General features: G+C 36.4%; 1 protein-coding gene across 1 annotated transcript; it reads right to left on the reverse strand.

Annotated features, from left to right (window-relative positions):
• Positions 1-414940: 414940 nt before the first annotated feature.
• LOC123937265 (60S ribosomal protein L10a-like) lies at positions 414941-415643 on the reverse strand. The gene has a single exon (XM_045997997.1). The coding sequence runs from the start codon at positions 415641-415643 to the stop codon at positions 414990-414992; it is 654 nt and encodes a 217-aa protein (XP_045853953.1). The 3' UTR covers positions 414941-414989.
• Positions 415644-576716: the final 161073 nt, after the last annotated feature.

Consider the following 576716-nt stretch of genomic DNA (forward strand, 5'->3'; position numbering starts at 1 on the left):
CTAAACGGGGCAAAATTAAGTCTGGAAGGGCTTCCCATAGAATTTGATGTCTGATCTGAATCTTAAACCATGAGCATTTAACATGATGCAGAAAAAGAAAAATGTAGAAAGGCACAGAAACATTAGAGACTCTAGTCTGCATAGGGGCTGTGCATAATTTAATTAAGCTGGACTGTGGTGGTTGAGATGTGTAGTGTCTGGAACCATGCCTGGCACAAAATTGATGCTTGATCAAGAACTGTTGACAGACTGAGTGCCAAGAGATGAGCAAGAGGTAGGCAGGGCAAAGATAATCTATGGCAAGCTATGATGGTTGAATTTTATCCAAAAAGCATGGCAGAACTTTATAAATGATCTGACTTGATGATATTGGGTCTCAGAAAATTTACTCTGACAGCACTGTGGGAATGGTCCAGAATGGAGCAAACCCTGAGCCGGAGAGAGCAATTAAGAAGTTGTCGCAGTCCACTAGAAAGGAAGTGTTGAGTAGTTGAACCACGGAGGTCACAGTGGAGATAAACAAGAGGGTTACAATTGGAGAGTCTTTCAGATCATCAATATATCCTTTTGTTATTCTGTTGAGTGAATGTAAAAACAATAAAACCCCAAAGTATCCGTGTAGTACTGTACAGTTTGAAAAATATTTTCACAGAGAGATTTAACCAGTCTATACCACAGTCTTTGTGAACTAGACCAGAGAATTATAATGAAAGAGAAAATAATGAATCCAGCACACACACTGACAGATACAATCTTAGGCAAGGTTTTGTGCGTGATAACTCTAATTCTTACTGATCACCTAATTAATCCCAGAGAGATCTAAGGCTTGAAAATGCAAATATTATACTTTTCGTTACAAGGTTAATTTGTATTTACCATCCACAGTTTGGCAAATGATTTTCTGTTTCACCATGAATATGTATGGCTTGCTTTCAGCAACTAGAAACACTTTGTTTTTTTTTTTTTATATTCTACTTCATGTTCTGCCTGCAGCAGGATTGACTTGGGGAGCAGCCTCCTAATTAAGACTGGGTAAATTATAAATAGCAAATTTAGAGGCAATTGGTTGACTGAGAAAATATATACTGTATACAACGTGGGTCTCAGCAGACCTTTTCACGCATTCTTTCTACTTTTGATACATTAAAAGTCATGGGATTTTTTAGTCTCCCTTACCATAGTTATTATAGGATTTCTTCAATGGAAATGAGGGTTATCATTTAGTGGGTGCTTAAGGAGTTTGATTTAGAAGTTCATTCTCTGACATAGCAGAATTAAATATTCTTCCTTTGTTTTTCCTCCTTTTAAGATGTTTCCTAAAGAATCTCATTCTCTTGACAGAAATTGAGAAAGATAGATCCATCTCAGTGTAGTTACCGATGTCAGGGACTTTATTTGCGTAATGCCTTAATTTTACAAGGGAAACATTGAAGCTCTGAGAGGTTACATGATGTGCCCAGGATCCCTCAGCAACTTCATAAGAAGGGACCAAAGACTTCTAAAAGCTGGTTTAGTGCATTCTCCCTACACACCTCACAGAACCATTATTACCTCTTCCCACTTCCCAGGTCACCCTTATAAATTGATTTATTTGGTTTGAATTTGAGTTTGTTTTTACAATTCAAATGTTCCAGAGGACAGGCAGTGAATTCTGTGAGGATTATCAGTTTGTATACCTTTTAGTGTAAAGAAATCTCCCATGTCTCTTTCCCTGTATGTGGATTTCAAGCAGAGAGAGGGTAGAAAAGAATAGTTAGGAAATCTTCACTAGAGGAAAGTATTTCTATGGAAAAGACAAAGAGATAGGGAAAAGTAAAACAGAGCTCGCTTTTCCCTTATTGAATTGAAGTGGCTCTATTTAGATATCCATATTAGAACACATTTGTTCTATTTAACTTTTATGTATTTCTATTTTTTTATTTTTTGGTAAGTTTAACCTTTTGTTGGAAACAAAGAGTTTGAAAATTGATGCCAAATTGTGTCAGTAAATGTATCATTGTCTCCACTCCTTTACAGGCTTAATGTGCCTGCAAAGCTCTTCCTGGACATTCAATCACATGGTTTCCTTTTCTTAAATTTTTTTTAAATTTAAATTCAATTTAGTTAACGTATTTTGTATTATTCATTTCAGAGGTAGCATTTAGTGAATCATCAGCTGCATGTAACACCCAGTACTCATTACATCAAGTGACCTCTTTCATGCCCATCACCCAGTTACCCCATCCCCCCACCTCCCTCCCCTCTGGCATCCCTCAGTTTGTTTCCTACAGTTAAGAGTTATTTGTTATAAGACTTCTAAGTTATTTTGTGTATATAAATATATATACATTTATATACATAAAATACACACTTATATACATAAAATACACACACACACACACACACACACACACACACATACATACATACACATGGCTTCCTTTTTGACCTTCAGGCTTTTGCTTATATGACCCTTTCTTCATGTAGATTTCCCAGACCAACCCATTCTGCCTAACCCCCTTTCCTGATTTTGTTTTCTCTTTAGCACTCATTACCAAACTTACACAATATAAATTTGAACTCCCTGCTGGAATGTGAGGCCTATGAGGACAGGAGGTTTTGTTCAGTGCTTTTCTTTCCAGTGGCTGGGGTGTTTCCCGGCACCTGCTAGCAGCCCAAGGAGTTTTTGTTACAAGAATAAAGAAATTGATTGAGAACGTATTATGCACTGCTAAGAAGATGAAAGAGGTAGATATGTTAGTTTATTTTATGACGGGAGATTGACAGGGATTAATACTATAGAGAGCTACATAGTCTAGTTCTTGAGGTTCAAACTAAGAGGAAGCTATCAAGGTTCTCACTTAAATGTTGGATTTATCTGTCTCAAGTAGTCATTAGGAATAATACTAAGTTTTATATTTCAAACCCAGTCAATGAAGAAGAACTATAAGACTCAAATATAATTTATAACTAATAATGCTTAGCTGAAATTTTTAGTGAATGGTCATGGAAATGAATGTTCTATTCTGTGAATCCAGTTCTTTTGAGCTAAATTGTGTAGTTGTCTACCACCTTAAAGAGAAAGATAAAGGATTTTCCATTATTAAGGGACTGAGATTTCAGTAGTGTACAGATAAAGCTGTAACAACAACAATGAAACACCCAAGAACCAAAACCAAAAAAAAACTGAAATTGCAAAATTTGACCTCCTTCTTGAGTGTTCCAGATAATCACTCATTCATGTTCTTGATTTGTTTGGACCTCCTTGAAGTGTTACATGTCATTGTTGAAATAATATTTGTGGCAATAGCAAAGGTCTACAATTGTCTCCATGTATTTCTTAGCACAGCTTAGTTTAGAGACAAGTCCATGGAACAGTAGACAGGAAAATCAGATAACTTGCATTTAAGCAAATTGCAAGGAAAATAAATAGTGTCATCTACGTGGTGGGCTCCACCTAATCTCTCCAACAATGATTATGAAAATTGAATGCAAGTAAAAACATATGACCCATGTTTGCCTGGAGAATAAGCAGAGAGCTCCCTTGTCTACTGAATGAAGGGATTTCAGTGCCTCTCTCTTTCCCTGACTCTATCTATAAACACACACAAGTTTATATATATATATATGAATATATATATAATGCATATATGTAGTCATATGTGTATTTTTAAAAAATAATCTTATTTTCTTTCCTATGCTCTTCTTTTTTCTTTCTAAAAGATTAATGACACAGAAGAAAGCAAACTTACACTTTGAGGATCTGGAACTAAATCAAATACCAAAAAAAAAAAAAATCAAGAATTGCTCTGTTTATTTTGTTTGTATCCAAACTAAAATTTAAAATTTATGAGTATTTATGCAGTTCAGTTGCCCTGTCAACTGCATATAAATCAATGCCACTTCATTCAACTTTCATGCATTATGATTTTTGCTGTAGTTACAGATCACTGGGAAAAAAAAGAAAAGTGGGAATAGGTTTTTTTTTTTTTTTTTTCCATTTTATTTATTTTTTCAGCGTAACAGTATTCATTCTTGCGGAGCTGGATCCCAGGACCCCGGGATCATGACCTGAGCCCAAGGCAGAGGCTTTAACCCACTGAGCCACCCAGGCGCCGAAAAGTGGGAATAGGTTTTCAATAAAAATATAGAAAAGAGATTTTAAGGTTCTGCCAGTTTGTGCAGTCTTTATTGTTTCAATTTTAAGAGATAGTTTAATAATTAAAAAACAATTTTAAATTTAAAAAAGGGAGGTTTTCATAAATGACTCTTAATCTCACAAAACAAACTGGGGGTTGCTGGGGGGAGGTGGGATTGGGAATTGGGAGAGGGGGAGCGGGCTATGGACATTGGGGAGGGGAGGCGAACCATAAGAGACTATGGACTCTGAAAAACAACCTGAGGGTTTTGAAGGGTCAGGGGTGGGAGGTTGGGGGAACAGGTGGTGGGTAATGGGGAGGGCACGTTTTGCATGGAGCACTGGGTGTTGTGCAAAAAGAATGAATACTGTTACGCTGAAAAAATAAATAAAATGGAAAAAAAAAAGGGAGGTTTTTTTTGAAGGGAGCTAAGCATTATTATTTATTGATAAAAACGCAATTTATATTGGGTAGTTAATGGTTACAAACTTTGTATAATGAACATTATAACAGTAATTAAAAATATAAGTAGATAAAAACATACAATTGTAGCATGAGCCTCATCATTAGCCTATGATTGATAAAAAGCGCAAATAATTCAGTTAATATACTTGAAATAATAGATATGCAGTAATTGGGTATCTAAAAAGAGAACTGCATGTTTTCTCTAAGTACCACCAATTTTTTTTCCCCATTTTATTTATTTTTTTCAGCATAACAGTATTCATTGTTTTTGCACAACACCCAGTGCTCCATGCAAAACGTGCCCTCCCTATTACCCACCACCTGTTCCCCCAACCTCCCACCCCTGACCCTTCAAAACCCTCAGGTTGTTTTTCAGAGTCCATAGTCTCTTATGGTTCGCCTCCCCTCCCCAATGTCCATAGCCCCCTCCCCCTCTCCCAATCCCACCTCCCCCTTAATCTCACAAAACAAACTGGGGGTTGCTGGGGGGAGGTGGGATTGGGAGTACCACCAAATTTTATAAAACTTAATCATATATTTGGCCAGAAGTTGTAAAATGTTAAAATTTTATAGACTGTATTTTTGATAACACAGTAAAATAGGTTAGATGCAAAAGTTAAAAAAAAATTCCTTTGGTGTTGAGCCATCAATTTTATAGCCTACACAACTATTTTTTTAAAGAGGAAATAAAAATATAAATAGGTACTTTTAAAATTTTATATTTAAGTATATATTATTGTATTTTCCATTTCAATTAGGAAAATGGTACATGCTACATTATTCACTCATACATAAATGTAAGGTGCTTTTTTCCTACCCACTAGTGACCATGCACTATTTTCACCCTCGGGAATATAGAGAACTAAAAGGGTACACTCTTCATCCTCAAAGAACTTGTTTTCCTCAGTGTGATATAGATAAGAAACAAACAAATAAGTAATAGATTGAAGCATATGAAATCATGGTTAAATGTGGAGAATTCTATATGGATCAAAGTGAATCATATATATCAGATAGATGGAAGGCTAGTAAATATGTAGGTGCAATCAAAGTTATCAGTGCTAAAACAGATGTGCCTACATAAGGTCTGATGAGAACATGAAAATTTGTCTTGTGCATCATCAGTATTGTATACAAAAAAAGTCTTTATCCCCACTTGGCTAATAACCGTACTGAAATAAACAATTTTCAGTGTATTGTTCTATAGTATTCTACATATTTGTATATATTTGCAAATAATTGCATATAATTGCACAGATATACATGCCATATGTGGAGAAATGTTTTTCTTTTCCCCTTTTCTTTTTTAGAATAAATTTGAACATACTAATGATATTTTTCTCAAAATTATTTTTCTCACTAAAAATCTGTAATGGGTTCTTTCTTCACTGCATATAAACTTAATAAATTCTTTAAACAGATGTTTAAAATTATATAATATGGATATAACATTCTTATTTATATGTTTTATTGTTTTTTATTTATTTCTATAATAATTCCTCAAAAAGGAATTATTGTGTTAAGAAGCAATCTTATTAGCGAAGAGGTCCAGGGATTTCTACATTCAGTGTATATTAGACACTTACTTAATTGCTTTGCCTTTTTTTTTTTGATACACATCCTCAATTATGTTCAGGTCCCTATATCAGAGTATTTCAAAACACATCCTTTCCAATGAATAATTCCCTCAGCTTTTGCCAGAATATGGAAAGGGTTGACTTGTGACTGCTCAAATGAGGAATAAGGTTTGGAAGGAGGTGTGTCTAAAACTTTAAAAATAAGATTGGTGGATATTCTTTATATTCTTTGAATTCAGAGATGTCTTTTTAAAAATTACTTTGTTTTTGCCTTCATTGGGCTAACTGAGAAGATTTTAATATGTCATTCTGACAGTAAATGTCTAAATTCTGTTATAATGCTTGGGCCTTTTGAATTCAGATGGATTATTACCTTGAATATTTTAATTGAGTCAATGATGGGTATGAAGACAGTCTATTCTTTTTGAAATTGTTCCTTTGTTTTTGTCAATGCAAGTATTTAAATATCATACAGCATGGGAAAAGTCTTAGAGATCAGTCGCTGTAATATCTTCCCATGGAATGTAAATGTTTTCCCAGATTTATACAGATAATAATTAGTAGAACAAACATTTAATCTTGTTCAGTTTTCATGTAGCTATTTTCTCTACTTATAGTCAATTTAGATTTCCAGTTTCCCCATCTTTTCTATCATGCAACAAAAGGACTTGAACATAATGTATATATTTGCATGTTTATCTATTTATCAATTGTGTTTCCCTCACAAATAAAATATAAGTTCCATGAAGTCAGTAATTACTGGGTTGTGTTGTCTTTTTCATTTATACAAGCACCAAATGGTGTTATGCCCGCACTAAATGGTAACCGGACTCAACACACATTTTAAATAAAGTATTGACTATGATAATATAACTCCTTTTTATCTAGGGATGGCCATTTTACTATATTGATCCCTGCCAAGTGTAGAGTTATTCTTCTATCTAAAGACCTATCTAGGGTGCCTGGGTGGCCCAGTTGGTTAAACGTCTGCTTTTGGCTCAGTCATGACCTCGGGATCCTGGGATTGAGCCCCACATGGGGTTCTCTGCTCAAGGGGAATCTGCTTCTCCCTCTCCATCTGCCATTCCCTCTGTTTATGCTCGCTTGCTCACTCTCTCTTTCTGTGTCAAATAAATAAATTAAAAAGTTTTAAAAAAAAGATCAATCTAGTTCTCCCATTGTCAAATCCAATGCTCAAACAATATTACATAACATCGATCCAGTATTGCTCTTACTGCAAATGCTATGATGAGTAGCATTTATTATTCTTTTAATAACTAAAATAGTTAATGATTTCAGTAATGATCATTAAAAATCTGCTTTTGTAAAACAGAATACTTAATGTAATTTGCAGTTTTTTCTTGGTAATCCAGAGTTCTCAGTAAAAACATACAAATTACACCATACTATTACTTCTCATGTCTTTTCTCCACCTTCACTTAAACACAAAAAGAAAGAAACACGTATTCCACTTTATCCTATTTTCAAGGAAATAAAATCATTTTGTATCAAAAGAAAATGTATTTTCATTTTATGGTTTAAATTGATTTAGAAGAATTCAAGCTAAATATTAAGTGACCTGGTATTTTTAAATATCAATAATTTACCAAAGGTTATATAAAATGTCTTTGTATTTTGTGTGTCATCTAGAAATAATGCTTTAATCAGTTATCAGACTGCATGTTTTAGTAAAGAAAATGTGTGGAAAAGAACAAAGAATATCCATGCCATATTTATTAAAATTGAAATGAATTTCCATTTATGCATCAAGGACCTTCCATTTATCATTCTAGTTGACAGATGAAAGAACACATAAAGAAGTTTAAATGATTTACTAAGAAAAAAAATAAAACCACTTTGCCTCTTATGCTTGACTTTTTTTCTTGGAAATTTTAAACATTCTTAGCTAAGTGTTCCCTATGCTCTTAAGGGTGGGGAGCATTGGAAAGAAAGATCTTAACATGATTTTTCCAAGTCTTCATAGATCACTTTTAGCATTCATGAAATTACTGAAAGCCCACAATTCCTTACATTAGATTCATGGGGGACAAACTACTAAAATATTTAGTTCTTGGGGTGAAAAAAGATAAATGAGCAGTCACATCAGTTGTAGGGCTTGAAATGAAAGGAAATGCTCTGATGAGGTGAATTTGGGGAAGCAGCAGGAGAGAAAGGGATAGAGAAGGAAGGAAATGAGAAATGTACCTTTATTACATGGTTTGCTAGAATGCAAGCAATCATTAGTCAGTCTTCCCACTCTTTGCCTTGTGAGAAAACGGAGTCTGTGTGGTATTTTGTTCACCGTTAGGAGATGGCTTTCCAAAATGCAGCTGTGTGCTCCTGAAAGTTTTCTGCACTCTTTACCTCAACTGTCAGTAATTGCTGATTGTGTTCTCTGTTGTTCTAATCCTGGGTATGTGCTGAGCTGTATGCTTAGAAGTCTGGAACACTTGGACTCCGGGATCAAACTATGGGATCTGTCCAGTTGTGTGGTCTTGAGAAAGTTGCTGCTTTTTTTCTCAGCCTCAGGAAAAGACAAAGCTAGGAGAACATATCTACTTCAACATGGTACTGTACAGATGAGACCTAAGTGTAAAGCACTTAGAATTGTGCCTGGCAGGTGGAGGAGGCATTGTGTATCTCTTGGCTATCATTGTTTTTTTAGGGAGCTAATATTCATATTATCCTTTTATTCTATCTTATGTTAATCTCCTACTTTTATTCTGTTTTCTAGCAAATTAAAGGTTTTTGAAGTTTTCTGAGAAACCAAGAGCTTTCTTGCTTCTAATCCTTAGCTGGTGAAATTTTCTCTCCCTGAATTAACTTCCTTCTTCAGTTTCTACCTTGCTAAATTGGCCCTGGCACAAATGTCACTTCTTTAAAAAGCCTGTCCTTTTTCACAAATTGAATGTCGCCCTTTCAATTGAACGTACTGTAATATTTCCATGTGTCATTTATCATACTTTGTCTTGCAAAATCTTTTGGCATAAGGGATGTTTCTTAAACCATAATTTGTGGATCTTGGGGGTCTGCAGAGGTGTTCTCAATTTTTATGAGAATTTATGAATTTTATATTTTCCTTTGGATGATGATCTCAAAAATAATACAAGCATATTCTGAGGCACTTGTCCGACATCTTTGTAATTGAGGACTGACACACATTTTTACTGTCCGTGTTTGAATTTGAGTTTACAATCACCTTCACAGGGGATGAAGGACAAGGAACTTCAGCTGGCACAGTAGGACACATTTCACAGGATTCCAAACAAGAAAAAGTCATGGGTGAAAGTGAATCTCTGCACTTCATAGAGTCACAAAAGAACTCAAGCTCTCTGTGCCATATTCACAAGGTAAGTGGATATTTGGGAGGCATCTTTCATTTTTTTTATATACCAATTATCCATGCTTCATTGACAATACGTGTACTAGTAAATATGCAAAGAATATAAGTGTTTCTCTTTTCATTTTATAGCGTGAGGTATACTATTATCCGATCGGCCGATCAAAATCAAGAACAATTTCATTGCTAATAGAATTAAAAGGAGTGACAATGAGGGTGATTCAAATGATTACTCTGAATACCCAAATTCAAAAGACTCCATTTGAGAACAAATGAAACACAAAAACAGGTAAATATCATTCTATTTTTGAGTATAATATTAGCAAATTAGTTTCAACAAATTAGCATAATATACATCATAAAATAACCTATAATATTAAACTAATGTCATATTTAACTGTTTTATTGATTTTTCAGTTTATTAATTTTTCAATTTATTCTTTCATTCAATGATTTATTGTCTTGCTATGTACAAATCAGTCATCTGGTTACTAGAAATACCTCAGTGAATTGACAGGAATCTTTTTCTTTGTACAACATTTTATTGCAATAAAAGAGGAGACAGTCACCAATATAAATATGTAAAACACTCAGTGTGTGAGATTGATTAGTGATGTGAAGGAAAAAGGAAATAGGAAAGGGGACCAAGAAGAGACGAAGACAATTGTGGTTTTAAATAACATGATCAAGAAAAGTCTCAGGAGAAGGTGAAATTTCACAGAAGATCTGAAGGAAGCATGGGACTCCCATGTAGTTAACCAGAGAACAGCACTTCTGACAGAGGGAAATAGACGGTACTAATGCCCTGAGTCAAGAGCATGCCTATGTATTTGATAAAAGTTGTCCTGTCCACATAGCAAGAGAGAACTAAATAAGGGACAGAATAAATGAGGCAATATTTGAGGTAAAAACAGGAGTCAAACTTTGTAGGACCCTGTAAATCATAAGAAGGATTTTGGTTTTTGTTCAAAGTCCAGTGAGAACCATGGGACACGCTGTAGCACAGAAATGTCATGATCTGATTTACGATTAGCCAGGATTCCTCTGATTGCTGTGTTGAGAATGAACTTTAAAGGTGTCAAGGACAAAAGCAAGGAGATAACTTGGGAGCTTAGCTCAGGTGATAGGTAACAGTGACCTGAACCAGGATGGGTGCAGTAGGGGTTATAAGCAAAGCTTGCCTTCTGGATATATATATATATATATTTTTTTTAAAGATTTTATTTATTTATTTGACAGCGAGAGAGAGAGATCACACATAGGCAGAGAGGCAGGCAGAGAGAGAGAGAGGGAAGCAGGCTCCCTGCCGAGCAGAGAGCCCGATGTGGGACTCGATCCCAGGACCCTGAGACCACGACCTGAGCCGAAGGCAGCGGCTTAACCCACTGAGCCACCCAGGCACCCAGCCTTCTGGATATATTTTGAAGATAAAACCTGTAGCATTTGCTGATGGGCTGGATGTGAGGAATAAAAGAGTAGTTAAAGATGGCATCAGTATTTTTTCATTGAAATATTGGAAGAATGTAGCTGTTATTAAATGAAATAGAAAAAAAAATCCAGAAAGAACAGGTTGGGGGAATATAATGGAATATTGAGAGATCAATTTTGCATATGATAAGTTTAAAAGGCTTGTTAACATCTAATGAAGGTATAGTTTGGTTTAGGGTTTGCTCAAAAGTTGTAGATCTAAAAGTTATACCTTTGTATTTAATAAGTAACACTAACAAGATCATAATTTTTAACCAACAATGTATGTCCACCAGACTTTTTCCCCTTTAAAGGGGATTAAATTAGCATTTAATTATAAGAAACACTATTTTAGGAAATAAGAGCTCAAAGCACTTTGAGGTAAGATAAACCAAAATTTGAGTTCTGACTTGATCATTTTCTAGACATATGACTTTTTTGAATAATTTCACTGGGTTTCTATTATGCATTTCTAAAAATAGGCATAGTAATACCTAGATAAAAAAGTTATGAGAATTAAATGAGATAACACCCATAAAATATACAACTCAATGGCACTTAATTCATGTCCAAGAGAAATGCTACTCTTTCCTAAAACTATCCTGATAAACTGTTTAAAAATGGAAGAATTTGATCTGGAGTCTTGATGGGGTTGATTCAGTCAAAAAGGTAAATGGTGAGAACAGAAGTCATTCTACAGCATATATTTGGGAATGAAGAGCTAGATATTTCATCCTCCAAGGAGAAAGAATCAAAGCTAAATATTCAGACGTGGTGTGGAGACAGAAGAACCTTATTAGGTAAAGAAAAGCAAATTGTGCATATAGGAAAATTTCTCAGGCTCAGTAAGATGAGAGAGGCCATACATATGATGGGTATCAGGTAGGAAAATGTTAGATGCCTGCATTTAGTGTGTGCCTCTTTCAGAAGCATAGTAATAGGTGCTGTCTTATGAAATCTTTATCAGACAAGACCTAAGTTGCTCAAAGTCATAGAAATGGAATTTAAACTCAGGTCAATATATTAATAACATTTTCCATAACTTCATGGGTTTGGTCTGTTCCTAAGGAGTATAAAAAATTATATATATAATATTTAAGCAAATATACACATACTTATACATTATATATCTGCATACATACATGTATATACATACATACATAAAGCAGTTGGTGTATTTCACACACAAGTCATGTGTGAAGCTTGGAGAAATCAAGACAGGTTACAGAGTTAGCAAAGGGCAGACTTGATATTTAAACCCAAGCAGTCTGACTTCAAAATGCTAAATTTAGCCATATGATTTTGCCAAACCATAGTGTTTGACAATTGATTTAAAGCAAAATTTTTTTTCAGAATCAGTTATTATTGACCAGGAGCAAACTGTAATCAAGATGCTGCATTTGGAACTGCCTTGAAGTTTGAGAGATTGATCATTTGGGGTCCATAAGACTAATTGTTACTGCTTATTGTATATTTACTATTGTCATGTATCATAACAGGTTCTTTAAATACATTAACCCAAATTCTTAAAGGATAAATCTGAGCAAAATGAGTTATTAGCCCATTTTACAGATAAAGAAACTAAAGTATGACCAGAGTAACTGGAAGGCAAACCCACATATGTCTTACCTCAAAACCAGGCTTCTAGTGACTTGGCAGAGAAAATGAAAGAACTTACCTGAATAAGTCAACTTTGTAGAGAAGGTAAAGCTACTAGGTTGAATTGTAGTTTTGTTTTGTTTTGAAGTTGAGACTGAGTTTAAGATTGTTTTGTGTAAAAACTTCATTCATTTCACATCACCTAAAAATAAAAATTTCTACCATTTTTAGTTAGAAAAAACTGGTTGGTGTTATTTTTAAAATAAGAAGGCTCAAGATAAGCTTAAAAGTATAGAAACAGAATCAATATATTTGGTAAAGGATCTGAAAGCAGAATCTCAGCATCTTTTCAGGGCAAAATGAGACTGTTTCAAGATATGTGCAGGAGAACATTTTTGCCCATCTCTGAGCTGTTCATTTTCAGGAAGGGAGCATGGTCTCTGACTACTAACAGAGAAGGACTAGGCAGTCCCTTGGTGAGAGCAGAGAACAAGTCACCTTCATTTACTATTCCTCTCAGGAGCTAGCCTACAGAGTGCACACTAAAAAGTCATATGGATTTCAATCAGTGTCCCACTCTCCATAGTCACATAATTAGCTCTCCACATCAATGAAATCCTCAATTCACTTTTGATGGGTTGGTCTCTATCCTGCTGTGGTTTCTCAGCAGTCCATCAAATTAAAAATGTCAGCATGTTCTTTGGAGGATGGTAGACAATAAAGTCAGCCCAATCCGAAGAAAAATAAAGTAGGTGAACTTTCCATAATGAAGTAGTACTGTGTCACTGAAGAGTTTCATAGGCACAAAAGCCCAAAGAATGACCATTCTGGAATATAACCAAAGTTCACTCAACCTGGAATTCTGTCTTATTTGTGTCAGTAAACGGTAATCTGAGAGTTGCCATTCATTATAATAACATCAAAAGCATAGGAATGTACGACCCAGAAACACCTTCAACTTCCATATATATAATTCAATATTCATGAGAGTTTTTTCACCTATCATTACATCACAAATTTCTTAGGCACTGGGTATGATACTAATTTATTCTCATTATGTTTATTTATTTCAAATGATGAATGCTAATACTCTATTCCATAATTGGAAGGAAAAAAACTATGTTGTTTTTTATATACCATAATATTATTTATAACAAACACATGTATAAGGTATTGTAAAAAATATTGTATGAAACTAAGTTAGGTTCCTTATATTTGATCATATGCTTTTCATAAATACAACCTAGCAATTCACTAACACTTATAAGTATTTGTTTATCATTCATCTTACTCCCTAAATTATAGTCACCTTGAGAATATAAACTATGACCATTGCAATCACTATGTGTATCTTAGTAGGTTCCTTAATAAATATTTGTTGAATAAATGTAAGAAATAAAGTTATAATTGATGGAAGACTTTCGCTTCCGGAAAGATAGAATAGACATTAATTGTTCCATTCCTCCTTTTAAGTATAGATAAAAACTTGACATTTAAAAAATACATATAATATGATACTGAAAGATAGAAGGAAGAAATGTGACCATCTGGGGATCTTGGAATGGAAATAATGATATCAAAGTGTTTGCTTGGATTTTCTTGTCACCTCATATAACCCAGGCTAGGTGCTAGAGAAGCAACTAACCCAGAAACACCAAGAGGTACAGATTTTTAAAAGGGGGGGGCACTCAAGGAAAACTCACTTTCTCTAACTGAAGAAACAGGAAAGAAGCCGCACAGGAAGGGAGACAACTTTAGATAAGAACTGCTCTGTTCCAGACAAAACCCACAGAGAAAACTGTAGCCACACCACACTCATTAGTAGAAACTGAATGGAAAATCTAGATTTCCACCGTTGTCAGGTTACAGTGAGGCATACCAAGCCTCCTACTGGGACGGTGTTAGAAAGTGGCAGCTAGGATATTTACCTTCACAGGGCAGTACTGAGGATACTCATGATGTTTTTGGAGACCATGTAGGAAGTCTGCCTGGACTTTTACATATCATTCAGTAGTAATGTAGTGCCTCTCCCCTTCCTTATAAATTGGTATCAGGAGGTCAAGTGGAGAGTTAGAGCTTCACTACCACCCAACAATAATAAAGTCATCCTTTAGTCATGTCACTGTGGCTACCTAAAGAACAATCATAAACATACAGGATAGTACAACAGAGACAATGGAGAGTCACACTCCCATCTGAGCCCAGGAAGTAATGAATAGCCATCCACACTGATTTCAATGGCAGTTTTTTTTTGTTTTTTCCTTTTTTTATTTTTTCCCATTTTATTTATTTTTTTCAGCATAACAGTATTCATTGTTTTTGCACAACACCCAGTGCTCCATGCAAAACGTGCCCTCCCTATTACCCACCACCTGTTCCCCCAACCTCCCACCCCTGACCCTTCAAAACCCTCAGGTTGTTTTTCAGAGTCCATAGTCTCTTACGGTTTGCCTCCCCTCCCCAATGTCCATAGCCCCCTCCCCCTCTCCCAATCCCACCTCCATCAGGTCAATGGCAGTTTTAAAGACAACTTGGAATTCCATCTCCAGCTGGCAGTAAGGAAGTAGTGTTTCTACCATCAGAGGAGGCCTGTTAAACAAAAGTTCTAAATAACATCTAGGAAGATCTCTAAATTAATAAGAAAAAACAATCAACAGATATCTACAGTAAAAAGACACAGATAGTAGGATTATCTGACAATGAGTTCTAAAGAAGCCATTATAAAAATGTCTCAGCGAACAATTATGGGTATGCTTGAAATAAATGAAAAAATAGAAAGTCTCAGTAAAGAAATAGAAGATAGTAGGAAGAACCATATGGAATTTTTTTTTTTTCCATTTTATTTATTTTTTCAGCGTAACAGTATTCATTCTTTTTGCACAACACCCAGTGCTCCATGCAAAACGTGCCCTCCCCATTACCCACCACCTGTGGAATTTTAACCAAACTTTAGCTATCAAAATATAAAAGCCAAAGTTAAAAAGAAATGCAATGAATAGGCTCAACAGCTAGATGGAGAGAACAAAGGAATAAATCATTTAAAGTGACAATAGAATAAAAGAAATTATTTAACCTGAACAACAGAAAGAAAATAGACTGAAAACAAAACAAAATGAATAAGGGTGTGAAACTATATAAGAAGGTTTAACATTTGTGTCGTCAAAGTCCCAGAAATAGAGGAAAAAGAGGTGAGCTGAAATGTATTTGAAAAAAAAAATGATGGCTGAAAATTCTCCAAATTTAGCAAAAATTACATTTGTGGATTCATGAAACTAGAATTCAGTGACAGAAAGATAACTGGCCAATCTCCATATACTTACAAATTTTAGAAACTAAGCAGCACAATTTCTAGGTAATCCATGGATCAATGAAGAAGTCTGAAGAGAAATAAAAATATATCTTGAATTGAATGAAAAAATAAATTATTTAAATTTAAATTTAAATTACTTTAAACTTAATTTAAATTCAAATTATTTTAAATTTAATTTAAATTTATTTATTTTCTAAAATTAATTTACATTTAAATTAAAAATAAAAATTTAAATTTATTTAATTTTTTAAAGATTAATTTAAATTTAAATTAAAAAATAAAAAAGGAATATAATAGGATCTGTGAAGCACAGTTAAAGCAGTACTGAGAGGGAAATGCAAAGCATTAAATGCACACATTAGAAAAGTGGAAAAGTTTCCAATCAGTAATTTAATCTCTGACCTCAAAAGCCAAGAAAAAGAACAAAATAAACCCAAAACAGAAGAAGGAGGAGGAGGAGGAGGAAGAGGAGGAGGAGGAGGGAAAAAAACCTACTAAGGAGCAGAAATCAGTGATATTAAAAAAATAAAACAAAAGGAAAGATCAAGAGAATGAAAACCTTGTTCTTGGAAGAGATTAATAAAATTGACCAACCTGTAGCAAGACAGACAAAAAAGGAAGACAAGGCAAAAATGAACAATATTAGAAATAAAGCAGGGGATAAAACCATGTACCCTACAGATATCAAAAAGATAAGAAAATACCATGACCAACATTACACATACAAATTTGACAGATGAAATATACCAATTCCTTGAAAAATACAAACTATCACAACTCATACAATATGAAATAAATAATTTGAATAACTTATTAAGAGAATTGAATTTGTAGCTAAATAACTCCTATAAAAGAAATCTAGTGACCAGGTAGTTTGAATTCTAACAAGTGTTTGAGGAAGAATGATACCAATTTGGCAGAGAAAAGAGGAGAGAACACTTCCAATTCATTTTATGAGTTAGTATTACCCTGTTACCAAGCATACATAACCAGCCAATAATAGTACAAAAAGAACTACTGACCAATTTGAATATGAATAAATATTAATATATCCATGAATATATACACAAAATCCTTAAATTTTTGGTACACAGAATTAATGAATAAATAAAAAGAACATATAAAAATATATATGCACCATAACTAAGTGAATTTATTCCAGAAATACATGGCTCCTTCAATATTGAAAAACCAACTGATATAAAACCAGTATAAAGCCAATGAAAAACCAATCCATCATATTAACAGGCTAAATAAGAAAAAGAATATGGTCATATCAACTGGTGCTGAAAAGCATTTTATAAAGTACTGTCATACCCAATTGTGATAAAAGTCTGAAAAAAAAAATGGGAATACAGAAAACTTACCTAACTTGATACGGAAATTTACAAAGTCCCTACAGCTAATATGATACTCTGTGGTGAAAGACTGAATTCTTCCCTCTAAGATTAGAAACAAGCAAAGAGAACAAAGCAAGGAGTTCACTCTCAATGCTCTTATTTAACATAAGGCTAGAAGCTCTAGCAAATGCAATAAAAAAAGAAAAGGAAATTAAAAAGAATATAAATTCAGAATGAAAACTATAAAGCTCTATTTGCAGATGACATGATCATTTCCATAAAAAAATCTTAAAGAATCCATCAAAAACTCATAGAACTCAAAAGTAAGTTTAACAAAATCATGGGATAAAAGATAAATATACAAAAGTCAATGGTATTGCTATATAGCAATATAATATATAATTGAGATATGTATACATATATATCAATTAACATATGGAAAAAATGAAATGTATACCATCTCCAATCACTTTAAAAATTAAATACTTAAGTGTAAATATAGCAAAACATTGGTAGGTCCTGTATGCTAAAAACTCCAAAACACTGATTAAAAAAAAATCAAGGAAATTCTATAAAAATGGAGAGACATGTACAGTATTTATGGGTTTATGGATTAAGAAACTTATATAGTAAAGGTGTTAATTTTCTCCAATGTGATATACAGGTGTAATGTAATTTCATATCAAAAAACCATAGCAAGATTTTTGTAGAAAGAGACAAAAACTATTCTACAATTTATATTTAAAAGCAAAGAATTAGAATAGCTAAACAAGTTTGCAAAAGAATAATAAAGTGGTAGGATTGTTCTATGCACTTTCAAGTTGCATTATATAGCTACAATAACCAAGGTTGTGTTGTATTGGCAAAAAAATCAGACACATAGATCAATGGAACAGAATAGAAAACCCAGAAACAGATCCACCCAGATATGCCCTACAGACTTTTGCCAAAACACAAAATAAATTTTATAGAGGAAAGAATTTTCAAAAAATAGTGCTAGTACATCTTCAGGAAAAGAAAAAAAAAGAACCTCAGATAAATCTCACACTTTCTACAAAGTAACTCAAAATGAATCTCACACTTCACATTAAATGTAAAATTATAAAACTCTTAGCAAAAAAAAAAGAAATAGAAAAAATCTTTACGATAAGATCTAGACAAAGAATTCTTAGATTTAATACCAAAAACATGCATAGAAAGAAGAATTGAGGGGCGCCTGGGTGGCTCAGTGGGTTAAGCTGCTGCCTTCGGCTCAGGTCATGATCTCAGGGTCCTGGGATGGAGTCCCACATCGGGCTCTCTGCTTAGCGGAGAGCCTGCTTCCCTTCCTCTCTCTCTGCCTGCCTCTCTTGTGATTTCTCTCTGTCAAATAAATAAATAAAATCTTTAAAAAAAAAAGAAGAAGAATTGATAAAGCAGACTTCTTCAAAATTACAGACTTTAGCACTGTGAAAGAACCTGTTAAGTGGATGAACAGACAAGCTACAGACTTGAAGAAAATATTTGCAAGTTATAACCTAACAAAGGAATAGTATCCAAGATATATAAGAACTCCCAGAACTCAACAGTAAAAAAATAAAAAAATAAAATTATCAAATGGAAAAGGACATGAAAACACATTATATGAAGAGGATATATAGATAGCGAATAAATCCATAAAGGAAATTAATCATCATTCATCATGAGGAAAATGGAAATTAAAATTCCACTGAGATATTAACACATACATGCCAGAATGGGTAAAAAAAAAAAATAGCACCAGTACTAAATACTAGAGAGTACGTGGGAAACTGCATCATTCTTCCACTGTGGGTGGAAATGTAAAATGGTACAGTGACTCTAAAAATAATTTGACAGTTTCTTCGAAATCTAAATCTGCTCGTACCACAGTACTCAGCAACAGCCCTCCCAGGCACTTGTCCCAGAGAGATGAAAACTTTTGTTTATGCAAAAACTATTTATGACATCTTTACCTGTAATAGCTCAAAATTAGAAACAACCAGACTTTCTTCAATGGGTAAGTGGTTAAATAAACAATGGTATTTCCATATTATGATCATTGTTCATCAGCCAAAATAGATGGTTTACTGGTTCACAAAACAATCTAGATGAAGTCCTAGAGAATTATGCTCATTGAAAAAAGCTGATCCCCCAAAGCTTATACAGTATATAATTCTATTTGTTAACATTCTTGAAATGACAAAATTATAGATATTTAATACACAGTGTTTATCAGGTGTTAAGGAGTGACAGGCAGTGCAAAAAAGATTGTGACTACAAAAAGCATATATGAGTGGTCATTGTAGCAACAGAAATGTTCTATATCTTGATTCTTCTAATGCCAACATCCTGGTTGTGATATTTCACTATTGTTTTGCAGGATGTCACTGTTGAAGTAAACTGGGTAAAGAACAGTGAGGATATCTCTGTGCCATTTTGTATAATACCATATGATACATTTTCTACAATTTTCTAACTTTTTGTTTAGATTTTATTTATTTATTTGACACAGAGAGAGATCATAAGTAGGCAGAGAGGCAGGCAGAGAAGAGAGGGGGAAGAAGGTTCTCCGCTGAGGGACTTGATAGCAGGACCATGGGATCTTGACTTAAGTTGAAGGCAGAGGCTTTAACCCACTGAGCCATCCAGGTGCCTCATCTACAATTTTCTTAGAATAAAAATTTTCATTAAGAAAGTCCATTAGTACTGTAGTTGGCACAATAGGTGCTCAACACACATTCAATTAATAAAAGCTGTGCCTTATAGATTTTATTAAGGATTTAGTGGAAGGAAGATGATACTCCTGTTCCTCTCATGTTGCCTTGCAAGGGTCTTCCAGGTTTTCCTAATCATTTGGCATTTCTTTGTGCTACATAAGCACATGCAAATATTTCAATACATAATCATTCCTCTATCATACCTTTAAATGGAAATAGGGGTGCCTGGGTGGCTCAGTCAGTTAAGTCCAACTCTTGATTTTTGGATCAGGTTCAGGTTATGATCTCACGGTCTCTCAAAGATTTGCCTTGTCCCTCTCCTGCCCATCTTTCCCTTCCCATTTGCCCATGTGCACACTCAAAGGTTTGTTCTCAAATAAACTTTTAAAAAAATCTTCAAAAATAAATAAATAAATACTAAAGAAATGGAAATACTGGATAATCTCCTATGGTTACATCTTTTAAGACTTCAAATGTGGGCATATGGAACCGGTTACTTATTAAAAGGGCTTAGCACCAAAAAAGCAAAACCATGCTAAGGTATCCTTAGGACTTAATACAGTCTCTTCCATGTAACAGGGATTAGATACATATTTTTTTGAGTGAATTTACTCAAGAATAGCATATCGTAAATTTTCCATAAATGATAAATAATAATAGTAGTAAAATATCAGTAGTAACAGTAGTGGTATAATTGAGTGCTACTATTACTAGAGGAAAAAAGAAAAACAGATGTCCTCAACTCTCAAAAATGTGCTAGGTTACCATTACTCAAGCTGGGGACCGTACCCATATTTCTGCTGCATCTTTCTGTTTATGGTATCTGAATTACCAGCATTAGCATTGTTTCTTTCTTGACTCTGCTCAGAAATGCTTAGTGAAATAAGTCAATTGGAGAAAGACAACTATCATATGATCTCCCTGATGTGAGGAAGTGGAGATGCAACTTGGGGGGGTTAGGGGGGTAGGAGAAGAATAAATGAAACAAGATGGGTTTGGGAGGGAGAAAAACCATAAGACTCTTAATCTCACAAAACAAACTGAGGGTTGCTGGGGGGGACGTTGGGAGAGGGGGAGTGGGGTTATGGACATTGGGGAGGGTATGTGCTATGGTGAGAGCTGTGAAGTGTGTAAACCTGGCAATTCACAGACCTGTACCCCTGGGGATAAAAATACATTATATGTTTATAAAAAAATAAAAAATAAAAAAATCACTATCACAAGGAAAAAAAAAAAAAAGAAACCAAGCCTAATATTCAGTTATTTCCAGACCACCTATGATCTAAAGGTTCTAGGGAAATGAAAAGTAACTTTCCATTGCAAAAATGTTCAGTTTCTGCCTTGAATATATCCTAAAATAATACATCTCTATGTTCTTCCTAATAAAAATGCATTTGAAAATTAGTAGCTGCAAGTATCAGAAGAGTCACAGGTGAATGCTTTGACCCTAAGTTTTGCCAGATCTTTTTTCTATTACATTTTCAAGTGCTTCATGGCATGTGTTGAATTATTGTATAGGTGTCACTAAATAGCAGCTTCAAACTACTGAGAGGTGAATAGTTCCCATTTATTATCATGGTTCCAAATATTTTCTACTGCATTCCCTGTGAGGCTGGAGGAACTGCGTCCTGGTTCACAGATCACAAGACCTGTGCTTGATAATCTAACAGAGATTTGATTTAAGTGAAGTATTATCTTCTCTGTCAACTACTGAGAAGAACAGGCAACCTTAAAACCAATGCTATAATATTCTTTTTTTTAATATTTTATTAATTTGACAGAGAGAAATCACAGCTAGGCAGAGAGGCAGGCAGAGAGAGAGGAGGAAGCAGGCTCCCTGCGGAGCAGAGAGCCCAATGTGGGGCTCGATCCCAGGACCCTGGGATCATGACCTGAGTTGAAGGCAGCGGCTTTAACCCACTGAGCCACCCAGGTGCCCTGAAACCAATGCTATAATATTCTTAAGGGGCAGATGATGCATTTTTCCAGGAGGGATTTGATTAGGTTTTACTAGATGGTAGAGAGTGCTTTTGCTGGGGCATCTGGGTGGCTCAGTTGGTTGGGCATCTGCCTTTGACTCAGGTCATGGTCTTGGTGTCCTAGGATTGAGCCCAGGGTAGAAATTCCTGCTTGGCAGGGAGTCTGTGTTTCCCTCTGTCCTCCCCACTGCTTGTGCTCTCTCTCTCAAATAAATAAATAAACTTTAACAACATCAAAAAAGAGTGCTTTTCTTCTTCATAGTTTTGTTTTACAGATTTTGTGGAATTGAGGAAAATATTTAATAATACACACTGATTAATTGCAAATATTTGTGCTTTCATGGTTTACATTTTTGCATTCTAATGTGGAATATTATAGTTCTAATGTCCCTCTTATTTGTTTTATGATTTAATATTTCCATCTGAAGAAATGCCCATGTTTAATTTAACCTATTAAAAACTGGAATAAAGAATATCTGTAAACAAAGATTACTACAAAAATTCAGAGTTTGGACAGGGTCTTAGATATCATCCAAATCGACCACTCTTCTATCACCAAGTACCAGACATCTTTCCGGTGAAGAGGTTCCTCTCAAATCAAACGTCAAAATAATGTGAACTGAAGTTCTCTTTCTTTCAGTCCTGAATTCTAATCCAGATTCTTCTGTACTTCTATACTATAAATTCTACCTTTGCAAAGAATGGTTCTTTGGATTCTGCCATCCAGCTATTGACTATTTCAACATTCTCCCTTTTGGGTTTCCTGATTTATCCACTGAATCAAATTTACCCCACTCAACAAAAAGTTGTCCAAATTCTTCTTCTTACGTAGTACCATCAATTTCCTTCTTCTACATCAAATTTGTGTTGTTGTTTTTCAGATTTTATTTATTTTTTTGAGAGAGAGAGAAAGTGTGAGAGAGAGAGAGAAGGAGGTAGAGAGAACACATGCACAAGCAGGAGTTGGGGGAGGAACAGAGAGAGAAGGAGGAGACTCCTCGCCAAGCAGGGAAGCCCAATAGGGGACTGGATCCCAGGATCCTGGGTTCATGACTTAAGTGGAAGGCAGACACTTAACTGAGTCACCCAGGTGCCCTTAAGTCTGTGTCTTTTTCATGCGTGTCAAAATTTTAATCCTAATCCTAAAAACTACTAGAATTTTATCAATAGGTATTTATAACATGCATGTATTTCTAGTTTCATGAGTTATGGCAAACATGTAAGAAATACATTCCCTGATATTGAGAAGGGCTTAATAAATCTTAGTATGTTCACTTAAAGTGATTCTAGACAGTCATTCAAAACAATAGCTTAAAACAATAGTTCCTAAACTATGGCCCACTGGTCAGATATGGCCTATGACCTATTTTTTTAAATGAATTTCTGTCAGAATATAGTTATTTCCACCTATTTATGCATTATCTAAGGCTTCTTTTGGATCATAATGGCAGAGTTGTGTAGTTGCAACAGAGACCATATGGCCCACAAAGCTTAAAATATTTACTTTCTGACACTTGACGGAATAATTTTTCTGACTCCTCTGTTAGAAAAACCCCAATGTCATTTACTTAATTTTTATATACATAAAATAAATGTAATAGAAAAATATCCATGACATAATATTAAGATACTATGTAAGTTACAAAATGACCCAATTTTTTGTCAATGAGATAAATCTGGTAAGACACACCAAAATGCTAACAGTTTGAAAATTTGGTGGAAGTACAGGAAATATTTTTTCATATGCTTAAAAATTAGAAGATTTTGTTCATGTTTTTCTTTGATGTTAAATCTCTTAGGAAAGTATTTGCTGCAGGTAACAAAAACCCTGATGATCACTGGTTAAAAACATGAAAAAATTGTTCATTTAATGAAGAATTTATTCTTTTTTTTTCTTCTTTTCAAAATTTATTTTAATTCTGGTAAAATTAACATACAGTGCAATATTCATTTTAAGTGTATAATATAGTGATTCAACACTGTTATGCTGTAAATAAACAAAGAATTTATTCTTAATTCAAAAGTCTTATCAGAGCTGAAGTGTGCTCCATATTTTTATAATAATCTTATTTTAGAGCATGATGAATATTCAGGTAAGATGAAAAAAAACAAACAAACAAAACTTAAAGAATGGTTAAAGAGCACAAACATGCAGAATCCCTAAACAGTTGCGATTTTGTGTGAACATGGATTCTAGAGCCAGAATGACCCATCAAACGCATCTTAATTCTTATATTTGCATGCATCTTTGGGAACTTTGTTTACCTTTCTTTGCCTCATACCCGTAAAACATCTGTACAATGAGATAAGTAAAAGAATACCTTACAGTGGTGCCTGGGTGGCTCAGTGGGTTAAAGCCTTTGCTTTCGGCTCAGGTCATGATCCCAGAGTTCTGGGATAGAGCCCTGCGTCGGACTCTCTGCTCAGCGGGGAGCTTGCTTCCTCCTCTCTCTGCCTGCCTCTTTGCCTACTTGTGATCTCTGTCTGTCAAATAAATAAATAAAATCTTTAAAAAAAAAGAAAAAAAAAGAATACCTTACAGAATTGTTATGTGTATTGAACATGTTAATACCACTAGTGGGCTTAAAATGGTGCCCATTGTGTAATAACAACTCAACACATGTTAGGCGTTGTAAGTATTAACATTACATGATGTGAAAAAAATAAATGAAGCAGTTAACTTGAAAGTCTGGCCCTGAGGAATACATATAATGTGAAGCTATAAACTACAGTCATGTCCACATAGAAATGTCATTCTTTGATCTTGTTGTTGGCTTGGGTGAGAGGGATGAGTTCCCTCTGACCACTCCTCAGAGGGAATAAGGATCTTCAGGTTTTTGACTCCATGCATACATTGTTTCCTTTGCCTGTGTTGCTTTTCGTTTTAACAGTTCCTACCTAATTCCTAAAAATTCTTCACTCTTCAGAGCATTCTGATCTATTCTCTTTTGCGCCTCTCCCAACATCCCTGCTCTCATTATTAGTCTGGTAGGGCTGGCATAACAGAGAACCATCTATGGACTGTGTGGTTTAAAAAATAGAAATCTATTTAATCACAGGTCTGAAAGTCGGACTGTAAGATCAATGTGTTGGCAGTTTGGGTTTTTTGGGGTCCCCTTTCTTGGCTTGTAGAGCCCTCTGTCTCTTTTCTACCTCTTTATGTGGTCTTTTTTTTCTACATGCCTGTGTTCTAATCTTTTCTTCTTATAAGTACACAAGTCATATTGAACTGGGCCCACGGTAATGACCTCATTTTAACCAATTAACTCTTTATTTATTTTTTTAGGATTTTATTTATTTATTTTTCGGGGGGGAGGTATAAATGGAGGAGGAGCATGCAGAGGGAGAAGGAGGTTCCCCACTGAGCAGGGAGCCTGATGTGAGACTACATCCCAAGACCCTGGGATCATGACCTGAATCAAAAACCTTAACCGACTCAGTGACCTAGGCATCCCAACCAGTCACCTCTTTAAAGGCCCTTTCTCTGAATACAGTCTTATTCTGGGGGTTAGGACTTTAACATATGAATTTGGGGAGGATACACAATTCAACTCATCACTTCTTGTTTTTCTCTGTCATAGTATCCTATCCTTTTCTGCATAACATTTATCATAATATAGAAATATGTTGGTACTTTTTCATTTATTTGTTAAGAGTCAGCTTCCATATGAGTGGCTGTTTTGTCTATTGCAATAGCCCCAACACAATGCCTGGCATCAAGTGGGAGATCAAGAAATAGATGCTAAATGAATGAAGAATAAATGAATGAACTTCTATGAAACCTTTTTTTTTTCTCTTTTTGGAACAACATACCTTATCATCTGGTGAAGGTCAGAAACTTCTTTACCATAAGGTATATAATGTATTTTAAAAGTAGTTAAGTTAGAGATAGCCAAGATAGGGAATTTTAAGTTATTTATTGTCAGTTCTTTTGAGTATTGGATTAGTTTAACCATATGGAAATACTATTTTTATTAATTAGAAAGTGTTCAAATATAGGCACTTTCATATTTCTAACTTATTTAGACAGAGGTTTTTCTCCCAGGTCATTTTGAAATAAGAACTATTCTTCTGTTTGGATCCAAAAGTTTCTATTGTTCACCTTTCAGCCATAGGAACCTTGGTTGGGTTAATGCTTGTACTTTGCCTAAAGAATTTCTTATGCTAAACTTCACCTTTCTTGGACAATTAGTCCCCTGGGCTCAGGTCTTTTGCATAGGCCCTGTTTGAGGATTTATCTACTGACAGCTCCCTATAGTAACTCAAACTCAATTATTCATCCTTTCTTCCCAGAGGCTGCATTCTAGGATATATGAGGACCCAAGAGCACCCTTCTGCACCACCATTAAATCAGTCTCCATGACTAGATGCATGGACTTCACTTTTTTTACTTCAGGGTAAATTCTTTCCACCACACACCCTGAATTACCTCTCATTTCCCAACGTATTGGGTTACTTTTCATTATTTAAAACCATTTTCTTCCCTTCTTTCTTCCTTTCCTACTTTCTCTTTACCTCTCTCCTTTCCTTATTTCCTTCCTTCCTTGCTTGCTTTTTTGTTTCCTTCCTTCTTCACAATACCATCATTGTCATGTGGTCTATGAATATAATAATAAATACTACAAAGTACTGGGCTTAAAGGAGTTGCACTGTGGTGAGTGACACTGACATGTCGATAGTCACACTATATAGTGTAAACACTGCAGTAGAGCTCTGGACAGACTTAGGAGCGTGTCAAAAGGACATCAAGCCAACCTTGTGGGTAGGGCTAAGGGGTCAGGAGGTTTCCCTAAGGTCATGGTCACTAAACTGAATGCCTAATTTTATTCTTATTTATAAACCATAATACCCCTTGTCATAAGACATCCCCCCATGTTATTCTTTATATATGGAATGCTCTTTTTACCCCTCTTTATCTAGTTAGTATTGGTCCATCAGATCTCAACTCAAGCATTATTACTTCTTCAGGGAGGATTTACCTGTCCAGATCAAATCTACCTAGTAGAAGGATGTATAGTTATGTGCATGTCTTGTATGCTTAGCAGTTTAATTTTCAATTTGTTTGTCTAATTAATTGATTAATATCCATCTTTCAAAGCAAACTGTGAGGTATCATGAAGTTAGAGATCTGGCTACTTGATTGTCTGAAATAATGCTTTGCCCAGCATAGAGACCAAATAACATTTGTAGACTTAGTAAATACATTTAGATACAGAAAAAGGAATAGTTGAGAGTTGTGGTAGGCAGTGAGTTGAGTAGGGTTGTGGGTTGAGTAGGACATTCTAAGAAGAGAAAACTGCTTCAGAGAGGGCCTAATGGTGAGAGGTACTGTTTTTCAGCAGTTAGCTGAAGGAAAGAAGCTGTGAAGGTAAGTGGGGACCAATAGAAAGTTGTATAAGTTTTTCAGACTTTTTCCCTATGGGCTTATGAGGACTTGTTTCAAGTCTTTACACGGGGGAGATGGATGATGAGATTTGTATTGTTGTAAACATCACTCCAATTGCAGTGTGAAAAATGCTTGGGAAGCAGCATACCTGAGCTGGTGAAGCTCATTTGATGACTGTTGTAAAAATTCAAGTGAGAGAAATGTGTTTTCAGCTAGAAAGAGATATGTGACTTCAGCAAAAGAAGCAGTAGGAATAAGTGGTTTGTTGAACATGATAAGAGTTAAGTTGGAAGAAGAAGAAAACAACCATCCTAGGGTGTTAATTTGAGCTTCATAGACATAATGATGAAATTTAGTAGGATAGAAAATTCAGGGAGATGAGCAGTATTGGAAAGTAGGTGAGTTCAGTCTTGAGTATGCAAAGTTGACTTGTGGGCCACCCAGCTGAAGTCACCCAGCAGGCAATTGGAAGTATATATCTGGCGTTAAGGAAAGAGAGATAAATTTATGTTATAGGTGATTTTCTCTTTGAGGAACAATCTAAGACAAGGATTTGAATGCAAATGATTTCTTAATGAAGTGGGAAAAGTCAAAAATGCAAGGGGAAGAAGTGCAGGAGATTTATTTCAGATGAAGTGCTAGACTCTACCTAGGTCCTCTGTAGGGATCTTTACAGAATAAATTATACCTTAAATTCATCCCATTGGAGGTAAAAAGAGCTAATTTCATATTCAGGAGTGCAGAGAAAAGGAAATGGAAAATTTCTAAGTACTTCTGCTTCTCTGTAGGGATGAAGCAAATTGCACGACCAGGGTCAATCTTTTAAAAGACACAGTGTAAGCTATTATTAGCAAAGCACACAGATGCTTGATACTGGGTACACAGAAGGATTGGAAGGGATCTAGGTGGGGCACTTGTAGTATTCTTTACTGTGTAGTTATATATTTTGGGGTCAGGACTTCTCAGAGACTTCTCATAGATGGTATCCAGAATGAGATGAGAACAAGGCTTAGGGAGAGATGTAGTGGAGTCAGTGAAGACTGAGAAGAATTGCCTGTAAGACAGCAGGATAAGCAAGAGATTGTGACTCAAAAAGCCAAAAAAAAAAAAAAAAAAAAAAGCATACATTCCTATGGTCTTAGGAACCTGATGATCACAAGCAAGAGTTCACTTCTTATTTTCTCCCAAGAATTCCAAGCAATTAGAAGCACTACAAAATTGGGTGCCTTATTTATATTCTGTTATCTCAGGATTCCCAAAATGGTTTTAAAAATGGGGTCTCCTGAGGATGTTGAGTATGAGTAAATAGTGTGCAATGGTGCTAGGCTGAGACAATAGCTGCCTTGGCTCTGGTTTTAGCTTTACTACTAGGTACTTTTTAAATTAAATAATTAGCCAATACTTTGTGTACCTCTCTCAGCAGTGGTAGAAAAAGATACCAGAGGATCGCCTGCGTGGTTCAGTTGGTTGAGTGTTTAACTTGATTTTTGGCTCAGATCATGATCTCTGTGTTTGGAGATTGAGTCCTGCATCAGGCTTCCTGCTTAACAGGGAGTCTGCTTGAGCTTCTCTCTCTCTCTGCTCCTCTCTGTGTTTGCGTGCTCTCTCTCTCTGAAATAAGTAAATCAAGAAAGAAAGAAAGAGAGAGAGAAACCAGAGAGAGCAAGACACACTAATTGAGAAATTACATGTGTGGGCACAGAGAAGTCATATTCTCAAAGAAAAGTTTTTAGAGGCCCTAGAATCTCTAGCTGCACTGATTAGTTCGGATCTTTAACTACATATAACTGGTCTGTTAAGACTGCGAGGTAATGATTTATTGGATACACAGATACCAATGCAAAGTTACAAGACATACAAATAAATATGGAAACATGTTCCAAACAAAGTAACAAAATATAATTACAGAAATCAATCCTAAAGAAAAGGAGGCATATGGATTACCTGACAAATAATTCAAAATACTCATAAACATGCTTTATGAGCACAAGAAAATAATGAATGAACAGAATGAGAATATCAATAGAGAAATAAAAAAATTTAAAAATAGCCTAATAGAAATTTGAGGGCTGAAAAATAAATAACTAAACTGAAAAATTGACTAGAGGGGTACAACAAGAGGTTTGATGAAGCAGAAGAATTAAGTCAACTTGAAGACAAGTAATTGAAATTGTCCAAATAGTGGAACAAAAAGAAAAAAAGAATGAAAAATTCCTTTCTCACATTGAGGTCCTTCATCCATTTGGAGTCTATTTTCGTGTGTGGTGTAAGGAAGTGGTCCAATTTCATTTTTCTGCATGTGGCTGTCCAATTTTCCCAGCACCATTTATTGAAGAGGCTGTCTTTTTTCCATTGGACATTCTTTCCTGCTTTGTCGAAGATTAGTTGACCATAGAGTTGAGGGTCGATTTCTGGGCTCTCTATTCTGTTCCACTGGTCTATGTGTCTGTTTTTGTGCCAGTACCATGCTGTCTTGATGATGACAGCTTTGTAATAGAGCTTGAAGTCCGGAATTGTGATGCCACCAACTTTGACTTTGTTCTTCAATATTCCTTTGGCTATTCGAGGTCTTTTCTGGTTCCATATAAATTTTAGGATTATTTGTTCCATTTCTTTGAAAAAAATGGATGGTATTTTGATAGGGATTGCATTAAATGTGTAGATTGCTTTAGGTAGCATAGACATTTTCACAATATTTATTCTCAATGTGAGAAAGGAATCCATCAAAATCCTTGAGGAGAACGCAGGCAGCAACCTCTTCGACCTCAGCCGCAGCAACATCTTCCTAGGAACAACGGCAAAGGCAAGGGAAGCAAGGGCGAAAATGAACTATTGGGATTTCATCAAGATCAAAAGCTTTTGCACAGCAAAGGAAACAGTTAACAAAACCAAAAGACAGCTGACAGAATGGGAGAAGATATTTGCAAACGACATATCAGATAAAGGGCTAGTATCCAAAATCTATAAGGAACTTAGCAAACTCAACACCCAAAGAACAAACAATCCAATCAAGAAATGGGCAGAGGACATGAACAGACATTTCTGCAAAGAAGACATCCAGATGGCCAACAGACACATGAAAAAGTGCTCCACGTCACTCGGCATCAGGGAAATACAAATCAAAACCACAATGAGATATCACCTCACACCAGTCAGAATGGCTAAAATTAACAAGTCAGGAAATGACAGATTGCTGGCGAGGATGTGGAGAAAGGGGAACCCTCCTCCACTGTTGGTGGGAATGCAAGCTGGTGCAACCACTCTGGAAAACAGCATGGAGGTTCCTCAAAATGTTGAAAATAGAACTACCCTATGACCCAGCAATTGCACTACTGGGTATTTACCCTAAAGATACAAACATAGTGATCCGAAGGGGCACGTGTACCCGAATGTTTATAGCAGCAATGTCTACAATAGCCAGACTATGGAAAGAACCTAGATGTCCATCAACAGATGAATGGATCAAGAAGATGTGGTATATATACACAATGGAATACTATGCAGCCATCAAAAGAAATGAAATCTTGCCATTTGCGACGACGTGGATGGAACTAGAGCGTATCATGCTTAGTGAAATAAGTCAATCGGAGAAAGACAACTATCATATGATCTCCCTGATATGAGGACATGGAGAAGCAACATGGGGGGTTAGGGGGATAGGAGAAGAATAAATGAAACAAGATGGGATTGGGAGGGAGACAAACCATAAATGACTCTTAATCTCACAAAACAAACTGGGGGTTGCTGGGGGGAGGTGGGATTGGGAGAGGGGGAGCGGGCTATGGACATTGGGGAGGGGAGGCGAACCATAAGAGACTATGGACTCTGAAAAACAACCTGAGGGTTTTGAAGGGTCAGGGGTGGGAGGTTGGGGGAACAGGTGGTGGGTGATGGGGAGGGCACGTTTTGCATGGAGCACTGGGTGTCGTGCAGAAAGAATGAATACTGTTACGCTGAAAAAAATAAATAAGTAAATAAATAAAATCTCCATTAGACATTTCAAAAAAAAAAAAAAAGAATGAAAAAGAGTACAGAAAGCATAAGAAACTTACTGGACACCATCACTGAAGCAATATATCCATAATGGTATTCTTAGAAGAAGAGAGGGAGAAAGGCACAGAATAGAAAACTTATTTAACTAATAATGGGTTCTCAAACCTGGGAGGAAAAGGGGACTTTCAGATTCAAGAAGCCCAAAGGACTCCATACTGACATGTATTAAAATCAAATTGTTAAATATCAAAAACAAAGAGAGAATTTTGAAAGCAGGAAAAAAAAAAAAAAGACTCCTCATGTACAAAGGAACCCCCATAGGACAACTGGTGTATTTCTCAGCAGAAATCTTTTTTTTTTTTTTTAATTTATTTATTTGAGAGGGAGAGAGAGAGTGCATGAGAGGGAGTAGGTCAGAGGGAGAAACAGATTCCCCATGGAGCTGGGAGTCCCATGCAGGACTCAATCTTGGGACTCTAGGATCATGACCTGAGCCAAAGACAGTTGCTTAACCACCTGAGCCACCTGGGTGCCCTCTCAGTGGAATTCTTGCAGGACAAAAAGAATGGAAATGTTATATTCCAAGTGCTGAAATAAAAATATTGCTACCCTAAGCACTTTATCTGGTAAAACTATCCTTCAAAAATGAAATACTTGCCCAGATAAAAACCCAAGGGAATTCATCACCTTCCTTACATAGAATTCATAGAACTTCCTTACAAGAAATGCTAAAGAAAAGTGTTAACACTGAAATAGAAGGATGCTAAAAAACAACATGGAAGCATATGAAAGTATAAAACTCACTGGTAAAGGTAAATATATATATATACATATATATACACACACACATATGTATGTGTATATATATGTATATATATACACAAACAAATACAGAATATGGTAGTGATACTGTAATGGCAGTACATAAGAAACTTTCAATTCTGGTATGGAAATTATAAGCAAAAGGATAAAAATAACTATAATTAAAATATGCTAATAGATACATGATATAAAAAGATGTAATTTATGACATCAATAATATAAAATGTGTGTGTGGGAGAAGTAAATGTGCAGAATTTTTGTATGTAATTAAGCTGTTATTAGTTTAAAATGGAAAATTTAACCCTGATACTAAAGCCAGAAAAAGATAAAAATACATTATATATTAATAAATTTAAAAATAAGCATAATAATAAATGCCCAAGATGTTAAAAAAAAGAAAAAGTATGGGCCATACTGATATGTGTATCTACATATATTACTGATATACATGGATGCAAAAATACTCAAAAGAATGCCATTGTGTTATAGTGCATTCACAGAATGAATGATAAAATTCATATGATCAATAGATGCAGAAAAAAGCATTTGACAAAATTCAACACCCTTTCACAGTAAAAATATCTAACCAATTGGGAATAGAAGAAACTTACCTCAACATAGTAAAGGCCATATATAAAAATCCCCCAGTTAACATCATGTTCAATGGTGAAAAATTAAAAACCTTTCCTCTAAAATCAGAAATAAGACAGTATGCTCACTCTCACCACTTCTATTTAACACGATACTGGAAGTCTTAGCTAGGGCAAGTAGGAAAAACAAGAGGAAAAGAATTCCAAAATAGAAAGGAAGAGGTAAAATTATCTTCATCCACAAATGCTATGTATATGTATAAACATCCAAATATCTCACACACACACACCCCTCTGCAAAGTTGTAGAACACAAAATTAACACACAAAACTCAACTGCATTTTTATACACTAACAGCTATCAATTCAAAAAGGAAATGAAGAAAACAGTCGCATTTACAATAGCATCATAAAGATTAAAATACTTAGGAACAAACTTAACTAAGAAGACAAAAGACTTACACATGAAATCTATGAAATATAGCCCAAAGAAATTAAAGAAGACATACATAAATAAAAACATATCCTATGTTCATGAGTTGAAAGGCTTAATAATGTTAAAATGTCTATACTACTCAAAGCAATCTATAGATTCATTTTGATCCCTTTCAAAATCCCAATGACATTTTTTTTTTAAAGAAATAGAAAAAAAATCCTAAAATTCATATGGAACTGTAAGGGACCCTGAATAGTCTTGGGAAAATAATCTTGGGAAAATAATCTTGGGAAAGAGGAACAAAGCTAGGGATCTCATAATACCTTATTTCAAAATATATTACAATGTTACAGTAATCAAAATAATATGGGATTAAGAGTCATTTATGGTTTGTCTCCCTCCCAATCCCATCTTGTTTCATTTATTCTTCTCCTATCCCCCTAACCCCCCATGTTGCATCTCCACATCCTCATATCAGGGAGATCATATGATAGTTGTCTTTCTCCAATTGACTTATTTCACTAAGCATGATACCCTCTAGTTCCATCCACATCGTTGCAAATGGCAAGATTTCATTTCTTTTGATGGCTGCATAGTATTCCATTGTGTATATAGACCACATCTTCTTTATCCATTCATCTGTTGATGGACATCTAGGTTCTTTCCATAGTTTGGCTATTGTAGACATTGCTGCTATAAACATTCAGGTGCACGTGTCCCTTCGGATCACTACGTTTGTATCTTTAGGGTAAATACCCAGTAGTGCAATTGCTGGGTCATAGGGTAGTTCTATTTTCAACATTTTGAGACTATGGGCTCTGAGAAACAACCTGAGGGTTTTGAAGGGGCAGGGGTGGGAGGTTGGGGGAACCAGGTGGTGGGTAATAGGGAGGGCACGTGTTGCATGGAGCACTGGGTGTTGTGCAAAAATAATGAATACTGTTATGCTGAAAAATAAATAAATTAATTAATAAAAAAAGCATTAGATAAAATGCTCTTTCTGTGGTATTCTTTACAATAAAGAAGTTTATAGCATCAAAAAAAAAACCAAAAAAACAAAAACAAAAACAAAATAATATGGTTACTGGAATAAAGAGAGACATATAAACCACTTAAACAGGATATAGAGCCCATAAATGTTCGACTGGTTTTGCCAAGACTGTACAATGGAGAAAAGAGTCTTGAAAAAATGATGTTGGGAAAACTGGAATTCCACATGCAAAAGAATGAAACTGGACCCTTATACTATACACAAAAATCAATGCAAGAAGGAAATTTAGGTAAAAATCCTTACAGCAGTGGTCTGCCAAAGATAAAATAAAATAAAATATCTAAGCATGGACAAGAGCAAACACAGGCAAAGAAGACTGCATCTGACTAAGACTGCAGTAAAGGAAACAATAAAATGAGTGAAAAGGGAACCAATAGAACTGGAAAAAATATTTTTGTATTGGATTAGGGGTTAACATACAAAAAAAATAAGGAACTTTTTACAACTCATTAGCAACAAAACAAAACAAAACAAAAAATATCCTGAAACCTCTAAATAACATGATCAAAAATTAGGCAAAGGACATGAATAAACATTTTCCAAAGTAAACACACAAATGATGGACATGTATATGAAAAAATACTCAAAATCACTAATCATTAAGAAAATGTAGATCAAAACCAAAATGGGAAGTATCAATTCACATCTGTTTGGATGGCCATTATTTAAAAAAATTAGTAATAATTGCAAGTGTTGTTGAAGGTGTACAGAAATTGGAACCTAGTGTACTTTGGTAGAATTGTAAAATGGTAAAACCACATGAAAACCAGAATAGAAATTTCTAGAAAAACCAAAAATAAAACTACCATATAATCCAGGGGCTCCTGGGTGACTCAGTCAATTAAGCATCTGATTCTTGATTCCAGCTCAGGATATGATCTCAGGGTTGTGGGATCAAACACCACATTTGGATCCATGCTCAGCAGGGAGTCTACTCAAGATTCTCTCCCTGTGTCCCTTTCCCCCTACCCCCACTCTCATGCTCTCTCTCTCTTTCTCTCTCCCTTTCTCTAAAACAAATAGATAAATCTTAAAAAACAAAACAAAACAAAAAAGCACATGCCATAAAATCCAGCCATCTCACTTCTGAGTATTAATCCAAGAGAATTGAACATCAGGACCTAGAGGAGATATTGCACTCCAATGTTCATTGTAGCATTATTCATAATAACCAAGAAGTGGAAACAACCTACATATGCATCAGTAGTTGAATGGGTAAAGAAAAGGTTGTAAATACTGACAAGGGAATATTATGCAGCTGTAAAAAGAAAATCCCATCACATGCTGCAACATGATAAATCTTGAGGACATAAGGCTAAGTGAAATAAGCCAATGACAGAAGGACAAACACTGCATGATTCCACTTAAATGTATTTAAATTAGTCAAATTTATAGAAACAGAAAGTAGAAGAATGGTTTCTAGGGACTGAGGAGAGAGTGAAATGGAGAGATTCTTTTCAGTGGGTTTATTTTCTGTCATGCAAGATGGAAAAATTCTAGAGAAATGCTATTCTACATTGTGTTTATAGTTAATGTTGTACTTAAAAGTGCATTGTTAACAAATTGGGCAACCACATGCAGAAAAATGGAGGGTTTTGAAGGGGCGGGGGTGGGAGGTTTGGGGAACCAGGGGGTGGGTAATAGGGAGGGCACGTATTGCATGGAGCACTGGATGTTGTGCAAAAACAATGAATACTGTTATGCTGAAAAAAATAAATAAATAAATTTAAAAAAGAAAAAAAAATAGACTCAAAATGGATGAAGGACCTCAGTGTGAGAAAGGAATCCATCAAAATCCTTGAGGAGAACATAAGCAGCAACCTCTTCGACCTCAGCTGCAGCAACTTCTTCCTAGAAACATTGCCAAAGTGGAGAAAGGGCAAAAATGAGCCATTGGGACTTCATCAACATCAAAACTTTTGCACAGCAAAGGAAACAGTCAACAAAACCAAAAGACAATTGACAGAATGGGAGAAGATATTTGCAAATGACATATCAGATAAAGGGCTAGTATCCAAAATCTATAAAGAACTTACCAAACTCAACACCCAAAGAACAAATAATCCAATCTAGAAATGGGCAGAGGACATGAACAGACATTTCTGCAAAGAAGACATCCAGATGGCCAGCAGACACATGAAAAAGTGCTCCACATCACTCAGCATCAGGGAAATACAAATCAAAACCACAATGAGGTACCACCTCATACCAGTCAGAATGCCTAAAATTAACAAATCAGGAAATGACAGATGCTAGCGAGGATGTGGAGAAAGGGAAATCCTCGTACACTGTTGGTGGGAATGCAAGCTGGTGCAACCACTCTGGAAAACACATGGAGGTTCCTCAAAAATTTGAAAATAGAGCTACCCTATGGCCCAGCAATTGCACTACTGGTTATTTACCCGAAAGATACAAATGTAGTGATCTGAAGGGGCACATGCACCCGAATGTTTATAACAGCAATGTCCACAATAGCCAAGCTATGGAAAAAACCTAGATGTCCATTAACAGATGAATGGTAAAGAAGATGTGGTATATATATATATATATATATATATATATATATATATATATATATGGAATACTATGCAGCCATCAAAAGAAATAAAATCTTATCATTTGCAGCGATGTGGATGGAAATAGAGGGTATTATGCTGAGCGAAGTAAGTCAATTAGAGAAAGACAATTATCATATGATCTCCCTGATATGTAGAATTTGAGAGGTGACGTGGGGGATTTGGAGGGTAGGGAAGGGAAAATGAAAAGGTGGGACCGAGAGGGAGACAAAACATAAGGGACTCTTAATCTCACAAAACAAACTGAGGGTTGCTGGGGTTAGGCGGGTAGGGAGAGGGTGGTTGGGTTATGGACACTGGGGAAGGTATATGCTATGGTGGGTGCTATGAAGTGTGTAAACCTGGCGATTCATAGACCTGTACCCCTGGGGCTAATAATACATTATATGTTAATAAAAAATTTAAAAAATTAAAAAGTGTGTTGTTAAGAGGTTAAAGAGAAAGAACTGATTTAGGTGGGAAATATACTTTCTTCCTTACTACACAGAATGTTGATAGGATTATTTGAAACCTTTTATCCACAAGGTACCCTGTGGGAAAGCAGCTTCATCTCCTTTATTTTCTTGAACCTTGTTACATCTTCATGTTTCTGTGCAGTTCCATGAAAAAGCATTCTAAATCTCAGGTCACCCACATAACCAGAGCTGGATTCTTGGTGGTTGTGAGACACTAATGTAGGTTTCAGTTCATCTTCATGGATTTTTCAGCTTGTCCTCGTGCATTCTAGTTTGTTTTGCTGGTCCCCACTTCACATCCATCTTTCTTTCCTGACTGTGATCCCCACCTACAGTCCACCTACACGTTCACAGGGCAACAGACTTCTATGTACTACTTAAGGAGCTCCCACAATCATACAATGTCTAATCCCTATAGGAAATCTTGTTACAGGGCGCTTGGGGTGGCTCAGTGGGTTAATCCTCTGCCTTTGGCTCAGGTCATGGTCTCAGGGTCCTGGGATCGAGCCCTGAATCGGGCTCTCTGCTCAGCAGGGAGCCTACTTCCCCCTCTCTCTGCCTGCCTCTCTGCCTACTTGTGATCTCTCTCTCTTTCTCTCTGTCAAATAAATAAATAAAATCTTTAAAAAAATAGAAATCTTGTTATATCACTTATATTGGTTTAGAGACTCTAATAAAACTCTATTCGTTGCACCACGACAGAATGGATCAAACGTGAACAATAAGGTGAATGTGAGCATGGTATTTAGTGTAGAGGTTCACAGAAAAAGATAAAGGGATCCTGGATCCTAGGACTCTGTGGAGCTGTAATATCAACCTTGATCTGCCTACCACTGGACTTCATTTACACCATATAATAAATTACTGTTATTTGAGTTTTTTTGAAAAGACTTCATTTATTTATTTATTTGAGAGAGAGAGAGAGAGAGAGACCACATGCATGTTCATGCAGGGGAAGGGAGGGACAGGGGAAAGGGAGAAGCAGACTCCTTGCTGAGCAGGGAACTTGACATACCAGGCTGAATCCCTGGACCCAGGATCATGACCTGAGCCAAAGGCAGCTGCTTAGTAATGGATCCACCCAGGTACACCAATTTGAGTTTTTTGTTACATGCTGAACTGAGGTCTAAGTGGTGGATGCTAATTTAAATTATTCATTGGTGGTACTTGCTTGAAGTCCTAAGGATAAAAAAAAAAGAAATTTAATAAGGATTTTCCAAGAATTCAGAGCTTGCATTGGTTTATAGGGTAAGTATGTTACTATCAATTGATTTAACTTGTCAGCCAGATTCAGTAGGTGGGAAAGTGAAGGCAACTTCACCTAGTCTGTGCCCTTCTTCCCCTTGTGGATGTTGAAGTCAATTCTACAAAGAACCAATGCAAATTTTATACTCTTCCTGGTCTCTTAATTGTTCAGTAGTTTCTCTTAACCTGTTCATGGGGATACAGCTAATATATGCCTCGATTATCCCCAAATCTAATGAAACCAGGCTTGAATACCCTTTTTGTTTTTGTTCTCAAGCTGTGGATATGGAATAGCTTAAAGATTCCTGAACCTTAATGTCTAGTGAGTCAGGATTTAAATAATAAAATCCCTATATCTTAGGATAAAATATCTTTTGAAATATTATTTTATTTTATTTTTTTAAAGGTTTATTTATTTATTAGACAGAGATCACAAGTAGTCAGAGAGGCAGGCAGAGAAAGAGGAAGCAGGCTCCCTGCTGAGCAGAGAGCCCAAATGCGAGGCTCGATCCCACGACCCCGGGATCATGACCCGAGCCAAAGCAGAGGCTTTAACCCACTGAGCCACCCAAGCGCCCCAAAATATTATTTTATTTTTAAAGATTTTATTTATTTACTTGAGAAAGAGTGAGTGAGTGAGAGAGGGAGAGAGCATAATCTAGGGGAGAGGCAAAGGGAGAAAGAGAAGCAGACTTCCCACTGAGCAGGGGGCCCGCTGTGGGACTCAATCCCAGGACACTGAAATCATGACCTGAGCCAAAGGCAGATTCTTAGCCAACTGAGCCACCCAAGTGCCCCATCTTTTGAGATCTTCTATATCAGATTCAAAGAATGGAAGTGATAGTATTTTGGGAGCATAAAGGATTTGCCTGTGTGTTAGAATTTTAGGTGATAGGCTATTAAGCTGCCAATTCTAGAAAAATTTTCAAATTTCTTATTTTTCTATTTCTAGTTCCTTTGATGTGTTTGAGAAGTGAATGTATTAGATATTTCAGTAGTGCTAGTGGGCCTATATCCTGGTTTATTTACTATTCATGTAATCTTGGACAAGATGTATACTCTCTCTTAGCACCATACTCTGCAAGATGGGGATGATAATGCTATATAGACTTATTGTGAGGATTAAGTAAGATAGGCATGAACAATATGTGTGGCAAAATAGACATTCCATAAATGCTGTTGTGTCCTCTTGGCTCTCTCTTAAAATAAGCAATAATCCAAGAATACTGTCCCATTACTTCTAAGATCATAGCCAATTAAAAAAAAAAAGAAGAAGAAAATGCATTCCACGAAGGAAAAAAAATTACATTTATCTTTATCATTGCTTCTATTTCATTGATAGGAAAATGAGATGTCATGTGAGTTCAGTTCTCCCTATTATATGGCCATCTAAAAGCATCTGTGGACAATTTATTGGACACTTTAGTAACCTACCTAGGTAATCATGATCATCTTATGAGTATTGATTTCCTTTGCTCTGTATAAAACCTTTTATATCTTCTACTGTCTTTGCTGGATTGCTCTTTTATGGAGAAGTAACATTTTGCCATGAGAAGCAAGCACGTAAAATATTTAACTCCTCACAATTTTTTTTTTCTGGTCAAAGGTCGGGTTTTAATGAGATGGATTACTTCAGGGCCTGGAGCATATTTTTGTGGTGATTGTGTAGCTGTCAAAACCTTTACAGTAACAGAGAAATTATTGACTTTTCTCAGCTTAGGAATGACCAGTGAACAAAAGGATGATTGAACCCACAGCAAGTGTTTCTTGAAAGTCCTTATGACCTTGTCATTACCTCATTTGCAAGGAGAAAAAAAAATCTAAAATTAATTTCCTAAGGGAGAAGAGAGTTCTATATTGCTTTTTTAAAGATGACATCAGGGACAGAGATATGGAGTTAATGTTGGGAAACAGTGAAAAATCATGTGAGAATGTTGCGTTGGGATTGGCTTGGTGATGCTGGATAAAGAATTGAGTGTAATTCAATAAACATTTGTTGAGGATATTTTCCATGCAAGGTTATGGTCAAAATAGATTTTACTGAGAAAGTTAAGATTAGAAAGTATAGTTCTCTACCCCAAGAGTTCATAATTTGTAAGCAAGTGAAGGAAGGAAATAATTTGTTATATAGCAGCTTGGATGGACCAAAGAGTCAACTAAGGAGCATATAGGCATGACTTCTAAGTTCATCTCTGACTTCACTAAGTCTCTTTAACTTCTTGCATTTCATCTTGATTAACTATAGACTGAGAACTGGTAAAGATCCAGTTATCTTCAAGCCAATTCTCTCTCTCTCTCTCACACACACACACAAACACAGACACAGATACGCACTTAAACTGTATCATTAAACTATTCACTTGGCAATTTCATTTTAGTACTTAGGTATAATTCTGGCAAAGTTCAGGTGTAGAAACCTCCAGACAGGGACAAAGAATTAAAGTTAAGATTGATTGGAAATTGTTCCATGATTGAATAGCAATGTTCTTTGGCCACTTGCCATCTTCTCTTCCTAAAGTAGAGCTTCAAGTTCATAATACAATAATTTGGCACTTCTTTTAATTTGAATGTGGCTATGGCCCCTGGGCATTTCACTAAGTTCAAAAATTAAGTTTTTGTTTTTTTTTTTACTCTGACATGAGGGATTGTTACATTTGACTTGGAGAAACAATCAATTTTGGGTAGTGATCCTGTTTTATGGGTTTTTTCTTTTTTTTTTTTTTGACAGTTTGAAAAATATTGTATCATTTTCATGGAATCAAAGAAATAAGAAACATTCAGATTCTACAAAAATGGAAACATGTATTCTTATGCCAATTTTTCTGCTTTTATATTACTCAAAATTTTGAGGCATAGCTACAAAAATACTTTTGGAAGAGAGATCAGCAGTGTATGTGTGTATGTGTGTGTGTGTGTGTGTATGTGGTGGGTGTGTTAGATAAGTGTGGGAGATCTCTTATAAAACTACTCCAAATGCTTTTAGATAGGATGAACAATTGGTAGATTTGTTTTCATGGCAATTACAGAATTATTAGCTAGACCATTAGTTTACAAATTGCTTGATTATATACCATATTCTTAAGTGAGGAGGATTTGTTATAAAAGCAAGTTCTTAAGAGTTTTTTCTTCAGGGGATGTCTGGGTGGCTCAGTCAGTTAAGCCACTGCCTGCGGCTCAGGTCTTGATCCCAGGGTCCTGGGATCGAGTACCGCATCGGGCTCCTTGCTCAGTGGGAGCCTGCTTCTCTCTCTGCCTCTGCTTGCCTCTCTGCCTACTTGTGCTCTCTGTCTCTCTCTCTCTGATAAATAAATAAAATTTTTTTTAAAAAAAGAGTTTTTGCTTTGGAAATTAATTTACAAAGTATTATGCAGTTTTTTTCAACTGCACTATTTACTTATCCAACTGATTTGCCAGTAAATTTTAAAATGATTTACTGCAGGGAAATCCTCCCTACTAAGTTCTATGAGAAAAATATCTTCCACATCCAGATGGCCAACAGACACATGAAAAAGTGCTCCACGTCACTCGGCATCAGGGAAATACAAATCAAAACCACAATGAGATATCACCTCACACCAGTCAGAATGGCTAAAATTAACAAGTCAGGAAATGACAGATGCTGGAGAGGATGTGGAGAAAGGGGAACCCTCCTCCACTGTTGGTGGGAATGCAAGCTGGTGCAACCACTCTGGAAAACAGCATGGAGGTTCCTCAAAATGTTGAAAATAGAACTACCCTATGACCCAGCAATTGCACTACTGGGTATTTACCCTAAAGATACAAACATAGTGATCCGAAGGGGCACGTGTACCCGAATGTTTATAGCAGCAATGTCTACAATAGCCAGACTATGGAAAGAACCTAGATGTCCATCAACAGATGAATGGATAAAGAAGATGTGGTCTATATACACAATGGAATACTATGCAGCCATCAAAAGAAATGAAATCATGCCATTTGCGACGACATGGATGGAACTAGAGCGTATCATGCTTAGTGAAATAAGTCAATCGGAGAAAGACAACTATCATATGATCTCCCTGATATGAGGACATGGAGAAGCAACATGGGGGGGTAGAGGGATAGGAGAAGAATAAATGAAACAAGATGGGATTGGGAGGAAGACAAACCATAAATGACTCTTAATCTCACAAAACAAACTGGGGGTTGCTGGGGGGAGGTGGGATTGGGAGAGGGGGAGGGGGCTATGGACATTGGGGAGGGTAAGTGCTATGGTGAGTGCTGTGAAGTGTGTAAACCTGGCGATTCACAGACCTGTACCCCTGGGGATAAAAATACATTATATGTTTATTAAAAAAAAAAATTTGGAAGGGGAGGCGAACCATAAGAGACTATGGACTCTGAAAAACAACCTGAGGGTTTTGAAGGGTCAGGGGTGGGAGGTTGGGGGAACAGGTGGTGGGTAATGGGGAGGGCACGTTTTGCATGGAGCACTGGGTGTTGTGCAAAAAGAATGAATACTGTTACGCTGAAAAAATAAATAAAATGAGAAAAAAAAAAAAAGAAATAGGTCTTCCTCAGAACCTTCACAGCAGAAAAAATAAATAAATAAATAAATAAAATGGAAAAAAAAAAAGAAAAATATCTTCCAAATTATGGTTTGCTGTTGAGACTTTTTTCCCTTTGGGGCATAAGATGTCTTGTTATAATAAAGCATGGTGATGGCTTTTAGGATGACACTTTATTTTCTAGAGTGGAGCTCCTTCAAAAACATCTTGGGTATTAGGTTGTCTGTAGCTATAAATGTAATATTTCAAAGACTTTATCCAAGGAGTCCAAAGTTCTTACAATATGAATAAATTGATTTACCCATACTATAGCAGGTAAGAGTGAAATAGAAAAAAAGAAGATATAATCAGCTTTCATTTCTGGTTGCTGGAATTAGCCATGGGAAATCTGATATGTAAGGGGGAAAATGAACTCCCAACATTTATATGTTGGCTTCTATCCAATGACATAGAAAAAGTTGACACACTCTTCAAATCAAAGTCCATTTTCTCATTCTTATTTGGTACAACTGAGTGTGTGGTCTTGGTTATTTTAGAATTATCTACAGCCATGCTAAGAGGTATAGTAAGTGGATATGTTAAGGGAATGAAATTAGAAAGGCATTTCAGATTGGCAGAATGTAATTACTTACTTGAAATTTACCCAGGACATTTGCTGTTGACACATTCAGTTGGTGCAAAGGATCTTTAATTACCCAAAGCAACTAGTTTGTGGTTTCACATCTCAGTGGAAAGAAAGCAATTCCTGGAGCAAGACATTGTAAACACCATGCAGTTCTGAAGCATTCTTTCTGATCAAAGGAAACCAGGGTTACTTATTAGAGAGGTCCACTGCAAGCATGCTCAGTTATTTCTTGGGGCATGAATCCCCAGATATTTTGTGAAGGAAGCTAATTTTCCTTTCTTGTGTATAATAGAGTAAAAACAATGGACTCTGAAACAAGACTGAGATTGCGGAAATCTTGGCTCAACCATTTACCAACTCTTTGACCTTGGGCAGTTTTTTAAATTTTCCTGTATCTAACACCTCAAAAAGGAAAGGATACCTATATTAGAGAATAATTAGGAGGGGTTAAATAAGCTAGCATTTGTAAAATCTAACACAGTGCTTGTCACATAATCAGAACTCAACAAATGTCAGTTCCTGTCTGTAAAACATGATGGTTTGCAGAAGTCATATTTTGAATGAGACATCTTCACATGGACCAAGGAAGAGGCATTTCTGATAATTGTGCTTCTTTTCAGGTGAGATGAACAGGAAACCATGGTGATGAAGTTAGACCCAGTATGTTGCCCCAGGCATCATGGTAGAAAGGGCAGAATAGTCCTTGTTTTGCTTCTTCTTAGCTGCCTGGTTTGGGGTAAATTGCCTTAAAAGTCCTATAATTATTTGCTGCATCAGGTAGTCAAGGCTCATATTTTTTCTTGCTTACCTCCTAGGCTGTGTGGAACAAGCAGTGTGTGAACATCATTTTTGGATTAGAAAGTGCAGTACAGCAGTGAAGACTTTGCCTTCCGTCCCAGAAAAAAGAGGGAATGAAGCATCTGCTTTATATAAATAAATGTACATTTATTGATTGCTTACCATATGCCAATTATTATGTTAGGAACTAGTGAAAGAAGCAGATATGATATCTTTCTGAGTATTATGGATCTTAGAGTTGACTTTCTAGCTTTTTTTCTGACACTGGCACGTGGTGGATATTCATTATTTTTCCAAATATGACCAAATTAAAATTTATCTGATAAGACGTTGTGCACTCTTGACTGGAATGCCTGTCTCAGACATTTGCCGGAACAAAATGATCTAAGTAAATCCCGTGACTCATCAAGCATTTCAGGAAAACTATGTATTCAAGTGTGACTATCCATTCATGTGTTTCGGATCGCAATGAAATATATTTCTCTGTTCTTTCCATTACTACATTTACTTTAGGCATCTTTGGGTTTGCTTGTTTGTTAGCAGGATTAACCCTATTTTCATTTTGTTGTGTTTCGTTCATCCTTTACTCATCTATTTATTAAAATTCTTCATGTAAACATAATATGTTCTTTTTTAGGAATAGGAGTAAAACCAGAAAAGAACACCAATGCAAGAACTGTTTTATCCAAACCAGGATGTAAGGTATATGGGAAGTGTCCATCTTAGCTGGGCCATGGACTATGTGAACTAGAGTCACTTCCACTGATCACTAGACATTTCAGTATCTCATTGGACAAGGAGAGTGACAGATACATTTATGTTACAATGGAACTTTTGCTATTACTATTAGTTTACAATGCTCATTTCAAAGAGGTATTCAGCCTTTTAAGCTAGAGGAGTGGCCCTGATTCTCACATTAAAGGGTTCTGGGGCAGGTGTTTTGGTAAAGTTAAAGAGTAGTGAAGAAAATATTGTCCTCTTGGCTTCCCTACTTCTTATGTTGCATTACATGGCCAATGGTTGTGCAGTAACAGCAACTAATGCCAAAATTACATTGCTGCTCCCAGAGCCAAACCACTCTGATCAACAGTACAAGCGATTGGATCAAGTGCTTGGACTGACCAAGGCCAGGGACCATTTTGCATAACAATGTTCCGGTTCTGCAGAAACTATAAAACTGAGATACCACCTGACACCAGTTAGAATGGCCAAAATTAGCAAGACAGGAAACAACGTGTGTTGGAGAGGATGTGGAGAAAGGGGAACCCTCTTACACTGTTGGTGGGAATGCAAGTTAGTGCAGCCACTTTGGAGAACAGGGTGGAGATTCCTCAAGAAATTAAGAATAGAGCTTCCCTATGACCCTGCAATTGCACTGCTGGGTATTTACCCCAAAGATACAGATGTAGTGAAAAGAAGGGTCATCTGTACCCTAATGTTTATTGCAGCAATGGCCACGGTCGCCAAACTGTGGAAAGAACCAAGATGCCCTTCAACGGATGAATGGATAAGGAAGATGTGGTCCATATACACAATGGAGTATTATGCCTCCATCAGAAAGGATGAATACTCAACTTTTGTAGCAACATGGACGGGACTGGAAGAAATTATGCTGAGTGAAATAAGTCAAGCAGAGAGAGCCAAGTATCATATGGTCTCACTTATTTGTGGAGCATAACAAATAACATGGAGGACATGGGGAGATGGAGAGGAGAGGGAGTTGAGGGAAACTGGAAGGAGAGATGAACCAGGAGAGACTATGGACTCTGAAAAACAACCAGAGGGTTTTGAAGGGGCGGGGGGGTAGGAGGTTGAGGAACAAGGTGGTGGGTAATAGGGAGGGCATGTACTGCATGGAGCACTGGGTGTGATGCCAAAACAATGAACACTGTTATGCTGTAAATAAACAAATAAAAAATAAATAAATAAATAAAAATGTACAGAACCTAAAAAAAAAAAAATACTTATGCACAGAAAGCACAGTGAAAGTCCTTGGGGCAAAGCCCTTCAGTGCTTCTTGGGAGAGTGAGGCATGAGGAGCCCTTTCTGGGTTGCACTGGGGAAGCTGGTCATCAGACTCCTGCAATGGCAATAGCAGGAATGGGATGGTGCTTGGGGAGACGGAGGGTCTATGAAGTTCACCATAACTGAAAGTCTATTTTACCTAACATAAACACCATCATCACATGATTACCTTTTAAGGGAAAAGTAAGAAATCACCTTTTAAGTGACAATTAGAATTATTAACATTGTTTCAAAGAAAAACCATTAAAAAATGATATCCTCAATAGTATGGAGGGTGGAAGATGGGAAATACACTCAAGTCAAGACCTGTATTTGTAACAGTTATGCCACAGTTGAGAAACAGGGCCTATGCTGTTGCACAGAGAAACTTCCAGAGCTCATGACGTGCATAAAAAGTATAGTGGAACAGCCAAAATCATGTCAATTGGTCCCCTTTATTCACTTGTTAAAAATATTACTATACACCAGGAAAAATCTAGGATACATGGATGTGGGTTAGCCTTTGGTGTTTTCTCTATGACTTTTCAATAAAATTTAATAATCCACACACCTCCAAATGGAAAGTCCTTTTTGAACAAGGAAATCTCCAGCTTGAGATGTAAATAGCACTGACTGCTATAAATTCTGACAAAATAACTGTTCTAAGCAGAAACCTATGAGGTCTTTTTTTTCCCCCCTGCATTAAGCGATATTTAACATTGGCAGTGAAGAAAAACATTTTATATTTCTCCAAAGGATCCAGTCTGTACCTTTTCATTTGTATAATTCAGGAATCAGATACAAATATATGTTTAATTGTAACATTCCCTTAAATCCTAGCTGTGAGAACACAGATTCTACACAGTGGTACCTATGTACTTAAACCATGATGGTGCATTGCGGTTCTAATCCTGTTCTGTTGATTATTGGCGTCCAGAGAAAATCCACTAATGGCTTCTTTGTTTTTGTTCAGTTTTCTTCTCTACTTATTTAGGTGTCTACTGCTCACAAAAGAAAGTGGACCCTTAAGGGTCAATTTGCTTTCTTAGAAACGATATAATGGGTAACTTAAGAAAAAAATACAAATTGGTGATTTAGTGATGCCCACTTTTTTTAAAAAAAAGACAAACTATATATATATATATATAAAATTAAGATTTTATTTATTTATTTGACACAGAGAGAGAGAGATCACAAGTAGGCAGAGAGGCAGTCAGAGAAAGGGGGAAGCAGCCTCCCTGCCGAGCAGAGAGCCCAGTGCATGGCTTGATGCGGGGCTCGATCCCAGGACCTGAGACCACGATCTGAGCCAAAGGCAGAGGTTTAACCCACTAAGCCACCCAGGTGCCCCTACTGGTGTCCACTTTTAAAGTTAAGTTACAAGATGAGATTTTTATTTCTATTTTTCTCCACCCAATCCCCCAAGTTATTTGAGACTTGTCTTGTTTACTATAAATTCTCAAGAATATTAAAAAAAAAAAAGCTCCAGACAAATTTAGCCCATAGTTTTCATATGATTACTTTCCAATTAAGGAAGTATATTTAGAAAGCTTTTTTTGCTATTCAAATTTGCTTCTTAATTTGTCCATGAACACCCAAAAAATGCCAAATAAGGATAGCAAAGGATAGAGATATGCAAACGATAACAAAATGTTTTCTGTTTTATTCTCTCCTACCATGTAGAAACACCAATCCTTCTGCCTACCCTCTAGATTTTTCCCAACAAGAAGTGAGTTGCTAGTGATTGTCTCCTGTTCTTCTCCAGATCAGTTGTTTTCAAATATATGATGTTATTTGGGAGGGGATGTCTTAAAAATTCAGATTTCTAGGATCCCAATGCAGATATACCAAGTCTCTGAGAGTGTGGCCAGGAATTTCATTTTTCAAAGTCCTAGGAAATTTTTATGCAGTTCATTCCTAGCATGGCAGTTGCTCTGGCTCTGGATTTCTCACTGCCCATGTTAGCCATTTCCCATGAGCATGAACTTAGATGCTACAGGACACTTGTATTTATTTTCTCTCTCTGCCCTTCTCAGCAGTACCCCCAATGGTTTCTGCTCTTCCCAATGCTCAATGTCTTCTTTGGGTCCTCTTCCTTCCACTTTTAGGTTGGTCCTCTCACAGCTGAGGCCAGCATGTTCATCCCATGTCCCAATGAGTACCAGCAATTCCTTCAAGGACAATCCCCTTCCCATTCTTTTACGGTATTCCTGTGGGTATAGGTCCCTTGAGGAATTTTGTTGAACTATCTTCTCTCTTTATATTTTCACCATCTCCTTTTCCTCCTCTGGACATAGATCTCTGGTAGAAAAGAATAGAAGCAAGGAAGACGTGTACTAGGACGCACCTGAAGTTTCCCTCCTTCTAGCACTGAGAATTCTTGAGTTCTTTTCCTTCTACCACTGAGTATTTTTGTCTTTCTTCCAGAAATTTGGGGTAAATAAGTTAAAATAAGGTGCTCCTTGTTTTAACAGGATGGGGTGAATAAGTTAAAACAAGGTGCTGCTTCTGTGTGTATCCAACCAATGCCAGGATGCAATGTTTGATGATAAAATCTCAGCCTCTATCCTTCTCTTTGGGCAGATGCTCAGGTGCATTGCACAACTAGCATGAGTATAGCGGAGGTTCAGGCTTCCTGTTGCCCATAAAATGTTCTCCCAGGGGTTTCTCCATTCTTTGTGCAAAACTAACCACAGATAGTGTGCCCCTTGGATCCTCTAGACCATAAGAGCATCCTCTAGACCATGATAAGAATACTAGTGACACCGCTGAGGCTGCCGTTGGGACCTCTGGTGGAAATATAAAATGTGTATGTCTATTAATGTACTTCATGTTTTCACTATTGTACATAGAAGTTACTAAACATATTGAAAGTGTTTGTCTTTCTTAGACATTTTTCACTTTACCTCCCTATTAATCTTATACAGAGATAAATATCTGTGAAGAACTCCTCTTTTATTTTTATTATCTTCATTGCATTTTTTTCTTACTTATAAATATTTTGTGTCATCTATGTTTTTCTAGTCAAGCCCTTTTCAGCTATATTCTTTGTTCTACTTAACACAATTTTGGTTATTTGATAGTTCTGTTGACCCTGAAATTCTTTATGTGTATGGACCTAACTAAGAACTTAATATTTTGCCATCCTTCTAAAAAAATTTGCATAACACTAGTGAAATTCACAAATTATTAAATATTTAAAACCTAAACAGTGCAAAATATGTGTGTGGGGGTACACAAATACACACACACTCATATAATTTTGTTTTTTCTAACTATGACTAAGTTCTGGGCTATCCCCATTTTCCAAGTGAGGAAAATGAGTTTCAGAGGAAAAAGTTCTGCCACTCGGCAAAATGAAAAAAATGTGCCCTGTGCTGCTGCTTCTTTCTTTTATATCTTTAGGACTTCTGATAAGGTGAATACTAGGTTCTCCAGTCACATTGCTAAACCAGGCAATTTTCTTAGTGGTGATTTTCCAATGGCAGTAGTTTTTGTGCATGTGTGTGAATTGCTTTAATCTCTTTATTAGATATTAACGAGAAAACAGTGCCATCTCTACAAAACACTGTAAGGATTAATAGGCTCTCTCTTGAGTCTAGTGAAGACAAGGCCTATACAAAAATAAAGCACAGTCACTGCCTAAACTGAATGCAGGTGTCTCAGCTCTGTCCGTGCTAAAGTTTGTGACTGTTGGTGACAACACTCTTTGGTAGAATGGTGTGACAAGGGATTGCTGTTTATGACATTCCAGAAACCTGCTTATAGTACTTGTGAGTATAAAAGCTCTGGGAAAGTTTTGGTATAATTTCCCATGTTTAAAAAAAAGGGGGGGGGGCGAGAGAGAGAGAAGGAGAGAGAGAGACAGAGAGAGAGAGGAAAAAAGGGCATGCCTTTAGGCAGGCTACCCTATAATTAAAGCCGGATGAGAATTTCATTCATGCATTGAACAAATATTTATTAAAGGTCTACTACGTGCTGGGCCCTCTGTTAGATATTGAGAAAAGAAGGCACAAAAACACAGTCCCTGTTCTCACATAGCTTCCCTTCCAGAGGATGAAATGGGCAGGGAACTGGCACACAGACAAAGTAAGAGAGTGATGTGGGGGTAAGGGAGGGAGCTGTGTGAATCGGAGCCATGTGGTAAGGTAGGGGAACTATATCCAGACAGAATGAAGCCAATGGGCCACAACCTCCAAAAGAAGAAAAATAGTGGGCCAGAGGGACTGAAAGACGAGAGTATGGCTGAACTCTTGTAAGCAAATGGCATTGTAGCTGGACCTACTCTCTTCTGAGTCTGATGTGGCCCGGGGAGAAAGGAGCACTTTCTCATTTGTAAATAAGGACCATTTTATAGATATTTCCTGTAATTATCTTTCTGTTTTGGGACTTACTAAGAAGCATGATTTAAACAAGCTGCTGAAGTCTTGGTGCTTTCAGCCTTCTTTCTCTTTCTCCCTAAAAACTGCCTCCCCAGGGAGACCACTGCAAGTGAAATCCTGGTGACACAGAGTAGGTCTAGCCATTTTGGGTAATCTGATGTTGTTTATGTTATGCATGGAATCTGAAGAACTCTTTTCACAGGTATCTGGATGGGGCTCTATCTTTCTCAGTTTCTCTGTTGATACTCTTCTTGGGCAACAAGGAATTTTTAATCCCCTATTTCATAGGAGATGATGTTGTTGTTGGCTTTCTAAGAGTTTCCACCCACAGCCAGGTTAAAAGATACTTTGAACTGGGTAGGAGCTATTAATGGAACTCAAACAGGAGGGTAATGAAATATTTGCCAAATTTCGTTTTATTCCTTATGTAGATCAAGTCTAGGAAAAAACATCCAATTACTCAGCAAAAGAGCTAACTCTGTTAACACCATTCATGCTTATCTCCAGAGTAGTTGGGTGCAGCTGGGTCCTCCCTCCCTCCCCCACTCTTCTTTTCTTTCCTTTTCCTTTTCTTCTCTTTTGGATTTCTCCACTATTGCTTAGTATAGCAACACTTTGAATAATAATAGATACTAAAGAGGAATGTTTACTCTCTGACTTAAGTTCAGTTTAGAAAAATAGTCCCTCTATCTCAAAACCATTTTTATTGGTAAAATAATCATTTTGCAATTCCCAGAATCTCATAGTCTTGATTTCTAAGCCTGAATAGGAAATGTAGCAGGATGCCTTTTAAAATCCCAAAGCAAAGACAGAATAGGAAAGATCTGATTAAAATCTCTTTTCTCTAAAAGTGTAAAGTGATTTATTTTGAAAGAAAGTAATACTTGGTTTAATAAATATTTTTATTCATAGAGGTGTTGCCTGTGTAGTTTCAACTCAGTTTTTAGTTAGGCTTTGGTGGGGGAAAAAGCTTTCAGACTTCAATCTGGTATGGATTTAATGCAAAGAGTTTTCAGCATTTTAACATATTTGAATTCAATCATGTCCAAATAAATACCTTTAATCTATTATCTATCACGATCTATCTATCTATCTATCTATCTATCATCTATCTATCTATTATCTATCATCTTTCATTTTTTTTTTCTTTTAGAGAGAAAGAGAAAAAGTGTATGTGTGAACAAGGGGAGGGGCAAAGGGAGAGAAAAAGAGAATCTCAAGCAGACTCCTCACCCAGCATGATGCTTGATGTGAGGCTTATCTCATGACCCTGAGATCATAACCTGAACTGAAGTCATAAGTTCATGGTGAACCAACTGAGCCACACAGGTGCTGTCTATCATCTTTTAAATATAATTTTCTTTGTGTTTGTGCTGGATTCTCTGTTTGCCCTTTTAGACCCATTCTCCCACGTACTTTGTCCTGTGCCTCAGGAGGCTGACCTGTTAGACTATAAGAAAGGAATTCCTTTCCCTCTATCTTCCAGTTTTTAGTAGCCAAAGAAGGGAAGAGAGCAGATTAAGAGGGTAGGAGAGGGATGTCAGTAACTGTCTTGGTGTGAATTCAATCATCTTCCTAAGGCCATAACTATTGCCTAATGTGCCATAGACTCAACTTTTCATCTTCAAGACTAGGGTTGGTCATGCTCAGTGTTTTATTGTTCTTTTTTGTTTTTTTCTTTACGTTGCCCACAATCTGATAAATAGTGCCTCCACTCAAACTGAGTTGAAGAATGCAAATACAACACCAGTCTAACTGGCATTTTTGAGTTGAATTCAGACACAAATTCTACTTTCATACTTTATCGACAGAACATTTTATTCCAAATTGTCTATAACTAAAAGGAGAAAAATAATGATGTGTAATTTTAATTTTTAAAATACTAAAATGCCTCATTAGATTCCTCCTAACTCTCCCATGTATCTCTTAGTAAATGAAGTCTGTCATCAGACTCTCCTGTGTTACCCGTGTAGAAGTCGGACTTAGAACTGTTTTAATGTTCTTGAGAGTACACAACCTGAGACCACTTTGAGACTCTTTGGTTTTTGGGTTTTGTGTGTATATGTTGAGAGAGGGAAGGTAAGAATGTAGGAAGATACAGAGATGAAGGAAGAAGCTTCAGACTTCACATTCATTAGATATAAAATTGTCTAGCCCTCTAACTTGGGCATACATTCAATCAGAATATGGTGGCTTTGAAAAAAGAGACCCCAAGACACAGGACTGAAGACAGATGAGAGAGGGGAAATCATATGCAGTCTGCTTTGGAAACCCCTGTAGTTTGGCATCATCTAGAATTATCCTCCCTGTGGTTTAAATCTTTCTGAAATTGAGCAACTTTTATGCAGGAGTTCTTGGATTTTGGGAAAACAAACATAGCTGAAATATATATTATATATGGTATGTGAAATGCATGACAGTCCAGTGGAGGTGGTTTCATATAACCACTAAATTGTATGAAAAGTTGCTTCCTCCACACTAAAGAAAACAAAGGCATCCCAAATACTTTGAAACCCAAATATAAAGAAAACCAAACAACAAAAACAACTTTCATAGTAGCCAATTTAAATTTGTTCTTTGCAAATATTCCCACAGAATAAACATAACATTTTCTTAAGCCCTAGCCAGTTAAGAAAACCCAACTTTAAAGAAGAGGGGTGTTAAATGTTTCTCCTCTGACAATGTTGTCCCAAACTGTAGTGTGGGTGGAATATTTTTGGAAGGCTTTTGGGATTTTTTTTCCCCTTTCTTCATCCCATTTTTTTTTCTCCCAATTTTGTTTCCTTGGATACTTTAAAATCAAATCCAAATTGTCTTTCACATCATGAAGGATGATAGACACCTAGATAATTCTAGGATCATACATTTGGGGCTTAAGTGCTTTAGTCAAACAATGAAGTTGGAATAAAACATTTTATTCTTTATTCTTTCTCATTTCTACTGGTACAGAGCTTAGTTCTCATGAAGACTGACATTTTCCCTGCTCTCAGAACAGATAATAAGGCAGAATTAGCACAAACTTAGTCTAAACTGCTCTGCTTTAGGCTTGGTTATAAAGAGAAAAATGATCCCTGTGATTTTTGGCCTCATAATTGCTCTAATACCACAAGGATGCTATTTTGAAAAACACTAGTATGTATAAGAAACTAGTCAGATGGCAATAGTTTCATTGCTAATAGCTATAATACAAATGCAAATGGGAGGCTGGATAGCCCATTGTATAAGTGATAAGACTTGGTATCAATTTGCTAGGGTTAAAATTCCAAATCTGACACACATTAGCTCTGTGCTTTTGGGCGAGCTATGTAACCTCACTGTGCTTAAGTTTCTTTCACCCATGAAATGAAAACAGAGATAATATCTATCTTATCAGGATGTGGTGAATATTATGTGAGTTAATATTTCAAAAATACTTAATGCATGCATATAATAAGTGTCATAAAGTATTGGTTCTTTTAAAAAATATATAAGAAAGACTGAGACTCTTTTTCCCATTGTAGCCTTACTCATTTCTCTTGTCCCCCATTTTTTAATTTTTTAAAAATTTTTTATTAACATACAATGTATTATTAGCCCCGGGGTTACACACTTGGATTGTCAGGCTTACACAGTTCACAGCACTCACCATAGCACATACCCTCCCCAATGTCCATAACCCAACCACCCTCTCCTCCCCCTCTTTCCCAGCAACCCTCAGTTTGTTTTGTGAGATTAAGAGTCTCTGATGGTTTGTTTCCCTTCTGATCCCATCTCCTTTCATTTTATCCTTCCCTACCCTCGAACCCCCCTGCCCTGCCTCTCAAATTCCTCATATCAGAGAGATGATATAATAATTGTCTTTCTCTGATTGATTTATTTCACTCAGCATAATACCCTCTGGTTCCATCTACATCATTGCAAATGACAAGATCTGGCTCCATAGTATTCCATTATACCACATCTTCTATATCCATTCATCTGTTGATGGGCATCTGGGTTCTTTCCATAGTTTGGCTATTGTGGACATTGCTGCTATAAATATTTGGGTGCATGTGCCCTTTCAGATCTCTACATTTGTATCTTTAGGGTAAATACCCAGTAGTGCAATTGCTGGGTCATAGGGTAGCTCTATTTTCAAATTTTTGAGGTAGCCTCCTTGCTATTTTCCAGAGTGGTTGCACCAGCTTGCATTCCCACCAACAGTGTAGGAGGGTTCACTTTCTCTGCAACCTTGCCAACATCTATCATTTCCTGGCTTATTAATTTTAGCCATTCTGACTGGTGTGAGGTGGTACCTCATTGTGGTTTTGATTTGTATTTCCCTGATGCTGAGTGATGTGGAGCACTTTTTCATGTGTCTGCTGGCCATCTGGATGTCTTCTTTGCAGAAATGTCTGTTCATGTCCTCTGCCCATTTCTAGATTGGATTATTTGTTCTTTGGGTGTTGAGTTTGGTAAGTTCTTTATAGATTTTGGATACTAGCCCTTTATCTGATATGTCGTTTGCAAATATCTTCTCCCATTATGTCAGTTGTCTTTTGGTTTTGTTGACTGTTTCCTTTGCTGTGCAAAAGTTTTGATGTTGATGAAGTCCCAATAGTTCATTTCTGCCCTTGCTCCCCTTGCTTTTGGTGATGTTTCTAGGAAGAAGTTGTTGCAGCTGAGGTCGAAGAAGTTGCTGGCTGTGTTCTCCTCAAGAATTTTGATGGATTCCTGTCTCATATTGAGGTCTTTCATCCATTTTGAGTCTATTTTTATGTGTGGTATAAGGAAATGGTCCAGTTTCATTCTTCTGCATGTGGCTGTCTAATTTTCCCGACACCATTTGCTGAAGAGACTGTCTTTTCTCCATTGGATATTCTTTCCTGCTTTGTAAAAGATTAGTTGACCATAGAGTTGAGGGTCTATTTCTGGGCTCTCTATTTTGTCCCATTGATCTATGTGTCTGTTTTTGTGCCAGTACCATGCTGTCTTGATGATTAAAGCTTTGTAATAGAGCTTGAAGTCTGGAATTGTGATGCCACCATCTTTGACATTCTTTTTCAACATTCCTCTATTTGGGGTCTTTTCTGGTTCCATATAAATTTTAGGATTATTTGTTCCATTTCTTTGAAAAAAATTGATAGTATTTTGATAGGGGTTGCATTAAATGCATTATTACATTAAATGTGGAGATTGCTTTAGCATAGTTTAGCATAGACATTTTCACAATATTTGTTCTTCCAACCCATGAGCATGGAATGTTTTTCCATTTCTTTGTGTCTTCTTCAATTTCTTTCATGAGTACTTTATAGTTTTCTGATTACAGATTCTCTGGTTAGGTTTGTTCCTAGGTATCTTATGGTTTGGGGAGCAATTGTAAATGAGATAAACTAATATCTCTCTAGCTGCCAGCCTTGTTGTTGGTGTATTGAAATGCAACTGATTTCTGTGCATTGATTTTATATCCTGACACTTTACTGAATTCCTGTATGAGGTCTAGTAGTTTTGGAGTGGACTCTTCCGGGTTTTCTACATAAAGTATCATATCATCTTCAAAGAATGAGAGTTTGACATTTCCCCCATTTTGACCATAATTTCCATGAGAACAAGGGCTTTTTAGGATTTTACTTACCAATACCCAAGCACCAGTATTAACCTCTTTACTTTGATTAGCTCATTCAATCCTTATAGTGAATTTAAGAGGCAGATGGGAAATGGAAACCAGGTCTTAACCACTGCAGTTTGGTGACTTCACTAGAATATTCCACATAGCATCCTAAGTGTATTTTCATAAACACTGTAGCAATCAAATAGACCAATTTAAGACTATTTGATTTGCATTAGTTAAGTAAAACACTACAGGATTTGTTATTTCTTGATAATCATCTCATCCCTTCACCTTGAAAGACCTGGCACACTTTAAGGTTTAGAGTTGGAACTGAGGATTCTCATTAAGGGGATAGCATTTTCTACTCACTACAATAATGTTATGAATTTCTTCTTCTGCAAAATGATGTCTAGAAATTTTCCTTCAATTAAAAAGTTGAGTTCATCCCAGCTACTCCCATCAGCACATCATTTGAAATCTTATTTCTCCAGTTCTTCCTTCTGCTGGCTGCAAGGTAGCCTCATTACAACTCGGAATGCTATGCTGATACCTTCTGAGGATTGGAGAATGTTCTGGGGAATCTGAGATTTTAGAAAGTGAGGTCAGTATCAATTAGTATTCATTGAGAGCACACAAACTGCAAGGAACTCTAGCAGGTACTCAGAGTTTAAGGATGATCATATTTGGAATTTTCAGGATTCCTTACCCTTTCCCATCACATTCACTAATTGTTGGTAATTATGATTTTTAATGATTATTTCCATTGCATTTAAAGCATCCTGAAGACTCAGCAGTCCATTAAAAATAACAAGACATGAACCCTTAGATAGACCACTGACTCAAAATATCTTAATATGCACTAGTCATTTCCTTTAGTTTCTAGTTCTTCATTCCTTTTTCCAGTTTTTTGTTTTGTTTTGTTTTTAGTTTATGCATTGATTTACTTGAAATGAAAACATCGACATTAGTATGATTCTACATTTGCACATCTGGCATATTCCAATCTGATTAAAGTAAATATGTAAATATATCATGCTTAAACGTAATGTTTTAGCATTCTTTCATAGGGAAATCTAATTCAAATATACTGGAAAAAATTCTCATTTTGATTAATTTGTGGTAATATCAACCTCCAAATAAACATCGGGTGCTCTTTTTTTAAGCTTTCAGAATTTGCTTTTATGGTACCTATTATTTCCAGATGACAGGACATGGTGCTGAAAAGTATGGGAAAATATGGTCAGACTAATGGGTTTCCTGCCGACTAAATCATTCTGAATCATTTAATGCGGCTTCTATATTATCTCACTGTTGATTAAAGCAGAGGCAAATTACAGTACTGGAATCTCTTTAAGAGAAATTATCTGATGAACTGGTTCTCAAAGAGGTGGGGAAATGTGATATGGCTGCGTGCTTGAGGTACATCATTTTCAGGCAATGCCTTTCTGAGATACAATCAAGAGCATAAATTTGTACTTCTGATGGAAATGCCACTCTGATCATGGCACATGTATGTCAAGATGCTATCTAAACTGAAAATTGTTTTTCAACTTTTTAAATTTATAAAACCTCCAAATTCCCTTCATAGGTGAAACTTAGAAACCTGAATACCTTGGCTGGTTTTCTGCCTATAGGAAATTAAAAATGTCTTCTTATAAAAGAAAGATGTCAGAGAAGAACAGGAAGAAAAGAAAGGAAGTGTGTCAGGGTAGATTAATTATTAGAGTTAAAAATATACCCATTATAAATGGTAGGAGCAGTGATTTAAAAATGTGTTTTAAATGACGACGGCTTTATGATTTGGATGTCATTTGCTCAACACAGAGATCCTAATGTTGATTGATGGGCTTATAGATGTCTTCCTTGGGATTTGGCAGACAAAACTAATGTCTATGCGTTAAATCAAATGCTTCCACATTTTTTAGTTCTATTATAACACTCAAAGCATCATTCACAATGATCTGAAAGACTCATATCCCATGGTTGTGACAAATGAAACCCACTTATCTCATTCAGATTTTCCAAATCCTTTCTTAATATCTGTCTTCTGAAGTTATGCCATGATAATTTCAGATATTCCTTTTTCTGTTTTTTTTAAATGTATTAATATTTCCCTCCACATGTTTTGGCATTTAATTCATCTTCTTTAAATTGTCATCAGCTTAACATTGGCAATTTTTGTGGTACCTTATTCATTTTGCACAATAAAGATAAAACCTACTTATGCTCCACTCTATTGTGGTTGCATAGTTGATGTTAAGGAAAAATTCAGAAGAGGCATTTGGAAAAAACCAGTTAAACATAAGGATAAGGAATAAAAATATAAGTTATAAATGATAGAATTTATATAACTCACTTCCAAAATGATGTTGGGGCCAAAGAGCCAATATGAAGTTTCAAAGTACTATCACTGATTTTTAAAAAATAAAATCAGGAGATGACAAGAAAAAAAAATCCAGTAAGGGAGGCTGTTTCTAGTTTTTAGTCTCATAAAATCAATTCAACCCATGCTAAATATAGACATAATTTGATTTTGTGGTTTGAGGGGTAGATTCTTGCAGTTCTGCAATAGTAGTGCAATATAGATTGACATAGTAGGAAGTTAAATTTGAGAATTATTCCTGTAATAATCTGTTTACCGCATCAAGTAGCCTTAGTCAATGTAACTTTCACATATGTAATACTTATCATGCTTGTGTAGTTTATTTGCCTCTCAGACTTGAGATCTTTGTAAAAGAAAGATTATGTCATTCTTCTGTATATTTCTTAGCAAAGCACCTGGCATATAGGGATGTGTGATAAATATCTGAAAAAATTATCTAGATAGGAGCCAGATTATTATTCAGATATAATTCCTCAATATACACCCAAAGCTTCTTTATTTGGTTATTCATTAATTTGTTCATTGAATATATATTAAGTGAATATATGCTGTGACAATCTTTCTAAAGTATATTTGAGTGACTAAATATATATCTTAGACCAATGATGCATAATGAAGCACAGTTTTTTAATGGACTATGGGAAAAGGCTTTTTTTTTTTAAAGATTTTATTTATTTATTTGACAGAGAGAAATCACAATTAGGCAGAGAGGCAGGCAGAGAGAAGGGAAGCAGGCTCCCTGCTGAGCAGAGAGCCCAATGCGGGACTCGATCCCAGGACCCTGAGATCATGACCTGAGCCGAAGGCAGCGGCTTAACCCACTGAGCCACCCAGGCACCCCGGGAAAAGGCTTTTACTATGACTTCAACTCTTAGAATTCAAGGCATTTTGTCAGGGAAACGCACAGATGAACTCAACCTTTTCTTTAATGCTTAAGTGCCCCTGTTAAAATTATCCTATAAAGTGACCATGAACTAGAACAGAATTCAGCAATCCACAACTCATAATTCAATCCTTCCCTATTGTCCATGTTTGTAAATTAAGTTTTATTGCAACACACCATGTTCATTTTTTTTATTCTCAGTAACTGTTTTTATGGGGCAGAGTTGCCTCCTTGAGGCAGAGATCAGTTGACTTGTAAAGACTGAAATATCTGGCCCTTAAAAAAAAAAAATTTGCTGACTGTTTTTTTAAATTTAAATTTTTTTTCAGTGTCCCAAGATTCATTGTTTATGCACCACACCCAGTGCTCCATGCAATATGTGCCCTCTTTAATACCCACCACCAGGCTCACCTAACCCCCCACACCCTCTCCTCCAAAACCTTCAGTTTGTTTCTCAGAGTCCACAGTCTCTCATGGTTTGTCTCATCCTCAGATTTCCCCCAACTCACTTCTCTCCATCTCCCAATGTCCTCTGTGTTATTCCTTATGTTCCACAAGTAAGTGAAACCATATGATAATTGACTCTCTCTGCTTGACTTATTTCACTCAGCAAAATCTCTGACTTTTAAACTAAAATATACTCAGTAGTAATCTTTGTAAAAGTGCCATTTAATTTTAACATAGCTACTTAGGAGCTAGAACAACTTAAAGAACTCACTTCTCTGAGCCTCTGTGCCCTCATCTGGAAAATAGGGATTGATTTGAGGACTTGCTTATTTATTTTAAGTAAACTGCTGGGGAAACCAGTTCTCTGATCTCATTCTTGATCTAATGCTCTGATCTCATTTCTAATGAATAAGCTTGGATAATAGAGCTTGATAGAATTAGTGCATCTGAACAAATGACAAGCAATATTTTAGATTAGGCAGAAACTTGTCTAAAGATTTTTATAAGCTTCTTGAATTTGATCATTAATTTACAAATATTCCATGAACATGAAACATTTCAGAGAGTGGAAATGTTCTCTCTTGTCAGCATATCATTTCTAGTGGCATTTATGCTAATAATCACTACCACTTGGGGTCTTAGAATATCCGGGGCATGATATTGAGTGTTTCACAAATATTATGGCATTTAATCCTCAGGATGACCCTATGAGGTAGGTATTTTTATTTGATTTTAGATAAGGACCCTGGGACTTGGGGAAAAATGAATGCTTTGTTCAAAATGACTCAACCAGGAAGTGGGAAAACAAGAATTTGAAACCAGATCTATCCTGAAAGGTAAGCTTTTATCTAACACTCTATCTTGCCTCCTGATACTGTCTCTGGAGCCTAGTCTTTCTTGCCTTTCCATTATTGGTATCTGCACTGTTGCTACTTCATTTTGCCTTATAATTGTGGATGATATCAGGGCATAGTCTAAAAGAATACATGATCTTGTAGGTTTCTCAGGGAGGAAAAAAGGAATTTCATTTTTTTCCACAGAACTTCTGCTAAACAGATTAGTCTTAAAGCATACCGTGCAAACCCTTTGTAATTAGTGGATAATTTAGATGAAATGCAGTAAAACAGTGTGATAATGCTAAAAGACATCAATGTGAGGCAGGAATCCATCAGAATCCTAGAGGATAACATAGGCAGTAACTTCTTTGACGTCGGGCACAGCAAATTCTTTCAAGATATGTCTCCAAAGACAAGGGAAACAAAAATGAAAATGAACTTTTGGGACTTCATCAAGATCAAAAGTTTCTGCACAGCAAAGGAAGCAATCAAAAAAACAAAGAGGCAGCCCACAGAATGGGAGAAGATATTCACAAATGACAGTACAGATAATGGGCTGATATCCAAGATCTATAAAGAACTCCTGAAACTCAACACACACAAAACAGACAATCACATCAAAAAATGGGCAGAAGACATGAATGGACACTTCTCCAAAGAAGATATAAAAATGGCTAACAGACATATGAAAAAATGTTCATCATCATTAGCCATCAGGGAGATTCAAATCAAAACCACACTGAGTACCAACTTACACCAGTTAGAATGGCCAAAATTAACAAGACAGTAAACACCAAGCGCTGGAGAGGATGTGGAGAAAGGGGAACCATCTTACACTGTTGGTGGGAATGCAAGTTGGTGTAGCCACTTTGGAAAACAGTGTGGAGATTCCTTTAAAAATGAAAAATAGAGTTACCCTATGACCCTGCAGTTGCACTACTGGGTATTTACCCCAAAGATACAGATGTAGTGAAAAGAAGGGCCATCTGTACCTCAATGTTCATAGCAGCAATGTCCACAATTGCCAAACTGTGGAGAGAGTCAAGATGCCCTTCAACAGATAAATGGTTAAAGAAGATATGGCCCATATATACTATAGAGTATTATGCCTCCATCAGAAAGGATGAATACCCAATTTTTGTATCAACATGGATTGCACTGGAGGAGAGTATGTTGAGTGATAAAAGTCAAGCAGAGAGATTCAATTATCATATGGTTTCACTTACTAGTGGAGCATAAGGAATAACTTGGAGGACTGTAGGAGAAGGAAAGAAAAATTGAATTGGGGGAAATTGGAGGGGGGAGACAAACCATAAGAGACTGTGCACTCTGAGAAGCAAACTGAGGGTTTTGGAGGGGAGGGAGGTGGGAGGTTGGGTGAACCTGGTGGTGGATATTGTGGAGGGCATGCATTGCATGAAGCACTGGGTGTGGTGCATAAACAATGAATTCTGGAACACTGAAAAGAAATTTTAAGAATGAATAAAAAATTTTTAAAAAATGCACCCATCGAGGACTAAAATTCAGAAATTACATGACTGATGGTTGACTCTTAGAACTCCCAAACTTCCAGTCAGGTAGCTGTAAAGACTCACCTAGTCATTTCATTAGCTTTGCTATAAGAGGCCTCCACATATTATAGATTTGAAATTTCATCCCTATCTGTATAGTCTTGGTAGAGTTTTACTGTGCTGTGGAAAGCAATACCTCATGCATCTGACTAATGTTCAGTATCATCAGTTCAATTGCTCAGACAAGTATATGAGACCCAAACTGTGCTACAGTTTGACAATTTAGACTAAGGAGGCGTGGATATTTTGGTGACAGACCTATATTATTGCATTCAAAGTATTATGGGTCATGGTGGGTGGAACTGTTGGATTCTCTGTGGGCTCCTTCCCAATGAGAACATAGGGAGGTAACATTTCCTCATGTGTCTCAAGTTTTCTTTTCTGTGGGAACTTCTGTCAACTGATATTAACATCTGTAGGTTTAGTACAGCTTTTTCCTAAAGCAATATTAATATAGTAGGAGGCTTTAAATATTTCTAGTTAAGTACCGTATGGACTGTATTGTGTCCCCTTCAAATTCATATGTTGAAGGCCTAAGATCTGATGTGTTCATATTTGTAGATAGGGCCAGAAAAGAAGTAATTAAGATTAGGTGAATTCATAAAGCTGGAGCCTTAATCAGATAAGTCTAGTGTCCTTATAAGAAGAGGAAGAGAAAACAGAGCTCTCTCTTTCTGTATGCTGTAGAGGAAAGTTCATGTGAGGATGTAGCAAGAAGGTGATTGTCCACAAGCCAGGAAGAGAGCTCTCACTAGAAACCAGATGTGCCTGTACCTTGGACTTCCAGAGATGTGAGAAAATAGATTTGAGCCATCCAGTTTATGGTATTTCGTTTTGGCAACCTGAGCTGAATAACATAGCACGTGTGGTAGACAAGAATCTAAGACAATTTTATTCACACTATCATTTAGACAGAAATTTTTTCAATAAAGAGCATTTTAATTGCTGTTTAAGGGATTATTGTTGATGTATTACTTTTCATAAGATAAATATTCTGTTATAAGTTTTAAGAACTTCTCTCTGCACCACTCTTATAACTGGTGGTAAGAATGACCCTGTGGAAAGTATTTTGATATCTGATTTCTCAATATAGGCATGTTTGATTACTAAAGACCTGACATTTCAAGGAGCCTAAATATCCAAAAGGATATCACATGTATAACATCCCATAATTCTGCTTTTTTAGAAAAAGATTTTATTTATTTATTTATTTGAGATAGAGGCAGGGAGAGAGAAGGAGAGAATATGCATGAGTGGAGGGAGGGGTAGGGGGGAGAGAGAGGGAGAGAATCTCCAACAGACTCCATGCCGAGTGCTGAGCCTAGCAGGACCCCCAGATCATGATCTGTGATGAAACCAAGAGTCAGACACTTAACTGACTGAGCCACCCGGGTGTCCCTAATTCTGCTTTTTAATGAAAAGTAACATTGTAATAGACTTGTATTAAAATTTCCTTTTCTTCTTTTTTTGAAATTTTTTTTAGTATATATTTTCAAAGGAAAAATTCTATTGCTAGGAGAAGTACTTGGAAAATAATTTGAGAACCCTTTTTAAATTGGGGTTTGCCATTCCAAAATCTGTTCCCATTGCTGACCAGTGTCATCCAGGATTTTTCCCAAATTTTCCAGTATTCTAATAAATTCATCATACCTACTCTGGGTTTTCTTAGTGGAATGGACTATTAGTATGAAGCAGTTAAAGTTGTCAGCATATTGTGATCATTACTGTTTCTTTTGAAAGATTATAATTAATATTTGAGGAACCCGGAAGAGTAACCTTAGCAACCAAAATAGCACTAGACTCAACAGTTACTCATTGGTGAAAGTGATCAGAGGACATGGAATTTGGTGACTTCAGGAGTGCAGGAATTGGAGTTGGGTTTTAGTTTCATGTTAGTTTCCACTTTGCAAACTCCTGGTGGAGATTTTTAGGTCCATATGACATAAAGACTTGCTTGTGCAACTCAGGGTCATTGAGTTTGGTCCTGGCAGGCTGTTCCCTTTGGACTTGAATGGAGTGAAATTAAAGTGTTGAATTCATTGTTTACATATATATTTCCCCTCAAAATTTTGCGGTCTGTATGTTTAAGGAAAATAGAGATCTCTTTGTTTAAGGAAAATATCTTTTTTTTTTCCATTTTATTTATTTTTTTCAGCGTAACAGTATTCATTCTTTTTGCACAACACCCAGTGCTCCATGCAAAACATGCCCTCCCCATTACCCACCACCTGTTCCCCCCACCTCCCACTCTTGACCCTTCAAAACCCTCAGGTTGCCCCAACCTCCCACCCCTGACCCTTCAAAACCCTCAGGTTGTTTTTCAGAGTCCATAGTCTCTTATGGTTATATTTTAAATATTTTTATGTGTTGTATAAACACAGCTTATTTTTATCTTTCACATATTTTGGCACTATCTCCAAGTATTGTATGTCAGCCATCATAAAGGACATGTGAAGATGTTAAGATATTTTATAATGTATTATAAAAATTTTTAAATTATCTTTAAAGATTTAAATTTAAATTAAAATAAACTTTAAATTATCTTTAATACATCTGAAAGAATACAGATAATTGATGTTCATGAGGAACAACACCAGAACACTCTAAAAACTAGATGATCCAGAAAGATTATGTTATGCTTCAGGATCTTCACGTCTTAACCTTGGTTTGCCTTTGCATTTATCATGGTCTACCTTCTTTGGATGCTCCATTCATAATCAGAAGTAAAGGCTTTCTCTCTCTGTGGGATGCAACATATTCAATGCCTCCCCACCTTTTTTATTACCATTCCCTCTGCTAGGAATACCAACCCAACTTGCTTCATCTCATCTGCCAAATTTCATTTGGCCAATTCCCATTTGCCCTTTTAAATATACCCTCAGATCAATGCGGCCTTCTCTGACCCTTCCATGCAGAATTAATTGTCTTGCCACAACACCAAATACATCTTTCATTATGAATTATTTACTTCTCCATCTCTTCTATTAGTGCAAGTATTCTTCAAAGGGAAGGACTGTGTTCTATTCACCCCGTATTTCATCCTATATGCTTTGTGCTGAGCCTGGCATTTAGTAAGCAGTGCAGACTTATTTGGTCACTAGATTTAAAGTCCTAGATTTGCTAATTCTGCATCCTAACTTTGAAAGTTTATGAAACACACACACACACAGACACATTATGTATATGGTGGTGGTGTTTTAGGGAGAATAATTAAATTAAAAAATCCTTAGTTCTTGACTATATTATAATTTGTTAAAAACAATAAAATAAGAAAAATATTAACTTCTCCCTAATCAGATGATTCTTGTTTTGACCAAAAAAACTTGAAGGGAAGTAACACATGTCATTTCTGGTGAAGACCTTTAAGAGCTGCTGCATGATTACCCATGTGCCATTTCATCCGTAATGGAAAGTGTGATGCATCAGATAACAGAGATCAGCTTGGATCTCTTATTAAAAACTGTCAGAGCAGAGCCCAAATGGACATGTAATCAGAGTGAGAAATAAACCTTTGTTGTTTTAGGCTGCTGAGATTTAGGGTTTATTACCACAGCCTAACCTAGCTTATTCTGACTGATACGATTCAATAATCATTTGTGAAAGACATTATCATAAATGAGAACTGCAAAGGCTATTATCCAAAGAAGAGAATACTGACAAGAACATTTATCAATCCAGATATTTTCCATTTTTAATCTATTGAAATATTACTTTAAAAACATGTAATATTCTGTCTGTACTGTAGAGATTGTTTAGATCAATATTCCACTAAAGAGAGACTATACTTTGCCAAATCTTTGTCAGCCATTAAACCCTTACTTGAAAACTTATTGTACTGTAAGGAGCAGCATGTGTCATCGTAGAGAACTCAGCTTTAGAAAGTCTTTCTTATTTTATGTATCCCATTAGCCTATGTACTGACTACATAGTATCACTATATGGGACACAATTTCTGTTTCTCTATGTTTATGTTTCTACAAAAGCATTTCTCTTTTTTTACTTGGATAGTCGTTTATTTTCTCATTGATTCATTTGTTAATTTATTTAATAACCACTATTGAATGCCTAATATATGTATTAAGTTTGGTGCTGGAGGCAAATGTTTGTTTGTGTGTGTGTTTATACTTGTAGATGTGCACTAGTTGATGGGTACTGAGATGACATTGTCCCTATTCTGAAGAACTTTGTAGTCTAGTGTAATATATAATCACAATGGCCTTCAAACATTGAAATCAACAAAATACAGTGGTAGGGCAACATTTTTCAGTCAAATAATAGTCATTTGGACACTAAGCGGTGACATCTTCAAGCCCGTATAATTCAACTGGAAGAGAACACTTGTTCAAAAAGAATGTGTTATTTTACTCAGTGACTATAAAGGGTAGTTGTGAGGACAGGGATGGATCACAGTACCTGAGAAATCTCTCAGAATAAGGAACACAGTTCTTAAAGGAGTAATTAATACTTAATAACCCTTAAAGAGGAGGTTTTCTAATAAGTAGTCCAGATCAAGAACAACTACTTCCTTTGATGAAGTCAAAAGCATCAACATGAATCACCCCTTAACCTTTCCCACAGCATTTAGCATTTGACTTCTGCTGTCATTGATCTGCTATAACTTCTGTTTCAGGGATCTTTAAGAGACCTAAATGCAAACCATCATATTACTTTCTGTATTACAACATTATGATACTGTTGGCCCTGAAGTATGTCTTGAAATTCCCCTAGCTTCTCTCTTTCAATTTATTCCTCATTATATCATTCATGCAAAGTTTTCCAAAATACTGTCTTTTGCTTTTTTCTATTTTCTCTATTTGTTATCTCACCTGGTAATGCATCCACTCACAGGACTTTACCTTTTACCATCACATAAATGATTCTTAAATCAATATCTATATTAATGACTTCTTCCCTAGATTTTAGTCCCATGTTTGCAATTAGCTAGTACATGTCTCCTTTTACACATTATTTATAACTTTTAAAATTAAACATTTCAAAGGTGAAATCCTTGTTGCTATGTCATCTCATAAAACAACCAATTCCTTCAGGCTACAAATATTCAAGTAATTTCCTCATGGTTGAGACCATGATATATGTTATTAGACAAACATGCATTTAAATGTCAACTTTACTCTAAAAACTAGGAGACTTTGAAAGTTTACTAATATTGATAAGCATCCATTTTCTCATTTGTATACAGAGATAACAAAGGCAGCTACCTAACCAAGATTCCTTTCTTTTTACGATTTTGTTTATTTATTTGAGAGAGAGAATGAGAGAGAGTGAGCATGAGAGAGGGAAGATCAGAGGGAGAAGCAGAGCCCCCACTGAGCAGGGAGCCTGATTTAGGACTGGATCCAGGAACTCCAGGATCATGACCCAAGTTGAAGGCAGTGGCTCAACCAACTGAGCCACCCAGGCTCCCCTTTACCAGGATTCTTATGTGAAACAGTCTATCCATGTGGGACACATTCTGTAGAGTTGGACACAGGATAATTACTAAACAATGGTAGTTTATTTTATTAATATGTAATATTAATCCTCATATTTAAAATAAGGAGCCAGACCCCATTACTTCTACATTAACACAATTCTTATTTTTTAACTTTTCATTCCTACTTAACCACTTTCATTTCCATTCTTATTACTCCTTTTGCTTGTATGTTGTTGAGGAGTGGGCATTTGATTTAGGCTTTGGTACATAAGTAGAGACCCAGCAGAAAAGCTGACAGAAGGACACCTTTGGTAAGAAAAAACATTGAGGCAAAAAAAAAAAATGAACATTGTCTCCAATGACAAGCAAAGACTTGAGTTTCTGTGGGCATGAAGTCTATGTAGAGAAAGTGTGTGGCAGCAGAGTTTGAAATGATTTGTTGTGTGGAGAGCATCATGTACTTTCCTAGAACTACTTCAGTAAGCATGAGGGTAAGGAAAGATTTTTGAGTTAATAAGGGAAATTATGCTGAGTGAAATAAGTCAAGCAGAGAGAATCAATTATTATATGGCTTCACTTACTTGTGGAGCATAAGGAGTAACATGGAGGACATTGGGAGAGGGAGAGGAGAAGTGCGTTGGGGGAAATCGGAGGGTGAGATGAACCATGAGAGACTGTGGACTCTGAGAAACAAACTGAGGGTTTTGTGGGGGGGGGGGTGTGGGGGTTAGGTGAGCCTGGTGGTGGGTATTAAGGAGGGCACATATTGCATGGAGCACTGGTGTGGTGCATAAACAATGAATTCTGGAACACTGAAAAAAATTAAATTAAATTAAAAAAAAGAAGGGACATTCCCAAATTTATGCTTCAGAGGTGTAAATCTGACATCATAAAATCACCATTGGAATGGAGAGGCAATAGGGACAAGGGCGTGAATTAGGTGAGAAATAATATTTTGGCAGTCAAGAAGGGAAATCTCATAAAGCAATGCAGCAATTCAGAAAGAGTCTGTCTCTATTTCAGAGGTTGGGCTTTAAACCCCAAGGAAAGAAAGAAAGGAAGAAAGAAAGAAAGAAAGACAGACAGACAGACAGACAGACTGTTAAATTGAGAAAAGCTGGATTATAGAAAAGTTATCAAAAAATTATCAAAAGCAGAAATCCTGATATGGAAGAACAATGGCAGGAGTCCTATTATGGGAATGGAATTGCCATGTGAGCAAACAGACTGAGTAAAAAGTAGGAACTCAAACAGTTAGAGTTATATTCATGAAACTGCCAATATATGCAGAATTTCCTTACCAGCATATGTGTATGTGACATTTTACTGAGGACAGTGCCCACAGCATTTATCACACTCATAATACTTACATGAATCAAAATACTTAAAATGACTGAGATCACGGTATTTTTTTTTTTTTTAGATTTTATTTATTTATTTAACACACAGAGAGAGAAATCACAAGTAGGTAGAGAGACAGGCAGAGAGAGAGAGGAGGAAGCAGGCTCTCCACTGAGCAGAGAGCCTGATTTGGGACTTGATCCCAGGACCCTGAGATCATGACCTGAGCCGAAGGTAGAGGCTTAACACACTGATCCACCCAGGCGCCCCAAGATCACTTTATTCTGACACAGCCTTCTATCTCTGGTGCCTGGCCTATATAAGTGTTCTAATAAGCATGTGTTGATTGAATGAATTGATGAATAAAATGAATAATGAGCTTAACCCTTATCTCTTGATGCTTCCTTGAGGGAAGACACTGGAACAGACTGTACACTTTTGTTGTGTACAACGTTGTGTATTATGAATAAGCAGTTCTGAGATGATCTCTAGGAAGTCTGGTGGGGAACCACTGACCCAGTGTTGCAATGTTTCTACTTCAGAAATAAATGGACTGGCACAAGTAGCTCTACTATGCTCCGTTATTGGGAGTAGCCTAGGGAAAGCATGGCCTCCTAACGACTAAAGTATACAGAACTATATTTCAATCCAAGGCTCTTTCCTACCCAGTTGTTCTTCCCTCCCATCTCCTTTCCCAAGGATCACACCTGTCAGAGTCTGAAGGCTCTGCCTGCTCATTCTTGCTTTTTCTCTCTTTATCATTCATAGCTATTAGCCCTAGTAAATCCCCAAGGGCCATAGTTGAAAGGTGCCATTCAACTGTGCTCCTTAAAGTACATTCTTTGAAGGAAGCAAGGGAACATATTCATGGCTTCTGTAGTTTTGTATCTTGGAAACTTCACAAATGCATTTTGAAATAAGAACCACTATGTTTCTGCTGGATGGAAACCAGAATTTCAGTACTGCCTATGTGAATAGCAGCCACATAGTGGTTATTTGGATCAAGACTGCTTGTAGAACTGTAATATTTGTGCAAAGCAGGTTGGGGAGAAAACCCAAAAGTTGTCTGTTTCTTATGGGATAGAGTTTTTTGAGGGGACAGTAAATAGGAATGTCTACCTCACAAATGTCTGAGCACATGGTTATTTGCTTTCTGCCAGATTCCAAAAAGTCTTAAGTGACACAAAAAATAATATCCCAATTTAAAGAGGGCTTTAATCTTTAAAGAGGGCTAGCAAATCATTTAAGGACTGGTTGTGACTACATAGTCTGTGATTGTGGGGACTACTCTCTGCTTCAGATTCCCTTTGGTAACATTCTGAACACAAAAATGAATTTTAAACCTACTATCATGGACATTACACTACTCATTACCACAAGGGAAATATTGCAACAAGAATTCCAATTAATTGTGTTTTTCTTCATGAGTCTGTAAAAGGGTATATAGTTCATGACCTGTAACTGCATCATCTTCACAGGTTTTGTATTTCCAGGAAATATCAGTCATATTTTGGTGGCCATAGACATTATTTTCTTCTCTTACCTTTTACATAGTAGACAAACCATACTTCACCTAGAACTGAATTATTGTCTCAAATGACAAAAATAGGTACATGAGCATATGGAACCAGTTTAGCTGAAAGATTCTGAGGAAGGTGGGGGTTATAGAGAGGTGCCATCTGCTCAGAGGGTTGTTTACATTTAAACAAGTGCTTCATGAAAGGGTTTTTCCTTAAACAAAGCAGACCTTATTGGGTCTGACTTGAACTTTGGATAAAATAATGCATTCAAGGGAATATCAACTTCATTTGGTCATTGACACAAAAAGAATATTGGTGTAGGCGGTCTCTCAATCTTGCCCAAGAATCCAAGCAATCACTTAAGAAAAATGGGTATTAAAATGCCAGTACTAATCACTTGGCCTTTTCCTTCCACTGAAGTTGATGGGAATTTTTGTTTGTTTGTTTGTTTGTTTTTCTCCATGGAAACATAAGACTACTCCTCTTTTAAGTAAATTCTGGTCAGGACCCGCTTACTAAGTGGAGAAACATATATAAGACAATCTAATCTGTCAAAACCTTAAACAGGACAAGTTTTATTTTATTTTTTTCTCATTGCAGATTATATATCCTGGTAAGGATTAGGAAATCCTGTGTATTTATCTCAGTTTAACACACTCATTTATTTGTCTCTTATCTCTTAGCAGTTTCAAGTATCTTACTTAAGGAACACTACTGTCAACTTTTTCTTGTCTTCTATAACCACATGTTTAGATTACAATTTTTTGAAGGGATGTTAAAGATAAGAGCTTTTAGAAAAACCTGTTTTTTATTAAAGACAAACAGCATTTCCAGTTTTATTTTTACTGTAGTTTCATGATATTAAGTTCTTTTAGTAAAAGTATGTGAAAAGTGGCTTTTTTCATTCTGTAAGAAGTCTGGAGTATTCTAGCATGATGTTTGTGTTATTACATAGTCAGGATTTCTGATAAATGTTGTCAATAGCTTTTTCTTATTTGTAGAGATAAAGAAGCAATATCCACTATGTATTTTTTTAAATTCAACAAATACATAGTGGATGTGTGTGTGTGTGTGTGTGTGTGTGTGTATATATATATATATATATATATATATATATATATTTGGATAGGGATTGAAAACATTTAAAGACAGCAACATAGAAATCTTAATTGAAATAATGCCTCCCCTTTCACATGAATTTATTAACTTCACTATGCATCATTGAGGAAAGAATACAAATAAATTTAAAAATCACAATATTTGCTATAATGACCTCAACTGTATCTAGTGCTTATTTACCAGGCAGTGTTGTAAGGATTTTGGTGTGTAAGCTCATTTAATCTTCATGAAAACTCTATGAGGTAGTTTTCATCACATTCTTGTTGTGTAATTTGGTAAGATTCCAAATTCTTTAACTCTCATTTCCCTAAATTTTCTGTCTTCTTTCCTTAACCATAAATAAGAACAGTAACATAAATATCATGTGATTGTTGTAAAGATTAAGTGACTAATGTAGGGTGACCTCATATTACAGTATCTACAATGTAAATATTATTGAGAGTCATAATTATTTTAATTAATATTTAGAATATCAATCCAAAGCTTTTTAGTGTTCCAAAGATTCCTCACTTAATTTGACTCTTTAGGTACCTTTTAATGACTTCTTACATTCTTTACTATGAAGCCATAATATTAGACCCAGTACTGGATGGATGTTATAAAATGAGATAATGGAGTTGCAAAGGTGAGTTAATCTTGGCTAGCCCTGTGTTATGGGTTAAACTGGGTCCTCCTAAAATTTATATGTTGAAGTCCTGACTTTATTTCAGAATATGACATTATTTGGAAATAAGGCCATTGCAGATACAATTACATAAGTTCATTAGGGTAGACACTAATCTGATTGGTGTCTTTATAAGAAAGGGAAATTTGGACACAGGGAGAATGTCATGTGAAGAGACACAGGGGGAAAATGGCCATCTCCATCTTCTGAAGAAGCCTGGAACAGACCCTTACCTCACAGCACTTCAAATGAACTGAAACTGTTTATACCCTGATTTTGGAGTTCTAGCTTCCAGAACCATGAGACAATATATTTCTATTGTTTATGTCACTTGAGATTGTTATGATGGCCCTACCAATCTAATATACCCCCAGTCACAATCTACTCTTTCTTCATGTGATGAAGATACCTTCTGGGTACTTACCTTCAGATAAGGCTGGCTCTATCTCAGGTCTACCCATGGACATATGACCTCAGACTGGCCTATTATGGAAGCCTTAATTATTGTTTCTATAATAGAGATTGACACATAACCCAAATGAGAATTAAATCAAAGATTTTTGTGGTGACACTATGAGAAAGAATTCATAATGTACTGTTATAGTTCACAGGTCAGCAAGTTTTGCTTTGTTTTGATTTTTTATTATAAAGAGCCAGGTAATAGATATTTAAGGTTTTTTGACTCATCTGGTCTCTATTGGAACTATGCACTCTGTCTTTGTAGTACAAAAGCAGCCATAGCCAATACATCAACCAATAAGTTTGGCCGTGTTCCAATAAACTTTATTTATAAAAACAAGTGTCAGATCAGATTTGGTCAATGGCTGTAGTTTTTTGACCTCTGTTACAGATAATAAAATATTAGTCTGAATCTTCTTGGTGTTACTAGAATAGGATAATGTCTTAAAACAAGGTCAGAACAGGGAAAAGTAGAGCTGAGAGATAAAGATTCCTAAAGATATTGTGCCAGAGTGAAGAAAGAACATGAACATGTGGTTTTAAGACCCAAATAATTTTCTCTTATATTTAAACCTTCTGAGCTGGGTGGAGTTCTAATACATTAAATAAAACTTCCCATACAGTGCCAATACAAAGGTAGAACTCAATAATAACTTCTCCTGCCTGGGGGGGGGGGCAACTGTAACTAGTAGACACTCAAGAAAGTACTCTTTTTTAAAAGTAATAGTATATTCAGGAGTAAAATATTACAGATAAGCAGAGTCAATGAAACAAAGCTGAAATGGTTATGCATCTTCATACTTCCCACTCTCTCTTCTGAGTTGCTGAAACTGTCTTTCTAAACACTTTCCACCTTGACTATAACTGTTTCTATTTACTTCATAAAGAGGAGATATCTAAAGAAATTAATTTCCTTAATGTTGTACTCTCAGCTTTCCTTTTGCTCACTGTATAGTTCAAAGAAAGAATTTATCATTGTCTACTATTTGTGGTTACAGTGTTCTCAAAGATGAAGTAGAATCTGCCTAAAGACTTTAACACTGATCTTTGCAGAGGAGAATAAGGGAGTGGAGATCCCCCAAACATGTTTCCCTTATCTGAGAAGGATCAATGTTAGGCGCTAATTGGAAAATATTTTTAATACATTTTTTAAGTTTTGCAAATATTGGAGCTTTTATTTAATTCCCTTTATTTCACCCTTACAGAATTTTGATTGGAATAAAAAGATAGTCTTTCAGAAGAATCTTTTCAGGTTGACCTATTGACTGATCACTGTATATTAATTCAGTTATTCAGTCAGCCTTGTATGAATATTAAAAATTGTGAAGTTTTCATTACATGTACAGTATTTCTGAGAGATTCTGAGTTTGAATTTAGGCTCTGAGGCTATAATGTATAGTGTATACTGGTCAACCCATCAGCCTCTGCATTAGCATTTCCAGATCTTATTAAAAAAAAAAAAAAGAAGGTCTCATAGATTTTATTGTCTGTGGTATTTAATTATGTAAATAAATAAACAAACAAAAGTCAAAACTTTTTAAATGTACAAGCCTAATTTTAGAGGGGAAAGGGGAGGGGAATAGAAAGAATATAGATCCTATCAATTTCACTCTGAACACAGGCCAAAAATAATTCATGAGGATATATAAGAAAACCACCAATACTTCCAAGCCCAGAGCACAGTGTATTTGAGAATCAAGGAAAAGGAAGATCAGATCTGTTTGCTCAATGCCACCATTTCATATTTTCTGATTTGAGACTACATTATTATCTGAGAAGATTTTCCTACATGAGTACTCAATTCATCTACTTCTCTTCCTCTAAAATTAGAAGGATCATTTTTTTCTAAGGGAAATCTTTTCTTTTCATACTATTTTAAAATTGCTAACACAATGGAAATGTTCTTCAGTACATCTTTATCTTCCAAGAATATCGTATTTCATGATTTTATAACCACGATGGAAGAAAACAATATGGAGTTAGTGTTTCAATTTCTTCCGACAGTACAGCTAGCTCTAAAAGCCCAAGCTACTAAAAGGACTGGAATAGAACTTTTTTCATACTGTGAGCCTGGAATCCAAGTACTGGGTATCAACATATTTTCAATTATGATTTATGAGGTTAAATACACACATAAGTGAAGTTTATAGGAGTGCATGCTCCTATGTGTGATGTTGAATTCCTGGGCCCAGACACAATGTCTGCATCTCTTTCTTAATCAAAAAATCCAATGCAGATTAAAAAACAGAAACCATAAAAACCATGAGATAGAGAACATATAATATACGAGTGACTTTAAACCTGTTCATTTTTGTTTATTTGTTTTTTGTCTTACACCAACTCAAATTTTGAAATAAAAGTAAATTAATTTTAAATGTTGGCACTGTCATATTAAAAAACAATTACCAAATATTCCTTGCACAGTACTGAAACAGACTGCTGAAGAAATTTGAATTCTTTGTGATATTTGTACACAAATGATACAACTGCATAGGCAAATGGGAAGAAAATCACTAAAAATGTTAAAGTGTTGTCTTAATCAATAGGGAAGTATTGTCTTCCTTAAATTTTTGGGCAACTGCTAATCAATTTTTTGATTAGAGAGGGTGGCTACCAAGGAATTATGTCCATTCAAAATTTTCCTTAGAACCTTGGTATTCCCTGAAAAATCTCATAGACCTCTATGATATTACAGAATATAAACTGAAAACTACTCTCCTAGTAAAAAGAAGAACAGGATTTCTAAATATAGGAATGCTTGTGTTGAAATCCATGCTCAACCATATTCTCATTTATGAGAACTTATGATCTTTGATTTCTTTTTAGTCTGCAGAGTGAGAAGAACAATCCCACCTTGCAAGGTCAGTGGAAGAATTGGAAATGATCTTTATGTGGTACAAATTCATTTTGAGATATTTATTTTTACTTTCTTCTCTGTATTAGTCCATTTTTTTCTTTCATGCAGGCTCTTTCTTTTTAGTCTTTGCGTCTGTAATATTTACAGGCAGAAAGCTAAAGCTGTTTGAAATCAATGCTTCTTCTTCTCTTTTGCAAAAAAAAAAAAAAATCCTAAGCCCTCTGAAGATGAAATAAGTCTTATATCCTGGAGATAGGAAAGGTAACAGTTATGTGGACCAGAGAAATGCAGAAGGAGAGATTCCCAGGGGCTGGGAAATGGAAGAGGTTAGTTGGAAATACCCCAGCAGGATATAGCAGTACCCATACTTAGTTCACCAGATCTAAAGACCTGTGCCTTTTCAAAGATTCCGATAACGGTGGTTTGCTAAACCATAAAGAATCATGAGCTATGGAACAAGGGTGTCATAACAGAAACAAAGATGGACAAAAGACCTTTTTTTTTTTAAGATTTTATTTATTTATCTGACAGAGAGAAATCACAACAAGGCAGAGAGGCAGGCAGAGAGAGAGAGAGAGGGAAGCAGGCTCCCCGCTGAGCAGAGAGCCCGATGCGGGACTCGATCCCAGGACCCTGAGATCATGACCTGAGCCGAAGCAGCGGCTTAACCCACTGAGCCACCCAGGCGCCCCTGGACAAAAGACCTTTTAAAAAAAGATTTATTTATTTATTTTGGGGGGAGTAATGGCAGAGGTATAGAATTTCAAGCAGACTCCCTACTGAGCATGGAGCTGATGTGAGGCTTGATCTCAGGACCCATGAGATTACTTGAGCCAAAATCAAGTCAGATGCCCAATCTACTGAGCCACCCAGGTGTCCCAGGACAAAAAAACCTTTAAGCAGAAAGAACTACAAAATTTTTTAGCTATGCATAAGAACCTGAAATTTTAGCCTGTCTCATGGTGAAAGGGAATTCCCATTATAACTGTCTTAGCGATTTTAGTCAGTTACACATGCTAGACTCAGATCATTTTTAAATTGAGTAAGAGAAAAAAAAATATGAAATTTCCAGTTCATCTGAATTTATTTTATTTTATTTTTAAAAAGATTTTATTTGTTTATTTGACAGAGAGAAATCACAAGTAGGCAGAGAGGCAGGCAGAGAAAGAGGGGGAAGCATGCTCCCCGCTGAGCAGAGAGCCCGATGTGGGGCTCGATCCCAGGACTCTGATATCATGACCTGAGCCAAAGGTAGAGGCTCAACCCACTGAGCTACCTAGGTGCCCCTAGTTCACCTGAATTTATAAACAAAAATTTTTTTTCAACTACATACTTAAAACTCCTAGCCTAATGTCAGATTCATAGGTGGTATTAAAAAATGCTCATCAGGGGTGCCTTGGAGTCAGGTCATGATCCCAGAGTCCTAGGATGGAGCCCCGCATTGGGCTCTCTGCTCAGCTAGGAGCCTGTTTCCCCCTCTCTCTGTCTGCCTCTCTGCCTACTTGTGATCTGTCAAATAAATAAATAAAATCTTAAAAAAAAAAAGAAAAGCTCATCAATTTAATCCAGGTTATAAAATGTTGATACTAAGACAAAAGTAATTCAATCACAATAACTAACACATGCATAGAACACAACTATATTCAATAAATACAGTAAAATTAATAAAGGAGACAATGGAAACACACTGAATTAAAGTAATCTTGGCAAATATTTAAATCTACACAGAAAGCCTTTTTTACTTGCATTCTTTACATCCTTATTAATTCATGGAGATATAGTAGGTATTCATTTATTTTTTGTTTTATTTAATAAATGTTTATTGATCATATACAATGTGCCAAGTGCTGTTTTGGGCATTAATAGTCACAACATTGAAAAGAGAAATAAGATACAGCCTTCTTGGACTCTACATTTCAAGGGAGGAGTGAATTATTGAAGAATTTGTGTTCAGCTTGTTAATTAGTATAAAAACAATCAAGATTTAGATAGTCCAGAGCTCACTTACATGGTTGTTTCATACCATCTGCTTCTCCATTGTAGCATATGGCTTCCATTCTCAAAATCACCTCATAGTCACTGAGTGCTATTGGAGCTCCAGCTATCATGTGCCTATTTTAGGAATGGAAAAGGGGTGGAAAGACAATAAATAATCACTTTTGTGGAGACCTAGTTCTCCTTTAAACAGCTTTCCTGAGAGTCCAGCCCAAGATTTTTGCTTACATCTTATTAGCCAGGAGTTGGTCATGGCCATATTAGCAGCAAAATGTACTGAGAAATGGAGTCTTCTATTTAAAAGTACTGCTGTGCTGATTAATTAGATATTTGGAAGAAGAAGGAGAGAAGAGCTATTGGTTGGCAACTAGCAGTTATTGACATTATGAGAATGATATTCAACCACAAATAAATGTATAATATGCCATGTGGCCAAAAATGATAGAAAAAAATGAAGCAATGTCAGAGGATAGAAAGTGATTGGGTTGCCATTTTCAGATGAGTTATCATGGAAGACTTCGCTCAAGTGATGGCATTTGATCAGAATCCTAAAGGAAGTATAGAGATGAACTACAAATGTATTTGCAGGAAGAATATTCTAGTCAGGGGAATAAACAGATGCGAAGTTCATGAGGCAGGGGCAGGAGCTTAGTAGCTAGAACAGGAATGGGTTACATACAAGATTGTATGTGTGTGTGTGTGTGTGTGTGTGTGTGTGTGTGTGTGTGTGTTGTCTTTGATAAGGATGGAGGCAGCGAGAAAGAAGATGAAAAAGCATAAACATTTTACATTTTGTCTCTTCACCCTTAAAATAATAGTAAGAGTTAAAAATTATCAAGTGTTTTTCATGCATCTGGCAGTATATGCTTTTTAATGAATTTTTAAACTTAATTCTCACAAGTCATTTACATTGGGTATTCTTGTTAACCAATATTGTACAGATGAGAAAACCAAAGCACTTAGGTTAACTGCCTAAGTTTGCATAACCAATATATGACCTAGTAGGGATATAAACCAAGGCACTCCATCTTGAAGTTCGATTTTAACCCCCATGCCATACTACCATCCTGGTATTCCATAGGACATATTTCATTCTGAGCACATCCTTTGGTGTCACCTAATACCTAGCGTAGGTATGGCTTTGAGTAGGGCCCTTGGTCATCCTGTATTTATGTTTTTATCTATTTATCAATTTTTAGGGTGAGTTTCTTTCAAAGAACCCAGAACACTCTCTATAGACATAAACATAGAGAGAGAGCATCATATATCTGCCTTTAGTTTATGAAACATGAGAAGTATAAGGAGAGTCATTGGGGTCCAGTGATTTGGAATGAGTGAGAGCTATTGACCAAAGTATCTGTGCCAGCCCCATCCCTTCCAACTCCAGTGTAGCTTGTTAATAATGATCATTAGCATCCCAAATGTTAACAATTTTCAAGCATCTGCTCAGGTGTGATGGATTGAATCAGGCTCTCAGTATAACACTTGGTAACTTCATATCCTCAGGTAAGTATTATGGATTGAATTTTGTCCCACAGAAGAGGACATCAGAATGTGACCTTTCTTTTGGACATAGGGTCTTTAGGTAATTGAGCTAAAATGAGGTTATTAGTGTGGGTCTTAATCCAATATGACAGGTGTATTTATAAAAAGGTGAAATTCGGACAGAGACAGATATGCAGAGAGAGAAAATGATGTGCAGACACACAGGGAGAAGATTGACATGCTACAGTAATGATGCTTCTACAAGCCAGAGATTGCTAAGAGTTGCTGGCAAATACTGGAAGCTAGAAGAGCACAGAACAGTTCTCTCCTAGAACCATCTGAGAGAGCATGGACCTGCAGATGTTTGACTTCTAACTCTAGCAATTAAAACTGTAAAACATTGTTTTACACCACTTAGTTTGTGCTACTTTGTTCTGGCAAAGTAGGAAAATAGTATAGTAAGTTATTTAACTTCCACCAGTCTGTTTCTTTACCAGAGGACTGGAGATTATGAATTTATCTGCACTGTCCCATAAGTAGTTAACTGCTCAAAAAATTATTTTGAAAGTGAAGGAAGGAAGTCATGCATACATATATTACTTCCCTCCCCTCCTGGGTGTTGACTTCTTAAAGGGTACACATAAAGCACTTTGTGTAGCAGCAAGTTTTGACACAGGTCAGTTCTCTTTAATCATCTCCTTTTCCTTCCCATAGACTTTCTTACCTTTGCCTTAAATAACGTGTTGCACTGCTGTTGGGTTGATATTCTGAAGAGCGGGAAAAATTATCTTTGATATTTCTTCTTTGCTATTTATGAAAAAAATAAAGCTGAATATATAACTGCTGGATTGTGCGTCTACACACCTGGGTTATAGTCTTGGATCTGTCCTATCAACTATGTAACCTCAGCAAAGACTTTCATCTCCTCTAGCTTCCCTCCTTGTCCATTGAGAAGCTTGTACTGTCAGATCTCTGAGATTCCCCTTCATCTCGAAAGCTCACTCTACCATCCCTAATTATTAAGTATGTGATTCTCTAGTTTATTAGTTAAAATTTTAATCCTTAATGTAAGGCAGACCTTCATGAATTGTGGAAAAGTTAACATTTTTTCCAATATTTTGTGTTCACACTTCCACATGACCACCTTGAGGACTCAGTCCCTGATCTGGTATCTGGCATTTATTCCTGACTCTTGAGAGCCTACAGGTTGTGCTGTCTTTCATCTAACCACTATCAAAACCTCTAGAAAGGATAAAATTGTTTAGAGAAGCAATAAACACCAGAACTTGAGTGGATCACTCTGTCACTTTGTAAAAGAAAAGTAGAAATCTTCAGACTGGATCCAGAATTCTCGTTTTCTGACTTCTAGTCCTGGGCTTTATAGTTCCTGTGCTATTTCTTTCAGGCAGGATTCTCTAATGAGGAATTTATCTCATCCAATTAGACATTTACTGCTTTCCAAGGTTTCCAACTCAGAACTAGATAGAGATTGAACTAAGTTACTGATTACATCTGCTCTAATGTGTAGGGCTTGGAAAGACTATTTACTCACCACAGTCCTGGTTTCCTACTGTGGTAACAGTAGGCTTTCTGATGACATGTTCCAAATTTATTATGTTTCCTAGAGGAGTAAAGAGAAGGATGATAACTTAAAAGAAAATATGGAAGCACATTAGCATATATTTAATCTGTTCATAGCTCTCCTTGATTAAACTAGACTTAATAACTGCAGCATAAAGTAGGTTTTTATTTAGCATGGCACATGTGCAATGATTTGAAACCTAACTTTCAACCTAATTTTTCTTTTATTTCTTTTATGAATCCTTAATTATGGCTATACTGAACTACTTACATTTCTAGAATGTATCATTGTATTATATGCTATGTCTTTTTTTCTCACTTTTGTTTAAGTTTATTATTTCTTATTTTTTATAAACATATAATGTATTTTTACCCCCAGGTAAAAAAGACCAGGTACAGGTCTGTGAATCGCCAGGTTTACACACTTCACAGCACTCACCATAGCACATACCCTCCCCAATGTCCATAACCCTACTCACCCTCTCCCAACCCCCCTCCCCCAGCAACCCTCATTTTGTTTTGTGAGATTAAGAGTCATTTATGGTTTGTCTCCCCCCCAGTCCCATCTTGTTTCATTTACTCTTCTCCTATCCCCCTACCCCCCCATGTTGCATCTCCACATCCGCATATCAGGGAGATCATATGATAGTTGTCTTTCTCCGATTGACTTATTTCACTAAGCATGATACCCTCTAGTTCCATCCACGTCATTGCAAATGGCAAGATTTCATTTCTTTTGAAGGCTGCATAGTATTCCATTGTGTATATATACCACCTCTTCTTTATCCAGTCATCTATTGATGGACATCTAGGTCCTTTCCATAGTTTGGCTATTGTAGACATTGCTGCTATAAACATAGGGGTGAACGTGCCCCTTTGGATCACTACGTTTGTAACTTTAGGGTAAATACCCAGTAGTGCAATTGCTGGGTCATAGAGTAGTTCTATTTTCAACATTTTGAGGAACCTCCATGCTGTTTTCCAGAGTGGTTGCACCAGCTTGCATTCCCACCAACAGTGGAGGAGGGTTCCCCTTTCTCCACATCCTCACCAGCATCTGTCATTTCCTGACTTGTTAATTTTAGCCATTCTGACTGGTGTGAGGTGATATCTCACTGTGGTTTTGATTTGTATTTCCCTGATGCCGAATGATGTGGAGCACTTTTTCATGTGTCTGTTGGCCATCTGGATGTCTTCTTTGCAGAAATGTCTGTTCATGTCCTCTGCCCATTTCTTGATTGGATTGTTTGTTCTTTGGGTGTTGAGTTTGCTAAGTTCCTTATAGATTTTGGATACTAGCCCTTTATCTGATATGTCGTTTGCAAATATCTTCTCCCATTCTGTCAGTTGTCTTTTGGTTTTGTGAACTGTTTCCTTTGCTGTGCAAAAGCTTTTGATCTTGATGAAATCCCAATAGTTCATTTTTGCCCTTACCTCCCTTGCCTTTGCCGATGTTCCTAGGAAGATGTTGCTGCGGCTGAGGTCGAAGAGGTTGCTGCCTGTGTTCTCCTCAAGGATTTTGATGGATTCCTTTCTCACATTAAGGTCCTTCATCCATTTTGAGTCTATTTTCATGTGTGGCATAAAGAAGTGGTCCAATTTCATTTTTCTGCATGTGGCTGTCCAATTTTCCCAGCACCATTTATTGAAGAGTCTGTCTTTTTTCCATTGGACATTCTTTCCTGCTTTGTCGAAGATTAGTTGACCATAGAGTTGAGGGTCTATTTCTGGGCTCTCTATTCTGTTCCATTGATCTATGTGTCTGTTTTTGTGCCAGTACCATGCTGTCTTGATGATGACAGCTTTGTAATAGAGCTCGAAGTCCGGAATTGTGATGCCACCCACTTTGGCTTTCTTTTTCAATATTCCTTTGGCTATTCGAGGTCTTTTCTGGTTCCATATAAATTTTAGGATTATTTGTTCCATTTCTTTGAAAAAAATGGATGGTATTTTGATAAGGATTGCATTAAATGTGTAGATAGCTTTAGGTAGCATAGACATTTTCACAATATTTATTCTTCCAATCCAGGAGCATGGAACATTTTTCCATTTCTTTGTGTCTTCCTCAATTTCTTTCATGAGTACTTTATAGCTTTCTGCATATAGATTCTTAGCCTCTTTGGTGAGGTTTATTCCTAGGTATCTTATAGTCTTGGGTGCAATTGTAAATGGGATTGACTCCTTAATTTCTCTTTCTTCTGTCTTGTTGTTGGTGTACAGAAATGCAACTGATTTCTGTGCATTGAATTTATATCCCGACACTTTACTGAATTCCTGTATAAGTTCTAGCAGTTTTGGAGTGGAGTCTTTTGGGTTTTCCTCATGTAGAATCATATCATCTGCGAAGAGTTATAGTTTGACTTCTTCTTTGCTGATTTGGATGCCATTAATTTCTTTTTGTTGTCTGATTGCTGAGGCTAGGATTTCTAGTACTATGTTTAATAGCAGTGGTGATAATGGACATCCCTGCCATGTTCTTGACCTTAACGGAAAAGCTTTCAGTTTTTCTCCATTGAGAATGATACTTGGTGGGTTTTTCATAGATGCCTTTGATAATATTGAGGTATGTGCCCTCTATCCCTACACTTTGAAGAGTTTTGATCAGGAAGGGATGCTGTACTTTGTCAAATGCTTTTTCAGCATCTATTGAGAGTATCATATGGTTCTTATTCATTCTTTTATTAATGTGTTCTATCACATTGATTGATTTGCAGATGTTGAACCAACCTTGCAGCCCTGGAATAAATCACACTTGGTCCTGGTGAATAATCCTTTTAATGTACTATTGAATCCTATTGGCTAATATTTTGATGAGAATTTTTGTATCTGTGTTCATCAAGGATAATGGTCTGTAGTTCTCTTTTTTGGTGGGATCCTTGTCTGGTTTTGGGATCAAGGTGATGCGGACCTCATAAAATGAGTTTGGAAGTTTTCCTTCCGTTTCTATTTTTTTGGAACAGTTTCAGGAGAATAGGAATTAGTTCTTCTTTAAATGTTTGGTAGAATTTCCCTGGGAAGCTGTATGGCCCTGGGCTTTTGCTTGTTTGGAGATTTTTGATGACTGTTTCAATCTCCTTATTGCTTATGGGCCTGTTCAGGTTTTCTATTTCTTCCTGGTTCAGTTGTGGTAGTTTATATGTCAATAGGAATGCATCCATTCCTTCCAGATTGTCAAAGTTGTTGGCATAGAGTCGCTCATAGTATGTTCTTATAATTGTATTTCCTTGGTGTTAGTTGTGATCTCTCCTCTTTCATTCATGATTTTATTTATTTGGGTCCTTTCTCTTTTCTTTTTGATAAGTCTGGCCAATCAATCTTATTGATTCTTTCAAAGAACCAGCTCCTAGTTTTGTTGATTTGTTCTATTGTTTTTTTGGTTTCTATTTCATTGATTTCTGCTCTGATCTTTATGATTTCTCTTCTCCTGCTGGGTTTAGGGTTTCTTTCTTGTTCTTTCTCCAGCTCCTTTAGGTGTAGGGTTAGGTTGTGTACATGAGACCTTTCTTGTTTCTTGAGAAAGGCTTGTACCGCTATATATTTTCCACTCAGGACTGCCTTTGTTGCATCCCACAGATTTTGAACAATTGTGTTTTCATTATCATTTGTTTCCATGAATTTTTTCAATTCTTCTTTAATTCCCTGGTTGACCCATTTATTGTTTAGAAGGATGCTGTTTAGTCTCCATGTATTTAGGATCTTTCCAAATTTCCTCTTGTGATTGAGTTCTAGCTTCAGAGCATTGTGGTCTGAAAAGATGCAGGGAATGATCCCAATCTTTTGATACCGTTTGAGACCTGATTTAGGATCCAGGATGTGATCTATTCTGGAGAATGTTCCATGTGCACTAGAGAAGAATGTGTATTCTGTTGCTTTGGGATGAAATGTTCTGAATATATCTGTGATGTCCATCTGCTCCAATGTGTCATTTAAGGCCGTTATTTCCTTGTTGATATTTTGCTTCGATGATCTGTCCATTTCAGTGAGGGGAGTGTTAAAGTCCCCTACTATTATTGTATTATTATTGATGTGTTTCTTTGATTTTGTTATTAATTGGTTTATATAGTTGGCTGCTCCCACATTAGGGGCATAGATATTTAAAATTGTTAGATCTTCTTGTTGGACAGACCCTTTGAGTATGATATAGTGTCCTTCCTCATCTCTTATTAGAGTCTTTGGCTTAAAATCTAATTGATCTGATATAAGGATTGCCACCCCAGCTTTCTTCTGATGCCCATTAGCATGGTAAATGGTTTTCCACCCCTTCACTTTAAATCTGGTGGTGTCTTCGCGTCTAATATGAATTTCTTTTAGGCAACATATAGATGAATTTTGTTTTTATATCCATTCTCATACCCTGTATCTTTTGATTGGGGCATTTAGCTCATTAACATTCAGGGTAACTTTTGAGAGATATGAATTTAGCACCATTATATTGTCTGTAAGGTGACTGGGTCTCTGTTCCTTTCTGATCTACTACTTTTAGGCTCTCTTTTTGCTTAGAGGACCCCTTTCAATATTTCCTGTAGAGCTGGTTTGGTGTTTGCAAATTCTTTCAGTTTTTGTTTGTCCTGGAAGCTTTCTATCTCTCGTTCTATTTTCAGTGATAGCCTATCTGGATATAGTATTCAGTATTAGATATAGTATTCTTCACTGCATGTTTTTCTCGTTTAGTGCTCTGAATATATCATGCCAGCTCTTTCTGGCCTGCCAGGTCTCTGTGGATAAGTCTGCTGCCAATCTAATATTTTTACCATTGTATTTTACAGACTTCTTTCCCCAGGCTGCTTTCAGGATTTTCTCTTTGTCACTAAGACTTGTAAATTTTACTATTAGGTGACGGGGTGTGGACCTATTCTTGTTGATTTTGAGGGGAGTTCTCTGCACCTCCTGGATTTTGGTGCTTGTTCCCTTTGCCATATTAGGGAAGTTCTCTCCAATAATTCTCTCCAATATACCTTCTGCTCCCTTCTCTCTTTCTTCTTCTTCTGGAATCCCAATTATTCTAATGTTGTTTCGTCTTATGGTGTCACTTATCTCTCGAATTCTCCCCTCTTGGTCCAGTAGCTGTTTGTCCCTCTTTTGCTCAGCTTCTTTATTTTCTGTCATTTGGTCTTCTATATCACTAATTCTTTCTTCTGCTAATTTATCCTAGCAGTGAGAGCCTCCATTTTTTATTACACCTCATTAATAGCTTTTTTGATTTCAACTTGGTTAGATTTTAGTTCTTTAATTTCTCCAGAAAGGGCTTTTATATCTTCAGAGAGGGTTTCTCTAATATCTTCCATGCCTTTTTTGAGCCCGGCTAGAACCTTCAGAATCGTCGTTCTGAACTCTAGATCTGACATATTACCAATGTCTGTGTTGATTAGGGCCCTAGCCTTCGGTACTGCATCTTGGTTTTTTTTTTTTTTTTTTTTGGTGGTGATGATTTTTTCTGCCTTGTCGTTTTGTCCAGATAAGAGGATATGAAGCAGGAAATAAAATACTAAAAGGGTGGCAAAGACCCCAGAAAAATGCACTTTAACCAAATCAGAAGAGACCCCAAATCGTGGGGGGGGGGGAGAAAGGGGATAAAAAGAGGTTCAGAAAAAAAAGAGAGAAAAAAATTAAAAAAAGAAAACAAATCAAGAAAACATATAAAAGAGAAAGAAAAATATATATATTAGATAAAATAGTCAGAAAACATTAAAAAAGAAAAGGGCAAAAGTTTAAAAAAATTTAGCAGAAGAAGAAAAAAGAAAGAAAAAAAATTGAAAAAAAAATTGAATTAACCGCAAAACTAAAGAATCATGGGGAGAAAGCCATGAGTTCCATGCTTTGCTTTCTCCTCCTCTGGAATTCCACTACTGTCCTAGGTATTGAACCTGCTTTCCGTGGTAGATGAACTTCGTCCTGGCTGGATTTTTTTCTGCTCTTCTGGGGGAGGGGACTGTTGTAGTGACTCTCAAGTGTCTTTGCCCGAGGCAGAATTGAACCGCCCTTACCGGGGGCCAGACTAAGTAATCCACTCAGGTTCGCTTTTGGGAGCTTTTGTTCCCGGAATACTTTCCGTAGAGTTTCGGAGGACGGGAATGAAAATGGCGGCCTCCCAGTCTCCAGCACGGAGGAGCTGAGAGCCCGGGATCACACTCCTCAGTGGGCCCCCAGAGAACGACGCCCAATCATTTCCATGTCCCCGGCCGCCAGCCACGCTCCGAGCTCGCCTAGCCTGCGACGGGTTCAAGGTAACCCCGAGCTGAGAGCTCAGTCCTCGGCTCTGTCTCTGTAGCTGGCTTCACTGTTCTAATAACTGTGAGCTCTGCGACACTCCGACACCCCAGATCCTTCTGTGACCCTGCGGGACCTGGGGCCAAGCTGACCCCGCATGGGCTTCACACCGTTTAGCCTCTGGAGCAATGTCCCTCAGTGGAACAGACTTTTAAAAGTCCTGATTTTGGGGGTGCCTTGGTGGCTCAGTGGGCTAAAGCCTCTGCCTTCAGCTCAGGTCATGATCCCAGGATCCTGGGATCGAGCCCGGCATCAGGCTCTCTGCTCGGCAGGGGCCTGCTTCCTCCTCTCTGTCTGCCTCTCTGCCTGCTTGTGATCTCTGTCTGTCAAATAAATAAATAAATAATCTTTAAAAAAAAAAGTCCTGATTTTGTGCTCCGTTGCTCTGCCGCTTGCCGGGAGTGGCTCCTCCCCCCGCAGTCTATCTTCCATCGTTTTGGATTCACTTCTCAGCCAGTCCTACCTTTCAGAAAGTGGTTAATTTTCTATTTCTAGAATTGCTGTTCTTCTTCTCTTTGATCTCCCATTGGATATGTAGGTATTTGCAATGCTTAGATAAGCTATCTAGCTGATCTCCAGCTACCTGATGTAGTCTCAGCCTGCTACTTCTCCGCCTTCTTGACTCCTCTCCTTCACCTTTTTTTTTAAATTTCTTTTCAGTGTAACTGTATTCATTGTTTTTGTACCACACCCAATGCTCCATGCAATACGTGCCCTCCCTATTACCCACCACCTGGTTCCCCAACCTCCCCTCCCCCGCCCCTTCAAAACCTTCAGGTTGTTTTGCAGAGTCCATAATCTCTCATGGTTCATCTCCCCTTCCAATTTCCCTCAACTCCCTTCTCCTCTCCATCTCCCCATGTCCTCCATGTTATTTGTTATGCTTTACAAATAAGTGAAACCATATGATACTTGACTCTCTCTGCTTGATTTATTTCACTCAGCATAATCTCTTCCAGTCCCATCCATGTTGCTACAAAAGTTGGGTATTCATCCTTTCTGATGGAGGCATAATACTCCATTGTGTATAGGGACCACATCTTCCTTATCCATTCATCCAATGATGGGTATCTTGGTTCTTTCCACAGTTTGGTGACCGTGGCCATTGCTGCTATAAACATTAGGGTACAGATGGTTCTTCTTTTCACTACATCTGTATCTTGGGAGTAAATACCCAGCAGTGCAATTGCAGGGTCATAGGGAAGCTCTATATTTAATTTCTTGAGGAGGCTCCACACTGTTCTCCAAAGTGGCTGCACCAACGTGCATTCCTACCCACAGTGTAAGGAGGGTTCCCCTTTCTCCACATCCTCTCCAATACATGTTGTTTCCTGTCTGGCTAAATTTGGTCATTCTAACTGGTGTAAGGTGATATCTCAATGTGGTTTTAATAGGAATCTCCTTGATGGCTAGTGATGATGAGCATTTTTTCATGTGTCTGATATCCATTTGTATGTCTCCATTGGAGAAGTGTCTGTTCACAACTTCTGCCCATTTTTTGATATGATTATCTCTTTTATGTGTGTTGAGTTTGAGGAGTTCTTTATAGATCCTGGATATCAACCTTTTGTCTGTACTGTCATTTGCAAATATCTTCTCCCATTCCGTGGGTTGCCTTTTTGTTTTGTTGACTGTTTCCCTTGCTGTGCAGAAGCTTTTGATCTTGATGAATTCCCAAAAATTCATTTTCGCTTTTGTTTCCTTTGCCTTTGGAGACATATCTTGAAAGAAGTTGCTGTGGCTGATATTGAAGAGGTTACTGCCTATGTTCTTCTCTACGATTCTGATGGATTCCTGTCTCACGTTGAGGTCTTTTATCCATTACGAGTTTATCTTTGTACAGTGTAAGAGAATTGTTGAGTTTCATTCTTCTACATATCACTGTCCAATTTTCCCAGCACCATTTATTGAATAGACTGTCTTTTTTCCACTGTATATTTTTTCCTGTTTTGTCAAAGATTATTTGACCATAGAGTTGAGGGTCCATATCTGGGCTCTCTACTCTGTTCCACTGGTCTATGTGTCTGTTTTTATGCCAGTACCATGCTGTCTTGGTGATCACAGCTTTGTAGTAAAGCTTGAAATCAGGTAAAGTGCTACCAGCAGTTTTGATTTGTTTTTCAGCATTTCCTTAGCAATTTGGGGTCTCTTCTGATTCCATACAAATTTTAGGATTATTTGCTCCAGCTCTTTGAGAAATACTGGTGGAATTTTGATCGGAATGGCATTAAAAGTATAGATTGCTCTAGGCAGTATAGACATTTTAACAATGTTTACTCTTCCGAGCCAAGAACATGGAATGTTCTTCCATCTTTTTGTGTCTTCTTCAATTTCTTTCATGAGTGTTCTGTAGTTCCTCGGGTACAGATCCTTTACCTCTTTGGTTAGGTTTATTCCCAGGTATCTTATGGTTCTTGGTATTATAGTAAATGGAATCGATTCTATAATTTCCCTTTCTGTGTTTTCATTGTTAGTGTGTAAGAAAGCCACTGATTTCTGTACATGGACTTTGTATCCTGCCACGTTACTGAATTGCTGTATGAGTTCTAGTAGTTTGGGGTTGGAGTCCTTGGGGCTTTCCATATAAAGAATGATGTCATCTGTGAAGAGAGAGAGTTTGACTTCTTCATTGCCAATTTGGATACCTTTTATTTCTCTTTGTTGTCTGATTGCCGTTGCTAGGACTTCTAATACTATGTTGAACAAGAGTGGTCAGAGTGGGCATCCTTGTCATGTTCCTGATCTCAATGGGAAAGCTGCAAGCTTTTTCCCATTGAGGATGATATTTGTTGTGGGTCTTTCATAGATAGATTTCATGATGTTCAGGAATGTTCCCTCTATCCCTATACTTTCAAGCAGTTTAATCAGGAATGGATGCTGGATTTTGTCAAAAGCTTTTTCTGCATCAACTGAGAGGACCATGTGGTTCTTCTCTCTTCTCTTATTGATTTGTTCTATCACATTGATTGATTCGTGAATGTTGAACCATCCTTGTAACCCAAGGATGAATCCCACCTGGTCATGGTGGATAATCTTTTTAATGTGCTGCTGGATCCTGTTTGCTAGGATCTTAGCAACCATATTCATCAGTGATATTGGTCTGAAATTCTCCTTTTTGTAGGGTCTTCGCCTGATTTAGGGATCAGGGTAATGCTGGCTTCATTAAAAGAGTCTGGAAGTTTTCCTTCTGCTTCAATTCTTTGAAACAGCATCAGGAGAATTGGGTTTATTTCTTCTTTGAAGGTTTGGCAAAATTCCCCAGGGAAACTGTTAGGTCTTGGGCTCTTGTTTTTGGGGAGGTTTTTGATCACTGCTTCAATCTCGTTACTAGATATCAGTCTTTTCAGGTTGTCAATTTCTTCCTGGTTCAATTTTGGGAGTTTATAGTTTTCCAGGAATGTTTCCATTTCATCTAGGTTGCTTAGCTTATTGGCATATAACTTTTGGTAATAATTTCTGATGATTGTTTCTATTTCCTTGGTGTTAGTTGTGATCTCTCCCTTTTCGTTCATAATTTTATTAATTTGGGCTTTCTCTCTTTTCTTTTGGATTAGTGTGGCCAATGGTTTATGGATCATATTGATTCTTTCAAAAAACCAGCCTCTAGTTTCATTGATACTTTCTACTGTATGTCTGGTTTCTACCTCATTGATCTCTGCTCTAATCTTGATTTATTTCCCTTCTTGTGTGTGGAGTTGGTTTGATTTGTTGTTGACTCTCCAGTTCTTTGAGGTGTAGAGACAGCTGGTGTATTCTTGATTTTTCAATTTTTTTGAGGGAGGCTTGGATGGCTATGTATTTCCCCCTTAGAACCGCCTTTGCTGTATCCCATATGTTTTGGATTGAGAATGAAGTGTCTTCATTCTCACTGGTTTCCATTAATTGTTTAAGTTCTTCTTTGATCTCCTGGTTGATCCAAGCATTCTTTTTTTTTTTTAAATATTTTATTTATTTGACAGAGAGAAATCATAACCTGGCAGAGAAGCAGGCAGAGAGAGAGGAGGAAGAAGGCTCCCTGCGGAGCAGAGAGCCCGATGCGGGGATCAATCCCAGAACCCTGGAATCATGACCTGAGCTGAAGGCAGAGGCTTTAACCCACTGAGCCACCCAGGCGCCCTGATCCAAGCATTCTTAAGCAAGGTGGCTAGCTTCCACGTCTTTGAGTTCCTTCAGAACTTTTCCTTGTGATTGAGCTCCAGTTTCAAAGCATTGTGATCTGAGAATATGCAGGGAATAATGTCAGACTTTTGGTATCAGTTGAGTTCTGCTTTTTGACCGAGTATGTGGTCTATTCTGGAGAAGGTTCCATGTGCACTTGAGAAGAATGAGTATTCTGTTGTTTTAGGGTGGAATGTTCTGTATATGTCTATGAGGTCCAGCTGGTCCAATGTTTCATTCAATGCTCTTATTTCTTTATTGATTTTCTGCTTCGATGATCTGTCTATTACTGAGAGAGGCGTGTTAAGATCTCCTACTATTAATGTATTCATATCAATATGACTCTTTAACTTGATTAATAGTTTTCTTATGTAATTGGCTGCTCCCATATTGGGGGCATAGATATTTACAATTGTTAGATCATCTTGGTGGATAGTCCCTTTAAGAATGATGTAATGTTGATTCTTTATACGGAAAACCCCAAAGACTCCACCCCCAACTACTAGAACTCATACAGCAATTCAGTAACGTGGCAGGATACAAAGTCAATGTACAGAAATCAGTGGCTTTCTTATACACTAATAATGAAAATACAGAAAGGGAAATTAGAGAATAGATTCCATTTATTATAGCACCAAGAACCATAATATACCTGGGCATAAACCTAACCAAAGAAGTAAAGGACCTGTACTCGAGGAACTACAGAACACTCATGAAAGAAATTTAAGAAGACACAAAAAGATGGAAGACCATTCCATGCTCTTGGATTGGAAGAATAAACATTGTTAAAATGTCTATACTGCCTAGAGCAATCTATACTTTTAATGCCATTCCGATCAAAATTCCACTGATATTTTTCAAAGAGCTGGAGCAAATAATCCTAAAATTTGTATGGAGTCAGAAGAGACCCCGAATTGCTAAGGAAATGTTGAAAAACAAAAACAAAACTGGCGGCATCACGTTACCCGATTTCAAGCTTTACTACAAAGCTGTGATCACCAAGACAGTGTGGTACTGGCATAAAAACAGACACATAGACCAGTGGAACAGAGTGGAGAGCCCAGATATGGACCCTCAACTCTATGGTCAAATAATCTTCGACAAAACAGGAAAAAATATTCAATGGAAAAAAGACAGTCTCTTCAATAAATGGTGCTGGGAAAACTGGACAGCGATATGTAGAAGAATGAAACTCGACCATTCTCTTACACCGTACACAAAGATAAACTCGAAATGGATAAAAGACCTCAACATGAGACAGGAATCCATAAGAATCCTAGAGGAGAACATAGGCAGTAACCTCTTCGATATCAGCCACAGCAACTTCTTTCAAGATATGTCTCCAAAGGCCAAGGAAACAAAAGCAAAAATGAACTTTTGCGACTTCGTCAAGATCAAAAGCTTCTGCCCAGCAAAGGAAACAGTCAACAAAACAAAGAGGCAACCCACGGAATGGGAGAAGATATTTGCAAATGACAGTACAGACAAAAGGTTGATATCCAGGATCTATAAAGAACTTCTCAAACTCAACACACACAAAACAGATAATCATATCAAAAAATGGGCAGAAGATATGAACAGACACTTCTCCAACGAAGACATACAAATGACTATCAGACACATGAAAAAATGTTCATCATCACTAGCCATCAGCGAGATTCAAATTAAAACAACATTGAGATACAACCAAACACCAGTTAGAATGGCCAAAATTAGCAAGACAGGAAACAACATGTGTTGGAGAGGATGTGGAGAAAGGGGAACCCTCTTACACTGTTGGTGGGAATGCAAGTTAGTGCAGCCACTTTGGAGAACAGTGTGGAGATTCCTGAAGAAATTAAGAATAGAGCTTCCCTATGACCCTGCAATTGCACTGCTGGATATTTACCCCAAAGATACAGATGTAGTGAAAAGAAGGGCCATTTGTACCCCAATGTTTTTTGCAGCAATGGCTATGGTCGCCAAACTGTGAAAAGAACCAAGGTGCTCTTCAACAGATGAATTAATAAGGAAGATGTGGTCCATATACACAATGGAGTATTATGCCTCCATCAGAAAGGACGAATACCCAACTTTTGTAGCAACATGGACGGGACTGGAAGAAATTATGCTGAGCGAAATAAGTCAAGCAGAGAGAGTCAAGTATCATATGGTCTCACTTATTTGTGGAGCATAACAAATAACATGGAGGACATGGGGAGATGGAGAGGAGAGGGAGTTGAGGGAAACTGGAAGGGGAGATGAACCATGAGAGACTATGGACTCTGAAAAGCAACCAGAGGGTTATGAAGGGGCAGCGGGGGGGGGGGGGGGGTGGCGTGGGGTGGGAGGTTGAGGAACCAGGTGGTGGGTAATAGGGAGGGCACGTACTGCATGGAGCACTGGGTGTGATGCCAAAACAATGAACACTGTTATGCTGTAAATAAACAAATAAAAAAAAAAAGAATGATGTAATGTCCTTCTGTGTCTCTGACTACAGTCTTTAGTTTAAAATCTAATTTATCTGATATGAGAATCACTCCCTCGGCCTTCTTTTGAGGCCCATTGGCATGAAAGATGCTTCTCCATCCCTTCACTTTCAGTCGGGTGTATCTTTAGGTTCCAAATGGGTCTCTTGTAGACAACATATGGATGGGTATTGTCATTTTTCCAATCTGTAACCCTGTGTCGTTTTATGGGCACATTTAGGCCATTCACATTGAGAGTGATTATTGATAGATACGTTTTTATTGACATCGTGTTACCTTTGACGTCTTTCTTTCTGTAGATTGTCTCTATATTTCTGTTTAATGATATTCTTAGGATTTTTTCTCTTTTATAGAACCCTTCTTAATATTCCCTGCAGTGTCGGCATGGTGGTTTCATAGTCTTTTAAGCCTTGACGGTCTTGGAAACTCTTTATCTCTCCATCCATTTTGAATGTCAGTCTTGCTGGATAAAGTATTCTTCGCTGCATGTTCTTCTCATTTAGTACACTGAATATATTTTGCCAGCCCTTCCTGGCTTGCCAGGTCTCTGTGGACAGGTCTGATGTTATTCTAATGGGCTTTCCTCTGTATGTAAGGAACTTCTTTGTCCTAGCTGCTTTCAAGTGGGTCTGCCTACAAAAATAATTCTTCATTCTAACTATCAGGTGTCGCGAGGACTTTCGCGAATCTAAAATCTTGGAGGGGAACCATTCTGCCTCTAGTACATGAATGCTGTTTCCATTCGTGAGATTGGGAAAATTTTCATAGACAACTTGTTCCACTATATCTTCTAGAATTCTTTCTTTCTCCTCCCCTTCAGGGATTCCAATAATTCTGACGTTGGGATGTTTCATGGCATCATTTATTTCCCTGATTCTGTTTTCATGGCTCTGAGCTGTTTGTTCCAGGCTTCCTCCTGATCCTTTCTCTCTATCTGTTTGTCCTCCAAATCACTAATTCTATCTTCTGTCTCAGTTACCTGAGCTTTTAGAGAATTTAGATTAGGTTGGAACTCATTGAGAGCATTTTGAATATCATCCCTGGTGGCTTTCAGTTCTGCCCTAATCAATTCCTTTTGGTCATCCATGGCTTTCTCCAACCTAGCTATTGCCTGGATAATTGTTAGCCTGAATTCCTTTTCCGACATATTGTCTAGGTCGATAGCCATTAGCTCTGTTGCAGAAGCTCCATCCTTTGTATTTTTCTTCTGTTGGGCATTCCTCCTCCTAGTCATTTTGGTAAGAGATGACTGCATGGATGTAGCTGGATGTATCAACTATGGTGCAGTCAAGGTGCACCTGGAATGCTTCTGTGCAATCAGGATTTACACCCAAATGAGAGAAAGAAAAGAAAAAGAAAGAGAAAAAAAGAGAGAGAGAGACAGAAAGAAAAGGGAAGATATAAGAGAAGGCTCAGCCCAAATGGGCCCCAAGGTAAGATTTATGAAGTATACAAACAAAAACAGACAAAAAAAAGGCTGATAAAAGTATAGGACAAGAGAAAAAAATACATATATAAGCAAAAAAGGGAAGAACCTCGTCAAAAAGAACCCCAAGTATAAAATGTATATACTATCAAGACAAACAGAAACATACAGAAACACTGGTGGAAGGAAAAGATGGGAGAGTGGTTATAAATTCTGAGTGTGGGTGAGTGAGAAAGGTTATTTTGATTCTTCCTGGATGAATCTTGATGTCTTTGTTAAAGGACTCAACTTTCCTAACTTTCCTAAGATATTGGGTGATTAAAAATTGGTTTACCAATAGGGGTAGCATTGATTAGGGAAAGGGGATTACCTTGAAGTTTAACTCTATATGTATAGTAGAAAATAGAAATTAAAAAAGAAAAAACTAGACTAGACTAAACCAAAATTTTTTTAAAAAATAAAAAAATAGAAAAGCAAAAGAAAAACACAGGTGTATGTATCAAAAAGCTCAGGTTAGAAGGTTATTAAGGAATTTGATGTACTGGACATCTCATTGTGATGGTAAATAGGTTAAAAAATTATGTGTATAAAAAAAAAATGAACCAGAATAGTGGTAACGAGTTAAAAATAAAAGTTGTATTTATGAAGTAGTGGTGGTTGTTCTCTTGTCGCCTTTTTTTTTTTTTTCTTCCTTCCTGGTTGGTTTTCTCGGGGAGAGGCTTGCCACGTGGGTTTTCAGTCAATGATGTTCCCTGAGTTAAGTCCTCCCGCCCCCCTCAAGGGGGTGGGCTCTGATAAACCATTTTTTTCAGGCTTTTGTTCTCTGGAGGTTTTTATGTTTGTTCATCTGTTTTCTCTTGCCTTGACAGCTTTTGATGGTTTTTGGAGGTTTAGAGGAGAGCAAACTGCACCCAGAGCTCCTGGCTAGCGCCTGTGAGCACCTCTCCCAGGGGAGGGTGTGAGGCATTTGCATCTCAGGCTCTGATCCCTCCGCGGGGGGTGGGGTCTAAGAGCGCCAGGCTAATGCCTGCCCGCAGCTCTCTCAAGGAGAGTGTGGGGCACACGCATCTCAGAAATGCCTTCTGGTTAGGCTCCCAGTCCCTCATGGGAGCCGGACCCCCTGCGCTCTCGGGCAAGCTGGCAGCTCAGGCACACTGGCGGCTCAGGGACCAAGACCTGGTTTCTCCGCAGCACTCTCTCTGGCTCAGCACCAGGGGAGACTGTCCTGGGTCTGGGGACTTAAGCCCCTATCCCTAACCGCCCTGATTCCCACAATTTCCCCCTGCGATCCTTTGCTCTTTTTTTTTTTAGTGCTTTTAATCAGACTCCAAGTTAATGCTGGTCCCCAGACGCAGGGCACTCTCGTATTGGGGTATTACTTTCCTATCGGTTGCCTCTGGCAGCTCCCTCCCCCTTTTGTTTATCTTCCGATATCAGTCCGACTTTCCCACTCTGCTTTACCTGCCCACTGGCGTCTTCTGCTCCTGTAGAGATCCAGATGTGTATAATTCTGATCTCAGCCTGATTTCATGGGTGATCAGTGTTCTTTGGTAGGTAATCAGCTCACTTTAGGGTACAGGTTGAAACGGTGCCTCCTCCTACTTCCCCGCCATCTTGACTCTCCCATATGCTATGTCTTGATGATATGGTTCCTTGTCCCTGGTATTTCATTTCTTGGTTTGTCTATCTAATAAATTTCCACTCACTCTTAAAGACCTAACCCAAAAACTTATTATGCCAAGCCTTTTCATTTGAACTCAAATAGAGGTCACCTCAGTTTTTTGTAGCTCCAGGGTACTCAACACTTAACACTATTATGATCTGTACCATACTGTATTAAAATAATTTTTATGGACATCTATGTGGTTCTATCAGTTAAGCATCTGACTCTTGATTTAGACTCAGGTCATGATCTTAGGGTCAGGGGTTTGCCCAGTGCAGGCATTGAGCCCCTTGTTGGGCTAGATACTCAGTTTGGAGTCTGCTTGGTATTTTTTCTTCTTCCGCCCCTCCAGCTTGTGCTCTCTCTATCTAAAATAAATAAATAAATCTTCAAAAAATAATAATTTTTATATCGGAATCTACCCTTTGAAAATTGTAAATTCACTGAAGGCTAAGTTTATGTTTTATTCAGCCTTGTTATTCTTTAGCATTTAGTCTAATATATAGAATAGAGTAGGTTTTCCTCAAATAGATGTCAAATGAATGAGGGATGGGCAAAGTACAAACAAATCCAGATATACAAAAGGAGACTGCAATTAGGAGAAAACACAATGATGTCTCTTTTCTTCAGATCCAAAGACCACTTTTCCCATCTCCCACCTCCACCAATTAGTTCTAACAACACTTTGCAGATCACAGACTGTTCTTAGAACTCCTTTTGAGAGGATTGGTTTGCATTTACTGATGGAAGCTAAATCTGAAGAGGGTTAATATATAAGTATTGATACTACTGATTGGGTATTGTACTTAGGTAGATTATGATGTTAAGGAAAAATGAATGTCTGTATTGCATGTAATGGTTTAACAATGTTACAGATTAACTGGATAATAGTTTTTGGGTTAGATTACTCCAGTTTATTGGTAAGCTAAATTGAACGATGATCAGAATTGAGCTGGTTTTGGAAAGTATTTGTTGCCAGAGATTCCTCTATACTATGGTGCTTTCTGACACTTGATGATTATAGTAGATTTTCCTACTTCCCCCCCACCCCGGGGTAAAATGATGAAATTAGTACAAAAACATTTTTAGGGGGGATACACTAGAGAGTGAGTGTAGGAGAGGAGAGTTATTTCCAGTAACTGTACTATGCCAAGGACTAAGGCAAGTTCATGAAAGTCTTATTTCACCAGAAATGAATTGGGATTCATGGATTATTATGGCTCCTAAGAATTTATGACCACAAAATAAAAATTTTAAATTACTTGAATTGATCTTGATATATGTTGGCTATGTTGAACTGAATGTATTCATTCACTCAAATGGTAAGAAGAATTTGTTGAGAATTCTACTTTTGTTTGGGATTAGAAATTCATAGATGAAGGAAGAAAAATACCATTACATTTCTTATAGTTTAACTTGAGAAAACATTCATATTTACAAAAACACAGTATAAGATGGAGCATATTATTATGAGATAAGAGTGAAAGCCTTTTGGTCAGTAGATGGAGCGTGTGATTTTTTCCTCCATGGATGTTCTAAAGAAGGGCAGAGGATGTGATATATGGGATGGGCTTTGAAGGATGAATAAGAAAATTCAAGAATGACATTACCAGATCGAGAAAATAGTGTGTCTTATCATCACATCTGAATATTTTTTAAAAGATTTTATTTATTTGACAGACAAAGATCACAAGTAGGCAGAGAGGCAGGCAGAGAGAGAGGAGGAAGCATGCTCCCTGCTGAGCAGAGAACCCGATGCAGGGCTCAATCCCAGGACCCTGGGATCCTGAGCTGAGCTGAAGGCAGAGGCTTTAATCCACTGAGCGACTCAGGTGCCCCCATCATATTTGAATATTGTCACCATTTCTGTTCATGGTGGTTATGATTCATTGAATCAAGTTGGAAATAGTTTAAACTTCTCCTCCTGTCACCAGGGCATGCAAAACTCTAATTCCTCAGGGATGGCATAATTCCCAGGGTGGAGAACCCTAACTTTCAAAACAGAAAACAGATGCTTAGAACCCAGTTTGCAGTGACAGCATCAGGGTATCGTTCCTGGAATAAACTGAGAAAACAGGAAACATAATTTGTTGTTGTTGTTGTTACTGTTACTATTTAGATTTAGTTAGTTTTTATTTAAATTCAAGTTAGTGAACATATAGCATAATATTAGTTTCAGTAGCAAAATTTTGTGATTCATCACTTACATACAACACACTATGCTCATCACAGGAAATGCCTTCTTAATATTCATCACCCATTTAACCCATTCCCCCACTCACCTCCCATCCAGCAACCCTTACTTTGTTCTCTGTAGTTAAGAGTCTATTTTAGGATTTGCTTGTCTCTCTCGCTTCCTTGTTCATCTGATTCATTCCTTAAATTCCACATATGAATGAATGTCATATGGTATTTGTCTTTCTCTGTCTTTCTCTGACTGACTTATTCTGCCTAGCATAATACTCTAGCTCCATCTATGTTGTTGCAAATAGCAAGATTTTATTCCTCTTTATGGCTAAGTAATATTCCATGGCATGCATATATGCCCCATCATATATATATATATACCTATGTATGTGTATACATATATATTTATATATGCCACTCTTCTTTATCCAGTCATCAATTGATGGACATTTGGATTCTTTCCATAATTTGGTTACTATAGATAGTGGTGCTATAAACATCATCAGGGTGCATGTGTCCCTTCAGGTCAGTATTTTTGTATCCTTTGGATAAATACCCAGTAGTGCCATTGCTGGATCATGGAGCAGTTCTATTTTTAACTTTGTGAGGTACTTCCATACTGTTTTCCAGAGTGGCTTCACCAGTTTGAATTCTAACCAACAATATAAGAGGGTGCCTCTTTCTCTACATCTTTGCCAACAATTGTTGTTTCCTGTGTTGCTAATTTTAGGCATTCTGACCAGTGTGAGGTGATATCTTTTTGCAATTTTGATCTGTATTTCCCTAATGATGAGTGACATTGAGCATCTGTCTGTGCATGTGTCTGTTAGTATAAGTATCACATAATCATTTCCAAAAAGGAAAATTTTAAGAATGAAAGGCAGAGTTATTACTAAACCATGGGGGTGTAGACTGGGTCAGACAACTAGGTGTTAGGTGTCTTGTCACTCTAGTATCAAAGAACCAGAATGAAGAGGCAAGAATTTGCAGACCAATGAGAGCAACCTGAACCTAACTTAAGAAGAGGATGAAGACCCTCTCAACCTAAGGATAATTCAACCACATCAGTTAAGATTTAACAGTTATTCCACATTGTGTTTGAACTAGACACTGAAATCTATGATTGTCCTTTGAAGTTCTGTGCATATAAACATGTAGAAAAAAAACCTCATTTTGTTTCACTTGAGTGTGATGTTAGTCATTACTGATGAATTATTTTACCATTTTCATAAGGTGTCAAGATAAAGGCTTCAGCAAAACATTTCAGTGTAGCTGTGTAGAAGGTTATCTTAGTGATACTCATGACTAGGATTACTGTGGGATGTAGTATGCACTCACATTCATTCCTCTCTCCTTGACCTGTCAGGGTTGTGGACATGTATAAGAAGCATGCATATAAAAGAAGTCAGTGAAACCTATTAACTTGTAAAATCTGTAACAAACATTTTTTCCAGTAACCAAAAATGCACACGTGAGAGCAGCAATCTTAAGCTTTTCTAAATATTCCCATTATCTGGGAACTATAATCATTCCAGAGGACTAACAACAGAAGTTTCATTAGAATATGGAGCAACAAAACATCTACCTCTTCGGTAGAATTGTTTATTTTACAACTTGTTTCTAAAGTTGTTGACATTATCTTCTAAAACAAACATAATCATACTCTACTCCCCAGCAAAATATGTTTACATATAGGCATACATAGATTTGTATATGGATTTGAATATGAATATAAATATTACTATACAGATAGATTCATAGATAGTGAGATATATCTCTAGCAGAAATATGGGTTTGCTAAAACATGAATGAAAATGTTTATGGCAGCTTTTTTGCAGTAGCGTCAAAATGAAAACAGCCAAAGAAACTATTGTATACACATTAAATAAAATACTATACAGAAGTGATAATGAACAAAGTATTTCACTACATGCAACAGTAGGGAAGAATCTCACAGCATAATGTTGAATGAATAAGTCAGGCACAGAGGAGTGCATACTGTATTATTCTAGTTATCTTTAGTTTAAAAGTAGCAAGAAAAAACTGATATGGTAGAAGTCGTATGATACTTGGGGTTTTATTTCTTGATTTATATGGTGCTTTTATGTTTACACTGCAAAAATTCATTAATCTGTATCTTTAGAATTATCACACATTTCTATACATATATATGTTGCATTTTAAGAAAGATTTATTAAAGTTTTTTAAAAAATAAAAACAATTGTAGGTATATCTTATTTTCATTTTTATAAAAAAACATTTCTGTATATATATCCATATGGAATGACATTCATCAAGTATTCTCTGTTGTAGATGCTAGGATTTTGAGTGTTTTTTGTGTGTGTGTCTGTGTATGCTTTTTCTTTGCACTTTTCTGTGCTGACTATTATTTTCAAGACCACGTATCATTTTCCTAAAATTTTATTTACACAAAAGATCAACAGGGATAGTGTTTTATGTATATGCTATAGGTGAAAAAAGAAGTTCTAGATTTAAAAACTGTATTACTTATTTCAAGTTGTGAACTCCATGAAGTAAAGAATCATTATTAATTTTTAATCTTTTTTTTAACTCATTGCTAGAATCACAGTGCTTTCTAACAGTGTCTGGTGTACAGGAGGCATCCAAGTAATATTTATTGAAGGACAGAAAAAAGGTCCCTATCCTACAATTTTTTTTACATCTTGAAAGCTCTTTTATTATTATTATTATTATTATATTCAATTAGCTAACATATAGTACAATTTTAAAGTCATTAGCAATGACTCCTGGTGTTACCCTTGTTTGATAACAAGAAGACAGATACATAAAAACTCCTTATTTGTTCCAAAGCCCAACTTAACTATTTCAGAAAGTGATTTCCATTTTTTTTCTTTTTACAAACCTTTATAAAAACCAAATAAATGCCAATTTCACGGAAAAGGTGGAGAACTGGGGTTCAGGAAACCAATAAGCAGCAGGCTAGCATTGCAAGGCCCTCTTGGGATCCAAATTGGATCATCTGTAGAGTAGGGAATGAAAACAGAATGCCATTTGTTGAGGTAATTGCTATGTGATTTTATATCTGCATGTCATTGCTCATAAATTGTTTATAGGTTACTAAAGTTTTTTTTTCAAGATTTTTATTTATTCATTTGAGAGAGAGACAGACAGACAAAGTATGAACAGGAGGAGGGGCAAATAGATAGAGAGAGAGAGAGACAAGCAGACTCCCCACTAAGTGAGGACCCCAGTGCAGGGCTTGATCCCAGGACCCTGTGACCATAAATCAAGCTGAAGTCACATGCTTAACTGACTGACCTACCCAGGTACCCACCACTAAAGTTTTTTGTTTTTGTTTTTTGCAGGTACACAGTGAAGCCTTTTTGCTCCTATGTCAAAGGTAAGGAATTACCTTGTGTATTAACTCTCATGTATGATGGTGGATTACTTTCACAGAAAAAGGAGAGACAGATTTTGTAAACATATTTACTTTTCATCTTTAATCTGCAGAAACTATTTCTAGTTCAGTCTTCATAAGAATAAACATTACCAAACTTTGCATTTATTATACAAAAAGGTTGATATTCAGGGATTTTTAAAAACAAAAGTCCAGTTTTACCTATGAAGAATCAGACATTGACTATGAAAAAATGGTATTTGAGAAACATGATGTCTTTTATGAAAATGTTCATCTACATTCTCGAAAGTAAAATTACTTTGAGTTTCTCCTTAGTGAGGAATATTCCTCTCTTTAAATCCAAAAACCATAAACAGTTAATATAGTTAGGGAGTGCTCTAAAATGGGTCTATCAATATATATGTTTTACTTTAAAGTAAAAAACTCCTATGATTTCAAATCTTTATACGTACCTCAGCCCTGAGGGCTAAGAAAATAATATTTCAGTTAATACAATATAAAAAGTAAATATTAGGTATAGAAATGAAATTTTCTCATAACCAAATAGGTAAGGAATGTTGAACCATAATAGTCATGGGACTTGGGTTCTAATTTAGTTCAGTCCCTAACCATGTGTATGATGTTAGACAAGCCATACTATAGCAGGTTCAACAGGGGATGGGACAAACTACATAAACAATTTTTCCAAGGGGTTTTTGTATCAAAGACATGCACACTGATTCTATGGCTGGGAGGTGAAAGGGATCAAGCAGGTTTATAGTTTTAAGGTAGGAAATTTTACCATACTGAAATTTTACTGTATTATAAAAAGGCTTGTGAGAGTAGGGTTGAGGGAGAGAAATGTTGATGAAGACCTAAGAAGGGTGATTGCAACAACAAAGTTCTCAGAACACATGAGAGAAGTATCTTAATAGGGCCAGATTTGAAATTATTCCTTTAATAAACACTACCTAAAGATGAAAATTTGGAATGCCCTGGTAGGCAAAGTGCTCAGTGAAACTGAAGCTGAATTAAAGTGAGGAGAACACAAAATATATAGTGAAAAAAGGAAATTATAATATCCTCCATACACTCATAAACAATTTTAGATATGTGGTCTTTAACTTTCGGTTATATGTGTTTTAAAACCCGTTTTGCCTTATCATTTTTTTCCTTCTCTAATTCTGCTTGTGTTTTGAGTAATTATCATTAAATGTAGCCAACAGTCAGCAAATGGTAGAACAAAAAGATTGGAGTTTACATAGACATCCTTTCTTCCCAGTGAGAAATGAAGTACACCTGGGTTTGGCAAGCAATTTTAAATTGCCACCTTGATATAAAAATCACCTCTGAGAATATCAAATGAACATGACGTTGGAAACATTAATTTTATTTATTTATGTTTATTTTTATTTATTTTCTTCTAGAGAGAGAGAAAGAGAGAATGGAGGGAGGGGCAGAGGGTGAGAGAGAGAGAGAGAATCTTAAGAGGGTTCCATGCTTAGCACAGAGTCCTGCAGGGGGATTGATCTCATGGCCCTGAGATCATTTCTTGAGCTAAAATCAAAAGTCAGATGCTTACCTGACTGAGCCACCCATCCATCCCTGGATACATTAATTTTAATCCCACATTTCATTGGGAAATTAGTTGTTGGTCAGAGGCAATGTTTTGTGAGAAACACTAACAGTAAACATTTAATTTCCCATAAATGGAAGCACAGGTAGAGATCTGATGGTTAAAGGGAGTATAGTAAAACCGAGACTCATTGATATAAGTATAATTAATTATAATATAATTACATAAAATGCACCTTTCATTGTATAATGTAGGTATGTGTATTACATAGTGTATATAAACTAGAATCAAAATATATAATTATGTCATTGAGAAAAAATGTTATCTGCTTTGTATTAGAGAAGACCAGTAGTGATAGTCATTTGTGAGCAGATTAATTAGCTCATAGGATGATGTCATATCTGACGTTTTGGTATGGTAACTGTCTTGTCAAATTGCTATGTTTGTGATGATGTGGGGATTTTCTACCTGCAAGTGTATTCTCTAGGACCACTATGATCATATGAGCACATGGAGAAGGAAAGATATTAATTTTCATAGTAAAGTGTCATCTTGTCCCTGATTATTAGAGTCCTTATTATTAGATTGCTGGTGAGCATTTTTGCTTTGGAGATCAAGTTATCCTCTAGTTTTGTTCAGGCACTGATCCCAGCATGTGGACTTGCTCAGGAATTGATTTATGTCCTGAGATATAGCCAACTTTTCTTGTCAATGTTGGCACTGCAGTGTTCTGTTCACAACTGGCACATGGAGAGAGAATTATCTTTCTTCACTATTCAAATCTTCAGGGTCTTGTTAGTATTGGCTACCTTACTAAATGGGCTGCAAGTACCAATTCCCAGACATCATTGGAGGTTGAGGAACACTCTGGGTGAGAGAAGTCAAGGTAGTTTCAGCATATTGGCCTTTAGACCCATGTATTCACGCATCCAAGCTCATCCTATAGCAGTCTCTATTGGCCCAACTCTGACATGCCCAACTTTGTAAAAATGGAGTTTTATAAAGATCTCTAGGTATATTTATTATTTGAGATTATGCTTCAAGTAGATACGTTATTACATTTCCTTTTTTTCTAGTTAATTCACTTAGAGTCAGAGATACCTACACAACATGATTTCTTAGAGTGTTCGAAAATGGTGCTCCTACATAGAGATAAAAACTCAAAATAGAAGACACCAGAGAAACAAACGCAAACAAGATTCTGTACCGAGGGACTTCTCAGAACCTTTACATGCTGATAGGCATGGTGAACCTCCCAGAGGCAGACATGGCATGCTATAGTTCCCAAAATTAGATTAGGATTGGGAAATACCACCCTTGGGAACAATGGATCAGGTCCTATTTTCAAGTTTTGAACTTTCTATAGCAATGCTAGCTGCAGAAACTAGCTAAATGGAAGTGGTTTATGGGTTACACTGCTTTCCCTTAAAGCTTTTCCTGATGTGTGCTTACTCCATCTCTTCTTCCCCATCATTCCTGATCAAAATCTCCTTTTCCTAAAAAAAAGTCTTCCCTCTCATCAAATTATTATTTGATTATTACTTATCTCTCATTTATCACTTACATTCAAATTCATAGTCACTTGCATTTCTTTCACCCCTTCTAAGTTGCACATTTCTTTAATATTTATGGAACACACATCCTTTATCGTTGATCCTTAGTGTGGAGTTCACAAACTGGCAGGTTGTGGGTCAATTCCAGCCCATAAACACGTTTTGTTGAGAATATTAAATAAATAATATTATTTATTATAAGAATATTAAAAAACCTTTTGAATTAGTTGACAATATTTAAATTTTAAGACTTTTAGCCTTTGCTTGAAAAACTAGAGACCTGGAAGTAGTAGGCTGGCATACCAGCATGGCAACAATTGTCAGAAGTTAAACAGCAGATGGCCTCCTTAAATAGGATATACACTGTTTTGTAACTCAGGTTTCCACCTGGGCTTCTTCTTAAATTTGTTTCCCTTTCTCCTTTTGGATGTATTTGAGTGGATAGCCCTTGTTTTTAGGCCTCACTGAGCAAAAGAAATAGAGTAGTCTCTCAATAAATAAATGTTGTCTTGTTAAAATTGAAGTGTGTTTTAGTTCCATTCTTCCAGAAGCAGATCCACAAAGATTTGAATTCCAGTAGTTTCTTTGAGATATGAAGGAAATACCTGTAAGAATGTGAGGAAGTGATTCTAAGAAAAGAAAAGAAAAAAAAAAAAGGTGTTTTTGACCAGCTACCTTGGTAGGTTACTAGCATTGGTCTTTCAGGGAACTTCCAGAAACGGTGAAAAATATATAGCCTAGAATGATCCTAACTGAGGGATGAGAGAACTAGAATATTTATATGCCAACTCATGTCAGTTAGACCCCAGAGGCCATTTCTCAGTGTATTCATTCTGCAACCTACATAGGCAGAGTACCTTTGTCAGCTTTGGGGAAAAGCCCTCAGTTTAGACATACTAATCTGCATATTCAGAAATCAGACAGAAGAAGATGGAATGGCAAGATTCTAGAAATATCAACGGGGGATTGATAGAGTGCCCCCACAAAATAAATTGAATTGGTCTGGTCAGAAGAAGAAAGGAAGGAACCACTGAGCATTTCTGTTCCCTACAGTTAGAATTGATTTAAACTCATAAACATACAGTTAATACTTGTCCTTGATCCTCATGCTTCCCATTTCACATTCCTGACCATATAGTAGGGAGGAAAATTTTTCCTCCTTTTCCATTTCTAAAGTGTCTTAAGTATGGGATCAGTTCATTTTATATTTTTGTTCTCCTTCCAGACTTTTGAAAGTTTATTGATGCCATATGGATGACAATGCCCATAGCAGACAAGTCCATAGGGTAACAGGAACCTTGAGAAACATTTAGATATGGCCCTGTCCAGATTCTATTTGGAAATTCAAGAAAATCCTTGTCCTTATTGAAATGAATGCACTTGCAGTTTCATTCAGTATTTGCAAATAAAAGTTACTTGTTATTGAAAATTGTTCGAAGTTGAAAGGAAAAGTCATTCAAGATCATCAAAGTGTATCTCATTGGTAACATGGGGACGTGTCTCATTCTGTTGAATGAAATGTGTTGTTTTCAAAAACAATAATAAAACCTCAAAATAGATATTTCTGCTTTTAGAGAAAGAAGAGAAATAATCAAATTGAGCTCCCCCAGAATCCAAAGGAAAGATTCATTTTCCTTCTCTTTCAAGTGGGAATATGTTTAACTTCTGGCAACTTTTCCTTTGTGTGTCTTTGTATTTCTGTTGCTATCTGAAGTCACTCTGGGATTGTAAACCTTCTAAGATTCTAGTAAGCAAGATTTGTGCTCAGTTGTTTTGAAAAAAAAAAAAAAAAAGAAAGAAAGAGTATAAAATGCCATTTTTTTTCTCTTTCCTAAAGATTATTGATTTCCCTTAGGAACTAACTAACTAGCCATGCTTAATTTGGAGTTCATGCAGTATTGAAACTCTGAGACAAAGTGGACCGTTTTTTCTTGAATCATATTCTATACTTCAGTAGAATTGTTGAAACTAATTATAATTGCTGTTAGAAGGCCAGGCTTTTTCAAAATTTTATTTATTTATTTGATGAATTGTCTCCTAATTTAGAGAAATCAGGATAACACAATGACATGTTTAAATTTCCTAGGAGGAAACTACTATTTTTATTATCTTAAAATATGTATTGGTATTATTAGATTTACAATATACATTAAGAGTTTTTTCACATTTTAATTTTCTTTCAGAATTGTAGATTTAATGGGGTGAAGTGGTATGCGTCAATAAGTGGGTAGAGATCACCTAAACTATGTGAAGTAAAACTTGCAATAATCTTAAAGTTGAATTACCATATAAACAGAATATTAAAACTTAATATTAACATGTAATCTGATTAGTAACCTTTATATTTTACTGATATAAAAATGTTTAAAATGTCAACATTGAGACAAATCAAAATAAATGTAGTCGTTTTGATATACATCCAATGTATATTTTCCTAACTATCTAAGCAAATATTGGTCTTGACATACATTTGCTGGGAACATTATCAGAGAACTGAGTATTTTTTTTAAGGTGTGTGGTTTGTGTATATTTTCCTACAAGATGGTCTGAAGCTCTACCAAAGCCTGGGGTTGCTTGTTAATACTTAGAATATAAGCACTTCAAATTGACTTGAAAGTGGTGAGAGAAACAGATGTTTTGCCTGAAGTTTATATTTTTCATGCATACCTGCCAGCTTCTTCTAAAAAGGCAGACCTCAGAAATTGAAGAAGAAAAACCATGCCCTGCACCAATATCTCCCTCTAAACCAAAGCAAACAAACCAATAAAAGCTGTTAAGTATAATTTAACTTCCTTAATAAAAATGGAAATTGCTTGGATGTGTGGATTACAACAAGTATGATACTGAATGTGTCATTTTTTTCCAGTATGCTGAATCTCCATTTCCATTTCCATTACTGTTTCATAAAATCTGAGGGCTCTGATGCAAACACAATTTGTATCCGAATACCTTATTTTTCCATAATTTCATAATTCTAGAGTGATAGTGAATATGGGAATAATATAGTCTTGTGATTCTTGGTCATTTTAGGGTCATGGATCTTTGGAAATTATTGTTTAAAAAAAGTCTAGGAATCCTTTTTCTAGGAAAATGCACAACAAACTCCATGCAAAATTCAGGGGGTTCATAGACTTTAATAATTCTATCTCTAGACTCTAGAGGTCCACAGGCCTCATGCTAAAAACTTTGTATATAGTTCAACTTTGTATAAAAAAAATGACTATTTTTAAAAGACCTCTCTGTAAGTAACTTGTTAGTCTTGAGATTTTCATTTGTGTTTAGATAAGTATCATCTTCCTGATCAGACTTAATAAAGAAAAAAATGTAGTGATTGTTGTGAAAGTGCTTGGTAAGTTTATAAATGTGATTCATTCATTTGCCAAACATTTATTGAGCACAGGCTATGTGACAAGTATTGTTCAATGGGATAAGGGGTATTAAGATGGAGAAAACAGGATTCGAAGAAAGGACACATGCTTTGGGGCCAGACTTGGGTCTGCATTTTGGATTTATCTTACCAGTTATTTCCTTTGTTTTTAAATATGTATATAAATACATATTTATATATGTATGTAATACATATATAACATTTTAGTAACATTTAAGATATAATATATTTTAATATGTAATTTATATATTTTATCTGTAATACATTTTCAATGTTTACATATAAATGAATAAATATAATTGTATAAATTTTATATAAATGTGTATTTGTTTATGAGAAAAATTCTACAATTGTTTCACATATGTGTGAAGTACATGCATATATATATGAGATGATATATAATCCAAGGCTTATAAGGATGATATAGCAGGTGAAAAGATGGAGAAAAAAGCAGAGGAAGGAACTACCATTGTCCTTGATGTACATCTTGTGCTTGATAAATATTTTTTTTCTTCTTTCCTCCTTTTGTACCCCTAAAGTAGTCCAATTGCTAATGAGACAAACACACTCAGAAATAAAGAATTACAGTGTTGGAAGATAGGAATGAGCACAAAAAAATACAAAGAAGGGAATTCTAACTTTGCAATGAGGAATTGGTAAGTCTTTCTTCAAGGAGAAGCTATCTGAGCTAAGATAAGACTCTAAGAACGAAGATTTCTCAGATTGAAGAGGAATATAGAGACACAATTGAGGCATGAGAAATGACCTTGAAGTGTGCAAAATTATGGAGTTCAGTGAAAGTCAAAATGTTTGTACAGCTGGATAGGGAAGAATAGGGATTTGGGTGAAGTTCATGGAGGGTGGAGAGACAATTATAAAAACAAAGGTTGTCCAGGTATTAAGGGTCATGTTTATAATATTAGGGAGTTTAGGGACATGAGGGCCATTATATATCTTTTAATTGGACCAACTGAGCTACACAGACTTGGAAATAGTATCTAATACTCAGTATTTAATTTGTAAAATAGGAATAATATTAGTACACAGTATATAGACTCATTTTATGATGCTTAAATATGATAAAGCAAGTGAGCCTTCTTGGTGCAATGTCTGGCATATGCCAGCATACAATAGATACTAATCATTGTTCTGAAAAATATATCATACAATTAAGCATTGCCTTCTTCTATTTGGCATGTTCGTCTTTTAGACTCTTGTGCTAGTCAGTTGGAGCCATCACACTGCTTCAGGAAAAATTAAATTTTTTATGGCCTAACTGCTTTTAAAATAGGCTCTTAAAGTCTATTAATACAGTACTTTAGAAAATATAATATTTTATTTACAAGAGCAAGATTTTGTTAGGAAAAGAAAGACTCTTGAGAAACAACAAAAGAAGCTTTTGAAGAATGCAGGATATAAAAAATATTTTTAAACAAAAGATCAAAATGATAATAAGGGAAGACATTTTACTTACATCCCAGAGGCTAGATGAACTCTATGTGGAGAAGTTCATCCCGCAGTGGGGAAGGTTGGGAAAAAATGGATGGACATGTGTCTTTAAGAAGTTCTACTGGGGGATGCCTGTGTGGCTAAGTCAGTTAAGTGCCTGCCTTCAGCTTAGGTCATGATCCCAGTGTTTTTGGATACAGTCCTACATAGGCCTCCTTGCTCAACAGGGAGCCTGCTTCTCCCTCTGCTTGCCACTCTCCCTACTTGTGCTCTCTCTGAAAAATAAATAAAATCTTAAAGGAGGAGGAGGAGAAGGAGGAGGAGGAGAGGGAGGAGAAGTTCTACTGGGCCCAGGATAGGGAATTCTATCTATGGATTCTGGTGAGAGTGAATTCAGTAGTAGCAGGACTGCTCCTTATTGTCTGTTACTAGTGCCAAGAAACCTCATAAAAGGCAAGGTGATGCTTTTGGACTTCTTAACTCATGGCATGAGCACTGCATGTCCTCTGCTGAGGAGTCATCCAACTGGCCTCCCCACTACTTAGTAGAAGACCTTCCACCTCTCAGTGGGGGCCTTTCATCAATAGCTGTCTGAGTTTTTGTCTGGGTATTTTCCTACACAAGGGTCTTCCTGTGTACTTGATTCCCATCTGCACTGCCCTGTACATACATTTCCCTTTCTAATTGTCCAAGTACATTTGTAAACCCCAGAAGCTGATAGTAGAATTGTTGACAAGAGAGTAGTTTTGATGCTGGAGAAGAAAAAGTCCTCAGCATCCAGAATTGGCTGAAACCCATCCCCAATTTTCCATTAACATCATTTCAAGAATCACATTAGCATTAGTATTGAAGATAGAAAAAACTTAGGAGGGTGTGGGGAAAATTCCAGGTAAGAGACTGAAATAAAGCAGATATTTTAGTGGTGGATTTCTAACAGAGACTTAGTTGTGGTTGTATCCTCAGTGTCAAGCAGGGTAATGATTACATTGGAGGATTATTGGAGTTTGGGATCTAATGCCTAGTTTCCTGTCCAGGTTTGGGAATAGACCACATATTGGTAAACGTCCCTAAGTCTAGGTTTTTTTTAATCATAAATGGGATTAATGATACCTAATCTTCACCCAGTTGTAAAGATACTGTGAGGTAATATGGGAGGAGTTATTATCATTATTAACATAGCCTGTCCATACAGAATCCTAATAGCTAGATAGCTCTTTCTTTCTTTCTTTCTTTCTTTCTTTCTTTCTTTCTTTCTTTCTTTCTTTCTTTTTAGATCTCACTTATTCATTTGACAGACAGAGAGAGAGCACAAGCATGGGGAGTGGTAGAGGCAGAGAGAGAAGCAAGCTGTCCTCTGAGCAGGAAGTCTGATGTGGGGCTCCATACCAGGATCCTGGGATCATGAACCCAGCCAAAGGCACCCATTCAATTGACGGAGCCACCCATGTGCCCCCCTATTAGTACTCTTAGTTTTAGACTTCTATTCAGCTGGCTGGTGCATAGCTTAATGGTGGAGTAAGGGGCGGGGGGGGGGGGGTCATCAAAAGATGAAATCAGGTAACCTGGTGAAAACAACCAGCTTTTTGGACCAAAGAGAAAGTTTGATCATGAATCTTGAAAGGGAATGGAGAAGGTGGGCAGGGTAAGATAGAATACCTCATCAAGACTCGTGTTTCTGAAGTTGTAGCAGGAACGTCTGAAATATATAATACTCTTCTTCGGGCATCGATAGTATTTCAAAAGGTCTTGTATTTTCTGGGGGAAGCATGTACATTTAATAAGGGAAAATTTTACTTGTGAATTTTCAAGTGTGGGGAAAGGGTCATTTTTTATTATTCCAGCATACTGATTTAGCACGTGTATTGATTCTAAGGATAAGGCAAAATCTGCTTTCCCTTGATATTTAGTGATGTCATATGATGTGATTTGAAAGAGCTTTTCATAACAAATTTGGCTACAATCATGTCCTTAATTTCATAATAGTGGAATGCATTTAATGAATGGCTATAAGGTAAATGGTTTATAACCCTCTCCCAAACAGGACCCTCCACTTTCCCTCTGCACATATTTTCCTGAGTTTTCTAGCAGATGAAAAACTTAAAAATTTAGATCACTAGCTTCTGGAAAGGTGCAATGGATGGAAAAAAATCTTACTATAAAATGCAGTGTATATTTTGAAATTCCTAACTAATACTAAACATTTTATTAGAGAAGTTACTGGTAATCATTCAAAATTTTGAGGAACCTATAATAGAATAATAAATATACTCAGTTTTTTTAAAAGATTTATTTATCTACTTTTGAGAGGGAGAGAAAGAGAGGACATGTGAATGGGAGGAAGGGCAGAGAGAGAGACTCTCCACTCATCATGGAGCCCCACTCAGCTCTCAAATATCAGGACCCTGAGATCATGACCTGAGCCAAAACAAAAGCAGGACACTTAACTAACTGAGCCACCCAGGTGCCTCCCCCACCTTAAAAAAGATTTATTAGCTCGTTTTTGAGAGAGAGAGAAAGGGAGAAAGAGAATATAATTAGTTTATTCTTAAAAGATTATAGAATAATGGCAAAGATACCTGCAGATTTTATTGATTTTTCATACAGATGCACTTCTAGTGAATTATTCACCATATTGTCTATATATATGTCAAAGTCTCAATGAATTGCATTTTTTGGAAATCATCTCAGTGGAATTTAGTTTGTGTTCTTTCCTCAGGTATTAGATTTAATATAATTAATATGATTCATAGGAATATTATGTCCTCAATAAATCAGCTGTTATAAACCAGAGGCAGAAGGAGGAGGTCCTAAGATCCTATTATTTCCTGGATCCTTGATTCCTTGTTTATCTCCTATCTTGGCTTAACTCCTTGCAAACGTTGCTAATAGTAACCAAAAAATGAGAGATTTGGAATTTCTACTTGTTTTCGTCTCTTCTGTAATGAGAGCTTATCTAGAGAACTAGAATGTGAGACCCATGTTTATGTTATATTATTATCAGTAATTCTCAATGAGACTTTAATTGCTTTAATTTTTGTTCTGAATCTGGAGTCTGGGATGTGTGCCAGAAGTTCTTTCTTTGAAAATAATAATAAAAATACATCCAGGTTTTTTTTTTCCATTTTATTTATTTTTTCAGCGTAACAGTATTCATTGTTTTTGCACAACACCCAGTGCTCCATGCAAAACGTGCCCTCCCTATTACCCACCACCTGTTCCCCCAAACTCCCACCCCTGAACCTTCAAAACCCTCAGGTTGTTTTTCAGAGTCCATAGTCTCTTATGGTTCGCCTCCCCTTCCAATTTTTTTTTTAATAAACATATAATGTATTTTTATCTCCAGGGGTACAGGTCTGTGAATTGCCAGGTTTACACACTTCACAGCACTCACAATAGCACATACCCTCCCCAATGTCCATAGCCCCCTCCCCCTCTCCCAATCCCACCTCCCCCCAGCAACCCCCAGTTTGTTTTGTGAGATTAAGAGTCATTTATGGTTTGTCTCCCTCCCAATCCCATCTTGTTTCATTTATTCTTCTCCTATCCCCCTAATCCCCCATGTTGCTTCTCTATGTCCTCATATCAGGGAGATCATATGATAGTTGTCTTTCTCCGATTGACTTATTTCACTAAGCATGATACGCTCTAGTTCCATCCACGTCGTCGCAAATGGCAAGATTTCATTTCTTTTGATGGCTGCATAGTATTCCATTGTGTATATATACCACATCTTCTTTATCCATTCATCTGTTGATGGACATCCATTTTTTTCAAAGAAATGGAACAAATAATCCTAAAATTTATATGGAACCAGAAAAGACCTCGAATAGCCAAAGGAATATTGAAGAACAAAACCAAAGTTGGTGGCATCACATCCGGACTTCAAGCTCTATTACAAAGCTGTCATCATCAAGACAGCATGGTACTGGCACAAAAACAGACACATAGATCAGTGGAACAGAATAGAGAGCCCAGAAATCGACCCTCAACTCTATGGTCAACTAATCTTCGACAAAGCAGGAAAGAATGTCTAATGGAAAAAAGACAGCCTCTTCAATAAATGGTGCTGGGAAAATTGGACAGCCACATGCAGAAAAATGAAATTGGACCACTTCCTTACACCACACACGAAAATAGACTCCAAATGGATGAAGGACCTCAATGTGAGAAAGGAATCCATCAAAATCCTTGAGGAGAATGCAGGCAGCAACCTCTTCGACCTCAGCCATATCAACATCTTCCTAGGAACAATGGCAAAGGCAAGGGAAGCAAGGGCAAAAATGAACTATTGGGATTTCATCAAGATCAAAAGCTTTTGCACAGCAAAGGAAACAGTTAACAAAACCAAAAGACAACTGACAGAATGGGAGAAGATATTTGCAAACGACATATCAGATAAAGGGCTAGTATACATCCAGGTTTTGATTTTGCAAACATGTCCTTTGTTAATGGTTCACTGCATAAATGTAAATGAATTATATGTTTTGTGATCTTCAATTTTATTATAAGTTCTAACTGCAGGGGTGTGTTGAAAAAACTGTTGAGGTGACTAGTGATAATCCAATAAGAGCTAAATGGAGCATTTTAAAAAATTATTTTATCAAATTTATGTTTTGAATTCTATTTTAAAAAATTCTTTGCGGCTGATAAATTACCTCATGGTAAATGACAAGTTAGACATGGGGCAAATCTTTCAGCTTATTTCTTATTTTGTTTTCCCTTGACAGTCAATAAACTTTTTTGTCATCTAATATTTAGTTCTATTTTTAAATAGAAGCTTCATCATAACAATTTATTCTACAAGCAATGAAAATGTTTAAGTTGGGAGTTGTCAACATTACATAGTTGGTATATTGTACAAACTGATTTCAAAAGGGATAACTTCACAGTTACATATTTATTTCCAGAGCAAAAATGTTTCTGAAAACCTCTTTCTCAATTGGACTTTACAGTATCAAAAGCTATTTTTCATTGATGCTGAGCTATTCTTTTGGGAAACGTGTTAAATAAAGGATAGAAGAAAAATCACAGATCAGAATTAGGGAAACTTTTAGAAATGCATCTTTAATGCAAAATAAATACATTTTAACATGTAACTTCAATAAGTCACATTTTATACATCACAAAATTCACCTATTTCAAGTGTAGAATTCAATGATTTTTTAAAGTAAATTTACAAGCTGCATAACCATCACAGTAAATCAGTTTTATAACATCTGCATCACCCCAATAAATTCCCTTATGTCCATAAACTATAAAACTCTGTACCTCATACCATTTACCAATACTACCTCAGACAACCATTAATCTATTATCTATCTCTGTAGGTTTACCTTTTATGGAAATTTCTCATAAAAACAGTAATCTAATATATGTTCTTTTGTGCCTGGCTTCTTTCACTCAGCACAAGATTTTTGAGGCTTGTCCATGGTGGAGTATGTATTAGCAGCTAGTTTCACTTTATTGCTAAATAGTATTCCATTGCATATATATATCATTTTGTCTCTCCATTCATCATCTGAGGAATATTTAAGCCCTTATAAGTTTTGCCTGTTATTAATAAGGTGGCTAAGAATATCTGTGTAGAAGTCTTCATGTGGATATATCTTTTCATTTTTCTTAGACTGATACCTAAGAGTGGACTTCCTAGGTCATATGACAAATGAATGTTTCTCTTTTTTATTTAAGTTTTTATTTAAATTCTAGTTAGTTAACAGATGGTGTGATTCTAGCTTCAGGTGTGTAATATAATGATTCAACACTTCCATACATCACCCAGTACTCATCACAAGTGTCCTTAATCCTCATCTCCAGTTCACCCATCACCTCACCCACCTCCTCTCTGATAACCATTAGTTTATTCTCTACAGTTGAGAGTGTTGTTTCGCCTTTCTCTCCCTTTTCTTACCTTTGCTTGTTTGTTTTGTTCCTTAAATTCTACAGATAAGTGAAATCATATGATATTTGTCTTTGTCTGACTGATTTATTTTGCTTAGCATTATACTCTCGGGTTTCATCCATGTCATTACAAATGGAAAGATTTCATTCTTTTTTATTGCAGAGCATGTATATACCACATCTTTATCCATTCACTAGTCAGTGGGCACTTGGGCAGTTTCTGTAATTTGACTATGGAAGATAATACTGTGATAGACATCAGGGTGCATGTATCTCTTTGAATTAATATTTTTTAAATTCTTTGGGTAATTAACTAGCAGTGTAACTATTGGATCCTTGGTAGTTCTATTTTTAACTTTTTTTTTCACTTTTTAAAAATTTCTTTTCAGCATAACAGTATTCATTGTTTTTGCACCACACCCAGTGCTCCATGCAATATGTGCCTTCCCTATTACCCTCCACCTGGTTCCCCAACCTCCCACCCCCGCCCCTTCAAAACCCTCAGGTTGTTTTTCAGAGTCCATAGTCTCTCATGGTTCATCTCCCCTTCCAATTTCCCTCAACTCCCTTCTCCTCTCCATCTCCCCATGTCCGCCATGTTATTTGTTATGCTCCACAAATAAATGAAACCATATGATACTTGACTCTCTCTTCTTGACTGACTTCACTCAGCATAATCTCTTCCAGTCCCATCCATGTTGCTACAAAAGTTGGGTATTCATCCTTTCTGATGGAGGCATAATACTCCATCGTGTATATGGACCACATCTTCCTTATCCATTCGTCCGTTGACGGGCATCTTGTTTCTTTCCATAGTTTGGTGACCGTGGCCATTGCTGCTATAAACATTGGGGTACAGATGGCTCTTCTTTTCACTACATCTGTATCTTTGGGGTAAATACCCAGTAGTGAAATTGCAGGGTCATAGGGAAGCTCTATTTTTAATTTCTTGAGGAATCTCCACACTGTTCTCCAAAGTGGCTGCACCAACTTGCATTTCACACCAACAGTGTAAGGAGGGTTCATTCCCCTTTCTCCACATCCTCTCCAACACATGTTTGTTTATCTTCCAATATCAGTCTGACGTTCTCACTCCACTTTACCTGCCCACTGGCGTCTTCTGCTCCCATACAGATCCAGACATGTATAATTCCGATCTCAGGCTGATTTCATGGGTGATCGGAGTTCTTTAGTAGGTAATCAGCTCACTTTAGGGTACAGGTTGAAACGGCGCCTCCTTCTACTTCCCCGCCATCTTGACTCTATTTTTAACTTTTTAAGAAACTCTCAGACTCTTTTTCAGTGTTACTACACCATTTTATATGGACACTGGAATGTATGAGTGGGTCTCATTTCTCTCATTCATTTATTATTGCATGTCTATTTTAATATAGCCTTCTTAGCAAATGTGAAATCGTATCTAATTGTTTTAATGAGTATTTTAAAAATTTATTTATTTTTTAAATTTCTTTTCAGTGTTCCAGAATTCATTGTTTATGCACCACACTCAGTACTCCATGCAATATGTACCCTCCCTAATACCCACCACTAGGCTCACCCAATCTCCCATCCCCTGCCCCTCCAAAAGCCTCAGTTGTTTTTCAGAGTCCATAGTCTCTCATGGTTCATCTTCCCCTCCAATTTCCCCCAACTCCCTTCTCTCCATCTCCCCATGTCCTCCGTGTTATTTCTTATGCTCCACAAATAAACGAAACCATATGATAATTGGCTCTCTCTGCTTGACTTATTTCACTCAGCATAATCTCTTCCAGTCCCATCCATGTTGATACAAAAGTTGGGTGTTCATCCTTTCTGATGGAGGCATAATACTCCGTAGTATATATGGACCACATCTTCCTTATCCATTCGTCCATTGAAGGGCATCTTGGTTCTTTCCACAGTTTGGTGACAGTGACCATTGCTGCTAGAACATTGGGGTACAGATGGCCCTTCTTTTCACTATGTCTGTATCAAAGAGCTCCAAGACTGGCAAGGTTTAAAAAATCATGTGACCACCAATCCAGCACTACAAGAAATATTAAGGGGAGTTCCATAAAAGAGGAAAAAAGCCCAAGAATATAATTGAACAGAAATTTATGGAGAAAATCTATAGAAACAAAGACTTCACAGTAACACAATTTCAATAAAAACGTATCTCTCAATAATCACTCTCAATGTGAATGGCCTAAATGCACCCATAAAATGGCACAGGATTGCAGATTGGATAAAATGACAGGATCTGTCCATTTGTTGTCTATAAGAGACCCATTTTGAACCTAAGGATACATCCAGACTGAGAGTGAAGGGATAGAGAAGCACCTTTCATGTCAGTGGGACTCAGAAGAAGGCTGGGGTAGTGATTCTCATATCAGATAAATTAGATTCCAAAGACTATAGTCAGAGATACAGAAGGACACTACATCATTCCTAAAGGGTCTATCCAACAAGAAGCTCTAACAAGTGTAATTATTTATGCCCCCAATATGGGAGCAGCCAATTACATGATAAAACTGTTAATCAAGATAAAGAGTCAGATTGATATGAATAATTAATAGCATGGGATCTTAACATGCCACTCTCAGTAATAGACAGATCATCCAAGCAGAAAGTCAATAAAGAAACAAGAGCATTGAATGACACAATAGACCAAATGGACCTCATAGATATATACAGAACATCTCACCCTAAAACAACAGAATACTCATTCTTTTCAAGTGCACATGGAACCTTCTCCAGAATAGACCACATACTGCATCACAAACCAGGGCTCAACTGATACCAAAAGATCAGCATTATTCCCTGCATGTTCTCAGATCACAATGCTTTGAAACTGGAGCTCAACCATGAGAAAAAAGTTCAGAAGGAATTCAAACACCTGGAAGCTAAAGATCACCTTGCTTAAGAATGCTTGGATCAACCAGGAAATCAAAGAAGAACTTAACTTATGGAAGCCTGAGAATGAAGACACTTTGGTCCAAAACCTATGAGATACAGCAAAGGCGGTCCTAAGGGGGAAATAGATAGTCATTCAAGCCTCCCTCAAAAAAGTTGAAAAATCCAGAATACACCAGCTATCTCTCCACCTTAAAGAACTGGAGAATCAACAACAAATTAAGCCAACTACACACAAAAGAAGGGAAATAATCAAGATTAGAGCAAAGATCAATGAGACAGAAAGTAGAGATACAGTAGAATGCATCAATGCAACTAGAAGTTGTTTTTTTGAAAGAATCAATAAGATTGATAAATCATTGGCCAAACTAATCCAAAAGAAAAGAGAGAAGACCCAAATTTATAAAATTATGAATGAAAAGGGAGAGATCACAACTAACACCAAGGAAATAGAAACAATTATCAGAAATTATTATCAACAGTTATATGCCAATAAGTTAATGTACATTTTTAATGGCTAATGATGTCAGGAGTCATTATTAGTCTTTATGAGACACTTTTTAATCTTCTTTATTTGATTGTATATTCAAATCATTTGCCTACTTTTGTTGGGTTGTTTATTTTATTATTGAGGTATAAATATTCTCTGTATATTCAAGATATGAATCCTTTATAAGATATATGTTTTATAAAATATTTTCTTCTAGTCTGCTTATTTTTTAATTTCCTTAATGATATCTTTTGAAGAACAGATGTGTTGAATTTTGATAAGGTCACATTTATTATCTTTAAAATTTTATATATTGTAGTTTTGGTATCATTTCTGAGAAATCTTTGATTAACCCAAGTTTCTGAAGATCTTCTCTATTAGATTTCTATGTCTGCTATAAGAAATCATAAACTTAGTGGCTGAAAACAACATATATTTATTATATTGAAAATTTGCAGTTAATTCTGAAAAGGATCTCACAGGCTAAAATCAAGGTGTTGACAGAAATGTATTCCTTTCTGAAAGTTCTCAAGGAAAATATATCATCTGGCCCTTAACAGCTTCTAGTTGTTACTGATATCCCTTTACTTCTGGCCTTCTTTCTCAATCTTCAAAGCCAAAATAGTGAGTTAAGTTCTCACATTGTATCATTCTTATCCAACTCTGACTCTTTCATCTTCCTCTCTCTTCTACTTTTAAAGACCTTTGTGGTTACATTTGCTCTTCCTGGATAGCAGGCAATATTTCTATTTGAAGGTCAGCTGATTAGCAACTTTATTCTACCTGCAAGCTTAATTACCTTTTGCCATATACCTGAGCATATTTATGGGTTCTTGGGACTAGGATATGGATGGACATCCTTGAGGGGCCATTAGTCATCTTACCACATAGATAGAACTTTTTTGGTGTCATATCTAATAAATTTTTACCTAATCCAAAGTCCAGGAGATATTTTTCTATGTTATCTTCCAAAAGTTTCATTAGTTTAGTTCTTATATTAAATATAAATTTTCTGCTATTTTTATGCATAGTATGGAATGAAAGTCTATGTTCATGTTATTGTGGATGTATAAATGTCCCATCACCATCTCCTAACAAAGTTATAGTCTTCCTTAATTAATTGCCTTTCATCTTTGTCAAAAATTAACTATAAATGTAAGACTTTATTTCTAGACTCTCAATTCTGTTCCATTAATGTTTATGTTTATCTTTGTGCCAGTACTGCTCTATCTTCATAACTATAGCTTTAGAGTAAGTCTGAAATTAGAAAGCTAAAGTCTTACAGTTTTGTTCTATTTTTCTCAAAATTATTTTGGCTATTGTGAGGTCTTCCCTTCTCACATCTTTAAAAATTTTATTTTATTTTTTCAGTGTTCCAAGATTCATTGTTTATGCACCACACCCTGTGCTCTATGCAATATGCTCCCTCCTTAATAGCCACCACCAGGCTCACCCAACCCCCTGCCCTTCTCCCCTCTAAAACCCTGTTTGTTTCTCAGTGTCCACAGTCTCTCATGATTCATCTCTCCCTCGGATTTCCCCCAACTCAGTTCTCCTCTCCTTCTTACATTTTCATAAACGTTTTTGGAACACTTTTCAATTTATAGAAAAAATAAAAATGAAAACAAAAACAAAAACAAACAAACAAAAAAGCCTACTAGAATTCTGGTAGGGTTTGTGTTAAATCTATAGACCAACTGAAAAGAACTTCCATCTTAACAATACTGAATCTTAGAATCTGTAAACTTGTAATACTTCTCTAATTATTTAGATCTTTAATTTCCCATAATGATATTTTATCATTTCCACTATAAAAGCCATATGTTTCTTTGGTTAAACTTTATTCTTTTTTTGCTATTATGAAAATAATTGTAGAATAAATGTGCTTTTGATAAAATATTAACATTGGAAAAATGTAAAATATGAAGTTGTATTTAACCAGATGAAGAAAACTACACATAATAACCAACACTTTTCTATAAAGAAATCTTCTAAGTAGATTAAGTAGTTCATTAGTTAGCTCTACAGTATAAAAATAATTAAAACTTCTACAACCCAGCACATAAATAATATTTTCCACAGGAAGAATTTGGTAAAACTCAAAAAAAGTATTTACATTTAACAAAAAGTTTGGGGAGGTTAAGCATACATTTCCTTCTTGGAGATTCACTATGTATATTAGCATATTAAAGCTTCAGAAACCCATTTTGGTTTACTTAGCCATATTTTTGTAGAACATTTATTAACATCTCAAGGACTTCTCATGTAATCTCTAGAACATAATTCAGGAAATTCTGGGTTAGCAGTTTATTGTTTGCACAGCTTTCTCACAAGCATGATATCTCACAAATTACTTGTGAGAGTAGACATGGTTTTTGTTATGACATGAAAAGCAACTAACCCAAGTCAAAGATCTGGTGAGTGCTGGAGCCAGGGCTTATAGCCATTTCTTCGGCTTCCAAATACTATGTGCTCTGAGAGAAGGCTGGTTCCCTGACTGAAGTATCAATCAATGAATGTGTAGAAGAAAGGAAAAACCACTAGTTGAAATAGAGGTAGCCTGTATAAGCAGAATGTTTCTGAAAATGAATCATCAGGTACTTCTTGTTTATTTTCATTGAATCAGTCCTTAGATCAAGTTTACTAAAACAGAAAATGCTTACATTTGAAACTAGAAAGTTGGCAAACATTAAAATAGGCATCTACAAATATTGACACAATTCCAAAATTTCAGTTAATGCATGGTAGAATCAAGTATAATCAAGGAGCAGGTGCCTGGGTGGCTTAGTCGGTTGAGCAGTGACTCTTGGTTTCAGCTCAGTTCATGATCTCAGGGTTGTGAGATTGAGCTCTGTGGTAGCCTCTGTGCTCGGCTTGTCTGCTTGAGATTCTCTCCCTCACCCTCTTCCCCTCCCCACCACTCAATGTTCTCTCTCTCTAAAATAAAATACATAAATGAAATCTTTAAAAAAAGAAGAAGAATCAAGGAGATATTTACTCTTTAAAAATAGTAACTAAGCCAAATACAGAAGTCTCACCAGAAACCAACTCCAATGGGACCTTAATCATGGGCTTCTAGCCCCCAGAACTATGAGAAATTAAATGTCTGTTATGTAAGCCATGAAATTTATGGTATTGTGTTACAGCATGCTGAGTTAACTAATACAGTGTGCCAACTAACTATCACTATGCACTGTCATGAGTGCCATAATAGAAGTCCATAGGGGTTCAGGAAAGGAAATGATTTGTCAAATACTTCAGAGAGGAGAAGACATTTGAACTGGTGCTTGAGGGATGGGTAGGGATTTGCTAGGCTGTGATGTAACTGCAATTGTAAAAAGTTCTTGGTATTTGCTAAAGGCTTACTTCTTGTCACAAATCTCTTCCTTCTAAGCCTTTCACTCAGCACATCGTTATGTTCAGAGAATAATCTTAATGCCATCAGCTGATTTCCTTGGATGTTGCTACTCCACACCCTCAACATTTTAGGGCTTGTTGAACATCTAGCCTCATGCCATGATGCCTATGTTCCCTCTAGGGACCTGCTGGTTTCTGCAGAAGTGTGTCTTAGGGACACTTAGGGAATGGGCTTCTAAAATTTCTAATTGGTGGTCAGCGTGAAAAAAATACAATGTTAGGCAGAAAATAAGGGCATCAAGACAATTCTTGATGCCATAAGCATCCCTGGAAACAGTATGTTTCCAGAATGTTCAGAAACATTCACTTTTAATCATCTCCTGTCAAGTGGGATAAATTATAGCCCATCTGTATTCCTATATTTTTGTGTGTATGTTTCTTTTTCTACTGCATATATTAACTTATATAATTATTATTGTCTACCCTATCCACTGGACTATGGGTTTCATTGTGCAAATGATATTTAATTCCTTCTCTTTCTGCTACTGACTCTCATTCATTCATTCATTCATTCATTCAATCTCATTCATTCAGCTCACATATCTATATTTAATTCCTATAATATGCCAGTCACTCTTCCAGTGAACGAGATCTGTGAGGTGCTTGTTCTCAACAAGATGGTTGTACATTAGAAGTAAGGAGGGCAATAAACAAAGAAATGTCAAGATGGTTTCACTGGTAAGTGCCCTAAGCAGACTCTATGATCTAGAAGAAACTATGGACAGTGGTGAAGAGAGCTAAAGTCTGAAGATGAAAAGATCAACAAGTACTGCAAAGATGAGTAAGAAGAAGCAGCCAAGAGGAGACCCCAGGTTAAGTACACAACAGGTACAAAGGCCCTGGAGCAGTAAAGAGTTTGATTTTATTGAAGAGTAAAAGGGATATCAACATGGCAAGTACATAATATGTGAACTGGAGAGAGAAAATAAGGTTGGGATATATATATATATATATATATATATATATATATATATACACACACACACACACACACATATATATGTATATATATATTATTGAGAACTTTGGATTTACTACAATGGAAAACCATTAAAGAATTTTAATCTAAGGAGAAAATTTTGGTGTTCATGTCCAGTTGCAATGCATAATTTATACTTTTAAATTTTGTTGTGAAGCCGTATCTCAAGTGAGCATTTACAGAAGTAAGGAAGTCTATTAGTAAGCTGCTTCTGTAATCCAAGCAGTCCTGCAAGTGAGGAGACTTGCAGATGGAAAAGAAGAGAAAACATTGAGATATGCTTTTGGAGTTAAAAAGTAAATGATGATGTGTTTTTGGATTGAATATGAGTGTTCAGGAAAAGAAAGAATTGAAGTGCGACTTCTAGGTTTCTTGTCTTTGAGCAACTAGATGCATGACAGTGCCATTTAACAAGGTAGGAAAGATAGGGAAAGAAAACAGGTTTGGAAATAAAAGAGAGAAAAGGGTTTTTAAGACCATAACTACTGGATATTTTGGCAGATAAGTGAAGGACACAGTGGGATATAGGAGAATAAAGCTCAGAGGAAATTTTTTTTATGTTGGTCGTAGAAGAGAGGTGATATTACAAGCCAGAGAATGGATTTGGTTAAATGAGGAACAGTGAAGTCAAGGAAGGAAAGGGGCCCAGGGCTGCAGCGTGGTGCATGACTACCCAGCAGCACCCCTTATCCATGGTTTCATTGTCCATGATTTCAGGTACCTGCAGTCAACTGTGGTCCCGAAGCAGATGATCCTCCTTTTATTGAATCATCAGGAGGCCGATAGTAGCCCAATGCTATGCCACAATGTCTACATCATTCACCTTCATTTCTTCATGAAGGCATCTCACACCAGCACAGGAAGAAGGGTGAGTTTAGTACAATAAGATAGTTAGATGGTTCATCACAGTATACTGTTATAATTGTTCTCCTTTTAATTATTGTTGTTCATCTCTTACTATGCCAAATTTATAAATCAAGCTTTATCATAAATCTGTATGTGTAGGAAAAAACAGTATATATAGGGTTCCATGCTATCTGTGGGTTCAAGCATCCCTGGGGATCTTGGAACACATGCTAAGAGGGGCCTACTCTCTGCAGAAGATGGAGAGATAGAAGCAGACAGGGAAGCATGGAGACAGGGAAACAGCAGTCGAAGTGGGGGGAGGAAAGAAAGACTATGGCCATGCAGAGGAGGGAAAGGCCAGTTGTGATGGATGTTATTGAAAGGCTGTGTGAGATAAGCTGGCGAAATGTTCATAATATTTAGAAAATAAATGTTGTTGGTGACCATCCAAGAAAAGGCTTCATGGGAGTGGTGGTGACAGAAACCAGACTGGAGAGACTTGCCGAGAAAACTCCCAGGCTCCCACTTTCTTTCTATTATTAACACGAAACCCATGCAGTATATCTAAACCTCACCTACACCTCTCTAAATACTCTTAGGCTGGGTAGTCACAAAATCTGGTCATTTAGATGGTTCTATGTCAGATTCAGAGATCCTCATAATCTTGAGTCAGTGATTTTTAGAATTTACTGAAAAAAAATTCAGGCCCGGTGATGCTGGTCTTCAGGATATACTTTGCTTGAATAATTTATAATGCATCATCCCCCAAATAGAAGAGTGATTGTAAGCTGGCACTCTGTGATCTCACTGCCATTCATTAATAACAGAATGTGTGTAAAGAAGATACATTTGGAAAGACAAAGGACATTTCGTACCATGATACCATGATTTACTCTGTTTCTTCCACCCCATCTGAAAAGTACTTCTTATTGCCCAATCTTGGTACTTTCCAGAATTCAGAAATAGAGAGAGAAGGTAGATTTTAAAGCTTCTCCTTGAGGAACCTGTCTTAGGCTAGTTCTACAGTGAGCATAATTCTCTTTGAGCATGAATGAAGAAAAAAAGAAAAGTTTTTTTTTAATTTATTTATTTTTTCAGCGTAACAGTATTCATTGTTTTTCCACAACACCCAGTGCTCCATGCAAAACGTGCCCTCCCTATTACCCACCACCTGTTCCCCCAACCTCCCACCCCTGACCCTTCAAAACCCTCAGGTTGTTAGAAAAAGAAAAGTTTTATAAATATCTTCTCCCATTCTGTCAGCTGTCTTTTGGTTTTGTTAACTGTTTCCTTTGCTGTGCAAAAGCTTTTGATCTTGATGAAATCCCAATAGTTCATTTTTGCCCTTGCTTCCCTTGCCTTTGCCGTTGTTCCTAGGAAGATGTTGCTGCGGCTGAGGTCGAAGAGGTTGCTGCCTGCGTTCTCCTCAAGGATTTTGATGGATTCCTTTCTCACATTGAGGTCCTTCATCCATTTGGAGTCTATTTTCGTGTGTGGTGTAAGGAAGTGGTCCAATTTCATTTTTCTGCATGTGGCTGTCCAATTTTCCCAGCACCATTTATTGAAGAGGCTGTCTTTTTTCCATTGGACATTCTTTCCTGCTTTGTCGAAGATTAGTTGACCATAGAGTTGAGGGTCGATTTCTGGGCTCTCTATTCTGTTCCACTGGTCTATGTGTCTGTTTTTGTGCCAGTACCATGCTGTCTTGATGATGACAGCTTTGTAATAGAGCTTGAAGTCCGGAATTGTGATGCCACCAACTTTGGCTTTGTTCTTCAATATTCCTTTGGCTATTCGAGGTCTTTTCTGGTTCCATATAAATTTGAGGATTATTTGTTCCATTTCTTTGAAAAAAATGGATGGTATTTTGATAGGGATTGCATTAAATGTGTAGATTGCTTTAGGTAGCATAGACATTTTCACAATATTTATTCTTCCAATCCAGGAGCATGGAACATTTTTCCATTTTTTTGTGTCTTCCTCAATTTCTTTCATGAGTACTTTATAATTTTCTGTGTATAGATTCTTAGTCTCTTTGGTTAGGTTTATTCCTAGGTATCTTATAGTTTTGGGTACAATTGTGAATGGGATTGACTCCTTAATTTCTCTTTCTTCAGTCTTGTTGTTGGTGTACAGAAATGCAACTGATTTCTGTGCATTGATTTTATATCCTGACACTTTACTGAATTCCTGTACAAGTTCTAGCAGTTTTGGAGTGGAGTCTTTTGGGTTTTCCACATATAGTATCATATCATCTGCGAAGAGTGATAGTTTGACTTCTTCTTTACCAATTTGGATGCCTTTAATTTCTTTTTGTTGTCTGATTGCTGAGGCTAGGACTTCTAATACTATGTTGAATAGCAGTGGTGATAATGGACATCCCTGCCGTGTTCCTGACCTTAATGGAAAAGCTTTCAGTTTTTCTCCATTGAGAATGATATTTGCAGTGGGTTTTTCATAGATGGCTTTGATAATATTGAGGTATGTGCCCTCTATCCCTACACTTTGAAGAGTTTTGATCAGGAAGGGATGCTGTACTTTGTCAAATGCTTTTTCAGCATCTATTGAGAGTATCATATGGTTCTTGTTCTTTCTTTTATTAATGTGTTCTATCACATTGATTGATTTGCGGATGTTGAACCAACCCTGCAGCCCTGGAATAAATCCCACTTGATCGTGGTGAATAATCCTTTTAATGTACTGTTGAATCCTATTGGCTAGTATTTTGGCGAGAATTTTTGCGTCTGTGTTCATGCAAGCTGGTGCAACCACTCTGGAAAACAGCATGGAGGTTCCTCAAAATGTTGAAAATAGAACTACCCTATGACCCAGCAATTGCACTACTGGGTATTTACCCTAAAGATACAAACATAGTGATCCGAAGGGGCACGTGTACCCGAATGTTTATAGCAGCAATGTCTACAATAGCCAGACTATGGAAAGAACCTAGATGTCCATCAACAGATGAATGGATCAAGAAGATGTGGTATATATACACAATGGAATACTATGCAGCCATCAAAAGAAATGAAATCTTGCCATTTGCGACGACGTGGATGGAACTAGAGCGTATCATGCTTAGTGAAATAAGTCAATCGGAGAAAGACAACTATCATATGATCTCCCTGATATGAGGACATGGAGAAGCAACATGGGGGGGGGAGGGGGATAGGAGAAGAATAAATGAAACAGGATGGGATTGGGAGGGAGACAAACCATAAATGACTCTTAATCTCACAAAACAAACTGGGGGTTGCTGGGGGGAGGTGGGATTGGGAGAGGGGGAGCGGGCTATGGACATTGGGGAGGGGAGGCGAACCATAAGAGACTATGGACTCTGAAAAACAACCTGAGGGTTTTGAAGGGTCAGGGGTGGGAGGTTGGGGGAACAGGTGGTGGGTGATGGGGAGGGCACGTTTTGCATGGAGCACTGGGTGTTGTGCAAAAAGAATGAATACTGTTACGCTGAAAAAATTAATAAAAGGGGGAAAAAAAAAAAAAAAAAAAAAAAAAAAAAAAAAAAAAGAAAAAGAAAAGTTTTAAAATGACTAGCTCAAATAGTTTCATTTCTTCCTTTCTATACAGGTCCACGTTTTTCTTTCCTTTTATCTTCTCTTGTTTATTTTCCTTTATCCTTAGTTTATTCGAAGTCTGTACATAGCTGAGCCGAAGCTTGGTTTGTAGTCTACGTGAAGATTCAACCACAGAGCATTTTTTTGTTGGGACTTGTGGAAAGTTGTTTTTTTTTTTTTTTTAATGTTTTCCTTTCCATCTTGGGGATGTCTAAAAATAACTTGCAGGTGGGCAACTTAATTTCCAGCCAAATTCTACCTCTGTTCTTTCTTACATTATTTGTTGCATTTTTAGAAAGTTTTACAGCTGATATTGAAGTTTTTGATTTTTTTTTCTGGATCTGTAATTTTCCAGAGTTATTTTATAGGCCTATATAAAGTCCATAATCTTGTTTTTATTATAATTTAAGTTTTGGTAAGTGAACAATGGAGTGGAATTTGGACATAGGGCCAAATGCGATTTTTTTCTCTCACGGTGAAATGGTCCCTAGTTGATACTTGATCCTGCCATTGAACATCAAAGGTTCAAGTCTTTTTTAGGAAATGTGGACAGCAGAAACTTCTCTGCTGAAAGGATGTAGGAGGCTTGGGGGCAGGGAGGCAGTCAAACCCAACACTGCAATGTTGAATTATCTGTAATTTTTTTTGTTCGTTTTTTTTTGATTGAACCATTTGGAAACTGCCATACACATACCTGCCTTTACAAATTCAAAATGCCTGGTACTATCACTTTGGCTGATTTCTTTTCACTAAATTCCAATTCTTGAAGTGATTCCATGAGTGCTTATTGTGCCTACAACTATAATGCCTTATAAATTTCCATCTAAACAAATGTGTTTGCTCTATTTTTTTTTTCTGATTGAATGTTGCTGAGTTCCTTAAAATAAGGCTTTTAATACTAAATAATTAGGACCATAAACTCTTCAATCGACTGTTATCATGCAGTGCTTATAGAAGCATTACTACCAGCTCATTATGATTAATCTGGGGAAGCAATGTGGTTATAATTAATTTCTACTCAATTCCGTTTCCTATAATGGGGGATGCACACATCTGCTTACACTTAGTGAAGACTTACTACCTTCAGGATCGTTGTCATCTAAATCACAGAAATTACTGATATTGTGCTCAAAATTAAGGAATACTTGCCTTGCACCTGAAGGACATGGAGGAACATTGAATTTGAGTCAGGAGAATTGTGCTAGAGTTTAGGGCACAAGAAATTTGTTCTTTTCTTTTCTTTCTCTCTCTCTCTTTTTTAGTAATTTAAAATCTTTTGGTATTAGGTTCTTCATCTTTAAATTTAGGCATTTGAATTAGGTGATGACCCTCTTCCCTTCTGTACCCAAAACTTCGGGAGACAATACAAAATCATCTCTTTCCCTTTCTTTTTTTTTTTTTCCCTTTTTATTTTTTTTTTTCAGCGTAACAGTATTCATTCTTTTTGCACAACACCCAGTGCTCCATGCAAAACGTGCCCTCCCCATCACCCACCACCTGTTCCCCCAACCTCCCACCCCTGACCCTTCAAAACCCTCAGGTTGTTTTTCAGAGTCCATAGTCTCTTATGGTTCGCCTCCCCTCCCCAATGTCCATAGCCCGCTCCCCCTCTCCCAATCCCACCTCCCCCCAGCAACCCCCAGTTTGTTTTGTGAGATTAAGAGTCATTTATGGTTTGTCTCCCTCCCAATCCCATCTTGTTTCATTTATTCTTCTCCTATCCCCCTACCCCCCCATGTTGCTTCTCCATGTCCTCATATCAGGGAGATCATATGATAGTTGTCTTTTTTTTTTTTAATAAAAATTGATTCACTTTACAAATAAGACATGGTTTCAATATCAGGTAAAATAAATCACATAATACAAATAAGAATAAATCTGGTTTGATCTAACCTTTCTCTCTCTCCAATCTCACCCCCTGAAGAAATCACATGTTTATTTTAATGTTCATGCTTCCAGATCTTTTACTGTGGGTTATATGTGAATGTCTACTTTCATAAATGATAAAACTATATTTTCTGATGGCTGCATAGTATTTGTCTTACGGATGTATGTAATATATTTAGCCATAATCCTATGGAAGTATATTAATATTATTTATTGTTTCAAAGAATTATGATAAAGTTCATTTTGCACACCTATGCAATTTATTCTATGTGGAAAAAACGAACAGGTGAAATTGTTGCATGAGAGGAAATGCACATTTCAACAATTCAACAGATATTGCCAATGATGTCTCCAAAAAAAGCCATAGCATGTACTACACAATTCTTTACTTTATGTGTTTAAAATGTTCCTAATCTGAAGGTAACAAATGTGCAGTCTCAAAATTTTAGTTTGCTTTTCCATGATCGCAAGTGAAAATGAGATTGTTCTTGTCATTACTGGCTTTTTATGTTTCTGTTTCTCTTCTTTGTCCAACTTACTATTTTTAAGTATTTACCTAATGTTTTAATGTATTCTAGATGCCAATCCATCCCTTTTGTATATTGGACAATTATTTTTCCAGTTTGTCACTTTCTTTCCACTTTTGTTTATAGTGATTTTTATTTTTTGTCTTTGTTTTGTCAAATGGAATTGGTACCTTAAAATAGTTTCCAGAACTGATGTGGGCACTCTTTCTATAGGCAAGGTGGCCTATTATGCAGAAATCAATAGTCAAAATGAAAAGAAAAGCTACTCTGTGCAAAGTACTGTATCAAAATAGTAAATGAAGGATAGACAATTACATGAAAAGAGTAATCTCTTGGGTTTCTTAATATATCATATTTAAATACACACTCTGTCCTTACATATTCTTAAATGTTTAATAACATGGCAAAAATAAAGCTTTGGAATATTTATATAGTATTTTCTTGTTGTAAAATAAGGATTATCATATCCATTAAGGTAGAAATTAAAATAGAGATCACCTGTAATCTCATCATTCAGAAATAGATACAGTTAACATCTCTGTGTGAATCTTTGTCTTTTTCCTATGCACACATATAGAAAAACCACCTATGGCTGCATCCCAGAAATATTATTGTCATTTGACTCCTGAATTGTAGACTCATAGGATGCTGGGAGAACAGATAATGTTTGCCATTACATAGTCAGTGCACCCATCGCCTTTGCTGAAGTACCTCCCATAATGGAGAACCAGCTTCTTTTCCAAGTATTGTTTCTCCTTCCCTCCCTTCCTCTCTCCTTTCCTTTTTCTCTTTTGATAGTGATCATTTCAGAAGAGTCCTTTCTGTGCATCCTGCAATTGGTCTCCTTCTAACTTTGACACTTTGCTTCTATTTGTCTTAATTATACCTAGATGTCTTTGTTGATGAAACAAATATGCTATTGAGGGTAACTACTTGGACATATCCACTTGTAATAGATACTCGTGCTCTGCGTGTGTGTTATGTAATCAATGATGATGTCTTGGACTATGAGGGGGTAAGAAAATTTTACTGAGTTTCTGTCTCCTTTGGGCCCCTCTGCCCTAGATACACGAGAGCCCATTGGCTTGTTATTCTCTATTGTTGTTGATAGAAATCTCTTACTGAGAAGACCCTCATGCTACTCCTTGTCTGACTAATGTCCTGCCCTTCAGTTCCTGGTCATCTGTCAACCCCTCTAGAAAGTCTTCTGTGAGTTTACCTCTTTCATGGGCCCATCTGGGTTAGATGTTTTCACTCTCCTATGGGCAATGCTTCTCCTTGTGAGGACCCATATCATACCACTTTGGAATTGTTTGTTGATTTGTGGATAGGCTTTTCATTAGTCTGTAAGCATCTTGAGAGCAGATCTGTCTCGTGTCTGGTTCTATAGTACTTTGCACTATACAAAGTAGACTCCTAATAAATATTTTTTGAAAGGACAATGAGTGACAGAAAGCATAAACAAACTCTTTTTCATCTCTAATGTTACTTTCAAAACCCCTTAAAAATGCCTTTCAGACTCAGCCCAGGCTATTCTCCCTTTCTGCTTCCAAGACCCTCTTTTTTCCCCACTTTTTGCTTTCTGCCTTTTCTAATGGAAGTCAATTTCACTCTGGCCTCTTAATTTTGCGCTTCCCCCCCAACGTTGTTTCAATGAGACAACGCAGAGAATGAACATGGATGGAACACTCCTACTGTGGAACATTGTGACTCTCCATACATGAATATTTTGGTATCTCACATTTATTAAAAATACATGTGTCTATCTATCATTTATCTATAAGATATGCTAGGCACCAAATGGTTCACAGTTAATATTTTATGAGCTGGGATTTTGCATTATTTGTATGGTTTTCATTTTGTTTGTGTTTCCTAAATTGCTCACAATGAAACTGTAATCTTTTTTTATGTAGGGGAAAATGTTAAATTATTTAGAACGTGAGTTATTAGATTTGGCAATGAGGAAGTCCCTCAGGTCCTTCCAGGAAAATTTGAGGGGAGGAGTAAAGGAAGAAATAAGATTGTAAGGAAGTAAGGAGTCCAAGCTTATCACTTACAAATTTGGAACTTCTGAAACTTCTTACCCTACTGGGATGAAATTTTAATTTAAATTTAGATATTATAATATGTTGATAATTTTAGGGTAATTCTAATGAATAATTGCTCATCAAATGAGTTTCATTTAATGGCCTGGGGAATGGATATAATGTGTATTCTTTTTCTCTGTGGAACAAGGAGACTTAATGTCAGTCTCCACCATTCCAGGTGCAGACTCAGGAATCATCATAGCCATGGGGGTGAGCTCTGCATCCTAGAGAGAAGGGTCATATAAAAACACTCTGCACTTTATCAAGTTTCCTTTGGATCATTTCAGTTTCCATGAAATTAATTCCTTCTCTTCCATGGTTATTAAGAATATTTGGAAAATACGTGTCCAAGGGCTTTGCTCCAGGAACCTCTGGAGGCAACAGGGCAGCATGGTGGGAATGGCATATGCTTTGGAGTGAGAAAGGCATCAAAGTTGGATTGCCAACTGCACCATTTGCCTGCTGTGTCCTTGAGTGTGTAAATCCCCTAATTTCCCGAAGTCTGAGTTCTTCATCATAGTAGCAGGGTTCTTAGGAGGGTCATGACACAATTAATACTTGTTATACTTGTTACTTTCCTCTCCCTTTCTCCTGTTTCCTACTCTGCTACTGAATTTATTCTATTTTTAAATAAATGCTTCTTATTCTTGTGTAAAGGTCATGGTCTCCTTAGAGAAGTAAAGAAAGCTGTGGACTCTCTCACTAGGAAAATGCACACTTGCACAAAAGTTAATATATAATTTCAGACCATTCATAGACCTCCATGAAACACTTCCATAGGCCTAGTCCTTAATAAACATTGCTTTACATTTTTAATTTTAGCTCAGTTCCATTTTTCCTTTTATACATGCTCCTGTGAGATTTCAAGTCTCAGAGACTTTTTCAAGGGCTATTGGAGACCGGGGAGTGTGACATCTATCACTACCCACCAGCACATGTGACAAGGCAGGTGTCAGTGAGCAGGCATGATTACTTGAGCACTGAGACCAGCATTGCCTTCCTCTTCCTCTTGTGAGGTTTTCTGGGGGTTACTTGTTTAAAGCAACATTTATTTACCTCTGCGATACAAATGAGGATCAAATTGACATGATCAGATTTTCTGATATCTCAAAGCCTGGAAGAGCATCCCCTTTTGGATTGGTCCATCTCTTTCAAAAGGAAGTTAGTCAATTCATCAAATCCCCACATTTGAAGTAATTTTATTTCTGTTCAGGGAATAGAATGCTGCAATCTGAAGAGGCAAGCATGCAAACAAACAAACAAACAAACAGAAACAAGCATAGAATATGTGGGTTTTGTTTCTGCTTTTGCCCCTAGCAGCTTTCTCTTGACCGTCAGCTTTGCCTGAAGTTTAGGAGACATAACACCTCTTGAAGCAGGCTTCGGTGAGTGAGAACGGAAACTTGGTGTGTTTGTTGCCCTAAAATAGGTAACCCAGGGGCTCCTGTTGTATGTTGGCTCCCAGTTTCCTGAGTTAAATGATGCTTTAATTGCCCTCGGTAGTAGCTGGCTTGGTAAAGCACACTTTGTTGGTCTACTTCTACTCCTGTCTTGCTTCCCACATACCTACCGGTGTTTTCCTTCATTCCCAAAGCAATTACTTGAACTTAAATCCTCTGTCACAGTTGGCTTCTGGATGAATTCAAACTACGATATTACCTAACCAACTCAAGAGATGTGCTTTTGGCTCTCACTTCATGTAGGAGGTTTAACATCCACGGTCGTGCCCACTAAATGCCTGTACTCGTCCCCAGGCAATGTGACAAGAGAAGCACCTCCTCACACATCCAAATGTCCCCCCAAGGGCAGTTCAGTAATACTACTGATAAATGCTTCTTGTGCCAGTCCCAAATCATAGATCTACAAGATAGACCATTTGATTCTAGTTTGAAATTCATGCTTGAATAATTGATTTAAGTGTGTAATTTTAAGTTAAAAAGAATGAGATAATTCTACCAGGTTTTGCAAATAATATTGTAGTTGTTCCAATACTTTAAAGTTTACTGTATTTATGTCTCTACTTTATTAGATTTATAAGAATTGGTTAAGTTCTTCAGGAGCTTTTTCTGTTATTCAGATAATTGAATCTCATATAAAAGAAAATCAAATATATTAAATGTATAAATGTTGTTTAAAATATTTAAGGGGATTTAATTAACTAAGCTGTAAAATCCTCTTTAAAAGTCATACTTAAAATATACTGGATTTATAAATAGCATCACAAGTTTGTAAATTAAATCTAAATGCTTTGTAAAAAAACTAAGCCTCTCAATTTAGAACTTTAGTAAATTAAATATTAATTTAAAACTCGTAGTAACCCTATATAATCTTTTCTGTGTGCAATAATCTCAAACAAAGAAACTATTTTACATTAATACTGTTTAATAAGTCCTGCTTTTTATTCTAAAGAATTCACTAAGAATCTCTGTTCTTTCTTTATTAAACTTAGCCAATCTTTCAAAGCACTCTTCTAACCCCCACTTCCCCTCGAAGTCTGCCTTCCTGTCTCCAGTTCTTCATTCTCTTAACTTGAATTTCTGTTATATTTATAATCTACATCATACAGTGTTACCACAGTCTTGTTTCTCAAGCATTATCCTGTTATTTCTTTCCACATAAGGTAGTATAGTCCTGCAACTGGATTGGATGGTTCCATATCTTTCACTTCTTCAAAAGCATCCCAAGAGTCTTCCCCAGACTCATTCTACCCTGTGCTGTTGTGCAGAATCCAACTCCAAGGACAGTTTCTGAGTGGCTTTAATGTTCCTGTCCTCATAAAAAAACATTCTTGCCAAGTATCTGGTCTTAAATTAATTATCCCATGATATTGCGCCAGTTACAAGTTGAGCGTCTGTAGGTTTTCAGCTCTCTTGAAAGCTCCCCTGAATAGTCTGAAAACAGACCCCTGAGTGCAAAGAGACTGAAGAAAAGATACGCCACTCCGGGTTGGTAGGTGGCAGTTTTCATAAGTAAGAGAATCTTACATATGAGGTTTGTCTTGGATGGCAGCAAGTAGAATGGATCCCTGCCCTTGCCTTTCAAATCTTAAAAGTTTATAAAAAGGCCTTAGCTCGGTTTAGTTGCATATACCATGTAGGTATTCTGAACATCACGTTACACACCAAAGGCTGTTTTTGGAACAGCCTCTGGGAGTAGGAAAAGCAAGCAGAATCCACATGCCAAGGATGGGGCAGAGGTACAGAGCATCTGAATGCTCAGGTCCAGCTTATGCGTCAATTGGCAATCACATCCTTTCAATAACCTCTCCCAACAGGGTCCTACTTATCACTGCACAGGACTTAGCTTAATATAGCTTCCTTGACTAGATTTGTTTCCGTTATCTCTTGCCACACTAATGTTGGGTGGTAACTGTGTCAAAACTCAGTGGTTCTAAATAATAATAATTTATCGGAGTTCATGAATTTAAGAGTTAACTTTAAAGTGGGCTCTGGTCTCAGTTATAGCTGATTCCATCAGCTATGAGTCAGGTAGGCTGATCTTGGCTGAGATCTTTTGCAAATTTGAGAGTCCATTGGCAGTTGGCTAGTTTAGTGGAGCCTTGGGTAAAGTGACTCTGCTTTCTTCTCAGTACCTATCACATAGCCCCAGGCACTTTCTGAGATTAGGGGGACATATTCTCTTAGCATTCGCAGAAAAGACAGAAAGGAAGTGAGAGACCCAAGTTCTCTGTCAAAACTCTGTACATGCCAATTCTGTTAAAATCCTTTTGGTACAAACAAGTCATATGGCCACGCCCAGTTTCAAGGGGTTTGGGAACAGTCTGGAGAAGAACTACAAGACCACAGGCAAAGAATGAATATATAAGGAGAGGGCAGAATTAGGCCATCAACACACTAAGTCAAAATCAGCACAAAAATCAGGGCTCTTGCTAAGAATTATGAAATTGAGACACAGCTGTGATTCTGGATGATGTAAAATCTAAAATTCCTGATATATTTTTGCATAAGTGAGGAAAAAATTCCAAGAGAACAGAGTGAACTAGGCAAGAATATCTACTATCATCATTATGGATAAATCATGGTGAATGATCCATAACTGGATCCTGTTCTGTTTGAATATTTTCAGTAGTGTCAACCATTGCATCCATTTATTTATTTATTTTTAAAGTTTTTATTTAAATTTCAGTTAGTTAACATACAGTGTAACATTAGTTACAGGTGCATAATATAGAGATTCAGCACTTCCATACATCACCTGGTGCTCATTAACAAGTGTACTCCTTGATCCCCATCACCTATTTAACCCAACCCCCATGACCTTTCCTCTGGTAACCATCAGTTTTTTCTGTATAGTTAAGAGTCTGTTTCTTGGTTTGGCTCCTTTTTCTCCCTGTTGCTCATTTGTTTTGTTTTTTGAATTCTAAAAATTAGTGAAATCATATGGTATTTGTCTTTCTCTGATTGACCTATTTCACTTAGTGTAATACTGGTTAGCTCCATCCACATCACTGCAAATGACAAGATCTTATTATTTTATGACTGAGTAATATTCCATTATACACACACATTGAACATTCCATTCTATGTGTACATACATTACAATGTATATGCATTCCATTGTGTGTGTGTATACACAGCACACACCATATATACACACATATATACAGTACAAGCATATATGTGTGTGTGTGTGTATACATATATGTACATATATGTATATATATACCACATCTTCCTTATCCATTCATCAGTCGATGGACACTTGGGCTTTTTCCATAATTTGTCAATCAACAAAACTATAAGGCAACCTATGGAATGGAAGAAGTTATTAGCAAATGACATACCTGATAAAGGGTTAGTATCTAAAATATATAAAAACCTCATAAAACTCAACACCCAAAAAATGGATAATCCAATTAAGAAATGGGCAAATGACATGAGTTTTTCCAAAGAAGACATGCAGGCGGCTAACAGACACATGAAAAGATGCTCAACATCACTCATCACTAGAGAAATACAAATCAAAACTGTAGAGATATCACCTCACACCTCTCAAAATGCCTAAAGTCAATAACACAAGAAACAACAGGTGTTGGTGAAGATGTGGAGAAAAGAGAAACCTCTGGCACTGTTGGTGGGAATGCAAACTGGTGCAGGCACTGTGGAAGAAAGTATGGAAGCTCCTCAAGAAGTTAGGAATAGAACTACCCTAAATTCCAGCAGTTGTCCTACTAGGTATTTACCCAAAATACAAAAATACTAATTCAAAAGTATAAGTGCACCTGGATGTTTATAGTAGCATTATCTATAATAGTCAAATTATTAAAGCATCCATTTACTTTTAACCTAGTTTAAATCACATTTTTTTGTTAACTTGGGAGTTTTAACTCTGGCAGCCTCATAACTGTAACAAGGCTTGAAGGGGGAGCTTGGTGCAGTGGTTTCTAAATTTGGAATCCTGCTTCTCCCTTCTCTTCATCCCTAGGTTCTGATTTGATGATTTGTGGGTGAGACTACTCATTGTAAGAAGCTCCTCATAAAATTCCAACTCATTTCTTGGATCTGGGATTTATTGCTCTAAGCAACAGTGTATAGTGGTACTCATTTAAGAGGTTTCGGATGACTCTTATAAGAATACTAGGAAGTTGGCACCTATAATCACAAAACTTGAATTCTAAAAGAAATAAATGATTCCACAATTTTATTCAAAACCTGTCTCATGGTCAGCCACATTATTTGTCACACACAAAGAGAGAAACACAATCACTTGTCCTGTATTAAAATTCTACATAATTAACATTCAGATATCCTAACATTTTGGGATAAGGAGAATAATTTTGTAAAAGTAATACAAGCCTAATGTTAATATAGTTTTAAAAAGATGATTGTGTGCATGCACATTCATTTGTGTGTGGGAGTGTGTGTGTGCGTGTGTGTGTGTGTGTATGAAAGAAGGTTTAAAAAGTGTTTAAGAGCACTTCAAAATAGAAGTTCCTGAACAAACATTGTAGGCAGATGGTGTCTTAAGAAAAGCTTACAGCCTTGTGAATTGATACAGAAGCTTGTTAACAAATCCAGTGCATTTACAGGAGCCATATATTAGTAACTTCCTCTGGCAGAGAGATCTCTGCTGCATTTCCAAGTTTTTAAATAAACTGATGGCTCTCTGGAGGTTTTATTCAACACTTAGGTGTTTATCATCCTTACAGCATATGCTAAATACTTGATTCTTATTTGCTCCTTTAGGTGAAAGAGTGAGTTAAAAAAACAAAAACAAAATAAAAAAAACAGATCTGTCAGTAGGATTTCAGATTAACTTCACCGATCTCAATTTCTGGTAATGTAAAAAGCACTTCCAACATGCTAAGGTTTATACATGGCACATGATGCATGATTTGGGGTTATATTTTTGGATGCAACATATGCAGAGCATGAAACCATATTTTTTTTCTGGAGAAAACACTGCTTATTCTAAAATTCAAATGGAATTTCAAGAGACCCAGACAGCCAAAACAATTCTTGGAAAGGAAGAAAAAATTGGGAGGATTCATATTCCTGACTTTAAAATTTAATACAAAGTAACCCTAATCAGGAACTGTAGTACGTGCTTAAGGACAAACATATAGGTCAATATAATAGATTTGAGAGTCCAGAAATAAGCCCATTTGTTTATGCACAACTGATTTCTAAATGAGTGTGAAGACTGTTTGAAGGGGAAAGAATAGTCTTTTCAACAAATGTCTCTGGTTATGACACACCATATATGAAAATTAACACAAAATACATGAACACCTAAAGGTAGGAGTTAAAATTGTAGAACTCTTAGAAGAAAACATAGGGGGATGTCTTAAAAACTTTAGATTTGGCAAAAGATTCTTAGATATGACACCAAAGCATGAGCAAGAAAAGAAAAAGAATGAATTGGACTTCATCAAAATTAAAACTTAAGGGCTTTAAAAGACACTATCATGAAGGTGAAAAGATAACCTATAGAATAGAGGAAAGAATTACAAATCACATATCTGATAAGGAACTTATATCTAGCACATGTAAAGAATTCTTATAACTCACTAATTAAAAAAAAAAACACAAGTCCATTAAGGATGGGCAAGGGCTCTGAATATACACATCCTCCAAAAAATATATAAATGGCCAATAAGCACATGAAAATATACTTTACATCATTAGTCATCTTGAAAATGCAAATATGCTTGACATCCTTACCACAATGAGATACACCTTCATACCCACTAAGATGGCTAGAATAAAAATATGATAACAAGCTTTGGTGAAGTTGTGGAAAAATCGGAATCCTCATACCTGCTGGTGGGAATCTAAAATGGTACACTTAGGAGTGTCTGGGGTCTCAGTTGGTTAAGCATCCAACTCTTGATTTTGGCTCAGGTCATTCTGAATTTATCATTATGGGATTGAGATTGATCCCCATGACAGGCTCAGTTCTGGGCATGGAGCCTGCTTAAGATGCTCTCTCTCCTTCTGCCCCTTCCCACTCCCAGCTCAGGTAATGCACTCTCATTCTCTCTCTATCTCTCACAAAATACATAAATAATAAATAAATGAATAAATAAATGTCATTGAGATAATTGTATGTATATTCAGAAAAAATAAAACAAAAAAAATAAATAAAAAGGTGCGCTCTGTTTGGAAAAATGTCTGGCAGTTCCTCAAATTGTAAAATGTAGTTGCTATACTACCCAGAAACTTACTCCTAAATATCTAAAAAAAAGAAAACAAATGTTCACAAAAATTTACACATTAGTTTAATTGCAACATCATGCATAATAGCCAAAATACAAAAGCAACCCAAATATCCATAAGCTGAAGAATAAATTTTTAAAAAATTATCCATACAATGGAATATGGAATATTCAGCAGTAAAAAAATAATGAAATATTAGTTTTATGTTAAAACATGAATAAATCTTAAAATATGTTAAATGAAAGAAGAAGTCACAAAATACCATATATTATATAATTCCATTTTTATGAACTTCCCTAAATAGGTAAGACAGAAAGTAGAATTCTGGTTATTTAGAGCTGAAGGTGGGGTGGGGATGAGAGTAGAATGGTGATAGCTGAAGAGTATAAGATTTCTTTCTGGAGGGATGAAAACGTTCTAAAATTGACTGTAACCACACCAGTGTCCATTTCCACATGTAAAGAACTCAGAAGTTGTCACTCTGTTGTAACAAGTAAAAAGCTGAACAACTAAAAAATTAACAACTATTCTTGGATTTGTGAAACAAGAGGGTAGGGGCACAAGGCAAACCACTTACCTGAAGATTGTGGAGACAGACAGGCAAATGTGAGGATTCATGGCTTACCAGTACAGGGACTCACAAGCAGAAGCCACTGTGGGAACCAGAACCAGGATAGGAAAACCTGAAATGTAATTAACAAATTTGCCAGAAGCTCAGTGTGGACAACTATGAGAGTTAAAAACTCCAAGGAAACCCAATCATGTGGTCCCCCATAATTTTGTGAGATTACATCCAAGAGACTGACAAAGTTGTCACAGCAAATATTTGAAAAAAAAAAAATCTCTTCCCTTCCAGCAGGGGAAGAAGAAAAGGAATCATTTTGAAATAAGCTACCCTCAGGAGAAAATAGTTGGCTGAGGACTAACCTGCTGGGGTATTATTAGAGTCTAACTGAACTGGAGAAAAAGAAATACCTAATCTAAGTTTGCTCTAACTTTCTACTTGGTAGAAAGGAAATACCCCAATCCAGCCCACTCCTGCCATTCTATCCCACCTCAATGTTGAGGGGAAAAAAAATGAAGAAACAACCTGGCAAATACTTGCATAGTCCACAAATCATAAACACAAACTCACTAAAAGACTGAGACCTAATCATGGGACCATGGAACATTTCCCCTCCATCTATACCTCATCATCATTTTTCTAAAGGCCTATTTATAGCAGTTCCTTTTCTATAGAACATCATGTCTAGCTATCAACAAAAATTTATAAGGCATGCTAAAAGGCAAAAATACAATTTGAAGAGATATAACAAGTGTGAAGATCAGATATGGCAAGGATGTTAGAATTATCAGACAATTTAAAATAACTAAAAGTAGGGGCACCTTGGTGGCTCAGTTGGTTAAGCATCTGACTCTTGATTTTGGCTCAGGTCATGATCTCAGGGTTGTAAAATTAAGCCCCATGTCAGCCTCTGCACTCAGCACAGAGTCTGCTAGAGATTCTCTCTCTCCCTGTGACCCTCTCTCTCTCTCTCTCTCTCTCTCTCTTTAAAATAAAAAATGAATCTTAAAAAATATAATTAATATTCTAAGGGCTCTAATGAATAAGGAGGAATTCATGCAAGAATAGATGAGCAATGTAAACAAAAAGATGGTAATCCTAAGAACCAAAAGAAAGAGTAGAGATAAAGAACACTGTTAGAGAAATGAAGGTTGCCTCAGAAGGGTTTGAAGAGCTTCTTAGTTGACAGGACAGCTGAGGAGAGATTCTCTGAGGTTGTGAATTCTATCAATATAATCACCAAAAACTGAAAATTGAGAAGAGAACAAAGAGAACAAAGACTGAAGAAGAAGAAGAAGAAGAAGAAGAAGAAGAAGAAGAAGAAGAAGAAGAAGAAGAGGAGGAGGAGAATCCCTAAGGACTGTAGGACAACTACCATATGTACAACATATATGTATTGGAAACATCAGAAGAAGGAGAAAGAGAAAGAAACAGAAGAAGAACTTGAAACAATAATGACTGTGAATTTCCCCAAATTGATGTCAGACACCAAACCACAGATCTAAGAGCTCAGAGAACACGAATCATGATAAATACTAAAAACAACAGCGACAGCAAAAACTACACCTAGGTATACCATTTTTAAACCATAGGAAATGAAAGAAAAAAAAATTCCTGTAAGGAGTCAGAGGCAAAACAAATCAAATCAAAACAAAACAAAACTATAGGGGAGTTAATATAAGAATTATATCTGACTTCTCCTCAGAAACTGTGTAATCAAAAGAAGCAAAAGGCAGAATAGCCAATGTAGTATGGAAAGAGAACAAAGTTGGAGGACTGACACTATTCAAGTTTAGGACTTTTTATAAAGCTATAGGAATCAGGACAATGTGATGTTGGTGAAAGAATAAACCAATAGATTAATGGAACAAAACAGAGAACCCAAAAATAGATACACATAAATATATTCAACTGATCTTTGAAAAAGGAGTAAAGACAGAGCAATGCAGCAAAGATAATCTCTTCAACAAACGGTGTTAGAACTGGTGCTAGAATTAAACACATAGTTCTATGATACACATTGCTTCATAAATGATGGTTATGTAGGCAAAAACCTACATGACCTTGGTCATGGAGATGACTTTTTAGATACAACACCAAAGGTATGTATTATCTATGAAAGAAATTATGATAAGCTGAACTTCATTAGAATTGACAATTCTGCTCTACAAAATATAAAGTCAAGAAATGAGAAGACAAACCACAAATTGGGAGAAAATAGTTCAAAAGACATATTTAATAAAGAACCATTATCCAAAATATATGAAGAACTCTTAAATTTCAACAATAACATACCACCCTATTAAAAAATGAAGACAAAGACCTTAATAGACACCTTATCAAGGAAGATATACAGATGGCAAATAAGCATATCATATGACATTAGGAAAATGCAAATTAAAACAACACCAAAATACCATTAAAAAAAAAAATTGGAATGACCTAACCCTGGAATACTGACAGCACCAAAATCTGGTGAGGATGTGGAGCAACAGGGTCTCCTATTCATTGCTGGTGGAAATGTAAAATTGTATGACCACTTTCGAAGACAGTTTGGTGGCTTCTTATAAAACTAAACATATTCTTACTATATAATCCTGCAATCATGCTCCTCGGTATTACCCAAAGGAGTTGAAAATGTTTTTATAGCCACACAAAATCCTGCATATAGATGTTTATAGCAGTTTTATTCATAATTGCAAAAACTTGGAAACAACCAAGATGTCTTTCAGTAGGTCAGTGGATAAATAAACTGTGGTACATCCAGACAATGGAAACTACTCAAATCCAAGAAGAAATGAGCTATCATACCATGAAAATACATAGTAGAAACTTAAATGCATGTTACCAAGGCTAAAAAGTCTGCATACTATATGATTCCAACTATTTAACATTCTGGGAAGGGCACAACCGTGGAAAAAATGAAAGGATCAATGGTTATTAGGAGCTGGGGAGAGGGATGGATAAATAAATGAAATGCAAAGGATTTTTAGGGCAGTGAAAATATTTTGTATGATACCATAATGTTGGAGACCAGTCATTACACTTTGTCCCAAACTATAGAATGTACAACATCAAGAGTGAACTATAAGATAAACTATGGACATTGGATGATTATGATGTGCCAATGTAGGTTTATCAATTGTGATAATTATACCACTCTGCTGAGAGACGTTCATTGTGTGTGTGTGTGTGTGTGTGTGTGTGTGTGTGTGTGTGTAGATGTTCATATGTACATGTGTTGGGACAGAGGATATATGGGTAATCTGTAACTTCCTCTCAATTTTACTATAAAACTAAAACTTCTCTGAGAAAAATAAAGCAATTCCAAAACAAAATTCTAGTGATCATTTCACATTTCTGAGAATATACAAAGAAATTATTGCTTTGTACACTTTAAATGAGTGAGTTATATATGCAAATTGTATCTGAATAAAGCTGTTAAAAAACATCTGAGTGGCTCAGTCAGTTAAGCATCTGACTCTTGATTTCACTTCAGTTCATGATCTCAGGGTTGTTAGAACAACCCCACATTAGGTTTCATGTTCAGTGTGGAGTCTGGCTGAGATTTTCTCTTTCCCTCTTTCTCTGCCCCTCCCCTTGCTTGCACTCATGTGTGCACTCATTCTCTCTCTAAAATAAATAAATAAATCTTTCAATTAAGCTATTAAAAAGGATACAGTAGCTATTGGAAGGGTGATAAGGGAATACTACAAATAGCTTTACAGTCATAATTTCTACAGATTTGAAAAAGTGGATGAATTTCTTGAAAACAAACTATGAAAACTCAAACAAGATAAAATACATATCCTAAATTGCCCTATAACTATTAAAGAAATTGAAAATGTGATTAAAAAATCTCTTCCCCTACCCCCACTCCTGAAAGTCTCCAGGCACAATGGTTCATTGCAGAATGAACATTCAAAGAATGAACATCAATTTTACACAATCACTTTTAGAAGCTAGAAGAGAAGGGAATATTCCTAACTCATTTTGTATGGCTAATGTTACATGAACACTAAAATAGGAAGAAAAGAAAAAGAAAAGAAAAGGAAGAAAGAAAGGAAGGAAGAAAAAGATAAATAGAAACTATAGATCAATATCTCCCAATAATTTAGACATAAAAATCCTCCACAAAATGTTGGTACATTAATTCCAAATATGTAAAAAAAAAAAAGCAAATAATCAAAGTATTGCATTCAGGAAATATGCAATGCTGGTTCAATATTTGAAAATCAATCAATGCACTTCACTATATCAACAAGCTATGGAAGAAAACTCACATCAATTGAAAAAATCATTTGATAAAATTCAACAACCATTTGTGATTAAAACTCAGTACATTAAGAATGGAGGGTAACCTCCTCCACTTCACAATGAGCATTTACACAAAACCTACAGCTACTAACATACTTTATATAAAATAGGTAAAATTATATGATTATGGTTGTCCTTTCGGAACCAATTTATTGTTCAGTACTAAATACTTACACACTTATTTCAATTATGTTTTTGGTGTTCTATTTATATAGTTTCTCTATATAACAACTTTCTTGTTGTGTTTTTCCAACATGAAAATATCTATTTACATAAACAAAAGCAGGTGGTATCTAAAGTCTTTTGAGTCCAGGCAATGTGCCTGGCATCCCGCTAAATCTTGACACACATTATATGGTTTAATATCTACATTCAGTGTATTAGTTTCCTATTGCTACTATAACAAAGTGCCACAATATTAGTAGCTTAAAACAATACAAATTTATTCTCTTACATTTATGGAGACACAAATCCAAATGAGTCTTAGAGAATTAAAGTCAAGGTGTCAGTCAGCAGGGGTGGTTTCTTTTGGAGACTCTTTTTTTTTTTTTAAAGATTTTATTTATTTATTTGACAGACAGAGATCACAAGTAGGAAGAGAGGCAGGCAGAGAGGCAGGCAGAGAGAGAGAGGAAGGGAAGCAGGCTCCCCGCTGAGCAGAGAGCCTGATGTGGGGCTTGATCCCAGGACCCTGAGATCATGACCTGAGCCGAAGGCAGCGGCTTAACCCACTGAGCCACCCAGGCGCCCCATCTTTTGGAGACTCTTGATGAGAGAATTTGTTTCCTTGTTTCTCAACTTCTAAGGCCGTCGATGCTCCTTGGCAAATCCCTTGGCAAAAGTCCCTTCTTTTCATTCCTCTAGCCCTTCGCATGTCATCACTTGCCCTTTCATTGACTTTGCCTTCTTCACTCTCTCTTACAAAGGCCCCTGTGAATACATTGAGCCAACCTGGACCATTTAGTTCATTTTCCCCCCTCATGATTCTTAACTTAATCTCATCAGCAATGTTATTTTTGCCATATTAAGAAATATATATATATATACATATATATATAGGATCCTAATTTAAGATGCAAACATATTTGGGGGGTCATATTCTCTCTGTTACAACCACCTGTTAGTTAGGTGGTTTTGATAGGTATTATTTATTGTCCTCCATTATCTATTTCCCCTAGTGATAAAAATTTTCGATGGGCATGGAACAACCCAGATAAACATGATATATCACAACTTTTCTTGCAGCTAGATGTGGTCATGTGATTTCCATTGAACAATAAATGTGAGCAGCAGTAAAGCTATGACTAGAAGATGAAAGCCTTTGGAATCAGTGCACAATAGCTCATGTTTCCTTCCATCTGCTATGGCAACCAGCAAAGCTTCATCCTGCATCCCTGTGTGACATTTATACACACTGGTATCGCCACCAACCAACAACCTCACTAAAATAAATATCAAGCAGGAGCTTTTAGAATTGTTAGTTATGAAGAATAATCTAGTCCACCTTGACTAACAGAGTACCTTTATATAAACATACAGTAATGAAAGTTTCTGGCCCCCTATTTAACAGTCATCCTCCTGTGCTTGCTAACATAGCTTGCTTATGACAGAAGTTACAAATGTCAGACAATAGCTTTCCTCGAAGCAAGAGCTTGGGTACACAAGCTGATCTTGGCCAATAGAACATGATGAGAAATTTGTGAGGATTTTTATGGGAAAAAAACTACTTAATAAAATATGACCATTTCTCATTTCCCCTTATACATTTGGTGTTATCATATGAGTACATGGTATCTGAAACTAGAATAGCCATGTTGCAACCATGAGGGGGAGCTAAAAAATGACTAAAATTGTCATTGAGAACTGATTCAAAATTTTTCACATTATTGGGCTACTGAGCCAATTTCTTTGTTCACTTTTGATTAGTATTCTGTTACTTAAAACTGAACGTATACATCATTTAACTTATAGGGACTTTCCCACACATCTGGGATTTTAGGAACCACGAAGATTTAGATGAATGTATTTTCAAATAAATCCCTTGCTAATCAAACTTTTGCTATTCTTTCTCCAGAACTGAGGAAATAAATTGCTTCAGATAATGTGCCATATCTTGATATTAAAAGCTCACTGTCCAAATCCATGATTTTTTTTTTTTTGAAGATGTTGTGGGAGATTTATGGCAGTATACACATGTATACACATTGCCAGTCTAGTTAAAATTTCATTTAACATTCAACGTAAGTATAAATATTGACTTTAAAACAAGTGGTCAGTATGCCAACTTTAAAACAAGTGGTGAGTATGTGAACTAGATATTATATTCATATATACATATGATACAATGTATATTGTAGACTTGATGTTTTGTTATAAAAATAACTTAAGAGGAAACCAGAAAATACTTGTTTTTCCCTTAGGTCTATAAAATTCTACTGAGAAATATCAGTAGGGCAGAGATAAGGAACAGGGAAGTAGAACAAGTCTTATGCCTTGTTGAAGATTTCTCACTCTTAAAAATTTATTTATTTGAGAGAGAGATCAAGCAGAGGGAAAAAGAGGGAGAGAATCTCAGGCAGACTCCCCACTGAGCACAGAGCCCTATGTGGGGCTGAATCCCATGATCTTGAGATCATGACCTAAGCCTTTTGAAATCAAGAGTTGGCCACTTAACTGACTGAGCCACCAAGTGCCCCAAGATTTCTCATTTCTTAATTCAACAAATTTCTAGTCTTTTATGATACTTATATGTAACTTAACATTTAGTTTGTTTTAGAAATATTTAATACTTCTGAGGTATACAAACAAGGTGAAAAAATAAAAATACAGAACTTTGGCTTCCATATGTTAGTATAGAATACAATATAAACCACGATTTTCCCCCAAACACCTATTTTTAATAAGACTTTGTGAGCAGATTACACCAATTACTGTTTCAGGGTTACTTAGGTCACTCGGAACTACAGGCCCAGCATAACCTCCTTCCCAGGAAGCAAATTCAGAGAAAAATATAAGACATTTTGGATCAAAGGTGCATATTGACACTCATGACCCAAGAGATTTATTGAGGCCCTGACCATGAGATCACTCAGTTTAGGCTACAGCTTAACAATGTCTGACCTTTATTAGGATAGCAACATATACAAAGTTTCCTTCAGATGCTATATTCACTGAGATCATAGAAGCAGTCATTAACTACTACTGGGTAAAGCTAGTGTCAATTTCTAATTTTTTCCCATTTTATTCCCATTTTATTCCATCTCCCTGGTCACTTACTTCATTTCTCATAGTTATTGCACTCTGAGATAACATTTAACTGTTCGGCTGCTCAGAAGAAGGCAGATTCAACCTCCATTTCTATTATGATCAAGGATTGCAGGTATTGCTTAGCTAAAATAAAAATCATTTGAAAACCTGACCTAGGAATGAGGTCCAAATGGGTCTATTTTGCGAGATGAATGAGCCCATTCACAACTTGCTATAACACAAAGTGTGAGCTTTCCTTAATATGAGGAGGGTAAATAAGCTGTCAAAGGTAAAGGAACAGAGAACTGGGGAAGGAAAGTAACTTTACATAAATAATTAAGAAATAAACTAAATGAGTACTACCATAAATAAAATTAGAAAAGAGATTATATCTTAATTCATACATCTTGCATTATTATATTATTTTGTGTAATTTAGGTGTTACAGAATTCTTGAAAGCCAGTTCTCGCCTTTTACAAATACTGATCAATATTGGAAGTAAGGTTCATAAATTATGTACTATATTTTTGAAGCACTAATACTATTCACATTGACACTGCATATTTTTTCTCCATCTTCGCAGCATGGTCTGCTTTAGGAATCCTCATTTTCTATTTTTCAGAAAGAAGGACAAAAGTAGACTACATTTCCCAAACTCCTTTGACGTCAGGTGAGGCCATTGACTGACTTTTGTCAGTAGATTATGTGAACCACTTCCAAAACTGGCCAGTAAATTTTTGGCTGGTGATCCTCCGCTTTCCCTCTGAGTAAAGGATGTATATGATCAGGTAGATGCCTCTGAGGTTCTAGAGAATGGCAGAAATACAAGATACACAGAGTCTGGGTCTCCAAAAAACCACACGGAAGTTCTCTCACCATTTAGGAACATCTGCATTAGACTTCACATAAAAAAATAGACATTTTCCATGTTAGAACAATAAGATTCGATATTTGTTTGCTATAGAAGTTGATATTACTTTCTCTAACGAAAATAATCCCTCAAGAGTTGTATGCAGGGATGCCTGGTGTTTCAGTTAGTTAAGCGGCCACCTTCAGCTCAGGTCATGATCCCAGGATCCTGGGAATGAGTCCCACGGTGGGGGTGCGGGGTCCTTGCTCAGCAGGAAGTCTTCTCTCTCTGCCTCCTGCTTCCCCTGCTTGTGCTCTCTCTCTCTGACAAGTAAATAAATAAAATCTTTCTTTTAAGATTTTATTTATTTATTTGTTATACAGAGATCACACATAGGCAGAGAGGCAGGCAGAGAGAGAGGAGGAAGCAGGCTCCCCACTGAGCAGAGAGCCTGATGCGGGACTCGATCCCGGGACCCTGGGATCATGACTTGAGCCGAAGGCAGAGGCTTTAACCCACTGAGCCACCCAGACACCCTAAATAAATAAAATATTTAAAAAATTGTTGAATGCAAATTCTTCTAATGTCTTTCTATATCAACTTCAATAAGAAGGAAGACACAAAGCTGCCAAGGAGAATCTTTAAATCCAAAAGGAAAACTTGTCAGGGAAACTCAGTTAAGTTAGGGGTTATACAATGTGAATTTAATGTGTATCAAATATGTTCAAACATTGGAAAATTCCATATATATATATTCTGTATGTGCACTTATTTCACAAGTTTTCAGATTAAATACAGAAGCTCCTTGCAGAGCCCATGTCTTTCTAAACTGCTGCACCGTAAGCTTTGTCCTGCCACTGCACAGAACCACCTGGTTGAGCTATTGAGGCAAAAACAACTTCCCAGATGCCTGTGGGTTTAACCAATACTACAAATGGTCTTTGAGGAAAATATAAAATAACCAGAGCCTTTATGTTTTAGCTAGTTAACCATTTAAACCACAAACATTTATTTTAAGCCCAAGTAAAAGCCAGCATAAAAGGAAAAAGAGTAACTTTTCTATTATAGTAAAAATTATAGCTTCTTTACTTGATCTCTAGCAGGTGAAGGACGGTAGGTGAAAGTAAGTTTATCTATGGGATACATATTTAGGCAGTTTACCTCAATTTAAAAAAAATGATTGTTTACATGAGGTAGAGCCCCCTATCTGGCTCTCTGCTCAGCAGGGAGCCTGCTTCCCTGCCACACACACCCCTGCCTCTCTGCCTACTTGTGATCTTTCTCTCTCCGTCAAATTAAAAAAAAAAAAAAAGAATGTAGACAGGAATGAATTAGAGAGGCATTCAAGAAAAAAGGATGGACATTAGTAAATGCATAACGTTGTGAAGGTATGAAAGATTTTTTCTTTTGTTTTATTTTTTATTTTTTAAAAAATTATTTATTTGCCAGAGAGAGAGAGAGCATAAGCAGGGGAGTGGCAGAAGGAGAAGCAGGCTCCCCACTAAGCAGGAAGCCCCATGCAGGTCTCAATCCCAGGATGCTGGGATCATGACCTGAACAGAAAGCAGATGCTTAACTGACTGAGCTACCAAGGCATCCCTGTTTTATTCTTTTTTTTTTTTTTTAAAGATTTTATTTATTTATTTGACAGAGAGAGATCACAAGTAGGCAGAGAGGCAGGCAGAGAGAGAGGAGGAAGCAGGCTCCCTGTGGAGCAGAGAGCCCGATGCGGGGCTCGATCCCAGGACCCTGAGATCATGACCTGAGCCGAAGGCAGCGGCTTAATCCACTGAGCCACCCAGGCGCCCCGCCTGTTTTATTCTTTTTAAAGAACTCAGTGGAGTACATTTTGTTTGGAACACATAGTATACAGAGGACTACTGTGAGTAATGCTAAGCTTGTTGACTTGTGGAAGAAGCCTTGAATGCTATCCTAGGAATCGTGTTCATAATTTGTGAGACAATGAGACATCTTGAATAAATTTAATAGGGGACATTTGCTGTTATAACCATGTCTTCTTGAGAAGAATCTGAATATGGAGTGTAAGATTACAATACTTATGACAATAGTGGTTTACACAGTAAAAGATAGATGAAATAAATAAAATCTCAGGCTGGCAATAATTCATTTATCAAAGCACAATGGTTGAAAATACTCTGTGGTATGCATTGGGATAGACATTATACTAGACACTATGGTGTATGAGTGAATACAACAGGCATAGTCCCTGTCATTAATGAATTTATAGTCTAAAAGTGTGGGGAAAAAACTCAGAAAATTAAAATAGATTTTGAGTGTTATTATAGAAGACATAGAATACCATGTAAATATAATGAAAAACAAATAACTTGGCAATGATGACTTGAAATTTTTTTCTAGAAAGTGGTACTTAATTTGGACTATCATGTATACTGGTTTTCCCAGAATGGTTCCCATTTATACCTATTCTCCTGGTGTAATTACTAGTATCTTTTCTTACTTTCAAAAGAATCCCAGCTTAACTATAAGTTGTTTGATTGCCCTGTGTCTAAGTGAAAAGAAAGATGAGTTGCAGTTATCCAGATAAAAGGCTGGAAGTAGAGAATGTCTTAACTATGGTAAATGGCATGTACATAGATCTGGAGGCAGAAGAGAATGTAGCATGGTCAAAGAATACTAATAACAAAATAATTATTCTTTATGCATGCTAAAAAAATACAGTGTGATAGAAAATGAGAGGTGATGTTGGGCACTTAGTTGAGCTCCAGACATGGAAACTATAAGAGCTTCCTTAAGCAGTCTGTACTTTATACTAACTATAATGGTAAGTATTTGAAGGACACTAAGAGATGATTAGATTTGACTTTGCAAGTACCACTCTGGTTTGTCTATGAATAATGCATTTTAGGGATTTGAATGGAGGAAAGAATGACCATGGTGGAAAAAACTAGCTGAAACCTTTCAGAGTAATACCAATGACACAGGCTAATCTAAGATATGGGTAGTGAGGATGTACAACTAAAGAAGAATTTGAACAATATTTCATGATTGGAATTTGTAGAAATTGGTGGATTGCTGGGATTTGGGGATGAAGGATGGGGATATTTAGGGATAGAACATTATTTTCTGGCTTAAGCAATTCCATTGGCAGTGCCATTCATGATCTAAGAAAATGAAAAGAAAAATAGATATTCAAGATATTTTCTTTTGTAGAACAAATGGTTCAGTTAAATGAATATGAGTGAAGAATATTGAATAACTTACGGTTTATATCCTCAAACATGGATAGTTTGGGGAAAAAAAACCATGTCACTTGGCACATTTAAAAGGAAAAGATGGTCTGGGTACGAATAAGTTGAGATTGAGACATGTTCAGAATAGTTTAAGAGGAGGAAAAAGTTTAGGTGTTAAAATAAAGAGAATTTCAAATACGATTATGGCTAGCAACCATTAGAAAGGTTCAAGTGGATTTCAAGAGATAGATTAGGACTGCACATATGTAGTTGGAAAGTGTTACTGAAAGTTATGGAAACCCTATGTAAAGTTGCATTTTCAGAGTTCTAAAAGACAAGATACTAGACCACAAGCTTGTCATAGGGAAGAAGACTGAAGCTAGTTACTATAATTCCAGCCAAATAAGGAGTTTGGGGTCAGCATTTTTCAATGCTGAAGAACCAGCATAGAAAATTGCTAGTTTATTTGGCCATTTCAAAATGAGTGACCTTTGAGAAGACATTTTAAGTAGAATGAAGGAGATGAAAAATCTAATGTAAAACTTGGGGGAGTAAAAGAGTAGTAGAAGAGTAGAAGCAGAGAATATAAATTACCTTTTCAATAGAATTCTTTTCTGTGAAGTATAGGGGAAATGACTCTAGATTAATGGCATAGCAGAGATAAGGGATATTCCTTATGAATGCATGGAATGAAAGCATACTCATAGGCAGGGCAGAACCACTGGAGATGGAAAGTTTCAAAAAAAAAATTAGGGAAATTAATAGAGTGAGCAAGTTCCATAGATTAGAATAAAAAATACATAGTATTTACAATCCAATAAAGAGAGAGAACAGTTACCATCTAAGTAATAAGAAAGTTATAAAAATGGGTTGACAAAGATATATAAATTTTTTAAAGTGACAGGGGTAAAAATAAATGAAGGAAAAGAAATGAATAACATTTACTAAATTTTCCTTATGAGACAAGTTCTGTACTGAGTTTTATCCTAAGTAATTTTCATAAGAACTCTTATAATTATAGGTCTACTTAGTCAAGTTAGGTTATATGCTATATTTTTTTTATAAAGTCCAAATCTTAGTAGCTTAATTAAACAAAGTTTTATTGCTTGTTCATGTCAAGGTAAAATATAATAATTCAGAGGCTATCCAGACTCATTTCCCCTGACCATCTGTTGAGTCCTTCACATTTTCCACTGGATGGCATATGGCCAATAAACCAGCAGAAGGGTATTTGTATAGTACTAAGCCTAAAATTTTAGGAGCCAAGCCTGAAAGTGGCATGAATAATTTCCAACTGCAGTTTCATTATGCCTGACTCACTGTCAAAGCTTGGGTCAGGGAGCCTTCCTGGGTGCCTGGAAAGAAAATGAAACATAGCTTGGTGAACTCATGCCATTAAACATGAGACAAGAAGTATCATTATTTCTACTTTGCACAGAAGGTAACAGACTTAGAACAGACTTCATCAACTTGCTAAGGTAACACAGCTAAGTAAGTTGTCTGGTTGAGTCTGGAATTGAGTCTCACAGTATACTAAAATATGTCATCTGCAGGAGGTGACAACAAGGGCCACAGAAGAGAGTGGGAAGGCTTCACAATCTTTTGGGGAGAAAACAATTATACATGATGTGGGAACAAGCTTGTAGAGGCGTTAAACCTGGAAACATACATCTCATGGATCTGGTTACCTCAGCTTCAAAGGCCCTTTTCCCTAAACTTAGTAGACTTCATTAATTCATTACTAAAAAATTATTAGACATACATTGTCTATCAGACTTTATTCCAGATGTTTAGTGGGTAAAACAAAGTGTGTATCCTCATAGAACTTCTATTTTGGTTTATAGAGACAGAGCAGTATACCACAGATACTGATTTTAACTCATGTCAAAAATTGAAATAATATGTTGAAAGATATGGGGTAACTTAAAATTAAACAACAACAACAAAACAACTAAGGAATTAGTACAGACACTATGGCTGCTTGGAGGATATATCAAAAAAACAAAAAACAAAAACAAAAACAAATGGAGAGTTCCCATTCCAGGAAGAGTAATTCTAATTGAACTGGATTATATGCATACCTGTTGGCTAATGTGACTTAATAGAAGGTCCCAACAAGAATATTAAAAAAAAAAAAAAGAAAGAAAAAGAAAAGAAAGAAAAAAAAAGAAAGAAAAGAAAAAGGCAATGGATTATTTTAAAAAATACTGATATAATTACCAGAAAAATAGAGAACAGATAAATGCAAAAAGAACAACAAAACAAAAAACAAATGCATCACAGAGGTCCTAAAGACAAGAAATCCCCAACTGCAAAAATAATATTCAAATGAACTGTTTCAAAATGTGATAAATACAACAATGAAATGAGACAGAGAAATAGGATAGAGAATAGGAGGAAATGGAATCTACTTTAAATAGTACTTGAAAGAAAGATAGTCTGACTGAAGTAGCATTTAAGACGAGTCCCAAAGATGGAGGAGCCAAGCATGCAATAAACCAGGGACACACCTAATGAGAGACAGAATAAAAAGAACAAGGACCCTGAGGCAAAGTGTTTTTTTGTTTGTTTGTTTGTATGTTTAGGACCAGAAAATATGCTGTTATGGCTAAAATGTAAAAATGTAGTGAGAAAAGGGAAAGGAAGGAGGAAGTATGAGGAATTCATAGAGTTGGGATAGATTCGTAAATGTAGGTTTAATTCAAGGAACCCTTATCATTTAAAAGAAGAGCATGTTAACTTGTATGTCAAATGAGTGATTTTTTTTTTTTACATTTTAATTTTAACTAATTTATTTTTTAAAGTTTTATTTATTTGATGAAGAAAGGGAGTGAGCACAAGCAGGGGGAGCAGCAGAAAGAGAGAGAGAGGGAGAAGCAAACTCCACACTGAGCAGGAAGCTCCATGTGGGGCTGGATCCCAGGACTCTGGAACCATGACTTGAACTGAAGGCAGACACTTAACCAACTGACCCAGCCAGGTGCCTGTGAATTTGTTTTTGAAAAGATGTAAAAATTTCTTTTGTCTTTTGTCTACTCTACTCCCACTGACCCTGTTTCTACTAGAATTTCATCATAACAGCAGCCCACTTTGGAAATTTCTTGTCACTGGTGGTAGTCTTAAAAGCTTACCCGCTCTTTTGGGCAAGAACTGTTCTGTTCACAGAGGTAACTAACTAATTTGGAAGAGAAAACAAAAAACAAAAAAAAAAATCAGAAAAAATTTCAAGGCATTTTCCTTGAAATAACTCAACCTGAGGTCAGTGTTGAGTGAGTCACTTCCTACCCATGTGGCCTCCGGCAAGTAAATTAAGCTTCTCTAATCTCAAATTGACTCATTCTTAAAAGGAATTTAGTACCTAACATCAAGTATTGTTGAATGGATTAAATTAAATAACATATGTTGATGTTGTGGATTAAATATTTGCTATGTTGAAATCCTCATCCCCAGTTTGATGGAGGTAAGGCCTTTGGGTGGACCATGAGGGTGGAAGAATTGAATTCACTATGAACTGATGAATTTACACATGAATTCATGACTCACACTTGTGCCCTAATAAAAGATATCCCAGAGAACTCCCTTGCCTCTTCCACCACGTGAGGACACAATGAGAAGGAGGCCAGTGATGAACCTGAAAGTGAGCTCTCACAGACACCAAATCTGTTCAGCACTTTCATCTGGTATTCCCTGCTCTCTAGAACTACGAGAAATAAATGTTTGTTTTTGTAAGCTACCAAGTTCACAGCACTTTTTGTTACAGCAGTCTGGGCAGACTAAGCCAGGTAAGTAACTAGTACTATAATTCTTAAAACACAGAAAGAGCTCACTGTAATAGCAGATTTTTTTTTTCTTTAAAGTGTGAAATACAACAAACATCAGGTACTTAGAAAGAAAGCCAGTAACACCCACTTTAGACTTCAAAGGGGTTAAAAATGTGCTTGAGTTATAAATTCTTTTTACAATCATACGTTTTTTGTGTAATCTGGCAATTTAACTAAATAAGAAAATATGAATTCATTATTTTAGTCAAGGTTCTCCATGGAAACAGAGTAGGGATGTGTGTGTGTGTGTGTGTGTGTGTGTGTGTGTGTATACATTTCCATATAAATATATGGAAAGAGATTTATTATTAGAAATTGGCCCATATGGTTAGGGAGGTGGGCAAGTACAGATCTGCAGGGTGGACTGTAGACTGGAGACCCAGAAAAAGCAACAGGTAAGTGAAACTTTTGGGTTGAAACACAGTCACAAAAACATGGACAAATTCATGAAAGTAATAGTTAATTCCAGTCTGGAGGCAGTCTGCTAGAGAACTAGGATGAATCAAAATTGCAGATGGAGTCCAAAAGCAGTCAACTGGGGAATTCTTTCTTGTTTAAAGGAGGCTGATATTTTTGTTCTATGAAAGCCTTCAACTGATTGGATGGGGCCCACCTACATTCCTAGGGCAATCTGCTTTTTTTCAAAGTCCGCCAATTTAAATGTTAATCTTATCCCCCATACTGTCATGAATATACTCAGAATATATTTGACAGCACATTTGGGCCCCCCATGGCCTAGCCAAGTTAACATAAAATTGATCATCACACTTATGAATTTGATGGTGTTTTTGCCACATAGGCTCAGTTCTCTGTTGGATCTTATGGAAATATATGAAGAAAACATTGGTAGAAGCTTGATTTTGAAAAATTTAAGAACAGCTTTGTAACAGTTCCTAACTAATTTTAGAACATATTTGAAGTAGCTGAAGAAATAAAACAAAGAAAACATACGATATAATATGAGAAGAGGAAGAGATATGGAAATACCTAACTGGTTAATACACTAAGTCAAACTTGATTAGCATTTATTTCCTTTACTCATACCTCAACTTTTACTAGGATTGAAAACCACTAAAAACCAGGAAATTATTATAAATTGGATAAAGTGAAGAGGAAAAAAAGGCAACAAACAAGAAATAACATGAAATGGAGACAGAAATGAGGGGAATATATGGCAAAACACAAAGGACATAAGACAAATAATTAATGGGAAGTAGGCAAATGATACAAAGGAGTGGCATGAGCCAATATAAGGTAATGTTAGGGTAGCAGGGACTTTGGTCAATTACTTACTTTAATAGAAACTGAGTCTACCCATGTGTGGCCAGAATGTAGTCTATTGTTTCTAGAATTGTGTGTGTGTGTTCCTCTGTCTATATGTTTGTAAAAATTCTGATTGTCTGAAAACCAAAAACAAACAAACAAACAAAAAAAAAACACCTTTATAAGACAAATTAAAATTCCTTGGGCAACTAAATACCTAGCATCCCTATGGCAATTCCTCACAGCAGGGCATAAAATTATATCTAAACTTCTGGGGGTGCCTGGGTGGCTCAGTGTGTTAAGCCTCTGCCTTGGGTTCAGGTCATGATCTCAGGGTCCTGAGATCCAGCCCCTCATCAGGCTCTCTGCTCCACAGGGAGCCTGCTTCCCTGTTTTCTCTGCCTGCCTCTCTGTCTGCTTGTGATCTTTCTGTCAAATAAATAAAATCTTTAAAAAAATAAAATAAACTTCTGTGCAGCTAGTGCTTATGGGAATCATAGTGATAGAATTCAAAATAACTGTTTAATAAAATCAAATGAGTTGTTAAGGGGAAGAATCATTTAGATCAGAAGAAAATTTCTTGGCAGGGCATGGAAAGGAATTTGTGTAATGTAATGGGCAAAGCCATTCACTCATCTTTACTGTTGACACAACAACTAGCCCCTTGGTTCAAATTCAACAATAGTTATGAGGATAGGTATTAGTCACTGCTCTCACTGGAAGGAAGGAAAGAAAAACAAAACAAAAACAAAAACAAAACAAACAAAAGGCAGATGCTTAACCCACTGAGCCACACAAGGTCCCCCCACTTCCCACAATTCTTAACACAAGACAGCAGATTCTCAATTTTCATAAACTTTAAAAATAGACTCTCTTAATTCCTTACTTAGATAATCAACTGTTGCTATAGAATATCTTCTTAAAAATCCATGAGAGAAATGAAACAATTTTTCACACATAGGGAACTGTACATTTCCTCTTTCATCCATCATTGAAAATGCTTATTCCATTTTAAAATGGTGTGAAATGTTGCTCAGAATTTTTTTTTTCAGTTTTCTGTATGTAAAATACCTGCCTAAAATACACAAAACTCTACCTCAACATGCATCATAGATACTGTGGATACAATGAATGCTACTAAAACTGCTCACATTTCTAATATTTTGTATCATTCAATTTCACAGACTGGTAGAACAGCAAGGCTTTTGTTCATAAATTCATATTAACTACTTAAATTTTCTTGACATACACTGAATTTAGATTATATTGTTCTTGCATAAATATTTAGATGAACTCCTTAATGCTTTAATATTTCTGGTCTATTTGCTCCTAAGTGTTTTTTTCACACATCTTCTAAAGCCTGATAGAACTTCCCAGGGGGTAATAAACAAGTCCTGACTGCAGATAGAATGTATTTTAAAGAATTAAAGAATACATTTTCAAATGCTTTTGTATGCTTGCAATAAAAATTGCCATTTTTTCCCTTGGAATTCAGTTTAAATAAGACAGGGTTAAATTCTTTCCCTTTAAAAGACTGTTCTATAAACAACAACAAAATATTTAACCAGATTGAAAGAGAATATTGTATCTGTATCTTCCACTTAAATTTAAATTCTTAGAGGGCAAGACTAGGTTTTATATATTTTAAATCCCTAGAACCTCTCATAGTACATAGAGTAGGTAGGCACTTATTAAATATATATTAAATAATTGATTTGTCTACATATGTGTATGTGGATAAGGCAAAAACATTATCCTTCTTTAAGCTAAAATTGCACTCAGACTATATATGGTGACTGTACATATAAGTGTATGGAACTGTTTATGTGTATGTCCTTTTACTCTTAGATTTTTTTCCTCCAGTTTGGAGGAATATTCTAGGATTCTTAATGTTAGGTTGTTTTTACTGTCTATGGATTTTTTCTGCTCTAGTTGAAGCATATTGTATTTTTAAAATATTAATTAAGTATATGGTCTGCTTACTTTTACATCTGTACCTTTTTTTCTTTCCCTAGATACTTTTGTTTAAATAACATGGCCTTACTATTTTGTTTCCTTGGTAGATTTTTGTCATTGGGAAAATTAATTGAAATACAAAATGGAAAAGCTTAAGAAAACAAGTGACCTACTGTGAGTCCCTCAGGTTCTTCCATTTGGACCAAAGTTATTTCCGTTGATGAATACAAGCCACTTCCTGCTGTTGTAGTGGTGGCTAGTGGAGATCTTAAAGAATTTTTTAAGAACAACAAACTCTTTTTATAAATTGTGACTCCCAGGAAAGAATGAAGCAAATTTCCTCTTCTCATTCTCTTTTTTTCAAGTAGTCAAATACAAAGAATTACTGTATAAGCATAAAAATACGATTTTTATGTGGTACTTGTATTTGAGTCGCTTGAATATTGAATATGCATTTAAAAAGAAGCCTCAGAGGCAGTTACTAAATGTGAATAAGAATAGAAGATTTTAGATCAAAGACACTGATCTTATTAGAGGATAAACAGCCTAGGTATTACTCCAGTAGATAAAAATGAATAGGATGGGATTAATTGTGCCTTTCAACAAGTGGCCTTGTTGGACAGAGTCAGCGGCTGCCAGAAGGATATGACAGAGGCTCAAAGACTCCTCCGTCCCTTTATTTCTCTTTTGTCAACCAGGCAATTGTGATATAATGATAACCCTCCTTTGGAAGGTTCTTGTGAGAACAAGAGATGCACCCAACACAGCATGATATACCCGACATATGGGCAACATCTCCATTAGTATTCTCCACCTCTCTCCTGAAGTCATGGAGGACTCTGGATAAAATTCAAATGTTCAATTTAAAGGGTAACATTTAAAACCTTGTTTTTCTAAATTGAAAAATCCCAAAGCGTGAACTTCGCCTAATAAAGGTTGACCATAGGTCTTTAGTTGCCTGGATGGTCTTGGTTCATGAAGTGCCATTGTTAATAACATTGATAACATTTTCAAAAGCATCTTGATTTGAATGATAAATTATAGGGTAATCTTATTAATAAGGTATATTTAATTGGAGATTTGAGTGTGACAACTAGGAAATTTCTAGAGATGGGATATGGCTCTGGAAATTCTCAATTATAAGAAGCTTCTTTCTTGGGCTACCTGAGAAGCAGCTCAGAACTGAAAGGTGGATGAGCAAAAGGAAAGTATGGGAAAGATAGAGAAGGACCCTCTTTTTATAAGGGAGGAGGCTGGAGTCAAAAAGATAAATGAATTCACCTAAGTCATGTGGATGAATAAGTGCAGATGCAGGACAATAATTAAATTCTCTTTAGTAAAAATATTATGAAAAGAAAAATTATAATAAAATAAACCAATTAGTTTTATTTATTAAAATATTTTTTTAGAGTTCAAAAATAAATCTTTCTTTGGAAATCTAGAAAATGTGCAAATAATAAATTAGATATTTGTTCTTTAGAAAGTTCTGTCTAAAATATATCAAGTATAATTATATTATGATAAGGATTCTAAGCTTCTGTAGGTTCTGGTAGCCTAAATGTTGATACCAAAAGATACTGTCCTCTTCCTCTTAAAACAAAACAAAACAAAACAAAAACAGTACATTAAGGAGTTTGGGATATGCAAAAATGAACCCAGGACCTAGTTTGTGATGGTTTGCATAGGAAACTAATAAGAACATAGATTTGGTTGGAATCTGACAGCTAGGGAGACAGGAGGTAGAGAGAAGAAGAACCCTAGCAACATGGCAAGATGCCCAGTCAGAGTGAAAGAGGCAGCTAGTGGGGAATTCCCCATGGCAGGGACTCTGAAGAGCAGAAATGTGTAGCTTTAAAATAAAAATTTACGTATCTGTGGTGTATCATTTTCAGTTTATGTCAACATTTTATTAAAAGTCCTCTATTCACAACAACCTTGTCTCAATGGAACTGTGGAAAATAAATGATTTAAATGAGATAGGGAGTGATGCCTTACTATCATCTGGCCTTGGGGATTGAAGAAATCATCCACAGTGAAGAGAAAGATGAACTTAAGAACATCTCTGAGTCCCAGGGATGTACCCATAGACCAGAGAGAGCTGGTCATACAACAGGTGAATTCAGAGATGGACATGAGCTAGACTCTATTTATCCTAAATATATATTTAGGATATATTAATATGTTAATGATTATTAATAGCCTACATTAATATATCCTAAATATATTACAGAAAGATAATTCTCAGAGTTTGAATTTCAGTTCACTGCTTAGAGCCTATAAGATCTTTGATAAGTTATACAGTCTCTAAGACCCGTTTGCTCATCTATAACACTAAAATGATGAGAGCACCTACTGTATAGCTTTGCTGGGAAAATCATGTTCGATGATCCACTTTAAGGCACAACCCTGTGCCTGGAAAGTGGTCAGAACTCTATAGAAATTATCTGATAGTGTTGGTATTAGTATATCATTTTGCATTCAGTGTACTTATTGTTTTTATATTTGCTTTATAGTATAACATAAATATTTTCATATCACTTATATCAATAAATTATATATTTATTCTCTAAATACATAATTTTAATGAATATCTATTGGATCATATGCTTAACTATTTTTCCATTTTTTGCCATTTATGTTGTTTCAAATTTTCACTATTATAAAAGACAATGGCAAGCCTTTATATTTAAAATTTGATAGGTTTTTTTTGATTATTTCGTCAGAAAAAAATCCACTTAATGACACCTAAATGTGCTAAGTGTATAAGCATTTTAGAATTCTTCATACACAGACAATTTATTCTGCAGGGAAAGAATACCAAATTGCACCATTTCAGTTATGCTGTTTCAATTTGCAGGTAACATGCCGTTTCAAAGTGGCTTGAATGATATGAAAAAAATATATATTAGAAATTCCAAAGATAGGGCAGTCTTTAAAGTTACTTGACAAGAAGGCTCAAAATCATTAAGGAATCATGTACTTTCCATTTCTTCTCTTTCTTGGTGCTGCCTATCATAGGCAAGTGGCAGTGTCCATAACAACCTCAAATATTTCATTTAGACACAGTTAAGGCCCAGTGCCTAATTCATGCCAGCAAGGAAGCCTTCATAGACCTCATTAGTCAATGACCAGATTGACCACATACTTACTCCCAACCAATCTCTGTAAGGGAAGTTGAATTACCATAATTGACTTGACTAGTTACTCATGATGGATGAGGTATAGGGGAATCAACAATCAAAATGATTATTTCCACTGTCCATGTTCAAGAGTACCACCTTAATTCATCCTTGTCAGTACTAGCCATGATTATAAACTCCCATTTCTATTTATATCCATCAGAAAATATATCTGGGTACCATATATGCCACAGTTATTCAGAAATACAGATAAATGAATGAGTAATTGATAGATTGGATTTATCAGGTCTTTAGTTCAATTGGGCTGTCTTCTACCTGGTTGAACACTACTAACCTGAGAGAGGAGATGGGCCTTCTTAAATACAAAGGGAATATTATATGCAATGAAAGCATTTGAGCAATGATATTACCTGACAGCTAAATCATTATTTGGGGGAATCTATGAACTGTGTGTATATTAAAACGTGAAAATGAGTGTAGAGAGAAGTGAAATTTAAGCTCTCAATGGAATAATCCTAAAGCTGAAATGGCCTCACACTGTTTTTCTTGGATTATTTTGAGGCCCATTGTACTATCTGAAGGAAGCCTATTGAACAGTGATTGACTGGTGCTGACCTGGTGCTACACTCATTTTGCACAAAAGCTTCTCTGCCATCATGCTTAGTGAGGTTATACATTGAAGCCAATTGTGATCCCAGAACAAAATGAAACCACTCAGCTACTCCTCAAAGGTTTTAATATGACACGTTACTGTATTATAATTTTGAAAAGAGTCATTTCTCCTTTGGCTAATTATTAACTTTCAAACGGATGCTGTACAAATTGCAATCAAATATCTTTATTTTATTGAATACATATGTTGTTAGGAAATATAATTCCACTTTAAAGGGTTTCACAGTTTTACTGACACTCAGATCTCTTTGTTCTCATTTTGGTCTCCCCTCTTGCTGTCCCCTGGCAAATTGAAAAACTATCTTATTGAGCTTCATGCTTTCAAATTCCTTGATGTGCATCACTGCACAGAATAAACACTCAGGTGATTGCCAAGCTTTTTGTTTGTTTGTTTGCTTGCTTGATTTTTTTACTTTTACCTAAATGTCCTGGAGATGTTATGCCCAGCAAGAGTGTTTGAACAAGTACACTCAAACATAACACGTGAAAGGTTTTAGCTGCATAGTCCCGTCTGTTCCAAGTTCTTGTTTGACTACTGTTCACACATCGTCCTGAAATTTGAGTTTGAGAATTTGTAGAGAATGTTTAGCATGCTTGAGTCTATAAACACATATATAACTGTGCTGAAAGTCATAGTATGTCTTCACTAAGCCTATCCCTCCTGTAGATTTGGTTAGATGCATCTTCTTTCTGCTTCCTTAACACTCTGTACTTCCTTGTCCATAGCACTTATCACATTGCATTGTCCATGTGTATATTACACATTAAATCCTCAGGCTCTTACTAGCAGGCCAGTTTCTATACTTCCTTTCCTTCAGTTCTTGGATCTAGGTACTTAATATTACATACTATTCACTAGCTGAGTGAATTAAGGCCAGAAGAAAAAAAATCTATTGATATTTACCTCCACTTGAAACAGTAAATTATTTTTATCATTTGGGAGAAAAACATATGAAAGATATGCCTTAAAGCCTTTATTACTAGATTCTTGAGCTTAAAACACAAAATGATTGAAACGACTATAAAAAGAACAAAACAAAAACAGTTAAAGTCTTCCCAAACAGTTTTAGGAGAAAAAAGGAAGACTAAACCCAGTAGTTAAGAAAGACAGAGCACACAATTTAGTCCACACACGTACCAGTGACCCAAGGCCATCAAATCCCAGTAAGTTACATCATGAAAATCATGAGTTTGTCAATGTCACTAAAGATTTTAGGATTTTATTTTCTAAAAATTATTAAACGTTTAACATACGTGACTTCTCGAGCACCTGGGTGGCTCAGTAGGTTAAGCATCCAACTCTTGGTTTTGGCTCAGGTTGTGATCTCAGGGTCTTGAGATTGAGCCCTGAGTTGGGCTCCCCGCTCAGTGCAAAGTCTGCTAAAGTTTCTCTCTCCCTCTGCACCTCCCTACAAACACACACACACTGTCTCAAATATATACATAAATATTAAAAAAAAAAAAGAAAAAGATAGTTGGCTTCCTGGACATCAACTAGTCCTGTTTTTTAAGTATAAGAAACAGAATTCCAGAGATAGGATGTAATTTGCAAAGATTAGCTCCTGGACACAAGGTAAGGAATTCAGACACTGAGTGGTCAACTCTATACAGAATGTCTGATGACTGGAAAGATAAAAAAAATTATCTCTACAAAGCTACTGTTCTCCAGATTACTGAGAAAATTCTTTTTTAATTATTTATTTTATTTATTTATTTATTTTTTTGAAAGACAGAGGTTGCCTTGCTGTTTATTCCCTAGAACATTGGTTCTCAACAAGGTGCAATTCTGTCTCTTGGTACATATATCTGGCTGTCTGTAGACATGTTTGACTCATCACTGGAGTTGTGCGCGGGAGGTGACACTAGCATCTAGTGGTAGAATCTGGGGAAGCTTCTAAACATCTTAAAATGCCCCAAATTATCAATAGTGACAAGACTGAGAAATTGCATCACCTAGAGCATCATCCAGGTAACAAAGACTGGGTTACACTAGACATCCAGGAAAATGTCTAGGTTTTCATTCTCTAAAGTACATGAAATTCGCACATACATACACAAGTATACTCAACTAATCATCAGCGGAATGGCAGGGCTGCTTCTAGAAGAAGTAGCACACAAGGTCGATGTATGTGAGTGGAAAGATTTCCAAGCCATGCCAACATGTGAATTGTTGAGGTCATATTTCTACAGATGTCTTACCTACTGAGGAGAGATTAGACCTGAAATGGCATTCAAAATGGTAACCATAAGTCAACCAGCAAGCAAGATTGCATTTGTGATTCCCTCTGCTTGAAATGCTATGATCCTTCTTTTTCCCATGACTCCTTCCTTCTTGGCATAAAGATGTCAACTCACATCAATTTGCCATCCCCTTCTGACCACCCAGTTGAATTTGTCCTTGTTACATTTTTTTTAAAGATTTTATTTATTTATTTGACAGACAGGCATCACAAGTAGGTGGAGAGGCAGGCAGAGAGAGAGAGAGGTGGGGAAGCAGGCTCCCTGCTGAGCAGAGAGCCCGACGTGGGGCTCAAGCCCAGAACCCTGGACCACGACCTGAGCCAAAGGCAGAGGCTCCAACCCACTGAGCCACCCAGGTGCTCCTGTCCTTGTTATCGTAAGCCATTTTCTCTCACACTATTGTTTTCACTACCTGAAATAATCCCTTTTGCTTAACTGTTAAATGTTTTTTCTCCACCAATTCAATTGAGAGTAAACGTTTTGGAAAAAGAAAGCTGTTTACCACCTTTCTCACCAGTATACCTCCAATGCTTATAATAGGACCTCAAAGAATATTCCATTTATGCTATTTATTCAACAAACATTAATCAAGTGCTTTATATGCCAACTACTCTTCTAGCCACAAACATATCAATAGTGTTGTCTTCAAAAAGCTTATGAAAAAGTGAATACATAAATTAGTGTATAAATTTATTTAGGAAACCTGAGTAGAAGTGGCAAAGAAGGAATGTAGACTCCCAGCAATGATAATATAAGCACAAAGGAAAGAAGTAAAGAAGACAAGAAGTAAATGACTGTGACAAGGCATAAAATTCTGGAGATTACCAAAATATCACTTCTATAGGACCACTAGATGGACTAAGTCTTAGAGATAATGTCCACCCTATAGATAGAAATAGTTGTGTCTGTTGATAGTAACTGATAAAGTTAATTAGTTGCAGTACTGAAATTAAGCAATAACACAGTTTACATTTAATCTTACACTTAAGAATAATAATTCTATAGAGGTCCCATATGATTGTCTTCATAGTCCTGTGAAGTTGGACAAGAAGCATATTTACATACATAAGATGAAATAAGTTAAAATGGGTTAAATAACTTGCCCAAAGTCACACAACTACAAAAATACAAAACATATCCTGTATGTAATATGTTGTTTCTTTGCTTTTTTGTGTGTGAACTGAATGCCTTTTTAGATTACTCACTTGGTGAAGCCTTTGGAGGAAGAAGGAATCTTGGTTAAAGGAAAAGGATAATATGTGAATTTGTAAAAACAGGCAACTATAAGGAAGGATAAAGTAAGTTATAAGTATATTCAAAGTAGATGGAATGTGAATATATTTTCTAAATAATACATATGCCTAGGAGAACTAAGGAGGGACTTTTTTTCTTTGTAACTGTGATTTTTAATTTATTCATATTATCTGCCACCTAAGAAAACTTTTAATTTGTTACCTTATACAATGGCAGAATTTGAAGGGAATTTAGTAATCTTAAAACTTTATTTCCTTTTAATCCTTCTCTTTCTCAAGACAACTAAAGGTTAAGACTAAGGAAAAGAAGATATAGACAACAGAGTGAATGAGACAAAATAACAAAAAAAAAAAAAAATCAGGACTATAGAAAGAAGGAAAATATATTTTAAATGAAAATCATTTTCATCATTGGGAACAAATATCCCAGTGCACTTCAAGAACCAGAATGATTTATGGAATTTCCCTTACTTAAAGGACTGAAGCATGTTAAGCTGCTCCTTAGGAGACGTGATACTTTCCTGACAATGGATTTTAAGAGGATTTTGCATAGAGGAGAAAATTACTTAGATAATATTCTAATGGCATGCTTTTTTTTTTTTTTTTTTTTTTGGACAAAGCATTTAGGTACATGCAGGAACGCTAGTTTTCATTCACTTCATCCCATGATTCAAATAACTTGATTGATTTTGCACATGTTCTGAGAATGTAGACACAAACTATGACCCTGTATTTGCAGAATACAAATGAGAAGGGGAGAAAGGACTTTTAAACTAATAGTTATAAGCTACAAAACAGAAATATATACGTGGTTCTGGAAACATGGAGGTGACAGCATCCGATTTTGCTCACTTGGGAGTCCAGAGAAAGGTTCATGGAAGGAAGTAAATTTTGAGTTGCATCTTGAAACGAGAATTTCTCAGATTGATAAAGGGAAGTGAAGGGCATTTTGAGAAGGGCAAAGAAGAAAATGTCGACTTATGTGAGAACTTTAGAGAAATGTAAGTCCAGAACAAAAGAACATTCGAGAGAATAGTGAGAGATGGTGTTGGAAAGGTAAATAAGGTTTTATATGCTAGACTAAGGAGTTAGCTTTTAGACTTTGGAAATGAAGTGCCATTAAAAGATGTTAAGCACATGGGAAATAAGATCAGATTTGTATTACAGAATATCATTCAGCTCTCTACATTTTTTAATATGTGTAAGGCATTTCCTATGTTTTTAAAGAATAAAACAAAAGTAAATCATTCACTTGATACTTTTTGAATATTTATTAATCATGGTTCTCCAGTAAGAACAGAATCAATAGAATATAGGCAGATACACAGAATGAGATTTACTATGAGGGGTTGGCTTACTGGATTCTGGAGAGCAAGAAGTTATATGATCTGCTGTGTGTAAGCTGGATATTTGGGAAAGCCAGCAATGCAGCTCCAGTCCCCATCTGAGTTGGACTTGGGTCCTAGGTTACGCATCCAGGTCTTAAGAAGGAAGAATCAGGAGGATTGACTGTGAGATTATGTATAAAGTATGCCAGAAAGAAAGGAAATAAACATGACACCAAGGTTTTGCACCTGGAACTCTCTGTAAATGAGACAGGGGAGGCATTTGAAAGAAGGGCAGTTCAAAAGAAAAGATAGTTTTTGGACAGGTTAATTTAAAGTTGTCTAGGGGTGCCTGTGTGGCTCAGTTGATCTTGGTTTTGGCTCAGGTCATGCTCTGAGGGACATGAGATTGAGCCCCAAGTCAGGGTCCATGCTCAGAGAGAAGTCTGCTTGATATTCTCTGTCTCCCTTTCCTTCTTCCCTCTTGCATGCTCACTCTCTGTCTCTAAAATAAATAAAAGTAAAAAAATAAAAATAAAAATAAATATGATCTACTGGAGGCCAAACCTGTGCACTTTCTCAGATGCCCTCAACTGTATTCTTCCTTCTCTGTTATTTTTATCTGTTGCCTGCCTGTGTTGGAACATCTTTCCGTTTTTGGACTTGGAAGACACAGCATGTTCTATCCAATCACTTGGATGGTAGCACCCTGAGAGATCATTAAAGAGCAAAAGTTAGAGACTTACCTCTCCCTGGGAGGCAGCCAGCAGGTTTCGCTCTACCTTGGACATCTATGTATGCCATGGTGTATTAAAGAAATACTTGTACCTTGTACACTTCCCTAGATGTGGAATGAAAAATCCTCCTAAGCAGTTTTATGTGTCTCTCTGTAGTTATTTTTTCTGAGGTAGCCAGTAGAAAAAAAGTGCTTCTCTTCATGGTTTTACCTCACTTCATTTTTTCTGTTGCCATCATTGCCTGAGGCTTGCACGTTAATCCTCATGCAAGATCTTCTTTCCACCTGACCTAGATTGGATCAGTTTCCTACTGGACTTCTAAGTGGAGTTGCCAAGTAGGAAATTAGATCAGAGACTGAAGTATCATGGTGGTGGTGTTGAGAGGACCAAATGTTTGAGAGTCATTGGGACATGGATGATATTTAAAGCCATGGGACTGAGTAGTCTCTACAAAGGAATGATTGTACACAGGAGACAAGGTCCAAAAACTAAGACTTGGGCACTCCCAATTTTAGGAGTCTGGGGAGGAGGAGGAACCAGCAAAGAACCAAGAAATAACAACAAATAAGAGATTAAAGGACAATGAGGGCGAGTTATTATGGAAATCAGGTGAAGAGTGAGTCAAGGAGAAAAAGTGAAGTGTCAAATGATGTGGATATATATGTGTAATTTTCCAATTCTGTAACAAACAAGAAATTTGAACTCTTTAAAAACACCATGGAGACCAACAGAACACTCGAAGAACTATATGGTCCTCACACTGCTATTTTGCAAAATGTAGTCTGGCGGAAAGACTTGTCCTGACTGATAAAAACCTTTTTGTCCTTTCTCTATCTGTGCCAAGATCATGTCCTGCTATCTCCCCAAAATATATTTCCCAGTTGTAGCACTAACACTTAGACAGCAGTTATTATGTGCCAGACATTGTTTTTATCTCTAATATCTATCTATCCTTCTATCATCTATCATGTAACTATCTATCATCTATCTATCTATCAATCATTTATATACACACATATGATCTTTCCAAGAACTCTATGATGAATAATTTCTATTACTATCTTCAGCAAAAAAACAAGATAACCAAATTATTGAGAGTCTAAATAAATTGCCAAACATCCTGCAGTATACATAAGGCAGAACTGGGATTTGAACCTAAGATATCGGCTCCATGGTCCATTTTTAAAAGCATCATCCAGTGGTGCCTCTGGGGTTTTGGGTTACCTGTTTGGATATATGGCTGGCTAGGAAATTTACATCAGTTATCATCATCTCATTTCTCTAGGCCCTCACTTTTCCTGTATTGATTCAGGCCTCTGGTGGTCCACATGTCTTAGGCACATGAGGAGGAGAATATTGGATTACACTGGGGGTGTGTAGTTTGAAAACACCTTTCAGGGAATTCTAATTCACCTTTCCCTGTTCTCTCTTCAACTTGGGGAAAATCACTGCATTAGATGGCTTCTGTGGATAGCTCTCACAGGGATGGTAAAGTCATTAAATTGAAATTTACTGGAGATTGTCAACAGTGTGCTAGATACATATCACAAACTTAAAAATGCTCAGCTTGTGGGTGGCTCCATTATTATTTGAGGGTTTGCACTGCAGATATGCTTTGCCTAAAATATCTAATTTTCTTTTTTTAATTGAAGTACAGTTAACGTATATTAGTTTCAAGTGTGCAACACAAAGATTTGACATTTATATACATTACAAAATGATTGGAATAAATGTAGTCATCATTTGTCACCATACAACATTATTACAATATTGTTGGCTAGATTCTCTGTGCTGTACTTTTCATCCCTATGGCTTATTTATTTTGTAATTGGAAGTTTGTACCTCTTAAATCCTTTTACCTATTTCACTCATTCCCCCAATTCCCTCACCTCTGTCAACCACAAGTTTGTTCTTTGTATTTATTATTTTGTCTCTGTTTTTTGTTTGCTTGATTTTTAAATATTCTACATATAAGTAAAATCATATAATATTTGTATGTCTCTGCCTGACTTATTTCACTTGGCTTACTACCATTTTGGTCCATCCATGTTGTCACAAATGACAAAATCTCATTCATTTTTTTTTTTTTTTGCTTCAATGTTTTCTTTTTTTTTTAATTTTTATTTGTTTATTTACAGCATAACAGTGTTCATTGTTTTGGCATCACATCCAGTGCTCCATGCAGTAAGTGCCCTCCCTATTACCCACCACCTGGTTCCTCAACCTCCCAACCCCCCCCACCCCCCAAGCCCCGCCCCTTCAAAACCCTCTGGTTGTTTTTCAGAGTCCATAGTCTCTCATGGTTCATCTCCCCTTCCAGTTTCCCTCAACTCCCTCTCCTCTCCATCTCCCCATGTCCTCCATGTTATTTGTTAATCTCATTCATTTTTATGGCTGTGTAGTAGTCCAAAACATATAATAGCTAAAATGTCAGAGATTAAAGAGAGAATCTTGAAAGTAGCAAGAGAGAAGCAACAAGTAATTGTTGGAAACTCCATAAGCTATCAGCTGATTTTTTTTTTCACAAAATATCTCATTTTTATTTATTTATTTTTAAAGATTTTATTTATTTATTTGGCAGACAGAGATCAGAAGTAGGCAGAGAGAGAGGAGGAAGCAGGCTCCCTGCTGAGCAGAGAGCCCGATGCAGGGCTCGATCCCAGGACTCTGGGATCATGGCCTGAGCCGAAGGCAGAGGCTTTAACCCACTGAGCCACCCAGGCGCCCCAATATCTCGTTTTTAATATTAACTTTTGCTTTTCTGGTTAGGCCAAATTCTGTGACCTTCAAAAACTGCTCCCATCTTTGGTTAAAAACATCATGATTGTAGATAGCTTTTTTTTTTTTTTTTCAACTTCTTCTCCTTCCTCTAAGGAGAGAACATTATGACTATCTTACTTTCACTTAAAGAAAAAAATTATGGGGCGCCTGGGTGGCTCAGTGAGTTAAGCCGCTGCCTTCGGCTCAGGTCATGGTCCCAGGATCCTGGGATCGAGCCCCACATCGGGCTTTCTGCTCAGCAGGGAGCCTGCTTCCTCCTCTCTCTCTCTGCCTGCCTCTCTGCCTACTTGTGAGCTCTGTCAAGTAAATAAATAAAATCTTTAAAAAAAAAAAAGAAAAAAATTATGGAAGAATGGGACAAGATCCAAACCTTATGATCAACTTGTTCATAACACTTCCTCAGGAAGTTTCCAATGATGGACGTAGACATGCCAAATAAAACCTTTGGAATCTGAATTAAATTGCTCTTCTCCCTGTACTCATGTTAATTTTTTCCTGTTATATCCCCTGAGATGAGCTGTTTCTATCACCCTCTCCTCAAAATGACACCTTTTTGCTTAAAGTAGTGTGGAATTAATTGTTGAAGAGCAGTCACCCAGAATACTTACCAGCAAATGAAAATCTATACTTTGGCTTATTTAAAATAAATTGGTGCTCTTAGCTCATACAGGACTCATCTCTGAATTTGATCCTGATGTGTATTTTGTTCTCTATTCTCACCAGAAATTCCACTGTTGAATAGACCTAGAGGCATAAGGCATGCCAAAGAGCAATGATCGCTAGGTAAATGTTCAGCCAATCTTAGACTTCAACAGTCTGGATGATATCTTCTCTGTCAATTAAAGATCATTTCTTCCCTTAGTCTCCGAACCTGTCAATTCATTAGTTATTTAAAATTTCAAATAAACATAGACATTGAAGTGAAATATAAAATAAATTAGTAGCTTTGCCTCCTAAATTTATAAAAATAGAAAAAACAAAGAAAAAGGCAACATAATGCATTCTTTTATGGATAAGAAATCGACAACAGAATCAGAAGTAAAGCAGAATTTCCAATTGACAGAGTGATCTGAATCTCAAATGATTAAGTCCCATTTTTCTCTTTGCCTTCTCTCCTATCCAGCTATAGAGAAAGAGGCTGGTGATATTGTGGAAACACCCAACAAGAAACTATTTGGGTAATAATAGTGATGAATACTGCATGAATGCAGGATGATAACATTATTAGAATGGAAAGAACCTTCACTGGTTATTTTGTGTTCTGCTACCAGCTATCCAGAGAGAGGTGGTGAAATCTGTTATCCTTGACTTGATATGGAGCCTTTTTCTTTAATGGTATAGCACAGGTCAGGGTAGGAACTACTAATATTTTCCTGCATATCACCTTATGTTCTGCAAGTTGCCTCATTAAATTTATATCAAATCAGGGATGGGAATGCAGTTAGAAAACCAGTGTTATGACTATGAAATTACAATATTTCATTTTTATCACTTTGGCCTCATAATCACTGAAAAGCAATTCTTTCCCCAGAGATGAGATTTTTTCATCAACAATATCCTAGAGGGACCAGTATACTAGAAATCTCGTGTGTAAACATTAATAAAAATCATTTATGGAACAACATGCAGGTCATTCTTCCATGCAGAAGCTGCTAAGCCCCTTCAAAGAGATGAATCCTCCACCATGGTCACCAGGACAGGCTTCCAAGACTGTTCTCCAACTGATCTCCCTGCCTCCTATCTGTCCTTATCCAGAATAATCTACTTGGCATGCAAATATGACTCTGTCACTGCCAGTTCTCACTCAGTTCTTCTGATCTGTAAAAATGGGGATAATATTTGCACCTATTACAGACTTCGTCATTGGAACACAGTGTACCAGATAACCAGAGTGAAAAATTTCATGACCATATTACTACAAAGTTATTTTCATTTATTGTCATAGAATTAAATACATAAAATAATAATAATACCTAGAAAAGAAACACAGGGATAGTTTTCTGTCATTGAACTTTGTATAAGTATGATAGTAAAACAAACACTAAAAAAATGAAATAAATGGCATAATACAAAAAAGCAATGGATTCATAATTTTAATTATATTTTTTATAAATATATGTTTTTCATAAAATTGAAACAATTTTTGATAAAAGAGAATTTTTGAGTGAACAATTGAATAATAAATGAGAATATGAAGTTTTCATTCTAATAATGTCATTCAAATCAGTAAATATTTTATGTGTGAACTAAAATTTGCACCTATCAGACAAAAATTAGAGTTTGCATTTTGCATTGTTTATTTTTAATTTGGAATTAAATAAAACTTGAGTGGTTGTATAAAATGACATAATAAAAGCCAGTCAAAATCACTGTAACCAGCAATTATAGGATTTAAGATAACAAATTATATATATATATACATATATATATACACACATATATACATATATATATATTAAAGATTTTATTTATTTATTTGTCAGAGAGAGAGAGAGAGAGTGAGTGCACAAGCAGGCAGAATGGCAGGCAGAGGTAGAGAGAAAAGCAGGCTACCTGACAAGCAAAGAGCCCGATGTGGGACTCGATCCCAGGACTCTGGGATCATAACGTGAGCCAAAGGCAGCAGCTTAACCCATTGAGCCACCAGACGTCCCACAAATTATATTTTTTATGAAAGAAAGTTTTATCACTGACATTGTTTATGATTTTCAACTCATGGTGATAATCATAGTATGTTTTATAATCATTTTTAGATACACTATGGACAATGCATCTCTTTATTGCCTAAATCAAGAGGCAGAATCACCCCAGTGTCTTGACTATTTTATACTGACAATGGGGATTCTGGAAGGTTAAAATGAGCTAACATATAAAGTACTTAAAGAGGACCTGGTATATGGTAAGTGCCCAAAAATGTTATTAAAATTAAATATTGATGATACCTTTTTATGTCATACTTACTGTATAAAGACAAAGTCTAATCTTTTTGGCATATTTAAGGCCATCCATAGACTGGTCATACAGCTTTTTCTTTTACCTAAAGGAATGAAGTAAAAACTTCAGTAGCACAGAAATTTTATTCTTAATTTTTCACTCTTCAATCATTGCCAGATCACTTGCTAATTTCTTGATAGAAATATCAATAGCAAGCCCTGTAGTAAGCCCTCTCCCTTTCTTACCTCTGGAAGTCTTATTCTTCAAGGCACAGCTTAACTGTTAATTATTCTGATATTTCCTCCCTTTTTTCAACTCTACTTCCCAGGAAGAAGATTCACCTCCCATCCATCTGTCCATCTATCATCCATCCATCCATCCATCCATCCATCCATCTACCTATCATCCATCCAACCATCCATCCACCCAAACATCTCTCCATCCATACATCCATCCTTCCATTCATCTGTCCATCCATTTGTTTCCTCAACATCTATTATCAGAATGCTTGCTGTGTTCACAACAATTTTCTAGAAATTAATAGTGAATAAGAATACAATTGCTATCTTACATCAGTTTAAACTCTGCTGGAGAAAAGAGAGAAGTGACAATTATAGTCCACTAATTTTAGTATTATCCTTAGATTTTAAGAATAGAGTGGTACCAGAGCATTTTGGAGAGGGGGCAGCAGCGGGCAATCTAAACAGTATTTAGAGTTCAAGCAATGTTTCCTGGAGAATAACAGAAGCATTCAAACTGAACTCCAGACTAAGATTTATCCAGTAGAAGGGGGCAAAAAAAGGGGGGGGGAGAAGTGGAGAGAATGTCTCAGCATAAAAAAGTAGCATGAATTGTGGCCTGAAGGAAAAAAATATATATATATTTAATATATATATTTAATTCATATATATATATGAATTAAAAGCAGTTGCACATCTTTGTAGGATAGAAGGATTGAGACTGGTAAATAAACCCTCGAGAGGTAATCTAAGGCCAGATCATTCAAAACCTTTTCAAATCTCTGTTCAGGGGTTTGTATAAAGGTTAAGGGTGATGAGGAGACACTGAAGGGTTTGAAGCAGAGAAGCTATTGATTTGGGTTTTGAATTACTTAGTTAATAGTACAGATTATGGATTGGAGATGGAAAATATTCAAAGCAGGAAAACTGTTTTGGTTGTTGTAGGTATATGACCATGAGTTGGTGGTAACTCCCTTAAAATAGGGAGTGAGGATGGATTCTCAAGATTGAAGAAATAGTAATTGGATATGGGTGGCTAGAAACAGGAAACAGGAAGCCATCAAGAATGGTTTCTGAGTTGGCCTTCCAGACAGATGATAACATCAGTTACTAAGAAGGATGAAACCAGAAGAGATGGCAGCAGTCATCAAAACTGAGCATACTGCTGGAGAGCATATTGCTAGGGACTCCACATCATCTGTGGAAGGATGATGAGTTCCAAGAAAAGTCATTTTAAATTAATCTGTCAAGAGACAGCAGTAAGAATGAAGACTCAGAGAGCATGTGAAGGGTGGAGAATGAAGCTGGTTGGGACCACACTAAAATTTCATGGCAAAAATTCCAGAAAAAGACAAAAGAGCAGATGCCATCAAAGGAAACTTGAGAGGGAATGGGCAAAGAGGTACAAGGAAACCTGAGGGAGAATGATGTGGGGAAGCTTTTTTGATATATAATATTTGTTATAGCTCTGTAAGAATTTACTTGTCTCCTCCACTAGAATTCAATTTCTTGAGTATAAGAACTATGTCTTTGTATGCCTTGATTCTAGCATAGTATGCAATGCTCAGTAGGTATTCAGTACATGTCTATTGAATGGGGAAAAAATGCAGTGTTTAATAATAGAGGTGATTTTCCACTCTTGTTATTTTTCTGAAGCAGCAAAGCATTTACAATATCAGGCCTGGTGAATTCAGATACAGCCAGCGTTGTCTGGTGAAGGGAATAGATGTGTTATTTTCCTTGCAATAGTTTACATTCATATAAGTGATCTAAACTTGAATAACCCTGAGCTTGGGTAAAGAGCTCTGAAAGAGGCGGCAAGTTTCAAAGTGCAGAAGAAAAGCAGTCTATGGAAGAAATAGTGTCAGTCATAATGAGCCAGTGTAGATTCCAAGACTTCTGATCAAATTAAAGAAAACATGTCAAATAAGTTAGAAACTACAGGCCATGGGGAAAATGTTGTAATAGCAATCTTGCCAGAAAGAAGCTTTCCAATCAGTTTAGGCAGGAGATACGTGCCAAGATGGAATGATTTATGTGGAAAATTTGAAAACCTGATCCACACCCTATTGAAATTAGTGGATCATGGGAATAATATGGGATTATTATGTCCAAAGTCAAAGGGCTTTATTTACTCTTCTCAATAGAATATCAAACAGGTAGTGAAAGAAATGAGAATATTCCTCTTAGAAAAGCAACATAAAGGCCAAAACTTTTCATAAAAGTGGAATGTGCTCAGAAATTAGTGAGCTTTATAGCTAATTTATAGGCAGTTATGTGTAATCAAAAGAGGACACATTTTGGAGTCCTACTAACTAGGGTTCAAATTCCAGTCCAGTCAAATAAAAGGATTTGTCCTTAATTAATTAACCTCTTAGAGTCTCAGTTTTCTCATTTGTAAAATTAGCATAATATTTTCTAATCTTTCGGGTAGTTCAAAGGATTAAGTGATAAAATTAAGTGCATTGGTAGTGCCAGGATATTAGATGCTCAATAAAACCTGATATTTCTCATTTATGGCCATAACACTACAAAAGGTACTCTGTAGTCTCAGAGGTATGTGGAGAGAACAGTACTATTTTGCTGTTTATTCTAGTATTAAATATTTTAAAAAGGTATATTTTTCTTAAATATTAAAAAAGCAGACAAACTTTATTTAACTCTATAATATTATTCTATCGTGTAGAGGAAAGTTAAAACAGTTGTTATATGTATGATTCTGTGACTTTGTACTGTTCTTTCTTAACATACATACACACACATACACACACACACACACAAGAACGACAACAAAGATAACAACAGAAACATATATTTATGACCAAAATATATATTAAATTTTACCATGTGCCCTATACAAAGATCTTCCTGGACATGTAGGCAGAGTAAGAAGTTAAGATTTGATGTTACTCAGACTACATGGGAGACTCAAAGGTTATAGGGAAATTCATAATAAATTGACAAAATTGTGGCCAGTTATCTTCACCACTTCCATAGAAAGTGAGAGAATTCTATCTCCAAGATAGTAAATTCAACTTTATCACCGCCTATGTTATAGCACAGTTAATGTACACTTAATTAATACAGAATAATAAGAAAATACACAAATGAGCAGAAGTAAACAATGAAAGTGGAAGACTAATTTAATTCCTCTATAATTCTTAAACTGGGGTGGGGAAGCATAGTAAGGAAGGCATGCTTTTGTATTGTGAATGTAAAGTGAATTGAACAGACAATCCATGAAAATTGTCTCAGTTGGGTTTGACACTGATGAAATTTCAGAACCAAATCAGCTCTTTGAGAAGTGAGTCCTAAACTAATGAAACTTCTTGTTTTTAGAAAATGAGATTTAAAAAAATATCCAGATTGCTCCTCCAAATTGTGATATTATCTCTGGCTAAAGAACAAAAAGACAAAAACATTTATATTTTGACTAGAACTTTTAAGCTTCATATTCAGTGCTGAGAATGGATGTTATATTTCAAATAATTCATGAAAACAATACCACATGCATTTGAAAGGATATAAAGATAATCATGGAGTCTTGAAGATAGAAAGATTAGTGGCTATAAATAAAAAGAAAATCTATAGTCAAAGTAGGAATGGGATTGAAATCATAATATTTGTGGGGATTTGTGGTTGATTATACTAAGAATATTACAAAAATTTAACAACTAGTACAGCAGAGAACTGGGTGCTGGCCTTTCCCCTGGGAGTTAAGTCTTGGAGAATGGCTTATTTGTTATAGCACAGTATGGAGACTCAAAGAGGTGTCAGAATGAAAGGATGGGGATGATTGGAGTGGGTAAAGACGTAAGAATATTTTAATGTTGTAACAACCAGTACTGTGTACTGGTTAGTTGCCAACTTCAGACATACCTTCTTCAGTGTTCACAATAAAGGAAGCTAGAGTGTTGACTGATTCTTATGTATGTATGGAATGTGATGTGGCACATTTACATAGCCCTCCAATTTAGGAGGATGTTATTTCTTCCCTCACTGGAATCCAGAAATCTGCATTTACCAGCCTAGGATTCTGGCCTATTAGTAAGCCCTCTATACCTGAGCCCCTAATGGAAACTATTCTGAGGAGAAATCAGAACACCCAGAAAAACCACACATGTATGGGAACCTCAAATCATTTGTACAGTGTGAAAACCTCAAGCCTAGAAACTAATCTAAAACTGGCCTGAAAATCTTACACAAATCCCCATGGGGTCTTCATGGGGGCAAATATAAAAGCACTTCTTAAGGATATCTCCAGAAGCTGAGAAAAATATGGGATTTTTATGAGGCAAAACCTCCACTGAATGTAATAACAGACAAAATAACTACACACCCAAGAAAACATATAGTAGGAGATTGTCATCTGATTCTGGATGGGAACTAAAGATGAGAGCAGAATTAAAGATGATGGGCACTCTGAAAGGAATTTTAAAATAAGTACCTTAGGATTATAAAAGAAGATAAAGCCATAAATTATACTGCTAAAATTAGGGCAGTAGATAATTTTTTTTAAAGATTTATTTATTTGACAGATAGAGATTACAAGTAGGCAAGTAGGCAGAGAGGCAGGCAGAGAGAGAGAGAGGAGGAAGCAGGCTCCCAGCCAAGCAGAGAGCCCGATGCGGGGCTCGATCTCAGGACCCTGGGATCATGACCTGAGCTGAAGGCAGAGGCTTTAACCCACTGAGCCACCCAGGCGCCCCAGGGCAGTAGATAATTTTTAAAAGAAAATATTGATGCCTTTTTGTAAAAGAAACAAGGAGAGATTCTAGAAAAAAAAACAATATGATCATTACTATAAATAAAAGAAAAAGATCATAGATAAAAAATTATAATATAGTAGTGAATGGATTATTTTTAAAAATATATAAGCATATGCAAATACAGACACACACAAAACAATCCCAAGCAAATGTTGTGCTATATGATGAAACACTGGACACAATCCCTTCCAAGTCCAGAAAAATGAAATAATGATGAAGTCCACCATGGCCAGAATTAATTTTATTCTAATAAAGAAGTGAGGTGTGCTTTGAAATAATTACATTTTAGCAATGCGTCAGAGTTTTACCAACATAATTTTCTCCTAACTTATTACTAGGTAAACTTATGGGATATTTAAAAATATGTAGTGTCCCATAATTGAAGAAATTTTATTCTTTGCTTTGCTGTTGTATTATTTGCCATATTACTAGCCAAGGCAATTTAACAAGACAAATATACCAGACATAAGAATTAGAATGGAGCAGATGTAATTATTGTCATAGAGATAATGTAATTTATTCCTGAAAAATGTAAGAAAATAAACAGGGTATCCATTTAGAAAATAAAATAAAATAAACAAACAAGATCACCCATTCTTTATACCATATATAATCTAAAAAGGATTAAAGATGTTAAGTGTCACAGATGAATAAGAGTTAGGAAAAAAAAATATTTGGGAAAAATTAGAAACAATGAATAGAAGTCTCCAGGAGCCAGTGTAAGAAGGGATATCTGACTAGTGGGGCCTCTCAGCAATGGAACATGTCTTTTAACAAACGTTATGAGCAAATCGTTATTTGTGGAATGTTAAAAGACTGGAGACTGGACTAATACCATCCAGGAATTCTAGGGAGGGGATCCTTCCCCTAGGTGAAGCCCCTTACAATTCTCTAGGTACATAATAAAAGATCCCCTCTGTCTATGGGCCCTCTAAGAAGGGCCTAAGAAGGCCCTCTAATGGGAAGATTACAGTTACAAATGGAGACTGAATATACGTGTTCACATCTCTTCTACCATATTCCTCTGAAGTTGGATTAAAGAATTACAAAAAGGACATATTAAGGAGCAACAAGAAGAATGAGGAGCATTGTTGAAGGGAGGGAATCTCTTGCCAGTTCTTTACCTTATTCAGTCAGGTATAGTAAGACAGTGAGACTTTCCAGTAGACCTGAAGTCGATAGCATTTTTGAAACCCCATTTCCCTTACTTAAAAAGGCCTCAACCCGGGGCACCTGAGTGGCTCAGTGGATTAAGCTGCTGTCTTTGGCTTGGGTCATGATCTCAGGGTCCTGGGATCGAGCCCCACATCGGGCTCTCTGCTCCGCAGGGAGCCTGCTTCCTCATCTCTCTCTGCCTGCCTCTCTGCCTACTTGTGATCTCTTTCTCTGTCAAATAAATAAATAAATAAATAAATAAATAAAGTCCCCAACCCATCTTAGTTTGTATATTGTACGATGTAAGGATTTTTCTTTCTTTTACTTTGTTATAAGGTTTTATTTAAATTCCAGTTAGTAAACATATAGTGTTATATTAGTGTATATAGTGTATATTACATATAGCGTCGTGTTAGTTTCAGGTGTATCGTTTAGTGAGTCAACGCTTCCATATACTGGTCAGTGCTCATCACAGTAAGTGCCCTCCTTAATCCCCATTTCCTATTTACTATTAATATATATCACAAAAACCCACCATCATTTATTAAGTAAACCATTATTTTCATTATGAACATTATAAATAGAAATGCTAATAGTTGGCCCTTATCAAGTTCAAATATATATTTCAAACTATTCTTAGACTCCATTCTCTTCCATTGATCTATTTCTCCTTTTTTTTTAATCAGTGGCATTGTGCTTAGATCATAACAGCTTTTGAGTAAGTTGTCCTATGGCATATGTCTCTTCACATTTTTTTTCTTCCACACTTCTATTGGCTAGTCTCAGATATGAAATATCTTAACAAATTTAAGTTTATTTTACCCAATAGGTAAAGGAAGATTCTTATTGGATTATAACATGTAATTTTGATGTAAAATTATCACTTTTATTTTATTTCTTATTATTTATTTTTATTTAGTTATTAAATTATGTGTTATTTCATTTATTATTTATTGTATTGGGTATCATTTTTGTTCTATGTACATCTACTACTGGTAAAATAAAAGTAAATGGTATTTAAACATAATTTTAAATAAAGATGGAGAAGTACATTCAATTGGGATGAAAGAGTAAGAGTCAGATGTACCAGTGTTTGAAATTTGTTCCATGCCCTCCTGTGTAGTCCTTAATAAATTGATTTATCTTTGTCTTAATGTAATAGTGACTTTTCAGAAAATGTCTTCTTTATGTTCCTCAAACCTTATAAAATTACATTGTTACATTCCTTACAGAATAGTTACATTAGTAACACATGGTGTAGTTTTTTTAGTTGAATAAAATGGTGTTTTCTGAAGAAAATTCATTTCATTTGCTGAGATAATCTAAAATCCTTGTTGGGTCTCAGGTCCTTTTTTTTTTTTTAAATTTAATTTTATTTTTCCAGTGTTCCAAGATTCACTGTTTATGTGCCACATCCAGTGCTCCATGTAATGCATGCCCTCCTTAATAAGCACCACCAGGCTCAACTATCTCCCTACCTCCCTCCCCTCCAAAACCCTCAGTTTGTTTCTCAGAGTCCACAGTCTTTCATGGTTCTTCTCCCCCTCCAGTTTCTCCCAATTCAATTTTCCTTTCCTTCTCCTAGTGTCCTCAAAGTTATTCCTTATGCTCCACAAGTAAGTGAAACCATATGATAATTGACTCTTTCTGCCTGAGTTATTTCACTCAGTATAATCACCTCCAGTCCCATCCATGTTGATAAAAAAATTGGGTATTCATCCTTTCTGAAGGAGGCATAATATTCCATTGAATATATGGACCATATCTCCTTTATCCATTTGTCCATTGAAGGGCATCTTGGTTCTTTCAACAGTTTGGCAACTGTGGCCATTGCTGCTATGAACGCTGGGGTACAGAAGGCCCTTCTTTTCATTATATCTGTATCTTTGGGGTAAATACCCAGTAGTGCAATTGCAGGGTCATAAGGTAGCTCTATTTTTAATATCTTAAGGAATCTCCACACTGTTTTCCAAAGTAGCTGCACCAACTTGCATTCCCACCAACAAGGTAAGACGGTTCCCCTTTCTCCAAATCCTCTCCAATACATGTTGTTGACTGTTTTGTTGATTTTGGCCATTCTAACTGGTGTAAGATCGTTTCTCAATGTGGTTTTGATTTGAATCTCCCTGATGGCTAACGATGATGAACATTTTTTCATGTGTCTGTTAGTCATTTTTATGTCTTCTTTGGAGAAGTGTCTGTTCATGTCTTCTGCCCATTTTTTGACATGATTATCTGTTTTTTTTGTGTGTGTGTGTTTGAAGAGTTCTTTATAGATCTTGGCTATCAGCCCTTTGTCTGTACTGTCATTTGTGAATATCTTCTCCCATTCTGTGGGTTGCCTCTTTGTTTTTTTGACTGTTTCCTTTGCTCTGCAGAAATTTTTGATCTTGATGAAGTCCCAAAAGTTCATTTTCACTTTTGTTTCCTTTGCCTTTGGAGACATGTCTTGAAAGAAGTTGCTGTGACCAATGTCAAAGAGATTACTGCCTATGTTCTCCTCTAGGATTTTGATAGATTCCTGCCTCACATTGAGGTCATTTATCCATTTTGAGTTTATCTTTATGTATGGTGTAAGAGAATGGTCAAGTTTCATTCTTCTATACATAAGTGTCCAATTTTCTCAGCACCATTTATTGATGAGACTGTCTTTTTTCCATTGTATATTTCTTACTGCTTTCTCAAAGACTATTTGACCATGAGATGTGGGTCTCTATCTGAACTCTACTCTGTTCCACTGGTCTATGTGTCTGTCTTTTGTGCCAGTACCATGCTGTCTTGGTGATCACAACTTTGTAGGCAAGTTTGAAATCAGGCAGCGTGATGGCCCCAGTTTTGTTTTTCTTTTTTGATATTTCCTTAACAATTTGGGGTCTTTTCTGGTTCTGAAAAATTTTGGGTTTGTTTGCTCCAGTACTTTGGAAAATGCCAGTGGAATTTTGATCAGGATGGCACTGAAAGTATAGAGTGCTCTGGGCAGCATAGACATTTTAGCAATGTTTATTCTTCTGATCCATGAGCATGGGCCATTTTTTTCATCTTTATGCGTCTTCAATTTCTTTCATGAGTTTTCTGTAGTTTCTTGAGTACAGATCCTTTAGATCTTTGGTTAGGTTTATTTCCATGTATCTTATGGTTCTTGTGCTATAGTAAATGGAATCAATTCTCTAATTTCCCTTTCTATATTTTCATTGCTAGTGTATAAGAAAGCAACTAATTTCTGCAGTCAAATGCTCTACCACTGAGCTATACCCCCAAAAACAACTAATTTCTGTGCATTGATTTTGTATCCTGCCACATTACTGAATTGCTGTATGAGTTCTTTTTTTTTATTTTTAAAGATTTTATTTATTTATTTGGGAGAAAGAGAGAGAATGAGAGATAGAGAACATGAGAGGAGAGAGGTCAGAGGGAGAAGAAGACTCCCTGCTGAGCTGGGAGCATGATGTGGGACTCCATTCCAGGACCCAGGATCAAAACCTGAGCCGAAGGCGGTCACTTAACCAACTGAGCCACCCAGGTGCTCTGCTGTATGAGTTCTAATAGTTTGGGGATGGAGTCTTTTGAATTTTACATATAGTATCATGTCATCTGTGAAGAGAGAGAGTTTGATATCTTCTTTGCCAGTTTGGATACCTTTTATTTCTTTTTGTTTTCTGATTGCTGTTGCTAGGACTTCTAGTAGTATGTTAAACAACAGTGTGTGAGAGTGGTCATCCTTGTCATGTTCCTGATCTCAGAGGAAAGGCTACAGCTTTTCCCCATTGAGGATAATATTCGCTGTGGGTTTTTCATAGATAGATTTTATGAAGTTGAGGAATGTTCCCTCTATCCCTATACTTTGAAGAGTCTTAATCAGAAATAGATTCAGCTAGGTCCTTTTAAAGAGAAATCACTGGACTCATTGTTTTTCTTTTGTGGAATACTATTAATGGATTTGCACTTTGGCATTTGGCTTTTTATTTATGTTGGAAGAATATTATAATAAATGACACCAGGAAATTCATGGCTGTATTTATTGTAACTGATATTGTGGAGCATCTTTTACAAACTCTTCTCTGTGATCTCTATACTAGTAGTTGAGCATCTCCTGAATTATCAGATGGGTTGTTGTTTTAGGGATTTATTTGAATTTCATAATTGATTAGTTTCTCTTTACATTGGCTAGTAGAAAGCTCAAAGACAATATTTTGCATTTGGAGAGTGAATTTTGTACATAAACCCAAGTCTTTTGTTGTTTTTTGTCTTATTTCCCTATATTATCTTTCCTCAGCCTGGGCTTTTTTTTTACTCCCTTTTTATCTTCTTTGGCTATATTTTGCATTTGTTTTTGAGCTACTCAAAAATAATTCACAAAGAAAGGGCATAAATAAATATAGAAGTATATAAATAAAACAATTTTTCTTAACTTCTATTTCTTCAATTGAGGCATCTTTCCCCCTCTTGGGTTCTCTTATTATTGAGGCTTTGATAATCCTTTAAAGATAGCCCATATCTTGGGTACCTGGGTGGCTCAGTGGGTTAAGCCTCTGCCTTTGGCTCAGGTCATGATCTCAGGGTCCTGGGATCAAGTCCCACATCGGGCTCTCTGCTCTGCACTGAGCCTGCTTCCTCCTCTCTCTCTCTCTCTCTCTCTGCCTGCCTCTCTGCCTACTTGTGATCTCTGTCTGTCAAATAAATAAATAAAATCTTTTAAAAAAAAGTCTATTAAAAAAAAGATAACCCATATCGTATACAATCTCCATATTTCTCAGTTTATTTTGCTCTATAAGATTCATCACCAACTTACATGGTAGATGTATTTTATTGCTGTTTTTTTTCTATGTCCTTCTACTAGAGGGTAGTTCCATATTGACTGCTTTAGACCCAGAAAATATGGGTACATGCTTAGGTAAATTTTAATCAATATCTGCTTCAAAACAGTTCCAAGAAATAGTAATGGTATGACATCTTTTGAAACAACTGATACATTGTCCAGTGTGCTACTTTCTTTCTTCTCCTCTTTCTTTACTTTCTTATTTTTTTAAAAAGATTTTATTTATTTATTTGACACAGAGAGAGACACACAGCAAGAGAGGGAACATAAGCAGGGGGAGTGGGAGAGGGAGAAGCAGGCTTCCACCTGGGCAGGGAGCCTGATGCAGGGCTCCATGCAGGACTCCATGTGGGACTTGATCCCAGGACTCTGGGATCAGGACCTGAACCTGAGGCAGAGGCTTAAGGACTGAGCCACCCAGGTGCCCCTCTTTCTTTACTTTTAAAGGAGGCATGGTCAGCAAGGCTCTGGGTATAACGTACCTTGATAAGGTACCTGGATGTATGGATCCTTGAGGGTCTCTCCTACTTCAACACTAAATGTCAGTCTTGGAGGGCAATTTCTATTGAAGATTCAAAAATAATGCTGTGGGATAATAATGAAATGCAATCATATTTATTATTAGTCTTTGATGGCAGAGAACACATCTGATTTGCTCACCATTGCACACCTGCATCATGACAGTTATTAGCACGAAGCTAGAGAATATGTATTTTTGAATAATGAATGAATACTAAAAATAGTTGTAATAAAATACATAACCTTAAGAGGTTATTATGTTCTTATAATTCTTTTTTTAAAAAATTTTATTTATTTATTTGACAGAGAGAGATCACAAGTAGGCAGAGAGGCAGACAGACAGAGAGAGAGGAGGAAGCAGTCTCCCTGCTGAGTGGAGAGCCCGACATGGGACTCAATCCAGGACCCTGAGATCATGACCTGAGCCGAAGGCAGAGGCTTAACCCAGGGGCCCTGTTCTTATAATTCTGATAAATATTTTAACTTACACCTATTCTAATTTTTCATGTAATAATGTGAGTTAAATAATGTTATCAAACCTACCCACATCCATTTTTATCCCAATTTTATAACTGAGAAATCTGTCACTGAAAGAAATTAAATAATATGTTTCATAAACTTACACAAGTCATAAGCACAGACCTGGGACTTGCTTTAAGCTATTTCTGATTCTAGAACCATACTCTTAAATTGCAGCAACATTGCTTTGAACATAGTTTCTATTCCCTTTTCATGCCAGTTCCATGCCTTTTGTGTATCATCTTAATTGGCTGCATCCTTCAGTAAAAATGTAGATAGCCCTAATCATGGATATTGCAGCCAGGTTTTAGTGCTTCAAGGCTTCCTTTTCCAAGCAAAAAAAATGTAGTTGTTATAAAAATGACTTCTGATCCTCTTAGATTGTCTGATAAGCCATGTATAATGCCTGAGCTAATCTTTTCTGAAAGCTCTTTGGGCAAATTGCTAACACTCAGGTCTGACAGTTTAATGCTATTACACTACAAAATATATGTTCTTTCCCAAAATAAACATGTTTTATAATAGCAATACCGATGTCATCAAGGGGCAAGGTTATCAGGAGATAATTAGACCCCAGAGAGATTACAGGCTCTTAGATCATGAGAGCAGTATTGCGAGCCTGCCTTATTAAATAATTGTAAGAAAGTCAAAGTCAACTATAAATACACACATTTCCCTGTAATTACTTTAAAAAGTACAAACCCAAGGTGCATGCCGATGTGCTAAGATGATAAGGCTTCTCTCTCCATTACACTAAAATGTCTAAATATAACCTAGAAAACCAACTTCAAATTGAATTTTAAATAAGAATGTGAAAGGAAAGACACCTCTTCCTTCCTTTGCTCACATTTTTAGGTTAGCTGTTTTAAGAACATTTTTAAACCCTGGCAAATGAATGGCTGAGTTCCAAGAAATAGTCCACCCACCCTATACTTCCTACTCCATAAAAAAATAATAAAAACCTAATTACATGAAATTCTCCAAATATAAATCTCTTATATTTGCACATAGTATCCCTTTGTCCTAAAAGATCTTTCTCTCTCTTTAGACTCAAACTTGCTAACCAGAAGTCAACATCGATCTGAGAAACTTCTACATCATCCCCAAAAATAGCTTGATTCAGAGATTTGTAAAAAATAATAACAAAAAATAAAAGATTTGTGAAATCTTTCTTACCATTGCTCACTCCATCTCTTCAAGAACAGAACTTTTAAATATTTTTTGTGTTCCAGTAACATCTTATGATTACTTTTATTAGCACAGTTATCTGATTACATTATCCTGTATATTTACAGGTGTTTGACCATATTGGACTAAGAATAAGAGCATAAAACCTAGTTCCTATAACAGAGTGAGGCACAAAGCATTTGCTCAATAAATATTTACTAAATAAATGAATGAAGAAATTAATAAAGTGAGCTTGTTCAAAGCAGGTAAATAGAATCAACCATCATATAGAAGGGAAATTATTTTCAATAGTTGTGTCCATTGTTCTTTTGCTTCAGTTTTTAGTCATGGGGGTGCGGAGAGAGGAGAGGGGAGTGGGCAGACTATAAATTATTTTTTTTCCAAGGAGAAGTTACTTGTGCTAGTGGAAGTTTTGGAACTTTGAGATACCCATTCCTATGCAAACAATTCCATTTACATTTAATATCCCTGAGGGACCTGCTTTGTCTGGTTTGCTGCCTCATCCCTGGTGCCTAGATCACTGCAATGGTACAAAACAGTCAGTGCCTGACTTTAAACCTGTGAGGACTGTTTTCCATCTGTTTCTCTTAAAGCATTTACATAATTTTCCCAGGGCATCCCAAATAATTAGTGACAAAGCTGAACTTCGAAATAAGATCTTCTGTGTCTAAGTATGAGGGTGCAGTCTCCATCAGTTTATTTACAGTTGCCAATCAATCCCAGTTAAAATAACCATATCAAAATTGTTGGTTGCTTATCTTTGTATTTGACCGTTTCCAGAATCTCAAGAAAGATATCTGTGAAGTATCTTCTTTTAGGTCCTGGATGCACTTTATAATTTCAAGATTCTGAAATCCTACCCTAATCAAGAGCCTGGTTATTTCTTTTTCTTCCCCCAAGCCCAACTTTATTGAAGTATAAGTAACAAATATAAGTTATATATATTTAAAGCATACAACATTATGTTTATACATTGATTACCACAATCAAGTTAACATATCTATCACATAGTTACCTTTTTTTTGGGTGTGGTGGTTATTTATTTATTTTTTCCTACTGACAATATAACAGTAACCTATCAAAAGGCATTGAATATGAAGTCTTTTTAGGCTCAAGGAACCAGAGAATTCAGGCTACAGAGAGTACAAAGGATTGTGTTATCCCATGAGCATGTGCTTTCTAGACCCTATACTGTGTTTATAGTTGAAAACTGTGTTCACTCAACTATTCACCGCATTCCTTTTTAATTCTACGTTCAATCAACAAGAATTCCTTTACATTTACACTTTCAGGGATTTCACTTTAAAAATTTAACAAAAATGTAAACAGAACTGTAAGAAAAATATTTCAGTCATGTTTTTGAAGCTTGTTTGCTGGCAATAGATCTCTCTATTATTTTGAATTGAAATATTCAAATTGAAATACTCAGTTTTTCTACCCACAAGGAGAGAAGAGATACCTTCCAAAGTTTTATTTCTCCATGAGTACTTGTATTAGTCAAGGTAAGTTATGCTATAAATAACAAATAAGTCCGTGAATCTTTATCTTCTGGCAGCAACAAAAAGTGTATTCATTGCTATGTTATGCATCTAAAGTGTGCCATTGGCTGGGGGGTAGGAGTTGAGGTGTGAAATAGAATCTATTAGGCATAATCACTCAGTGACTAAGGTGGGAAGAAGCTGTCTAATATTGTAGCCACACCATCTGGAAATGAAGGCTTTGGGCTGGAATGAATGGAAGGGAGAGCATGGAGCTGGTATATTAGTTCTCAAATGCCTCAAATGCCATGTGTCTGTTGATTCCGCTCACATATCTTTGGCTTTTTGGCTAGAATTAGTCACATGACTCCAAAAAACAGAAAGGAAGATTAAGAAATGTGAGGGAGCAAACTGATATTTATCGACCAAAAAATGCCTGTGCTATACCATCTAAGGAAGCTTTTTTTGAAATAAATTAACCCAATTTAATCCTGGAGACTAAGGATAAATTTTCATGCAGATTTGCCAGTAATTTAGCTCTTCTTCAATGAAGTTTTAGGATAAATGGTATCACACATGGTTCATACTAGTTGATTAATGACAAAAAAAGTGTGGGGAGAAAAGAACCCACCATATTGTGAATGTTATGTGATAGTATCTTAAAAACAGTAAATTTCTGTATTTAGCACTTTTTTGTAGCTGAAAAATTCAAACATTAACCAAGGCTTTCTCTCTCTCTTTTTTTTTCTTCCTTCTGAAAACAGATTCTTAATTGATGAAGTCAGTGAAAATGAGTGAGTCCTATCCACATCATTTAATGACAAAAGAGCTTATACTGAATAGAGATAAAAATGTAAGCTGTTCATAAATTCTACCATGTTGTACCAAGAAGGGTTCCTATCAATGTGTGGATGAATGAATGACTCTGACGAATCATGATGGTGCATGTTATTCACCCCCACCCACTAGACTTATTAATAGTTTTGTGAGGGAGCTATTTTTTCTTTCACTCACTCATTCATCCAAAAATCAATTATTAGGTGCTTATAATATGGGAGACTTTTCTCTAACTCTGCAAACACAGCAGTATATAAAACAGACAAGCTTCTTATTCACATATAACATAAATTCTAATATGGAAGGATGGAAAATAGACAATAGAAGTCCAAGAATCATGTGAAAAACAAAAGAAAACAAATAAAAAATGGCAGTGCAACAGAGTGTCAAATAATGTTCAAAGATACGCAGTTATTCAATATGATAGGCCAGATGGAGGCTATTGGGTTTGACATTTGAGATTTTACTGCTACTTCTGGCTGAAGGGAAAAAGTCAGACTGCAATTTGTTGAGTGACAGATGAAGAAATGGTTTTGAGAAGGTTGATTATGAAGAAATAAGCTATTGCTTATAGAGGAGGCAGTGGTGAAGAAAGACTTTGCTTTATTATTATTAGTAGTAGTACTATTATTTTTTTATTTTTTTAATTTTTTTATATTTATTTGACAGAGAGAAATCACTGTCACTAGGCAGAGAGGCAGGCAGAGAGAGAGGAGGAAGCAGGCTCCCTGTGGAGCAGAGAGCCCGATGCAGGGCTGGATCCCAGGGGATCATGACCTGAGCCGAAGGCAGAGGCTTTAACCCACTGAGCCACCCAGGCGCCCTGTAGTACTATTATTTTACAGTGAAGAGGTGATTCTTTGTGTATTTCTTATTGCACTTTGAACTTTTGATTATACTTTTACTAAAAATGTCTTAGCCCCTAAGAAAAAGACAGCTCCTATTTACTGATCACTTACTATTAGTCCAGCAATGTCACAATAACTGTCACTACAATCTAATGAATTGGTCATATTCCTTTTTATTTATGTAGTTCACAGGATCTTAAAGAGGGACCCATGACCCTTGCCTCATACAGTTCATGCCTTTGTGTGACCCCCTCCCCTTCTGAGTGTGGATAGAACCTGTAGGAAATGGCAAGGGTAATGGGATGTACATATTCCCTAATGAGCTTCACAATGACAAAATGAGCAACTTCAACAATGTAGAATCTATTTTGTTTATCCTATGGAAGTCTTTGAATGAGACACAAACTTTTAATGATACTAATCTTAACATAGGTGAAAGAATTATGTGCCCATAGACAGTATACTCATACAACATCTTTCTAACCAAGAAAGAAATGAATCCTGGCTAGTTCTTCCTAAAATCCAGAGAGTTGGCAAGAGACAGTGGTGAAAGAGTTAAAAGAGACTGCTGCTGGCAAGTCTGCCTAAATCAAGTGCCAGTTAGCAACAATGGAGAACTAGAAAGGGGGGTGGCGATAACAGGAGGAGGTGAAATAAATAGTCCTTCTTGCCAGCACAGACCTCACTTCTATAGGCAAAAGGGGAATGGCAGAGGCAGTTATAAAGGGTCTTTTATGCAAAGCAATCAAAGGGCTATGATGAAAATACAATATAAAATACACTCTTAGCATATTAGCTGACAGCTAAGCCTAGACAAATAAGAGCATTTTCAATTTGCTCTTAAAAGTCTCACGGGAGCTGGAAGTTGTTACAGCTGCAAGGGAAAAAAAAAAAAAAAAAAAGAAAAGAAAAGGTGAGTTTGAATGCAGCCTGAAGAAAATACCCTCGCCTTTACTGAATCAAGCTGAACAGGGGCCACAACTGGAAAGCAAACCCCCAAAGATAGATGGTATATAAGCAGCAAGATTCTCTGGAAGAAATTGAGGTCTTGGTTGTAGAAATCTCTGAAAATCAGGGATGGAGTCTATAGATGAGCCAGGGGTCTGAGAGAAAAGGATCACTTTATCAAATGCCGACAATAAATACAGCTGGGTTCCAGGGGAAGACCCTCACTAATCCCAGTGTCTCTAGAGTTAAATGTCAGTGCCACTGTAAGACGCGTACAAAACTATTGTCTGAACCTTATAGTTGAAACCCGAACAGAAGACTAACTTATTTTTACTTTTCCACTAAATTATTTTTTTAATTCTTAATTTATTTATTTGAGAGAGAGAGAGCAAGAGAACACAAACAGGGGGAGGGCCATAGGGAGAGGGAGAAGCAGGCTCCCTAGCCCTATATTGGGCTCGATTCTAGAACCCTGGGATCATGACCTGAGCCAAAGGCAAAGGCTTAACCAAAAGGCAGAGGCTTAACCAACTGAGCCAGCCTGGCAGCCCTCCACTAAATTCTTAAGCACAATAAGAGCCTAGTTTGGGGAGAGGGGGAACTAAAGGCAGAAAGATGTGTAGCAAGAAAGAAATCTCCATATTTTCATCCTTGTAAAATACAACTTATGTTATGTTACTATTTTGCTCAAAGTCTACTAATGGTTTGTCATCTCTTTCAAAACAAAATCCAAGTCCATTTCATGGCTTACAAAGTTCTTCATGACCAGACCCCATCAATTCTCTGAGTTCATCTCCTGCCACTCTTATCCTCCCTGGATCCAGAGAGTGGCCACTCTTATCCTCCCTGGATTCAGGGAGGATAAGAGTGGCAGGAGATGAACTCAGAGAAGTGATGGGGTCTGGTCATGATAGACACAGGTTTCACCTCTGTATCTTCTTACTATACAATGCCATGCCTCCACCCACATCCTTCTCTCAATAATGGCTTGCTGTTTCCCAATACACTTTTATTTTCTAAATTCAGGGCCATCTGGATTTTAAATAATTTATGCTAAAAAAATTTCCTGGGATCAAGATTAAACCTTTTTTGAGAGTCAAATGTTTATTGCTTCTAGATTTCTGATGTCTCTGGACTTCTCTGTGATTCCTAACAAATCACCCACACGCTGTGTTCCTTGTAAGTGTTTAAAATCTATGAGTCAATAACTTATGACCTGTGACTGTATCCAAAGCATGTATATTTTAAGTACAGCTGAAGTGTTACTGTGTCAAATATCAAAGTATTATATGCCTTTATCTATATGCATATATCACTATATGCATTTATCTCCACTATGTTTGCTTTTAGACATAAAGATGGGAAAGAGTGTGACTTGTAACAATTGCTGAATGGTAGACACATCTGCTGTGATGCTAATCAATTCTGACTACTTCTTTCCTGGGCTAAGAGTTGGACTATCTATCAGCAGAGACCATGACTCCTTTCTAAGCTAAAATCATCTGATATTGGCTGCAGTGAAGCTGATCCATTGTAGTTACCTACCATAAAAGTTCTAGAAATATTTCTGAAGCCATCTTGTTGGACATTCCATTTATTCTGGTGACAACTCAAACTTTAAGCATTTTAGTGTGCCCATGCTGTCCCATGGATCTTTCCTTCCTATGGCGTTTTCTCTTGGACTGATTATATCCCTACAAAACTTTTTCTGTAAATGTCTGTTTTCTCTTTGCATCCTCTCTTTCTCATTCTGTGAGTACCTTCAGTGCTCCTTTCACCTTTACGCTTTTTATTCATTGATTATTTTCTCAGTTCCAGTTGCATTCCTTAATACAAGTCCCTCTTTGCATGGCCAGCCAACTCCTGTTCTTTCAGACCTTGGCTCCTACATCATCTCCTTCTCAAACCCTTACCCTATTCTCACATATTGACACCAGTTGCCTTATCACACATTGTGCTTCTTCCAAGAATGCATTTATTTCACTGCTAACTGTTTTCTTTTATGTATTGCTTGCTAAACTGTAAGGTTTCCAAGGGATAAGCGTTTTTTGATCTCTTTAACATTTTTATCACTATCATGAAGTTTCAGGAGGAACCCAAATGCACCTCAGCATTAGCTTTAAAGGCTAATCTATTACCTAGATAAGCAGAGTATGTCTGATGGTTAAAACCATGAAGGAAATTATTGGATACTAACAGAGGATGAATGACATATTTTTTCTCCTGGGTGTACTTTTTTCTTGAACATGTATTTTATAGTGGTATTTCTTTCTATAGCAGGTTTTCTCATATAATGAAACATTCCAAATAATTGGTATTATAAAAAGGTGATTATATGAAACTATATAGAAGAGAATTGTATGATAGGCATTATAATTTTTTAACATTCACCACCCACCTTTTCCTTTTAAGTATTAGCAATTTATAAAGAGAGGGGAAGCCCTTTTATGCATTCTTCCACAATGGCATTTTCTTCCATTGTCCTGTATTTGATACTTATTTCTTGTAGTATCTATTCCTTTATCACATGTATCTATACCCACAAAGCATATAATTTTGTTTTTCATGTTCTAAAACTTTATATAAATGCTATCATGGAGTACATTTTTAACAACTAGGTTGTTTCGTTCAATAATATGTTTTGAGATTTAGCCAAACACTACTAGTTCAGTTTTTTTATTTTCCCAAACACAATGTATTTTTATTGTTATCACCTCTTTTAATACTTTCTGGTAATTGAGGGAGGTTTAGCCAATTCATTTATATTTTATTATTTATATAAATAATATTTAATTGTTAAAATTTTAAAACACAACATTAACTGTAATTTTTCCTAGACACATAATGTATTGTACTCTCTACAAAGCTATTTTATAGTAAGTAATTAAATTGATCATATTTTAAAATTTCTCACTGGCAAGATTTTCCCTCTTGTTTTCTATACATTCTCACTAGGTTTGCACTCTTCTTATATACATCATCACTCTGTATATGAAAATTGATTTTGCCCTAAGTCTTGTATAATATTTTAGAAGGATGTAAAATCCTAAGTTCACTTTTATTTTATCTCTAATTTTGAAGATATTCATCAATTTTGTTAGGAAAGGAAGTTTGATATCAGTCTCATCACTTTTCTTTTGTAGGTAATCTGTCTTTTCTCCCTGGTAGTTTTTGAGATTTTATCTTTATCATTGATGCTTTTCAATTTTATTACAATTTTTCTATGTATGGAATTATTTTTAGATTTTTGTTTTAGTACTTAATATTCCCGGTCAATTTGAATTTCAGTAATATATTCAAATAATGATTTCCCCCATTCTTCCTGCCCATTCTTCACAAGTCTTACAAATACATATTTTAGCTCCACAGTCTTTTTTCCATATCTTTTTACTGTGTTCATGTGTATTTGTAATATCATTTCCTTTCCATGATCCTTTTGGAGTCTATTCTCCATTCATTCTTATTAAAGTCATTACTGACGTCCATGGTGCCATAACTAATGATCAATCCTCAGTCTTTGTCTCCTTTTACCTTTCAGGAGCATTTGTCCTAATTAATCACTTCTTTCTAAAAGTACCTTCTTTGCTTGTCTTCTCTTGGTGCTGTTACTACTTACAGTTTATCTTTAGCTATTTCCTCTGTAGCCTTTTCCTCATGTTCTTAATCTCTAGATAGTGGTGTGCCCCAAACGTCATTCCTGGATGTTGTCGCTTCTTTATTTATTCTTAATCTCCAGATGACTTTATTTTTTCTCATGTCTTAATGTAATATGTCTATTGTAGATGGCTATCAAACTTAAGGCAGTATCTCTAGCCATCTATGTGGATGCTATCACAAATAAGCAAAAGCTTATTCAACTTTTCTATGTGGATGTCTAGGGAATTTCAAGAGTAACTTTTCCCAGAACTTAAGTCTTCAAATATGTTCCTGACCCAGTAATTCCTCATCTCAGTGTGTTACTTCTTTATCATATTTGTTGCTGACATGTCACACATTGACATTAACTTTGACTCCTCTCTTTTTCTTGTATTCTGCATCCAGTCTGTGGAGACATTTTTTTAAGCTTATATCATACAAATACATCAAATCTGGCCACTTCTCACCACCTCCATTCCTTTCACCCTTATCAAAACCAACACTTTCCTCTCACCTTGACTACTAGAAATACTTCCTAAATAATCTCCTTCCTTTTTCTATTTCCTTTTTCTTCCATTTCTTCCTTGACTGCTACTTCAAAGCTTACTCCCTATGAAGCAACTGGAGTAAAGCTTTCAAAGAAAAACCAAATCACAGCCTTTCTTAAACTTTCTAATTATTTTGCATTACACATAGAATAGAATCCAAAGTCCTTACCATAGTTATAAGATCCTGCATGATGTTCCTTAGGCTGCCTGTCTAAATTCCTTTCCTATGTCTCTCCTTTTAGCTGACCACAGAACCTCTACACAGTCTAATTTTCTTACTCCCCCTCAACATAGCTGCTCACATACTCGTTCAAATATCTACTTAAATGCAACCTCTTCATGGAGAAATTCCTTGATATCCTTATCTAAAATGCCAACCTCCAATATAGTTGATCATTCCTTTATTATATTTCCTCCATGTCACTAACTATACCTCATAAAATTGATTTATTGACTAATTTCTTCTTCTAACATATTAACTCCAGGAAGGTTGTGTTGTTCACTGTTATATTCTCAGTGGATAGAACAGGATGTGGAGCATATAAGGTGTATAATTGATATGTCTTATTAAACGAATGCTATTTTCCAGCTCATTAAATAACTCTTTTGTGTTCTGTTATTTATATTGAATAAAGAAATCATAATCAATAATTATATTTAACATTTTAAGCTATTTTTCTTGTCTACATATTGTTTTATTTCCATTTGTCTTCCTTTAATAAAGTATTTTATTTAAAATAGGTATTTTACTTATCTTTTTTATGTTCCCAAATACACTTATTTTAAAATCCTTGTCATCATGTTCTAAAAAATAAGTCTTACTAAAGTGCATTTATAACCCAATAATTGGTTCTGTTGTCTGTTTTCCAAAAGATTTTGTTATGAAATCATTCAAAGAAGAGACTTAAAACAATAAACATTTATTATCTCATAGTTTCTGTTAGTCCAAAAAATGGAAAAGCTTAGTTGGGTGGTTCTTGTTTGAGGTCTTCCATGAACTTATATTTTAGGTATCAGTAAGTATCATAGTCCCCTGAAAGCTTGATGGGAACTGTAGGATTTCCTTCAAAGATAGCTCACTCATATTGCTTTTGGTGTAGAATGTCCCCATCTTTCAACAAGGAGATCTCTCCATAGGGCCACTTGAAAAGTCTCTAACACAGCAGCTAACTTACCCAGAGTGAATGATGTAAGAAAACAAGACGGAAACCATATGTTTCATATGATCTAGCCTAAGAAATCATGCACAATAATTTTCATAATATCTCATTTGTTACAGGTCAAGCTTTACTCAATATAGAAGTAAATAATGGTATAAATATCAGGAGACAGGGCCGGGGACCTCCTTGGACATTGGCTACCACAATGATCTATTAGTTTAACAGAATCAGTAATGTTGGATCAAAAGCCTTGGCCAAAAGTGATACTGGGGACTTTGAACCAGTTGGTAGAGATGTCTAAATTTTTTCTGATACTGTACAACTTCATCTTTCTACTTATGCCCAACAATCAAGGAGTTAAGTGATTTCTTCAGCTGCATCTTACAAAATTTTTCCAGCCTCTGCTTTCTAACAATAAAGTTAAATCAGGTTGTCTGCTCATATACAGCACTGTTAACCTCTCCTTTCTTCTAACTTAGAGATACAGAGTTCATTGAATGTGTGTTTTAGTCTCATGCAATGTTTGCATTCTGATTCCGGTATATGGAGACTTTCCCCTTCATCTGCAAATATGACATGTATGTATATATATAAAATCTACATGCATAAATAAAATCTATCATTACTATAAATTTTCTATGGAATTAATATTTCAAAATGCAAAGTTACAACTATAAATGGAAATTTTTGATCACCAGTCAGACAATTGCAAACTTAATGCATGTTCTTAAAATTTTTATAGTGTACTTTAAAATCAGTTTATGCATGGCTTCTGTAAAAAATGGATGACAGTGGTCTCTAGGGAATCATGAAGGTGTACAGAAGATAGTTTGGTTAAATCACCTTGACTCAATTTAAGACATGGGTGGGAGGACAGCATGAAATTCACCATAAAGATTAACTAGATCATTGTCTTCAGAAAAGTAAAGGCAAGATGGAAGCTTTCCTGGAATACTGCCATCAGTCATGATCAGGTACTTATTGCTCTTTTATGGTTTGAGAATATAGAATAGAATAAAGTCAAAGACAACATGTTTTGATAGTTTACTGCACTGTTTTTTTTTTTTGACAGGTGGACAATTATTGAAGCTGTATTCATTTGTAAAATAGAGATGACTTTATTTCATTTGGCTTCTTTCTGATATTGTTTGGCATTTCTCCATTAGTGAATCTCTTCACATTAATTGAAACTCCACTGTTTGACTTGATCTGACACTTGCAGTGCATATGATATCTTATTTACTTATTTATAAATTATCTTGTAACAAACTATGAAATCCATGTCCAAATGACCATAATCATTCAAATAGTCTTGGAAAATAATGGATAACATTAGAAAGGTCAATACCCAAGCAGGAAATTATTTTGACTGGTGAAATTGAGAATTTATTGAAAATTACCCTTCCGTGCTGTTACCAGATACGTCCCTACAAGGTCAATTTCTCTGTCCAAGATAATGACAGCATAGAAATATTCAAGTACACATTGATTGTCAATTATAGTTTTCAGAAAGAGTGAATAAAGTTCTATATAAAACACTAAATATGTTTAGCCTTCTGAGAAATAGTATTTATATTCACAGATGAAATAAGTACATGACACCAGAGCATGAAAGGGAGTTGAAATTTCAAAGATGGTTGAGGTGTTATCAGGGAAATAAAAATCTATAGATTTCAAGAGAATTCATGTTCAGACTGACTATGATATGTAAATGACCTTACTCTCTGGCTTTTAATGTTTAAATAGACTATATTTCCAGCAAAGTGGATGATTTTGGGGGGAAAATTGATTTTAAAATTCCCAAGAAACTGAGGAGTTAAGGAAAATAATTCAAGGGAAAGAGATATTTCCAAATCAAATAAGCAGAAACAGATAGCCTAAAGATCTAGCACATCAGAATGAGAGAACTCCATATACAGTGACTGATAATTAATGCTAAGACCTGTGAAATACTGTGAAGGGTATTCTGGATGCCAGTAATTCTCAAAAATGAAGTTGAATATTTAAATCTATTATCTAGTTATCAATGGAGAATAAAATAGTTTCTGAATTTTTAACTTCATGCACAAACTGAATTTCAAGTTCATAGTGGCCTTCCAATTCCTTAGTTTGTCAAAACATTCTAGTAGGTCACTAAAAATAATGTCAAAGAGAATCACAAGGAGGTTTAAAAAGACAGGATAGATAGTCTACAACATTAGTACAATTCACCTTTGTGTTGAGATAGAAGGATGAGTGAGCAGGATGATGAACATGGTGTATTTTTTATATTTCTTTAATTTTAATAATATCCAAATAATGACTTTGTTGAGTAAAAGCATAGCTGATGTCTAATAATACAGAACCCAGATTAGGGAATTACTTAGCAAGCATTTTTGCAATACATATAAATACACATTTGAGTCAACTAATCCTACTGTTACCTGAATCTGCAAAACTGGTGGACCTCATTCATTGTAAAACATTAATCATTGCATGTTTTGACCAACACTGGGAAACAATGGAAGGGTCTGCTATCAACTTCATTTCACAGCAATGGGATAGGAGTGTATTTTTAGAAAGGTATGATGCCTTTCTGGGTTGAATATTAGAAAAATAAACATACTTCTAAATATTTTGTGTAATGTTTTATATATATAAACACATTACATTCTTACAGAAGTTTTGTAAGTAGTTAGAATGAGGATAATTATCTCATTTTATGAAAGTTACATCAGATTTTTTGAGGTCATGTTGATTTACACAAAAGCATATCTCTAGTTAGATAGAGAAGGTTAAAGTCAAACACAGGCTTTCAGATACCTTTCATGAAATCAATCTTTCAAGATACAACACAAAATACTCCCTCCTCTGCAAAGGAAACATTTGGCTCTTTTTTGTCAGTGCTCATCAATACATTTCCCAAACCTCACTCACCATGTTGTATCCAAATCCAAAAAGAAGAACAGATCAAAGGCAGTTAAATATATATGTGAAAACAAAAACAAAAACAAAAACAAAACCTGCACCACATTAGAAGCCAGTGTCTTACACAGTTCTTTAGATCAGTTAAGGTTTTTGTTGTTGTTGTTGTTTTCCAGTTAAAGCATTTTTTAAAACACGCAAAAAATTTGGAAAGAATCATAAGAACTAAATAGTATAGTAGGACTGGATAGCGATTAAAAGTTTGTGGAGGTAAACACGGGGATTAGATTGGGGTAGCCATTTTTAATTTTCTATACCAGTCGGGAAATCTATGTATGACACTTTATTTAGCTCATTTACATATCTTAGAAAACCAAATGAATTATTTGTCAGAAAGAGTTATCTGGAAAGAAATTAGTGAGCTCACTGTTGCATATCTTTGTGGATATTGCTACACCAAAATTAATTACAATTATTAATAACCGTTTTCTCCGGGGATGTCTCTTCTGCCACCCAAATAAGACATTCTGTGTTCAAGCTGAATGTGGTCTGCATTTTCTTCTAATGCTATCGCATATTTTAAGAAGTCTGGAAATAATGGTAACTCTAGATCAAAGAATTCTTACTTTTTCAGAAAAGTTAGTGATTTTAGTAATACAGCTACTCAAAAATTGAAATCCTATTGAAGTAAGTATATAGGTTAGCAGGATCATTAAGAAATAACTGGCCTTATAAGAATGCAGTATCTGCCAGTGTTCCTCACATAAAAATGTCTGTTATTAATAATTCCATGACTATTAATAGGAGTTTCCCATTTATACAACAAAGAAAATAGCCATATTTGATGTGATATTATTAAATGACTATCTATCACAACTGGACAAAACTGTTGCATTCCGTGGGATGCTGGCTGAAATATTAGACTTCACATAAATGAAACAAGTTATTTCTCTGTGACCTTTTACTCTTCTTTGACAATACCCTTTATTTTTGAACAAATTACATATGTGTTATACTCGATCCTTTGAATGAGTTTGTTAGACAGCAGAACTTGCTCAAGTTAACTATTTTCTTAGAAGCCAAGGGAAGGTAAGAGATTTGTGTGAGGTCACATAGCTGGGGCACCAGGGACTCTCCATTGCATGGTTCCATAATAAGATTCTTAGATCACTGAAAGGACAATAGTATTTGGTACTACCATTCCAGACATTGGTCTTTTTTAAAGCTGATTCAGTCTTAAGCAACAGGAAAGTCTTCAGAAGTAGAATGGTCACTTTCTTTTTTGAACATGCAACCACACATCTGGGAAATTACATCTATTCTATATAAATTTTACATCATTGTAATAATTCCATATATGCTTCTGAGACAAGATATTTCTTTAGCAGTGATTCTACTAACAAAACATTTCCTGACAATTTTGGATATAATAATAGTATGCCTCAGGGCGCCTGGGTGGCTCAGTGGGTTAAAGCCTCTGCCTTCAGCTCAGGTCATGATCCCAGGGTCTTGGGATTGAGCCCTTCATCAGGCTCTCTGCTCAGCAGGGAGCCTGCTTCCCTTCCTCTCTCTGCCTGCTTCTCTGCCTTCTTGTGTCTCTGTCTGTCAAATAAATAAATAAAATCTTTAAAAAAAATAATAGTATGCCTCTCATTGTCTCTGAAGTTTGGCTAAGGCTGGCTAATGTCTCTGAAGTTTGTCTAAGGCCCGCCTGACAAAGGGCAACAGAGAGTTTGTAGACATACCTGCGCTATGCTTCCCAAGACAGTAAAAATGATCCAGACATTATCAGCTTCTATTCCTTACTGCCAGGCTTGATAAAAGAAATTTAGAAATTTAAAATTATAAGTAAAAAGTGATGCAAACAGGGAATTCCTTTACTCGTGAGATAAGTGTGTGATTTTTCTCTTCATTATCTGGTCATGGAGGAAGAGAAAATATCATTCCGACTTACTTCCAGGCAGGGAAGCAGGGTTCTGAGATTTGGTTCGTAATATTGGTGGTACTGAGATTTGGTGGATAATAGTAAATGATTTGGTGGGTAGTAGTTGAATCTTTATGGAGTTATGGAACTTAGGACCCTCGTTCTGCCAAGGGGCCAGAGCAAATGTGACAAAATTCTTGGGAGAAGTTGACACATGTACACAGAAGTTTGGGGATACATGTGACTTGTAGGCCTTGGCATCTTGCTTCCCAACCATATAATTTTAAGGCAAGAGATTTTAGGAGCATTTTGCAATGGCCGCAAAGCATGATCTGAGGGGAAAGGGAGGGGTTTCACAAGAGACACAATGAGTGCTGCTGTGACCTTGAAAACTTGTAATAGAGTTTGGATTTGGAATTATTTTGTAATGGAAGTATCGTGGCCAAGAAAAAAAAGGGCAATAATAACACCTGGATGTGTGATATGTGTTCCTTTCTTCTAAAACAATCCCCTATACTGCCTCTGTCTCTGAACGTACTTGAAGATGGAAAAACAGTGACAAAACACAAAAACTTCCTCAAGAGCATTTCACCAATAAGAAAGATTTTGTCTCAGTTGCCATCACTGGAGAATAGTTCATTATATGTGAAATTGGAGCATTGGTATGAGGTCAAAATCTTAACCAAATTTGTAAATTCTGAAAGTGAATCGTAACTGTGAAAAAATTTTTTTTGATCTTTGGTAACCAGCATGATGTGAGCCAAGATATCATTCCTAATTACAATACAGAAGGAGACCTGACACAGGATAGTTGAGGAACATGATGGGAAAAGATAGTCATTCTTCTTCATACTTTAATCAGGTTTATTTTGATTATATTCACTGCATGTATCTCATTTAATACCCACGACAACCCTCTATGATAGGTATCATCCATCCTTCTTTTCAGATAAAGATTCTGAGGCTTCAGGGAGCCACTAAAGACCTGGGGCTTGACCATGTTTATTTAAATCTAACACCTCAGTGGGACACCTGTAGGTTAAGTATCCAGTTCAGGTCTTGATCTCATAGTCATGAGTTTGAGCTCCACATTGGGCTCTGTGTTAGGCATGGAACCTCCTCAATGAAAAACAACAACAACAACAACAACAATAAAAACAACAAAAAACCTAACATCTTGGCTTTAGTAGATAGAAATTGGTTACTTTCTTTTTTTTATTATTTTGTTATTTTGCAATCATATTATTCTTCTATTGCAATCATAATATTCTTCATGTGAACTATCCAACATGGTATCTACAAGGTAATGTGCTACTGAGTGTACTTGAAATGTGGGTAGTGTGATGGAAGAAGTATATATTTTTTTTTTTTTTTTTTCTCCTCATTTTATTTTTTTCAGCGTAACAGTATTCATTCTTTTTGCACAACACCCAGTGCTCCATGCAAAACGTGCCCTCTCCATTACCCACCACCTGTTCCCCCAACCTCCCACCCCTGACCCTTCAAAACCCTCAGGTTGCCCCAACCTCCCACCCCTGACCCTTCAAAACCCTCAGGTTGTTTTTCAGAGTCCATAGTCTCTTATGGTTCGCTTCCCCTCCCCAATGTCCATAGCCCGCTCCCCCTCCCCCAATCCCACCTCCCCGCAGCAACCCCCAGTTTGTTTTGTGAGATTAAGAGTCATTTATGGTTTGTCTTGGGAGGAAGAAGTATATTTTTAATTACATTTATTTAAATTAATTTAGATTTAAATGGCTACATATGGGAAGTAGCTGCTATATTGGGCAGCCCTGCTCTAGAAGCTTCATCTGGCCACTGTTTACAAATTTCTATGGATCACTGGATGTTTGAGACAATTACTGTAGCTCCAGCAAGAGCTCACATTTCTTGGACATTTGTAAGCACAAAGAGAAGCTCTCTCTCTCTCTCTCTCTCTCTCTCTCTCTCACACACACACACACACACACACACATACATGTACATCTTGATTTGTTTTAGAAGAACAGAATTTGAATATGAGGCTGATGAAGATTTCTCTATGCCTATAAGTATGGGCACTCAAGGAAGAGGTCGTGGTTTGCAAAATTCATCAGGATTTAGAAAACCTAGAAATGACAAATAAATGGATGAACCCATAGGAACTTACTTCTGATGAAAGCTGACCAACTCCACTTTATTATGCACTGGGTTTTATTAAGGCTTTTATTTGATGTGTATAAATATATAACCAAAACAAACAAACAAATAAATATATAACTAAATAGAAAGATTGACATGTAGACAGACAGACGAAACCTACTTTGAAATGCATTAAGAGTCTGAGAGAGCTTGGATTTTTCTACCAGCTCTTGAAGTTATTAGTGCTATGACCATATACCATTTAGTTACACTCTTTGAGTCTCTAATTTCTCATCTGTAAACTGGGGAGCATAGAAGGTCTGCCTCGCTCAGAACCTATTCTGAAATTTGTCGATCATAAATGAGGTGCTGCATGAGAAAGGAATGTGTGAGCTGTGAAGTGCTACACAGGTGTGGGTTATTATTCATTTGTTACCACAGCAACTGAAGGGCATCTCTGTGACAACAGAATGGTTAACTGAAAAGCAATGATTTTATAATGATCGAACTGTGATCTTTTTAATGGTAAGAAAGCCCCAATACTGATATTTCTCTCATGCCCTTTTTCCCCCAATTAAGAAGTATTATATGTACATATAGATAATTTGTTTTAAAATAGAGAACTGGAAAAAAACTATGGTTATTTTATTAAGTGTCTTTTTAATATTTTGTCTTTGATCATGAATATATTTTATATAAAGATACTTAGACAGATATAATGTCAAATTTTAAAAATTGAGATCATACTGTATATTCCATTTGTATTCTTTCTGTATGTTTTTTTCTCATGACTAGAACATCATGACCTTTTATGTAAATTATTCATATTTTCCCAAACTATGATCATAGTAATTGCATAATATATTATCACATGCTATGCCATAATTCCTCTAAAGAACTCTTACTGAATGTTTTAGGTCTCTCTCTCTCTCTCTCCCTTTTGTTTTGGTTGGCTACTGAAATAATACTGCAGCAAACATCATAGGCTTCTAGAAATGCACAGACAGGATCTCTTTCAAGGAGTGGCATTTCTGTTAAGGCTGAATGCCCAGAAGGAGCCGGACATTAGGGAGGAGCACTCCAGGCAGAAGGGCAAGCAGGTACAAGGCTTTTATTATTGGCTTTAACTGATATGACTTGGTATTACCTCCCCAGGAAGGCTATGTAACTAACCTCTCATTCTGACTGGCAGCAGATTAAATGAAACATTTTCCTTATTTAAAACATTGCAGATTAGAGGGGGTCCATTCCAGGCTGTCACATTTATGGTAGATTTTGTATCCCATACAAGCTTTCTATTACACATTTGGGATAGATGTTGAAGCCAAAATCTTTATTGATTTTGAATCCTCATCTTGAGGATTGAATCCTTGAATCTTGAATCCTCGAATCTTGAATCCTCATCAGTCCTTCAGATAATATTTGCCAAATATCTTGTCAGGAAATATATATTAGGTAAATTTAGTAATTGCAGTGTAGTCTACTATTTTATTTTATTATTTTTTAATATTTTATTTATTTTTTGACAGAGAGAGATCACAAGTAGGCAGAGAAGCAGGCAGAGAGGAGGATGGGCTCCCCACTGAGCAGAGAGCCCGATGCAGGGCTCGATCCCGGATCCTGGGATCATGACCTGAGCTGAACGCAGAGGCTTAACCCACTGAGCCACCCAGGCGCCCCTAGCCTACTATTTTATAAAGTGATAAGCAAAAACAGTTCCTTACCACACAGAGCCTATTCAAAGAAGATAAGATAATGTTTTACATGCCAATAATTAATATTTAATTAATTTATAGGAATTATGAGGAAGAGCAAAAGATACAGAACTCCAGATCAATGAATTCCTTTTAATGTAAACTTCTGGGGTCTGATACTTTTAGATGTAAAGTAAAAAACAAACAAAGGTGCAAAACTATTTGGAAAAAGAGTCATTTGGTGAGATCCTAGTAATGGAAAAAACATGATTCATACATTTTCTTTTTTTTTTTATAATGTAAGTCTAACACATAGTATGTTATTTCAAGTTTAATCTGTCTAGTATAAGTATTATCATCTTCCCTGTCTTATCATTTTCCAAATAGCTTTTCACCACCCTTTAGTGTATAGGAGGGCTTGGAAGGCTTAGAGCACATGTTGGGATATTACACTGTGATGGCTGATGGAGGAGACACAATTTGGTTTGCCACCTTTACTACCTGTACCCTCAACTTCCCCATCTCCTAACTCAATACTTATGTAGGCACCCCCATTTTTCCAATATGCTAGAAAGCAAATTTCTGAATGTACAGCAAAGTATATTCTTTGGGCTGAAGTCCAGAATGCTGAGCTGTTTTAATACAGCAATTTTATATTTAAACCAACTGCTGGAGAAAGCTGTTCACATTTGATTAATGCAGATAAGAATGTCATTTAAGGATTTGAGGACAGGAATAAAGATCTGGTGTGATCCCAGGTGAACACAGAACACAAAACACAGTTCCCAGGTGTTCTTCTTAAGAAACTGCACTGCACATAAAGCAGCAATTTCAGAAAATCAAGAGATGTTAGTGCTCTATTGAGCAGAAATTAAAGGACCCACTGAGAAACTTGATTTTGCTGTGGGTTTCTCCCTAAGACTGTTTGACAGGTGGGCTGAAGAATTCATAGAAAACTGGGCCATACCATGCAACTTGCACAGATAGGCACATTCACTGTGCCCTATGGAAAACAATCACTGCTTGATTTGATTGTGTACTCAAATTAGAGGTTATTTAGGGGAAAGTGGTGACTACATTCCTAGGCTGCTCTGGCTTGAAGTGAGCTGGGCTGAGCTGAACATAGTCTCGTCAATTCCTTTGTGCCTTAAGACTGAGTCTGGCTGGCAAAGACTAGGCATGGTACACCCCCATGCCCCATAAATCTGTGTGGGAATTGAACAATGGACTCCCTCTCCCCTGCCCCTGCAGCAGCCTGAGAAGTTTCTCTTTTGAGATTCATATCCTTAGACTCTCATAAAAGAAGAGTCCATTGACCTCACAAAGCCTTGAGGGGAAAGAAAATATTGAAATACATTAAACACAAATTTGAAAGCTCATAGGAAAGAACACTGGCAGACAATTTGGCCCAATTGTGTTCTAGTGCTTGGTGGAAAGAAGACCTTATAAATGTTGAACTTGGATATTTAACTAAAGAGATTTCTAAGCAAATGTTAAACAGACAGCCTGGTTTCTTCTTGCTGCAAAACATTAGTGTGCAACATTAGAGCACAGAAAGAATGGCAAAGGCATTCTGAAGCAAAGGGGAATCAGCACTTAATGATTTGGAAGATTCTCAGCCTATCCAGATAGGGTGTACTGGACACAGGGCCAAGTGTGTGGCTGGACTGTTTGCTGAACTGTTTGCTGAAGAGATTAGGTGTGTGACTCATGGATCCAATCAGCCATCCAGAGAAGCCAGGAATAGAGATGCATTTATCCATAAAATATCTATGGAGCATACCCCCCCTTTTTTCCCCTGATAGCTTGGACTCACATGAATTGCATGGAAGGTCAACTAGGACTTGTAGAAATTTGTATCAGCAGAAAACATTATCAGCCTGGATTCAAAGGGATAGATATGGCATATAATGAAGGAAGAATGATTTTGAGGGAAAAGTCACAGTGCAGAGGCTGGCAAGGTTGCCCCTGCCAGTGTGGACCCAGAGCACATAGACCCAGGGACCAGGGCCATTTTCTGGATTCTGGAAGGCAAAGATCTCTATGGTTTCAGAGGGTGGACCTACCACTGAGGAAGTGGGTATGCCACCCCAGTGGACCCAAAGAACAGAACATCTACTCAAAAACATTATTTTCAAGGCTTAAAATCTAATGAAGTTTGACCTGCCAGATTTCAGAATTGCTTGGGGTCCATGACCCCATTTTTCCTTCCAGTTCTCTCTTTGGGGATAGAAAGTCTGTCCTATGCCTATTCCACCTTGTATTTTAGAAACACGTAACTTGTCTGTTCTTACAAGCTTATAGATAGAGAGGAACTTTTCCTCAGAATGAATCATACCCTAAGTCTCACCCATAACTGAATTAGATGATGTTTGGATAAGATTTTAGACTTGGGGTTGATAATGGAATGGGGTAAGACATTGGGAAATATTAGAATAAGATGAGTATACTTTACATGTGAAAAGGACATGAATTTGGGGGGGAAGTTAAGTCAGGCTGTTATGGATTTAGTTGTGTCCCCCTAAAATCTGTAAGTTGAAATTCTAACTCCTAGTGCCTCAGGATGTTACCATATTTGAAGACAGAGACATTAGAGAGGTCATTAAGGTAGGCTCTAATCTACAGGACTGGTGTCCTTATAAAAGTGGGAAATCAGAGATAGACAATCATGTAGGGAATATGGTGTGAAGAGAAACAGGGAGAAGGTGACCACCTGTGAGCCAAGGAGAGAGACCTGGAGCAAACCTTTCCTTCATAGTCATCAGAAGAACCAATCCTAGGGATACCCTGATTACAGTCTTAGTCTCTAGGACTCGGAGACAAGCTACTCAGTCTGTGGTATTTTGTTATGACAGCCCAAGCAAACTAAAACAAAGAGATATGATTGAGAGACCTAAGTTCCACCACAATCTGTGATGAAGCTAAGAACACAGACTTCATGTTATCAGTTCAATAAAGAATTAAATGCCTTCTGTGTGTAATGCCCATTACCAGTGGCTAACAGGGATCAAAGAACAGTTAAAATTCAATCAGTTTATGGATTTCAGTTTGAAGTAATCATATTTTTAAAATGTCGGGGAAAATGTAAGTCAGCTCTAACAAATGGATTTATTGAAGTAAATAAGTTCATGCATTTGAATTGGAAAACTTTTAAAAATCTATTGTTGTTTCTTTACCTGACCCATCTGCCACCTTTAAAAGTAGTCATAATACTTCTATTAGAAACTGTAAAGTTATTGTTGCTAAAGAATACCAAGAAATGAAAGTAATTGACATTCTCGTAGTGGGTACAATGAATCATTGCTTGTTTTGCAATTCTATGCAGAGCTAGATCTGTTTTCAGCTCAAATGTCTATGTTAAGTAAATTATTTATTAATTTTACACTTTTAGGCATGCATACAATATATAGCATTTACTGTGGTGAGATGTATTGTCACTGAACAAAGTTACATAGAGACAACTGTTCCTTTTATTTTAAATTATTTTGTAAGTTTTTCCTAAGTATCATATAATTATAATATTCTTAATATTTTGAACCCCAAATTCTGTGGGATATGATTTGTATTTTTTTTTTATTTTGCATAGAGAAAGATTTTACAAGCACTTTTCTAAGTATTCTCTGGTTTTATCCATCAAGCAAGATAATTATCATTATATTGTAGTGTTGTCTTTTCAAAAATTAATATTATATTTGAAGACAATACATCTGGCTAATTAATTATAATATATGATGTGAATCATGGGACAATTTCTTGATAAATTCTACTAGTAATGATGGAAACAGTTCATGAAGACAATCCATGCAGCAAGATAAGACTACCACTCTATTTATTGACTGATAAATTTAAGACTACAGGTAATATAGGGAAAAATAATAGAGATACAAAGTTTCATAAGTTTATGAAAAGTTCAGTTGTAGAAATGGGAGTAGGGAATAAAAAATCACTAGTGTGACACCTAGACCAATCAAGTAATGATGGAGTTTCTTTAATGAGGTGTCTTGACCATATCTGGCTGTTGAGCAGAATGGACTTCAGTAATGTAAGGAAGGCATAGCAGCTAGCATGGAGAAGATCACCTGCTAAAATAGCTGGTTAACTGAGTGGTTTGCTTTTCACTGATGAGAGTGACTACAGCTATGGGAAGAGGAAGGTCCATGTATATGAGATTAATGTAGCCTTCCTAGACTAGTATTCTATCAGGATGGTTTGACCTGGTGTGTAGGACAAAGCAAGGTCTTGACAAAGTGAGGCGATCCATCTTCTTAGGAGAAGGTCTCACAACAGGGTGAAAATTCAAGGAAATGTCTTGGCTTTAAAGGAAAGGGAGAATTTTTGTAAAAACCCACCTTTGAGTTAATGTTACCCAAATGGTTTAGAGTCAAGATTGAGGATGTGCTTCATGTCACATTGAGTCCATTCTAAACTAGTAAACTCTACCGAGAAAAATTATACTTTTATTGGTCACAGGAATCTTAAATTATTAAAAATAACTATGGTGAGTTATATTGCAACTGAACAGAGATATGGTGATCATCTATGTTCCCTTTGCTTTCCAATGTTTTGCTTTTATCAGTTTCTAGTTCTGCTTTTATCAGTTCTAGCATATTGTTCAATCAGTCATTCATTTAACATTTATTTGCCATATGCCCAGCAGATAGCAGGAATAGAAATGAGAAAATAAGGAAATATTAATGTCTGATGTGATTTACTAAGTGTGTTCTGAGGGAATGAGTAAATACACATTTCTGAATGAAGGAGAAAATTCTTAGTTGCAGGTCTACTTCTCCCATTGCTTTGGAAATGTTTTTGCTGCTTTTAATGGGGTGAAATGGGTTAGAGAGATGGAGCAAGGCCAACCCAAGAGAGGACTGCTCAGTGCAGCAATGGGAGGAAATTGTGACATACATGAGCCTTTGTAATTACATATAGAGATCCTTTCAGTTGTGTTTGATAATGGGTAATAGTTTCTTTATCTATTCCATGATATCAAGATGTATTACAAGGACCTGAAAGAAGCAAGAATACTAAGGTAAGACTGATATGATAATATATGTTTCCTTTCTCTTAACCCTTGGGTAGCCAGATTTAACAACTCAAAATATGATACCCATTTAAATTCAAATTTTAGATAAACAATGAGTAAATTAACACCTGTGGCAATACTTTCTCCTCCATGAAGCTTACTACTGTCTACACACCACATAACCATTGGGCAACATCTAGAATACGGCCTATTAACTGGGTCTACAACACTCTCTATCAGTGGCAGTACTTACTCTCACAGTGATTCTTAATCCAGGCTGTGGACACATTCTCCATAAGGAAAGGGTTTTACTTGTGCTGTGAGAAAAAAAAAAAGTTGTGCCTTTGAAAAAAATATTTCTTTATACAACTTATGTGTGATGTATGGTCCCCAGAGGAACATATCCATGTCCATACTTGCCAACTCTTTGCTGTGGTGAATGGGGCAAAGTGTGTCTTCAGTCTTTCTTTGGATGGGTACTCTGGAGCCTCACAGCAGTGATACTAGTATATTATATAGATACTATATACACTAGTGATAGTAATTATTATATTATATATACATATAGATACTAGTTATTATACATATTAAATAAATAAAATAAATGTTACCCAAATGGTTTAGAATCAAGATTGAGTAATATAAATATATTTATTGATATAATAAATATAAATATATAACTATAAAATGTATAATAGATATTATATATAATAGTGTATATAAATATATACATATTATGTTTACATATATAAGTATATTCTACATGTCTCTTTATTTTATGGAGGAAAGATGAGAGAAGTTGAGTGTAGTAACCAGAAAGAAAAAAATAATAAAAAGTGAAAAACATACAAAGAAGTTAATCACATAATAAGAATTAGCAATATATTTGAATAATTACAGGTCTATACAAAATATAAAATTAATCACTTCATTTTGAATTTTTTTGTCCATGGATTTAATATATTATTTCTGTTCTATTTAATATATTATTTCTATTTCTAATCCCAAGTTTTATTTATGAAAACTTAAGACCAACTTTAAGAAGCTTCAATATTCACTCTTACTATTTATAAAAAATTAATAAGTTATCAGAATGTGTATGGTATATACATGATCTTGGTTTTTGCACATTTATTCACATGTTTGTATAATTTCAACTTTCATAAACATACCATGCATGTATCTTTACAATACCTGATAAAGATTTAGCTGTCTGGCATGTATACATGTGTTATTAGTTTTATATCAGCTTGGATTACTGTTCTTACTATTCTTGCTGCTGCTATTCCTACAATTATCTAATGAGATTTTATATATATGTTCCTATTTTAAATCCTCTTAACGCAGCAGCCCTTTAAGCTCTAAATGTCAGGCCATTTTCAGTGTTATTTTATAAACAAAGATTCAGGGAGATTAAGTAATTTATCCTCCACCGTATAAATAGACAACAACAGAAATGGAATTCCTGATCAGAAACTATGTCTTCAAACTGAAACAGTAAATCGTTTACCTCTATGCCACACTGCAGTTGGCCTAGTCTTTCCTTTTTTCTAGGTTTACAAAGAGATAACTAGAGAAGGCAAAAAGGAAGAGCTACTTCTTTCTTATGTTTGCACAATTTCTCTATCACACAGATGAGAAATTGGCCCTTTCCAATCTTTTAATAAAATTTTAAAAGTTGTAAAATTAATTAAGAACACCTGCTGTATCTGCTCACTTTCAAAGATGCTCTCAAAGAAGCAAGATCAGGATTATAGACATAGGGAAGCATATACTAAAACATGAAAACTATTCTGCCTCATTGTCACAGTTAATACATTAACTGTCATCAGTGAATGAAAGCATGTTGTTATCTTAACATTTGAATTTTTATGAGATGATGGCCTTATTTAAAGATTACCTAGGAAATTACCTTATAACATATTAGGGATCTGCAATATATTAAACAAAAGGGACTGTACTGGTCCTCCCTTATCTGTGGGGGTACACTCCAAGACCCCCCAGTGGATGCCTGAACTGCATATTAATTTTGAACCCAAGTATACTATGTTTTTTCTTATACATACAGACCTCTGATAAAATTTAATTGATAAGTTAAGCACAATAAGAGATTAACAACTGTTAACTGATAAAACTATAAAAATATACTTTAATAAAATGTATGTAAATGTGGTCATTCTCTTTCAAAATATCTTATTGTTCTGAACTCACCTGTCTTCTAGCGATGGTGTGAGATGATAAAATGCCTGCGTGATCAGAGGTGAGAGAAAGTGAATGACGCAAGCATGGTGGCATAGCATCAGGCTGCTCTTGACCTTCTGACCATGCATCTGCTTCTGGCCTGCGGTCAGCCATGGATCACTGAAACCACAGAAAGCAAAACTGAGGATAAGAGGTCTAATGTATAACAAATACCTAAATCAAATGGGATATTTCTGTATTCTGATGGCAACCGATTTGCGAAACAAAACATGAATACTAGAAATGTTAAATAATAATAATTAATAAAAATAACAGCTCTGAAACATAACATAGAAGATGTTACAAGGTAGACCTGGCTACATTGTATTGAAAACAACTATGGCATGAAAAGAGACCCGAATGTGATTCCTAGTATTCCTTTGTCATGGCCATTGTCTAGTTTATTAATCTATTCTAATTTGCTTCATAGTACTTATAATCATTTGACTTTTTCTTCTTTATTAATTTATGGTCTCTCTTCTTTTGCTAATGTAAAAGGTTCATGAGAACTAGGGTTCTGTCAGTATTTTTCACTGTAGCATTCCTAAGGCCTAGAATAGTTCATAGCACATAGCAGATGAATGAGTGAATGAGTGAATGATCAAATTAGTAAATTTCCCAGTTATTAACTGTGTGGTCATGGGCTTTTCTAGGCCCTCAGTTTTTTCATTTATAAAATAATATTAAATAATCATTTTCTCAGATTATCAAGTGTAAAATAAGTAAAGAACACTGCATAGTGACAGCAGGCATAGAAGGGCCCAGTAAATGACAGCTATTAAAACAAATGTGATACTTTCAATTTCACCATAAAATATTTATACATCCCCACCATGTTGTTGGGTTTGGCCACATATGATGTCCAAAGTCATGGGAGCAGATATAATATATGACACAACTGAATGGACACCTGTGTATCTCACTCATCCCTTTGCCATGAGTATATGCTGTTTCAGATCAGAACTGCACCTTTGGAATGAATGCATGTTCAGTAGACCCAACCCAGAGGTCAACTTGAAGCAGAGACTCAGGGATGACCTGCGAATGTATAAGTAAGAAACAAATATCTGTTGTTGAGAACCCCTAAAATTTTGTAGTTATTTGTTATGAGGACAAGCTATTGCACATTGACTATTAAAATGTTCTACAGAATTTCAAGTGAACTGTCCATCATGGAGTAAAATTAGTTGAGAAAAGATGAGTTTGAGTTGACAAAGGAAAAATGAGCAATGTGTTCTTGTCATGAAAACATGATATGTAGATTGACGACCTCCCCTTTCAGGACATCAGTGTCTTTGGTTTTGTTGCTTAGGTTTTACTCTCTTCTTCCCCCACCCTCCACCTAATTCAGTCCATTGACCAAGGGTCCCTTAAATCTAGTTACCCCACTATCGACAAGGCCAAGCACAGTGTGAAAACTGATCATTTCTGCAACCATTTCTATTCTGGACTTTACACTCCTGCTATCAGAATTAGTTGATTCAATTCATTAAAAAATTAGTTGATTCAATTCCATACTGCTTTCTGCTTCATATATTTTGCACAAATCTTGTCCTTTGCCTACTATGTCCTCCTTTTGCTTGAAATCATCATGTCCTCCACATTCACCAGTGAGGTCCTCCTCGGTCTTAACAATCTAGTTCAAGGGTTGTTCACTCTGCTTATCATCATCATCATAGTGACATCTCTAGGACAAGTCATTATTAATCATCTTTATTGTCCTTGGTGGTTAACTCAAGACCCAGCATCTATGTGCTTGACAAGTACCTGTTGAGGTGAGTTGGGATGACCGATCATTTCAAAGATTAAACAAACAAAAGTGTTCAAGAAGCATTCTGACTAAAATCCAACCTATTTTAAATGTGATTTTCATCATTATATCATGGTGAATTAGGTTAGAGATAGAATTTTGAATAGAAGATGAAATTAAAAGATTCTTAAACCAGAATATGACCTTTTCCCCCAATCTCTTCACCAGTAATTTCAACACTAAGCATTAAAAGTTGGTCTTTGCTATGTCTCCAGTTAGTATTTAATGACTTTAGGTCAAGATTACATCAAAAGCTGGCAGCTTAACTGAGAGACAGAAGGAGAGAGAGGGTGAAGGAGATGTTTTTTTTTTTTTTTTTTCTGGTGTTGAAAAAATAACCTTGGTTTCCTTATTTGAAAATCAAAATGATAGCATTTTGTTGTATTTATCATAATGTTGGTATTAGAATCCCATGAGGAATTGTGATGTGCCTTGTAGTTACTGTTAGAACAGATGGACTCATCTTATTTTTTGTTATCCCGACATAGACATGAGCAGATAAAGGGCACAAGAGAACATGAGAGTTTGTATAGCCAGGAGAAAAGCTACCTAAAGACTGGAAATGAGCCTGTGAGTGGTGGAACGTATCTCAGCTAATTTTCCAGGCATTCCAATTTACCCTTAGGACAAATAATAGTTGAGAAGTCTGAAGAGATAAACAGAGGACTATAAAGTTACATTTTTTTTAAGAGAAAGGTGAAGAGAATAAAGAAATCCATGAAATGTGTGGGAGGGGGAAAAAAAAAACAAACAACAGCCCAGAATTTTATCTTTCATGCCATGTGGAGTTTGAGCATGAAGAATCTTCAGTTGGGCCTATAAATGGCTACTCTTTGTAAGATTTCCTTTCTTGATTTTTGTCTGCAACATATGGTGCCTTGCTATAGACTTTAGAAAACATAATAACTTCCTATTTGCTCTTATGTGTCCTCAGTCAGAGAAATGCATTTAATTTTTTTTTCTCTCATTTTATTTATTTTTTCAGCGTAACAGTATTCATTCTTTTTGCACAACACCCAGTGCTCCATGCAAAACGTGCCCTCTCCATTACCCACCACCTGTTCCCCCAACCTCCCACCCCTGACCCTTCAAAACCCTCAGGTTGTTTTTCAGAGTCCATAGTCTCTTATGGTTCGCTTCCCCTCCCCAATGTCCATAGCCCGCTCCCCCTCCCCCAATCCCACCTCCCCGCAGCAACCCCCAGTTTGTTTTGTGAGATTAAGAGTCATTAAAGCCAACAAAAGCATGAAACAAGGAAGACCTACTTGGCTGCTACAAAGAAATGAAATGATGAATGGGACCATCAATAATTCACATGTTCTATGTAGATGTAACAGATTTTCTGATTGTACAAAATGGCTTCTACCTTGGTGAAGAACCAACAAATTATTCCTCATGAGTCTCTTTGGCTCCCTACCTTTGTTTTTAATGTATAAAGTCCTTCTTGTTTCTGACAAATGCAATGCTATTTGCTGGTCTTAATAAAGGCCAGAATGGTGGTCAACTGATAAAATATGCTGGAAAAAAACAAAAATAAAGTGTTACTTAGATTATCTCCTGCCTAAATCTTTTCCTCAACCATAAATTTAGAGAATGTGATAATCCTTAAACTGGGTTGAATGCTCTTGATATTGGTAAATCAAAATTCTAAGATGGTTGGGTTGGATATATTTACAATCAAGTTTTTCCCCAATTCTTTCTTCATGTCACATGGCTATAGTGGTTATAATGATAAGGGTCCCAACCCACATAAAGTGTCAAGGGAATTTGTAGATCTACATAGCATATAGATAAAATTTCTTTTATGGTTTGTCTCCCTCCCAATCCCATCTTGTTTCATTTATTCTTCTCCTATCCCCCTAACCCCCCATGTTGCTTCTCCATGTCCTCATATCAGGGAGATCATATGATAGTTGTCTTTCTCCGATTGACTTATTTCACTAAGCATGATACCCTCTAGTTCCATCCACGTCGTCGCAAATGGGTTGCTGGGAGGAGGTGGGATTGGGAGAGGGGGAGGTGGCTGTGGACATTGGGGAGGGTATGTGCTATCGTGAGTGCTGTGAAGTGTGTAAACCTGGCGATTCACAGACCTGTACCCCTGGGGATAAAAATACATTATATGTTTATTAAAAAAAAATTTGGAAGGGGAGGCGAACCATAAGAGACTATGGACTCTGAAAAACAACCTGAGGGTTTTGAAGGGTCAGGGGTGGGAGGTTGGGGGAACAGGTGGTGGGTAATAGGGAGGGCACGTTTTGCATGGAGCACTGGGTGTTGTGCAAAAACAATGAATACTGTTACACTGAAAAAATAAATAAAATGGAAAAAAAAAATTTCTTGAACATCCCCCTTCCCCAATAGCCTTCACTAAATGAAAGGAAACGGGTAATTCACCACACTCTGCCTGCTCCAATGGAGATATGTTCTTGATCGTGTGCTGTGATGAGATGGGCAATGAATACTTTGGACAGTGAAAGAAGAAATACAGTCTGCACAATGAAGGAAAAGCCAAGAATTGAAACATTCTCAGGAATTACAGCTGAGATTTAATAGTTTATATAGGATTAGTCCACAGAAGTAATTTTGTAAGTCTTTTGTGATAAACATAGAATGATAGGGAACACTGTGATGTGCAGGATGTTTCCATTATATTCCATAAATTTGCACTAGAGGTTCAGAGAAACATAAATAATGCATGATAAGTTCTATCAAAAGAATTTCTGGTGGGGGTGAGTGTTCACAGGAAGCTGCCCATTAGGCCGTATTTTAACAGGCCTGAGTAATGGCCTGACTGGACACATTTACGCCTATAGAAACTGTGGGGTTTGCAGTTTGTCAAAGGTTAATGGAGAATGAACAAAAGTGAGTTTGTTTTAAACTTTAAGCTGGTTTCCTAAGTAAAGCTATAATAAAATACTATGAGAGTACTTCTAATACTTCCATCTGCCTATATTAAAGAAAAAAAAAGTAACAGAACATTTTGACCAAACCAAAGTTAATGCAAAGAGCCTTCCTCTCCTGCATCCCAGTCTTCAGGGGATGACTTGACAAGAAGAGAGGAATGTTTGACTCCAACAGAGAAGGCACACCACGTGCACAGGTTAGTGACTGACAGTAATTACTAGGTATTGAGGGCTTCCTCTGTGCCAGGTCCCATGCTAAGAATTTGACACATTATCTCAAAATTATCATGTTTAGACTATACAGCAACCTTATCAGAGAGGGATTATCCCTACTAATAGACAAATGTCTCAGAAGGATTAGATGACTACAGACATTGTATGTGTGTGTGTGTATATATATATATATATATATATAATATGTATATATAACATATATACACATATATGTAAATATATATAAATATGTTTATTTATATAAAATATAAATATTATATATGTATATTTATATATAAAAAACATCTACATCTGATTTCTTTGTCCATTCTCCTCACCACTACATTATACTGCTTAATGACAGAATTAATTAAATTAAAGAATAGCTTGAAAGAAGCATATCTGGAAGAAACAGCCTTGCCTATGCCAGAAAGAAAGAGTGAGGCTCTTGGTGCCACTCAGCAGAGGGTGCTGCTTGAAATGGTATAAAAAGAAGGAACAGAAGGGGAAGGTGAGTGGTTCAAAAACACAGGGACAGGGGTGCCTGGGTGTCTCAGTGGGTTAAAGCCTCTGCCTTCGGCTCAGGTTGTGATCTCGGGGTTGAGCCCCACGTTGGGCTCTCTGCTCAGTGGGGAGCCTGCTTCTCCCCCTCCTCTCTGCCTGCCTCTCTGCCTACTTGTGATCTCTCTCTCTCTGTGTCAAATAAATAAAGAAATAAAATCTAAACAAAACAAAAAACCTCAGGGACACAGAAAAATCTCCAGAACAGAATGGACCAGTGAAAGCCCTAGTAGATGGCATGATTAGCTAAGTGAGTTGGGTTGACTGAAGAGTTTGAAGCAGTGGGTGTATGTTCTTGACTGTAACTCAAGGTTGTCTTGCATTCTTATCTTTAAAAATCAGAAAAATAAAAATCCATCCAAATACCTGCCTTCCCCAGTCTTTTTGCTCCTCACCCTTTTCCATTCCTTTCAGTGGGAATTGTATTGTTTCTGGTTGATCAATGATCTGATTAGCCATTATTTTTCCCTGTTAAATTCAGTCTCCACCCTCCCCACCCTGCCATGTGTCATTGTTGGTAGTGGTGGGGTGGGGGATTGACTCTCATGGAGTGCATCACCCTCTGGGTCCTTGTTGGGTTTGAACAGTGACATCCACTAGCAAGAGACTAGCAAGAGACTGGAACGCAAGAAGAGAGAGAAGTTAGTGTAGGTCTTTCCTTTTTCCAAATTCCTCCTTGCCTCAGTCCTATTATCTGGAAGGAGCAATATTTTTTACATTGATAGCTATGACTCATGGCTCTTTCCCTAAAGGCTTAGTTTTCACAACTCCAAATACAAGGTTTTCTTCCCTATCCCTTCCACCCTAATGGTGGTTAACAGCTTCTACCTTTTGTTGGTCCCTTGGTGTCTCTCCATCCTTTGTTTCCTGAACTCTGACCTCACTTCTAAAAATAGTCCCTTCACTGAAGTCCCCTATAAAATTTCCTTCTGTTTGTTTGAGCCATCTGGAGTAGATTTTGTTTCCTGCCAAACTGTGACAAATACTAATGATGCTGTAGTAATTAGCTTTCCTTTTAATAAGTGCCTACCTGCAGAGAGCACTCTCTCTGCTCGACCATCTTTAGGTTGAATGGGATCAGACCCACCACACAAATGTATGTCCATGCAACAGAAGTAAAACCTCAAACATCATGCAAAATATGCAGCGCCAACCATCCGTGGGTTTAAATGCAAGTGCCTCTATACCTAGCTGGATTTTCAGCATGTCTTGTAAAATGCTTAGTGCAGATTCTTCTTATTCATCAGTCATTTAATAGAACAGGAACATTAATAAATCAAATCTCATTTATGATGGAGTTTGAAAATGAGGTCACTAATTATAGGTATTGAACTGTTTTGCCTGACATGTTCAAGCACTAGTGTGCTAAGCAACAGTCAGTTTTAGAAGAATTTTTGCAAAGAAAGAAATGAAGAAATGTGGAACAGATTGAGTGCCTGAGCAAACTGGGATCTCCTTTTAACTTTCTCTAGCCAACAAGAGACCCAGGCAGGAAAGAGTAACAAGCATTGATTAGATAACCGGGGGGGGGGGGGGGGGGGGAGCAGAGCTAATTCCATCTCCAAAGATAAATAATTGCTTTTTGCTTTCCATAGCTTCAGGGTAGCCTAAAGCCAAGAGTAATTTATAATCTTTCAATTACTTTCCCCCCCAACATCTTATGAGCATTATGTCTGCGCTTTCAATCAGGCATGTTTAAGCAACAGCAAATTTGTCTCCAACTAGCGAATTATTAATTAAGAACCCAGATGTGTTTCACAGAGCAATGGAAGCTGAAATCAATGGATGTCTAACCTGAGGGTTAGGCTCAGGCAATACCAGAATCTATTCTCAGGTCGTGCTAATGAGGCCTTAAGTGGTTGTTTGAAAATGATGCTATGACAGGGTTGCATGAAATGGACTTTTGTATATACCTTTTCCTTCATTTTTTTCTAACCCTGAGGAACATAACAATTTAATTCTTTTTGGTGGTTCCCACTGGTACCCCTAGGCTTTTCTTGGAGTTATTAAAAATAGAAAGTTATCTTTGAGCTCCATGCCTGAGGAGGAAAACTGAAGTGTTTCTTATAAATTGGTTAAGAAGGACAATCAACTCCTCTAACTTTCTAATGCTTCCCTCATCCCAGTCAGCCCACTTTCCAAGATTACACTGTCATTATTGCAGAGTTTCAGCTGTCCCAACCAGTGGTGCCTTGGATTCCAACACTGGAACACAGGCATTATTCCTATAATTAATTCGACCCCTGGAAAGTCAGTATAAACAAATTCAGTCACAGAGAGCTGGAAGGCAATAAACATTTTTGGGAAATATTTAGGCGACAGACGCAGTGCTAGACACTTTGTACAGGCAACCTACTGTGTTCCTTAGAACAATGTTCCTCCCTGATAGCAGAGCACATCCTACTTATTTTTGAAGAAAATTCAGGCTTAGAAGTTAAGAATCTTAACCAAGTTTTCACTACTAGTATATGAAGAGATGGAATTTAATGCCAGGTATGTCTGTCTTTAGGTTAGTATGTATAGTATCGAAATAGATACCAGCCTCACTGATTAAAACCCCGTGTGTCCTTTTTTCTATGCCAGGTTCGGCTCTATCAAAAGAAAATTCTTGACTCTGGCCTTAGTAATCATACTGAAACAATGCAACTTTAGGTAAGCTGTCCAACCTCTTCCAGACTTCATTTACACATCAGTAAAATTACAGAGTTGCAATAGATGTTGCCAAGAATTACTCTGAGCCCTGAACACTTTTATTTTCCTCATGTACTGGCAAGTTTTTCCTTCCCATTCACATCATTTTATTCTCCTCTCCCAATCCGATCTTGACAAAGTTAGAGAAAATGAAAATTTCCCTGAAGGACATCTCAGTTCACCAGGAAATAAAGCCGAAGGGAAAGATAGAAAATGGGGTAGCATTTATTTCTGTGTGGAAATCTTCCCTAACATTTACAATTTGGGTGCAATTTTGAAGGAGAATATATTTAAGTAGTTCTTTAGAGGAAGACATCCAAATATTATGCAGGATTTTTTTTTCCTACTAGAAAACAAATATTTCTGTGGAGACAGACTGTGATGACATAAGAAAAAGAGTATAGTGATCCATATACTGTCTTGTATTACTGTGTGGGTCTTGAGCCATTTGATGCAAGATTGCCAAAAGTAATCAATATAAAAACAGGGAAGAAAACTTTCAAATATCTTTAAAAAAGAGTTTTTAATAGAGTATTTGTGAAGACCCCTTATGCTTCATGATTTGCTTAGAATTAAATTATAAGGCAGACATTCCAGAATTGAGCATTTTATACTAAAATGAGTGAATTTATTTGTTTTTTTTTTTTTTAATTTATTTGACAGAGACAGAGATCACAAATAGGTAGAGAGGCAGGCAGAGGGAGAGGGAAAGGCAGGCTCCCTGCTGAGCAGAGAGCCCAATGCAGGGCTTGGTCCCAGGACCCTGAGATCACAACCTGAGCCGAAGGCAGAGGCTTTAACCCACTGAGCCACACAGGCACCCCAGGTGAATTTATTTAAATTGTGATAAAAAACTAGCTGGATTTAAGGCTCATACTAAATTCAATGATAGGTGTCTTTATAAAATTAGAAAAAGAGAAGACACAGAGATGCAGGAGAAGTCACATGAGGTTGGGACAGAGATTAGAGAAATGTCCAATTTCTTGGAGCTTGGAGCTCCAAGCCAAGAAATGCCAAGGATTGCTGGCCCACAGCCACTAGAAGCTAGACATGGAACAGAATCTCCAAAATAAGGTCAGAGATAAAAAGTATGAAAAGATAACATTTTATATAAAAATTATAAAGACTTTTGAGGTCTAACTCTAAAATATCTACCAACCAAGATGAATCTACAGGTAAATTTTATCAAACTTTTTGAGACTAGAAATATGCATGTGATAAAATTAATTCAGAGCCTAGAGAAATTTGGATGTCTTACTAAACTTGCATAACCTCATAACAAAATGTGACAAAGGTGGCACTGAAAAGTTAAACAATGGAAGAATTACTCTGAAAACATAAATGAAGAAAAGTATGATGAAAATGCAAATGGCATTCAGGGAAATATTAATATACTATACCAAGTGGGAGTTTATTTCAAGAATGCAAGGTAGTAAACTCTAGGAAACCACCTGGCATTTCTAATGATTTCATCTATGATTGTGTCAATAGATAAATAAGTTAAAACTATTCTATTTTTGTTGCCCTTTTAAAAAATATTAAATAAAATAGAAATAAAATGAAATTTCCTTTAAAAATTGAGTTCTGATTCTGGGGCAGACAGTTTTCACCTCGAAGATTTGGATAATTCCTTAAACCTTGTAAGTTTCAAGTTGCCACATGGGAAAAAGAGTTTGATCTCTCTCACTTAGGAGTATTATGAGGATTCAAATATCTAATAACCTTGTAAAGTGATTAGCAAAATGATACTTAATCAATTATTAATTAATAATAGGGCTGGCAACCATAGTAGCCATCATAACTATTGTCATTACCTTATATTTTAACCAAAAATTTAAACAAGTCAATCAAGTGACTATATAGAAGGAAAATAAACAAATTCATATTATTTTATTTATGTTTATGTTGGCAAATCAGAACATATATTGGAAAACAAATCAAATCTAAAATCTAAAATACAAAGCAAAACAAAATAAAATCTAAAGAAAAATTATAAAATATGAAGATACATATTTAAATAAATATATGTTAGATTAATGTTAAGAAATCTATAAAACATCACTAAAAGATTTTAAATAAAATTTTAAGATTTGGGGAATTACACTCTCCTCTGGGATGGGATTAATCCATTGCAATAACATGTATATTCAACTTAAATCAGAATTCTACCTTGTGATGATTTTGTAAGAAATTTCAAATGCCAGTCAGAAGAGTAAGTATAAGAGAGAGGCCAAGAAAATATTCTTAAAGATTTTTATTAATTACTTGAGAGTGAGAGCAGAGCAAGAGAGACAGAACTAGTTGGGACGGAGGGAAAGGAGGAAAAGCAGGTTCCCCACTGGTCAGGGAGCCCAATGCTGGGCTTGATCCCAGGATCCTGAGATCATGACTTGAGCTGAAGGCAGGCACTTAACCTGGTGAGCCATCCAGGCACCCAAGGCCAAGAAAATATTGAAAAATATGATCAATGAAGGTGTACTTATGCTACTAGAATATATTATATACTATAGAGAAAATAATATAGAAAAAATGAACCTTAGGAATTAATTCAATAACCTGGAAACAGAGAAATCTATAATGACAATTTTGTGAGATAAAAATGTTTCAAACAGTGATAAAATAATATAATAATAAATAATTTGGGGGACAAAAATGTTGTCCTCACTGAAGAAAGTTCAACCCTTTTCTACACAGCATGCATAAAAATTAAATTCCAAATAAATTTGTGCTCTCAAAGTTTAGTTTAAAGGCTAAAAATATTCATATGAGCAATAGGAGAGTACTTTTACAAACTTGAAGTTTTTAAAGCATGAAATGAACTCCAAAATTTTCAAGAAAATTTATAGTTTTGATTATCCAAAAAATAGAAATTTTGTGTGACAGAAGACAATATACATTTTAAAAAGATCTAAAGGATAGAAAATGCTTTGAATGAAATTTACGACATAGATCTACTACTTATCATATGTTTTAAACCCTCTACTAATTAATAACAAGAAATAATAATTGAAAAAACACAGGAGCAAATCCATCATGGAAAGGCAAATACTGCTTAATGTGTTTTTATGAAGTGTCTAAAATAGTCAAATTCATAGAACCAAAGGATGCAGTGGAGTGGGAAATGGTGGACTGCTAAATCAATGAGCATAACATTAAGTTCTAGAAATCTGCTGAAAATACTTCACATATTGTCAACAATAATATGACATTTAAAAATTCGTTAAGTGAGTAGATCTCGTTTTAAGTATTCATACCACAATAAAAGAAAACTAATACATACCTAAAATACATACATACATACATACATAATGCAAACACCCAGTTCACATAAAAATAACATAAATGTACAAAAAAGAACATGAAAAGAAACTGACATTTAATAATTGTAAAGAAAGACAAAATAAACTGACAGCCGCAATGAGAGAAATAGGGGATTGTGCAGTGAGTTGAATTGTGTTCCTCAAAAGGTGTATCCAGATTTTAAGCCCTGTTGCTTGTGAATATGACCTTATTTGAGAATAGGATCCCTGCACATATAATTGAGAATATGGAGTTGAGCTTACCCTGGATTTAGGGCCCACACTGAATAATAGGTATCCTTACAAAATTAGAAAAAGAGAAGGCACAGAGATGCAGGGGGAAAGCCACATGAATTGGGGCAGAGATTGGAACAACACAGCTCCAAGCCAAGAAATGCCAACGATCACCCACAGCCACTAGAAGCTAGGCATGGAACAGGCTCTCTTTTAGAACCTCTTTCTGGAAGGAACCAGCCTTACTCACATTTCAGTTTCAGACTTTGGACCTTCAGAACTGTGAAGAACTTGTTGGAGTCATGAAGTTTGTGGTAATTGGTGAAGGCAAGAAACTATCAGATGGCTAATATCTATATTTTTCAAAGAAGTAGGGAGCTGAATACTGGAGGATAATCAAGAAAGGAGAATGCTGTAAAAACCTGTGTAACCATTACTCCATGGCTCCAGGAGTCCATATAGATATGTGCAAGGGAATATGTTGTTGCAATGTGTATTAACAGCAGAAATGCAGAAAAAAAAACAAAGACTCTCTCAACAGAAAAATGGTAAAATAAATTATGATGAAGTTATAAATTTTTATGTGTGTAATAAAATAATTACAGAAATATAAATGTATGGACTTGGAAATATATTCAAGCAATCTAGAGAACAATACTTACGACATGACCTTCTTTGTAAGACACATACATACACACATACATGTGTTCATATATATTATTTTTATATGTACTGTATGTGCATGTGCTTATTTACACAGACAAATGTGAGTACATACATGAGTGTGTGTTTGTAGATGTGTACTTTGTAGAGACAGAGAAGTTTAAAGTTTTGTGTACCAAATTCTTGGGGTTGTATACCTCTGGGAAATTATCTTGTGTAACGTTATATAAAAAGTAAATAAAAGCAAACAACAATCAGTGTCCTTGCCCTCTAGCTTGTTTGGGTTAGGAAGCAACCAAAGTACCTAGAAGAAATATAAGGAAAGACTGAGTTCAGAATATTTGTTCCAATGTTTTCAAATCTGTTAGGTCATCATAGATTGGCTGTGTCCCTCTATTAAAGGCAACTCTATTTTTATAGCTTTTTCTGGGCTCTGGAACTGCTTCTTTTATGCCTCTTTGGACTTAAAAGGAATAATGGCTGTCCAAGATTACTCTGAGACATTACACCATTGTTGTTACTTTTCCTAAGTACTGTCCACACCTTTGTCAATAGTCCATGATCATACTGTACCTGTCCAGTTTGAGTGTACCTGTTTCCTTCCTGATTATCCCTGTCCAGTACTCATTAATTGTAGCTCCCTAACTTCAAATGAGGGTAACCTGTGTCTGGAATCCTAGCTTGACCAATATGATTGCCTCATTCCTCAAGCCCGGTTGATTTACTTAGGGGTGTGTATATAACCTATTAAACTGGGTAAGTCAAAGGCAAGCATGAGTATTCTGCTATAGTTAAAGGGAAAGAAGCAATCTCTTCCCATTAAATGTATCTTTCCTCTGATAAACTGAAAGCCTAGTACTTCTGGTGGCTCTTTTTGTCACCGCATGGGAAAAGTCTGAAGGAATGATGAAAAGACAGGTAAAAGCAGAACTGGGAAATGAAAACCAACATATATTCCTGATGATATAATTTGACCTCATATACTCAGCTGTATTTGTCCTTTGACTACCTATGAACTCCTAAGAGATCTGACCTCTTTTCTCCTTTCTAATTTTAATTGCAATAAGGGTTCCTGAGCAATGATGATATCTTGCAATGATAAGCCCTTATCCCTGTAGCCTGGGAAAATGACTTATACTTACGTTGCCAGCTCTCTATACCATGACTTTGTGTGACAAATTCTGCTTTCAAATTGAGCTGATAGTTAATATCCAGCCCAGCCAAATTCATAGATTAGGCAGCTTCTCTTTCTCTTTCTCTCTCCCAGCTATCTTAGAAATTTAAAAAGAAACAAGGGTATATTTTATAGTTGATTGGAATAAAACAAGAATAGATAGTTAATTTGTGGCTAACTCATACCTTGCCTTTCTGGTGCCATTGCACACAGTTCTGAGTGTTAACATCCCAGGGCTGCTGTGAAACCAGATAACTCTCCAATTACAATCCACATGAGACTTGGACCTCCTGTTAACAACAACAAAAAAAATTATCGTGTTTGTACTCCCTTATCTTTCCATGTATTTTAATAGAATCCTGTTCAATTGTGCTGGTTTGTGTGGATGTCCGACTTTCCAAAGGGGGGAGGGAACCTTAACTAAAGGATGTACTAATATGGAACCATGTTCATTTTATGTTTACTGAGAAAAGCTCCTTTGAAATAATATGATTTGGTTTAAAATCTCTCCATTTTTTCTCTCCATTTTTCTCTTTCTATCCAAGTTTCACTGGTGTTAACAGTGGTGCTTATATGATATATATATTCATATCTTATATCTTATATCCTATATTCATGCTATGCCTACACTTGTGCTTATTTCCGTTTTCACACTGATAACTGCTTTTATATCATTAATGAGTTGTTACTCTGACACTCAGTTCTGCCTCAGCAAATGTTATAAACCCTGACTAAAACTCAAGGAAACAGTCTGGAAACAAAAAAATAATTTTTCAGTGACTCAAATATTTTCCATATTTTTGTCAAACACCATAGAGATTAGTCATGCCACTTAACATTTTTAAAGCTCCATTTCTCTTTCATTCTCTTCCTACACACATCCCAACTTTTCCTTGGCTTCATCTTCCAGAATCTCCTTTCAAACATTTCCCTTACTCCAAGCCAAAACTTCTTACAACCCTCTCACTTGTACTGATTTGGAACACCTCATTTCCAAAGTGCTGTTCTAGAAATTGAAGGACCCACCACAGAGAGCTGAACAAAAGTGGTGAAAGGAGAAATGGGTGGCCTCAGAAAGGATTCTCTTTCCGAGGTTTGGAAAATGTGAAGTCTGGGAACTTCCTGGTTAATTTCTATTTTGTTACATAAATTATAAATTTACAGAACACTTCAGGAATGCACACCACAATTTCAACAGTGACCATTACTGAATGAGGATCCTTTTTATGTTGAACAATATATTTCTGCATGTTTTACAATAGGCATATGTTGTTTTTATAATTTTTACAAAAATATGAATTCATGGAATAAATTAATATTTGAAAGGTACACATATCTAAAGAAGTAATACTGAAGCCCTGAACATTTTCTGGGGACCATGAGAACTGAAACCTCCTGCCCCTAAATTACCCCCCTACTGGGTACATAACACATATGACTATTTCCCTCAGATCACATCATTTTCCTCACCTAACTTGGATTTGTTGTGTTTTGAAAATGGCATTTCATGATGCATAGCTTGTTTCCTGAAGGTAAATCATTCTGGTCTCTGGAAAGGACTAAAGTAGAATCCACACACACTCTCCTTTTCTTCTCCACGATGACATTGGTGTTTTGGTGTGATGCATTGAGTGGGATTGCAAAACATCTACTAGGTTATTCAGTGCCCCAGCTGTAGTAGCCTCATGCCCTTAGGATCTCCATGGGACCTTTACTTTTACTATGTCTTCATAAATTAGATGAACTACTCTTTTGTGACGTCTTCTTGGCAGAGAGCCTAACAAGTGAAGGTTAAGCTTGATTGCCTCAGTAGGAAAGAAAAGAATATATATATTTCCTCAGCACTTGTGAAGGTCAACACAACTAAGTTCCCATTAGTCACTCTCAAATAACTAGGAAATGAGAATAGGTGGTAAGATTCTGACTCATCCACTCACTGATTCATCATACCCTTATGGAGCACTTGTATGCAGATACTGGGGATGAGATGAGCAAGACACACTCTCTGCCCAGTAAAGAACGCCTAGAATAATGAGAGAGCAGACATGAGCAGATGAAATCCAAACTGTAAATGTTGGTAATGACCATGAAAATAGTAACATCCATTGAATTCTGTCTACCGTGTGCCACGATCTTTACCAAGTGCTTTGCATACCTTCTATCATCTCTCCAGAATGTTAAGAAGAAGATATTATTACTTTCTCCTTTTTATAGGTAAAGGAGTTGAAGTCCAAGAGTTTATGACTTGTCTAACGAGTTGCGGTAATAAGTAGTTGAGTCAAAATTCACACTCCAGAACTTTGACTCCAGTACCTATGACATGCGCTAAAGTAAAAGCAGGAATATGGTGCTGCAAGAGCCCAGAAAGAAGTGTCCAACCACCTGGAGGAGGTGAAGAAGGTTTGATCAAAGAGATGACAGTTCTATGCCAAGATGCCCTTCAACGGAAGAATGGATGAGGAAGATGTCGTCCATATGTACTATGGAGTATCATGCCTCCATCAGAAAGCACGAATACCCAACTTTTGTATCAACATAGATGGGACTAGAGGAGATTATGCTGATGAAATAAATCAAGCAGAGAGAGTTAATTATCATATAGTTTCACTTGCTCGTGGAGCATGAAGAATAACATGGAAGACATTGGGAGATGGAAAGGAGAAGCAAGTTGGGGGAAATTGGAGGGGGAGACAAACCATGAGAGACTGTGGACTCTGAGAAACAAACTGAGGGTTTTGGAGGAGAGGGGCGTGGGGGGTAGTGTGAGCCTGGTGGTGGGTATTAAGGAGGGCACGTATTGTATGGAGCACTGGGTGGGGTGCATAAACAATGAATTTTGGAACACTGAAAATAAAATAAAAGTTTTTTAAAAAGAGCCAAAAAAATAAGAGAGAGAGAGAGAGAGAGAGAGAGAGAGAGAACTGTTCTGGTGGGTCTTGAGGAAGAAATTGTTTCCATATAAAAGTGTTGTAGAAGAAGTATAAATCTGAGAAAGATGGTGAAGGGGACCCACACACATTTATCATCTGCCCCGGAGGTTGTAAACTGTCAGCCTAAAACCAGAAATCTCTTACTGATACAATTTGTTTGCCCACCCCTTAAATATTTTTGTTATCTGTTCCTAGGATGCAGAAAGGTTGTTGGTTTTTTACTGGCTCTTGTGCTGGTCAACAGGTAAGTGGCTAAGTGTGAGTTCTCCCAGTGGCTGCCAGTCTTATCATTCAATTATTTGTGTTTTCTTGAGATTTAGTTTACATAAGATAAATGGCATGCATAGGAAATGTAAAATTTATTAAGTATTGGTATAAATAACTCCATAAACAGTGCCGAAACCAAGCTATAGGTCATTTTTATCTCCCCACAAAGTCTCCTCATGCTCTTAGCTACCCTGCTCATCCTCTATTGCTAGCCTCCGGTGACTAAGATCTGTCTTTTTGCTACCACAGGTTAATCTGATTTTTTTCTGGAGGCCTACATACATGGAATCACATAACATGTAGTCTTTGATATCTGGCTCTTTAGTCAGCAAAGGACTATAAGATTGATTATGGTGCACTTCTATCAGCAGTTTCTTTCTTTCTTTCTTTTAATTGAGAAACATTTTGCTGCTTCATTTGAGTCGGTTGGAGTTATTAGTTATTGTGAATAAGGCTGTTATGAAACTTGTGCACAAATCTTTGTAAGAACATTTGCTCTCATTTATTTTGCCTGAACATATTTCTTAACTTTTTAAAAGAAACTCTCTAGTTGTTTTCCAGTGTGGTTATACAATTTTACATGTCCACGAGGAGTGTGTGAGAGTTCCAGTTGATCCACATGGTTGCCAACCTTGGTTTTCTCATTTTTTTACTTTTTCCATTGTAGCAGAAATATAAAGTCAAATACAATGCTTTAAGCTTTTTGTAAGATTGGAATTCCTTTGGGCAAGGCTTGCCACTCTAGTTTCTAGATGGTGCTCAGTATTACCAATTGGCTAATGCCAAGATACCAAACCCACTGTACTTCTTGCCTGGCCCTGAAGTAATTTATAGGAGGAGTTTTATACATATTGTCTTACTTTAACTTCCCATAAAGTACTTTATTTTATTCCCTTGACAACTCTAAGAAGTAGGTATTAGCAAGTCCCTATTCATATAGTTAAAGAAATAAAAACTATAAGAAGGTAGAGGGGAAGCCATATGCCTAAAAATAGCAGTCAGGATATAAAAACTCAAGTCTGCTTGGCTCCAAAACTTGGTGTTTGCCACACTGCCTTTCAGAAAGCAGAAATTACACATGTAAAAATGAAAAACTAGGAAAAGTATTGTCTTGTTTAGAATGTTGTACCGATTGAGTGGATCTGTTTGTAGAACTTATGGATAGTCAGGACGAGCAATATAATTTGAAACATAATAATGAAACATCCCCTGTTCAAAGAGAAGAAAATAATCTTGTTAAATCATTCCCAGATCCTCATTTTGTTAAAAGTATTCGAATATAAATTTTTCTTTTCGTCTACACACTTTCAACTTGCAAGGTGTTTTTTTTTTTTTTTGTTTGTTTTTATTGTTTTTTTGTTTTGTTTTGTTTTGTTTTCTATCCAAGGCCATTCTAAGTGAGAAAATTGAAAATTTAAGTGATTAGTATATATTTTGCTTATCATCCCTTTTTTTTTTGCTTATATTGTACAGTGCCAATTGTAAATGAAAATATAATACACTTAGTCTTATGTGGAATCACCGAAATTATACAATCTGTATTTTGTAGCTTATACATGCAGAAGAGTGGAAGTACAACACAAACTAACTCAACTCGTTTTATTTCACTTTTTAATCCATGCACATTCAGCCAATATTTACTATCTGCAGCTCACTGGTAAGTAGGAAAGAATTTTAAACTGTAAGTTACCCTATTTTTCTTTTCCTTCTGTGCTATGGTTTTCATCATAAAGGGTTGGCTAATATGGGGAATTAATACCAGTAAGAAAGGGTATGATGGCTTTCCCTGGCCTTTTGTGTTTCTAAACACCATTGCCTTCTCTCTGGTAAAAGAGTTTTGGTTTGAATAGAAAATACAGCCTCTCAGGTCTGTCCTGAGGGCCCTGCTTACACAGTGATAGAGGCAACAGACTTCATACTTACTCTGTATCTTGCTGAACTCCCATAAATTATGGGTAATGGGGATTCTGTACCCATGGGGCATGGTGAACACTAATTTCAAATGGAATAACAAGTAATAGTGGGCATCCATATTTACATATAACTTCTGCCATGTCCCTACTCCATGAGCCCACAGAACCTCACTTACAAAAAAAAATTTCAAAAATAAATTATTCAGAACCTAAAGATGGAACAGGAGAGAATTAAACTAAACATTGGGGCCCTTCTGAGTGCCAGACCTTATGGGATGACACTGGTACAATCCCATGAATCTAGCTTTTTGGATAATGGAAAAAAAAGAGGTAATAACAATTTATACAAATATAGTTTTTACTCAGTCACTCATTCAATGAATAGTTACTAATCACCTGCCTTATGCCAGGCATTACTTTAGGTGTTTGGGATACATCACTGGGAAGAAAGAGAAAAGAGAATTCTGTCTTCATGGAGCTTACATTCTATTTTTCTTTAAGGAGTGGAGTAGCTATGTAAAATTTGAACCATCTGTTCTTGCTGAAAGAATATTAGTAACTAGAATTCAATTCAAAAGAAACAGTCTCTTAAAAAATCTCATTATATAGGGCACCTGGGTAGCTCAGTGTGTTAAAGCCTCTGCCTTCAGCTCAGATCATGTTCCCAGGGTCCTGGGATCAAGCCCTGCATTAGGCTCTTGGCTCAGCAGGGAGCCTGCTTCCTCCTCTCCGTCTGCCTCTCTGCCTACTTTTGCTCTCTCTCTCTCTGTCAAATAAATAAATAAAATCTTTTTAAAAATCTCATTATATAAAATCTCATTTCCAAAGATGATTGTACATGTTGGAATCCACTAAAAGTGTAATAGGATAAATAGGTTTTGCTCCTTTGATTGTTTTCCAGGTTTGAATGTCAAAAGTATTAAATGACTTTTTTTTTGTATATGTATATGTATTTATTTATTAATTTCCACGTAACAGCGTTCATTTTTTTTGCACCACACCCAGTGCTCCATGCAGTACGTGCCCTCCCTATTACCCACCACCTCGTTCCTCAACCTCCCACACCCCCTCCCCTGCCCCTTCAAAACCCTCTGGTTGCTTTTCAGAGTCCATATTCTCTCATGGTTCTTCTCCCCTTCCAGTTTCCCTCAACCCTTTCTCCTCTCCATCTCCCCATGTCCACCGTGTTCTTTGTTATGCTCCACAAATAAGTGAAACCATATGATACTTGACTCTCTCTGCTTGACTTATTTCACTTAGCATAATCTTTTCCAGTCCTGTCCATGTTGCTACAAAAGTTGGGTATTCATCCTTTCTGATGAATACCCATCTGAGGCATAATACTCCATTGTGTATATGTACCACATCTTCCTTATCCATTCATCCGTTGAAGGGCATTTTGGTTCTTTTCACAGTTTGGCGACTGTGGCCATTGCTGCAATAAACATTGGGGTACAGATGGCTCTGCTTTTCACTACATCTGTATCTTTGGGGTAAATACCCAACAGTGCAATTGCAGAGTCATAGGGAAGCTCTATTCTTAATTTCTTGAGGAATCTCCACACTGTTCTCCAAAGTGGCTGCACCAACTTGCATTCCCACCAACAGTGTAAGAGGGTTCCCCTTTCTCTACATGCTCTCCAACACACGTTGTTTCCTGTCTTGCTAATTTTGGCCATTCTAACTGGTGTCAGGTGGTATCTCAATGTAGTTTTAATTTGAATCTCCCTGATGGCTAGTGATGATGAGCATTTTTCATGTGTCTGATAGCCATTTGAATGTCTTCATTAGAGAAGTGTCTGTTCATATCTTCTGCCCATTTTTTGATCTGATTATCTGTTTTGTGTGTGTTGAGTTTGAGAAGTTCTTTATAGATCCTGGATATCAACCTTTTGTCTGTACTGTCATTTGCAAATATCTTCTCCCATTCCGTGGGTTGCCTCTTTGTTTTGTTGACTGTTTCCTTTGCTATGCAGAAACTTTTGATCTTGTTGAAGTCCCAAAAGTTCATTTTCACTTTTGTTTCCTTGGCCTTTGGAGACATATCTTGAAAGAAGTTGCTGTGGCTGATATCGAAGAGGTTACTGCCTATGTTCTCCTCTAGGATTCTTATGGATTCCTGTCTCACGTTGAGGTCTTTTATCCATTTCGAGTTTATCTTTGTGTGTGGTGTAAGAAAATGTTTGAGTTTCATTCTTCTACATATCACTGTCCAGTTTTCCCAGCACCATTTATTGAAGAGACTGTCTTTTTTCCATTGAATATTTTTTCCTGTTTTGTCAAAGATTATTTGACCATAGAGTTGAGGGTCCATATCTGGGCTTTCCACTCTGTTCCACTGGTCAATGTGTCTGTTTTTATGCCAGTACCACGCTGTCTTGGTGATCACAGCTTTGTAATAAAGCTTGAAATCGGGTAACGTGATGCCACCAGTTTTGTTTTTGTTTTTCAACATTTCCTTAGCAATTCGGGGTCTCTTCTGATTCCATACAAATTTTAGGATTATTTGCTCCAGCTCTTTGAAAAATTCTGGTGGAATTTTGATGACACAGGGTTGCAGATTGTATAAAACGACAGGACCCATCCATATGTTGTCTACAAGAGACCCATTTTGAACCTAAAAATACACCCAGACTGAAAGTGAAGGGATGGAGAAGCATCTTTCATGCCAATGGGCCTCAAAAGAAGGCCAGGGTAGCGATTCTCATATCAGATAAATTAGATTTTAAACTAAAGACTGTAGTCAGAGATACAGAAGGACACTACATCATTCTTAAAGGGACTATCCACCAAGATGATCTAACAATTGTGAATATCTATGCCCCCAATATGGGAGCACCTAATTACATAAGAAAACTATTAATCAAGGTAAAGAGTCATATTGATATGAATACATTAATAGTAGGAGAACTTAACACACCTCTCTCAGTAATAGACAGATCATCGAAGCAGAAAAGCAATAAAGAAATAAGAGCATTGAATGAAACATTGGACCAGCTGGACCTCATAGACATATACAGAACATTCCACCCTAAAACAACAGAATACTCATTCTTCTCAAGTGCACATGGAACCTTCTCCAGAATAGACCACATACTCGGTCACAAAGCAGGACTCAACCAATACCAAAAGACTGACATTATTCCCTGCATATTCTCAGATCACAATGCTTTGAAACTGGAGCTCAATCACAAGGAAAAGTTCAGAAGGAACTCAAACACCTGGAAGCTAAAGACCACCTTGCTTAAGAATGCTTGGATCAACCAGGAGATCAAAGATGAACTTAAACAATTCATGGAAACCAATGAGAATGAAGACACTTCGGTCTAAAACCTATGGGATACAGCAAAGGTGGTTCTAAGGGGGAAATACATAGCCATCCAAGCCTCCCTCAAAAAAACTGGAAAAATCCGGAATACACCAGCTGTCTCTACACCTTAAAGAACTGGAGAATCAACAACAAATCAAACCAACTCCACATGCAAGAAGGGAAATAATCAAGATTAGAGCAGAGATCAATGAGGTAGAAACCAGAGATATAGTAGAACGTATCAATGAAACTAGAAGCTGGTTTTTTGAAAGAATCAATAAGACCGATAAACCATTGGCCACACTAATCCAAAAGAAAAGAGAGAAAGCCCAAATTAATAAAATTATGAATGAAAAGGGAGAGATCACAACTAACACCAAGGAAATAGAAACAATCATCAGAAATTATTACCAACAGTTATATGCCAATAAGCTAAGCAACCTAGATGAAATAGATGCATTCCTGGAAAACTATAAACTCCCAAAATTGAACCAGGAAGAAATTGACAACCTGAATAAACTGATATCTAGTAATGAGATTGAAGCAGTGATCAAAAAGTATTAAATTACTTTTAACCATTTGTTGTTTGCTTTATGTTTGTTTCCTTCTTGGCAATCATGGTACATAAAAACCGCTAATTAGATTTGTCCCAAATTTTCTACATGTTTTGGTAAAACAAATATAATGTGACTCCTCATAAGTTTCTCATAGAAATTAGCAACTGAGAGGGTTCTATTGTATAATTAACACATCACTGACTGTGTTCACCATTTTTGACAAATCCGTTTTTCAACAAGATGAGCCATTAAGCAATGATCTGCCATAGACGGTATGCAAAAACTGAGTTTCTACTAGCCTAGAAGTTCTCAAACCTCAGCATGCATGCAGTCACTGGGGGAAGTGTGAAAACACAGATTGCTAGGTTCACCTGCAGTTTCTGATTCCACAGAAGAGAGGTAGCACCTGCAATTATGCACTTTCACTTCCAAGTTTCCAAGAGATGCTGCTGTTGCTGCTGGTCCCAGGAAGTAGACCATCCCGATTGTTAGATGTTCAAAGACAGAGGGTCTAAAGGTCCTTTTTCACTTAAACTCATATGGGCTTGTTTTAAACACAAGGATTTGGGATCAGAACATTCTTTCTATAAGCTGAAGAACAGACTAAGACTAAGAAAAGTAAGCTGAAACCGTCATAATATTCTTGTCTCTCTATTTACCATATTTGAATGTGAGTGTGAGTGGATGTGACTGAGTGTGTGTATGCATGTGTCAGGAGTGGAGGAGACAGAGCTAAATAAAGACTGATAGAGGGGATAGTGTATGTTGGAGTCAAAGAGAACAATGAGACCAAAAATGAGTGTTTATGTGTGTTTGTACAAAAAGATGAAAGAAGAGGTTGGAGGAAGAGTGAGAGAGATTAAAAAGAGAGAGAGAGAACATGAGAGAGAGAGAGAGAAACACAGACACATTTTAAAGAGTATAGGGAAGAAACATGTCCCCAGGAAGCAGCTCCATATTCCATAAACATTTCCCATTTAGGAAACAACAACAACAAAAAAATAAATTTAGCAAAAATGTTATGGGTTACTCACTATTATCTTGTGCAAGCTAGTAAAAAATAATATGATTTCTCACTAAGTTATTAAATCAAGCACTTTTACTACTTTATCTCATTTAGACTGCATCATGAGCCTTTGCAGAACTCATTCATGGGTTCCTTTAAGAGATGAGAAAAATTTAATTTAAAAGCGGTTGAATGAACCATCTCAGGTCAGTCAGGAATCAATTCAACCAGTATTTAAAAATCAGGGCACCTTGGTTAGATTTCACCAAACTTTCACACAGGAGAGTCCTAAGTAAGCTTCAACAAACAAACAAAGCTGAAGTTGTGGGATGAAGAAATTATTTGCAATGCGTAAAATTGTTATGTTGTCATCCCATTGTCCATTTTCTACTTTCAAGAAACAACTGAGTTATATTTTATTTATTTTTTAAAGGTTTTATTCATTTATTTGACAGAGATCACAAGTAGGCAGAGAGGCAGGCAGAGAGAGAGGGGGAAGCAGGCTCCCTGCAAGGCAGAGAGCCAGATGCGGGGCTCAATCCCGGGACGTTGGGATCATGACCTGAGCCGAAGGCAGAGGCTTTAAACCACTGAGCCACCCAGGCGCTCCCTGAGTTATATTTTAATAACAAGATCTGATAAAACTGAAAAGTAATACAGCTGGAAGAACCCTCCAGACGGTACTGGGCAGGGTTGTGCAGACTGAAGAGAGGACAAGGACGCAGGCAGCATCCAGCACTGGAGGAAGCTTCTGGCTTACTAGTCAGTCTCTCAACCTATTTCCTATGTTGCTTTGGGCTTCTAGAATTATGACACCTCATCAGACATTACTTGTTCCAAAGTCAAATGACATTTCAGCCTAGGGAAAAAAGAAATGCTGGGTAATGTGAATTGACGTATTCAGAAACGTAAATTAAAATTAAAATTTTCTTTTGAGAATTTCAAGATACTGCCGGTTGATAAAATAAGCTTTTAGTTAAGAATTGCTTTCCTGGGGCGCCTGGGTGGCTCAGTGGATTAAGCCGCTGCCTTCAGCTCAGGTCATGATCTCAGGGTCCTGGGATTGGCCCCCGCATCAGGCTCTCTGCTCTGCGGGGAGCCTGCTTCCTCCTCTCTCTAACTGCCTCTCTGCCTACCTGTGATCTCTCTCTCTGTCAAATAAATAAATAAAATCTTAAAAAAAAAAGGAATTGTTTTCCTATGATCACTCAAAATTTCAAAAGTTTATTGCATAAAATTTTCACTAAGAATGTAATGCATCCTTATTTTAGAAAAGCACAGGTGTAAGAAAAGGAGAAAACACCAACAGTGTTTATTAAAAGAGGACAATTATTAAGATTTTGTTCTTTCTTCCACTTTTGCTATAAATGCATGGGAAATAGCTCAGACCATGCCAGATAGGCCTGTTCTGTGTCTGATGTTTTTTCCTAAAACTTTCCAGAGTTTTAAAAAATCTTTTTAAGCCTTATTTTCAATTTTTATGACTTCTCTGGTGAAGTAGTTATTTATGAAAAGGCATTTTATTTTGTATAAGTGATTCTACATTTTTACTGATGTCATTGAAATGAATACAAATATTTTTAGGAATAAAAATATTTCATGCATGTTCATTTATTTAATTGAGGTGAATTTTTCGAAGACAACACAAATGCATGAGAGTGCCTATTTAATCACACCCTCATTGGCCCTCTCTTATAAACAGAAGTAGGTTTACCATGTAGCTCTCGGAGCTTAAAATCCAGGATTCCTCTTTTCTAGGACTCTAAAGACCAAGGAAGGGCTTTAGCAAAGTGTTCACATGTGTCAAATCTAATTATCAATTCTTGTCCTTTTCTTCTCTTTCTTAAATTAGGTATCCCAAATTATATAAACGGCATGCCTCATAAAATCTAGATCTCTTGAAGATTGTATGTTAGAGTTTAAATCATGCTTCGGTATTATTTTACTGCTTGGAAAACTGTGATCAGTTAAAATTTTTATATATTATACTGAATGGTGTTATAGCATGCTTTCTGAATGTCTAGTGGGTAAATGTATAATTCTAGAATTATCTTTTTTTTTAATTTGCTTTTGGAAAAACCCAGCTGTATCTTTTAGTACAAGTTGGTTACGTGTGAATTGTTTGTTTCAGAGGCAACCATTAACTATGGTGAAGATTAGAATTAAGGATGTAATCATAGTTGCCATGCAGTAAGTCATGATTGTGCTAGATATTTTTTCTATGTGATTTATAAATGTTAGAATATATATGTTACCTCAAGTCAGATCCTTTGCAGAACACACACACACATCACTGAATGTGTGTGTTTATTTACATACACACATAAATATATACATAAACACATAAATATATAAAATGTCAGTGACTTTAGGAAAACTAATTTTTAGATTATGAACATGAACTTAGATATAAAAGAAAATATTCATTTATAATGATAAGAAAATCACAAAATTTAACAAATACTACATATAATATTGGATCAAGGAGAAAAATAACAATAGTTTTATCCATGATCTCCCAGACATACTTCAATAATGCTGTTGTTCCTGAATTTTGGGGAAGAATACTATTTGATCATCTTTTCATGTAATTGTTTTGCGACATATTTTTTTCTATAAAATAATATAAATGTAATCAGTCTTTCCTAGAACATGGTTGGTCAAATATGTTTTCTCTGATTTTTTAGGTCAGAATGCGTTAAGACGTATAACTTCAGACATTGATATAGTCAGTTTGTAGTATTTCTACAGATTTGTGCCCTAAATATAAAGGGTTTCTGATCAATTTCATTAGATATATGTCATGAAAGAAAAATTAAGTCAGATAATTATAACTGTAGGTACTGTATCAACAGAGTGTTTCTGTCAAGAATGAACTTCCGTTTTAATTAAGCATGGAAGATAACTTCTGTGGTTCCAATTTTAAATATCTGATGATTGGGGGAATTTTCCCCAGATTAGCTTCTGCCTCTTTGTATTTCAAACCTTATTTCTTCTCCAATTTCTAAATACTCCCAAATAGTGCAGGACATCATACCACATGATCTTTTTGACCCTTGACCTCAATACTTGCCCTACATGTCGGTAAATCAACACTGTAGGTCGTAGGAGCATTCCTGCAAGCCATTCCATATCAGGATAAATAGTAATATGGTAACTAGGTGAAACCACATAAACATATCACAGCAATCCTCTACTAAAACTCTCTCCATGTCAACTTGGCCTTAGCTGGACCCGGAAAATGTTTATGGCCACTCCACTATCATCTGACATCAGTGAAAGTGAGAATGAGGGGAATAATAGTGTAGAAAGTGTTTACAAAACATAAAATCTGTAAACACACTGCTCATTTCCCTCTAGGCCTTGGGAGGTGTATTAGTTTCCCAGACGTTTTATAGCAAAATCACAGAAACTGGGGGCTTAACACAACTGACAGTTGTTCTCTCACAGCCATCAAGTCCAGAAGTATAAACTCAAGTATTAACAAGGCCATGCTCTTTCTGAAGGCTCTTGAGAGAATGCTTCCTTGACTCTTCCAGCTTCTGGTGACTCCAGGAGTCCTCTGGCTCGTGGCTGTACAACCCCAATCTCTGCTTTCACCTTCTCTTTACCTGTGCATCTCTCTTTGGGTGATTTTTATGAGGACACTCAAAGAATCCAGGATGATTTCTTCTCAAAATCCTTGACTTGATTACATCTACAAAGACCTTTTTACCAAATAATGTCACATTCACTGTTTCCAGAGATTAGGAATAACTTGGTCATATCTTTAGAGGTGTGGGGTGGGTGACATTCAATCTACTACAGATGGATCCATGCAAGAAAGGCCTTGAAATATATGCTTCCTGAATATTGTAATAAGCCTGACTCTGCTAAGCTCTACTTTAACAAGGAAGTAAATAAATTTAGAGAAGAGATAAATAACTCAAGCTAAGATTCTAGAAGTAGTTGACCAGGTATTTAAACTGGGGTCTTTGAGGAAACTTTCCCCTTGCCAATCTGCCTTTGAATTATCCTTAGAAGTCACTTAGGCAGAAAAATAATTGAGAAAACTCATGCTTTTCCCCAAATCTTTTCATAAGGAAGAAACAGAAATCAAATGAAAAATTGTGACCTCTCCACAACTAACTCATTTAGGACACTACCAATGTCTTTACTGTTTATGTGTATACACACTAATACACACACACATGATTTGTGGAAAGGTGTTGGAGGTAATATTCTGCAGTTTCCTAGAATATTGAAATGGGAGAAACCTCAGTGGGATTTCCATTATAAGTGGGGAAACTGAGGCAGGAGTAGTGAATCATGACTTGAGCAAGGTCACTAAGCTGGAGAGTTACCAGTGTAGACAGAAGTTATAATAAGGTCTCTGGTTTCCAGTCTTTATTCTCCATTTCTCAAGCTGCTCCAATTCTCAGTATCTTCATTTTTTCCCCTTTTCTGAGACTTTTTTTATTTCCATCAAAGTCATCTCAATGATTTGATTTTAATTAACCTGATGGACTTAAAGGATGAAGTGCATTATGTGCACCTCCTGTAGGAAAATATTTGATGACTTTAAAACCCATATTCTTTGAGAATTTGCTATCACTAAGTCTTAGTATTTTATAGCTTCTGAATGTTAATTTTTTTCAGATATGGATTACAAATGCAAAAAAAAATCAGAGTAGCAAATTGTCAAAAGCTCTTTTTGAGATCATCATGAATAATGGATACTAAATTCATTTTGCATATTTTGAAAAATTATGCAAATCATATTAAGCAAATTGCTTAAGAAGTGAGGTGTTTTGATAAAAACAGTTATTTCTCGTTTTGTTGCAGCATGTAAGTGATGTTTAAGCTTAACCATCCTTGCATCCTTAACCATGCAAATCCTTGGGCTTCCTGCTATATTATAAAAACCTGAGTTATCTAATAATATGCTCTCTTCTCATAACATCAAGACTTTGGTGCCTTTAACCTCAACATTTTTTATTCCATTTTTAATTCCATTAAACTAATAATGCATCACTTTAGGTATCTTCTGCAGTTATTACATTTGTCTTATCAGATTTGTGATTTGAATAGATTTAGAGGCAGTGACCTTCATATTAATTATTCCTTGGACTAAAGTCAGTTCTTGTTATAATCAGGTGAATAAGGATAGGTATTCACCAAGCATCCCCGAGAATGCAGAGTTGGAGTGATAGAATCCTATCTTCAAAAGTTTGAAATCTTTGAGGGGAGAAAAGCCAAGTATTTTCAAGTCAAGGTGTAGGCAGTGTATGTGGGAACATGGGAGGGAGAGGTCACTTCTGAATTTAGGGGATGAGTAGATATTCAATGAAGACATCACAAAGGCATTGACATTTGAGCTAGGAATTAAATTATGGAGAGATTTTGTATATAAATGAGAAAAGAAAAGCATTTGATACAGAGAAACAGGATGAGTCAAGCCTGAAGGTAAGGGAATATAGGTTACTTTGAGAAAGTACTTTGAGAAGTACTTAATCTGATTTAACAGGTAGGTAAATAAGCTACACCAGGAGACATAGTAGAATATGATATAATAATAATAATAATAATAATAATAATACATATAATGAAGTAACAAAACATACCATGTCAAGATTCACAACCTTGTATTTGGTGCTTTATGTATTGTTATTCCTCTTAGTCTATTTGGGCTGGTATAACAGAATATCACAGACTGAGTGGCTTATATTTTAGTATATGTGCTGCCGAAGCGAGCACCTGAGTGGCTTATAAACAACAGAATTTTATTTTCACAGTTCTGGAGGCCAGAAGGCCAAGATCAGGAACTGGCAAATTCAGTTTCTGGTGAGAAGTCACTTCCTGGTTCATAGATGGCCATTTTCTTGCTATGTCATCACATGGGAACAAGAGGGAGAGAACTTTATGGAGTCTCTTTTTAAAGGACAAAGTCCTATTAATGAGGGCCCATTTCATGACCTAATTACTTCCCAAAGACCCCACTTCCTAATGTCATCATATTGAGGGGTTAGGATTTCAACATGAATTTTAGGGGGAAAAAATTCAATCCTTTGCATTACTAAAGACTTCCCCTAATCCTGGGAGACGGATAGTAGCTACTTGTTCAAAATTAGAAAACCAAGCTAAAGAGAGAATACACAAACTTCCTACAATTAGTGGCCAAGGGGTGGAGCATCTTAAATGTCATCACATTTGGGTTAGCTTTCAACAAATGTGAAGGGCACAAACCCTGACTAATACACCACTTCACCTTTAAAAGATATAATTTATTTCTCCAACTCCTTGATTAGGGATCATCTTACGACTTATTATGACCACTCCAGTGTGACAGAATGACACCATATGTTATCAAAACTTGTGTCTCAAGTAACCTTGCACCTTTGCCTCTCACCTTTTTGGAATAGTTCTGCAATCATATGAAGGAGCATGAGGTTAAAAACGAACAATCAAAAAACAGAATCCAAACAGCTGAAAAAAAGGCTGTTTGGGGACCAGCCATGCAGGTAATCCCAGACCCCATCCCATCTACAGGCTGAGTACAGATGCATGAGTGAGCACAGAACTGTCCAGGAAACCCATAGTCTCAAGAAATCATAAAGCATGATCGAAAGCCTCTGTTTTGGGGTAGGTGCTTATTGAATAATAGGTAATGGATACAGAACGTATTTTCTTTTGCTAGAAAAGCCTAATGTGCATTAGGGTTGTAAGGCCTAAAAATAAATTGCATTGAAAAAACTTGCTTAACTTTGTATAATCCAGTCCAATTTATTTGACTAAAGAAATATTTATTGTTGCTCCTTGCAAACATTTTTTAGATTTCTTGTCTGGAACTCTCTATGGAAAGCAGGATTCTTATGATCTGTCTGCAACTTACTTTTTAGCCTCATTTCCCATTTTTATGTTTTCCTACACAATCTAGACTTTCAAATTCAATTATCCACGTTTCTTAAGCATTCTTCCTTCTTTTTGACGTTGGACCTTGGCCAAGTTCTTCAATCTTTCTTTCTCAGTTCCTATTCATCTTTCAAAATGAATTTAAAATTATACCACTTATGTGAAGCTTTTGTTTATTGTCCCTTTTGTAAATTATCAAATTATTATTTTATGGCATACATGACAGTCAATTTAACAAAACTCCCCAATTACATTGTGTGCACATGCTCTGTGCCAGGAATATCAATGGTGAGACCTGGAATATCAATGGTGAGCAAGACTTTCAGGTGATTACATTTTGGTTGTTTTTTACTGGTTTGGATGGGCTTTATTAAGTGAATTTTTCAATTTCTAATGCTTTCTTTCCTTGGATAAATTTTCAAAGGATATTTGCAGAATGGTAAATGAATGAATAATGCAAATAATTGGAGTTTAATATTAATCACTAAATCTATTGCATAACATTAAGCCCTTCAGAAACTACAGATTTTTGCAAATCTCTAATGCAAACCATGAGAGAGAGTGCTTGCAATGGTCATTGAACAAGTCTTCACTCCATTAACTCAAGCAATTGTTCACTTGAATAGTCAGCCTAGATAAAAATATAGTTCATGAACTTTTTATAAGCTTCAAGTACCTGCCCTTCCTGTTTTCATTAGAAGTCCATATGATGAAGCATTATTTAAATAAGACCAGGATAAACATTTAATCACCACAATTAGTAGCTTAAAACAACACAAATATGTTATTCTTAGTCAGAAATCTGACAAGGCTTTCAAAAGGCTGAAATCAAAGAATCAGCCAGGCTCCATTCCTTTTCGGAAATTCAGGGGATGACTCAGTATCCTTGCCTTTTCCACCTTTAAGAGGGTACCCTCCCTCCATCTTCAATCTTGGCAATGTGATATTTCTCCAGCTATTCTGTTGCTCCTTATCTTTCTGAACACAGCTGGGAAGCTTCTTCTCTCTCAAGAACTCCTATAACTAGATTGGTCCTACCTGGATAACCAGGATAATCTTCTCATCTCAAGGTCTCTAACCTTAATCATGTTGCAGATTTCCTCTTGTGAAGGCAACATATTCACAGATCCTGAGGACTTCCTTGAGGGACCATTATTCTGCCTTCTACAACTAAGATGTCAACTGTTTTAAAATTTGTTTCATGGGTGCCTGGGTAGCTCATTAAGGGTCTGCCTTCAGCTCAGATCATGATCCCAGGGACCTGGGATCAAGCCTTGCATTGGGCTCCCTGCTCAGCAAGAAGCCTGCTTCACCCTCTCCCACTTTCCCTGCTTGTGTTTCCTCTCTCACAGTGTACCTCTTTTTCAAATAAACAAATAAAATCTTTTAAAAAATAAATAAAATAAAATTTGTTTCATAGGACACTCAAAAACCCTAAGAATAGGGGGAGATAATATTAATCCGGTCTTATAAATTTAAACGAACAAACAACAACAACAAACAAACAACAACAACAACAAAACCACACCAAAATAGAAACTGAATCAGGCCATTTAACTTGCTTAAGATCATGCTATCATCTTCTACCCCAGGATAGATGATTCAAGGTCTTACTTATCAAAGTCATCAGCTTACTAAACTAGAAAGCAAAGGAAGATTTATAAGCATCATTCATGGGTCATCCAAAGACCAAAGAAATCAGCAAAAAGCATAGCTGTTTAGCTATTTTGGCTGAATAGATGAATCTATATATAATCTCAATTAATTCCCAATATCTGGAGTATGAGGGGCTTCTCTTTGTTTCTTTTTTTCAGACTGCTTATGAACTGAGCGTTTGGGTCCTTCACAAAATTTGTATCTTGAAAGCTAACCCCAAGTGTGATAGTATTTGGAGTTAGGACTTTTGAGGTGATTAGGTAATAAGAATGGAACCTCAGGAATGGGATTAGTGTTTTATAAAAGGGTCTCCAAAAAGATACCTTATCCTTCCATGTGAGAACATGGCAAGAGGGTGGTCTGCGAACCAGGAAATGGGCTCTCACCAGACACTGCTTCTACCAGCAACTGATCTTGGATCCCTGGCCTCCAGAATTATGAGAAATAAGTGTATGTATCTGAAGGCACCCTGTCTGTATCTCTGTTATAGTAACTTGAACGGACTAAGATACAGACCCTGTACTGAATCCAAAAAGCAGAGGTGATAATTATGACTTCATCGGGAGCTTTCAAATTCAGAGCCTTGTATACCAGGTAATTCATCCAAGAAAATGTCTATTAAACATTATGTTGGGGGCGCCTGGGTGGCTCAGTGGATTAAGCCACTGCCCTCGGCTCAGGTCATGATCTCAGGGTCCTGGGATCGAGCCCCACATCCGGCTCTCTGCTCTGCAGGGGGCCTGCTTCCTCCTCTCTCTGCCTGCCTCTCTGCCTACTTGTGATCTCTCTCTCTGTCAGATAAATAAATAAAATCTTTAAAAAAAAAAAAAAAAACATTATGTTGCCAGACAAGGTAAGAACAAAATGAGTAAGCACAATGAGGAAACCTGACACAGAGACTAGATATTCTTTTTTTTTAAAAATTAATTTATTTATTTTTTCAACGTAACAGTATTCATTGTTTTTGCACAACACCCAGTGCTCCATGCAATATGTGCCCTCCCTATTACCCACCACCTGGTTCCCCCAACCTCCCACCCCCGCCCCTTCAAAACCCTCAGGTTGTTTTTCAGAGTCCATAGTCTCTTATGTTTCGCCTCCCCTTCCAATTTCCCTCAACTTCCTTCTCCTCTCCATCTCCCAATGTCCTCCATGTCATTTATTATGCTCCACAAATAAGTGAAACCATATGATACTTGACTCTCTCTGCTTGACTTATTTCACTCAGCATAATCTCTTCCAGTCCCGTCCATGTTGCTACAAAAGTTGGGTATTCATCCTTTCTTTTTTTTTTAACAAACATATAATGTATTTTTATTCCCAGGGGTACAGTTCTGTGAATCACCAGGTTTACACACTTCACGGCACTCACGATAGCACATACCCTACCCAATGTCCATAACCCCCTCCCCCTCTCCCAACCCCACCTTCCCTCAGCAACCCCCAGTTTGTTTTGTGAGATTAAGAGTCATTTATGGTTTGTCTCCCTCCCAATCCCAGCTTGTTTCATTGATTCTTCTCCTATCCCAATAATCCCCCATGTTGCATCTCCATGTCCTCATATCAGGGAGATCATATGATAGTTGTCTTTCTCTGATTGACTTATTTCACTAAGCATGATACCCTCTAGTTCCATCCACGTCATCACAAATGGCAAGATTTCATTTCTTTCGATGGCTGCATAGTATTCCATTGTGTATATATACCACATCTTCTTTATCCATTCATCTGTTGATGGACATCTAGGTTCTTTCCATAGTTTGGCTATTGTAGACATTGCTGCTATAAACATTCGGGTACACGTGCCCCTTTGGATCACTATGTTTGTATCTTTAGGGTAAATACCCAGTAGTGCAATTGCTGGGTCATAGGGTAGTTCTATTTTCAACATTTTGAGGAACCTCCATGCTATTTTCCAGAGTGGTTGCACCAGCTTGCATTCCCACCAACAGTGGAGGAGGGTTCCCCTTTCTCTGCATCCTCTCCAGCATCTGTCATTTCCTGACTTGTTAATTTTAGCCATTCTGACTGGTGTGAGGTGATATCTCATTGTGGTTTTGATTTGTATTTCCCTGATGCTGAGTGATGTGGAGCACTCTTTCATGTGTCTGTTGGCCATCTGGATGTCTTCTTTGCACAAATGTGCAAATGTCCTCTGCCCATTTCTTGATTGGATTGTTTGTTCTTTGGGTGTTGAGTTTGGTAAGTTCCTTATAGATTTTGGATACTAGCCCTTTATCTGATATGTCGTTTGCAAATATCTTCTCCCATTCTGTCAGTTGTCTTTTGGTTTTGTTAACTGTTTCCTTTGCTGTGCAAAAGCTTTTGATCTTGATGAAATCCCAAGCGTTTATTTTTGCTCTTTTTTCCCTTGCCTTTGCCGATGTTCCTAGGAAGATGTTACTGCGGCTGAGGTCGAAGAGGTTGCTGCCTCTGTTCTCCTCAAGGATTTTGATGGATTCCTTTCTCACATTGAGGTCCTTCATCCATTTGGAGTATATTTTCATGTGTGGTGTAAGGAAGTGGTCTGATTTCATTTTTCTGCATATGGCTGTCCAATTTTCCCAGCACCATTTGTTGAACAGACTGTCTTTTTTCCATTGGACATTCTTTCCTGCTTTGTCAGAGATTAGTTGAACATTGAGTTGAGGGTCTATTTCTGGGCTCTCTATTCTGTTCCATTGATCTATGTGTCTGTTTTTGTGCCAGTACCATGCTGTCTTGATGATGACAGCTTTGTAATAGAGCTCGAAGTCCGGAATTGTGATGCCACCAACTTTGGCTTTCTTTTTCAATATTCCTTTGGCTATTCGAGGTCTTTTCTGGTTCCATATAAATTTTAGGATTATTTGTTCCATTTCTTTGAAAAAAATGGATGGTATTTTGATAGGGATTGCATTAAACATGTAGATTGCTTTAGGTAGCATAGACATTTTCACAATATTTATTCTTCCAATCCAGGAGCATGGAACCTTTTTCCATTTCTTTGTGTCTTCCTCAATTTCTTTCATGAGTACTTTATAATTTTCTGTGTATAGATTCTTAGCCTCTTTGGTTAGGTTTATGCCTAGGTATCTTATAGTCTTAGGTGCAATTGTAAATGGGATTGACTCCTTAATTTCTCTTTCTTCTGTCTTGTTGTTGGTGTACAGAAATGCAACTGATTTCTATGCATTGATTTTATATCCTGACACTTTACTGAATTCCTGTACAAGTTCTAGTAGTTTTGGAGTGGAGTGTTTTGGGTTTTCCTCATGTAGAATCATATCATCTGCGAAGAGTAATAGTTTGACTTCTTCTTTGCTGATTTGGATGCCTTTAATTTCTTTTTGTTGTCTGATTGCTGAGGCTAGGATTTCTAGTACTATGTTTAATAGCAGTGGTGATAATGGACATCCCTGCCGTGTTCCTGACCTTAACGGAAAAGCTTTCAGTTTTTCTCCATTGAGAATGATATTTGAGGTGGGTTTTTCATAGATGGCTTTGATAATATTGAGGTATGTGCCCTCTATCCCTACACTTTGAAGAGTTTTGATCAGGAAGGGATGCTGTACTTTGTCAAATGCTTTTTCAGCATCTATTGAGAGTATCATATGGTTCTTGTTCTTTCTTTTATTAATGTGTTCTATCACATTGATTGATTTGCAGATGTTGAACCAACCTTGCAGTCCTGGAATAAATCCCACTTGATCATGGTGAATAATCCTTTTAATGTACTGTTGAATCCTATTGGCTAGTATTTTGGTGAGAATTTTTGCATCTGTGTTCATCAAGGATATTGGTCTGTAGTTCTCTTTTTTGGTGGGATCCTTGTCTGGTTTTGGGATCAAGGTGATGCTGGCCTCATAAAATGAGTTTGGAAGTTTTCCTTCCATTTCTATTTTTTAGAACAGTTTCAGGAGAATAGGAATTAGTTCTTTAAATGTTTGGTAGAATTCCCCTGGGAAGCCGTCTGGCCCTGGGCTTTTGTTTGTTTGGAGATTTTTGATGACTGTTTCAATCTTCTTACTGGTTATGGGCCTGTTCAGGTTTTCTATTTCTTCCTGGTTCAGTTGTGGTAGTTTATATGTCTCTACGAATGCATCCATTTCTTCCAGATTGTCACATTTGTTGGCGTAGAGTTGCTCATAGTATGTTCTTATAATTGTCTGTATTTCTTTGGTGTTAGTTGTGATCTCTCCTCTTTCATTCATGATTTTATTTATTTGGGTCCTTTCTCTTTTCTTTTTGATAAGTCTGGCCAGGGATTTATCAATCTTATTGATTCTTTCAAAGAACCAGCTCCTAGTTTCATTGATTTTTTTCTATTTTTTTTTGTTTGTTTCTATTTCATTGATTTCTGTTCTGATCTCTATGATTTCTCTTCTCCTGCTGGGTTTAGGGTTTCTTTCTTGTTCTTTCTCCAGCTCCTTTACGTGTAGGGTTAGGTTGTGTACTTGAGACCTTCCTTGTTTCTTGAGAAAGGCTTGTACTGCTATATATTTTCCTCTCAGGACTGCCTTTGCTGTGTCCCACAGATTTTGAACCATTGTGTTTTCATTATCATTTGTTTCCATGAATTTTTTCAATTCTTCTTTAATTTCCTGTTTGACCCATTCATTCTTTAGAAGGATGCTGTTTAGTCTCCATGTATTTGGGTTCTTTCCAGCTTTCCTCTTGTGATTGAGTTCTAGCTTCACAGCATTGTGGTCTGAAAATATGCAGGGATTGATCCCAATCTTTTGATACCGGTTGAGACCTGATTTGTGAGAGACTAGATATTCTTAATGCATTACTATGACTACTCTACTAGAGCAATATGCTGTTAGAGAGAGCAAGATGTGGATGGCCCTTCCTGATGGAGAGATAATGGCAGAGGAAAACTTCAAAAAGAGGTGATGCGTAAACTGTGTTTTCAAAGATTTCACTATGAAGAACAGGCTGAATAGACGGAGAAGGAGAATGTACTTTGGCATGAAATTGATTGTAGCTGATATTTCTAAAAGCCCAAATGAGATCCAAGGTCACATGTATAAAGCTCTAGCTGTTGATGATCATGAGCAGGTCCCTTCATCTTACTGGATGTGATTCCTAGTCCATGGATGCTTGCATTGCCAATAGTTAACACATTTTTTGCCACAAGGTAGGCATTAGGGAAGTGTTAAATATAAGTGACAATTACAGTCTGAATATGTTTTAAGGGTCAAGGAGAATGTTTACACATTTAGATATGTTTATATTCAGTGATTACATGTTAATGAAGACTAGAGTTATCCATTGAGTTTTAAATACACTTACAAAGTGCCCATATTCATCTATAATAGGCCAAGTTATGATATTCAGAAAATAATAATTTGGGAACCTAAATTCCATGGGGAGGATGAGTGAGTCAAAGAGGAAAGAAAGGGAATGGCTTAGGAAAGACTTTAAAGATATGAGAAGAAATGAGGATTAGTTGAATTAGTTGTGTGGAAGTTGTTTATTAAGGGAGATGATGTGTACAACCAGGAGATGAATCTAAAAAGCATAGTCATAGAGTCCTATGTGAATGTGGATCATGGGGGAGAGTCTGAATAACTCAGTCAGAAAAACAACCCACCCCACCCCATCCCAAGTGATAAATGCATGAGTAGATGGGAGGGATGGATCTGGGAAGTATAGCTTTATCTTGAATTAAATAGAAAAAATGGAGGAAAAAAGAAAAGAAAGCATCTTCTTATGTATTTGGCTAGGAGAAATACTTTGAAAGACAAATTCAGAAGAAAGGAAGTTCTTGAGTGCAAATAATTTTCTTAGAAAATCAAAAACAAAATCCAAAGCTCAGACTCCACATAGTCTCTCTATATTTGGCAGCCAGTACCCAATCACACTTGAAAGGTTATTTCAAATGGTTTCCTTACACATACAGGGTCTTAGAGAGAAATGAAGAACAACACCATATTTCCAAGTCAATAACCTAAAAGGAACACCATTCTTTAAGTCCTCATAAGCAGTGAAGTATCTGAAGAGGAAATGCTGGTGTATTTCCTTACGTGGACAGCTTCATCATAAATAAGATTGAGTCACTTCTGCTTTGTAAAGCCCATGGAGAAGGCATAGCACAGTCTGATGGCCTGCAGTGATGGATGGATAGCCAGTCTTAGAAGCAAATTAAATAGAAAGAAGATATTAATTCTCTGTATTTATGTGATTACATTTAGTAGACCCATATGTGGAGCTATGAATATTATAAACATGAAGGTCAGTATTGATTTAAGAATAATTGCTTAGGGGCACCTGGGTGGCTCTGGTGGGTTAAGCCTCTGCCTTCGGCTCAGGTCATGATCTCAGGGTCCTGGGATTGAGCCCTGCATCGGGCTTTCTGCTCAGCAGGGAGCCTGCTTCCCCTTCTGTCTCTCTGCCTGCCTCTCTGCCTGCTTGTGATCTCTGTCTGTCAAATAAATAAATAAAATCTTTAAAAAAAAAAGAATAATTGCTTAGAGGCCATAAAGATGAGAGAGTAGTTACTGGATTCTTCACTTACTAATCCATTCATATGGCCAATTTACTTAACATCCTCAGATCCTCAAGATCCTCATCTGTGAAATGGAAATAACACCTACTTTGGAAATGTTCTAAGGGTCAGAAACAAAATGTACAATAAAGATAGCACAGTGTTCTGGGATAATTGTGCTAAATTTTCACGAAATGAGTACCGAATGATATACAGTATGCATGTTACAGTAAGTATGAGCTGGAAATGCATTTTTCTTTGCTCTACCTTTGGGGAAAGTAGGCATCAAACATATAGTTCTCTTCAGGAGATTATGCCTGCAACATTGTATCTGAAAAGAGGGTCATATATGACTCATAACTTTTGAACCAGAGCGAAAATAAACTTGACCAAGTCTATTTCTCTAACAGGGCCTTTGTGTATTCTCTGCCCCCCACCTATATTTGCACATGTAGAGATAACTTCACAGTCAGATGCCTGGTCTGTGGTTTATGTTAATAAATCGCTGTTCCATGACCCTTTTATACTATGGACTAGGGAGAGGCCATGGTTTGTTATTTCTATTTTATGGATTATATCACTGAAACCCTAAACCTTAAATGGCTTTATTTTGACCCCAACATTTTAGTTCATGGAATGGACCCCAAATAAATAATCAGAGAAGGGGATAAAGATTTATGTGTGCAGGAATGTTCATCATGGTGTTATTTATTATAGCAAAACATAGAGGAAAAATCCCAAATATCCAACTTCGGGAGATTTACTAAATGAATTATGCTCTATTCATGTGATGGAATTCGTTCAATAGTGATATGACATTTTTAGAAGGCAATTCATGATATAATGTTGAGTAAAGATAGCATGATTCAAAACTGTTTTTATAAGTATAATAAAACATTTTTTTAAATTTTGCAAATTACCAACAAAAGCAAATATGTGCAAATGCTTTCATTTCTTTTCAATGTTTGGATTATAGGATTTTTTAAGTAATGTTTTCTATTTGAGTAAAGTTGTATACATTTTGCTAAGCCAGAATCTGGCAAGCCAGAATTTCAGAATTATGATGATTATATATTACATATTAATATATATTATTATATAGTATATGTAACAATAGTATATTTAATACTATTTAATTACATATATATAATTTGATTAGCTTTAACTTAGTTTTATTTTCTTATATAATAACTGGATTCTGGTTACTGGAATTCACTAATGCCAAATCAAATGAGAGTGACCCTCATAGGTTGAGAAGAAAGAAATCATGGGATTTGTGATGCAGTAGTGCAGATATTTGTCACATGAAAACCCTTCCTACCTGAGACCTATTCCTGAAATGATTGTATTTGTTCAACATGTACTGCAAACAAACACTTATTACCAGCATTTATTCAACTAGGGTCAACATTTTCAAGACATTTTTGGAAACTCCTGTTAACATTCCACTTCTTAAAAAGTAATTAGTTAAAATATGTATGTGATAATCTTTGCTTTACCTGTCTTGCAGTTTAAATTAGGATTTCTCAACTTTACCACTTTGACACTTGGGAACTTCTTTGCCGTGGGGAGTTGTTCTGTGTACCGTACGATCTTTAGAAGCATCCCAGTCTCTATCCCTTCTCTCCTCATGAAATCTGAAAATATCTCTAGACATGGCCAATTGTCTCTTGGAACAAAATTTCTCCCCAGTTGAGAACCACTATATTAAATAATAGACATGTGACCAAGACTTACAAATATGTTAACTGGAAAATCTCAGTGGTCTCATTTTCTAAATTATCCCATTTAGTTCTTCTGAAAATAACATTTATTTCCATTTTCTGTTGTTTTTGTTGTACTAGTTTTATCTACACAGTCAATCTTATTTGAAGATGTGCAATTCAAATGAATAACTACTTCAAAATTTAATTGAGTGGAAGGGTTGGTAATTAACTGCTTATCTGTTTTTAATCATTTTCTTCTCCCAAATCAGTTTGTGTGTAGGAAAATACTCAGTCTAACACATCACAGAATACCCTGATCAATGATTTACTCAGTTTTCATGGAGGAATAAGCATAGTTAATAATCAGAAAAACATCTATGTGTTGTCTGCCCATGTAACTTTGGGACAATCATTTAATTTCTCTTGGATGTATTCTTTTCATGTACTAAAAAAATGGTGGTAATATCAACATCCTTCAAAGATTCTGAGGGTTAAGCAGAAAAGAGAAAAACATTATAATGTCAACTCCCCTATCAGATCAATACTTTGAAGACACAATACCACCTTTTAGAGTTACAAAGATGAATTAGACTATTTCATTGACTTCATGCATCTCACAGTCTGATGCACGAGAGACCCACATGCCAACAGTGACCATACACTATGTCAAGGGTGAGCCAACTGATATAGCTTCCCTGGGACTGAGAAATTTCCTGAGTGCAGGACTTTTTACGCTAAAACGTAGAAAGTCACATGTAATCAGGGACTGTTGGTCACTCCAGTACGTGCTTGCACTAGATTTTGTGGAAGCACAGAAGAGGTGCATAATTGACTTTGCCAGTGGGGTTTTAAGGATTCAGAAAAGATGTTACATTTGAACTGAATTTTGAAAGATGAAGTTAGAATTTGAAGGAGGCATGCTTCCCAGCAAGAGAAAAGGCAGGTGGGGTGCAACCACAGACTACAGAGCATAGCAAATAGTGTGCAAATAATTTATCACTGTAACCCAGGGCAGAGTTTGGAGAAAGAGAGTTTCAAGATACAGTCTAGGGCTAGCAAATAGAAGTCTGTTTAGTCATGTGCAAAAATGTAGGTATTGTGCCATTGGGCTATAGACAGTATTACCTAATACTGGAAGTGACATAATATATGGGTTCAAAGAAGATAATTCTGATATTAAAATATAGGTCGGATTGACATCAGAGAAGTTGGAAGCCTCAAGGTCCTGTTGAAAATCTGTTTCCATGACATTGTAAACAGAAAAGTAGATTGAATTTAGGAAACAAAACAAAACAAAATTATGTGGGTGGGAGTATAGAATACATAAGCCTTAGTGACAGATTGAATGTAGGACACAGGGGACACAAAGCAGTGGAAGATAATGTCTAAGTTCTTGACGATGGTTAGAATAGTAAAATCTGGAAGCCATTCACAAAACTATATATATATATAGAAAGAGATGGGTTTGGGAATGGGAGGTGGGGGAGTAAAGACAATCATCTTGTCTTTACTTACATTGGAGTTCGGTGCATTTGTGACCTCCATCTGGTCAGTGATGTCTAGTAGGTCGTCCAAAGTGTAGGATGAAGAACTGAGCTTGACGCTGGAAATGAAACTTAACTGTCATCTGCACAAAAGTCATTGTTGAATCTGTGAGACTTGTGTGAGGGGACCCAGATAAGATGCTAAAGGATGGAAGAAGAAAATGCTGGGCATGAGACACTCAGGGAATGTTTCTCTCACTGTGGTTCTTCATTTACTTAGTGCCAGGACAGACAGATTCTCACCCACCAACACTGAAAGATGTTGATGTACCTGGTTTTAAGAAAATTTCCTTTGATTCTAATTGTGCTCTGACTGCTCAAATTTGTTAAGGGACAGCTTTATAGTATTCACTAACATCCGTAAAGAAGAGAGAAAAAAATTGATTAAAGTTAGTGCAGCTGGAGAAAAATAGCCAACAACAAATTACCTCACACTTTCCTAAAAGAGCCCTCAGTTCATTTCTTGTTATTTTGGGTATGGGTGAGAAGAGACAGCAACTGAAATCACCTTTATGTTGCTTGGCCAAAACCTCAGCTTCCTAAGTGTAACTGAAATAAGCATAACTCCTTTTCGAGCCAAGAATTAAGGCAGTGAATTCTGCCGCCAATTCCCATTGCATGTGATGTGGAATCTAACAAATTTTCAAACAAGCACTCTGGAAACAATTAAAAATAAGCAAGCTGCCCTGATCAAAGGCTGCTGATGTTTTAAATCGCATTTTGGTCACCCACAACTAGTCTTCCGGAATGTGTCTTGCTCTGTTGGGGCTGAAGCATTAAAAAAAGAAAGTTTTTGCCATCCTGCCCAGTGTGAGTTTAAGGCTGTGGGTCATTAGGAAACAAACACATTAGGACTAAAAAAATAATTGTTTGGTTTATAGTCACTTGGGGCTGCAGCTTGAATCAGAACTCAGCTGTGGTGTGTAGAAATGCATGCGATACTCCATGCAAACACTTTGCTGATATGTCACCAAGAAAAGCATATGTGATATTAACTTCCCAAACAAACATGCAATTCATGTTGATTTCAGAAAGACAGTACTATCACATTTACAAAATGTACTTTGGATTTCCATCTAGGAAATGCAAATAAACATGTTTTTGTGTTCATTCCAACTCTGCAAATCTCTCTGCTCTGGACACAGTTTGAACTTCAGGATTATGAGTGATCTTTATCTCCTGGTCAGGGAGCTCCGCATTTGACAGTGCATGGCCCATTTCACTCTGGGTCCACCCAAGGGATATTTAAATGGTGTCCATGACCTTAGGCAAGACCAAGACCTCCACTTTATTTTTCAAATGTACTTTTGGTGCAGGGAACTCTTAATATGCTGCAACAATAAAATAAAAATGAAAAGAAAAAAGAAAGATGAGACAAGGTCTATTGGCCCACATCCATGTCAGTACACATGCACTCATGCAGTTGAAGGAATGGAAGCAAATGAAACTATCTAGTCCAAGCTTTCATTTTACAGAAAACGGGAACATGGCCAAAAGAACTTGAGATAATTTGCTGAGAGTCTCAGTGTTAATTAGTGGCAGATACAGGACTGGATTCTAGGTGTTTGAATTCCCACTAATATCCTTTCCATAGAATGGTATCACCTCCACGATAAAAAGATTAAAGGTTCTAAAAAGTCTAAGAAATCTTATCCATACTAACAAATAAAATATAATGCAGTTGTATATAAGTAAATTGCAAGCACCTAGAAATGTACAGAGTTCATTGTGTTATTACTTAAATTTAGTCTTCAAAAGATCTGACCCCAAGCATTATAACTATTGGATGAATCCTTGAAATGATAGGAATTATGTGGTAGGTTGAATTAATGATCCCAATTCTTCATTATTCTAGAGTATTATTATACATCTATACTTTTGCCACGGTCTTTTGGTGGATGGGGTATTCTTTCTTGCACCTTGATATTGGGCTTGATGTGTCTTGGACAGCTAAGGGTCATCCAAAGCTTTGGACGTTATTAGATGTGATGGCAGAAACTTGTAGTGCACTTGTGCAACGGATTTACCTTCATGTGCTCCTCCTCTTCTCCATAAGGACATTTCCAGTGTAGACACTGGTCTGACCCATAGAATCAAGTGCATTCAACACCAGCCTAGATCAGCTGAATTCCAGCTGACCACCGATGTGTGAGTGGAAAAAAATAATTGCTTATTATGAGTGCTTTAAAGATTTGGTAGTATTTGGTTTTTTATAATAGTGACTGATGTACACTATTTTCAGTGTGAATCCACTTATGTGACACTCTACTTTCTAAGGTAGATAATAAATGAAGTATTGACTTCAAAGACCCAAAGTTAGGTAATAGATTTGCCCAACTGAGTGTGCTAGGGGTTTCACTTATTCCATTTTTCCTCACTGTTTTGCAACCCTGAAATATTGAAGTAATGCTTTTTTAAATCATGATCATTTATAGTTATCTTCCCAAGATGGTTAATTATGGACTGAATGTCTGTGTACCCCCAGAATCATATGTTGAAGTTCTAACCCCCAAAGTGACAATATTTGGAGATGGGGGCCTTTGGGAAGTGATTAGGTTTGGATGAGGTTTTGAGGATGAGGCCTCCATGACGGGATTACTATCATAAAAAGAAAAGAGACAAAGATCTCCCTTTCTCTTGCTCTGTTATGTGAGGACATTGAGAATTAGCTTTCCACAAGCCAGAAAAATGGACCTCACCAGGAACTGAATCTGCTGACACTTTGTTTGATCTTGGACGTTCCAGCCTTCAGAAATAAATGCCTAATTGTTTAAGCCACCCATTCTATGGTATCCTGTTATAGCAGCCTGAATGGACTAAAGCATAGTTTAATGATGAAGAAGTGTTAAGAAGCATGATCTTTGAAAGTCTAACTCTCACTTCTTCACAGCTTATCAAATTGCTTTTTCCAACCACAGAAAGATGATGCATTAGAGATACATTTTGTCCAGTGAGTTATATTTCCAGTAATGTTTTTTCTACCCTGTACCCAATTTGGCTGCTTAAACCATTAATCCCCTTCTGGATAGATATCCCAACAAGGTGTGTGAAACCCAGTGATGCAGAATCCAGATTCATTTACAGAAATGCCAAGAGATGTAGGTGATGGGCATACCTAGAAAGTACTCCAAGATGAAGCAGGACCTAACTCTTAGCTATGATCAACAGAACAGCAGTGGAGTCCAAAATTTGTGTTGAGCACATAGTACATTCTCTGTCATAGTTCAAGTTCTGGAGATGGGATTATGAGTAGACATGAGCCTCCCGTTGGAGGACTTACATTGGGATGGCACTGGTAGTAAATGGAGCATGGGTAGATGACATAACTATAATGTATTTAGTGATAAGATGGGGATATGCATGACTCACCCTTCCCTTCCTTCTGACCTTTACAGAAATGCCATTGTAATCAGTGAGGCTTTCCAGGCTACTTTATACCAAATTCCGTCTCCTTAGACATCTAGCTCCCTATCTGCTTTACCTTTCCCTTCAGAAACTATGTAACTTTTGAAAAAAATTTTACCTATTTTCTGGTTTATTATCTTTCTCCCTACCACAAAGTTTACGAGGATGGGAATTTTTACCTGTTTTATTTTGTTATTTGGGTTTTTTTTTTTAAAGATTTTATTGATTTCTTTGACAGGGAGGGAGAGAACAGAAGCAAAGGGAGTGGCAGGCAGAGGGCAAAGGAGAAGCTGGCTCCCTACTGAGAAAAGACCTTCACCATGTGACTACACAGGGCTGGATCCCACCACTCTGGGATCATGACCTGAACCTAAGGCAGCTGCTTAAGGGACTGAGTCACCCAGGTGCCCCTACTTTGTTGTTATTGCTAAAGTGTTTCTCAAAGCTGTAAAACTGATGTCTAAAAGAGTGCCCATCACATGTAGGTTCTAAAAACAAAAATATCAAATGAAAGAATTTATAAAGAGTTCTAGGTGTGTAGAAGAGGGTCTTGCTTGCCTTATTTGAGACTTTCAGGTTTCCACAAAGGGAATAGTGCCTGTTTTGAAGCTTGAAGCATATAGAAGCCTTAGTCCCATGCAGAAAGACAAGGGGTGTTGTAAGACAGCCAGGGAGGCCTGGGCAGGATGGTGTGAACACGTGGAAGCAGCTCCCGGCCAGTGATTCATGTCCATGTACAAGAGTACAGTTACTTTTTATACTGGATTTGAGGTCTGGATGTTTGTTTTGCATTCAGATTTATGCTAAGAGCTCATAGATAAAGAAATGACAGTTTTTGTTTTTTTTTTGAACTAGATATTTGATGAGACTCATTCAGACATGGCATCAAAGAAGTCTTATGTGATAAGGATGCAAATGCACAAAATCAAAGTAATAATATCCATTATTAGCACAGTAGCTCTGTAGGTGGGGGAAGTAAATATTCATTATCAGAATGGGGCCCCTGCTGATGGGGGAAGATTTGGGTCTTGGAAAGCTGGTTAGAGTGGCCAGGAAGAGCAAGCGACATTCCAAGCCCCGACTCCATATGCTGAGGTCCTCTCAAGTTTCCGCTTCAGGTCAATTGACCTTGGAATTGGAATCTCAGGTCGGAGGAGATCTGTGCACATTCAAAGCTGGAAAAGGAAGGTGTTGCTTTGTGGTGGCCTGGTTCCTTGGGAGAGAGGCTATACATTGAAGCAAGGATGGAAATATCCAAACGGAATGATTAGATCAAAGCTAATTGTATTTTAATTATGAATGGAGGATATTTTAATAATAAATCCATAATCATTTATTGAAAGCTTACCCTCTCTGGGTATATGTGGCCTCATTTGATCCTTGCAATAACTCCATGTGACAAATGGTATAAGAAAATGAAGAAAATCATATCACTCAACTGCAAAGTAGAAAAGTCAGAAGTATTTATTTATTCAAATTTTTTTCTTACTAGGTAACAAATACTAGGCATGTGCCTAGCCTACAAACACGTGTCTTCTAGGGCTTACAACCAAGTGTGGTCTAAAGTAAAACATAAACTTTGGACACCTGAGCCTATCCTGCTAGTGAGAAACTATGGGTAAAAGGGAAAAAAGAGGGGGTGGATGGAATGATAGAGTGCAGGGGAGGGAAGAACCATTGGCAACTGATGTTCTCTGATTCTACCAACAGAAAAGGCATAAGAAAGTAATTATTGGCTTTGTCCCAACAGCTAGTGGGAATTCATTACTTTATCTAAGTCCATTTATTCAACAGATATTTGTTGAGTACTTATTTGCTATGATTCTGGCCCTGATTGAGGTGTTAGGGATACAGTATTAAACAAGACATTGATTGAGTAATCCAGTAATTTCAGATGGTAATAGAAACTGTACTAACGGGTGACTGGCTTTCTGAGAGCAGCATCAGGAAGGGGTCAGTGGGAGGTATCTCAGAGATAAGACCTGAATCCAAGAAGGAGGCATTCATGGAAAAACTATTATAGGCAAAGGAGAGAGTAAATGAAAGAATCTCAACAGAAAACGTTGAGCCATGTCTCAGTAATAGAAGTAGGGTCTGGAGTGAAAGGGGTGTTTCAGGGGCAGGGAGGTGGCCTGGTATGACAGGGTGGGAGTAGTCTTATTACAGACTACCTTGCTGGTCACAGTGAGAGACCACTGGTGTGGGGAGATGATGGAATATTTTCCTCTTTAAATTATTGTGGTTTCTCTCTTTGAAGGCTCACACCCCACAGAAACTGTAATAGGCTGCACTGACCTTTAGTAGATTAATAGAAACATCCCCTGTTAAGCCCAGGAGGAGAATGTCTTCAGAGGTATTATTTTTCCACTATTGAAATACTCTGTGTTTGGTCGATATTAGGGGAGCCCACAGCACTAGCTGAGGCCAAGTGCTCTTTTGTATGTGTGCTGTGCATGTTTTTGCAACTGAAGATTATATAGCATTTTGTTGATAAGATCATTAATGCTTTTTCCAGTTGATATTAATTGTTTTTCATCCATTTATAAATTGTGCCTCTGCAAGCTGGCCCCAGGGTATAAGTATAAAAATTGAGTTTTGATTATTATAATAAGTAAAGTATTATTAACGAAAGCAATTACGGTTAATAGCTTCAACTAAGGAAAACAAAATGATAGCCTTTGGTGTTTTCCCACAGGGTAAACCAGATTAAATCACTTACAGAAAAGAAAAAACATCTTTATCCTTGGTTCCACCAAACATTATAACTAGACATTGCCTTTGGATATTTCGATCTATTTTGTTCAGAAGCAAAAACTAGGCTTGAGCTACACAAGGTTATTGCTCATTAGCTGTTCAGATGAGACTAGATCCCAGCATTCAGGATTTTAATCTGGGTGTTATTTGTCCCATGTTACAGATGAGCTAACTGAATTTCTTATCTAACTCAATCTGTCTTATAACTTAAAAGCAGCCCAGTGGAGATTCAAATGCAAATCAGTCTTCCTTCACTTAGGATTTTTCTACGATTTTCTCTGAAGTCTGTGGTCTGATCCAGTAATGTTATATGACATTAAGAACTTTTTAAAGAATAAAAATGAAAATTCGCATACACCAGATTTCTCATTTACTATAATTTCCTACAGAATGCAGTGTCAAGGTGTTTATCTATATCGTGGTTACCAGCATGTTCAGAGAAGGCCAAGGGTGAATACAGAGCTCAAATTTTCTCTAGGAAAGGATGCTTAGAGAGCTCACGGTGCCTACATCTAACCACATAGCTCCTGATGGGAGATTTGATATTTGAACTCAGATCTGTCCGTCTTCAAACTCCACTCTCTCGCCAAAAGAATGCAGGGTCACTGTTTACACAAGGCTTTGCTTCTCATGTAACAACTTACTCATTTTTTTCTTTCCTATTTTATTAGTTTCAGAGGTAGAATTTAGTGATTTATCAGTTGCCTAAAACACCCAGTGCTCAGTACATCCCATGCCCTCCTTAATGCCCATCACTCAGTTACCTCATCCCCGCACCCACTTCCCTCCAGCAGCACTCAGTTTGTTTCTTAGAGTTCAGTGTTTCAACTTACTCCTTTTGAATCAGAAGGCCAGCTCAGGCTATCTGTCATGAGTTTTACTCCTGGCTTTCTTTCTTTTCTTTTTTCTTTTTTTTTTTTTTTAAGATTTATTTGACAGACAGAGATCACAAGTAGGCAGAGAGGCAGGCAGGAGGTTTGGGGGGCAAAGCAGACTCCCTGCTGATAGCAGAGAGCCAGATGCGGGGTGGGGGGGGCGACTCGATCCCTCCATCCCAGGAACCTGGGATCATGACCTGAGCTGAAGGTAGAGGCTTAACCCACCGAACCACCCAGACGCCCCACCTGACTTTCTTTTGATGTAACACTCTGTGTTTCCCAAGGACTGACCCATCGTTGATTATGTATGGGGTACTAATGATAATAGAACAATCTGTATTTCATTGGCTTTTGCCCCTGCCTAACCACATAGTTCTCAGCAAAGTCTTCTTACTTATGCCTGGAAGTCCAGTTCATGAACTCATGCATGTATCTGTCAGTCAGACTCACCTCTCAGGGATGGCTACCTGCTCCCAGCAACCTTGTGAACATTTTCTGCAGTCTGAAGGTGATTCCCCAGCATCCCCTGTGTCTGATATTCCCAGTTGGAAGGCCCCAAGTGCCATGGAACTGCCCTCCCTTTCTCCAAGTTCTAATCTACAGAGGGAACATGCACAAGGGAACAAATAGGAACTAAATTATAAATCTGTTAACATTTTGATTAGAGCATCCAGTTTGTGCCCGTGGCTGAAAGAGGTGACCTAACCAATCATTCCCATATTGAAGAAACCAGGTACCCAGTAAAGGGCTTGCCTTTCTTACCCATCCAACTTCAAGAGGAGAAGTCTGAATCTAAAGAGCAGGGACCAGCAACAAAGTCATGTCCGGTCTGTTTATCTCATAGAAAATGAGTTCAAGGGGACCCTGTCCCTCCCTGAGCTTGGACAGTACAAATAAAACAAAACAAAACAAGATGATTATGACAACAACAACAGAAGGACACAAGAGAAGGAATGGTTCAGCATGTTTTCAGTAAGAAAGAAACTGCCTCTTGGTAAATGCAAAACAAGTGAAATTCAGCTCTCAGCATTCCTACCCATCAAATAGTCCATCTCTACTAACAAGGATGGTGGTGGAGGGGTGGTGGCACGGAAAGAGAGAGAGAGATAGAGATACTCCTTGAATAGCCCTTTCCAAAGAGGGCACAATCTTGAGGTGTGTCTTCTCCATGGGCAAACATGAGCACTTCAGGTCAATGCCCTCATCGCCACACTTCCAGTCTTACTGGGCAGATATTAAACCATCCTTACATGAATGGGAAGAATACTCCTTCCAGTTCCATGTGGCTCTTTGTCGCCTGTGTCCTGCATCTCATGGTATCATTTATAAAAGTGCTGGTGCTCCCATCCATGTAGTTTGGGCAAAGGACTGACTTAGTCCTCAAGGTTTCCCCACCTCTCCCAAGATGAGAGAATCTTTATTCTCCTTCTTTGTTCCAAACCACAGTGCCTTGCCCCACTGGACCTCCACTGTGAACTGCCCTGCTAAGGAAGCCCTCCCAGCACTTGCTCTTGCTCTGGGACCTTCTTCACAGCTTGGTGCTCTGCTCTTTCCTCAGGCCTGCCGGCCCTCTTCTAACTTCTTCTGAGTGTATCTCTTTTCTGTCTTCACTCCTTCCTTAATTGTCTGACACATCCTCATTATGGCTTCTGTTTTACTTGGAAAAATCACAAACAAACATATACAAATCACAACAACCTTGGTTTCCCAGGAGGAGCTTTCATGCTTTTTTTCCCTCTATCTCAGAACTTGTCTGCTATTCCCACTTCCCCCTCTACTCCCACTACCTCCTACAGTTCCTGCAAAAGGTGCTCAAAATACAAATGGACATAACTCAGGCTCTGCCCTCAAGGCACTGACACCTACCAAATATTTGAAATAAAGTGTGATTTGAGATATCATTGGGGTATAAACCATGGAAGGAGACAGGCCAGCTGGGTGGTAAAAGCATGCTTTCTGAGTTCAAGTCCCAGGTCTGTTGTGTACATGTGGTATCATCTTGGGCAAATTATTTATTCTCTCTATGCCTCAGTCTCTTCAGCTGTAGAATATGATGATATTAGTACCTACTCTGTGGGGCTCTTGTGAGAATTAACCAGGTTAATTTATAAAATTGTGTCTGGTACAAAGTAAGAAGGATCATAGGTAAGAGAACCAGGGACAGACAGGGGAGGGTTCACAAGTATCAGGCAAGATCTTTGCATCTCACCCTATAGAATAAAAGGGAGTTTGTAAGGGGGTAGGGGAGGATGTGTTAAGCAGATTTGCTTTAGCAAACCATGGCTGTGGTAGCAGGCAATGGTTTCCTCTCTTAAAAATCATGGAGTGGTAAAGAAGGTCACATACATTTCCTTCTAAGGATTCTTTTCTCATGAGGTGTGTCCATTTTCGTATTTGAGGATTGGTTCATGAAAGCCAGAAAATTCTTGCCAGTCACCATGGGTTACATAAATGAACTAATCTCCTATATACTCATATTTCAGATTGTTTTTCCTCTCCTCCCTCCAAAAGTACTGGGGGGTTTTCATCGAACTTTTTACCTTGGTCATGTTGTTTCTTGTACTTCCTTTTGGGCAGGCATCCAAACCTCATGGTAACCAAAAAGAGGCTATGACGTTTAGACGTTATCCCTTCTGCAGAGTGACTCAGAGATGAAGAGTGAGTGCTTTTTCTCCTGTGGAAGTATTATTAGACTAATATTTGATCCAGGACTTGAACTATTGAAGATTCCTGGAACTCTGTGGAAAACCGAGTCTGTTTACGCCTTTTCCAACTTACACAAAGTGGAGATAACCGTGTGCCTGCAATGAGAACTCGCTTCCTGCCCAGATCTCTGTTATTCAATCTTGCTCTTTTTTTTTTCCTTACCCTATAGAGACTGACCACAAATTTGTTGAGCATGACTCATCATACACAATGTACCTCTCTGCTGTAATGCACCAGTGCTTCTAGAATAGCCATGTCTTAGCAATATCAAATGCCATTACACAGTCAATAAAATGTCAGAAAAACAGACTGTGATGACCTCATTGCTCACGTGCAGGTGGGTTCCTGTATTAGATCCCAGTCTAAGTTCTGCACATGGCCCAAGTTTGACTGTTCATGTGCCTTCCAGCATGTGCACACATGTGTTTGGCAGCAGAAATATGGAAATGGATGTCATATTCTTTGTAAGTGCTCTTTCCTTTCCCACAAGTTTTAGAGTTCATTTCTTTAAGGATTCTTAGTTCTCTTCTTTATTTTGAGCTAGACACATTTACTTTCTGCAAAACCTTTCCCCTCCCACCCTCTTCTGCTAAAAAAAGGTAACAAAATGCAATAATTTCTTTTTTTAGTAGGTGTTTAAGTATATGACTTATAAGGGTATGCACAAATCAGGAAGAAAAATCTCAGTGTCACTAAGATACCATATTTATAGATATGATAATATGATAGTTTAAAAAGGGCCACATCTTATTTTCTTAGTACTTAGCACAGAAATGAATATATAGATTCTGAAAAATGATTTGATGAGTGAAGGAATTAATGATTTCCCTAACTCTGGCTTAGAAGGTAATTTGTAGATCAGTTAGGTAAACAGCCTACACAATTCTGGATCTCTGATACTCCTGCCAGAGCATTCCTTAGCTAGCTCGCGTATCCCCATGAACTTTGGTTCATTAACTCCCCAGATACAACTAGGACTTGGATAAGTATAGTTCTTATGAAGTTCATACTTATATTGTAAAGTTCAACCTTATGGTTTCCAACTTTTGATCCAGAATTTATGTTCCTACTTTTGATGAATGCTTAGCTGAACAATTCAAGTCAGTTGCAAAAATCAATTCCTTGTCAGTGAAACAACCTAAGTGATTCATGATGACCCAGTATTAGTGAACCAAAGTGGACCAAATGACCCTGCATTAGTATTTCCTTTGTATGCACTTACTCTCATTTCTTTTCATTTAGTGATTACTTCATATCCATTCACAGTCTGGAACTTATCTATTTATGAAATGTCTTCTTCTTGTCTGCAAGTGTTTCTTCTGGATATTATATACATGCACTATAATGTTCTTGCTTTCTTTTCAAAATAGCAATTTTATATTCTCTACATGAGAGAAATAACTCATATTTTTCATGGTCTAACATACCCACCAGAGCAGGACAGCACATTGCCTGTTTTTTTCTTGAACATTTTTATTGATTTTATTTTCTTTTTTCTTCTTCTTCTTCCTTTTTCTTTTTTTTTTTTAGTGTTCAGTAATTTATCAGTTGTAATAATACCCAGTGCTCATCAAAACACCTGCCTTCCTTAATATCCATCACCTAATTACACCATCTCTCCACACTCCTCCCCTTCAGCAACCATTAGTTTGTTTCCTACAGTTAAGAGTCTCTCATTGTTTTTCCCCTTCTCTGATGACTTCCCTTTCAGTTTTCCCTTCCTTCCCCTGTGATCCTCTGTGATGTTTCTTACTGCCCTGGCAAGCAAAGAGAGGCAGTAGGTGTAGGGGTTAAAACTCTGGTTCAGTCTGTTTTGGTGAGAAACCTGACTTTGCCTCTGTGTAAATTTAACTATATCATTTAACTTTTCTATCCCTCCATTTCTAATTCATAAAATGTTTAAAACCCACTACTAGAGCCATACTGTGAGCATTAAGCAATTTAATTCCCATAAAGTGTTTTTAAGAGTAACTTCTCCAAACTAAGCAATCTATAATTGCAAGTGTTATTTAGTGCCTTGGCTAAAATCCCTTTCTGTCATCTGTCATTTTTATTTCTTTCCATAATTCTGCAATGTCTAGACTGGTGTTACTACCAGGAGCCACAAGATCACAAAATCTTCTAAAATCTCCATGCAGCCTCTCTTTAATCCAACACTAAATTTTCTTTTTGCCTCCAAGTACAGGATACAGTTTCTTATGAGGAAACCAGGTTTCTAGAGAATTAGAAAGGGTCTTCTTTAATCCAGATTATCTCATCTCATGAATATACCAAGCCAAAGCCTTCCCTTAAAATGTTCCCTTGCTGGCACGTGGGTGGCTTCGTGGGTTAAGCATCTGCCTTTGGTCTTGATCCCAGGGTCCAGGAATTGAGTCCCAAGTTGGGCTCCCTGCTTATCGGGGAGTCTGCTTCTTCTTCTCCCTCTGTTTTCCTCCCCACACACTCGTGATCTCTCTCTCTCAAATAAATAAATAAAATCTTTAAAAAAAATGTTCCTTAGAATAAGTTATACTAACCTTTCAGGAACATTTACTAGGTGGTAGTTACCAGGGTACTACAATAAGTACTTTACCATGTTAACTGGCTTTATTCTTGAGCAACCATATTAATTAGCAAATATCCCTACCTCCACTTCGTATATGCAGGAGACTCCTGAAGACATCAAGTCAATTGCCTGAATATGGCTGCTGCTATGAGATGAATATTAGATTTGGACTCAGTTGTCTCTTGATAGAGCTCCATTTCTGCCCCTTTGTAACTCCTGAAAATTTAGGTTATCATCCCATGAGAATAAGAACACGTCTTTCTCCTTAACATCCATATACCCAATGATTTTCACATTACCTGGCACATAGCAAGTTCTCTCTAAATGTTGAGAGACTGAATAGGGACAACAAACATCAACACCTTTGAATTATTTTATCATATGAAGTAATCCATATGGAGATGTGAGGAGGATTGAATACATTTGGAAATGGGTGAAGATCAGGGAAAAGGATAGAATCTTGAATTTATATGTTTTAAATATTGTATTTATTTGTTTGACAGACACAAAGAGAGAATGAACACAAGCAGGAGGAGTAGCAGGCAGAGGGAAAGGGAGAAGCAGGTTTCCCACTAAGCTAGAAGCCCAACGTGGGGCTTGATCCCAGGACCCCGGGATCATGACCTGAGCTGAAGGCAGATGCTTAACCAACTGAGCCATCCAGGAACCTCAAAAACTTGAATTGATTGAAATTCTACTGTGATATTATCCCTGTGCTTGACACTTTTATATGTGCTATGGTTTAATCCTCAGAAATTCCTGGAATAAAGAATAAAACTCCCATTTATACCACATCAGTCCTTTATTGCCCTTGACTTACTTTTCTCCCTAATAAGAATAGGAGCAGAACACAGCAGTGTACTCTGACTTCAGCCTTAAAACCACAACATGATCAATTGCATCATACCCTATGTGATTGGATAACAAGAATAACATAAGCACTAACAAGCTCTGTAGCTGTCCAAGTTTCACAAACCAATTTAGCAACTAGGATGGAGTGAATGCATATTTGCCCCAGGGCATTGCTATTTTCATCATGCAAAAGAGAAAAGTTAGTTACTTAAAAGATTTGTAAAGTTCTGAGCCCCTTTTAGCTGATACCTGCTCCCTCTACTTTCTCCATTGCCTCTCCAGCCCTGATGGGTCATTCACTCCTATCTGGATCAGAGTTTTTGGAGCCTGGCAAGTAGATGAACCAAAACACCAAAAGTCAATGGCAGATCCCTTTTTTCCCTATTGTTATTATTATTTTTTTTAAGTCCTCTGACATCTTCTCCAATGAAAAACCCTTCTTTTAGGAGGTCTGACCATGTTGCATGTTACACATATTCAAAAATGCTAGATTAGAAAAGATACTTTCACTAAAAGTACTTAGTATAAGTATAATGGCAGGTATAAAAGTACTAGGAGGCTGAAGTCAGACTACCTACATCGTAATTCTTCTTTACTAGCTGAGTGACACCCCATGAGCAATTTTGCTTGCTAAATACACACACACACACACACACACACACACGCACACACCCCACAGAAACTCTAGGATTCATGCTCTACATAGTTGTATATCCATCTGAAGGGAAAATATTTTTAACATTATACAACGAGGATTCTCACTTTATTTTACTTAGTGTTTGAGGATAGAATTTTGTTAGAATATAAGATCCCACCATATGAATTTCAGACTCAGTTGACAGATTTCTTTTATTTATTTATTTATTTATTTATTTTCAGCATAACAGTATTCATTGTGTTGCACAACACCCAGTGCTCCATGCAATACGTGCCCTCCCTATTCCACCTGGTTCCCCCAACCTCTCACCCCCACCCCTTCAAAACCCTCAGGTTGTTTTTCAGAACAGTTGACAGATTTCTATATTTAAATTGATCCCAACTTTTCTTTGTTATTAATAATGTTGTGATGGATAACTTCATATACGATTCTTTTTGGTTCAACTTAACAGAAGATATTCATTATTTTAGGGTTCTTAATCTATAATACCATAGTAATTATTAAAGTATGTACTTAAGAAATACTGTTTTCTTTTCTTTTTTTTTTTACATTTTTGTCCTATTTCCTTCGTGTGTATATATTCTGGCTTTTTTTTTCAGGGAAGAGATACAAAATCTGGGGGGTTAATTATAAACCAGCAAATTATATTTATATAGGGTTAAAAGACAGATCCTTAAAAAAACTATCTTAAAGCTATTTTGGCAAATCATCTTGATTTTGGATGCCATTTGCTATAGGTTATCTGAAACTAGAGAATAAAAGAAATAGATGAAGTTTGATTAACGCGGGTATTCCTCATAACATCACAAGATCTGTTGAAATAAATGACCTCTTGTTTAGCAATTCTAATATGTTGAAAGTCCCTTTCAATTTTAAATAGATAAGTCTTTAATTGTAGGTCCTCAGTTTAAGATGTTGTTTCCTTATCTGACCTGTGTTTTGAGTACCTTTTGTCTTGTTCCAGACTTGATTATGAGAAGCACTGGCATTATCATATACATTTAGGGACACCCTCAAATTAATTTTAGCCACCCATTATAGGTCCATTACAAAATGGTACAACTACCAGTTGCCTAGCCTGCTGTTAAACCTACTTGATCTTACTCCAGATGTTTCCTGTATTCCATGAAACAGATGTTTGGAGAACAACACATTTCCTAAAATCATTCTGTGTTTAAAACTAAGGTGCCAAACATACACATTCAGTCAAAATGTAAAAATCAAAGTTCAGTTACTCATCCCCATTGCCTCCTGCAGATGTAACTCCTCACCAGATGTCAAACGGATTACTGAATATTATGGTGGCTTTTTGAAGGCTCCCTTCCTTTCCTGCTTTCCTTAGACTCTGATAGACTTCCTTTCTCTTCATTTCTGGCAGCTACTTTTATGCATGCTGAATCAGGCTTTGAGAGGTTAAAAGATGGGTCACCTTTATTTTTCCTTCTGCCATTCTCCATACCAAATTGCTTGTGGGCCGACCTGAGTGAAGAACAATGAAGGACCAATGATCTGGTTGTCTTCGTGCCTTTGCCAAAGTACTATCAACATTCCCAAGCCTGAGAAAACATGACCCTGGCATGAGACACAATGATTTTCCCTTCCGCTTATCTGGAAACCACAAACCCACACCCATTTCCTCTCCAGGAACAATCATCTCATTTTCAAACCTCATATTGCTTTGGGAAATGGCAAAACAGATTTTGGAAATGCCAAACTTTTAGGGTTGAGTTTTGGTTGATGGCCAGTGACATCCTCCTTTTTTGCTTCTGCTTTTCTCTCACCCACAATGGGAACACTTTTTATACCTAAGACCATAAGCTAACTATATCCACTCCACATCTCTTTCATCCCAAGAACTGTTATATGTACTATTTATAGTTGTTTTAAAACACTATACTTGAAATTAGTATTTTATCACAATAATGTAGCTCAGAGTAATGTCTTTCAATGTGCTATAAACAAAGTGTTTGTGTCCTCCCAAAAGTCATATGTCAAAATCCTAACCTCCAGTTTTATGGTCTTGCCACTTCTACCAGGTGAGGACAGAGAGAAGACAGCTTCCTATGAACCAGAAAGCAAGCTTTCACCAGGAACTGAATATTGCTGCCATCTTGATCTTGAATCTGCCAGACTCCAGAAATAAATACTTGTTAAACCCAGCCAATGTATGGTATTTTTGCTATAGTGGTCAGAAAGACCAACCCACACTGCATGGTAAGGTTTCAAGATGTGGAAAAATCACCTGTAAAAAGTAAGGAAGGTGATGGCATTCCCTTCTAGTTTTAGGTTGTGCTAAGCACATTTTTGTACTTTTAAAATGTTTACTATTTAAATTTATTTATTCTTTTGGTTTCTCTTGCTGTTTCAAAAAATCATCTTATATTGTTCTAATGCATTGTTATGGCAATGAAGAAAATAGGCAGAGCCCAAGCAGGTGCTTCAAAAAGGAGCATCTGAAAGTATTATCTTTCAAGTTTCAGAATTTAAAACTTCGGCCTCAACTTCTCACATCATTTCTCTCTTAAATAGGTTAAGGTTTAACTTGCAAGAAAATTAAGAGTTTGACTGGTTTGAAGGAACATAGATGTACGACATGAGACTCATCAGTGCACTTAGGTGGCTGACTGGCTTATTGTATTTATTGGACAAGAAGAACAATATCATAAATACTGTGATTCTACGTTAGAGTATCATTTAAAGAGCATAGACTTTCCTCAGGTAGTTTTCTATTATTGGTAATATAGGGCTGAGGCAATGAAGGTGGCACTTGACTAACGTGATCAATGTAGGTTTTCTGGCTGAGTGGGTCTGGTTTCTCAATGGCTATGCCCAGGTTTGAACCTTTTACTGATAAATTTAAATGGGAAGTTTTCATTGCTTCAATTTGGTTTTAATCTTGACCTTATAACCTACGGTTCTTTGAGCAACTGGTGTGAATTTGGGAACTTTTACTTATCTTCCCACTATTATTTTTCACCATTCATTTAATCCAACTACATTCTATCAATTAATTGAAAGGCTGTTCACACACAGGTTTTCTCATGTTCTGTTTTGTTACAAATGCCATTACTTTTATAAGTACCACCCCTCTATTTTTTTTCATTTTTTGTTTTGTTTTGTTTTAAAGATTTTATTTATTTGTCAGAGAGAGAAAGCACAAGCAAGGGGAGCAACAGGCAGAAGGAGAAGCAGGCTCCCTGTTGGGCAAGGAGCCTGATGCAGGCCTTGATCCCAGGGCCCTGGGATCATGATCAGAGCTGAAGGCAGATTTTTAACTGACTGAGCCACCCACGTGTCCCTCTCCGTTTATTTTCATAGAATCTCTTGCCACACTGAGAAGGTGAAGGAAACAATCCTTTATTTGAAATAGATGAATAGATAATATTTGGAAATATAGTGCTTTGATTTCTACAGACTCATTTCATAGAAGCACTGATATCAGAGTAGGAAAACAATCCATTGGTTATTCCTTCCTACCTGAACCCTTACTTGCTAGCTGAGATAAAATGTTATTGTGGTCAATTAAGTTTTAACTTGTTCAGGCAACTGAGTTTCTGATGTTTCCTGTGAGAGAATAATCTCTGTGCTCAGTGCCTCTGTGATTTTCCTGCCAAAGAGTGTTTTCATAATAGGTGTGTGTTGTATATATAGATAACCATTTATAACTTCTTTTTCTCTCTGATATTTACATGTCATATGCTTCAGATAGTGTGAGATAGTTTGCCCATCCTTTTTCCCAGCGGGTCACGAGGTATGTATACTTAGCTCTGTTTCTCTATTTGGAAGTCACTTCCTAAATATATTGAAATTGAGCTTGGGTTTATTTTTGATTTAAAGTTTTTGTTTTTTTTTGTTTTTTTTTTTCCCTTTTTATTAATTTTTTCAGCGTAACAGTATTCATTCTTTTTGCACAACACCCAGTGTTCCATGCAAAATGTGCCCTCCCCATCACCCACCACCTGTTCCCCCAACCTCCCACCCCTGACCCTTCAAAACCCTCAGGTTGTTTTTCAGAGTCCATAGTCTCTTATGGTTCGCCTCCCCTCCCCAATGTCCCTAGCCCGCTCCCCCTCTCCCAATCCCACCTCCCCCCAGCAACCCCCAGTTTGTTTTGTGAGATTAAGAGTCATTTATGGCCTCATATCAGGGAGATCATATGATAGTTGTCTTTCTGATATGAGGACATGGAGAAGCAACATGAGGGGGTAGGGGGATAGGAGAAGAATAAATGAAACGAGATGGGATTGGGAGGGAGACAAACCATAAATGACTCTTAATCTCACAAAACAAACTGGGGGTTGCTGGGGGGAGGTGGGATTGGGAGAGGGGGAGCGGGCTATGGACATTGGGGAGGGGAGGCGAACCATAAGAGACTATGGACTCTGAAAAACAACCTGAGGGTTTTGAAGGGTCAGGGGTGGGAGGTTGGGGGAACAGGTGGTGGGTAATGGGGAGGGCACGTTTTGCATGGAGCACTGGGTGTTGTGCAAAAAGAATGAATACTGTTACGCTGAAAAAATTAATAAAATGGAAAAAAAAAAAGAGTCATTTATGGTTTGTCTCCCTCCCAATCCCATCTTGTAAAGTTTTATTTTTAAGATTTTATTTATTTATTTGACAGACAGAGATCACAAGCAGGTGGGGGAGAAGAGGAAGCAGACTCTCCGCCGAGCAGAGAACCCGATGTGGGGCTCAGTCCCAGGAACCTGAGATCATGACCTGAGCCGAAGGCAGAGGCTTTAACCCACTGAGCCACCCCGGTGCCCCTGATTTAAGGTTGTCTTTCTTTTCTAGGTTCTTGCTGATATTTCTTCAACAAATTACTCTTTTCTTTAGTTGGAATACTCCCTACAGACAATAGGTCCTAAGTCTGCCTTGATTTGCTGTGGTGAGTGACCCTCTACCACGTAGATTTTATTTACACTTCACTAAATACACAACTTAGGTTCTTCTACTTTATGGAACTCAATAAGTATGAGGAACACAGTGGTAAGAATTTGGATGCAGAAATGAACAAAAGAGACTATTTGGTGAAGATGAATTCTAGATAAATCTTTAAAATCATTTCTCACTGAAGTTATTTTGAGGATTTGTGGAATCAGCTATTTTGAATAAATAAGATTGTCATTTAGATAATAAATAGTTCAGTTACATCTTAACTGAAGAATAGATGATAAAATCAATGTTCAGAGTGAAAAATCAATTTAAAATTTCCATTGAAATGATTATCTACAAAGTATGAACATTATTAGTGATCAGGAAATGGCCATAAAATCATTTGATTGTTTCTATTGTAAGATAGCTAAATGATGCTGTCAACACTCTCAGCTTCCAGGCAGGAGCACAGAGCTGAATTTGTACAAGTTAAATGTGCATATTATATTATATAACCACACTTATTTTGAAACTTATTTTGTAACCCACATAACAATTCACACAGGCAGAAAAATTTAAAGTCAGTACATTGGTGAGTATATTCCCTTATTATGTCAGTGTTATTGAGAGTAATGAACCAGGATAAGTCCTCTGGAGATTCTCTGCTAACTGCTGCTGGTCACTTTGCATGAGTGGAAAATACGTTGTCATTATTTAAGTCACTGAAACTCAGGTGTTATTTGCTACTTCAGCATCCCATGGTATATCCCCACTGATACAATGTTATTCTAAATCTTTTCGTTCTTCTCAAACTTCTAACACTTCCACTCTACCTCCTCAGCTCTGAAGAGGAACTGCTTCTTTTTCACCAAGAATATAGCACTTCTTTATCCTTCCAACAATTCTACAAAGCAGCTTTCAGAAGAACTCATATATTCCACATTATTTTCCGTTAAAAGGAAGAACTATCATTGTATATATAAAGAACTGTCATTTCATGCCCTCTGACTTATTCCATACCTTGTCATCTTTAGATTATCCCTTCTCCCTCTTTCATCATCGAATTCACCTTCTCTGATACTACTCTCATCAGTATGTACATGTACTATAATATTGTCTATTTTTAAAACCCTCTCCAGACCAGCTGCTTCTTTAGGAATACCTTCACATTTTATTTTCTACATACACTTCAAATAGTATTTTTCTGTGCTGGCTTCCTTCCCTTTTTTACATCCAATTCTGTTTTTGATTCCTTAATTCCCACCGGTCTACAAAATCAACCAAGTTTCCAATTACTGCCATCTTGCCAAATCCAGTGGTCAATTCTCATTCCTTTTTTGAATCAATCTCTCACACCAACATAACACATCGTTGATAAAGCTTTCCATTCTGAATTTCTCTTTCATTAGCTCTGAAATATTCTTCTCTCTTGAGAGAATGTCACTCCTAATTTACTGGCTACTTCTCTTTTTCTTGATTTCTAAATATTAAAATGCCCTGAAGGAAAACAATGTATAGCACATAGTAGGTGTTTAACAAATTTGGGGGGGGATAAATGAATGAAGGAGTTTTGTTATTAGTCTACCATCATACACATGAATTAGGAACTTCTGTTATATTATTGATTATCAGTAAGTGTATCAGTGTGTATTTTACATATGGAAGGAAGGTGTCATATATAACTTTAAATTATAGCACCTTTAAAGTGTCAACTATATTATAATCAGAAAGTACTTATTGATTATTTATTGATCTCCCTCAGCACATGTTAAGCCCTTTACTGTCACATTTTTTTCGTATATCTGTGCCTCTTAGCTAGTATGAGGCCTGGATGAATAAATTAGTGGATGAATGAGTAACTATGATCCAGCTGATTTATGTTGAGTTTTAAAATAACCAAATACCATGTGTCATTTCACATCAACTGTTGTTGAGCCATAACTTCTAAATTCATTGTTAGAGTGATTTAAACCTAAGTATAAAAGCTACAAATATTTTTTTGATATTCAATTTTATCTGACAAATTTTAGGTTATTTGTCTAGCCAGAATCTTTTTCAACTCTCAATTATTGCAAGTTACTAGTTATCTAATACCTGATTCATCTAAACCTGTAATATGTATGCTTTCTTTCCCATCAGCCAAGTAACTTTGGAAAAAATGTTGACCAGAAAAGTGTCAAGGGCAACTTGTCTTGAGTACTCTTAGACATCTACTTTTGTGTTGAAAATGAGGTATGAATCAACCCCTATTGGCCAATTTAGGATAAATAATCCAGATGGAACTTTGGAGCCATTTATACCATATTCACTTTTAGATCTACAACCTTAAATTAAACATGTTCCCAACTAAGACCTCTTCCATTTATATTTTTTAAGGTTTTATTTATTTATGGGGAGGGAGTCAGAGGGAGAGGGAGAGAAAGAATCTTATGCATAGGGCTTTGGCATATGAATGGGGGGGGCACATTTCAGTCCACAGCATCCTCTCTCACAAAAAGTATACACGAAGGTTTTTTTTTTCCCTTTTGTTTTAGTGAAAGAGAGCTGCTGGATAGTGAGATTCTCAGGTATAGTGTGATTAGAAGACTCCCTGATACGTGCCAAATCAAGGGGGCAGGAGGGGTGTTGCTTGATCTCATGAAGCTGAGATCATGACTTGAGTGGAAACCGAGTTAGAAGCTTAACTGACTGTGCACTCAGGCATCCCACCATTGTTATTTTTGTATGCAGTGTTCTTATACAATGGTTCACTCATTATGACAGGAAAAATTACGATTGCATGTTACAAAATATTGACTACCAGTGTGGAGAATAACCTAAATAATCATGAACTCATAACAAAACAGTGGCCTCTGATTACAGGGTTCATTTAGTAGCCCAGTCATGTCAGTAAGATTCCAGGTACTTCTCACCCATTTGCTCAGTTATTATGATCATATTGCCTCTTTTTCTTCATCCAAGTCTCTGTGCAAGGCTGTAAGAGCAGCTATAGGAAACAGGTTTTGGGCTAATTTCAATAAAAGAATGAGAAGGTAGCAGCAAAACACCTTCACTTTTATCATAGGAAACTACACTCTCTCCTATTATATTTCTGTAATTATCTCCTTGGTCATAACTAGCTCACACAGCCTCCTCTATCTTCAAGGGACCCTGGACATATCGGGGAAGGGGATTGGAATTGCTTTGATTGCACTTTCATTTTTGGACTAGCCACTACAGGTGGGAAGAAAAGGGGGGAAAAAAAAACCCTACAATCTCAAACAACCAAGGATTCTGTTAGCAAGGCTGCTAGCATGAGCAACTAGTAATGCCTGCCAGACCTTTCCTCCTTTTTTCTCCTTCTTACTGATGCTTTCTTTTCTTTCTTTTTTAATTTAAATTCAATTAACCAGGGATGCCTGGGTGACACAGTCAGTTTAAGTGTCTACCTTCAGCTCAGGTCATGATCCCAGGGTCCTGGGATCGAGTCCCACTTTGGGATCCGTACTCAGTGGAAGCCTGCTTCTCCCTCCACCCACTGCTCCTTTTGCCTGTGCTCTTTCTCTCTCAAGTGAGTAAATAAAATTTTTAAAAATACTAAATAAATAAATAATAAATTCGATTAGCCAAGGTGTTATACATCACTAGTTTTCAATATAATGTTCAATGATTCATTAGATTAGTATATCACTCAGTGCTCATCATATTGATAACACACCCTCTTTAATGCCCAGTTACCCCATCCCCCCACTTCCCTTTCTGCAACCCTTAGTCTGTTTCCCAGAGTTAAGAGCTTCGTATGGTTTGTCTCCCTTTCTGTTTTCTTTCCATTCAGTTTCCCCCCTTCCCCTATTGTACTCTGCACTATTCTTTAACATTGCACTTATGAGTGAAACCATATAATTGTGTTTCTCTGATTGACTTATTTCACTTAGTATAATACCTACCAATACTTTCTTCATTGAGACAGTCACAGGACTCACACTGGAATCATTGCAGAAACACGTTCTATTTACATTCAGAACACGAGTTTCTTCTGCACCAATCAATCCACCCTTATTATCATCATACTTGTCTCTTTTTTTTTTACACCTATCAACAGTCCTACTGTTATGATCCACATATACATCTCTTGCATCTTATTTAGTTTTATCCTTCCTCAGCATCTGGCATATTAAGGATGATCAGCAAATATTTCTATAAGAAATGAATGAACAGTTGCCCAGTTGTCAGACACCATTCTAAAATGCAAAGTTTACAATAGCCCTTACATATTCAAATCCACCAGGACCTCCCTTTTCTCTGTTGTGAGAAAGACAAATGTCTTGACCTATCTTTCAGGGCATCTAGAACACAGATATATTTCCTTTCATTTCTTGTTACCCTTCTATGCACCCCCTGAGATTTAGCCTCATTAGTTTTCCCATAGTCCTGTATAAACTATCCTATTTAATATTTCATATGTGAAAATGATTTATATATTATAAAATGATATAAAAGAGGAGTGGTTATTCTGAGCACCTTCACCTCCATATGCATACTTCTGCATCTATCATATGAAAAGTCTTTTCTTCTTTTTTTTCCCCAAGATCTTTGCCTTTTGACCCTCCTACTGCTGACTCCATCTGTGACCACCCACCTCCTCACAGCACTCATCTGCACATAGTAGAAGTTAATATTTTTAACATCTGGAGCTCTTGATCCAAGAATTTTTTTGTCAGGGGGGCTTAGGGGGAATTCCAACTGTGTACAAGCAACCGGCAACTGGCAGTAGTAAACAGTTAATACTTCTTGGGGGTAACCCATAGCTAATAACAGATGAAAATTTTGTGAATAAGGATCGGATCTCAACTTCCTTGTCCTTCATTTCGGTAACTGTGAGGCATGCTATACATGGTCTGCCACAATACCCATTAGGATTAATCCCTAGCTGTCCACAGTAGGAAATTCTTATTCTGCCACATACAGATTGGTATATCACATTTTTTTAAAATTTTATCCGACTTTCTTCTTTCTCCTGTCTCACTTTCCCACTTTTCTATAAGCCTGCTGAAGTTAACTCCTTGTCTCTGTGTCTGCTTCCAAGGAACCCAGACAAATCTGCCAGACTAACCGCCACTAATACCCAGACTAACACACCTCCCTTCAATTACCTCGTTCTTGTCGCTTTCACTGATACTCAGACCAGTATTCATTTCCTTTTCTACTCATTGTTGATGATCACTTATTTTGGTTTTTCCTTCCAAATATTTTAGCAACTGATTATATTATTATATAAGATTATCAAATGTTGCTTATACCACTGTTTATTATCAATAAGATGCCAAGCTTCTCAAGGGAAGTTTCTGTATCTTATGGAACTTCTCTGTAACCTCACACTAAGTGTCATAGACCTGACCACCATAGAAGCATATCATAAGTTTTCTTTTTTTGGTTAATTGCCTATTCCAAGTTCATGAGATACCATGCGCTTTTGGTAATTCAAAGAAAGCTGGAAACCCGGGCTTTCATATGAAACTTTTTTTCTGATACTGTAGCTCACTGATGGTTTTAGATTATACCTGAGTTTGGATGCTAAGTTTGGCAACTAATTATTGGCTGATGATCTTAGACATGTCCCTTAACTTCTCTAAGTTGTGGTTTCTGAAGTGGATACGTGGAGCTAATTACCTTCACCTCATAGAACGATCCTACCATCAGAAGATTCAGTAAAAATATTGTATAATTATAAATCAAAAAATATAAACGTGGTAGTTGATGAGAAGATAGACCACAGCTATGGTAGACTTGGTGGTGCAAACCAAGCAGTCAGTATGATTAGCAGTAGTATAGAAATATGCTATCAGTGAGGTCACTGAGACTATCCCACCAAGAGTGGAGTCTTTCACATGTAAAACTTCTTTTTAAGGTTGATAATCAAGGAGGAACTGTTATCCTGAGAGGAGTTTCAGAGGGCAGTGCAATAAAGAAGTTTAGTTAAGAGGAACAGAGGACAGAAGAAACAGAGCAAGCATAACCACAGTGGGAAAGAAGAGATTATAATGAAAGTAACAAGGTCTTAATGTGCTATGATCAACCTCTGGGCAGCAAAACCTGAATCTGAAAGTCCCCCTAGCTAACAGGGAAGTCCAGTGATATGAAGACAAAAAAAAAACAAAAAACAAAAAACAAAAAACAAAAAAACAGAAAAAAGGAAAAGAACCATCATTGAGGCCAAGACTCTCCTTCCAACCTGCTGTCTCTGGAGTGAGGAGAAATGGGTACATAAACAACACCACAAATTTTAAAGATGTGTGAATTATATGCATTCTGCATGAACTTTTGCAAAAGAATTTATCTCTCAGGATTTTTTGCTTCTTATCTCTTTTACTCTATATTTTTACTTTTTTTATGTCACAAATACTTATGATAAACATTTCATTGTTCAGAATTTACTGCCTCAAAGGAACCTCTGATCATTTTGTTAGCTCTCAACTAACACTTTAAGGTCACGGTTGAGAGAGTTTCTTTTATCACTTAAGGAGACAGACTTAGGCTTCCTTTGGAAAAGCTGAGGGGACCATCTCTTTTACTACTTTTCTATAATTATTGTGAGAAATCCCTAGTGTCTCATTGATGCTAAGTGAAAAAATATGGTATGCCAAATATGGAAATGTGGTAAGTATATTCTGATAATGCTGGCACACATTGATCAATGAATATCAGTTCCAACTAATTTGCTATTTGAAATCAATAGAAAATTTAATGAGCATTTATGGTTAAAATCCTTTTCTAAAAATAGTTATCTTGAAAACCACCTTTCAACTGAGCACTGTTTGTGAGTTATCACAATGCTTTCTGTTAATTCGTTGTTCAGACAAATTTATTTGTGTAATTCTCTACAAAGGGACATCTGCTTTCTCTGTATTCTGTTGGAGCTAAATTCTTATGACCTTCAGGGCCAGTAAGTTGCTGATATATGGTGGCTGAGATGGGAGTGGACTTTAATTGCAAGTCTAGAGGAGGACTGCTGGATTATATTAGTGAATATATTTGTATTTTATGGAAATGCAAGAGTATCCAAATGACTTAGTTTGCAGAATAACAAAAACAAATCTTTTGTTTGAAAATCACCCTGGTCATTTATGTTAATAGGGTCAGTTGACTCTCAAGCTCTCTGAAACAAACTATAATAAAACATTTTGCAAAAGACCCATGAGTACAGTGTAATGTTAATTTACAATTCAACTCTGATATATCAAAGGAGGAGAAATACATCTTTCAAGTGAAGGACCTCTGAACTATTTAACATTGATTCTTTCCCTTACCCAATCAAATATTTATTGTGCCTGGTTATTTACTAGATACACTGTAAGATATGTAGAAGGGAATGAGACACAGAGTCTGGCTTCAAAATACTCAGAGACTATTATCTCAGGAGGCAGAAATACATAATAATTGTAATACTGTGTGATAAGTGCATTGCAAGAAATAACAGGAACAATCAACTCTGTGTTCTGCAGATAAAGATTGAAGCCAAGGTAACACTTGGGCTGTGTCTTAAAGGGTGATTAGCAGTTCTGCAGGTCAAAAAATGACATAAAGGACAATTCAGACAGAAGATACAGAAAGTATGGACAAGAGCACTGCTTAGAAACTAATGAAAAGGGGGCACCTGGGTGGCTCAGTGGGTTAAGCCTCTGCCTTCAGCTCAGGTAATGATCTCAGGGTCCTGGGATCGAGCCCCGTATGGGGCTCTCTGCTTGGCAGGGAGCCTGCTTCCTCCCCTCTCTGGCTGCTGCTCTGCCTACTTGTAATCTCTCTCTCTCTCTCTCTGTAAAAAAGAAAAAAAAAATTAAAAAAAAAAGAAACTAATGAAAAGGACTAGATAGTATTTTAAGAATTGTGGGCCATAGAGCATTGCTCTATATGCTCTATATGCTCTATAGCATGAAGGCAGCTACAGATAATTCAGATGAGTGTGGTTGTGTTCACTAAGACTGTATGTGAAAAAAACAGACAACGAGCTGGATAGGGCTCACAGTGTAGTTTGCTAGTCACTATAATAGTGAATTCTTTCCCAGAAAATACTTAACAGTTCTTTCAGTAGTCTCAAACTTTTAATGTCAAGCTACACTACAGAAAACTTTACCAAATCTCCCAAGGCTGTAGCGATTAGTACCTGGCCCACCCAGGAATCTACTTATTAATCCCATCAAAGTTCCTACCATCTCCAGGGCAGTACATTTGTCCATATTCAGCACCTCACAGTTACCCTAAAACCTTGGAAATCTCACAACTCTCAGAGGGTTGTAACTCCCACTTAGTCATGAGGCATCCTGTCTCCCTTAGTTCCATCTCAGATACTCCAGTTTAATTAAGTGATGACTAGAGATTTGGGGAACCAAAGGTCTTTGCAGGTTTGTCTTCCTAGGCCAGTGATTCCTGTTCGTCCTCAGACAGCACCCCCTTTCTTGTCCTTGGGCCAGATTTCTCTTCTTCCTATTCTTGGAATGCCTAAAGAATACCTGCCCTCAGGAATCAGCTGAAAATCTTCTTTATCAGAAAGGTTATCCTTTACCCCATTAAATTTAGGTGTCCTGGGTTTTCCTTTCTCCTAACATATTATTCATTCTCTATGTAATAATAATCTACCTAATTTTATTAGCATATTTGTATTTATTGGTTCACAGTCTTTCTTTTGCTCTTCTTTAACGCAATGAGAAAACAGACCTCTTCCATTTTATTCCAAGTCATCAACACAATGAATTTACAAGCACTTTAGTAGTATCTGAGGTGCTGACTTGAAGAAGAAAGTATGATTTTTTTTAGTTCTAACTTTTTAATAATTAAAGCCCAGTCAATGTAGGATATCTGATTAGAAGAGTAGAAGATATAAAAAGAAAGATGACTAGGGAAAGAACATCGAAATCCCACTGCATTAGAGAAGAAAATGAGAATGAAATGCCACAGAAGCAAGACCAAGAACAACAGAAGAGAATAGCACGTTTAGCTAAGAAAAGAAAATATTTTAAGCAAAATAAGCAAGTGACATAGCCAAAAGCCTCAGAAAAGTCAAGTTAGTGTGGACAATCATTAATCTTTGTCTTATATGTCAATACATAGATATATGTATATTTTTTAATTAGAAAAGAAGAAACAGTTACCCCTCTGAAGTGAATTGATGACAGCATCAATAATTTGCATATACACGAGGAATGAGTCTCAGTTTCCATGGTTACCTTCTTTTTTTTTTAAGATTTTATTTATTTGATATATAGAGAGAGATCACAAGTAGATAGAGAGGCAAGCAGAGAGAGAGGGGGAAGCAGGCTCCCTGCTGAGCAGAGAGCCCGATGTGGGGCTCGATCCCAGGACCCTGAGATCACGACCCGAGCCAAAGGCAGAGGCTTAACCCACTGAGCCACTCAGGCGCCCCAATGGTTACCTTCTTTTGAGGGCATTACTATGACCTCATATTGACCATAATACTAAAGAGATGTGCCTCCCAAATAGTTTATTTTTTCCCTTTTTTATATGTTATATCTTCTTTGTGAAAATGAGATTTCTTATTCAAAATGTCAATTCCTCCTTATAGGCATAGAAGTTCATTATTTCTTTCAAAAACTTACATTCAGGGGTGCCTGGGTGGCTCAGTAGGCTAAGCACCTGGCTCTTGGTTTCACATAAAGTCATGATCTCAGGGTCGTGAGCCAGAGCCCTCAGTCAGACTCCATGGTGGGTGTGGAGTCTGCTTAGGATTCTCTCCCTCCCTCTTATTCTGTCCCTCCCACTTTCTCTCCCTCTCTTTCTGAAGAAAAAAACAAAAACAAAAACAAAACACCTTATGTGTAGTGCTAATTATGTCCAAGCCATGTAGCCCTTCATTTACTAGGGATATAAGAAATTCGCAAAGAGATGTGGTCCCTGTCCTCATAGAACATACTCTAGTGTATTAGGGATGGACACAAAACAACTGCAAAATGGACTCTTTACCTTCAGTTGTAGTAAATGCTATGAAAGAGAGAGATAACTGAAGGAAGTTTCGAACAGGAAGATTGAGACTTGGGGAAATGAAAAATAGAAGTGTTCTAGGTAACATGGATGAGAATAAGTTCAAAAATACACTATGCTACGAAATTAAGCTAATCTGGCAGGCAGGGGCTGATTCACACATGATAGAATGTGACCTTGTAAAAAGATCAATCTGTGTCCTGTATTCAGAGATGGTTAAGCTATTAAGAATGGAAGCAGGGGGGCGCCTGGGTGGCTCAGTGGATTAAGCCTCTGCTTTTGGCTCATGTCATGATCTCAGGGTCCTGGGATTGAGCCCCACATCAGACTCTCTGCTCAGCAGAGAGCCTGTATCCTCCTCTCTCTCCGCCTGCCTCTCTGCCTACTCGTCATCTCTCTCTGTTAAATAAATAAATAAAATCTTAAAAAAAATAATGGAAGCAGGGAGAACCACCTGGATGCTAGGTGAAAAACAATGCTGGCTGGTGTTTGTGAAGATGGACGGATATGGGTAGATTACCATGTATTAGAAGGGAAAATTAAAGGGCTTGGTGTTGTTTTAGGATCAATGACATAATACCTGGATTCAGTGATTGTTGTGGCACAGAGTAAGTCCTTAATAAAGGTTAACAAAATTGTAATTATTGTAATCAATGCAGGATCCTGAAGCATATTGACCTACTGAATATGAAATAGTTCCTGGAATTTGCTGTCAGGTGAATAATCATCTCCTGATACCAGGAGAATTGACCCACTAGCTAGTTTCTGGGCATCCTTCAAACCAATTTTGAATGACAATCTTTGCAGGGTCACCCTTTTCCCTGCCAGACTTGCCCTCTGTCTCTGCATTGGGGTAACCTTTCACAGATGGAACGGAGGCTGCTATTCTATGCTGACCCACAAATAAAATATAGGAGGCAGTTCCTGGGCTCAGCTATGCCTGTTGCCAAGAGCCCTGTGACTCTGTCTTCAATAACTATTTTTACTTGAAATTTCCTCTTTAATCCTTTTGACATGTAGTCCTGAAATCTCATCGAGGGTCAGATTTTGTTCTGGCTACACCATTGGTAAGTTAACTAATGAACATGCTCCAAACAATGATATATTGACAGCATAGCACTGAAAAAAATAATTAAAAACAGCCACAATAGAATTTAAATTAACTGTTGAATTTAACATTTTTAATAATGACTCTTGTCCATGGTGAAAAGGAAAGTTTTGGCAATTCAACAATTTCTTTATATATCTTGCAGTTTTAAATCAAGCTGAGCTTGTGAGAAATCAGGAAAAAATATACAGTGGGTAAAAGACAGTCTCTTCAATAAATGGTGCTGGAAAAAGTGGACAGCTACTTGTAGAAGAATGAAACTCGACCATTCTCTTACACCGTACACAAAGATAAACTCAAAATGGATAAAAGACCTCAATGTGAGGCAGGAATCTATCAAAATCCTAGAGGAGAACATAGGCAGTAATCTCGTTGACATCTGCTACAGCAACTTCTTTCAAGATATGTCTCCAAAGGCAAAGGAAAGAAGTTCTTCTAAGTGAAGGTTTTTTTTTCTTATTTTTTATAAACATATAATGTATTTTAAGTGAAGGTTTAAAGTGAGTTCTTACCTATTAAGGCCTTGATTTGTTTGGTGGAGATAATATTGTTGGATGGATAGAGAAAGTCTGGATTGACTGAAGGTCAGGAGAAACTGAAAGTCTTCAGTGGACAATTTCTGAGCTTATAGCATTTAGGCTGAATTTACCTGATTTAAATCTATCATATAAATCCTGGGAAATAGGGTTATAGACCTTAAACTATCACACACAATCATTTTAACAATTCATACTTTTCAAATTCCAGAGTGGTGTTAGAGAATGAATTTTTTATCTTCTACCACATTTGCTTTATTTTTTTTCAGTGTCCCAAAATTAATTGTTTATGCACCACACCCAGTGCACCATGCAATACGTGCCCTCCATGATACCCACAACCAGGCTCACCCAACTCCCCACCCCCTGCCTCCAAAACTCTCAGTTTGTTTCTGAGTCTACAGTCTCTCATGGTTTGTCTCCCCCACTGATTTCCCTTTTTAATGAGATTCTCATTTTATCATTGTCAATAGTTAGAACATTATGTGTTCAGAACAAGTCAATCTCCTAACGCCAAATATAACAAGAGGTGTTCACCGAATGTGATCAAATAGTTGGGGGATGAGCATCCCTTCCATACACAGTTCTTTAATGAAGTCAAAGTAACTCAAGTGGGCAAAATCTTAAATCTTAAATTAATGCAACTGAATGGAATAAAACTACTAAATTAATATGGCATATGTTCTCTCATTCAAAAAAAAATTATTGCGCTTCCTCAATGTTCCAAGAACTATTCTAGACACAACAGATGCAGCAGTAAATAAAACAGTAAAAAATATCTATCCTTTGCATCTTGCTTTCTAGTGATGGGAGACAGACAACAAACTAAAAATATGTGTGTGTGTGTGTGTATACGGAGAGAGAGAGAGAGAGAGAGTTGTCAGGAAAGGCCTCACTGAGAAGGTTACGTATGAACAGATATTAGAAGAAGGATCAAGTCATGGATATGGATATGTAAATCCCCGAGGGATACGGAAAGAGAAAACTGCAAACATTAAAACTTTGAGGAGTAGCTCGGAGGTCAATGTAGCTGAAGCACAGTGGAACAATGGGAAGTTAGCAGAAGATGAGATCAGAGAAGTAACTATAATTTTTATTATGTAGTTAGTTATTTGAAGACCACACTCTAAGAATATACCTTTAAATTGTAAATGAAATGGAAGCTTTGGTAGATTAAGAATGGTCACGAAATCTTTGCTGTGCCTTCCATGGAGAGGCAGGGTGCATGTTCTTTCTTCTGAACCTGGGTGGGGTTTGTATCTGCTTTGGCTAACAGAACACACCAGAAGTGGGTCTATGCCAGGTTCTGGGCCCTGGTCTTTACAGACTGGAAGCCTCCACTTCCTGTTATTTGGAATATTCATTCTAGGAAGACAAGAATCTCCGAAAACCCCTACCCAAATGGAGTGACCATGATAGGCAATATGATCAATGAGAGCTAACTGAGCTCCCACTCAACTGCCAGCATCTACTGCCAGCCATCTGGATAAGTTATTCAGAACATCCAACCCAGTCAAGCCTTCAGGTGACTTGAGCCCCGGTCACAAACTATTTGAGAGTCAGCATTTGCATAAAAGGTCCCATCCAGAGCTACTTGGCTGAGACCAGTCAACACAGATTCACAAGAGATAATTAAAAAAAAAATGTTTTTAAACCATTACACTTTAATGTAATTTGTTATGCAGTAATAGTCATAAAAGTATTTATTACAGATTTATTATTGAAGCAGGATCTGACTTAAATTTTAAGAGGGTCACTCTTGTTGTATTAAAAGTGTACGACACAGGGTCGCCTGGGTGGCTCAGTGGGTTAAAGCCTCTGCCTTCAGCTCAAGTCATGATCCCGGAGTCCTGGGATCCAGCCCCACATTGGGCTCTCCGCTCCATGGGGAGCCTGCTTCCCTCCTCTCTCTCTGCCTCCCTCTCTGTCTACTTGTGATCTCTGTCTGTCAAATAAATAAATAAAATCTTTTTAAAAAAAGTGTATGGCACAGAGGTAAAACTAGATGGACTAGTTAGGAGGCTGGTAAAATAATCCTTATATGAGAATAGAGAACTTGGACCAGGAGAGTTAAATATGAAAGTAAAAAGGAGTCAGCTTCTGGTTATGTTTTAAAAGTAGAGGTAATGCATTTTGTTAATGGATTAATTGTGGGATGTAAGATAGATAGAGGAGTCAAGAATGATTCCAAGATTTTTGTTCAAGAAACTGCAGGTCTGGCAGCTAACAGAAGTGGTAGAAATTAAGACTTTGGTTTGGAGGATGTTAACTTTGAGATGCCAATTAGATGTGTATGTAGAAATATCAAGCATGCAGTTCTCTGTTTGAGTCTGGATTTAGGTGAGAATGCCATGCCAGAGACAAACATTTGACTGCTCTCTTTTGCAGCACATATACTAAAATTGGAATGATACGGAGAAGATGTTTTTCTTCAATAAATATTTTTTTATTTACTTGAGAAAAAGAGAGAGTGAGAACATGGGCAGGGTAGGGGGAGCAGAGGAAAAGGGAAAAGCAGACCACGTTGAGCACAGAGGCGGGGCTTGATCCTGTGACCTAAGCAGAAAACAGGAGTCAGATGCTTAACTAACTGAGCCACTCAGGTGCCCTGAGAAACATAAATAAATAATGGAAGAAAACAAAGAATTATGTCCTGGGAAATTCCTGCTTTAAGTGATTGGAGAGAAGACAACAAACCAGAAAAGAAGGTTGAGGAAGAAAGGCCAATGAGACCCAAACGTTGTAAGGAGAGTTAGGACAAAGGAAAAAAAGGAATAAAAATGAAGGAGAGGTGACTCTCAAATGATGCTGACAGGTCAAGTCAGAGGAGGACTAAATTGATCACTGCACTTAACGATATGATAGTCATGGTGACCTCTACAAAGTAGCTTTAGTGGAGTGGTAGAGGCAAAACCTCTTCGGACTGGGTTCAAAGGAAAATGAAGAAGAGGAGTTAGAGATGCAAGCACAGTGAGTTCTTTCTAGGAGGTTTGCTGTTATAGGGCAAAGAGAAAGAGGGAGTACAGCTGCATAAGTAAGGTTAAGAGAAGTAGAGGAGCAGCTGGGTGGCTTAATCAGTTAGGCATAAGGTTTAGTCTCAGGTCATCCCAGCGTCCTGTGTTCAAGCCCCATGTCAGGCATCTGTTTCTCCCTCTCCCTCTGCTCCTCCCTGACCACTTGTACTCTCTCTCTGCCTCTCAAATAAATAAATCTTATCTTTCTTTCTTTTTTCTTTTTTAAGAGAGAGAAGTAGAGAGATGTTTTGCTTTGTTTTATTTTTTTAAGATGGGAAAGTAACAGCGTATCTGTATGCTGGTAAGAATGATCCAGTAGAGAGAGAGAAAAAATGTTGCAGGATTGAGGGGGGATTGCTAGAGCAATGTCCTTGAGGGTAAATTTTACCAGTGGCATTAGGAGAGATAGCAAAATATGTTGAGCTGATAATATTACATGAGCAGATGTAATGATAAGACTATTTCTGTTCAAGTAGAAATAGGACACAAGATCATCAGCAGAAAGTAAGATTGGGACCTAACATGTGGGATGATCGAGAAAACAAGAGAAAGTATGACATAATTTTCTTGGAGGGAGAGAAGCTAATTAGATCAGGAAAATGTATTCTGACCACTGGGCCGCATTAGGGGCCCACTTGATGTTAGTAATCATTAATTTAAAATGAGACCAGCCAACATAGCCTCTCGTCTCCAGCCATGTTTAGCTGTGTGGGTGAAGATGTAAGGTAAAATTTCCAGAGTTAGCATTGTAAATTGAATAGAATTAAAAAAAAAAAAAAACAAAAAACGAAAAACAAAAGGGGGAAAAGTTGGACTGCGTGAAGGGATTCATTATAATGACTGTCTATGAAACTGAAGCTGGGATTTTACTATTATTGTGTCATAGCATTAAAAACACACACACATAACTTTTCATTATGGTAATAGAGCTGAAAATCTGGGTTCTACTAAGACATCTCTTTGCTGGACCATTTTACTTCAACAAAACTCTCAAATTAATTTAATCAACATTTACTGAGTACCTGGTCTGTGGATGATAAAAGATTATGGGCAGATAGCTTCTGAGAACCATTTTGATGCAAAAGCAGGAAAGGTTGATTTTTTGACACTGGTTACAAAGACATTATCCTACTCTGGGAATTCTTTAGTACTCATTAGAGAGACATTTTCATGACTAGGATTTAGCATCCACTTAGCATTCATAGTGAGCTGAGACCTTTATGGAAAATATAAACAACATTCTCCCTGCTTTTATGGAGCTTTACAGGCTACCCTGAGACTTTGTCAAGTACCTAATAAAGGGGAGAAGAACTTGTTCTAAATTGCTATTGTAACAATGCGAGAATGGGGATTTTGTTACTACGAAGTTTAAGAAGTACTTTGCAAATAAATTCAAATCAAACCAACAAGTTCATTTCTTCAATTATCTTGCTTCAATAAAGGTTACTTCATCTTGAAACATGCTTTCCCGGAATCCCCATAATGCTAATGACTCCCTCATTCATCATTCCTAATTCCTTATCAGAGGCATATTGCATTTTCTTCTTATAAATCTTTATTCTGATCAAAGAGTCAATTAAAGAGAGATTAATCTTTTTTTCCAGGTAGGAAAACTTCTCATTCTTCAATTCAAATTGTAATTGCAGTTTTATTTTCAAATCCAGTAGTAGATGTTAGAAAAAAAAATTATATAACCTACATAACACCATTACCAACGGAGTCATTTTGTAGTGCCATTTGTATTTACCTTAGTAACACTGCCCCAAATAACTCATATATTCTCTTTCTCTGTCTATGTAATTTGAATCTCAGTGGGAGTTTTTTCAAAAGATTTATATTCATTGAATAAATAGTGGCAGAATACTCTTGCTGAACTTGTGTCTTTCTTCTCTGAATTTGGCTCTCTACTTTATATTGTATTCTTAAACTATTTTGCTTGTCATTTTTCCTAAATTGCATTGTGTCAGTCCTCAGACTTCAGTATTCTTTTGAAGACCTATTTTGTCTTGTATAGATATAAATATAACTTGAAAGCAATGTTAAAGCCTGTTTCCTCCTACAAGCTTTGAAACAAAAATTTGAAAGTGTGTCTTAAAACATCTGGCTGATGAGCTTCCTCATCTGGTTATGCTAACACAGATCCTGCAAACTGAAACTCCAGTATTAAACGAAAGAACCCAAATTCTGTTGTCAAGCACGTTCTCTCTGTTGATCTTCAAAATAGGTTTTCTTGAAATGTTTTCATTTGGATCTGAAAGGAACCTTGGAAGAAACCTTAGAGATTTTTTAGTTCAACCTCCTAATTTTTCAAATGATCTAAGAATTTTGAGATTAGCCCAGACTTATAAAACTAATTCAGGGACCAACAAGCCCTAATCCATTTCTTGATTTTTGCTCCCATATTCTTTCGGGCACACTGCACCAGAATGAATAAATAACTATACCGCTCATGTCTGTGCATTTTATAACTCAAATTACACTGATGGAGTTTAAGAGTGTACTGATAGCTGGGTTTTTGGACACTTCTAATTTATGTGACCATGGCTTAATTTTAGGAACATGTATAATGAATGTCAGCTAGATGTACCCTGATAATCAAAAATGTGTGGTATGCCAGTTGGCTGGGACTGGTCGTAGAAAAGGTGGCAGTTAGGAAACTATTTAGAAGAGAGATTAGGAAGCTGCCCAGACATAATTTATCCTTAAGTCAGAGAAAGCCAAGAGTGTACAAGTTCTAAAAATTATGGGTCAGAATTACACAAGTGTTCTTAGCTGCAGAATAACCAGCATTCAGATTGACCTCCAAGTCAATCTGTGTACAGAGATTTATAATAAGAGAATGTTGTTTCTACCTCCATGGCCACATCTTGGAGATGCAAGACACTACTTGCAGTGGCACACTCACAGTGGCACAAAACTTTTGATATTGGGTATTAGCAGGTCATATAGGAGCAGTGGTGCCTTAGTCATGGGCTGTCTTGTTGTCCATGGCAATGATAATTTTCAAAGAAGAGAACTGAAATAGAATAGAAAAGTGTGAACGCAATAATTACAAGGACTCTAAGAGCACAGGAACTGTCTCTGTAAGACACTCAAACATGGAAGAAAGCTCAGATTTTGTGACTTGTGGGGAGCCTGAGTCAGATAAATTTAGGTATTATAAATCTCCAGGCTGGTACGTCCTATAAGAATATGAATTATCCATCTCTGTGGTTTGGAACACTTAACTTGGGGTACAGGTTGATGAATGATATCTGGAATTTGAAAGACTTCTGAAGGGAGTCAGGCAAATGTCAGCAGGCTAGAGATCCTTACCTATCTGGGGAATGAAGTACAGAATTAAAAGAGGTCCATTACTTTACAGAGTTTCCAGCTAGAGGCCTGATGTTTGAAAAATGTGTCCATGCTTCCCATGGAGGGGTTCTGATATGAGTGATATAAAATTGAGATACTTTTTTTTTTAATGCAATGAGTTTTCTAACAATGATGCTCTTTCTTTCTTTTTTTTTTATTTTTATTTATTTGACAGAGAGAAATCACAAGAGAGGCAGGCAGAGAGAGAGGAAGGGAAGCAGGATCTCCGCTGAGCAGAGAGCCCGATGCGGGACTCGATCCCAGGACCCTGAGATCATGACCTGAGCTGAAGGCAGAGGCTTTAACCCACTGAGCCACCCAGGCGCCCCTGCTCTTTCTTTCTTAACATAAATCATGTTTATCTGAATCCAAAAGCACAGCTGAGAAAAGGTTGGAAGATCCTGATATGTAGAACAAGAAAATCAATATAATTTTGGTGTGCAATGATAAGCATGTTAACATTTTTCTAGTTATTATGTATGTATTCACTTACTGATCAATTTATATATCAGTTTCTTTCATTTTTGATAAATGCATTTTAAACATTAAGTACCTGTACATATGAAGTTCTCTACCTTCATATAAATAAACCTACTTGCTTAATATTTTAAGTTGCTACAATCTTCATTTATATGTCTCAAAATAATGCTAATCTGTTAAAATATTAAGACAGCCACAGACAATATGACAATGATGATAATCATAATCACAGGTGATGATTATTAGAACTCAGTATGTATGAGGCAATGTATATCTCATACCATCTGATAATTAGAACAACATTATGAGTTAAAGTGCATCCCTTTTTCTTTCTTTTTTTTAATATTTTATTTATTTGACAGAGAGAAATCACAACTAGGCAGAGAGGCAGGCAGAGAGAGAGGAGGAAGCAGGCTCCCCGCGGAGCAGAGAGCCCGATGTGGGGCTCGATCCCAGGACCCTGTGATCATGACCTGAGCCGAAGGCAGAGGCTTTAACCCACTGAGGCACCCAAGCGCCCCAGTGCATCTCTTTTTCTAAAAAGAAAAAAAAATCTATTTATTTATGTTAGGCAGAGAGAGAGTGTGCATGCATGCGTAAGTTACAGGGATGGGCAGAGGGAAAGAGAGAAGCATGGAGCCACATGTAAGTTTCCATTAGTCTCATGGCCCTTTGATCGTGACCTGAGCTAAAACCAAGAGTTGGTTGCTCAACTGACTGAGCCTGCCCAATGTTAAAGTGTATTCTTATTTCCAATTTACAGAAGTATAATTAATTTAAAAACTTGCCCAAAGTTACACACATTGAATAGGATTCAAATCTAGGTGCAAAGTCTGATTCTAATTCAAACTGTATGTGTAAAGATATATTAGAACAAATAAGTTAACTCTAACTTGATGAAAGGACACGACAAAGAAATTCAGATTAGAAGCTATTTCAGGAGGAAGAATGTCTTCAGGGAGAACTTATAAGAAGTAACAAATGTCCATTTCAAGGAAGATTTCCTTCAGATTTTCTGTGGTAAGGTAACTAATTATTTTGACTATAGAAGAATCTCATTAGTGTTCTCCTGTCTTTATGAGTATTAGGAGATCAATGAATAGTGACATGTACTATGTTGATAACCATAATAGATAAGCTCTCAAGAATAGATAGCTTCATTCAAAACCTAACTTACCAGTTAGTTTCACAAGTAACTAAAAATACTCAAAATAGTAATTGAGATGGAATCTAAGAATATTAATCAACACTCTGGTTTCTAGGAGGCATTCCTACTGATGAGAAAACAGAACAGAGGATGAATGAGGAATCACCAGTTCACAGCCCAGAGTCTAAGCTCTGAAATAGAATAAGACTTGAGATTCAAGAAAAAGACATTCACACATCTCATTGATAGTCCTGGACTGAAATATCCCAGTCCTAGTCACACTTGAAAATTTTACTATCCACTCCACTCAATTGTGGGAAAACTATTTTTCAAATCACAAAAATCCCCTGTGATTGCATAAATTATTCTTTTTGTATCTAGAGGGCCAGAGATTGATTAGCACACACACACCACCAGCTGTCCTTGCACTGGTTGAATTCCTCTTATAACCAGGAACAAAATTTGGAATTGTATTTGTCCTCAAGTTGAACATAGGAAGGTAAGAGTTGTATTATCCAAGAGAAGGTGAGAAGATCCATGTGCTGACTGAAGAACAAACAATAATCCTGGTGAGATCTCTGTTTTGTTTTTGTTTGTTTGTTTTTGTTTGTTTATTTGTTTGTTTCAGAATGAATAATCAGAGGGGAAAAGTTAGGAAATTTAAAACAAATGGGAAATTTAAAATCTTCCCAGCCTAAAAGGAGGGGCACTTCATTCAAAAGATTAAAAAACAGAAGTTAGAACATGAGACAGCGTTAATGATGAGCTGTAAATGAGACTTTTTAAAATATGTTAGATGCTATAAGCAATTGGGCTCAAGTGCACAGATCATAGGGAGACACAATACTCTTCAAGTTTTCAGGGTTTTATTTTCCTTTTCCCTAAAATATGAATTGTTTGCATTGCTTTGCTAATTGATTAATTTAACTTACAATTGAACATTAATACCTTAATATTCAATTTTCATACTGATATTTTGTTATTAATCTTACTGATACTGAATTTTCTAGAAATTTCTTAACTCTTTAAAGGCCAAGTGGAGTTATGCTTACAAACTGGAAGTAAGCCATCCTTGACACCATTGTAAGAGGGGAAAGGTATAATTTAACAAAAATCTAAGAGACTATGTTGAGATACAATCCTGTCTCACATAGTAGGAAGAGTCTCATGCTGTCAGGAAATTTGAGGGAGATACATGAGAACTTTTATTTAATTAATTATTAGTATTGAAATTTTTACCTTGACTTGGAGTCGTCAAAAATGTGTCACAACTGAGTTAATCTGTTGTCAAATGCCTTTTCACATTAGCTTGCTGAAACACCTTTTGTGGCAGATGGCAGAAGACTCAAAGGATAAAGATGGGATATTAAATGCTGAGCTTCTGAACATCTGGAAGGCTTTTTTAAAAAGGGAGAAGAAAAAAGAAAAGTAAATATATGTGGGTGTCATTTGCTTTCTTTCATATTAACATGACAAAGTATACTTCCTTGCAAGTCAGCCAAAGGGATTTTGATTTTGATAGGATATAATCGCAGGAGAAGGCATTCCTCCTCTCCCTATTACACCTGCACAGATGATTTATTTGCTACACCCTCTGGCAATGAGCAGCCTGATGGTGATGGAGGTCATCAGCATGCCCACAAGTTCCATCTGTGCAGGAGCTAGGCTAATGAGCAAAGTAAGTAGGGGCTGGCGAGAGATTGGCAGTGAGGGGAGAGGGCAAGGTGGCTGGATTTAACTCCAAGCAATCCAGAGGTTGACTTTCATATAAAACACCAAGTCTCAGCCATGCTTGTTTCTTGGGCTTCCAGGGGGAACAGTTTCAGACTTTCAATGCTCACACCCTACTCCAGATCAGTTGATTCCAAATCTCTAGTGATGGGGTTTAGACAGGTGTATTTCTTTTTTAACTTTCCAGATTATTTTTATCAGCAGTCAGTTATGAGAACCACTGATAGAGAAGGTAAGGCACTGAATGCACTCTGCTCTGTACATCCAGGTTTGGAAAAAATGCACAGGACATTGCTATTCAAGTGTATTCCAGGGAGAGCCGATATCAACCTCACCCAAGAGTTGTTAGGATTGAAGAAACTTATTCCCCACCCTAGACTTGCTGCAGTTTAACAAGATCCTCAGATGATTCACATTCACATTAAAGTTTGAAAAACACTCAATTAGTATGTTGCTTTTTAAATCACGGAACTTGAAAAATTATGAATCAGAGCATTTCTTTCAAATTGTGGACAATCTATGAGAGAGGACTTAAGGTAGGAAGTGCTATGTAATTCATTCTGTCAATCATTCAGTAAAACTGTATAGAATTCTATGTCCTAGTTACTAGAGTGGATTCCAGGAACAAAACAGTGAACCTTTACAAGTGGAGTCCCTATCCCCATATAAGTGTATGACAAGCAACTGTGATAAATGTCAGGAAGAGCACCTCTTCTCCACAAGCTCGTCTCCATCCTGAACTCCTTTAATGGATTCCCAGACTGCTTAGACCAAATCTTAACATGCCTACCTCAGGTTTTGTGGCCTGTGGTACTGCCAAGTAATTACTTCTGCACTAGAGCCACATTACACTTACTAACATTTTCTTAGTCTTTCTCTGGTCTTTTCCTATCCATTTTGGGTCCTTTGAAATGTTTCTTCCTCTGTCCTGTCACCCCCATGTTCTTTTTTTTTTTTTTTTACATTTTTTAAAAGATTTTTATTTATGTATTGGACAGACAGAGATCACAAGTAGGCAGAGAGAGAGGGAGGAGCATGCTCCCTGCTGAGCAGAAAGCCCAATGGGGGCTCAGTCCCAAGACCCTGAGATCATGACCTGAGCCAAAGGCAGAGGCTTAACCCATTGAGCCACCCAGGCATCCCTGTACTTTGCATTTTTTTTCCCATTTTATTTATTTTTTCAGCGTAACAGTATTCATTCTTTTTGCACAACACCCAGTGCTCCATGCAAAACATGCCCTCCCCATTACCCAGCACCTGTTCCCCCAACCTCCCACCCCTGACCCTTCAAAACCCTCAGGTTGTTGTTCAGAGTCCATAGTCTTTTATGGTTCGCCTCCCCTTCCAAATTTTTTTTTTTTAATAAACATATAATGTATTTTTATCCCCAGGGGTACAGGTCTGTGAATCGCCAGGTTTACACACTTCACAGCACTCACGATAGCACTTACCCTCCCCAATGTCCATAGCCCCCTCCCCCTCTCCCAATCCCACCTCCCCCCAGCAACCCCCAGTTTGTTTTGTGAGATTAAGAGTCATTTATGGTTTGTCTCCCTCCCAATCCCATCTTGTTTCATTTATTCTTCTCCTATCCCCCTAACCCCCCATGTTGCTTCTCCATGTCCTCATATCAGGGAGATCATATGATAGTTGTCTTTCTCCGATTGACTTATTTCACTAAGCATGATACGCTCTAGTTCCATCCACGTCGTCGCAAATGGCAAGATTTCATTTCTTTTAATGGCTGCATAGTATTCCATTGTGTATATATACCACCTCTTCTTTATCCATTCATCTGTTGATGGACATCTAGGTTCTTTCCATAGTCTGGCTATTGTAGACATTGCTGCTATAAACATTCGGGTACACGTGCCCCTTCAGATCACTATGTTTGTATCTTTAGGATAAATACCCAGTAGTGCAATTGCTGGGTCATAGGGTAGTTCTATTTTCAACATTTTGAGGAACCTCCATGCTGTTTTCCAGAGTGGTTGCACCAGCTTGCATTCCCACCAACAGTGGAGGAGGGTTCCCCTTTCTCCGCATCCTCGCCAGCATCTGTCATTTCCTGACTTGTTAATTTTAGCCATTCTGACTGGTGTGAGGTGATATCTCATTGTGGTTTTGATTTGTATTTCCCTGATGCCGAGTGACGTGGAGCACTTTTTCATGTGTCTGTTGGCCATCTGGATGTCTTCTTTGCAGAAATGTCTGTTCATGTCCCCTGCCCATTTCTTGATTGGATTGTTTGTTCTTTGGGTGTTGAGTTTGCTAAGTTCCTTATAGATTTTGGATACTAGCCCTTTATCTGATATGTCGTTTGCAAATATCTTCTCCCATTCTGTCAGTTGTCTTTTGGTTTTGTTAACTGTTTCCTTTGCTGTGCAAAAGCTTTTGATCTTGATGAAATCCCAATAGTTCATTTTTGCCCTTGCTTCCCTTGCCTTTGCCGTTGTTCCTAGGAAGATGTTGCTGCGGCTGAGGTCGAAGAGGTTGCTGCCTGCATTCTCCTCAAGGATTTTGATGGATTCCTTTCTCACATTGAGGTCCTTCATCCATTTGGAGTCTATTTTCGTGTGTGGTGTAAGGAAGTGGTCCAATTTCATTTTTCTGCATGTGGCTGTCCAATTTTCCCAGCACCATTTATTGAAGAGGCTGTCTTTTTTCCATTGGACATTCTTTCCTGCTTTGTCGAAGATTAGTTGACCATAGAGTTGAGGGTCGATTTCTGGGCTCTCTATTCTGTTCCACTGATCTATGTGTCTGTTTTTGTGCCAGTACCATGCTGTCTTGATGATGACAGGTTTGTAACTGAACCAGGAAGAAATAGAAAACCTGAACAGGCCCATAACCAGTAAGGAGATTGAAACAGTTATCAAAAATCTCCAAACAAACAAAAGCCCAGGGCCAGACGGCTTCCCAGGGGAATTCTACCAAACATTTATAGAAGAACTAATTCCTATTCTCCTGAAACTGTTCAAAAAAATAGAAATGGAAGGAAAACTTCCAAACTCATTTTATGAGGCCAGCCTCACCTTGATCCCAAAACCAGACAAGGATCCCACCAAAAAAGAGAACTACAGACCAATATCCTTGATGAACACAGACGCAAAAATTCTCGCCAAAATACTAGCCAATAGGATTCAACAGTACATTAAAAGGATTATTCACCACGATCAAGTGGGATTTATTCCAGGGCTGCAGGGTTGGTTCAACATCCGCAAATCAATCAATGTGATAGAACACATTAATAAAAGAAAGAACAAGAACCATATGATACTCTCAATAGATGCTGAAAAAGCATTTGACAAAGTACAGCATCCCTTCTTGATCAAAACTCTTCAAAGTGTGGGGATAGAGGGCACATACCTCAATATTATCAAAGCCATCTATGAAAAACCCACCGCAAATATCATTCTCAATGGAGAAAAACTGAAAGCTTTTCCGTTAAGGTCAGGAACACGGCAGGGATGTCCATTATCACCACTGCTATTCAACATAGTACTAGAAGTCCTAGCCTCAGCAATCAGACAACAAAAAGAAATTAAAGGCATCCAAATCGGTAAAGAAGAAGTCAAACTATCACTCTTCGCAGATGATATGATACTATATGTGGAAAACCCAAAAGACTCCACTCCAAAACTGCTAGAACTTGTACAGGAATTCAGTAAAGTGTCAGGATATAAAATCAATGCACAGAAATCAGTTGCATTTCTGTACACCAACAACAAGACTGAAGAAAGAGAAATTAAGGAGTCAATCCCATTTACAATTGTACCCAAAACTATAAGATACCTAGGAATAAACCTAACCAAAGAGACTAAGAATCTATACACAGAAAATTATAAAGTACTCATGAAAGAAATTGAGGAAGACACAAAAAAATGGAAAAATGTTCCATGCGCCTGGATTGGAAGAATAAATATTGTGAAAATGTCTATGCTACCTAAAGCAATCTACACATTTAATGCAATCCCTATCAAAATACCATCCATTTTTTTCAAAGAAATGGAACAAGTAATCCTCAAATTTATATGGAACCAGAAAAGACCTTGAATAGCCAAAGGAATATTGAAAAAGAAAGCCAAAGTTGGTGGCATCACACCCCCATGTTCTTAACCTCTGTAACTCCTTTTCATCACCCTTCTATATAGATCATTCTCCTTAGTTGTAAGATTATTCCCTTCAAGATTATTGATCTCGAACTAAATTAAGAATCATTTTTTTTATATTAAGCATCCTTCTGTTGACGTAAACTCCACCTTCACCAGTAGACACAAGCTCCATGAAAGAACAGACCATGACTATTTGTAGTCATGCTTTGTCTTCAGCAAAGAGCACAAAGCCTAACACATGCCACATAGTCAACAGATAGTTATTGGAAGAGTTAATACACACTTGGATGAATGAATAAACCAAGACACCTTAGTAAAGGAGGACAACAGTGTCAAATATCCTCGAAAGGTCAAGTAATGTGGAAAATATCTGTTGGATTTAGTGATGTGGGTAAAACAAATATCAGGAATGCTACAAATTTGAGTTTTCTTTTGTTACTTCATAAGACTTACTAGCATATGGAGAGTACCAGGAAGTACTGTGGTTAAGTTACACATTTAACCTCTTTAACACAATGATTTTGGTATTTATTTGGTCCCAAAACCATTTGCCCAAATACAAATACCTAATAGTTCAGTCAATTATTATTCTGATGAGTAATATTTCAGAAGTCCTGCTTTCCCATGAGAAGCCATGATGCCGATGCATGGGAGCATTTGATGTTTCTCCAGCATGTTGGCTCTGAGTGCTTTCACCTTAAAGTACCACTTCTGCTCACATTTCTCAGGACTTGAGGTCTACAGAGAAGGGAAATACCATCTTACATAAACCCAAAGGACTAGAGTCAACCAAATATTAGTAAGCTGCTGTATTGACTTCCAAATCTTTTGATCAGCTCAGACACATTTGCTCATCACATAAGATGTTACTAAAATATCATTCTTTGCTCCTCATCTCTGTTTCCATATTGTGCTACTGATAGAAACTGTGTTTACCTCTGAAATAACCCTTCACATACTGTGCTGAAGTATTTCTTGCTTGACTGCACACTCCTTAAAAAGCAGAGGCTTTTTATTTCCCCTCCTGAGTTAGTCCAATATTAGCATGAAGGCTCCTTTAAGAATTATTTACTTCTTGAATGGATGCATTAATTAATCCTCTGTTTACCTCTTTGACTCTGGGAGCACTGCATCTCCAATGCCAACCACAGGCCTAACATCAAGAAGAGACTTAGTAAGTGCTCACAGAATCTTTATATAAATGAGGGGAAATATTTTAGCAAACTGAACCTCAGATTTTTCTTCTCAGAAGGAGTATTTCTGATGATGAAGCCACCATCTATAAAAGCAACAAGTCCAGAACTTGAGATAAAATAAGGCAAAATAGCATCATTACCCTATCTTTGAAATAAGAAATGTGAATTTGGCCTGATGTAGGTACAAAACAATTGTTTTCCAGATATAACATAGGAACTTCATTAGTTATTAACCTCCAGTAAAATAAGTAAGAACAGAGTTATCCTAAATTAAATTTGATTCTTTAGGGGAAATTATGGATAAAATTTGATAGAACATAGGGGTGCCTGTGTGGCTTGGATGGTTGTGTCCAACACTTTTTTTTTTTTAAAGATTTATTTATTTATTTGACAGAGTGAGAGAGATCACAAGTAGGCAGAGAGGCAGGCAGAGAGAGAGGGGGAAGCAGGCTCCCTGCTGAGCAGAGAGCCCGATGTGGGGCTCGATCCCAGGACCCTGAGATCATGACCCGAGCTGAAGGCAGAGGTTTAACCCACTGAGCCACCCAGGCGCCCCTGTGTCCAACTCTTGATTTCACTTCAGGTCATGATCTCAGGGTCTTGAAATCAAGCCCTTTATCTGACTCTGTGTTATTAATGAAACCTGCTTAAAGAGTCTCTCTCTTTCCCTCTCCTTCTGCCTCTCCCACCCCTTTCTCTCTCTCTCCTTCTCAAAAAAAAAAAAAAAAGTTTTCTGCTAGACTGTATACTATTACATAAGATAGTTTGATTACTTTATAATTAATAAATATTACTGGGACATCTGGGTGTCTCAGCTGGTCAAGTGTCTGCCTTCTGCTCAGGTCATGATCTCAGGATCCTGGGATAGAGCCCCTTATTGTGCTCCCTGCTCTGCAAAGAGTCTGCTTCTCCCTCTCCTTCTCCCTCTGCTGTTCGCCCCGCCCCTGTTCATGTTCTGTCTCTGTCTCTCACTTTCTTTGTAAGATAATAAAATCTTTAAATTTTTTTTAAATCATAAATAGTACTTAGGCTACACCTCTTGATTACATATGTAGCAAGCTAGATGCTAAGAGGAGAGAATTTTAAAAAGGTCAAAGTCTTAAGAAATGATCTCTCTTGCTTGAGAAGGCTAAGAGGGGGTGTGATGGGTATTTAGTAGATCTATTTCTTGCCTATCATCTGATCTCATCACATCTATTTTCCTTAGATAACTATGCTGAATTGACTTAATTGTCCATGTGGCCCGAAGGGAATGGACATCATTCTTTTTTTGTCTAGAAGTTGGTAAGCAACCCAGGCTTATTCACACAGTTAATAAGATTCCCCTTATTCATGGTATCCATATTTTGAATTCCCTTACTTGCTAAAATGTACTTGGAATACCCAAATAAACACTCCCAACATTTCCCCAGTCAGTCACAGACCTGCCCAGAACAGCAAAATGCTTGTCACCCAATGCATACATTGCCAGCTGAGGTCAAACATGATGAAGCTCTGACTTTGTTTCAGCTCTCCTACTATAAACAAGTTTCTTTCCCAAGGTCTATCTGGTGCCAAGCTTTTTTTTAATTTTTGTGCTTTTTGTTGATGACTTTACTGTTTACAATGACCCCAAGCAGTAGCTGAAATGTTGTCTAGTGTTCCTAACAGCAAGAGGGCTGTAGTGTACTTTATGTAAAAATATGTGTGTTAGATAATCGTCATTTGAGCATGAGGTAGAATGTTGTTGGCTATGAGTTTAATGTTTATGAATCACCATGCATATTAAATAAGATATGTTTAAATAGAAACCCACGTAAAGCAAGGTTCAATACTGATTGGTTTATGAGAATGCTATGACCAGAGGCTCACAGGAACAGAACCCATGTCCCTATATTTCACCTAAGAGCCATGGTTTAGTATTTGTTAATTCAGTGCTTATGGTAACCATATAGAACATAGTCAATGCAAATAAAGAAAACTGACTTATTTCCATGGACTTTTCTTTGAGCAAATTGAGAAGAGGGCTTTTTCTATCACACTGCTGATAATATTGATCTCTAGTGCTGTTGGTAGCTCCCTTCCTAATGTCAGAGAAACCCTGTCTAAGAATAGAAACAAGAGAAAAGAAATCAAAGTTAAGAGAGAACAAGATAAAAATAGAGTGAGAAAGAGAGGGAAAAAAAAGAGAGAGAGAGAGGGAATATTAATGAGAAACAGGCACTGAGACTTGGTGCACGTATGAACCCCTGGGTTTTAGCAGTGCCTAAAACAAATTTACCTCACATTGTTTAGTTCCATAAGCCAATAAACCACCTATTTCTTTTGCCTTTCTTTTCCTTAGATAATTGGAGCTAATTTTCTGTTATTTGTAAATAAGGGAGTCCTAATACAAAAGATGAATGTCATATAACATTGACCACAGAGGATACTGATTGTGTTTTCTTCCTTCTTAGTTGTAAGAAGGAATCAACTAAGAGTTTATTAGGGGTTTAGAATTTGTTGTCTATAAAATAGATTCTAGAAATTGAATAGGAATTAAAAAACATAAACATTTTTGAGGGATGCTTCAGAATGTTTTTCCTCTAATATTTTTAGAAAAGAAATAATATCAATGTGCCAGTGATATGCTAAGAATACATTTTGAAGTCATCTTTTTGTTTCAGTTAAGAAACAAATTCTAATTAAGAATTAAGAAGCAATAATCTAATTAAGAAACAAATGTCTAATTAAGTCCTTTAATGAAAAGATTGAAAGATGAGGATTAAAAAAAGCCCACTTTTGAATCTTGGTCTTTCCATTTACTAGCTTTCTGACCTTAATTTTTCTAGGCCTTATTTTCTTCATATGCAAAATAAACATATAATGTGTACTTAGATTTGCACATAGTTGGTCCACATTTTTCTTGAAAAAGCAAATAATTGTAAGAATTAAATGAAGTATTATAAATAAAAAGATTGACACTATACCTTTAGCATAGTACCTTCAGTTAAAAGTGGCTATCATTTATAGTTGTTCTTTTTCTATCATTTATCTCAACTCAAGAATATTAATGCAATTAGGTAATAGAAAGTAAAATAAAAATACTATGAACTTCTCATTTTGTAATAAATATGTATTTTATGTTATTTCTGTTCTAGGCATTGCATGATTTACTTGAGATGATATAAGATAAAAGTGATACCCTTCATCTTTTCAAAGAGTTTGTCCACCAACAGAAAGTATAAATATATAGATAAATATAATCCTAGGTAGATTTTTTAAGTGTTGTCCTTAACATACATAGTTAGAACATGTGTTGGATTCCCAAGGAAGAGAGGTATTTTTATGGAAGATGATATTCTTGAAATGAGGACTGAGGAAATGGATCAGGATTCACTAGGCAAGGGGGAAGTCTCTCCCTGCAATTCAAGGTCCAGGTAAGGCTATGGACTCTATCAGGGCAACTAAATATGACCCAAAAGGATTGAAATGGAAAAGCCCATGAGATAACAAAGCAGATAAAATCTTCTTGTTGTTCTATTAAGAAATCAGTGGAAGAGGCTAAAAAGTATAAGCTTCACGGGATAAACTGATTCACAACATACTCTTCAAAGTCTTATTCAAAGGTATGCATTATTATCTTCAATTTTTACTAAAAATTGGCGTGAAAATGTTCCAGAATCTTCTTCTAAGGAAATTCACCTCACTGGATTTCTCTGTTCTGTAAATCAACATGAATTTCCAATTTGCATTTCTTTTCATTTATTAAGAAACAAATTATAATACATATAAGCATGTATGCTTTGATAAATTTCACTTTCTTTCAAATGCTTCTGTGTGTTTTTAAACTTAGAAGTCAGAATAACTAATGTTACCTTCTAGTACTTTCTCAATGGCTGATTTTTTAAAAATTCTTTACCACCTACCCCCTATATGTCTCTCACCAGCATTTGCCTCCCCAAATACACATTATCTATTTAAAGTCTTCTTCCAACTCTTCTGAAAATGCAGTACAGATTTTTCTCTTTACCCTCCTCTGTTTGGTAAAGACCTAGAATATCATAAAAAAGAAAACACTAGGCTCAAGATTCTAGAGTTCTAGAGTTCATTCCAGAGTTTTGTTTTACTCCACCCCCCAAAAAACTTTAATACCTAATAATAAGATTTTATTAACATATATAGGTCACTCCGTATTGTTCCTCAGTCTCCCTTATTCTACATTACTTTCTTGTTCCCTTTACACACACATACTTCAGAACAACAGGATTATGTAAAATAAGCCAAGTTTGAAACTGATCAAACAGGCTAGGTATACATTACAAAAGCAGCTGAAAACTGTTTCACCCACTCTGAAATTAAAATATTTGATGGCAGGGGACAAGAATTTGGAAAACTGATGGAAGAAATGTGTAAAGGAAACGCTAGTTACCGTTACACTCCTTAGCACCCGACTCACTTTTGCCAAGATGCCAAATCTCATTACCAGTGTGATGGTGGCTGAAATACTGCATATCCACATGTTTTAGTCCTGCTCCCCATGACTTCATTTTTATAATGAAAACAGTTTAAATATATTGGGAGGGACTAATCCATAAAATGTGTATCTGCTTTAACGTCCTCTAGTTGAGCTCCATGAAGGAGGAATTGTTTTTATTTTTTGAGGATCCCAAATGAATTTCAGAAGGATCTCAACAAGAAGTAGAGCAGGAATGATTTCCATGCTTGAAAGCCTCTTTGACAAACAACAACCAAGAAATGTGCACTCTTGTGCACATCAGTAACAGATAAGAAAGACAGCTGTTGGGCTGGCCTCCTCCTTTCCCTTGGAGCAAAGCTGCCAAGGGAGGCACTCTCCTGCAGATGTTTCCCACTGGTCAGGTGGAAAGTCAAGCCGTGCAGGCATCACAGTAGGCATTGCAGTAAATCAGATAGCATCTCTTCTGGAAGAAGGCCAAGCTGCCCTTAAAGATGTTAGGTACAGCTCCCTAGTAGCTCAGGGAAAAGGGATCCTTTTCAATCATTTCCAAGAACATCCCTCAAAGCCAGTGTTTTTGGCAGGAGGGGGAGGGTGTTGGGTAATTTTCTGCTAAAGTTATAGAGGAAAATAAAATCCTACATTCATTCCTCCACACTCTGATGCTGGGAAATGCATTCTGGGCCATGATTCGTATAGTAAGTTCTGTCTTGACTTTCATTTTTTTAATCCTTTCTTCCCTGCCTTCCCTTGCAAAGCAAATAGCTCAAAAAATTTGTAGTTGGGTGAAGGAAGACATAAATTAATGCAAGATTTCGGGATAATTCACTAAGAATTATGTTCATCCAATGGAAGCAATGGGTTATGAGGCAGAATGGACTCCTAGGTAACTCATATGTGTGAACAATCTATCTGGTTGACATAGGTGAGAGGGGGAAATCTGGATCAAATTATTGGTTACATAGTCCTGGGGAAAAAGTCATGGGCTTTACTGGCTGAAAAATCTGGATGGGAGCTTTACCCCCATTATTAACTAGCAGTAAGAACTTGAGGGAGCCTCTCGGTGACTTTGATGTCACTATAAAATGGAGAAGATACTCTTCATTCATAGAGCTATGAATCCTTCATAAAATACTGCAAAACTTTATACTAGATTCCTATTATTGATGTAACTGATAATCACAAAATTAGTGGTATAAAACAACACACATTTATTGTCTGACAATTGTGGAGATCAGAAGTCCAAAAATTAGTCTTATAAGGTTAAAATTAAGGGATCAGCAGAGAGGGTTTCATCGGAGGTTCCAGGAGAGAACTCATTCCCTATTTCTTCCAGCTTTTAGAGGCTGTCATCTGTCATTCCTTGGCTTGTGATCACCTTTCTCCAATCTCTGCTTCTGTCATCACATTGTCTTCTGCCCTCACTAACTTATCTTCCTCTTATAAGGAACTTTGTGATTACATCACATCCATTAAAATAATCTACCTATCTCAAGATCATGAACATAAATCACACTTACAAAGTCCATTTTTTCTTAAAGTGACATGAACACAGGTCCCAGGATTTAGCTTATGGCCATCTTTGCAGGGCTATGATGCACCCTATCACAAGTATTTAGGACAAGAATCAGCAAAAAGAGGTATGCAACAAATTGCAACCGGTCTCCTCTTCTCCCATCAGAACTGGAGGCAAGGTGATCTAGTCTCTCTTTCCCTCAATTCACCACCACCTTGAACAAAATTCTCAGAGGTCCAAAAAGAAATGTCAAGGGGATCCTCTAAGAGTAAAATGGGAAAGCCTTAAAAATTGTAAGAAAGAAGAAGTCTTTTATTTATGGCGTATATTTATTTCCTCCTTAATGAGTGTTTAGGGTCTGGTGTGTTTTATATATCTGAGTTATGTTTGGAAAACATCTGGAAGAAAACCAAATTATTTAGTCAATTGTAAATGTAAAACCATCATGAGTGAATTTTTTCACTTAATGTGTCCAGAAACTTGTTACAGAGCACCATTTGGATTTTGAGGATGAGAGAATCATCTTAGTTTAAAACTTCAAGAGAATCCAGGTCTTATGACATGAGGGAGTTGGAACTTCTAGGTATATTCAGCTTCTGATTTAATATTCTTTCAAATTGCACTGACATCATAATCATTTATCTTCAAGGAAAGCAGAGGGAGGCCAAAATACTTTCAGTTTCATTCTGTTTTAAGGGTAAATTCCTATCTTTTTGCTGATGTCCGCTATAAAGTGATCATTCATACTGCCATCACATGAAATGAACCAACTAAATCAAAATATTTTTCATAGGGGAGTAGCCTAGAGAAGTGAAAGAAACAGCATGCTGGACCTCTCATGCTGAGCTATTTTTGGATGGCCTTCTTCAAGGATCAATTTAAAGCTAAGTTCTACAACAAAGCTGTCTTCGATGAGGCAGAAAAATATGCCGAACCCACACATACTTTACAAAAGTAGTCAGCTGACTGCACCTGACTTAACGGTACAAAATATAGAGTTTATTTCTGTAACATAGTAGCTATCAGGAGTAGAAATTATGGGGATAATGCATAACTAATTAGCTCACTGATTCATTTATTCATTATTTTATCAAAGATCTCTAACAAACCTACCATTTTTTTCATTCATCATTCGTGTAATCGTTTATTTTTCCATTTTCCCAACAATCACTTTCTATGTTTATTGATTCACTTATTCAACAAAGCTGCACTGAATATCTTACCCCTGTTTATATTACATTGGGCACTGGAGATACAAAGACTAATCAAATATATATGTACTGTAGAAACAGTTCTCTTGGCCCATTCTTCAGTTAGAAGACTCTAAGAAAGGGACAGAGGTTTCAGAAGTAAGATGCTTTGTTAATAATCCACCGCTGGGAAAAAAAAAATAATCCACCAATGACCACCTTAAGTACAGGCAGATAAATTTTGATGTCAAAGAGACTAATTCAATGATTGAAAATATGACTTCAGGCCATTCAAATGTGTGAGGTCACATTTTCTATTATTATTATTATTATTATTATTATTTTACCATACAAGACTTGTTGGAATGTTTGAGCTCAAAATCTATGCTCTGTACAATAATCTGTGTTTAATGACTGATTGTGTTACTAGTCTCAGAAAAATATGAATTTTTTCCCCAGAAACTTTTTTTTTTTTTAATTGGTCAACATCACTATGGGAGACATTGTATAGTACCATCTCATACTTCACTGGCCACCCAAATGTGAAAACTAAATCTGGTTTGAAAAAAGGAATCAGTGAACCTCTCTGGGCTCCTGAGTATAGTCAGAATAACTGTCACTAAAATAACAGTCTCTGGCTTTGTGCTCTCAAAGTCAGTCTTTGACATAGTTATGGTTAGCTAAGAGAGCCTGGTGTCTGGATTTTTGACTCTCCATATTAGGCCATCATTTGTATTTTTGAGGTCTGATTCACTACCATCCCAACCTACCCTCCCTTTCCACCAACATCTATCTACTATTCCTTAATACTCACATTGGTACAAGAAATTTCTTCATTCCTCAGATATTTTAATTGTTCTTTCCTTGATCCTATCTCAACAAAGCTGTATTTTTCTTGCTTCTTATCCTTCTAGGATTCCCTGAGAAGAATGTGACTAATAGCATAATTTTTAAGAAGTTGATTTATCATTCTCCCTGTCCTTTAAATACATAGAGTCGTCTGAGTTTGTTAGGGTCAAGAACATTATCTTTTATGTTTTCACATTCCCATTGTTCTAACCCTAATTTTGAAATGATAAATCTATGCCTAGAAGACTGTTGGAAAGTCCTTATAACTGGCCATATACCTCTCTAACAATGAGCCACTAATTATATCAGAGTTTCTGGTGTTCTGACAACTGCACATCTAATGCTAGAGTGCACTACCTCCCTCACCTTGCTCCTCGGTTCTTCTATTTGCAGGAAATGCTCAAACTCCTGTGCAAAGCTATTGGTAGCTTTTTAAAATGGGGCATGATGAAAGGTATGTTCTTGAAAACGAGAGGTTATAATTTTAGTTTTGGAAATAAGAAAGTAGACAGACGTGGGGGTACTTGGATGGCTCAGTCAGTTATCGGATTCTTGTCTCGGCCCAGGTCTTGCTCTCACAGTCCTGAGCATGAGCTCCATGCTGGGCGCCATGCTGGGTGTGGAGCCTACTTAAAGGAGGAAAAAAAAAAAAAAAAAAGAAAAGCAAAAAGAAAGTAGACAGGGACAGTAGAAAGGGAATGAGAGTTCCAAACAAAACAAAACAAAAACTGAATTCCTAGCAATATTACATTGATTAAATGTAAGTGGTATTCCAGGCACCACTAAATACTTCGTACGTTCTAACCAAATTAATTATTCTTAATAACCTTGTAATGTAAGTGTCATATTTCCGCTGAAACACTGAGACACAATGGTTAAGTTTTTCTACCCAAGTCACATAGCAAATATGGAGACAGGATTAACTTCCAAGTATTTGACTCTAAATATTCTAAATGATTAGGCATTATGGCCAAAGAAAGAGAAAAAGGATAACACAATTATTATGGTTGTGTATACAAAGATTGGTGTGACCGTGGGTGCCTCTTAAGTTATGGAAGGATGAATATTGGTATAAATTCTGCTTCTATGTTTTTGACAAAGATTGAATTAAAAAAAAACTTTTTCCAGATATTTAAATATCAGATTAAGAAAAACCAAAACTGGATGACAGACTTCTGACCTTGATTTTGAGACTTTGACACCACCTTTGACTTTGGGGTGAATATGTTAATGAGAAGATCCATTAATAATCCAGTAATAGATTATGAAGAATAAATTGATAATGGAGAATTTAAGTCTGAAACATTTATTTTGGTCAATCTTAGCCTTAAAATCTTCGAAGTCTGGACAAGTATATTTACCTAGAAAAAAGCTAGTTATTTACAAATTAGGTGCAAGATAAGAGATAACAAACTGAAGGAAGTAATTGCTAAGGCTTTTCTCACCAGTCTGCTCTCTGCAAAGTAGGGGTTTGTGTGTGTGTGTGTGTGCGCGCAAGCATATGGGTTTTTGCCATTCATCTGGAACAATTGTCTAAGTTTTTGCTTCTGCTTTGGAAGCTAAGGAATGTGTTGAGTTTTGGAATTCCTTTCATGTGGAAGGAATCCAGCTCCTGAGGACTGTTGTTGATGGACAAACACGGCCCAGAAAGATTATAAGGAAGACTTCCATTTTCAGTTTTCTTAAGTAATCTTGATAGAAGCACCCAAATATAGTATTTTCTATGAGTATGACAGGAGCTTCTCGGGTCAAGAATAAGCAGTTGACATAAATTCCACTTTAATGAGTTTAAGTGTATTTTCCCAGGGCACATAACTTGCTAAACAGTCTTCAATGTTTACTACTTTGGGGTATCAGATACTGTTTTTCTTTCTTTGTGTTCCAATACAACTTTCTCCTCCCCCCACCCCGCAAAAAAAAAAAAGAGCTACTCTGTGGCATAGAAATGCTATTAAAACAGAAACTGTGTCATGACAGTTTTTCTGTTACTGGCACTTACTGATACCTGGTGATCAGTGGAAAGATAGCTGGATAAATATATGCTTGAATGAATAATACATGAATGACATGCTTTTGTCTAGAGTTGGAATGAAACCAGTATCTCTCTATAAGATTTAGCAGCCCCAGGGCGCCTGGCTGGCTCAGTGGGTTAAAGCCTCTGCCTTCGGCTCAGGTCATGATCTCAGGGTCCTGGGATCGAGCCCCGCATTGGGCTCTCTGCTCCGCAGGGAGCCTGCTTCCTCCTCTCTCTCTGCCTGCCTCTCTGCCTACTTGTGATCTCTCTCTCTCTGTCAAATAAATAAATAAAATCTTTAAAAAAAAAAAGATTCAGCAGCTCCCAAATATTCTGTCCCTGTTTTAGATGTATATTAATTTTATAAACATGATCTATGTATATTGTTGGAAAAGGAAAGAGATTCAGATGTTCTATTTCCTGAATGATCAGAATAGGAGAAAAGAAAGTCAATAATTAGGAGCCACTGTGAAGATACTAGAGGGGGATTGTAGGTGGACATGACCAAAACAAACTGAAGGAGGATTCCATTTTATTGATGTTTCTTTTATTATGTTTCCTTTCTTTTCTTTGTTTTTGTTTTTGTTTTAATATCCTATCATTCTCCAACTCAGAATGTCACAATGGCTTCTCCTGGATTTATAAATAACATCCTAACACTTTAACCCGGCTTAGAGAACCACACTTAACCTGGTCCCTGTCCACATCATTGGCCTTATTTCATTATGTATCCTACTGTGCTCCATGTTTACTCCTCAAGTCTTTTGTACTAGTTCTGCCTAGAATCTGCCCCTTCATCTTCACTTACCTGGATCCTTCTTCACCTTCAGGTATCAATTTCATTAATTCCTCAGAGAGGGTTTCCTTGACCATTTTCCAATCTCCTGGTCACTGGTATCATATCATCATACTTTAATTCTCTACATAAATGTCAACATCGTTGAGAGGGCACATGTTTGCATCCCAGTTGAGCTTGAGTGTCAGGCATCTCATCCTGATACCAGGTATGTAGGTAAAGAAGCAGTCCTGAAAGTTCTCCTCCAGTCCCAGGCATTCTATATCTCAAGAATTCACGTTATTCCATTGAACATATTTTCAGAATTCCTGACTTACAGAATTCCTATATTTGTTACACAGAAATTATCTTTTTATTTTAATGTTTTTAAAGTCTCTGTCTCCTCATAAGAATCTCAGTTCCATAATGGCTTCAATTTTGTTTACTGCTATAACCTTTATACCAGTGCTTGGCACATAGTAGATGTTCCATAAATATTTGATAAAATAAATAAATTCCTTTGTTATCTGAGCTGAACAATTTTACATCTTTTAATCTCATCAAACCCATTTGATGATTCTGTTTAATATTATCCCCCATTTTACAGGTGAAGGAATTAAATATTAGAAGGTTCAAATAGTTTTCTTAGGCTGCAGAGTATTGTAATAAACTATACAATTAGGATGTGAACTAATTCTGCTTTAACTCTTTCATCATAGTCTTACAAAATAAATTGCTGGATTCACCTGCTGTCCAGATACACCTTCAACTTTAAATAACAGAGTGCTGAGAAGCAGAGAATCTGGAGCTGGACTGCCACAGTTCAAATCCTAGCTCCTACATATTCTTTCTGTGCCTTGTCTCAATTTTCTAATTTCTAAAATCAGAGTTATAAATTCTGTCTAATACCTAGGCTGTTTTGAAGACTGAGTGAGTGAATATAGCTGAAACATTTATACCAAGGCTTGGCACATGATAAGTACTTTGTAAAAACTATCTTCAGCATTATTATCATTATATTGTATGATATTTATGACTGGTTCAATATATTCCCCAATAACCAGATACTATTAATAAAATATTTGCCAATATTTCATATGTAAAGTATTTTTCATAACATAGATCAAACATATTAGGTATCTATGTTATAAATGGAATAATTGTAATTACAAGTAAAGTATCCTATTTTCAGGACACCTGGATGGCTCAGTCATTAAGCGTCTGCCTTAGGCTCAGGTCATGATCCCAGGGTCCTGGGATCAAGCCCCACATAAGATTCCCTGCTCAGCAGGAAGCCTGCTTCTCCCTCTCTCCCTCCCTCTGTGTTCCTCTTGCTGTCTCTTTCTCTGTCAAATAAATAAATAAAATTAATTAACTAATTAATTATTTTTTAAAAAAGGTATCCTATTTTCTGATACATGTGAACTACGTGAGTGTTGTAAATTTTTGTCATTGTTGTTAACTAGGAAAAAGTTTTCTCTGAAATTAAGTGTTCTAAGTATGGTTTAGACTGGACACTGTCTTGGAGGTGATCTCAGTCAGCTTTCTCATTTTTTAAGGAAGGGCACCAATAACAGAGGGACAAGGTCTCATTTAAACTCATACAGGTGTTCATACTTGAGCCTGGGCAAGAGTTGAGGTGTCCTGAGTTCTATATTGGTGCTTTCCAGCCACGCCATGTTGCTGCAGTGCAAACACATCATTATTGATAGAGAAAAGATTTTCCAGCTCACTGGTTATTCAAATGTGTGCAACATCTGCTTCGTACACTACACAGGGTGAAAACTCAACAAGTACCCATCAAGAGCCCTACATTCTACCCTTCATCATAAAAATTATAATAACAATTCCATAGCGAGTTAGAGAAATACCTGATTCTTCTAGGTTAATCTCAGGTCATGAGAAGCAGCCCACACTTAGAAGAAATTGAGGATGTTGAAGGATATGAGATAGATTTAAAAGAGTATGCCTCTCTCATGCCTCTGAAACTGTAATTAGTGGCCTGAAGCTACTGGCCACAGCATTCTGGAACTTCCTACAGCAAACAGCTGTCTTCCTTTTTTAGGAAGAGTTATATAAGGCATGCAAACCACATGGATTTCCTTTGAAGCAGCTAGAACTTTTGTCAATACCATCTTTTATCTCTCTCTTTCTCTTCAAGCCCTCTGAGAGGAGATCTTATCAAAGAGAGAATCAAAGAAAGCTTCTGGTGTTACCATTTCCCAGACAACTTTCTGGAATTCTTAAAACATGGTACCAGATTTCTTACAGTCATAATGTGGTTTGCACTGGTGTTTTCTCCCTGATTATCTCTACATAATATCTTCAGGCTGTGCTGGACAAAAGCCAAACAGAGTTTGACCTATGTCCTGTGTTCAGGAGTTGAAGATCCATGTCATCTTTATGAGCATATACATATTGCTTGCTCTTCTTCTTTCCCTGAGGCATATTTGTGGGCTCATAGGCAAATAGAAATAGACAAACTACCCCTCTTTCTATTTTTAGCAGAACTCAAAAGATCATTCCGCTTTGACGTAAGAACTTCAAAAGTCCTCTCAGTTATAAGAACTTGGATCACCTTTTAATTATACCACAGAAAGAAATAAACATGGCAATACTGCCAGAATAGCTTCTGCCAAACACAGAATTTTTATGTGATAGTATTACACAAACAGAGCACCATCAAAAGAAATGGGAACCATTTTTTTCCCCACAAATATCTCACTTGCGAACTCAAAATGAGTCTCTAGTGTGAAAGTATTTCATGGTTGAAGATACAAATCAGCTTTAAGATGGACTTCAGTCAGGATTCTTGGTTGTATACAACAAAAAATTATTCTGGTTAGTTTAAGAAAAATAACATTTGAGAGAATGAACAAGAAGGCTGAGGAATGTGGTTCAGTCTATGTGGACACCCACAGGAAGATAATAGTGTCTCATGCAAGTAATGCTAGTTCAGTGTGCATTAACACATTCAACCCTTGAACCAGTACTGTGGGATAGTAACCATTCATACCCTTACTTTACAGATGAAAAAACTGAGGCAGAGTTATTAAAGCTTCATCCAGAAATATTAAACTGTTGAATGGGAGAGCTGGGACAGCAGGAAAGACCACATCATAAGAACATTCTTCTCAGGATGCCTGCTTCTACTACCAACCATGAAGCGCTTGTCTTACCATCATCTTTAAAGGATTAAAAAGCAAATATGCAGACTCAAATCATTGCACTCATGCAATGATATATTTCTCAAACTAGGAATGAAGTTCAGATGCTTAGAAGCCAAAAGAGCACAACAGTCACTTCTCTCAGAGTACTAATAAACTTGGATGAAAAATCTAAGTCCTACTTAAAGACTACCATGCAATTTAGTCAAATTGCAACTGTGGATAACATTAATTGATTACAAATGTAAATGACCATGTTTCTAAAATATACCATCTTGATTTCTATCCCAAGCATAAACAATGTATAATCAGTAAAAGAAAAGCTGAGGAGAATAATTGCATGCCTTGAATAAGTTCTTAAAAACCCATTGAGAACTAATACTATAGGACTTTAATTCATAGCAATTTCTTCCAATATAAACTTGAATGTTAGATAATGTGAGAGGTGAATGGAGGGAAAGGGCTGAGAAAAAGAGTGAACAAGCGAGATTTCTACAGCAAAATGCTTTTGACATGGTCCAGTTACTGCGTCACGACTTCATGTTTCTTAATCTTGGCAATAGAATAAAGTCCTCAGCAGAAGGACTTTTTTCAAGTCCAAAAACATGACACTTCAGAACTCTAACCATAACTTCTCTTTTTATGTCTATGGGATTTACAGTGTTTGCAGATGGAAGTAATTTAATACCAGGGTGATCTTTCATCTAGCCTGTTCTTTCAGTGACCTTATGTTTACTATAAGAAAACACCAACAAGGTGTCTGATTTCTTCATGGAAAAATGGCAGCTATTTAAAACAAAAGGATTTTGTCCAGGAGAATCATAAATCTTTCACTGTTTCTGTAATTTAACAAAAAAAAGGCTCATTTGTTCTGTGAGGAGTGTTTGCCTGCGAGACAAGGCCAATTTGACTTCCTCATAAAAAATGCATTTTTTTAGGTGGGGGAAGATAGCAAGAGAATAAAAAGTCACTGTTTCATCTATGGCAGGAGAATCAAATCTTTTTATTTCCATGGCTTTGCTTCAAACGGTCCATAAGTTATCATTTTGAAAGAAAACCTTAGAATCCTTCCCAGCATTTCCCAGGATGCTTTAAAAAATAATAGCAGGTTCTTTGTGCCCTTCATACAGCTCTGCTTCAGCATGTGTGGCTCCTGCTGATTTTAAAGCCTGTTCTGCACACCAGAAAGCAGACTCTTCTTGGGATGAGAGAAGCTCTTGGTAACCACAGTAACACACCTTTCCAGGGAATCTTCCCATTGACATTTAATAGGTCGAATAATAAATAATGGAATGAAATCTTTCAGCAGAAGACCAGAAGCTGCAACTGGAATAGTCAGGAAATGGATAACAGCTGCCTTTAAGGTGATGAGATGTAAGATGTCTTCCTATATTAGAGATGATTTTTTTCAATGAGAGAGAGAGTTTAAATCTGGAGTGTCCATTCTGTTTGCACCATAGATCCGGGAGATGAAAATGCCAAATACTCTCACAAGTACAATACTCCATCCAAAAACATGCAATGAACCCTAATCTAGAATGTAGATTTCGCCTTTGTGTATAAATAACTCATTCAGGAATTATAATTTATAAATATGTATTTTTATGATATTGAGTGAGTCCTTGAACAGGGTGAAATATATTATTTTAAACAGGAAATAGGTGTTGAGTACCTAACACATACCAAAGTGTGCTTATCCTTGGAAAGAAAATAGGGAACAAAGCACATGGGAGATATAGGCAAGGAAGAAGCAATGTAGAAGCAGGTACTTGAAGGCTGAGTAGAAGTCACTTAGGTGAAAAGTGGGGAAAGGAGATGGTCCCAGGTAGAGGAAATAGCTTAGGCCAAGGACTTAGAGCAGAGAAATCACTGTGTATTGGGGAACTGAAATTGCTTCAGCATGTTGGTCTCTGGCCAAAAAACATACTCCTTCGACATTCAAAAATATCGTTTTTTTTTGTTCTGTGATATAGCAGGAAGTGCTCCAGGTGTTAGGGTATGACCATCAGCAAAGCAGAGAGAGAAGTTTTCTTGTCCTTGTGGAGCATATGACACAATCAGTCTTCAGGGTCCCCTCTTCCCTTCTCCGTCCTACCATATAAGGAAGAAGGAATGATTATTTTGCAACAGTAACCACCAAAGACATATTTTCTTAAGATTTAAGGGAGGTAGAATATTATCCATTTTAATTTATCTCAGTGGATATCTGGCATCAATAGAAATAAATGGGGTCCCCCAAATATGCCAAGGGCTATGCTGGTTTCAGGCAGTTTAAAGATAAACTTGATTCATAGATTCAGTATAATCCCCATCAAAATCCTAGCCAGTTATTTTGTAGATACTGATGAATTAATTCTAAAGTTTATACAGAAAGGCAAAAGACCCCAAACTTTAAGTCTTATTATGAAACTAGAATAATCTAAACAGTATGGTATTGGTGACAAACAGACATGCATAGACATATAGATCGATGAAACATAAAAGAGAACCTAAAATTAGACCCACATGAATATGATTCATGATTGCTCAAACGTGGAAGTAGCCAAGATATCCTTCCACAGGTTAATGGATAAACAAACTCTGGCATATCCAACAATGGAATATTATTCACCAATAAAGAGAAATAAGCTATCAAGCCACAAAACCACACAGTGAAAACTTAAATGCATATTGCTAAGTGAACGAAGTCAATCTGGAAAGGTATACACTGTATCATTCCAATTATATGATGTTAGGGAAAAGGAAAAATAATAGAGACAGTGAAAAGATCAGAGATTATTAGAGGTCAAGGATGAGGAAGGAAAGATGTATGGGTGAAGTAGGGGGTATTTTTAGACCGTGAAACTATTCTACATGATAGTATAATTGTAGATACATGTCATAATATATTTGTAAAGACCCAGAGAATGTATGACACAAAGAATGAACTTCTTTCATTCTCAGACACTGAGTACGTACTCCATGTAGGCACTGTGCCATGCACCACCCATCCCTCATTTTGTAAGTACTTATAAGAACCCTGCAAAACAGGTACTGTTAGCTTGATTTTACTAAAGAGGACACTGTACTCAGGGAAACGCACTAATTAGCCTGAGTGTGAAGGCTAATAGATCATGCCAAGGAACTCAGTGAGTCTCAGTGATGCTGGGGAAGGGGAATGTTGTGCTTGCCCCTACAGAGGACACCTGTAGCATTCTTCCACATCCTAATTCTAACAGACCAAGGTGAATCTAGACCTCTCCTTCAACTGGAATGCCAGCTGTAGAATTCACTGTTAATGAACCACAATATTCCTCAGATACTGAAGGATTGAAAATAAACAGAAAATCACAGTTGTATAGACATAAATCATATTGCAGAAGCGTATAGAGTAGTGATGATGTATGTAAATTTAGGTCTTTGAAAAATTACTCCAGGTCTGTGTGTGTGTGTGTGTGTGTGTGTGTATTTTGGGGTAGGGGATAAATTAGCGAAGACATGCCACTCCTGGCAAAGAAGTCATGCAGGGGAGGAAGTAAGTGTAAAGAATATGGAGAGGTAACAAGAAGGATCCCTTCCTTTGAACATGACTCCACTCCAGGGAAGTAGCTGATGAGAATCTTCTACTCAGAAGATGGATAAAGGGTTTGGTTACCTCATGATGTGACATTAGTACCTTCTTATCATACAAATAGTGAGCATTTGATAAACGTTTTCTATGTTCCACATATATGATCTGATTTTTGCAAATCAGTAAGATGGAATAAAACCAAGACTGCAAGTGGTATTCATTCACTGTAAGCAATTCAGTTAGGGATAGTAACAAGAGAGGAAACACAAATACCCAGGCTCTGAATGCTTAGTAAGTCTGCGATAACAACCTGTGATTTTGGATCATTTTGGAAGTATTTCTGTGGTTGACCTCTTATGCTGAATATTTAATCTGGTATTATTTCAGGATGTTTTGCTCAAATTATTCCAATTACAGGTTTGTTTGATTATTTGTGTATGTACATATACATAAATGCATACATATTCAATCAATAATTCAGAAAACATCTACTTGGATTCAAATAATATTAAATGCTTCTTTCCCCAACTGGGTTATGAGTTTTAGCAGTGCAAATGCAGTATATAAATAGCATATAATATCGTGTCTGGTGTATATTAATGCTTAATAAATATTTGTTGCATAAATTCATCTCCTTTTACAAGACAGTTTCCTAGAAACCGTGTCGATGTCAGGCAAGAAGAGCCCATACTTACTGTATCTTTATATCAGAGGAGCTGAAACCACAAAAGAAGCAATATTCAGCAGCTAGGACTTGTCACATTGTCCAGTAGGCCCTGCTTGAGTACCTGACTATGGTCCAATCCTCTGCCTTTCTCTCATCTGGCTTCTTTCTGCCCTCGTTCCCATAGTAACCTTTTTTTTTTTTTTTTTTAATTTAATTTTATTTTTTCTCATGACTTGCTGTTTGCATCAGTTACAGCTGCCCTTCACAAATCACCTCTAACCTTCACTTTTTGTCTTCACTCTTGCTTATTCCACTCTTGGCCCCATGTACCTGGCCCTTAGAGGTTTGTCTTTCTAATCCTCAGGATCTTAGTTCCTTCTCCTGAGACAACTGGGATTTTTAAAGTTGGTTGGAACATAAAGAAGTCCAGACAGCTCTATTTTCTGGGGTTTAATAATACAAATAGAGTGCTCAAATGTGTTCATTTGATTTATAAACACGTGGCTTTGTCACTGAGACCCTGGGGAGGAAAATATTTATACAATTATATCTAGTTTTTGTAAAGATAATTTTATGTCTATTTAAGGCTATGAGTTCTTTAAAGAAGGACAACCTGAATTTTAGTTTTAAAATGCTTTCAGAAAACTTTCAGTTATATATGGAAATTGTTGCTTATATGAATATTATAGCTATCTTTGTAAATAAAGACAAATGCCTTGGATTTTATGGAAGTTATTTTAAAGTTGCTCATATTTTGCAAAGAAGGCTTAACTTTTAATTTAGCATATAATTATTCAAATAGCCAAGTAAAATGTGTAGCTATGATTAATGGGACATTTATGAGAGCTGTTACTTTTTGTGAAAATACCAGAAACACAGAATTTAGTCTATTGCTGATACAGGAAACATCTTCCAATGTTGTAAATTATTTGGATAAGATAACATGCGTTATGTTTTTTGTTGTTGTTGTTGTTGTTGTTGGTGTGTGTGTGTGTGTGTGTTTTCTGGGAAGCCAGGCCACTGTGAGCAGAAAACAGATCCTATGGCCACCGGCCCACAGAAACTCTGTGGGCCTCTCTGGCAGGGCATGAAGGAGTTTGATCCTTGGTCTAATTAGGCATACTCCCTCTGGGACTCTGCTTAGAAGTCAAAATTAAGGCTTGCCTTGTTTCCTTGCAGTGATGGGGAAATCCATTTCAATTCAGCAGCATTCCCTTGATTTGAACACATTTGGGGACTTGGAAACATAGCAGAGCAAGCTCGGGGGTTACAGACTGGAGCTGCCAGTTAGCAGAATTGGCAGTCACCCCTCCTAAGCTTTTTGGTTTAAACAGGCTGCTTCCCTCCCACAAGGAAGAAGCCAGAACCATATGGCCCAAACCCCAGGTGGCTCTCTTCCACGACTTGTGGTTTCCCTGAAACTTACTCCCCAAGCTTGAGGCCTACCAGAGATTCTCTGATGGGAGATACATATAGTCATGGTTTTATAGCTGGTGGGGAAGAGAAACATGTAATTACCTCCAAAGACCTGGGTGGTGTACCTACTATGTGTCAGGCCTCTTCCTATGATGGAAGAAATGAAGATGCCATTCTGCCCACCCTTAAGTAGCTTATGGTTCTGTGGCATATTCACTGCTGCTGTTGATCACATTGTACAAATAGAAGGGGGGTTAGGAAAAAAGAAACTTTGATATGACAGTATTATGAAAAATTAGAAAGAACACTGCACTTGGAGCCATAGGACTCTGATCTCTGGTTCCATTACTTAGGAGTTATGTGCAAAAGTAATGACTAATGAAAGACTTCTTGAACTGTAATATGCTTTGATCACATTGCTAAGTTAAAGATACTAATATGAATTAGACATGATCATTGACTTCAGGATATTTATTCTTAAGCCATCTGAGTGCTACGTGTTCTCATTTATTGAACATGTCATTTTAAGTTACAGCCCTTTCCATCTCACTAAGCTACTTTGGAGAAGCAAATTTGATAATATACATGAAAAACATTAATTATAAAATATTGTACAAGCATACATGGTAAATTTGTACAAGTTTATTATATATAAGTAATTTTCAAGGTGTAAAGTATCCAACTAGTGTATCTCGGTATTAAAAAACAAAACAAAACCCATTTTTGAACTTTCAGACTATTATTTCTTCCCTTACTGATGTGGTTCCAGGAGTGTGATCCTGGGTAGAGTAGAAATACAGATTGATGGGCCCCTGTTAGATCTAATGGAGTAGAAACTCTGAGGGTAGCATTCAGTGGTCTGTTTTAACAAGCCCTCCATGTGATCCTGATTTAACCCATCAAAGTAGAGGACCATAGATATGTCCATAGTCTTGTCTTTCAGCACCTAAACTGTCATGCCAAGGTTAGTGCCATCCAGGCCAGCAGATTGTCAAAATCTCTTCAGGTGTAGAAAAATTTGGATCTGAGAAAAGAAGAAAACATAAGGAGTCTAAATTATGCAAATAATTACTTCACACTGTTTCATCTTTTATTGATCAACAAATTTGTTCATAGCTTTCTGTTTTCCACATGGCCTTGCCTTAATTCAAATGACATGATACATTTTAAAAAAAATTAAAAAGCATATTCTGACATTACTCTCAAGACCTGGATCATAACTTTATCCATTTTCTACTCAAAATTTGTTTCCTTCCCCCCCCCTCTATTTTTTATTGTCCTTTTCCCTTTAACTAAGAGCCAGAGAAGACAATGGGGCTAATATATTGATGCATTTTCCTCCTGTACACGAAGACTTTATTGAAAACTCTCAATGGGAAGCCTGTCTTTGTTTTACTGCAACTCCATAATAACCTGGTGACCTTGAAGAGGCAATTCTAGCTTGAAAGCTGAAACATCTTGCTGCCTGCCAAAAGTGAGAGGGACCCGTACTTTGGGATTTGTGGAGATTTTATGTATTTGAAGGAATATTCCCTAGATTATGTCCTCTTCAGAGACCAGAACCAAGGCGTTCAGAAACAGCTGTGCAGTGGGAAGCTGCCAGGGTAGATTCTTCATGTTCAGTTAATGGGCCCCACAAAAACCTTACTGAGAGGAAACCTACAGACCAGCGTTTAGAATACAGGAGCTGAGCTTCAAGTGTTCTTTTGGTTTACAGTGCTTTCTTATTTCTCCACACACTCCTATAGAGTTAATTTGGGGAAAGTTGAATGCTTACTGTATCCAGCTCCCTCTTTCTTTATATCCTTATATCTTATGACTGCTTTCCGTCTTTAAAATTCTAGGTGTTTTTATGAAGGAGAGCACAAGCCAATGAAGCTGTCACAAACCTGGGTGAACCTGATCTAATATATTTCCCTCCTTGGATGTTAGGCTCATATATTGGCAATTTATTAATACATTTTAATGAACTCCCTTCTATTTCCAAGGAAATCACCTGGAGAAGGTAATGATTAATTCAGAAAAGGATAAACATAGTCAACAAATTATGTCACCATTAATGAATGCAGATGGTACTTTCCTTATAGGGCAAGTGGATTAGACTTCCCTGATTGTCCCTAAAGTCATGGAAAAAAGAACAGTAATAGAAAGAAAAATGAAGATTTCATAGTTTATGTGTTTTGCTAAACACCAAGTCATACTACTTCTCTAGAAATTAGTCTCATCTGAAAATGAGAGTAACAATGCTCATTATGCATTATTCTAAGTATTCTTCAACTGTCAAAAGACTAAACATCTGTCACAATCCTGTGATAGTAAGATTTGTGTCAACTAGAAAAGTATCCGGACATTTGGTCAATCATTATTCTAGGGGGGGGGTCTGTCAGGGTGTATCTGGATGAGATTAACATTTGAACTGGCACAGTGAGTAAAGCAGTTTGCCCTTCCTAATGGTATGGTGATGGGGATGGGGGTGATGTTTCTCATCCAATTAGTTGAAGACCTGAATGGAACAAAAAGATGGATTAAGGGGGAACCCTTCTGTTTCAGTATTTGAGTTGGGTCATTGGTCTTTTCTAGCCTTCAAACTCAGACTGAAGCATTGGCTCTTCTTAGGTCTTAGGCCTGACAGCTTTCATACTAGAACTTATCCCAGTGACTCTCTCAAGCCCTCCAGTTCAGGCTGGAACACACAGTGGCTCTTCTGAGTTTCCAGCTTGCATGTGACTTATTAGCCTTAATAATTTTGCGAGCGAATTGCTTATAATAAATGAATCTCTCCCTCTTTCTTTCTACGCACACACAGACATAGACACACACTCACACACCCACATACACACATACACAGGCACACACCCACTGGTTCTGTTCTCTGGCTAATACAAAACCTGTGTGGTAGATATTATCAGTATATCTATTTTACAGATGGGGAGACTCACACTAAGAAATTAGGTAACTTTCTGTGACAGTTTAAAGGTATGTCCATAGATTCTTTGATATTCCTATCCCAAAAAGTGAAGATTAATTCCTGTCTCCTTGAGTTTGGGCTGGACTTAGTCATTCATTTCTTTTTTGTTGTTGTTTTAAATTAAGTTTTTGTTTTAATTCCTATGTAACTAACATACAGTGTTATACTAATTTTAGATGTACAACATAATGATTCAACAATTCTACACATAACTCAGTGCTCATCATGATAAGTGTACTCTTTAATCCCCATCACCTATTTCACCCACTGCCCCCTCCAAGGGATGTCCCCTTGGTAACCATCAGTTTGTCCTCTAATTAAGAGTCTGTTTCTTGGTTTGACTCTCTATATCTCTCTCTCTTTTCCTTTTCTTTGTTCATTTGTGTTGTTTCTTAAATTCCACATTTAAGTGAAATCATATGGTATTTGTCTTTCTCTGACTAACTTATTTCACTTAACATACTCTCTAATTCCACCCATGTCATTGTAAATGGCAATATTTTATTCTTTTCTATGGCTGAATAATATTCCATTGTGAATATATACCACATCTTTATCCATACATCTATCAATGGACAGAAATTGGGCCACTTCTGTAATTTGCCTATTATAAATAATGCTGCTATAAACATAGAGGTGCATGTATCCCTTTGAATTAGTATGTTTGTTTGTTTGTTTGTTTGTTTTAAATCTTTGGATAAATACTCAATAGCAGGAGTGCTGGGTGGGAGCATCATTCTATTTTTAATTTTTTGAAGAACCCCATACTGTTTTCCACAGTGCCTGCACCAGGTTGCATTCCCACCAACAGTGCAAGAGGGTTCCTTTTTCTTCACAACCTCACCAACACCTGTTGTTGTGTGTGTTGTTAATTTTAGCCACTCTGACAGGTGTGAGGAGATATCTCATTGTAGTTTCAATTTGCATTTTCCTAATGGTAAGTGATGTTGAACATCTTCTCATACATCTGTTGACCATCTGGATGTCTTCTTTGAAGAAATATCTGTTCATGTCTTCTGTCCATTTTTAATTAGATTATTTGCAGGGTGTTGAGTTGTATAAGTTCTTTAAATATTTGGGATGCTAACCCTTTATCAGGCATGTCATTTGCAAATATCTTCTGCCGTGCAATAGGTTGTCTTATATTTTTGTTCACTGTGCAGAAGTTTTTTATTTTTGTGTAGTCCTAATAGTTTATTTTTGTTTTTATTTTCCTTGCCTCAAGAGACATTATCCAGAAAAATGTTGCTAAAGGCAATGTCAGAAAAACTACTGCCTATACTCTCTTCTTGGACTTTTATGGTTTCAGGTCTCACATTTAGGCCTTTAATCCATTTTGAGTTTACTTTTGTCTAGGGTGTAAGAAAGTGGTCCATTTTTATTCTTTTGCATCTACCTGTCCAGTTTGCTTAACACCTTTTGTTAAAGAGACTGTCTTTTCCTCATTGCATATTCTTTCTTGCTGTCAAAGATTAATTGATCATATAATTGTGAGTTTATTTCTGGGTTTTCTATTCTGTTCCATTGATCTATGTGTCTGTTTTATGCCAGTACCATACCATTTTGATTACTAAGCTTTGTAATATAACTTGGAAGTCTGGAATTGTGATACCTCCAATTTTGTTTTTCTTTTTAAAGATTGCTCTTGTTATTTGATGTCTTTTGTGGTTCCATGCAAATTTTAATTTTATTCGTTCTAATTCTGTGAAAAGTGCTGTTGATATTTTTGACAGGGACTGCACTAAATGTGTATATTGCTTTGAGAAATAGAGACATTTTAACATCATTTTCTTTTAATGCATGAGCATGGAATGTCTTTCCATTTCTTTACATCCTCTTTAATTTCTTTCATCAGCGTTTTAGAGTTTTTAGAGTACGGGTGTTTGGTTAAGTTTACTCCTAGATATGTTATTATTGTTAGTGCAATTTAAAGGGGATCATTTTCTTAATTTCCCTTTCTGCTATTAGTGATTCATTTCTAATGAATAGTATATAGCAGATGTAATGGGATGCCCCTCTTAAGACCAAATTATAAAAACACTGTGCCTTGTGTCTTGGTCTCCTTCTATCTCTGTCTCTATGTTCATAGGGAACATAGGGAACACTTGTTCTAGGGAAAACCAATTACCATATGTGTGAGCTGCTCTATGAAGTGACCTATATAGTGAGGAGTTAAAACCTCCTCCAAAAGCCACCGAAGTCAATTTGGATTTGTGGGCTTGTTAAGATTATTCTAATTCATAGAAGATCCTAAACCAAAAGTAGCTAGCTAAGCCTCTCTGGGATTTCTGACCTTTATAAATTTTATGTGAAATTTATGTGAAGGCAGAGACTTAACCCAGTGAGCCACCCAGGTGCCCCCAGAGGTAGAATTTAGTGATTCACCAGTTGGCTATAACACCCAGTGCCCAATACCGCAAGTGCTCTTCTTAGTGCTCATCACCCAATTATCCCAACTCCCTACCTACCTCCCCTCCAGCAACCCTCAGTTTGTTTCCTTAAGTTCAGCATCTTTTATGGTTTGCCTCCACTCTAACTTCCATCGTATTTTATTTTTCTTTCCCTAATAACTTCCTGATATCAGTTTCAAAGAGTAATGGCAGGGTGACCTAATAGTGCTTACTTTCCCAGAGACACATAAACCTTATGATGTGTTGCAGGTCCCTAAACATGCCTTGCTTCTCACCTCCAGGTCTCTGCATAGGCTGTTCTTACTCTCTAGAAAGCCCTTCCTCTCCTGGCACTCTCTCCTGATCTGTCTTACATGCAACTGCCTCCCTAATTCTTTGAGACTCAGTTATGTATTCAGTGTCTTCTAAGATACCTTCTTGTTATCATTTTACCCTCTGCAACTCCTTGAATTCTAATAGAAATTTAGATAGCATTACACAGACTAAAAGCATCTTTTTTGGAAGCAAATAGATACTAATTTCACTCAAGCTTGTGATATATACTAGCTGTGTATCCTTGGCTGAGTGTCCCAGTCCTGATAAACCTGATTTTCTATCAGGTAGAGATATAAGGTTAAATGACTACATAATTGAGAATGGGCCTGGCATATAAAAAAAAATCCTAAATAAATATTAGCTACCATTTTTATTGTGTGAAGCACATGTCAAAATGCATACAAAATTTTTCAGTTACTTTCTCTTTTAGAAGAGGTGCTTTTTTTCTTGAAATACAGTTGACACACAATGAAAATAAGTGCTTTCTGAATGAATAAATGTAATTTTACTGTCTTGTCTTTATAGAAGTGGTGGCTGATGCTATGGGAATGAGAGGAATTCTTGTTCATTTATCCTCACTGCCACTTCCTTTAAATATATCTCCAACTGAATTCCTCAAGTATTTTTTCCCATCTGATCATCTTGCTAAATTTTTAGGTCTTAAACCTTAATTCATAATGACACCCTCCCTTTCTTTCACCCTTTTTGAGCTTTTGTAAATTGTTTATTCTACACCTTTCTCCTTTGCTCCCTTTCTCCATGCCAAGGGCATCTGACTGAATGCAACCCACATTTCCTCTAGTTCTCTTATACGGCCACCTCTGGTGAGTCCCAGCTTCTCCATTTGGTGTCTCCAGTTCTAACATTATATTCTCCATGTCGATATTATTTATTTCTCCCCAAATGGGCCTTATCATATTACTCCTCATGAAACATAATGTATTGGCTGTCCATGTCTTCAAAACAGGAAATTTCACGTATTTTTTGCAGATTGCAGTGAAGACACGTTGCCTACTTTTACCTTATTCATGCTCTCCCCTTTATTGAAACCTTATGACTTCTGCTTCAATAACACACACCCACCCTTTCCCATCTCCAGGCTTTTAACCATTCCTTTTTCTAGAAAGCCCTCTTGCTCCAACTTTGCCTGTGGAAATAAAGTCGTCTTGCAAAGACTGTCTCTCATGTCACTTTCTCCATGAAATCTTTCTTCATTACCTCACCCTTTTCCCAAGGCCAACTGCTATAGCTTCTTTTTCCTTGTATCTCCAGGGCCCTTTGCCCTTCATTTACAAAACTTCTCCTATGCTTGTATAACGGGATTTTGACTCCTTCCATTGCAAATTTTAAATTCCTTGTACTTAAACCACCTTGATTATCACCTTCCTTCTGAAGCTAAGTGCTGTGCTTTGCATCAAATAAAGACTCAGTTCCTGAATTGAATCGTATTATATAACCAGTTAAAATTTCTGGTAATATGGGTATAATTAGAATTACATAAATGCAGTTTAAGATAAAATCATCTCTTTCCCACAGAGTTTTTGAGAGTGACAAACACTATTGCTGTTTAGGCAACTCTAGCATAAATATCTTTACCTAAGTATCATTAGAATGCGGAGAAATTATCTTTGTATGTATGTTTAGGATTGAAATTGCTGTCTGTCTACCTTCCAATTACTAGAAAACCAAACTAGCCAACTCAAGATAGACTTTTAACAAAATACTTCCCTGTAATGATAATTGCTTTTGGGCTTCAAACTGACTTACTTACTTGCTTTTCGATTTGAAAGTCATTTCTTTTTAGGACCTGAAGGGTTTTTGCACTGCCTGGGGAATTGGGCAGCCGCCTTTAATTAGAAAAAGGCCAAGATATTCAACATATACTAAGATTTGCGGTATTTGTGATGGGGCTGGAGTGAGGTGAGGAGAAAATGTGGGTTCAAGAAGGGTGAAATTACTCATTTTTTACCTTTTGTATGTTATTTCCTGAGTCAGTGGGAGAAAGGAAAAACAAAGAATTCTGATTTGTATTCGCTAAACACATGACCCTGGATAAACTCACTGGGTATGCTACCATGATTGCTGGCCAGTTTAGAAAATCCCTTTTGCAGAGTTACACAAAATTTAGATCTGTTCACATGAGGAACAAATAGTACAAGGGAAATAAAATAAATATTTTCAAATATGCATTGTTAATTATTTTTTAAAATAGGAATTATATCCACATTTGATCCAATAATTCTAAACTGTAATAAAAACAGCATGTTGCAGAATTCCTACCAGAAAGTTGAGAGTTATCTGGAACATGGACTACGGGTTTGGCTCATAACACAAAAGGCCCTTGACTTCCAGAGGCAATATTTTTCTTTGAAAATTATTAAGCCCTTCAAATTTTGTTAATAAATCTGTTTGAAGTAGAGTTGAGGAGTATATGCCAGCCAGTTAAAAACAAAAAAGTACCTAATTTTGTTTAGGTATTTTGCATGTTTTCTTTATTCTTCTTAAGGTGTTTACTACATTTTACAAAAGGAAACAGGGAAATTCAATACTTGGAAATCTCGAATTATCTTTGAAATGCAAGTTAACTTTTTAAAAAATTGTAAACGTTTGAGATTATGAAATAAGCAACACAATTTCATTCAGAAAGGAACATTAACTCAAACACAGATTTTTTTTTTTTTTTAAAGGAAATTGGCTTTCCCCCATCTTTCTCTAGAGACCTGGGAATATTATCAAGGACTGAAATAATTAATTGTCACTAAAGGACACACTTATTAAATATCATTTACATCAAATTTGAGGATCCCTTTTTTCTATATTTAATAGCCAATTAAGATGTAGAAATGTGCCTGTTAAAGAATATCACAATCATGTTAATAGTGAGGGAACAATTTTATGAAAGCTAATCCAGGAGATCATTCCAAATTTTCTTACGAAGGAAATTAGCATTGATAACCATTTTCTGGCTGCAGAAGAAAATGAAATATATTATTTCCATATGTGTCTATAACACATAAAATATATTTGAATTTTAAGGGCTTGTTAAATAATAATCCAGGTTTACAAAGTTGTCACATCAAGAAACATGTTTGTCTTAGAAAACCAGTGTTTATTCCATCAATTACTATTTTAAATGCCTCTAAACAATGCATTCTTTACTGCATTTAATTAGTTAAATTAATTTGATTTTAAGATAAAAATTGTGGTCACTGAACGTAAAACTGGTGGTAATATGATGAATCCTTAAAAAAAAGTATTTGATTATGGTTGACACACAACATTGTATCAGTTTTAGGTTTACAATATACTGATTCAACATTTATACATGCTATGCTCACCTTAAATGTAGCCATTCTCTGTCACCATAAAAATGCTCCTAAAGTATCGTTAACTATATTCCCTATTCTGTATCTCTTATTCCCATGACTTAATTTTTCCATAACTGGAAGCCTATATCTTCCACTTTTCTTCACCCATTTTGCCCAACCCTTCACTCCTTTCCTTGTGGCAACCTCAGTTTGTTCTCTGCTGCAGTTATTATTTTTCTGATTTTCAAGGTATCTAACTCTGTGGGCATCAATTTTCTTTTCTGTTTTCAGTTCCTTCTTCTTTTTTAAGTTTTTATATTAATTCCAGTTAGTTAATATACACTGTAATACTGGTTTCAGATGTATAATATAGAGATTCCACACTTCCATACATCATCTGGTGCCCATCACAAGTGCACTCCTTGACCCTCATCACCCATTTCACCCATCACTGGTCTCCTCTCTGGTAACTACAGTTTGTTCTTTATAGTTAAGAGTCTGTTTCTTGGTCTGTCTGTTTCTCTCTTTCTCTGTCTTTCTCTCTCTCCCCACAAATATTTGCTCATTTGTTTTGTTTCTTAAATATTAAAAAATTCCACATATGAGTGGAATCATATGGTATTTGTCATTCTCTGACTTATTTTTCTTAGCATTATACTCTCCAGCTCCATCCACGTTGTTGCAAATGGCAAGATCTCATTATGTTTATGGCCGAATAGTATGTCGTGTTGTGTGTGTGTGTGTGTGTGTGTGTGTGTGTGTGTGTGAGCCTACAAGTTGGTAAACTGCGAAAAAAATGTGTAGAATTTTGTATTCATCACCATAGTCAAGATATACAACATTTCATCACACCAGAAATTTCCTTTGTTCTCCTTTATATCTATTTCCGCAATTTCATTACAGATGAGGTAAATAAAGATCTGCTGTCACTAGAGATTAATTTTTCCTGTTCTAGAATTGTATAGAGAAACACATTATGAACATTATTTGTATATTTATGCATTTGCTCATCATAGAGTTTTTGAGATTTTTGCCCGTTATTTTCTTTTTTGTTGAATAGTTATTTGGCTGAATGAATAGCATAGTTTGTTTATCTATTTACCTACTGATAAACAACTTGGTTGTTTCTAATTTGGACCTATTATGTATAAAACTTCAATGGGCATTCTTTCTTTCTTTCTTTCTTTATTTGACAGACAGAGATCACAAGTAGGCAGAGAGGCAGGCAGAGAGAGAGGAGGAAGCAGGCCCCCTGCTGAGCAGAGGGTCGGATGCAGGGCTTGATTCCAGGACCCGGGGATCATGACCTGAGCCAAAGGCAGAGGCTTTAACCCACTGAACCCCATATGCCCCTTCTATCGGCATTCTTATACAAGTATTTATGTCTACATATCTTCGCATTTCTATTGGTAGATACCTAGGAATAGAATTCTATCTTTCAGAAATTATTTATTTGACTTTATACGAAACACTCAAAGTAGTTTTAGATACTCCAAAGTGGTTTTCACATTTTATACAATGTGTAATAATTTCAGTTGTTCCACATCTTTACCAAAAGTTGTTATTGCCAGTTTTTTAAGTTTTTAGCTTATTATCTGTCTAGGGAGTATGTCAACAGTTCTTGTGGTATTAATTTCCACTTCCCCAATAACTAATGCTGTTGAGAGCTTTTTCATGTGCTTATGAGCTGTTTGTGTATCTTTTTTAGAGGACTGTTCAAATTTTTGCACATTTTTAAAAACTGGGTTGTTTTCTTACTATGAATTGTTTATATAATCAGGATAAAGTCTCGTTACAAATGTGTCTTACAAATATTTTCTTCTATATGTCACTTGTGGGCTTGTTTTTTTATTTTCTTCATAGTGTCTTTCAAAAAGCAGCATTTCAAAAGATGCTTTATTAAATATAATTTATTTTTTTTCTTTATTTCTTTTGGAACTATGTCTAAAACATGGTCACACAGATTTCCTTTGCCACATGGTCACACAGATTTCCTTTGATGTTTTCTTTTAGAACTTTTATAGTTAAAGATTTTTTGTTTGTGTCCATGTTCCATTTCAAATTTATATATATATATATGTGTGTATATATGTATATACACATATATATGGTAAAGGTTTAAGATTATTATTTTTTATGAATTTGGCTATCTAGTGTCAACCCCATTTATGGAAAATATTTTCTTTTATCCATTAAATTATTTTGATACTGTGGTAAAAAAATCAATTGGCTTTATATGTTCTCAAATTCTGGAATCTATACTGTTTAATCACTCTACATACTTATACCAATGCCATAATACATATATTTTTTTCCAGACTTATTTCTTCTTTTTTTTTTCTGGGACTCTGATCGCATAAATGTCATATTTGTTATTTTTCCTGAGATGTCTGTGGTCTGAGGTTCTATTCAATTTTTTTTTCTTCAGTTTACTTTTTCTTTGCTTTCCGATTGGAAAATTCATTTAGATAGGTCTTCTAGTTCACTTATAATTTCTCCAATTATTTCCATTCTGTTATTAAGCCCATCCAGTGATGTTTTATTGTTGTGGTTGTCATAACTGTACCTTTCAGTATAAAACTTTCTTTTGGTTCTATATCTTTTGTTTCTTTACTGAAGATTTCTATTTTTTTCATTTGTTTTTGGAAGGATTTGCAATTGCTTGCTGGAATACTTTTATGAAAATTGTTTTTCTTAGTCTGTTACAGCTTCCATTAAAAGAAAAAAGAAACACAGACGGAGTGGTTTACACAACAGAAGTTGATTTTCTTACAGCTTTGGAGGCTAGAAGTCCAGTGTCAGGCTGCGATCATGGTCAGGTTCTGGTGAGAGTTCTCTTCTGGGCTAGCAGATGGCTGCGTTCTTACTGTGTCCTTACATGACAGGAGATGAGAGAAAGAGAGAAGGAGAAAGCGCGAGAGCTTTAGCAAGTTATCTGGTATCTCCTCTTATCAGGGCACTAATCCCATCAGACAAGAGCCCCACCCTCACGACCTCTTCTAATTCTAATTACTTTCCAAAGGTCCTTATCTTCAAATATCATTCCATTGGGGTTTAAGGATCAATGTATGCATTTGTGGGGGGGCAAATATTCAGTGCATATATTGCTTTAAAATCCTTATTGGACAATTCCAACATTTGTGCCATTTCAGTGTTAGCAATTTTCTATTCCCTTTTTTCATTGATACTGAGGTCATAGTGATTCTGGCTATGATGCATAATTTGGGATTTTATTGTATAAATTATGTGTATTATGTTATGAGAACCTGGATCCTCCTGAAATCTATTTAGCAGGCAGTCAACCTGTTTAAGTACAGAATTCACTTTTTTGTGAGCTGTAATTAAAATGTCACTTTAGGAGCACCTGGGTGGCTCAGTGGGTTAAAGTCTCTGCCTTCAACTCAGGTCATGATCACAGGATCCTGGGATTGAGCTCCACATCCGGCTCTCTGCTAAGCAGGGAGCCTGATCCCCCCACCCCCACCCCCGCCTGCCTCTCTGCCTACTTGTGATCTCTGTCTGTCAAATAAATAAATAAAATATTAAAAACTAAAATAAAAGGTCAATTTACTTTTCATAGTTTTTGCAGTGCTATTTTGCTCTCCTCCATTTGTGTGTTTCCCAGAGGCTACCCTGAATCCTAGGTCCTTTTCAGATCCCTGCTCAGTTCTCAATTCTTGCTGTGTTGTTTCTTGTCAGTTTCATGAAGGAGCCACTTAGAGGTCTGCTCAGAAATTCATACACAGAGTTTGCAAATTTCTTTCCGCAACTCCGTCCCCTAAGAACTCCTCCGCCAGCTCTATTGTTGCAGAGGAAGGTATGTGTGTTACCTCCTCATTGCACAGTTATGAAGAAAGACTGGGTGCTATATCCACAGTCTTTGAAGCTGCAGAGAGGAAATACCTTTGTGCTGTTCCTCAGTTCCTGAGATTCCTGTAAAGTCTTCCTTTTTTTTTTTTTAAAGATTTTATTTATTTACTTGACAGACAGAGATCACAAGCAGGCAGAGAGAGAGGAGAGAGGAGAAAGCAAGGCTCCCCACGGAGCAGAGAGCCAGATGTGGGGCTTGATCCCAGGACCCTGGGATTATGACCTGAGCTGAAGGCAGAGGCTTTAGCCCACTGAGCCACCCAGGCGCCCCTAAAGTCTTCCTTTTCTGCAACTTTCAAAGTATGTTGTCAGTTGTTTTAGAAAATTTGGCTCTATGGTTCTCTTCTATTTTGTTGTTGTAGTTTGCGAGGTGAGTATGGTGGAATGTATTTATATTGTATATAGAATCGCAAGCCCCACTTTTATGCAATGCTTTGATGTCTTTAAAAGTTGGTAAATTTTTTCTGTTATTATTTATTAACATATCATCTGTCTTTTTTTTTTTTTTTCCCTCTCCTCTACTTTAGGACGCCAGTTACACATGTTACTTCTCACTGTATTCACTATGTCTTTTATTCTCTCTTTAGCATTTTTCTGTCTTTTTAAATTTTTCTTCTGGCCTATTATCTACTTTATTCTCATTTTTTTCTATGTCAAGTCCTCCGTTAAGTCAATCCATTGAGTTTTTAATTTCTAATACTGTATTTTCAGTTCTAGGATTTCTATTTTGTTCTTTCACTTAAAACAATAATTTCTAGTTCTATGCCAAAATTCTGAATCTCATCATTTACCACCTTAAACATTCTGTTACTTTGAAATTTATTCCAGATAATTCTGCTATCTTGAGTCCTTTAGAGTGTTTTTCTAGTGTTCATACTATCTTGTTTTCTGTCTGTGTGATGACTTTTTATTGACTACTGGACAACGTAAGTGAAAAAAAATGTTAAGATAATTTGAGGCTTAGAATAATGTTATTTTGGTTCAGGGAAAATGCAGACTTGTTTCTTCAAGGTGCCTAGAGATGCTGGTGACTCCATATGACATCAGGCTAATTTTACGGATTAATAGGTGTTGAGGTGTTTTCATCCAAGGCAGAAGTTTCTATTTCCAGTTCACCCTTTCTTTAAAAATGTAGCCTCTCGGGATCCTGTCCTAATGTGTGTAGATTTTATCATGCCCCTTCCTATGATCTGCCTTGAACACCATATTTTAGATCCCCTCATTTATGAGGATCTCAGGACCTCTTGGGCTTTTGACAGTATCTTATAAATGACAAGTGTTACAATAGCAAGCATGGAGCTCTATTCTAAATCCTGTCCCCATCATCCTTTCTTTCTTGTTAACTTCTTGATACTTTTGAGTTTAAAAAAAAAAAAAAAACCCTCTTTCCTGTCACTTTCTGTCTTCACGAGCAGGTGTTTAATCTGAATTACTTAGTGTATTAGTTAGAGTTTTTCAAAGAAATAGAGTGAATAGAATAGAATAGAATAGAAAGACTGAGAGAGGGGGAGAGAGAGAGAGAAGAAAGGGACCATTTTAGGAATCAACTCATGTGGTTATGCAAGCTGGAGAACAAGGAAAACCAAGTAGTATAATTCAGTTTGAGACCAAAGACCTGGGAACATGGGGAGTTGATAGAGTAAGTCCCAGAATCTGAAGACTTGAGACTAGGAGCTCTGATGTCTGAGGGCAGTAGATGATCATCATCCCAGCTAAAGAAGAGAGAACAAAAATGTGCCCTTCCTCCAAGTTTTTTGTTCTATTTGGTCTGTCATTGGTTTGGATGATGCCTGCCCACACTGGGGAGGGCATAACTTCTTTATTCAGTCCACTGATTCAAATGCTAATCCCTTCTGGAAATTTCACAGACATGCCTAGAAATAATGTTTTACCAGCAATCTGGGTATCATTTGGCCCAGTCAAGATAACACATTAAATGAACCATCGCACCTAGCCTTGTTAGTACCAGTGGTTGAAGGTCACATTGAATATACTTACTTTGTCTACTTAGAAGACAGAGGGGTGGGTTTATGAAAAGAAACTATTTTAAATTAATTTAAGCATCACACTATTAATAAAGACCATCACATATTTTGGCTTTTCTCTTTATTAAGGTAATAGATAATGGATAATTAAGATTTCTACTTTCTATTTGTTTTTTTGGACATCTATTTGCAGACACCACCCACTTTTTCCCATCAGGAAAAAAAACAAAAACAAAAACAAAAACAAAGTTCTCCTCATGTCTCCTACAGAAGATCTCAAATATTCTATTTTTATAAAATCCTTCCTTCATATTTAAAAGGTAGAGGTATCTTTTTTAGACCATATAAGTAAAAGATACCTCTCCATGAATTCTGGTGCCATGTGTTAAAATACCACTTTTACCAGTTCTTGTGTTTTGTTTGTTTCTCTCCCAAGTAGATTATCAGCTCTTAGAAGAGAAGGCGTTGAATCAAATGCTTTACCACCAGTTCATCTGTTACATGGGCTCAACTTTAGAACAATCTCAACATATGCTGTCCGGCTCTCTAGTGTAAACATTTGTATAAATCTACTAGAATTATCAGCATTTTTTAAATCTCTTGATACCTATCATTGCGTGTACACGCACACACACACAGAAAGGAAGAATACATTTAAAATAATATACACATCTACAATAGTTGTATATATGGCTTTGCTAGGAGAAAACTTTCTATAACCACAAAACAGAAAATCTTGGATTAGATCATATGATTAACTTCATGAAAACAAAGACTCAGTTTTTGTTGAATAGTCTTTCAAGATTTCACTCACTTTTATTTTCTCAAAATATCACCTATAACCTGATGACTTCTACATATTTATCTCTAGCCCTTAAAAATCTCCAATTTTTAATTTTATACTAGATACATCAATGCTGCCATTCTGAAAGTATATAAGAACTTTCTTATCTTTATGATCCTCTATCCACCTAAATTGCTAGATGACTTATTTATCTCCCCATAGTACTTGTGCTTGAGTCATTATCTGTGTTGTATTAATTAAACTGAATAAACTACCATGTTTAAAAAAAAACTGCAGAGAGAATATTCTATAATATCCTTCCTTAGTTTTATGAAGTAAAGAAGATTTTACAATATCCTTCCTTAGTTTTATGAAGTAGATATGAACTACATATATTTAAGTTGGACCTTAATTCCTCTTATTTCAGCTTTAGCACAACTTATTTTCTCTTGGTCTAAATGAGAAAAGAGGAAACATTCACTGTCCCCATCCGTACACCATTTCTTCCAAAGCATAAAGATTTATTAAGTACCTACTTCCCAAACTTTTAAACCTTCCATTACCTTCTCATAGGCATTCTTCAAATTATTCACATCTCTATATCTGCAATAAGCTATGGGTTCACAAAATGGAACAAATTAAGTATTTTTGGAAAAAAAAAACAGTTGGTTAAAGCAGTTAGAGAAAAAGTAAGAAGACTCTGAATTGAGGTTAACTTTAGGGAAATTTATAAAGCTTTACTCACATACCTTGGTCTCATAAGTAGATCGGTCAAAGATTCCAAAATATTCACCCAGAGAACCTTTTTCCTGCAAATACACCACTGAAGTTGTGCTACTAAATGTTAACGGACTTTCCAGTGATTCCTTTATTTACCAGTCAAAAAGTAAGGCATAGCCTTGGTCCTGAAATTATGACATTCAGCACATGATCAATATTAGTTGAACATTATGGTATTCATGGGTGAAGCTACTACATAAATATTATCATTGCTATAAATAAGTTAATATCACAGAAGAAATAAGGGTATTTGCTTGAGGACCAAGTATAAAAATGATAAATGAGGGAAGTTGGTGAGAAAAGCATTTTTCTTGGCCTGTGGTCAAAAAACAAAGCTTTAAACAATTGCAGGGAACTTTTTCGATATATGTGCTGGGAAGCAAATTCAGCTAAATATAAATCAGAGGAGTTCTCTTTATTGTAATTCAAAGATGCCACAATATAGGAAGCAAGGGAGATTGCCAGAAGAAGAAACAAATATTTCCTTCCCAATAGAGAGATCTTTGTAAAGCATGGTTTTTCACTTCTATCCTTCTAATTCTTTGATGTCTACAGAGAGGCTTGTCATGGCCTACAGTGAGGCTTTGTGGAGCTCTGGCTAAGAGGTGGGTCAGAACACAGCCTGTAGAGTCAAGTACCACTGAGTTAAAACTCCAGCTTCACCACTACTTCTACGCAGTTCTCTTCTATTTGTGACTTAGTTTACTTCTTCTAAGATGAATCCAGTAATAGTAGGGCATACCACATTATATTCAGTGGTTAGTGCAGTACTTAGCCCAGAAAAAATACTAAGTAAACTCTGTCATTAGTGTTGTTATTAGATATTTTTCAAAATCCATTCCCATAATGTACAGCTTTCTGGTTGACCTTAGTTTATTTTATTAATTCATTACCAGTTACTCATCATTGTTTGAGCTGTTCTGGGAAACTATAGACATCTCCCCCATCATGGTGAGCTTTTCATTATGTACTTGCATATACATGCTCTTTCCACACATTTGGTCTAATAAATTTTCATTCCTTATTTCTGATGCAGTTCCAACTTTATTTCATTTCTTTGTACAATCATGACAGGTAGATTTAAGTTCTCTCTGTTTTCTGTTATTCTAGGCCTTTATTCATTTTTTTACAGTGATACCTCTTACATTCTTTGCATAATTTTTCCCTAGCTAAAATGTAAAATTCCTCAAAGATAGGGACTATATACTATTTATTATTAGGTTTCCCAGAACCTAACACTCCACTAGACACAGAGAAAGCACTTAGTAAGTCTTTAAGGCATGAATGAATTATATATAATACAACATGGCAAAGCTGAAGTATAAAATAATGGGAAAATTAGAAATACAAAACAATTAAATAATTAAGAAGCATAGAAAATAAAATAGAAAAAATTTCAATGATAAGGGTTAATTTTTATTAAGTGCCAAGAAAGATCTATAAGATATTAAAAATCATGCTGCCATATTGAGAATAGTTACGTTTTTAAAATTAAATATGATACCAAGCATAAATATTATAGTCCAAATTATAAACAAATGTAAAGATACAAGAGAACAATACCCCAATATGATAGGAGCACAATATGCCTATGGTGATAGAATTAGAACTGAGTTATATTTTAGAGTTTTCTGTAGTTTTAAAATACATAAGAAAACATTTATTATTATTATATATATCAAAGACCCATATGCCTTTTTATCCTTTAATAGTGCTATACAACGAGAAATGTGTTGGGACCTTCTTAAGCCCTATATTCAGAAATTGTCAACTGGTTAAATTATCATGTGAATAATTAGAGACTCAATTCTTTCCAAGCTATTTTTTCCAAACTTACAAAAAAAAAATACATACATCTCTTAAAAACTGTATATTATCCTATCTGTGATATCTTTTCTTATATCTCAGTGTGTGCTACAAGCCCCAGCTGCTCACCCTATAAACATACACATTTAATGAGCAAGGGGCCGGGAAAGACAGACACAACACACAGTCATCTTCTGAACAGGAAAACAACATAATTCAAAAAGCCTTATCTTCTTTGCAGTCATTAAATTGAATGTTTAATCCATAAGGGAAATTGCAAGTCATAGTCCTTTTTGTATATACATAGAAAGGCTAGAACTCAGAGAGGGAAGGAGATGTGCACAAAGTCACACAGCTAGTTAGTGCTGCAGTTAAGACCAGCTTCAGGATCCATGACTTTTTCAATTTATGCAACCTTATAGAATTATAGAAATAAAGAGGGTTGTTATAAAGCTGTCCCTACAACCATCTCATTTTACAAAGGGATGACTGAGGACTTAGTGTAACACAGTATTTTCCTCTAGGTCACAGATCTTCCTCAAACTGGGCTGGAATGAACAGCCAGGACTCGGGTACCCCAGTCATTACGTTTTTTCCTGCAAAAGCAAGAAATTACTCTAGTTCTCACTTATACCACAGTTATTACCAGCAGTACTGGAGTAAGACTTGATCCAGTATTTATGTATTATTGATATGTTAATTGAGGTCTAACTTTGCTCTACCAGAGAAGAAAAATAACTATCTGTCAACCATAAAAGCACATCATTTCTTAATTGTGTTCAATCTTGTTTTCAGAATGTCTCCAAGATTCTTATTCATTTTATTCATTTTCCTATGAAACAATGATCTATGACAAAGCCAATGAAAGATTTAAGACTTCTAATTCACATACATCTTTGAGTATATATATGTGTGTGCATATGTATGTGTCTTACCTGTTTTCCTAAAATTCTGAAAGCTGCAAAAGTTATTTTTGTTTGCTTTAAACCTTGATTAATAAGCAAAGGCTGTGGTGGCTTACTCTATCAGTGGCTTATTCTATCAGCAAGAAAGGACAAAGTTCCTGGAAGAAGATGTAGCCTCTGTGGATAAGCCTGGATTTCCATAAAAACAAGTAGGATGTGCCCTGTGGTGCAGTGAAAAGTAAATTATATAAAAGACAAAGGACCTGTATTCTAGTTATATTTCTATCCCAAATTAGCTCAAGTAGCTAGAACGAGTTATTTTTTGATTCCAGATATCTATCTCTTCATTTGTTCTATAAGGAATTCATAGGAATTTATCACTTTTAATTTTTTTTTACCCCCTTGTAATATTCCTCAAACTTTCCCACTGGGGCTTTTTCAAACAGGCTGTCCAGATGTTTATCAAAGACCTTTGAATTTTATGCAAGTGATACAAAGATAAAAAGTAAGATTGAAAATCAAACATGTCAAGGAGGCAGTGGTCAATGGAGATCCAGCCTGTGGTGGGCATGGTTCCTGTGTAATATCTGGGGGCCCTTGTCTTTGCCATATTCCAATGCCCTGTCTGTCCTAAGAATCCTGAATATATAACCAGAAAGCTTCCTTCCAGCTTCAGAGACAAGCTAGTTAGGATGGATTATTATTATGATATATGGTGGGTTATTTATAATTGAGCAGAAATATTGGAATAATCAACCAGCTTAACAAAGAAAAGAGTATTCAATAAATTAACACCTAACAATTCAAAGCCAAACTCTTTTTTGATAAATATTAACTGTGTTTTGTTGAAAAGATATGAAAAACATACAGTTTGATTTTAGAATCTATTCCTGTGTTTATATCATCAATTGTCTCTGCCCTTATTCATCTGAAAAACCTTTGTTCATAGGAACAGACTAAGTTTAGATCATGCCTCTGACCTGCTAAACACCCTGCCAATTGCTTTCCTGTGCAATCAGAATAAAGCCTTCCTATGGTCATGCACTCCCTCTGAGATCTGGGCTACTCAGTCTACAGCTCAAACTTCACCACTCTTCACCTCAATGTTCATAATGCTCCATGTTCACAGATCTTTTGGCTCCTTAAGAACACCAAGCCTCTTACTACATTAGAAACTTGGTGCTAGCATCCTTTGTCCAGAATGCTGCTCCCCTAGATCTTTGTTTCGCTGAGTCCAGTCATTCAGGTTTACGTACAAATATCACATTCTCAGGGAATCTTCCATCGTTTATACAGTTAACAGGCCCTCCCTGTCTATCACTGAAGCTCTATCACACCATCCTTTTTAATTTTCTCTACAATTCTTATTACCAAATTAGAGTTATTTGAATTATGTATTTATTCACTTAATTACATGTTTGCTTTCCCCTCAGTACACAGTAAGCTCCTTGAGGGCAAGGCCTTATCTCTCTTGCTCAAATGAATATCTGTAGGACTTACAGCAGAATCTTTCACAACGTAGAAGCTGGATAATTAGCACTGGATGAATGAATGGATGGATGCTATTCATATAGAACTGTTAACCAGAAATGCAAAATAAAATGTATTTAACTCTTTTATTTGAGTCTTTTTCTTTTCTTTTTTTTTAAGATTTTATTTATTATTTGACAGAGAGAGAGATCACAAGTAGACAGAAAGTCAGGCAGAGAGGGGGGGAAGCAGGCTCCCTGCTGAGCAGAGAGCCCAATGTGGGGCTCGATCCCAAGACCCTGAGATCATGACCTGAGCTGAAGGCAGCGGCTTAATCCACTGAGCCACCCAAGCATCCCGAGTCTTTTTCAAATGTACTAAATATTTACCATCAATTAAGCTTGTGGCTCCAGGACCAAGAATGAATGAAAGTGACATTATCTATGCTGTCAGTGGTTTGAAAGTCATAAATCTCTTGATCCACTGACCAAAACTAATGACTAGAAGTAACAAATGACAGAGGATGAGGGCAGGAAGGAAAACCCAGAGTTCCCCATAGTCCTCTTTTCTAGTTTATTACTATTTCTAATGACCTATCTTCTGAACTTACGCCCATAATATCAGGTTTTGTTTATTTTTCTGTTTCTTGCTTAATTCTAACATCCTTTTTATTTCTGCAGTATGCCAAATTACTAATTCTGAATTACTTTTTCCACCCTGTAGCTTGCTGTTTTGCATCATGAAAGGAGGCTTAGCTGAATACTATAATCAAAGGACTACTCATATAATTAGAAAAAAGCCCTGCTTTCTTCATTAAAAAAAATGAGAATCAGTTTTCTGTCATTCTTTGCTTGCATACATGTCTTATCCCCTGATGCTCAGCAAAGCTGAATTTTCAAATTTGTAACACTTCTTCAGGTCTCTGAGTTTGATTAATAATAATTGTCAGTCCATTAAAATGGATTATGATGATTCCCAAGGAATTGGTTGTTAACATAATTAACAACTGGCTTTACTTTCAAGACATTAATCAAAAGAGCAAGTTGCTGAAAATGACCAGGTTCCCACAAATGTTGCTAATTAACAAAGGCATTGAAGTTGTGTGACAATGATTCCTGATGCTGTTATCTGCATGATTGTATCAGATTTAAATACCCCCAATGTAATATGTTTTCTCAAGTGTTATTAAGCCAACAGGCATTTGAATGAATTTAATTTAAAAGAAACTGACTATATTTTAATGTTTACTTTTGGACAGAACGGAGTGTAAAAAAAAAATTGCTGTCAACTATCTATACCATAAAAATAATACTTCTTGGAGATATAGGATACACTTTACCATTATCTGCTTACATCACATATTATTATATCTATATATAATGAAAGCAACACATGAAATAAGGAAGGAGAAAAAAAGTACAAAGAAGATTTAAAACAATCACCCTTATTCCTATCAAGAAAGTGCAACCACTTTTGATGTTTTATAGTATTTGCTTCCAATATCTTCATGGGGCTAAACTATTCTGTTTATGTTGTTATAAGTATGATTTATATGCAATTTTTGTATCTTGCTTTTTTTTGTAATGCTGTCACATTAAGGAGAATTAATAAGATAACATTTTAATTGGCACATTTATTCCATCAGAAAGATATTTTATATTTTACTTAACAATTCCCATAGGGTTGGAGTCATAAATTTCACTTTTAAATACAAGATTATAATGAGTTTCAGTTAGTGAAATAATGCTTTTAGGTCCTATGATGCTTTTGTTTCTTGATCAGAAACCAGGATTTTTTACTTCAACCCCTGGTAGAGTTGCCAGATTTAACAAATAAAAATACAAAACACCCAGTTAAATTTGAATTTCATATAAATTTATAATTTTTAAAAATATAAGTATATCCCACATAATATTTAAAATTTACTAAAAATGCATAGGTCATTCTTAGACTAAACAAAAATTATCATTTATCTGAATTCAAATTTACTGGGGCATCCTGGATTTTCCCGGGCAACTTTCAGACAAGTTTTTTCTTACAAATTGTGGTAGGCCAAATAATGGCCCCTCAAAATGTCAATATCCTAATCCCCAGAAACTGTAAGGTCACATGGAAAAGGAGACTAATATTACAGATGGAATTCAGATTGCTAATCAGCTGATGTTGATATGGGGAGACTGTCCACGTAGACCCAAGGTGATCACAAGTGTCCTTATAAATGAAAGACGAAGACTAAAGAGACAACCAGAAAGATGGAAGTGTAAGCAATTTGGCTCAACATTGCTGGTATGGACAATGAGGGAAAGGATCATAAAACAAGGAAAGTGGGAAGCCTCTAGATACTGGAAAAAGCAAGAAAATGTATTCTCACATAGAGCCTCCAGTGAAGAATTCAGTCCTTCAGACGTCTTGATTTTAGCCTAGTGAGGACTTGTTGGACTTCTGACCTCCAAAACTGTAAAGTAATAAGTTTGTGTTGTTTTACAGACATGAAATTGTGTTAGTTTTTTATGACAACTATATGAAAGTAATACTGGTGTTTTCATGAAGACATTGGTGGTCATTGAACAATAGGTAGGCTGATTCCCTTTATTCTCATATTGTGATAACTTTATGAAAGAGCCTAAAAAAAATCTGAACCAAGACCTAGAAAATAACCTACAGGGAAGATCAAGAGGCCAGATTCCTACTATCACTCTCAGTTCTTTCGATGTAGCCAACCTGGGAACACTACACAGAGTGGTTTAGATCTTGGAAAGCTGACATTGTTTTGTTCTTTTCTTAGTGATTGCATGTGAATGGCTTGAGATGCAAAGAGACTTTAATTCAAGCAATCAGCATCCTACAACATTAGTCATGAAATGAACTCAAATCAAAAGATTCCATTTGGGAGTTAAGCTACAGAGTAAATCAAAGACAGCTGAGATAAGCAAATGTTCCTCATAACAAATTTTCTCAGTCTGAGTTGATGGTGGGGCCAATACTCAGTACAAATTTGCAGGTATTAAATATGAAAACCTAATTGTTAAATTCAGCAAATTTGCATATATTTACTGTTATGGGAGAAAGGTAAGCTAATATTGTTTTGCTGCATGTCTGTGAAGTACAAAGGAGGCAATGCACTGAACGCTGTCATCATTTTGCTTTTCTGGGAATGCCTCCCAGTTCACAAGTTTGTAATTAGGGGAGGGAAGATTTTATGGGCCATTTAAAATGTGCATGTTTCACAGAGAACTTTGCATCACATCAAACTTAGAGATGTCTTGGTTAAGACAGGGCCCTCAAACTTAAGAAGTTCAAAGCCTATAGTGGAGAGAGGCTCATAAACAAATAATAGCCACACAACGTGATAAATGTTCATACAGAGGAATGCACAGGAAGCAGGGAGATCCCTCAGGATCCCCATGAGAAGATAAAGGTTAACATGGGTAAACTAAAGTAAAGTAAAAGTTAACATGGGTAAACTAAAGAAATAGATTCAGGGCATACAACTTAATTAGGTGTTAGTGAAAAAGAAGACAGAGGACAAGAGAATAAAGATGATAAATGGTATCTGGAGGAGGATATGGTATTGGAAAATGTAATTTGTCTTGTTTGTAACAAGAGAAGCTGGATATATTTACATAATGGAAAAAAATCAGCAGAGTGGGCATATACAGTCAGGACTTCTCTCATGGCAAGTGACAGTGACCCATATCAAATAACTTTCGGAAGAAAATTTAAATACTAACTCAAGCAGTGACATTCAGGATTGGGACTGAGTCTAGCTAGGGATCCAAATGATGTCATTTCAGATTGCATAAAAATAAGAGGAATTCTCTCAGTCAGCATCAGCATGTACAATCTTAGAGAAAGACCTTGTCTGACTAGATGATACTCACCTGTCCATTGATGGACCACTAGCTATGAATAGAGAATGGTGAAATATAATTGACTAATCCTGCCACGTGTACCACCATAGGGCCAGGCTGGCACTATGACTTGGAACCCCATGGGAACAATTAGAGTTGGTGAAGGAATTGTTCTCAGTACAATGGCTGATATTTCCAGGAGGAGGGAAAACAGGAGGTGTGGCAGCAAAAAATAATAGACATCCAGACCATAAGTCAAAGATACAGGTCAGGGAAGTACTAAATCAACAGAGGAAGACCTCAGTCAGCTTTAGACCTGAAGCAGCACATCCTTGTCTTGTCACTTCAGACAGGTCCTCCCTGTCTGTCCCACCTGATCTCCCTGGGTCCCCCAAAGTAATTCTCTGTCCCTCCATTCTCTTTTATTGTCTTCCTGAAACCAATCATTCTATAACTTGTGACCAGGCCAGCTTTCCTAACTTATAAACTCCCTGATGTCAGGGGCCCTATTTATCTTTTGTAGTATTCTGACTCTGCCATGAACATCTGAAATAACACTTAGCATGTATTCAGCAAGCAATTATTTGTTGAGTTAAACTAAGATGGGGAGGATGAGGGGAAAAGCGGGACTGAGGGAGAGTAAGAACATACTATTTGAATATACACACGGCTTTTGGTCAAAATAACTATGACAAATGTGTGTGTGCATTTTTTTTTTAAATGACAAGGAGGATATCATAATCATGCGTGTGTGTGTGTGTGTGTGTGTGTGTGTGTGTGTGTGTTTGTGTGTTTGTCGGTGCATATACCCGGAATATTTTTTCTCTTTAAACCTATCCTTGTCTCTGCGTCATCAGATACAAAATACCAGAGGTGGTGATCTAAAAATGTAAAATATATCTACTGAGCAGGGAACACATTAAGGTCTTTGTTGCTGCTTGTTGGCTTAGTTTTGCTGCATGGGACCACACTCAAAAATGTAGAAGCTTAAATTTTACTCCACAAAGATTAAGAGTATGCCCGAAAAGTCCACCACAGGCACATTCATGAAATATCTAGGGATAATTAATGGAAAGTTTCTATAAGTTAAATTGTAGTTTGTATGAAGAAACCTTTCAGAATTTCTTGAATCAGAATGTTCCCTAAGTATCTCCACAATGAAACAGAATAAAACTGCCTTTCAATGAAAGCGTTGGCAACTGGATACCCTCCTGTGTCCAAGTCAGCAGTGAGCTGTAAGTTTAACACATGTGGAAACAATACATTAGGGGAAGTTGCAAAAGGACATTTGACAGCTATACTCTTCGAATATCTTATAAGAGGAAAACTGTTCTAAAAAGAGAAAAAAAAAACCCACAACTGTCTGGTTTCACTTAATTCTCTTGGAGAAGTTGTGTTGATAATACAGGTCATACACAAACATACATACAAAAGCTTTTCATGATGAACATCACTGATGCTTCTTCATCCTATAGGATTAGATGTGTGCATGTGTGCATAAGTCATATGGATATGCCCACAAAGTTTCTGGTATTTCAGAAAAATTCCTAAAACATGGTTTTGTCAGATAATGCATTAGTTCTAGGATTCATTTAAAAAGAAATTAAGTTTGAAAGCCATCTAGTAATCTTATATATGTTTCAGGGGTAAACATGGAAGAAACAAAAAAAATTGTAATACACAAATTTTCATGCAATATAATACGTATAGATCAAAGCGAATGTTTTTTATTCATGGTGAATGCTATAATGTTCATGGAATATAAATAGAGTAAGAATGCTATACCAGTTCAAATTGAAGAATTATTTTCCTGTCTATAATGAATGAAGATAGATGGAAAAATCAAATTCGCACTCTTGAATGTCCAAGAAGAGCATTATAACAAGTGTGATGGAAAGAGGAGGCGAGTAAGGATATACTAGAGTATTAAAGCCCCAAAAGAATGCTAGGCCAGACTATCTTCCCTTAAGTTTTTACAGAAGTTAGAAGAAGCCTGCCACTGTGGTGTTAACATATCCATTCAATTATTCATTCGTTTGGTTCATTTGCATTGAGATCTGATACCAGGCACTGTGTTACTTGCTTGATTTAAAATAATGAAAAATCTCAGTCTCCATCTAAAGGGAGTCACATTTCTGTTTTGTTTGGAATTAGCCAGTCAGGCCATCAATGAGGACTTTTTTTTTTTTTTTTTTTTTTAATGGTACACAGGATGGTTCCCATTCAATACATCCTTAGGTCTGGGAGAGAGGCGTCTTTTCCTTCTGTCCTTTTCTTTAGAGCTCCCAACATATGACTAACAGAAAAAAAAAAGTGAGTACATTTATTAAAGAACTCGTGGATGCTTCTGTGACTTAGGGGTCTAGTACTCAGCACATATAAACATAATCCAGAAACCCTAAACATCTGCTGTCATGATTGACCCCACCGAGCGTTAGAGAAATATTTCCTCACTCCTCTACACTATGTCATTAAAATGAGAGACAAACGTATCTGAATTCTGTAAAAGACTGTAGTTTTCATGCCTCTGATGTCTGAGATGAACACCGCTTTTGAGTTCAGGGAAGACTTGGTCATGCAATGCTTAAATAAGAGCAGAGACAAATTTGTAAACTGGTCAAATTCTTGATTTGAGAGCGTGGGTAGAATATACTCTTGCATGTGAAAATGTCCACTGTTTGTATTTCCCAAAGGTCCAAAATGTGGTTCGTGGATACATATGAATACATAATACATAAGGGTTACATACTTATATGAGTGTAATTATAATATAAAATACATAGTAACTATTTTAAAATTTAAAATCAGAATTTTTATGTTAGTTTCATTTAAAACTTACTATTAATTTCTGTATTCAAACTTTCAATTTTGTTTTCTTCTGCTGTTTCAGAAAAGTTGATTTTAAAAAGCATAAAATTAAATTTTCTGTTTTTACAGCTAAGTTTTATTTTTAGCAAATATATATTCAGATTGTCAACATCTTACAGTTCCATTTTACTTCCATCTTTTAGATATCTGTTGTTGGACACACATTATATGAAGTTGTTTATAGCAATGTACTGATTTTACTGCAATAAAAATATAGGATTTTGTATATATTTCCACTGCTATTGCTTTTCTTCCAGATACTTCCAGAACATCAATAAAATATCTACATGTTTATAATAATATATTAATTTTTCATATTTTCCTAAATTTTAGTTCTGTCAAAACAAGAACCTGAAGCATCTCAAAGTGAGAAAGTAGATATCTCTGTTAATACTTTTTAAAGTGATACTGAGATAGTCATTAATTTGTACTTTTGTCCCAAGCCATGCAAATGTTACACATGGGCCTGCTCAGATTCCTCTGTTAATTTAATGAATACCCAAGGCAATATTTTATGGCAATATATTATGCCACAGAGGATATAGAATAAGAAATAAAATAAATAAGGACCTCTCCTGCAAAAAGGTTATCATTTTGTAAGAAACAGAGGTAATTAAAGAGGTCATGGTCAGCTGTGCAATATTGTAATGGGGGAGTATGACACAGCAGTTGCACTCCAGAATCATAGTGGGATGCATGCTGGGAGGAGGTGGAAGGAAGGCTTTGAGTAAAATGTGAAATGGTAGCTGAAGGGAAGGTTTAGAGAGCTAATGAAGAAAAAGAAGTGAAAATATAACCTTTAGGTGGCAGGGAAATCATCACAGAGCCCTGGATGCAAGAAACAGTCAACTCTTTCTAGAAGAGAAAATAGAAAAATGCTCATTTATTTTTAGGTGTGTTATAATACCTGTTCAACTTTTTTCCCACTTTGTACCATCCATCACTCTAATTTGGTAGGAAAAGATGAAAACCTCAAAGAATAATATTCCATAATGAGAACAATATCAATAGTACTTGCTAATTCCTATGTGGTACTTAATGAATGCCAGGGCATTGTACATGAACATTTTTTATACCTCGATGTATTTAATCCTTATAACAACACTAAGAGGGAGGGCCTGTTATTACTACCTTTTTAGTAGCAGAGAAACAAAGTCACAAAAATGATTGTCACTTGTTTATGATTCTTCAGCTAGTAAGTTGCAGAGTCAGGATGATTTAGAACTAGGCAGTGGGGTTCCATATAATAACAGTGTTCTATCTGATAATGCTTATATAACATACATAATAACATATTCATATGTTAACAGTTTAATATTTTTATTATTGAGATGGCATATACCAGATCTCTGCTAAGTACTTTACATTCCTTATTTCATTTAACCTTCACAATTATAATTGTTATCACCTTTCTGCAGATAATGTTAAGCCTTGGAGAGATTAAGTAATTTCTCTACAATCACACAGTTAGGAGGTCATATAGCTGGGAATCAAAGCCACTTTCTCTGATCATAGCCAGGCTAAACTGTCATCTAAGGACAATCAGTTTCTAAGTATTCTTTGGAGTATGATTATATAGAATTATAGATGTTTCTCAGAAAATTCTCAAAGGACTTCCAATTTTATAATGTGGCATTTTTCTTGATTTTTTTCCCTAAAAAAATGAAAAGATTATTAAAAAAAAAACTCATAAAAGAAACTATACTTAGATTTTTCTTCTCTGTTCCATAATCCAGAATTAAGAGGCAGAATCAATCCTGATGATACATTTTCTTAAGGAGTGGTGAAACTATTTTTCCTCCCTTTGAATGTGGCCACAATGTCTTTTATTTGTAATGACAATATTTCCTTCCGCTACTTCAATGAAGTCCTGATAGAAAAATCTCAGTGATTTTAAATCTCTTTATTATAAAATGTAGATAAACCACAACTGGTTCAGGTCTTTTACTTCCCATATTTTATTTTATTTTTCTCATTTGAATCTGGGTCTTTTTTTTTTTTTTCATTTCCCATAAGCCTGGTTACAGGCAATTCTGAGTTCTGTGGAAAAGTAACAAAACCCATTTTAACAAGTTTTTGGTCAAGGCGCTGAATTAATGAAGCTTGGTGTCTTTAGGGCCAAGTTTTAGCACATATCCCATTGTTCTCTCAGAACTGGGGTTTTTTGGCTGAAGGAAATAATTCTCTAAAAACAGTCCCCCTACTGTTATGAAATTTATAAGGCCCCACCTAATCTAATTTTTCTTTGCCTCTGTCAAATCTGGGTTGAATTAGACTGGGTGATCCAAAATTGTTTCAGCAAGATTACAGATATAGACACAGAAAAATACCCATTGTGATTTTATATTCTATTATAGGTCATTTACAATTAACAGATGAATTGTTAGATGCAAAATAAAGAACAGTTGAATACTTATTATCAGAGCTATCATGAAAAGCAAACACTGACTGAGCTCTCTTTGTATATCAAACACCATCACAGGTGTTTTAAATCTACCACCTTCTTTTAACATCCCCAAACTGTATTACACAGAGAGTTCTTATCTCATGAACACTAATGAGGGGGAAGTCCCTGAAAGATCTTAAGAAATGTGTCAAGGTTTACATATCTAGAAAGTGACAGTTGTATGGTTAGAAATGAGAAACTCCAAAGTCTGAGCTATCAGACTTGATGAAAAACGTTTCTGGTATTTGTATCCACTTTTTCTGTAAAAGTTACAGAGACAATATAAGCATTTTTAGGTTTGGAACTGTCTGTTCTACCCATCAATCTTCCACAGATTGACTATTTTGCTAATACAAGAACTTTTCTTTAAACTTGAGGCATGTAAAATAAGAGTAAAAATAAATTGTAGGTGCTATCAAATCCAGCAATTGGTAGATGTCCAAAATTTTTTGAACAAATCAGCTATTAAATGTGACATCGTTAGTTACTGACAAATTTTCCAATACTTTGACAAAATTATCATCTAATACTTGCTTGTTATAAACTACATTTATTCTTTACTATATAAGGTGTTAAAATCCACGAAGCTGTATTTTATAAATTTGTTAATGTTGGTGTTTACAAACGTTTTCTCAAATTTCTGAAAAAAAATTACACATTTCAGAAATCATAAACCAGAAGAATTGATTTCTACAAATTTCTAGGGAAAAAAAGGTTAACAAGATGGTTTGTGAGGACTCATAAATAAAAGAGGGATCACAGGAAGTTCAAAACACTTTTTTGAAAAATAAACGATATCAAATGATCCTTATCATTTTGATAATATTAATGGATTATTTAGTCAATAGTTCTCTTTCATCTCTGTTTGCTCTTTTCTTTCCTTCTATTATCACTCTGACTTCAGCCTAGAATTCAAATTTAATCAGATTTTTATCCAGCTGTGTTGGAAAGAGGGAGAATGTAGGTTTAGTAACAACAATAGTGAGGAAGAATACAAAATGTCATTGATTTTCAGATCCACATCGATCTGAAAAAAAAGGACACTTGGGTCTTCAATGTTCTATAGGGGGCTTCATCCTGCCATATCTTCATTGATGCCTTGTATGAAGACAGATTTATTGCTGCTATAAATATGAGGAAGATAGCTATGTTTTGGGACATTCAGAAAAATCTCAACAGTTAGATTCTTGGGATGGAAAAATATGTTTATCCCTGTTAAATTTCCTCTTATAAGTAAATTGCATTATTTTAAAAATGCTGGTATTAAAATTTGGTTGGGAAAGAAAGAGATGAGTACAAGTTATGTGAAATGAAACTTAATTGGCAGCAGATTAAGTGTGAGCTGACTGTGTGACATACTGTTTAGAAAGGAGGGGGAAAGCAGTTCAACAATTCACAGGCTATGTTAATATCATAGAATCTCCAGATCAAGAGACCATATATGATGACTGCAGTCTGTAGTAGTCAGATTACATTTAGAATCATGTATTTATTTTGGATGATGCATTAGAGGGGGGATATTAGCAAGCTATATATGTTTAGTCACTTGGGCATTTACTTAGTAGATATCAAGTACCTTCTACGGTTAAGTAGGATGCTAGGCACTGGGTTTAATGAAGAGTGAAATCTAGTTAATGTCTTCATAGACTGTAGTGTCTAAAGTGTGGGGAGATCAGGCCTTGAACATACAAACAAGTAATGAAAAATCCTTTGTATGCTCACATGCTACCATATAAGAAAAACATGACTAAACAAATTACCACAAAATTGGAGGATATCTATAGATGGTATGATTTTAAATATAAGTTACACAGCATACAAAGTGCTTGCCTTTTCAGATTCTGTGTATGTGCAAGGGAGGGGAGGGAGGACACTAAAGAGAAATATTTCAAGAGCTGCTAAAAACAAAGAACCATGAGAAGACTCTGAGATACATTCACAGATATTCAGATGCCACAAATAAAACGAATGGTGGTTTAATATAGATCCTTCAAATCACTGCTGATTGAGTTATGAGCCCTGATTTTTCAATCACTTCTCACACTGGCAGCTCTATATAGTATGACCAAGAGTGAACAAAAAAGAATATTCCCCCCACCCCGAGGAATATAAATTTGTTCAGGTAGTAAATATTTAAGTGTGAAAGGTTGAGCAGAACATAGTGTCTTGGGAGTTGATGTGCCAGGGGCAGATCTAAGGGATGACAAGCTATCAAAGAAAATAGAATATTTGCAACTATAGAGGTGGGAAAGAAGACCAAATGAAGTTAAAAACAACATATGAAGCTCCTGGGTGGCTCAGTCAGTTGAGCATACTACTCTTGATTTCCGCTCAGGTCATGATCTTATGGGTCACGAGATGGAGCCCTGAAATGGGCTGTGTGTTCAGCAATGAGTCTACTCAAGATTCTCTCTTGCCCTTTCCCTCTGCCCCTCTCCCAACTTGCACACACACTCTCTCTCTTTTTTTCTCTCTCTCTCTCAATTAATATATTTTTTAAAAGCTTCATATGGTCATTTATTTCCCTAAAACTTTTCACTGTTACGTTTCACCAACAACTTTTACAGGTGGATATTGCCTCCTAATTTAAGAAATGTACAATGTTTATTAAATTTTTTGGAAAGAAGTCAAACTATAATTAATAACAATATGGATGTCCTGTAATTTCAAGAACTTTCCAGACCAATCTTGCAACTTACATAGCACTTTTTTTTAAACTTGATACTGTTTTTTTCTCTTTAAACCTATATGTTCCCCCAATTCCATTTCTTTTCCTTACAGTTTATCCCTTAGTTACCCATGGCATTTTATTTAGAGTTTCTCAGCGTCTGGATTTTATTGATTGCATTATTTATGGTGTGGTTCAGGATATTCCTCTGATCACTGTATTTCCTTCAAATTGGCTGCTCTATCTGAACACTTTATCATCTTCATTTGATCCCTATAGTAAAATGATTAGATGACTCTGTCCTTCCAAGATAATGCCTTGGTTTTGTTTTATTCTTGTGTGTTGTTAGCAGCCAGTGATATTCATTGTTTAAATTCATTAAGTTATTAGGGATTATGAAATGTTGCTGTTCTGATTTTGAAACTTAATTTTCATTTTTACGGCCATGATTTTATTTTAAAAAATCCTTTTATTTTTCTGCTATTTGTTTAATCAGTTATACAGTTCATTCAAGTGCTTGATTTGTTTGTATCATTTATTCAATTTCCAAAATAATAAATGTGTTCCCTGTCATCTTCAAAAAAAAAGATGAATTTTTTTAATCATTATAAACTCAAGGATTTAAGTACGTTTGATATAGTTCAATATATTACAATTCGTATTCTTATCATTATTAAGCTAAATTTTTCCCATCTGTAGTCAGTGGTGGCCTTTTCAAGTTTGTTTCGGAGTCTATGGATATCACCCTTTGCTATCTGATGTGTGAAGATATTCTAGCTTCATTGGGCATTTTTTTCCTTTAAACTTGGATTCAGCCAGATTTTTTCAAGAATGGTCAAATTCTTTTAATAAGAAATAGTATTCAAAGACTAAAATCTGGGTGCAGAGATGCTTACTGCTACTGTGGTTTTCACTGTTAATAGATAGATAGGTAGGTAGATAAATAGATAAAGATATAATTGTTCATTATTGAAAACTGTTATATTTTTGTGCATGTGGTATCCTCAATCCTGTTTTTCATTATTTGTCTATATACATAGTATTGTTTATCCAATCATATAGCCGTTAAACACTTTAGACTTTGCCTTGTAATTCTTGTTTATTCTCAACTACATATATAAAATATATAATATATAAATATATATGTAATAAGAAGTATGATGATGATCTAGTTTTATGTCTCTTACAAATCATTTGCTATTATTGTCCCATTACTCAAAGGATTTTTTTTCTTAACACCCTCAAATTTTACTACACTATTTACTGGTGTTAATTTTTCTGAGTTGGTACATAGTATATGCTTTTTATATGTAGATTTATCTATATATTTTATTATGAGGAGAATTTTCTTCAACTATAGCTTTTAATATTTTTTTCTGTTCTCTTGTTTGGTTTTTCATTTCTCTTGAACATGCATTGTTTGTAAACTGTTTTATCTTTTTTGTCTGTTTTCCTTATTTGCTTTCTCTTGAATCCCTTTAATTACTTTCTCTACTTTTTAAGAAACTTTTCTTCCTTTAATCTTCTATTTTTCTTGAGAGATTATTTATTGTATTTACTGGCTCTTAATATCCTTTTAGTTTTGTGTCTATTTATGAAATAACATTTTTAAGTTCTAATTCTTTTTTGATACTTTCAGTTTATTTCTTGTTTTTTTAAAAGATTGATTTATGTTGAATTTCATATGTTATAAAATTTTTAATGTCTTATAACCTTTAAATACCTCATATTTTATTTCAACCTCTATTTTTTGACTATTGTCTGGTATTATCTGAACTTCTGTTTTCCCTTCATTATATCTAGTTATCATTCTGCTCCTATTTTTTTCCCCTTTTTATTTATTTTTTCAGCGTAACAGTATTCATTCTTTTTGCACAACACCCAGTGCTCCATGCAAAACGTGCCCTCCCCATTACCCACCACCTGTTCCCCCAACCTCCCACCCCTGACCCCATCTTGTAATAACTTTGTACTAGATTGAACTTGATAAATTTCTGTTGCTCATCTTTATGTGAATTTAACTTTTTCTAAAATTTTAGAAGAGCTATGGTTCAGAGTAAGGGAGATGGTAATGGAGTACAAGGACCCTAGGCTTGTGTCATCCCACAAATACAACTAGATAACCATCATATCATCCTAAATACCCCAGAAACTGACCTGAAGACTGGCAAAACAAACTCCACAACTAAAGGTAGACGACAAGAGGCCACATTAAAGTGAGTAGGGAGTGTGGATATGTGGCTTGGGAGAGAAAGGAATGATGGCTGCTGAGGTGGGGAAGGAGCCATAGTCATAGATAAAGGTGAGATACAGACTAACACAAATAATGCATGGGAAGATGGTTCCCAAAGCAACTGGGCTCGAAAGCAAGACAAGCCCAAAATTTGTGAGATCTTGGAACTAGTAGGGATTAAAGTCTGGAGTTTTAAAAGTCAGCAGTCTTAGCTCTAAGAGAGTTCAGAGGGACTGGAACTGCTCTTAAAGAAAAGGTAGTGTGAGTAGCCCAAGGATATATAGTGAGAAAATGATGATCTGAAGAGTGTCTGGGACATACACTGAGGAGATTATTAGCTCATTTTGAAGCACATCCCAGAGAGACAGTATTCACAGAAAGACCACTCTGGGAACAAAGGAACTAGCAAGCAACATTGCTCTCCCTGCCCAAGACCACCTGCATGCAGGAACCAGTGCAGCACCAACACTCACTACCTAATTTACTTACACCAAGCCTGGCCACATGCCACTTCCCACCACCACCACCACCACCACTCACACACTCAGTGGAACCACCCCTCCATATCACACATACCTCAGACCCAGTATGGCAGGTTCCCACCCCAAACAGATTGACCCAAACCACTACTAACACTGCGTCTCCTGACCTGGGAATTTTGTGGACACCTGGTTCCAGTGGGTGGTAGCAACACTTATTTCATAAACAGAACAGAGCACACCTAGGTAAAATGTGCCACATTCAGACCAATGCTAACAACAGGCAAAAGGAGCCTCTGCAGACAACTGACCTCTAGGATAATGCAGCCATATCACAACAGCAGAGCACACATAGGACATATTCAAGATGCTCTGGGAAACACCAGGCCCTGGAGACCAGGGGACACTATTTTGCAAGACATTACAGGACCTTTTCTTCATAAAGTTATTAATCTCAAGAACGAGAGCTATAGCTGACTTTCCTAACACAGAGAAAGAAGAACAGAGACTAAAACAGAATGAGAAGGCAGAGGAATTTGTCCCAAATGAAAGGACATAACAAGGCCATGGTCAGAGGTCTAAGTGAAACAGATATAAGTCACATGTTTGACGGAGAATTTAAAACAATGATCATAAGGATATTCACTGGACTTGATAAAAGTGTGAGGGATATCCATGAGACCATTAACACAGAGATAAGGAATAACATAGAAGAGATAAAGGGCTCAGTAAACAAAGTGAGAAACATGCCTGATGGAATAAATGAACAGCAGGCATGTAGAAGCAGAGTAATTATTTAATGAGTTAGAAGACAGAGTAATAGAAAGTAATCAAGCTGAACAAAAGAGAGAAAAAAGGATTATGTAAAACAAAAACAGTCTTAGGGAACTCAGTGACTCCTTCAAACATAATAATATTTATATTTGAGGAGTGCTGGAAGAAGAAGGGAGAGCAAAGGGGGCAGAAAATTTATTTGAAGAAATAATAGCTGAAAACTCCCCTAATCTGGGGAAGGAAAGAGATATTCAGATCCAGGAAGCACAGAGAACTCCCAACAAAACAACAAAAGCACATCTACAGTGAGACATATTATAATAAAAATGGCAAAACACAGTGATAAAAAATATTAAAAACAGAAAGACAAAAGAAGATTACATACAAAGGACCCCCCCCTCAATAAGGCTATCAGTAGATTTTTCAGCAGCAAATTGCAAAGCCAGAAGAGGGGCATGATATATTCGAATGGGAACAATATATTCAAATGCTGAATGGGAAAAATCTGCAGCCAAGAATACTCTGTACAGGAAGGTTATCATTCATAATAGAAGGAGAGAGAGTTTCCCAGGAGGAAAAAAGAAAGAGTTCATGACTACTAAACACAGAGTGCTATATGCAGAAGATATTATGTGCTATCCTAATGGTAACCACAAATCAAAAACCACTAATAAATATGCAAAGAATGAGGAGAAAGAAACCCAAACTTATTACTAAAGAAAACCAGCCAACCACAAAAGGGAAAAATAAGAAGAAAGGATCAGAGAAAATCTTCAGGAAGAACAACAAAACCAGTAATGAAATAGTATTACATACATATCTATCAATAATTACTTTTTTTAAATTTATTTGACAGAGAGAAAGATATCATAAGTAGTCAGAGAGAGGGGGGGAAACAGGCTCCCTGCTGATCAGAGAGCCTGAGGTGGGGCTCGATCCCAGGACCCTAAGATCACTACCTAAGCCGAAGACAGAGGCCCAACCCACTGAGTCACCCAGTGCCCCTATTAATAATTACTTTGAATGTAAATGCACTAAAAGACATAAAGTGACAGAATGGATAAAAAAACAAGAAGAAATTATGCTGAGCAAAATAAGTCAAGCAGAGAGAGTCAAGTATCATATGGTCTCACTTATTTGTGGAGCATAACAAATAACATGGAGGACATGGGGAGATGGAGAGGAGAGGGAGTTGAGGGAAACTGGAAGGGGAGATGAACCATGAGAGACTATGGACTCTGAAAAACAACCAGAGGGTTATGAAGGGGCGGCAGGGGTGTGGGGGGGGTGGGAGGTTGAGGAACCAGGTGGTGGGTAATAGGGAGGGCACGTACTGCATGGAGCACTGGGTGTGATGCCAAAACAATGAACACTGTTATGCTGTAAATAAACAAATAAAAAAAAAAAAAGTAAAAAAAAAAAACAAAACAAGACCCATTTATATGCTACCCATAAAAGACTCATTTTAGAACTAAAGACACCTAGAAATGGAAAGTAAAAGGAATAGAGAAATTTTCATCAAGCAAATGGATGTTGAAAGAAAGCCAGAGTAGCAAAACACATATCAGTCAAAATATACTTTAAAATAAAGACTGAGATGAAGAAGGGCACTGTATAATAAATAACAAGGGGGATAATCCAACAAGGGACAATCCAACATGCATCCAACATGGGAACACTAAAATCCATAAAAGAGTAAATAGAAGACATAAAGAAAATAATCAATAATAATAAAATATAGTAAGAGACTTTAACACCTCACTTACATGGATGGATAAATTGTCCAAAAAAGAAAATCAACGAGGAAACAAAGACTTTAAATGACACACTGCACTAGAAGGATTTAACAAATATGTTCAGAACACTCCATCCTAAAACAGCAAAATAAATATTCTTTTCAAGTGTGCATCTTCTCCAAAATAGATTACATATTAGGCCACAAAACAAGCCACAACAATTTCAAAATGATCAAAGTCATACCATGCATCTTATTGATCACAATCCTATGAAACTATTAATTGATCACATTTAAAAATCTGGAAAGGCCACAAAAGCATGGAGATTAAATAACAAGCTGCTATACAATGAATGGGTTACCAGGAAATAAAAAAAGAAATAAAAAATATATGTAAACAAATGAAAATGAAAACAAAATGATTCAAAACCTTTGGGATGCCCCAAAAGTGGTTCTAAGAGGAAAGTTTATAGCAATATAGGTCAGCCTCAAGAAGGAAGAAAAATCTCCAATAAACAACTTAATCTTACACCTAGAGCTAGCTAGAGCTAGAAAAAGAACAAACAAAACCTAAAACCAGCAGAAGGAAGGACATAATAAAGATTAGGGAAATTATCAGACCAATCTTGAAAAGGAAAACCCAAACAGAAGGTATCACAATTCTAGACTTCAAGTTATATAAAAAGCTATGGTAATCAAAATAGTATGGTACTGGCATAAAATAGACACATAGATCAATGGAACTGAATAGAAAACCCTGAAATAAACACATAATTATATGATCAATAAATATTTTGACAAAGGAGGAAAGAATATCCAACCAGGAAGAGACCATCTCTTCAATAAATGATGTTGGGAAAGCTGGACAGCTACATGCAAAAGAATGAAAATGGACTACTTTTTACATCCTAGATAAAAATAAACTCAAAATGGATTGAAGTCCTAAATGTGAAACCTGAAACCATAAAACTCCTAGTAGAGAGCACAGGTAGTAATTTCTCTGATATTGGCTATAATATCATTTTTCTAGATAATGTCTCCTGAGTCAAGGGAAATAAAAGCAAAAATAAACTACTGGGACTACATAAAAATAAAAATGATATATATATATATATAGTTCAGCCATAAAAAAGAATGATATTTTGATATTTGTCAAGTGATATTTGTCATTTGCAACAACATGGTTGGAGCTAGAGAGTAAAATGCTAAGTTAAAGAAGTCAGAACAATACACATATCATATGAATTCACTTATATGTGGAATTTCAGAAGCAAAACAAATGAGCAAAACAAAGAGAGAGAGAGAGAGAGAGAGAATACAAACCAAGAAACAGACTCTTAATTATAGGAAACAAACTGATGGTTATCAGAGGGGAAGTGAGTGGGGGAATGGGTGAAGTAGGTGATGGGGATTAAGGAGTGTACTTGTCATAATGATCTCTGGGTGATTAAAATAAAAACTTTTAAAAAATTAAAATAAAAAAAATTAAAAAAAAATTAAAAATTTTAAACAAAGAAGATATGGTTCAGCTAGATTTTTCGTTTTTTGTTGTTTTCATGAAGTGTAAAATATGACACCTTAATTTCTGAGATTCCTTGGCTCTATTCCTCTCTTCCCCATGTATCTGGATCATGTCTATTTTCAGTTATTTTTTTTCCTATCCTACCCAATTTTGCTTCCATTTAAAGCAGTATTCCTCAGTGTGAGGCCCTGTCCTGGAATGGCACCCTAGCTAGTCAGTTTCTAGAGTTCATAAGTGACAGACCACTTCAACCTCTAAAGGCCCTGACAAAAGCCCTCTGTAATTACCCATTCTTTAAGTGAGTAAGATTCCCACTTTCAGCTATTGTTTTCAAATACCCTGCCTTAACTTTCAGGTGACACTTAATGATTTTTCCCCTACCATTTTGTATTTCGGGTTCACTGGGGATACCTTCTTATTTGACTCTGTGTGTGTATTTGTGTGTGTGTGTTGCTTGGGTTTCACTATGTAGTTGTTTCTTTTGATTTTTTAGGGGGTATTTGGGAAAATCCAAAATCTATGTTGCTGCCACTGCCACCATCTTTCCAGAACTTACCAGAATTAGCTTTTAATTATTAGATTGTAGACTTGAACCCTAAGACTAAAAATTTGTTTGGGGACTTTATTTTCTTGATCAACTGTCAGTGAAAAATTCTTGGCCTTCTCTTTCAGAAGACCTTTTTCATACTGAAGTGCCAGATCTCCTTTTTGTGTTTCTATGTACTATTAGTCACCAAATAATGATTTATTTGGTGACTAATAGTTTATTTGGTGACTTTGTAAATTGACAAGCCCTGATTTTTTTTTCAGGCAACGAGCTCTCCTTTTCTACTTGGTAAAATTCTGTTATTATTCTAATCCCAAATCCTAACTCAACTGGAGTTCTTACTGTGGGATACCAATTTCTACTGTTAAAAGAAAAAAAAGCATAATAAAGTGCATAATTAGCCAATTATCAGATTTAGATGGACATTTCTTATCCATGGGGAACACCCCCATGGGGAACACCCCCAAACCTATAGCCCTGCAAGGAGCCCAAATATTCTTTGGTCTATAGAAATGGATGATTATGTGTTGTCAGTAGCTATCCTGCTGTGCAGGAATATTTTAGAGTTTTGGGCCACAGACAAGTGATGTCAAATGTGTTCTTTCTACTTAGGTGGCCAGGATTTTGAGGAATAGGAACAGTCAATGCTTAGAATATGTCCTGGCTTCAAGCCCGCATATCCAGTTTCTTCCCAAACATGAGTTCCCTATTTAGCAATGAGATAGCAGTGAAGACTATTATAGATCATATTTTAAATATTAGAAATCTCTTTCCTTATCAATACCTCTTCCCAGATGTAAAATATAAAGGCAAGAGAGGAAAGCTCAAATGCTCACAGAAGAAAAATGACCAAGACATATAAATGAAGTAAGCAATGACAGTAAAATTTCTATTTTTTACCCCAGAGACACTTTGCATTTAAAGAAAATTCTTTCATTCCATGTTTTCTTTTTTTCTTTTTAATCTCAATGTCCTCGCTATCACAGACTCCCACTTTTAACAGAGACATAGATAAGATTAAACTTGTCTTTCTGCCTTTTTTTTTTAAAGTTTTATTTATTTAAGTAATCTCTACAGCCCTTGTGAGGCTCAAACTCATGACCCTAAGATCAAGAGTTGTATGTTCTTCCAACTGATCCCACCAGACACCCAAACTTGTCTTTCCTCTTAACTCCATTATACAGGAAATCCAATAACAACAAATGGCACTTGACACTTGGCCTAATTACAATGTAAATAAAAGGCAGTTATAGGGATATTTTGAAAACTGAAACTTAAAGTTCCACCCAAAAGTAGTACTTTCAATCAGCTTCATGTGACTTTTGTCATGCACTAATGAAGGTCCAACATTGCTAGATACTCCACTTTTTCCAAAGAGGCAGGTCTTACTGAAATATCCCAGATTTAAATGGTGGCAACTCATTCTAATAATCTTTAAACATTGTGTAGGCAAATGTAATGTGGATCAAACAAAACACATCTGTAGGTGATGGACTATAGTTTATTTTTCTCCTCTAGAAGCCCAAACTAATATATTCTCCTGTATTTTCATTCTTCTTGTGTTTCAGGACTGAGCTCAAGCGTTACCCTCTTTGTGAAGCTTTTCTTGAATCTCCCCAGATGGTACATGTTTCACTCCTTTGTGTGCTCATTACCTCCTAAACTGACTTCTGTCTCAGCATCAGTATCCTAACCCTTAGCCCAAAGTCTGCTTTGGCAGCAAGCAGGAAGATGTTAATTCTTTGAGATAAAAAGTATAAATTCTTACTTTTTATGAATGAGTTTCCTTGCATACTTCATGCACTGTGGTGAATTAATATTCCATTTCTCACAGATAAGGCTCTTAAATGGACTTATTAAAGTTCAGTAAGCAAATCAGTAGCAGTTTACTAGAGTTAGGAAGCTTTATGTACAATTGCTCTCCACAGAAGTGCATAAGATGAGCAGAGAGGAACTACTTCCTCCATCATATCTGCAGTGCTATGCCCACAGGTATATAAAGGCTCATCTCTTTCCTAAGGAGAGTAATTGTGGTCTCTGTAGGCAGAATAGCAGAATGGGTTCTGATTAACAGAAGCCAGGGATTTGAACCAAAGTGCTACTTGTTACTTGTGGTAAGATCTTGCATAAATTCTTTAACTTCTTTGAGGGAGTAGGGGAAGAGGGGAGATGGTAAACCCTGTAAGTATTTAAAGAATTAGAAGGTTAAGCACCCTCTCTGATCATCGGGACATAGAAGGGACTAAAAATACGTTATTTGCCTTCTAAAGATTTCCAGTATGCTGTTCTTTCTTGATTGAGGAATTAAAGATTGGGAAAATGTATTCACTGAGTCTACTGGTTTGAATTTAAGGGTATTATGTCTGATTTCCTATTCTTAAAATGCAATCCAGATTTCCCTTCTATAATTCCTGAAAAGCTACTTGGGGGATGGGCAGGATGAAGAGCAGGAACTTCAGTACCAAGAGGACCATTAAATCCTGGAACTGATAGTTCCTTTGCTGAAAAATTTAAACAAAATAAAAATTGAGTTCTGCCTTGGCTCTCCGTTTAATACCCTTCTTGTTGATGGTAAGTTGGTGTCTATAATTGGCATATGATTCATAATGAGAAGGTCACATGGATGAAATCATGAACCCACAACTAGAATAATATCGGTATCAAGGCTTTCTGTGAGGAAGCAGGTCTTGCAAATTATGTTTAACCTTAGCAACTCACTTTTCTCCATTGGCAAAACATTTTCAACACCAGGCTAATGTTGTTGGTAATTATGTCAGCCTGCCCATCAATCTTTCTAAAAGAGAAATACACCCACCACAAGACCCATTGAAGACAACAGCTTTTATTCTATTCCCTGTGAACCAGTCTAATGGCTTAGGAAAGGAACAAGAAGCTCACCAAAAGCATTTTTAGTTCTCAGTCTCAAAAACGAGCATAGGTTAAGTTAGGTTATATAAATAATTTGTATTGATTAGTGGATATCAACTGTAGATTATTTTAAACTCCACATGACATTTGGTCATGATAACTGGAGAAAGAAAGAAAAATGCTCCAGGTATAAAGGGGATAAAGGCCAGGGATGTTGCCAATCATCCTGCAGTATGCAAGATAACCTCCACAACAACAAATTATACAACCTCAAATGTGAATAACACCAGAGTGGAGAAATAATAGAATACATAAACATAGCAGAAGTGTCTAGAAAGGAAAACTCATATATATATATATATATATATATATATATATATATATATATATATATTTTTTTTTTTTTTTTAAGTAGGTTTCATGCCCAGTGTGGAGCCCAGCATGGGGCTCAAGTTCATGAACCTGAGACTGAGACCTGAGCTGAGATCAAGAGTTAGACTGGGCCAATCCAGTGCCCCTGGAAAGGAAATCTCATTTAAATTTGGGACTGAAGTAGTCATTATGGGGTATATACACATGAGAACGTAGAGACAGAAATAAAAGTAAAATTATGTGAAGAAAGGTAGAAATATGTATCTTTAAAATAATTACCAAACTGAAATGCAACATTGTTTTAAGCAATCAGTCGAGATTTTTAAGCTACTTGACCAGACACCAGGTCACAGTAGCATTAAAGTTATTAGACTGAGGCAATAGTAAAGCAAATGTCAACTGTACACTTTCCTTTGTTCCATACTTGTGAATGAGTCACAAAAATATGCCTTTGTTTTCATGGGGTAAAGGACTGAATTCTGGTTACTGAGCATTATCAGACCTTGTCAATCAATGCATAAAGGCAAATGGTGATAAACAAATGCTGGCTAGAGGAAGAAGAAAGAGACTTGCTAATATCCTTACCCAACATCTTATCAAGTCAAGATATTTTCTAGATTTATAAAGCAATTAATAGAGATTTGAGACTATCATTTAAAGGTTAATGATTTCACTAAGGTAATAAAATTTTAACAATCAAAGGTTTGGAGTAGAAAGAAAACTGGAACACTGTGTAGGTTAAATCTACAAATTTTGGAACTGGAAGTTCAGAGACAAAATGTTACATTGATAATTTAAAAAGGGCAGTGAAGAGATAATTTACACTAGGAAGGGAACATCAGGAGAACAAGTGTAGCTAAGAAATGAGACATTTGGTGGTGAGTGTACAGTGGGTGCAATGATGGGAGTGTCAGATAGGAGGGTACTGCTCTTTATCATAGGCCTTTTTTTTTTTGCAGTTTCTCTTTTTAACCATGTGCAAGAATTTTACTATTTTTTAAAGAACGAATAAAAATTTTAAAGATTATATTTATTTACTTATTTGAGAGACACAGAGAGAGAGAGGCCATGTGTACATGTGGGAAGGAGAAAAGATGGAGAGTCAGAGAGAGAATCCACACTGAGCCCAGACCCCTATGCTAATCTCAATCTCACCACCCTGAGATCATGACCTGAGTTGAAACCAAGAGTCTGACGCTTAGCCAACTGAGCCACCCTGATGCCACAAATTAATAAACTTTTCATTAGTAGAGAAGTTTGGACTTAATTCCCTATGGATTGTCTTTGATATCCCAATCATTATTCTCAAGTAGCTTCTGAAGCTACTTACAGTTAATACCATGTTTCAAATAATAGTGGATTTCATAGTGTTCATACAATGTTTCATATAGAGGAAATGCTTTTTCATAGTTTTCACTTCATGTATTTTTAGCAACATTGGGCACTGGGAATGTGGTTGGGGCACTTGGAAAATAGACTGAGGTAGATATGTGTTTCAGAAGTTTATTGGTTGCACCTATGTAGAAATGAGGTAGCAGGATTGGGAAGGAGTATATGGTGAGCTGCAGGGCAATCACATCAAAGTTTTCAGCTGATTCTACAGAGAATTTTGGAGCTGAGGGGACCTTGCAGAGTTGTCCCAAATAGAGACAGTAGGGCCTGGGCACTATTCCCCCTTATTGACAAAATTGTCTGGAAACTTGACCTTGGGGTGAAGAGGCATTCCTCAGGTGAAGACAATACCCCAAAAAGAGGATCTTTCACTAAATTTGCCCTCTCTCAATTAGATTTTGAAATCCATGAAATTGAGACTTATCTCTTGGCCAAACACCAAATCCACTATTTTACCTCCAATAGGTGCTCAAAAAAAGTCAAATTGCAGATTTCTTAGAAGACATATGGAAAGTTTGTCTTAAATTCCAAACTTGAAGCTTTGTATTTTGTAATTTTAATCTGAAGATCTCAGACAAGTCGTTGTGTATGTTTCCAGGTTCCCCTACCTACATCACAGTTCAGGTATAAAAAACAAATGCTATTAGATAATGATGTACATACATTTTACAAACCACAATATAATGGACATATTGTGTTTTTCTATTATGATTGTGACACCAATTGTCAACTTGATTTCAAGAAATACCGATTTCATCACTATAAAATTTGGTTGGCTCCCAACCACAAGCTTACATTCACCTGTCTTGACCCATCTACATGATTCACTTAGCTGTGAGTTATGTCATTTTCTTAATAAGATGCCCAGTATTAAAACAAAACCACTGCAATTGGATGTTTATTTTCAAATACAGTGTCATAAGCATCTACATTATTGTTCCTTCAGAATACCATCACAGTCAATGAAAGAGATTTTCCTCTGCGTTTGCCTCTTGACATCTGACTCATGTCCAAACTAAAATTTTAAGCAACAGGAAAATATGCATCATTGCCCTGTATGTATCATAGGTTGTTTTGTTTGTTTTGTTTGAGGTTATGTGTCAAAGCCCAGAAAAATACTTTCCTCTTGACTGTCAACAAGAAGGAGAAACAAACCTTAGATTTATAATAAATGCATTTAAATGCCTCTGTGATTCTATACTGCTACTAGAAGGATAGACAGTCAACAAACAAAAGAAACTGGCAATCAAAGTTTATTTCATGAAAAATATATGGACATAGTCCTCAGATGTGATCTACTGACTTTATGAAGTATTCATACTAAATGGACATTAAACCCACTGAAAACCTGAAGTTTAACATCTCTCTTTCTTTAAATAAAATATGAAAATTATTTTCCACTTGAGGGTATTTGGAAACAGATACTGCCTGGTATGAAAATCTCATAAGTAATGGCTTTGTACTTTCTTTAGAGAGCTTTGTAAAAGTTTCTATGCTTATCTGATATTATAAAACTTTCTTTGAGAACTGTTTTATAAAATTATGTAGTCTTATGAGTTCTCTCATTCTAGATTACTATGTAAAAGACACCATTACCAAAGCAAACCAATATTGAAAAACAAGGGGAAAAAAAAGGAAAGAGTTGATTTACTATAGATATCAGACCTAGACTTTGAAATAACGATGATTAATATGCTTATGACAACAGAAGAAAAGACAAAGAGTATAATCAGAAAACTGGAATCTATAAAAAATAAAACTAAATTCTAAGAAAAATAAAATAACAAATTTTAAATCTCAATTGAGCAGATTTTCCTCCAGTGGAAAAAAAAAAAGGCTAAAAGAGTAGTTAACTGGAAGAGAGGCCAATAAAAAATAAAAAAACAAAAACATGCAATCACCACCACAAAAACCTAGATCGGTTGAAGTATAGCAGAAAGATATAGTAGAGAAAAGTGAATACTGAATTGTGGGTCGTGGTAAATGAATCTAGCATTAAAGTAATTAATAAAGATTGTTAAAAATTTTTAAAAGAGAGTGGCTAAGAATCTTACAAAGCTTACAGTGATCTAAAATTTTGATTCACAAAGTTCTACAAACTCCAAACAATATAAATCTAAAGATAAATCACACCAGCTACATCATAGTAAATTTGTGGGCAAAAAAAACAAAGGATAAGCAAGAGAAAAAAGACATGTTTTTCAAATGAGTATAAAGACACACAGAGACAAAACTGTCAGAGGTACTCAACCAAAATACTGGAAGCCAAAGAGCTGAGTATGGTCGCTTCAATGTGTTATTAATAATCACTAAAGCATGGTAATTAATATGCCATATTTGGGAGTTAAAGAATAGTGTGTTCACATCCTAGCTGTGCTACTATCTAGCTAAGTGACCTTCAAAAAAGGTCATTCTTTGAATCTTTAGTTTTATTATTGAAGAATAGTTGACATACTCAATGAATCTCAGATTGAATCTTTTCAACCTCTTAGATTGCATATGTGTAACATGAGAAAAATAGTGACATATCCTCCATAATTGTTGTTGAGATTAAAATATATCAATATGTATAACATGTTTAATACAGTACATCATATGCCTGTTACTATATTTAGTTCTTTAAAATATACAAAACAAAATTTACCATTTTAAGCATTTTTAGTGTATTGTTCAGAAGTGTTAGGTGTCTTACCATTGTTGTGTAATCAATCCCCAGAACTGTTTTCATCCACTTAAATGGAAGATCTATACCTTTTAAACACTAATTTTCCTTTCCCCCACCCCCCAGCCCCTGGCAACCAGAATCTAGCTTTCTGTTGTAAGAATTTGATTACAGTAGGAATTCCATATAAGTAGACTTATTCAGTATTTGTCTTTTTGTGACTGGCTTATTTCATTTACTGTTAATATTTTCAAGTTTCATACATATTGTAGCATGTGCTACAATTTCCTTCCTTTTTCAGTACTGAATGATATCCCAATGTATATCTATACATATAGATGTATACATATACATCTATATGATATATATATATATATGAATGTATATTCATTTTGTTTATCCATTTATCTGTCCATGGACACTTGAGTTTTGTCCACTTTTTGGCTAATGTGAATAATGCTGCTATAAACATTGGTGTATAAATATCTGTGTGAGTCTCTGCTTTGAACTTTTTCATGTATATACTCAGCAGTGGGATTACTGGATCATATGTTTATTTTTTTTTAAGGAACTGTTATTATAGATTTAATTATTACTTATAAATGCCATTCTTTTATTCATTAGGTTGAAAAGACCATGATTAAAAGCATTAGGTTTGCCATATTACACTGGATTCTCACATTCTCACCTGGTCCGTAGTATGTATCAAATAAATACTTGCTGAGGGGATGCGTCAGCAATATTGTGAACCAGTAGACAGTATGTAGAATGTAAAGGGAAAATGTACAGGTTCAAGCCCAAGCAATCACACAACCCAGCTTTGTGGTCTGGTTTCTGGGCACTTTAGTCACTGTATTTTCTGAGCTTTGCTGTTCTTTCATGTGTTAAAGGGAAGAAGAGAAAAGCCCAGTTCTGAGAAACAAATGAGTAAATTTATGTAAAGACAATCTGAAGTGCTGATGAAACTTTGATATTCTAGTCAATTTTTAACCATTATTCATACTGAAACAGATGTTTTGTCATTTTCGCAAAACACATGTATTGTGGTTTGACATTCCTAACACAATATTTTTGTAGAGCATATTTTAAAATTACTTTTTCAAAAAAAATGATGAGTCCCGGTTCTATTCACTTACATATTTAAACACTTTAAAGTATTTTGAAGAAATCAAAATATAATTTTTTGGTTATAGATTGTTCTGAACATCAGGGTAGAGGTTACATTAATGGTATGAAAATGCTGCGGAAAATCTACATAATAATACAGTTTGAAAACATATGAGAAGATGAATAATGAAGGAAGATAATTCTTTGCAAATGTAAAATAGCATAAAATGCAAATTACTGCTTCACTGTTAGGACTGGGAACCACGTACTGTGGAGTACTAACTATGTATGAGGTGCTCTGGAGGTCCTTGGCAGTACTAGCTTTCTTAGCTATAGATAAAAGAAAATGATTTAATGGGGATAGTTGGGGAATAGTGGTATGCTAATGCCTAGAATTTAAGTAAGGGATGAACAATAAGCTATGGGGAGGTCAGGAATAAATTTGGACTTCAGGAACAAATGGAATCAGGAACTAAAATGCTGCCAGATCTGTCTTTCTGTCCCTCACCATTGCTTTGGGGGGAATTCTGTCATCATGATACTCCTTTAGATTGGTTTCTCCTCATGAAGGGTCCAACAGCATATTACTGCCAAAAACAGTATGTGTTCTGCCAACAGCAATTACTTGGCTTTGCTTACAAAAGAGGGGCTGATTTTATTTTATGTTTTAATTATTAGACTTTACTTTTTAGATCAGGTTTAAATTTACAAAAATGAGCAGAAAATGCAAGTTCTTATTTGCCATCTCACTAACCCACCCTCTGCATTTCCTTTATTATTAACATCTTGCATTAATATGGTACATAGTAATTTATACTAATGAGTTATAATTGTTGAGTCAATATTTATATATTATGATTAACTAAAATTTATAGTTATACATTAGGGTTTACTCTTTGTGTTACACATTCTCTGGGTTTTGATAAATGTATAATGACATATCTACCATTAGAGTAATATACAGAATACTTTCACTGCCCTAGAAATTCCATGTTTCACCTATTCATTCCTCCCTCCCTGCTCCAACAAACCCCATGCAAGCACTTATGTTCTTACCATTTCCATAGTCTTACCTTTTCCAGAATGTCATATAGTTGGAATCATACATTATGTAGTATTTTCAGATTGGTTTCTTTCACTTTGCAATATGCATTTGAGGTTCCTCTGTCTTTTCAGGACTTGATCAATAGTTCATTTCTTTTAATCACTAAATAATATTCCATTTTATGGATATAACACAGCTGTTTTTTTTTCATTCATTTATTGAAGGGCATCTTGGTTAGTTCCAAGTTCCAAGACAATTATGAATAAAGTTGTTATAAACATTTATGTGTAGAGGAGATACATTTTTTTGTTCTGTGAGGAGATACATTTTCAAATAATTTTTTAGTATACTTTTTTAAAAATTTTTAATTTGGGGGAAGTATCCTGTTCAGGTAGTCTTAGGTTAAGATCATATCCCTGGATTTACTGGATTGTTTCATTGGTTTGGTTTTGAGAAAGAATTCATTGGATTCATTTGTTGAGTCTGGAGAGAAAAAAATGATAGCTATTTCTTTAGCCATAGAAATGAGAAGCTAAAATCTTAGGAGAAGACAGAGAGGACATACATGTGCACTGCAGCTCCTTGTACATTTCACACATTTAGTCTTTACAACAGCCATTTAAATACTCGAAGAAACTCACTAAGATTTAAAGAATTTAAATAAGTGATGTGGGTGGACGAGTGAATCTAAGAGTATCCACTTTCAAAACCCATACTTTCTGGAGAGACCTATTAGAATCTAGCATTGTATAATTTCAGACTATCACAATTTTGAATCCATAGTTAAGGGTCAAATTTGAAAGCAACTCTTATAATATTTTTCATACAGAATTTTTTTTAAAGATTTATTGATTTGGCAGACAGAGATCACAAGTAGGCAGAGGCAGGCAGAGAGAGAGGAAGGGAAGCAGGTTCCCTGCTGAGCAGAGAACCCGATGCTGGGCTCGATCCCAGGACCCTGGGATCATGACCTGAGCTGAAGGCAGAGGCTTTAACCCACTGAGCCACCCAGGTGCCACTTTCATACAGAATTTTTGCATTTTACACAACCTGTCGCACATAGGCTTATTCAGTTAGGGATCAATACCTGGCAAAGATTGAGGTTAGTTTCTATCATCTGATCATTACATCCTCATAATTACAACTGTGAGAATCTTCTTCCCATTCATGTAGACACTCTAAGTTGATTAACTCAGTCACTAGAGGTTTTATTTATACAACTATTTTAAAATTGTAGAATATAGAAGAGAGAAACCAATATAATGAAGTCTAGTGGCAAGAAATTAGAGATACCATCTTTAATCACAATTAAACTGTTATCATGTATCTTGCTTACTTATTGATAAGTAATAAAGCACTCCAAAATTTAGTAACTTGAAATAGCCATCTATTATGCTCACAGTTTTGTGGGTCAGGAATATTGAAACTCAGCTGGGCAGTTGGTCTCTGATACATGTTGTGTCAGCCTTCCATATCTGAGGCTGGAGGATCAGAAACAAAACTGGAACCTTAGTCTTCCTTGTTCTCTTTCTCAACATGAAAGATTGTCTTCTAGGACCCTTTCAAAATGCTTCTCAAACATGTTGTCTTAGAGTAGTCATGTTTCTTACATAGAAGCTAGAATTCCAAAGGCAAGAGTGAAAATTACCGGAACAGTCAAGAGTCACACTTGGAGAAGACAAAAGAATCCCCCTTCTGTCCTATTCTGTTGGTTAAAGTGCTTACAAGACTCCTTTATACCTCCTCCTCATTCAAGGGTACATCTCCTCTTATTGGGGGATAGGAGGTCACATTTCAGTAGAGCATGTGGGGTGGGAGAAGATGTTGCAAACATATTTAGAAAATATAATGTGCTGCATCACTGCAAAAAACCTCCTCTCTTTCCTGCTTATTTATAGCCTAATAGTGTCTAAGTGCCTGCAGAAACTTAGTGATCTCAGAAACTAAACTTGACTATACAATTTTAGAAGAATTTATTGATTCCGTGAATGTTGCTAAGAATATACACATTATGTCAGGTCAAGCTTAACTTAGTTAACTTAGATAAAGCTATGACTTATTGAAACCATATTTGTAGGTGTCATTGTGCACTTGCTTTGTGACAGGGATTCTACTACACACATACATATTTTTTTTGATTTAATCTACATGATGGTCCTCAGAAATAAGGACTGTGTCTTCCTTTACACATAAGGAAGTTAAAGTAGTAAGAGTTTAAATCAATTTTGGTAAACATGAGTTGTGAATGTAGATCTACCTGACATCAAAATCCATATATACGACTCTTAATCTCACAAAACAAACTGGGGGTTGCTGCGGGGAGGTGGGATTGGGGGAGGGGGAGCGGGCTATGGACATTGGGGAGGGGAAGCGAACCATAAGAGACTATGGACTCTGAAAAACAACCTGAGGGTTTTGAAGGGTCAGGGGTGGGAGGTTGGGGCAACCTGAGGGTTTTGAAGGGTCAGGGGTGGGAGGTTGGGGGAACAGGTGGTGGGTAATGGAGAGGGCACGTTTTGCATGGAGCACTGGGTGTTGTGCAAAAAGAATGAATACTGTTACGCTGAAAAAATAAATAAAATGAGGAAAAAAAAAAAAAAATAAAAAAAAAAAAAAAAAAAAAAATCCATATATACTTTATCTTTTAAACCCACATGTACGTTTGTATGTGTGTGTGAGAGTGTACGTGTGTGGAGCTTGTGGGGTTTGGCAGCAGCCTTCCCAACACACATATTTAACATAGTTCTCACTGAACTTGTACATCAAATCTTTGCCCTTGACATAAATTCCCAAATCCCAAATAATCAGTATCCTCTGGGAAGAGAAAATCATGAACCTGTGGGTCCTTAAACAAAACCTTAAGGACCACAGGACATTGTTATGAAATTTCTGAGTGTTGTGATCTTCATGACATCTTTGTGTTCAGAGATAACAAAACTACCTAAGTCTCTGTTCTATCTATCTAACTATGCCACAAACACAAAGAAATTATAAAACACAAAGAACTATAAAATATAATTCAAAGTGGGTTATTGGGAATGCAAATATAATCACTAGCTAGCAGACCAAAGTACAAAGAGTATAGGGAGTATAAGACAATGTAGTCTGTCTTAGTCCAGGTTTAACTTGGATTAAGATCTGGGCCTATTACAAACCCCCTCAAACCTATTTGAATATTCTCCCTTTATTATACCTAAAAAACCTCTCTTAGAAATGACCAGCAAATTCTGTCATGCATGCCAGTTGAAGGACTGGCACCATTATTTCTATACTATGATCCACACTGTATCTTTATTCTCCACACTGTGTACTCAACCTATCTCCCCACCTCCTGTATAAAAATTGTAATTGGTCTATTTAACAAAATTTATGCAATTTATTCATTATAATTTACCTCATTGTAAAGGTCTATGAAATTTGTTCATGTTATATCTATTTAATGAGATTCCCACTATTAGCTCAATTCAATTTCCTTCTGTTCCTTATATCTAAAGTTTACTCAGATATTTCATTCTGTGAAAATTATCTTAATCCTCAAGCATTATAAAAACACAATTTGTTACATAAATGGAAAGTTTTCTGATTTTATAATACTAAGTAATAATAATAACATTCATAAAACATGATTTTATAAGTTACAGTATTATTCATTAAAAACACCCCCAAAACATAAGTGACCTCTATTTTTCAATCCATCTCTAAAGGTAGAATTATATACAGTAATATTCAAAATTTGTTGAAATAATATTTTGTGCATTTACTTATAATTTCATAATTTTAACTGGAGTATTGAATAAAAGACTATTATGTTTTTGGCAGATTTGTCTTGCTTTATAGTTCTAGGATATGAAAATAGCCCAAAGAAAGTTTAACTTCCACTTTCCCTAGTTCACAAATGAAAATTGAAGGTTAGTCAAAGGAAAACAGCTTCCAGGAAGAAAGATATTCTAAAAAAATCAAAACAGCAGCCTCCTCCAAAACCCTAGGCCCAGAGGCAACTCCAACATGGCCAATAAAAGTGCATCTGGAGCCATGAGGGAAGCCAGATGCTGCAGCAAGTAATGCCTCCTGCAGCCAATGCTTGCTTCTGCAGCTAGCTTCCAAAGAAGGATTTTGAGAGAAAAGCTTCACCTTTTCTTTACTGATTAGCAATGACTGTGATTAGAAATTCAGAATGCTACCAAAACAGCAACAGCAACAACAACAACAACAACACCCACATAATATTCTCAGTCAATGTCTGTTTTGTTAGGTTTTGTCATTTCTTAATTATTGTGATCGGCATTGCTGAGACTTAATTTTCCCTCATTGCATTCTAGGAAGGCTTCCCATTTTCATCAAGGAACATGTGGTGCCAGGAATTAGTTAAAAGAAAAATAAACCAAAGGCAACAGAATCAAGCCCCTTATGACTAATGCCATGCTATGGAATCATGTGGTTAAGACATAAATATTACCTTAAATTTCTATCAAAATACTGTTTATTATGCATGGTTCTTGACACCGTGAATTCAGGAACACAGAAATGTCCATGTGTTCAGGGATGCTTCTGCTATTACTGATTTAAAGAATTAATGGGAAACCTAAATCCTATGGCAATGTATTTCTTCCACATTGCCTTGGGCAATTCTAAGTGGGGCAGAAGTGAAAATCCTAGTCTATCTGTACTGGAGCCACTAGAAGGCAAGGCGATAGTGTAGTAGTTTAAATATTACTGGGCATCTTAATTAAACTCAGATTGTTTTAACAATTAGTGAGAAGATGCCATCTTTATATAGTTGTGCTAAGAATTCATTAAATGATATCAGTGAAGCCCCCTATATGACTGTAGTTAGAGATAAGGTCTTTATGGAGATAATTAAGTTTAAATGAAGTCATAAGGCTAAGACCCTCAGCCAATAAGACTGATGTTTTTAGACACACCAGGAGTAGAGACACCAGGAGTGCATGTGCACAGAGGAAAGGCCGTGTATGGGTAGTGAAAACACAAATAGCTACAAGCCAAGGATAGAGACCTCTGGAGAAACCAACCTTGGCAACACCAGATCTTGGACTTTCAGCCTCCAGAGAACTGTGAGAAAATGAATTTCTGTTGTTTTAACCAATCAATCTGTGGTACTCTGTTATGGCAGCTCAAGCTGATGAATACAAGTACATCACATAAATGCAACACCACTTACAGATGTTGAAAATGAAGGGCTCTCTATATTGTCTTCAGAGTGTTTCCATCTCATGAAAGACTGGTCAAATGAGTGATTTTAGTTATTAGGAAACACTGAGGGGGCAAAGATAGCTGAACTGATACAGCAGTACTCCACTGTACCAAAAGCAGCACCAGAAAAACCTGCATCAAGATTACAAACCTCCTTTATCCATTCATCTGTTGATGGACATCTAGGTTCTTTCCATAGTTTGGCTATTGTAGACATTGCTGCTATAAACATTCAGGTACACGTGCCCCTTCAGATCACTATGTTTGTATCTTTAGGGCAAATACCCAGTAGTGCAATTGCTGGGTCATAGGGTAGTTCTATTTTCAACATTTTGAGGAACCTCCATGCTGTTTTCCAGAGTGGTTGCACCAGCTTGCATTCCCACCAACAGTGGAGGAGGGTTCCCCTTTCTCCGCATCCTCGCCAGCATCTGTCATTTCCTGACTTGTTAATTTTAGCCATTCTGACTGGTGTGAGGTGATATCTCATTGTGGTTTTGATTTGTATTTCCCTGATGCCGAGTGACGTGGAGCAAGCACTTTTTCATGTGTCTGTTGGCCATCTGGATGTCTTCTTTGCAGAAATGTCTGTTCATGTCCTCTGCCTATTTCTTGATTGGATTGTTTGTTCTTTGGGTGTTGAGTTTGCTGAGTTCCTTATAGATGTGGTATATATACACAATGAAATACTATGCAGCCATCAAAAGAAATGAAATCTTGCCATTTGCGATGACGTGGATGGAACTAGAGGGTATCATGCTTAGTGAAATAAGTCAATCAGAGAAAGACAACTATCATATGATCTCCCTGATTTGAGGACATGGAGAAGCAACATGGCGGGTTAGGGGGATAGGAGAAGAATAAATGAAACAAGATGGGATTGGGAGGAAGACAAACCATAAATGACTCTTAATCTCACAAAACAAACTGGGGGTTGCTGGGGGGAGGTGGGGTTGGGAAAGGGGGGGGTTATGGACATTGGGGAGGGTACTCACTATCATGAGTGCTGTGAAGTGTGTAAACCTGGCGATTCGCAGACCTGTACCCCTGGGGATAAAAATACATTATATGTTTATAAAAAAAAAATTGGAAGGGGAGGCAAACCATAAGAGACTATGGACTCTGAAAAACAACCTGAGGGTTTTGAAGGGTCAGGGGTGGGAGGTTGGGGGAACAGGTGGTGGGTAATGGGGAGGGCACGTTTTGCATGGAGCACTGGGTGTTGTGCAAAAACAATGAATACTGTTACGTTGAAAAAATAAATAAATTAACAATGAAAAAAAAAAAAGATTACAAACCTCCTTCCCCACTTAGACTTTTGTAAAGGCTGATCCATCATGTCTTTCCTCTAGCTAATACTCTTCCAATAGTATGAAGGAGATAAGAATGCATCCATTTTACAGCCCAGACTCCCCTCCCACAACATTCTTCAAGAAACTTGAAACCTGGGATTCCAAGTTACAAAGGCTTTCTACCCTCTCCCACAGCCTGCCTTTGCTTCTTTCTAAGGTCAGTCTTAATGGAAGCTCATTCTGCCCGTGTATGTTCCTTAGACACAGAGGTGGCTAAGCGTGAAGTGGGATCTTTTGTTGTGAGGTATGAATAAATCTTTGGCATGTTCATTGGAATGTCTGCTTGTATGTGTGCATAGCCCATTGTAGTATAGGGCAAGCTTGAAAATGGGAAGAGAAGGAAGACATACTGGGGTCAGACAAACCTGAGATCAGAACTCCAAAGAATTTGAAATTCTCAATGTAAGTCTGGCCTTCTAGGTCATTTTGAAAGCATGCATGTCAATATAGAAGGGAACATCAATTTTATGTAGTGAAATGTTAATTTAAGTTATAACTATTTAGATCTGTGATATGTGGCTCTCCATTGGTGTTTTGCCCCTGGCTCCTGGAATATTAGGAGAAGTATAGTCAAACCCACATTCTGTGGGGAGAGAGACCTAAAACATTCATCTTTAGGTACAGGCTATATAGACAATGCTCATAGTTTTATTTCTGCCAGTTGATAGTGTGCAAACTGCACTTCTGAGCGCTGAGTTTCTATGCTGCTCCTCCATGTAGGCGTGGGTTCAGGGATAATGGTGTAGCTAGAGGTTGGCTCCTGAGCAACCTACTCCAGCAACAGTTTCATCTTGTTTAAGGGCTCTTACATATGTAAAGGATTCCCTTCAGAAAAAAGTCATCATGCATTTATACTTTAAATAGAAAACACTTGTAGGTGTTTTGCAGTCTATAAAACATACATTTAAGCCAGCACAACAATCCGATGACATAGGTGTCAATGGTCTCACTTTTAGATGAGAAAACTGAAACTCAGAACAGTCAGAGAGGTTGCCCAAGATTTCATAGTCAATAATTGATGGAGAGGCAGAAAACAAATCCTACACTTAGAATTCTAGTCCATCCCATTTCCGGGACTCCATGCTATCACTCAGCTTGTGCTGTCCTCATAAATTTTCTCTGAGTAGCATTCAACATTTTACTAAATATTCTTAAGAGAGTATGAGATTATATATAATAAATATATATACATGATTATATATTATATATAATTATTTGTATGTATACATATATATGATCATGTGTGTATATTTATGTGTATATATATGTGTGAATATATATATAATCATAAAATTCACAGATCTTAACATCTTGAAAAACTTAACAGACAACTGGATTCTTAAATATATGCAAATTATTATTCAGTTGATTATGCAATCCATCCAGAAACTGGTAGTTATACCATACCTTATAATTAATATCAGACTGCCTACACAGAATAAAATTAACTAAGTTTGTACTCTGACTAATTTTCATTGCAGCACTGTCACTAAGGAATTTAAATAACTTCAATAGTAGGTTTTATAATACTCCTCTATTGCAAGGGGTTGATGGAAGCATTTGTTCTTTGACATGGTTTCCTTGGACTTGGGGAAATCAATATTAAATTACCACAAAATAAAATTTTAAGTGCTATTACAAAAACCACTCCTATGACACTGATAGATTTGTTTTTATAATTTAGTGGATTATTTTAATGAACACATTATTATGTTGTAAGCTTTCCTCACATTATTATAAGATGGTTAAAACTATTCTCAAACACACAAAGTAATTATTCAGAAAGCAATCAAGAGAGTTTGCTGTTAGAGTCAAAATGTGCCTCTCAGATAAAGCTTTAAAAATTTAAGACAAATCCTGATTTTTGTGTTTCTCTGTAGTGCTGCCATAACAGGACTTGAACACTAATTTTTATGTTGAACAGGCATGTCTTCCTCAGTCACTAACAGAACCCTTTTTATACCAGTTAAACCCTTGAAGTAAGGTCTAAAAATGTAATGAAAACCAAACTATTCTAATGTAAAGTGGGCCTTAGAGAATCCAAAACTTTAATGAAGTAGATAAAAGTTAAAGCTAATTCGTTAAAAAATTAAAACATTTAATTCTCTCTCTCTTTTAAAAAAATTTACTTATTTATTTGAGAGAAGAGAGAGAGAACATGAGTAAAGGGAGGAGGGGCGGATGGAGAGAGAAAAGGACAAGCAGACTCCCTGCTGAACAGGCAGCCTGACTCCAGGTTTGATCTCAGAACCCTGAGATCATGATCTGATCCAAACCAGATATTTAACCAACGGAGCCACCCAACTGTCCCTAAAACACTCCATTCTCTCAAAATTGGTGAACACTCACAACATCCTTAGAAACTGGTGGTGGACAGTGGTCAGCAGTAAGAATCACTAATAAAATTTATGTACTGACTGTCTGAGAGCTTCCACAAATTGCAAGCTGGATGGTCTTTTCATAAACTAAATCTTTTGAAGTAGCTTGAATAAAAGTTATCTAAAGATACTGGTTCCTAATTTTGGGAAACCGTGTTTCCTAACAAGGAAAAAGGATCTTCATAGATGTGATTAACTATCTTGAGATGGAATTTATCCTGGATTTACCCTGTAAGCAATAAATATATTCACAAGAGGTGGAGGGGATTTGATACAGATGAGAGGAGAGGATGCACACTAAATGGAAAATACAGGGGTATTATAAAGCAGGAATTGGTGTGATGAACCCACTGGCAAGAAATGCCAGAAGAGGGACCAGATGTTGGAAAAAGTTAAGGAGTGATTCTCCCCTAGAGTTTGGGTAGGGAGCACAACTCTGATGGCATCTTAATTTTGGCCCAAGGATACTGGTTTTGGTCTTCTGGGTTCCAGAACTATGAGAGAATAAAACTGTGTGATTCTACACCACTCAGTTTGTGAATATTTATTACAGGAGCCAAAGAAAACTGATACACCTGTCTTTGCTTTGGTTACTTCAGCTGTAAATCTAGAGTAATTATAGTACTCATTTCAGTTAATTATTAGGAGAATTTAGGAACTGATCCATAAAGTGCATGAAGAATAATGTCTGCACTTGTCTACTTACCTCAATGTATTCTCTACCTATATTTGATAGAGCTGTACCATAACTATACCTACCTATATTATCTACCTATACTACCTGGAATTTTTAGTTATTACCCATTTTTGTTCTACATCTGAGCCTAAGATTATTAATTAGAATTCTAACTGCTGGAAAAGAGAAAAAATATTGTTCCACCAAATGACATTACATAAACAAAAAAACTTCAAAATATGAAGTTTACATTATTCAAAATATTTGTATTAACTATTTGAATAATGCTGTGAAATGATAAAAATCATGATGCTTTTTTTAAATATTTGTCAATAAAAAGACAGCTTGGAACAACAAAAAATCCTCAACATGCTGATTTTTCTCTGTGAGATACAATGTCTAATTTTTAATTTAAAAGATCCATCTTTAGTAGAAGTTACTTCCCAATCAAAAACTTTTAACTCTAGGATGTGATATTTTGGGAAAGAAGAAAGAATTTCCATCATTGTCTTTATCCTCAAGCACATAGAATAAGGGCAAGTAATAGGTTCAAATCTAGGAAGAAGGCCTTTGTTCAATGACACTCCCCGGACAAACTATGGCTTTGGGGCTTAACTTCTCTGGGATTTAGCATTTTACTACATATCATCCATAGAACATTACCAGCTGATTTCACACTGATGTTCTCTACTTTCCTTAAAATTTCAATCAAGCAATCTACTTAGTTTATTATTGTATCCTCCCTTCTGGTTTAATTATTCATTTCTTTTTTTTTTTTTGTTTGTTTTTTGTTTTTTTTTTCCCTTTTTATTAATTTTTTCAGCGTAACAGTATTCATTCTTTTTGCACAACACCCAGTGCTCCATGCAAAACGTGCCCTCCCCATCACCCACCACCTGTTCCCCCAACCTCCCACCCCTGACCCTTCAAAACCCTCAGGTTGTTTTTCAGAGAAAGAAAGAGAGACTGAGAATGGAGGTTTGCCAGTTTCTTCACTGGGTGTTCTGTGAATCAGGCTTGGGAGGAGGTTGGGGGAATATGGACTCTAATTATTCATTTCTAATGTGTCCACTCAACTGTAAGCTCCTTGGGAATAGACGCCATATATTAGCATCTATGTATCTGGTATCTGCTCCTTCTCTCTATCAGCTCACACTCCCCCAACCTCCTCCCAAGCCTGATTCACAGAACACCCAGTGAAGAAACTGGCAAACCTCCATTCTCAGTCTCTCTTTCTTTCTCTCATACACACACACTTGTGCACATACACACACACACATACACACAGGAGTTTTTTGTTTGTTTGTTTTTGTTTGTTTGTTTGTTTGCCTTTCCTTGATAGTGAGAATGGATGTTTAAACAAATGAATAAATGAGTTATACAAAATAATCCTTATGTTCTTTTAAAATTCCAGCTCTCCAAGACTCTTCATCACTTTAGATCTATTATACTTTCTATTATACTTTCTACTAGTTTTCCCTACATTAGTCTACTCAGGATTCCCTACATAAAAGAAGTGGTGAGGTGAATTAACAAATTGAAAAATTAAAATATTGTGAAAAAACCACAAATGATTAAATTACAAAAAACAAATATCAAACACACTGAGATCATTTTCAGGCTGAATGTATTGATTTGTTTGATTTATGGACTACACTAACAGCAATTTACTAAACTTCTAAGGTCAACTCAAATAATGACCAGTTAACAACCAAGAGAAACAAAACACTTCTAATATTCTGGTTCTGTTAGTCTGCGGTGTGGAAAGCCCTATACTGTTCTTTGTGAGTTTACTTCCCTTTTTCTAGAACTAATATTATCAGTATTTGCCAAAATCTTTTGAGGGTCACATGTCTGTAATTGTATTGTAATCATCTCTTTAGTTGACTCTCTTCTTTAAGATTCTATCACTTTTCATCACTGGGCTTTCCTTCCCTTGGGTCTAGAAGAGTACCTGCAATGAACAGGCACACACCAGATATTTCTGGAATATATAAATGAATGAAAAACTGACTATAATCTGAAACTGAGTGGTTCCTTTTACCAAAGTTATATGGGTGGGGCCATGCAGGAGTTAAGGTTACTTTGAGTGACTATTACTAATACCTTGCACAACTCTTTTATTGGATTTATTGCATGAATAAATCATGCCCACATAATCATGTTGACTCCTGAGATCTTCCGAAGCATTGATTCTAATATATCATCAGTTTTTACAAAAGATTTTGTGGAAGCAAATATCACATGTCCCCATGTAGATTCAAAATCCCATCTCAAAAAAGTAGAATGCACATTCCACTTCAAAATCGAATCTTCTGAACTAATTATTCACTACGGGCTTGTGTTCAGGTGGTACTCTAAAAAGACGGAGGCAATCTGAGATGAAGCTGGTTAAAACAAGCTACAGCATGACTCACTGCACTTCGGTAGGAGAAAAGTCTATAAAGTTAGGCGGCAATCTTGTATCTAGGGATGAGCATGGTGTTTTGTATAGTCCAAAGCAGACTTTAAAATTGAATTTAAAGTCAACATAATATAGAAAAATAGAGGAGATAAAAATCTGTATAATTCTGTCATGCAACAAAACATCATTTACCATGAGAAAGCAATGTAGCATAATGGAAAGTACTTGGAATTAAACAGAACACAGTTTTATATTCTCATCTAGCTAAATGACATTGGGAGCATCACTCATTTCTTAGTATTAGCTTTGTTTTCTTATCTATAAGTGTAATACAAATATCAAAGTATCCGGATTGGTTTAAGAATTATATAAAATAATATAAAATCTTTGGGAAATTTTTGGCATATAATAAACAACAGAGCTCATTGTTCTTGGTTTATAAGTTGGCTATTTTTTTCATATCTGTCCGCATGCCTGCGTACTTGTAGTAACTGCGATCACAGTTCATATATATCCTTGATCCCTTTATGTTGTCGTATTTATTTACCATATCATGGTAGACATTAGGTTTTTTTGTTTGTTTACATAGTCTTACAAATTATCAATTTTAGTAATTTCAAATACTGTCACCAGTAAATATGGCCTCTTAATGGACATGTAGGCTTTCTAAAATGGGTCTTTAGAAGTGACTTCTAGAATAAGGGGCACTAAGTTTGACTAGAAATAGCTGTTTGTTATTCCCATCTGCATTTCATGAGGCAGTGGCCTCTTTTTTCACTGATGTGGATTTTACCATCATTATCCATGCCTCTAACCTGCAGCTTTGATTACTATAATACTCCTTTACTTTGGACTACTTTTGAGCTTTGGCTGGTGAAGAATGCAACAATCTATTTGTTTGTGGGCAGCCACTGCAGGAAGCATATTGTACCAGTGTTCTATTGTAAAATGTAATGGAGCTGCACTTTAATGAAGCCATAGCACGGCTGAGTATATTTGAGGAATCACTTGAATATTTAATAAGTCTAAATGGACAGGAGGTTTGCTTGTTTACTATTTTCCTATCAGAGGTTGATCAAAAGACACATGACAAAAACATCTTAGCTGAATGTTGTTGATTCCAATACCATATGCATTTACAACAGAAAAGATAGATTCTTAGCAGGGCTTAAAGGCTCCTGTTTCTAAGCTTAGTGCAAATGGTTGTTAAGAAGCCAAGGCCAGCATGAAAGAACATCCCTGCCTTCAGGTGATGACACCATCTTTATGGAGAGTGATGAAGCAAAACAAACAGATGCCCAGCGATGGAGGAGGGTGGCTAAATTGCTACCAAAAAAAAAAAAAATCATGACATCATCAAAGGCATCTAGGATGTAAGACATGAATGAAGATATTCTTGGTGATATTCTTACAAAGGGAAAGAATAAGCAATTACTTCAGGCATTCCTTATTTTATTTTTTAAAAGATTTTATCTATTTATCTGACAGAGAGAGATCACAAGTAGGCAGAGAGGCAGGCAGAGAGCGAAGGGGAAGCAGGCTCCCTGCTGAGCAGAGAGCCCGATGAGGGGCTCCACCCCAGGACCCTGAGATCAAGACCTCAGCCGAAGGCAGAGGCTAAACCCACTGAGCTACTTATGTGCCCCACCTTCAAGCATTCTTTAGATACACCTACACATGTATAGAACATATGTATAGTTTATCAGTTTCCACACAGTATACACACAGACATAATGCACACACAAATATATATTTATTTTATGTCTCTCAATTGACACCTCATTTTTCCTTTTAAGAGGTGTCCTTAGCTGTTATTATATTATCCAAGTGCCTTATCTGAAAACATTTCACTAAATCTTACTTCCCAATTGTATCTTCCTCTGTGATAAAATGAACATAATCACTATTGTATCAGTCATCTAGTTTCTGCATATCATTTTATAGTTAGTGATGCTCTGCTGTCATTTGTGACTGGCACCTACTGAGAGGAAATGTTCATTTAGTGCATCCCTGATTTCATCAGCTCATGTTATAAGAGCAACTTTCACTGAATAAAATTTAAGCCACTTTTTAAAAACATGGATAGATAATTCTAATTATACTTATAAGTAAGTTTTGCTTTCATGAAGACTGGCAGAAAATACTGGAAATGAAGGTTTAGGGCTGGGGTCCTATCTCCGCCACTGGTGGGCTGTAATGCTTGGAGCCTGGAGGCAAAATTCCACATTGGGTAAATATGGTTTTGGTGTCAGATTAACCACAAATTCAAGCTTAACTGCTCTCTAGCTGGGGACATATTACATAACTCTAAATGTCAATTTTCTTGTCATTAAAATGATGATACTAATTATACCTATCACAGAGGTTTGTTGTGCCTATTCCATAAGATAATTTCATTCATGAGTCTACACTAAGCACTCAATCATTTCAGTTATTATTGTTAATATCATCGATTATGAAATAAAAGGGAAATATTCTCCTACCTTCTAGGTCCCTCCAATGTCAATATTGGACTCAGGAGATCAGGGGGAAAATTTGTTTCATTGTTGTTTGAAACTGTTTGAGTGATTGGTGTTAAGTCATTTCTTTCTTTCTTTCTTTCCTTCCTTCTTTCTTTCTTTCCTAATTCAACCAGTGATTACTGAGCACCTGCCATGGGCTTAACACTATGCAAAGAACTGATGTTCTAAAAAGGAATAAGACAGAGTCTTTGTCTATAGGTTGCAGATCTAGGGAAAAAATCCATGGATAAATGTGAATTACAGTAATGTATTTTGATGGCAGAATGCACCTAGCTCAGTCTGGGAATGAATGGGGTAGAAAGTGAAGAAGTCTTGAAAAGAAGAAACCTCATCTAAAGTTTAGATGAAAAAATTGTCAAAACTAAAAGAGACAGTGGAAGTTAACTGTCTACAGATCTTAATTTAGAGTTCAATCTGGGAGAAGTTATATGGCATGGCCACACAGTCAAAACACTGGGAAGCCAGAGGTCTGTCTTCAACTCCAAAGCTTTTACATAAAGTCATGTTTACCAAGCAGCATGCTGCATTGTTGTCCATAGATTTCAGGGTTAGGCATTGGGCCAAGACCTTCAAACTTACATTCTGGAAAACAGGGCCCCTAAAGCCAGGGAGCCAGCCCATCTGGGGAATGTTGAAACCTATAATTTTCACCCATCCCTACAGCAATATTTCCCTTTCATTTGCTAGTAAGGTGGCAATTAAAATAAAATGCAATGCAGAATACAAAAAGAAGGGAAAGGCAAAACATGAGAGACTCCCAGTGAAAAGTGGAGGAAGCATATGGTCAAGGTAATTAGCTTCTCTCTGTTAAGTGTGGGTGCATAATTGAGAGCTGCATAGACCAATCTGTATATTTCTGACTTTTATAGGAAACTCACCTAATAGCCAACTCTGACTTTTTATAAAAGTATCAGAAATATTATAGGTCATTGTTTTGCCCTACTGTAACTCGGACAATTTCTTCAGCCTAGCTTCAAACCAGGCCTTTTGTTTACATATCTACCCCTAAACCAATTGAGCATAATCTAAGGAAAATTTAACTTATTTCTTTAATGGTAAATCCAATGTGGTTTCCTTGTTCACATCACCAAGTAATTCTTCAATTGTCAGTGACACTGACCTGGTGTCCCATCAATTTAACTCAATTCTGGCACCTGTGTACCTGGAGATAATGTAAGATCCCATAGTCTAAGAGCTCGGTCTCCCAAGACTGCCTCCACTTCGGATGCCAATCACAAGTTCAGGTCATTACCTGTCCTGCTGACCAACAGGATATAAACTGGGGATTCACACACCCCTTCCTCAGGTTCCGTTAATTTCCTAGAGTGGCTCACAGAACTCAGGAAACCAGTTTATTCACCAGATTTTTGGTTTATTTTGAAGGATATTAAAGAGTAGAAACAATCAGGCAAATGAAGAGATTCACAGGGTAAGGTCTGTAAAGGTCCCAGACAGAAATTTCTGTCACCCTAAGTTTGGGTTACACTACTCTCCTAGCATGTGGATGTGTTCTGGTTCACCAGTCTGAAAGTTCACAGAATACTGTTGTTCAAGAGTTTTATAGAGCTTAATTTGCAGCCCTTTCTAACCCTCTAGTCACTTGGTCTTTCTGGTGACCAGCCCCACTCATCCACAGCCCTCTAGGATCCCAGCCCTAACCTATTTCATTACCATAAGTTGAAAGGGGCTCCTAATGAATGGAAAAAGAGACTCTTATCACTCAGGAAATTCCAAGGGTTTGAGGAGTTTTTGTTCCAGGATCAAATATATTTTTTATTATTACACAATAAGGAATTTGATTTAAAATATGTATTAATTTTTCTAAGTCCATAGTAGCTAACCTCCTTATTTCTAATTCATCGGGCACTGAAACCATGCTCCTTTTATTATCGGTAAATACTTAATTGTTGTTAGGACTGTAAGCAGCATAGCACGTTTGGCCTGAATGGGTGGAGAGGACATTATAACATCACTTTATTCTAAGAAATCCCAACCCTTTGATGAGTTATTTCAATCAAACGTATACCAAAAGAATAAGGGGAAAAAGCTCAATGCCCAATTTATTACTCTTTTAGGTAGGTAAGAATTAGGACATAATTATGCATGCTCAGGACTATATAGACTATTTGAATTATGGGTTGCCCCAATGTAATAAAAATTTAGTGATGCTTTGTCTTATATTGTCAATTAAGTAAACTTCTGGCCTACTGACCAAAGTTTGATATATGTTGCTTGCCTCTTACTTTTTACAAAAGTGAGAAATTACAGAGCTATCTTAATGTCTCAAAAGATTAATTGTCCATAACGCCAATTTGGTTTGCATGAAGTCTGAACAGTTGTAATTATGCTTACCTTCCCTAGTGAATATACCTAAGAAAATATTTCTAGGTTACAAGTTCCATCATGTTACATTTAAGAGGCCAAATTAAAAACAATGAAACCTGCTTATTTCACTTTTTCTGAGTGCTCTCTGACAGTTCACATTCAAATTTCAAAGCCTTAGCAAAGTTTCCAAACTGCTGGGTTGCCAACATTTAACTTTTTTTTCTTCTTCTCAACATCTTTTTAAAAAATGATGAAGTTTTTTCTGTCCCGGTAATTATTTTTTGATTAATATCTTCTTTTTCAATTGCATGTGGTCAGCTAATAAAAAGACACAAGGATAAGTAAGATAAATTTGAATTTCAATTTCTCTTTTTAATCATAGTCTTTGAACTGATCTCAGTGATCTGTTATCTGAGGTTATCCATTTCTTCACACACACACAAAAAAAACACCCCACATAATAATATAATCATCCTAACGTAACCCAGTTCAAAATACTAGCTTGAAGTCAATGCTGGAAGGACAGCATTTCCAGGCCAACTCATTGGTGAGTACTTTAAATATCCACACAGATATTATTCTCTACTTGACAAAATTATTTTAATTGTTTTTTATTTATGAAAGAAGGGGCTTAAGGATTCAAACCATCTTAAAAAACTTTATTCTAATGTCCTTAGAAATGAAGAGAAAATGCCAAAACACAATGCATTCAGTTCCAGTGACAGCTGTGTTCAAAATATACTTCAAAAGTTTGCAAGTGTTTTGCTACCTAATGTTCTTAAAAGTGCTCTTCTCCTGAGGCATATATTCCACAAAGTAGGTTTCTTTTAGTTTTGTGGTGCAAGGGAGAAAAGACTATGTTTGAAAAGAACAGGAAAATGGAAATGTCGACTTCAGAATGTTTATAGCTTAGTAGACACCAGAATTAAGCATTAGTCAGAGTAAGCCAAAAAGTTTAAAAGCACCTTAGAGATTAATACACAAAAGTTAAGGGATCAGAGGTCTCGGTATTACTTAACAGGAGGCAAGCTTACAGGAAAGTGTTTATTAGAGTCAGAAAGACAGTATTTGGGTTATAGTTTTTCACTTTTTCTGTGGTTCTGAGCAAATTACTCAAACTCTCTGACCCTTGTATAATTTTTTCAATATAATAGCTATTTATATTTATATTTAATATTTAATAATATTAAATTCTGGTAAGGTAACATCCAGCCCACAATCATACTATTTCCTCTAGAACTAACCATGCTGCCTCCCCCAACATTAAGTGTAGAGCTTGGTACTGTGTTTGTATTTGATCTTGTCTTCCTGGAAATACAGAGTGCATCACCTGTTCCTAACTAAGACAATCCGCTTTTATTCCTGAAAGGCTGCAATTTAGTCTAAGGCACTATACTTAGTCTGGCTTGACTGTTGGGCTGGTGTAGCATCAGACAGCCATCATTTGCGTGTGTACGGAGAAGTAGAGAAAACCACCTAAAAAGAGAAGCAAATCAAGTAAATACTCAGGATGGATGGCTGTGAGAGACCCAGAAAGACTAGAATAGAGGGTGCTTGGGGGCTGAATGATTTTCTGTGTCCTGGTTGTAATCCTTTATGTGTGTTGCTGCCCTTGGGATCCATGAGACATGACTGTGTTCATGTAATAAATTTCTCCTTTATCCCCAGGTTCACTCAAGTTGATTTTGTTTTCCAGCGACCAGAAGAGTTGTAGCTAAGAAAAATACTAACCTCATAATATAACTGTGAATTTATATTTAATTATAAAGTATCATGCAATGCAATGTTTAGTATAGAGTTTTAACACCCACAGGTATTTCCAATGCCTATTAGAGCCTAGAGACTATATAAGTCACATGTCTCGCATACCATGTTGCTGAGTTGGGCACTCATATTCCCATTTTATAGATGAGAAAATTAAGGTCTGGATAAATACAATGACTTGAGTATAGCCACTAACCTATTTATTTATTCAAAACATATTTATATGCTGTCAGTGAAAGGGAGATATGTCAGTCACTTAGGATGTCTTAATGAATGAGATAGCGATCACCCCAGCCTTCAAATTTTCAGTGAGGAACAGGTAGAGCAGGTTTTAAATAAGAAATTTATAGTATTCCCAAACTTAGGTCTTCTTCAAGCATTAAACATTTCCTTTTTCCCTTTGGTGAAAAACATTTGCAAAGAACACAAGTTTTCCATACTAATAATACATCAAAAGGCATTTTAATCATTTATTTAATTTTAGCATATTTGTTTACTTGGTTATTTTCTAGACTGAAGTCTATGTGACAGAAATGAGAGTTGATTTAAGAAAGAAATCCTTTGTATTTCCCTTATGTTAACAAGCACTAACGTTAATTGAATCGTTGCCACATGTCAAACATTGTTGTAAGCACTTCACATACAGTTTCGATTCAATTTTCTCAACACATCTATGTGGTGTTTTTTTTTAATTTATTTGTTTATTTTTTTCAGCGTAACAGTATTCATTGTTTTTGCACAACACCCAGTGCTCCATGCAATACGTGCCCTCCCTATTACCCACCACCTGGTTCCCCCAACCTCCCACCCCCGCCCCTTCAAAACCCTCAGGTTGTTTTTCAGAGTCCATAGTCTCTTATGGTTCACCTCCCCTTCCAATTTCCCTCAACTTCCTTCTCCTCTCCATCTCTCAATGTCCTCCATGTCATTTGTTATGCTCCACAAATAAGTGAAGCCATATGATATTTGACTCTCTCTGCTTGACTTATTTCACTCAGCATAATTACTTCCAGTCCAGCATAGAGGTTCCTCAAAATGTTGAAAATAGAACTACCCTATGACCCAGAAATTGCACTACTGGGTATTTACCCTAAAGATACAAACATAGTGATCCAAAGGGGCACGTGTACCCAAATGTTTATAGCAGCAATGTCTACAATAGCCAAACTATGGAAAGAACCTAGATGTCCATCAGCAGATGACTGGATAAAGAAGATGTGGTATATATACACAATGGAATACTATGCAGCCATCAAAAGAAATGAAATCTTGCCATTTGCGACGACATGGATGGAACTAGAGCGTATCATGCTTAGTGAAATAAGTCAATTGGAGAAAGACAACTATCATATGATCTCCCTGATATGAGAACGTGGAGATGCAACATGGGGGGTTAGGGGGATAGGAGAAGAATAAATGAAACAAGATGGGATTGGGAGGGAGACAAACCATAAATGACTCTTAATCTCACAAAACAAACTGGGGGTTGCTGGGGGGAGGTGGGGTTGGGAGAGGGGGAGTGGGGTTATGGACATTGGGGAGAGTATGTGCTATTGTGAGTGCTGTGAAGTGTGTAAACCTGGTGATTCACAGACCTGTACCCCTGGGGATAAAAATACATTATATGTTTATTATGTGGTGTTTTTTCAACTTCCTGATATGGAGCTATAGAGGAAACCGACCCATATCAGAGAGTTAGTGGTAGAAACGAGATTTAAGCCCAGGTAGTGTGATGATAGAACCCACTCTCTTAATCTCTATTCTAATCCCTTGAAAACATAACACAATAAAAATACTACTAAATGTAGCAGTTATCATGTATTTAATACTTATGTGCCAAATTATTACTAAGTTTTTATTATTATTCTAGGTTCCATTAATGTAACAAAACTTAAGTTCTATCACTGCAAATAATTTTAAAAGAAATTCCATATATCAAAACTTACTTTAGATCTTGTCACTCCTCCATTATTTCAAGTTATATTTGATGCATTTAAGTCCTATTAAAATGGTACCTTAATTTTAGCAAAATATGACCTACTTCCTACCTGGCAAAAAAATAAATTTTTTTTTTTTTGTGTGTGTGTGTTTGGTTGGTTGTTTTTTTTAAAAAAATATTTTATTTATTTATTTGACAGAGAGAGACACAGTGAGAGAGGGAACACAACAGCGGGAGTAGGAGAGGGAGAAACAGGATTTTGCGGAGCAGGGAGCCCAATGCAGGGCTTGAACCCAGGATCCTGGGATCATGACTGTAGGGGCCTGGTTAGTCAGAGGGAGCTGTTTGGTTGTAAACTTAGATTGACCCCGCCCCTCCCAGGGGAACTTACTTGCAAACCCTGGATATAGGGGCGGGCCAGGCTGGCTGGAGACATCTAATCAGTGGGGCATGCATATATTTACTATGGTAAATTGAAATTCAATTGGTCACCCGTATTGCCGACCTAGCATGATTGTGTAGTTTTCCCTGTGTATTGCAATCTCATTGGCCACCTGTGTGTGGGCTGGGCTCAACCCCACCTCTATAAAAATTAGTCTGTGAGGCTTGGGGGGGTAGTCGTCAGGGTAGTCATCGGGGTCATAGTCATTGGGATCCTTGTGGTCATCTTAGTCATCGGGAGCATCACGATCGTCGGTGTCTCTGGGAGCAGCGTGGCCAGGAAGGGTCGTCGTCCGGTAGTGGAGTCATCAGGTAGCGGAGTCGTGAGCAGCGTCGAAGGGGTCCGTGTCCTGGTCGTCGTTGCCTTTTTGTAAGAAATGGCCCCGACTGACCTGTCGGTTTGATTTTCGATGCTTGGCGTGAAATAAAGCTTTGCTTGACTTTCGCTTTGTGTCGGTCTCGTTCCTTTGATCACGAACCCTAACAATGTCCTGAGCCAAAGGCAAAGATTTAATGCTGAGCCACCGAGGTACCCCTAAAGTTTGGCCTTAATAGGATTCCAGAATATAGATTAGATAATATTCTAATATATTTTCAATCAAAAGGTTATCCAAAAATTTTAGATAGTAAATTTCACCTTCCTCTTGAAATGATATGCTCCAACCTGCTATGGTTGACAGATGCCCCTAATATCTATGTCCAGCTTCATGGCTCAGGTTATGTAGGTCAAATTTCATCACCTCTCCAGGCCTCCATTCCCACATCTGTAAATTAGTAAGAGTTAATACGATGACACCAGGTTTCACTTTGTGCCATCATTTTATTCAGCATTGGTTGTCTGTAGCATTGAGTTTTGAAAGGATTTGAGCTGCATCAAGATTTAGAAGAAAAACGTGACATGATTAATAGTAAAGCAGGGTAGGGAGAAGAGTCTGTATAATGGCAAGGCATTTACATTTTTGTTTTACTGAACAAAGGTAAATTGTTACAGTGAAAAGACTTGAAAATATATATTGGCTCAAACACAATAGCTCTTTGTTTCTCCATCTTGTGACAGTATAGAAGAGGGGAACAATTTGGTGTGATCTCCTTCCCACACAGTCATCCAGTGACCCAGCCTAGTGGACATTATTTCAGGTCCAGCTGAATTGAAGTGGGGCTGCTGAGTGTCACCACATGAGAAATCTCTATGATCCAGGTCTGAAAATGTCATCCATCACTTCTTGCATTCTACTGTTGGGTTTCATGTCACCTAACCAATCTAAATAGGACTCATGGTTTCTATGTGACCTTAGGAAGAAAAGGAAAATATGAATTATAATGATCAGCTATTTGTCTTTTCCACAATATCTAAAACACCTTTACATTCAAATACTCAACTGGATTCCCATTTACCTCATGCCTATTTATCTAGTATGCCACAGATTCCAGTCATGGCTTTACTTAGTAAATTTATGGATTATTTTCTTTATCTCTACAGCGGTGGTAATAACTGGCAAAGTGACCAACTGTTTAGCTCAGTTAGTAAACATAAGGCATTAATAAGTCTGGAATACATGTTTCAGTATTAGTGTTAATTGGTTAGCTTTGTTCTAGTGAAATCATTTTCCACTTTTTCACTGGGATATAAATTTCAGCATGTATGAACTTCATCTGTCCTGTTGTTCAATGCATACCCAGCATCTACAAAAGTGCCCAGCATGTAGAATATACTCAATCAGTATTCATTAAATGAATGAACACTTAGATCATAAAATTATTATCATACATTATGAACTTATGGGAAGTTTCCTTTAAAACTATTACTTACAAAGCACTAGACATCCAGTTATTATTATTATTATTATTTCATCATTATTCATAAAGCAAGCTAGAAAATATCTAACCCTCACATTATTCCCCTTCAGAACTACCACAAGAACAACAACAAAAAAATCATTGCTGGCCAAAAAGGGGACAAAAACAATACTCATTAACACTGAACAGTGAGAAAGGTATAAAATCCCATGTGCTTGGGACTGTCCCGGCTTCTGTCAGTTCCCTCAGGATTTCACCTGGATGTTAACTTGTTTACTCTCACAAGTGTCCCAGTTTAGATGATAAGTTACATGATTACTCTAACAATAAGATTTTTGTTTATCTTTTTGTTTTTGTTTTGAACTTTTGAATGGTACTATGTCTGAATTCTTCCAGATTTCCCTTACACAGTTCAAATGCCATTGAAGCTTATGGCCCTATGATAATTTGAAGTGCTGCTTCAAGTTACAAATACATTGTTATAAATCCTGCCCTGTTTTGTACAATATAGTGTTATTTCTAAGCATTTTTTAATTAGCTAAATCGACTATTCCACTTAGTAGCAAAGAAAAAGTTATAGAATATAGCACTGAGCAGGATTTTATGATTTACTTATCAACAGATTTCCCAAGCATAACCGTTTTTGGTAATAGCTGTAACTGAAATTTCAAACACAATTCATAATAACAAATGAATTAGCAACAGACTTACCAAGCATAATTGGGCATAACCAGAAATAACTATGAATTGGAAATAAATTTCCCAAGCATAATTGGGAATAATTAATAACTAATTAATTAGCAATAGATTTACTAAGCACAAATATATCTGGTAGCAGCTACCAAGGAATGTCACAGCTGAATTTCAAACACAATTCGATGTTTTATATCAGATGGCATAATTCTTTTAAAAAAATATTTTATTATTTTTGGGGCACCTGGGTGGCTCAGTGGGTTAAAGCCTCTTCCTTTGGCTCAGGTCATGATCCCAGGGTCTTGGGATCGAGCCCCGCATCGGGCTCTCTGCTCAGTAGGGAGCCTGCTTCCTCCTCTCTCTCTGCCTGCCTCTCCACCTACTTGTAATTTAAAAAATATATATATATTTTATTATTTTTAAGCAATCTCTACACCCAACGTAGGGCTTGAATTTACAACCCCGAGAATCACACACTACCGACTGAGCCAGCCAGGTGCCCCCAGATGACATAATTCTTAACTGAATGGTTTCTAGTTTAATTGATTGATTTGGGCAAAGTTTTAAAGATAATTAGTATCTTTTAACTGCAATAACTAGAGAACTAGGTTTTTTTTAGTAAGTAGGATTGTTTGATTAAGATCTAATCCTTTAGGCAATTAAAAATCATCACCTGTCTTTTCTCTTTCACCATATAGAAACTGTATTTCTATCATTATCATTATTCCGTTTCTTCCTCCTACTAATGTTCTAAAGTAGGACTGCTATGACTCCATATCCCCCATATTTACCTACTACCATATGACTTTTTTTTTTTTTGTCTAGGCAAGTCCACTCAGGCCTTTTATATCTCCCAACCTGCTAGTGAGCTCTCCATTTTTGGCTTTTTGTGACCCCACAGCCACATAACTCAATGGTAAACAAACAAAAAGTGTTCTTTAAATACACTAATAGTCATTATATGTCAGGCACATTGATAAGTATTTTCATGCACATTGTCTCATTAATTTGCTGTTATTATCCTGTGAGATAGATATTATATTTTGCTTCTTATACATCTGGTCTTTGTCAAAAGAATAAACATTCTTCAGGTCAGTAACCATATGCTTACCCCAGGATGAATCTTAGCATATAGTAGGTGCTTAATAAATGAATGTTGATTAAAAAATTCTAAAAGAGCCTATATATTTGTAATATCTAGTAAGTACTTTAGTAAGTAAGGAAGATACTCACTATACTGTGTTTAGATCAAAACGGTTATAATATCAGAGTTCTGGCTGGATTTAGGAGTCTTCTACTTCTGGTTCTCACAAAGCTGCAGTCAATGCATTAATTAGGGCTGCAGTCTCATCTCAGTTTAACTGTGGAAGGATCTACTTCCATCCAGGCTCACATGGTTGTTGCCAACATTCGATTCTCAGCAGGCTGTTAGACTAACTGCCTCAGTTTCTTGCTTTTGCCATTCAGAGGCCTCTACCAATTTTTTACCATGTGGATTCTCCCAAAATGGTTATTTGTTTTTTCAAGCTAACAAGAAAGAATCAAAAAGATGGGTATTTCAACTTCTGTGATGTAATCATTTTCACATGATCACATACATTTTTTTGCTCTCCCATTGGTTAGAAGCAAGCTTTGGACCAAGTATCTACTCAAGGGAAGGGGATTATGCAGATGGATGACAAGCAGAAGGTGTGGGTAGTACATACCACCTGAGAGTCTTTCCTCCTACAATTTTTCTGCCAAGCTTTCTAAAAAGAAACTTGTTTGATAACAACATAACATTTATCAGAAAACCCATATTGATAACATAAGTAAGAGGAAGTTTAAAATCTGGGCAGTGAGAATTTAACATATGGTTAGTTTGAGTTGACAGTAGAGGGTTATCTGTGAAGTTAAGTTTGTTCTGAAGAAATTGGCTACTTTCTGTCCACAACTTTTACAGTATATGGGCACAGTATTAAAATATTTATACAACTTACATAACTGCATCAAAAAATTTTGTATTTGATGTAATCTTTTCAGCCACATTTTATTTTTACTTTTTCTTCTAAAAGCATTTTTGGCAAGATAAATTTACCTGGCCCACAAGCTCCAGAGCACACCAGCACTGTGGTTTTCCAGGTAGCTATCTAGATGTTGAATTCATTTTAAGTAGCAGCAGAATAGGTTCAAAGGAGTACATATCATTGAGTGGAGTTCAAATTATTATGTCTTAATCTTTATGGGAATTCTCAACTGTCTCCATATTTTAAATTCCAGCTGATGAAATTTCTTTTGGAATGATATATTTTTTTAAATCACAAAATAGCCCATATGGATGCACATGAATTCTCATTTATATTCCTGTGTTTTCCTAAATATGACATTTCCATGTTTAATAAAATATCACTACATGTGTAGGCACACTTTTGATGAAGCAGAAAATTCACTTTGAATTGAAGTGAAACTCTTCCCCTCTTACTTCTCTTCATATCTGTCTTTCAAGATTGCTAACAGCAAGATATTTGTGGTTAAATAAATGTGTCAATTCCAGCTCCTTCACTTACTAGTTGTCTCATCTTGAAAATTCACGTAACATTGGAGTGTTTATTTCTTCATCCATAAAGGAAAAAAAAAAAGAAAGGAAAAAGATATTTATACCTGCCTTACAGGGTGATGGTGAGGATTAAATAAGATTGAATACCTGAAGTGCTTAATGCAGTTCCCAGCACTGGGTTGGCATGTGGTCCATATTAATTCCTTCCTTCTGTCTTACATTTAGATATCACTTTTACAGTTTGAAAATGGTGATTCCATTGGAATTGCTCCTATAAATGAAACCAAGTATTCATAAAGAGATGGCTTTTTCTGTAACTGAGGTGACTACCATGACTGCACCATGTTAGTACCTTGACCATAAGCTCTCTTAAATGCCTGTCAGTATGTTTCTGATAAGTCAATTGGCTCATTGCAGTTCTGTATTAATTTTTGTTTAAGGGTTCCCTTTCTATCTAAATGAAATTTGAGTTACAGGTTGGTTACATTTATGGAGGTTTGGCCAGTTAAAGATTCCTTCCATTATACTTTAATAATAAGTCCTTGAAATAGAATGCTAAAATATTTGATGAAGTGTTTTGGTTCATATTTCCACAAAATATTTTTTGAACATTTGTTTCATGCAAGTCACTGTAGAGGCTACAAAGGAAAAAAAAAGAGGCAATCTTAAGAATAATACTATTATTAGCAAACATCAATCCCTTACCATGTGTTGGGTACTCTTCTGAGTAATGCATTTATTCACTCATTTAAACCTCACATCATCCTGTAAGGTCGGTGTTATTGTCACCATTTTATATACGTGAAACCTCCAGGGTTTAGAGAGGTTAAGTAGGATCACTGTATTTTGTATGAGTCACACAGCTAATAACAGGAAGAACCAGAATTCAGACCCAGGATATCTAACTTTACAGACTCTTCATCAGCTGACAAAGGCTTCTATAATAGAAGCTCATGGTCTAATATAGTTTAAGTATCTTTTAGCCCATTAATTACATAACCAGTTGTTTCAACAATTTTTTAATTGCAAAAATTCCTTCTCTACCCTCAAGCATTACTTCGGTGTCTACAAAATAGAAGAGCTTTTGTGAAAATATTATTAGAATGTCACACTGAATGTCCCTGTATGACCACCCAAGTATAGCCTTTGCTTTGACTCTCTCTCTCTATAAATACATATACGGAAGGACAGAATATGATACCTCTCAGTAGGATGAATAGTAGAGAAAGCACAAGTGACGGCATTAGGCAGAAAGAAGTGTGAACTTTGGCTTTACCATAATTATAGTTTGTTTTTCTTGGGGTAGACTAGATTACCTATTAGATATAAGTTTCAGTTTTATTATGAACAAAATGCGTTTATTATATGTTCTACTGAATAATTCTACTGAATAATTTCATGAAGATTAAAAAAAAAACACTGAATAAAATCATCAGATCTAACAATTAATGGGTAAATACAAAACACTGGTGTTCCTTTACTGCCCAGGCACAAAAAAAGAAAGAGGGGCTCCTGGGTGGCTCAGTTGGTTAAACGTCTGGCTTCACTTCAGGTCATGATCTCAGAGTCCTTGGATCAAACCCCATATCTGGCTCCCTGCTCTGTGGGAAGGCTTCTTCTCCCTCTACCACTCCCCCTCAATATGTTCTCTATTTCTCTCTCCCAAATAAATAACTAAATTATTTTAAAAAGAAAGTGGGGCCAAAGTGGGAAAATAAGGAAGACATTATTTCTAAATGAGACTCAAGGCTAAAGTTTGGAGGCCAAAGTCAAGGTATGTCTTAAAGCTTTGGTTGATTTTCTACAGATGAATCCAAGTCAAGTGCTCTCTAGAAAACATGAAATAAGATTTATTTTGAAAAATAGTAAATGAGTATTTTTACAGGAACATCATGGACAATAATTTTGGTCTAGAAAAATAGATTGCTTCAGTACTAAGGAGGACCTTCTAAATGTTAAGATGAGGACTTTTACAGAAATCTGAGGAATTGTTATAAAGTTCTGAGACAAATATATTAAAATATGAGATTTTTTTTCTTGGTGAAAGCATTTTTATAGTAAAATTAATATTCATGATATAGGAAAAAGTAATTATATAAATACACAGAAAGCAAACAATACAGCAAAAAATAAACAAAAAATTTAAAGAGACACTTTACAGAAGTAAAATTTCATGAATTTCTGATGACTCTTGATACATGACAGTGGTGTTGTTATAGAATTAGAAATCAGGGCTTATTATTAAAACCATATAATTACACTAGCAAAAATTAAAACTTGGAAAATAACCAGAAATAATTGCAACAAAAACTCATACCCTGTTTATGGAAATATATAAAGTATATGGAAGTATAAACTAAAATATTTTGTAATATAAAATGTAATGTAGAAATATTTTGACATTCCTTGGGACCCAATGTTTTACTCTTTGAAAAATTGCATGCACATTTGAATCAGGATACATAAGACTGATCATGGGAGCATTGTTAATAATATTTCCCAACTTGAAACAACCCAAATGATCACTGAAAGTAGAAGGATCCAATAAACTCTGCTGAATAAGTAATAGGCTGTTATATAGTAATGAAAAAGACTGAAACATAAATGCATACCTCAACAGGGATATATCTTGACAAGACACTGAGTGGAAGAATCATGTCGCAAGGGAATACATACAGTGTGAATCTATTTACAGAAATCCCAACTGCAAGAATACTGAACTTTGTTCTTAGGATAGATACATCAGTGAGAAAATACAAAGAAAAAAAAATACAGGAGATTTTAATGCAAATTTCAGAATAGAAGCTGCTTATAAGAGAGGGAAAAGAAAATAACTGGGTTGAGGTTTCCATGACTCCCAAGTACTGGCAAAATTGTATTTTTTTCTAAAAAACTCGACAGTATTAATCATGTGCTCCCTTCAACCTTGTTTTTAAACTTTGTTTTTATATGTATGTATGTACACGTGTGTTTTAGAAATCTTTTTGTATGTATATGCCACAATTTTTAATCTTTTAAAAAAGATTTTATTTATTTGAGAGAGAGAGAGAGCATGAGTGGGGAGGGAGAGGCAGAGGGAGAAACTGACTCCCTGCTGAGCAGGGAGCCAGATGAGACACCAGGCTTAATGGCAGTATCCTGAGATCTAGCCAAAAGCAGACTCTTAGTTGACTGACACACCCAGGTGCCCCTATTTCACCATTTTTAAATGATGAAATGAAAAGATGACCCCTTTGACATACTAGATTTTTGAGTTGAGTTAGATAGTAATGAGGTTCAATAAGACTCACCACTTACTTAATATAAATTAAGAAGGGGCCAGGCATGTGCCAGAACTGTGTCTTGAATTAAAAAAAAAAATTAACCTGTCAAAGAAGGTGACATACAAGGCTCCTCAGCTCATGTCCTACTACACACACATTGAATCTACAGATAAACATGGCGTACTTCCTTCTGAAAGAAATCTAGAAACTGACTGAATTATGCATCACGTAACGTAGAATAAACCCACACTAAAATGGTTAGGAAAGGATGATGCACATTCTCACAATGAACCGCTCCCTGGCAGAAGGACATCCAGTAGGAAGGGGACTCCCAACACCCAGCTTCTTTCTGAGGAGTAATTGGACCAAACATCTAGTGTCCCAGCTTTTAAGACTTCCACCAGAGGATGGTCTCCTCAAACACTTGTCTTTGAAAGTTAATGGGGCTTACTTCCACAAGACTAAAACAAACAAAGAAATCATTCCTAATGAGCTCAGGAGGACTTTCTGTGTTTATCCCACCATGCAGAGGGATGAGAAAGGATCATCTCCCACTCTTTCCCTGAAAGAAAATAAATAAATAAATAAATAAATAAATAAAGCCTTTTTTTCATATATTAAAAGCTACTGCCAAAGATTCAAACTTCTAATTTCTAATTTTGCACAAAACCAGAGTCTGGCTGTGATCATCCCTGGACACCTTCCTGTGAGGCTAATAGGTTCAATTTCCACATTTCTCCTATGGCCCACTCTAGGTTACCATGTAGTAGAAGGAAAAAAATAAGAATAGTAGGAGCTGATATCAATGAAATAGAGTCTAAAAAGACAGAAGAAAAGTTCAATGAAGCTGAGCTAGTTTTGCAAAAAAAATAAAATAGATGAAACTTCAGCTAGACTTAGCAAGGAAAAAAAAGACTCAAATAAATATAATTACAAATGGAAGAGAAGACATTACTATCTGTCTTAAACACAAAGGTCATAGGTGAATGTTATGAACAGTTAATATACGAACAAAATGAGGGAGGAGTCAAGATGGCGGAGAAGTAGCAGCCTGAGACTACATCAGGTAGCAGGAGATCAGCTCGATAGCTTATCTAAACATTGCAAACACCTACAAATCCAACGGGAGAGTGAAGAGAAGAAGAACAGCAACTCTAGAAACAGAAAATCAACCACTTTCTGAAAGGTAGGACTGGCGGAGAAGTGAATCTAAAACGATGGGAAGATAGACCGCGGGGGGAGGGGCCGGCTCCCGGCAAGCGGCGGAGCAACGGAGCACAAAATCAGAACTTTTAAAAGTCTGTTCCACTGAGGGACATTGCTCCAGAGGCTAAACCAGGGTGAAGCCCACGCGGGGTCAGCGTGGCCCCAAGCCCCGCAGGTTCACAGAAGGATCGGGAGTGTCATAGTGTCGGAGAGCTCGCAGGTATTAGAACAGAGAAGCCGGCTGCAGAGACAGAGCCGAGGACTGAACTCTCAGCTCAGGGTTACCTTGAACTGGTTGCGGGCTGGGTGAGCTCGGAGCGCGGCTAGAGGCTGGGGATGCGGGAGTGATTGGGTGCTGTCCTCTGGGGGTGCACTGAGGAGTGGGGCCCCAGGCTCTCGGCTCCTCCGGGCCGGAGACTAGGAGGCCGCCATTTTCATTCCCATCCTCCAGAACTCTACGGAAAGCGTTCAGGGAACAGAAGCTCCCAAAAGCGAACCCGAGCCGATTACTTAGTCCGGCCGCCGGTAAGGGCGGTGCAATCCCGCCTCGGGCAAAGACACTTGAGAGTCACTACAACAGGCCCCTCCCCCAGAAGATCAACAAAATATCCAGCCAGGACGAAGTTCATCTATCAAGGAGAAAGCAGGTTCAATTCCTAAGACAGCAGAGCAATTCCAGAGGAGGAGAAAGCAAAGCATGGAACTCATGGCTTTCTCCCCATGAATATTTAGTCTTGCGGCTACTTCAATTTTTTTTTTCTTTTTTCAATTTTTTTTCTTTTTTCAATTTTTTTTTCTTTTTTCTTTTTTCTTCTTCTGCTAAATTTTTTAAAACTTTTACCCTTTTCTTTTTTAACGTTTTTTGACTAGTTCATCTAAATATATATATTTTTTCTTTCTTTTTTATATATTTTATTTTTTAAATTTTTTCTTTTTTTTTTCCTTTTTTTTTCTTTTCTTTTTTTTCAGAACCTGTTTTTATCCCCTTTCTCCCCCCCACAATTAGGGGTCTCTTCTGATTTGTTTACAGCACATTTTTCTGGGGTCTTTGCCACCCTTTTAGTAGTTTATTTGCTCCTTCATATCCTCTTATCTGGACAAAATGACAAGGCAGAAAAAATCACCACAAACAAAAGAACAAGAGACAGTACCGAAGGCTAGGGACCTAATCAACACAGACATTGGTAATATGTCAGATCAAGAGTTCAGAATGACGATTCTGAACATTCTAGCCGGGCTCGAAAAAGGCATGGAAGATATTAGAGAAACCCTCTCTGGAGATATTAAAGCCCTTTCTGGAGAAATTAAACAACTAAAATCTAACCAAGTTGAAATCAAAAAAGCTATTAATGAGGTGCAATCAAAAATGGAATCTCTCACTGCTAGGATAAATGAGGCAGAAGAAAGAATTAGTGGTATAGAAGACCAAATGACAGAGAATAAGGAAGCCGAGAAAAAGAGGGACAAACAGCTACTGGACCATGAGGGGAGAATTTGAGAGATAAGTGACACCATAAGACGAAACAACATTAGAATAATTGGGATTCCAGAAGAAGAAGAAACAGAGAGGGGAGCAGAAGGTCTATTGGAGAGAATCATTGGAGAGAATTTCCCTAATATGGCAAAGGGAACAAGCATTAAAATCCAGGAGATGCAGAGAACCCCCCTCAAAGTCAACAAGAATAGGTCCACACCCCGTCACCTAATAGTAAAATTTACAAGTCTTAGTGACAAAGAGAAAATCCTGAAAGCAGCCCGAGAAAAGAAATCAGTAACATACAATGGTAAAAATATTAGATTGGCGGCAGACTTATCCACAGAGATCTGGCAGGCCAGAAAGAGCTGGCATGATATATTCAGAGCACTAAACGAGAAAAACATGCAGCCAAGAATACTCTATCCAGCTAGGCTATCATTGAAAATAGAAGGAGAGATCAAAAGCTTCCAGGACAAACAAAAACTGAAAGAATTTGCAAACACCAAACCAGCTCTCCAGGAAATACTGAAAGGGGTCCTCTAAGCAAAGAGAGAGCCTAAAAGTAGTAGATCAGAAAGGTACAGAGACAATATACAGTAACAGTCACCTTACAGGCTAATAATGGCACTAAATTCATATCTCTCAATAGTTACCCTGAATGTTAATGGGCTAAATGCCCCAATCAAAAGACACAGGGTATCAGAATGGATAAAAAAACAAAACCCATCAGTATGCTGCCTACAAGAAACTCATTTTAGTAGCGAAGACACCTCCAGGTTTAAAGTGAGGTGGTGGAAAAAAATTTAACATGCTAATGGGCATCAGAAGAAAGCTGGGGTGGCAATCTTTATATCAGATCAATTAGATTTCAAGCCAAAGACTATAATAAGAGATGAGGAAGGACACTATATCCTACTCAAAGGGTCTGTCCAACAAGAAGATCTAACAATTTTAAATATCTATGCCCCTAACGTGGGAGCAGCCAACTATATCAACCAATTAATAACAAAATCAAAGAAACACATCAATAATAATACAATAATAGTAGGGGACTTTAACACTCCCCTCACTGAAATGGACAGATCATCCAAGCAAAAGATCAACAAGGAAATAAAGGCCTTAAATGACACACTGGACCAGATGGACATCACAGATATATTCAGAACATTTCATCCCAAAGCAACAGAATACACATTCTTCTCTAGTGCACATGGAACCTTCTCCAGAATAGATCACATCCTGGGTCACAAATCATGTCTCAACCGGTATCAAAAGATTGGGATCATAACATGCATATTTTCAGACCACAATGCTCTGAAGCTAGAACTCAATCACAAGACGAAAGCTGGAAAGAACCCAAATACATGGAGACTAAACAGCATCCTTCTAAAGAATGAATGGGTCAACCAGGAAATTAAAGAAGAACTGAAAAAATTCATGGAAACAAATGATAATGAAAACACAACAGTTCAAAATCTATGGGACACAGCAAAGGCAGTCCTGAGAGGAAAATATATAGCGGTACAAGCCTTTCTCAAGAAACAAGAAAGGTCTCAAGTACACAACCTAACCCTACACGTAAAGGAGCTGGAGAAAGAACAAGAAAGAAACCCTAAACCCAGCAGGAGAAGAGAAATCATAAAGATCAGAGCAGAAATCAATGAAATAGAAACCAAAAAAACAATAGAAAAAATCAATGAAACTAGGAGCTGGTTCTTTGAAAGAATCAATAAGATTGATAAACCCCTGGCCAGACTCATCAAAAAGAAAAGAGAAAGGACCCAAATCAATAAAATCATGAATGAAAGAGGAGAGATCACAACTAACACCAAAGAAATACAGACAATTATAAGAACATACTATGAGCAACTCTACGCCAACAAATTGGACAATCTGGAAGAAATGGATGCATTCCTAGAGACATATAAACTACCACAACTGAACCAGGAAGAAATAGAAAACCTGAACAGGCCCATAACCAGTAAGGAGATTGAAACAGTCATCAAAAATCTCCAAACAAACAAAAGCCCAGGGCCAGACGGCTTCCCAGGGGAATTCTACCAAACATTTAAAGAAGAACTCATTCCTATTCTCCTGAAACTGTTCCAAAAAATAGAAATGGAAGGAAAACTTCCAAACTCATTTTATGAGGCCAGTATCACCTTGATCCCAAAACCAGACAAGGATCCCACCAAAAAAGAGAACTACAGACCAATATCCTTGATGAACACTGATGCAAAAATTCTCGCCAAAATACTAGCCAATAGGATTCAACAGTACATTAAAAGGATTATTCACCACGATCAAGTGGGATTTATTCCAGGGCTGCAGGGTTGGTTCAACATCCACAAATCAATCAATGTGATAGAACACATTAATAAAAGAAAGAACAAGAACCATATGATACTCTCAATAGATGCTGAAAAAGCATTTGACAAAGTACAGCATCCCTTCCTGATCAAAACTCTTCAAAGTGTAGGGATAGAGGGCACATACCTCAATATTATCAAAGCCATCTATGAAAAACCCACCGCAAATATCATTCTCAATGGAGAAAAACTGAAAGCTTTTCCGTTAAGGTCAGGAACATGGCAGGGATGTCCATTATCACCGCTGCTATTCAACATAGTACTAGAAGTCCTAGCCTCAGCAATCAGACAACAAAAAGAAATTAAAGGCATCCAAATTGGTAAAGAAGAAGTCAAGCTATCACTCTTCGCAGATGATATGATACTATATGTGGAAAACCCAAAAGACTCCACTCCAAAACTGCTAGAACTTGTACAGGAATTCAGTAAAGTGTCAGGATATAAAATCAATGCACAGAAATCAGTTGCATTTCTGTACACCAACAACAAGACTGAAGAAAGAGAAATTAAGGAGTCAATCCCATTTACAATTGTACCCAAAACTATAAGATACCTAGGAATAAACCTAACCAAAGAGACTAAGAATCTATACACAGAAAATTATAAAGTACTCATGAAAGAAATTGAGGAAGACACAAAAAAATGGAAAAATGTTCCATGCTCCTGGATTGGAAGAATAAATATTGTGAAAATGTCTATGCTACCTAAAGCAATCTACACATTTAATGCAATCCCTATCAAAATACCATCCATTTTTTTCAAAGAAATGGAACAAATAATCCTAAAATTTATATGGAACCAGAAAAGACCTCGAATAGCCAAAGGAATATTGAAAAAGAAAGCCAAAGTTGGTGGCATCACAATTCCGGACTTCAAGCTCTATTACAAAGCTGTCATCATCAAGACAGCATGGTACTGGCACAAAAACAGACACATAGATCAGTGTAACAGAATAGAGAGTCCAGAAATCGACCCTCAACTCTATGGTCAACTAATCTTCGACAAAGCAGGAAAGAATGTCCAATGGAAAAAAAGACAGCCTCTTCAATAAATGGTGCTGGGAAAATTGGACAGCCACATGCAGAAAAATGAAATTGGACCACTTCCTTACACCACACACGAAAATAGACTCCAAATGGATGAAGGACCTCAATGTGCGAAAGGAATCCATCAAAATCCTTGAGGAGAATGCAGGCAGCAACCTCTTCGACCTCACTCGCAGCAACATCTTCCTAGGAACAACGGCAAAGGCAAGGGAAGCAAGGGCAAAAATGAACTATTGGGACTTCATCAAGATCAAAAGCTTTTGCACAGCAAAGGAAACAGTTAACAAAACCAAAAGACAACTGACAGAATGGGAGAAGATATTTGCAAACGACATATCAGATAAAGGGCTAGTATCCAAAATCTATAAGGAACTTAGCAAACTCAACACCCAAAGAACAAACAATCCAATCAAGAAATGGGCAGAGGACATGAACAGACATTTCTGCAAAGAAGACATCCAGATGGCCAACAGACACATGAAAAAGTGCTCCACATCATTCAGCATCAGGGAAATACAAATCAAAACCACAATGAGATATCACCTCACACCAGTCAGAATGGCTAAAATTAACAAGTCAGGAAATGATAGATGCTGGCGAGGATGCGGAGAAAGGGGAACCCTCCTTCACTGTTGGTGGGAATGCAAGCTGGTGCAACCACTCTGGAAAACAGCATGGAGGTTCCTCAAAATGTTGAAAATAGAACTACCCTATGACCCAGCAATTGCACTACTGGGTATTTACCCTAAAGATACAAACATAGTGATCCGAAGGGGCACGTGTACCCGAATGTTTATAGCAGCAATGTCTACAATAGCCAAACTATGGAAAGAACCTAGATGTCCATCAACAGATGAATGGATAAAGAAGATGTGGTCTATATACACAATGGAATACTATGCAGCCATCAAAAGAAATGAAATCTTGCCATTTGCGACGACGTGAATGGAACTAGAGCGTATCATGCTTAGTGAAATAAGTCAATCGGAGAAAGACAACTATCATATGATCTCCCTGATATGAGGACATGGAGAAGCTACATGGGGGGGTAGGGGGGTAGGAGAAGAATAAATGAAGCAAGATGGGATTGGGAGGGAGACAAACCATAAATGACTCTTAATCTCACAAAACAAACTGGGGGTTGCTGGGGGGAGATGGGATTGGGAGAGGGGGAGCGGGCTATGGACATTGGGGAGGGGAGGCGAACCATAAGAGACTATGGACTCTGAAAAACAACCTGAGGGTTTTGAAGTGTCAGGGGTGGGAGGTTGGGGCAACCTGAGGGTTTTGAAGTGTCAGGGGTGGGAGGTTGGGGGAACAGGTGGTGGGTAATGGGGAGGGCACTTTTTGCATGGAGCACTGGGTATTGTGCAAAAAGAATGAATACTGTTACGCTGAAAAAATAAATAAAATGGAAAAAAAAATATACGAACAAAATGGACAACGTAGAAGAAATGGGTAAATCCCTAGAATCATAAAACCTACCAAGACTGAATCATGAATGAATAGAAAATCTTTTTTTTAATTAATTTATTTATTTTTTCAGCATAACAGTATTCATTGTTTTTGCACAACACCCAGTGCTCCATGCAACACGTGGCCTCCCTATTACCCACCACCTGGTTCCCCCAACCTCCCAACCCCGTCCCTTCAAAACTCCCAGGTTGTTTCTCAGAGTCCATAGTCTCTCATGGTTCGCCTCCCCTTCCAATTTCCCCCAACTTCCTTCTCCTCTCCATCTCTAGAGATATGACATGAATAGAAAACCTTAACAGACAAATTATTATTAAGGAGATTAAATCAGTAACCAAGAAATTCCCCACAAAGAAAAGAACAGGAAAACATACTTTTCCTGGTGACTTTTGCTAAAAATTAAAAGAAGAATTAATACCAATTCTTCTCTGAATCTTTAAAAGATAAAAGAGGAGGAAATATTTCTAAACTCATGTTATAAGCTCCCAATTACCATGATTACAAAACAAGGACACTGCAAGAAAAGAAAATTATAGATCAGTATCTGTGTGATAAACACAGATGCAAGGGCGCCTGGGTGGCTCAGTGGGTTAAAGCCTCTGCCTTAGGCTCAGGTCATGATTTCAGGGTCCTGGGATCGAGCCCCACATCAGGCTTTCAGCTCAGCAGAAAGCCTGCATCATCCTCTCTCTCTGCCTGCTTCAGTGCCTACTTGTGATCTCCATCTGTCAATTAAATAAATAAAATCTTAAAAAAAACACAGTTGCAAAATTTTTCAACAAAATATTAGCAAATGGAAACAATACATTAAAAGGATTATACACTACGATCAAGTAGAATTTATTCCAGGGATGCAAGGATAATTCAATATTTATAGATCAACCAAGGTGATATACCACTTTAACAAAATGAAAGACAAAAATCATATGATCATCTCAATAGATGAAGAGAAAGCCTTTGATAAAACTCAACATCCATTCATGATAAAAATTCTCAACAAACTGGGTATAGAGGGGAAATACCTTGACATAAGAAAGGCCATTGCTATCATCATACTCAATGATAAAAAGCTGCAAGTTTTTTCTCTAAGGTCAGGAACTAGGCAATGATATCCATTCTCACCATTTTTATTTAACATAGTACTGGAAGTCTTAGCCAGAGCAATTTGCCAAGAAAAAGAAATAAAAGGTATTCAAGTCAGAAAGGAAGAAGAAAAACTGTCTCTATTTGTAGACAACATGATATATATTGAAAATACTAAAGACTCCACCATAAAACTGTTGGAACTAATAAACAGATTCAGTAAAGTAGCAGGACAAAAAAATCAATATACAAAAATCAGTTGTGTTTCTATACACTAACAACAAAATATCAGAAAAAGAAATTAATAAAATAATCCCTTTTAAAATTATATCAAAAAGACTAAAATACCTAGGACTAAATTTAACCAAGGATATGAAAGATCCGTACACTGAAAACTATAAACCCCTGAAGAATAAAATTGAAGAAGACATAAAGAAATTAAAGATATTCCATGCTCATGGATTAGAAGAAATAATATCTATCATTACAATGTCCATATTACCTAAAGGAATCTGCAAATTATAAACAATTCCTATCAAAATTCCAATGGCATTTTTCACAGAACTAGAAAAAAAAAATCCTATTTATAGGATTTAGATAGAACTACAAAAGACCCTGAATAGCCAAAACAATCTTGAGAAGGAAAACAGAACTAGAGGCATCATGCTTCCTGATTTCAAACTACATTACGAAACTATCATAATCAAAACAGTATGAAAATGCCATAAAAATATATACATATGTCAATGGAACAGAAATGAAAGCCCAGAAATAAATTCTCACATATAGAGGCAACTAATGTTTGACAGGGAAGTCAAGAGTACCCAGTGAGGGATGAATTGTCTTTTTAATAAATGGTATTGGGAAAACTGGATAGCCACATACAGAAGAACGAAGTTGGAAACCTTCTTGCATCATTAAGACAACTTAAGTTGAAATAGGTTTTAGATATAAACATAAGAAATGAAACCATAAAACTAGAAAAGAAAACATAGGGAAGAAGCTCCTTGACATTTTTCTGGGCAGCAGATTTTTTTTGGATATGACATCAGAAGCAAAGCAACAGAAGCAAAATTTAACAAGCAGAGCTCAGAAAATTAAAAAGCTTCTGCAGAGCAAAAAATAAATAAATGCATAAATATATAAATACCTAACAAAATGAAAACACAACCTATGGAATTGGAGAAAACATTTGTACATCATATATCAGATAAGGAGTTAATATCTAAAATACGTGAAGAACTCATACAAACCAATAACAATAACAAGAAACCCAATATGACTTAAAAAATGAACAGAAGGGTGTCACGGTGGCTCAGTTGGTTAAGTGTTCGACTCTTGGTTTCATGTTCAGGTCATAATCTCAGGGTCTTGGGATCCTGCCCTGTGTAGGGCTCCATGCTCAGCATGGAATCTGCTGGATATTCTTTCCCTCTCCCTCCCCCTTTGTCCACTTAGTCTCTCTCAATAAATAAATAAATAAAATCTTTTTTTGAACTTAAAAAATGAACAGAGAAACTGAATAGACACTGTTCCAAAGACGACGTACAAATAGCCAAAATATTCATGAAAAGGTGTTCGACAACACTAGTCATCAGAGAAATGTAAACCAAACCACAGTGATATCACCTGTCAGAATGGCTATTATCAAAAAAACAATTGTTGGCAAGGAATCAGAAAAAAACAAACACTTGCAGACTGTTGGTGGGAATGTAAATTGTGCAGCCACTGTGGAAAACAATATGGAGGTGCCTCAAAAAATGAAAAGTAGAACTACCAAGAACTACCACATGATCCAGCACTCCTACTTCTTGGTATATTATATATAGAGTTATCTGCACTGACCTGTCCACTGCAGCATTATTAATAATAGGCAACATATGAAAACAACCCAAGTGGTCATCAGTGGATGAATGTATAGGGAAGATTTTGTACATATATATATATATAGATAGATATAGATATGGATATAGAGATATAGAGATCTATAGCTATCTATATATGCATCTATATAGCTATAGATCTCTATATCTCTATATCCATATCTATCTCTGTATATAGCTATCTTTATATCTATATCTGAATATATAGATATCTATATCTATGTACATGTATATCTACATATATGTAGGTAGACATATATATGTGTGTATATATATAAAGATTTATTTATATGAATGTATTTAAAATATCATACAATTTTACCTTTCAATTGTATTTCAGTAAAGGTCAAAGAAAAAAATAGATGAGGAACATTATCAATGGGATGTATTTCAAATGGTATTTTCATTTTCCTTTTGATGTGAATTTCCCTTATTATTATAAAATAAAACTATTTTTATGTTTATAGTAAAAACCTCTTTCTCTTCCTCCCCCTCTTCTTCTTCTTCATCATAGTCACTCCCTAATTCTCCCTCTTCTCTTTTGTTATAGTTTTGTTCAAATTAGGTTGTTACTCTTTTGGTGGTCAGGAAAACAGTCAATGAAGAGTTAGTTCCATGAAAAGCATTGTCCTGGATCTAAGATACACTGAATGTGAGAGTAGGGGAGGAGTTTCAGGAAAAGAGATTGATTGGACAAACTCCCCCCCAACCCCACTCCTTCCTCTTCCTCAGGGAATTGTGCGTACTTGACTTATGTCTTTCTATACTATGCAAAAAAAAAAAAAAAAAAAAAAGAAGAAGAAGAAAAAGAAAAAAATTTTTTTTTTCCTTTTGGGACCAGCGATTAAAGGCAATGAAATCTAAGGTATGTATCCTGCAACCAGCAGGCATTTGTTCACAAGGGTGTATGCAGGGGAATGAATGAAAGTGCTTGGAATTTTATAAGGTGTGACTCAGATTCTGGGAAAATATTTAAATAACCCTTAAACTACTTGAGGCTTGCTAGACATGGAATCTTTCACACACAAAAACGTTTGATATTACCATTCTAGCATTGTACCTATTTGCATGATTAGATTTTACTTTATCATTTTAGAATTTGCTTTCTGTGGTATGTCTGGTTATTTGACAAATTTTTTTTGGCAATATATGAAAAGTTTAATAGCCAAGCATGTAGGAGAGTGAGAGATTTTCCGTCTGTTGATTGAGAAAGCCAAATGGAGGAAAATGCTATTGCACAATTCTAGAACAGTGTGGATTATTCAGACTATTTCACAAGGTGGCTTCCATTATACTTGATACACAGAAGAGTGGATGCATTCATATCTACTGAACAGTGAATATTTTATTTTATTTTTCCTTGTAAAAGATTCTTTTTTGTTGCACTTTTGTTCAAATGAGGTTAATTGTTACTCTTTTTGGTGGTGAGAAAAGTAAATATCACATGAAGAGCATTGATCTGTATATAAGATATACTGAATGTGGGAGTGAGGAAAAGAGAATGGTTGGACTCCTTGACCTTGACTTAAGAGTACAATAGCATCTTTTGTCTTCATTAAACTAGTAAGAACAGGTTAAGATTTACAGCTAAAAGAGAAGAATATTCTTAAAAATTCCATCATTTTTCATTTATATAGTTTATTTAAAGAGACCAAAAGGTAAAATGATTACAGAGAAAGTGTAGGATGGGATGACTTTGGCTTTTTATTTATAAATAAGGGAACTGTGTGATGACACCAATGCATTCCCCTCAAGTTATAAATCACTATGTTTCAATTTTCTATGCAGTTTAACACCTAACACTTCCTCTTGCCCCATAAATATTGCTACAAACTACAGGTACTCCCACAGCACAAAATAAATAGAAATTAACCTTAATTTAATGTCTGTATCAAGAAAGTATTGGAAGAAATGAATCATGGTTGTAATAAAAAAGTAAGACTTGAATCCTTTTTTTTTTTTTTTTTTTAAGCCTTAACATGTGCAATTTCAATATCGATGATAGGACATTCATTGCTCAAGAATGTATTCCCTAAACAACTGGCAGATGTGATAATGCAGTTTGGAAACACAGGAGAGCGTAGTATGAAAAACTATATTCAAGGCAATATTTATAGAACAGTAAGAGACCACACAGACAACTCACTGATAAATGTGATACTTGTAACATAGCCTGAAATAAGTTTTTGAACTTATATAAAATATAAAAAGAGAGATCCAGAAAGAGATATTCACATAAGAATTCAATCCAAAAGGAGCTTTTAGTTGAAACTATTTGATGTTAAGGGAATGTAAGAAGCATGAGGAATTGAAATAGCCAGAGAACAATGGTAAGAAGACAAGGGTTTGAGTCCTAATTTTGCTTTGTAGTGGATAAATGTGGATTTTTATTTTCTTTTTGTGATACCTTAAGATCTATCACTCTATCCTAGCTAATGTCTGGATACTCTTTCATGGAATCATTGACTCCTGTTTTGTGTATTAATGGGGGAATATAATTGTAAGTAGATATTGTCCACAAGGACTATAAAGGAATCAGAGCACACTGTTCATAACATCATGGCCAGGGGCAGTCAGATAACCCAAGGACAAACAAGAAATATTTCCCATGGACTCTGAAATCTGGAAAGTTACACATAGATGTGAAACAGAAAGGATGTTATGGGGGCGCCTGGGTGGCTCAGTGGGTTAAAGCCTCTGCCTTTCGCTCAGGTCATGATCCCAGGGTCCTGGGATCGAGCCCCGCATTGGGCTCTCTGCTTGGCAGGGAGCCTGCTTCCTCCTCTCTCTTTCTCTCTGCCTGCCTCTCTCCCTACTTGTGATCTCTATCTGTCAAATAAATAAATAAATAAAAATAAATAAATAAAAATTAAAAAAAAGAAAGGATGTTATGGAGCTCAAAAGAAATGATGTATGTGAATATGACTTATAAAACCTTGTACCAAATATTAATTATGTTTCAAGAATTATGGCATCCATTGCTTTCTCTGTGGAGGCTTATCTCTGCACACACTGCATGGCAAAGTGAAACAAGTTATAGATGGTCTCTAGCTATTTAAATCAATGTAAGAACATGTAGAAACAGGTAGAAATAGATGCAAATGTGAGTCAAAACTTGGGTTAATAGAACTGCACCATCCTGAAATATCACCAGCTATTTTGAAAACTATCCCTGTAGTATTCACTGTTGTTTATGTAGAGTTTATCAGAAACATGCTACTTTTTTTAATTTTTTTTTTATTTTCAGCATAACAGTATTCATTGCTTTGGCACCACACCCAGTGCTCCATGCAATACATGCCCTCCCTATTACCCACCACCTGGTTCCCCAACCTCCCACCCCCCACCCCTTCAAAACCCTCAGGTTGTTTTTCAGAGTCCATAGTCTCTCATGGCTCATCTCCCCTTCCAATTTCCCTCAACTCCCTTCTCCTCTCCATCTCCCCATGTCCTCCATATTATTTGTTATGCTCCACAAATAAGTGAAACCATATGATACTTGACTCTCTGCCTGACATATTTCACTCAGCATAATCTCTTCCAATCCCGTCCATGTTGCTACAAAAGTTGGGTATTCATCCTTTCTGATGGAGGCATAATATTCCATCGTGTATATGGACGACATCTTCCTTATCCATTCGTCCTTTGAAGGGCATCTTGGTTCTTTCCAGTTTGGCAACCATGGCCATTGCTGCTATAAACATTGGGATACAGATGGCTCTTCTTTTCACTACATCTGTATCTTTGGGGTAAATACCCAGTGGTGCAATTGCAGGGTCAAAGGGAAGCTCTATTTTTAATTTCTTGAGGAATCTCCACACTGTTCTCCAAAGTGGCTGCACCAATTTGCATTCCCACCAACAGTGTAAGAGGGTTCCCCATTCTACACATCCTCTCCAACACACGTTGTTTCCTGTCTTGCTAATTTTGGCCGTTCTAAATGGTGTAAGGTGATATCTCAATGTGGTTTTAATTTGAATCTCCCTGATGGCTAGTGATGATGAGCATTTTTCATGTGTCTGATAGCCATTTGTATGTCTTCATTGGACAAATGTCTGTTCATATCGTCTGCCCATTTTTTGATCTGATTATCTGTTTTGTGTGTGTTGAGTTTGAGTTCTTTATAGATCCTGGATATCAAACTTTTGTCTGTACCGTCATTTGCAAATATCTTCTCCCATTCCGTGGGTTGCCTCTTTGTTTTGTTGACTGTTTCCTTTGCTGTGCAGAAGCTTTTGATCTTGATGAAGTCCCAAAAGTTCATTTTCGCTTTTGTTTCCTTTGCCTTTGGAGACATAGCTTGAAAGAAGTTGCTGAGTCTGATATAGAAGACGTTACTGCTTATGTTCTCCTCTAGGATTCTGATGGATTCCTGTCTCACGTTGAGGTCTTTTATCCATTTCGAGTTTATCTTTGTGTACAGTGTAAGAGAATGGTCCAGTTTCATTCTTCTACATATCACTGTCCACTTTTCCCAGCACCATTTATTGAAGAGACTGTCTTTTTTCCATTGTATATTTTTTCCTGTTTTGTCAAAGATTATTTGGCCATAGAGTTGAGGGTCCATATCTGGGCTCTCTACTCTGTTCCACTGGTCTATGTGTCTATTTTTATTCCAGAACCATGCTGTCTTGGTGATCACAGCTTTGTAGTAAAGCTTGAAATCAGGTAACGTGATGCCCCCAGTTTTGTTTTTGTTTTTCAACATTTCCTTAGAAACTCAGGGTCTCTTCAGATTCCATACAAATTTTAGGATATTTGCTCCAGCTCTTTGAAAAATTCCGGTGGAATATTGATCAGAATGGCATTAAAAGTATAGATTGCTCTAGACAGTATAGACATTTTAACAATGTTTATTCTGATCCAAGAGCATGGAATGGTCTTCCAGCTTTTTGTGTCTTCACAAAAATTTATTTCATGAGTGTCCAGTAGTTCCTGGAGTACAGATCCTTTACCACTTTGTCTAGGTTTATTCCCATGTGTCTTATGGTTCTTGGTGCTATAGTAAATGGAATCGATTCTCTAATTTCCCTTTCTGTATTTTCATTGTTAGTGTATAAGAAAGCCACTGATTTCTGTACATTGACTTTGTATCCTGCCATGTTACTGAATTGCTATATGAGTTCTAGTAGTTTGGGGGTGGAATCTTTGGGGTTTTCCACATAAAGAATCATGTCATCTGCGAAGAGAGAGTTTTACTTCTTCATTGCCAATTTGAATACCTTTTATTTCTCTTTGTTGTCTGATTGCCATTGCTAGAACTTCTAATACTATGTTGAACAAGAGTGGTGAGAGTGGGCATCCTTGTCGTGTTCCTGATCTCAACGGGAAGACTGCAAGCTTTTTCCCATTGAGGTTGATACTTGCTGTGGGTCTTCCATAGATAGATTTTATGAAGTTCAGGAATGTTCCTCTATCACTATACTTTGAAGCATTTTAATCAGGAACAGATACTGGATTTTGTCAAATGCTTTTTCTGCATCAGTTGAGAGGACCATGTGGTTCTTCTCTCTTCTCTTATTGATTTGTTCTATCACGTTGATTGATTTGCAAATGTTGAACCAACCTTTTAACCCAGGGATGAATCCCACCTAGTCATGGTGGATAATTTTTTTTTTTTTTTTTAACGGTAGCACTAGGATTTATTGAACTGTGCCTTAGTACAGGCGCTGGGGCTTGCCCATGGTGCTCTTGATGTACAAGGCCCAGACGTTCTGCCAGTTCTTCTTGAGCAAGGACACCAGGAAATTGACTGCTAAGTGGATGTTGTACATAAGCTCATCATCTGTCATCTTCACGTGGCCAACAGCCACTGCTAGACACAGCAACTTCTTCATCTGGAATTTGATGGTGGACTTCACTTCATCCACTTTGGCCACCAGGTTCTCATTGTGGGTCAGCAAGGAAGGAAACTTGCCAGCCTTATTCAGGCCTGGACCCAGTATTCGTGGGATCTGCTTGATCAGAGATTCTGAAGCTAAAAAGACGTCATACTTCTTGGCCAGCTTCTTGACTAACTTCTTATTCTTGTTGAGTTTCTTCAGTGCCTCAATGTCCATGTGGGGAATATCCATTGCCTTGGCCTCATCACAGTGCTGCTGGTCCCCCAAAACACACACAGAAAACTTGGGGTGGGGAGTGGACTTAAGCCTGATGGTGCCCGAGAAGCGTTTGTCCTTCTCAGGGTCGTAGTTCTTCAGGCTGATCTGCAGCTCCACCGTCTCCAAAAACTTCCGGCGCTTGCGCTGGTTCCCGTGCAGAACTTCCCGCACCGCCTTGTACAGGGTGTCGTGGGACACTTTGCTGCTCATGATTCTCTCGCCACACCGGAAAGGAGTGTGGATAATCTTTTTAATGTGCTTCTGGATTCTGTTTGCTAGGATCTTGTTGAGAATCTTAGCATCCATATTCATCAGTGATATTGGTCTGAAATTCTCCTTTTTGGTAGGGTCTTTGCCTGGTTTGGGGATTAGGGTAATGCTGGCTTCATAAAAAGAGTCTGGAAGTTTTCCTTCTGCTTCAATTTTTTGAAACAGCTTGAGGAGAATTGGGGTTATTTCTTCTTTGAAAGTTTGGTAGAATTCCCGTCAGGTCCTGGGTTCTTGTTTTTTGGGAGGTTTTTGATCACTGCTCCAATCTCGTTACTAGATATGGGTCTATTCAGGTTGTCAATTTCTTCCTGGTTCAATTTTGGGAGTTTATAGTTTTCCAGGAATGCATCCATTTCATCTAGGTTGCTTGGCTTATTGGCATATAACTGTTGGTAATAATTTGTGATGATTGTTTCTATTTCCTTTGTATTAGTTGTGATCTCTCCCTTTTCGTTCATAATTTTATAAATTTGGGCTTTCTCTCTTTTCTTTTGGATTAGTGTGGCCAATGGTTTATTGATCTTATTGATTTTTTCAAAAAACCAGCTTCTAGTTTCATTGATACGTTCTACTGTATCTTTGGTTCTACCTCATTGATCTCTGCTCTAATCTTGATTATTTCCCTTCTTGCGTGTGGAGTTGGTTTGATTTGTTGTTGATGTTCCAGTTCTTTAAGGTGTAGAGACAGCTGGTGTATTCTGGATTTTTCAATTTTTTTGAGGGAGGCTTGGATGGCTATGTATTTCCCCCTTAGAACCGCCTTTGCTGTATCCCATAGGTTTTGGACTGAAGTGTCTTCATTCTCATTGGTTTCCATGAATTGTTTAAGTCCTTCTTTGATCTCCTGGTTGATCCAAGCATTCTTAAGCAAGATGGGCTTTAGATTCCAGGTATTTGAGTTCCTTCTGAACTTTTCCTTGTGATTGAGCTCCAGTTTCAAAGCATTGTGATCTGAGAATATGCAGGGAATAATGTCAGTCTTTTGATATCAGTTGAATCCTGCTTTGTGACCCAGTATGTGGTCTATTCTGGAGAAGGTTCCATGTGCACTTGAGAAGAATGAGTATTCTGTTGTTTTAGGGTGGAATGTTCTGTATATGTCTATGAAGTCCATCTGGTCCAATGTTTCATTCAATGCTCCTATTTCTTTATTGATTTTCTGCTTCGATGATCTATTACTGAGAGAGGCGTGTTGAGATCTCCTACTATTAATGTATTCATATCAATATGACTCTTTATCTTGATTAATAGTTTTCTTATGTAATTGGCTGCTCCCATATTGGGGGCATAGATATTTACAATTGTTAGATCATCTTGGTAGATAGTCCCTTTAAGAATGATGTAGTGTCGTGGGGCGCCTGGGTGGCTCAGTGGGTTAAAGAATGATGTAGTGTCCTTCTGTATCTCTGACTACAGTCTTTAGTTTAAAATCTGATTTATCTGATATGAGAATCGCTCCCCCAGCCTTCTTTTGAGGCCCATTGGCATGAAAGATGCTTCTCCATCCCTTCACTTTCAGTCTGGGTGTATCCTTAGGTTCAAAATGGGTCTCTTGTAGACAACATATGGATGGGTCCTGTCATTTTATCCAATCTACAACCCTATGTCATTTTATGGGCGCATTTAGGCCATTCACATTGAGAGTGATTGTTGATAGATACGTTTTTATTGACATCGTGTTACCTTTGAAGTCTTTCTGTTTGTAGATTGTCTCTATATTTCTGTTCAATGATATTCTTAGGATTTTTTCTCTTTTATAGGACCCCCCTTAATATTTCCTGGAGTGTCGGCTTGGTGGTTGCATAGTCTTGCCTATCTTAGAAACTCTTTATCTCTGCATCCATTTTGAATGTCAGTCTTGCTGGATAAAGTATTCTTGGCTGCATGTTCTTCTCATTGAGTACCCTGAATATATTTTGCCAGCCCTTCCTGGCTTGCCAAGTCTCTGTGGACAGGTCTGACGTTATTCTAATTGGCTTTCCTCTGTATGTAAGGAGCTTCTTTGTCCTAGCTGCTTTCAAGAGGGTCTGTCTAGAATTGTAATTCTTTATTCTAACTATCAGGTGTTGCAAGGACTTTCAAGAATCTAAAATCTTGGGGGGAAACCATTCTGCCTCTAGTAGATGAACATAGTTTCCATTTGTGAGATTGGGAAATTTTTCATAGACAACTTCTTCCACTATATCTTCTAGACTTCTTTCTTTTTCCTCCCCTTCAGGGATTCCAATAATTCTGATGTTGGAATGTTTCATGGCATCATTTATTTCTCTGATTCTGTTTTCATGGCTTCTGAGCTGTTTTTCCAGGCTTCCTCCTGATCCTTTCTCTCTATCTCTTTGTCCTCTAGATCACTAATTCTATTTTCTGTCTCAAGTTACCCTAGCTTTTAGAGAATTTAGATTAGATTGGAACTCATTGAGAGCACTTTGAACATCATCCCTGGTGGCTTTCAGTTCTGCCCTATTCAATTCCTTTTGGTCATCCCTGGCTTTCTCCAACCTAGCTATAACCTGGATAATTATAGCCTGAATTCCTTTTCTGACATGTTGTCTATGTCAATAGCCATTAGCTCTGTTGCAGAAGGTCCATCTTCTGTATTTTTCTTCTGTTGAGCATTCCTCCTCCTAGTCATTTTGGTAAGAGATGACTGAACGGATGCAGCTGGATGTATCGACTGTGGTGAAGTCAAGGTGCACCCTGGAATTCTTCTGTGCAATCAGGATTACCCACCCAAATGAGAGAAAAAAGAAAAGAAAGAGAAATAGAGAAAAAAAAAAAGAAAAGAAAAAAAGAGAGAGGGACAGGGAAAAAAGGGAAGACAAAAGAGAAGGCTCTGCCCAAATGGGCCCCAAGGTAAGATTTATGAAGTATACAAACAAAAACAGACAAACAAAAAGACTGATAAAAGTATATGACAAGAGAGAAAAAAAATATATATATATATATTTAAAAGCAAAAATAGGAAGAACCTCGTCAAAAAGAACCCCAAGTATAAGATTTATATACTATCAGGACAAACACAAATACACAGAAACACTGGTGGAAGGAAAAGATGGGAGAGTGGTTATAAATTCTCAGTGTGGGCAAGGAAGGTTATTTTGATTCTTCCTGGATGTATCTTGATGTCTTAGTTAAGGGACTCAACTTTCCTAAGATAAAGGGGGATTAAAAATTGGTTTGCCTATAGGGGTAGCATTGATTGGGGAAAGAGGATTACCTTGAAGTTTAACTCTATATGTATATTAGAAAATAAAAATTAAAAAAGAATAAACTATACTAAACTAAATTAAAATTAAAAAAATTTTAAAAATAGAAAAGCAAAAGAAAAACATGGGTGTATGTATCAAAAAGTTCAGGTTAGAAGGTTATTAAGGAATTTGATGTACTGGACATCTCACTGTGATGGTAAATAGGTTAAAAAATTATCTATATGGAGGAGTCAAGATGGCGGAGAAGTAGCAGCCTGAGACTACATCAGGTAACAGGAGATCAGCTCGATAGCTTATCTAAACATAGCAAACACCTACAAATCCAACGGGAGAGCGAAGAGAAGAAGAACAGCAACTCTAGAAACAGAAAATCAACCACTTTCTGAAAGGTAGGACTGGCGGAGAAGTGAATCTAAAACGACGGGAAGATAGACCGCGGGGGGAGGGGCCGGCTCCCGGCAAGCGGCGGAGGAACGGAGCACAAAATCAGGACTTTTAAAAGTCTGTTCCACTGAGGGACATTGCTCCAGGGGCTAAACCGGGGTGAAGCCCACGCGGGGCCAGCGTGGCCCCAGGCCCCGCAAGGTCACAGAAGGATCGGGGGTGTCAGAGTGTCGGAGAGCTCGCAGGTATTAGAACGGAGAAACCGGCTGCAAAGACAGAGCCGAGGACTGAACTCTCAGCTCGGGGTTACCTTGAACTGGTCGCAGGCTGGGTGAGCTCGGAGCGCGGCTAGAGGCTGGGGATACGGGAGTGATTGGGTGCTGTCCTCTGGGGGCGCACTGAGGAGTGGGGCCCCAGGCTCTCGGCTCCTCCGGGCCGGAGACTGGGAGGCCGCCATTTTCATTCCCGTCCTCCGGAACTCTACGGAAAGCGTTCAGGGAACAGAAGCTCCCAAAAGCGAACCCGAGCCGATTACTTAGTCCAGCCGCCGGTAAGGGCGGTGCAATCCCGCCTCGGGCAAAGACACTTGAGAGTCACTACAACAGGCCCCTCCCCCAGAAGATCAACAAAATATCCAGCCAGGACGAAGTTCATCTATCAAGGAGAAAGCAGATTCAATTCCTAAGACAGCAGAGCAATTCCAGAGGAGGAGAAAGCAAAGCACGGAACTCATGGCTTTCTCCCCATGATTCTTTAGTCTTGCGGCTACTTCAATTTTTTTTTCTTTTTTCAATTTTTTATTTTTTTTCTTTTTTCAATTTTTTTTTCTTTTCTCTTTTTTCTTCTTCTGCTAAATTAAAAAAAAAAAACTTTTACCCTTTTCTTTTTTAACGTTTTTTGACTATTTCATCTAAATATATATATATTTTCTTTCTTTTTTATATTTTTTTATTTGTTTTATTTTTTAAATTTTTTTCTTTTTTTTTTTTCTTTTTTTTCAGAACCTGTTTTTTATCCCCTTCCCCCCCCCACAATTTGGGGTCTCTTCTGATTTGGTTACAGCGCATTTTTCCGGGGTCTTTGCCACCCTATTAGTAGTTTATTTGCTCCTTCATATCCTCTTATCTGGACAAAATGACAAGGCGGAAAAAATCACCACAAACAAAAGAACAAGAGACAGTACCGAAGGCTAGGGACCTAATCAACACAGACATTGGTACTATGTCAGATCAAGAGTTCAGAATGACGATTCTGAACATTCTAGCCGGGCTCGAAAAAGGCATGGAAGATATTAGAGAAACCCTCTCTGGAGATATTAAAGCCCTTTCTGGAGAAATTAAAGAACTAAAGTCTAACCAAGTTGAAATCAAAAAAGCTATTAATGAGGTGCAATCAAAAATGGAGGCTCTCACTGCTAGGATCAATGAGGCAGAAGAAAGAATTAGTGATATAGAAGACCAAATGACAGAGAATAAGGAAGCCGAGCAAAAGAGGGACAAACAGCTACTGGACCATGAGGGGAGAATTCGAGAGATAAGTGACACCATAAGACGAAACAACATTAGAATAATTGGGATTCCAGAAGAAGAAGAAACAGAGAGGGGAGCAGAGGGTCTATTGGAGAGAATCATTGGAGAGAATTTCCCTAATATGGCAAAGGGAACAAGCATTAAAATCCAGGAGATGCAGAGAACCCCCCTCAAAGTCAACAAGAATAGGTCCGCACCCCGTCACCTAATAGTAAAATTTACAAGTCTTAGTGACAAAGAGAAAATCCTGAAAGCAGCCCGAGAAAAGAAATCAGTAACATACAATGGTAAAAATATTAGATTGGCGGCAGACTTATCCACAGAGACCTGGCAGGCCAGAAAGAGCTGGCATGATATATTCAGAGCACTCAACGAGAAAAACATGCAGCCAAGAATACTCTATCCAGCTAGACTATCATTGAAAATAGAAGGAGAGATCAAAAGCTTCCAGGACAAACAAAAACTGAAAGAATTTGCAAACACCAAACCAGCTCTCCAGGAAATATTGAAAGGGGTCCTCTAAGCAAAGAGAGAGCCTAAAAGTAGTAGATCAGAAAGGTACAGAGACAATATACAGTAACAGTCACCTTACAGGCTAATAATGGCACTAAATTCATATCTCTCAATAGTTACCCTGAATGTTAATGGGCTAAATGCCCCAATCAAAAGACACAGGGTATCAGAATGGATAAAAAAACAAAACCCATCAGTATGTTGCCTACAAGAAACTCATTTTAGACGCGAAGACACCTCCAGATTTAAAGTGAGGGGGTGGAAAACAATTTACCATGCTAATGGGCATCAGAAGAAAGCTGGGGTGGCAATCCTTATATCAGATCAATTAGATTTTAAGCCAAAGACTATAATAAGAGATGAGGAAGGACACTATATCCTACTCAAAGGGTCTGTCCAACAAGAAGATCTAACAATTTTAAATATCTATGCCCCTAACGTGGGAGCAGCCAACTATATCAACCAATTAATAACAAAATCAAAGAAACACATCAATAATAATACAATAATAGTAGGGGACTTTAACACTCCCCTCACTGAAATGGACAGATCATCCAAGCAAAAGATCAACAAGGAAATAAAGGCCTTAAATGACACACTGGACCAGATGGACATCACAGATATATTCAGAACATTTCATCCCAAAGCAACAGAATACACATTCTTCTCTAGTGCACATGGAACCTTCTCCAGAATAGATCACATCCTGGGTCACAAATCAGGTCTCAACCGGTATCAAAAGATTAGGATTATTCCCTGCATATTTTCAGACCACAATGCTCTGAAGCTAGAACTCAATCACAAGACGAAAGCTGGAAAGAACCCAAATACATGGAGACTAAACAGCATCCTTCTAAAGAATGAATGGGTCAACCAGGAAATTAAAGAAGAATTGAAAAAATTCATGGAAACAAATGATAATGAAAACACAACAGTTCAAAATCTGTGGGACACAGCAAAGGCAGTCCTGAGAGGAAAATATATAGCGGTACAAGCCTTTCTCAAGAAACAAGAAAGGTCTCAAGTACACAACCTAACCCTACGCATAAAGGAGCTGGAGAAAGAACAAGAAAGAAACCCTAAACCCAGCAGGAGAAGAGAAATCATAAAGATCAGAGCAGAAATCAATGAAATAGAAACCAAAAAAACAATAGAAAAAATCAATGAAACTAGGAGCTGGTTCTTTGAAAGAATCAATAGGATTGATAAACCCCTGGCCAGACTCATCAAAAAGAAAAGAGAAAGGACCCAAATCAATAAAATCATGAATGAAAGAGGAGAGATCACAACTAACACCAAAGAAATACAGACAATTATAAGAACATACTATGAGCAACTCTACGCCAATAAATTGGCCAATCTGGAAGAAATGGATGCATTCCTAGAGACATATAAACTACCACAACTGAACCAGGAAGAAATAGAAAACCTGAACAGGCCCATAACCAGTAAGGAGATTGAAACAGTCATCAAAAATCTCCAAACAAACAAAAGCCCAGGGCCAGACGGCTTCCCAGGGGAATTCTACCAAACATTTAAAGAAGAACTCATTCCTATTCTCCTGAAACTGTTCCAAAAAATAAAAATGGAAGGAAAACTTCCAAACTCATTCTATGAGGCCAGCATCACCTTGATCCCAAAACCAGACAAGGATCCCACCAAAAAAGAGAACTACAGACCAATATCCTTGATGAACACAGACGCAAAAATTCTCGCCAAAATACTAGCCAATAGGATTCAACAGTACATTAAAAGGATTATTCACCACGATCAAGTGGGATTTATTCCAGGGCTGCAGGGTTGGTTCAACATCCGCAAATCAATCAATGTGATAGAACACATTAATAAAAGAAAGAACAAGAACCGTATGATACTCTCAATAGATGCTGAAAAAGCATTTGACAAAGTACAGCATCCCTTCCTGATCAAAACTCTTCAAAGTGTAGGGATAGAGGGCACATACCTCAATATTATCAAAGCCATCTATGAAAAACCCACCGCAAATATCATTCTCAATGGAGAAAAACTGACAGCTTTCCCGCTAATGTCAGGAACACGGCAGGGATGTCCATTATCACCACTGCTACTCAATATAGTACTAGCAGTCCTAGCCTCAGCAATCAGACAACAAAAAGAAATTAAAGGCATCCAAATCGGCAAAGAAGAAGTCAAACTATCACTCTTCGCAAATGATATGATACTATATGTGGAAAACCCAAAAGACTCCACTCCAAAACTGCTAGAACTTGTACAGGAATTCAGTAAAGTGTCAGGATATAAAATCAATGCACAGAAATCAGTTGCATTTCTGTACACCAACAACAAGACTGAAGAAAGAGAAATTAAGGAGTCAATCCCATTTACAATTGTACCCAAAACTATAAGATACCTAGGAATAAACCTAACCAAAGAGACTAAGAATCTATACACAGAAAATTATAAAGTACTCATGAAAGAAATTGAGGAAGACACAAAAAAATGGAAAAATGTTCCATGCTCCTGGATTGGAAGAATAAATATTGTGAAAATGTCTATGCTACCTAAAGCAATCTACACATTTAATGCAATCCCTATCAAAATACCATCCATTTTTTTCAAAGAAATGGAACAAATAATCCTAAAATTTATATGGAACCAGAAAAGACCTCGAATAGCCAAAGGAATATTGAAGAACAAAGTCAAAGTTGGTGGCATTACAATTCCGGACTTCAAGCTCTATTACAAAGCTGTCATCATCAAGACAGCATGGTACTGGCACAAAAACAGACACATAGACCAGTGGAACAGAATAGAGAGCCCAGAAATCGACCCTCAACTCTATGGTCAACTAATCTTCGACAAAGCAGGAAAGAATGTCCAATGGAAAAAAGACAGCCTCTTCAATAAATGGTGCTGGGAAAATTGGACAGCCACATGCAGAAAAATGAAATTGGACCACTTCCTTACACCACACATGAAAATAGACTCCAAATGGATGAAGGACCTCAATGTGAGAAAGGAATCCATCAAAATCCTTGAGGAGAATGCAGGCAGCAACCTCTTCGACCTCAGCCGCAGCAACATCTTCCTAGGAACAACGGCAAAGGCAAGGGAAGCAAGGGTGAAAATGAACTATTGGGATTTCATCAAGATCAAAAGCTTTTGCACAGCAAAGGAAACAGTTAACAAAACCAAAAGACAACTGACAGAATGGGAGAAGATATTTGCAAACGACATATCAGATAAAGGGCTAGTATCCAAAATCTATAAGGAACTTAGCAAACTCAACACCCAAAGAACAAACAATCCAATCAAGAAATGGGCAGAGGACATGAACAGACATTTCTGCAAAGAAGACATCCAGATGGCCAACAGACACATGAAAAAGTGCTCCACGTCACTCGGCATCAGGGAAATACAAATCAAAACCACAATGAGATATCACCTCACACCAGTCAGAATGGCTAAAATTAACAAGTCAGGAAATGACAGATGCTGGCGAGGATGTGGAGAAAGGGGAACCCTCCTCCACTGTTGGTGGGAATGCAAGCTGGTGCAACCACTCTGGAAAACAGCATGGAGGTTCCTCAAAATGTTGAAAATAGAACTACCCTATGACCCAGCAATTGCACTACTGGGTATTTACCCTAAAGATACAAACATAGTGATCCGAAGGGGCACGTGTACCCGAATGTTTATAGCAGCAATGTCTACAATAGCCAGACTATGGAAAGAACCTAGATGTCCATCAACAGATGAATGGATCAAGAAGAAGTGGTATATATACACAATGGAATACTATGCAGCCATCAAAAGAAATGAAATCTTGCCATTTGCGACGACGTGGATGGAACTAGAGGGTATCATGCTTAGTGAAATAAGTCAATCGGAGAAAGACAACTATCATATGATCTCCCTGATATGAGGACATGGAGAAGCAACATGGGGGGGTAGGGGGATAGGAGAAGAATAAATGAAACAAGATGGGATTGGGAGGGAGACAAACCATAAATGACTCTTAATCTCACAAAACAAACTGGGGGTTGCTGGGGGGAGGTGGGATTGGGAGAGCTGGAGCGGGCTATGGACATTGGGGAGGGGAGGCGAACCATAAGAGACTATGGACTCTGAAAAACAACCTGAGGGTTTTGAAGGGTCAGGGGTGGGAGGTTGGGGGAACAGGTGGTGGGTGATGGGGAGGGCACGTTTTGCATGGAGCACTGGGTGTTGTGCAAAAAGAATGAATACTGTTACGCTGAAAAAATAAATAAATAAATAAAAAGGGAAAAAAAAATTATCTATATGTATAAAAAAATGAACCAGAATAGTGGTAACGAGTTAAAAATATAAGTTGTATTTATGAAGTAGTGGTGGTTGTTCTCTTGTCGTCTCGTTGTCTTTTTTTTTTTTTTTTTTTTTTTCTTATTTGCTGGTTGGTTTTCTGGGGAGAGGGGCCTGCCACGTGGGTTTTCAGTCAGTGATGTTCCCTAAGTTAAGTACTCCTGCCTCCCTCAAGGGGGTGGGCTCTGAAGAAACTGTTTTTTCAGGCTTTTGTTCTCTGGAGGTTTTGTTTGTTCATCTGTTTTCTCTCGCCTTGACAGCCTTTGATGGTTTTTGGAGGTTTAGAGGAGAGCTAACTGCACCCCAACCTCCCTCTCAGAGAGAAGCCTCAGAATGCTCTGCATCGTGGCTGGCAGAGTAGGTTCCAAGTCAAGGTCCCTGGGGATGCAGGATCTCCTCCTTGTACCCAAAACCATGGCAGCGGTGGCTGTCTGGGCAGCTCCAGACTGCCAGAGAGGTTCCAAGCAGCGATCGCACACTGAGATTTTCCCGCTGGTCCGGGCTGGGAGTGCTTGGTTTTTCCGGGTGCCAGAGCTCCCAGCTAGCACCTGTGAGCACCTCTCCCAGGGGAGGGTGTGGGGTGCTTGAGCCTCAGGCTCTGATCCCTCAGCAGGGGTCTAAGAGCGCCAGGCTAATGCCTGCCCGCACCTCTCTCAGGGAGGGTGTGGGGCTCGCGCCTTTCTGGAATGCCATCTGGTGAGGCTCCCAGCCCCTCATAAGAGCCAGACCCCAAGCGTTCCTGGGCAAGCTGGTGGCTCAGGCATGCTGGCGGCTAGGGACCAAGACCTGGTTTTTCTGCCGCACTCTCTCTTGCTCAGCACCAGGGGAGGCTGTCTTCGGTCCGGGGACTTAAGCCCTGTCCCTAACTGCCCCGATTACAATTTCCCCCCTGGGATCCTTTGTTCTTTTTTTTTTTTTTTTGAGTGCTTTCAACAGACTCCAAGCTAATGCTGGTCCCCAGATGCAGGGCACTCTCGTATTGGGGTATTACTTTCCAATCGGTCGCCTCTGGTGGCTCCCTCCCCCTTTTGTTTATCTTCTGATATCAGTCCAATGTTCCCACTCTGCTTTACCTGCCCACTGAAGTCTTCTGCTCCTGTAGAGATCCAGACGTGTATAATTCTGATCTCAGGATGATTTCATGGGTGATCAGAGTTCTTTGGTAGGTAATCAGCTCACTTTAGGGTACAGGTTGAAACGGTGCCTCCTCCTACTTCCCTGCCATCTTGACTCCCCCAGAAACATGCTACTTTTAATGATCAATTTTCAGGGGTAGATTAGACTTCAGTATCAACTCAATGCACAAATGTTCTCTTTTCTACCTTGTTAAATCTCTCACTTCTCTGAACCACTTATTTAAACTGTAAAATGTGGGATTTTAATCTAGGCTGACCTAAATATAACTTTCAATAATACACTTTTCTGATTCTACTCTTATTTATAATTCTAAAGATGATTAGTCTCTAACATCTCTTTTCATGACATGTAAAAACTTCTGAAAGATCTTATGTGAAAATATGAGTAACAAACTCTTGCTTCATATTTAAAACTGTCTCAAAAATGGTGAATTTATTCAGTTGGTTTTGATGAAGATATTAAGTCTTTCTTTTCCACAATCACTCAAAGGTCTTATAAATATCAGCACATTCTCTTATGTTTAAGTCATTAGCCATCAAACAGCCAATCACTTTATTTTACACCAAAATTGATTAGTATTTCCCTGCTTTTGAATTTTAGGAAGACATATCTTATCTTACCAGAGTCTGTAAGAATTGCACGGCTAGGTCAAGCTGAGCCCTACTGGAGGTAGGGAGACTGATCTTTCCTCTGCCTCCTGCTTTGATTACTATACAAATAAGCAGATATGTATTTTTCTTCTCCACCTTGGACTAGACCAAGATGGAGACGATCCACAGCAGGGAGCAAAATTGTAGGCAATAGAGCATGCCATCTGGTAAGAATATGCTGGAAAATCTTCAGCTTTCTCATTTCAACAAAAGTAAAAGTAAAAATCTATTAATTCAGCTTCTTGCTTGGCTGAGAAATAAATTCCACAAGTCTCAAATTGCATCTGGTTTACTACATGTCTGGCTCTAATATGTACAATGAAAGCCAGACAATTTGGATGAAAATATTGTTTGTCTCTGAGTTTTTAGCAATTGGAGGGAATAATAATGTTTTTCATTTCTTAAATTCAGACACCCTGCCTCTCATGGATCCATGATATTGATCTGGAATGCACAGTCCATCTGTTTCAGTTATGCAGTGGGTGGTGGGGCATGGACTAAAGCTCTCTTCTTGAGGAAGAAAGAGTCATTATAGGAAAGATAGTTCCCCAGATGAGCACACCTGTCAGTGGGACCCCTGCCAAAACCATCATGATACCAGTGCTTTGCACTGGCAAGATCTTTGAATCTTCTCCTTTGGGCATATGACTGCCTTTGGAAGCTATCAAGGCAGCAATTATTATAAAATTTTGACCACATTCTCCTTATTCTCTTTTCTATACTTCTATAAATGCGTTGTAAGTGTTTTTAGGTCAAGAGTCATGCTAACGTTTATGTTATGCTCCCCACGGTGCTTTAGACAGTCTTAAATATACAAGAAAGTTTTCATAATTATTCTGATGTTTGAAATAAATGTGAACCTCTTGGTCTTTTCCTTATGGGCACAAGATAGTTGCTGCAGCTCTACTCATCAAAACCATATTTAAAACAGGAAAAGAAGGTAATGATTGGTCATGCCAGTGTTATCTATTCCTTTGATTAGAAATACCAAAAGCCTTTCTGCAAATTCCTCACCGTGTTGTTTTAGCCAAACTATAGTTCTTTTGACATGCATGAAAAGCAGCACATAATAAGAACTCAATGAATTGTAGTTCTCCTAGCTACTAATTTGAGGGAGAAACTTATTCAGTTTATGGGAATTCATGAAATATGACTTCATGGCCTCAAAGAGATAGAGAAATTCACATAATTTAAGTTATTCATCAGGCAGTACTTAAAGAATTTTAAATTCTACAATGCCTATTTTTTGCTGTGTCCAGAGGAAAAATACTATGCATGTGAATTCACAATGTTCCATTCATTAAAGATTTCTAAAAATTATAATATCTAAAATAACTTAGATCTGAAATTCAAATTTAGAAATAAAATCTAGAGAGAGAGAAAAATTGCTTGTGATCTTTATAATAGCAAATCTGATATTCACCAGAGCCAAAAATACAAACCAGACCTTGTCAGTCTTTACTTGAGACTATCACCTGTAAGGCAAGCTTTTTTTAATCCCTAAACACTGGTTGCCCTGGAATCTAAACCATGTCATGTAGGAGTGGTAGGTCTTCTCTGGGAATATAAGCCATACTAATCAGAGGTTAGATACATCCCAGGAAAGAATAAATCAAGAGTAAACACCAGAGATAAAGCTCAGAGCCAGACCAAAGTAGGAAAGTGTTTGCCAAAATACCAAGCCAAAAATGAATGAAATATATCTTGTAGCATCATTAGAGTGCAGAGTAAAAGCCATACTCTACTGCAGTCAGACATATGTATTTGGAATACTGACCTTGTTATCTAATAGCTATGGGACTTTGGGCAAACTGCTTAACTTCTTGAAATCCTAATTTTCTTAACATATAAATGAGGAAGATAAGACATAGCTTTTAGATTGTAGTGAGGATTAGAGAAAACATGGGTAAAATATTTAACAAATTATTTATTGGATGTAGTTATTTTCTTATGTTGAGATTGCCCCCAAAGCAGGGCCTCAGACAGTACTTGTATTCAGGTAGATTATATGAGAGAGAAATCCAGAGGGGGAAAAATGGAGGAAGGAAGGAACGTGAAACCATGAGAGGAAAAAAAGAAATCTAAAGCAAGGGTGAATGTGTCCTTTATCACTGTAAGCATTAGAGACTTGACTTAGTTGGTACTGCTTAGCGAATAAAGAAAGAGTGACTTACACAGCAGAAAATGCGAGCATTCATCCAACTGGTTGAGGGTTTCCATTCTCCATTGGCTGAGCATTGTCCTGAATGATTAACTCCCTCATAATTCCAGGATCAGAACACAAGTCACCAGGTCACTTAATTTTTCCTAAGAACCATAAAGGGTTACAAAACTGCACAAGATTAGAGTACCTGGAAAACCATAGCTTTTGCAGAGAATATAAAAATAAAGGTTATCTGTTTTTTCATGGAAAGAAATGATTATCTTGACCAAAGCCCAAAGGTTACTGTAGGTCCAATTATATATTAGAGACACACATTCATTTTAAAATATGAGAAGATGCAGTTTGGACTAAGGACATGTTCTTTAAAATTTTCTGAAAAAAATCTATCTATATTAAGAGAAGTAATCTTGAAGTGTCTGCATCATCAATGTATAATTAGCACCCCAGGTTATATTTATTTAATCCGTTGAAAGTCTGAAGGAGCACAGCTCTATCTGGCAATGCCGTGATGAATAATACTGCTAATGGAGTTAAAAATTGAAACTAATTGGTTTATGTGATTGTTATTAAGTCCAATTTAAGTTAGTTAATGGAATTTTGTTTGGCAAGGGAACAGAGTTGATCTTTGTGGATGATATTTTAGTTTTGAAATAAGTTGCTGTCACCCTACTGAATCCATGGATCTAAATAAACTTGAAATGATAATGTTCCCCTGCACCCCTTAGGCCTAGGGTTAATTTTAGAGAAAATGTAGCAAGGCCATTCATAATGCTCCTAATATAGTGGTGTTTTTATCTAGAATATTTTCACATCTAATTTTCATTTTAAGCAACCTCCATATAAGACCAAGGCATTTAAATCAGAGTGACAGTTCAATGGAGTATAAATCTATATCGCAGTTGCCTAAATAGATTTTATTGCCACCCAACAAAGAAATGAATTATCTTTCATGAGAACTGGACTTGGCAGGAATGCCAGGAAACCTAGTTAAATAGAAAATAAACCACTTGGGCAGTCTTCTACGCTATTTGTTATTCTTCAATATGATTGTTCCTTAACTGGCCTATACACAACAGCCTGGCTAAAATTTGAAATCAATTTTCATATATGTAGACCACAAGTGGATTTTTTAACCTATGTGTAATGAAGTTCTCTCTCTTTTTTTTTTATTTATATATAATCAATCATCCTAGAGGATAAAGGAGAGTTGAAAAAATTCAAAATGACAATCAAGCTAACTTCCTACCACATGCCATTTCAAGTTTGGCTCATCACTTTTCAGACTCTATAAAAGAAAGCAAGAGGAAAGAGATGGAAAGGGAATATGGAAGTTCTGCCATTTCTCTAATTAGCTTCTGGATGAGTTCTTTTCCAAAATAATTCTTTCCCAAAGAACCCAAACTGCAGCATTTGGTATGCATAAGCTCCAGCTCGTGATCAGATCAACATGAATAAGCCTGTGCATGTGGTTCACATAGGAGTTGCATTTGGAGGTATGAAATTGCCATATATGAAGAGCATCACCCACAGTAAAACAGACAAAATAAGAGTAAAGGTCATGGATGCAAAATGGCAATGTTCTCCAAAGTGTTTGAGCTTTCCTTACTCTTTGGGAAGTGATCATTTACACCTTAGGCATCCAACAAACATTCATAGTTGTTCACGTGGCAGCATTAAATTGATTTTACTTCCCAGCACCCCTGCATCCTATAACCACTCTTTACATCACCTTCACATAATATTTATCTCATAGATTTCCATGCTGGAAGAAACACAAGAGATATATTACAGATAAGGCTTTAATTGCTTCATTGTCTGTACAAGACCAATTGAATCATAAAAGGTTCAGGTTTCTTGATTCCAAGACCAGTGACATGGGAAGAGAAAATGTGACTGGTTGATACTTATTCTGCATATACAATATGCCATTGCAAACCCCTCCTATAAAGCAACTCACTTAATGTTTACATTAACCCTGGGTTCTACTTCGTATTCTTCCTATTTATAGATAAGGAACCTCACAGTCCTAGAGGCGAATTCTCATGGCCAAGACTACACAGCTAATAATAACATTCTAAGATATAATCAGTGTTCTTTCAGCACATTATACTAAATATCAGGTCATGGAGAAAAGAACTTGTTCATTTCTATAGGGGGTACACATTTGAAAGTGATTGATGCAGTTGATATTCTCAACCATGGTGGGGAAAAAGGGAGCCAATCTTTCAGTGCTTTACTCACTAAAGTAGAATTCAGAAAAACTGAATAGTTAGGAAAAAATGATACCTAGTGTAATTGAATTTTCTCGATTTCTAAGACTTAGTCTATGGTTCCCTAACCATTTTGACAATCTTTTTTTTTCTTTTTTTTTTCCCTTTTTTAATTTCTTTTCTGTGTTCCAGAATTCACTGTTTATGCACCACATCCAGTGCTCCATGCAACACGTGGCCTCCATAATACCAACCACCAGGCTCACCAAACCCCCAACCCACCTCCCCTCCAAAACCCTCAGTTTATTTCTCAGAGTTTACAGTCTGTCATGATTCATCTCCCCTCCAATTTCCCCCAACTACTTTCTCCTTTCCATCTCCCCATGTCCTCCATGTTATTCCTTATGCTCCACAAGTAAGTGAAACCATAAGATAATTGTCTCTGTCTGCTTGAATTATTTCACTCAGCATACTCTCCTCCAGTCCCGTCCATGTTGATACAAAAGTTAGGTATTCATCCTTTCTGATGGAGGCATAATACTCCATTGTATATATGGACCATATCTTCTTTATCCATTCGTCCATTGAAGGGCATCTAGGTTCTTTCCACAGTTTGGCAACTGTGGCCATTGCTGCTATGAATGTTGAGGTACAGATGGCCCTTTTTTTCAAGACATCTGTATCTTTGGGGTAAATACTTGTAGTGTAATTGCAGGGTCATAGGGAAGCTCTCTTTTTAATTTATTGAGGAATCTCCACACTGTTTTCCAAAGTGGCTGCACCAACTTGCATTCCCACAAACAGGATAAGAGCATTCCCCTTTCTCCACATCCTCTCCAACACACATTGTTTACTGTCTTGTTCATTTTGGCCATTCTAACAAAAGTGAAAATGAACTTTAGGGACTTCATCAAGATCAAAAGCTTCTGCACAGCAAAGGAAACACTCAACAAAACAGAGGCAACCTATGGAATGGGAGAAAATATTCACAAATGACAGTACAGAAAAAGGGCTGATATCAAAGATCTGTAAAGAACTCCTGAAACTCAACACACACAAAACAGATAATTATGTCAAAAAATGGTCAGAAGACATGAATGGACACTTCTCCAAAGAAGACATATAAATGGTTAACAGACACATGAAAAAATGCTCATCATCATTAGTCATCAGGGAGATTCAAATCAAAACCACATTGAGATACCGCCTTACCCCAGTTAGAATGGCCAAAATTAACAAGACAGTAGACAATCTGTCTTAACCAATCTACTTATTCTCTTACTTTACTAATAATGGTATTACTTTTCCTTATAAAACTTAAGGTTGTCATGATAAACATTAATGATTACAACACATGATTGTAAATACAAAAATGATGCTGGGTATTTACTGATCCTATTCTAAGAATGGGGTCTCACACATGGTAGATATTCAATAAATGTCTAATGCTAAAAATGGTTTCAGGACATCTTTTGAAAGTCATGCATTTCTTCTGTCTCTTCGAAGAAGAAAAAAAAATAAAACTTGTGGTCATGGAAAGATCTGTAATCAAGTCATTTCAGTTATTACAGAAGCTATTGCTTTACTAAACTTTTATATGGGTTATAAAGTAGACACTAAAATGCCCCTTCTGTTTCCAAAAGGTTTTATGGTTTCATGCTGCTTAATGGTTAACATATAGAAAGTGCACAAGGCCTTCTCCAAATTTGTGTCAACCCACTCTTCTGTTACTGCTTTTTCCTATCCTTCTACCCATACCACTTATGTAAGTAACTTACATGACTTATGTGATCTAGAACAAATCATACAACTTCCCTCTTCATGCCTTTGTTTATGCCTGTTCCACAACTTGGACTTTCTTCTCTCCATCACTTCATTCCCATGTGTTACTCATCTTTGATCATTGCACTAAAAAGGTACTACTATCAACAACTATCAGACCACTCAAATGCCGTAATTCCCTCCTTCTCAAACCACCATGATATTAAGAGTTCCTTTTTGTTATCTCACATTTTATTTTAAAATTCAATCTCCTTTATCTTCTTAAAAGTTAACCTGATAATAGCAATTTCTTTAAAAGTTTCTATAAATGTTTCTATATGCGAAGTGTTATACCATCTATCACAATTACTCAAGGTTTCTATCTTATAGATATAAATTACCTAAGTTAGAAATAAAGGCATATAAACAGGTTTTCATTGATTCAGTTGATTAAATTATGTATAATATCCTCACTATACAATTACTTTCACTCAGATCTTTGAAGACAAAGACTCATTATCTTCCAGAATTGCATATTCCTGTGGAAAGAAGTCTGAAACCAGCCTGGGTATATTTACCTTTTGGGTAATTTGCTTTTCCTGTTCAATTGCCTAAAGAAAACTTTCTTTGTATTTGAAGTTCAGTAACTTAAATATGATGTATATTGGTGCTCATTTTTCTCTATCACATTTTGCTGAAATATTGTCTATTCTTAGTATCTGCCCATTAGTTCTATATTCATTTCAGGAACATGTTCTATGAAAGTTTTGAAAACACATACTCTTTCTTTGTTCCCTTTTAATTTTTCTCTATTTCAAATGTTTCAATTTTTCTCGTCATCTCTCTAATTGGTTTAATCTTTTTTTTTTTTTGGTAGTAATTTGATTTTTTTGGCTGGCTTCTATTGGTTCCTTGCCAATTCCAATTTGTTTATGAATTCAGTAATGATATTGTTTCCTTCAACAGGTTTTCAATGTATTTTTTCATCAGTTGCAGTTAGTTTATCTTTATGTCTTTCAGACATTAGCTTATTAAATTCATGGAGCAATTATATTTGTTGTGAAGTGTAACACTAATGAAGAATGTTCTTTTGTTCCTTTGCTTATTTTTCCTTTTAGTGCTTGTTTGCCATTTTCTTTTGTAATATTGCTAACCCCTGGGCAATTTGGTGACTTTGTGAACACTGAGTCTTTTCTTTACTTATCCTGAACTAGTTTGTTTTTCCCACCAAAGAGTGGTTTGAGTGTTAAGTATTTGGAGTATTGTCCACTCCTTCTGCAGATTAGTGGAATGGTGGGGGAGGGGCATCCAAAATAGTGCTTTTACATTGCCTATTCTTTTTTAAAATGTTTGGCTAAATGTCCTTTATCTGGTACTATTTCTCCTAGTTATAAAGTATGATTCATTCTCATTGCATAGTTTCCATTGTGCTTTGGACTATTCCCTGTTCAGAGTAGCTTTGGAGACTTGACTTTCCTTCTTTTGCCAGGTTTTCCAGCAACTATATCCACCGCCTACCAGTAAGAAGAGCAGGAATTTAAGGATATCCATTTAGTTTGTGTTTTCAAAATGTTGGGGTGATGGCAAAAATTTCTGCTAGCTTATTAGGAGGATGATTAATATTAACAGCTTTGCTGAGATGTACAGACACTAAGCTAATATATGAATTTCTATTTCATTCCACAACCTCTAATTTCTGAAGCCTTAGGTGGCTTTCTTTTCCATGTTTGGTTGCTGATAGTATCTTCCTTTCTACCATATGTATTTTTTTTATTCATTTCATTAGATTCTTGGCTGAGGAAGGAGAATTCTGTTGATCAGACTTATTCTGATTTCTTAAACTTAAAGTACTTGTTCATCTTTTTTTAGATGATCCTTCTAAATGTCTTTATAAAGGCCCAAACTCTGACATTTATCATTTTATTATTATTATTATTATTATATTAGAAAGAGAGAGTATGCTGAGGAACAAAGGGAGAGGGAGAGAGAATCTCAAGCAGTCTGCACACCAGCATGGGGCCCAATGTGGGGCTACATCTCAAGACCTTGAAATCATGAGATCATGATGTGAGCTGAAATCAGAAGTCAGTTGCTCAACTGACTGAGCCATCTAGTCACCCCCAAACTCTGGCATTTTTAAAGAAAGATTTCTTTCTGGCTTAAAATGGTATCACTTATAAATGCTATTCCAATGTCTCCAACAGGAAGCTTTATAAAAGGTGACTTTCTTTTTGGTAGTGTCATTACCAATACTAGCACTATCTTAGGCATCATTGGAACAGAGAAATTTGAGATAACTGCCTGCAAAAAAACATGTCGTTTTGCTAAGAAACAATAAATAACGAATCTTAGGTGTCAAATTTTGTTATGTGAAAGAAAATAGCCACACTGAAATAAACAGTGATATTTGAAGGAGCAAAGAAGACTTCAAAGAGAAACAGGTATTTAAGTGTCCTGGATGTGTTTAAAAGAGGATGAATTTGAATACAAATCTTGGGGTGTAGTGGGATTTGGACTTTTTTTGATAGGAGGAAATGTACTTGACATGATGAACAAAGGAGGTAAGGGAGAAAGCACAGGTTGTATTTGGATACATCATATTAATCAGTTTGGCTCTATTATAAGGTACAAGGAAAGAGAGAATGTGAAATGATGTTTTAAAATGACAAAAGTCATGGAGAATCTGAGTGACAACCCTTGTAACTTTTGACTTTAACCTTTAGCTTTAGAAGCCGCTCCCCAGATATAAATACCTTCTATGTCAGATTTCATGTCTCCCAGTCAAAACATTTAGATTCCTTTCTTCCTCTTGAGAAAAATAAGCTTTTCTAGCAAGCCAACCTCATCTTATTTGGTTCAGATTCTAGCAAGCTGACATTAGTAATAAGAGATTAGAGGTGTGAACTTCCTCAATTTATGTTAACAAGGTGCTAAATGCGAAGGCCAATTCTGGCTACCCATGAATGTTAACTTCCTGTCTCCTGAATATCTAGCCAATGAGCTTGATCATGGTATGGCCCTTGTCCTGTGGTATTTATAAGATTCTCAGCTGAAACTTATTGGATTCTTGAAAGTGTGGGTTGTAGATTCCTCAGGGTATTGAGGAATTTTGTGGGTTCACTATAAATGCCCCAGATGCTTTCCAGAACACCTGGCAATAAATTCCAGCCTCTTTGACTTCCCATTTCTTCTGATGTAGGGTTATTAAATATGAAATATTGCATGCTGAAATTCACATAAAACAGCCTAATTAGTAATAGGAGGAAGTGAGACCAAGGGCACACGTGGTAAGAAGGGGATGATGGAGGGGCTAAGGATAGGGCTCTATAATTGCAAAAACACAAGGAACTTAATCCTCTTCCAATTTTTCAGTGCCCTCCCTGACCTAACAATCTTGTTCTACTGACATTTTCCCATGCATCTGGCTATTCTTTCTTTTCATAATGTTTTCTGTCTTTTTTGCAAATAAACATTTTATTGTAGGATAGTTTTAGATTTACAAAATGTTTTGAAGACCAGATGGAGCATTCCCATATACCCTTCATTCAAACATCAACTTATAGGAAAATGTCAGGATACAGACCCTATTCACTCTAAGGAGGAAATATTTGGTTGGTTGGTTGGTTGTTTTCCCCTTAATTCCCTTTCTACCTTCACCATACTCAATGATGTACCTTAGTTTAGATTCTTAGAAATTTTGATAGGATAAGCTTACTAAAATGATACTGTGGCCCAGGCCCATATATGTTGCTCTTTGTGCCTACAACAGTTCCTCAAAGCATAATCAATAGACTTTTTCTTTTCTACAAAATGTTTGTAAGCAACCCTCAAAATACTAAGAACCTTGTACCATAATTTAAATCCCCTACCTGACTGTGTTTCTTGTAGCAAGATAATTTTTTAAGAAAGACGTGCATTGATTTACATTCTAGTGCCATCCTCTGGCACGTTCTCATTGCCTGTCTACCTGAATATTCCTACTTATTGTTCAAAATCAACTGTCTGTATTATTTGCTCTGAGAAGTCTCTACAACCACATGGACTAACTACCCTCCCCACCAACACACACACCTACTCCACTGACTCTAGTCTTTCTTTAGATCTTAGAAAACCACCAGAATGTAATCAGTTTGAGCAAGGACCTAAAAATTTGTTAAAGAGTTGGGCATAAAGAAGAGTGTTCATAATATGCTGAATTGCATAAAACTCAGTTATAGTGAGTTAAATTGACAAACTAATGATCACCTAGTTTCCATGGCCAGATCATGGAGGAAATATCTTTAATTCATATTATGATTTAGGATTTTAAAAATGCAGGTAATGAATACTGATGTGCTTGAGACTATTGATTTAAATGCAAACAAATAGCACTAAATGAATAGAACTGCTTACCCCTATTCTCAACTCTTTAGCAAAATTTTTAGATTGATTTTCCTCATCCATCCTTGGTTTTTATTGCCTACTATTTATGACAGTGTTAAAATACTTGTGTATTTTGTGTATTATTTGTCATCAAATAAAAAAATTTTGATTATTTTTTATCTGGAAAACACTGTTTGAAATAAGATGAAAGGACATTAAAGGGGAAAAGGATTCATGTTCTAAATTCCAATCATGTACATTTGATCAGTAATAACACCATACAAGAAAAAAATAGCCTTTGGTGGATTAAATACCCATCCATCACTATAAACAAAGAGGGGAAATCTGTTTTGACCTTAGGTTCTAAAACAGTAATTTTCAACTGAAGATGATTTGGCTCATAGGTGATATATTTTGCAATGTTTGGAGATTTTTTTGTCACAAAAGGAGCAGGAATGCCTGCTATAGACATCTAGTGCACAGAGGTTAGGGAAACTACTAAACATACTACAGGATATAGGGCAGACCTCACAACAAGGAATTACCTGGTCTGAATTGTCAGTCGTGCCAAGGTTGACAAATAATGATCTAGTAGAGTACTAGATGCATGTTACAAGGTCAGTTGAATTTGTCAGAAGAAAATATGAATGTATTCATGAAGGAAGCTGGAGTCATATATATTACATGTGTCAGAGAACATAGAAAGGTACTTAACCCAAACTGAGGTTCATAAAAATTTCCTAGAGGAAATAATCCCAGAGATAACCCTCAATAAGAAGTTAAGTTTTGATCAAGAGAATACAGTTGAAATAGGTTTTAAGGGAAGGGTAAACTGTATGAAAACATTGTCTGAAAGAAACTTTATATAGTTTGATATTAACTAAATATGAGGCAAGGGTGGGTGAATATGTGAGTAGAAAGTAGTAAGATAATTCTGGGTCATTTTCGGTCTTAAATGTCTCAGAAGGAAATCCCCAGAGATGAAAAGGATGGTCAAGAGGTTTGACATTCAAGAGTTTTACAATTTGAGATATAAAACCTGTATGTAAGGTAATAAATTTAAATACTTTGCTTAAGTGTTATAATAGAGATACACAGAAGGTAACAAGACAGCATATAGGACAGGGAAGTTACCAGAATAGAGAGGACCTGGAAAGGCTTCCTCAGTGAAGGAACATGGTTATGTTTAAACCATATTCTAAAGAATGAGTCATAGGAAGTTGGATGAGCATGCAAAGTGGTAAGGAGTTTATTCCAGACAATAAGAAAGGTACACAGAACAGGGAGGAGAGAATCTGGAAAATGTCACATTTCAGGTAGCCTAGTATGGGTACCACATATTGCAAGAGGTGAAGAGAGTGGGATGAGGCTGGAAAAAGAGAGGTCAGGGGTCAGAATATTATAAAGTTTCCTTGCTGTCAGTGCTGAAGATTGGACTGACCATATAACACCACCATAGGAAATAAAAGCAAGGGAGTGCTTCCATCAGATCTGTGCCTTAGGAAATTCATTTTGTCTAGACAGTGTGGCTAGAGAGGCCAGGTTTGGAATCAAAGAGGCCCATCAGGAGAACTTGAAGGCTATCTAAGCAAGAGTAATTGATGGCCCCACCGCCTATCTTACCTGGACATGTTATTTCTTATCACTTTCAAAATGTGAAGGAGATAAAATATCTAGGCAATAAATATTTAAACAAAGTAGTTCCCCTAAGCATATCACCATTCTAGAAAATGTAGACATGTAGGTGAATCAACTATTGACACCAACTTCCAGAAGTTACAGGGGAAAACATGTATATGTTAACTGGTACCTAAGGTAAGAAATGATGCCCTCCATAATAAAGGTGCTGGTGCTTGCCAATGGGAATTAAGACCAGGCAGAGGATAATGCCTACACAGAGAATCAGAAAGCAATTTATGATAGTGCTGGCAATAGAGCAGGCTACTGATATTGTAATAAGTTATACTAAAATAATAGGTGATTATTAAGCATTTATTATGTGCTAAGTACTTCATGGACATTATCTCTGTTAACCCTTATGGTGATCCAAAGTGTTTGAAGCAGTCAACATCACTTATCTGATGAGGATACAGGGGATAAAAATGTTCAGGGGTTTACCCAAGGTCACTCAACTGTTAAATGGCAAAACTGGTGTGGATGAAACAACACTTAGAAAGGTTGAGAAGGGAGGAACAGGTTTCCCAAGTGGAGGAAGGAACACTGATATGGGCACTCAAGTAGGTCATCCCATGATATATATGGAGAATATAGAACTGTTAATTTTGCCAGAAACCTGTATTAGATAAAAGATGTTCAAATAAGCAGATTTTTTCCCAAGGCATGTGGACAAACAAACCCCAAAGTATCTTTCAAAATTTAGATTTTCGTTCAACACCATACTGTAAGTAAACTGTTCTCCGAAGGTGAAGTATAGACAGCCTTCTATTGCTTTCTTCCAGCTCTCTGAAGTGGGCCATCTTGAATAGCTTAGGGCAATTATTTGATCACACATTTCTTAATTGACAAAAAATGTTAATAGTATCTTCAAAATCCCTTACTCCCTAGCTGCCAGCAGAGCATGCATGGAACAGATGCCAAAGACAGCTTGGAAACTTCCAAAAGGGTTGGAAACAGCAATTACTATTAGTCCCTCTATCTGCCACATCCAGGGTTGGCATCATGAGCAACTGTTGTGCTTGCCAAGGAGCTCAGGTGGCATTCTGAAGGGACTACTTACTTAGAAACCCATGTGGTGATTTGTATTCCTTTTAAATTCCAAGACAAAAATAGAGACCAAGTATATGGATATTTAACCTTCAACTAGGAAAAAAAAAAGAAATAAAGAAAAAGAAATGTTTCAAGGAAATACTTTTTTTAAATAGTTTACCACAAAGTTCATACTCAAGATTGGGCACTGGCCAGAGATTCTAGTAAAATTTTGTGCAAACAGACCATGTTCTTCTATCTGGCTGAGTATTTCTTCTGCCTTAGAAGAAAGTGAGAACAATCAGATGTCCTGGGTGAAACCATAACTATTAGATCCCAATCACCTTAGAGCCACAGATCTCTGACCACAGCCTCACCCAAGCCCTCTGAGCCCTGACCTCTGCATGCCCTTCACCGTTCTGTTAATTTCTGCCACTCTCCATACTGCTGAAGTCTTGCTCATTTTTCATACCCTGCATCCTCTCTAAATTGTCTTCCCAGCTTCCCACCGTTAATATTTCCCTCAGTTCCACCTTTTATTAACACTTCCATTTTAGCCCTAAATCTAAAATCAGACTTGCATACCTACTATAACATAACCAGTTTATACAGAAATAACCAGTTTGTACACCTCAATTTTAATACCTACAATATTGCTTTCTGATTATCTATTTGTGTGTCAGGCTTTTCAGCTAGATTTTGAATTTTCCCAAAGCTGGCACCAGGTCATATTTATCCCTATCCCCCTAATCCTAGCATAGGATCCAACATATAGCAGATAATACATCAATCAATAGTGGTTAAGGAAATGCGGGGGCGGGGGTCCTTCTTCTTTAAAAAAAAGTATGTTAATTGTACTTCAATAAAAATAATTAAAAAAATAAAAAATGTGTTTCCTCCACATTTTAGAAGAATTTTTTTTCTATTTTTTAAAAGATTTTATTTATTTATTTACTTGAGAAAGAGAGAGATAAATCAGGGTAGTGGCAGAGAGAGAGGGCTCCCACTGAGCAGGACCTGAGTTGAAGGCAGATACTTAACCAACTGAGACACCCAAGCTCTCCTGTTTTTTGTTTGTTTGTTTCTATTTATGAGCAAAATGGGGGGTCAGATCTGAGGACAAATCCTGACTCCTTCACTTTGTAGTTGCTTTACTTTTGTAAGTTAATTAAGCATTGCAAAACATGAACATTAATAATGACCACCTTGTGGAATTATTGCAAGAAATAAATGAGATAATGAGTATAAGGATCTCATTCAAGTGTCTAGTATAAGTTGAACTCAATTAGTTTTAGTTACTAACATAATTATTATAATTAATAATCAGACAAGTCTTTCGATTATATCTAAGATGCGCTGGGCTCAGAGGCCTTTGGGTTATTGTGTTTCTTTATTTGTCTATCTGGCATGACAAATCTTACTTTTTAAAAGCACAGATTTTTCTCCCCTTCTAGGTCCCCAGTAGATTCTTTTTAATTCTCACTATTCATGATATAGCACTTGACTATGTACAAGGAGTAGAACTTAGGACTCCAGTTTTGAGTTTTGCGATGCTCTCACAACTCAGAATAGTCAAGAAATGAAATCGGAATGAAACAAGAAAGGCCGAATAGTTGTGATATAGTTTCTGGGGCTAAAGAAAGAGTCAGGAAAACAGGGAGCATTTGAAGAGCAAAGACCAAGATAGTGTTTGGATCCTCCAGTCAGGTATGTAATTCTTAAGAACAGAAAACTCTGGTGGAAGGTCCACACCCTGAAGACTTAGGGGTTTTCCTTTTTCTTTCTAACTATAATGAAATTTATTGAACATACTTGAGAATAAACTAAATTGCAATATTCCCACATATTATTATATATTAACAATTATCAAGATTTTCTCACATTTATTTTCTTTATTCCTTTTGTCTTTTTAAAAAAAATATTTATTTATTATTTTAGAGAGAGAGAGAATGCGTAAGCAGGAGGAGGGCCAGAGGTAGACAGAGAAGAAGAATCTTGAGCAGACTCCCAGCTGAGTGCAAAGCTCCTTGTGGGGCTCCATCCCAGGACCCTAAGATCAAGACCTGAACTGAAACCACAAGTACAACACTTAAGTGACTGCACCATCCAGGTATCCCCCTTTTGTCTTTTTTTTTTTTTTTAATCCCATGTACTGGTTTATTTTAAAGCAAATCACTGGCATTATATGTAATTTTATCCTCTTCTACTTCACTAATAATATCTAGAAAATAAGCATTTTCTTACAAATCACAGTATCATAACTAAGTAGAATCAGTAATATGCCATATATACATTAAATATTGAGTCCATATTCACTCTTTTTTCCTAAATGATATCAGAATGTGTTTTTACACTCAGTTTTTCATATCAGGATCCAAATAAGATCTATCACTGTACTTAGTTGGAGGATCCCTCAGATTTTCCCCCATATCATTGACTCTGTTATTTGTTTTGTTTTGTTTTTTTAGAGAGAGAGAAAATGCATGCAAGCAGCGGGGAGGTGGGGAGAGGCAGAGGGAGAGGAGGAATCTTAAGCAGGCTCCAAACTCAGCATGGAGTCCTATGCAGAGCTCGATCTCACAACCCTGAGATCAAGACCTGAGCCAAAACCGAAAGTCCAACGCTTAACCAGCTGAACAATCCTGGGGCCCTCCACATCATTGACTTATTGCAGCTACTCTGAATTGTGTCTTAGAATGAAAGTTAACTCTAGAGGCTTAATTAGCTTCATGCTTTCTTTTCTTTTAAAAGAACAGTTTAGAACTGATAGTTCACATCAAACACAGATATTTCTATTTATCTTAATTTAGAGGCTGTGGGAATCAGTGGGTCCAGTTTGACTCATGACTCCATTATAGAGATCACCATCAGTATTCATCTAAGGCTTTCATCCATTGGTGGTGACCACCTAAATTAATTACTTTATGTGAGGGTGCCAAATGGTGATTTTTGAATTCTGTCTAACTTTATTAGGTAGATTTTTCTAAAAAGAACTTCTTCTCATCAACAAATCTATTTGATGACATCAAAATACAGTTCATCTCCCCAAAAGCAGAAGAAATTCTTAACTATTTCCTTTAAAAAATTATTGTTTTTGGAGAGGGGAACTGATGTCCTAATAACCTTGAATGGTAACTATGAGTTTTCTCCTTCTCTTCCTCCCTCCCTTCTTTCTTTCTTCTTCCTATCTTTTCTGAATAACACTATGGGTTTCAATATACTCAATGTCATCTTAATTAGTTGTATTTATTAGTTTCATTAACATTGTTATTGCTATTACTATTAATATTGCTGCTATATGCTGACATTTCTCATTTAGGACTAATAGACAACTTCATACTTGCTCCTGGATCCTTTTGAAATGATCTGTTAGATTTTAAGAGCTTTCTTGCATTTTGTACATGGAGTCCCAGACTCCTTTTGGATATTTCCTTCTTGAGACTTGAAATCAACCATACTCCAAAGGTTGCTCATTCTTTTTGATGGAGTATATTATATGGACAACACAATCAGGGTGCTTGGTGCTTTTATAGCTATTGTGTTGTCATAGCTCCCAGGCTTTTCCAATAGGCAGAGATAAGAAGTACATATTTACAAAAAAAAGCAAAAATAAAAAACTTTGTGTCCACACTGATATTTTCAAATTCAGGTTTACCATGACATCATTTCATTTATAGCATTTTTATTGTTTTTTTTTTTTGTATACTGAGAATATTAACCTCAACTATTAACATAATTACTTATTTGAAATTTTGCAGTGAATGTACACACATGTATACTTGTGTGGTTCCAATGTAATGATAGCATTATTAAAAGAAATAGTACACTATTGAATGCTGTTTAGGATTACTTTAAAACCTTATTCATTATTATATTATATTTCACTATGGGAAAATAGTAAAATCAGTGTATTTTAAAATCACTTTAAATAATTATTTCCTCTGGGTGGTTAAATCAGCATATTTGTATTAGAATTTTATATTCAATTTTTATATGTTGCTTTGTTTAGCATTCCCACTTAATTTTACTTTGCAATGTTTCTCAATTCAAAACTCTACAACAAGGTATATTTAGAGAATTTGCTTTCTTATCAGAATATTTGCTTTTTAATTAATTAGTATTTTAGGTTGTAATGGAGAATTTCATGGATGCTATATAATCAAATATTAAGGAAAGAGAAACTATTTCTTTTAAGTTATGATTTTATGAGTGTTTCATAAAGCTTAATAATAAAAAAGTCTCTTTTAATTTGTTCTCTAAACTACCCTTACATAGAAACACATTGTTTGTGAGATACTATAAGCAAAATCTTAAAAAATAATAAAAATATTTTTAGGTACACTTTGATGTGACCTAAATGACATAAAATGAGATCTACCCTCTAAACAAATTTTTAGTGTACTGAACAACGCTGTTAACTCTAAGCATAATGCTGCACAACATACCTGTAGAAGTTTTTCATCTTGCATAAAGGAAGTCATATATCCATTGAACAGTGACTTCCCATAGTTCAAAGTACATGGATGGTAATTTATTTTTTCCCCAGTGTTACCTGGAAATAGTTAACTACGTGTAGTTAGCTACATGTAGAATGTCAATATCTGCTTCTTGATGATGTGCTACAAAGAGTTGTTTAGGACATATAATAGAACTTGCCCATAAAAGGTGGTTATCAATATTATTATTATACTCTACCTCTATACAACCAAATGAAAGATATAGAAAGATAGTGAATAGTGTTTAACATACTGTGCACTACAGAATTTATATTGATATTGCTAATATCATAATTTATATAATATTGATAGTTGCAAAAGCATAGATATTAATAAAATCTAATCTGTATTGAGTGAAAATAATATGCTCATCACCAACCTAGGTAACTTTTCTCATTTGCTCATTTGACCACACAGTCATCCTATGTGAGAGAAATAATAATAGTAATTATTGTTTTTGCTATTATTATTATTCCTATTTTACAGATAAGGTGGTTTTGTTTCCAAAGACCTAAAAAACTAGTCTAAATCTTCAGAGTATGTAGTGTTTCTATTATCTAACCCAAATCTGCCTGATGGGATTCATGCACTGTTTTTTCTGGCTTTATAGCTGAAATTCAGAGAAATTAGTCTCTTAGATCGCAAAGGCAGTAAATAATCTGAATTTCAATTCAGTCTGTACTGTTCCAAAGTCTGCACTATTTCTATTCTCTTGTGCTGTTTTTACTTGCAGTCTTGCAACAGAAACAAGACTAAACATGAAAAACAACTTACATTGTTTATAATCTAGTGTAAAATGTGTGGATCAAGTTAGAAAGATGTTTGTGACTATTTTTGTGAACTAACAGTTTTCACTGATTCATTCAACAAATACTTTTGAGTATGTACTACATGACAGGTCCATTTCTTAGAGCTTGGGAAGCAGCCTACATTCTAATGAAAAAATCTGATTTTGAACAAATAATCATTTAGTGTCAGAGTATGATTCATGCTCTAAAAAAAAAAAAATGGAGTAAGGGACTGAGAACCACTCTTTTAGGAAACACGGTTGGGTAAGGACTCTGAGAATATAACATCTGAGCTGAAACCTGAATGAAATGAGGAGGTGAGTCCTTAGGGAGGGGAAAATCAAGTACAAAGGCAGCTCAGTGTGCATCGGACAGACGATGAAGTGACCCCCAGTGATTTCCCATCTCCTGCTATCCATGATAATCCCTTCCTACTGAATGGATGTGGATCTGAGAGTTGCTTCTAATTAACGGATATAGCAAAGGTGATGTGATGTAACTTCCTTGATTAAGTTACATATTATGACAAAGATGATAAGATGTAACTCCCATGTTTCCATTATATTATATAAGACTCTGCATTAGCAGATTATAGTGAGAAACCCCCCTTTTGCTGGCTTTGAGAAGCAAGCTTTGTAGCTGTCTATGGAGAGGTCTATTTAACTAAGAAGTATGAGGTATATTTAAGAACTGCAGGTCTTGTCTCAGTCCTATAACCTCAAAGAGCTGAATCCCTCCAGTAACCACATAAGCTTGGAAGAAGGCTCCAAAGTCTTAAGAATCTGATTACAACCTTCTGAAACCCTAAGCAGAGAACCTAGATAAGTCATGCCTGGATTCCTGACTCATGGAAACTGTGAGATAATAAATACATGTTGTGCTAAGCTGCTAAAATACTGATAACTTGTTTCATAGCACTAGAACACTAAAATAGTGTGTTAGAGAGAGTGTGGGAATGTGGGATTTTCTGGAGGGAAGCTGACAATGGGAAGGCAGGAGGGAAGGAGATGGCCAGGTATGAGATTTTGAGAGCAGTGCTAATCAAAGTATGGTCCACTAACCACATCCAGCTCTAAACATCAGCCCTCCAAGACTATAAAATTGAAAGCAAGCATTTAAAGATGCTTATAGCAACTTGACATTGCACAACATTTAAGCAGTGATCAGTGGGCTCATGTCATTGAGCACAATATGGTCAATCACAGTGTTGTTGAATTTACTTGGCCAGTCCCTATTGGAGGAAATGTATACTGGTATTGATCTACAAAAAGTTGATGGGAATGACTGGTCTTTGTCCACAGATAGTGTTCAAAGAAGTGATTTGGAACTTTACAAGCTAGGATAAGAATTTTAGATTTTATCCTAATAGCTTTCAGAAACCATTGGAGAGTTTTAGGCAGAGTAGACATTTGACCAACTTTTTGTTTGTTTAAGATTTTATTTATTTATTAGAGAGAGCACAAGTGGGTGGAGAGGAAGAGGGAGTGGGAGAAACAGACTTCCCACTGAGCAGGAAGCCCAACGTGGGGCTCAATCCCAGGACCCTGGGATCATGACCTAAGCTGAAGGCAGAAGTTTAGCCAACTAAGACACCCAGGAGTCCCTGTTTTGTTGTTTTAATCTTTCTAGTATTTACAACTGTTCTAGAGAGGCCAGTAGTACTGGGGGCTGTAGTAATTTGTTAGTCAAAAAAGATGGTAACTTGGGGCCCCTGGGTGGCTCAGTGGGTTAAATCCTCTGCCTTTCGCTCGGGTCATGATCCTGGGGTCCTGGGATCGAGCCCAGTGTCGGGCTTTTTGCTTGGCAGGAAGTCTGCTTCCTTCTCTCTCTCTCTCTCTGCCTGCCTGCCTCTCTCCCTACTTGTGATCTCTATCTGTCAAAAAAAAAAAAAAAGATGGTAGCTTATACCATAGAAACACGGTGGAAGGGTTGAGTTACGTTTGAACAGAGAACCAGTAAGTACTGCAGATAGACTAAATGTGGGATATGCATGAAATGGAGGAGGAAAGGACTGAACACTAAATCCAGCAAGAATATATATACAGGAACACAGGGAAGTCCTCTTTTCTCCACAATATGGGTGCATTGTATTGAAGTGGAGGAAAAATATTTCTCACTTACTAGGTTTTATAGGATTTAATTACTTTCCACTCCAATTCTCAGGAGGGAGATTGTGGTGGACAAAATTGTAATGTGGCCCAACGATTTCTTGTTCCTTGGTATACACATGCTGTACAATTTCTGAGACTAGAAATATGGTGGAATTCATTCTTATGACTAAGTTTTGTTATATAGCAGAATTGACTGTAAGAAAGGGAGATATTTTGAGGGGATGTCCAAGAGTTGTAGGAGCCAACAGAAGGAGCTCCCAATGGCTAGAGCTGGAACATTCAAGTAACTAGATAGAGAGATGATAGATGATAGACAGATAGATAGATAATTATAATCCAAAGTATTAAATAAATATCCATGAGTTCCAACTGATATAAATTACTGAATGAATAAATAAAGAAGAGATAAATGTCCTGCGCATAAGGTTTCCAAATAACATTTGTCACCCCACATTTAAGGAGGTAGAGTATAATCGTCAACTCTGTAGGATCACTGCACATTGTGACTTACTTTTAAAGAGTTCAGTATGGAAAGGAGATGCTGAGAAACAGAGTGACTTTACTGATAACTACCTCAAACTAGGGGACCAATATTATCCTCAATAGTGGTGAGTCATATTGGGAGCATGTGCCCTCAATAGAATGTGATGAGAATGGCCATTTACCTTTGTGGTCTTCCACTTACAAACACATTATCACAGTCTAATGAGGAAAAAAAAAATCCTAACTGAGGGATATTTTACAAAATATCAGACCAGTAATCCTCAAAATGATTAAAGTCATCCCATGCATGGAAGTCTGAGAATCTGTTATGGACAAGAGGGAACTGAGAAGATTAAATGTAATGTAGCATGCTGGATGAGATTCTTGAATTGAAGAAGAATGTTAGAGAAAAACTGAGGAAATCAGATTAAATATGGATTTTAGTTAAATATATCAACTTATTTCATTAATTTTGACAAATACAGCATACTAATGAAGATGTTAATAATTGGAGAATGTGAGTTTGCGGTATACAGGAACTCCCCATATTATCTTCACAATAATTTTATAAATCTAAAGCTGTTCATAAATAAAAAGCCCATTTAACATCTAGATCTAGAGGTCGGAAAAGTCAGAGAGTGAAAGCACAGGACATATTTGATGTGCCCTTGCTGATTTGAAAATAGAGAGGCCACAGGGCAAGGAATGAGGCTAACCTGTAGGAAGTGAGAGTAGTTCCTTTTTGACAGCCAGCAAGAGAATGGGGACTTTAGTCTTACAACCACCAGGAGCTGAATTTTTCCAACAAGAATGAGCTTAGAAGTGGATTTTCCCTATGAATATCCAGATAAGACATACAGAACTTTCAAGTTAATGAATGTGTTGTTTTAAATCCCTACGTTTGTGGCCACTTGTTACAAAGCAATAGAAAACTTACACAGAGATAGAATGGAAAACACCTATCTTCTTTCTACCCACACCTACCATATGTACACTACCAGCTTTAGTGAGTGTGGGAGAAGGAAACAGGTAAGCCTGATTTTATTCATTCCTCATTCTTTTGCTTCAGCCTTCTCCTGAGAGGGCCATTTCTGGTATCTTTCCTGGTATAGTGAGCTAACCAGGGCTGGGGCTGCCCTGCAAGGTAATGTTTATAGTTTTTGGGATTAAGTAAGAAAGGAGAGAGAAATTGACTACATGACAAGAGTTACAAGCCATGTTTTTCTCCATGTCTATACTTTTAGTAATGAGGTTGACATTTTGATCAGAATCTTCTTGGCTCTCCTATTTATTTCTCAATTTTTTTCTGAACAAGAGAAGGCAAGACGTGGTTTACTGAGGTGCTATTTTAGGGAAGCCAAAAAAGAAAGACAAAAAGAAATATATATTTTTTAGAAAGATATTATTCTCATTATAACTATCAAGGAAAACGGGGTTAGGTTATTGAGGACTATGAATACCAGCATGAAACATTTTGATTTAATGAAATAAAAAACGTTTTTTGAACAAGGGTGTGACATGTTGAGAGTGAGGTTTCAAGTCGATCAGTTTTATGGTGCTATGTTGTCCAGGGGGGTAACAGGGAGGGAGTGTGTGGAAACAATTATGCCTATGCAAATATTATATAAAATGACTTACCTTTGAGCTTCATATAAAAACTGATCTTGGCTCAAACTGGGGCTTGCTTAATAGGCAAGAAGAAAGAAAGGTATGAAACATAAAACTGACTCCTTAAAAGCCTGAGACAGGCATACTCACTTATGAAAGTTGAATTTTTGCCAGCTAGCTTATAAAAAAACAACATGTCCTCTCACTACCCCTGGCACTGGCAGCTATATTTTTATTTCCATTTGTGGGGAAGTAATTTTTGGAGAATTTTTCTTAATAGTTAAATTCAGCAAAATACAATATCATTTGGAGACCTCAAGTTATCAAATATGGTGGTCATATCATCCTTCCAAAAGGTACGTTTATATGGGCTAGCTGGCTCTTCTCATCTGAAGTGTGAAAGTTGGCCAATTATATTAAACAATATGTGAATTTTTAATCACTCTAAGCCATGAAGCTCTTTTGGAGAAATTTTGGACTAGGACACTTATTTCCTAATAAGGAAAATACTGCTATAAATCTACTTTCTTATAGAATTACACATTTTAGATGCTATTTCAATCACGGATATCTCCCTAGGGCCATGGTCATTCAGATGTGCCACAGAATCCCAAACAAATCTAATTAGTATCAGAAGTCAGATTCCAGGTTCAAGTTAGTTGGTGGGTGAAGGCTGATGGTTCAAGGATACCAACACATTTCCCAGTCCTAACTACATTTCCTAGAGGTAGGCCTACAGGTTTCAGGCTTGCTCTTTGTGTGATGCTGTTCACATGTCTCCCTGAGGTATGCTGGTATCTTACAGTACACTTAATTCTCTTTCCTGGTGACAGAATCAGTTTCCCAAAAATCTTCTCAGTCCTCGAATAGAAGCTCACTTCTATGTAAACTGTAGACAATGTAAGATAGAAGTTAGATGGGTAAAATACAGCACTGGATTTCCAGATTTCAAATCCTGCTTCCACCATGTATTACCTGTATGAACTTAAAATACATTAATTTGCTTCTGAAGCCCTCATTTTCCCCCTCTATTGACTGGGCTAAATAGAATAGAGCTAATAGAGCAATATCTTCAAGGCTTGATAAGTTATCCTTGGGAACTCAACATATAATTGGATATATGCATTGGTCAGAGCTCTCCAGAGAAACAGAACCAATACAATGGATGTATAGATATAGAAAGAGAGTTAGAGAGAATTAGGTTACATGATTATGGAAACTGGCCAAGTTCCAAGATCTTCAGTGTTAGTAAGAAAGCTGGAGACCCAGGAGAGCCCATGGTTTAGTCCCAGTATGAGTCTGAAGGTCAGAAGACCAGAATTGATGGCAAAATTCCTGCCTAAACATCAGCAGGTTTGAAAGCCAGGAAGAGTGGATGTTTCGGTCTGAAAATAGGGAAAAAACTGCTGATGTTCCAGTTCAATTGCAGTGAGACATAAGGTCGCCTACTCAAGCCTTCAACTGATTAATGAGACCCATGCAAATTAGGGAGGGCAATCTGTTTTAGTCAGTCTGTTTTTTAAATGTTAATCGCATCCAAAAACATCCATGTAGAAACACCCAAAATAATGTTTGACCAAGTATCTGGGCAGCCTGTAGCTCAGACAAGTTGACACATAAAAGTAGCCATCACAGTCTGTATAAAGCACACATTCCATTCTGGAAACATGCTTAAATCATGATAATCAATTTTTTTCATTAACTATAAATTGTATTGCATAATGTGTTTGTAATATCTTTCAGGTGAGCATTCATAGTCATGTGTTATCATGGATAAATACAGATGTTTCTAGTGGATAAAGGTTTTTCCAAAATCACACAGCTACTTTGCTGCAGGACCAGGTTCAGAGTTCAGAACTTACTGGCTACAAAAGCCATGTTCTTACAATGAAATCATATTGCCTTTCTTTTTAAATAAAGAGCAAACTGAGAAGGCAAAAACCAGATTCCACAAAACTCCCTGGAAGTCCTGTAGGTTCCAGGGCAGTTCTCTGCCAGTGTTCACGTTTATATATAACCATGTGTGAAACATCTATGCCATTTTTCTGAGAAGTTGAGTAGGTGGCATGTACTTCAACAGCTCATCTCCACCAAATGAGAGCTATAATATATATTTAAAGATGATGTCAGCCTTTCTAAATATAATTTTCAACTGTGCTGGGAAAAATATAAACTGCAGCACTGTAATAATCAACATATAAATAGCTCTCACATCTTTGCCATGCAAATTTGGATGATATTATGGAAGAGGGCTATCAAAAGGGGCCTTCTGTTACCATGCTTTTTGCTAACCAGTGAGCAGCTGGGATTGATGACATTTTTAGTTAAAGCCAGTTTGGAAAGGTTTTTATCCCATGGAGATAAGCTAAAGCCTCAAAATAAAACAATCCCAAACTGCCAATGTTTGATTGGTTTGACGTTGGAATGGTGGTATTAAACGCCTGGTTTTCTCACAGTTTTAGAGAAAAAATACACAGCTTTCCATTGCCCTTTGACTGCTGACAAACTGAACCTCCATTTCTTTTTGTTGCAAGAATTTCCTCCACCTGGCAGGGTTCAGGAAACCCAATCTCCAGAGCTGAGAATGATGTCTTATGCAGCCTGAGCACCTGTCAGGCCTCCCGGACAGAGCAGTCATCCTGCAGGATGCATCAAACACCATGACTTTGGAAATATGTAGATACACTGGTGATATCAGCACTACAAAAAAGCCCATTGGCTTCTTTTTGAAGAGGTGGACACATTCTCACACATCCCTATCTTAGTCATAGAACAGGACTCCAGGGAAACTATTTCTTTTGGAATGTTGCTAATTCCAGCTAAAGATGGCTAAGTATTTCTGTGGCAGATGTCATAAACAGGTAGTTCTTGACTGTCTCTGACCCTGAGAGACTTTTGCAGGAGGACTACAGTGTTGTATTTTCTTCTTAGCTTGAATACTTGTAGATGGGTGGGGCATATGTCATATTACTCCAAGTGCTTCATCCTCTGTTGTCTTATTCCAGTCTGGCTTATATCTTTATGTTGTCTTCCTGGTTCCTATACACCTTTTAGATTGGGTCTCTCTTTTGTGGAACTTTTGTTGTTGAACAAAATGGCAGGTGAGGTATTCATCGAAGACTCTGTAAACAATAGGTCATCTAGTTACAGAAGTTCCCATTTGATAGAGGGGCATAAACATAGGTGCAGTAGAAGAAGGAGCCCTCCAGGAAGTAGATATGTAAGGACCTTCAACAAGGGATGAATTACAACTCTGTCCTTAGTTGTTTCAACTTATTATTCCATCTCATGGAATGTAGAATACCATATTTTTAAGTCAAATTCTTTTTGTTTTGATCTGAGTTCTGTGCTTTTCAGGGAATTACTTTTCTTGGTAAACTAATTTTTTCAAACTTTTTCCAAAAATAATCACAATAATTCCTCCTATCACTGTATGCATTTCATTTTGAAATGTACTTTTGTCATTCCTTCTATAGTAACATGGCTCTATTTTTCTACCTCTTTAATCTGGGTATGGCTGTGTGACTTTCTCTGGTCAGTAAGGCATTAGAAAATTTAACACCAGCAGAGACTTAAAAAGTGCTTGCTCATTGGGCATTTACCTCTCTTGCTGTGCTTGATAACTTGAAGCCATGGCATGTATTAGCCCAAGCTAGCCTTTTGGAACAATCACATAGAGGAGAGCTGAGGGTCTCTGGCCAAAAGCCTAGCAACAACTAGACATGAGAATAAAGCTAGTGAAGACCATCTAGTGCCAGACAAGATGTCAATTGATAGCAGAGATCAGCTGAATTAATATACACCAGAAAAGCTACTCTAGATTTGCAAAATTTTGTGACATAAAAGATGCTTGTTTTAAGCCATTATTTTGGGGGATGTTTTCATATATAGCAAAAGTTAGCTGACACATGCAAAATGGGTTTAATAATATCACTCCCTTGTAGTGATACTGTGGGGATTATAAATAATATGTATAAATGACCCAGGGAAAGTTCCCCATAAATGAGAGCTATATTATTCATTAGTTACCAATTTCAATGAGCTCCTGAGTCCCTTAATGTTAACACAAATTGAGTTCTGCTTTTATTTTCCTGGTCTGGAAAATCAGTCTTGACTCCTGATAGTTCTTGATTCTGATGACTTGGTTTTAGTATTGCTCAAGATGCTACTATCCTTCTCCCCTTTAATAAATCCATCTCCATCAAAGAGGCTTAGAGAAAAAGCCTCAGATCAGAGCCCTGACCTTCTGAAAATGAAACCAACAAAAAAGGACAGAGTTATGTCGTAGTGATTCTCATCAAGTCAGAAATCGAAACCCAATCTTGAGTGTTGAGGTTCACAAAATTAATACATTATAATTAATTAATTAATTATAGTTGAATTGGGGAGTCTATTTTATTCAAGTTCTGCATGTATGTTGCTGTGCATAAAGGTAGGTGGATGTGCATAGTCCTTATATCACAAGTTGCTGGAGAAGGCTTATGAAATGTAGCCCTCCTTTAAAATGAATGATATAGGGTTCTCTAACCCTATATGCTGTGTTCTCTAACACAGCATATAAATATATCACAATATATACCAAGGAGTGGATATTGAGACCTAGGTAAGATATCTTACCATGGTAAAGAGATGATTGAGTAGGTTTCTCAAGTGCATTAAGTGAAACTCTTTTACGTTCACTTTTTTCAAAAGATCTAAATCAAACTGGCTCAAAAAAAAAAAAAAAAGCATAAAACAAAGACAGTGTTTCACATGCCTAAGGAATCAAGGATAGCTTTGACTGCAAAGCATGGCCAGATCCAGAGGTTCGAAGATATTACCAGAGCTCCCTATTTCCCAGCTCTCTTTTCTGTTTTTCTCTTTGTGGGCCCATTCATTATCTGGTAGAATACTTTTCAAAAACACACTGAATCTCAAATGCAAGATTGTAACAAATTGTTTCTTTCTTACAAATTCAAATGAAAGCCCTAGATCTAACTTTCATTAGCCCAGATTGCATCACATATTCATCCATGTACTAGCCAAATAAGGGTGGGTTCAGTCCATCTAAGATCGAGTCAGAGAGTAGGAGTGGAGAGGATGTGCTTACCATAATAGGGGAGGTTGGGCTCTCAACTTCTAAAGCAAATACATATTTATTTGGGCATAATGGTATTTTTACTTTGGGGCAATGGCTGTGTGGTTGAGTCAGGGCATTTGGCCCGATAGGTCGATGGATTGACACTTCCTATCAGAAATTAATATATTTTTACTATGTTTTTCTTTATATCCATCTCCATTTAAGAAGCTAAGGTAACCATCTGGATAGGCTTGATTTTATTTCTGAGAGGAAAAGCAGGTTGGAAGGACCATTGTATGTGTTGTTAATCTTGTGCATTATATTTCAATAGTGCATTTTTCTCATTTTCCCCAACAAAGACATGACAATCCCTAGAGTCTTAGCAACTCAGTGGTTACACTTACTCAATTATGTATTTGGCTCACTTGCAGAATGAAGTAATCAGATGAAGCCCGGTACAGACTGGCCTGAAGTAGAACAAATACGAGTGAACTCATCCAACAACATGCCTGAGGGGGAAAATATCCTTTACTTTCATTGCTAACTCAAAAAGAGCCATAATTGAATGGTGCCACTTCATATTTCACAACAGGATAGGATTTGGGAATATAAACAATGAGGGTGAGGCAGAATTCAGAAGGTAAAAAGTAGATATGACTGCGGACAGGACCCAGGAATAAAATAGAAAGCAGAACTAGACAAGGAGCCAGAGAGGACCCTGAAATGAAGCAATCAATCATGCACACACACAGGTGCTGGCAGTATAGGAAGATCTAGAGGATTAGGTGGGACAGAGAAGAGAAGGCGTCACCAATGGGATAAATTTCAAAATGAGGGTGTTTGGGGCCCAGGCAACCTCATGTTTTGTGGCTGTTTTGGTTTTGGTGTCAAGCTTACAATTTGGATCAGGCAGAGATGGAATATAGAGAAAATGTTCCACTTCTTATTTCTATTGACCACTTCCCCTACATCAGACACACACACACACACACACACACACACACACACACACACTTTACCCTCCACACCCCATACATACACCTGTTTCTCCTGGCTAATATCTATTTGTTTTACAAGACTCAGCTAAGCCATCACATTCTTCAAGAAGGCTAACCATATCTCATTTAAGAGTTTCCATGGTATTGTCACATTATGTTATTTACTAATTGCATTTTATTTACCTGTTCTTCTGTGTTCAGAAGCCAGACTATAAGTCAATAATGACTTCATCCCCAGGATCTAGAATGGTGTGTATTCAGCGTTGTTTTTTTGTTTTGTTTTGTTTTGTTTTTTAATAAGGCACCAAGTTTAAGCTATGTTCAGCTAAAGTAGTAACACCAGAGTGATGTCCACTTGTGCAATGACTAAAAGAAGAGTATGAAATCACTGTATCTCATGCTTTTCCTGTGCCAAATTAAACCTATGTCTTTGCCACAGATTCCAAAATATTTTAATATATAAATTTATGCTATTTATGGCAGATTTAAGAAAAATTAAAATTAGTACCCAAATGAAAAGGGTGTATCAACAATTAAACATGCCCTTTGTATTTGGCAGGTCTTCTCTAGAAAAGTAATAAAATAATTTCCCAAGCATGATATCATTCTTGTTTGAAAACAAACTATTAGAAGTCAGAGCTCTATGACATTAAACAAATCACCTCACCGCATATGTAAAATGAGAGAATCCTTTCCTGCTCTATGTCTATGAAGTCAGTTTTTTTTTTTTTTACTTTGTCCTTCATCTCTAAACTACTAGAGTCTTCCAAAGGAATATTCAAAATAAACATGTCTTTTCTATTGCAGTTGTTCACAAATTTTGAAGTGTGGTAGAGCAGTTGCTATGAATGAAGATTTCTGGCATTTCATTCTAGTGATTCTTAGTCAGTTGAAAGGGATTGAGCCTAGGAATCTAAATTTTTAAAAAGTATCCCAGGTGATATTGATTCAGGTCATAGCTGATAGATTAGCCCTTGAGTACCACTTTGTTTCCTTTATTCCTGACATCTTTGTATACATCTCTTATTCTCCCTTGACAATCCTTCAAGGAGGTGCCATGAGTTAGAGGATGTATGAATGAACAAGTGAATGAATTAACCAACAAATATAAGTCTCTCCAAAGAGCACTTGTTTTTCTGTCATTCTGTCATATTTAGAGACTGTCCAGCCTCAGGTCTAGGCCAGCACTGGCACAAACTTGCTAAAGAAAAACCCTAGTTGAGAGTGTTGTTAATAAGTCCAGGAGGGAAGAAGACATGATAAGGAAATAGGTAAAAGAGGGGCCCTTAGGAGATTGTTAGCAGAATCTGATGTCCTAACACATAATAGGTAAGAGCTGCCATTCAGAATGAACTTATGGGAGACAGCTAGTTCTTTACCTCAGTCAATTTAGTTTCCAGTTAATAAAGATACTGGCCATTAAAAAAAAATCAATCAATCAATCTATCTATCATCTATCTATGTCTATATCTATATCTATCTATCTATCTATCTCTATATAATTATATCTGGGTTAAACTGGTTCAATTTAAATGTCTAGTTAGATGAGCTTCTTGTTAACTGAAGTGGCTGGCATCATGGCATGGAAAGAGAACACAGGTAATAATAATGAGTATACAACTAAGCTGATCTTCAAAAACTTTGGCATTGAAACAAAAAGAAGTTAATACTTAGATTTTACAGATGTTATAACATAAAAAAGTGGTAATACTAGGACCTTTGTACTTAGAAATGATACTTGTTGCCAAGCTGTGCCTTGGAAGTGTGGGTGTGACAAGAAACTTCTATAGGTTCCACCCCCAAGCTGTCTTAGACTCATTTTCACTGGCTGTTAATGGTTGTGCTACATTGCCTAATGGGACTTGATCCAAGAGGATCAAGTATTTTCTTGTATTTTCTCCTACCATCACTATAGGTTCGTCTTCAAGTTGGCTCTCCCTAACAGAAGACTACTGGTTGTAGCCAGTGGCCTTCATTTTTCCCACTAGGGATGATGTCACCTGGTTGGTTATTTGGCAAATGCCCTCTGAGTATGACTTTCCCCTTCAACATGCTATCTGCCCATTACTCATCGCTCCAAAGTGACAAGTCAAGGAGATCTTTTGAACAAAACTAAGGACACCTCCTCTTTCACTATCATTCGGTCTGGAAACTTGAAGGACATCTTTGACCCTCTTCTTGCTTCCCTGTCCTTTAACAAAGTTTGCCTCATACAGCTGCTCTTCCATTTCATTCCCCTATTTCTACCTTAGTGTCGGCCCACATTGACCTGTTCTTAAACAATAGATAATTGCAGTAACTTCTTAATTGGTTTGTCTGGCCTCTATGCACACTCATATACCAAAATTCCAGAATACAATTTTAAAAACATTACTTCTCTTTTGTTGACATTGTCTTTGGAAATTTTCAGGCAAGTTCTGCTATGCTCAATTAAGTTTACTTTGATCAATATTTACTGAGCATCCATTACATTCCAGATACTATTCTGGGACATATGGGAGACATACAGATGAATTACGGAGCTAGCAGAAGAAATAGACTCATAAAGAAATGGTTAATGTCCACTGGGTAAAATTAATGGCAGGGGTAAACGGAGAGGTTGATGAAAGTCTTCCAGAAAAAGAGACACTGAAATTAATCTGAAAGAATGAATAGAAGGTGACACAGGAAGGGGAACAAGGACATTCAGCAGTGGATACAGTGTGGAAAAAGGCATGGAGAAGATAATGTATGGAGTTATTTGAGGCCAGAACTAGATATTTCAGTTCTGGGAAGACATGGGCAAAAGATGTACCTGGAGAAGGCTCAAATAGTAGAAGTCTGTCAGTCAGGCTAAGGAGAACTTCAGTATCATCTGAAGCTACACCTTATCAAGCACAGTTGACCCTTGAACTTGAAGGTTAGAGACACCAACCCCCCATGCAGTTAAAGATCTGCTTATAACTTTTGATTGCCCCAAAACTTAACTACTAATAGCCTACTGTTGACCAGAACCCATAACATAAACAGTCAAGTAACACATATTTTGTATATTATAGGTATTGTATACTGTGTTCTTAAAAAAGTGAGCTAGAGAAAAAAAAAACTTGTTAAGAAAATCATAAAAGAAAGTATGATTATAGTACTATACTATATTTATACTCTAAAAAATCTGCATATGAGTGGACCTACACAGTTCAAACCCATGTTGTTCAAGGCCCAGTTGTAGTTCTCAACTTAGGTCTCACATCCGTAGCATGTGATATTCGTTAATGTGAAGATGCTATGTAAAGCCATGAGATAAACCTGGTACTTTCAGATGACAAATAATTCACAGTATGACTTTTATGTAGCAATAAATAGATGTTTGTGATATGTATCACATTTTTTAAAAATTTCTTTAAAAAACTAAGATTAAAAACATCAGGTTTCTAGTAGATTACATTAGATTGGATCCTATTATCTTTTGATCACTTACTCTCTTTTGCTTTTAAAAGTAAAAGGCTCAGAGCTATTGGAACTAATGATTCCAATAAAAATGTTACTCTACCCAAGTTATTCCAACTGAGGGGAATAAGTCTAAGTGGATGCATGAGTATGATTCAGAATTATTCTTGACTCTAGAGCAATGCAATTCTCTTACATGCAATTATGCACATTTTTCTGACAACAAGGTATTTTACAGTCATGGCAAACCCAAATAGACTGGGGCCTAAGAAAACGAAAGAATAGATAAGTCATTGTTACCTATATAAAAAAAAAAAGCAAATAATAACAAGTCGATGGGTGTATAGAAGGACAGAAGTAGGAGGGGATGAGTGAGAGAGAAGTTTAGAAATAAGGTGCCGGGGCGCCTGGGTGGCTCAGTGGGTTAAAGCCTCTGCCTTCAGCTCAGGTCATGATCCCAGGGTCCTGGGATCGAGTCCCACGTCGGGCTCTCTGCTTGGCAGGGAGCCTGCTTCCCCCTCTCTCTCTACCTGCCTCTCTGCCTACTTGTGATCTCTCTCTCTCTCTGTGTCAAATAAATAAAGTCTTAAAAAAAAAAAAGAAATAAGGTGCCAACTTTTCCTATTTTTCTTTCTCATGTGTCTTTGTGTAACTCTTTTCTCCTAGAATGTCCTAGTATGGCTTTCTTTCTTTCTTTCTTTTTTCCTAGAAAAGAGACAAACTCTATTTTTATACCTCTCTGAGTTCTTCAGAGAACAAGAAATAAATTTTCTGAAATTTTCATATTTATTTTGTGCAACACAAATCTGCTTCTTTTTACACACCACCTTGATTGTGGTCATATTTCCATTCATCCATAATACATCCTTTTGCCCAAGTGGAAAGACCATTAAGAATAGAAATATTATCATATCCTTTGTAGCACAAATATAGCCTAGCACTAGGTCTTGCTGGAAGTAATGAGTAGTGGATTTAATGTATAAATCATGGACTACTTTCAGTTCCATTCAATAATGTGTATTGCATATACTGTGCTAGGTTCTGGTGGTTTAAGAAGGCTAGAAAACAGTTCTAGATCTTGAGGTACTTGATGATTTCATTTTAAAATAGCTCTTAATAAACTCCATAATTTTATGTTGACATTCATCCCTTTTTTATTCTCTAGAAACACTTTTTATGGGCATCATGGATTCCTCAAGAGTGAGGTGTTGATGATAACATTCATAGCAGAGTGAAGCTATTTACATTTAACAATAAATCAGAGGAGAATTCTTCAAACAGGAAAGGAATTAATACATTTTGAAGTTATTGAATGACTTTTCCCTAATTTCTTAAAGTACAACTCTAACTTTTAAATATACAATATAATGAGTCCATTATTGTGACCACTTTTTAATTATATTACTGATATAGTCCAGATTGAATTCTGGAAGATCTGCAAATAAATATAATAGACACTGATGCCTCCTCATTAAGAACAAAAGCATTACATATTCTAAAAGATGCAGAAGTAGCAGATCTTGCACATTGTATATTATTACGCATTAAGGAATATATTTAAGCCTGTAGTTTAGAAAATATCTAAGATAATTGAATTAGTTACTGTAATTATGTAATTAGAATAATTTATAACTGTAGCAGTTTCTTGTTTTTAACTTTTCAAAGTATACTCATCCGTTATTAATCCTGCCCTTTATATTTATATTTATAAAGATATTTATACATAACAAAACTGTTTTTTATAAGGAGGATAGAGAGTTTTTTTGACTGACTAATGTTAATATTAATAAATATAGGAAGAAGTTGAGAACCAGAATAGTATGCTACAAAACCACCAGCATATAAAAAAGAGGAAATGGATCTGTGCACCTTGGGAGTCTATATCCAGAAAGCTTTAGACATATACAACATCACCATCTGTGACTCCATTAAACCTGAATGGATCATGTGACTCCGTTCTCTGTACCTCTTCAGCCAATTTGGCCTAATCAAGGCATTCACTTATCACTTATTCGCTAGCTTGAATAATGAAGTTGAGTCATTAAGATTTTTCTACCAAGAATTTCAGAAATTTGAAGTTGAACACTGAGGAAAAAACTGTTATGTAAGAATGGGTCATTCCTGAAAAGTCTAGGGTAGAGACTCTCTGTTTATAGCTATGTGCACAGTAAGCACAATAAACTGCTCAAAAATTCATTGAAATAGAGCTACAGATCACAGTGAGGTGACCTCTGAAATATAGAAGAGCAATGGAAGACGTTACCCGTTGATTTCTGAAGTACTATCTCCCTTCTATTTTCCCATTCTGGCAGAGGAGTTGCTTACTCTCAAGGATGATGGTGCAAGGTATTCACTTCTTCAGTCTTCTCTCTATCTAGAAAGTGGGTCTGTGGCCCAACAATGGCCCATAAACCTCAAAAGAAAATATGTGGCGAACTTCTTTAGAAGATTTTATTCTGATCAAAAAGAGGCATACGAGGGGCGCCTGGGTGGCTCAGTGGTTTAGGCCACTGCCTTCGGCTCAGGTCATGATCTCAGGGTCCTGGGATCGAGTCCCGCATCGGGCTCTCTGCTCGGCAGGGAGCCTGCTTCCCTCTCACTCTCTCTGCTTGCCTCTCTGCCTACTTGTGATCTCTCTCTGTCAAATAAATAAATAAAATCTTTAAAAAAAATAAAAGAGGCATACGAAAAGAAATGGCTCTTCTTGCCTTTGGGTGGTGTTAGGTAAGGATATCATGTCTAGAACAGCAGCGGCCACCTTGTAACCATGGCCTGATAAAGAGAAGGACCACAGCCTATATACTGAAGATGGTCGAATGGAAGCAGAAAAGAACCCTCTGGTGATTTTTAACTTCTGATTCAGTCTATCTATAACTGATGTATCTTTAGTTTTCTTGATATGTATAATAAAGGATATCCTTATGTTTCCAGCCATGGTACTTGGGCATATCTGAATAACCATAAGCAACTGAACTCATAGGTTGTCTTATGTCCTGATCTTTACATCTCAAGTGAATCTATCTCCACATGGTCCTGATGAACCTGAGTTTTATGTAACTTTCTCTTGTCTTCTTACAAAACAAGCCCCCTACTCCTTTTCTAATTTCTACACATGTGTCTCTACTCCTTGCAGATGGGTTGGTCTTGACACAGGCTTTCCGTAATACATTTTTGAAGTTAAGAGCTTTGACTATAATCACAACAGAGTTCAATTGTGATGCAACTGTAACCAGAATACGAGATAGCCATGACAGCCTTCCTGGTTATGTCCCACATGCTATTTCAAAAAATGGTTGGAAAATAGAGATGTTATTCATTGACCAACTATTCAATGCTATACAAGAAATGCCATAATAACCATTTTAAGAATAACTTCAATGCGCACGGTGGCATCATTTAACCTACCATAAAATTGCAGCATAATACCCAATGAAAAAGGGTTCAAGTGTTCAAAGAAGGAAATCGAATGGAACTTGAATATATTTAATAACTATTTGAACTTCTTCGCAGGGAAGTCATTTAATACTTATCCATTCAGATCCCTTTAAAAGGAAGCGTCTCTCCCCAAAGCCTCTCTATTATGAAGCTACAGTCTCCAGATTGCCAACTCCATTGTCCATAGAGCAGAGCGTGCTTGGAAAAACCTGCCACATAAGCAAGTTCTCACAAGCCTGGGGAGAGATTAAGTACTGCTATGTGTAGCTACTTCCAAAGATGCCTTTGCTTCTCCCGCTTCACTGCTGCTGTGAAGTCGACAATCCTGGAAATGCATTTTGAGGCAGGGAGTTTTCAAAGTGACAGGCTTAAAAAATACAATTCACCTTTTGCCCTTCCCCTCCCAGCTGCAGGATACTAGGCCTCCTTAGAACTCAGTTTTGTAACTCTGAATATGCACCGATATCTTAAATAAATAGGCTAATCTCTCCTGGGCCACAGGTTTCCAGTTGTAGTTTATAGTCTAAATTCCCCCCTTTTAAATGTGGATGATTAAATGGGAGTGTTTGTGATTTAAACAAAAAGAAAACCATCTTTCATATCTCCTAATCTCAATTTTCTTATGAATTCGGAGAAATAATTAATAGCAGACTTGAATTGGCTCCAGAATTTCCTCTTACTTAAGCTGTTGCTCACGCAAACAGAGAGGAAATCAAGTGGAATAAAAAGCATGGGAAGGGAAATCTGTCTTCATTGTTTCTCAATTTCGTGGCCAGAAAGACCTGGGTAGCTCGTAATAATGGAGATAGGAGCTATGAGTTCTCATTTCGCCTCCGATACCAAGCAGTTTTATGACATTGGTCACCTAAACTCCGTTTCCTCATATGTAAAATTAATAGGTTAGACTCCATAATGTCTAATAACTCTTGAGTGTTGGAGTTCTGTTCCCTGATAAAATGTAATTCAATCGTTCCACGAGAAGGGATAGAAAATTTGGAGCCAGAAAACTTAGGTTTGAAACCTACTTTCAAATTCCTCAGCTGCACATCTCTGGATACAAAAGTTATTTGCTCAGATCCTCCATCACCCACTATGTAAAATGGAAGGCAGGATACCAGTGTTACAATTATGTTAGCAAGAAACAATGACGTCACATATGAAATTGTATTTATTAAGTTACATAGCATTTTATAACAAACTTTCTATCTCAATAGCCAGCATAATTAGTAGTCTTTAAGAAAAAAGCACATGGAATATAATTAGCTTTCAGTAAAATCATATAAAATATAATTATTAATTACTGAGAAACAAAAATCAGCCAGCTGGAAGCTGTTTGCTCAGCTTCTCTATCTAACTTGCTGCTTGAAGCTGGAATGTCTGGTTTTCACTTGCTAATTCCCAATCTGCATGATGAAAGGGACATGTGCAAAGGAATCATAAACTCAGAATTGTGGCACCTCCAACAACACCACAATGTGGCCCCAGATGAATGTACTATCTAAATAAAATGTATGATTGGTAGGCAAATGAGGCTTCCAGATTAAGCCCCAACCCACTTTTCCAACATGATGTCATGCCTCAAACACCACTGACAGAGAAATTAGAGAAACTCTAGAGCCATCACTGTAACTGATTGACTACATAAGTGTATAGGTGCTTCCGCCACCTATTAGATATCCAAAGACAACCTTTACTCAACAGAAACAGTTGACTGCCCAGGTGACTTGATTTCATGTTCTTTAAAATATACAAATTATTACCTCTAACTCAATTCCTTTCCTTCACTGGAAATAGAGGAAGACCCTCCTTCCTCTACTCTTTTGAAGTTTTTTATGCATAAATCATTGCAGTGGTCGTCATATCAGAATGTAGGTGTTTATAGATACAAGTTCTCCACCAGGCTTTGAAAGACTCTGTCTTAGTCTTCTCTGTATCAGTAAGGACCTACTAGGGTGCTTTGTTGTAGCTGATGTTAAGAAAGATTTGATGAGGGGCGCCTGGGTGGCTCAGTGGTTTAAGCCACTGCCTTCGGCTCAGGTCATGATCTCAGGGTCTTGGGATCGAGTCCCACATCGGGCTCTCTGTTCGGCAGGGAGCCTGCTTCCCTCTCACTCTCTCTGCCTGCCTCTCTGCCTACTTGTGATCTCTCTCTGTCAAATAAATAAATAAAATCTTAAAAAAAAAAGAAAGATTTGATGAATAAATGAATGCATGAATAAATGAAATTCCGTTCAGAATTTTTTTCCCTTTAACCGAAGTTCATATTCATTGTCCCAAAGAGGAAATAATCCTTCTGCAAGAGGTTTAGCTTTGCGTTTTTAGTAATCTTTTCATATTAGTACAAATAAATTTCAGGTAATTTCCTGAGAGACATTTCAAATAGAGTACTAAGGGCTGAGGAATAAATTGAAGAAAGCAATAAACATTGTGAGAGTGCGGGTCCCCAAAAACACTCATTGATTCCTTTCTCTCACATCTGTTTTGCCTGAATAACACAGCTCTGAATTACATCAAGTATGATTGCTGTAGACCCTTCACAGAGTAGAAAAAATTAGCAGTGACTCCAATTTAGGAAGCTCTCACTCTGTGCCAGGAATTGTCTTAGGGATGTTAAATAAACTACCCGATTTACTCTTCACAATAATGCTAAAAAGTAGCTGTTTTTCAGATGAAGAAACTGAGGCATGGAGAAGTTTTCTGAAGGTTTAAGTGCAGAGTCAGGATTTGAGAGTCAGATGCTCCCCCTGCAAGCCTGGTGGAACCCAGAACAGACATCTGAACACTGTGCCCACTGCTTTGTGCTGGATGTTTGGATTTGCAATGCTGATGCCAGGAAGCATCAGGGGAGCCTGTAGAGGACACTCCTGCACAGCTTTGGTCCAAAGTTCAGGCTGAGGGCAGATTGCAGCAGGTTGGAGATAGGACTCGTGGAGAATGTTTGTGTGTCCCACATGTTTGGCATAGCAGATGCCCCTATTCTCTCAAACTTGGCTGAAAAGACAGAATGTCTTGGCTTTGGATAACTCCAAATTTGCACGTATTGTTGATATTGATGTTCTCTCATATGGATGGGGATGACAGGCATCTTTTGTCCAGATCTGGCAGACATACACAAGCAGAGCTGACTCTCTCTGAATACAGTGCAACCACCAACATCACAGATCCTTCTAAGCTACCTAAGTAATATAAATGCCCTTCTTTCCTCTGTCTCTACAATTATTTCTGCAAGTATTGAATAAGCTGAAATGCAGTGTGATTTATGAAGCAGCTGAACTCCAATGACGTCTGAATCCTCCCATCCCCCCTATGAAGAATGGAAGGGAGATTATAACGGGTTAGGGTGAAAGGCCAGCATCCCACGCCAAAGTTGGTTTCCCAGGGGCTTTAACTCCCAGGGCAGTTCAGAGCAGCAAAAGGTAGGAGGCAGTCCAACATCAAACTAACCAGAGGGAGTTGGGGTCAGATGACAGAGATAACTGCTGCACCCTGAATTCAAGGAGGAAGAAGAAGAAAAGAATGTTAAATATAAGCACCGCATAGCACGTTTACTCTGTGACCTGTTCTACACGCTTCTTATGGATTACATAATTTAATCTGAAGTAGCCAGTCTCATCCTCATCAAAGCAAGACAAGCAGATGCTATGAAATATTGAGGATTTCCAATAAGGAAGTAAAGCAGAGAGGTGTCTGTCAGAACGCTTATACCAAGTCATAAGACTTCACCACCCACAATACAAGGCAGAACCCAGGAGGCTGCACAGGCTGATTTGATAATTGTCAGAGGAATGGCCTCCAAGCATGGGAAAAGAACAGAAGGAAATTACCAAGAGCTATCTTCCTCATGGTAGGAAAGCACCAGTTAGTGGATCTCTCTCTCTCTCTCTTTTTTTTTTTCTTAAGATTTTTACTTATTTATTTGATATATAGAGAGAGCTAGCAAGCACGAGTGGGAAGGGGCAAGGTGAGAGGGAAAAGAGACCCTGAGCAGGTACCCTGAGATCATGACCTGAGCTGAAAGCAAGTGCTTAACCTACTGAGCCACCCAGGTGCCCTGTCAGCAAATCTCTTAAAACTGGCTTTACCGTCAAGGCAGAAAAACAAGAAGGTAACCCTGAATAAATGTTATTACACCAAGCCAAACTAATACAAGAGGCAGAAAATACAAAGTATAAATAGTAGGCATTCATCAATGAGATGATAATTTTATTTTACTTTTGAAATAAGAATGGTAGAAGATATGAACAAACACTTCTCCAATGAAGACATAAAAATGGCTATCAGACACATGAAAAAATGTTCATCATCACTAGCCATCAGGGAGATTCAAATTAAAACCACACTGAGATACCACCTCACACCAGTTAGAATGGCCAAAACTAGCAAGACAGGAAACAACATGTGTTGGAGAGGATGTAGAGAAAGGGGAACCCTCTTACACTGTTGGTGGGAATGCAAGTTGGTGCAGCCGCTTTAGAGAACAGTGTGGAGATTCCTCAAGAAATTAAAAATAGAGCCTCCCTTTGACCCTGCAATTGCACTACTGGGTATTTACCCCAAAGATACAGATGTAATGAAAAGAAGAGCCATCTGTACCCCAATGTTTATAGTAGCAATGGCCATGATGGCCAAACTGTGGAAAGTACCAAGATGCCCGTCAACGGACGAATGGATAAGGAAGATGTGGTCCATATACACTATGGAGTATTATGCCTCTATCAGAAAAGATGAATACCCAACTTTTGTAGCAACATGGACGGGACTGGAAAAGATTATGCTGAGTGAAATAAGTCAAGCAAAGAGAGTCAATTTTCATATGGTTTCACTTATTTGTGGAGCATAACAAATAACATGGAGGACATGGGGAGACAGAGAGGAGAAGGGAGTTGAGGGAAATTGGAAGGGGAGGTGAACCATGAGAGACTATGGACTCTGAAAAACAACCCTAGGGTCTAGAAGGGGCGGGAGGTGGGAGGTTGGGGGAACAAGGTGGTGGGTATTAGTGAGGACACGTGTTGCATGGAGCACTGGGTGTGGTGCAAAAACAATGAACACTGCTACGCTGAAAAGACATAAAAATAAAATAAAATAAAATAAAATGCAAGTCAAAGATTTAAAAAAAAACAATTTCAGGGAGATCATTCTTATGCAAAAAAAGAGGAAGGGGTGAAGGGGGAAAAGGTCATTTAGAATTTTAGCAAAAAGAAAATGTTTTGCAAACATTAATTAAGTATTTTAGCCATCCGGGCAGATAAACTTAACTTATTTTGTCTATCAAACAATTTAGGCCCAGCTTCATTTGTAACTAGTGATTTTTTTATTGTTGTACCAGAGCCATAGCAGTAATTTTAAAAGGCTTTAAGGTCTCTGTGCTTGTCTATATGTTTATGTATGTGTATAAACATACAAATGCAATATTTTCTATCACCAGAAGGTATTGCCACACCACATTTGTGAAAAAGCTCTATTTAACTGGTTTAAAAAAATTAAGCATATATATAAATTAAATGATTCCTAAATTTCACAAGAAGATAATAGGAATTAACCAAAATGTTATGAGATAACATATGGTAAATGAAAGCAAGTTTATAATTGGTGGTTTAACTAGAATAGACTTTTATTTGGAGTTATCAACCTTGAACAGAATGAAGACATGCAAGTTTTGGTACATAGATTTATGAGTCAAATATTTCATTTTATCTATAAGAAAATCAGCAAATAAAATAATATGGTATGATAAATTTTTGTAAGTAATCTAAACATAATTGTTGAGAGCAAGGAAATTGAATAAATAAAAGGAAAAAAAAAAGAAAAAAAGAATGGTTGTCTCCTGAAATGGTTTTTGCCATGAAATTATCAGCTCTAAGAGATGGCTTAACTTTTAGTTACTTTCACACTGCCGTGTGAGGGATTACATTAAATGAGATCTGTAATTTTCCTCTGAAGAACACAAAAATCGTGTTTATTTTATAAATCCTGTTTATAGTGTTATCAATGTTATCCTACCTATTTATCTCTGCCCTCCTCTATTTCTTGCATATGAACAGCTAATAACATTCAGTTTAATTAGCCAGAGAAATGAGACAAAATTAAAAGGCTAAGTTAAATTACTCATATTCTAAGACAGTTCCTCTATGTCACGTGAAATTATCAAATCCTATATTTAAGCTCAAAAATGAGTCCAATAGCTTTTAAAGTATTAGAATCATTATTTAAACTTAAAATTTAAAAATAGTATTATCATAACAGTAGTGGTTGGTCTTATTTGTAGCAGGAACTTTTCTCCCTCATTGAACTCACAGATTGGGTATGTGCAAATACTGCTAATCATATGGACGTAAACAGGGTGATGTTTCAAACTTGAGGAATACAAGATTCAGTTGGGTCAGTAAGTTAATTACACAAGTAACTGCAAAATGTACTAGGATAATAATGGAAGCGTTTTGGGTACCATGGACTAGTAGACTGTTGACATTTAAAAGGCTTCAAGGATGGGACACCTGGGTGGCTCAGCTGGTTGAGCCTCTGACTCCTCATTTCAGCTCAGGTTATGATTTCAGGATACTGGGCTCAAGCCCCAGGTTGTGCTCTCCACTCAGCACAGAGTCTGCTCTGCTTGTCTTCCCCTCCCTCTGCCTCACCACCACTCTCTCTCCCTCTCAAATAAATTAATTCTTTAAAAGCCTTCAAGGTAACATTGAGTTGGTCCTTGAAGGGTGGGTAATCTCTGACAGGCAGGATAAGGGGCGTGGCTTACTGAGTACGAAGAAGAGCATGAATAAGACAGGTGCGGGGCAAAGTGCATTTTTGTGGTTCAGTGAGTAGACCAGTTGAACACAAAGGTAGAAGCCCTTAAGATGGGACTTAGAAAGTGATGAGAAGTCATTGTAATATGTTGAGTTCCTTTAATTAAGCTGTCAGCATTAGGTGAGATGGTAGCAGAATGAGTTTATAGCAAAAGGATTGTTGTTCAAAAGCTGTTGGGATAATCCACAAGAGAGGAGGTGGTAAGTGCTGGAACTTGGGCTGAGGCAGAAGGGATAACACATTCCATAGAGTTGACAACATCCTTACAGCTTCAGTCCCATCGACCTGATTGGACCAAGAGAACAGGAAGAGCTATTGATGGTTCCCAGGATTCAAGCCTTGGTGACAGAAAGATGATAATATTCACCAAAAAGGAGGTCAGGCAGATGAGCTATTCTGGTTGTGGGAAGGATGAGTTCAGCTTTTGATATATGAAATTAAAGACATGGCAGGATGTTTTAGGAAGACATGATCAGCAACCAGCTAGAAATGAGGAATAATTGCTTGGCAGAGGAGCCAATGTGGAGCTGTCAATGCAAGTGATACCAAAGAACACAAAGAGACTCCAGAGGAGGAGAGTTTAGAAGAAGATAAGAAGAGAGGGTTCAAATAGAGTCTAAGGAAGGATCCATAGTAAAAGGGCCCAAAAATGAGGGCTCAGGGAGGAGTGAGTTTACGAAGGAAAGGAAGAGTACAAGTACTGGAAGCTGGAGAGAGGTCAAGAATGACGAGAATGTCTGGGATTGTAACAATATTTCATCCTTCAGAAGCAGCAGTTCTGGGAAAGTGGTAAGGGAGGAACACATTTTATAAGTAGCCCACCAGTGAGTGTACAAGGATGCAGAGAGAGTGAGAGAAAAATGCATTCCTAATAATTTAAGAGGGATGTTTGTAAAAGGAGCTTGGTAGGAATGATGACATCACATACAGCTAGAGTTGTATACTGGATTGTGTTATACGGCAACACTAATAAAAAAGACAGAAATATTAAAATTGGACAATCAATTACATTTATAAATTAATGCACTCACAAACCAATCTTATGAGCCTAAAATAATTTTTAATACATCCAGATCAAAGTTTGTATGCCTTTAAGTTCATTCAAAATCGTTATCAAATTCTTTTCTTAAATGGGAAAAGTATGTGGAAAATATTTTCCTTGTAAAGCCTTTAAGACTTTTGATATAATTAGAAGAGCAGCCTCTTGGGAATCATCTGACTTCCAAGTCTTACATTGTGGTGGTATGACCCACTACTTACCTACCTGAGACTTGAAATTTATCCCCATAAAGAGAAAAGGCCAGATCCTCAATAAGTTGAAAGTTCCAACAGGTAATTCATGTCACCAAGAGAAATGTAAGTTCTGTGTTACATAGACCAAGTCACCTTTGGAAGGCTTGGGTATCAGAAAGCCAGGTCTTGAAAACCACAGAAATATGTGTTGAAGATTAAAATTTCAGGCAAGGCTTATGAAAATCTAGTCGGTGACCAGTGCCTTCCACCTTTCTGAGAGCTGTATAGGAACTTCAAACTTCAGAATAGACTACTAGTGAAGGGGGAAAATGTGGGATACAAAAGAAGCTCACAGTGTTAGTAGAAAATATAGGTGAGTGATCTCAGCAGTGAATTAACTAAAATTCCTCATGCCAGCTCCAGCAATGAAGGCAAATTTTTGGCATCATGTGTAGCTCAAAGAGGAGCCAATAACCTCATGAATATTATTATAGCATGCCCATGTATAGCTTTGAATATACAAAACAAAACAAAGGATGGGGCTCTTTGGGCTACAAAGTCTAAGTTTTATCATTATCTCAAATCGGGTAAAACAACTTCTCCTTTTTTCTAGTTCCTCTTAATCAAATTGTGCTACAGTATTTTTTAACTTGTTGGATTTCCCTGTAACTTTCTTTTCTGTCCACATGGACACAATGACTTCCTCCCTCAAAATACTCCACATGCTTTACTGTAAAAGCATGTTTTTTTTTAAATTTTATTTATTTTTATTTATTTATCTATTTTACTGTTTTGATCTCTGTGCAAAACTAAATTCCTCTAGAACATTGGTCATGCCTTCAGCTTGGAGGGGCTTAATACACATTTACAGAATAACCTTAATAGAACCAAAGAACTACTTCCTTAGGCAATTTCTATGCACAGAAAGAGTTATGGGTTGGTTTTTTATTTTTGTTTTGTTTTTTTTTGTTTTTGTTGTTGTTGTTGTTGTTGTTCCTCTGACTTTCACAAAAATAAAGGGCTAATATCACCAGCGGGCAAATTTTGTAAAATTACTCTCCAAAGTGCTTCAACAAAACCTGCCAACACAACTCAAGCCCAAACTTCCCCCTTTCCTGCTTTTGTAGCAAAGGGCCTCCCTGGGACAGGCTGCCAGTCATGCAGACAAGAGCCAAATTGTTTCGTGGATTTGGGAAGTGGACAGATGTTCTCCTGGGATGATGGAGACAGGCACCGCCACATACATTTTCACTTGACGTGTTAACCAATATTCTTAGCCAATTATTCAGAGGCGACCAGCAGTTAATGCATGCAAAAGCAGGAGTTAGAATCATCACTCACGGCTCCCACTCAGCCCCAAACTCCTGCCAAAGTGCTAAATTCCTCTCCCGCTCTGAAAGACACGGAGTTCATTTTGTGTGCCCTTGGATGTGCTTCTTGAGGATTATATTAGAACATCGAAAGCTGATTATGAAATGGTCATTGTGGATGCATAAATAAAAGAAAATAAGACGAACACTGAGGATATAGGCCTCAAAATACTGAACCGTAAAGAATGGGTTTTACATATGAGAATGCATTTGAGGTCTCAAATTACCCCAAGGCAATGGGATAGTGCAATAAAAGCAAGAGCAGCTGGGCCACACCAGTGATACACTGTGATAACTGCTATTATAATAGCTCATTTGCAAAAGAAATATGATGTAATAAGATCTATCATTTTTAATGGAAAATAGAAAAAAAAAGATGATGTGGTCCGTTTTGTTCAGAGAAATGACAGCAAAAGAAAGTCAACAACGAGAATCCTCACTGCCATGCATCCATAAGCACAATGCTATGTATCTCTGCCAGGGCTTGGGTCTTTAACCAATGCATACTGGAACCTGGTGCGTGGAAAATAAGAGGGATGCAAACCTTGTTTCTAAGAAGCTTGCAATCTAAGCATCATTTTAAAAGTAGTTTTATATATTTTTTAAAAAGTGGTTTTTTTTATTTCTAGGGGAACTTGTGCTACATTAAAAATATATAATAGCCATTTCTACAATTGATTTTATAGACAAATATATTCATGTAGCAGAATATATAGGATTGTATCTGTTAGTGGTTGTCCAGTAAAACAGAAGGTTTCTGTTTTTTTTTTCCAAAATAGGCAATAAAATATGAATAATTGATCAAGTGATGGTGACAAACCAAACAAGGGGCTAGCTACCCAGAGATTGACAATTGCAAGCAGCAGCTACCACCCTTAAGGCAGGAGGGATTGGCGGACACTAAGAGCTGAGGACACCCTGTGCAAGCTGGACCCAAGTGAATGGTAAACTTAGGTTTTGTTTTTTGTTTATTTTTCCCCATGGAAAGAGGAGCTGAGAAAAGTGAGAGCAGAAACCATCAAAGAAACACAGACACTGCATTAAAACCATAGGCAGGAGAAGTGGCAGAAATATCTTGCGGCTACCTTCCTCCCACTCTCAAGTCTCCTGCCTTGCTTCCCATGGGTGAGCCCAGCCAGGAACTGGCTACCACAGGATGCTGGGATGGAGAATTGTAGACAAAAGGTCTGTTCCAGGGCAGAGTGGGGCAGAGCAAAGATGAGGAAGGTGAGAAAAGCCTGGGAAAAGACCAGTGCTATTTCCAAAGACTAGCCTTTCTATCCACCCATAATCTCTCTCCCAAATGATTATAGCAGTCCACTGCAGTTCTCTGAAGGAATTCTGATCTTTCTCTAATCTACTTTCTAGTCTGCCGAAAGTTTGATCTCTTCAAATCCCCCCATCCTGACCAGGAGACACTCTTCACCATCTTCTGTGTCTCTTGGGAGAAAGACAAAATCCTTTCTGTGACACACAACATCCTTCATGAAGTCCTGGGCTACCTCTCTGGGCTCATCTTGCTTAGCACGACTTTACTGTCTGCTCTAAAGTGGCTCTGGTCTTCTTGACCTGTTTTCACTGATTTGTTCACTCATTCATCAAAACTTCATCAAGGGGCTACTTTCCGCCAGACGTTTTTCTTCACTCCGGAGAAAGAGCAATTAATAAAACAGTTGCAGTATATACTTACCTGAAGGATGGTGTTTTGTTTTCTTTTTAGTGTATAAATGTGAAAGAACAGGCACTAAGTAAGACACAAGGTAGTGCTGTAAAGAATGCTTTCACATTCAACAATAGCAGTATTAGAAAGTCCTTTTTAACCCTGGGACATTTAGGCAAATACCTAAAGGAAGTAAGGGTGTACCTTCTTTACGATGGCTGTATATGCTGTACATAGGCGAAGAACCCAACAGGCAGAGGAAAGAGCAAGTGCAAAGTCCTTGAGGAATGAGTATAAAATTCTAGAACTTTCCATGTTACTACTTCAGGAAAAGATTTCATACTTTCTTCTCACCTTGTATTGGTCAGATTTTTTTTTTTAAGTGTCTTTATAAGATGAAGTTACCTGCATAAATTCAAATGTGAATTGCACATCTTCTGGAATGGTAGGTGGATAAACAGTAACCTCAGCTACTTGACTACATACACTATGAGGGTAGTGACTAGTTATCTCTTAAGAAATAGGTTTGCTAGGGGCGCCTGGGTGGCTCAGTTGGTTAAGCCACAGCCTTCAGCTCAGGTCATGATCCCGGAGTCCCAGTATTGAGTCTTGCATTAGGCTCCCAGCTCCGCGAGGAGTCTGCTTCTCCCTCTGACCTTCTCCCCTCTCATGCACTCTCTCTCAAATAAGTAAACAAAACCTTAAAAAAAAAAAAAAGAAAGAAATAGGTTTGCTGCATAAGAGAGAGACCTCAAAAACAGGGATTTCAAAAAAGACCAAAGCATATTTCTTCTGTGTATAACTGTTATGATGAGTCTGGCAGCTCCATGATGTCAAGAACCCAGAGTCTCTATTTTATTTCCCTGATGCCCCTAGAGTACTTTTGTCCTGGCCAAGATATTTTATCAGCATATTTGCAATCCAGGCAGCCAAAGAGGGGAAGATGAGCAGGATCAAGAAAAGGACAACATGCCTTCTCTTTTACAGTCAGAATCCAGAAGTCACATGCATCTTCTCCCCTCACATTCTGTTAGGCAAACCTAATCCCATGATCAGACTAAACTAGAAGGAGGGCTGGCCAAGGATTTGCCCTAATGAAAAGGCTATTTGCATGAAATAGGGGCAGATCTGGGAGATTCCTGGCAATATCTACTATCAAGCAAGAGAAACAAAGAAGACAGAGCTAGAGATACGCATGACAGCCAGTGTGCTTGTAGAGAACTGAATTGAGTGTATTGAGAACAGGTTATCTGTTTTGACCAGAAGCATGTGGCCTTGTGGCTACATAGGAGAGAAAAACCTACCAACAATAACAATCAAAATCCTGCAAGACATCTAAAGAGGAAGCTAGGGGTGCTTGGGTGGCTCAGTCTTTAAAAGTGTCTGCCTTTGGCCCAAGTCATGATCCCAGCTTCCTGAGATCAAGCCCAGTGTCAAGCTCCACAAGGAGCCTGGGTCTTCCTCCCTGCTTATGTTCCGTCTCTTGCTATCTCTCTCTGTCAAATAAATAAGTAAAATCTTTAAAAAGTGAGAAAGCTAAAGGTGTTTGTCAGGTGCTGTACTCTACAGTACAGTCACAGCTTAAATTGGTGGGACAGGACCTAGGTCAGGTTCACATATCAGTGCCTAAGGTGAAACCACTTCAGTGTTGAAATTATCATTATATTTCCTTAGAAAAATGGCGTATAGTAAACCACTGCATCAATGATCAATGAATCCTTCCTATACTGTGAAGAGGTTGCTGTTTTTCGCTGATACCAAATGAAGGACCAGCCCTTTGTTTAAGAGTTAGGGTGTACGAAAAAACCTTTGTTTTGCCTTTCAATTTCAGAATCCAGTTAGAGCCACAGAATAGAACTGAAACCAACTACAGATTTTTATAATCTAATAGGTCTGCCCTAGAACATACACTCATAGAGTAGAATGCCAAACAGAATGATCTACTCTGCTTGAGTAGGAGGAGGAGGCAAACATTTTCTATAAAGGATCCAATAACAACTATTTTAGGCTTTGTAGTTCATATGATCTTTGTTGTGATTATCCAGCTCTGCTGTTGTAGCACTAAGGCAGTCATAAACAACACGCTGTTTCCTTGACAAAAGCAGGTGGCAGCTGGATTTAGCCCAAGAGCCCTAGTTGCCTAATGCCAGGTTTCAATTGTTACCTTAGTCTCTTTTCTTGGAGGGTCGGGGGAGCATGTTTTCTTTTTACTTCACAGAAGTTAAAAGACCTCATAAGGCTGCTCTCTTTAGCAAACACTCTTAGACCCTGCCATGGTGTTTGCTCTCTTCTTAATTGTGCAGCATAAATAATTCAGGAAGCAGAACTGGAGGAAGGAATGGCCAAAAGTAGATGAGGACTTCATAAAGGAGGCAGAGTCCAGCTAAATCATAAAGGATGCAATTTATTTAGAATCACTAAGAGCTCTATACGGGTTGTGTCATTCTGTCCTCCAACATTTCTAGGCACTTCCATAACCATGGAGATGTTGAAAAACTTTCTAAGGGTCCCAGAGCTAACAAGAAATGGGGCCAAACCAAGATTTCAACTCAGATGCCTCTCATTTGTTTTGGTATTAGCCTTCTGAATTTGAAGTTTATTGCCTTTTAAGTTTTTGGGATTTAAGTTTATTGCCTTTTGATATCAGGAGCTCTATCTCCCTCTCATCAATCCATCTCATTAATACTCAGGTCATGTTTAGGGTTGTTGCCCTTACTTCACATCATGCAGTCATAAGTCTAATAAGGAAATAAAAGATTTCCAGAATGTTTATGGCATTGTGCTAGGGGGATACCAGTAGGTTTTAGAAAAGGAAAAACATTTTCTTTCTATAGTATCACAATGCAGGATGTTTGCAACAACTCCCAAGTCTGAACTAGGTTAAACTCATATCTATTTATTCCATATTTAAATTACTTTCTGAAATACAAGTTCCCTGATTTCAAATATTTACCATCAGGCAGAAACAAATTAACATTTTTTTTTTTTTTTTTGCTTTCTATTATCCTACCTTTCTGAACAACAGCATTTGCTCACCAAGACATGAAAGGATCCCATACTCCATGGCTGTACCCACCACATTAAAGACCAGTGTAAATAGCAGATTTTAATTAGAATTTGGAAAGAGCATTTCTGTTTGAGTAAAATAAAACACAGGTGGTTTAGTGAGTTCACTCTGAGTCTAAACCCCAAAACACTATTTAAAGAGCAAAGTGGTTAAAAGATTTTGTTTTTCTGGTCAGCTTTACCCCAGGTAGAAACAACAGCCCTACCATTCCGGACAGCATGGGGTGATCCTGTGCATTTGGCTCTGGGCCAGCTGTTCCATGCTTTCATATTCTCCAACTGGAGGAAAGTGTCCTCCAGTGAAATGTCAAGCTGTTTTCAAGGATAATATCACTCTTGCCTAATTTTTCCCTTAGCTATCTTAAATTTTTGTTAGAATCATGATGCTCCTGGGCCCCTGCCTACTGCAGCTTTTCCCTGCCCCCAACCACTTCCACCACGAGGGTCTTTCCTTCTCCTTTGGAGTACTTCTTGTTACAGACTATTTCATCAGTTTATGTTTGGGTTTTTTCTATTCTCCATTAACATCCAAATCAATGGTTATCTTTGGAGCATGCATCTGGCTAGGAAATCATCCCAAACTGAAACTAGTGACTGATTTGCTGACAATTACTCATCAGTGTCATCACTGAAGATCTAATTTGGTCTCATCTTGAATTCTGGTTGGACAACTAATACATAATGAGTGAAAATCGAGGCTGAAGTGACATTCTGCTTATCGAGATGAAATCAAAGATTTGTGTCTGTCAATGGCAGGCACTAGGTTAGAATCACAGAGGTTTTCTAGAACAGTGCTGTTTGGGTGCAGATTCTGATTTATCTATGCTCCAGTTATCGGAAATGACAAGTTCCTTAAGCTTTCTGTGGCTTAATGTCCTCATCTGTAAAATGGGAGTGCTGATATAAAGTATCTAAGTCAGAGAAGTAATTTGGGGACTATGCAAGTTAATACACATGAAGCATTTAAAGCAGAGCCTGGCATGTATTTCGTGTTAATGTAACATCTTCTATTATTACTGAGATGGTATGTGCCAAAGGTTGAGAGCCTGTGCTATATTAAGTACTTAATGCACATTATCTCATTTGCTCTCCAGTCAACTCTGGAGAGTTTTGTATTTGAGGAAAAAGGTCGCAGAGATTTATAGCTCCATGTTTTACAGTGGTAAGATGGAGAAGCCTGTCAGAAGGCTCCTAAAATCATAATACACTAGCAGAATGAAAAGATTTAAGGCAATTTTTCTCATTGAATAAGTGTAAATAAGATGGGATGTGTTCTGAAGCACATACAGCTACAAGCAGTGTAATATATATTTGCATATGGACATACTTCCTAAGCACAATAAATGTTTGCAGAAATATTTATACTGAAATACACCATCTCCTTTAAAATCATCGAGAATACTTTATGCCTTAGGGCAGATGGTGACTTGGGTTAGAAGCACATTTCAGGGGCATTGTTCTTACAGCGAGCATCTTCTCATTATTCTTGCCCATTTGTATGACTATTTGGGGAAAATTAAAGATGTAGTGTTTTAACGATTCATTTATGTTTCCTTGGAATTATCTCTAATATTTCTCAGAATACTCACTCTTAAATTAAATGTATGGCATATTAATGGCCATTGTTTGAGCTTCTTTGTGGCATTTTTATCTCACTTAACTTCCTTTCCAGGTTATTGATTTCTTAGTGCATTTTACTGCATCATCACTAGCTTTTACATGTCACTATTACAGGATATTTTTAAAAGATTTTAAATTATAATAACAGTAAATAATGTAAGCTCAGAAACTTGAGTCACCAAGCATTTGGAGAGGTTTCAGTACAGGTAAATCATCATGAGGGCCAAGTAAGACCAATGAGGCTTAATTGGCTTTTCTCTTTAACACATAAATGGCACTTCATTGTGATGATATTAAGGCACAATATATTATTTACTAAAATTGTAAGTTTAAAAATCCTGTGATTCTTTTTTTAAAATATTTTATTTAGTTGACAGGGAGAGAGAGACCACAAGTAAGCAGAGAGGCAAACAGAGGCGGAGGGGGAAGCAGGCTCCCTGCTGAGCCAAGGGCCCAATATAAGGCTCAGTTCCAGGATCCCGAGACCATGACCTGAGCTGAAGGCAGAGGCTTAACTCACTGAGCCACCCAGGTGCCCCAGAAATCCTGTGATTCTTGATAAATTTTGAATATTTGGAGAACATCACATAATTTCAAGTTAGTCACATAAAATTATATCTTTACATCACATTACATGATTATATTTCAATTTCATATAAAATGCTTCTACACCATTTATGACTAGGGCAAAGAGCTTATTCTTTGCTATTTTCCATATTGCCTTTGAGTTAGTCTCATGGTTCTTCTGCTGTGCCACTCACTGCAATGATTTCACCTGAGCATTGTGACATTTAGGGCAAAATGTCCTGTTTAGTGCAAGGCATTTAGTACTTCTGGGCAAAAACATCAGTAATCTCAGACATTGTGATGATGAAAATGCCTGTACCCATTTCATAAAACTAGGTAGGGAGTTAAAATCTCTTCCTTTAAAAATCACTGGATACCAAAAAGCCCATTGACCACCTTGCACATTTCCTTTCTCTGATGGCATGCCCACCCTGGTCTACTCTACCTTTCAACATGATGAGGGTAGGAGAAAGTGATCTGCTAGGGAGTAAAGGAACTAAGGGGGAATCTAAGACTTGGGGAAAAAATTCAGAGAGGAACCTGGAGGACAGATCAAACCACATGAATAATAATAGATACCAAAATTAGTAATAATTTATACTGAACATTTTCTGCATATCAAGTATTACATTAAGTGTCTTATATGGATTATTCTGTGTCTGTATCCTTACAACAAACCTGTGAATATTCATACCCTAAGTCTATAGATCAGTGAATGATTTCATAGTGTTTGGATAGGTTAGTTGTTTTTCAGTTTTGTTAATTTAAGAGAGAAGATACAGAGATAAGAAGGAAGGAAATGCATTACAGGACAAAAGAGAAAGAAAGGCCTTGCTCTTCAAAGATTCACACATAGTGTGGGATGTCAGAATATTAAGTTGATTTTAAGCCTCAAGAAGTGGACAGCACTTAAAGTTTATTTAAGTTTCTTAAGTATTTTCGTAAAGGACATGCAAGAGTTCAACCAAGAAGTGGGAAAGCCAAGCTAGAGAATGCTCTTATAGGGGTAGAGAGCTACTTAAAATCGTTTTTCTTAGAAAGAAAAACCCATTTTAGCAAGTCTAGAGCTTACAGTTAGACCATCTAATAAATAACAAAATGACAAAGTTGATACTCAAAATGTTTCTAACTGGCTGAAAAAAAAAAAAGAGTCAAAACAAACACATGGAAACATACCAAGTACAGAGTCCTTCCTTTTGCTTCAGAAATTCAAATATGTGGGTTGCAGGATACTAAAGTCCGTATTCAAAATCAGAACATGAAGTCACAGTCTTGGAGATTTGACTGTAGTCTGGTTGCTAAAAAAGGCAGCTTAGACAAATTTAGGATGCATTAAAGTATCCAGATTACAGGAAGCAACATTTTTATTACATTCCACTGTAGATCATATAAAACAATTCCAGTAGTAAAATCTTTGCGAGATTTTAGATCACTACTGAGCAGGGCATGGGATCTGTGCTGGTAGCTATTTGTGTATAGTGATGTTCTCAACCTCAGCGGTCTTATCTCACGTGCAGCATATATCCTGTTCTCCTTGATTACAGTCCATCAATCACACTGTAAGGAATTATGGCCCTAAAACCCACGAATTCCCAGCTTCTTGCAACACTTATGGTGGTCACTGCAGACAGACCGGGTTTCTCTTAAAGTATGTTGCATTTTCACGTCTGGGATCTGTAGGTGAACTGTATTACCATTTTATTTATTATGATTTGGGTTAGAGATTTGTCTTAGATGATTTCATGGTAATTTTTACAACAATTGGTAGTTGAATTTTTCTTTAAAATGTAATACATAAATGTGATAACACAGCTATCTGGCTTTTCTAAAAAAACAATTATGACCAACAGCTCCAGTCTCATCATGAGTTTTTGAAAAGCACTGTGAGGAAAGAATTGAGGGACTCAAAGAAGGTAAGAATTGAAGAGATTCATAACTAATTGGGAAAAAAATCACGAAGACCAGTATCAGAAGTGAACAGACATGTATACACACACACACACACACACACACACACACACACACCCCTACATGTATGTATCCATGTGTGTATGTGTGTGCAGAATATTCCCACTGGATCCCTGTGGTGACAAAACTTTGTATGTTTTCCCCTTAGATCAGCTGAACTAATTTTCCCATACATCACTTCTCTGGTTCCAAGTGAAAATTGGCTACATGAGAGATTTGAATGGGGTTTGAAAAAAAATAAAGAAAGAGTCAGTTTCACACTTGGAAGGTAGGCACAGGCGTCGCGTAACAATGGTGCCTTGCTCACATCTTAGCTGCTGTACTGGATCACCCGGTTGGTAGGGCAGCCCCCAGGCCACAGCCTTCCTGACTCCCACAGCTTGCCCTTCAACTTCTCTAGATCCTGGTGCAGGTGCATGATCAGCCCCATGGCACAAGTCACAGATTCTCCTGCAAGTCAACTGTATCATTAAGGTTGAAGATGGTGAGAGACAGATGTGAACTCTTTCTGAGTTTTTGCTGGTCTTTGTTCTCCTCCCCTTGAGCTTTTCTTTTGTGCTAACCTGTGGATTGTCCACTCCTACCCAACACCAAACTCAAAGGCAATGGCCTTACTTAGACTTTTAATTATCTCCCACAGCTATATATGGTCTATTTCCTAAATGGACTCCATATTCTTTATCACTCATAGTAATTTTGCTTTTCTGATGAAACCTGACTGATTCAAACTAAAATATTAAAGGTAGGATTACAGTTTCTGTTGTTTTGGGTTTAAATACAAACTCTGTCATTTACTGATTGTATGATCCATGCAAGTTACCATGTATTTATTTTTTTTAAGATTTTATTTATTCAACAGAGAAAGCATGCACATGCACATGCTTTAATGAGCATGAGTTGAGGAAGTGGCAGAGAGAGGGAGAAGTTGGCTCCCTGCTAAGCAGGACCCTGAGATCATGACCTGAGTCAAAGACAGCCACTTAACCAAGTGAGTCACCCAGGTGCCCCAGTTACTTACCATTTATGAGCCTCAATGTCCATATCTACTAAATGGGAATGACAATATTTCCCTTGCAAGGTTAATATAGGGACTAAATGAGATAATATAGATAGTCAGTTTATCTGAGTACCAGGCATGCAATATGACTTCAATTAATGATAATAGCTATTGTTACCTGTCAGCTTATAATTTTAATATGTCATTTAATTTCCTAGAGCTTAAGTTACCTTATGGTTGTTTTAAAATTAAGAAATAATATATCAAAATTATGCAGCCCTGTCCTTTACTTATCTAAATTACCCAGTGATATTAAAAAGCATAGTAAGTAAAGAGAAAATAAATTATACCTTGTATATTTTAATCAATAAATTGAGTACTGTTCAGTTAATTTCCATTTATTTTTTCCCTTAATGACAATTGCAGGCTTTCCTTATCCCACAGTTGTAATAAGTTGCTTGCAAGTCATTGAGCTCTGTCACTGATATCACTGTATTGAGAGGTGTGATTTTTCTACATTTATTTGTCCATCCAAAACATCCAATGCATTCTGACATTATGCTTAAGAATATTGACTTCTATGGTCTCAGAGACACAGGACAAAAACACCGCCTATTTAATCCCCTCTTGTTCATATGTGTCCTCCTCTCTTAGCATGTGGGACAGTCTAGTTCAAAGCTGAATTTACTTTCTCTCTCCATTTTTCTTCCATCAAGAATTACAAAACCTTCACTCTGTCTGCCTGATGTTTAGTTCCTTCTCCTAGTCATAATTTCCACTTTTCCCCCATTTAATTATCCTGAAGAGGCACAGCCCACATCTTAGGTGTAAAGGAAACAAAATTTTCACATTTGCCAAACAAAATTTTCAGAATTATATCCTTTACCCACATGAAGTGAAATTTGTGGTTAAGGCGGCATTACTCTATCATTAAAGAGTTTATTTTAATAGGAAGGAGGAAAAACACATAAGCCAACAATATTTGAAGAGAAAGGAGGTATTTCTGTATTCTATGATTTGATTCACGTTGTCTATTTTCTTTTAAATTCTTATCTTGGTATATTTGAGTTCTACATACTCAGCTATTTTCTAATAAATTTTAAAGTTTATTAATAACTGTATGCTTCTTTTAATATTTAGACAAATTCATAACTCATGTTGCTTATATTTGTAGCTTCAGTTTCAATTTACCCTAAATGTCTTCCTTCCTTGTCTGACCCATCTATGGACTGGCACTCTGTCTCCTGTTCAGTTCTGTGCACCTGACAGTCTGGCTAAAACCATGCCTCTTGGGGCGCCTGGGTGGCTCAGTGGATTAAGCCGCTGCCTTCGGCTCAGGTCATGATCTCAGGGTCCTAGGATTGAGCCCCGCATCGGGCTCTCTGCTCTGCAGGGAGCCTGCTTCCTCCTTTCTCTCTGCCTGCCTCTCTGCCTACTTGTGATCTCTCTCTCTCTGTCAAATAAATAAATAAAATCTTAAAAAAAAAAAAACAAACATGCCTCCAGTTGATAGAGAAAGATTATCACATTGAGTTCTGCTTCCACTTAAGTCCATTTCCTTTTTTGTCTATGGATTTCTTGTGGTTTGATTGAAGTACACTGAGAACTTTCTAGATTTTTTTTTAAAGATTTTATTTATTTATTTGACAGACAGAGATCACAAGCAGGCAGAGAGGCAGGCAGAGAGAGAGAGAGAGAGGGAGCAGGGTAGAAGCAGGCTCCCTGCTGAGCAGAGAGCCCAAGGCGGGACTTGATCCCAGGACCCTGGGATCATGACCTGAGCCAAAGGCAGTGGCTTAACCCACTGAGCCACCCAGGCGCCCCTAGATTTTTTTTTGTCTTAGTCAGCTCTTCTCTCCCCACTAAATGGTTTTTCCAAAACTCCTGTGTCTACTGACATTCCTCTGTCCTCAGAGCATTAGTCTAAAGAGGGCTTCCCTTTCTTCTTTCCACTCACTAGGTACCTTCTTATGCTTTTTCAACATTTCTTCCTAACTCTGTCACTCTCCTATCATCAGCCTCTAGTATCTCTCCCTCATGTCTGTTATCAGTGTAGTGGCACATCCATAAATTTTGGTTCATAGAAGCCTCTTGGCTTCAGAATCCAGTCTCCCATTTCCCTTCTAAAACTTCTCAACAATCATGCAACAGCACTGTAAACAAGCGAGGGAAGCACTAGAGCTTCAAATTGTTAGAGTCATTTTCTCCACCTAGCAAATTGTTAAGCACACAGAAACGTTCTGTCACCTTTCATTGATACTCTTCATTTCTATTACATTCTATATTCCTGTTCTCAATAATCCAAGTAAATATATTTTCTTTTATTTGCAGTGTCCTTGAATCCTATATTTTTAAAATGTGCTTGTGTAATAGTGTATCAAGATTCCTGAGGTAACATTTCTTCCCCTCAGTATATTACAAATTTCTTTTCAAATTCTGTTGCGTTTGTTGAGTTGACTTAGAAAATTAATGACTGATTTGCTTTCAACAACCAAGATTAGATGAAATAGTGCAATTATTTTCTTCTATTACTTGAACCATTAAAATATCAATAGATCCCTTACTTAAGCTATAAACTTAAAGTTCAAGAGCTTGGAGAAAACTCTGACATTTATATTCAAAATTTTGATTTTTATGTGAAGACATGTAGCTTTTAGGAAAGAAAATCAGTAGCACTCATCAAATTCACTTATTGTTGTGTTTAATACTCAACACATTCAATTACTCTATACCAGATATTGTTGAAATGCCCAGCATCAAATATTTTATTTAATGACCACAACTATGCCTCTAGGTAGGTATTATTGTGCCATCCTATAGACATATACATGGAAGGCCTGGAAAGTTAAGTGAATTTGTCAATATTAAAAAACTAGTAAGGGGGCACCTGAGTGATTCAGGTGGTTAATCATCTGCCTTTGGCTCAGAGCAGAATCGCAGGGTCCTGGGATTGAGCCCAGCATTGGGTTCCTTCCTCAGCAGGAGTCTGCTTTTCCCTCTTCCCTTTCTCTCTCTGCCTGCCTCTCTGCCTACTTGTGATCTCTCTCTGTCAAATAAATAAATAAAATTTTAATAAATAAATAAATAAATAAATAAATAAATAAATAAAGGGTTCAATGTAAAGGGAAAAACATTGATATGGTGAAAATCCTAAACATAGTACAGATTTTTGAGTCACAACAAACTAGATAATTCTAAGAATATAAAGAAAACACAGAAGATAAATTCCACAGAAGTACAGAATCTGAAACATGAAAATATCAATAAATATTGAATCATAAGAATGATTAACTTTGTGAGTGAATATCAATTGTATGGCACAGACATGGACCACCATAGAATGGGACATTTCTTTAGCAAATTTTCATATAAAACAAAGCCCATTCAACAAACTTACTCAATGCACACTTATTGAACTCTTGTTGTGTGCTCAGTCGCTGTACTAGATAGTGAAGCACAGTGGTGGACCAGTTAAGCAAGTTGTCATGCAACAAAAATCATAGATGTTTCCTAAATCTTATCTTCAAAAACACAATGGAGGTGCGATGCTTCCTGAAGTTGGGTAATACTCCAGTTCCAGCCAGTAGCCCTTGGGTAATAAGAGTGTTTCTATGTGTGTGTTTTGGGGAATGAGGGTGGAATATTCCAACTTTTGTCTTCCAGGAGAACAGTGGTATCACTCTGGTCTCCGTTGAGCTACATGTCCATTTACCCAAGCAGGGTAGATAGCATCTTATATTGTGCTGTGAATTAGAGTTAAATTAACTGATATCTCTTCAGATGGTTTAATAGTTTTCCGACCAATGTGAGTGTCAGAAGAAATGGCAGGAAAGACCAGGCTCCACGTCCTGCATCCTGGTTCTGAGGTATCCTGTGAACCTGTGACCTTGTAAATAGTAAATGTTCTTGTGTTCTTGTGTTTGTCATTTAGGAACTGGTGAAACTTTACCTTCTTTAACAGGCTGTTGTGAGCCCTGTAGGACAAAATATGCAATGAAACACTAAAAACAGTACTTGGCATATCATAATCTCAATCCACATTAAGGCAAAATGAAAATTACAAGTGATCTGAGTGGAAAACACAAATCAATTCCCTCACTGATTTACAAAAATACATTTATCTTATGAGAAGCCCTTACTGAATGATGTTCAAGCACTCAGGATGTAAGGAAGATAGTGATGCCATTAAATAATAACAAATTTAGAAATCAAAGGGGCCCTTTCTGTGGGGTCTATGCTAACTCTGGTTAGTGTCAGAGATGAATTGAATTATAGGACACCCAGATGGTACCATAGACCATTGCTTATTGAAGAGAAACACAAACACACACACACACACACACACACACACACACACACATCTGGTGTCACAAGTGTTTTAACTGTGATAGTAGTATGAGAGTAAAGGAAAACAATGAGTTTTTTCTAAACATTGTCCACCTTTGTTATAATAAAATCTAAGTTGTAATAAACACTGCAATAGATTATGTTATTATATACATTAATTTGTCCTCATTGTGTATATCCACATTCCTCTCTCCTCCTGGTAAAAGAACTAGATACCCCTGTCTGTTTTCATTTGTCTGAACATGTCTTCTATGGGAGCAATATAAGTCTAGGACTCATTGACTTTGGGTGTGATCATGTGACATACTGTAGCCAACACAATGGGAAAAGATTGCACCTGTCCCATGTCCAGCAGAAGCAGTATGAAGTATCATGAATCTCCATCAGGGCCTTCTATCTCTCTACCACAAGGACACGAAAGTCCAGTAAAATGTTTCTTTATCCTGGCTAGTAAAAGGAGTAAACATGTGCAATGGAACTAAAGTCAATTACAATTCAGAAGAAATGGATCTTTGTTTTCCAAACCTCTGACATTTTAAGAGTTGCTTGTTACACAGTATAACCTATAATAAATTGACTAATCTACTTTATTATCCTGTTTTATTCAAGAAAGGGACTGAAGCATAATTCAATTATTCTCTATAAAGCTATCTTTGCTGTGTGGAAATCATCACATAAATCTCCCATTGCATAAAACACACTGCCTAGGAATTTGGGTCAAATCCATAAGTAATACCAATTTCTGAATCAACTGTTCACAGAGATTATATATAAAATGGAAAAATATGGGTCTAATTCTATCTCTATTACTCTCTTGCTTTGAGTTCTTGGGAAAATTCTTAACCTCTCTGCACCTCAGTTTCTTTTTTGAAAGGTAATGTTTATTGTACACACTTCCTAGAGTCACTTTGATGATAATACTGAAATCAACATTTTGCATATAAATAAACTGAGCCTCATTTCATAGTTTAAGATATTTTCTTATCAGAAAAACAGCAATTCCTGGTAGAAGTAAGGAAATTTACCTTCCTAGCCTTTGCAGCATAGTTTCTTTTATTAACAATAACAAAAAATCATAATGTATCAAGTTCTTACTATGTGCCAGGCACAGTTCTAAGTGACTTACAAACTTACTATTTTAATCCTAACAACTACTACCATGATTACTTAGATCAAACTAAATTGCTAAGAAAACTTGATTCAAATGGGAATTTCAAAGAGCAAGATATACATTTGTTTGGACTAATAAGTTACATATATAAACAGAAATCATTTTTGTTAATAAGCCAAACAACAACAACAACAACAACAACAACAATGATCCACGTAAAATATATGGTAGGTTTTTGGTATGACATTTTAAAATCCTATCTGGATGTAGTTACGATTATTTTTGTAGTAGAATAATGGCTTCCACATTTGCTCATATATGTATAATTTATTTAGATGGGTGTCAGAATTTTTATATGTTTTTCTCAAATCTGGCTTTCCCAGCAAGACAGTAACTAATGATAAAATCTTTGGTCATGTTGAAATTGTCCATGTGGTAAGAATTAGTATCTGGCTAGGAACAATGTCACAGTAGGGTCATTTTGAAGAGCTATCACTGCTCATGAGTGTGAAGATTATCTTGCTGAAAAAATGTCAGTCTCTACACACATGGCTGGGTATATAAGGTAAATTAATGACTCTTACAAAATTGTATCTCGGTTGAAGTATAATTTTATAATGGATTGAAATATAAGGATCTACAAACATAATGTGAAAACCAGAGTATTGCCCAAAACAATTTTACAAAAAAATAATGTGTTGGAAAACTTATATGTTTATCCCTAATAAGAATTCTAACATTATAGTTAATTAAATTCAGTTTATATTTTTGAACTTATATAACATTATGTATTGAATATTCATATTATATGAATAACTTTCTGTGTTATATATGGTTTGGCTGCTGGAATATTCCATTAGAATTATTTGTATAACTGTTTTTACAATTGATAAAGCACACATATGTATGTGTATGTGTGTGCATGTTTCTATATGTATGAGTATTTATAAAGTTAACAGTTGCTTATAGCAGTCTTACAATGTGCATATTAATATATCTAATGTTATCATCTATTTTTTTTCAGATGAAGAAGCTGAAGTTCTAAAGAATAAATGGCTTTCTCAGGACCAAGAGAACACATTCATGACATTAGAATTTTATGGCTCAATTACTTACAGGCTACATGAGAAAAATCAAATATGATATTTATTCTTTTATGTAAGTGTTAATTCTTCCAAAGTGAGAAAATCTTGGGGCACCTAGGTGCCTCAGTTGGTTAGGCATCCAACTCTTGAGTTTCAGCTCAGATCATGGTCTCAGGGTCCTGCTGTTGAGCCCCGGGTGAGGCTCCGTGTTCAGCATGGTATCTGTTTGGGATTCTCTGTCTCCCTCCTCTCCTGCTTCTTTCCCCACTCATGTTCTATAAATAAATAAATGTGTATATATATATATATATATATGTATATATATATATATATAAATAAATGTGTATATATATATGTATATGTATAAATAAATGTGTATATATATATATATATATTTTAAGTACAGTTTTTATAATCATGAAAGTATGAATCTCCTTGGACTCAAGCTCACTTGTACTTCTATCATGGATCTGTTTCTACATGTGTTACCTACAACATTAGGAGTGGAGGATTGCTCCTTTTCTTCACTACTGAGGTCATTAAAACAGAACTTAAAAATTTTTTTTTACCTAAAGAGTAATAATAATAGTAATGATATCAAAAAGAACAATAATATCAGAGACAACTAAATTAATCAGAATATTTGAGATTAAGTTAATTTTTTTAAATTACATTTGACTGTCACAAAAACCCTTCTAATTAGGTGTTGTTATTGTTGTTACTATTAAAAAGAAAGAAAGATTCATAAAGTTGGTATGACATGACCAAAGTCATGCAGCAAATTAATAATGAAGCTGCATGAATCTACCCTACTTCATCACCCACACTCCTTCCATCTCTGACAAAACGAACACATTTTTCATCAAAGAGAAACCTCTGTTAGAAAGTGGGGATTTTCTTTTGTTTGGTTTTTTCAGGTTTTTTCACTCAGTAAGACGCAATTTATGAAAACAGCGCTGGCCAAAAACCACAAACCATATATTTTCTAATTCTATTTAAAAATGTATGGAGAAAAATTGCTTCCTTTTTAAGAGAAATGCTGTATAATAGAAGTAGAGGTAGTTTCCTACAGGGTGACTTTTCAAAGAGCAAATAGGATAATTGGAATTTGATTAATATGAAAACATTAGTTGTATTACACAGACTATTACTATTTACAATATAATTGAGATCTCGATCTAAGGAACATGAGAGTAATAAATTTATTTTCCCAATAGGAACCATAGGAATACAGAGGTATTTTTGAGCTTATTGTTCTGTTAGCATTAACTTTCTATTTTTATCTTTACTTTTTTAAACCTGTAATGTCATTTTACTTTTCTTTTAGCTTTAGTGGCTGTGGCCAATGCAATAATCAAAATTACAAGATCAGCATAAAAGATAACAGCAGAAACGAAGAATGTCTGGAAGATTGAAAGATTAAGAAAAGAATCCTATTTATTTATTGGTTGAATTTTGCTTAACCAAATTATTATTTTTGCATATCATAACAAAATTCATTAAAGGTGTGACATATGCCTTTGTTATTAAGTCTGAAGCTCCATAAACAATTTTCATTTACTATTTTTTTAAGATTTTATTTATTCATTTGAGAGAGAGAGTCTGAGAGAGCACAAGCAGGGAGAGAGGTAGAGGGAAGGGAAGAAACAGACACCTGGCTGAGCTGGGAGCTTGATATGGGGCTCAATACCAGGACCTAAAGATCATGACCCAAGCCAAAAACAGACGCCTAACCATCTGAGCCACCCAAGCATTCCTACATTTACTATATTTTAAATATTTTTCTCATGCAATTGTGCTTATAAATGCAACTATCATGTTAAGAAAGAATAAGCTTTGAAACAAAAAATGCAAGATGTTTAATGTGCATGCTTATATATAGTTCATTCCTCTCGATTTTTCTCAAATTTCCATGAATATATTATTTAAAAATCTTTCAAAATATAAAGAAATACAGATGGGAAACTCGGTTTGATTATGTGTCTCATGCAGGTTCTCTGTGTGTTATACTATATGCGTATTAGTAAGTCCCTCCCACAAGGTTTTCTCTTTGATTTTTACAATATTTTTTATTTATTTTTAAAAGATATTTATTTATTTGTCAGAGAGAGTGCACAATTAGGGGGAGCAGCAGGCAGAGCAGGCAGAGAGAGAAGCAGGCTCCCTGCCGAGCAAGGGGCCCCATGCAGGACTCGATCCCAGGACCTGGGGATCATGACTTGAGCTGAAGGCAGTGGCTTAACTGACTGAGCCACCCAGGCATCCCTACAACCTTTTTTAAAAGTTGTTTTAAATTAAGTTTCCAAAATTGTTCTCCAAACCTCAGATGCTATATTCACCCATCATTAATAGCAAAAATGATGCTTCTTTCTCAAATATGTATAAACTACATTTTATCTTTAGCATGGAAGCATTGCTATTCTATTCAAACTCAATATGTACTTTCTTTTAAATCATAAGGAATGTAAAATATAGTCTGTGTTATGGTTTTTCAGATAAACAGAATTAGTAGAATATGTATTTATATGTAAGGAGTTAGGTTACCAATTATAGAGGATGACAAGCCCCCGGATTTGCAGTCAATAAACTGGAGACTCAGAAGAGATGATGGGGTAGTTTCAGTCTGAATGCCAGTAAGCTCAAGCCCCAGGAACTGCTGATGTTTCAGTTTAGTCCCAAAGGCAGGAAAAACTGATGTCCCAGCTTGAAAGCAGTGAGGCATAAGTTTTCTTACTTGTAACAGGTTAGCTTTTTTATTTTATTCAGACTTTCAGGTGATTAGATGAGGCCCACCCACATCAGAGAGAGCAATCTGCTTTACTTAATCTGCAGATTCAAATGCTAATCTCATTTGAAAACACCCTCACAAACACATTCTGGATCACTGCGTAAAGCAGACACAGAAAATTAAACATCACACTTTCTTTGAAATATTTTTCTTAAAAATGTATCCTAGGCTGTTTTCTAAAAGAGAAAAATCTACTCTGATGACACTTTACCACCACCACTGCTCTATTTTCTTTCCACTCCCAATAGTTTATTTGATAGAGTGGTCAAGGAAGATGCTCTGAGTTGTGATCTGGACTTTACTAGGCAACTGTTGACATATTCCTTAACCTCAGATAATCTCACTAGCTTGTCTGGAAGTAGGATATTAATTATGTCTATCTCATGAATTGCTGTGAGAATTGCAGCATGCTCACCAACCCCACCATTACCACCACACACAAGTAATCTTTCTCAGTTCCTTCTTCCCATTTATTTTTCCCCCTTTGGAACTTATCATTTTTCGATTATGTAGTGCTGTGCAACAAATCACCCCAAAACTTAGAAACCTGAAACAACAACTGATATATCATTTGTCTTGGTTTTGTAGGTTAGCTAGGGCTTCACTCTGTAGTTCTTAGGCTCCACGTGGGATTGGTTCAGGTTGCTTCTGCAGCTGCATTTTTGTGTGTTGGGTGGGGCCTGGGAAGGGGGTGTCAGTTAAGGGTTGGAATGTGAAAGGCCACCTCACTGGTCTATCTGTCAATTGGTACTGGCTGTTCTTGGGGTGCTTCTGTTATTCATCATGTTATCATTCTTCCTCCAGAAGTCCAGACCTGCTTCCAGTTTAAAGCATGATAGTTGGGTTTCTAGAGAGGAAATGTAGAAACTAGCAGGTTGTTTATAAACTAGTCCTGTTACTAACACAGCCTCATTTTCACCTCATAGTATTGTTCAAAGAAAGTCATATGACCAGTTCATATCAAAGGTAAATAGACTCCATCGGGGCACCTGGGTGGCTCAGTGGGTTAAGCCTCTGCCTTTGGCACAGGTCATGATCCCAGGGTCTTGGGATCGAGCCCCACGTCAGGCTCTCTGCTCAGCAGGGAGCCTGCTTCCTCCTCCTCTCTCTCTGCCTGCCTCTCTCCCTGCTTGTGATCTCTCTGTCAAATAAATAAATAAAATCCTTAAAAAAAAAGAAAAGGTAAATAGACTCCACCTCATAATGGAAAAAGTAGCATGTACCAATGGAGAGAACAGAATTTATTGTTGGTCATTTTTAAAAGCATTGTCTCATTATATTAGTTTTCTAGGGTTGCCATAACAAAGTGTCACAAACCATTGGCTTGAAAACAGAAATTTGTTGTCTCATGCTTATGGCAATTAGAACTTTGAGGTCAAGGTGTGGATAAGGTTGGTTAATTCTGAGGGCTATGAGAAAGAATTTTGCTCCAGACCTCTCAGCTTCTGGTGGTTTTCCAGCAGTCTTTGGGGTTTCTTGGTGTACAGAAACAATCTACAATCTCTACTTCCATCTTCACATGGCATCCTTCCATCCTTACTGTCTCCAAATTTTCCCTTTTATAAGTGCACTGGTCATATTGCATTAGCACCTATTCAATTAGCTCATATGAATTTCATTATCTCCTTAAAGACCCTGTATCCAAATAAGGTCAAATTCAGAGGTGATAGGATTTCAGCATATGAATTTTAGGGGGACATGATTCAATCCAAACAGCATTGTAATTTACTTCATTTATTGCAATCTATCTCTATTGTTTCCTGCAAGTATTCCTTCATCTAATATTCTATGATAGCAGTTATCTTTGTTTCCTCGTTTATTGATGTATCCTGAGTTCCTAGAACAGTACCTGACATAGAGTATACAATCAACAGGTATTGGTTGAAAGAAAAATAATGCTGATAAAAATGTTAGCATATTCTCTAGTACATGAAAACTACTAACCAATATTAGTTTTTATTATTATAAAACATGTATGGATCCTAAAAAGACATATTTTGCTGTTCTTTTCCAAAATATACAGTAACTATATAGTACTATGAAACTATTAAGTATGCCAAGATATGAAAATAAATCTGTATGAAGGCATTTTTTCCAAGTAAGCTAATTAGCAACCTGTTTACTTATTCTGATGATTATGCTATAGTTTAATAAAATTTAGGGAGACATCTTCAGAAAAAAATTTACAAATATGTCTATTTGTTCATATTCATTACCCACATTGATCACTCAGTGATTCACCAAATACAATTCAGAATGTCTTTGGTTGTTTCCTAAATTAGAATGTGTCCATAAAATATAGAAGAGTGGTTTTTATTTGAATTTCCCTTATGGCTAATGATGTTGAACATTTTTTCATGTGACCATTAGCAATTTATATGTTTTCCTTGGAGAAATGTCTGATCAAAACCACATTGAGATACCACCTTACATGAGTCAGAATGGTAAAAATTGTCAAGGCAAGAAACAACAAATTTTGGAAAGGTTGTGGAGAAAAAGGAACCCTCTTATACTGTTGGTGGGAATACAAGTTGGTGCAGCCACTTTGTGTGGAGTTTCCTCAAAAAATTAAAAGTAGAACTAGCCTGTGACCCAGAACTACTGGGTATTTAACCCAAAAATACAGATATAGTGAAAAGAAGGGCCACATGCACCCCAATGTTCATAGCAGCAATGTCCATGATAGCCAAACTGTGGATGGAGCTGAGATGCCCTTCAATAGATGAAAGGATAAAGAAGATGTGGTCCACATATATAATGGACTGTTACTCAGCCATCAGAAAGGATGAATACCCAATTTTTGTATCGACATGGATGGGACTAGGGGAAATTATGCTGAGTGAAATAAGTCAAGCAGAGAAAGACAATTATCATATGGTTTCATTTATTTGTGGAACATAAGGAATAGCATGGAAGACATTAGGAAAAGGAAGGGAAAAAATGAAGGGGGTGGGGGAGTCAGGGGAAAATGAACTATGAGAGACTATGGATCCAGAGAAACAAACTGAGGATTTTGGAGGAGAAAGGGGTGAGGGGATGGGTGAGCCTGGTGGTGGGTATTAAGGAGGACACATACAGCATGGAGCACTGGGTGTTATACACAAACAATGAATCATGGAACACTACATCAAAAACTAACGATGTACTGTATGATGACTAACATAACATAATAAAAACAAGATAAAGCAAAACAAAAATATATAGAAAAGTGATATTTCCAGTTGTATTATAAGTCTTTTATGCAATTTCAAAAGATAAGTTTGTTATGATGTTTATTTAATTTATCTTGGGAAATGGCACCATTAAGGGGAGAAAAAATACTATTGGTCACTAATAGTGTTTGAAAGTAACAATGTTCATCATAGACTTGTTATCTTTCCTCTTTTAAGGGTTAAATTGCAATAGAAATGTTCTAGGATATTTATGTCCAGAATTAAGATTCAGAAAAAACACTGCCTTTCTGTTCCCAAACAGAAGAGCCACCATAAGATTAGTGATTAAAAGCAAGTTTCTCTCTCTTTAGTAATATTTATGTCACTGGCCTACAGAAGTAGTAGTAACGGTAAAACCTTCCCAGATTAACACCATATGCTTCCATTCGGAACCATACATGCTGGTGACGAATTTTTCAGTTTAGATTAATGTTGCTGTCTCTGGAAGAATGGTAGGAAATTCACCCATTAGCCATTGAGTCCAAGAAGGCCTTCAACAGACCTGCCTTCAATCCAGGCATTCAAAGTCCCTAGAGATTGCCAAGTCATAGGGGTGTGCAGAATAAATTAAAGTTAAAATATTGTCCAAAAGAGACCATATGTTTGAGCAGACTGCATTTGCCTTGACGAGGGAATGTAAGTGTTAAGACAAATCATGTCCAACTTGTCAAAAAATTGAATTAGGACCGGAAGGAAGATGGAAATTTTAGTCAAGGGAGCTAGGAAGCTTAACAGATATCCTCCTGAAATTAGCAGACATAAGAGTGGTGGCCAAAACTCTTAAACATTCAATTTCTTCCCCTGAGAGGATAGAGGCTAAAAATTTTGAATGTAGGAATATGAGTGTTTTCTAGTTCCTTCATAAGCATATCATCTGAAAAAAAATTTATAAAAAGTCCAATATCAATACCCAACTGGCCCACATTCTGGAATCTAGATGAAGAGAAGATCACATTTATTAGTAAACTAAAAAGAGTATTTTAGATTATATTTTTTCCATATTTATTAACCCTTTGTTGTGTACCTAGTTATAAATAAAACAGAAAAAAGAAGATTCCTATTTTCAGAGCGCTTATAATTTTGTGTGGAGAGAGTTGATAACAATATTAAATGTTTAAAATATAGAGCATAGGGAACATGATTGGTGTTAAGGAGAGAAATCAAGTAGCAATAAGATAGAAGTAGTTACAGAAGACCACAGATAGATTGGTAGGAAAAGGCTTCAAAGAGAAGGCAATGAGGTGAAGATGAGACTATATAGATGCCTGAGCTATTATTTTAGAAAGAAGGAAAAGCAAAGTGATTACATTCTGGATATACTTGAAATACAGAGCTATAACCTTTGTGGATGGATGAAGTTTAAAATTTGCAAGAGGAAAGTCAAGCGTGAATCGAAGATTATGGCCTGTGGTTTGTCCATTAACTGTGATGGGGAAGAACTGAATCAGAGAAAGTTTTTGAGGAAAAAGGTTAGAAACTCAGTTGTAAACATTTGTTTCAATTGCCTATTAGATCTTCACATGGAGAAATTTTAATAGCAGTTGGAAATACAAATTTGGAATTTAGGGGAGTTCCGGAACTGGTAGATGATATGTAGGTAGGTACACAGATAGATAGATACCTAAGTAGATATAGATAGATAGAGAAATGATATTAAAGTCATGAAACTAGATGTTTTCACTGTGGAGGGGGTATAGACTTTAAAGAATAGATAGATATATAGATGATTGATAGATAATAGAAGTTGATATGATAGATGATAGATAGATAGAGTCAGCACGCCCTGAGGAACTAATGACTAGCAATTTAAAAGAAAAAAGCATATGAGAAGATAAACCAAGAATATGGCTTCCTGGGAAGGCGATAAAGAAATAGAGTTCTGCTGTATTGAATGCTTCTGATAGATCAAGTAAGAAAAATGTTAAAAATTCCTCACCAGCTTCAGTACATGACCTTGTGGATAATACATATCTCCCAGAGGTAAATGGTAGGAGCCCAAGCCTGTTTGGAGTGGTTTCAAAGGAGACTCAGAAAGGCAAGTTGGAAACATCTGTATAATTAGTTCTTTTGAGAGTTTGTATGCAAAAGGAAGAGAAATGAGGCAATATATGGAAAGGTTAGTCAAGACAAGAAAGAGATTTCTTAAAGTGGGAGAAATGACAGTGTATTTGGATATGGGAAACATTACAGGGAAGAATTTATGATGTGGGATAAAGGGGTGAATTACTGGAATCATGTATTTGTATTGATAGGACAGTTAATCTCTTGAAAAATGAATGTAATTAATCCATGGTTTCAGGGTTGAGGGGTAGGGTTAGGGTTCATATGGATGCAGGTTGGTGAGTAAACCTGGTGGGAGCTTGTAGACTTGCTTTTAATCCCTACAATTGTCAGGGCACCTGGGTGGCTCAGTTGGTTAAGCATCTACCTTCTTCAGCTCAGGTCATACCCCCAGAGTCCTAGGATCGAGTCCCACATCAGTGTTCTTGCTCAGTGAGAAGTCTGCTTTTCTCTGTGCCTCTGCCTTCCCCCCTGCTTGTGTTCTCTCTCTCTCTCATGTGTTCTCTCGCCAATAAATAAATAAAAATCTTTTTAAAAATACCTAAAATTTTCTAAGTCACATAAGAACAAGTTCCTGTGTTGGACTTCTGAGGAGAAGGTAGGAAATAGCATCTAAAGAATGACTGCAGAGAATAGACCTTGGACATAGAGTTTGATTCCTGTACAGCAATGAAGACCAAGATCAGGGATCATAAATGTGAGATAAGACCAGTCATTTCACTCCTGTGTTTTCTTCAGCTGTATGCATCAAGACAGTGTAGGTGTTAATTATTGTTTTACTAAACAAGGAAACTCAATGAGTGATGATGTAATGTCATTGAATGTTTATAAAACATGGATCATAATGAATAGTTTTTGAACTGTCAAAGTGTCTTCTTAAGCATCTGTTTTGATCAGAATGATTCAACCTAGATCTGATTAGGTGGCCACTCTAGGTCAAGATATAAAATATCTAGCTGTTTCTCTGAAATAGTCATGTCTCCCAGGCTGCCTGTACTCAAGTGTGTTCTAATAGATGCCCATCCATAGGAGAAAAAAAAAATCAATGAGGATTAAGATAGCCTAAGGATTTAGGGGGTTCAGTCACTAATCAGAATATTACCAGGTCAAATGTTACTTTCTGAAGTTACATGGAAAGAATAACCAATATTCTTTGAACATCTCGATCATTCATTTTCATCATAAGATTTTTCCCAGAGATGACCAAGGCCTGTGTCCTGTAGGAAATAGGAACCTCCCTCTCATAGACAGATATTTCTAGACAGATCTATGTTACTCAATATAATTCCTGACAATTTAAAAGACCTTCCCAGCAGGCACACAGAGAATCAGAGCTATTCTGATTTGTTATTGGCACAATTGGTCTTGAAAATCTAATGGTAATGAAATGTGTGAAAATCTGCAGTCATGAAGATTCAACTAATGCTGTCATATATCCAACTAAAATGCCCCATAAAGACTAGATGATATGGGACATTCAGAAAGGTCAGTTTCAGTAAATCAAGTATATTATCTGAGGAGGATGACACTGGGGAGTTAGGTTTAAGTCATCAGAAGACATGCTTTACAAGTCTATGGCAGATCTGTTGTTATAGTTGTCAGATACATAAAGGTAACTTCAGGCGTGCTTTGGGTGAAGTATGTGCTGGCTCTTCTGTGGTATGGCTTGCCTTGCCTCTTCCTGGCTGCTGGTCATTGTAAAGAACAAATTGGAATAAAAACTAGTGGAAAACAAAAGTGAGGAAAGATAAGGCCAAACAAGTCAATGTTCAAAAGCAAAGGAGATATTTAATCTGGTCTTGCTTCCTTTGAGGAACTCCTTTTTGAGCAATAGACCGGTCAGTGACCCAATATGTAGAAAACACTATGATGTACTTGTCTTGTTACTGTTAACCTTTTTCCTAGCCCTAAAGATGAAAATCCATCACTGCCAGCATCTTGAAAGTCAGAAAGGATGGAACAACGTGTTGGTAAAGATTGGGTAGAGAACTGGAAAACCATGGATAAAACTGCCTCCTCCTTTGTACTTGGGACTTGTATTCCAACAAATCTTTAAGAAACATCCAGAAGCATAAGAAAGTTTTAAGGTTTGAAGGATAATTAGTAATTATCCAACCCAATCCGTCCTTTTCAGAAGAACACACTGCAGCTCAGAGAATTGAACTTATTTCTTATAACTAAATTGGCTCAGAGCTAGCTTGTTTTATTGCAGTCATAATAATCATTGTATCATCTTTGAAAAACCTAATGCTTATGAAATGTGTAATAATATGTAGTCATGAAATATACTATAAAAAACTCCCTGTTACGTATTTGTAACATATAAAATATAACAAAATGTAACATAAAAATATCCTGTTAATATCTTGGGCTAATGGAAAGTGCCATTTTCACTCCAGAATATTCTGTGGAAGGCTATCAGAAATAGAAGTAGAGAAAGGGATCCTCATTACAAGAAGAAACTGATAAAAGATATCATAATCAGTGATGGGACTCTAAATCCAACAAATGCAATACTAAAATGTCATTTAAAATCATCTTGCAGATGAATATTTAATCACTCACATTATTCCTAAGTGAAAAACAATTATATTCAAATAGCAAAATAGTAAATAAAATATGATTCTAATTTACTAGATAAATGGATAGGTAGTAAGAATGATGTATACCAAAGCGTTAACAATGGCTTTACCTGAGGTCTTTTTCCACCTTATGCCATTGTTTTTCACCTCCTTTTTTATAATGAGAATGTTTAACTTAAATTATTAGAAATATCCTATTTTAAAATTTTATTTTTGAAGTGTAATCACAGCAAACCCTGTGATTAAGTTCTTTTTTAACTGTGAGAGCTCTTTGCAGATTCATTGTTGGGCACCTCTCAAGCCAGATATATGTTTCCTAAATCTGACATGAAAGCAGTCATTTCCTGTCTTGGCTTTCTACCAAAAACCTTCACTGATCAGGAGAAGGGAGACTCAAACACATTTGCAGAATCAGAATCTGACGTTGAAAAGTGAGATTAAATCCTTGTGAATGTATAATCGTCCAAAAATGACAAAGGAAACAACTGACTTCCTGATATGTAAATATAATTTTGGAAATACTGAGTAAAAGAATCAAAATTTTTGATTCATAATAATACTGTGGAAAATAACAGGTATTTTAAAAAGCAGCAATGACAAAATACAAGTCTTAACATATTAAAAACACAACACCAACCTACAAGGACAGAGATTAATTGGTGGGGGAAAATGCATCTCTTTCTGATTTTATTCCATAGCCATGAAATGTAAAGAGTGATTGCATCTAACTGAAGGCCCCATAAGCTGTGAAAATCATTTGAATAGGAAATGGGCACATATAAAATTCACCAAGCATTTATGTAAGCCTTTGTGTCCCCAAATTATAATTTGGCAAGCATTATTAAAATATGTAAATGCAAATTTATGCTTTATAGGACATTTGAAGTAAAATTCTACAGCACCTACACAAATCTATCCAGATTAAAAAAAAAGTCTTTAGTTTTTAGCAAAATAATATGTATTAACTCTAGATATTCAGCAAGCGACATAGCCTCTTAAAATGTCAATTTTTATGAAGACACACAAATAGTATACTCATAAACATTCATGGTGTTGCAAATATTATACTCTGACAGTCATATCCTTTCATTCAACAAATATCCTTTGTGTTTTTATTATGTGCTAGATATTATTCTAGGCACTGGGGAAACAATCTTAAGCAAGACAAAATTTTTACCTTCTCGGAATTTTATGGCATTTAAAGGCATATATCATCAAGTGAAGAATTAGCATATGTTATCTATTTAAATATTAAAAAAGAGTGTATGTTTTGTATCTAACAATGACTCTATTGAGTATATGGATTAAAAAGATACGAATATGATGATTTACTCCAAAATTTTATTTTAATTCTAATTGTGCATATCTTGGAACACTCTTCAGACTATATGAAAACTCTGTGTGCACTGAGGACTTGCATGATTTTATAATTGGCATTTCCTTAGGCATTAAATTAACATGTTAAATGCAACATGACTAGTGTGGGAAGTTTTTAAATAGTGTACATAAAATATTCCCAGTGATGCAGAAACATGAAGCACTTTTTTAGATCTTTCTCTAATAGAGAACACATTTCTGGTTAAATAAAAAATTTAAATTACAAAACCTGTTTTTAAAGTGGTTTTATCATATTACACTCTTACCAACAAAGTGTGAGAATTATGATTGATCTACCTATTCGCAACATTTGCTGTTATTGTTGGCAGGTGTATGGTGTGTCCTGTTTTTTTGTTTTGTTTTGTTCTGTTTTATAATTGCAATTTTCCAGATTATAGTGATTGTAAACATATTTCCAAGCATCCACTGGCTATTCCTACAGATTTCTTTGTGGAGTGTCCAACTTTTTGTTCTTTTTTTATTTGGCTGGTCTTTTTATTATTAAGATATAGAAGTTATGTGTGTATCTTGAATACTGGTTTCAGTTAGGTATATATTCTTTTCTAAAATTTTGGGGTTTTTTATTCTATTTTATCTTCATTTTTTAAAGATTTTATTTATTTGAGAGAGAGAGAGAGAATAATTGAGAGGAAGGGAAAAGGAAGAGGGAGAAGCAAAACCCCCACCGAGAAGGGACCCCCGATGTGGGACTCTATCCCAGGACTCCAGGATCATGACTGACCCAAAAGCACTTAACTAAAAGACACTTAACTAACTGAGCCAGCCAGGTGCCCCCCAAAATTTGTTTTTGAGTTAGTTGACACACAATTTTGCATTAATTTCAGGTAGGTATACCTGATTAATGATTCAACTTTTCTAAATGTTATGCTATGCTCACCCCAAGTGTAGCTACCATCTGCCACCATATAACTCTGTTAAACCATTGACTATATTCCTTATTCTATGCCTTTATTCCTGTTACTTATTCATTTCATAACAAGAAGCTTATATCTCTCATTCTTCTTTCTATTTTGCCCATCCCTCAGCACGTCCCCTCTGGCAACCATCAGTTTGTTCTCTGTATTTACCTGTCTGATTCTGCTTTTTATTGTTTGTTTATTTATTTGCTTTGCTTTTTAGATTCCACAAATGAGTAAAATCATATGGTATTTGTTTTTCTCAGTCTGACTTATTTCACTTAGCATAATACTCTCTAGATTCACCCATGTTATTGCAAATAGCATGATCCCATTCTTTTTAAGGCTATATAGAGTAACATCCTGTGTGTGTGTTCACGTGCATGCGTCTTTCCCATTAATTCATCTAAGAGTGGACACTTAGGTTGCTTCCATATCTTGGCTCTTGGAAATAATGCTGCAATAAACATGGAGTGCATATATGTTTTCAAATTAGTGTTTTCATTTTCTTTGAAAAATACCTAGTAATGGAATTATGTATCATATGGATCAATTGATGTATTTTTTTTTTAAGGAGTCTTCATACCGTTTTCCATGGTGGCTGCACAAGTTTGCATTCAACAGTATGCAAGGGTTCCCTTTTCTCCAGATTCTTACCAACAGTTGTTAATTTTAAAGATTTTATTTATTTGTCAAAGAAAGATAGAAAGAGAAAGCAGGCACTCACAAGCAGGAGGAACAGCAGGGAGAAGGAGAAGCAGGCTCCATGCTGATCAGGAAACCAGAATGCTGGGCTCCATCACAGGACACCTGGATTATAACCTGAGAGGAAGGCAGAAGCTTACCAACTGAGCCATGCAGGCATCTTTTCAACACTTGTTATTTCTAGAAATATTTTTTTCTGTATCTGTGGCATTCCTGTTATTTTGATTAATGGTGTCCTTTTTTGTTTTTAATTGTTGATGAAGTCTAAATTTGTCAATTTATTCTTTTGCTATGTATATTTTTCTTTTCTCTGGCCTAAGAAACCTTTATATAGGCTCAAATCATAAAGAAATGTTGATGTTTTCCTCCAAAAGGTTAAAGGTTTTTAGCTTCTATGTTTACATCTATGATGCATCTTAAAGTAATTTTTGTATATGTTACAATGTACAGGTAGAGATATAGTATTTATTTCAGTATAATTGGTTGAAAAGACAAAAAAAAATGATTACGCTGACATCTTTGTAGAAAATCAAAAGACTGAATGACTGTGCCTCTTTTGGGGCTCTATCTTGTCCTACTGGTGTTTTGGTCTTTTTAAAAATAATTTATGTATATATTTTTTAGAGAGAGAGAGCACAAGCAGGGGGTGGAGCAGGCAAGGGGAATGTTTAAGCAGACTCGTTGCTGAGCAAGGAGCCTGAAGTGGGACTCAATCATGACCCAAGCTGAAGGCAGATGCTTAACCAACTGAACCACTCATGCTTCCGCTTCCCTGTCTTACTGGTCTTTATGCTGTTTTTACACCACTACCACATTTCTTCATTATGTGGATTTATAGCAACTCTCAAAGACATGTAGTATAAGTTCTTTATAAGATTGTTTTGGATATTCTAGATACATTACATTTTCATGTGGAGTTTGAGAATCAGCTTGTCAATTTCCAAAATGTATGTGGAACTGCATTTAATCTATAAATCAATTTCTGGACAATAGAAATACTAACCATACTGAGACTCCTAATCCATGAAGTTGTGGATCTCTCAAGCTAATTTTTAATGTGTTAACATTCCACAGGAATTTTTTTGTAAAACATTTATTATTTTTATAAAACATTTATAAAAACATTTATTTTTATAAAAATAAAATATATTTTTAATTTTATTTTTTAGTGATGTCCGTCATTCCTTACCAGCCTCATATCAGGCTAGTTCCCTCCATATATTTGAAAACAGAGATCATTAAACATGTGGTATGAGTCTTCACTCTAGATATTCCTTCCAATTTTGATATGCCAAACTGCTCCCAATTCCTTTACACCTATTTGCTCCACACATATATACTGCCACCACAGAAGACATTAAAATTTGACACCTTTGCCCTATGTTTTGATTTCATAGAAGAATTCACCCTTCCATAAAATTATTACACAGTTTCTACCTCCTTGCTCTTCATTCTACGTATCATACTATTCCATCACGTTTCAAACCTGTAAAATCCTATGCATCCTTTAAGGTGAACCTGAACTATCTTTTCTTTGTTGCAGTCTTTCCCAAACAATTCACGCAAAGTTAATCAAAAATTGTATTAGTTACTTAAGCCTTTTTATCTGTCAGTTATAACATGGCATATTTTATGATTACATGCTAACATAGTCTCTAATTGTCTATGAAAACTTAGTATGCAAGAAATATAGAGATATATTTTTATATTTTAGCATAACATATAATAAAATATTTCAAATGCACAGAAATATAAGAAGGACTCAGTAAATACATTATACCAGTGGTTCTCAACCAGAGTTTATCCCCTCCTCCACCCCCAGAACAAAGTATTTGGCAACATTTTGGTTGTCATAACTGTGGGTATGGGGAGAGATCTTCTCTTAACTGACATCTAGGGTATAGAGGCCAGAGAGGCTGATACACATCTAAATATCCTACAATGCCCGGAATACCAAAAATACAGAAGCTAAGAGACTCTCCCCTATATTAATAATTCAAATGCATCAGATGTTAACATTTTGCCACATTTGTTCCAATTATCCCCATTTAAATAAAAACTTACAATTATATTTGAAGCATTCATTGACTTCTGATCTCATTTTCCCCATCTTCTCCTTTTAAAGATAATCACTATTTTTTAAAGGAGGGCCAGAAGAAGAGGGAGAGAAAGAATCTTCAGCAGGCTCTATACCCAGCACTGAACTTGGCATGGGGTTCGATCTCCCAACCCTGAGATCAGAACCTGAGCTGAAATCCAGAGTCAGAAGCTTAACCAACAGAACTACCCAGGCAGCCCTTGACAATCACTACCTGAAAATCAATATGCAACTCTACATACATGTATATGTATCAACCATATCCTGTTTTGTGTATTTGTCACCATTATCCATCAGATATCATCATATTGCTAAATATTCTACAATGTTCTTTTTAAAAACTGTGATATGTTCTTAAGATTTATCAATGTTAACGTTCATAAGTCTAAGCCATTCATTTTAACAGCTGTGCAAACTGCATTGCTTGTCTGTGTCAGTATTTATTATCCAGTGATATACTAATGGAGATTTTTTTTTTGTTTTAAAATGATCCCCATGGAAAACAGTGCTGTGATAAACTTTCTTGTTAGGCATTTCCTCTTGTATAGTATACCAGGCTGTATAGTATCCATTTGTCCACCCAGAACCTCAGAATGTAACTGTGTTTAGAAACAATACTTCTAGTAATTAAACTGAGGACTAGAATCACTGAATTATAGGGTATACACATCTATAAATTAATTAATGAAGTTTATGGGATTTTCTCTTCCTACTTTCACCTACCTTGGTATCATCAGGTTCTGTTCTTTTATAAATCTGATACCCGAGATAGTATTTTATTTTTATGATTTTTATGATTATAACTGATGTATACTTTTACATAATTTTTATTCATTCAATTTTATTATTTTGTGAATTATCTATTTACATGATCTACCCATTTTGTGTCTGTATGTGGGAATGATGTTTGCTGTTAAAAAGAAAATAATATGTAATGGCATATGTTTTCTGGACATTAAATCTTTGTCCAACATACATGGCAAATATATTCTCAAAGGCTATGTCTTATCTTCTAAATTTGTGTATATTGTCTTTCTAGTAGAAGTTACTTATTTTGTTTATCATTTCATTTATGAGTTGTTTTTCATATCCATTGAATAACTCATTCCACTTCTAACGTTAAACTATTTATATGTTATTCTAAATGTTTGATTTTCATTGTAATACTTATGCTTTTTAATATTAGTGAAATTAGTTTTTGTTCACGGTATGACACAGAGATCTACTTTTCTATGAAGAAAATCAATGTTCCGGGGCGCCTGGGTCGCTCAGTGGATTAAAGCCTCTGCCTTCGGCTCAGGTCATGATCTCAGGGTCCTGGGATCGAGCCCCACATCAGGCTCTCTGCTCAGCAGGGAGCCTGCTTCCCCCCCTCTCTCTGCCTGCCTCTCTGCCTACTTGTGATCTCTGTCTGTCAAATAAATAAATAAAATATTTTAATAAAAAAAAGAAAATCAATGTTCCTTTCATCATTTAATGAGCACTATGGCTCCTTCCCACTTCATTGTAATGCAACCTCTGCCCTAGTGTGTGTGTGTGTGTGTGTGTGTGTGTGTGTGTGTGTGTGTGAATGTGGGTGTGTGTCTACAGGTTTTTTATTCTGTTTCAGTGACCAATTTGTCTGTTATTATCTCCATATCATGTGGTCCTATTTAATATACTGTTAAAATAGCTTTGATATATGAGAGAGCCAATTGCCCAACTTTGTTCTTCTTCAAATATATTGTAGATACTTTTAGTTAGATAATCTGACGGTTCCATAGAAAGTTATGGTTAAATTTGACAAGTTCCATAATATACCCGAGAGGGATTCCAATTTAAATTTCATTGATTTTACAAATTAATTTAGTGTTGTCTGACATCTTTATGGTGTTGAGTCTAATAATTCAGAAATATTAGCTTAACTTTTTTTAAAATTTAGGTTAATAAATTTTAAATTGTATTGTAATAGTCTTGTGCTCAGATTTTTAGATTTACTTACATACTTTATGATAGTTATTGTTATTCTGTGTTATAATGTATCCTATTTTCATTGGTGGTTAGTGGTAGATGATAACACTGATTTGGACACTTTCTTGTTAGTGGCATTCTTATTGTCATCTTATTGCTTTTAATAATTTATAGATATTGTGGACTTTTTGTAAATTAAATTCTATTTCATGAAAATGAATGGTAATTTTAGCTCTTCTTTCCCAGTTGTTATATAAGATTTTGCACTGTCTCAGAGGTTCTGATAAAAATTCAGTAGTAAGAATGATGATGAGCACATTTGCTTTCTGCATATTTTTAATAGGACCACTTTCAAAATGTCATATTTAAGCATGATATTTCAAAAGCTCAGTAAATGCTTTTAACAAGATAAAGACATTCCTTTTTTCCCAGTTTGCTAAATTTTTCATGATGAATTAGTGGTGAACTTTATAAAATTTTTCAAAATAATGGACAATCGATGAGTAATCACAAAGGCCATACCCAATAATTTATAAATACTGTTACTGGCAGGTGACATGTCATACTCCATTATAAAAAGTATGTTTCTGACACTTATTTACTTAATCTTTTTCACATTAAGCTTTGTGTTTGTTCAAATGTGACATTAAACATGTGTCACCAATTTTAAACTTAATGTAGTACATAAAGTGTTTATAAGAACTGTATGTGTTTCTGAGTGTTTATGTACTTAATCAAACTATTTTATGCTCTTTTGAGCAGATATTTATTTAATCAAGGGTTTAAATGTTTTAGGAAGTGTAAGATGACTGAACCATATGTAAGATTTCAGAAGTGCTCTGGGAGGAGAGGGAATGAAATATTAAAGAGATGAAATGGATTATAAAACCCAAGTGAAACTGTGTAGGATGAACACTGGCAAAAGAGTCAAGAGAGGAAAACTGTAGAGAAGATAACTGAAGACACAGACACTGCAAAATAAGATGTGCAAAATACTGAAGAACAGAAACTAACATGTAAAATCCATGCAATAATATTTTTATTAACAACTCTTAGATTGACGAGAACAGCACAGGTACACTGAGTGGAGCCAATTACCTTGTATTACACATCAAACACTGGAATGATTTTTTTTTTGTTTTCTTTGGTGTCACATGTGCTGGGCCCTTCTGTTTCTATTATTTCGTTTAATCCATACAACTCCACTGGATATTGACTATGATTTACCATATTTTGAAAAATAAGGATAAAAACTTACATTAGATTAAATACCTTGATGATGTTCATAAAGCTGACCTTTGAATCCCACCCTATTGGATTCCCCTTCCAGCTCTTTCCTCATTGGATCCTTTGGACAATCACATTTATTATACAAAAGCCAGTTATTCATCCAACACAAAACCTACCCTAAGATATAATCATGAAATAATGGAAGACGTTAGCAGGCAGAAAAAAGGGGGGCTCCTGGGACTCAGTATAGAATATTTACCACTGTGTAGCTATCTCGTACTTTCACTCTTGAACAATCTTGGTTGTACAAGAAAACTCGAGCTTGAGTGGTGGGGGAATGCAATGGGTGACAAAGAAGGAGTATCTATGGGGATCTATGCTCTATCAATTACTCTGTCAACAAAATTTATTGAGGAAAAAGTATGCACCAGACACTGTGTTAGGTCTTGAAATACATTCCCTCATTTAATCATGTGAGACATAAATCTTGGGATGGAGAAATTAAAAAATTTTTTCACAGACTCACAGCTGCCGGGTATGAAGTTCACCCTTCAGCTGATTTTGTTGTAGAGATCATATAGCAACCAGTTTTTGATGAAACAAAATTTCAGGTGGAAAAATCATATCTCTGTGATACATACAAAGACACATATATTTATACACATATATTCTAATAATAAAACAATTCTCAATTATATATCCACTAATTTTCAATACAAAGTTCCTGTTTTCCTACAATTTTCATGTAATAATATCTCTTAAATGATGATGACACAAACATATATCCATTCCCTATCTCTTGAAATAGTTTAGGTCAAAATCTTTAAATCACCCTCTCCTTGAAGTTATTTTCTACCTATTCACAAGAAAGAAAAAGAAATGTCAGGCGCCTGGGTGGCTCAGTGGGTTAAGCCGCTGCCTTCGGCTCAGGTCATGATCTCAGGGTCCTGGGATCGAGTCCCACATCGGGCTCTCTGCTCGGCAGGGAGCCTGCTTCCTCCTCTCTCTCTGCCTGCCTCTCTGCCTGCTTGTGATCTTTCTCTGTCAAATAAATAAATAAAATCTTTAAAAAATAAAAAAAATAAAAAAAATAAAAAAAGAAATGTCTGAGGGGTTGAACTACTGGAAAGTTTAACCTTAACATCCTGTCTGCCAACAGAAGAGCAAAGCAGTCACAACAATAGCAATAGTCCCCTTATTTATTTAAAAAGGGTATAACAATGTAGTCACAAACTCTTAAGATGAAACATGCCTCATCTTGACCTAAGCAGAATTTATTACCATGTCATTTTTATTATTTAAACAGAAAGTAAAATTATTAAAAATTTCAGTTCAGGATTTAGAAAACGGATAAAAAATAATCACCAAAACCAGCGAGATAAATACAGGTATCAGGATAAAAAGAAAAATGTAAGAATTTGAAAAAAAAATAGAGAAGAATAAAGAAAGCAGAGCTGGTTCTTTGAAAATAAAACAATTCTGTAAAATGGAAGATACAGAGAAAAAAACAAATATGAAAATTGGAACTTATGATAAATACAAATATGAGAATAAGGGCTATGTTTGTATAGCACAATACTTTGCATAACTATTTTTGTTCCAGACATATTTTTGAATTAACATCTTTTTATGAAAAAATAAAAAGTGGCTTACCAAGGCTGACTCTAAAAGAGATTTAAAAACCTGGGTTGATAAAAATTGTAGAAGACTATGAAAAAATTATCAAGAACATCTCTTCAAAATATTGAAGAGCACAGGAATTTTACAGGCAAGATATTTTAAATTTTCATTTGAAGAGTTTAATTTCAATGTTCTATAAGCTGTAATAATTAAACATAATTGAATATTGTATAACTTATTTTATGAGGCACATTTATACCTGAAAAAAGAAATGCTAAAGTTGAATTAAAATTCATGAAATACTAAAAAAATTATTTCAACAGGATATATTTTTAAAAAAGTATCTACCTTGAAAAAAGACCTTTAATTTCAATACAGACATGAACAATCTACAAATTATATTAACACATTAATGAGAACACAATAGGAATTCCATAAAATATAATGTCCTAATGATAACTCCTACAAAACTTAAAAAAGACAACATTTTTCTTAATATGAAAAATAAAAGTCATCATTTTACTTGGTAGTTAAAAACAACAGATGTCACAATTGAAGGTAGGAACAAAATTGCCATTATACTTCCTTCTCTTTTTTATTGTTGTTGTTGTTTGTAACTTTTGACAAATGCAAGAAGATAATAAACAGATGTCAGGGGAGGAATTATCATTTTTAACATTTGCAGGTAACATTTTTCTATAAAGACTATCAAAAGTAATAAAAGCAGGAATATTTAGTGAAATGACTTGATGTAAAGAAAATGTATTATGTAGTCATCTACATAATAATCTAAAGTAACTTACATAAAGGTTTTGAGAGAAGGAGAAAATATTTGGGGGCTCAACTACAAAGAGACCTAAACAACTTTCCCACTGAAAACTTTTGGTTAAAAATAACTTTAAACAAATTGGAAATTAATGATTGCAATTTACTGAGCATCCATTTTGTATCCAACACTGTTCTATGTATTCTGAATATATTAGGTCATTCAACTGTCATTCTCTTTTTGAAAAAAGGAAAATGAGACTCAGAGACGTGAAGTAACCTGCCCAAATTCCTGCACCTAGAAATTTGAACCCAGTTTTGTCTGATTTCATAGTCTGTTTTATTAAATATATCAGAAAACATTATGAAACTACTTAGTATTAATATATGATGCTATACACTGAATTTTCTTTCCCTCAAAATTCATATGTTAAAATACTAAGCTCCTAGTACTTTAGGCTGTGACAGTATTTGGAGATGGGGTCTTTAGAAAGGTATTTAAGTGATCAGAGGAAGCATGATGGCAGAGAAGTAGGAGACTGAAATATCATCAGGTCCCAGTAGTTCAGCTAGATAGTTATCAAATCATTCTCAATACCCATAAACTCAACAGGAGATAGAAGAGAAGAAGAGCAGCAATTCTGGGAACAGAAAATTGACCACTTTCCAGAAGGTAGGACACACAGAGAAGTGAATCTGAAGCAAGAGAAAGATAGATGGCAGGGGAGGGGCCAGCTCCCAGCAAGTGAGAGAAGAGTGGAACACAAAATCAGAACTTTTAGATGTCTGCTCCATTGAGGGATGTCACTCCAGAGACTAAGCAGGGAGTGGAGCCCTCACATGGGGAAGTGTGATCTCAGGACCCACAAAGTCACAGAAGGACTGGGGGTGTCTGAGTGTGGCAAAGCTCCCAAGTGACAGAACAGGAAAGCTGGCTGTAGAGACAGAGCTAAGCAGTGGGCTCTCAGCTCAAGATGACCTTAAACTCTGATCCAAGTCACACTCGGGCCACTGCTCTTTGAGTAGGGACCCCACAAGTGGCTGATCCAGAGAGACCCCTTCCTTCCTTCTCCAGGAGGAGCACCACAGGAGTAAGCTGCAGGAATATGTTGGGTTTGGAGACTCCAAACGGGGCCATGCACCAGAGATAGAAATGCTCAGTCACAGTCTGGTGAGCTCAGAGTGTGGCCAGAGACCAGGGAGAGAGGAGGGATTGACTGCTTTTCTAAGAGAGTGCACTGAGGAGTGGGGTCCTAAGCTCTCAGCTCCTATGGGGCTGGAGATTCGGAGGCCACCATTTTCATTCCCTTCCCCCAAAGCTGTACAGAAAGTATTCAAGGAACAAAAGTTTCCAAGAGTGAATCCAAGCAGATTATTTAGCCTGGGCCCTGGCAAGGGTGGCGCAATTCCACCTCAGGCAAAGACATTTGAGAATCGGTGCCACAGATCCCTCCCTCAGAAGATCAGCAAGAACATCCACCCAAGATCAAGTTTACCCATCAAGTAGAACCACAGAACTCCAGAGCTAGGAGAAACGAACTCATAGAATTCATGGCTTTTTTTCCCATGATTCTTTAGTCTTTCAAATTTAAATTTTTTAAATATTAGGTTTTTTTCCTCTTTCCTATTTTAACTTTTTAAAACTATTTCATCTTACCCATACCTTCTTAAAAATATTTTTTTTAATTTTCATTGTTCAAGTCATATTCTATCCCTTCATTGTATTTAACCTTATTTTTCATACACATATAGTTTTTTTAAATTTTGGGGTACAATTTCTTCTAATAGATCAAAATATACCATAAATCTAGCTCATGGCTTTGTTGTAGTCTCCAGCCAGATCACATTCTTTCCTCTTTTTTTTCCTTCTTTCAACCAACTTCTTATCAATTCCTTTTCTAGAATCTTTTTTGATTTTCATCTTTACATTCATATTCCATCACTTCATTGTGTTTACCCTTATTCGTGTGTGTGTGTGTGTGTGTGTGTGTGTGTGTGTGTGTATGTATATATATGTTTTTCTTTCGTTAAAATATTGGGAGGTAGTTACTTCTAAGAGACCAGAATACATCCAAAATCAAATGTGTGGTTGTGTTCTATTCACCAGCCTAATATATACAGATATACATATATATGTGTATATATATATATATATATATATGTGTGTGTGTGTGTGTGTATTCCCCCCCCTTCTTCTCCCCATGGTTTTGGGTCTCTTCTGCTTTGCTTAGCATATATTTTTCTGGGGCCTTTGCCACCCTTTCAGTATTTTGTTCTCTCATTCATCTACTCTTATCTGGATAAAATCACAAGGCAAACACACACACACACACACACACACACACACACACACAAGAAAAAGAGGCGGTACTGACAACTAGGGACCTAATCAATATGGACATTAGTAATATGTCAGAACTAGAGCTCAGAATGATGATAATCAAGGTGCTAGCTGGGCTCAAAAAAAAACATGGCAGGTACTAGAGAATCCCTTTCTGGAGAAATAAAAGAATGAAAACCTAACCAAGTTGAAATTAAAAAAGCTATTAATGAGGTGAAATAAATGGAGACTCTTACTGCTATAAATGAGGAAGAAGAGAGAATTAGTGATATAGAAGACCAAATGATGAAGAATAAAGAATGTGAGCAAAAGAGAGACAAAATACTGGACCACAAGGGGGAGAATTCAAGAGATAAGTGATACCATAAGATGAAACAATATTAGCATAATTGGGATCCCAGAAGAAGAAGAAAAAGAGATGGGTGCAGAAGGTATATGGGAGCAAATTATAGTAAAGAATTTCCTTAATATGGCAAAGGGAACAAACATCAAAATTAAGGAGGCAGAGAGAACCCCTCTCAAAATCCATAAAAAATAGGTCCATACCCCATCGTCTAATAGTAAAACTTACAAGTCTTAGTGACAAAGAGAAAAATCCTGAAACAAGCTTGGGATAAAAGGTCTGTAACATACAATGGTAGGGATATTGGGTTGGTGGCAGACCTTCTGGAAGGCCAGAAAGGACTGGTATGATATATTCAGAGCACTAAATGAGAAAAATATGCAGCCAAGAATACTATATCCAGGTAGGCTGTCAATGAAAATAGAAGGAGAGATAAAAAGATTCTAGGATGAACAAAATCTAAAAGAACTGGCAAACACCAAACCAGCCCTATAGAAAATATTGAAAGGGGTTATCGAGGCAAAGAGAGAACCTAAAAGTAACAGACAAGAAAGGTACAGAGACAATATACAATAACAGTCATCTTACAGGGGCGCCTGGGTGGCTCAGTGGGTTAAGCTGCTGCCTCCGGCTCAGGTCATGATCTCAGGGTCCTGGGATCGAGCCCCACATCGGGCTCTCTGCTCAGCAGGGAGCCCGCTTCCTCCTCTCTCTCTGCCTGCTTCTCTGCCTACTTGTGATCTCTGTCTGTCAAATAAATAAATAAAATCTTAAAAACAAAACAAAACAAAACAAACAAACAAACAAAAAAAAAAAAAAACAGTCACCTTACAGACAATATAATGGTTCTAAATTCATATCTTTCAATAGTTACCCTGAATGTAAATGGGCTAAAGGCCCAAACTGAAGACACAGGTTACCAGAGTAGATTAAAAAAAAAAATCAATATATTATTTTCAAGAAATTCATTTTAGACCCAAAGTCACCTCCAGATTGAAAGTGAGGGGGTAGAAAACAATTTACCATGCTAATGGACATCAAAGGAAAGCTGGGGTGATAAATCTTATATCAAATAAATTAGATTTTAAGCCAAAGACTATAATAAGAGATGAGAAAGAACACTATATTGTACTTAAAGGGTCTGTCCAACAAGAAGAGCTAACAATTTTAAATATCTATGCCCCTAATATGGTATCAGCCAATTATATAAACAAATTAATAACAGAATCAAGGAAACACATCAACAATAATACAATAATAGGGAACTTTAACACACCCCTCACTGAAATGGACAGATGATCTAAGCATAAGATCAACAAGGAAATAATGGCTTTAAGTGACACACTAAATCAGATGGACATCACAAATATATTCAGAACATTCCATCCCAAAGCAATAGAATACACATTCTTCTCTAGTGCACATGGAACAGTCCTCAACAGATCACATCCTGGGTCAAAAATTAGGTCTCAACTGGTACCAAAAGACTGGGATCATTCCCTGCATATTTTCAGACCACAATGTTCTAAAACTAGAACTCTGTCACAAGAGGAAAGTTGGAAAGAACTCAAATACATGGAGGCTAAAGAGCATCCTATTAAAGAGTGAATGGGTCAATAAGAAAATTAAAGAAAAAATTAAAAACAATCATGGAAACAAATGAAAATGAAGACACAGCTGTTCAAAATCTTGGGACACAGCAAAAGCAGTCCTGAGAGGAAAGTATATAGCAATACAACACTTTCTCAAGAAACAAGAAAGATCTCAAGTACACAACCTAATCCTACACTAAAGGAGATGGAGAAAGAACAACAAAGAAACCCTAAACCCAGCAGAAGAAAAGAAATAATAAAGATCAGAGCAGAAACCAATGAAATAGAAACTAAAAGAACAGTAGAACAAATCAACAGAATCTAGGAGCAAGTTCTTTGAAAGAATTAATAAGATTGATAAGCCCCAGGCCTGACTTATCAAAAAGAAAAGAGAAAGGACCCAAATTAATAAAATCATGAATGAAAGAGGAGAGATCACAGCCAACACCAAAAAATTGCAAACAATTATAAGAACATATTATTAGCAAATACATGCCAGCAAATTTGACAATCTGGAAGAAATGGATGCATTCCTAGAGAAATATAAACTACCAAAACTGAACCAGAAAGAAACAGAAAACCTGCTTTGTCGAAGATGAGTTGGCCATAGAGTTGAGGGTCGATGTCCAATGGAAAAAAGACAGCCTCTTCAATAAATGGTGCTGGGAAAATTGGACAGCCACATGCAGAAAAATGAAATTGGACCACTTCCTTACACCACACACGAAAATAGACTCCAAATGGATGAAGGACCTCAATGTGAGAAAGGAATCCATCAAAATCCTTGAGGAGAATGCAGGCAGCAACCTCTTCGACCTCAGCCGCAGCAACATCTTCCTAGGAACAACGGCAAAGGCAAGGGAAGCAAGGGCAAAAATGAACTATTGGGATTTCATCAAGATCAAAAGCTTTTGCACAGCAAAGGAAACAGTTAACAAAACCAAAAGACAGCTGACAGAATGGGAGAAGATATTTGCAAACGACATATCAGATAAAGGGCTAGTATCCAAAATCTATAAGGAACTTAGCAAACTCAACACCCAAAGAACAAACAATCCAATCAAGAAATGGGCAGAGGACATGAACAGACATTTCTGCAAAGAAGACATCCAGATGGCCAACAGACACATGAAAAAGTGCTCCACGTCACTCGGCATCAGGGAAATACAAATCAAAACCACAATGAGATATCACCTCACACCAGTCAGAATGGCTAAAATTAACAAGTCAGGAAATGACAGATGCTGGCGAGGATGTGGAGAAAGGGGAACCCTCCTCCACTGTTGGTGGGAATGCAAGCTGGTGCAACCACTCTGGAAAACAGCATGGAGGTTCCTCAAAATGTTGAAAATAGAACTACCCTATGACCCAGCAATTGCACTACTGGGTATTTACCCTAAAGATACAAACATAGTGATCCGAAGGGGCACGTGTACCCGAATGTTTATAGCAGCAATGTCTACAATAGCCAGACTATGGAAAGAACCTAGATGTCCATCAACAGATGAATGGATCAAGAAGAAGTGGTATATATACACAATGGAATACTATGCAGCCATCAAAAGAAATGAAATCTTGCCATTTGCGACGACGTGGATGGAACTAGAGCGTATCATGCTTAGTGAAATAAGTCAATCGGAGAAAGACAACTATCATATGATCTCCCTGATATGAGAACATGGAGAAGCAACATGGGGGGGTAGGGGGATAGGAGAAGAATAAATGAAACAAGATGGGATTGGGAGGGAGACAAACCATAAATGACTCTTAATCTCACAAAACAAACTGGGGGTTGCTGGGGGGAGGTGGGATTGGGAGAGGGGGAGTGGGCTATGGACATTGGGGAGGGGAGGCGAACCATAAGAGACTATGGACTCTGAAAAACAACCTGAGGGTTTTGAAGGGTCAGGGGTGGGAGGTTGGGGGAACAGGTGGTGGGTAATGGGGAGGACACGTTTTGCATGGAGCACTGGGTGTTGTGCAAAAAGAATGAATACTGTTACGCTGAAAAAATAAATAAAATGGAAAAAAAAAAAAAGATCAGGAAAAACATAAAAAAAAAAAAAAGAAACAGAAAACCTAAACAGACCCATAACCAATAAGGAGATTGAAGCAGTTATCAAAAATCTCCCAAACAACAATAGCTCACAGTTAGATGGCTTCCCAAGAGAATTCTACCAAGCATTTAAAGAAGAATTAATACCTGTTCTCCTAAAAGTGTTCCAAAAAATAGAAATGGAAGGAAAACTTCCAAACTCATTTTACGAGGCCAGCATCACCTTGATCCCAAAACCAGACAAGGATCCCATCAAAAAGGAGATTACAGACAAATATCCTTGATGAACACGGATGCAAAAATTCTCACCAAAATACTAGCCAATAGGATAAAACAGTACATTAAAAGGATTATTCACCACGATCAAGTGGTATTTATTCCTGGGCCCCAAGTTTGGTTCAACATTTGGAAATCAATCAATGTGATACCATACATTAATAAAAGAGAGAACAAGAACCATATGATACTCTCAATAGATGCTGAAATGGTATTTGACAAAGTACCATGTCCTTTCTTCGTCAAAACACTTCAAAGCGTAGGGATAAAGGGTACATCCCTCAATATCACCAAAACCATCTATAAAAACCCATAGCAAATTTCATTCTCCATGGGGGAAAACTGAGAGCTTTTCCACTAAGGTCAGAAACATGGCAGGGATGTCCACTATCACCACTGCTATTCAACATAGTACTAGAAGTCCTAGCCTTGGCAATCAGACAACAAAAAGAAATAAAAGGCATCCTAATTGGTAAAGTAGAAGTCAAACTCTCAGTGTTTGCAGATAATATGATACTTTATGTGGAAAACCCTAAAGACTCCACTCCAAAACTGCTAGAACTCATACAGGAGTTCAGTAAAGTGTCAGGATATAAAATCAATGCACAGAAATCAGTTGCATTTCAGTACACCAACAGCAAGACAAAAGAAAGAGAAATTAAGGAATCAATCCCATTTACAATTGCACCCAAAACCATAAGATACCTAGGAATAAAACTAACAAAAGAGGCAAAGAATCTATGTCCTCAGAAAACTATAAAGAACTCATAAAAGAAATTAAGGAAGACACAAAGAAATGGAAAAATGTTCGATGCTCCTGGATTGGAAGAACAAATATTGTGAAAATATCTATGCTACCTAAAGCAATCTACAAATTTAATGCAATCTTGATCAAAATACCATAATTTTTTAAATAAATTGAACAAATAATTTTAAAATTTATATGGAACCAGAAAAGACCCCAAATATTCAGAGGAATGTTGAAAAAGAAAACCAAAATTGGTTTTACAAAGATGTGATCATCAAGACAGTATGGTACTGGCACAAAAACAGACACATAGATCAATGGAACAGAATAGAGATCCCAGAAATGGACCCACAACTCTATGGTCAACTAATATTCAACAAAGCAGGAAAGAAAGTCCAATGAAAAAGTCTCTTCAACAAATGGATTTGGGAAGTTTTGACAACCACACACCAAAGAATGAAACTGGACCATTTGCTTACAATGCACACAAAAATAGACTCAAAATGGATGAAGGGGTGGGGGGGGTGGAAGTTTGAGGAACCAGGTGGTGGGTAATAGGGAGGGCACATACTGCATGGAGCACTGGGTGTGGTGCAAAAACAATGAACACTGTTACGCTGAAAATAAACAAATAAAAAATTGTAAAAAAATGGATGAAAGATCTCAATGTGAGAAAGGAGTCCATCAAAATCCTTGAGGAGAACACAGGCAGCAACCTCTTCAACTTCAGCCGCAGCAACTTCTTCTTATAGCAACTTCTTCCTAGAAACTTTGCAAAGGGGAGCAAAGGCAAAAATGAACTATTGGGTCTTCATCAAGATCAAAATATTTTGCCCTGCAAAGGAAACAGTCAACAAAACCAAAAGACAACTGACAGAATGGGAGAAGATATTCACAGATAACATATCAGATAAAGGGCTAGTATCCAAAATCTATGTAGAACTTATCAAACTCAACACCCTAAGAACAAATAATCCAATCAAGAAATGGGCAGAAGACATGAACAGACATTTCTGCAAAGAAGACATCCAGATGGCCAACAGACACATGAAAAAGTGTTCAACATCACTCACCATCAGGGAAATACAAATCAGAACCACAATGAGATACCACCTCATACCAGTCAGAATGGCTAAAATTAACAAATCAGGAAACGATAGATGTTGGTGAGGATTTGGAGAAAGGAGAACCCTCCTACCCTGTTGGTGGAAATGAAGCTGGCACAGCCACTCTAGAAACAGGATGGAGGTTCCTCAAAAAGTTGAAAATAGAGCTACCCTATGACCCAGCAATCGCACCACTGAGTATTTACCCTAAAGATATAAATGCAGTGATCCAAAAGGGCACATGCACCTGAATGTTTATAGCAGCAATGTCCACATAGTCAAACTATGGAAAGAACCTAGATGTCCATCAACAGATGAATGGATAAAGAAGACAGGATATAGCTATAGATATATAGATATAGCTATAGATATATAGATATAGCTATAGATATATAGATATAGCTATAGATATATAGATATATCTATCTATATATATATATGATGGAATACTATGCAACCATCAAAAGAAACAGACTCTTGCCATTTGCAATAACATGGTTGGAACTATAGGGTATTATGCTGAGTGAAATAAGTCAATCAGAGAAATACAATTATCATGTGATCTCTCTGATATGAAGAATTTGAGAGGCAGGGCTGGGGGTCGTTGGGTGTAGGGAAGGAAAAAATGAAACAAGATGGGATCAGGAGGGGAACAAACCATAAAAGACTCTTAATCTCATGAAACAAACTAAGGGTTGCTGGGGGAGGTGAGGGTAGGGATAGGGTGGCTGGGTTATGGACATTGGGGAGGGTATGTGCTGTGGTGAGTGCTGTGAAATGTGTAAGCCTGATGATTTGCAGACCTGTACCCCTGGGGAAAAATACATTATATGTTAATTTAGAAAAAAAGAAAAAAGGGTGCCTGGGTGGCTCAGTGGGTTAAGCCTCTGCCTTTGGCTCAGGTCATGATCTCATGGTCCTGGGATCAAGTCCCACATTGGGTTCTCTGCTTGGCTGGGAGCCTGTTTCCCTCTCTCTCTCTCTGCCTGCCTCTCTGGCTACTTGTGATCTCTCTCTGTCAAATAAATAAATAAAATCTTAAAAAAAAAGAAGAAAGAAAAAATGATAATTAAGCTAAAATGAGGTTACTCAGAAGGGCCCTATTTCAATACAACAGGTGTCTTGATAAAAAGAAAAGATTAGGATACAGACATAATAGAGGGAAGACTATTTTAAAATACAGGGAGAAGATAACCATCTATAAGGCAAGGACAGACCTCAGAAGAAGCTAAAGGTATAGACTCCTGATCTCCAGCCTCCAGAACTATGAGAAAATACTGTTGTTACTGTTGTTTCTATTTTACTTTGTTATGGTAGCCTTAACAAACCAATAAATATCATATAGGCTTATTATAATTGAACAAGTTTGACAACTGCAGATTATTCAAAAAAATAAATGAACTGCAAACAAGGATTCCTGAAAGAGATCAGGAAAAATAATCATCATAAGTGGGTTTCTTACTTTGGAATAAAAAGCAAATTCGGACCTCACCTGAAAGCCTGCAAAAAGGTATAATCCTGTTGATTAAAGAATTGGATATAGAGTCCAAATATTTCTAAATCAAATTAAAAAAAATCTATATGTCTAAAATTTTAAATACTAAAGGATTCTGTGAAAGAATTAATCAATTTTCTTATATAAAATAAAATAACTATCATAAGTCAACAAGAACTACATGAACAGGCAGGTATTACAGATGGCTACTGTCACAAATATTGCAAGAAAACTCATGCAAAGGATTAAGATCATCTCTAATATTCAAAAGAGAGTGGCTAGAAAATATGATCTCAAAAGTATGTTTTGAAATTAGTTTAACAGCTCCAGGAAAGATTTTTTTTTAAGATTTTATTTATTTGAGAGACAGACATCACAAGAAGGCAGAGAGAGGAGGAAACAGACTCCCGCTGAGCAGAGGTCCCCATGCGGGGCTCGATCCCAGGACCCTGAGATCATGACCTGAGCTGAAGGCAGAAGCTTTAACCCACTGAGTCACCCAGGTGCCCCAGAAAGATCTTTTAAATAAATGAAAAAATGAGATAGAAAACATTAAAAAAAAAACAACAATGAACGAACAAACAAACAAAAAAACACTGCTCTTGGGCCACCTGGGAAGCTCAGTGGGTTAAGCTGCAGACTTCAGATTTCCGCTGGAGTCATGATTTCGGTGTCATGAGATCAGCCCTGCATTGGACTCTGTGCTGAGTGTGGAGCCTGCTGGAGATTCTCTCTCTCCCTCTCCCTCTGCACCTCTCACTCCCGCTTATACACATACATTCTCTAAAAACAAACAAACAAAAAAACCGTCAAAATATTGCCCTCATTGAGACTAACTGGAAATTGTTGTATCTATGTCTCTATCCATAGCTGTATCTATTGATGCATGTGCATATATATTTATGTACTAGATGGTGATGTGAGCCTCATTTCTTGAGTGCTGGCAGCTGCAGGAGCCTAAAAAACACTGCTTTGTACTGGTGAGTGTGTAGTGAGGTAGAACAGCCTGGTGTACTGCCTTGGAGTTGTTCATTGCTATACAACCTGACAGGAACTTAGTTTAACATTATATGTAAAATAGTACTGGAAATATTCATACTATGGGCCCACTAATCCCCTAATAATACTTCTTCCATAAGAATTAATTAAATACATGATCAAAGACTTATATAAGAGGATACCTGTCAGTGCTCTACTCTAAATTCTCCAGTGACTCTTCATTTCTCCCAGAATGAAAGATTATCCCCCATGTCCTTAGATGGCTTAGAAGGCACTCAGAATTTGAGTCTATTAGAACTTGCCTTTTCTATTTTTCATTTCCCTCTTAGTCTCTCAGATCCAACTACATGACCTCCTTATTGTTCTTCAGACATACTAGAGACACTTCCACTTCTGGCTGTTTGCGCAAGAAGTTCCCTCTGCTTTGAATATTATCTGTGCTTACTTCCTCTTTGTTCTGATAGCTACTCTTAGCAACCAATTAAAAAATGTGGCACAAACTCCAGTCCTGCTGAGCCCCTTATCCTTGCACTAATTTTGTTCTGTAATACTTCTTCCTTCCCAAACATACTATAAAATTTAACGGCTATTGTATTTATTCCTTACTTTAGCTCTCCATTCCCTCCTTATCCTCCACTTTCTAAAATATGTATTCCACAGGGACAGTTAAGTAAAATTTAGAGGTGTATATAATTAATAGAACAGGAAATATTTTATGCAAAATAATGATCAATAAAGATACCAAGTAATAATAAGAAGAGGAACAATATGCATAAAGGACAGGAAATAAAAATATTAGTAGTGGTTCTTTAGGGATTGGGATTCATTAGTGTTATAGTTTGTTTTGTTTTTATCTCATGTATTTTCCTTCATTTTCCACAATTAATAAAATAGAAAAAGAAGACTAACATTTTAGGAAAAATATTAGTTTATTTTTTTAATTGGGGTTTATGTAAATGTATCAAAATAATGTACTCCATAATTTAGATAAAGATAGTTACAGAATATTTATTTGATAAAATGTAAAATTCCTTCTTTGCTTTAACTTTTTACAGATATAGTAATCAAAATATATGCTATAATATGTATTTATTATAAATAAAAATTGATAAGATTGATGACTATCAGGAAATATATTTTAAAATTGATATTCTTTTCAGTGAATATGTCTAAGTGCTTCAAATAAATAAATACGAGATATTTATATACTGAATATCTTCACAACTAATGATATTTCATTAAGATCACATAACAAAATGTAAATGTAAAAAATTAATACCTTTCCTATAAAGCACTAATTAGTAGATAAAAAATATAGGAAAGATACTCTTTTCTACATGCCAATTAAAAATATAAGTAAATTTGTCAATGACCATGTTGCATTTATATGAAAAAATAACATTCTACAGAAAGATAAAAAGATTCAAACTGAACAAATGCAGATAGATTCAATGTAATTTGATAGAAGAACTGTTGTTAAAAACAGACTATTTATTCTTAAATTATTTAAAAATTTAAATGAATTCAAAATTTTACAGCATAGTGATTAAAGCTACTTTTTTTTTTTTTTTTTTTTTTTTAGTCAACATTGTTCAACTTTACTCGCATGATCCTATTTGAGTAACAAACATCTGAATATCTTGAGCATAGATTCTCCATATGAAAATTGGTGGATTTGAAACACTTCACAAGTATTTAGGAACAATAAATGTTGCATTTCTTTTTTTTTTTTCCCATTTTATTTATTTTTTCAGCGTAACAGTATTCATTCTTTTTGCACAACACCCAGTGCTCCATGCAAAACGTGCCCTCCCCATTACCCACCACCTGTTCCCCCAACCTCCCACCCCTGACCCTTCAAAACCCTCAGGTTGCCCCAACCTCCCACCCCTGACCCTTCAAAACCCTCAGGTTGTTTTTCAGAGTCCATAGTCTCTTATGGTTCGCCTCCCCTCCCCAATGTCCATAGCCCGCTCCCCCTCTCCCAATCCCATCTCCCCCCAGCAACCCCCAGTTTGTTTTGTGAGATTAAGAGTCATTTATGGTTTGTCTCCCTCCCAATCCCATCTTGTTTCATTTATTCTTCTCTTTTTATTTTTTTAAGATTTTATTTATTTATTTGACAAAGAGAGATCACAAGTAGGCAGAGAGGCAGGCAGAGAGAGAGAGAGGGAGGAAGCAGGCTCCCTGCTGAGCAGAGAGCCTGATGCAGGGCTCAATCCCAGGACCCTGGGATCATGACCTGAGCCGAAGGCAGAGGCTTTAACCCACTGAGCCACCCAGGCGCCCCTTAGCTTTTAAACATATTGTGAAAATACATTAATAAAACCACTTTGCCAAACACTTTTTCATATATACACTTGGTCAATAATTATTAATTTAGTATATTCCAGGAATTCCATTTGATGCTGGAGACTCAAATATCATCCTGAAACTCACAAAATATTGGGAAAGACAGAACAGAAAAATAATCAGTTGTAATATAATTTGAAGAACGGCAATCACAGTGATAGAGAGAGGGATTCCATGACTTAAAACATGGCTGTATACCTCTTGGATCCTAATACAAGTCATCAAACTGCCCTACCAAAAAACTGAAGGGAGAGAATAAGGTGAGAAACTTACTTTCTATGTTAGAGGTGTACAAAAATGCCTCTTTAATGTCAAAAAGAGAGTCATGATAATCTCCTATCTAAAATTTGTTGAGTCATTCACATGGCAGTTTGCCTAATGCTTCTAAGACTTAGAGAAAGAGTTCAGAGAAATATGCCTAGTGAGACTGCCAAACAGAGAGGAGTAGGGCCATGCCTTAAATATCTAGCATTCTAAGAAGATGGATTTATTATATGCCTTCAAGTTCTGAGTTGAGAGTCAAAGAGAGAAGATGGAAATGTGAACAAAACACCTGCTGAGAAAGTTATATGGATGGACCAAGAACACAAAAATCAGTGGACTGGTGAAGGGGACTGCAGCTGAGGTTCAGGAACAAGTAGGGTTTAATCATTTAGGGGGCAAGGGACCCAGAATGGCTAAGGCAATTGGCCACTACTTGTTGAAATTAAGACACATAAACAAGACTACATTTTACCTCTTTGAGATATAAATATGGCAACTAGTGAGTGAGTCATTTTCCAAGTAAGGAGCCATTTTTTTCTCCTTCTTTAGGAGTGCTGTGTATGTTCCTCCCTCTGAACTTCTTATGCAACTGGAACCATAGACTTGCAGAACTGAGGATAATGAAGAAGAGCTTTAAATCAGATATGGGAAGGAAGCTGAATATTAGTCAGAATTCAAAGCAAAATGAAACAGCAAACAAGTTGAATCTGGAATTTAAAACACAATACTGACAGAATGGGAGAAGATATTTGCAAACGACATATCAGATAAAGGGCTAGTATCCAAAATCTATAAGGAACTTAGCAAACTCAACACCCAAAGAACAAACAATCCAATCAAGAAATGGGCAGAGGACATGAACAGACATTTCTGCAAAGAAGACATCCAGATGGCCAACAGACACATGAAAAAGTGCTCCACGTCACTCGGCATCAGGGAAATACAAATCAAAACCACAATGAGATATCACCTCACACCAGTCAGAATGGCTAAAATTAACAAGTCAGGAAATGACAGATGCTGGCGAGGATGTGGAGAAAGGGGAACCCTCCTCCACTGTTGGTGGGAATGCAAGCTGGTGCAACCACTCTGGAAAACAGCATGGAGGTTCCTCAAAATGTTGAAAATAGAACTACCCTATGACCCAGCAATTGCACTACTGGGTATTTACCCTAAAGATACAAACATAGTGATCCGAAGGGGCACGTGTACCCGAATGTTTATAGCAGCAATGTCTACAATAGCCAGACTATGGAAAGAACCTAGATGTCCATCAACAGATGAATGGATCAAGAAGAAGTGGTATATATACACAATGGAATACTATGCAGCCATCAAAAGAAATGAAATCTTGCCATTTGCGACGACGTGGATGGAACTAGAGCGTATCATGCTTAGTGAAATAAGTCAATCGGAGAAAGACAACTATCATATGATCTCCCTGATATGAGAACATGGAGAAGCAACATGGGGGGGTAGGGGGATAGGAGAAGAATAAATGAAACAAGATGGAATTGGGAGGGAGACAAACCATAAATGACTCTTAATCTCACAAAACAAACTGGGGGTTGCTGGGGGGAGGTGGGATTGGGAGAGGGGGAGTGGGCTATGGACATTGGGGAGGGGAGGCGAACCATAAGAGACTATGGACTCTGAAAAACAACCTGAGGGTTTTGAAGGGTCAGGGGTGGGAGGTTGGGGGAACAGGTGGTGGGTGATGGGGAGGGCACGTTTTGCATGGAGCACTGGGTGTCGTGCAAAAAGAATGAATACTGTTACGCTGAAAAAAAAATAAATAAATAAAAATAGAAAAAAACAAAACAAAAAAACACAATACTGTTTACATTAGCACCCCCCCAAATTAAATAGGTATAAATCTAAAAAATATGAACAAGATCTATATAAGGAAAACTAACTCTGATGAATAAAATCAACTAAATAAATGGAAAAATATTCCATACTCATGGATAAAAAGACTCAATACTGTCAAGATGTCAGTTTTTTTCCAACTTTATCTATAGGCTTATAGTACTCTATATAGTACTCTTTATAGGCTATATAGGCTATACTCTATATAGTACTCTATATAGGCTTATAGTACTCTATAGTACTCTCAATCTAAATCTCAGCAAATTGTGTTATGATGATATTAACAAATTTATTTTAATGTTTTGATGGAGAGAAAAAAGATTCAGAAGAGTCAACATAATATTGAGGAAGAACAAAGTTAGAGGACAGACACTACTCAATTTCAAGACTTAATATAAAGGTGCAGTAAACAAGACAATGTAGTAGTAATTGGTGAACAAATGGTCCTAGACCAATCAGACATCCATGAACAAAAATAAATAAATAAATAAATTTAGATGCAGATGTTACACCCATCACAAAAATTAACTAAAAATGTATCATAAACAAAAATGTGAAATTTAAACTATAAAACTTCTGAAAGGTAAATAGGAGAAAAATCTAGGTGGTCCAGGTGTGCTGATGACTTTTTTGATATAATATCAAAGAAAAAATCCAAAAAAGAATTAATAACTTGGGGCGCCTGGGTGGCTCAGTGGATTAAGCCGCTGCCTTCGGCTCAGGTCATGATCTCAGGGTCCTGGGATCGAGCCCCGCATCGGGCTCTCTGCTCCGCAGGGAGCCTGCTTCCTCCTCTCTCTCTGCCTGCCTCTCTGCCTACTTGTGATCTCTCTCTCTGTCAAATGAATAAATAAAATCTTTAAAAAAAATTAAAAAAAAGAATTAATAACTTAAATTTCATTAAAATCAAAAACGTTTGCTCTGTGAAATACACTGTGAAGAAAATTTGAAGAAAACTTACAGACTGGGAGAAAATACTTTCAAAAGGCACATCTGTTAAAGGACTGTAACCCAAAATATACAAAGAGCTCTTAAAACTGAACAGTAAGAAATAATCTACTTTAAAAAATGAGCCAGTGACCTTACTAGACCCCTCAACCTAAAGATACTCAGATGACATATAAGCATATGACAATATGTTTCCCCTTATATGTTGTTAAGGAAATGCAAATTAAAACTACAATAAGATTCCACTACACATCTATTAGAATAGCCAAAATGCAGAACACTGACAGCAAATGCTGGTGAGGATGTAGACTAATAAGAACTCTCATTCATTGCTGGTGAGAATGCAAAATGGTACAATCACATGGCATGACGGTGTGATGATTTATATTAAAACTAACCATATCCTTACCATACAATCCAATGATTGCACTTCTTGATATTTTCTCAAAGGAATTGAAAAGAGGAGTGCCTGGCTGGCTCAGGTGATTAAGCATCTGACTTTGGCTCAGGTCATAATTTCAGGGTCCTAGGATTCAGCCCTGCTGGACTCCCTACTCAGTGGGAAGTCTGCTTCTCACTCTCCCTCTGTACTTCCCCCTCAACTCATACTTTGTCTCTCTCAAATACAAAATATTTAAAAAGAAAAAGTTATGCCCACATAAGAACCTTTACATGAATGTTTATAGCAGCTTGAAAGCTGGAAGCAACCAAGATGTCCGTCAGTATGCAAAAGGATCAATAAACTGTGGTACATCCAGACAATGGGATATTTTTCAGCACCAAAAAGAGATGAACTATTAAGCCATAGAAAGACATGGCGGAAACTTTAATGAAGATCAAAGTGAAAGAAGCCAACATGACAAGACTACATACATTATTATAGTATGATTCCAACTGTATGACATTAGAAAAAGCAAAACTATAGAGACATCAAAAAGATCAGTGATTGCCAGGGGTTGGGAGAAGAGCAGGAGCAATAGGTGGAGAATAGAGGATTTTCAACGGAGTGAAAATATTCTGTATGATGCCCTAATAATGAATATATGTCATTATACATTTGTCCAAGTCCATAGAATATGCAACACCAACAATGAACCTCAATGTAATTTATAGATTTGGGTTATCATGAGGTATCACTGTAGGTTTATCACTTACAACAGATGTATCACTGGTAGGGAATGTTGATAATGAGGAAGAAGTTCCTTGTGAGGGGATAAGAAGTATATGGGAAATATCTGTATTTTCCCTTCAATTTGGTAGTAAAATGGTCTAGAAAAAGTCTTATTTTTTTAATTACCAAAAAGCTATGAAATATGTTTGCACTTAACCAATTTAACCAAGTTAAACAATTAACTTAACCAATCCATTTTTCTGAAGGTAAGGACATAATACAGTTGAAAGCAATGATCAAGAGAAATAAACATTTTATGTTTATACCCAAAATTTAAATTCAGATATAGAAAAAGAGTCAAGTCATTTAAAAATTAATTAGAAAAAACAAGATCTCAGAATAAGTAAAGGTATTTCTAAGCTTAATCAATAGGCAATACCAGGAATAAATACATAGAACTGGTTTATTTTATTAATTTTTAAGTAGGGGCTATTCTCCACCTTTGGGTACTACTTAACAATGTTTACAAGCACTTTTGGTTATCACAAAAGGAATGAGGGGATACTGGTATGTAATAGGTAGAGGCCAAGGATGCTGCTAAACATCCTACATACCCAGGACATACCCCAGTAACAAAGAACTATCTGGCCCTAAATATAAATAATCCCCAGGTTGAAAAACCATATTTAACTTCTACTAATCCATGTTTTTCAGGAATCACCAATCACTGAGAGGAGTTGAAAGCACTTTCTTCCCAACCTGAGCAAACCTTTTGATTTTATAATAAAGACATTTGTTGGGACATGCCAAAGTAAAACTACTGGCTAAGATCTCATGCTTAGACATTTATTTTTCTCTTTAATTTATCTGGATAAGAATATTGGATGACCTGATGTTGAGGGAGCTCTCCTAGTTTAACTGAGTTTGGCGCATTCCAAGAGGTAACATAGATTCCATTTGTCATGCCCTTCTAATGTACTCTGTGACTCTGATTTTAGGAGTCTTTTCTCAAGATCTCTATTTCTGTATCTGTAACAAAAGGGCATTGATTTGAGAATAAGGGTTTTAGAGTTTGACATTTTCTTTTGGCCTCCCACACACACTGGTTTGCACCTTCTTAATCCATGACAGATCCCCAGATGTCAACATGTATCCTTTGTCATACTGCCAAAGGAAAAGTGTTAAACACCTCAGTGAGACAAGCATGTCTCATGCCTCAATGCAGAAGGGAGAGAAAATGAGCATTTCATTATTCACACAACCCAAATTTTAATTAAAATACTTTCCACTGGCCTATTAGTGTCTTGATAGGGAGGAAGGTATAAAGGACCAAAGAGCCATTTCTCTCCCTTTCTTTATTTGCTATCTTCATAGCACCTATGTTGCAGGATATAACTTTTAATAAGAACTTTGGGAAAAAGTCTGAATGCTACATGGTATTCATTGACTTCAATGGTGAGAAACATACTGTTCCATTAATAGCACACATTGTCATTTTCACAGACTATGTGTGTTTTAATGGTAAACATTATTTTAGAGCGGGAAATGTTTAATGGAGTCTTGTGGTAAATATTTTTGTATCTGCAATTAAGTAATTTTTTATCCTATTAAAAGACCATTAATTACTAGGTTATACCTTTGTCTTTAATATGCACTTTTGCATGAGTTTACAAAACAACAAGCTGATTTCTGTCCTACTACTTGATCTCTACATCCCCAAAATACATGTGCACTGTATCTCTAGATTTACCTATCGATTGCATGGGGTCTGTATATACATATATAATATATATTTACTAATATAATATGTCAATTTTAAATGTTTACATTAACTGTTTTACCCTTTCTTTCTTGTGTCCCCTCTTCTCTATAGACAGAGGCATATATATTACAGAATATTACAGAATGTTCCCTGAAAATACCCCCACTATAACACAGAAAACTGCACTATCAAAATTACTCTGTAGAATGAAATTAAACAACTGTAACAATTTTTGTTTATAGATTTGAGAGAATGGTGTTCTAGTGTTCTAAACAAAGACCCTACAAAAAAAATTTGAAAGTGTCTCTAGGATCCCCATCATAATGATTTTTGTTTCTTAATTGTTTTGTTTAGTAGCTTTATTGAGGTATAATTTCTAAACAATATGCTTCACATATTTGAAATGTATAATTTGATATGGTTTAACATATGTACACACAAGTAAAAACTTCACCACAATCAAGATAACAAAGGAATTAGTCACCCACTGAGGTTTTCTGCAATGTGTGCTGTGTGAGCTCTGCTGTTGTATTCTGGCCACTTTATTCTTCAGGCCAGTCATCTGCAGAGGCTTTCTTTGCCTGCTGTGGGCAGGTTTTGGTCCCTGGCCTAAATATGGTGCATTTGATCTAGGTGTGTTCTACTCTTCTTGTGAAATGAGGTTTCTCACCACTGCCACTGGAACCAAGACCTTGAAAAACTTCCAGGTTAAGAGATGCAGTGTTGGCAGGGTTTGAGGCTGGTCTTCCGGGGCAACGGCCCATAGCACTGTGACTGATGCAAGTGTGACTGGGAACGGTGGTTTCGCCAGAGTGTGTTGGGAGAGTGGAGCTTAGTGTAAGCAAGTTAGGCAGCAAGTGTTGGTGCTGTACTGATTCCTGTAGGTGGCTCTGAGTTTATGCTGAGGGGTCTGGGAGAGAAATGATGCCTGGTAGGTCCTTTGTTCCAAAGGGATCTGTCTGTGAACTCTGCCTCTTTTTTATGTGCGCCAACAGGAGCAAATAACGCCCCAGGCGCTCTTCAGATGCTTGTTTCCGTGCTATATGTCTGTGGGCTACCTGTTGTCTTTTCTCCAAGAACTGTCCTACTATCCTCTGGTCTCTCCAGAGCCAAGTATGTTGACTTTCAAAACTCTGGACTTTAAGCCCTGCTGGTTGAAAGAACTCACAAAATTTGGGCCCTCTCATTTTCCAAGACAATTTTTATGGAGATTTGTGTTCCCTGTGTGTTCCCATATGTGGTAGTTTGTCTCCTGCCCTTCTCCAAAATTATAACTCCCTCCCGACCCCAGTGGCCATAATAATCCTTTTCTCTCCCAAGTCATGTCTCCCCTACCTTCTTCACTATGGTCTTTTCTCCATCTTTAGTTGTGGAGTTTGTTCTTCTAGTCTCTAGATCAATTTCTGGGGTATTTGGGATGATATGATAGTTATCTAGCTCTATTTATGGGGTGAGGTGAGCCTACAGTGCTCCTACTCCATGGCCATGTTCCCTCTAAGCCCCCAGGTGATTCTGATGCTTCTGTTTATAGAATAGGTAGGAGAACCACTGATCTAGACTTTGGTCCATTACAGTACGATACAAGTTAGTGAAAAAGAATTTCCTCACCTCTGAATATGCTCTTCTAGAAGTTAACAATATGATGGTTATAGTGATTTGCTAACAAGGATTTGGAATACTCACTATGCTTTAAATGTGAGATGCTCAAATTCTTGCAAGGGATTTGAATAAATTGAGCTTTATTAAGACTGATGAAATGAGGATACTTACTTCCCTAAAGAACAGCTTAAGCCTGAACATGAAATAGATCAAAGGAAATTCTAGACTTGGAATCTACAGATGCCATTAATTAGCAGATGAGGTGCTTGGCATTCAAATCCAGTGACAATCTTGACTTGGGGGAAATGGCACTTGATATACATTATTCTGTTCTTACAGAAAACTGGGAGGCCATGCAGCCCTATCCACACATACACAGAAGACAATAAGGGACACTAAGTCTTTCATTCTCCCAAACATGAAACTCCACTCTGCAGACTTAAAATAATCTCAAAAAATAATCTCAAAAAGACAGTGTTTGGGATATTTTATGTATAAAATACAGTGTTTGGGATATTTTATGTATAATTAGAAAAGCAGTATTTTGATCATGAATACTGTTATTACACAGACTAAGAAGATTAATGCAGACATTAGAAATGTAAGTTCAGAATTATATATATATGTGTATATATAATTTTTTTCCTAATAATATAGTAGTAGAATAGAATGATATCCTAGGGGCACCTGGGTGGTTCAGTCATTAAGTTTCTGCCTTTGGTTCAGGTCATAATCCCAGGGTCCTGGGATGGAGCCCAAGGTCGGGCTCCCCGCTCAGTGGGAAGCCTGCTTTTCTCTCTCTCACTCCCCCTGCTTGTATTTCCTCTCTTGCTGTGTCTCTGTCAAATAAATAAAATATTTTTTTAAAAAAATGAATGATATCCTAATGTAAGTTCCTCTAAAAGTACTGAAACTTTCAGTGAAATAATTTGTACTCTATAATCAAAACAATAGTATTAAAGCAATAGAACTGTGTTATGACTCCAACAAATGTGAAGTGCATAAATGACTTTGTATGATTATGTACATAACATGCATGACATATAACATATATATGATATTATTATATGTATATGTATGTATTCCTTTGAATATCCAAACCATTTTTTCCCCAAAAGATACAGAAAGTGAAAACCTGTATGCTTTCATTTTAAATGGGGGGAAATGTGGTCACAGCCTATCCAAAAACCCAACAAATTTTCTAAGATACTAAATATTTTAACCCTGTATTTTAAAATTCACAGAAAAAAATCCACAAAATATTTCTTCATGATATTAAGTAGTTGAAGCACCATGGCTTATTTACTTTATACTCTCTAAACTCTTTAATGAATATATTTGTCATTACCATGTACCAATTATTTACAATATTGGAAACAAATTATATTTTGCTTCTATGCTTTCACCTATCCAATGCACAAACTTATGATTTACAGATATTTTTCTAGTGATCTGGACTTTCCAGGCTTCTTGGATTCACTTACATTTGTGTAATATATACCAGTGTTGGGAAGATGACAGAACACATGTCTCCTTGTAGACAGCTTTATCTAACAACACAACTCTAGATACTAATCAGAAAAAAGTTGAGATACAAGTGCAGACTCTCCACACCCTCCCATCCTACCTAACTCTTGAGTCACACATTTTTACTCACCCACATAAGCATATCTCTAGAGTAGGGTTTAGATTTTAGAATCAGATATTGAATTTTGCCTAAAACACCTCTACAAATCTCTATATCCCACACATAAAAAGTCAAACAACAAAATATTGAATGAGAACACAAATACATATCATATACATGTATATATTTTTGTATATATGTGTCATTGTACCTATTATGGATGCATGTGTATGTATGTATATATGTATGCATTTATTATGGATATATGTATATATACAGTAATGATCATGTTTCCTCTTTTAAATTATATGATGAGGTCAATAGTTAATAAATATGTGGTTTTATATTATCTCCACAAAGGAGTTAATATAATATGCTAGAGAAAATTGGATACAAAAAGCTTACAGTTTGGGGCACCTGGGTGGCTCAGTGGGTTAAAGTCTCTGCCTTCCGCTCAGGTCATAATCCCAGGGTACTGGAATCTAGCCCCGCATCGGACTCTCTGCTTAGCAGGGAGCCTGCTTCCACCCCTCTCTCTCTCTGCCTGCCTCTCTGCCTACTTGTGATCTCTGTCTGTCAAATAAATAAATAAAATCTTTGAAAAAAAAAAAAGCTTACAGTTTAATTATGAGAGAAAACATGTAAACAGACAAGATACCTGATGTAATTAGTTATCAAATACAAAGATAAGTACATAATGTAAGTCAATTAAAAAGTAATATAAATTGTAAATTGTATCAAGTAGTGCTCTAAGTGAAGTAATAGATGTATGGACAGGGTATTATGCCATTGTAATAACACCAAAATGTTCCTTACACAATAACTAAGGGTGTTTAAAGGGCTTGTGAAAGTTGCATAGGAAAAGCAGTGGATGAACAAAATGGAATGAAGCATGTGAAGAAGACAAAGAAAAGAAACCTTTCAAACAGGAAGAGCAATAGATGAAAAGGACACAGAAGCAAGAGAATCAGGTAAACAAGAAAATGCAGGGAATTCAGGGTTTCTAAATCATAGTCTATAAGGCAGGTAATGAGATATAATGAGACTAGAGAGGTAGAAAGGTATCAACTGATAGATGGTCTTGCATATATTTTAACAAGCTTTGACCATGTTCTGTAGGTGACAGGAAATCCTCAGAGAAAACATGACAAGTTAGAGATAGTGCAGTAATTTACATGAAGAGTCATGAGCTTCTGAACAAGGATAGTGGAGGGAGGGGTACTCTGTGAAGAGATAAATTTAAGAAATGCTTAGGAGTAGAGTCATTAAGACAAGACAAATTTGTGTGTGATGGGGAGAGGCAGGCGGTAATGGGCGAAATTAAACCTCCCTGATTTCTAGGAGAATATTGATAATATAAGTTTGGCAGGACAACGATGATTTGATTTAAAAATATATATCTAGTTTCAAATAAGAAATGTGTGAATGAGTAAAGAAAATGCCTAGTGCCCAAAAATCTGGCTTAGGAGTTGAATTATTTAGTAATGTGAGACAAAAAGCTCAAGGAGAAACTCTAGTTGTTCCACTCATTTGAAGTGTGACTATAAGCAAGTCACTTAGCTTCTTAGAGCCTTTCTTAGATTTTCCCTTGTAAACTGAAGTATAGTTTGCTGTGTTCTTGCAAATTCAAGTGAGATAATGTCTATGAAAGTACTCTTTAAATTCTATGTTCCTCTAACAATAAAACCATATCATTATCCAATTTACCATGGCTCTAGCAGATCTATAGCCCATATTAACTTTTGTTGGTTCAGCAAGTTTATCAATGGATATATATAACTTTTAGAATTCTATTAGAAGACAGGAATGACTTCAAAGTTAGACATGCCCCCTTGGAGACAAGAGAGAGATAAAAACAAATAAAATATTGGTAATGAAGATGGAATTTAACTGGTAAACTCACTTTGAGAATGCCAGGATATCCTGGTGGATCAATATGTGTTCTACCTGCATGAAGACCAGGGCCAATTGTGAAAAGCACTAGAAGCACATTGGAACTCATGATTCAGAATTAAAATTCTGAAATAAATCAAAATTCTGAAACAAAACAAAACAAAGAATATAGCAGATATTCAGAGATAACAGATACCATAAGTGAGATTGATATTAATAAAACACTTTCATGATATGAGAGTCTGGTATGGCACCTGAGCTGTTCCTGGTAAGCCAACTAACTGTTTTGAAAAAGGAAGACTTTTGATTATAAGCTGTCATTTAGAGTTCTTTGACAGTGTCTCCGAGGAAAACAACTCAAATTTCTTGAGAAGAGCCTATACACCACAGAAAGGTTTAGCATATCCTTTGGGAAATGAACAGAAAGCTAGACATCAGTGGAGAGAGGAATCTCCATTCCAGGCTAATAGTCGAAACGATGATTCAAACAGTGATATCAGAGGCAATAATGGATGAAGTAGATGGCAAGAAGTGCATTTTGAAACTATCCAGTAACTGTAGGAAGATCACTAGACACACTAGATGAAAAAGAACAGTGAACAGAGTAAGAAGGAACATGAGAGGGGAGTGAGGTGGGTTAGGAGTTCAGATGACTTTTTAGGACAAAATTTATGAGAGTAAGATTACATAAAGTTATAATCCACACCTTTGATTATACCAATCCCTCCTTCTCAGTAAAGTGGTTCTATTACATGTATATTTATATACATGAATTGACACATCATAGATGAGTGAAGAGGTCTCTTACTTGTTTTGAAAGCGCAGGATGAAAAGATGACCATACAAGTGATTTGTATTACCGAGAGAATTCAGCAATCTCTCTGAAAGAGGCTGCTGGGGTTACTGAGTGCAGCTTGAGCTGTTAGTAAACACAAGGAGTATGCTTGTCCAGTCTTGGATAAGAAGTTAGAGATTTTTATCTCTAGATATGAAGTACCAGTCCAAGAGAGTGTAAGATACCAAGGGGAAATGAAACAATAATCAATGATATAATGAAAGAAAATGATCTTCAATTTAACTTGCAATCCATTTATCAGAAGCATGCATCTTGATCTATACAGAATGAAAATAAAACTGATACATAATTGTTTTGATAAATTCAACAGACATAAAATTCAATACCTTTTTCTTTCTTTTTTTTTTTTTAAGAAAGTACACATATGTGTGTAGAGGGAGACAGAGGAGGGGTAGAGGGAGAGGGAGAGAGAGAATCTTAAGCAGGCTCCACACCTAGCACCAGTCAACTATGGCCGGATCTCAAGACCATGAGATCATAGCCTGAGACAAAATCAAGAGTCAGGCACTTAACCAAAGGAGGCATCCAAGAGCCCCTCGATACTTCTTTCTAATAAAATAAATTTATATTATAAGAATATATAGATATTTCCTTCACATATTTAAACAATAAAGTGTCTTAAATCAAAGACCAAAATGATACCTAATGGCAAAAAACTAGCATGTTAAACATTAAAATAATAAAAGGAAGATTATAACATCATTGTTATTTAAAATTAGTTGAATTGTTTTACATTGCAATTGAAAAAAGTATAATTTATTCAAATAAAGGAGTTCAACCAAAATTTTCTTCAATGAAAAAAAAAATTTCTTCAATGCAAACAATTTCTCACCAAGAGTAATATCTCTAAAGAGATGGCAGTTTTCAGAAATTTCTCAAAAACACATTTTCTTTGTAAAAATTGATAATAATTTTATATTTTAAAAGGAATCAAGTGCATAACAAAAATTTAAACTAAAAATGAACATCATAAAATGTGGATGGTAATAAAAAATTAATCAACTTAAGTATTAGGTAAATAAATGAAGAAATAATGTTCTTTTTTTTTTAAGATTTTATTTATCTATATGACAGACTCCTGCTAAGCAGAGAGCCAGATGCAAGGCTCTATCCCAGGACCCTGAGATCATGACCTGAGCCAAAGCAGAGGCTGAAACCACCACTAAGCCACCCAGGCACCTTAGAAATAATGTTCTCGAACAGGAAGATGACATAATAAAAGTGTTATATCTTCTCAAAATAATTTATACATTTAAAAAAATTAACAAATATTTTGTGTCTTTTAAATGGATTTTGATAAACTGATTTTAAAGTTCATTTGGGCCAATAAATATGGAAGAAAAAAAATAAAAAAACTGTTGAAAAGAGAAGCAACAAAAAGAGATTGGCCTGTTATAAAAACATAATATAAAATGACAAAAATTCAGATGATGTTTTATTAACAGAGAAGTATGAACTTAGCTTAATGGTATATATAAGGAAAACCGAAATATGAGAGAATTAATTATGTAATAAAGACGACATTCAAATCAGTAAGAATAAAAATATAATTTGTTAAATGGTGTCTGAAAATATGGCTAACCTTTTGCTTGAAAAAATTAAGTCCTTGTATCACACCATATTTAAAATAAATTCTAGATTAATCGTATTTTTATTTTTAGTAATTCAATCATGTATTAAAACCAGAAGAGGTTATTTGTACAATTCTGGTTGATTCTAGGGATCATAATATCAAAGAGTTTTATGTTTTGAAATTCTGTATGAACACTGTTAATACTATTAATTGATATATAAAGCAACATGGGAGATAAAAGCCTCAAATAAATATAAAAAAAGTTTAATAAAACCTTTAATAATGTACTTAACCACTATATAGCTCTGTTTCCTTACCTGTGGAATGAGGCTTATAATTGTATCTAACTCAGGATTTTTGTGGGAATTAATGAAGATATTAATTGTATATTACATTCCTAGGACAGAGCCTGCCTCCTACATGTAGAGTAAGTGGAATACTGGTATTGGTTAATATTTTAAGACCAACACTGCCCTGGAACATGGGCTAAGGGCATGAAGAGACAGTCGTAAGAGATGTGTAAAAAACAGATATATTTATGATGCAATCAACAAGTATACCGACAACCTGAAATGTGCATGTTTCACCTTCAGATTGGGAGAGATTAAACTGAATTGTGATGAAGAGAGAGATCTATAGGGGCACCTGGGTGGCTCAGTGGGTTGAGCCGCTGCCTTCGGCTCGGGTCATGATCTCAGGGTCCTGGGATCAAGTCCCGCATCGGGCTCTCTGCTCAGCAGCGAGCCTGCTTCCCTCTCTCTCTCTCTGCCTGCCTCTCTGTCTACTTGTGATCTCTCTCTGTCAAATAAATAAATAAAATCTTTAAAAAAAAAAAAAAGAGAGAGATCTATAAAGAAAATGAAAGTTGATGTTTTTTGGAGGGCCTACTGAGATACCTGAAAACGAACTATGGTGTGACTTTTTAGAATTTATCCAAAGAAAACAATGTGACAAATGCATAGTGAAATCATAATAGTGAAAAATTAGAAATAACCAAAAGATACAGTTTGGGAATTTGTTAAAAGAATTATAGATTATGACTTATTAAAATAAATAAATGTTGTTGATCTTTTTAAAAGACTAATTTTATTTATTGACCTAGAGAAATACGTAAAGTTAATAGTCAAAAAAAATCCACTGGGTTTTGTGACACAATGTATAACAGTCTCAGAAAGTCTCCTCTTCTGTAAAGTGAATAGCATTCAGGTATTGATAAGATAATCTTAAAAATCATGATCCTTTAAGGAGAGAATTTATCAAGCTATGATACACGTACCTGAAACATTTTGTTGACACTTTTGAAGTCTTATGAATATTTATTTTGCCATTATTTTTTAGTGCCAAGCTAAGATCTTTTCTTTGAATATCGGCTCCAGTCAAAATTCTTGTTTTGCTTTGTTGGTTTGTTGGTTTGTTTTCTCCCATAAATAACAAGGTAAAGCTTAGGATCCTGGGAGACAACATCACTCAGATTGGGCCATTTGAGGAAAGTTAATAAGGATGAATTCCTGTTTTCAATGATCTGAAGTCCCTTTTCCTGTGAGAGGATTATACAGACCTCATCCCTGGCCCTACCCCTCCTACCATACCCATATCCTGACCCTTGAGGACTGTTCTTGTGGGAGGAGCATGTATTCCTGCCCCATTGTCAGGATGGGTGTGACTTAGTGGAGGTGACTCTTCACTTTAAGACCGACCACTGGTTGCTTCTGGAGAGTCTCTTTCTTTCAGCACCCCTCAAAAATGGTAGAGGACAAGGAGTGCCTAGGTGGCTCAGTGGGTTAAAGCCTCTGCCTTCGGCTTAGGTCATGATCTCAGGGTCCTGGGATCGAGCCCCGCATCAGGCTCTCTCCTTGGCAGGGAGCCTGCTTCCTCCTCTCTCTCTGCCTGCCTCTCATGACTACTTGTGATCTCTCTATCTCTGTCAAATAAATAAATAAAATATTTAAAAAAAATGGTAGAGGACTACCTTCCTGTCTGGGTCCCAGGGTGTAAAACAGGTGAAACATAGCTGGAGTCAACTTCTAAGGGCATCCATGCAATGTAAATGAAACAAAAATTGTCGTCTTGAATCAACTAGAAACTTAGTTTTCATTCAGCATACTATAATGGAAGTTAATAGATGCAGAACTAGTTAGTTACAAAGGTGTGGGCTGGTTACAGAGAAACCAAAATAAGGAAAGCCTAATGAGCAAGAGGATACGCAAGCAGAGAGAGACCTGTGGACCAGGCAAGAGGGACATCCTTGGAGTAGCACAGTCAGGTGAACCCTTGTTTTCTGGGCAACTTCACAGGCAGAAGATTCTTGAGCTCCTAAAAACTGAAGAATTTCGCTTTGTCGACTAGTTGTTTTCTTTTATGTAATGGGTTGTGTGAATTATTGTACAGATCATGTTTCCTTTTTTACCTTTGGCACTAGAAATGTTGGAGATTTATTTGAGATCAGCTTACCCTTGGAAAGTATGCAGGAAATTTAGGTTTTGCATTTTTATATTAGCATCTTTCCTATCTCCATTTTGTGTCTCAGCTGTCTTTTATTTTCTTTTATTTATTTTTCTCTTCCTATGTCAGCATGAATAGTTTAAGGTAGATATAAGATTAACTGTCTTCAGTCTCTCTCTCTTTTTTTTTAACAAGTAATAAAAAGAAACAAACATACAGAAAATAAAGTGTGTATTGAGTGCCTACTAGATGCCATATATACTTTATATATGCATAAGGATTTAGAAATAAACCCCAATAGATGAATTGCTGTAAGCAATTCATCACATGAAGAAACAGATCCTCAGAGATGTTAAGCAGCTTGCCCAAGGTAGCAAAAGCAGGGGACTTAGGTATGGGTGATTCAAAGGGTCTCCCTTATTGTAACAATTCCCAATTGCCCAGCATAGCTACCTATTTAAAGTCTGTTATGTTTGAAAATCAGTAAGGCTTATAACCTCATGTAATGATATATAAGAGAGATCAAGGACCTTTGAACATATTATGTTGGATTTTTCTATAGTCCATGCTATACGATGCCTTCCAATAAAAGCCCTTTAATCTCACATGTACCCCATCATTAGCTTTTCACAAAACCAAAGATTCTTGGGCACCCTTGACATGCATCTCCCCTGCTTTGATCATTAAGTTTCAAAGCCATACCAAGCTTTCCTCTGATTGTATGGCATGCAGCCCTTAGTAGCTTTTATTTTTGTCTTTATGCAAATAAACAAATGCCTAGAACAGGAAAGCAAATAAAAAATGAAAGTTTGTTTATAAGAATGCCAAAACAACTTGTTTATTCTTGTTCCTATCACTCCTCTTTTAAGTCTTCACAGATAGAAACAAAGACATTGGATAGAAGTAATCTAAGCAGAATATCAGAAATAATAAGCAGATAGATGGTTCTGCTGACTAAACTCCCATAAAATCTCAGGAAGTCTAACACTTGATTAATCTCCAAATTAATAGTAAGCATTCACTGAGCTTACAGATGTCAGGCATTTCACTAAGCATTATATACATTATTTCATTCCATCTTTTTTACAGCAGTGCAAAACAGCTACTGTTATTATTTGCATCTTACAATTGAGAAGACAGAGCAAGGAATAGATTGTTACCTGTCCCAAATAATGCAGCTAGGAAATGGCATCATCAGAACTTGAGCACAGGTGTACCTGAACCTATATCATTATGACATCCAAATTCATCTGTACCGGGGGAATGCCTTATTGGTACTCTTGTAAGTAACCCAAAAGAAATTCTGTTGTTTCAGTATGAAGTAAATTAAATGTTCTGCTTTTCGTCTCTACTTTCTCAAATTTTATTTCAAATGTTCAGTCTTCCTAGAGTGCTCAAATTTATCCTGTTCCTCCTTAGCAGAGTAAGCCTATCATTTCTTTGTTTTTTTTTTCTTTTCCAAAGCACATTAAATTTGTGAGTTCTGCAACCATTGATATATGCAAAGAGATCCAAATTTCTCTTAGATCCTTGATGTGCCAAATTGATCTCCTCCTATGAATTAGTGAGTTACTTAAAAATAGTTGTTAATTGAAGAAAGACATTTTCTCATTTTCATTTCCTCATTTGTTCATTTTTCAAATCCTCAAATAAAGACATAACGGTGTGTTCACTGTTGGGTTCAGTGGTTCAATGTGTCTCTCCCCATCATCCATTTTGTTCTTTCCACATAGTACAGCTGCCCACTGATGGGTGACATTGACCCAAATCTAGGGGTGGACTCTCACTGTTCTAAAACAATCAACCCATCTACCTTTCCACTCATGAGTTCATATTTCTTGAATTAAGATTATGTATGCCTTCTGCCATAAGAATTTGTCCGAGGTGATTCAAGCAAAGGAAGCCTGAAGACTTTCGTTGGATGGTTTTAGAAACATTCTCTCTCTCTTTCTCACTTTCTCTCCATGTGTGTATCTGGGTGTGTGTGTGTGTGTGTGTGTGTGTGTGTGTGTTTCTTTGTCTCTCTCTATTTCTATCTCCATCCTTCTATCTCTGAAAACTCTCAGCACTGATTGCTGCTATCAGCCCTTACAAACACTAGGACAAAAAGCCACAAAACAACAACAACAACAACAATAAATGGGCAACTAAGGGTTGGGTCCTTGGTGACATTCCTAAGACACTGTATTTACCAATCATGCCCTACATTCAGAATCCCAGTCCGGAGAGCTAATTAAGTCCTCAATGTATATGCTAGTTTGAGGCAGGATTTCACTTATACTCAACTGGAAGCATTAATTTGTACTTCTGAGAGTTCTACTAAAGCATAGTTAGATTTCAAGTTCAAATCTTGGCCCTATTATTTTAGAATCTATGATCTTGAGAAAATGATTTAACCTCTCTGAGTTTTAGATTTATTACCTGTAAAGAGGTGCTTCCTCTGGTTATTGTGGAAATAAAACAAAATATCACATATAGAACATCTTGTACTGTACCAGTTGTGCAAAAAATGGAGATCATATTTAATAGGAAAGAAATTTTATCTCCATTAATCTTTTCAAAGTAAGTCTGTCTGGTTCCAGGCAGCTCAGTTATTCTGGTTTTCCTTTTGGCACCACAAAGCCGTATTTGGTTATATTTTTCCTTTGTTGGTATTTTTGAGGACTGATCTCATTTCATTTCCTCTAAAATACTACTTTTTTGAGAGAAACCTTGTCTTCCCTGTGCTATAAATGCTCATAGCACTAAAAAACAATGTTCTTTATGAAGTGGGGACTTGATAAATCACTGTTTCTTCTACATGTAAACACATAAGATAAGGACATTGCATACAAGAGCAAGGCATGCACTAAAGACACATTCAGCATAATGCAATTTCCCTAGAGGTGTTCATTAATCTCATATTCAGTAACTATCATGCACATGAAATCCTATTTTTTAAAGATTTTACTTATTTATTTGAGAGAAAGAATGAGAGAGAGAGCATGAGACGGGGGAGGATCCGAGGGAGAAGCAAACTCCCTGCTGAGCAGGGGACCCTGATGAAGGACTCCATCCTGAGACTCCAGGATCATGACCTGAGCTGAAGGCAGTCACTTAACTGACTGAGTCACCCAGGTGCCCCATTAAATCTATTTTTAAATTAAGGTTTTGTGGACACTGTAAGAGTATACAGGAAGAAAAAAAAATAAATATAAGAAGTACATTTTCAGCCCTTACTATGTACTAGGCATATACCATAACATATTTATATGTATTAACTCTCAGAACAGCAACTATTTATTTCTTTACTTACACAATTATTCAGCAGGTTCTTCTTGAGCCATAGACATTGTGCTAGACTCTGATGAATGCTGGATGTATGTTGTCTTGTGGTTTAAATTAAATAGGTAATTATAAGAGGCCATTAGGCAGGTAAAAATTAGTATTCCTATTCATATTAAGAGGGAGGAAGGAAGGAAGTAATTTGCCCCAGGTATTACAGATCATAAGTGGTAAACTATTTGAATTCAGGGTACTCAAATGATCTTAGTACTCAGTAGCATAAGATTTACACTACACAACACATCTTTGATGAATATTTGTAGAATAGTGATTTTCAACCCAGGCCTATCTTCCTCCAGTTTCCATATCATTTCACTAGGCTATACTGTGTTCAAGCTATTCACATTTCAGCCATTATTTTGAAAATAATGAATAGTCTATTCATCATTAATGAATGATATGTTTTTGGCATAATCAAGTCCTGTTTTACTAAAAGATCCATTTAATTAAAAAGTCATTTTAGGCCTCCTTGTTTGAATATTGAATAAAGACCTACTTAATTTTAATTGTACTTTATTTTGTTGTTTTGATTTGGCAAACACGGCAGAATTTTCACTTGCATCATTTCCATAAGAATAAATTAATAAACTGAGTCAAATTGAAATAAAAACATAAAACACATAGATTCAATAAAATCAAAGTAAAAGAGTAAACCAAAGTTCTGTTCACCATATCAGATTACTAATAATTATTTTGGTTCAAATTAAGGATAATCAGTTATCCAAAGAATTTTTTAGATGATGAACAGAAAAAGGATAGGAATCATCACAGCAATCAAAGAAAATCAGTCTGGATAGCATTCTAGTCCACTGAATGGTACGGAATAACTTAATTGTCTTTCCTAGACAGCAACGTCAGAAGTTTTTTATACTTTCACTATATGCTAATATACTTTAATGATTTTTCTGGATCTGGAACCTATTAACTTGGTCATATTTAACGACATTTAAATCACTTGGTTTTCAACCTACTGTCCGGTGGATACATTGGCAATGCTCTGGAAATCATATACATGTTTATAGATAAATATATGTATACATTCTTATGAAGATAGGTTCTTTGGCTTCCTTTGGATTCCCAAATGAGCCTATGATCAAAAATACTTCAACAGTTATATGTTTTCTTGCCTTTATCAAACTTCAATATTTGCTCACAAGTTTTTGTTGCAGGTTAAATCACAAATTCTGTAGCCAAGTTGCCTGGCTTCAGAAGTCTTACCCTAACTCCAAACAACTGTGGTATACCAGTTATGTTATTTAAATATGTTAAATGAGATATTGTTACCTATCTCACAAAATGATTGAAAAGATTAAGTGGTGTAATGAAAGGAAACTGTCTATAAATGTACCTGAAACAAAGAAAAGATTGTGTAAGAGTTAGTGTTAGATAAGTATTATGAAAGAGTAAGAAAATTATCATGTTGGAGTTAAGTACTAACTCCATGATATCACTAAAAGCCAGTGATATCACTAGTCACTAAAATGTTACTTCCAAACTGCTCTTCATAGAATATAGAAATTCTATGAAAACTGAAAACTCTGTGAAAAGGCTAAATACGTTTGAGAAATATTGCATATTTTTTCTAAATAAAGACTCATAATACATACTAGTTTCTCAAAGACAATAAAGATTTCTTGAAGAAACATTTGAATTTATTTAACCACATATTTTTCACCACAGAACCCTTTTCTGGAGAGAATACCTATTATTTTCCTGTGGAGTTTACAGTTTAAGTAATGTTATCCTACTGGATGGTGGTCACTTCGCTGCAGATAATGGAATGGTACCAAAATCTAGTTTCTTCTTCAATTAGTATCATATAAGGATGCACTTAGCCATCGTATTTGATATAGTAATTTCCAAGCTGATTGGGTCAATTACAGAGTTCTTTATTCTTGGAAAGCTGAAAATAGTAGAACAGCCTCTCTCTCACACATAAAATGCCCACACAGAAAAATTCCATTTTGAAATTGCCTAGAACTGGAGTTCTGATCATAAATCATGGGGGAAGAACCAAGAATTAAGAGTAATTGAATAGCAATTTCAACATTTCAAAGGTTTCCTAGTCACCTCAACTATGGAATCAGCCAGACACCAGACATTCATCAGAACACGACATCAAAACACGTGGTCAAAATTTAAGTGGACAATGTATTCTATTGTTTTAGTTAAATATATCTTTGGGAATACTTATATTCATTCTATGCTTTACCATCAGAAGTATATTTTTTAAATGTTTCTTAGATATATATAAGTTAATATGAGATATATGAAAGAATTTTTATACAACATACCTATCTTTGTTTCCTAGGAATTCCCTAACAGATTGCCATGACTTGGCAGGCTAATATAACAGAAATTGTTCTTTCATAGCTCTGAAGGAAAGAAGTCTAAAATCAAAGCATCAGTAGGACCATGGTCTTGTAGAGTTACTGGGAAAGCATCCTTCCTTGCCTTTTCTATCTCCTGGTAGTCCCAGATGCTCCTTAGCTTGTGGCTGAATATGTCTCATGTCTGCTTCATCCTCATGTGATCTTTATCTCTGTGCATCTTTCTGTGTCCTCTCCTCTTCTTAAAATGACACCAGTCATTCAATTTAAGGATCCATCTAAATCCAGGATGATGTCCCAATATCTTTAACTAATTACATCTTCAAAGACTCTATTTCTTTATAGAAAAAAATAAGGTCACATTCTGAGCTTAACATACTCATTAAGTGAGAAGAAAATAAATCAGTATTAAAGCACTATCATACCTTCTAGCAAATCTGTCATTAATTTCTGATATTTAGAGAGATCATAAAAGCCGACAAAATTTTTAATTGGTCTTATATATAGCTAAGATAGACATAAAAATGTGGAAATTCAAACTTATCTTTACACTATGTAAGAGCACAGAACACATTTAAGTACATGAGCTGGATAACTTCAGGGACCTACACTGTTTACAGATAATTTTGATAAATTCTACATGTATCATGGACTACATGACACTACAGTTTATGTGCAATAGAAGGAAAGATGATTTTGATAACAATTTGAAATTTATAGATACCTTTCAATACATCAAAAAGTACAATATGAGCTAGAAGAATTAGAATTACATTCACTGATACTGCATTTGAGAGCTTAAGGAATTTAGCAAACTAATCTTCCTTTCTTCTCTCACCTTTTAATCCAAGGACTCACAATAAGCTCACCACACTAAACCAATTTAAACTGAGAGGAATGTTTGTTAGAATGCTATGAGTCTAAAAATTCCATAGCCAGTCATGACATACAGGAAGCCAAGAACCACCAAGAAAATTAATACAACCTGCATGATCCCAATGGCAGTCCAGAAAATAGACAATCTTTAGAAATCCATATGTTCTTTGCTGAGAATACTACATTTTATATTTATTATAATCAAAAGCGCTTTTATTATAAAGTGTGTTATAAACAAATGAGCCAACTTCTATTTTCTAAAAAATGCTTTATGTTCACAAATAATGAAATGTGCCACAAATGTGGCATTAACCAACATTTGAAAGTGTTGAAAGAGGAAGTTTATTTGTAATACAGTAAAAAGTATATTGAGTTTACACGATCAAACAGAGGCCAGACATTAGGCAACAAAGACTTGGTGGTCTTATAGCAAATGTTTAGGGTCCTTGTCAACATATGAGAGACCATCATTTTTATGCTCAAAGTACCAAATACACTAATCAAATACATGCAATTTTAATCTTGTATAAACCTATATAGTAGTTCCTATTTGAATTTATGCTGATGTAACCAGAACTGGATTTCACTTTCTTACAGCAAAAAACTAGAAAACTGGACACATTATATTAAAATCAGCTTTTAGACAACAGACAGTAGTCAACACAAGGTTGGCACCCCTAAAAGAAGGGGGGGAAGATACAAACTTGTCCTTTTCCTGGAGGCACTTGTTCCATATTGATGTGCATAGATGGGAGAACCACACAGCTCATGGAAAAGAATTTCATTGAGCTCAAGAAAGAGTTTATGGAAACCAACAGTGTATAAATCTATGGGAAAATGTACTGGAAATGAAGGAGTAACTCAGAGAAAGAGTTCCAGAAATCTGTATGGGCCTCCTTGAGACTCTATCTGAGGCATACCTCAGTGATATTATGGGTTGGTTCCAGTCCTCTGCAAAAAAGTAAATATCACACCGAAGTGAATCAAATTAATTTTTTGGTTTCCCAGTCAATATACAAGTTATGCTTACACTATGCCATAGTCTATTAAGTGTACAATAGCATTACATCTAATAAATGTGCATTCCTTAATTTGAAAATACTTTAGTACGAAAAAGTGCTAACCACTGTCAGAGATTTCCATGAGTTACAGTCACTCACCACTGATCACTGCAACAAATACAATAATGAAAGATTTGAAATATTACAAAAATCACCAAAATGTGACACAGAGACAAGAAGTGAGCAGATACTATTGGAAAAATGACACCACTTATAGACTTGATTGATAAAGAGTTGCCGCATATCTTCAATTTATAAGAAACAAACAAACAAACAAAAACCCACAGTACCTGCAAAGCTCAAGACATTAAAATCCAATAAAACGAGGCATGTCTATAGTGAACTATACTTGCATAAAAAACTTCCCAAGGCTTTGAAAAATAAACAAACCAACCCAAAACTGTCAAAGAACTATTAGATGAAAAATTCCCAGAATGTACAAGGCTAGAAGATATTTGCATTCCAATTAGCTATAGTAGAGAGACTCCATTTAGCATCAAGATAATTCAGTAGAGATCTCAGAGGTCATTCCTTAGTAGTAAGTTTAAAGTAATAAGACAGTAAAAGCTTGCCAGAAGCATCTTGATAGAGTTTAAAATCAAACTTCATAAGAATCAAGGTGATGTGCAAGTAATTTAAGAATCTACCAAAAAAAAAAAAATCAAGACTTTTCAGTATGCTTTGAAGAATCAATATAACATCCACTCAACAACATAACAAATATAATGTTTGGGGACACCTGGGTGACTCAGTTGGCTAAGCAACTTCCTTCAGCTCAGGTCATGATCCTGGAGTTCTGGGATCAAGTTCCACATTGGGCTCCCTGCTCTGCAGGGAGTATGTTTCTCCTTCTGACCTGTCACCTTTCATGCTATCTTTCTCTCATTCTCTCTCTCTCTCAAAGAAATAAATAATCTTTAAAAAATATAATGCTTAGCACCCAATCAACAAGTACAACACCAGCAAAAAAAGCAAGAAAATGTGAGCTATAGTCAAGGCAAAAACAAAAATAGAAACAGAGCTGGAGATGACAGAGAAAATGCAAGTACAAGGAAAGGTCTTTAAACAGTTACTGTGAAAATGCTCAAGAATTAAAGAAAAACATTGGCAGAGAGAGGAATTAAAACTATAAAAATCAGCAAATTTAACTTCTAGATCTGAACATACAGTACCTGAAATTTTTATGGACACTCATGGGGTAGGCATAAAAGAGAATAAAATAGTACTGAAGAGAAGATCATTGAACATGAAGACAAAGAATTAGAAACTATTTTTTTAAAGAGTGAAAGAGAAAATGATGGGTAGTGAAAGGAACTTGGTGACCTGTGGAGAAATATTGGATAGTCACACATAAATGTAATTGGAGTCTTGGGATCAAAGACAGGTGAAGGACAGTGCAGAATAATTATTTGAAGATATAAAGGATGAACTTATTTTTATTTTATTTTTTTAAAGATTTTATTTATTTATTTATTTGACAGAGAGAGATCACAAGTAGCAGAGAGGCATGCAGAGAGAGAGAGAGGATGAAGCAGGCTTCCCGCTGGGCAGAGAGCCCAATGCGGGGCTTGATTCCAGGACCCTGGGATCATGACCTGAACCTAAGGCAGAGGCTTTAACCCATTGAGCCACCCAGGAGCCCCGGATGAACTTATTTTTAAATTTGAAAACTGTTCAAGAAGCTCAGCAAAGCCTAAGTAATAAGAATGCTGGTTAACCTTACACTGGAATGAATGGAAGTCAGAGATTTATTTAAAGTATAGCAATAAAATGAACATGAACCCAAAATGTTTATATGCAGCAAAAATATACTTTATAGCAAAATGAAGGCTTCATCAACAAATAAAACCAAAGCATTTTATCAACATCTTATCGGCACAATGGAAAATATTAAAGTCTTCAGACTGAGAGAAAATGCTTCATGTTCGAAATTCAGATCTTCACAAATAAAAGAAGCCCATCAAACTCTTAAATGTGATGGTAGATATAATATATTTTCCTATGAATTTTGAAACCACTAAAAATAATTGACTGTTCAAAGCCAAAATAACATTTATGAATCATACAGGTTATAGATATATAGAAGTAAAATGTGCAAAAACATTGGCAAGCAGAATAGGACAACAAAGTCAATGTATACCCTTGCTGAGTTTTACACTACATGTGCAGTTGTACTATATTATTTGACAGTAGATTGTGACAGTTTTCCAAAATGCATATTATAAACTGTGTGTGTATGTTTGTGTGTATGTATGTACAATGAGAGTAAATTGGACAAACTGTACTCCTTTCCACTTTAATAATTATTTTTTGAGAACAGGATACTCTCTTTCTAAACCATAGTTTAATTTATTAAAATTAGGAAATTTAACATTAAAAATACTCAACTAATCCATAGTTGGTATTCAAATGTCTCATACCTTGCAGATGTGCAGATATTTCCTCCACCCCAGTTTTGGGTAGAATCTGGGATCATGCAGTTCATTTTTCTATAATGCCTCATTAGTCTTCTTTAATCTGGATCATTTCCTCATCCTTTAGTTTTCATCACTTTCCTATCTTTAAAAGTAAATGTTTGTTATTTTATAGAATATCTTGCATGATATTTACTCATCTTGATATTTTTCTCAGGATGCGAATTTTTCTCAGGATGAGATTCAGGTAATTTTTTTTTGGCAGAAATGCCATGGAAGTTTGTTTCCCTCTTAGTGCATGATAGCCAGAGGCACAGGATTGTTTTGTACCCATCTTGGTAGTAATAAATTTGATAATGTAGCTAATGTGGTATCTAAAAAATGTCCTCACTGTATAGATACTATTTTCTTAATTGTATTAATAAACAATTTATGAGGATCACAAGATCATTTTCATCCATCCTCCATCAATATATTAACATCAAGTGATGATTTTCTAAACCATCATGCCTTCCATATTAATTGACATTATTCTGTAGGAAAGAGTATTTATTTTGCCTATGTTTATTTTTGCATTCATTAACTCATGTTAACTCATGCTAAATGCTTATAGATTCTTGTTTTATACAATGAGTTATATTTATTATGACAATTTTGCATTCATTAACTCATGTTAACTCATGTTAAATGCTTATAGATTCTTGTTTTATACAATGAGTTATATTTATTATGACAATGCTCCAGCTACCTGCTGGGAACAAATTCACCCAATATTCATTTATCTAGAAAAGTCTTTTTTTTTTCCACCATCATCTTTGAAGAATATTTTCAGTGATTATATATGTCAATGCTGAGAATTGTTTTTTCAAAACTTTAAAGGTGCCATTTTATTCTGTCTTGGCATACATTATATTCAAGAAGTCAACCATAATTTTGACATTTTCCCCAGTGTTCTTATTGCTTTTCTGGAAGAGTTGATTTTTAGAAATCCTTACTATGATATTCCAGACGGCTTCTTGGTCATTTAATCTTGCATCCAATGGAAAGAGAAGATTTTCACCAGCATCCCAAGTAGGTCTTGTTAAAATTGCTTCATAATGTGGGATGGGCAGAAGGAAAAAGGTATAATAATGATCAAACAACTTTAATTCTTATTAAATAGAATTCTTTAACAAATTCACCAAAATTTTATAAGATGGTTGCCTTTAATGAGATATGAATCACTTGAAGGCTATAGAGTTGAATGAGACAGGGTCATCATCCCTTAGAAGATCACAGTTTTATTAAAGAGATTTAGAAGGAACAAATAGACTGGTAGTTACTGGTTCTGCACGTAAGGAGTTTGAAGTTGCCACTCCATCCCAACAAGTAAAAAAACCAAACCAACTGAAAATCAACAATTCTCTTGGATCCACAAGAGAGGAGAGAACACAGGGAAAGCCACAGTACCCAAGACTGGAGAAGACAGGCAAATACAAGGAGTTGCCGCTTCCTGGAGCAGAGACTTACAAGCAGAAACCTCCTCTGGAACCATGCTGAGTGGGAAAACCTGAACTGCAATTGATCAATTGCAGGTCACATATGGACAACTCAGAGAGTTAAAAACCCCAAGGGAACCCAGTCATAGGAGGGACTCTACAATAGTATAAGGTTTACCTCCAGTAGCTCTACCAGATTCTCACAGTAAATAACTGAGAAGAATTCCCTCAGGCTTCCAGAATGGTGAAGAGAAAAAAAAAAAAATCATTTTTAAATATTCTAGAGTACTGTGTTTTTCATAACAAGGGCTGCCCTCAGCAGAAACTAGTTAAACAAAACCTAATCTACTGGTGTATTTAACAGAGCCTAACTGACCTGCCCTGCAAAAAAGCAAAAAATGTTAAAAGAAGTTCTTTGGAGAGAAGAAAAATAATACAGGTCAGAAACTCTGATGTCCGCAAAGAAAGGAAAACCACTGAAGAAGGAATAAGTAAGGAAAAATAAAAACTTTCATTTTTCTTATCCTTAATTGATCTAACAGACAATGATGTTTATCATGTATTGTTATGTATACATAAAATATATACATATGTATGCATACACACACACACACACATATGTGACATAAATCATGGGAATGATACAAGAACCGGGAGGGAGGAATTAGAATTATTTTGTTACTATAAGAAAACCCATGAAGTGGTATAATTGTTATTTGAAAACAACCCTGGCTTAGTTGTAAATGTATATGGCAATCTCTAGGGCAACCACAACACACACACACACACACAAGTAAAAAAAAAAAAGATGTATAGTAAAATGCTAAGAAAGGAGAAAACATGAAATAATATAAAATACTCAGAATCACAAAAGGCAGGAAAAGAGTAGAATACAAAAATTGCAACAAAGAATAAGAGTAACAAATAGAGAACAATAAGAAATACAGTAGACATTAATCCAACTGTATCAATAATCATTTTGAATGTCAGTAATTGAAATGCACAAATTAAAAGGCAGATACTGTCATGGCATATCAAAAATCATAACTCAACTATATATTGTCCATTGTAAACTCACTTTAAATATAAAGAAACATACAGATTAAAAGTAAATGGATGGAAAAAATATACCATATTAAATATTAATCAAAATAAATAAGTAGTAGCTATATTAATTTCAGGAAGTAGAATTTAAAGCAAGCATAATTTAAAGAAAAAAGGGATTAACAATGACAAAGAAGGGTACTGCATAATGGTGGAAGGGTCAAGTCTCTTAGAAGATGCAACAGTTCTTAATGTGTATGTACCTAACAATGGGACTCAAACTACATATGGCAAAAATTCATAGAACTGCAAGGAGAAATAGATGAATCCATTAACATAGTTGGACAGCTCAGTACCCCTCTCTCAGAAGTGAATGGATCCAGGGGACAGAAATAACAAACAAAAATACACCTCTTGGAGGCATCTGGAGAAACAACCTGAGGGTTTTGAAGGGTCAGGGGTGGGAGGTTGGGGCAACCTGAGGGTTTTGAAGGGTCAGGGGTGGGAGGTTGGGGGAACAGGTGGTGGGTAATGGGGAGGGCACGTTTTGCATGGAGCACTGGGTGTTGTGCAAAAAGAATGAATACTGTTACGCTGAAAAAATAAATAAAATGAGAAAAAAAAAAAAAAAATTAAAAGTATAACTATTCTCTGAGGTGGAATATATACGCTCACTGACCTATTTCTTATTTTGGAGTCGCTCTGTTTCCTTCAATAATCTGTCTAAAACTTAACTGAATTTACCTGTTTGTAATTTTTTATCCAATACGTTATTCAGCCTCCCCCCCCCACACACACACACGTTTGAATCCAGTAGAAGATACCAACTTCTGGGTCAAAATGAGGCACTAAGTACTGTATTTGCTTTATCCTGTCTGTATATCTATTTTTTTTAAGCTATATGAGCACCCTAACCCAGTCTTCTTTTAATTACAAACTCTCTGTCAAATACTCAGCTGCCAGGCATGCATATCAGTAATATATCATCAACATCACTACAAGCGAGATAGCTGCTCAGTTGAGCCTCAGAATCACTTTCTGATTTTGTAGTGTAATAACAAAGCCAACATTTTATTTTGGGGAAAAATAATTTCCATGCTCTTGTGAAAAATTGGCAAAAATAACCCACTATATATTTACCCAACTCACTGTTCATTTTCTGTAAGTAACAGGTTGTCTCAGATTCTCTAGCCAATAAAAGTGCATATTCTTTACATTTCTGCAATGAAAATCAAAAGTAAATTTTAAGCCTTGAAATTTGATAGCAAGATGACTTCTTTGTCTAGTTACTTAGCCATATATAATATATAAATAAGAATTTCATGGGAAACTATCTTTCATATAGTTTGTATTTGAAATTTCTAAATAAGGAATGTTTACCAAGTGAACTCCCTTGGCTCTTTACCAGTAACATCAATTCTGTATTTATGATCCTATATGTGTTGCTAATAAGTTTAATAATGGATTTCTCTAACTTCCAGATCTTTGGCAAAGATGAAAAATATTTAAATATCAAAACCAGGACTTCGAAAGATAGTTCTTTTTTTTAAAATTTATTTATTTATTTTTTCAGCATAACAGTATTCATTGTTTTTGCACAACACCCAGTGCTCCATGCAATACGTGCCCTCCCTATTACCCACCACCTGGTCCCCCAACCTCCCACCCCCGCCCCTTCAAAACCCTCAGGTTGTTTTTCAGAGTCCATAGTCTCTTATGGTTCGCCTCCCCTTCCAATTTCCCTCAACTTCCTTCTCCTCTCCATCTCCTCATGTCCTCCATGTCATTTGTTATGCTCCACAAGTAAGTGAAACCATATGATACTTGACTCGAAAGATAGTTCTTAAATCGATCTCATTTTGACACCGTCACAAACTACTTAAAATCATGTTAAAGAAGCTTAAAGTTTTATCAATAGGTAGTCATCTACCTGTTTCTAATAAATGTGAACTAAGGGTAAATACAGATTGAGTCAAGTCACAGTAACTTATTCTTTTTAAATAAAATAATATTGGTTTTGATTTGTATTTCCCTGATGCCGAGTGACGTGGAGCACTTTTTCATGTGTCTGTTGGCCATCTGGATGTCTTCTTTGCAGAAATGTCTGTTCATGTCCTCTGCCCATTTCTTGATTGGATTGTTTGTTCTTTGGGTGTTGAGTTTGCTACGTTCCTTATAGATTTTGGATACTAGCCCTTTATCTGATATGTCGTTTGCAAATATCTTTTCCCATTCTGTCAGTTGTCTTTTGGTTTTGTTAACTGTTTCCTTTGCTGTGCAAAAGCTTTTGATCTTGATGAAATCCCAATAGTTCATTTTTGCCCTTGCTTCCCTTGCCTTTGCCGTTGTTCCTAGGAAGATGTTGCTGCGGGTGAGGTCGAAGAGGTTGCTGCCTGCATTCTCCTCAAGGATTTTGATGGATTCCTTTCTCACATTGAGGTCCTTCATCCATTTGGAGTCTATTTTCGTGTGTGGTGTAAGGAAGTGGTCCAATTTCATTTTTCTGCATGTGGCTGTCCAATTTTCCCAGCACCATTTATTGAAGAGGCTGTCTTTTTTTCCATTGGACATTCTTTCCTGCTTTGTCGAAGATTAGTTGACCATAGAGTTGAGGGTCAATTTCTGGGCTCTCTATTCTGTTCCACTGATCTATGTGTCTGTTTTTGTGCCAGTACCATGCTGTCTTGATGATGAAAGCTTTGTAATAGAGCTTGAAGTCCGGAATTGTGATGCCACCAACTTTGGCTTTGTTCTTCAATATTCCTTTGGCTATTCGAGGTCTTTTCTGGTTCCATATAAATTTTAGGATTATTTGTTCCATTTCTTTGAAAAAAATGGATGGTATTTTGATAGGGATTGCATTAAATGTGTAGATTGCTTTAGGTAGCATAGACATTTTCACAATATTTATTCTTCCAATCCAGGAGCATGGAACATTTTTCCATTTTTTTGTGTCTTCCTCAATTTCTTTCATGAGTACTTTATAATTTTCTGTGTATAGATTCTTAGTCTCTTTGGTTAGGTTTATTCCTAGGTATCTTATAGTTTTGGGTACAATTGTAAATGGGATTGACTCCTTAATTTCTCTTTCTTCAGTCTTGTTGTTGGTGTACAGAAAACCACAATGAGATATCACCTCACACCAGTCAGAATGGCTAAAATTAACAAGTCAGGAAATGACAGATGCTGGAGAGGATGTGGAGAAAGGGGAACCCTCCTCCACTGTTGGTGGGAATGCAAGCTGGTGCAACCACTCTGGAAAACAGCATGGAGGTTCCTCAAAATGTTGAAAATAGAACTACCCTATGACCCAGCAATTGCACTACTGGGTATTTACCCTAAAGATACAAACATAGTGATCCGAAGGGGCACATGTACCCGAATGTTTATAGCAGCAATGTCTACAATAGCCAGACTATGGAAAGAACCTAGATGTCCATCAACAGATGAATGGATCAAGAAGATGTGGTATATATAATATACACAATGGAATACTATGCAGCCATCAAAAGAAATGAAATCTTGCCATTTGCGACGACGTGGATGGAACTAGAGCGTATCATGCTTAGTGAAATAAGTCAATCGGAGAAAGACAACTATCATATGATCTCCCTGATATGAGGACATGGAGAAGCAACATGTGGGGGGTAGGGAGATAGGAGAAGAATAAATGAAACAAGATGGGATTGGGAGGGAGACAAACCATAAATGACTCTTAATCTCACAAAACAAACTGGGGGTTGCTGGGGGGAGGTGGGATTGGGAGAGGGGGAGCGGGCTATGGACATTGGGGAGGGGAGGCGAACCATAAGAGACTATGGACTCTGAAAAACAACCTGAGGGTTTTGAAGAGTCAGGGGTGGGAGGTTGGTGCAACCTGAGGGTTTTGAAGGGTCAAGGGTGGGAGGTGGGGGGAACAGGTGGTGGGTAATGGGGAGGGCACGTTTTGCATGGAGCACTGGGTGTTGTGCAAAAAGAATGAATACTGTTACGCTGAAAAAAATAAATAAAATGGAAAAAAATAATAATATTGGTTTATATGCCAAGTATAATGATAAATAAGCTATTCTAAAATTCCTAAGCTTACTAACCCAAGAGCACTGGATATGAAACCTGTCCCCATCAATTTATTGAGGTGTGTAACTGAGGAAGACACGTAACCTTTCAATGTCTTAAAATTCTCGTTTATTTAATGTAAATGATTATTCTTAATCCTCAAAATTATGTGAAAATTAAGAAACATGTAATATATGTTAAACAAATAATATGGATATCTTCTAGTAAGTATTAGATGTTACTTTTCCTTGAATATTAATTTATAAAATATTTAGTACCAATAAATGCAACTTAAACATTGGAGGAAATAGAATTATGGAATGAGTTCATTACTTATGTGTGTTGTCAGCTAATTACTCTCTTAACTTTTTATTTAGGGTTGATTATCTTATTTCAGGCTTAGTGTCATGGGTATTCTTTTTTCCTTGCCCTTCAATTAACTTGTTGTTATGTTGATAGTTTTTAGAACAGAGGAAGAAATCTGTTTTGCCAAAAGTGCATACACACATGCAGGCATATAAACACATACACTTGATGAAGTCAATCTGAAGTTAAATATTTTTGTTTACCATTGGCAAAATACAGCTTCCTATGTTTAATAAAATGAGAATATTTGATACTGAATGTCAAATATCCCGTGTAGAGTGACTCATTGATGAGTCAAGTGCAAAGGAATAAGGAACACAAGAATTGAATCTCTGTGAAAAAAAAAAAATGCCTGGGTTTAAAAAACTAAAGATAGAATGTGCTTAGAGAACTATGAGTTACATCTTGCCAAATGTAAAAGGTTTGAGAAATAACAATATAAACAGAAACATGGCTTTATTTTCTATTCTAACGCATTGACGTTTTTGTGAAAACAAAGGAATGGTCTTGTACAGGAATTTTTAAACCTTCCTGTATCCTTAAAAGTCTACATTTTATAATGGAAAATGGAGACACTATCTAAGGATAAAGACAAAGCTGCTCACCCTCTCCTCCAGGCCCCAGAGTATAATCTTGTCTTTAGCTTGAAAAACCCCAGATCTTTCAGGTCACCTCTGAGTATCGGTGACATCCAGCATACAGCTCATAGACTACCACACATTCGGTGAATAATTAACATTTTTTTAAAGATTCTATTCATTTATTTGACAGACAGAGATCACAAGTAGGCAAAGTCAGGCAGAGAGAGAAGAGGAAGCAGGCTCCCTGCGGAACAGAGAGCCCAATGCGGGGCTCGATCTCAGGACCCTGGGATCATGACCCAAGCTGAAGGCAGAGGCTTTAACCCACTGAGCTACCAAGGCACCCCAATAATTAATATTTTTAAATAAATACTATACTATACTTTATATGTTTTAGTAAACAAATCAGCATGATATGGAATAGGCATTTATTTTTCTTCATGTTCTTGTGTATTTTTCCACAGTAATTTAACAACAGAAATCTGATTCCCAGTGAGTACAATTTTTAACTACCACTTTTTACATTATATTTTTAAATCAAACATCGCATAATATTACTTACAAAAATCTAGAGTCTAACCTCTTAGTAATTTCAGTAGAAAAGATGAATTTCATTTATGACTGATAAAATATTAAAGCATCGCAAATTCCAAAAACAGTTTCTTTGAAGTTATAAACAGAAGAGGGCTATAAAAATTGTACAAGAAATCATCAAAATATTTACTGTAGAGTTTTCCCAACCTTTATTACTTTTATAGGCCAGAAGGTAATACCAATAGTTTAAAGTTGTTTTAGCAGTAGTCACACTTGGCATTACTTTCTTGACCTATTTCTCAGGTGGTTGCCATATGTTTGGCTTCAATGCATAGGTATTTTTTTTATTTACCTCTCTAGCATATCAATCATTTTACAATGGAAAAATATCTTTTAGAACATGCACTAAGTCCATCAAATTATCAAGAATCTATCCACAGAAAGGTAAGATACTACATGGAGATGGGTAATGTGGTTCAAAGAAATCAAGGCAGAAATTGAGGAGTTGAGTCCAAAGTAAACTTGTTAAAAATTCACAGTTAGTAGAAAATACATAATATATATATATGGATCATTTCAGAGGAACTGGTAGACATGATGTTGCTTTTTTGACATGTGTGTCCAATCTTCTTTAATCTGAAACAATTTCCCAGACTTCTTTGTATTACATGAAATTAACAGAAAAGTATAGGTTGGTTTTATTTTTGTATTATATGAAATTTTGTATTACATGAAATTAACAGAAGAGTATAGGTCAGTTTTGTTGTTGCTTTTTGTTTTTGCAGAATAGTTCTCAGTGTGAGTTTGTCTGGTGTTTCCTTATAATGAGATTCAGATTATGCATGCTGATAGATTGTATATTTAACGAGGGTCGTGTTGTGTCCCTTTCAGGGCATCTTATATAAAAATATGTGATATAAGTTTGGCCCATTATTGATGAAATTAACTTTGGCCACTTGATTAAAATGATGTTTGCCAGGTTTCTTCACTCTAACACTATTATCTCATCATTTGTAATTGATAAGTAATTTGTGGGAAGATACACCGAAATTATGTTTACATTCTGTTCCTTATCAAACTTTTACTCCTAGCTTTAGCATCCATCCCTGATTGTCTATGCAATTCATTATTCCATTGATTTGTTGAAAATAATAAATAAACAATAATAGATAATAAAATAATGATAAAAACAACTCAGTCAGCTCTTCCTTTTTTAGCATCTGTGATAAGCTGTAGCTGAAATGTCTGCTCATTCTGTGTCATCTCCAAGTTTGACTTGGGGAAGGTCAGCTAGGAAGCCTACTTATGTGATTGCTGGTAGGCTTCACAAGAGCTGCTTCTAGGATAATTCATACCACTGTTGAAATTCTTCAGAAAGTCTACTCTTGAGCTCACTCAATTGGGCATTTTTTTGGGATACCTCAACTGGGTTCTCCCAGAAATGAGCAGTTTGAAAGAAAGAAAAAGTGCTCCTGGCAGAATATTTGTATATTCTAATATTAGATGTGACATCACATCACTACTACCATATTCTGTGTCTTAGAAGTAAGTCAATAAGTCCGGCCCGTGCCCAAGGAAAAGGAGTTACACAAGGAATGATCCTCAAGCAATGGAGATCATGGGGGGGGCCATCTTAGAAGTTGTTTACCACAACTACCATGACACAGCAATTTTAGTGTGTGAATACACACCAAAAGAAAACATTATCAAATATTGATTTTTACTGCCCACCAAGCATATATATTAAGCTTTGCATTTCTTTTCATAACTATGAAGTTGGTATAAAAGTGTTTCTTATTTCACATAATTTATTCTATACAACAGAGTCATTGAGTAACAGCTACCAAGTAGGAATTTGTTTAAAAATTTCTTTTTGATTCAAATCTATTTACTATATATATATATAAAATACATATATGCTTATATATACATACATATATAAGCATATATGCTTATATATACATATACACACAATATTATATTATATTATGTGTGTGTGTGTGTGTGTGTGTGTGTGTGTGTGTGTGTATAATGTAAAGTTCACAAAGTAAAACCTTTAATTTAAAATTAAAACCTTGGGGTCTCTGGGTGGCTCACCGTTAAGTGTCTGCCTTTGGCCCAGATCATGATCCTGGAGTCCAGCCCCCTGCATTGGGCTCCCTGCTCAGTAGGGTGTCTACTTTTCCCTCTCCCTCTGCCCCCCCACCACCCACAGATCATGGTCTATCACTCTCTATCTCTTAAAAAAATAAATAAAATATTTAAAATATAAAATAAAATAAAAACCTTAAGTTAAATAAATATACACCTGTATACCAGCTATACTATCACCCAAATAAAGATACAGAACATTCTCAGCACCTCAAAGCATTCTCTTTTATTTATTTCCAGTCTGATTTCATCTTCCAGAGGTGACCACTAATTCTGATTCTTTCACAAAATATGTCTTTCTTCAGTGCAGGAAATTATTCACTATTTTATGTCTGAATTCTTTCATTCAACATAATATCTGGAAGATTCATTCATGTTGTTGCATTAATTTGTTCTTTTTTTATTGCTTTGCAGATTTCTATTTTATGTATACAACAAAACATATTTATCTATTCTCTTGCTGATGAATATTCAGTTGCTTCCAACTATTAGCTTATATGAATAAACTGTTTTGAATGTTTTTGTTCCATTCTTTGAATGCACATATATATAAATTTTTCTTGGATTCTTAGGAATAAAATTGTTATGTCACTTGGTAGTTGTGGTAAGCAACATCTAAGATAGCCCCCATGATCTCCATTTCTTGGTGTCTATGTTGAATGGATACTTTAAACTTGAATAGACATTTCTCTAAAGAAAATATGCAAATGGGTCATGACTCCAAACCCCATCTCAGGCATAAGGCTTACTTAAAACAAATAAACAAAAAACAACAACAACAAAAACAAAACAAAAACAGAAAAAAGATATCTTAAAATTCACATGTAAAAAATATTCAGATATAGATTTTTTAAAAGATTTTATTTTTTATTTGCAGAGAGAGACACAGCAAGAGAGGGAACACAAGCAGGGAGAGTGGGAGAGGGAGAAGCAGGTTTCCCGCTGAGCAGGGAACCCTATGCAGGGCTCTGTCCCAGAACCCTGGGATCATGACCTGAGCTGAAGGCAGATGCTTAATGAATGAGCCACCCAGGCAATCCAGATGTAAAAAAAAAAAAAATTTTTTAACTAATCGTAGTTTTTTTTTATATATATTTTATTTATTTGACAAAGAGAAATCACAACTAGGCAGAGAAGCAGGCAGAGAGAGAGGAGGAAGCAGGTTCAGCGCAGAGCAGAGAGCCCGATGTGGGACTCGATCCCAGAACCCTGGGATCATGGCCTGAGCCGAAGGCAGAGGCTTTAACCCACTGAGCCACCCAGGCGCCCCCAGATGTAAAAAATTTTTAAATAAATAATCTCATATTGCTTTCAAGCAGCACTGCCCAGTAGAACTTTCTGTGATAAAAGGTAATGTCCTGAATTATCCAATATAGTAGCTTCTAGCTATCTGTGACTATTAAGTTTTGGAAATGTGTCAAGATGGAGACTGAGAGTTGGGTGCAATGTAACAACTGATGTTTATGTATCTTCAGTATTGCAAGAATGTTTGCTTGTCCTTGTCTGGGGTCTGTCATTATCCTTTGTCTTTAGACTCTGTTCTCCTGAGTCTTTGTAACTGGGTCCAATTTATGCGTTGTAACTAGCCCTGGTCATCCAGAGGTCTGCTGGTGTATTCCCTGAGGAATAGCAGTTCCTGCTTGCCCTTCCCCGCCATTATTTGGCAATTGTGCTAATACCTAAACTTAACGACTGTGGATCCTGCCTCTACTTGTGTGAGTGACCTTCTTCAGGCCTATTCATATCCACTGTTCTCTCAAAAGAGCCAGTTCCTCACTCTTGGGAATACAGAAATGCCTGCCTTCCCCGCAGAGGCAGGTATGTACACTTGCCTGAGAAAAAGCCCTGGGGCTGAACTCTCAGGCTTTTCTCCAGCCCTTGCTGCTCTACTCCCAGGCCTTGCAAAACAGGGTTCTCCCAGAGGCTGCCAAAATCTCCAGGCTAGATCAGGAAGCAGAGAACCAGCACTCCAAAAACTCTGAGCTTTTCGGCAAGCGAAAAGCATGGTAAAATCCTGTTTCCTTCTCTCCCCTCCCTCAGCCATCCTCACCAGTCAGGGAAGGACTTGGTCAGTAGTGTGATAAATTCCTTCGCTTTCAAGCTTGCACTCCCTGTAGCTCTTGGCTTACCCTGAGATTAATTCTCTATGCTTTGGCTAGATTTTTATAACCAAATTTTTTTTTAATTTATTTTTTTCAGCGTAACAGTATTCATTGTTTTTGCACAACACCCAGTGCTCCATGCAATACGTGCCCTCCCTATTACCCATCACCTGGTTCCCCCAACCTCCCACCCCTGCCCCTTCAAAACCCTCAGGTTGTTTTTCAGAGTCCATAAGAGACTATAACCAAATTTTTATAAGTTGAGATTTTATAAGTTGATTTTTATAAGTTGAGATTTTTATAAAAGACTCAGAGATGCACTGCCAGATTCTTCTTCAGGGAAAGATTTGTAGGGTCTGCTGTCAGCAGCTGCTTTAGCAGAGAGAGCCGCCTTACCCATCATGGGTTGGCCTGTGTACAAACCACTGAGGAGGCTTTACACCCACAGCTCCCTAGGGGTTGACCTTTCCAAGGCTTTCTCTGACCTGCATGGCAATTCCTCTTCTCCCTCTGCCTGGTCCTGCTTCCTCTCCCTCTTTTCTACAGGTGTGAATCCCTAATAAATTTTTCACATGCTAAACTCTGTCTCAACATCTGCTTCCAAAGAACTCAACCTGGGGCATTTGGTTTGAAGTTCAAAGCTGAACATTGGCTTTTTTTTTTTTTTTTTCCTTTTTCCTAGGCAGTATCTGCCTGCCTCTTATCTATGGCAATAAACCTAATCCCTTTGGCCTAGTCTTAATTGCAAGATGATCCTAGGGAGAGAATATAAATTTTTAAAACCAAAAACTACTTTGGATGATATTTCAAAACATTACCCTGCTCGACTTCTTTACTTGCCTACAGTGACCCCGGGGGAACTGAGGTCCTGAAATCTGACTTTTCATGAAACCTCTGTGGTAATTAATGATTTTCAGAAGAAAATGAGAGTCAAAACTACAAAATGTAAATGTGTTCATCTGTGTTTCTCCTAGCCTTAGTATACCCAAATCTGTATCTATCTGATAATTTCACTTAAAAATTTCCCTAATCATGTATTAATAATTTAACATTAACACAAGAGCAAAAATTTCAACAAGCATGACATTTCCCCTCTCTAGCCGAAGGATTGCTTCCCTGGAGAAATATGGGTATGTTTTATGATTCCCTTTCATTTGCATCTTACGAGTGCCAGGACTTTCAGCTGATTTCTGCTTTCTCTGCATATAAATTTTCCAGTGTTTAGTTAATACAGCACTAAGATGTCCTACCTAGGAAGAGCTGCATAAGAAGTGACAACTTATGTCCCAGTACTGCCGGGGAACATAGGATTTCATGCAATGAACTATCCAAATTGTCAAAGGCACATTTTCAAGTGTTAAAAATTTGTAGAACTACCTTGGATTGAAAGATTTCTAAAAAGCATATAGACTTTTTTTTTTTTTCTCTCAAGTATAGTGCATTGCTCATGGTTTGTTTTAAAGGCAATATTTAGAAAATCAATGATACTAAGGATGTTGCTGACTATTTGTCCCAAACTAACCCATCCCAGGACTGTTTTCCTTCCATGTTAGTCAAACAGCTGACATTCCTTAATGTGCTTACTTCATGTGATGACAACGTTCTATTTTTTTAATGAAATCTAAATCTAGTTGTAATATTTTGTTAAATTATATATTTTTGTATATAAAAAGCAGTACATATCTAATGTCTACAACTTGGTGAGTTTGGAGATAAATATATACCTACAAAATTATCACCATGACATATGCCATAAACATATCTATCACCTCCAAAAGTTTCCTCTCACCTTATTTTTTTTTCTTGGTGTAACAACACAAGATCTATCTTTTTAGCACATTTTAAAAATATGTGCCATAGTATGGTTAACTATAGGCACTGTGTTGTACAGTAGACCTCTAGGATGTATTTATCTTGCATAACTAAAACTCTATGCCCTTTGACTAATAGCTCTCTGTTTGCCCCTCTCCCAGCTCTGGCAGCTGCCTCCTCCATTCCTCTCGCTTCTTCTCTCAGTTGACTATTTTAGGTTCCGCATGTAAGTAGTATAAGGTAATATTTTTCCTCTGTGTCTGGCTTATTTCACTTAGCTTAATATATTTCAGGTTCATCCACATTGTCACAAATGGCAGGATGTCATTTTTTTTAAATTATTATTTATTTATTTATTTATTGAGAAAGAGAGAGTGCGTGTGCATGAGTAACAGGGTTGGGAAGGGCAGAGGAAGAGGGACAAGCAGACTCTACACTGAACATGGAGCCCAACATGGGCCTGGATCTTGTGACCCTAAGATCATGACCTGAGCTGAAATCAAGAGTTGGATGCTTAACAACTGAGTCACCCAGGTGCTCCCATTTCCTTTTTCTTTACAGCTGAATAATATTCCTTTTTATGTATACAGCACATTTTCTTTATGGATTCATCCACTGATGAACATTTAGGTTGTTTCCATGTCTTGACTATTGTGAATAACCAAACTGATAAGAGTAATGTGCAAAATATGCTAAAAATGTTTCAGATTAAATATTTCTTTTTTTGATCAAAAAAAATCTCTGATTTATGACCAACTCTATCATTGATATGTATATCACTCTAACTGCTTATTCAATATCTTCCACTGTCCCTCAGCAACCCCTCCATGACTTCATTTTAAATTCTTCCTTCCCTACCTACCCCAAAGCCAGAGGAATGGGTTACTGCCAATTACCATTCATCCATAAGTCATTCACCATATGTTTTCTAGCTTCTAAGCTACTGTTATTAGATTTACCTTCCCATCTTCCTGTTCTCATGATTTTACAGGTTTGTTTGTTTTTGTTTTTGTTTTTGTTTTTGTTTTAATCTCTTTCCTAAAGATAGGTAGAGTTTCAGGGAAGTAAAATCAGATATTCTGTTCCCCATAATTTTATTTTCTCTCACACAACTTACATTTTACATGTTGAAATTCATTACTCCGTGAATCAAAGTGTTCTGGTATCACCTATTCTCACATTTTACTCACTACAGTATATCCTTCTAGCATTATGAGATTGGGAGGAAAAGCAACAGAATAACAACAAAAAGTAATAAAAATATTTACATGGGCAAAGTCACATCTCCAGAATATTGCACCTGGACACCATGGTGGTCCACATACATTCATGTGCCTACATCCACCACCCCTCTGTGTGTGATACAGGACATGCTTCAGCTCATGGTCACCCTCTGCTTTCAGCTATAGCATTTTCTGCCACACCCTAGTACTATGTTTATCTACTTTATTTTTCAGCATGGCTGCTTTCTAGATGTTTCTGACTTTGCGCTTTTGTTCTGAGAACTCCCTACTCTTATTTCTCAAATATTTTTGTACCTATATCTAATTCTGGACCCAAATGTTTGTGATATAGGTTTTGTCTGTGGGCAGTCACACTTTGTAAACTTTGTTTCCTGAACATCTACCATGTAAACTAAGCTGCAGTGTCCTCTTATTTATTATTATTTTTGTGACTCTGAGGGTTTTTTTTTTAATATAAATAACATAAAAACAAGCCTTAAATCTCTTGCTCTTCAAAACACTTCCAATATTGGTCCCCTAATGATCTTTCATTTCTTTGTTCTTTGACTGTACTAGGTAGGTGCAATGCTGAACACTCTGGCCAACTCCTAGTACTATTCTTAATCTGGCCGTATTATTTTTCTTGTTTTTTTTTTTTTCTTTCCTCACTTATTTCACATGTAGATTTTGTTTCCTGTCCATATTTTTTGGTAGGTCATGCTGCTTTTCAGTAGAATTTTAGTAGGAAAAAACTCTTGTTAACATGCATCATCATTAGGTCATGATAATTTGTCTGGATTTGCTTTCAAAAATATCTCCTTTGTTTAAACCCATTCCTTATTTAATTAATCTTTTTTCTTCTTTAGATAAAAAATTGTACAAAACATAAAAGCGTATATAAGATGCAAGACGCTAACATCCCCTGAATTATTACTGTGATCTGTTTAAGCCCCAGAATCCCTACACTTAATCCATTTAGATTAACAAACAAGAGTTGAGAGTCTATCATGCATTAGTTATTGAATTATATTCCGGTGATTCGAAAATAAAACACAGCTCTCCTTTGGAAGAAGAGAACTATGTAGAGTGGGGAAGAAGGTTTGTGGAATAATTATTTCAATAGATTGTCATAACTATTGAGATAAGAAACACTTATAGGGAGCACCTGGGTGGCTCAGTGGGTTAAAGCCTCTGCCTTCAGCTCAGGCCATGATCCCAGGGTCCTGGGATCGAGCCTGGCATCGGGCTCTCTCTGCTCAGCAGGGAGCCTGCTTCTTCCTCTTTCTGCCTGCCTTTCTGCCTGCTTGTGATCTCTCCTTCTGTCAAATAAATAAATAAAATCTTTAAAAAAAAAAAAAGAAAAAAACACTTATAGGTAAGCCAGGTGTTGGTGGGTCATATAAATCAGAAAAGAGTAAGAATCTCCTTACTCTTTCTGAATGTATTGCGATGGCACCTACTCTCACCCCATTTTGCCTTTTTGTTGAGAGACAATATAATTTCTGAAGGAAAAAAGCATGCTTGGTTCTAACTTAGGCACCAAAACTGAGTCATCTAAACCAGTTTCCTTATCCTCTTTTTGTTCTTCTCTTCTACGGATTTCTATGTACTTAGTAGTAGCATAAATTCAATGGCAAGCTCACAGCTTAGGTGGACATTTTACCTTATGCCATCCCCAGGGCTTGCCTAATTCCAACTTGCTTTCCCATTTGTTATTTGTTGGAGAAATGTATGTCCCCAAAGCTCCATGTAGTAAAATGAAAGCCCATTATACTATTTTATGATGAGAAGTAAACAATGCTTAACATGTTTCATATTCATCAGAATAATTTCCTTATGTTTCCATCATTTGGCCATGGGGAATTTCTTTCACACTAAAACCTGTTTCCTGGCTTCTCAAGCACTGTCTAGCTCCAGGACCCTTCTGACCTCAACAGTCTGTTCCGTTGATGCTAAAATAGTGCTTTTCAAGGAAGAAAATATGTTCTACTCTATTCTTTCACTGATCCATGTATGAAGTTCTAATTACCCATAATGGAAATTATGGGTATATATATAAATATATATATATATATAATATATATATAAAAAATACACACACATATGTATGTGTGTGTGTGTGTATATTATATATATATATATACATATATATATATATATATAAAAGAGGAAAGGACCCTCCTCCAATATCATGTTTCTTTTCTTTTTTTTTTCATGTTTCTTTTCTATTCTCTTGTCAATCACCAAAATGTTTTCAGAATTTGAACTTAGTGCTAATTAGATTCCAGCAAGGATCTTGTGATATTAAGATTCATTGACCTTTTCTGTGGGGAGGTTTTGAGGCATTTATATATTTTAAAATCCAACACATCACATAGTAACCAATTAAGTATTTGTGAACCAGCCAGAATGGATTTTGTATCCTCCAAGATGCTTTGAAAAATTATCAGATCCACCCATCATTTTATCTCTGAAATGTTAATGATCTTTTGAGATTTAGAATGCTTTGTCTGTGATGAAAATTGCATATTTAAAGGCAAGTCCTTTACATTAGAAGTTAGCTAGATTCTATTCTTTCCAAATAACTCTAAAATGTTAGTGGTATAATCCTGATTATTCTTGGACAGATTTTTTTCATAATGAATATATATGAATTAGTTATCTTATTGGCAGGGTTTTAAAAGGACTATAATTTAGAGGTTAGACATGTCTTGCATTGTAGACGTTGGAATAGCATGCGATGAGGTGAACAGTTTATTATGAAGCTTGAACAGAGTGTATTAAGCATTCAGAAGACTAATTCCTTTCATGCCTTTGATAATAAATCCACTTTTCTTATGCAGTGAATTCACTTGAGATTCGTAGTCTCCTCGTAAACCTTGTAGTAAATGTTTAACCTCAGATTTCAAATGCTATAGTACTTTTTATGATAATAAATGTTATCCCTCTGGGATTGTGAATTTGGTGATCACACATAGTGCTCCAGTTGGAGAGACCTTACCTCCCACATACAATATACGCAGTTCTTAGAGTATTTGATTACCTAAATTCATCAAGATTATCTTTAAATACACATATGCATCCTGCATTTCTTTGCACATGGATGGAGTTTTTCTTAGCCTCAATATGATTAATTCTTAAAACAAATCATGATTCAAAAATTTTGGGAGAGCAGACTTTGCTATGTTTCATTAAATTAGGCTGAATTTTACTGTGGAATATTTTAACATCTAATAAATGTTAAGAATATTTAAGAGTATTTTGATTTGAAATAAAACTGTTTTTTTTTTTTCTTTTCATTTCTAAAAAGAATGCCACAATTTTGGATTCTAAAAGAAAGCCTGAACTATTTACTAGGTGCATTTTTAGGGAAGATGACAAGAAAATAATAACAAAAAATGGCCTGTTAACATTCTCATAAGGTCTAAGAATTCCATGTACCTGCACTAAAAGAAATTAATATATAGTCTAAAGAAATTCCAAAGAAATCCTTTGAGTTCTTAAAATATTTTTAATGTCTACATAACAACTGCCCTAGAATTTAGTACATTATACAATGCGATTAATACATAAGCAATGACAAAATGGGAGAAATAAAATTCAATTCAAAATATGTCTTGATGTCTCACACATGCAAGCACTGAGGTAACTGTTGTGTTGTGTTGTGGTGAAATCAAAAATTAATATTATCCAGTATTTGTCAGAATAACCCAAGCAATAAAAACAATAGCATTTTATTTAAACATATACATACACACACACACACACACACACACACACACACACACACACACACAGAGGCAACTAAATAATAAGGGTCTTTTATTTTATTCTTGTTCTTTGTCTAATGTGGATTTCTAGGGGGACTTCGCATGTCACACCCAGTCAGGAACATCCTGATTGCTATTCCATCCCCACATAACTGTGCATGACAGCAGAGGAAGAGAATATTGTAGAGCTTCACTCTTGCGATTGAATACTCTGGCCCAGAAATGACATATGTCATTTCCACCTAAAACTCACTGGCTAGAATAATCCCATGGCCACTCCTAACTTAATAGTAACAGGGACATACAATCTTCTTACAAACCCAGAAGGAAAAAAAAAAATAAGACTCGAATGAGCTCTAGTAACATCTGCCATACATACGCTAGCCTCCATCTTGAAGGTTAATCAATACAGGCAAACATGGACGTGAAAGCAATCACTAAATCATTCATGGGAGGATGCACTTTTTGATGATGATAAAAGGTACAAGGAGGCAGCTAATTTTGAATTCAACCCTCAAAAAAGATAATTTTACTGGAAAAGAAAAGAAAAAGGTAAACGAGATGAAAATAGGCATTCCAGGTGAAAATTAAGATTACTTAAATTTTCATGGTCTTATTGTCCCAGAAGATGTATCTTTTTTTCTTACTAAGGAAAACAATTTCATGGTGACCTTTTTGTTTAAAAGTCAGTCTCTGTCTTTAATGGCATTAGTGATTAGACTTTGAGACACCATTTGATGTCTTTTACTTTATCAACATTATGGTACAATTCTCACTTTAAAAGCATATTAATTTCAGACAGTTTTTAAATGAAATGAATAATTGGGGATCAATAAAGTAAAAATTGGGTGTCAAAAATGCAAGAACATTGGTAGTGGTCATGGATATCATTGTATTGTGTTGTTAGTAATCTTCTGGAAAATGTAAGTTGTTCAGATGTATGATAAAGAATTTTAACTCAAAGTGAATGAGGCTAGCCCCTACAGTATATAAAGTGTCTGATTTTTCTCTTTGGAGATCCACATTTCCATTTTAATATCTCTTTCTATCAGTGAAAAACAAAAATGCAAGACATTTGCCTTCAAATGCAGAATGTTGGAATTGAAAGTGTCTGGGGAGGGGCAGTGTCATTGACCATCAAGAGTAGCTGAGCAAGAAAGAAAATTTGAGATATGGTGCACATGATTGTAGCCAGCAGCACCAACGACCACATTTGAAGAGTAGATTGCAAAATAAACGATGAGGAGGTCCCATGGTTTAGAGCATAAGTGCATGGACAGGTAGCAGACTGCCTGAGCTGGGATCTCAGTGTTACTAATCCTCCCTTTGTCTCCCTTCATTCATCTGTAAAATGAAGAGCATGATGTAAGAAGGGAAGTGAGATAAGTCCTAGAGATATAATGTACAGCGTGGTAGCTGACTGTAGTTAATTATACTGTGTTTCATATTTGAAATTTGCTAGGAGAGTAAATCTTAAAATTTCTCATCAAAAAAAAATTAAGACTGTATGGTGACAGACACTGACTAGACTTATCATGGTGATCATTTTGCAGTATATATTGTATCATTAAGTATTGAGTCGTTATGCTGTACACCTCAAACTAATATAATGTATATGTCAGTGACACCTCAATTTTAAAAAAGAAAGAGAGAATGACCAGGTTTGTGCAAAACCACAGTTTTTCTATGGTGCTTTCAGGTTTTTGTATAAACCCAGTCTCCAGAAGTCTACCTCCTTTTACTCCCTGATGCTTAAAACACAGGACAAATATTGACAATAGGAACAAGGCAAAACATAGAAACAACAAATATGAATCTTGCAGTCTGAAGAGAGAAATATTGGTGCAAGTTAGAAAATGAGGCTACCAACACAATTTTTGCTAGACTAAAGGTAATTAAAGCAGGAGAATTTGAGCTGTGATATAATATCCCATAGTGAGTCCATGCTATGCATAAGGTAAGCAGATCACTATTTTCAGACGGTTATATTCTCTTCACTTACTCATTGTTATAACTATTATTGTTGTGAATCTCCTGGTATATAAAGGTGTTTGGGGTTTTTTTGTTTTGTTTTGTTTTGATTCATGATCATTAGGATTGATGGTTATTTTTTCTCTTATTTTCTCAAATGCCCTCTTGAGCTGATGTGTAATATGAACATATATATCTACTGCAACTTTTTCCTCTAAATGGCATTGTAATTATTCTCTGTCAGTGTGAGTTTGAGGGCTTCTGTATGCTTCTGTCCTCCAACTCAATGATCCAGGATCATGGAGCTTCCATAATGGGCTCTGTAGGTTCTCTCTCACATAATCATGTAGCCAAAGAATTTAGACCTCAGGTAATGAGCATGCTTTGATTTATGTTTTTATTTGGTTTATATGATATTTTAAACAATAACATTATTAGATGTGCATTAATCTTGATTTCAATGAAAGTATCTTAGCACCTGGGTTGTTTCCTGTATTAATGTTACCCTGCTTGACACCTATGGACATTGGAATTTGTGACCATCTTGCCCTCTAGTCAGAAAACCTCCCTATCTTTAAAGGAGGGATTGCCTGTGGGGTCTGCTACACATATTACCTGTTCATGGTTCTTTTTCTTAGATATTGGGCCATAAGTTCCTTGAGAATGGGGAACAGATCTACTTTGTCCCACTGAATACTCAAAGTCCATCCCTGATTGCGCAGTATCTAGGATATAATGGAAATTAAATAAATATTTAATAAATAAATATATAAATAACTAAAATATAAATAAATAAATAAAGTTTTAGATAAATAAATAAATAAATATTTCCTTCTACTATGTGTCTAGTTTGATTCTGGGACAGATGTGTATTTTTTTTCCTCTTTTTGTATTCACATACTAAGTCTAAATAAAAAGTAAAGAGAAGGATACTAGATACCTGGTTTTGTTTGTTTGTTTTTTGCTACCATATTGCACAAAAAACTTTTATCAGATACTAAATTACAGTGAGTAACATTTTGCTTAGAAATTTGCTAAAATATGAATCTAAATTAATTCAAAGAGTCCTTTCCCAATGTATATTCTCCATGGTCATTATTACCATTTGAAATCATTGTTCAGTTGAGCGTGGATAACAATCTCCTATCAACTGCTATTCTGAAGATTTAACTCCTCACTGTCCTCTTCCAGTCACTGAGATCTATTCAAAATTCCCTATGCTGAGTTCTCTCTTGCCAGCTTCTCCTTGTATTGTTTTCCTCAACTTGGGTTAATCTCCCCCATCCCCTCCCACCTAGCTAACTCCTAAGCATGATTCACAACTTGTTGTAGATAATATCAGAGGAAACCTCCCTGACTAATTTTCACCTTATATTATAGTCTCCTCTCTATTTTTTTGCTCCCCAAGTTGGACTATTCACTTCCACAGAGTAATGACAGTGTTAGCCATTATCATATCCTTGGCCCCTAGCATGATATATGTTACTTATAGTGCCCAATAAATATCTAATGACGTTAAATGAGGCACGTTGATGTTCTTGTTGTGTTACCTCTAGAAACACACTATCATTTAATTCATATGTTCTTCCTGTGATTTATAATCACTGTTAACCAATACCATGTTACTATGTAAGAGCTATGTGTGAAGTCAAATTGTCCCTGCAATGATATCAAGATCTAGGCAGGCACTTGGGAAAATGTAATAGTGAACCCATGCTGATACATATGCAGATAGATTTTAAATGGTGTTGTTTAGTTAGAACTATAGATTGATTTTCCAGGTAATGCTGAATCTATCATGCTACTGACATATGACATATGTGACATGATGACTTGATACATATATATAATGTGAAATAATTCCAACAATAAGGTTAGTTAACACCTCCATTCTGCCACATGATTACCCATCTTTTAAATATGTGAAATATTAAAGATCACTCCCTTAACAACTTTGAAGTATATAATACAATATTGTTCATTATAGTCACTGTGCTTTACATTAAATCCCCTGACCTTACTCTCTTTTTGGCTGGATCTTTGCACATATTGACCAACATCTCCCTGTTTTCCCCAACCCCCAAGCTCTGTTACCACCGTTCTACTTTCTTTATGTTTCCATGAGTTTGGCTTTTTTAGATTTCGCATGTAAGTGAGAACATACATTATGTTTCTCTGTTTGACTTATTTCACTTAGTTTAGTGTTCTCAAGTTCCATCCATGTTGTTGCAAAAAGTAGGCTCCTTTCTTTTTTTAAAATAAGTTATCTATTATTTATCTATTTGTTTCTTCATCTGTTGATAGATACTTAATGCTGTCTCCATGTCCTGGCCATTGAGAATTATGCTGCAATGAACATAGGAGTTCAGATATCTCTTTGAGACAATGATTTCATTTCTTTCAATATGCCCAGGAGGGGGGATTGCTGTTAATAGGTTTTCACTGCGACTGTACCAGTTTATTTTCACCCATAATGCACAAGGGTTCCTTTTTTTCTCTACAACTCTGCCAACATTTATTGTCTCTTGAATTTGGTGATAACATTACCAAAAAGTGTAAGGTAATAGTTCATTGTGAGTTGGTTTACAATTCCCAATATCCCAAAGATGTTGAGCATCTTTTCATATACCAGTTGGCCATTTGTATGATCTTCTTTGAAAAAATGTCTATTCAAGTATTCTGCCTATGTTTTAAGCAGATTTTTTTTTTTTTTGCTATTGAGTTGTGTGAGTTTCTCATACAGTTCTTATTAACCCCTTATCAGATATATGTTTTGCAAATATTTTTCCCATTTCAAGATAAGCTTTTCATTTTGCTAATTGCTTCCTTAGCTGTGCATTTTTTTTAAATTTTGGTTTGATGTAGTCCTATTTGTTTACTTTTGCTTAAGCATTCCATGTCATATCCAAAAAATTATTGCCAAGACTAATAACCAGGAAAATTTTCCTTATGTTTTCTTCTGGAACTGTTATGGCTTCAGATCTTACATTTAAGACTTTAATACATATCAAGTCAATTATGAGTAAATTCAGGGTCAAGTTTCATTTTTTGGCATGTGAGTAACCCCTTTCCAAACACCATTTATCGAAGAGACTATCCTTTACCCACTGAGTGCTGTGGGCTTCCTTTTGTCAAATTTTAGTTGACCATATGTGTATGAGTTTATTTCTGGTCTCTTGATTCTGTTGTGCTGACCTATATGTCTGTTTTTATATGAGCACCATATTCTTGTCATTACTATAGCTTATAATAAAGTTTGAAATCAAGAATGATTCTTCCAGGTTTGTTCTTTGTTCTCTAGATTGCTTTGGAAATTATAATTTTTTAGTGGTTCCATAAGAATTTTCAGATTGCTTTTTTTTTTTTTTTAATTTCTATGAAAAACGCCTGTAGGAGTTTGCATGGTGCTGGGGTGGGGTGGCTCTGGGAGCCACAGTGAAGTTGGAAGCCTCCTTCAATCTCTTTTTCCCATAAAGGCGGGTGTCTCTGTCTGCATTGGACTGCCTGGGCCTGAAAGTGGGTGGGTTATGGGAATAATGTGAGTCTATCTTTCTTACTCTCCTCAGTATGTCTTATTTCTGTGCTTCACCTGTGTGCTGTAATCTTTCACTTAGAATCTTTAGCTATTATGAATGTATTTCTGTACATATTCATTAAACTGTTATTAGGGGAGTGTGGCAGACGATGGCTAAAACTCCTATGCTATCATTTTGCTAATGTTACTCCTTAGGCAACTTTTTTCTCCCCTCAGGCAATTTTTAAGGAAGAAAATATATGAAGTGTTATCAAGACTTGCAAAACTATCACTGTTAGTCATGTAATTAGTATGAGGACTGTAAAATAAAAAGATCAAGATATGCAAAATACATAGTAACATGATCTATAAAGTGCTTTCTGAAAAGTTAAGGAAAATATAGTTTGATGAATGTAAATTTTTTCCATATCCTAATATTTAAATATTTGAAGATAGATTTAAAACTAGCACTTATTTTTTAAAATGGGTAAAGACAATGTAGAACACCCATTATTTAGCTATCTTTCTTCCAATTTATGGATGGAAAACAGAGTCATTGAGATAATTAAATTCTCTTGGTGAATGCAAAACCATCAGTGTCTGCTTCATCATGTGATCAGACTCAAGTATAAACATCTTTGAGATACCTGAAAATCTCATTTGTTTCACCAAGTAAAATAAAAAAATACTTTAGGAGAAAGGGTCTTTTCAAAATTATGCAACATATCTAAGATTTATTGTCCTTCAAGATCACATATTAAAGAGACCATATATGAAAGTATTCTTTTATTTTTAGTGACTAATGAGGTACGACAAGGTACTTCGAAGAAGGAGACAAAATGGAAGTAGAAAATGGTAAATAACTTATGAATAAAGAATAAATGTTATGGGACACCTGGGTGGCTCAGTGGGTTAAAGCCTCTGCCTTCAGCTCAGGCCATGATCCCAGGGTCCTGGGATTGACCCCTGCATCTATCAAGCCCCACATCGGGATCTCTGCTCAGCAGAGAGCCTGCTTCCTCTCTCTCTCTGCCTGGTTCTCTGCCTACTTGTGATCTCTGTCTGTCAAATAAATAAATAAAATCTTTTAAAAAAAAGAATAAATGTTATATTCAATAATCAATTATAGATGAATAATAAGGAAATAAAGAGAGAAGTGGAAATTAAGGGACCGTATTCTGATCTCTGCTAACCATTGAAAGCTACCAGACAAGCATATTTTACACTTCTTACTTGAATTCTCTATCTGTAAATTCACAAAAATGTGACTGTGTAAGAAGCATCAGAATACAAATCAGGCCACTGTTTTGACTCTTCTACCAACCAGCCCTAGGAGCCTGGTCAAACCTCGAAGCCTCTTTAAGCTTCCCTTCCTTCATTCCGTTTAATTTAACAACTATTTCTTGAGAGTGTATAGAGGAGAATCTCAAATAACACAGAACATTTGCTGTCAAAAAATTTCTAGTCTATTTAAGGGGCAGATGAGGCAATTATATGCCTACCTGTAATGAGACTTTTGATCAAACTGCACATCAGCTGCTTCTGTCAGTAAAAGTCTTCCTCATTGTAATAATTCATGATCTGGACACTCACATAGCACCAAAGCAAGCACTCAGCTGGCAAACAGAATTGCTTAGAATTACGGCCATTGTCTCGGGAAAAAATACATCACCTCTCCAAATTTCAATCATCTGATCTATAAAAATAGGCATGAAGGCAACTATCTTGCTTTCTTGTAAGAACTAAAGCAAGCAAGAATCTTTATATAAAGTACACAGAATATTAGCACAAGAGATAGCAACTTTTATTAGTAGTATTTTTTTATCATCATCATTGTCATTATCATTCTTTCTTCTTTGAACCAGATTTGGTTGATTAAACTTATTAATTCAAAATAATTAGTGAATCATCTAATAAAATCTTGGTTCTGCTAATGACCAGTCTTGTGACCTTATGCATGTGATTTTCCTACCTGTAACTTCACTGTGTCTCTGCTTGTTTTCACAATAAATGTTAATATCATTTACCTCACAGGATTGATAGAAGGGTTAAATGAGATAACATTTATTACTAAGCATAATATCTAACACATGGTAACTGCTCAAGAAATATATCTTATTATTATAAATATTAATATTAATTTTGTTCCCTTTTTATTTTTTGAAAAACTAGCAAACAATAAATGATAGTTGTTGCTATTAATAGTAGTCATATATAAGCAGCATGAATAACAATTCACAATAACAAAACAAACTTTTTAAGGAAGGGGCATGGAATTAATAGTATTAGTCACTATTAAGTGATGTCATGAAAATGGTTATTGTAACCTATTGTAATCTAAAGATGAGAGATAACTGATCAGCTTGAGTTGTGCATATTACTTATGCACAGTTTCTCACCCAACTGATGAGGATATTCAATCACAGATATTCAACCAGGAAAAGTAACCCTTTCTTTGGAAAATGGCTCCCTAAGATGGACAAACTATAGGTAACTAAATGAGAGACCTAGAAATGTCAGTAGGGGTACGAGAGAGTCCGAAGATTTTGAAAAGCAAAAAGTTAGAAAAAAAATGTGACAGTTTGTGTTAGATGGAGGCAAAGTAATATTGCCGTGCAGTGAGGAAATAGAAAATATTTCTGGGAAGTAAAGATCCACTGATGATATTAGGC

This window comes from Meles meles, chromosome 2 (assembly GCF_922984935.1).
Source record: "Meles meles chromosome 2, mMelMel3.1 paternal haplotype, whole genome shotgun sequence".
Taxonomy (NCBI): Eukaryota; Metazoa; Chordata; class Mammalia; order Carnivora; family Mustelidae; genus Meles; species Meles meles.

Excerpts from the sequence above, each read along its gene's own strand:
- LOC123937265 (XM_045997997.1), bottom strand. The coding sequence starts at position 415,643 with ATGAGCAGCAAAGTGTCCCACGACACCCTGTACAAGGCGGTGCGGGAA.